General features: G+C 54.5%; 4 protein-coding genes across 27 annotated transcripts; 3 read left to right on the top strand and 1 right to left on the bottom strand.

Annotated features, from left to right (window-relative positions):
• Positions 1-21,861: 21,861 nt before the first annotated feature.
• Positions 21,862-75,146, top strand: SNX8 (sorting nexin 8). Of its 3 annotated transcripts, XM_063667218.1 has the most exons (12): positions 21,943-22,022; positions 24,552-24,706; positions 55,232-55,437; positions 58,307-58,424; positions 61,486-61,607; positions 63,766-63,846; positions 66,689-66,849; positions 67,800-67,932; positions 72,359-72,427; positions 72,649-72,798; positions 73,132-73,281; positions 74,980-75,146. In XM_063667218.1, exons 3-12 carry the CDS (start codon positions 55,297-55,299, stop codon positions 75,091-75,093), a joined length of 1,239 nt encoding a protein of 412 aa, XP_063523288.1. In that variant the 5' UTR covers positions 21,943-22,022; positions 24,552-24,706; positions 55,232-55,296; the 3' UTR covers positions 75,094-75,146. The 3 variants fall into 3 exon arrangements, with proteins under 3 accessions (XP_054350496.1, XP_063523288.1, XP_054350497.1); XM_054494521.2 differs by lacking the exon at positions 24,552-24,706 and having other exon boundaries at positions 21,862-22,022; XM_054494522.2 differs by lacking the exons at positions 21,943-22,022; positions 24,552-24,706 and adding an exon at positions 35,607-35,931.
• A 4,802-nt stretch (positions 75,147-79,948) lies between these two features.
• On the bottom strand, positions 79,949-89,215 carry NUDT1 (nudix hydrolase 1). Of its 5 annotated transcripts, none has more exons than XM_063667217.1 (5): positions 88,267-88,792; positions 87,715-87,844; positions 86,530-86,693; positions 81,091-81,236; positions 79,949-80,265 (listed from the first exon to the last, which is right to left on the bottom strand). In XM_063667217.1, exons 1-5 carry the CDS (start codon positions 88,302-88,304, stop codon positions 80,093-80,095), a joined length of 651 nt encoding a protein of 216 aa, XP_063523287.1. In that variant the 5' UTR covers positions 88,305-88,792; the 3' UTR covers positions 79,949-80,092. The 5 variants fall into 5 exon arrangements, with proteins under 5 accessions (XP_063523287.1, XP_054350504.1, XP_054350502.1 ...); XM_054494529.2 differs by having other exon boundaries at positions 87,715-87,791; positions 88,267-88,784; XM_054494527.2 differs by lacking the exons at positions 87,715-87,844; positions 88,267-88,792 and adding an exon at positions 89,078-89,215.
• On the top strand, positions 89,092-96,733 carry MRM2 (mitochondrial rRNA methyltransferase 2). 4 transcript variants are annotated; one of them, XM_063667215.1, is made up of 3 exons: positions 89,092-89,172; positions 91,175-91,433; positions 95,451-96,733. In XM_063667215.1, the coding sequence occupies exons 1-3, from the start codon at positions 89,107-89,109 to the stop codon at positions 95,891-95,893; spliced, it is 768 nt and encodes a 255-aa protein (XP_063523285.1). In that variant the 5' UTR covers positions 89,092-89,106; the 3' UTR covers positions 95,894-96,733. The 4 variants fall into 4 exon arrangements, with proteins under 4 accessions (XP_063523285.1, XP_063523284.1, XP_054350499.1 ...); XM_063667214.1 differs by having other exon boundaries at positions 89,092-89,192; positions 91,144-91,433; XM_054494524.2 differs by having other exon boundaries at positions 89,098-89,172; positions 91,144-91,433.
• A 1,332-nt stretch (positions 96,734-98,065) lies between these two features.
• MAD1L1 (mitotic arrest deficient 1 like 1) lies at positions 98,066-511,308 on the top strand. Of its 15 annotated transcripts, none has more exons than XM_054494509.2 (19): positions 98,067-98,158; positions 100,298-100,477; positions 100,886-101,045; positions 105,695-105,835; positions 108,410-108,589; positions 111,766-111,890; positions 113,210-113,291; positions 114,963-115,093; positions 115,251-115,365; positions 117,977-118,038; positions 182,050-182,136; positions 261,827-261,971; positions 316,523-316,663; positions 329,034-329,090; positions 349,417-349,505; positions 371,818-371,908; positions 392,325-392,535; positions 427,911-428,101; positions 510,873-511,308. In XM_054494509.2, exons 3-19 carry the CDS (start codon positions 100,896-100,898, stop codon positions 511,029-511,031), a joined length of 2,157 nt encoding a protein of 718 aa, XP_054350484.1. In that variant the 5' UTR covers positions 98,067-98,158; positions 100,298-100,477; positions 100,886-100,895; the 3' UTR covers positions 511,032-511,308. The 15 variants fall into 15 exon arrangements, with proteins under 15 accessions (XP_063523277.1, XP_054350484.1, XP_063523273.1 ...); XM_063667203.1 differs by having other exon boundaries at positions 114,912-115,093; XM_054494510.2 differs by having other exon boundaries at positions 98,084-98,158; positions 100,301-100,477.
• Positions 511,309-528,333: the final 17,025 nt, after the last annotated feature.

The following is a 528,333-nucleotide window of genomic DNA, read 5'->3' as shown; positions in this document are numbered from 1 at the left end:
TTATTATTTTTGAGACAGAGTGTTGTTCTTGTTGCCCAGGCTGGAGTGAAATGGCACCATCTCGGCTCACTGCAACCTCTGCCTCCCAGTTCAAGTGATTCTCCTGCCTCAGCCTCCTGAGTAGCTGGGATTACAGGCCTGCGCCACCACACCCAGTTAATTTTGTATTTTTAGTAGATACGAGGTTTCTCCATGTTGGTCAGGCTGGTCTTGAATTCCCGACCTCAGGTGATCTGCCTGCCTCAGCCTCCCAAAGTGTACCTCTGGCTATTGTAAATGAAGTTGCTGTGTACATACTTGTACAAGTCTTTTTTTTTTTTTTTTTTTTTTCAGAGATGGGCTCTTACTCTGTTGCCTAGACTGGAGTGCAGTGGTGCAATCATAGCTCACTGCAGCCTCAACTTCTGGGCTCAGGTGATCCTCCTGCCTCATCCTCCAAGTAGCTGGGACCACAGACACATGCTACCACACCCAGCTAATTGTTTTTGTTTTTTGAGACCCAGTCTCTCTCTGTCGCCCAGGCTGGAGTGCAGTGGCTTGATCTCAGCTCACTGCAACCTCTCCCTCCTGGGCTCATGTGATCCTCCCACCTCAGCCTCCCGAGTAGCTGAGACTACAGGCTCACACCACCACGCCCAGCTAATTTTTTTTCTGTATTTTTAGCAGAGACAGCATTTCACTGTGTTTGCCAGGCTGGTCTCAAACTCCTGACCTCAAGTGATCTGCCCGCCTCGGCCTCCCAAAGTGTTGGGATTACAGGCATGAGCCACTGTGCCCAGCACTATTTTTTTTTTTGAGATGGAGTCTCGCTCTGTCGCCCTGGCTGGAGTCCAGTGGCGCCATCTCGGCTCACTGCAACCTCTGCCTCCCGGGTTCAAGTGATTCTCCTGCCTCAGCCTGCCAAGTAGCTGGGACTACAGGCGCCCACCACCAAGCCTGGCTAATTTTTTGTATTTTTAGTAGAGACGGGGTTTCACCGTGTTAGCCAGGATGGTCTCGATCTGCTGACCTCATGATCCTCCCGCCTCAGCCTCCCAAAGTGCTGGGATTACAGGTGTGAGCCACCGTGCCTGGCCTGGGCCCAGCCTTTTTAAAAATTATTTGTAGAGACCGAGGCTCCCTATGTTGCCCAAACTGGTCTGAAACTCCTGGGCTCAAGGGATCCTCCCTCCTCGGCCTTCCGAGTAGCTGAGACTACAGGTGTGTGCCCCTCTGCCTGCTAATTTTTAAATTTTTGTAGAGATGAGATCTCCCTATGTTGCCCAGACTGGTCTCATACTCCCAGTCCCAAGTGATCCTCCCACCTTGGCCTCCCAAAGTGCTGGGATTATGGGCGTGAGCCACTGTGCCTGGCAAACTTTTATGTTTAGACCTATGACGTGGGTTAATATTTGTTTATGGTATCCGGGAAGAGTTGAGGTTCATTTTTTCCTTCAAATCGACATTGATTCATTCAATGAGATTAATTGAATTAATCCTTTACACAATTAAATTACCATTAAATCACCTTGGCATGTTTATTGAAAATCAATTAACCATATGTGAGTGAGTTAATTTCTGGGCTTTCTGTTCTGTTCCATTGATCTATTTGTGTCTCCCTATGACAATACCACATTATCTTGATTGCTGCTGCTTTATGTACATATTTATTTAGAGACAGGGTCTCACTCTGCCACTCAGGCTGGAGTGCAGTGGTGCAATCTTGGCTCACCACAGCCTTGAACTGCTGGGCTCAAGCAATCCTCCTGCCTCAGCCTCCCGAGTAGCTGGGACTACAGGCGTGCACCACCATGCCCAGCTAATATTTGTATTTTTACTAGAGATAGGGTTTCACCATGTTGGCCAGGATGTTCTCGATCTCTTGACCTTGTGATCCACCTGCCTCAGCCTCCCACAGTGTTGGGATTATAGGCATGAGCCACCGCGCCCAGCCAAATTTTGTTTTTTGTAAAGATGGGGCCTCAATATGTTGCCCAGGCTGGTCTCAAACTCCTGGGCTTGGCTGGGTATGGTGATTCACACCTGTAATCCCAGCACTTTGGGAGGCTGAGGCAGGAGGATTGCTTGAGTCAGGAGTTCAAGACCAGCCTGGGCAACATAGTGAGACCCCGTCTCTATTTTTTTAAATTTAAAAGAAACAAAAAAGAACTCCTGGGCTCAAGCAATCCTCCCACCTTAGCCTCCCAAAGTGTTGGGACTATAGGTGTAGCCACTGCGCCCAGCCTACTACAGCTTTAGAAGTCTTGGAATCAGATAGTAAGAATTCTCCAAGTTTGTTCTCTCTTTTCTTTCCCTGTTTTATTTCTTTCTCTCTTTCTCTTTCTTTCCTTCCTTCCTTCTTTCTTTCTTTCTCTTTCTTTCTTTCTCTCTCTCTCTCTTTCTTTTTCCCTCCCTCCCTGCCTTCCTTCCTTCCTTTCTTTCTCTTTCTTTCTTTTTTTTCTTCCCTCCCTCCCTCCCTCCCTTCCTTCCTTCCTTCTCTCTCTCTCACTGGAGTACAGTGGTCCCATTACAGCTCACAGTAGCCTTTGATGTCCCGGACTTAAGCAGTCCTCCTGCCTCACCCTCCCAGCTGGGACTACAGGTGTCCACCACCACGCCCAGCTGATTTTTAAATTTTTGGTAGAGATGCGGTCTCAGTATGGTTGTCCAGGCTTGTCTCAAACTCCTGCACTCAAGTGATCCTCCCACTTCGACCTTCCTAGGTGCTGGATCACAGGCGTCAGCCACCGCACCCAGCCTTCTCTAAGATTGTGTTGGTTATGCAAGATGATTTGCTTATCTGTATCAATTTTATGAAATTTACAGCTCATAGATATCTGTGAAAAAAGCATGCTAGGATTAGGACTAGAACTGCACTGAGGATATAGATTCATTTGGGAAGAGCTGACATCCTAATATGTCAATATAAATATCTGTCATCTTTAGTTTCTCTCAGCAATGTTTTGTAATTTTCTTTATTTTATTATATATGTGTATATATATTTTATATATATATATATATATTTTTTTTTTTTTTTTTTTTGAGACAGCATATGGCTCTGTCACCCAGGCTGGAGTGCAGTGGCGCGATCTTGGTTCACTGCAACCTTTGCTTCCTAGGCTCAAGCGATCTTCCCACCTGAGCCTGCCGAGTAGCTGGAACTACAGGTGCAAGCCAACATGCCCATTTAATTTTTGTTTATTTTTTGTAGAGACAGGGTCTTGCTATGTTGCCCACACTGGTCTCGAATTCCTGGCCTCAAGCAATCCTCCTGCCTTGCTTCCCAAAGTGCTGGGATTGCAGGACTGAGCCACCACGCCCGGCCTTGTAATATCTTTTAAAATTTATCCTTAAATATTCCTTTTTTTTTTGAGACAGAATCTTGCTGTGTCACCCAGGCTGGAGTGCAGTGGCGTGATATTGACTCACTTTAACCTCCACCTCCTGGGTTCAAGCAATTCTTGTGCCTCAGCCTCTGGAGTATCTGTATTTCCTGTTTTTTAATGCTATGGTATGTATGTATGTATGTATGTATGTATGTATGTATTTATTTATTTATTTATTTTGAGACGGAGTCTCGCTCTGTCGCCCAGGCTGGAGTGCAGTGGTGCGATCTTGGCTCACTGCAAGCTCTGCCTTCCGGGTTCACACCATTCTCCTGCCTCAGCCTCCTGAGTAGCTGGTATTACAGGCGCCTGCCACCACGCCCGGCTAATTTTTTGTATTTTTAGTGGAGACGGGGTTTTACTGTGTTAGCCAGGATGGTCTTGATCTCCTGACCTCGTGATCTGCCCTCTCGGCCTCCTAAAGTGCTGGGATTACAGGTGTGAGCCTCCGCGCCTGGCCTATTTATTCTTTTTATATTGGTATTTTTTAAAGTTTATTTTCCAATAGTACATCGCTAGTATATAGAAATATAATCGAATTTTATATTTGATGTTGTATCTTATAATATGGCTAAATCAGATTATTAGTCTAGTAGCTTTTCTGGATTTGATGGAATTTTCTATGTATATTATTATATTGATATTGGTTATGAATTAATTTTCTTTTCTTTTCTTTCTTTTTTTTTTTTTTTTGAGACAGAGTCTTGCTCTGTCGTCAGGCTGGAGTGCAGTAGTGCAATCTTCGCTCACTGCAACTTTCGTCTCCCAGGCTCAAGCGGTTCTCCTGCCTCAGCCTCTCAAGTAGCTGTGATTACAGGTGTCCGCCACCATGTCCAGCTAATTTTTTGTATTTTTAGTAGAGACGGGGTTTCACCATGTTGGCCAGGCTGGTCTTAAATTCCTGACCTCAAGTGACCCACCCACCTCGGCCTCCCAAAGTGTTGGGATTACAGGCATGAGCCACTGCGCCCGACCTCTAGGAATTTTCTATCTATATTATATTGGTTATGATTTAATCTTCTTTTCTATCCATATGCATTCTTTTCTTTTTCTTGCTTCACTGTTGTTTTAGGAAAAACCATGTTTTTCCTGCATTCTCACTCCCCCACAGCAGTCAACACAGAGGGAGGCTTCTGTGCCCAAATGTGTGGGGGTTTCCCACACATCAAGCAGCAGGCACAGCTGGGTGTCCTCCACTCAGCTCTGACACTGTCTGCCTGGAGATAGAGTTGGGCACCGCAAGTTGAGGGCTCAGTTCCCAAGACTACCTATCCCCCCAGACCCTGATCGCAAGTCTGGGTCTCTCGAACTTTTGACTGACTGGCTTCATGTTGAGGTTCCCAGGACCCTCTTTTGGGGTTCGATTAATTTGCTGGAGTGGCTCACAGCACTCCAGGAAATCCATACATTTACTGGTTTATTAGAAAGGATATTGCAAAAGGGCTGGGCGCGGTGGCTCACACCTGTAATCCCAGCACTTTGGAGGCCGAGGCCGGCAGATCACTTGAGGCCGGGAGTTCAAGACCAGCCTGGGCAACATGGTGAAACCCTGTCTCTACTAAAAATACAAAAATTAGCTGGACGTGGTGGCGGGTGCCTGTAATCCCAGCTACTTGGAAGGCTGAGGCAGGAGAATCGCTTGAGCCTGGAAAGTGGAGGTTGCGGTGAGCCGAGATGCCGCCACTGCACTCCAGCCTGGGCAAGAGAGTGAGACCCTGTCTCAAAAAAAAAGAGAAAAAAAGAAAAAAGGGCCGGGCGCTGTGGCTCACGCCTGTAATCCCAGCACTTTGGGAGGCCGAGGTTGTCGGATCACTTGAGGTCAGGAGTTCGAGACCAGCCTGGCCAACATGGCGAAATCCCGTCTCTACTGAAAATACAAAAATTAGCCATGGTGGCACGCACCTGTAATCTCAGCTACTTGGGGCGGGGGGCGGGTGGAGTGGCGAATTGCTTGAACCCGGAAGGCGGAAGTTGCAGTGAGCCGAGATCGCACCACTGCACTCCAGCCTGGGGAACAGAGCGAGACTCCGTCTCAAAAAAAAAAAAAAGAAAGGATATTGCAAAAAATATGGATAAAGAGCTGACTAGGGCCAGGTCTGGGGCAGGGGGGGTGGAGCTTCCATACCCCTCCCCGTGCCACTTTCCAGGAACCTTCTGCGTTGTGCATCCAGAAGCTCTACCACCCAGTCCTCTTGGATTTTTATGGAGGCTTCATGACGTCAGCATTCCTTCCCCCAGGGAATAGGGCTGGATGCGGTCTGGGAAGGGTCTTAAGACCCACAGTCTTAAGGTAGGGGAAGGTTAGAGTCCTGCCTTGGGGCAAGCAAAAGGAGACCAGGAGAAGGTCAGAGGCTGCCCGAGGCCTAACACAGACAACACCATCACAAAACACTGTATGTAGCAAGGACCATGGAGTTACGAGCCAGGAGCCCCGCACGAAAAACAACGTATTTCATAACACCACAACTGTGTGCAGACTAGGCCGGCAATAGGGTGCTGACTGTGGGTGATAAGACGCTGTATATCTGGCCTTGTTCCCAAGCATTAAGCATTACCTTCTTTTATTTTATTTTATTTTTATTTATTTATTTATTTATTATTTATTTTTATTTTTATTTATTTATTTTTTTGAGATGGAGTCTTGCTCTGGTCCAGGCTGGAGTGCAGTGGCGCGATCTTGGCTCACTGCAAGCTCTGCCTCCTGGGTTCACATGATTCTCCTACCTCAGCCTCCCAAATAGCTGGGACTACAGTCACCTGCCACTACGCCCGGCTAATTTTTGTTTGTTTGTTTGTTTGTTTTGGGACGGGGTCTCGCTCTGTTGCCCAGGCTGGAGTGCAGTGACATGATCTCAGCTCACTGCCAGCTCTGCCTTCCAGGTTCATGCCATTCTCCTGCCTCAGCCTCCTGAGTAGCGGGGACTACAGGCGCCTGCCAACACGCCCGGCTAACTTTTTTGTATTTTTATTAGAGACGGGATTTCACCATGTTAGCCAGGATGTGGTCTTGATCTCCTGACCTCGTGATCCACCTGCCTCAGCCTCCCAAAGTGCTGGGATTACAGGCGTGAGCCACCACGCCTGGCCATTTTTTGGTATTTTTAGTAGGGACAGGATTTCACCGTGTTAGCCAGGATGGTCTCGATCTCCTGACCTCGTGATCTGCCCACCTCGGCCTCCCAAAGTGCTGGGATTACAGGCGTGAGCCACCGTCCCCGGCATGCAATTTTTTGTATTTTTAATAGAGATGGTATTTCCCCATGTTGGCCACACTGGTCTCAAACCCCTGACCTCAAGTGATTTGCCTGCCTTGGCCTCCTAAAGTGCTGGGATTACAGGCGTGAACCACCGTACCTGGCCACATTCAGTATTTCAATTCAAATATTGAAAGCATTCAATGGTTGGGCGTGGTGGCTCATGCCTGTGATTCCAACACTTTGGGAGGCCAAGGCAGGAGGATCATTTGAGCCCAGGAGTTCAAGACCAGCCTGGGCAATATAGTGAGACCCTGTCTCTACAGAAAATAAAAAAATAGGCCAGGCATGGTGGCTCACACCTGTAATCCCAGCACTTTGAGAGGCCAAGGCAAGCGGATCACTTGAAGTCAGGAGTTTGAGACTAGCCTGCCTGGCCAGTGTGGAGAAACCCCTGTCTCTACTAAAAATAGAAAAATTAGCCGGGCGTGGTGACACGTGCCTGTAGTCCCAGCTACTTGGGAGGCTGAGGCAGGAGAATCACTTGAATCCTTGAAAGGCAGAGGTTGCAGTGAGCTGAGATCATGCCACGACACTCCAGTCTAGGTGACAGAGTGAGTCTCCATCTCAAAATAAACAAATAAACAAATAAACAAACAAATAAATAAATAAATAAAATAAAAATAAAAAAATAGGTTGGGCATGGTGGTGCGCGTCTGTGGTCCCAGCTACATGGGAGGCTGGAACAGGAGGGTCTGTTGAGCCCAGCAGGTCCAGAAAGTTGCAGTGAGCCATGATCGTGCCACTGCACTCCAGCCTGGGTGACAAATGGGGACCTTGTTTTGAAAAAAAAAAAGGAAATAAGAAAAAGAAAATGCCGACCAGGCACGGTGGCTCACGCCTGTATCCCAGCACTTTGGGAGGCTGAGGCGGGCGGATCATGAGGTCAGGAGATCGAGACCATCCTGGCTAACACAGTGAAACCCCGTCTCTACTAAAAATACAAAAAATTAGCCGGGCGTGGTGGCGGGCGCCTGTAGTCCCAGCTACTTGGGAGGCTTAGGCAGGAGAATGGCATGAACCCAGGAGACGGAGCTTGCAGTGAGCCGAGATTGCGCCACAGCACTCCAGCCTTGGCAACAGAGCCAGACTCAGTCTCAAAAAAAAAAAAAAAAGAAAAAGAAAAAGAAAATCCCTTGTGAAGACAGATATACAAGGAGAAGGCAGCTGTGTGATGACGGAGGCAGAGACTGAAGTGATGTGTTCACAAACCAGGAACCCCCTAGGAGACAAACACCAGAAGCTGGAAGAAGCAAGAAGGAATCCTCCCCTACGAGTTTCAGAGGCAGCGTGGCCCTGCCAGCAACTTGATTTCAGACTTCTAGCCTCCAGCACTCTGAGACAATATGTTTCTGTTGTTTCAAGCCACCAAGTTCGTAATATTTTTTAAAAAATAATTTTTATATTATCTTTTGTAGAGGCAGGGTTTTGCCATGTTGCCCAGGCTGGTCTCGAACTTGTGAGCTCAAGTGATCTGCCTGCCTCAGCCTCCCAAAGTGCTGGGATTATAGGTGTGAGCCACTGAGCCCAGACCCTTGCGATACTTTTCTATGGCACCCCAGGGAAACTAATATATATGGTGAATTACCTTGATTTATTTTGAAATATTAAACCAAACTTGCATTTCATTTGGTCACAACATTTTATCCCTTTAATTTAATTTAATTTAATTTAATTAATTAATTAATTTTTTTTTTTTTTTGAGACAGAGTGAGACTCTGTTGCCCAGGCTGGAGTGCAGTGGCATGATCTCAGCTCACTGCAAGCTCCACCTCCCAGGTTCAAGCCATTCTCCTGCCTCAGCCTCCCGAGTAGCTGGGACTACAGGCCCCCGCCACCACGCCCGGCTAATTTTTTTGTATTTTTAGTAGAGACGGGGTTTCACCGTGTTAGCCAGGATGGTCTTGATCCCCTGATCTCGTGATCTGCCCACCTTGGCCTTCCAAAGTGCTGGGATTACAGGCGTGAGCCACTGCACCCGGCCCCTTTTATTTATTAAGAGACAGGGTCTCACTCTCTTGCCCAGGCTGGAGTTTAGTGGCATGATCACAGCTCACTGCAACCTCCACCTCCCTGGTTCAAGCAATCCTCTGGCCTCAGCCTCCTGAGTAACTAGGATCACAGACGTGCCACCATGCCTGGCTAATTTTTGTATTTTTTGTAGAGACAGGGGTCTCACTATTTTGCTCAGGCTGGTTTTGAACTCCTGAATTCCTCCTAGCTTAGCCTCCCACAGTGCTGGGATTATAGGCATGAGCCACCGTGCCTGGCTGATTTCTCTCTTTCCTCTTACATTTACTATAAGCAGCAAGAAGAAACCAAGCCTCACTTTCAATACTTTGCTTGGAAATCGTCTCAGTTAAATATCCAAGTTCATAATTTATAAGTTTGGCTTTGCATATAATTCAAAGACACACTCCCGCTAAGATTTCTGAGACTACATAATAGGGTCCCCCTTTCTCCAGTTTCCAAGAACATATTCCTATTACCTTCTTTTATTTTTTTATTTTTATTAAAAAAAATTTTTTTTGAGACAGAGTCTTGCTCTGTTGCCGAGGCTGGGGTGGAGTGGCACGATCTTGGCTCACTGCAGTCTCCGCCTCCCAAGTTCAAGCAATTCTCATGCCTCAGCTCCTGAGTAGCTGGGATTACAGGCGCTTGCCAACACACCCAGCTAATTTTTTATATATATATTTTGTAGAGACGGACTTTTGCCATGTTGCCCAAGCTGGTCTCAAATTCCTGAGCTCAAGCAATCCGCCCACCTCAGCCTCCCAAAGTGCTGGGATTACAGGCATGAGCCACCCCACCTGGCCTGATATTCCTCATTGCATTCTGAGCCCTCACCAGCAGCACCTTTAACATCTGTATTGTTACCAAGAGTCTGTTTGTGACCATTTAGGCATCCTCCCAGATGATTTAGGTTTTCTATACCACGTTCCTCATTTCCTTCTAAAAGTCCTCATTAGCAGAGTTTTTAACTTCCCTATTTCTAGTAACAACCAATTCCAGGAAACCTAAGCTTTTTCTGTATCCACCTCAAAACTTTTCCACTGCCGCTGGCGTGATGGTGCACGCCTACAGTCCCAGCACTTTGGGAGGCTGGGGCAGGAAGATTGCTTGAGCCCAGGAGATTGAGGCTGCAGTGAGCTCTGATTGCACCACTGTGCCCTAGCCTAGTCAAGAGAGCAAAACTGTCTCTAAAGAAATTTTTTTATAAAAGCAGTGGGCCAGGCATGGTGGCTCATGCCTGTAATCCTGGCACTTTGGGAGGCCAAGCAGGAGGATAGCTTGATACTATCCCTGAGACTGGCCTGGGCAATACAGTGAGACACCATTCTACAAAAAATAAAAAGCCTGTAGCTGGGACTACAGGCGTGTGCCACCATGCCTGGCTACATGGCCGATGCCTGCAGTCCCAGCTACTCGGCAGGCTGAGGAAGGAGGATCTCGTACCCAGGAGACTGAGGCTGTAGTGAGCCATGATCCTACCACTGCACTCCGGCCTGGGTGTCATAGCAAGACCCTGTCTCAAAAAATTAAAAAAAGGAAGAGTATTGAGAAGAAATTGGTAGCTTTATAACACAGGGCAAATGCCCACAGGGGTTGTGAGAATGGTGTCTTGCAGCCTAGGCTAGAATCTCAGCTCTGGGATCTTAGGGTGTTGAACTTTTGTGGTCCTGCAAAGTGCTGATCATACCACTTCCTGAATTTTTTTTTTATTCTTAGTTTATTTTTATTTTTATTTTTTTGAAAAATAGGTCAGGCACAGTGGCTCACTCTTGTAATCCTAGCACTTTAGGAGGCTGAGGTGGGCGGATTGCCTGAGCTCAGGAGTTCTAGACCACCCTGGGCAACATGGTGAAACCCTGTCTCTACTAAAATACAAAAAATTAGCCAGGTGTGGTGGCGCATGCCTGTAATCCCAGCTACTTGGGAGGCTGAGGCAGGAGAATTGTTTGAACCTGGAAGGTGGATGTTGTAGTGAGCCGAGATCACGCCACTGCACTCTAGCCTGGGTGACATAGTGAAACTCTGTCTCAAAAAAAAAAAAAAAAAAAAGAAAGAAAGAATATAGACATGGGGTCTCACTGCGTTGCCCAGGCTGGTTTTGAATTCCTGGGCTCAAGCAACCCTCCTGCCTTGGCCTCTCAAAGTGCTGTGATTACAGACGTGAGCCACTGTGCCTGCCAGGATGAGATAAATTCTTTTTTTTATACATTTTTTTTTTTTGAGATGGTGTCTTGCCCTTCTCACCCCAGGCTGCAGTATAGTGGCGTGATCTTGGCTCACTGCAACCTCTGCCTCCCAGGTTCAAGCGATTATCCTGCCTCAGCCTCCCAAGTAGCTGGGACTAGAAGCGTGCACCACCATGCCCAACTAATTTTTGTATTTTTAGTAGAGACGGGGTTTTACCATGTTGGCTAGGCTGGTCTCAAACTCTTGACCTCAGGTGATCCACCTGCCTCTGCCTCCCAAAGTGCTGGAATTACAGGTGTGAGCCACCGCGCCTGGCCAGGATGAGATAAATTATAAATGGAAGCACCTGGAAGAAGGCTCATTCCCTGCTGGGCATGGTGGCTCACGCTTGTAATCCCAGCACTTTGGGAGGCCAAGGCAGGTAGATCACAAGGTCAGGAGTTTGAGACCAGCCTGGCCAACACAGTGAAACCCCGTCTCTACTAAAAATTCAAAAATTAGCTGGGTGTGGTGGCGGGCGCCTGTAATCCCAGCTACTCGGGAGGCTGAGGCAGGAGAATCGCTTGAACCCGGGAGGCAGAGGTTGCAGTGAGCCAAGATGGTGCCACTGCACTCAAGCCTGGGCAACAGAGAAAGACTCGGTCTCAAAACAAAAAACAAAACCAAGAAGACTCAGTTGCTGGTACGCATTCAATACGTGTTAGCGTGGTCAGTGTTTGGTGCTGTCCTGGCTTCTGGCGTGCCAGGCATGTGGTAGTACTGCACTTCTGGTCTTTCTGAGGTTGAGCGAGACCAAATCACTGGTCCTGGCCAATGCGTTGTGAACAGCAATGAGTCTTACTTCTGGGCCGTATCATTTAGCGGCTCCTGCAGCATCCTCCAGATCCTTTCTCTCTGTCAACATGGCAGAAATGCAGGATGGTGGCCGCTCTGTGATCCTGGGTCTCTGAGTGCCGGTGACAAACATGAACCCCTTTGTGACTTTAAGCCTCTGAGATTTGAGATTGTTACTGCAGTGTGATATAGCCTATCCTAAACAACTCATTAGCCATTATTAGTATTTCTAAGATACGCTCAACAACGCATTACCCATTATTAGGTTTTATTGTTTGTTTGTTTGTTTGTTTTTTTTGAGACAGACTCTCACTCTGTCGCCCTGGCTGGGGTGCAGTGGCACAATCTCAGCTCACTGCAACCTCCACCCCCAAAGTTCAAGTGATTTTCATGCCTCAGCTTCCTGAGCAGATGGGATTACAGGCACCTGCCATCATGCCCAGCTAATTTTTGTATTTTTAGTAGGAATGGGGTTTCACCATAGTGGCCGGGCTGGTCTTGAACTCCTGAACTCAGATGATCCACCGGCCTTGGCCTCCCAAAGTGCTGGGATTACAGGTGTAAGCCACCACGCCTGGCCCACACCATTTATTTATTTATTTATTTATTTATTTTTATTTATTTAGAGACGGAGTCTCGCTCTGTTGCCCAGGCTGGAGTGCAGTGGCAAGATCTCAGCTTACTGCAACCTCTGCCTCCCAGATTCAAGCAATTCTCTTGCTTCAGCCTCCTGAGTAGCTGGGATAACAGGTGCCCACCACCACACCTGGCTAATTTTTTTATTTTTAGTAGAGACAGCGTTTCACCATGTTGGCCAGGCTGGTCTTGAACTCCTGACCACAGGTGATCCACATACCTCAGCCTCCCAAAGTGCTGGGATTACAGGCTTGACCCACCGTGCCTGGCCCACAGCATTTATTTTATTTTATTTTATTTTATTCTATTTTATTTTACTTTTGAGATGGAGTCTCAATCTGTCACCCAGGCTGGAGTGCAGTGGCTTGATTATGGCTCGCTGCAACATCCACCTCCTGGGTTCAAGCGATTCTCCTGCCTCAGCCTCCCGAGTAGCTGGGATTACAGGCATGTGCCACCACACCCAGCTAATTTTGTATTTTTAGTAGAGATGGGGTTTCACCATGTTAGCCAGGCTGATCTCGAACCCCTGACCTCAGGTGATCCACCCGCCTTGGCCTCCCAAAGTGCTGGGATTACAGGTGTGAGCCACGGCGCCCGGCCAGCATTTATTTTTAAGTGATGGGGTCTTTCTCTATGGCCCAGGCTGGAGTAGGGTGGCGCAATCATAGCTCACTGTAGCTTCCAACTCCTGGACTGAAGCACTTCTCCCGCCTTGGCCTCCCAAAGCACTGTGATTATAGGCGTGAGCCACCACACCAACATTTTAGTCACTCTTTTTGAAAGGTCCTTAGCAGGTCCTTTCTGTACGTCCTCCTGTGTAGTTAAATTCTGACTCCTATGCTCTGCATGCTAAGTTCTGTCCATTTGCCCAGCTAGTTCCCATTTTCCTAAATGAAAAGCAATATGTGTGAATCAAAAAAACACATTAACCATCGTGATATAACTGGGTTCTTGCTACTAAGCAAAATGTTTTAGAATTGAGAAATTCGAGGCCGGGCGCAGTGGCTCATGCCTATAATCCCAGCACTTTGGGAGGCTTAGGCGGCAGATCACCTGAAGCCAGGAGTTTGAGATCAGTCTGACCAATATGGTGAAAGCTCGTCTCTACTAAAAATACAAAAATTAGCTGGGCATGGTGGCGGGTGCCTGTAATCCTAGCTACTCAGGAGGCTGAGGCAGCAGAATCACTTGAACCCGGGAGGTGGAGGTTGCAGTGAGCTGAGATCCGAGATCACAACATTGCACTCCAGCCTGGGTGACAAGCGTGAGACTCTGTCTCAAAAAAAAAAAAAAAAAAAAAATGGCCGGATGCGGTGGCTGACGCCTGTAATCCCAGCAACTTTGGGAGGCCGAGGAGGGTGGATCACGAGGTCAGGAGATCGAGACCATGGTGAAACCCCGTCTCTACTAAAAATACAAAAAATTAGCCGGGCGTAGTGGCGGGCGCCTGTAATCCCAGCTACTCGGGAGGCTGAGGCAGGAGAATGGCGTGAACCTGTGAGGCAGAGCTTGCAGTGAGCCGAGATCGTGCCACTGCACTCCAGCCTGGGTGACAGAGTGAGACTCCATCTCAAAAAAAAAAAAAGAGAAATTCCATTTTCATTTTACAGTTCCCTGAATACGCAGGAATAGTATTCTTTGGGGAGGATCTGCTGAAGGCAGACATGTGTCGGTGCACATTCCCAAGGCACTCTCCAAACACTAGAGGATCCGGCAGCAGAGCTGACATTGTATGAGGACTGCCTTCCCTCTCCTGCAGACATTCTGAATTAGAGCCGATTATTCCCCCCGCCGTTTCCTGCCACAGCCCTCACGTTCCCACCTGTAGCCCTGGCTTTATTCTGCGTGTGTGAGAGTTCTGCTGTGTTCTTCTCCACCCACTTCCATCAGGAGGCTTTGCAGGACAGAGACCTTGTCTGGCTGTCCCTGCATTGCCTCCCACCGGCTACACACATTTTGTTTTTGTTTTTATTTTTATTTTACTTATTTATTTATTTTGAGACAGAGTTTTACTGTCACCCAGACTGGAGTGCAGTGGCGCGATCTTGGCTCACTGCAACCTCCACCTCTCGGGTTCAAGCGATTCTCTTGCCTCAGCCTCCCAAGTAGTTGGGATGACAGGCACCCACCACCACGCCCAGCTAATTTTTGTATTTTTAGTAGAGATAGGGTTTCACCATGTTGGCCAGGCTGGTCTCAAACTCCTGGCCTGAAGTGATCTGCCCGCCTTGGCCTCCCAAAATGGTGAGATTACAGGTGTGAGCCACCGCGCCCCGCTTTATTTTTATTTTTGGAGCCAGAGCCTCACTCTGTCATCCAGGCTGGAGTGGAGCAGGGCAATCATGGCTCACTGCAGCCTCGACCTCCCGGGCTCAAGCGATCCTCCTACCTCAGCCTTTCGTGTAGCTGGGACTACCTACAGGCACACACCACCACTGGGCTAATTTTTTTGTTTGTATTTTTTGTAGAGTCAGGGTCTTGCTGTGTTGCCAGGCTCGTGTTGAACTCCTGGGCTCAAGTCATCCTCCTGCCTTGGCCTCCCAAAGTGCTGAGATTGCAGGTGTGAGCTGCCGTGCCCAGCTGCTAGCCACACAAATTTTGATACATAGTAAATAGTCAGGAAATGTTCACAGGAATAAGACAAATTTTTCAACTTAGAGCAGGGGTCTTCCAACTGGGCTGTACATTTGAATAATCTGAGGAACTTTAAAAAAAATCCTCCACCACAACCTCCGCCTCCCAGGTTCAAGCAAATCTCCTGCCTCAGCCTCTAAAGTAGCTGGGATTACAGGCATACGACACCATGCCCGGCTAATTTTGTATTTTTAATAGAGAGGGGGTTTCTTCATGTTGGTCAGGCTGGTCTCAAACTCCCGATCTCAGGTGATCTGCCCGCCTCAGGCTCCCAAAGTGCTGGGATTACAGGTGTGAGCTATGTGCCTGGCCTCATATGTAAAATGTAAAAACACAATAAAAGTATTATTGTACTTTTATGCTTGTATAACAATTTACTTTTTTTTTTTTTGAGATGTAGTCTCCTTCTGTTGCCCAGGCTGGAGTGCAGTGGGATGATCTCGGCTCACTGCAACCTCTGCCTCCTGGGTTCAAGCAATTCTCTTGCCTCAGCCTCTCGAGTAGCTGGGACTACAGGCACCTGTCACCACACCCAGTTAATTTTTTTTTTTTTTTTTTTGAGACGGAGTCTTGCTCTGTCGCCCAGGCTGAAGTGCAGTGGTGCAGTCTCAGCTCACCGCAAGCTCCGCCTCCCAGGTTCACGCCATTCTCCTGCCTTAGCCTCCCGAGTAGCTGGGACTACAGGCGCCTGCCACCACGCCTGGCTAATTTTTGGTATTTTTAGTAGAGACGGGGTTTCACCGTGTTAGCCAGGATGGTCTCTATCTCCTGACCTTGTGATCTGCCCACCTCAGCCTCCCAAAGTGCTGGGATTACAGGCGTGAGCCACCGCGCCTGGCCCACACCTAGCTAATTTTTGTATTTTTAGTAGAGATGGGGTTTTACCACATTGGCCATGGTTGGCCAAGCTTGTCTTGAACTCCTGACCTCAGGTGATCTGCCCACCTCTGCCTCCCAAAGTGCTGGGATTACAGGCGTGAGCCACCATGCCTGGCCACAATTTACAGTTTTTTATTTTATTTTTTTGAGGCAGGGTCTTACTCTGTCACCCAGGCTGGAGTGCAGTGGTGTGATCTCAGCTCACTGCAACCTCTGCCTCCCTGGGTCAAGTGGTTCTCCCATGTCAGCTTCTTCCCTAATAGCTGGGATTACAGGCGTGCGCCACAATGCCCGGCTAATTTTTCTATTTTTATTGGAGACGGGGTTTCCCTGTGTTGACCAGGCTGGTCTTGAACTTCTGAACTCAGGTGATCTGCTGGTTTCTGCCTCCCAAAGTGCTGAGGTTACAGGCGTGAGCCACAGTACCCAGCCAATTTACAGTTTTTTAGTGCAACAATTTTATTTTTATTTCTTATTTTTAGACAAAGAGGCTCGCTCTGTCACCCAGGCTGGAGTGCAGTGATGCGATCACAGCTCACCACAGCCTTGACATCCTGGGCTCAAGCAATCCTCTTGCCTCAGCCTTCAGGGTAGCTGGGACTACAGGTGTGTGCCATTGTGCCTGGCTTTTTTTTTTTAGAGATGGGGTCTCACTATGTTGCCCAGGCTGGTCTAGAATTCCTGGGCTCAAGTGATCCTCCTGCCTTGATCTCCCAAAGTGCTGAAATTATAGGCATGCGCCACTGTGCCCAGCTGAATACAATTAATTTTAAATTTTTTTTTTTTTTTTGAGACAAAGTCTCCCTGTTTTCGCCCAAGCTGGAGTACAATGGCGCAATCTCGGGTCACTGCAACCTCCGCCTCCCAGGTTCAAGCGATCTCCTGCCTCAGCCTCCGGAGTAGCTGGGATTACAGGCGCCTGCCACCACGCCCAGCTAATTTTTTTTTTTTTTTTTTTTGACAGAATCTCGCTCTTTTGCCCAGGCTGGAGTGCAGTGGCATGATCTCGGCTCACTGCAAGCTCTGCCTCCCGGGTTCACACCATTCTCCTGCCTCAGCCTCCTGAGTAGCTGGGACTACAGGAGCCTGCTAGAGACTGTAGTGGTTTCTCCATGTTGGCCGGGCTGGTCTCGAACTCCCGACCTCAGGTGATCCGCCTGCCTCAGCCTCCCAAAGTGCTGGGATTACAGGTGTGAGCCACTGCGCCTGGCTAAAAATTTAATAAGTAAATATTTTATAATCTAATCTGAGATCAAAAATATGTAGCAAACAGCTGGGCATAGTGGCGTGTGCCTTAGTCCCAGCTACTTGGGAGGCTGAGGTGGGAGGACTGATTGAGGCCAGGGGTTTGAGGCCATAGTGAGCTATGATTGGGCTGCTACAGTCCAGCCTGGGCAACACATCAAGACCCTGCCTCTAATAAAAATATGATCAGGAAGTGGGCAGAGTATATATGTGTGCGTGGCACAGGGAAAGTGCTGAGTACATTATTTGGCGGCAACAGCAGCTGGAAGGAAGCGAGGGTGGAGGAAGGAAGCAGCTATCAGATATGGGGGAAGGTCACAGGATCCTGCCGTGTCCCACTGTGCCTTGGGAAAGTTGTTATATGTCCATCGGCAGAAGGACATCTCGATCTCGGCTCACTGCAACCTCGGACTCCCAGGTTACGGTGGAGAGAGCATCACTGGTGTGCCTGCTTGCATGGAGGTCCTGGTGTGCTGGGACCCTATGGCGTCCTAGGTGCAGTCATCTGTTACCGAGGCAGGGTCCAGCAGCTATAGCCAGAGGAAGTAACTACCTTGTGAGAAGGGGACGCTTCCTAGGACCTGACATGGTTCTGGGCTCTTGGTTCTGTAATCAACTCCCTGGACATTGTGTGACATCAGTGTTAGAAGGTCCAGGATGGCTGGGCACGGTGGCTCACACCTGTAATCCCAGCACTTTGGAAGGCCAAGGCGGGTGGATCACTTGAGGTCAGGAGTTCGAGACCAGCCTGGCCAACATGGTGAAACCCCATCTCTACTAAAAATACAAAAATTAGCTGGGCGTGGTGGCACACGCCTGTAATACCAGCTACATGGGAGGCTGAGACAAGAGAATCGCTTGACCTGGGAGGCGGAGGTTGCAGTGAGCCAAGATCATGCCACTGCCCTCCACTCCAGGCAACAGAGTGAGGCTCTGTCTCAAAAAAAAACAAAACAAAACAAAAAAAAAAACAAGGTCCAGGATCCTTCCTTTGGAAACAAGCTCCTTCCTGATGCAGGCCTACCAATCTCCATGCCAAACCCCACACTTTTAGTCTGGAATGACCACAGCATCTGCAGCTGATGTCTTAGAGCCTTTGTGCCCTCCTCCTGCTTAACTCCTTATTCCTCCAGCCCTAACTCTGGTACCACCCATCCAGGGATCCCTTCACCCATGTAGGGAAGGGATTGCCCTTCACCCTTCACCCTCTTCTGCGGTGTGCCCCACAGTCTTGCTCCCGTTTTGGAACAGTCAGCACACTTGCTCCACTCTGGCCATCTGTGCCTCCTCCAGATCGAGGAATGCACAGGAAACATCTTTGTATTCTCAGCACCCAGCACAGGGCTTCCTGACCTCCTGGTGGCAGCCAGCAAACCTGAGTGGGCCAGTGGGTGGGTGGATAAATGCAGGATGCAGTGTGAGTGAGTGAGTGAGTGGGTGGGTGGGTCGGTGGATGAATGTAGGTTGCAGTGAGTGAGTGGGTGGGTGAATGAATGAATGCAGGATGCAGTGAGTGAGTGAGTGGTTGCGTGAATGAATGCAGGATGCAGTGACTGAGTGGGTGAATGAATGAATGCAGGATGCAGTGAGTGAGTGGGTGGGTGAATGAATGAATGCAGGATGCAGTGAGTGGGTGGGTGAATGAATGAATGCAGGATGCAGTAAGTGAGTGAGTGGTTGCGTGAATGAATGCAGGATGCAGTGAGTGGGTGAGTGGGTGAATGAATGAATGCAGGGTGCAGTGAGTGAGTGGGTGGGTGAATGAATGAATGCAGGATGCAGTGAGTGAGTGGGTGAATGAATGCAGGATGCAGTGTGTGAGTGGGTGGGTAGATGAATGAATGCAGGATGCAGTGACTGAGTGGGTGAATGAATGTATGAAGAAGCAGTGAGTGAGTGGATGAATGAATGCAGGATGCAGTGAGTGAGTGCGTGGGTGGATGAATGAATGCAGGATGCAGTTAGTGAGTGAGTGAATGAATGAATACAGGATGCAGTAAGTGAGTGAGTGGGTGAATGAATGAATGCAGGATGCAGTGAGTGAGTGAATGAATGAATGCAGAATGCAGTCAGTGGGTTGGTGAATGAATGAATGCAGGATGCAGTGAGTGAGTGGGTGAATGAATGTACGAAGAAGCAGTGAGTGAGTGAGTGGATGAATGAATGCAGGATGCAGTGCATGAGTGAGTGAGTGGGTGGATGAATGAATGCAGGATGCAGTGAGTGAGTGAGTGAGTGAATGAATGCAGGATGTAGTAAGTGAGTGAGTGGGTGAATGAATGAAGGCAGGATGCAGTGAGTGAGTGCGTGGGTGAATGAATGAAGGCAGGATGCAGAGAGTGAGTGGGTGAGTGGGTGAATGAATGCAGGATGCAGTGAGTGGGTGAGTGGGTGAATGAATGAATGCAGGATGCAGTGCGTGAGTAGGTGAATGAATGAATGCAGGATGCAGTGAATGAGTGAGTGGGTGAATGAATGAATGCAGGATGCAGTGAGTGAGTGGGTGGGTGAATGAATGAATGCAGGATGCAGTGAGTGAGTGAGTGGGTGAATGAATGAATGCAGGATGCAGTGAATGAGTGAGTGGGTGAATGAATGAATGCAGGATGCAGTGAGTGGGTGAGTGGGTGAATGAATGAATGCAGGATGCAGTGCGTGAGTGGGTGAATGAATGAATGCAGGATGCAGTGAGTGAGTGAGTGGGTGAATGAATGCAGGATGCAGTGAGTGAGTGAGTGGGTGAATGAATGAATGCAGGATGCAGTGACTGAGTGGGTGGGTGAATGAATGCAGGATGCAGTGAGTGGGTGAGTGGGTGAATGAATGAATGCAGGATGCAGTGAGTGAGTGGGTGGGTGAATGAATGCAGGATGCAGTGAGTGAGTGAGTGGGTGAATGAATGCAGGATGCAGTGAGTGAGTGAGTGGGTGAATGAATGAATGCAGGATGCAGTGAGTGAGTGGGTGGGTGAATGAATGAATGCAGGGTGCAGTGAGTGAGTGAGTGGGTGAATGAATGAATGCAGGATGCAGAGAGTGAGTGGGTGAATGAATGAATGCAGGATGCAGTGAGTGAGTGGGTGGGTGAATGAATGAATGCAGGGTGCAGTGAGTGAGTGAGTGGGTGAATGAATGCAGGATGCAGTGAGTGAGTGGGTGGGTGAATGAATGCAGGATGCAGTGAGTGAGTGGGTGGGTGAATGAATGAAGGCAGGATGCAGTGAGTGGGTGAGTGGGTGAATGAATGAATGCAGGATGCAGTGAGTGAGTGAGTGGGTGAATGAATGAATGCAGGATGCAGTGAGTGAGTGGGTGGGTGAATGAATGAATGCAGGATGCAGTGAGTGAGTGAGTGGGTGAATGAATGAATGCAGGATGCAGTGAGTGAGTGCGTGGGTGAATGAATGAATGCAGGATGCAGTGAGTGAGTGGGTGAATGAATGAATGCAGGATGCAGTGAGTGAGTGCGTGGGTGAATGAATGAATGCAGGATGCAGAGATTGAGTGGGTGAGTGGGTGAATGAATGCAGGATGCAGTGAGTGGGTGAGTGGGTGAATGAATGAATGCAGGATGCAGTGAGTGAGTGCGTGGGTGAATGAATGAATGCAGGATGCAGTGACTGAGTGGGTGAATGAATGAATGCAGGATGCAGTGAGTGAGTGGGTGGGTGAATGAATGAATGCAGGATGCAGTGAGTGAGTGGGTGAATGAATGAATGCAGGATGCAGTGAGTGAGTGAGTGGGTGAATGAATGAATGCAGGATGCAGTGAGTGAGTGAGTGGGTGAATGAATGAATGCAGGATGCAGTGAGTGAGTGGGTGAATGAATGAATGCAGGATGCAGTGAATGAGTGAGTGGGTGAATGAATGAATGCAGGATGCAGTGAGTGAGTGAGTGGCTGGATGAATGCAGGATGCGGTGAGTGAGTGTGTGAGTAGATGAATGAATGTAGGATGCAGTGAGTGAGTGAGTGGGTGAATGAATGAATGCAGGATGCAGTGAGTGAGTGGGTGAATGAATGAATGCAGGATGCAGTGAGTGAGTGAGTGGGTGAATGAATGAATGCAGGATGCAGTGAGTGAGTGAGTGGGTGAATGAATGAATGCAGGATGCAGTGAGTGAGTGGGTGAATGAATGAATGCAGGATGCAGTGAGTGAGTGAGTGGCTGGATGAATGCAGGATGCGGTGAGTGAGTGAGTGCGTGGGTGAATGAATGAATGCAGGATGCAGTGAATGAGTGAGTGGGTGAATGAATGAATGCAGGATGCAGTGAGTGAGTGAGTGGGTGAATGAATGAATGCAGGATGCAGTGAGTGAGTGGGTGAATGAATGAATGCAGGATGCAGTGAGTGAGTGAGTGGCTGGATGAATGCAGGATGCGGTGAGTGAGTGTGTGAGTAGATGAATGAATGTAGGATGCAGTGAGTGAGTGAGTGAGTGGGTGAATGAATGAATGCAGGATGCAGTGCGTGGGTGAGCGAATGAGTGGGTGAGTGGATGAATGAGGAAGTGCGAGTCAGAAAACCCCAGTGTAACCGGTGAATGAGCGAACTAGGGCGTGACTGGGCGAGGAGAGATGGGGGTGAACGAGGGTGCGGTGGGTGCCGGCTTGCGCCTGAGGCAGTGCACCTGCGAGCCCGGAGGTCCAACCTGAGGCGGAGGTAAAGTGCGCCGCCAGCCGGCTCCGTGTCCACGTGGACGGGGAGGGGAATGTGGGCGTGGCTAGGCGGGTTGTAGGCGTGGCGAGGCCGGGAGAGGAGCGTGGCGGGCCCAGCAAGGGCGGACTGTGGGCGTGGCGCGCCGTGGAGGGGGCGTGACCTGGCGGGGCGCGGGCGCGGCGCCGCGGGAGGAAGTCACGTGGGAGCGCGGGCTCACATGACTGGCCGCGCGATGGACCCGCTGCCGGCGGCTGCAGTCGGGGCGACAGCTGAGGCGGAGGCTGACGAGGAGGCGGATCCCCCGGCGGCAGGTAGGGCGTGGGGCTACGGTAGCCCCCACCTGCCCTGGGCGCGCGGCCCGACCACCCCCGGCGGACGGGGCTCAGCCGCCGCGCTCGGTCCCCGACTCGTTTCCTGCCCCCGCGCCCCGCGTTCGGCCCCACGCCCGAGTCCCTGGGAGGTCCCCCTGCCCTCCCGCGCGCCTGTCCTTTGGGGGTCCCCGTGCTCTCTCGCGCCTCCGTCCCTCGGGGTCCCCTGCCCTCCTGCGTCGGGAGAGCCCTGTCCAGGTTACAGCTGGCCGCGTTCCGAGGCGCTTTCCCGGGGCTGTCAGAGGCGTCCTCAGGGACAGTTTCCTCCTCGCCCCGTTCCTGGTGCCCTGCCCGGTCACGCTGAGCGATGGCCCTGGGGGCCACTTCCCCGGACTTGGGCGCCTTTCCCAGCCACGTCCTCTCTCCCAAGCTCTTGTCAGTTGTGTGGTCTTGGGCCAGTAATTTCACCTCTCAGGACCTCTGTTTTCTCATCTGTGAACCGAATCTATAGATGTGTAGCTGTTATTTCTCTCTCCTTCAAGTGATCCTCCGCCTTAGCCTCCCAAAGTGCTGGGACTACGGGCGCGTGCAGTCACGCCTGGTAATTTTTTAATTTTTGTAGAGATGGGATCTTGCTATGTTGTCCAGGCTGGTCTGGAGCTTCTGGCCTCAAGCGGTCCTCCTGCCTTGGCCTGCCAAAGTGCTGGGAGTACAGGCATGAGCCACTGTGCCTGGCCTGTATTTCTCTCTCTCTCTCTTTTCTTTTTTTTTTGAGACCGATTCTCACTGTCACTCAGGCTGGAGTGCAATGGTGCGATCTCGGCTCATTGCAACCTCCGCCTCCCGGGTTCAAGCGATTCTCCTGCCTCAGCCTCCCGAGTAGCTGGGATTACAGGTACCCACCACGACGCTCGGCTAATTTTTGTATTTTTAGTAGAGACGGGGTTTCACCATGTTGGCCAGGCTGGTCTCGAACTCTTGACCTCAGGTGATCCAACCACCTCGGCTTCCCAGAGTGCTGGGATTACAGGCATGAGCCACCGCGCCCGGCCTCTTGTATTTCTCTTTAAGGGATTTTGGTTAATGAGGCTAAACATGGCCGGGCGCGGTGGCTCACACCTGTAATCCCAGCACTTTGGGAGGCCGAGGCGGGCGGATCACTAGGTCAGGAGATCGAGACCATCCTGGCTAACACGGTGAAATCCTGTCTCTACTAAAAATACAAAAAAAATTAGCCGGGCGCTGTGGCGGGTGCCTGTAGTCCCAGCTACTCGGGAGGCTGAGGCAGGAGAATGGCGTGAACCCGGGAGGTGGAGCTTGCAGTGAGCCAAGATAGTGCCATTGCACTCCAGCCTGGGCGACAGAGGGAGACTCCGCCTCAAAAAAAAAAAAAAAGAGGCTAAACATTAGAAGGAATACAGGAGGGTGCCCCTGATTTCCGGATGTTCCTTCCTGTCATCCTAGCTGCCAGAGAAGAGATGTAGGTGGGTGTTGGTGTGAGTTATGGTTTCTTCTTGGTGGGGAGGGGGGACACAAGGTTGGGGAATCTCCTTGTGGGGAGGTCTGGCAAGGTGTCGCTGAGGAGGTGATGAGTGAAGTGAGCTCTGGAGTGTTGGTAGACAATTTCTTCGTTGGCGAGAAATGGCAGCGGGGAGCAGGGGAGGGATTGTTGCATTTGGTGGGCATCCTCGATGTGAAGACTCTGCCTAGAAACAAGGTCCTTCCAGAATGGGTCTTCAGTTATTTTTTCCTTTCCCTTGTATCAGTGTAAGGGGAGGCACGTGATAGTTCTCGCTGGTTAGAACATTGATTGTTTCCATGAAGTCACATGTTGGAGGCCAGCGTGGGTCCCAGGCGGGACCCTTTCCGAGGGGTCACTTGGGAACAGGTAGGCTGTGATTGGATTGGAATGCTGCTGCTACCTCAGCTTGTAAAGCAATTTGGCGTTGCTGGAGGGTTGGTGGTTCAGGGGTCCTCTGCAGGTGTAGGGGACTGTGTTTCCTTCAGGCCTCACAGAAGTAGACTCCAGAGGCTACCATAATGGTGTGATTTAGAGATAGTCTGAGCTCTGTACGCCTGAGGGAGCTGTGTCTCTGGGATACCGCCCTCCCTTTGATGTGGCTTGGAATTCCTGTAGGTAGTTGGCTTTTTCTGGGGGCAGTGGTGATTTTATCAGGAGTGCTGATGGGATCCACAGGTTGAGGTTGCTGGGACAAGGTAGTGCTTCACAGTGCCCTTTCCCGTAACCAGGCAAGTCTGAAAGTGGGGCTCACAGACTCTTGGGACGTAGCCTGTCCTTCTGTTTGAAACTTGGTCGTCATCCTGGCAGGTGGGTGAAGTGGTATAGCAGGTCTTTTTTTTTTTTTTGAGACGGAGTCTCGCTCTGTCGCCCAGGCTGGAGTGCGGTGGCGCGATCTCCGCTCACTGCAAGCTCTGCCTCCCGGGTTCACGCCATTCTCCTGCCTCAGCCTCCCGAGTAGCTGGGACTACAGGCGCCTGCCACCACGCCCGGCTAATTTTTGGTATTTTTAGTAGAGACGGGGTTTCACCGTGTTAGCCAGGATGGTCTCAATCTCCTGACCTCGTGATCCAGCCGCCTCGGCCTCCCAAAGTGCTGGGATTACAGGCGTGAGCCGCAGCGTCCGGCCTAGCAGGTCTTTTTACATTGAGAAAACTAAAATCCAGAGGTAAGTAATTTGCCCAAAGTGGGCAATGTCAAGGGAATGTGTGTTGGTGGGGACCCTGATTGGGTGGGCTGGAGTCAGAAAACCTCAGCCTTGAGACCAAGCACCGTGGCTCACGTCTGAAATCACAGCACTTGGGGAGGCTGAGGAGGGAGGATTGCCCGAGCCCGGGCGCTAGAGACCAGCCTGGGCAACATAGCGAAATCCCATCTCAAATTTTTGAAAAAAGAAAGCAAAAACAAAAACAGCAAAGAAAAAAGTTAAGTCTTTGAATATTGTCCGGAGACTATGTGTGTGACTTACACGTTCACTAAGTTTGGTTTGAAGGAGTGGTTGTGCCTTATGGGTATACAGTGAATTTCCTCTTCTCTAGAGTTTTGGCCACACAGCCAGAGCCCACTGGTGGTATTCATGTGGGAACTGTGAAATCTCCTGCGTCTTCGGTGTTACCAGAAAAAAATGTGCTTGTTGTACTTTTCCGCATTAAGAATCTCATTCTATTTGAATTCTTTGAAGCTTAAGCTGTGAATGCTCTGTAGGGCAACCCCCTTTATCAAAACTTGATTTTCAGTTATGCCATACATGGACAAATGTATTTTCTTTAAAAAAGAATAGAACATCGTAGATTAAGTGAAAGTCCCACCCTAATTGCCGTCATCTCCTGTCTGTACCTGAGAAGTGACTATTGTTCTCAGTTTGGGATGGACCCTTTTAGTTCTCTTTTCACATTTCATTCATATGTGTACTCAGGAAATATATACTTCCTTATATAAGTGTGCTAATGTTTCCCTAGCGTAGTATATTTTCTAGCTTTCTTTTTTTTTTATTTCTTTTATTTTTATTTATTTATTTTTTGAGACAAAGTTTTGCTCTTTTGCCCAGGCTGGAGTGCAGTGGCATGATCTTGGTTCACTGCAGCCTCTGCCTCCCAGGTTCAAGTGATTCTCTTGCCTCAGCCTCCCAAGTGGCTGGGATTACAGGCATGTGCTATCACATCTGGCAAATTTTTGTATTTTTGGTATTTTTTATATTTGGTAGCTTGTATTTTTGGTAGAGACGTGGTTTCGCCATGTTGGCCAGGCTGGTCTCGACCTCCTGGCCTCAGGTGATCCGCCTACCTTGGCCTCCCAAAGTGCTGGGATTGCAGGTGTGAGCCGCCGTGCCCGGCCTCATCTCCTTCATCTCCTTTTTTTTTTTTTTTTTTGAGACAGGGTCTTGCTCTGTTGCTCAGGCTGGAGTGTCATGGCACTGATCACTGCAACCTCAAACTCTTGGGCTAAAGTGTTCCTTGTGCTTCAGCCTCCTGGGTAGCTGGATCTACAGGCATGCACCATTAAGCCTGGCCAGTTTTTTTTTGTTTTTTTTTTTGAGATGGAATCTCGGTCTGTTGCCCAGGCTGGAGTGCAGTGGTGCGATCTCGGCTCACTGCAAGCTCCACCTCCTGGGTTGACGCCATTCTTCTGCCTCAGCCTCCTGAGTAGCTGGGACTACAGGTGCCCGCCACCACACCCGACTAATTTTTTGTATTTTTAGTAGAGATGGCGTTTCACCGTGTTAGCCAGGTTGGTCTTGATCTCCTGACCTCGTGATCCGCTCGCCTCGGCCTCCCAAAGTGCTGAGATTACAGGTGTGAGCCACCGCGCCCAGCCACGCCTGGCCAATTTTTAAAATTTTTTGTAGGGACAGTCTGGCTGTGTTGCCCAGGCTGGTATGGAACTCCTGGCCTCAAGCAGTCCTCTCACCCGGGCCTCCCAAAGTGCTGGGATTTCAGGCATGAGGCACCGAGCCTGGCTGGATTTTATATTGAAACTATTCCTGTCAAAATATCTGATTGACTGGAACATTCTGTTCTCTGACTATGCAGGATAAGGGCTTTTTCAGGGCCTGTTCTTAGGTCATGAATCTCAATGATTGTGACATCGAGTGGGAACGGCAGTGAGTGTGGTAAGTGTGCTTGGTCGTCCAACCTGATTTCTCGGGATTGATTAATACATGGATAGAAATATGTACAGATGACCACGGCGTATCCTGGCTCTGCCGTATACAGTCCTGTGGCCCTACATTGACTCTTTAGAACGAGGGCGAGTTACGCTTCACTTGCGGCTCATCCCATGGCATTCCATACATTCCATTCGGTTCGGAAGCTCCGCGCTGTTTGTCTGCGTTGATCTGGCGATGACTCCTTGAGTGGCACTGAGGCAGGTCCAGGGCCTTTGCTGACCCTCGGGGCTCCTTCACACTCCTTGAGTGTCAGTGAGGCAGGTCCAGGGCCTTTGCTGACCCTCGGGGCTCCTTCATCCCTGCCCCCAGCCTTCCCTTCTTGCCTGGGCGACTTCCATGCACCCTGGGCTCCCACCAGCCCTTACCTGCAGCTGCTCGCTCATGTCAGGTCTGTTCTCTGTGTGAATACGTTGGTCAAAATTCATTGCGCTGTCACTTAAGGTTTATACTTTTTTTTTTTTGAGACGGAGCCTCGCTCTTGTTGTCCAGGCTGGAGTGCAATGGCGCGATCTTGGCTCACTGCAACCTCCTCCTCCCGGGTTCAACCAATTCTCTTGCCTCAGCCTCCTGAGTAGCTGGGATTACAGGCATGCGCCACCACACCCGGCTAATTTTGCATTTTCAGTAGAGACGAGGTTTCTCCATGTTGGTCAGGCTGGTCTCGAACTCCCAGCCTCAGGTGATCTGCCCGCCTCGGCCTCCCAAAGTGCTGGGATTACAGGCGTGAGCCACCGCGCCTGGCTGGTTCTAGTGATTCTTGTGCCTCAGCTTCCCCAGTAGCTGGGATTACAGGCATGTGCCACCACACCTGGCTAATTTTTGTATTTTTAGTAGAGACAAAGTTTCGCCATGTTGGCCAGGAAGGATGATCTCAAACTCCTGACCTCATGTGATCCACTTGCTTTGGCCTCCCAAAGTGCTGGGATTACAGGCGTGAGCCACCCCACTGGGTCTGTTTATACATTTTGAGCAGGGTGTGGTGGCTCACGCCTGTAATCCTAACACTTTGGGAGGTTAAGGCAGGAGGATCACTTCAGGCCAGGAGTTTGAGGCCAGCCTGGGCAATAGAGTGAGACCCCATCCCTATTTAAAAAAAAATTTGTGTCTGGGCCTGGTGGTTCACGCCTGTAATCCCAGCACTTGGTGAGGCTGAGGTGGGCGGATCACCTGAGGTCAGGAATTCAAGACCAGCCTGGCCAACATGGTGAAACCCCGTCTGTACAAAAATCCAATAATTAGCTGGGCATGATGGCGAGTGCCTGTAATCCCAGCTACTCGGGAGGCTGAGATGGGAGAATTGCGTTAACCTGGGAGGCAGAGGTTGTCGTGAGCCGGGATGGCGCCACTGCAGCCTGGTTGACAGAGCAAGACTCCAGCTCAAAAAAAAAAAAAAAAAAAAGATTTGTTCACTTTATGGTGATTAAATTATGCCTCACAGTATTGTTTGCATTAGGGACAAAACCTTCTGCCCCATTTCGCTCCCTTCCATGACCCATTTTTTTTTTTTTTTTTTTTTTTTTTTTTTGAGACAGAGTCTCACTCTGTTGCCCAGGCTGGAGTGCAGTGGTGCCATCTAGCCTCACTGCAACCTCCATCTCCCGGGTTTAAGTGACTCCTGCCTCAGCCTCCCCCGTAGTTGGGATTACAGGCGTGTGCCACCACGCCCAGCTAATTTTTGTATTTTTAGTAGAGTCGGGGTTTTACCATGTTGACCAGGCTGGTCTCGAACTCCTGACTTCAGGTGATCCGCCCGCTGCAGCCTCCCAAAGTGCTGGGATTAGAGGTGTGAACCACCGTGACTGGCCATGACACACATTTTGGTAGTAAACTCCTGATGAGCAAACTTATTTTTATTTTTTTTACAAGTTTATTTTGTTTATATAGTTTTGTTACTTTTTTCTTTTTTTCATTCTGGCTCTCACCAGAAAACAGAAACCTATTTTTCTTTAACCACAGTATCTAGAATACTATCTGCTATGTAGCAGAGTCTCAAATATTTGAATAGAATTACATTTTTATAAATTTTTATATTATATTTATTATGTGATAAGACTTGACAACACTGCAAATATGTTTTGTTACTGGTCTTTAAACTTGCTCATCCTCTCTCTCTCTCTCTCTCTGTGTCTCTCTCATACACACACACATGCACACATACACAATTTGCAAGGTAAAACGTGTCAATTTGAAGAAAGAGGAACTAAATGAATCACTGTTATGTAGAAAAGATTTTGCCAGAATTTGTGGTTAGCAAGAAAGTGATGTGTTCCGGGTAGGGGAATTCTGTTTTGGTGTTATTTTGTCTTTCCTGAGAAAAGCATCACAAAAAGAGATGTTTGCCCATCCTTTTTGCTGGGGTGGTGGGAAGAGACCGGGGGTGACGGTGGTGCTGGCTGGACATGGGTGGTTTCACAGGACCTGCTGTGTCTGAGAGGAGCCATGCAGTGATTAGAAGCTTGGAGGCTGCAGGTAGGAGGCACGGAGCCCGAGAGTGCATGGAGAGCCTGGCTGTCAGTCTCCAGCATTGTCACTGTCACCTTTTTTTTTTGGAGACCAAGTTTTTGTTCTTGTTGCCCAGGCTGGAGTGCAATGGTGCGATCTCGGCACATTGCACCCTCCGCCTCCTGGGTTCAAGTGAGTCTCCTGCCTCAGCCTCCCGAGTAGCTGGGATTACCCGTGTCCACCATCACACCTGGCTAATTTTTATATTTTTAGTAGAGATGGGGTTTCACCATGTTGGCCAGGCTGGTCTCGAACTTGGAACCTCAGTGATCCCCCCGCCTTGGCTTCCCAAACTGCTGGGATTATAGGCGTCAGCCACTGCACCTGGTCCATTGTCACCCTCTGAGAAACTGGAGCGCCCCCACGCTCTGCATATTTCTACTATAGAATCACCAAAAAAAAAAATCACATAACCGGACTTAAGGGGCAGAAGTGCTTTGTGAGAAGCGTTTTTGGGAAAATATTGGCATTAAAATATCAGGTAGGGTCCCTTTTGGGAGGACTGAGGAGGGGCATGTGTTCAGCTCCGGGAGGATCTGGTCTACCCTTCCTGCTGTTTTCTGTTGACTGGGTCGTAGGAGACACTTTGCTGTTTCTGTTGTGTGTAGCAGGGGTTTAATGGGGGTCTTTTTAGCTCCCTATAAGCATTTTGAAGCTTGTGTGTTATGGAAATGTGAAGTGAAATTACACAAAGTTTGATTAACCCCAGGAAGTACCGTAGGAGCCGGAGAAAGTCAGGTTAGGTAATATCTTTCAAGAAGCCCAGTTACGTTATTTTCCAGGAATCTTCCAAAACCTGATTTGTGCGGGTGTCCACCAGGAGCCTGATGAGTGAGTTGTAATCAGACCCAGTAATATGCTATTGTTGTGTGAATTGGTGCTTTCAGAAAATTTTGTTATACAAGTGATATAACCACAAGTGCAAAAATTTTATAGACAAATCACCTGTAGTTCCACCCCTTTTAACAGCCGGTGCATTTTAATATATTTCCTTTTTTCCTGTGCATTGCTTTGTATGTAGTTATCATCATAGTGAATGTGCGTCTTTTTAGTTAGTTCCTTTCACTTGACATTTTTCTACACTGCTAGTTTTCATAATTTTCTACCTAGTGTCTGTATAATAGTGCATTAAGGAATATAAAATTTGTGCTTCGAAAGTGCTAATATAATAAAATTTCAGTTAAAGATATTCTTGCCACATGTTTTCCAGAAAATGATTCGTTAAATGGAATCCATATTAAAACTTGTCCCGGAGGCTGGGTGCGGTGGCTCACGCCTGTAATCCCAGCATTTTGGGAGGCCGAGGTGTGTGGATTACAGCCTGGCCAACATGGTGAAACCCCGTCTCTACTAAAAAAAATACAAAAATTAGTCAGGCATGGTGGCATGCGCCTGTAATCCCAGCTACTCAGGAGGCTGAGGTAGGAGAATTGCTCGAGGTTGCAGTGAGCTGAGATCGCGCCACTGCACTGCAGCCTGGGCAACAGAACAAGACTGTCTCAAAAACAAAAAACAAACAAAAAAACGACTTGTCCCGGGTTGGGCGCAGTGGCTCATGCCTGTAATCCCAGTGCTTTGGGAGGCCAAGGTGGGAGGATCGCTTGAGGCTAAGGGTTTGAGACCAGCCTGGATGACATAGCAAGACCTTGTCTCTACCAAAATTAAAAAAATTAACTAGGCATGATGGCATGTGCTGGTACTTCCACCTAGTTGGGCACCTCACGTGGGAGGACCACTTGAGCCCAGGAGTTCAAGGCTGCAGTAAGCTATGATTGCACCACTGCACTGCAGCCTGGGTGACAGAATGAGACCCCATGTCAAAAAAAAATTATATTAAAAGAAATTGTCAGGCTGGGCGCGGTGGCTCACGCCTGTAATCCCAGCACTTTAGGTGCTTAAGGCGGGCAGATCACTTGAGCTCAGGAGTTTGAGACCAGCCTAGGCACCATGGTGAAACCCGGCCTCTACCAGGAACTACAAAAATTAGCTGGGTGTGGTGGCAGGTGCCTGTAATCCCAGCTACTCAGAAGGCTGAGGCAGGAGAATCCATTGAACCCAGGAGGCAGAAATTGTAGTGAGCCGAGATTGTGCCCCTGGACTCCAGCCTGGGTGACAGTTTAGGTGAAGCTCAAGAGCATGCAGAAATAGATTCTGTTGTGTAGGGTGCTCACATGGGGGATAAGACTGAATGAAAAGCAAGGAAGATGCCGTACCAATTAGGCTGGTAGTTCCCTCTGGTGGGAGGAAGGCACCCAGATCTGTCAGGGATGCAACAGAAGGAGCGTTTCCGGGGTGTCGTTGTGTTTATTTTTTATTTTTTAGAGACAGGGACTCACTATGTTGCTGAGGCTGGTCTTGAACTCCTGGGCTCCAGCAGTTCTCCTGCCTCGGCCTCCCAAAGTGCTGAGATTACTGGTGTGAGCCACTGCGCCTAGTCTGGCTGTCTTTAATTCTTGGCCTGGATGGTGGTTACACGTGTTTGATAAATAATTGTGTTCAAGTGTTCATAGAAGTTTTATAGTCCTTTCTGTGCATGTGTAAAGTATTTAATCATACAAAATAATACAATACAGGCTGGGCACGGTGGCTCATGCCTGTAATCCCAGCGCTTAGGGAGGCCGAGGCAGGAGGATCACCTGAGGTCAGGAGTTCGAGACCAGCCTGGCCAACATAGCAAAACCCCGTCTCTACTAAAAATACAAAAATTAGCCAGGCGTGGTGGTGGGCGCCTGTAATCTCAGCTACTTGGGAGGCTGAGACAGGAGAATCACTTGAACCAGGGAGGCAGAGGTTGCAGTGAGCCGAGATTGCACCACTGCACTCAAGCCTGGGCAACAGAGCAAGACTTTATCTCAAAAACAAACAAACAAAAATACAAAATGTTGGGGGAAAACCTGAGGTTCCTAAGATAATTTTGTAGAACTATCTGGACTGACTGCCTTGGTATTCATGCCTTGGTATTCATGCCCCAAGTCCCATTGGATTTACCCAGAGGGAGGTGCCTTTAGGGTGAAATCCGTTTTCTTGCCTCAGTGTCCGCTCCTAACAGAGTGCACTGCAGTTGATCAGCAGAAGAGCTCCCCTGCCTCCAGCCGTTTCTGAGGCCTGAGTGCTGCTGGCTCAGCCTGGTGTTCTGTTGAATCCGGCTGTTTCGGTGACCCCCACCCGGCAGCAAAGCAGGAAGGAGCACCCAGACCCTCCGGCGTCTGCAGGAACAGCAAGGCTTGTCTGGGAACCTCACTCTCAGCCAAAAGCCAAAAGCATCTCTCTGGCCAAAGCTATCAAGGAGAGTCAGATGATATTCATGACTGGGCACAGTTCATTATCTTCAGAACCGAAATTTTACCTCCCAGCTCCTGAGAAATTCCAGTCCAGGCTGGGGGTGGACCTGTCTTTCAAGAACTGGCCACTTAGTGCTGGTGTTTTGCACCAAAAGGAGATTTGAAATTGCATTTTCAGCTCTTCAGAGTCTGGGGAGTGTCTCTGTGTGTGCGGTTTCTTATCTCAGGACGGCACGTGCACGGTTAGCCTTCCTTCCTTGGCTAGATAGGAAAGGAGGGACACTCCTGGAAGCTTCTGCGAAGTTTAAAGTGACCCTGTGTTATGTGCAAATGGGCGTGCTTCCCTCCAAGGTGGGCTACTCAGTGAGGGGACTGTATTCCCATCTGCCCCTGTCCTTGGGGAGATGGATTTTTTTTTTTTTTTTTTGAGACGGAGTCTTGCTCTGTCGCCCAGGCTGGAGTACAGCGGTGCAATCTCTGCTCACTGCAAGCTCCACCTCCTGGGTTCACGCCATTCTCCTGCCTCAGCCTCCCGAGTAGCTGGGACTACAGGCGCCCGCCACCAAGTCTGGCTAATTTTTGGTATTTTTAGTAGAGATGGGGTTTCACCGTGTTAGCCAGGATGGTCTCGATCTCCTGACCTCATGATCTGCCTGCCTTGGCCTCCCAAAGTGCTGGGATTCCAGGCGTGAGCCGCTGTGCCTTGCCAGGGAGATGGATTTATATGTAGTCGGTCCTTCTTTGCAGAGCAGGGGTGGGAGAATGAGTCCCACTGATCCCCAACTCTTTCTTTTTTTTTTTCTGAGGCAGAGTCTCGCTCTGTCGCCCAGGCTGGAGTGCAGTGGCACAATCTCAGCTCACTGCAAGCTCTGCCTCCCGGATTCATGCCATTCTCCTGCCTCAGCCTTCTGAGTAGCTGGGACTACAGGCGCCTGCCACCACGCCTGGCTAATTTTTCTGTATTTTTTAAATAGAGATGGGGTTTCACCATGTTAGCCAGGATGGTCTCGATCTCTTGACCTCGTGATCCGCCTGCCTCGGCCTCCCAAAGTGCTGGGATTACAGGTGTGAGCCACCGTGCCTGGCCGATCCCCAACTCTTTGAGAGCCTGGACAATGTGCTCTGCATTCTCCTTGGGGTCTGTATGTGAACTAATAAGCTGAGAAGTAGGTAGTCCTAGCCTCACTTTAGAGATGAGGAAACTGAGGCACACAGAGGTTTGGTAATGAGTTAAGAGACAGAACTCGACACTGGAGGCAGGGCCTGGGTAGCAGTCCAAATTGAGGACTAGCTGAAATAGGTCCAGGGCAGAAGCACCTTCCCATAAGACACGTCCGCCAGTGGGCTATGTCAGTTTATCATCACCATGGCAACACGTGGATGCCCTTATCCATGACAACGACTGGACAACCCGGAATTTACTATTCCCATTCTAGAAATTTCTGCATAAATCACCCCTTAGTTTGCATATAATTAAAAGTAGGTATAAATATGAGTGCAACACTGCCTCTGAGTTGCTGCTCTGGGTGCCCTGGTAAGGAGGTGGTTCTGCTCTGCAAGGGGCAAGACCTCTGTTGCTGCTGTGCGTGCTGCTGCTTCAATAAAAGTTGCCAACACCATCGGCTCAGCCTTGAATTCCTTCCTAGACAAAGCCTAGAAGCCTCTGGGCTAAGCCTGAATTTGGGGGCTGGCCTGCCTTGTATTCATATGCCCATGAGCACAGGGCCAATAGGTGGTGGTGCTGGGATTCACACCAGGTGTGCGGCTGCCGCTGGGACATGGGCAGTGTGGCCTGGCCTGTGAGGTTCTCTGTGGGGTTTGCGTCTGGCCACGTTAAGCAGCCATTCGTAGGCATGGAGCTTTCCCTCTTCAGCTGGTTTTCCTTAGAGGGAGATAGTTGCGCAGACCTTTCTCATAAATAACACCCTACACAATTGTGCTAGGTCCTTTTTATCTTTTCACAACAGGAATGCACTTTAAAGTTAGGAAACAGGACGTAATGAAAGAGCATGTAAATTCAGAATGCCTGTTGTGAGTGCTGAAGTCATTTTGTGGGAGAATGGTTACTTGTCTCGTTCGAGGTTGGATTTAAGCTCCACAACAGGGGCTGGGCACAGTGGCTCACGCCTGTAATCCCAGCACTTTGGGAGGCCAAGATAGACAGATCACTTGAAGTCAGGAGTTCGAGAGCAGCCTGGCCAACATGGTGAAACCCCGTCTCTACTAAAAATACAAAAATTAGCCGGGCGTGGTGGCATGCGCCTATAATCCCAGCTACTTGGGAGGCTGAGGCAGGAGAATCATTTGAACCCAGGAGGTGGAGGTTGCAATGAGCCAAGATTGCACCACTGCACTCCAGCCTGGGTGACAAGAATGAAACTCTGTCTCAATAATTAAAAAAAAAAAAAAAAAAAGACCAGCCTGGGCAACATAGCGAGACCTTTTCTCTACAAAAAATGAAAACATTAGCCAGGCATGGTGGTACGTGTCTGTAGTTCCAGTTACTTGGGAGGCTGAGGCAGGAGGATCGCTTGAGCCCAGGAGACTGAGGCTACAGTGAGCTAAGATCGTGCCACTGCATTCCAGCCTAGGTGACAGCAGAGCAAGACTCTGTCTCCAAAAAAAAAGAGAGAAAGCTTTGCAACGTGTCTACTGAAAATATTTAGTTCATTGTGGACAACTGGGTGTAGACAGTTTGTTTCCAGTTGAGTTGAACATAAAATCTCCTTGGATTGTCAGCTCTGAAAAAACAAATCACTTCTTGAATTTTGTGAGGCACAGGCTGAGTTCCCTTAAACGCATTAAGATAATCTGAGCATCCTGGTTAACCGATCTTGGAGTTTTGGGGTCTGTAAGACACCAGATGAGAGTCCAGCCTTCTGTGCATGGAAAACTAGGTCTTCATGTTCAGTGCAAATTTAGCCGTGGGGGAAAAACTGACTAAATATTTCTCTTCCTGTGACATTTTTCACAGTTCCTAATTTGTTCTTGCTGACTTCTGAGGCGTTACATTTTCTGGTTGATTAATTGCGTTCCTGGTTGTCTACCCTTAAGGCAGCCAGGAGAAGGAAGTGCGCCTTCTTCCTTGCTGTGCTTGCCATAGATCAATCAAGGTTTGCTGAAATGGATTTAATTGTATCTCACTTGGCTCATTATGCCGGCTGACTGCTTGGAATTTTCTTGGAGGGACCTTATTTGGTGACCGATGAAGGTTCTTCTCCATTTGGCCTCTATGAGGATCAAGACAGACTTAGCCCCGTCGGATATTTTGGAATATTTTCACTTTCATGTCAGGAGACCCTAGAAAAAACCGGAGTCACTTTCAGACCAAACCAACCACCAGCCAGGAGGAGGGTTAAAAAAGAAAACGCAAGAAACCAGGCATGGGTGGCATTTAGTTAAACAGAGACGAGGACTCTTTTTGGAACTCCAAACTCCTACTTGGTAAGTTATTCCAAGATTCCCCCAATTTGCTAAAATAGTATTCCTTTTTAACTCCGGAACAAATCGCTGGGCCTCCCCTCGGATAAACATTCCCGAAACACCGAGAGGTGTTTTGAGGAATGAGCTGAAGTCGAATGGGCCCTTTCAGAAGGGAGTTCCGGGGGATTGGTGGGACGGATGGCTCTGATGTCCTTGGCTGGCTCCGCGTGTCCCTTGACTCTGATTTGAGTCAGAGGAAATCATCTGAGCGGTGAGTATTTCCAGCACCACATTTCAGTTTTGTGACGTGGAACCAGTGATTTTTTTTCCCCCTTTGTGGTCTGGTCTCTTGCATCTCCCATGTCCTGCTTGTGTGTGGGTGTGTGTGGGTGTGTGCCTGCATGTGCGTGTGTGTGGGGGGTTCATATGCAGTTCCTTGGGTCTCAGCGATGGATGGCCCGTGGTCTGTTTGTGATTATCCACGGAACCTCAGGCGTGGTCTGGTTCCTGATGAGAACAAGATGCCGTTGTCCTGTCGAGGAACCTAGCTCTCTGGGGAGCCCTGACCCTGGTCAGCAGCTTGCTCCGTCTGTGGTTTGATCTGGGAATTTGGTATCAGGAGTACAGGCCCATTAAAAAAGAAAAGCTCAGACCAGGCATGGTGGGTCACGCATGTAATCCCAGCACTTTAGGAGGCCGAGGTGGGAGGATCACTTGAGGTCAGGAGTTCGAGACCAGCCTGGCCATCATGGTGAAACCCTGTCTCTACCAAAAATCCAAAAAATTAGCCAGGCGTGGTAGCACGCGCCTGTAATCCCAGCTGCTCGGGAGGCTGAGGTACGAGAATCTCTTGAACCTGGGAGGTGGAGGTTGCAGTGAGCTGAGATCGTGCCACTGCCCTCCAGCCTGGGGGACAGAGCAAGACTCCATCTCAAAAAAAAAAAAAACAAAACCCAGGCTGGGTGTGGTGGCTCATGCCTGTAATCCCAGCACTTTGGGAGGCTGAGGCGGGTGGATCACCTGAGGTTAGGAGTTCAAGACCAGCCTGGCCAACATGGTGAAACCCCATCTCTACTAAAAATACAAAAATTATCTGGGCGTGCTGGTGCATGCCTGTAATCGCAGCTACCCGGGAGGCTGAGGCAGGAGAACTGCTGGAACCTGGGAGGCTGCGGTTGTAGAGAGCCAAGATTGCACCACTGCACTCCAGCCTGGGGGACAGAATGAGACTCTGTCTCAAAAAACAAAACAAAACAACCCAAACCAAAAACAAAACAAAAAGAAAAGCTCAGAGCCTGGGCGCCATAGTGAGACTCTGCCTCTACAAAAAAAAAAAAAAAAAAAAAAAAAAAAAAAAAAAAAAAAGCTGCACATGATAGTGCACGCCTATAGCCCCAGCTACTTGGGAGGCTGAGGCAGGAAGATCGCTAGAGCCTGGGAGTTTGAGGTTACAGTGAGCTGTGATCGCACTACTGTACTCCAGCCTGCATGACAGAGCGAGATCCTCTCTAAAAATAAGAATAAAGAAAAGCTTGGGCCCTGGGCACCATGCTAGGTGCTTTAACATTTTTGTTTTTTTTTAGTGTTTCTTTTAAAAAAAATTTTCATTTCAGTAGCTTTAGGGTTGGTTTTTGGTTAGGTAGATGAATTGTTCGTTGGTCAAGGCTGGGTTTTTATTGTACCTGTCACCCAAATAATGTCCATGGTACCCAGTAGGTGATTTTTCATCCTTCACCCGCTCCCGCCGTCTGAGAGTCCAGTGTCCGTTATCCCACTTCTGCCTGCTTTTGTGTACCCGTAGTTCAGCTCTCACTTATAAGTGAGAACATGTGGTATTTGGGTTTCTGATCCTGAGTTACTTCACTTAGGATAATGGCCTCCAGTTCCATCCAAGTTGCTGCAAAAGACATGATTTCATTCTTTTCTATGACTGAGTAGAATTCCATGGTGTATATGGACCACATTTTCTGCATCTACTCATCGGTTGACGGGTACTTAGGTTGATTCCATATCTTTGCAACTGTGAATTGTGCTGCGATAAACGGGCATGTGCAGGTATTTTTTTTTTTTTTTGAGGTGGAGTTTTGCTCTTGTTGCCCAGGCTGCAGTGCAGTGGCACAATCTCGGCTCACTGCAACCTGTGCCTCCTGGTTTCAAGCGATTCTCCTGCCTCAGCCTCCCAAATAGCTGGGATTATAGGCACATGCCACCATGCCTGGCTAATTTTGTATTTTTAGTAGAGATGGGGTTTCACCATGTTGGCCAGGCTGGTCTTGAACTCCTGACCTCAAGTGATCTGCCCGCCTTGGCCTCCCAAAGTGCTGGGATTACAGGTGTGAGCCACCATGCCCGGCCCCTTTTTGATGTAATTATTTCTTTTCTTTTTGGGTATTACCCAGTAGTGGGACTCCTGGATCGAATGGTAGATCTGCCTTTAGTTCTCTGAGAAACCTCCATACTGTTTTCCGCAGAGGTTGTACTAATTTCATTCCCATCGGTAGCGTATAAGCATTCCCTTTGTACAACATCTATGACAACATCTATTGTTCTTTGACTTTTTAATAATAGCCATTCTGGCGGGGTAAGATACTATCTCATTGTGGTTTTAATTTGCATGTCTCTCTGATGGATTAGTGATTTTGAGCATTCTGCATATATTTGTTGGCCATTTGTGTATTTTTTTTTCTTTTTTGAGACGAGTCTCACTCTTGTCACCCGGGCTGGAGTGCAATGGCGTGATCTCGGCTCACTGCAACCGCTGCCTCCCAGGTTCAAGCGATTCTCATGCCTCAGCCTCCTGAGTAGCTGGGATTACAGGTGTCCGCCACCATGCCCGGCTAATTTTTGTATTTTTGTAGAGATGGGGTTTCACCATGTTGGCTAGGCTGATCTCGAACTCCTGACCTCAGGTGATCCACCTGCCTCGGCCTCCCAAAGTGTTGGGATTACAGGCGTGAGCCACCGCGCCTGGCTATTTCAAAATATCTTAATGTTACATCACATTAAATAAGGTATTAAATAGGCCCCATTTATATAGCAATCAGGCAAGAGAAATAAAGTGCATCTGGATTGGAAGAGAGGAAGTCAAAATATCTCTGTTTGCTGATGATATGATATTATACCTAGAACACCCTCAAGACTCCTCTAGAAGACTCCTAGATTTGAGAAAAGAATTCAGTGAAGTTTCAGGTTACAAAATCAATGTACACAAATCAGTAGCACTGCTATCTGCCAGCAGCGACCAAGCTGAGAATCAAATCAAGAATTCATTCCCATTTACAATAGCTGCAATAACAACAACCAAACACCCTAGGAATATAGTTACCCAAGGATGTGAAAGATCTCTACAAGGAGAACAATAAAACACTGATGAAATAAATCATAGATGACACAAACAAATGGAGAAACATCCCGTGCTCAGGGATTGGTAGAATCAATATTGTGAAAATGACCACACTGCCCAAAGCAATCTACAGAGTCAATGCGATTCCTATCAAGATACCAACGTCATTTTTCACAGAATTAGAAAAAAATCCAAAAATTCACATGGAAACAATGAGCCCAAAAAGCCAAAGCAATCCTAAGCAAAAGGAATGAATTTGGAGGGATTGCATTACCTGATTCAAGTTAATCTCTAAGGCTGTAGTAACCAAAATAGCATGATACTACTATAAAAGTGCACACAGACCCATGGAACAGCATAGAGAACCCAGAAATAAAGCTACATTTTTACAAGCGACTGATCTTGGACAAAACATACAAAAACATATCACTGGGGAAAGGACGCCCTGGTTAATAAGTGGTGCTGGGAAAACTGGATAGCCACATGCAAAAGAATGAAACTGGGTCGCTCTCTCTCACCATATGCAAAAATCAACTCAAGATGGATCAAAGACTTAAATCTAAGACCTGAAACTATAACAACTCTAGAAGATAACATTGGGAGATATAGGCCAAGGCAAAGAATTTATGCCCGAGGCCCCAAAAGCAACAGAAACACATTTCCTTTCTTTTCTTTTTTTTTTTTTTGCTGGGATTACAGGCACCTGCCACCACGCCTGGCTAATTTTTGTATTTTTAGTAGAGACAGGGTTTCACCATGTTGGCCAGGCTAGTCTTGCACTCCTGTTCTCAGGTGATCCACCTGCCTTGGCCTCCCAAAGTGCTGAGATTACAGGTGTGCGCCTCCGCGCCTGGCCTCTTTTTTTTTGTTTTGTGATGGAGTATCCCTCTGTTGCCCAGGCTGGGTGCAATGGCACGATCTCGGCTCACTGCAGCCTCTGCCTCCTGGGTTCAAGCAGTTCTCGAGCCTCAGACTCCCGAGTAGCTGGGATTACAGGTGCGTGCCACCACGCTCGGCTAATTTTTGTATTTTTATTAGATATGGTGTTTCACCGTGTTGGCCAGGCTGGTCTCGAATTCCTGACCTCAAGTGATCTGCCCGCCTTGGCCTCCCAAAGTGCTGGGATAATAGGCGTGAGCCACCGCGCCCAGCCTACATTTTCTGTTTTGAATTCTTGGAACCAAACAGTGAGGTGGATGGTCTTGTCCTTTATTATTTTATTTTATTTATTTTTATATTTTAGGAGACAGGGTCTTATTCTGTTACCCAGGCTGGAATGCAGTAGCACAATCATAGCTCACTGTAGCCTTGAACTCCTGGGGCTCAAATGATCCTCCTACCTCAGCTTCCCAAGTAGCTGGGACCACAGGTGTGCACCACTATGCCTGACTATTTTTATTTTTTTGTAGAGATGGCGTATTGCCCTGTTCCCCGGGCTGGTCTCCAACTCCTGGCTCAAGTGATCCTCCCTCTTCGGCCTCCCAAAGTGCTGGGATTACAGGTGTGAGCTGCTGCTGGCCTTGATCTCATTTTAGAGAAGGGACCTCAGAGTGCAGAGGGGTGAACTGCTTGTTGATGGTCACAGACAGACCTGCGGCTCCAGCTCCTGCTCCTGCTTACATGTTTTTGGGTGTTGAATGAGGCCACCAGGGAGGGAGCCCAGGCTCTGGTGTCACTGAGTAGCCTGGTACATGTTCTGTCCCCACAGCCACCTTGCTGGCTCTGTGACCTTGGGCAGGTCATCACCTGCTGGGCCTCCGATTTCTGCATCTGTAAAATGAGATCACAAATGTACCTACTTAGAGTGTTTTTAGGAACAAAGAGATGGTCTATGAAGTGTCTGGTAGACTTCCAGACACCAGCACTGTATGAGGGCTCCAATCTCGAAGTCCTTGCCAGTACTGGTGACTGCCTGTCTTTGTGATTATAGCCATTGTGGTGGGGGTGGTGACATCTTACTGTGGTTGAGCATCTTTTTTTTTTATTTTTTTCTTATTTATTTATTTATTTTGAGACGGAGTCTCGCACTTGTCGCCTGCGCTGGGGTGCAATGGCGTGATCTCGGCTCACTGCAACCTCTGCCTCCCAGGTTCAAATGATTCTCTGGCCTCAGCCTCCCGAGTAGCTGAGATTACGGGTGCCCACCACCATGCCCAGCTAATTTTTTGTATTTCTAGTAGAGACAGGGTTTCACTGTGTTGGCCAGGCTGGTCTTGAACTCCTGACCTCGTGATCCACCCACCTCGGCCTCCCAAAGTGCTGGGATTACAGGCATGAGCCACTGCGCTCGGCCTCTATTTTTTTTTTTTTTTTTGAGACAGAGTTTCACTCTTGTTGCCCAGGCTGGAGTGCACTGGTGTGATCTCGGCTCACCGCAACCTCCGCCTCCCGGGTACCAGTTCAAGCAGTTCTGCCTCAGCCTCCTGAGTAGCTGGGATTACTGGCACGCACCACCACACCCAGCTAATTTTTGTATTTTTAGTAGAGATGGGGTTTCACCATGTTGGCCAGGCAGGTCTCCAACTCCTGACCTCGTGATCCTCCCGCCTCGGCCTCCCAAAGTGCTGGGATTACAGGCGTGAGCCACTGTGCCTGGCCTGGCCTCTTTTTTTAATTTTTGAGATGGAGTCTCACTTTGTCACCCAGGCTGGAGTACAATGGCACTACCTTGGCTCACTGCAACCCTCACCTCCTGGGTTCAAGCAATTCTCCTGCTTCAGCCTCCCGAGTAGCTGGGATTACAGGCATGCACCACCACACCTGGCTAATTTTGTATTTTTAGTAGAGACAGGGTTTCACCATGTTGGTCAGGCTGGTGTTGAACTCCTGACCTCAGGTGATCCATCCACCTCGGCCTCCCAGAGTGCTGGGATTACAGGCATGAGCCAGTGTGCCCACCCGGGCTTCATGCTTTTGAAGGTGGGTATCCAGTTGTCCGTCATTAGACGTCTTCTGGGTGCACCTGTGATATGCTCCTCCCATGATAGGCAGCAGTGGGAAGCCACAGCTCTCTAAGGGAGTGTTTGTTTTAGTTTGGGAGAAGCCCGTGAATGAGACAGGTTGAGGAAGGTTCAAAAAGGAGAGTGAAGCCAGTTGTGGGAGTGTGAAGGAGGGAAGGACTGATAGACCCTTAACTGGGCTGGGAAGTTACTTCATTGTTGAAGTGGGGTTTGAACTGAGCTTGGAGCCTGGAGAGAACTCATTTCAGAAATTCTCAGTAATCAGGACCAGGGGGTTGGGCCTTACGAGACTGGTTTCCTTTTTTTTTTTTTTTTTCTTTTTGAGATGGAGTCTCGCTCTATAACCCAGGCTGGAGTGCAGTGCCATGATCTTGGCTCCCTGCAGCCTCTGCCTCCTGGGTTCAAGTGATTCTTGTGCTTCAGCCTTCCGAGTAGCTGAGATTACAGGCATGTGCCACCACACCCAGCTAATTTTTGTATTTTTAGTAGAGACAGAGTTTCGCCATGTTGGCCATGCTGGTCCCAAACTCCTGAGCTCAAGTGATCCACCCGCCTTGGCCTCCCAAAGTGCTGGGATTACAGGTGTAGGCCACCACATCCGGCCTAGTTTCTTTCTTTTTTTTTAAACAGGGTCTCTTCTGCTCCCCAGGCTGGACTGCAGTAGCATGATCATAGCTTACTGCAGCCTTGAACTTCTGGGCTCAAACAACCCTCCTGCCTCAGCTTTGGAAGCAGCTGGAACTACAGATTCACACCACCACACCTGACTGTTTTTTTTTTTTTTTTTTTTTTTGGTAGAAATAGGGTCTTGCCGTGTTGCCCAGGTTGGTCTCAAACTCCTGGGCTCAAGTGATCCTCTCCATCCTCAGCCTCCCAAAGTTCTGGGATTACAGGCATGAGCCAGTGCCCAGCTACAAGACTGTTTATACTTTGCCTCAAGGTAGAAACACTGAGACCATTGCAGGAAAACAGCAACCTTCTTCTCTGACTGTAGGTTGGTTGTCCGGACGATGCGGCAGTGTTTCCTCACTTGGGTTCCTCCTCATGTTCTCCTTGGGGAAAAGGATGTAGCTGAGAACTGGCAGAGAGGCTGTGTTGGAGGAGGGAAGATTCTCTGCCTCGTGCGGAGGTCACTCTCGGGACTCAGTGTGGCAGGGCCTGTTGACCACGCTCTCTTTGTGTTAGCAGCTTTTGCTTGGTGCTGTGGCTGACTGAGGCGTGGTCCTGATCACCATGAGACCTCACAGGCGCTGGGAGGGCATGCGGCTGTCGCCCTGCGTTGGCCACCCTCCTGGCCCCAAATGAAGTTATATGGCTTTCTTGCTCATGTGAATTAGATTATTTTCATTCATTCAGCAGATGTTTATTTAGCATCTATTATGTGCTGGGCACTGTTATTTTTCTTTTCTTTTTTTAATTTTTTGAGACAGAGTCTCATTCTGTCACTGAGGCTGGAGTGCAGTGGTATGATCTCGGCTCACTGCAGCTTCTACCTCCTGGGTTCAAGAGATTCTCGTGCCTCAGCCTCTGGAGTAGCTGGAATTACAGGCATGCACCACCGTGGCCTGGCTAATTTTATTTGTATTTTTAGTAGAGACTGAGTCTGACTGTGTTGTCCTGGCTGGTCTTGAACTCCTGGCCTCCAGTGATCCGCCCATCTTGGCCTCCAAAAGTGCTGGGATTACAGGTATGAGCCATTGCACTGGCTTTATTTATTTATTTTTTCATTTATTTAGAGGCAGCGTTTTGCTCTTGTTGCCCAGGCTGGAGTGCCGTGGTGCAATCTTGGCTCACTGCAACCTCCACCTCCCGGGTTCAAGCGATTTTCCTTCCTCAGCCTCCCGAGTAGCTGGGATTACAGGTGTGCACCACCATGCCCGGCTAATTTTTGCATTTCTAGTAGAGATGGGGTTTCACCATGTTGGCCAGGCTGGTCCCGAACTCCTGACCTCAGGTGATCCACCCACCTCAGCCTCCCAAAGTGTTGGCATTACAGTTGTGTGCCATCATGCTGGCCTTATTTTTATTTTTTGAAATGGAGTCTTGCTGTGTTGCCCAGGCAGGAGTGTAGTGGCTCGATCATGGCTCACTAGCCTCTGGCTCAGCCTCCCGAATAGCTGGGACTATAGGTGCGTGCCACAGTGCCTGGCCCAAATGGCTTTTTTATACCCAAGTGAACAGTACTACGTTTTACTAACAGAAAAGCATCAAGACTTTTCTTCTGAAATTATGTTCAGAGAGTAACTGCATTACTGCCTTGGCAATCTAGTGAATGTATCCTCACAGCATTAAAAAAAAGAAAAAAACAGAATTTTTGCTTCCTGCCTGAGGATTGGGAATATGGAACGGTGGTTATAACGTAAAGGGAAAAGCATCTAGATGGAACAGTGAATTAATGGATGGCAACTATGTTAAAAGAGGCACAGGCCTCCTGGAATGAGGGAAGACAGACGGAAAATGCTGAATGTTGGCCCGCGTGCGAGGCAGCTGGAGCTCTTGCTGGTGGGAGTGCGAATTGGCTCAGTCACTTTGGAAAACTGAAATATTTACCAAGCTGAACATATGCAGATCCTGTGATCCAGCAATTTCACTTTTAGATATGTTATGGAGCCAACAGAAAGGCGCACATATGTCCACCAAGAGCCACGTGCTGGAATGTTCGTAACAGCACCGTGTGGAACAGGGAGGCGCTGGAACCCTCCCAGATGCCCTGCAGCAGAGGGAGGAGGAGGCGACGAGGACACATAGTCACGCAGCGGCGCCCACCGTAGGGGCAGCCAGCGCCCCACAGCCACGTGCACAACAGGTCTCACAGCCTGATGCTGAGGGAAAGACATCAGGAACAAAGGAACTGACTTTCGACCATGGTTACATAATATAAAAACAGGCAGGCGCAGGGGCTCACACCTGTAATCCCAGCACTTTTGGAGGCTGAGGAAGGAGGACTGCTTGAGATTGGGAGTTGGAGACCAGCCTGAGCAACATGGGGAAACGTCATCTCTACAAAAAATACAAAAATTAGCTGGGTGTGGTGGCATGTGCCTGTGGTCCCAGCTACACTCAAGAGGCTGAGATGAGAGGATTGCTTGAGCCAGGGAGGTCAAGGCTACAGTGAGCTGTGACTGCACCACTGCACTCCAGCCTGGGCGATAGAGTGAGACCCTGTCTCAAAAACAAAAACCCCCAAAACAGGCAAACCTCCCAAAAACTCCTGAGCTTGAGAAGTCAGTGGTTACTCTTGGGGTGGTGACTGACAGGTTCTGAGCAGGCATCGATGCTAATTCTGCTGTTGCTTCTCTGGGTGCGATGGCACTGGGGCACTCATGTAGAAAACTCACTGAGCTGACAGTCGAGAAACACCTGCCTGGAAACGGTACCCATCAGCTCTAGAACAGCACTCACTTTGAGTAGGGAAAGGGAGAGGAGGGGAATGATGTGTGTCTGTAACATGGTGTGTGTGTGTGTGTTTTCACTGTAAACTTAATATATCCATGACAGAAATTTATCTCTGGATGCCATAAAAATATTCACTAAGATTTTCTACAAAGATAGTATTTGAATTTTTCTTTCTTTTTTTTTTTAAGACAGTCTTGCTCTGTCGCCTAGGCTGGAGTGCAGTGGTGCAATCTTGGCTCACAGCAACCTCTACCTCCGTCTCTCAGGTTCAAGTGATTCTCCTTCCTCAGCCTCCCGAGTAGCTGAGATTACGGGCACACATCACCCTGCCTGGCTAATTTTTGTATTATTAGTAGAGATGGGGTTTCACCATGGTGGCCAGGCTGGTCTCGAACTCCTGACCTCAGGTAATCCGCCCACCTCAGCCTCCCACAGTGCTGGGATTACAGGCGTGAGCCACTCTGCCCGGCCAGTACCTGAAAATTGAATTGTAGGCTCCGTGGATGGTCCAGAACACATGACAACACCACCAGTGTGTTCAAAAGCACAGTGAGCCACACAGCCACACTGAAGAGTGTAGCCAAGTTGAAGGGTTTTTCCCAGAACACCATGAAGCATAGTTCTTTCTTTCTTTTTTTTTTTCCTGCTCGCCCAGGCAGGAGTGCAATGGTGCTATCCTGGCTCACTGCAATCCCAAAGTGTTGGGATTACAGGCATGAGCCACTGCGCCCAGCCTCTATATAGAGTTTTTTTGTTGTTGTTGTTTTTTATTTTTTTGGTTTTTTTTGAGACGGAGTCTCACTCTGTTGCCCAGGCTGGAGTGCAGCGGTGTGATCTCAGCTCAGTGCAACCTCCACCTTCTGGGTTCAAGCGATTCTCCTGCCTCAGTCTCCCAAGTAGCTGGGACTACAGGTGCCTGCCAGCATGTGTAGCTAATTTTTGTATTATTATTATTTTTGAGATGGAGTTTTGCTCTTGTTGCCCAGGCTGGAGTGCAATGGCGTGATCTCGGCTCATTGCAACCTCTGCCTCCCAGGTTCAAGTGATTCTCCTGCCTCAGCCTCCCTAGTAGCTGGGATTACAGGCATGCGCCACCACACCCGTCTAATTTTTGTATTTTTAGTAGAGATGGGTTTCTCCATGTTGGCCAGGTTGGTCTCGGACTCCTCACTCAATGGATCCACCTGCTTCAACCTCCGAAAGTACTGGAATTACAGGTGTGAGGCACCCCGCCTGGACAATAATCACTTTTAGTATTTTTTTCATCAATCTTTTTTTTTTTGAAACAGAGTCTTGCTCTGTTGCCCAGGCTGGATTGCTTGAGCCCAGGAGTTTCAGACTAGCCTGGGCAACATGGCGAGACCCTATCTCTATGAAAAATTATTATTATTATTTTTTTTGAGACAGAGTCTCACTCTGTCACCCAGGCTGGAGTACAGTGGCACAATCTCGGCTCACTGCAACCTCTGCCTCCTGAGTTCAAGCAATTCTCTGCCTCAGCCTCCCGAGTAGCTGGGATTACAGGTGCCCACCACCACGCCTGGCTAATTTTTGTATGTTTAGTAGAGATGGAGTTTCACCATGTTGGCCAGGCTGGTCTTGAACTCCTGACCTTGTGATCTGCCCACCTCGGCCTCCCAAAGTGCTGGGATCACAGGCGTGAGCCACCTTGCCTGGCCAAAAAATTAATTTTTTAAAAATATAAAATCTATAAAAAATTTAGGCTGGGTGCAGTGGCTCATGCCTGTAATCCCAGCACTTTGGGAGGCTGAGGGGAGTGGATCACGAGGTCAGGAGATTGAGACCATCCTGGCTAACACAGTGAAACCCCATCTCTACTAAAAATACAAAAAATTAGCTGGGCGTGGTTGCGGGCGCCTGTAGTCCCAGCTACTCAGGAGGCTGAGTCAGGAGAATGGCGTGAACCCGGGAGGTGGAGCTTGCAGTGAGCTGAGATTGTGCCACATCACTCCAGCCTGGGCAAAATAGCAAGACTCCATCTCAAAAAAAAAAAAAAAAATTTAAATAATAAAATAGTCCGTATGGCACATTATAGCTTTATGCACATGGAAAGTAATATGCAAAAATGAATATAGATGTATACAGGTTGTAGGGATGGAGTGACTTTATTTCAAAATATCTTAATGTTACATCACATTAAATAAGGTATTAAAAATAAACCTTAAGGTTAATGAAATTGAGGCTATGAAAAGTTTCTGTTTAAAGTATACGACCTAGGCTGGGTGCGGTGGCTCTCGTCTGTAATCCCAGCACTTTGGGAGGCCGAGGCAGGCGGATCACCTGAGTTCAGGAGTTCAAGACCAGCCTGGCCATCATGGTGAAACCTTGTCTCTACCAAAAATACAAAAATTAGCCAGGCGTGGTGGCGTGTGCCTGTAATCCCAGCTACTCTGGAGGCTGAGACAGGAGAATTGCTCGAACCCGGGACTTGGAGGTTGAAGTGAGCCGAGATAGTGCCACCGCATTCCAGCCTGGGAGACAGAGCAAGACTCCCTCTCAAAAAAGAAAAAAAAAAAAAAAAAAAGGAAAAAGGTACTGTTTAAAGTATACGACCTAGGCTGGGTGCGGTGGCTCTCGCCTGTAATCCCAGCACTTTGGGAGGTTGAAGTGGGAGGATCGCCTGAGTCCAGGAGTTCGAGACCAGCCTGGGCAACATAGTGAGACCCCACCCATATCTACCAAAAATACAAAAATTAGCTGGGCGTGGTGGTACACACTTGTACTATATTTGTAGTTCCAGCTACTTGGGAGGCTGAGGTGGGAGGATTGCTTGAGCCCAGGAGGTCCTGGCAACAGTGAGTTGTGATCATGCCACTGCATTCCAGCCTAGGCAACAGAGAAAGATCCTGTCTCAAATTAAAAAAATAGAAAAAGCAAGTATGAGACCTGTACGGTAGTTAGCACAGTAGTTAGGGGAGCTGTCTTGGGCATGAGAGGATCGTGGGTGAAGTGTGCTGCCTGTGACAGAAGCATCTCTATTTCTCCACGTTCGAGGGGCGTTCCTGCTGTTCCCTGGCCACAGAGCTGCCAAACTCTCCTGTCTAATGCCAGGGCTATAATATGGATGAGGAAACTTCTGCTTCCATTTCCTGAGAACAGTTTGTTAATTTCAGAATAACATAGTAGCTTAGAGAAGGTTTTTTTGTTTTGAGACAAGAGTCTCACTCTGTTGCCCAGGCTGGAATGCAGTGGCGCGATCTTGGCTCACCGCAACCCCTGCCTCCCGGGTTCAAGCAATTCTCTTCCCAAGCCTCCCAAGTAGCTGGGACTACAGGCGCCTGCCACCATGCCTAACTAATTTTTTTTCTTTTTCTTTTTTTTTTTTTTTGAGATGGAGTCTCGCTGTGTTACCCAGACTGGAGTGCCATGGCGCGATCTCGGCTCATTGCAAGCTCTGCCTCCCGGGTTCACGCCATTCTCCTGCCTCAGCCTCCCGAGTAGCTGGAACTACAGGTGCCCGCCACCACGTCCGGCTAATTTTTTGTATTTTTAGTAGAGACGGGGTTTCACCGTGTTAGCCAGGATGGTCTTGATCCCCTGACCTTGTGATCACCTGCCTCAAGCCTCCAAAAGTGCTGGGATTTACAGGCGTGAGGCACCCCGCCCAGCCAAGAAGTTTTAATTAATTTACTTATTTATTTATTAGCCGACTCAGAATGTGTAAGTAGAGAAGGTTTTAATCCAGGGTAGAAAGTGTTTGTGAGTGGAAGAAGGAATATTCACGTTGAAAACTGAGGACATCTGTGGACTGTCTTTCATTTGATTTCAGTGGAAAAGGTGTAGTCTGACTTGTCGTTTTTCATTCTCCCCATCCAGATGAAGAAATAAAAGCAGTGGGCCAGGCACGGTGGCTTACGCCTGTAATCCCAGCAGTTTGGGAGGCTGAGGCGGGCGGATCACGAGGTCAGGAGATCGAGACCAGCCTGGCCAACATGGTGAAACTCTGTCTCTACTAAAAACACAAAAAATTAGCCGGGCGTGGTGGTGCGCACCTGTAATCCCAGCTACTCAGTAGGAGGCTGAGGCAGGAGAATCGCTTAAACCTGGGAGGTGGAGGTTGTAGTGAGCTGAGATTGCACCATTGCACTCCAGTCTGGGCAACAGAGCGAGACTCTGTCTCAAAAAAAAAAAAAAAAAAGAAATAAAAGCAGTGTTCACAAAAACCTGATTTCCATTCTACTTTGGGGGAGGGGTTGGGACAAGTGATCGAGTTCCTTCTCTTTCTGTTGCCCTATGACAAGCGCTTTCAAACTGTGGCCCCTGACCAGCAGCAGCATCTGGGAACTTGTTAGAAATGCAGATTCCAGGCCAGGTGTGGTGGCTCACGCCTGTCATCCCAACACTATGGGAGGCCGAGGTGGGTGAATCATCTGAGGTCAGGAGTTCGAGACCAGCCTGGACAACATGGTGTAACCCCATCTCTACTAAAAATACAAAAATTAGCCGGGCGTGGTGGCAGGTGCCTGTAATCCCAGCAATTTGGGAGGCAGAAGCGGGTAGATCACTTGAGGTCAGGAGTTCAGGACAAGCCTGGTCAACATGATGAAACCCCATCTCTACTAAAAATACAAAATTAGCCAGGTGTGGTGGCACATGCCTGTAATCGCAGCTACTCGGGAGGTTGAGGCATGAGAATCGCTTGAACCCTGGACACTGAGGTTGCAGTGAGCCGAGATTGTGCCACTGCACTCTAGCTTGGGTGACAGAGAAAGACTCCGGCACCCCCTCCAAAAAAAGCAGATTCCCAGGCCCCACGCCAGCCCTCCTGTTGGAGAGACTCTGGGGGTGGGCCCAGTCATCTGTGTTTGAAGGAGCCCACCAGGTGATTCTGATACGCACCCACTTTGGAGAATTTAGCCCTGGGACGCTGTGCCATCGTTGCTGGTCCTGATATCCCGTCCGTTTTAGGGAACTGGCCGCTGGGGACAGCAGCCTTGTGTCGTGGAAGAGCAGGGAACTTGGAGTCCATGGGAATGCGCGCATTCAGGTCCTCCCCGCCACTAAACGGGACGGTAGGAACCACACTCGCGGTCTCCTTGGGAAGGCCCATGCCCTGTCCTGGCTCTGAAAGCACTGGCCCTGAAAGTCTCTCCACCGGCATGGGGAACCCCAGGGAGTGCCTGGGCTGCGCAGGCCTGGAGTTGGGGGTGTCTCCGAGTGCTCAGTGTAGCCCCACCACTGGGTCGGCAGGAAGTAGTGTGCGGGCCAGTCCGGGGCGAGCTTGGCCTCCAGGCAACAGCTGCAGCTGTGCTGCTTGGGAACCTCCAGTGTCTGTCCCGTGCGACCTGTGCCGTGGCTGGCAGGGCCTGTGACTTCTGCCGAGGTCAGCATTTGCAGAAGGTGTGCTCTGATGAAGGGGGAGCGTCTTTGCATGGGGTTTGTCGGCAAATCCTGTTTGTTTGTTTCTTTTTTTTTTTTTTTTTTTTTTGAGACGGAGTCTTGCTCTGTCGCCCAGGCTGGAGTGCAGTGGCACGATCTCTGCTCACTGCAAGCTCCGCCTCCCGGGTTCATGCCATTCTCCTGCCTCAGCCTCCCGAGTAGCTGGGACTACAGGCTTCTGCCACCATGCCTGGCTAATTTTTTGTATTTTTAGTAGAGACAGGGTTTCACCATGTTAGCCAGGATGGTCTCGATCTCCTAACCTCGTGATCCACCCGCCTTGGCCTGCCAAAGTGCTGGGATTACAGGCGTGAGCCACCGCGCCTGGCCATGCCCAGCTAATTTTTGTGTGCTTAGTAGAGATGGAATTTCGCCACGTTGGCCAGGCAGGCCTCAAACTCCTGACCTCAGGTGATCCGCCTGCCTCGGCCTCCCAAAGTGCTGGGAATTCAGGCGTGAGCCACTGCGCCCGGCCAATCCTTTTTGTTTCTAAAGCTGTGGACTCTGGGGTGGGAGGCCCGAGATGTCAGCTGTGAAAAGAATGTGGCGCTCGCCTGCTCTGGGTCTTTACTGTCTGAAGTTCCTAGTGAAAGACACTGGGCGGGAGACGGGTGTGTGTGTTTGAAGTTTCGTTACCTTCTGACTTGTGGATAACTCACTTGGAGATTCACAACCTTGTGAGGCTGAAAGGATCTTGAATGTTGCTTTTGGGTTGTTTCCCCTTTTTTTGTTGCAAAGAGGGGTCACAGTGGGCCAGCGGCTGACTTGGGCCTGACTTTGCCCCTCACCGCCTGCCTGGTTTCTGTGACAGCTGCCCAGCCCCTCTCACAGTTTATCTTTGCAAGTGGAGCATCCAAGTGTGACTCACGCATCGTGTGGAAGGCACCAATTTGTGAGCCAGTCTGGGGAGCTGACCGCCACCGAAAACTTGCTGAGAGGGGAATGCATTCTGAGTTTTAGTGGGTAGATTTGCAGAATCTTTTCGGATTGGAGCGTGGTAAATCTGGAAGGAAGTCAGGGACACTTATTGAATGTTTTCTATTTGCTAGTTATTTTCTGCCTCACTGAATTCTGAGGCCCTCGGCCTGGGATCTGAGGGGCCGCTTCCCTCCCAGGGTCTGACAGATAGTGAGCGGCATTTCAGGGGCAGGACACTTCCAAGTCCAGGTTCCGGGTTGGGTCTGAAGCCCACAGTGAAGCAGTTTGGTGCCAGAAGGGTTGGAGTGGGGAGGGGCTGCCGTTCGAGGGGCCTGCGGGGGGTTGCTGTAGTATCAGGGCATAGATGGCGACGGCCAGGCCCAGGGGTGAGGGCATCCTTACAGCCACCGCACGGATTTGAACGGTAAGCTCAGAGGCGGCTGCGCGCTAGGCCACACGGCCAGGAAATGATGGAGGCTGGGTTTCAGCCAGGAGCTCTCTGAGCCAGATCCCATCCTGCGTCCACAGCCTTTCCAGCCGGGGGCCAAGCTGGCCTCCCTCGTCTCATCTGTTTTCTGTCTGTGGGACTGCATTAGTTTAGGGTGTATCGTCCAGGCGCTGTGTCTTATGGGCTGTGTGCGCTGCTTCAAGGGGTGTCAGTTTGATAGAGTATTGAAGTCCCATTAGTGAGCATAACCTTTATTCCTGCAGAAAGCCGGGCTCCTCCTCCTGGTGTTTCTGCCCGTTCTGCAGTGCGTGGTCCGTCACCTGGCAGTGTACCCCATTTGAAATGATGTTTTTTTTTTTTCCTTTTCGTTTTTAGAGACAGGGTCTTACTCTGTCACCCAGGCTGGAGTGCAGTGGCCCAGTCTTGGCATACCGCAGCCGTGAACTCTTGGGTTCAAGCAATCCTCCTGCCTTAGCCTCCTGAGTAGCTGGGACTACAGGTTGCACCACCATGCCCATAATTTTATTTTTTGTAGAGATGGCATCTCATTATGTTGCCCAGGGTGGTCTTTAACTCTTGGGCTCAGGCGATCCTCTTGCCTCAGCCTCCCAAAGTGCTGGGATTGTAGGCGCTAGCCATTGCACGTGGTCTTTTTCTTTCTTTTTCTTAATTAAAATTTATTTTGAAAATATGGGCATCTGGCCAGGCGCGGTGGCTCATGCCTGTAATCCCAGCACTTTGGGAGGCTGAGGTGGGTGGATCATTTGAGGTCAGGAGTTTGAGACCAGCCTGGCCAACATGGTGAAAGCCTGTTTCTACTAAAAATACAAAAATTAGCTGGGCATATTGGTGCATGCCTGTCATCCCAGCTACTCTGGAGGCTGAGGCAGGAGAATCGCTTGAATCTGGGAGATGGAGGTTGCAGTGAGCCAAGATCGTGCCACAGCACTCCAGCCTGGGCAACGGAGTGAGACTCTGTCTCTCAAAAAAAAAAAAAAAAAAAAGATATGGACATGCTAGTTTAGTAAATTGATATTTGAAAGCATACCTTTCTAATGATTGGAACTTGTACATAGAAGTTATTAAGATGTTTGAGAGCAATCGAGAGTTAAAGAAGTGTCTTTGATTTAAAATGTGTTTTTTGAGCTCTTTCAGATTCTCATGCAATCACAGTTCAAATTCTTCACCAACATATGACCACTTGGTAATCATTACTGAGTTTACATTCTTTCTTGGAAGATTATCTTATTTTAATAATCAGAAAAATCATAAAAATTAATACATGCTTAATAGAGAAAACTTATTTTAAACTTTTTTTTTTTTTGAGACAGAGTCTCTGTCACCCAGGCTGGAGTGTAGTGGCACGATCTGGGCTCACCACAACCTCCGCTTCCTGAGTTTAAGCGATAATTCTCCTGCCTCAACCTCCTGAGTAGCTGGGATTACAGGTGTGCGCCAACATGTAAAAAAAAAAACACTTTTTTTTTCGATTTAGAACTCACTCTGTATTAAAAACCAAACTGACTTTTTAAACATTATTCCTTGTTTTGGTTTTTTCTTTGCAAGCTGGGCGTAGGATCTCTGATTTGCTTTTGCCGCTTCGTGCAGGGTGTACGGTGACTTCTTGTCCGTAAGGCGGCTGGAATTTTCTGGCTTAATTCTTCCGTGCGTATGGTCAGGAGTCCTGGCTATAAGCAGGCCTGGAGTTTTTTCTCTTTCTTCCCTCCCTTCTTCTCTCCCCTCCCTCCTGTCTGTCCAGATGATTTTTTGGCATGTGAAAGTCATGTGTTCACTGTGAACACACTGGGGCATTTAGAAGATCGTATGGCTAGTTTATTTGGTTTGAGCCTGTTCTCTTGGCTCTAGAGAAAAGGAAGATTCTTTGTCACACGAAACTTGTACATATTTCACTTTGTTTTCCTTCCCCACGGTTAAGAGTAGATTTGATGTAGTCACAGAAATGTGGGTGCACTTGCTGATTCGTGAGCAGGTGGAAGCCTCCCAGGGAAGAGATTTTTTTTTTTCTTTTTTCTTTTTTCTTTTTTTTGAGACAGGGTCTCACTCTGTTGTCTAGGCTAGAATGCAGTGGTGCAATCATGACTCACTGCAGCCTCCACCTTCCTGGACTCAGGCGATCCTCTCACCTCCCGAGTAGCTGGGACTGCAAAATTAGCCAGTGAGCCACCATGCCTGGCTAATTTTGTATTTTTTGTAGCGATGGGGTTTTGCCATCTTGCCCAGGGTGGTCTTGAACTCCTGAGCTCAAGCAATCCTCTTGCCTCGGTCTCCCCAAGTCCCAGGATTATAGGCGTGAGCCATGGTGCGTGACCACCATGATTTTTTTGAACAAAAGGACATGCCCGCAGCGTCGACTCCGTAGCATGAGTGAGTGGGTGTGGTGTGAGTGGGTCCGGCGTCGACTCCGTAGTGGAGTGGGTCCGGCGTTGACTCTGTAGCATGAGTGAGTGGGTGTAGTGTGAGTGAGTCCGGCGTCGACTCTGTAGTGTGAGTGAGTCTGGTGTCGACTCCGTAGTGTGAGTGAGTCCGTGTCGACTCCGTAGTGTGAGTGAGTGAGTGTGGCTGGCTGACGATGGGACCTGCTGCATGATGTGGCCAGAGTCCATGTGCTGAGCTAGCACACAGCAGAGGGAGGCTGCACTTTTCAATTTATTTTATTTTTTGTACAGATAGGGTCTCACCATATTACCTAGGCTGGTCCTGAACTCCAGGGCTCAAGTGATCCTCCCTCCTGGGCCTCCCAAAGTGCTGGGATTACAGGGCTGCGCCACCGTGCCCAGCCAAGGCTCCACCTTTTGAGCAGCTACTCTCATTGGTCATTCACTGTCTCCCCTGCAGATCTGCCGACACCCCAGGCCATCGAGCCCCAGGCCATCGTGCAGCAGGCCCCAGCCCCCAGTCGAATGCAGATGCCGCAGGGGAACCCGCTGCTGCTGTCCCACACCTTGCAGGAGCTGCTGGCCAGGGACACCGTGCAGGTGGAGCTCATTCCGGAGAAGAAGGGCCTCTTCCTGAAGCATGTGGAGTATGAGGTTTCCAGCCAGGTAACTGGCAAATTGTGTGTATGTCAGGGCAGGAGGGGGAAGAAAGAGTCACTTCTGAACATCTCAGGGCAGGAGTGGTGTGACAGGAGAAGGTTGAAGGGGGAGTCTGTGCGGCTGGCTTACAGGCAAGATCCAGAACTCGCAGCAGAGTCAGGCTGCGGAGCCGACTTTTCCACACCTCTGCTCCCCGCACCTCGCTCTGGCCCAGCCACGTCCCCACCTGGTCCCCTCTGGTCCAGTTTGTCCTCCCTACCACTGTGCTCTCGAGTCCTGTTTCTTTCTTTTTTTTTTTTTTTCTGAGGTGGAGTCTCGCTCTGTTGCCCAGGCTGGACTGCAGTGGCGCAATCTCGGCTCACTGCAAACTCTGCCTCCCGGGTTCTCTCCATTCTCCTGCCTCAGCCCCCTGAGTAGCTGGAACTACAGGTGCCCGCTACCACACCTGGCTAATTTTTTTGTATTTTTTTTTTAGTAGAAAAGGGGTTTCACTGTGTTAGCCAGGATGGTCTGGATCTCCTGACCTCGTGATCCACCCGCCTCGGCCTCCTGAAGTGGTGGGATTACAGGCGTGAGCCACCGCGCCCGGCCTGGAGGCCTGTTTCTTAGGAATCTCCTGCGGACGGTCCGCAGAGCACAAAGCGGGATCCACGCCAGCCTCGCTTTGTAATAGTGGGAAACCCCCGAGGATTAGAATGTCAGCCCCATCGACTCTGGACCCCAAACAGTGACCGAAATTTGCATGGCAGGATCAATATGTGTCACTCTAATCCCCTTTAATAACACAGCCCTCCTGTTGCCAGGCACCCCGATATTGGGCAGATGAGACGCAGACACTGAGTGCCTGATGCCCGTCTGGAGCAACACCGTGGCTCTCTCTGTCTCTTGCTTCGTTATTCAGTTCTGTTAGGACAGATTCTGAAGGGGGTTTTCGTTGTTCATCCGGGGCATTAAGTAATTGATGAGCTAACACTGTCCTTGGGAGGTATGGAGTCAGCAGGGCTTGTGGGATTCGCACAGACAGAGCAGGGCCCACTCCCGTGTCGGAGAGGGCGGCCCTGGCCCAGACCTGGCCGGACGGCACTGCCAGGGGCTTGTTTGAGAAGTGTCGTGAGCAGATGGTCCTGGGTAAAAGGTGTGTCTTTTTGTTTGCTTGTTTTTAAAGAGACAGGGAGGGTCTTGCTCTGTCACCCAGGCTGGAGTGCAGTGGCATGATCATAGCTCATTACAGCCTCAACCTCCCGGGATCAAGCCATCCTCCCACCTCAGTCTCCTGAGTAGCTGGAACCACAGGTGGATGCCACCACCCAGGCAGTTTCTTAAATTCTTTGTAGAGATGGGATCTCACTATATTGTCTAGGCTGGTCTTGAACTCCTGGGCTCAAGTGGTCCTCCTGCCTTGGCTTCCCAAAGTGCTGGGATTGCAGGCGTGAGCCACCATGCCCAGTCTTTTTTTTTTTTTAAATTACAAATGGAGACTTGCCATGTTGTCTCAGCTGGTCTCAAACTCCTGGGCTCAAGCAGTCCTCTCACTTTGGCCCGCCAAAGTGCTAGACTCACAGGCATGAGCCACTGCACCTGGCCTTAAGGACAAGCGAGCCGGTCTCCCCTCCCTGCCGTCTGCTCTGCTGTGCTTCACTGTGTTCCAGAGCCTGTGGCCACATGGTTTGAATGGTTGTCAGTACTGCTACCAAAGGACGAAGCGGGTCAGAGGGGAGGACTCCCTTCGAGGACCGCGTCAGAGCCGCCTTGCTGTCCGGCTTTGCCGTGGTTCCCGGCCCTCTGGGCCCCAGTCGGGGATGTGGACCAGCTGGTGGGATGCCGCGGGGGAGCAGAGCGAGCCAGTCCTTCCTTCTGGGGCCTGGCAGCCTGGGGGCGAGGCAGCTCTGAGTGTGTGAGACATGCTGTTCCCTGCCAGGGAGCCAGCAGCTGGCCTTTCTTCCAGTCTTACTAAGCTGCCCGTCCCTTAAGTAAATTCATTGCCACGTAGGGAGCATTTGTCAAGGGGGCAGTTGGGTCACCCCGATGTGTGTGTAACGGGCCAGCCACTGACCAGGTGGGAAGCCACTGTGCTTCATACCATTTGTTTAGTTTTTTTTTTTTTTTAAAAATGGAGTCTCGCTCTGCCGCCCAGTCTGGAGTGCAGTGGCACGATCTCAGCTCACTGCAAACTCCGCCTCCTGGATTCACGCCATTCTCCTGCCTCAGCCTCCTGAGTAGCTGGGACTACAGGCGCCCGCCACCACGCCCGGCTGATTTTTTGTATTTTTAGTAGAGATGAGGTTTCACCGTGTTGGCCAGGATGGTCTCGATCTCCTGACCTCATGATCCGCCCGCCTCAGCCTCCCAAAGTGCTGGGATTACAGGCATAAGCCACCGCGCCTGGCCTTTTTAAATTTTTTTGAGACAAGGTCTTGCTTTGTCGCCCAGGCTAGAGTGCAGTGGCGCGATCTTGGATCACTGCAACCTGCGTCTCCAGGGTTCAAGGGATTCTCCTGCCTCAGCCTCCAAAGTAGCTGGGACTACAGCCGCCCAGCACCACGCCCAGCTAATTTTTGTATTTTTAGTAGAGATGGGATTTTGCCATGTTGGCCAGGCTGGTCTCTTTAATTCCTGACCTCAGGTGATCCACTGGCCTCAACCTCCCAGAATGCTGAGATTACAGGCGGGAGCCACCGCACCCGGCCTAAGAGCTATACAAAGTTTAAAAGCTGTATTGCCATACATGAAGGCGTCACAGGGTTTCTCTGTTTAGTAAAGGCCTGGTGAGAGAAGATGCACTTGGTGCTGTTGTGTTCCTGGGCTCTGTTGAGGGGAAGTGACGAGACAGCATAGTTTCCAACGTCGGATCTAAGCACCGACCCTTCTCTTGCAGCGCTTCAAGTCCTCGGTGTACAGACGGTACAACGACTTCGTGGTCTTCCAGGAGATGCTCCTGCACAAGTTCCCCTACCGTATGGTGCCTGCCCTGCCACCCAAGAGAATGCTGGGAGGTAAAGCCGGGTGTGCTGCCCACCGGGGGTGGAGGGAGCGAGCCCATCTCCTGGACCCTGTGGTCCTGGCTCAGGGATGGACCCCACTGTAGACTGGGGCAGGTGCAGGGCTGTGGGGAAACTCCAGCCTTTTGGCATCTGGGGCAGAGCTATGACTTGAGCCCAACCTTGGTGCAGGCAGGGAGACTGGCACCCAGCATCCTTAGCCCACCAGAGCCTTCAGCTGGATGACTGACAGGTGGGGAAGGCCTTGCTGTGCGGGTGTGAAAGAGAACCCCAGTTCTCTCCAGAGTGCAGAGCTCCCGAGAGCTCCCGAGAGGGCTGCCAGGAGCACTGTGTGCTCACCTGGCTGGCATTGCCCTGCCTGCATCTGCAAAGCCATGGGAGCCTGAACCATGGACGCCATGGGAGCGCTCGGTGGCCTCATGGAAGAGAACTGAAGTTGTGCAAGTAGGAAATGTCAGCGGCATCTTGCAGGAGAGAAAAAGCAGCATGCGGCTGCCTCACCTTCACCTCTCTGCCTGAAGATGGCCTCAGGCCAGGTGGGAGATCGCCGACGACCTCGGAGCCGCTCCCCAGGCCTGTGTCCCCCTGAGCTGCAGAGCTCGGGATGGCGGCTGCCAGCTCTCATCTCACTGGTGGTGTCTCCCTCAGCCCGTTCCTCAAATTCTGAATAAAACATGCTGGGGAGATGAGTGCTTAGAGCTGATCATGGCTTTCTGCCGTTCCCAGCCCTTCTAGTCACCGTGTCCTGGACGGGGACGCAGCATGGGAGCCAACACAGTCGCCAGTTCCCCGCATCTAAAATCGTACGATGATGCATAAATTGCTTCTGCCTCTCATGGGTCACTGAGCAAGCAGCCCAGGCTCTGATGATGTGATTTTCTCCCCGCCCCATGTGAACGCCCCAGAGCAGATCATTCAGATCACACTGAAGGGCACACGGGCGCTCAGGGCAGCAGAGAGCAGAGGACGCGACAGGGATGTGTGATGCTGGCTCAGGCCTGGGCATCCGAGTTGATGAGCGCGGGCTGGCGTTCAGCGCCTGGAAACCGCACACACGCTGCGCCGCTTGCGCATTTATGGAAGTGCAGCCTCATCGGAAGAGGCCTGCCAGTCTCGAGCCAGGAGGGAGGCCCCAGCCAACTGTATTATTTGTTTTCTTTCTTTCTTTTTTTTCTTTTTTCTCGGCTTACTGCAAGCTCCGCCTCCGCCTCCCGGATTCACGCCATTCTCCTGCCTCAGCCTCCCGCGTAGCTGGGACTACAGATGCTGGCCAACACGGCCGGCTAATTTTTTGTATTTTTAGTAGAGACGGGGTTTCACCGTGTTAGCCAGGATGGTCTCCATCTCCTGACCTCGTGATCCGCCCGCCTCCGCCTCCCAAAGTGCTAGGATTACAGGCGTGAGCCACTGCGCCTGGCCTCTTTTATGGTGTTTTTTGTTTTTGTTTTTGAGACGGAGTCTCGCTCTGTCACCCAGGCTGGAGTGCAGTGGCGCGGTCTCGGCTCACTGCAAGCTCCGCCTCCCGGGTTCACCCCATTCTCCTGCCTCAGCCTCCCGAGTCGCTGGGACTACAGGCGCCCACCACCACGCCCGGCTAATTTTTTTGTATTTTTAGTGGAGACGGGGTTTCCCCGTGTTAGGATGGTCTCAATCTCCTGACCTCGTGATCCACCTGCCTCGGCCTCCCAAAGTGCTGGGATTACAGGCGTGAGCCACCGTGCCCGGCCTCTTTTATGGTGTTTTTCAGAGACAGGGTTTTGCTATGCTGGCCAGGCTGATGTAGAACTCCTTGGCTTCAAGTGATCTTCCCTCCTCAGCCTCCCAAGATGCTGGGATTACAGGCGTGAGCCACCACTCCTGGCTGTATTTCTTAATACATTAAAAATAGTATTTAAAGGCTGGGCGCTGGTGGCTCACACCTGTAATCCCAGCACTTTGGCAGGCTGAGGGGGGCGGATCACCTGAGGTCAGGAGTTTGAGACCAGCCTGACCAACATGGTGAAACCTCATCTCTAGTAAACGTACAAACAATAGCCAGGCATGGTGGTGGGTGCCTGTAATCCCAGCTACGTGGGAGGCTGAGGCAGGAGAATCACTTGAACCTGGGAGGCAGAGGTTGCAGTGATGACACCACTGCACTCCAGCCTGGGCGACAAGAGTGAAACTCCGTCTCAAAAAAAAAAAAGTATTTAAATACCATTTTTGTTTGTGTTCAGATTGAAATGTCCTGAATGCATCAGTATATACTTTTACTTTTTTTCCCCTTGAAGTGAAAATATTTAACCCGAATGAAAGCAATGAGTAATTGGATCCTTTGCAGAGTAATATAAGCACAGTGAATAGAAAAACTCGGCCGGGCACGGTGGCTCATGCCTGTGATATCAGCACTTTGGGAGGCCGAGGCGGGTGGATCACCTGAGGTCAGGAGTTGGAGACCAGCCTGACCAACATGGTGAAACCCCGTCTCTACTAAAAATACAAAAATTAGCCAGGCATGGTGGCGGGTGCCTGTAATCCCAGCTAATTCCAGAGGCTGAGACAGGAGAATCGCTTGAACCCGGAAGGCAGAGAGGTTGCAGTGAGCCGAGATCATGCCACTGCACTCCAGCCTGGGCAACAGGAGTGAAACTCTGTCTCAAAAAATAGAAGGAAAAGAAAACCTGGGTTGCGTTAGTGTTAGAGCGTAGCAAAACCCATTTGTTCGTGGAGAGAAGTGCCAGGAGGGGATTATGGAAGATGTCTTTAATGGAGGTGATTAAAGTGACCACTCACGTGGTTCCCGGGACTCCTGAAGGAAACAAGCAGATCTGTGGTTTTCCCTGGCAGCTCCTGGACCCAAGTGTGTGTGGCCCAAGGGGGCCTCTGGGGGTGGGGCTCTTGCTCTGGGCGGCCTTTTCAGACCCATTGTCCGAGCAGCACTGGGGGCCCGGCCAGTGCCCTCCGCTAGCCACTGGGCTCTCTGCTGCCTCCAGGGAGAGTTTTGAGAACTCGCCCAGAGCAGAAGATGAGGGCCGGCACCCTGGACTCTGTCCAGTGACCCCGTGTGCTCCTCCAGCCGACAGGGAGTTCATCGAGGCCAGGCGGAGAGCCCTGAAGCGCTTCGTCAACCTGGTGGCGCGGCACCCCCTGTTCTCCGAGGATGTGGTCCTCAAGCTCTTCCTGTCCTTCAGCGGCTCGGTGAGTGTGTCTGCCCTGCCCGTGTCCCGGCCCCGGGGAGTCCCCGAGCCTCGGGACCTGCCCTTTCTTCTCTCAGGTTTGGTTTCCTATCCTCCTGGTCCCTTGTTTGGACGCCCAGCAGGAATGACATGGACAGGACTTCTTTCCTTTCCAGATAACAGTCTGAATGTGATTTTCAGAGGTGTCCCTGGTGTTGACTTTGCAGGATTTTGTAAATCCGTGTGGAGATCATGGGTCTCTGTTCACTTTGAGGATTTAGGCTGGATGGTTTGGAGGGTTTAGGGAGGTGCCAGAGACTCCAGATGGGAAGAAGTGTTTACTTAAAACAAAGCCCTGTCTGACTAAGGACCACTGGAACACAGGCTGAGCCTCCTTGTCAGAGCCACAGCACAGACCTGCATCTGGGAATTAACTTCTTGTACATGCGCTCCGTCAGAGGTCTGAGTGGGGCTTCCTTCCTCCCAGCTGCTGCAGCACAGCCTTAGTGTGTGTGAAGAAGCTACAGCTCGCCGGCACGGTGGCCCATGCCTCTAATCCCAGCTCTTTGAGAGGCCGAGGCCGGATGGTCCCTTAAGCCCAGGCGTTTGAGACCAGCCTGGAGAACATAGCGGGATTCATCTCTACCAAAACAAAACAAAACAAAACTGAGGCCAGGCATGGCGGTGCATACCTGTAATCCCAGTCACTTGGGAGGCTGAGGCATGAGAATCGCTTGAACCCAGGAGGTGGAGCTTGCAGTGAGCTGTGATTGTGCCACTGCACTCCAGCCTGGACGACAGAGCGAGACCCTGTCTCAAAAAAACAAAACAAAACAAAACAAAACAAAAAACAACCCTGCAGCCCAGCTCCTGTTTCCTGGAGGAGGAAGCAGCTGCCAGCCCCTCCAGGGAAGGTGGGTCCTGTGCTTCTCCTCCACCTGTGCCTGCAGGACCCTCTCCCTGTGCGGGGAGGGGCAGGGGCTCCACTGGAATAGAGGTTTCCAGGCTCTCCTCTATTTTAGGGAAACCCCTTCTTGAGTGGGGACCTGAGGGCCTCTGTCCTTGTCCCTGCTGCAGGAAGACACCCCCACTCCCAGGCTGACTTCACACAAGCCTTGGTTCCTTTTGTCTTCATTCCTTTCGGAGGCAGAGGGGCCTTCCCCCTGTGCCTGGGATGTCCCTGGGATGCCCCTGGGGATGTCTGGAGCAGGCAGTGGGATCTTTTGCGTTCTGGGGTTGGAAACCTTCCTTTGGAAGGCGATCTGGATTGTCAGAAGAGGAATGTGGCAGGACCTGGGAGGGGGGCGGTGGGGAGGGGTGCGGTGGGTCACAGGTGGGCGATACCCCTGTTCTGGGGGCAGGACGCTCCCTGTGGCCTTCCCACAGGTATCGTTCTCTGTCACTTCCCGGCCGCAGTTTTCTTGCTTGCTTTCTGTTTTTAGAGATGGGGTCTCACTATGTTACCCAGGCTGGCCCTGAACCCCTGGGCTCAAGCGATCCTCCCGCCTCAGGCTCTGAGTAGCTGGGACTACAGGCACGCACCAAGCTGGGCCTCAGGTCTTTTTTTTTTTTTGTAAAATGAGAGTTGAGTCAGATGATCTTTAAGGCATCTCTGAAACCTGAGAATTCCTGGACACGTAAACAGCTGCATATTAGGGTTTCCCCTTGTAACTCCTCGGTGGCTCCTGATTTTAAGGCATGGCTTTGCCCAGGAGGCCTCATTCAGATGAGGGGGCTCCGGTGCCAGGGGCTGGGCCTGTCCTCCCTCTGCCCAGCAGCTCCCTGGGCTGTGGTGTCCCTGGCGCCACGGATGCATTCCCAGGAAGGCCCCCTGGTCTGTGGATGGAGTGGGTGTTTCTCTGGAGAGCCGCCCCCCGTCTGCGGATGGAGGGGCCGTTTCTCTGCAGAGCCGCCCCCCCATCTGCGGATGGAGTGGCTGTGCCTCTGGAGAGAGGATGCAGGTTTGTGGTGCTCCTGCTGTGAAGCCAGGCCATCCTGTTTGGTGAGAAAAACATCTAAGGGAGAGTCAAGAGATTGCGGAATCCTAATGTCAAAGCCAACATATGGAAATATGTTTCTCCTGAGGAAGGACGACCTCCCGCTCCACAATGACCCATACACCACAGTAGCTTTCTTGCTGCTAGTAGAAGAGGGTGAAGCTGTCTCTTTTCCTTTTGCAGGATGTGCAGAACAAGTTAAAGGAGTCAGCACAGTGCGTCGGGGACGAATTCATGAACTGTAAGCTGGCTACCAGGGCCAAGGTATTTTTCTAACTTTGAAGAGTACTTCCCTTTTTAACCAGAGAAACAACAGTTTTAACCCTTCACAGTGATTTTGCCTCCTCTGCGTGGCAGGGATTATGCTGACATCTGTCACATGGTTTCCTCATTTAACCCTCGTTTCAGCTGCTCCGACACAGGGCTGGGAGGCCTGTTTTACGGATGGAGAAACAGGCTTGGAGAGAAACAGGCTCGGTGAGGCTGTCGTTTGCCAAGGCCCCGAGCCTCTAAGCAGCAGGGCCGGGTTGCAGCTGAGCTCTGACCTCAGGCCCTCCAGGCACCTCGTGCCTTCTGCCCTTTTCTGTGACTCAGACAGACGGACGCTTGTGTCACCACCTTTTCAGCTTTCCGGGGATTCATTGTTGCATTTGTTTATTATTAAATGTTTAAAGTTCTGTCTTTTTCCAAAAAGGACTAAGGTAGCTACTTGGTAGTTTTTTTGTTTTTGGTTTTTTCTTTTTAAACCTCTTCTTCAGGCTGGCGCGGTGGCTCACGCCTGTAATCCCAGCACTTTGGGAGGCCAAGGCTGTCGGATCACTTGAGGTCAGGAGTTTGAGACCAGCCTGGCCAACATAGCAAAACCCCATCTCTAATAAAAATACAAAAAAAAAAAAACAAAAAAACACCAAAACAAACTCCAAAAAACCGGCTGGGCGTGGTGGCTCACGCCTGTAATCCCAGCACTTTGGGAGGCCGAGGCGGGTGGATCATGAGGTCAGGAGTTCAAGACTAGCCTGACTAATATGGTGAAACCCCGTCTCTACTAAAAATACAAAAATTAGCCGGGTGCGGTGGTGTGCACCTGTAATTCCAGCTACTCAGGAGGCTGAGGCAGGAGAATTGCTTGAACCCAGGAGGCAGAGGTTGGAGTGAGCCGAGATCACGCCACTGCACTCCAGCCTGGGCGACAGAGACGCCATCAAAAAAAAGAAAAAAAATGAGCCAGGCATGGTGGCAGGCACCTGTAATCCCAGCTATTTGGGAGGCTGAGGCAGGAGGATTCCTTGAACCCAGGAGGCGGAGGCTGCAGTGAGCCCAGGTCGTGCCACTGCACTCCAGCCTGGGTAACAGAGTGAGACTTTGTGTCAAAGACAACAACAACAAAACAACAACAAAACAGAAAAAAAACCTGCTTCTTCATACAAAAATAAGAAATCTATTTTATTTTATTTTTTGAGACAAGGTCTTGCTCTGCCCCCTAGGCTATGGTGCAGTGGTGCAATCGTAGGTCATTGCAGCCTCGACCTCCTGGGTTCAAGCAATTCTCCCACTTCAGCCTCCCAGAATTGCTGGGACTACAGGCGTGTGCCACAATACTTGGCTGATTTGTTTGTTTGTTTTTGGTATAGATGAAGTCTCACTGTGTTGCCCAGGCTGGTCTTGAACTCTTGGCCTCAAGCAACCCTCCTGGCTTGGCCCCCAGCAATCCTCCTGGCGTGGCCCCCCAAAGTACTGGGATTAAAGGCATGAGCCACCATGCCTGGCCAAATCTTTTACCTTCATTTTACTCTCTGAGCTTTCTGTTTTCTGAACACTGATAGTATCAAATCTTATAAAAAGTCTTTGGGAATAAATGTGGCATAGAAGAGGCCTTCCCCCCATGTGGAGAGTCTTTCAGGAATTTATGTTCATTGTGTTTAACTTGAAGATGGTTTGTTTGTTTTTATTTTTGTTGTTTTCTGGAGACAGGGTCCCCAGGCTGGAGTGCAGTGTTGTGATCACGGCTCCTTGCAGCATGGAACTTCTGGGCTCAAGTGATCCTCCTGCCTCAGCCCTCTGTAAGCGCCTGGGACCACAGGCGCTTCACCATGCTTGGCTAATTTTTTGATTTTTTGGGAGAGATGGGGTCTCACTATGTTGCCTAGGCTGTTCTTAAACTCCCAGGCTCTAGCAATCCTCTTGCCTCAGTCTCCGAGAGTGCTGGGGTACAGGTGTGAGGCACTGTATCCAGCTAAAGATTATTATTATTATTTTTTGAGACAGTCTCGCTCTGTTGCCCAGGCTGGAGTGCAGTGGTGTGATCGCGGCTCACTGCAAGCTCCGCCTCCGGGGTTCACGCCATTCTCCTGCCTCAGCCTCCCAAGTAGCTGGGACTAGGCGCCCGCCACCAGGCCCGGCTAATTTTTTGTATTTTTAGTAGAGACGGGGTTTCACCATGTAAGCCAGGATGGTCTCGATCTCCTGACCTCGTGATTCGCCCACCTCAGCCTCCCAAAGTGCTGGGATTACAGGCGTGAGCCACTGCGCCCAGCAAGATTATTATTTGAGTGTTTTGTTGGTTTGTTTGTTTTGAGACAGAGTCTTGTTCTGTCGTCGCGCGATCTCAGCTCACTGCAACCTCTGCCTCCCGGGTTCAAGCAATTCTCCTGTCTCAGCCTCCGGAGTAGCTGGGATTACAGGTGCACGCCGCCATGCCCGGCTAATTTTTGTATTTTTAGTAGAGATGGGGTTTCACCATATTGGTCAGGCTGGTCTCGAACTCCTGACCTCAGGTGATCCACCTGCCTCAGCCTCCAAAGTGCTGGGATTACAGGTGTGAGTGTGTCTGGATAGGCCTCCAGTGTGATGGATTTCAGTGGCCTCTGTGGTCCTCATCCCATGGGGTCATTTGTCTTGGTGTTTGTGGCATGCAGGTGATGGCGGTCTTCGTTTCTTTTTTGGACACACAGAGTGATCCCTGCAGGCCTGGAGGAATGGGGCTCCCGGGGTGGCTCATGGACCTGCTGGGTCTCCCGTGGTTCAGCTTTTGGGGGACTGGCTGCTGCCGTCTGACAGGTGCTCCCCAGTGACTAACACACTGTCTCTCTCCGCATCATCATGTCAGGACTTCCTCCCAGCTGACATCCAGGCTCAGTTTGCCATCAGCCGGGAGCTGATCCGGAACATCTACAACAGCTTTCACAAGCTTCGCGACAGGGCCGAGCGGATCGCGTCGCGGGCCATCGACAACGCGGCAGATCTTCTCATATTCGGGAAGGAGCTAAGGTAGGTGACCTTTCAGCTTCTGCAGGGGCACGCGCGGTGGGACGGGAATCCTCGCTGGTGAAGGGCTTAGGCAGAAAGTGCATTTACCGTAATAACCAGCATCCTGACCCGTTTCACCCCAGAAGGGGCAGAAAGTGGGTCGGGCACATGGGGGGGTCATATTTAGAAGAAACACAGGAGAATTTTGGCCCTGAAACACGGATTTCTGAGCACGAGTAAATGCTCACCAGTTTCTAGTCTGGTAATTTTTCCACTGTCAGGATGAGACTTTAAAAAAAGATCCCAGGCCAGGCGTGGTGGCTCACACCTGTAATCCCAGTACTTTGGGAGGCTGAGGTGGGTGGATCACGAGGTCAGGAGTTCAAGATCAGCCTGGCCAAGATGGTGAAACCCCGTCTCTACTAAAAATACAAAAAAAAGTTCTCCGGGCATGGTGGCAGGTGCCTGTAATCTCAGCTGCTCGGGAGGCTGAGGCAGAGAATTGCTTGAACCCGGGAGGCGGAGGTTGCAGTGAGCCGAGATCGCGCCACTGAACTCCGGCCTGGGTGACAGAGTGAGACTCTGTGTCAAAAAAAAAAAAAAAAAAAAAAAAAGATCCCTTTGACTTGGGGAAGAACAGACCATGGGCTGGCAACACTTCGTTTGCCTGAGGGGAGGGGAGACCCCACCCGGGACTCTGCTCGCCCCAGCAGTGTCTGTCAACTGTGCATACGTGTCACTTGGGGGCTGGTCGGGAAGAACAGATGCAGCAGGGCCTGGGGTGCAGCCCCAGGACCACCCTTTCTTCCGGGCTCCCAGGGTCCCCACAGGCCACTCTTTGAGCAGCAGGGGCCTAGGACGGGGTCACACAGGTTGCTGTGGAGGACGTCTGTGGTGTGGGATGCCAGACTCGACTGCCAGGTGAGCTCCAGGCCTTGAGTGTCTCCTCTCCTGTGTGCTTGCTCCCTCAGTGCAATAGGGTCTGACACGACCCCGCTGCCCTCCTGGGCCGCTCTGAACAGCAGCACGTGGGGGTCCCTGAAGCAGGCTCTGAAAGGCCTGTCTGTGGAATTCGCGCTGCTCGCCGACAAGGCTGCACAACAGGTGAGTGGATCGGTTCTCCCAGGCGCCTGTTCCAGAGAACACGCTATGCCTTGGCATGGGGAGCACCTCCTGCTTAGATGGGCCTCACACTTCATTTTTGTTTTGTTGTTTTGAGACAGAGTCTTGCTCTGTCGCCAGGCTGGAGCGCAATGGTACGATCTTGGCTCACTGCAACCTCTGCCTCCTGGGTTCAAGTAATTCTCCTGCCTCAGCCTCCCGAGTAGCTGGGATTACAGGCATGCACCACCACGCCTGGCTAGTTTTTTGTATTTTTAGTAGAGATGAGGTTTCACCATGTTCGTCGGGCTGGTCTCGAACTCCTGACCTTAGGTGACCTGCCCGCCTCGGCCTCCCAAAGTGCTGGGATTACAGGCATGAGCCACTGTGACCGGCTGGCTTCCCAGTTCTGAGCCGAGTGAATGACAGCTGTGCCCTGGGTGGGAGCTGCCCGTCCACATCTGTTCCTGGTGGCTCCCTAGGAGCGTTTACGCTTTCGAGAGGGGGTTGCCAGCGACAAAACAGACTGGGCTCTAGTCTTGAGTGTTGATTTTGCTGAGGTTGGAAGATAGACTCTGTCTTTGAAAAGACGATCTTGGGCTTCCAGGCATACTCCTGAGTGGACCAGATAGTTCCCACTTTGCTGTCTGAGTCCACTAGGATTTGGCACTGGAGACTTAACTCATCAGAATAATAACGAAGCCCCAGCACCTGAGCGGCTCCCACCTCCCGCTCCACACTCAACTTCAGGAAGTGCTCCTGCTGCATGGACAGAAGGTGATTTCAGAAATCCGCCAAGATCTTGGAATCATTTGGGATCAGTTTGAAGATATGGTGTTTACTATCACACTGAAAGGCTCATCTGGGTGCTTTTATGTTAAAAAAGTGTTACGTGGCTGGCCATGGCAGCTCACACCTATCATCCCAGCGCTTTGGGAGGCCGAGGCAGGAGGACTGCTTGAGCCCAAGAGTTCGGGACCAACCTGGGCAACAGAGCAAGATCTCATCTCTATAAAAAATAAAAAAAATTAGCCAGGGGTGGTGGTGCGTGTTTGTAGTCCCAGCTACTCAAGAGGCTGAGGTGGGAGGATCACCTGAACCCAAGAGGTAGAGGCTTCAGTGAGCCACGATGGTGCCACTGCACTCCAGCCTGGGTGACAGAGCGAGAACCTGTCTCAAAAACAAAAAAAAGCGGACATAGTTGTGAAGGTGGGAGCTAGCTGCCTAGTTCCTATTTCTTGGGAAAGTGGCCTCCAGGCTGCTCATATTAGTTTGAAGTGAGTGATCAGAGCGTGCCCATGAGGGCTGTGCTTCCCCCTGAGCCCCGGAGCTCCTGAGTGGCTTGGTGAATGGTGAACCCACCTGCTGTGGAGTCGGGGCTTTTCAAGCTGGAAACAGGGCGCTCAGGTGCCCGTGACGTTTTTCGTGCTGAAGAGGAAATTTGATGTCTTTGCTGGTGTGGAAAGTCTTGAGTTTTCTTCCTCTTCCGCCCCCGTGCTTCTGTGTTCCCTTTAGAAACGGAGGGAGGGCACTGTTGGTTTCTATAGGTCGGGGCTGAATCTATTCTGTCTCCAGATCTGTGTACCCACTCCCCCCAGGTGGAGGGGACCGAGAACGTGGGGCTGGGGGCTTGTCAGGATAGAGATAGAGGACCTCAGGGCTGCCTGCCCTATGCATTGTGTGTCTGTGCTGTGACCGTGTTCAAGCTACTTTGGTCTCCAGGTCTCAGTTTCCCCATCAATTAAGTACAAGGGGGTTGGACTAGATTATTAAAAGAGCTATTTCTTTCTTTTTTTTTTTTTTTTTTTTTTTTGAGACAAAGTCTTGCTCTGTCGCCCAGGCTGGAATGCAGTGGTGTGATCTCGGCTCACTGCAACCTCTGCCTCCCGGGTTCAAGCGATTCTCCTGCCTCAGCCTCCTTAGTAGCTGGGATTACAGGTGTGCACCACCATGCCTGGCTAATTTTTGTATTTTTAGTAGAGATGGGGTTTCACCGTGTTGGCCGGGCTGGTCTCAAACTCCTGACCTCAAGTGATCTGCCTGCCTTGGCCTCCCAAAGTGCTGGGATTACAGGCACGAGCCTCTGTGCCCGGCCAAAAGAGCTGTTTCTATAACCTGCTGACCCTTTCCCCCAAGCTCGGTGTGCAAAGCATAAAAGCCGTTCCTGTCACAGGGACCCGGACCCTTGCCACATTCCACTCCCTCTTCAGCAGGTGGCTGCCAGCGGGGTGCCCAGAGTGCCCTGGGGCTCAGCAGAGCTCAGGCTGAGCATCACTCATGAGGTGATTTCCAAGGTTTTTTCTGATTCAGCCCTGGATTCCGCATTTCCACCTTGAAGAGGGAGAGAAGGTTGAGGCTTGTCGTGCAGTAGGAGTTTGTGGCTTGAGGTTCTGCCCAGCTCTGTGACTGTTGGACATCTCATGAGTTGTGTTTTGGGACTGTGATGTCTGGAGAAGTGCTGTTTCCTGAATCTCTCTCACTGTCCTTGGTTGTAGTGAAATTGAGCTTTTACATGAAACAAACCTCGAGGCCTTTCATTTGATGCAGCAGAAGTTCCATCTCACCCTTGCTGTTCAGTCGGAGGCAGCAAGGACCGTTTTTCCTAATTCTGCTTGTACTTACACCAGTTTTACTCTCCCCAGACCTATTAGGAACTGAAGATAGCCATATCCCAGCAAGACACGTGAGACTCGGAGTAGGGTCTGTGTTTTCCATGGTGACGGGACCTTCGCCTTGGTTAAAGGCGCATGCATTGATGGTTTAGGGCACATTTGTCCAACCTGTGGCCCACAGGCTGCATGCTGCCCAGGACGGCTTTGAATGTGGCCTAACACAAATCCATAAACTTGGCTGGGTGCAGTGGCTCACGCCTGTAATCTTAGCACTTTGGGAGGCTGAGATGGGCAGATCACCTGAGGTCAGGAGTTCGAGACCAGCCTGGCCAACATGGTGAAAGCCCATCTCTACTAAAAATACAAAAATTAGCCAGGCGTGGTGGTGGGCACCTGTAATCCCAGCTACTCGGGATACTGAGGCAGGAGAGAATCGCTTGAACCTGGGAGGCGGAGGTTGCAGTGAGCTGAGATCATGCCACTGCACTCCAGCCTGGATAACAGAGCAAGACTGTTTCAAAAAAAAAAAACCCAATCTGTAAACTTTCTGAAAACATTATGAGATTTATACACAGACCTACCTACCATCCTTCCTTCCTCTTTCTTTCTTTCTCTTTCTCTCTCTCTTTTTTTTTTTTTTTTTTTTTTAGCTCATCAGCTATCACAGTGTTAGCGTATTTTATGTGTGGCTCAAGACAATTCTTCTTCCAACGTGGCCCGGGGAAGCCAAAACACTGGACACCCCTGGTTTAGGGCCTTGTGCAGCACCGAACCACAGATGGGACTTGGTGACAAATGACACAAACAGAGGGACCCCTGAGCTCCCCCTCTTCTGCTGGGCCAGGGAATAAGCCTCCATTCTCCTGAGCCCCTGCCTGGTCAGGTGGGAGCTGGGCACCTGCGGTCAGCTGGCGTTTTCCCTCTTGAGTTTTAGAAACTCTTAGCACACCTCTTCTCCTGGCACATTTTACTGGCTGGAATCCCAGCTGCTTTGGGTGTGGGGTTGGTGGCCGGGGAGCCTCCGTGTTCAGTCAGCCTGAGGTTTGGAGGGTAGAAGGGGCATCTTAGGGTCCCCTGGGGTGCAGCAGAGCCTGGGCAGCACCCCCGGTTCCCAGTCCAGGGCTGTGTCCCATAAAACTCCTTCCATTCATTTCTTGTGCCTGCACCGTCTCCTGCTGAGCTTGACGTGCAGTGCGTGGGGTGAGCTTTTTACCCCCTGCCAACAGTGGAGCCCGAGGAATCGTGGAGGGAGCGTGGTCTCCCCGAGGTGCTCATCAAGTAGTCTTGTTCCCATCAAGACTACTGGGCTAGGCCGAGCGCAGTGGCTCACGCCTGTAATCCCAGCACTTTGGGAGGCCGAGGGGGGCGGATCACGAGGTCTGGAGATCAAGACCATCCTGGCTAACACGGTGAAACACCGTCTCTGCTAAAAAAAGAAAATACAAAAAATTAGCCGGGCGTGGTGGCGGGTGTCTGTAGTCCCAGCTACTCAGGAGGCTGAGGCAGGAGAATGGCGTGAACCCGGGAGGCGGACCTTGCAGTGAGCCGAGATTGCGCCACTGCACTCCAGCCTGGGCGACAGAAAGCGGCTCCGACTCCAAAAAAAAAAAAAAGACTGCTGGGCTCGAAGGCGTCTCCGCCTGGTAATGGGTGGGCTGGTGGGGAAGGGGGCCCCCTGCAGACCTGGCTGTGGTCCTGGGGAGCCCCTCTGACTCTGGGAGGAAGGAACCGGCCCAGGCCAGGCTTGGGTCTGAGTTCCCGGACAGGGACCGGGTCCTATGTGCGTCCGCATGGGTGAGCTCCCCCTCGCCTTCCAGGGTAAGCAGGAAGAGAACGACGTGGTGGAGAAGCTGAACCTCTTCTTGGATCTGCTGCAGTCCTATAAGGTGAGTCTTGGCTGCTCCTTGGTTGGGGGCAGAACTTTCAGGAATGATCTTAGGATCCTTCTAGGGTCTAACTCCTGGGGGACGGAAGAGGAGCTGAGAAGCCAGGGCTGCAGGGGAAGACGGGGCCTTCCGTCTCGCGGGGGTGCTTCCCTCGGCCGGCTCCGCAGGGCCCTGGCGCGGGCATCGAGAGCAGCGGGCGAATGCCTCCCCTGGCCCCGCAGGACCTGTGCGAGCGGCATGAGAAGGGCGTGCTGCACAAGCACCAGCGGGCCCTGCACAAGTACAGCCTGATGAAGAGGCAGATGATGAGCGCCACCGCGCAGAACCGCGAGCCGGAGTCCGTGGAGCAGCTGGAGTCCCGCATCGTGGAGGTGGGTGGCGGGGCGGCCGAGCCCCGTGGGAGCCTTTCCCCTCCCGGCCATGGTGGGACCCGGAGCCGTTCTGGTGGGCTCCCCTGAGTTGCCTCCTTGTGTCTGGAACAGAGCTGGGGGTGCAGTGGAGGCAGGGAGCTGGCCCGCGTGCCCAGAGTGATGCGGCTCCCTGCACGGTGTTCCCTCCCCGGCCCTCTCTTACCACCTTCCAAATGCCTGGTGAAGGCTGAAGGAGAAGGGGCCGCCCTGGCTCAGGGAGCACGCTGGTGTTCGGGCCTTGGTGCTCCCGTCGCCGGCTGGGCCGGGTGCGAAAGGCGTCTGTTTGCTCCGCAGCAGGAGAACGCGATTCAGACAATGGAGCTGCGGAACTACTTCTCCCTGTACTGCCTGCACCAGGAGACGCAGCTCATCCACGTGTACCTGCCGCTCACCTCCCACATCCTCCGCGCCTTCGTCAACTCTCAGATCCAAGGGCACAAGGAGGTGAGTCCGCCCTGCCCCGGCCGCCGTCTCGGCCACGGCCTTTCTTTGTCCCGCCGCCCTTCCTTCAAGCCCGGTAGCGCGGTGGCCGGCCGCCCTAGAGAGGTTCTTTAGTGGAGTTGGGGTCCGCATGGGCCTTGGAACACGGTGCTCGCCTGGATCTTCTAGTCTCCTGTGTAGCCAAAATCAGAATCGTGAGGGTGTCCCTGTGATTCCTGGGGGGCGGAGGGAGGAGCAGACAGGGAGAGTTTGCCTCCTGGAGGGATTTGAGAAGTCCAAGGTAAAGCCTGCAGAGCTCCCGCACCCTGAGGCTGAGAGAAGGGTTCTAGCGCTTCGGCGCGCCGCAGGTGGCTGTTCTTCCAAAGAGCCGTGGCCGGCTTCCCCCAGATGGCGGTTCCTTCAGCCTGTGAGAAGAAACGCTCCCAAGGTCCTGGGACAGGCCTCCCCTGATTTCTGGTGGCCAGCTCACTGCAGCACCGCTGGGATGACAGGCGTGAGCCCCGTGCCCGGCTGAAATTAACTTTATTAAGTAGCTGCAAGTAGCTTTGAAGCCGTGGTCTGTGGTGGGTGTGGAATGGCACCGAGTGTCCGGGGTGGTCACGAGATTCCACACTGTCCCCGGGAGGTGCTTGTTGCCGTGGGTGCCGTCCAGCAGTTTGGGAATGGCAGGCCAGAGGCGGCCGTGGTGGGGCTGGAGAGGCGGAGACGGCCGCCGTGTTAGGAGCGTCACTGGGAGATGGCCAGGGTCTTAGGGACCAGGTTGGGCTTGGACATGTGAGTGGCCGGGTGTGTCCTCGGTGAAGGAATGGGACCAACAGGCACCCGGGGCATGATGCCATAACCCCAGTCCTACCAGGTTTTTTACTGTGGTGATGAGGAATTTCCAGTCCTGTGATGCTGAGTGTGCTGTGGTCCAGTGACTCGGCCTCCCCTGCAGGCCCCCAGGGTGCGCCCTGCCCTTCTCTGGCCACCTGAGGCCCTGCACGGCAGGTCTCGGCCTGACCCCTGCCTCACTGCCACGCTCCCCTCCTCACATCCACAGCATCCGTTCCTTGCCCTGGTTCCAAAAGTGCTTGGTGAGTGGGGCCACCGTTTGCATTCTGGTTTGGGTATTATTGATTTGGTGGATGTGGTCTTTGTGTTTTTGGTTTGCTTTTTGGTTTTGAGATGGAGTCTTGCTCTGTCGCCCAAGCCGGAGTGCAGTGGTGCAATCACAGCTCACTGCAGCCCCAACCTCCTGAGTAGCTGGGACCACAGGCAGGCGCCACCACACCCGACTAATATTTCTGATTTTATATGGAGACAGGGTGTCCCTGTGTTGCCCAGGCTGGCCTTGGTGTTTGACCTGCCAAGGCTTCCATGAGGCCAGTGCCCGCACGGCAGCTAGAGCATGTACTGGCAATGACGCGATAGTGACGTTTCTCACGATTCCACGGCAGGCAGATTTGCGGCCCTTTGGTCCTGGGTGCAGGGATCGAAGCGTGGGTGTCTGTGACCACAGGTCACATGTCGCTGGTGCACTCCTATTTTGGGCTTCCTCTGTGCAGGATGGGCAGCACTGGTTCTGCCAGAGGTTTGAGGAGCTGACGCACCCGAGGACCCCTCCCTCCCTGTCATTGGCAGGGGAAGGAATTGGGATCAGAGCGTGAGGAGGACCCCCGGCCCCGCCTGCTGATCTTGTTCTCTTCGGTTCCCTTTCAGATGAGCAAGGTGTGGAATGACCTGAGGCCCAAGCTCAGCTGCCTCTTTGCGGGACCACACAGCGCCCTGACCCCACCGTGTTCCCCGCCGGAGGACGGCCTGTGTCCTCACTAGCGCCTGAGGCTGAGGTGGTGCTCCCTGCTGCCGCACTAAAACCTCTTTCCAAACGGTGTGTCCCGGTGTAATTCCCTTTGGACGGCAGCTACCCTCCCCACCACGCCATGTGCTGCAGCCGGAGCAGAGGAGCTCACGCCTGCGGGTCGGGAGGGACATCCATGGACCACGGGGGCAGCTGGGCCACACTGTCCTTCGCCCTGTGGCCTGCTAGTCTGGTCGAGAGGGGTGGTGGGGTTCTCTGGAATGGTTTCCTCCTGACACCCAGAGCTGTGCGTGGAGGCAGGGATCTCTCATCTCACAGAGATTGTGCCTGGGGGAGCGTGGAGGCAGGGATCTCTCATCTCACAGAGATTGTGCCTGGGGGAGCGTGGAGGCAGGGATCTCTCATCTCACAGAGATTGTGCCTGGGGGAGCGTGGAGGCAGGGATCTCTCATCTCACAGAGATTGTGCCTGGGGGAGCGTGGAGGCAGGGATCTCTCATCTCACAGAGATTGTGCCTGGGGGAGCGTGGAGGCAGGGATCTCTCATCTCACAGAGATTGTGCCTGGGGGAGCGTGGAGGCAGGGATCTCTCATCTCACAGAGATTGTGCCTGGGGGAGCGTGGAGGCAGGGATCTCTCATCTCACAGAGATTGTGCCTGGGGGAGCGTGGAGGCAGGGATCTCTCATCTCACAGAGATTGTGCCTGGGGGAGCGTGGAGGCAGGGATCTCTCATCTCACAGAGATTGTGCCTGGGGGAGCGTGGAGGCAGGGATCTCTCATCTCACAGAGATTGTGCCTGGGGGAGCGTGGAGGCAGGGATCTCTCATCTCACAGAGATTGTGCCTGGGGGAGCGTGGAGGCAGGGATCTCTCATCTCACAGAGATTGTGCCTGGGGGAGCGTGGAGGCAGGGATCTCTCATCTCACAGAGATTGTGCCTGGGGGAGCGTGGAGGCAGGGATCTCTCATCTCACAGAGATTGTGCCTGGGGGAGCGTGGAGGCAGGGATCTCTCATCTCACAGAGATTGTGCCTGGGGGAGCGTGGAGGCAGGGATCTCTCATCTCACAGAGATTGTGCCTGGGGGAGCGTGGAGGCAGGGATCTCTCATCTCACAGAGATTGTGCCTGGGGGAGCGTGGAGGCAGGGCCTCCAGGTGCTGGAACAGTCGGGAGGGCCAGCATCATGGTGCTGGGTCAGCTGAGGAGAGAGGGCAGGGCCGCCCTGCAGCCCAGGCATGGGACTGACCATGGACAGCGAGGGGCCAGCCAGTGGTGCCAAGGCCGGGAGGGAGGGCCGTCGGGCGTGGGGCACGCACGGTGAATTTTCTAGGGACTTGCTGCAGTCAACACCTGGAGCCCTGGTCTGGGAGTGGCCTGTGGGATCCAGTGGCCTCATGCCCTGTGCCCATATGATGACCCCATGTGTGCCCGTGTCCACACCATGACCCTGTGTGTGCCCGCGGTCTCCGGCCTGGAATACAAAGGCGTGACGGAGAGCTGGGGCTCTGAGAGTCGGCGCTACAGCAGCTCTGTTCTCATCCCCTGGACTCCCTTGATTTCTGGTGGCCAGTGTTGGGGTCTGCGCTGTGTGGCACTGAGGCTGGATGGGCTGGCAGAGGACAGGTGGGGGCGTGGGGGGCGTGTTCCATTCCAGCTGGGGCTTTAGAGGAGGGATAGCCCCCTTTTAAGTGGATTTCCTTCTCTGAGGCGCCTAGAGCCCTCCTCCCAGGCTCCCGTCACGCACTTGCCGGCTCAGCCACCTGCTCACAGAGGGAACCAGTGGTCTTCCAGGCCCCTTCCCTTCTCTGGATGAAGAAGGCCATTCTCCTGAGCTCTGTGGGGCTGGAATGTCCGCCTCAGGCCTGGGTCTGCTTCTGCCCCGAACCCCTTTTGTGGAAGGCACACGGGAGCCCAGTGGACCCCTGCACTTCTCCGGAGCCTGACGCCCCTCCCTGGCCGGGGAGAGGTGCTGGAAGAGGCCCGCTGGGCTCCAGGGTTTCCGAGGTCCCTCCATTCCGCAGATGCTCGCTGGCCTCCGGGGCGTTCCTTCCTCTGACAGACAGTGCTTCCCTTCCGCCTGTACCTACGGGCAGCTCATGGCCCTGGGATGGAGAGGGGACTCCTGTGTGTGCCCCGCAGGCAGGTGATCCATCGTCCACTGCGAGTCGGCCAGAGGGAACGGCTGTGCCTTCTGGCTCTGTGGGCTGTGCTGGCTTGGTGGCTGTGGGGCTCGGGCCCAGCCCTGCCCTGCGGGTTCTGCCGGTGCCTTCCTGCTGTGAGGTGGGCTGCTTCCTTCTGGCCAGATGAGCAGAGGGCAGCGTTCCCTTTGGAACCCGACAGGTGGGCTGTCCCGGGAGTCCCTAGTCCACCCGAGTCTTGGGCTGCGCTGCCTTCTGACCCCCCACTGCAGAGACAGGTTCTCAGTTGCCATGAGTGGCACCATGACACCTGAGCCATGAAGCGTGACCCCGTGTGGGCAGAAGCCTGCAAGGCCTCTCCGTCCACCCCGCACCTTCCTGGGGCCTGTCCAGCTGCAGGACCATAGAGGCTGTGGGGAGTCGTGGAGGGTATCAGGCGCTGGGGCCTCTGTGTCTCCAGAGTAGGCAAAGGACGCGCTCCTGACACAGCCCTCCAAGGAGAGAGCAAGACTTGAGAATGAGCTTTTCTGAAGGAGCTTTCCTGGCAGGGACTCCGGGGTCGGTGAGTGTATGAGAGGCCACATGCCTGGCGGCATCTCCCTGTGGTGGAAACTTCAAGAGCAGGGTCTCAGGGTCCTCGTGTCCAGAGGCTGAGGATGGAGGTGGAAGGGAGGAGGGCAGGGGTGAGGAGGGAGCAGGAGGGCAGGGGTGAGGGGGAGCAGAAGAGGGATGAGGGGGAGCAGGAGGGCAGGCGTTGAGGGGACAGGAAGGCAGGGGTGAGAGAGCAAGAGGGCAGGGGTGAGGAGAGTAGGGGTGATGGGGAACAGGGGGGCAGGGGTGAGGAGGGAGCAGAACAGGGGTGCAGGAGGGCAGGGGTGAGGAGGGAGCAGGAGGGCAGGGGTGAGGAGGGAGCAGGAGGGCAGGGGTGAGGAGGGAGCAGGAGGGCAGGGGTGAGGAGGGAGCAGGAGGGCAGGGGTGAGGAGGGAGCAGGAGGGCAGGGGTGAGGAGGGAGCAGGAGGGCAGGGGTGAGGAGGGAGCAGGAGGGCAGGGGTGAGGAGGGAGCAGGAGGGCAGGGGTGAGGAGGGAGCAGGAGGGCAGGGGTGAGGAGGGAGCAGGAGGGCAGGGGTGAGGAGAGCAAGAGGGCAGGGGTGAGGAGAGCAAGAGGGCAGGGGTGAGGACAGTAGGGGTGAGGGGGGGCAGGAGGGCAGGGGTGTGGGGGCAGGAGGGCAGGGTGAAGGGGGGCTGGAGGGCAGGGTGAAGGGGGGGCTGGAGGGCAGCGGTGAGGAGGGCAGCCTGTCTCCCACGTGTGGTGGCCACTTCCTGTGTGCCCTGGCGTTGGCTCCGTGGAGGGGTGGGCACTGGCTTTGGAACACTTCCCTCCCCTCCCTCCTCTGCCACCCAGTGCCTTCTAAAGGGCAGCAGAAAAAGGCCTGCTACGCAGGGGTGGCAGAGGCCACTTTCCTTCTCACAAATACTTCTTGGCCCTGGCCCTGTGCTGCCCGGGCAGGTTCCCAGGCTCAGGCGCTGAGAGGCTGCTTACTGCTGCAGGTGGAGGCCCCGTGCTGGAGGGAGAGCGGGGTTCCCCACATGCCTCTCCAGCCCTCCTGCTGCCCATGGCCCAAGCCCAAGCCTGTGCCGGTCATTGTGGCCTTGCCCAGCTGGCAGGGACAGCTGCATGTGACGCTGGTGGAGATGCCAGATGCCGCCTGCCCTGTGAGGATGGCTGGTGGGGCCGTGGGAGGGGGGCTGCCAATCATGGTGAAAGGGGACATTTTCATTGGGTCCTCGTGGTCCGTGTCCTGTGTACTCGGGGTCACTGTGCAGACAGCTGCCATTTGTCTGCCAGAGACCGTGCAGGCAGGGAGACAGGTTTAGGGCTCTGAAGTGGGGCACGGGGACTCCGAGCCGAGGGATGTCAGGGCGGCTCTGTGCATCTGAGGCCTTTGCCCTTGCTTTGCGTGTCAGTTCAAGTCCAAAGCACTTTAGGAGGCCGCAGGGATCAATACCCAATACACCCAATAAACTGGAATAGTTTACACATGACCTACATTTTGGACGGTTTATCAATAAACACGTGTGAACAACTGTTATTAAACATGTGTATGAAAGTTAGGCAGGGAGGGGACTAGCCTCTGAGGCATTCACCCTGGGTTTTAGCCCAGAGCCCTTGGCCGAGCCTCAGCTTCCCACACTGTGCAGGGGGGTTTTGAGAGGACACATCCCCAGCTTGCGGCACTGAGCACCTGTGCCCCCGCCCTCGGCCAGCTGCCCACCTCAGGGACAGAGTCTCCATCCTCTCTCACCTCTGTGCAGCAGCGTGGGCTGAAGCCCAGCACATCTGGCAGCTTCCTGTGGACGGGACCTGGCAGGCTGTGCTGGTGTCCGGAGAAGGATGTTTGAAAGGTTAGAGACCAGCCGGGCGCGGTGGCTCATGCCTGTAATCCCAGCACTTTGGGAGGCTGAGGCAGGCGGATCACCCCAGGTCAGGAGTTCAAGACCAGCCTGGTCAACATGGTGAAACCCCATCTCCACTAAACAGACAAATATTAGTTGGGTGTGGCAATGTGCGCCTGTAATCCCACCTCTTCGGGAGGCTGAGATGGGAGGATCGCTTGAAACTGGGAGGTGGAGGTTGATGTGAGCCGAGATTGTGCCACTGCACTCCAGCCCGGGCAACAAAGTGAGACTCCATCTCCAAAAAAAAAAAAAAAAAAAAAAAAACAAAAAAGCCACTGCTAGAGACCTTTATTTTCCTTTCCGTCCAGTTAATTCCAGACAAAACCCAGCTCTGCGCCACTCAATGCCCCCAGGTGAAGACGGTTTGCGGCTGTTCGGCAGCCACATCTCCTGCCCAGGGGCTGCCCTGGGCTCCCGCTAGACCGTGTCCACCTCGCGGAGCGTGTAGTCCAGGATGGTGTCCTGACCCTGGAACTTGAAGTAGCCGTGGAATTTCTTCTTCTGAAGCAGGAGTGGAAACCAGTAGCTGTCATCAGGCCACATGTCCTTGAAGGGGATCTGGTCCAGCTGGAACCAGCATGGGTGCATTTCTGTACCGAGGGGGTTAGAGGAAGCACTGAGGTGCAACCCAAACTTCATGTTTAAAAACATGTTTTTTTTTTGGCCGGGCGCGGTGGCTCATGCCTGTAATCCCAGCACTTTGGGAGGCCGAGGCGGGTGGATTACGAGGTCAGGAGATCGAGACCATCCTGGCTAACACGGTGAAACCCCGTCTCTACTAAAAATACAAAAAATTAGCCGGGCGTGGTGGCGGACGCCTGTAGTCCCAGCTACTCGGGAGGCTGAGGCAGGAGAATGGCCTGAACCCAGGAGGCGGAGCTTGCAGTGAGCCGAGATTGTGCCACTGCACTCCAGCCTGGGCGACAGAGCGAGACTCCGTCTCAAAACAAAACAACAACAACAACAAAACCATGTTTTTTTGTAGAGATGGCGTCTCACTATGTTGCCCAGACCGGTCTTGAACTCCTGGGCTCAATGATCCTCCTGCCTCGGCCTCCCACAGTCCACAGTGCTGGGATTACAGGTGTGAGCCACTGCGTCTGGCCAGCCCAAACTTACACTGACTCTCTGAGGAGTTCACTGGGTGATCGTGAGGAACCTGACGATCGTTTATGTTTCATCCTCATGACCACGGTTCTCATTTTAGGGTGGGTGCAGAGCAGGGGCAGGTACACTACTGGAGCCTCAGTGCAGAGACCACGGCTCATGGGCCCCACGCTGGCACTGTGGGGTGGAGGGGGACGCAGGCTGCCCGGTGCCTGGCACTCAGAGATGGTTTAGGCGGATGGCCTTTCTCCCAGCCAGGAGATGGGACCCGCACAGTGGGGAGGGGGAGCAGGCCTGGTGAGACTCACCGTCGCTCTCCACAGGGGTCCCCTGGATGCTGTCTGTGCAGAAGACATGCACGTCCATGAGCTCAGGCTCGCCCACGAACTCAAACACAATCTGGCCCACCTTGTGCAGGGCGTCCACTGTCAGACCGCTCTCCTCCTGCAGCTCCCTGTGGGCAGAGGGGGGCAGGGGAGGGAGGCCGTCAGGGCATGGCACCATGCCCACACGATGGCAGGGAGGAGGAGCTGGGCATCTACACATAGCCCAGGGAGCCACCAGAGTGGATGGGAGACCCAGGAGGATGTCCCCCAGAATGCATTAGCTGGTCCTGACCTGGCTGAGCTTCAGAATCAACTTGAACTTTGAAGACACTGATTTTGGTTGAGAGGCTCTGGGGAGGGGCCTGGAGATGGTGTGGAGCTGCTGGTGGGAGGGACGCAGTTCTAGTCTAGTGCCCTCTGTGTACCAGTGACAGCCCAGGCCCAGTGGAGTCCAGCCACTTGTCCACCATCTCCAGACCCGAACGTGGCAGGGTTGGGACTGACCCCAATTCCTTCATTCCCGGTTACTTGCTTTTCCGTGGCTGAGCATCAGAGCCCACGCAGCGGTAGTTATGACCGCCGGGGCCCTGGGACGCTTGCTCCGGGAACCTGGGCCCTATACTCTGGGCCTGTCTGCCCAAAGAAATGTCTTTCCAGCCTGGTGCCTCTTCTCTGAGAACACAGGATGAAACCACAGGCTTCTATGATCTCTTTCCTGAAGGAGGAGCTCTGGTTTTAACTCTGGTCCCCAGGCTGACCACATGGACACGTGGCCTGGGCCTCTTCCTACGCCTTCTCGGGACATGCTCCCCACAGCTGTGCCTGGAGGAGGTGTAAGGGGCTGACCTCACCACAGGGTGCCCAAGTGCTGCTGCACCTGGGAACAAGCCCTTCCCTGCTTCACGGCACACAGAGCCAGAAGGCTTCCCCGAAGTAGTCTAACGCTGTTGCTAATTTAAACATTACATATTTGTTGTAGACAACCAGGAAACGAAACGCCATGAACTCATCACCCAGGAATGCTACCATTTCAGTGTTTTTCCTTTCCTCTTTCTCCTCTGTACATCCCTTAAGAAATGCAAACATTAACCCTTAATAGCTTAAGTTAAAAAATAAAAATGCAAACAGGTTGGGTGCAGGGTGGCTCACGCCTGTAATGCCAGCATTTTCGGAGGCCAAGATGGGAGGATCGATCGCTTGAGCTCAGGAGTTTGAGACCAGCTTGGGCAACATGGCAAAACCCTGTTTCTACAAAAAGGACAAAATTAGCTGGGCATGGTGGCACTCGCCTGTAGTCCCAGCTACTCAGGAGACTGAGGTGGGAGGAATGCTTGAGCCCAGGAGTTGGAGGCTGCAGTGAGCTGTGATTACTCCACTGCACTCCAGCCTGGGCAACCGAGCTAGACCCTGTCTTAAAAAAAAAAAAAAAAAAAAAGCAAACATTATACACACTTTATACCTTGGGCTTTCCACGCAAGAAAGGAGGAGTGTGTGACATTCCACACCTCAAGGAACCCAGCTGGCTTCTCAACTCCTGTTTGGTATGGAAGAATAAAATGTTCCAACTTCGGGTTATGGTGGAAACCTGTGTTGGGCACAGTGGTGCTGCTGACCTCCTGATCTGAGCGTTTGCTTGCTGTGCTCAGTCGGGTTCTTGCTCAGTCCCTCAGCAGACACTTCCCGAAGACCCACTCCATGCTGGGACCCTGGGGATGCACGGGCCACAGCCGCTGGGCACCTCAGTCTCCTCCTCTTACCATGCCCGGCTAATTTTTCTGTGTGTGTGTGTGTGTGTGTGTGTGTGTGTTTTTCTGTAGAGACAGGGTCTTGCTATGTTGCCCAGGCTGGTCCTGAACTCCTGGGCTCAAGCGATCCTTCTGCTTTGGCCTCCCAAAGTGCTGGGATTTCAGGTGTGAGCCACCGTGCCTGGTCTAAATGGTCTGATTGAAGCGATGCCTCCTCAGCTTAAACTGCAGGGACTGGAGAGGAAACGGACCTGGAATCAGCATTTATTCATACAGATGGCTAATTAAAGTTGGACTTGAGCTAAAAAGTTAACGTGTGCTTCTACTTGGGTACAAATGGCTCCCCAATTAGATGCAACAGAAGTGCTCAGTGGGGCCTCACCCGCCTCTTGGTGGCCGGCTGTTGCTCGTCTTAAAAAGCGTCACCTCCCAATGGAATGTTGTGACTGATTTTAGTTAATCTTCCCTAGCACACGGCAGCGTAGGAAGCATCAAGAATCTGCCGGGAGACAGAGCTGAAGCTCCATTTCCCAGGCTGGGAGCGCCAGGCAGGCGAAGATGACGCTGCTTCAGTTCTGCCCAAGTGTCTGCTCTATCCATGGCACTCAGTTCCCCAGGCAGAACACGAGGAACAGGATGAGAAATACGTGAAACAAAAACAGAGGGTGGTGAGGCCTCCGTGGCGTGGGGAGGTGGGAGTCGGAGGTTCCGGCGCTTCCCATTGCTGCTCCTGTGTCCCTGGCCTCGCTAGTGTTTGGGGATCAGGGATGCTGTCTAGAAAGGTTGGCTCACACTGTGCGCCTGAAGCCCAAATCTGCACACCCCCACAATTCAGTACTCCCCACGTGCCTGTCCCCTGCCCGGCAGAGGAAGGTCTGAGTCCAGCCCTCTGGACTGGGGCTAGGCGCTCAGGCCTGCCCCCTGCAGGCGAGCGGGGAGGGCGCCTAAACTGGCTCTTGGCCTGGGAGTTAGGGCCCATCCTGCGGTCCTCCTGACAGAATAGGACTGGGTATTGCATGGATAAAGCAGGGACCAGCCTCCCCGGAGACCGGGCTGCCGAGGCTCCTCCCTGCCGCCCCCTCCTGAGCAGCAAGGGCCTGGGGTGGCCCCAGGAGCAAATCCATTCAGACTCGCAGGTACTGAAGCCCAGGGCCGTGCTGGTGGCCTGTGGCTGATGGTACGTCATCCCCTGAGGGCGAGGCTGTTTGCTGCAGGGTTCCCGGGGCCCTGGGACCCCATAAGCACCAGCCTGTCTGGCTCCAGTGTCCCCCATTCCTCATGCTTGCAGATGCTCCCCAATGAAGGATTTTTTTTTTTTTCTTTAAGACAGGGTCTCGGCTGGGCACGGTGGCTCACGCCTGTAATCACAGCACTTTGGGAAGCCGAGGCGGGTGGATCCCGTGAGGTCAGGTGTTCAAGACCAGCCTGGCCAACATGGTGAAACCCCCGTCTCCAGGTTACACCCGAGGATGAAAGTCACAGGCTTCCGGCTCTGTGCCTCAGTTCCCCCCCTCAAACCCTGGTCTGACAGCAAGCCACCGCTGTATTCAGCATTGAGGGTCTGGAGTGATGGTCCCTCTGTTTGTGTAATATTTACAGAGGGTAGAAGGAAAATTCCTTCGACCGTGACAAAGTTCAGAAGAAAATAAAGCAGGGCTGCTGAGGGGGCCTGTGCTTTGCTTGTCACCGGCAGGACAAGAAGCGGAAATCCAGCCACCTGGAGCTCCTCCATCCAGCCTCCTCGGCCCCCGCTGCCTGCTCCACTCACACCCCCCACTTCTCTGCACAGCTGGCGCTCCTCCAGCCCTCTGTGCTTCTGCAAATGTCTCCTTCCTCCCTCCTTCCACGCCCTCCCAGCCAACGTCAGGCCCTCAGAGCGTTTTCCTGGTGCCCAGTTATTCTCCCTTCCTTTCTCCTGGAGGCCCCTGGCCACCAGGTGTGGACCAGACTTCCTTCTGCAGGTCTCCTGAACCCGGCAGCCAGACGACACGAGAGCTCCACAGAGGCAGGGAGTGACCTGTTCCTCCTCATGTCCCCAGGCCCCACACAGAGCAGCGCTCCAGAAATCCATGAGCTGATGGGCGGTCTTAGCAGATCAAAGACAAAGGGCTGGGCAGAGAACCCCCGGGGCCACCTTTCCTGTTTCCTGTGCTGTGGTCGCTCTGCACACACTCCTGGCAGGGACACACTGGATGCCCGACTCACACCCAGTGGTCCTCCTCCCCAGCTGCAGCCCCCAGCACAGAGCCTGTCGCACTGGCATCTGCCACAGTGACTGATCAAATGTGTCTGCGTGGCTGTGGCCCGGGGTCCCAAGCCTTGGAGGGGAAGCACACACAGGGCTCTCCAAACTGAGGGTTGGGACCCACGTACCCCGGGAAATCGGCGTAGTGGATTGCAATTGAAAAAAGGGTCAAGCCAGTGGCCCACGCCTGCAATCGCAGCACTCTGGGAGGCCCGGGAGGGAGGATCGCTTGAGCCTGGGAGTTAATGAGACACCATCTCTACAAAGAATTAAAAAACGAACCGAGCGTGGTGGCATGTGCCTGTGGTCTCAGCTGTTCGTGAGGCTGAGGCAGGAGGATCGTTTGAGCCCAAGAGTTTGAGGCTGCAGTGAGCCAAGAGCGTGCCATGGGTGAGATCCCATCTTTGGAGAAAAACAGAGAAATGAATCGGAAAAGTAGAGCCCCCTTTTATGTAATAAGGGCGGCTACTGCAACTTATTTTAGCTGTACCTGCACACCTGAGTGTGTATACTCTATCAGAGTATAAAACATATTTCTTACTGCAGGTTGTGATGAAAAAATTGGAAAGCCACTAGGCTGCAGCGTCCTGGCTTTCCTCCGTGCCAGGGCCCTCTTTACTCTGTAGTTCTCCTCTCCAGGCAAGCTGGCCTACCTTTCTCAGAACAAAAACATAAACGGGGGCTAACATCTGTGCAGCGATGTTTACACAGATGATCTCATTTACCCTGTGAGGGGTGAGGGGCGTCTGGAGGACTGTGTGATCTTGGGTAAATGGCTCAACCTCTCTGGGCTTCAGTTCCTTCCTAGGTGAAGCTGGCTATGTTGAGGATGCAGTGAGACTTTGTGTACAGTGGGTGTGAGATAAAAGCGATCATCAGCTCCACTGAACAAACAGAGGAACCAAGTGACTGACGAGCCCTTCGGTGACAGTGAGGGTGCTGGGAGGGTTCAATTCAAGCTGCTGCACAGAGGCTTCCAGATACGCCCTGCAGCCCCCAGCACCACCGCACCACAACAGCTAACACACACTCAGCACGCACCACACACCACACACCACCACGCCACAACAGCTAACACACACTCAGCACTCACTGCACACCATGCACCACCGCACCACATCAGCTAACACACACAGCACGCACCACACACCACGCACCACCACGCCACAACAGCTAACACACACTCAGCACGCACCACACACCACGCACTATTCTAAGTCCTTCGAGTTCATTTCCTCATTTTATCTTCACAAGAGTCCTAAGGGCTGTGGACTGTTCTTCATTCTGAGATGAAGACACTGAGGCTCACAGCTTAACCCCCTGCTCCAGGTCACTTAGCTCTAAGTGGTGAAACCAAGGGTGTGGCCCTACAGCCCGAGCCCCTGTGCCCTGGGAAAGCCGGTTCCACAGCCAGACCTGCCCCGTCCTTACCTCCTGGCCCCATCCTCGATGGTCTCTCCTTCTTGCACTTTGCCCCCGAAGCCATTCCACCGGCCGGCCCCAAAGCCTCGCTTTTTCATGCCCAGGAGAACTCGCTGAGGCTGCAGGACCAGCACCAGGGTATACAGCCTGGAGGCGCCCATGGTCCCTGGATTCTGAAAGGAAGGTGAGAGGGCAGTCAGCCATGACGTGCTTGGAGGAAGCACGTGCCAGGGGCCAGGAGGAAGGGGACGTGCTCTGGGAGGCAGTGGGGGGCGGGGGGTATGCTGTAATTCCCCAGCCCTGCCACATGTGGCTTCCCTTGTGGCAGGTGGAAACCTGCCATTGAACCAATGATTTTCTAGGGTAGAAACAGAACCCAGTGGTCAGCAGGGCTGATCAAGCAGAACAGAGGCCGGCGCTACCTTCCTTCTCCACAACTCAGTACTCAGGTGCAGAGGACAACATCACCTTTCCAGAGCGCGCTCTTGCTCCTGCGTCTACCCCCAGGAACCCCCTGCGCATAGGCACACAGTGGGGAACAACAGTCCCCGTGCCTGATTGGCACCAAAATAACCACGCAGTTTATCCTGTGGTCCTCAGGTCAGGCTTCAACTCTGGCCTTTGGATTAACAGGAGCTTCTTTCAGTCTAGTGGGACCTGGCCTCTCTGTAGCAGGCTTCCAGATTCCCAGGAAATGTGTGGCTGTAGACACAGGTCCACCCAGCCAGGCCTGGCTAGTCCTCCCTCCTGTGATAGGAGTTTATACCCCACTCACTCTGCTCCTACTGTGGGACCTGGCACCCAGGGGGGCCACTGGAAGTCACAAGAGTCCTTCCTGCTCCCATAGGTGTGCAGGTCCAGGTCCAGAGGACTCTGAGGGCGATGCCTCCGCCAGGTCCCTGCTGAAAAAAGGACCCTGGAGAAATGCTGGAGGGCCAGGACCAACTTCCCTTTACTAATTTTGAGACAAGATCCTGCTCTGTTGCCCAGGCTGGAGGAGAGTGCCGTGATCGCAGTTCACTGTAACCTCGGCCTCCCTGGCCGAAGCCATCCTCCTGCCTCAGCATCCCACATAGCTGGGACCACAGGCATGAGCCACCACACCCAGCTAATTTCTGTATTTTTAGTAGAGATGGGGTTTTGTCATGTTGCCCAGGCTGGTCATGAACTCCTGAGCTCAAGCAATCCACCCACCTCAGCCTCCCAAAGTGCTGAGATTACAGGCGAGAGCCACTGCGCCCAGCCAGGACCAACTTTTCTGGGGTCCACACCTGGACAAGACACAGGGTTCAGGACCAGTGATCCTTCTTGGAAGTTGCGGTGTCTGAGAAAAGGGACCAGATGATAAGGACGGGGGCAGGGAAGCGCTGGGTAGAGGAAGTCTCTGGCTAGGGCTCCACCCCCTGGCCTGTGCCCAGGGACCTAGGTGAGGACAGGCATTTCTGTTTTTTTTGCCCAAATGTTGCATTTCCCAAGCCCGCCACGTCCCTGTCCTGTGCCTATAAAAAACCCCAGATCCTAGTGGGCAGAGACACAAGCCGCTGGACGTCAAGAGGACGTGGAAAGCACACCAACAGGCACCAGCAGGCCATCAACTGGCGGAACCGAGTTTGGCAGGGGCAGTCAGAGGAGAGCCCAGGCTGCTCAGCAGCCCGACTCCAGGGGAAAATCACCTTCCCAGTCCAACTCCCTTCTAGCTCCCCCGTCTGCTGAGGGCAGATTCCACTCATAAAACCTTGCACTCACTGTCCAAGCCGCCGTGTGATCTGATTGCTCCGGTACATCAAGGCAAGAAACCCGGGGATACAGAAAGCCCTCTGTCCTTGCGATAAGGAAGCGAGTCTAATAGCTAACACAAGTCACCTACAAGGCTAAACTGAAAGAGCACCCTCTAACACATGCCTACTGGGGCTTCAGGAGCTGCAAACATTCACCCCTAGACACTGCCGTGGGGTGGGAGCCCCTCAGCCTGCCTGTCTGTATGCTCCCCTAGAGGCTTGCGCAGCGGGGCACTGAAGAAGTGAGCCACATCCCCATCGCACGCCCTTCGAGGAGGACAAGGGAACCTTTCCCATTTCACTGAGACTAGGTCCTGGTGGCGGAGGCAGGTCAGACAGGGTAAGTGGGTTTGTGGCTGAGTTTCACACGAGGCCCGTGTACTTTGTCCCGACACTGATCTGTTCCTGCCAGAAGCCACGGTTTGCAAAGTAAATTTTTGTGATTTACTCCTGGTCTCCCCCCAGCCTCCGCCCCGCTCTCCCGGTCTCCCCGAAGCCCCCGGCCCCGCTCTCCTGGTCTCCCCCAAGCCCCCGGCCCCGCTCTCCTTGTCTCTCTCCCAAACCCCCGGCCCCGCTCTCCTCGTCTCCCTGGAGCCCCCGGCCTTGCTCTTCTGGTCTCCCGCGAGCCCCCAACCCCGCTCTTCTGGTCTCTCTCGAGCTCCCGGCCCCGCTCTCCCCCAAGCCCATGGCTCGGCTCCCCTGTTCTCCTGCCGCCCGCAGGCCCGGCTCCCCTCCCTGGTCACCACGACTCCTGGAATCCCCGCGCGCGCTTTTCGTACCTGCACCGCCACTTCCGGGGGCGGGGCCTATGACCAGAAGTGAGGCCAGGCAGTTCCGGCGGCGCGCTGCAGGCGCGGGGAACACCCATGGCGGGGTGAGCTGGGCTCTACTGCTGTGCGTGCAGACGGCGGGAGTGGTTGAGGGTCCGCCCCGTCGCCTTCCTCGGTCCTGGCCTCGGGGCTGGGTGCCGAGCGCTGGGCACCGTCGCCGCACTCAGCGAGCGCGACAGGGGCGAGGCCAGGATTCCGGGTCGCAGTTCCCCGGGAGGAGGGCGCCCTCAGGTCTCCAGGAGCAGGGCCGACAGGGCCGGCAGGCGCGGCTGGGCCGTGGGGAGGCAGGGGCCGGGGGCGGAGTCCAGGTGCGGGGGGCAGCGCAGGGGCCCAGATCCAAGGCGCCGGGGGCGAGCCCGGGGCGGGATTTCGCTTCGTTGGCCGGGTAGCTCCATTGCCCACGCTTCCTGGGCTGTCGAGTGGGCTCTGGCCCCCGGGACCGGCCTGTGCCATTTTCCCGGGAGACCCCATAAGCGAGGGGAAGACAGCGACTCACGGTCAGCAGTCAGTGCCTCCTGGCTGGTCAGCACGGTTTGGTGTTGCAGAAGCTAGAAGCTTTGGCCTTGGAGCCTTGGGGGTAGTAACTTTTATTTATTTATTTAAATCAGAAAGATGGACATAGAGACCGGGCTTGGTGGCCCACACCTGTCATCCCAGCACTTTGGAAGTCTGAGGCAGCAGGATCGTTTGAGCCTAGGAGTTCGAGACCAGCCTAGGCAATATAGTGAGATGCCATCTCTACAAAAGGTTTTTAAGAATTAAAAAAAAAGAATTAGCCCAGGCATGGTGGTGCACACCTGTAGTCCCAGCTACTCAGGAGGCTGAGGTGGGAGGTTCACTTGAGACCCAGAGGTTATGGCAGCAATCAGCTGTGATTGTGCCACTGCACTCCAGCCTGGATGATAGCAAAACAAAAATGGCCGGGTGAGGTGGTTCACGCCTGTAATCCCAGCACTTTGGGAGGCCAAGGTGGGCTAATCGCCAGAGGTCAGGAGTTTGAGACCAGCTTGGCCAACATGGTGAAATCCCATCTCTACTGAAAATAGAAAAATTAGCTGGAGGTGGTGGCACACACCTGTAGTCCCAGCTACTCAGGAGGCTGAGGTGGGAGGTTCACTTGAGCCCCAGAGGTTGTGGCTGCAGTCAGCTGTGATCGTGCCACTACACTCCAGCCTGGGCTATAGAGCGAGACCCTGTCTCGAAAAAAAGAAAAAAAGAAATGTGACTGGCCAGACCCTCTGTACTAGCTGTCAAAGCCCTGGAACTAGGTCACTAAGGCAAGGATCTGTCCTTATGAGGTTTTCTTGCAGCCTGTCAGAGCCCAATGAACATTTTTGCCAGATGAGAAAAGAATATTACTTTAATTAATTAATTTACGTATTTACTTATTGTTTGAGATGGAGTCTCGCTCTGTCGCCCAGGCTGGAGTGCAGTGGCGCAATCTCGGCTCACTGCAACCTCTGCCTCCCGGGTTCAGGCGATTCTCCTGCCTCAGCCTCCCGAGTAGCTGGGTTTATAGGCACATGCCACCACGCCCGGCTAATTTTTGCATTTTAGTAGAGGCGGGGTTTCACTATGTTGGTGAACTCCTGACCTCAGGGGATCCACCTGTCTTGGCCTCCAAAAGTGCTGGAATTACAGGTGTGAGCCACCATACCCGGCCCCCTAATTTCTTTTTATAAGGACATCAGTCCTATTGGAATAGGGCCTACCCAGATGACCTTGTTTTAACTTGGTCACCTCTTTCGGGCACATGGGTGTATTTGGGCCCTGTCTCCGAATACCCCCATATCCTGAGGTACCAAGGGTTAGGAGATCAACACATGAATTTTGCGAGGACACAGTTTGGTCTGTGATGCCTGCTTTCCGGCTGTGTAGCCTTGTCAGTTCACACCTCCTCCTGGGCCTTGGTGCCCCATCTCTAGAAATGAATGAGTTGATCCGAGGGCCCTCCCAGCTCATGACCTGCCGTTCTGTGTGATGTCAACCTGCCTGCTCCTCTTCTCTCCCACCAGGTACTTGAAGCTGGTGTGTGCTTCCTTTCAGCGTCAAGGGTTCCACACTGTTGGGAGTCACTGTAAGAATCGGACAGGCGCTGAGCACCTGTGGCTGACCCGGCATCTCAGGGACCCATTTGTGAAGGCTGCAAAGGTGGAGAGTTACCGGTGTCGAAGCGCCTTCAAGCTCCTGGAGGTGAACGAGAGGCACCAGATTCTGCGGCCCGGCCTCCGGGTGTTAGACTGTGGGGCAGCTCCTGGGGCCTGGAGTCAGGTGGCGGTGCAGAAGGTCAACGCCGCAGGCACAGGTGGGCCTCTGCACTGCTGTTGGCACCTTCTGGCTACCCTGAGGCTGAGTGGGTGTGGGCAAGCTGCCGCTGCCAGTGGATGTGGGACAGTGGAGCCCTTCTTTGAAGGCGTGCGCTTCCGAGTGGGTGGTTTAGCAATGGTGATGATAAAAATAGGATGCTGCCATTTTTAAAATGAAAGACAAGGTAGAAAGGTGCAGTGAACATGGAAATCACCTCGCATGAGACCACCCGCAGGTACCAGCACCAGCACGGTGGTGTGCATCCTTCCAGGCTTGTGCTTGCATAGATCCCTCACATTTTCAAAAGCGATGTTGTGCCATACTTTTCTTGCTAATTTGCAGCCTTATTGGAGCTATTTTTGCTTAATAATACATACATATATGTATTTTATATATATATAATAATAATAATTATTATTATTTTTGTTCTTTACCCCCTCGCCCAGACGGAGTCTCACTCTTGCCCAGGCTGGAGTGCAATGGTGTGATCTTGGCTCACTGCAACCTCTGCCTCCTGGGTAGCTGGGATTCTCCTGCCTCAGCCTCCCAAGTAGCTGGGATTACAGGCACCCGCCACTGCACCCAGCTAATTTTTTCTTTTTGTTTTTTTAAGTAGAGACAGGGTTTCACTATGTTGACCAGGCTGATCTCGAACTCTTGACCTCAGGTGATCCGCCCACCTCGGCCTCCCAAAGTGCTGGGATTACAGATGTGAGCCATGGCGCCCGGCTACTCTTAATGATGTATTGACATCTCTCCCCAACAGCACAGCTACATTTCCAGGTCCCGTAAGCCCTGGGGCTTCCTGGTGGCCCCACTGGGGCTGCTCCCTCTGGAACCTAGAAGAGGCTTCATGGCCAGGGTTATGGATTCTCCGCTCTGGGTGAAGCTGAGACGCAGTTTTCATCTGTTTTATATCTTAGGGTTTTGAGTAAAATTTTCTATATAAAAAGGTTCCCCTGACTAATGAGATCAGCCAACCGCCCATACAACTGAAGACACTGTTGTCATTGGGAAAGTTTCATCCTATTCCATGTAGTGCTTGCACCGTAGGTTCTTTAACCAGCTCCTTCACTGTGGGCATCAAGGTTGCTTTTGGCTTTTGGCTGGGATGCGTGTGCTGTGGTGAATATCCTTGCCATTTATGTTTCCTGCTGTAAAGCCAGGGTAGCTGCATGCGCTGGCATTTGAACAGGGTGAGACAGTCCACCCAGAGCTCTCCTAAGTCTCTCCCAAATACCTTAGAGTAGGGACACTGGTCCCCATTTATTGGTGAGGAAACTGAGGCTCAGGGTTTCATGACTTGTTGAAAGTGCAGACCTGTAATGCTGGCCCCCTGGATCTGCATATCCGCCTCACTGCTGGTTTGTGGTAGGTTTGCCATGAACTCTTGGTGTCTACCTGCATCCCCTTGGGTGGCCCCTGCCCATACCTAGGCCAGGATATGCCTCTTCGGGCTTTTCAACAGCATTTTAAAAAATTTTTATTTATTTATATATTTTTTGAGATAGAGTCTCATTCTGTTGCTCAGGCTGGAGTGCAATGGTGCCATCTCGGCTCACTGTAATCTTTGCCTCCTGTGTTTAAGTGAATTCCGGCTAATTTTTGGATTTTTAGTAGAGATGAGGTTTTGCCATGTTGGCCAGGCTGGTCTCGAACTCCAGACCTCAAGTGATCTGCCCGCCTTTGCCTCCCAGCATCCCCGAGGTGCTTCCTGGTGCTTCCATCATGGTCGGCCTGAAAGCCTCTTTTTTGTTTTTCAGCTCAACATTTATTGACTAAATAAGTGAATTGGTGTTGGAAATGTCAGTTCCTTTTCTCATTGCTGAGCTTTTCACTGTGGAGTCCTCCTAGTAACTGATTTCAGTGGTTTCTGTTCCCCTAAGTGCTCTTGAGATGAAGCAGGAGAGTGGCCCAGTGTGCCTTGTAGGAGGAAGTGACAGAAGGAGAGAGCGTGAGTGTGATCTGCCTGGGCTTGTCCTCCCGGAAGTCACAAGCATGCAGCCAAAGCTGTTTGCCTTCGGTGGAAATTTCCCAAGGTTGTAACATACTGGATATTATAGGAGCGAAAGCTCAGGAGCATAAAGTGAGGCATGAGGCCGAGCGCAGTGGCTCACACCTCTAATCCCAGCACTTTGGGAGGCCAAGGGGAGGATCACCTGAGGTCAGGAGTTCGAGACCAGCCTGGGCAATATGGTGAAACCCCCGTCTCTACAAAAAATTAGCCAGGCGTGGTGCCATGTGTCTGTGGTCCCAGCTCCTTGGGAAGCTGAGGTGGGAGGGGTCGCTTGAGCCTGGGGGAAGTCGAGGCTGCAGTGAGTTGAGGCCATGCAATGGAGTGAGGCCCTGACACACACACACACACACACACACACACACACACACACACACACACCTTGCTGGTATTTGAGTAACGCCCTGACACACACACACACACACCCTGACACACACCCTGACACACACACACACACACACACACACACACACACACACACACACACACACACACACACACACACACACACACACACACACACACACACACACACACACACACACACACACCCCCTACCTTGCTGGTATTTGAGTAACACCAGTTATAAAACTAAAAAGATGCCTTTGTGTCACCTTACCTAAAACAAGACTTGTTGCCTATAACTGATCTCAGCATCTGCCTCCCCCTCTTCTCACTGTACCTACATTCAAAGCCCCCCCTTCACAAGCCCAATGCCCTCATCTCCCCAACAGTACCCTCCACCGAGGAGGGCCTTGGTTCTGTTGAGAAATTGTCAGAGTTGATAAGCTAAGGGTGTAGTTACAGATTTTCTTGTTCAATCTGCTTAACAGAAAGGCTGTTCCAACGGTAGGGGGAGAGGAAGGGACCGTGTTTCATTCCTAGTTTAAACATTGGAAGTCCAGGTATTTTGAAGATTACCTCATTTTTCAAAGGCAAAACCCCTCAGTCTTCAGCCCAGGAAAATGGGACACCTCACGGCTCATTTTAGCTGGGTCTCCTGAGTAGCTGAGACTACAGCTAATTTTTACATTTTTTTGTAGAGACAGGATCTTGCTATGTTGCCCAGGCTGGACTAGAACTCCTGGCCTCAAGCAATCCTCTTGCTTCAGCCTCCCAAAGTGCTGGGATTTTAGGTGTGAGCCACCGCACCTAGCCGATAACAGTTTTTGTATATTATTTTGTATCTGTTCATTTTCCTCATCTCTTGACTTGTTTCCAGTAGTTTCTACATTGAAAGCAATTGGATTAAGCTGGAGAATGGATTTATTGATTTAATCCAGAGGCACTTTATGTACTAGTATATTATTTTCTTTTTCTTTTTTTTTTGTTTGAGATGGAGTCTCGCTTTGTCGCTGAGGCTGGAGTGCAGTGGTGCGATCTTGGCTCACTGCAACCTCTGCCTTCTGGGTTCAAGCGATTCTCCTGTCTCAGCCTCCCGAGTAGCTGGGATTACAGGCACATGCCACCACGCCTGCCTAATTTTTGTATTTTTAGTAGAGACGGGGTTTCCCCATGTTGGGCAGGCTGGTCTTGAACTCCTGACCTCAGGTGATCCACCCGTGTCAGCCTCCCAAAGTGCTGGGATTATAGGTGTGAGTCACTGGGACTGGCCTATTTTCTATTTTAGTTTATCCAAAAGAGCACTGAGAGATAAGAACCCTTTCACAGAGAGTGAGCCTTGGGTAGTGAAATGATATCAGATTTGGAATCAGAAGTCCTGGTGCCTGGCACAGGTCTGCCCATGGCTGAGGTTGACTCTAGGACGGTCACTTCCTGTCTGGGCCTCAGCTTCTCAGATGTTAAGGCCCGCCACCTCCCCCACCATGTGTCTTTATAGGATGTATAGATAGAGAAGGCCTGTGTTTACCTTTTTGCACATTAGCTCTTTGCCTTGGTCTTGACATTTTATTTTTATTTCATCACTTTGTTGCATGTACTGTATTTTTGTTAAAAGATTCAGGGTGTAAATAAATAACACATTCACCATTTCTTCCATAGATCCCAGCTCTCCTGTTGGCTTCGTGCTTGGGGTAGATCTTCTTCACATATTCCCCCTGGAAGGAGCAACTTTTCTGTGCCCTGCTGATGTGACTGACCCGAGAACCTCACAGAGAATCCTCGAGGTGCTTCCTGGTGGGAGAGCAGATGTGATTCTGAGCGACATGGCGCCCAATGCCACAGGGTTCCGGGACCTCGATCATGACAGGCTCATCAGCCTGTGCCTGACCCTTCTCAGCGTGACCCCAGACATCCTGCAACCTGGGGGGACATTCCTTTGTAAAACCTGGGCTGGAAGTCAAAGCCGTCGGTTACAGAGGAGACTGACAGAGGAATTCCAGAATGTAAGGGCCATCAAACCTGAAGCTAGCAGGAGAGAGTCATCAGAAGTGTACTTCTTGGCCACACAGTACCACGGAAGGAAGGGCGCTGTGAGGCAGTGAGGATTTCTTGTGCCATTTTCATAATGGTCATTAGCTCCTTTTAAGCTAGAAACGTAGCCTGAGCTCCTTCCTGAAGAGTTCCTGGGAGATTTGAGCTGATTTTGGAGATGGAGCAGGACAAGTGGGGAGTCTCTCTCTCTCTTTCTCTCCTCTCTCTTTTTTTAACCAAAAAGAGATGACAAAACTAAGTTCAGGGGCCATGGAAAATGAAAAAGTCCGCTATATTGTGATTTGTGAAGAGAAAGTTATCAAGAGAAAGAGGTGAGGATGGAAGGATGGAGAAAAACAGACTGGGAAGGATCAGAAGGAATCCGCCAAGGCAGGGATGGGTGTGCCCATGTGTGCCTTGACGAGACTTCATCTTACAGACTGTTAAACTGTCACACAGAAACAGGCCTTCCACCCCTGCTCTGAGAGCACCACGCACAGGTTTCCAGTTCTTAGTGTGGCTGTTTAAAGTAGAAAATCTGGGGGCTGGGTGAGGCCACTCATGCCTGTAATCCCAGGGCTTTAGAAGGCTGAGGCTGAGGGATTGCTTGAAGTCAGGAGTTCAAGACCAACCTGGGCAACATAGCAACACCTCCCCCCCATGTCTACAAAAATGAAAAACCAAAAAGCAAACCAAAAGAAAAATCTGAAATTTCCATCTGGGGATTAACTTCTGCCTTTCTGGTGAATAATATAGCAATTCGCGCATTCTTCAAGCAGCAAAAGTTCCCGGAGCAATTAGGGAAGACGTATGGTCTGAATTTATCCATGCAGTGGGTCTGCTTTGTTCTTTGCTGGAAATTTATATCAGTGTCTGGGCTCCCAAGAACATAAAGGTAATTGCCAAAGCAAGCAGTGATGTGGTGTGTTTATTTTCTTTTACTCTTCTAGGAACTTGATGCAGCTTTATATTTAATAAAATAAGAGATTGCATTATTTTAAGGGACTTTCATGCTTTGAAGTTTAGTTTTTTTTTTTTAAACTGGCTTCCTCACAGCCATTTCCTGGAGGTGTACTCATCCCTCAAGAAGAGTTTGTTGACTGTAACTATGATTAAATTCCAAGGACCAGTGGGGGAAGTCTGGAAACCCAGGAATCTCCATCAGGGATCTGGGGCTCTGTCCAGCTCCCCGAAGGAAACTGCAGGTCAGATGCTTTGATTTTTTTTTTCTTTGAAACAGAATCTCACTCTGTCACCCAGGCTGGAGTGCAGTGAAGTGAGCTTGGCTCACTGTAAGCTCTACCTCCTGGGTTCATGCCATTCGGCCTCAGCCTCCCGAGTAGCTGGAACTACAGGCGCCCACCACCACGCCCGGCTAATTTTTTTTTTTTTTTTTGTATTTTTAGTAGAGACGGGGATTCACCGTGTTAGCCAGGATGGTCTCGATCTCCTGACCTCGTGATCCGCCTGCCTCAGCCTCCCAAAGTGCTGGGATTACAGGTGTGAGCCACCGCGCCCGGTCGCCAGATGTTTTGACTTTTTATTTCTGGTTGCAGTCAGGTTGTTAGGTCCAGGGACTCTTGCCCTACTCCACCTCGTTCTCTTCTCATTCCATTTCATTCCCCGGGCACACAACTTGGAAGTCTTTTTCTCTGAAATAAGGAAAATTCATTGCAGACCCTTAGGAACAGCATCTTCTTAGAGGGAAGCCAGGGGCTGGGCAGAGACGGGAGGAGGAGAGGAAGAGAATTTGGAAACGAGTAAAAGGCACGTTCTTCTCAGGAAGACTCTAATTTGAAGGATAGACAAAGGTTACCATAATAATGGTGGGGCCTGACTTCACTCCGTTGGATGCTGTGCCCTGGCTTGCAGATCACTGGGAAGGTAGCCTAGTAGCATAAATTGCATTTCTAGTGGGCCCAGAAAAAAGCAAAATAACGGGTTGATTCAAGCTGATACTGAGTAGCAAAATTTTGGGAGAAGTCAACAGTGCAAGTTTGTCCGAGGAGGCTGCCGTGGGCGCGGCTATTCCATACATTACGGCGCGAGGCGAAAGCCTTAGTGGAAGCGCGTCCTGCGCGGGGCCCGGGGTCCCCGACTGCGCCCTGGCTCAGCCTTCGGTTCCGAGTCCTTTCCGTGAGGAGTCTCCCGGGGGTGGCGGCTCCGGGTGCGGAAGCAGAGTCCCCAGGACCAGCCGGTGCGCAGACTCGGTTCTTTACGGCCCGATTGCCACCCAGGTCTCGCGAGAGCGCAGGGGCAAGTGTCGCGATAAGTGGGCGCGGGCGGAGCGGAGGGAGATCCGAGCGGCGGCGGCAAGCTGGCTGCGGTCGTCTGAGGTGAGCGACTGGGCTCGCGCTGGCGGCTGGGTCCCAGGGTCCCGGGAGTGGCAAGGGCGGGGCCGAGGGCCCGGACCGGGTGTGCTCGCCAGGGTGGGGCACAACGACCCGGACCCCGCGCCTCAGGACCCCGCGCCCGCCCCGTCTCCCATGGGCGCTCTCTCCTCTCTGTGCTCTCCCCTCCTCTCCCCACTCACCTGTCCCCACTCCCCACTTCGGGCTGTGCTGGGGACCGCGGGCCCCTCGCCTGGATCTCCGCAGCCGTCCCTTGTGCCAGGGCGGGCGGCCGAGGGGCGCGTGCTCGTGGCCCCAGCACCGGGGTCCCAGTGCCTGCCGTGGGGGTCCCCGGGCTGGGATGCCGGCGCGCCGAGGAAGGGGCCTGAGCTGGCGCCTGGTGGAGAAGTGGGGGCTGCAGGGACTCTTGGCATCCTGGTGGCTCGCGCGGGTCCGCTCTCAGGAAGGGGGCGTGTGGGCCCGGTTTCCCCTCGGGGATGGCAAGGGCCACCCTGATCTCGTCTGGGCAATGGAGGAATTGGGCTGTGGAGCCTCCTTCCAGGCGGGCCTGCCTCTGCGGGGCTGGCAGCCTGGGGAGCTCAGGCCTCTGCTTGCACCAGGCCAAGGTTCTTGTTAAATGGAAACTCAGAAACTGTGCAGCTGCAGAAGTTCTACCTTTGCTGTTAAACGTGCTTGGCTGTTCCCTAGTTGTGGCTGGTGGGCCGGCCTGCCATGAGCCCATAGTAAGCGCCGGTGTTAGGGGTGCAAAGTTCTTTTCTGCGGCTTGTCTTCAGTCTTCCAAAGCCAGACAGACCCAAGTTCCAATCTCTGTTCTGTAACTTTTTGAAGCTTCAGTTTCATCATCTCTAGAATCTGTGTAAAAAGATCTAATTCATCATCCGGTTAAGACTGAGCTTACAAATATAGTGCTGGTCAACCTGCAGCTGCATTCCCATCATGTAGCAGTGGAAGACTTGAGGGATATTGATCCCGTTCCCCACAACTTTGCAAGTAGATTTCATTGTCATGAGTTTACAGATGAGAAAACTGAAGTTCAAGAAGTCTCGGTGCTCGGAAATGTCAGATACCTTTCTTTCCGGTACCTAGTTGAAAATAGTAGTAGTACTTATTAATGTCACTGGAAATAAACAGTGAAAATTAGCACAGCTGTGATGATCATCATCTTTACTGTCACTATTGCATACCTCGTTTCTGATTCCCAGAGGCCAGATTTTTTTTTTTAATTATTATTTTTTTTGAAACGGAGTCTTGCTCTGTGGCTCAAGCTGGAATGCAGTGGCGCGATCTCAGTTCACTGCAACCTCCGCCTCCTGGGTTCAAGAATTTCTCCTGTCCCAGCCTCCCAGTCTCTACTAAAGCTGGGATTACAGGTGCACGCCACCACATCCAGCTTTAGTAGAGACGGGGTTTCACCATGTTGGCCAGGCTGGTCTCGAACTCCTGACCTCTGGTGATCTGCCCGTCTTGACCTTGCAAAGTGCTGGGATTACAGGCATGAGCCACAGTGCCTGGCCTTAATTTATATTTATTTATTTATTTTGAGGCACAGTCTCACTGTGTTACCCAGGCTGGAGTACAGTGATGCGGTCTCAGCTCACTGCAACCTCTGCCTCTCAGTTTCAAGCGATTCTTGTGCCACAGCCTCCTGAGTAGCTGGGATTACAGGCGCACACCACCACACCCAGCTAGTTTTTGTATTTTATTAGAGATGGGGTTTTGCCACGTTGGCCAATCTGGTCTTGAACTCCGGACCTCAAGTGATCTGCCTGCCTCCGCCTCCCAAAGTGCTGGGATTAGAGGCGTGAACCACCCCGCCTGGGCAAGAGGCCAGACTTTTTTGTGAGTGTTCCTGGTAGGTAGTTTCAGGCATCAACTGACTGGATTCAGGAATTCCTAGAAACCTGGGAAAGCATCATTTTTGTTTTTGGGTGTGCCTGTTGAGGGTGTTTCCAGAGGAGATGAGCTTGGGAATCTGAGTGGACCAGGTGCTGAAGATCCATCCTCAGTGTCGGGGACACCATCCAAGAGCCTGGGGGCCTGGAGAGGACAAAAACACAGAAAAGGCGAATGTGTCCATCTGCCTGCGGGAGCTGGGATACACTCTTCCTCTCCTCTCCTCAACAGCAGCACTCCAAGCTCGCCGGCCTTTCGTCTCTAGGACTTGTCCCAGCAGTCCCTCGAACTGAGAATTACACCATTGGCCCTCCTGGCTCTGAGGCCTTCAGACTTGGACTGTGTCACACTGCCAGGCTTCTAGGGCTCCGGCTTGCAGACGGCCTGTTGTGGGACAGTCTCTCTAATCGCGTGAGTCAGTTTCCCTAATAAAGCCCTTCTCGTGTGTCTGTCTCTGTGTCCGGTTGGCTCTGTCTCTCTGGAGAACCCTCTTACAGTGCAGTGGGGGAACGTGCCACCTGAGTGCTGAGCCCCGCCTCCTGGGCGCCAGCTGTCCATCTGTCCATGTGCAACTGAGACTGAATTGGTGGCTTGCTGGTGGGGATTTGGTGGCATGCTTTCTTGCTTCCATTTTTTGTCTGGTAAATTGGCAGCATGGCTCCCAGTTGCCATTGAAGAATGTGGTTACAGGCATGGGTGTATTATGGGCTCCAGTGAGTGTTAGGGGAGTGGGGCTGTCCAGAGGCTCTGCTGACTGCACAGCTGATGATGGCATGTGGAAAAGCTGGCCCTGACCTGTCCTTTTTCTGTCCCCGGAAGGAAAGCAACCATGGAAGACCTGGGGGAAAACACCACGGTTTTATCCACCCTGAGATCTTTGAACAACTTCATCTCTCAGCGTGTGGAGGGAGGATCTGGACTGGATGTTTCCACCTCGGCCCCAGGTTCTCTGCAGATGCAGTACCAGCAGAGCATGCAGGTGAGTGCCTGGTGGGAGTCTTCTCTGGAGAGACCCTGGGCCCAGGCAGGCCTGTTCAAGTCCCACATAGTTCAGGTGAGCAGCATGTGCTGGGATGGGGGGTCTCTGGGGAGACCCTGGGCCCAGGCAGGCCTGTTCAAGTCCCACATAGTTCAGGTGAGCAGCATGTGCTGGGATGGGGGTCTCTGGGGAGACCCTGGGCCCAGGCAGGCCTGTTCAGGTCCCACATAGTTTAGTTCAGGTGAGCAGCATGTGCTGGGATGGGGGTCTCTGGGGAGACCCTGGGCCCAGGCAGGCCTGTTCAAGTCCCACATAGTTCAGGTGAGCAGCATGTGCTGGGATGGGGGTCTCTGGGGAGACCCTGGGCCCAGGCAGGACCTGTTCAAGTCTTCTGTAGCTGAGGTGGGTCAGTATTAGCGGGGCCTAGGGACAGCTACTCGTCTTCCAGGTCTCACTGTGGGCACTCCTCATTTTGGGGTCGTAGCTGGAGGCTAGTTGGGGCCCTGAGCCATCCTGGCTTAAATGCCTGACTTGTTAGCACCCTGAGTGGGCCTGGTGCTCAGCATTGCATTCACACAAGTGCACCCACAGACCCTGGTGACAGGATCGGAAAGCCAGTTCATTCATCTAATTGAGCACAGTACCCAAACTGCCTGGGGGAGTGAGCACCTGGACTGTCGGGAAGGCTGTGTTGGAAACACAGTGCCCAGAGTGCCCGGGCAGCCCAGAGACAAAGCCACAGCAGTGAACAGAAGGACTGGGTGTTTTGTGGTCTCAGACTGTGGAGGGCCATTTGCAGATTTTGGGGTGATTTTTACAGTTTTCTTCTATAAAATAGTTGTATTTTATTTCATTACAAGTTCTTGGGATTGCTCACTGTAGACAAAACTGAGAGGACTCAGGCCTCCTGAAGGACTTCAGGCTCCAAAGAGTGATGAGCCCAGTCCCAGTTGGGGCTGGGATAATGGGGCTGCCAAGTGGTGGGGAGTGGTGGGGAGTGGAGTGCTGGCGAGTAGTGTCTCCAGCCTTGCCTAGGCCCTGTGGCTGCACAGGCTCCTCTAGGCTCCTCTGCCTGGACCCTCTTTCCCAGTCCCTGCTGCGGTCCCCAGAGCCATTCTGTAGTTCAGTCCCCATTAGAGGAGGCTCTGGCTTCCTGCGCTCTCAGAGCCCAGATGAGACCCTGCTGCATTTGGTGAAACTGTGTGTATATTTGTTTTGTTGCATAATTGAATTAATGTGTGTTAGAATGCTAGCTTGTGGCCGGACATGGTGGCTCACGCCTGTAATCCCAGCACTTTGGGAGGCTGAGGCGGGCGGATCATGAGGTCAGGAGATCAAGACCATCCTGGCTAACACGGTGAAACCCTGTCTCTACTAAAAATACAAAAAATTAGCTGAGCGTGGCACCTGTGGTCCCAGCTACTCGGGAGGCTGAGGCAGGAGAATGGTGTGAACCCGGGAGGCGGAGCTTGCAGTGAGCTGAGATCGTGCCACCGCACTCCAGCCTGGGTAACAGAGTGAGACCCTGTCTCAAAAAAAAAAGAATGCTGGTTGCTAGCTTGCTCACTGCCCTTTCTTGATGAGGACTGTTTTTTATTCTGAGATTAGGTCATGTATATATATATGTGTGTGTGTATATATAATACATATGTAATTGCTCTTTTGTGAAATTACGAAGGTAATAGATAGTAGTTGTTTTTTATCACTGGCAAAATTAGAAGTTGCCAACTCTGAGCTGGTTGCAGTGGCTCACGCCTATAACCCCAGCACTTTGGGAGGCTGAGGTGGGCGGATCACTTGAGGTCAGGAATTTGAGACCAGCCTGACCAACATGGTAAAACCTCATCTCTACTAAAAATACAAAAATTAGGCGGGTGCGGGCACCTGTAATCCCACCTACTCGGGAGGCTGAGGCAGGAGAATCACTTGAACCCGGGAGGCGGAGGTTGCAGTGAGCTCTAGTGCCACTGCACTCCAGCCTGGGTGACAAGAGTTGGCAACTCTGGTCTGAAATGCTGTAATTTCAGTGATGCAAATGTCTGGGACCTCTTGGCCTATCTGTCAAAGCTGTGGGATTCTAGAGTCCGTCTTGGAGCTCAGAGGCCCCCAGTGCTCACTGGTAAAGGCCTCTCGGTGAGGGGATCAGTGATGGAGTGCGGTAGTCAGAGCAAGGTGGTGAGCAGAGTGATGGCAGCAAGCCCAGCCTTGGTCCCTGGCCCCTGTCACATCCCGTTCCTGGACTTCATCGTGGTTCTTTCTGTCCTGCTGAGCCCCCGGCGTGGCAGGGAGGGCCTGGAGAACATGGCAGGCCAGGGGAATGTGTGCTGTCTGGTTTCTCACACATCCGTGTTGATTTAATGTAAGGGCAAGCTTTCAGGGTTCCTTTCTTTCAGTTGTAGTCAGCTCCAGGCAGAGGTGGCACACCAATCAGGTGTGTCTGGGACTTCTGGTCCCTGCCAGTCGTGCCTCCTGCAGGTGGGGTGCCCACTCTTCTCGAGAGGCTCAGGCTTGACTGTAGACACAGAGGTGAGAGGAGGAAGGCTGCTGAGTTTGAAGGGCAGTCTTAGGAACCCCCAAACAGCAGCAGCTGGGAACATAGGAGTAAAGGAAGTGTGGGCTTGGGCCACCAGAAACACAGGTGGGAGGACAGAGAAACTTCCCTCCCCCGTCGTGGGCTTTCCTGGCCTTGGCACGCTTGGCATTTGGGCTGGGTAATTCTTTTTTCTCAGGACTTTCTTGTGCATTGTGGGCTGTTTAACGACTTCCCTGGCCTCTACCCCCTGGATGCCAGCCAGCAGCACACACATGTGGCCACCCCCCTGTGACAATCAGGTATCTCCAGACAGGGCCAGATGTTCCCAGGGGCAAAACCGGACCCCACTGGGAACCACCACTCTACTCTGGTGCTTCTCAAACTTTCATGTGCATGTGAACGCCCTGAGAATGTGTTTAAAAAGAAGTTTCTTTTTTTCTTTTGGAGATAGGGTCTTACTCTGTCACCCAGGCTGGAGTGCAGTGGTACAGTGTTGGCTCACTGCAGCCTCCGTCTCCTGGGTTCAAGCGATTCTCCCTCCTCAGCCTCCCGAGTAGCTGAGATTACAGGTGCGTACCACCACATCCGGCTAATTTTTCTAGTTTTGAGTAGAGACAGGGTTTCACCATCTTGGCCAGGCTGGTCTCAAACCCTGACCCCAAGTTATGTACCCACCTTGGCCCCCCGAACTGCTGGGATTACAGGCGTGAGCCACCACACCCGGCCTAGATTCTTTTGTTGTTTTTGAGACAAATTGTTGCCCTGTCATCCAGGCTGGAGTGCAGTGGTGTGATCTTGGCTCACTGCAACCTCCGCCTCCGGGGTTCAAGCAATTCTCCTGCCTCAGCCTGAGTAGCTGGGATTACAGGTGCGCATCACCACGCCCAGCTAATTTTTGTATTTTTAGTAGAGACGGGGTTTCCCCATGTTGGCCAGGCTGGTCTTGAACTCCTGGCCTCAAGTGATCCACCCGCCTTGGCCTCCCAAAGTCCTGGGATTACGGGCATGAGCCGCCGCACCCAACCTAAAGAGAAGGTTCTGACTGAGTAGGTCTGGGCTGTAGTCTGCGACTCTGCATTCGTTAAGTGCCGGGAGATGCCACACTGCAAGGCTCTGGGCCATGTGAAGAGTCAGTGACTCTGCCTTTTCCTCCAGCTGAGCAGGTTGTACCCAAAGGCCGGCTCTGGAACTATTTGACAAGTCTTCTGGGGCTCTTTGAGGCTCAGCTCACCTGTAATCACTAGCCCTGTGTGTTACGCACACTTCTGAGAGGGCCCCCAGATTCCAGGCTCCTTGTGCACACTCACCTTCCTGCTGCCTCCCAGGTTTTAGTCCATTACTGAGTAGGTATCATTGCTGTGGGATTGCGCAGATGTAATTAAGGTCTAAGATCTGTTGACCTTGAGATAGGGAGATTACCTGGATAGGAATCCTTGATAGGAATCAAGATTCCTTGATAGGAAGTGGCTTGATCCACTTCCTGGGTGGGCTTGATGTACTCACCTGAGCCTTTTAAGTCTGAGTCCAGACGTCCGAGGCAGAGCAGTCAGAGACATGGCAGGAGAGGAATTTGATGAGGGAGATTGGACGTGGTTGACTTTGGAGATGGAGAGGGCCGTGTGGCAAGGGATGTGGGCAGCACCTAGGAGTTGATGGCTGCACTGGGCTGGCAGCTGGTCGGGAAGGAGAGCTCATTCTCCATCTCTGTGAGCTTGTGAGAAGATGCTGAGCTCCACGTGAGAACATGTCCTGGCCGACTGCATTGATTTTTAGTCTGGGAGACCCTGGTCAGAGAATGCAGCCACCTACGTCTGGACTTCTGACCCACAGAGCCATTGGCTGGTAAATAAATGGGTGGCATTCGAGGCCGTTGCGTTCACTAATATGCTTAATGTCATGTCAAAAGACGTCTTCCTCCTCCCAGGCTTTTTCACCTTCCCGTTTCCTGCCCCTCCCCTGTTCCCCAGCCTGGGGCCCAGTGGCTGGGCCACATTGAGACTTAGCACGGGATCTGCGGGAATGGGTGCTCAGGGAGTGTGTCTGCTGCACTGAGTCACTCACCTTGTTTGATGCAGTCACTGAGGATTCTGTTTTTCTTTGGGTACGACCTGCTCAGCTGGAGGAAAGAGCAGAGCAGATCCGTTCGAAGTCCCACCTCATCCAGGTGGAGCGGGAGAAGATGCAGATGGAGCTAAGTCACAAGAGGGCTCGAGTGGAGCTGGAGAGAGCGGCCAGCACCAGTGCCAGGAACTATGAGGTGGGTTCAGGCGGGGCGAACCCAGGAAGCAAGGGGGCTGTGCACGGTACCTGCCAGGTTGTAAGAAATCAGATCCCAGTCCCTGGGAGCAAGAGGGCTGTGCACGGTACCTGCCAGGCCATAGGAAATCAGAACCCAGCTGGCTGGAAGCCTGACATGCCCTGTGTCATGGTTTCCAGGACATTCCTTCTGAGGCCACTCATGCTGTGGGGCAGGTATCAGTTATGCTTGATGTCCTAGAGGAGGGTGGCATGAAATGGGAACACTTGCTGTGTCTGTTCATTGAGGCTGCGGTGCTGGCACAGATTCTTTTGCTGGGTCTCCTGGTTTCCTCTTCCCTCTGGAAGAATTGGAATGCAGGTCTGGCAGAAATGCCAAGTGTGTAGGAGCGACAGGCTTAGGAGGTCACGGGGTGGATCAGGGTCTCGGGTCCATGCTGGGTCTTGGGGTTGGAGGGCCCTAGCAAAGGGTGCTGGCCTCAATGGCGGCTCTGTGTTGCTCCTGGCTCACCCAGGGCAGCAGGGAAAACACCCTGTCCTTGGGGAGGGAATTAGGTTTCCACTGAGTGTGCAGATCCCCTCTGCTCTGATGAACAGCACTTTGCCAGGGTTTCAGTCAGTGCTGATCACTTGTGGAAATGCTGCCAAGGTTCAGGCAGAGTATTAGGCGGAAAGTCTCCCTGGCCTCCATGCCCTCTCTTGGCGGGTGGATGTCCAGCCCCGCCCTGACATCATGCGGTTTATTCACACACTCTCCTGGGCCCTAGAAAAATAGCTCACGTCTTCCGGGGTGTGATGCTGGTTGGATTCCTTGCCCCTGGCCTGCAGATCCTGGCTGCGGTGTGCGCTGTGTGGGCTCAGTGAGCCTGAGGCACCGCTGGGGTGGGGGCCACTGCCTCAGGGTTGGCTCCGTTGCTGCTTTGAGAGCTGTTTTCCCTTCTTCCGTGAGAGGTGGGGCTTTTGCTCATGGCCTTGGTGGGTCCTAGGAGGGACAGTCCTAGAGGAGTTGGTGGGAAGCGGAGGGCAAGGCCACAGGAATCTCCCTAACTATTGAGATTCCCTTGTTAGGGGTGGAGAGGAGGCACCAGGTCATTAGTCTGGAGGCACCGTGCTCATGGCATGGCTGTGGCTGTCAGGCAGGAGGGACAGTGTGCAGCTGTTGGAGTTCCTCTGGGCCGAGAGTCCCTGAGGGCAGGGCCCACCCAACTCTGCCCAGGATCTCCATTGTGTGGCACAGCTTATGGCATTTTATGGGTGCTCACAAATGTTGGATTGAGGGAGTGGTCATTGTAGGGTCTCCGGGAACCCTTTCTTGGGGAAATCCAAGGATGCAGGTGACTGGGCTTACACCTGGGGCTCCCTGCTGAGCTCCAGCCACCTTCTAACAGGCCTGTCCTTCCTTGCCCACAGACACAGCTGCACGGGACCCCAGGAGCAGTCAGAACCAGTAGTTTTCCAATTGTTCCTTGTAGTTCCACCTGGAAATACCTATTGGGGGCGAGACTTAAGTGTCTGAAGTCCAAGGACCTGCTGGCTGCCCTCTCTGCACTGGGACTGGCAGTACCAGGCCTGGTGCCACATCTGGCTGTGGCGGTGCTGAGCGGAGCCCTGTGCCAACCCCATCTCTTGTTCTGCATCACAGAAGGGTCTCTTGGTTGTTGTGAGGCAGCCCTTGCAGCTCACAAGGGCTGGAGTCCCTCCGAGGTGGCGGGTTAGCCTCTCTCAGAAGGCGGCCGCCTCTGTCACAGCTCTCCTGGGTTTTGGGGTGGAGTACCCGGGATGAGGACAGCACAAGCTCATACTCCACCTGGGGCTCCGGGAGTGCTTGGTGCTTCCTGAGGAAGGCAGGGCGAGAGGGTCCCAGACTGCCGGGCTCCACCAGGACTCACCGCCTTCACTTCCTGGGACTCCGGTACCTGGCAGTGAACTCTGGAGGGCCTGCGGGTCATTAGAGTCAGGAGGTCTGAGTGTGGCTCTTGGTTATGTCCCATCCCAACCAGTGAGAGCCACGCAGCCTCCCTAAGGCCAGTCGTGGGGGGTGGCTCTGGAGGTTTTTGTGAGATGGGGTGCATGTGTGGCAGATTTGAGCCCAGTGTAAACTGCTTCTGTCTGCAGCCTCCTGTCCACGCCGCCCGTCTCTGCCCGTGTTGTCTGCTCGCTGGGGGAGTGCCAGCTCATTTCAGTGCTGGCCAGAGCGTAGACAGGATTTGCTGGTGCTATGAAAGCTCAGCTTCTCCCCAAGGTCAATGCTGAATTTTAGATTTCCTGTGCCCCTCTCCCTGCAGAGGCAACTGCTGAGCAGACGGTGTGATAAACGTGTGTGTGATCTGTGCCAAGTGCCCTTCCTGGGAGCCCTGGCCTCGCACAGTGCTTACCGTCGTGGTGCCTCAGCAGGGGCGCCAATGCTGGAGCTGGGTCCCAGGTCCCGTCCTGGTTCTGCCGCTGACTTGGCTGACGGGTCCTGCTTGGCTCTTTTTTGCGCCTCGGCATGTTCTGAGAGAGGTGTGGGGGTGAGGGCTCCTCACTGACCCTCCCGTGGGTGGCATGTGGTATCTGACTCTTGCTCTCTTGACAGCGCGAGGTCGACCGCAACCAGGAGCTACTGACGCGCATCCGGCAGCTTCAGGAGCGGGAGGCCGGGGCGGAGGAGAAGATGCAGGAGCAGCTGGAGCGCAACAGGCAGTGTCAGCAGAACCTGGATGCTGCCAGCAAGAGGCTGCGTGAGAAAGAGGACAGCCTGGCCCAGGCCGGCGAGGTGAGCAGGGCCTCTGCTGCGCAGGGCCCACCCTCCCGGAGCTGTTTTCCCGAGGAGAGGGAGTGCATGCTCTCGTTTGCCACTGCAGCGCCTGCTTGTGTTTTCAATTGTGCTTCCCACACAGGAAGCTGTGTTTTGTGCATAGTTGTCATCAGTAGACGTATTAATTTTCCATTCTGTAGTTTTCAGTTAAAAAGTTGAGACCTTGGGCCGGGCGCAGTGGCTCACGCCTGTAATGCCAGCACTTTGGGAGGCCGAGGTGGCTGGATCATCTGAGTCGGGAGTTGGAGAGCAGCCTGACCAACATGGTGAAACCTCGTCTCTACTAAAAATACAAAAATTAGCCAGGCGTGGTGGTGCATGCCTGTAGTCCCAGCCTGTGGGACTCGGGAGGCTGAGGCAGGAGAATCGCTTGAACCTGGGAGGTGGAGGTTGCAGTGAGCTGAGATCACACCATTGCACTCCAGCCTGGGCAACACGGCGAGACTCTGTCTCAAAAAAAAAAAAAAAAAAAAAGTTAAGCACTTTTTTGCCTTTGTAATTATGAATTTTAATGGCTGATGAATCCGTTTTTTGTTGTTTGTGGACGTTTAGTGTGTTTGCGTTCGCTCGTGTATATATGCAACAGGTAGTCTTCCCTCAGCCCTCGCTTCTGTTGACTTTGGACAGACCCCTAGGACTGGGTTATAAGGTCCCCAGCGATGGTGGTCTCTGCAGCGGTTGTTCTCAGAGCCCTGGCTGGGGGCTCCAATTTCCCCGTAGCCTTCCCTGTCGTGGATGGTGGTCTTTTCTGGAAATAGCTGTTGTTTTGTCAGGAGGCTTAAGTAGGCACATCTGGATTTGCATTTCTTTGACTATCCGCAAGGATTACAGGCATCTGATGGCGTCGGAGAATTGCCTCTGAACTGGAGCCTGTGTGAACCGCCGTCCTGGTGAAGGTTGCTTGCATTTTAGAAGCAGCCCAGACGTGGGCGCTGGTGGAAATTGGAATCTTCTGACCTCTCCTGTCCTTTTTCTGCGGCGATCAAGATCGCTGGTGCCAAGAGGAAACATGAAAATCTGCTGGCCTGGGGGTGGAGGCGTGGTGGGGGTGGGGTGGGCGTGCAGCGGGGGTCCTGGAGGGGTCCAGAAACTGGCCGTGGGTCCTTTCTGTGGCCGTGCTGGGGAAGCGTGTTCAGGTTGTGCCGTGGGTCCTTTCTGTGGCTGTGCTGGGGAAGCGTGTTCAGGTTGTGCCGTGGGTCCTTTCTGTGGCCATGCTGGGGAAGTGTGTTCAGGTTGTTCACCCATCTGCTTCTGGAGGGAACGTTGGCAGGAGAGGAGGTATGATTGGCTCCTGAGAAGCTGCTCTTGCCTTACCCGTGCTCTGGGTTCCAGTTCCCATGTGCTGGGCTGTGCTGGAGGCGGGCCGGGGGCTGTCCCTGCTGCCTGCGGGCGCCTGTGGTTCCATGGGGGAGGGTGAGTTGTGCCCAGCACTTCATGAGGGGCAGAGGAGCAGGAGACTGCAGGAGCCGCAGGGCGGTGCCCAGTGGGGTGGGGCGCGGCGAGGGGAAGATGGTGGTGCTGCAGGTGCTGCTGCTTTGGCCTGTCATGTCTAAGCCGAGGTGGCAGCTCTCAGGGAAGCCCTCCCTGCTCACTAGGCCTTGACTGCCTTCTGTCACAGGGCCCTGATTGTCACGCTCCTTACTCTGGAATTATCTTATGTGCCTCTTCCTTGCCAGCTGTCCGGTGTCCCCTACAACACAGGTGCCCCTGTGGGCAGGTGGGCTCGGCCCTGCATCTGGCCTTGCCCCTGGCACACGGGGTGTATTAATTGAGTTCAGAAGACCTCTGGGAGGATGTGTTTACTGTTAGTATGATTTTAATACCTTTCTTCTTTTTTGACTCCCAGGTTGATGCTTCACTGTTGTGGTGAAGTAAACCGTATATATTGTGGGCGTGTGGGGAGCACACAGCCCCCATGCGGGCCTTCCCAGAGTGGCGTGGGGTGGACAGCGGTGATAGGCTTCAGCAGGCCCTGAGCTGGGCATGGGTTCTCAGGGACAGGGAAATGAGTGCCGAGGCCTCCTTGTTTGCGGAGGGTGCCGCCCAGCCAGGCCCACCCAGGTCTGTGTGAGTTTGCCTTTGTCCTGCCCTGGGTGCATGGTCCCTAGAGCTGACATCACGCCCATGTGTTTCCGTGTGTTAACTTACAGTGATGCTTCTCAGGGTCTGTCTGGCTTTTCACATTGGCTCGACCCACGTGCTCTTTCTTTCTCTGAGGACACCTGGGGTTTTCTGAGCTTTTCCAGAGGATTAGGGTCCTCCGAAGGTTGCCTGGTGGGGGTGGTCAGGATGAAGCGTGAGGTTCTGTCGTGTGCGGGTGCCGTGGTGTCAGGCGGACCTGCTGTCCTGGAGGCTGCCAGAGGGGCAGCTGGCTTTGCTCCGGGGCCGCCTCCCCAGGGGCACTCCTGCCCGTGCCACGCGCTCCCCTTCCAAGCGCACGGCCTCCCCAGCAGGTACCGACCTGCCCCTTGCACAGCCTCTGTCTTTGTCCTGTTGGTTGGCCAGTGCCTTGCTGTTGTTCGAGGGCGATGTCATTAGCAAACAGCCGGCATAGTAGCATTGGGGTGGCTAGGGAGGGATGACAGGAGCCATGGTTGGTGGGAAGACCGATGTGATGGTGTGGTGGGTATGTGGATGTCTGGTGGGACTTTGGGAGCGTGGGGCACTGGCACAGAGACTGCCAGGTGCCAGGCCTGAGAGTCCAGGCCCATCTTGGCTGGTGGGGGCTTTTGCTTCTGAAGCCGCCTCACCGAGCCTCCTTTCCAGGGGCCCTGGCTGAGGCCTGGGTCTCCTCCGTCAGCTCCTGGGTGGCTCGTGGCAGGCTCTGGGCTGTGCTGCTCTGGAGCACCAGGAGGAGGGTGGGCCCTGCGTGTGAGCGTCTGCCTGATCTGCGTCCTCCAGAAGGAGGTGGCTCTGCCCCCTGGCCCTCTGCTCCCCTGCTCCCCTTGCCCCCTTGCCATCTGCCCCCCTACGCCTCTGCCCGATGCCCCTCTGCCCCCTTATTCCTCTGCCTCCTGCCCTGATTATAGCACGTGGGTGGTGTCACCTCTCCGCTCTTCTCATCTCCATGTGCAGGCTCCTTCCACGCGTGGGCTCCACTCGCTGAGCAGCTCTCTGGTCCCCTCTCCTTTTAGACCATCAACGCACTGAAGGGGAGGGTCTCGGAACTGCAGTGGAGCGTGATGGACCAGGAGATGCGGATGAAGCGCCTGCAGTCGGAGAAGCAGGAGCTGCAGGAACAGCTGGACCTGCAACACAAGTGGGCGGGGCCCGGGTGGGGTCGGGGGTCGGGTCATGTGTGGGGGCATGCGTCCCGCCTCTCTCTTGGTGGCTGGGTGGGATGTGGATACACTCCCAGATGCTGTCCTAATTCACAGACAGTCAAGAGGGGCAGACGCTGAGGCCTCTGGAGCCAGGACCATGAGCCCAGAAAGTGTCCTGATGTTCCTGGAGCAGAGTGGGGGCAACAACTTCCTCCCCCTCCTTCTTAGAGAGGGCTCCTGCAGAGCCAGATTTTACTTTATTTTTTGAGACAGGGTCTCACTCTGTCGTCCAGCCTGGAGTGCAATGGTGTAATCATGGTGTAATCATGGCTCACTGCACATGGTGTAATCATGGCTCACTGTAGCCTCAACCTCCTGGGCTCAAGTGATCCTCCTGCCTTAGCCTCCCAAGTAACTGAGTCTGCAAGCATGTGCAGTACACCTGGCTAATTTTTTTTTTTTTTTTTTTGAGATTGAGTCTCGCTCTGTCACCCAGGCTGGAGTGCAGTGGCACCATCTCGGCTCACTGCAGCCTCCGCCTCCTGGGTTCAGTGATTCTCCTGCCTCAGCCTCCTGAGTAACTGGGATTAGTTTTGCACCTGGCTAATTTTAAAAAACGTTTTGTAGAGATGGCAGACTCGCTTTGTCACCCAGGCTGGTCTTGAGCTCCTGGCCTCGAGTGATCCTCCTGCCTCAGCCTCCTAGAGTGCTGGGATCCCAGGCTGAGCCGCCGTACCCTGCTGAGGGCTAGGTTGAAAGGGCAGCATCGTGCCTTGGAGGTGGAGGGGGCGTGGCTGGGAAGGGATGTCCAGGCACAGGGCTGAGGCGAGGCACAGACGTGAGAGCCTTGTCTGGAGGTGCGGTCAGGAGACTGTGGGCGTCTCCTGCAGACTTGGACCCTTCCATCAACAGATGTGGTTTTAGGAGAGTTCTAGTTCTGTAGTAGAGAGGAGAGGTCATTCCTGGGTGGGGCCCTGCCGCAGCTGCACCAGGGCTGGGGGTTGCCGCAGGCACGTGAGAGCTGTGGGTTCCACTGTTGGAGAGGACCTTGCAGGTGGCCTGGGCTCACCGCACACCCTGTCTGGATGAGCAGACTGAGGCCTGAGAGCCAGCCCACAGGGGCTGGGGCCTGGGACCTTGGGGTACCCATGCAGTGGAGTGTGGGTTGTGGGGGGTCTGTGCCGCTGGGGGGTCCTGAACCTTGGGGTGGGAGTGAACGTGCGTGGGTCTGTGCTGGGGTGGGTTTCAGGCTGAAGAGAATTGTTGGCCTTGCCACATGCCTGTTTCTGTGTGTGATGTATTTTTATTTCAATAGAAAATGCCAGGAAGCCAATCAGAAAATCCAGGAACTCCAGGCCAGCCAAGAAGCAAGAGCAGACCACGAGCAGCAGATTAAGGTGAGTCACTCCGTGTCAGTGCCTTGTGGACATCCCTGTGGTGGCGTTGACTCTCCTGCCCCTGTTGGCCTTTCTGCGCTGGTGCCGAGCTCTGTGGTCCTTCTGTGAGGTTAGCTGCTGCCCTGTGTGCTGGGCATTGTGCTGGGCACCAGGGATGCCGTGGTGAATGAGGCAGATGCTTCCGCTCTCGGGAGCGTGTATTCTACAGGAGGGAGACTGACCACAAACACCGAGAGAAAATGTCCGTGTGTGTGATGACGTCAAGTGCTGATGAGTGTGAGAAGATGCTACAGGCATAGGGAAGTTGAGAAAGCTGCCCACAGTTGCACAGCTGGAGCTGGGTCTCAGTCAGGGCATCTGACTCAAGCTCAGGCTGTGCCTTTTCCCTGCGGAGGACATGTCAGGGAGATGTTGACTCCAGATCCCTCTCCTGCCTCCTGTTGCCTGGAGAGCAGCCTCCAGACCCTGTGCTCTGGCCGTGCCCTCTCAGCCCCTATGCACCCTCACCTCCACACTTCACACCAGCTCTTCCTGGCTGCAGAGCTGACCGGCACCCCCAACCTAGCCTCTCCCATGTCCCCTCCTCGTGGTGGTCCCTGGCCCCTCGCAGCCCTCAGCCCACCTCTCAGGATTTTCTGGCTGGCAGGGCGATGGACTCTGTTAGTGTTTGTTGAATGACCGTCTGGTTTGGTCGTGGTTTCATACTCTGCCTGTTCAGTGACTTGGTGCTCACAGATGCCAGCTGTCTGTGTCCCAAGGGGACTGGGTACCGTAGGGAAAAGCCTGTCCTCACTATTGGAAAGACTGAGCTGTCACACTTGGTGCTAGAGTGGCAGAAGTGGGCTTGACACGGGAGGGGGTGGGATGTTTTACCATGGAGTGCCATCCTGGACCAGACTTGAGACAGACTTTTGCTCCTGGAGAGCTCCCCAAGGGCAGGTGGTGAACACAGCAGCCCGGCGGTGTGCAGTGTGAATGCCAGCTCCCAGTACGCGGGGTGCTGGGAGGACGGCGTTGGGAAGAGCTGCCCTGGAGTGGATGCTGAGGCTCAGTATTGGAAGCAGTTTCGAGGGCCCTGGTGCAGCCCAGGAAGGCCTCCCACAGGAGAGTCCTGAGGCATGGAGGCTGCTGAGAACCTGGGGCAGTTTAGCGGAGGAACTTTGTGACCTCAGTGACTTTAATTTTTAATGGATGGTATTTTCTAGAGCAATTTGAGGTTCACAGCAAAATGAGCAGAAGGTAAAGCTCCTGTGTACCCTCTGCCCCCCTCCAACACCGACAGCCTCTCCTGGTGGAGTGGAGCACGTGGGACGGTGATGAACCCGCCTGGACACATCAGTGTCACGCACAGTCCACGGGTCACGCGAGGGTCACTCTTGGAGTGGGACAGTGTATGGTTCGGGCAGATGTAAAATGTTCTATATTTGCCGTTAGAGTGTCGCACAGAAAAGTTTTACTGCCTAAAAATCCTCTCTGCTGCCCCAGTCAATCCCTGCCTCTCTCCTGAGCCCTTGACAACCCCCGCGTTTCCCAGAACGTCCTGTGGTTGGACCCTGCAGTGCATGTAGCCGTTGCAGACCGGCTTCCTTCTCTTAGCCGTGTGCGTGTGATTTTCTCCAGGTCTCTTCGTGGCTCATGTTTCCCCTCTTCTCTGTCCCTGGCCTCCATCAGGATCTGGAGCAGAAGCTGTCCCTGCAAGAGCAGGATGCAGCAATTGTGAAGAACATGAAGTCTGAGCTGGTGCGGCTCCCTAGGCTGGAACGGGAGCTGAAGCAGCTGCGGGAGGAGAGCGCGCGCCTGCGGTGAGGGGTTGTGGGGGATGGGGCAGCCGCCTCGAGTGAGTCTGGGTTTGTGTGCATGGAGCCCACCGTGCAGACCCTGTAGGGGCAGGGCTCCCGGGCTCTTGGCCTTATCCCTAGGGTGTGTGGCTATTTGAGCGACTCTTTGTGGCACTGCCAGGGAGATGAGAGAGACCAACGGGCTGCTCCAGGAAGAGCTGGAAGGGCTGCAGAGGAAGCTGGGGCGCCAGGAGAAGATGCAGGAGACGCTGGTTGGCTTGGAGCTGGAGAACGAGGTGAGGGCCTGTGTGGTGTGCGGTTCCTGTGGGTGTCCTCTGCCCTGCCTGGAGGAGCCTTGGTATTGTGGTCACGCCAACCAGCTGCTCACCTACAAGATGGAGGTTGCTGTGATGGGGTGGGGGGCAGAATCGTGGTCCCCAGAGTGGTCCATGCCTCATCCCCCGAGCCTGTGAACACAGCACCTTCCCTGGCAGGGCGAATGAGGTGACTGGTCAGCTGGCCCACGGCGGGGAGGGGCTCCTGGGCCATCCTGGGGGCTCAGAGTGACGTGAGAGGGACTTGGCAGCTCTTGCTGGATGTGGAGATGGAGGACGGGCCACAAGCCAAGGAATGTGGGTCCTCTGGAAGCTGGAAAGAGCAGGGAAGTGGACTCTCCCCTGGCATCTGCAGAAGGAACACAATCCTGCCAACACCAGGATTCCAGCTCGGGGGGACCCGTTTTGGATTTCTGAACTAAAGTACTATAAAATATTATATTTGTGGGCTTTTTTTTATTTTTTTTTGAGATGGAGTCTCGCTCTGTCCCCAGGCTGGAATGCAATGGTGTGATCCCGGCTTGCTGCAACCTCCGCCTCCCAGGTACAAGCGATTCTCCTGCCTCAGCTTCCTGAGTAGCTGGGACTACAGGCGTGCGCCACCACACCCAGCTAAATTTTGTATTTTTAGTAGAGATGGGGTTTCACCGTGTTGGCCAGGATGGTCTTGATCTCTTGGAACTCGTGATCCACCCGCCTCAGCCTCCCAAAGTGCTGGGATTATAGACGTGAGCCACCGCGCCCGGCCGGGCTTTTTAAATATTAAATTTTTTTTTGTAGAGATGGGATCTCCCTGTGTTGCCCAGGCTGGTCCTGAACTCCTGGGCTCAAGTGATCCTCCCGCCTTTGCCTCCCAAAGTGCTGAGATGACAGGCGTGAGCCTCTGTGCCGCACCAATTTGTGTTGTTTGAAGCCACTTAGTTTGTGGTGATCTTTTTCGGTTGTAGCAGGAAACTGGTACAGAGGGTGAGTCAGAATGCGTGTGGCACTGTGAGGACCAGGGCTGGCAGGGCCCTGTGCTGGGGGTCTTCTGCCTTCACCGCGGCAGTTGGTAGGAAGATGTCAGTGCTGGAAAACATCCTGCAGTCGTGTTGTGGGCAGAGGAGGAAACTGAGGTTCAGAGAAGCTCCCTCTCTTGCCCGGTGCACAGCAAATTTGGACCAGAATTTAGGCCTTCTGGCTCCTGCCTGGGTCCTCTGTCTTTCACGCCACTTCCCTGTGGCCACAACCACTCCCCTCTGTGCCTGGCACACCTGTGCCGCCTTTCTGCAGTGGTTGTGGGGCCTGGCAGGAGAGCAGACTCCATCTGCAGTGCACTGCAGCTGCCCACCTGTCCGGCTGGCCACTTCCAGAGTCCCCCTTGGGTGGCATGGCGTCTCTGTCCTCTTCAGAGCTGTGATACAGCCAAGGTCCTTTTGGGGTGTTGGCCCTGTGACCCACGGTGAGGTGGCTCCCTGCCAGCGGGGGTATCCGGCAGGGACTCTTCTCTCAGGTGCTGGGTTCTGTAGGAGCTTAGCCTGAAAAGACAGCTCCCATGCGACATCTTTTCTCTCTCCCGCGGTGTAATTTATTGTTTGATGGTTGAAGAGTTGGGGCTCTCAAGCCACACTCCGTAGTTGGGTGCTTGCTGCTCCGTGTCCCTGGGCCAGCTCCTTCACCTCTCTGTCCGTCTCCCCGTCTGCACAGGGAGGAGTGGTGCTGGCTGCCTTGTCGGGACTGTGAGGCTCACATGAGTCTAAGCAAAGTGCTCAGAGCAGTGCCTGGCGCGTAGCGAATGTTCTGTAGCGTTGGCTGTTATATAATTACTAGTCAAGTGCGTGCCTGCGCATAGGAGGGGCTCTGAGAATACCTAACTGACTTGCCAAGTGGAGCGTTGATAACAGCATGATGCTTGGCACTGGGTGGAGGTGAAGCGAGGCCAGAACAAAGGCTCAGAGTCCCTGCCCTCAGATTGCTTCCATCCTAGAAGGGCCGTGAGACTCACCTCTTTGGGATGCGGCTCAGTGTGGGACAGGCGTGTGACACAGGGGTGGGCTGGCCTGTAGGCAGTGATGTCACCCTCCCTCATGCTCCAGGGTGGCTGCCCTCCTCTCCTAGGGCCTGCTGGTCCTGGTCTGCTGTGTGATGGCGGGAAGTTTGGCTCCAGGACTGAGTCTGTCTGCTCCAGGGCTTGGCTCCCTGAGGAGCCCCTGGAAGATGGGGGAGGGATGAGTCCTCACGGCTCAAGGACTCGAGGCTGCTCCCTGGGGCACAGTCAACCCCAGGATCCTTTCTGAGGCTGTCTGCCTTCTCCCTCCACAGCCACACGTTGCCTTTAGCTTGCTGGGATTCATACTTGAATTTATGGGGCCAGGAAGGAGTGAGGCAGGAAGCGCCAGTGTGGCTTCTGCAGTTGGGGAATGATAACCCGGCCGCTTCCAAGCTGACTTGGAGCATGTAGCGCCCAGCTCAGAGATGAGGGCAGGCTCTCCTGAGAGGGCAGGGACTTAGCGCCGTGATCATTATTGTCAGTCTTATGTGATAATCCTGTGGCAGGTGATGACGGGGTCTGTTGCTTTTGTTGCCTTTTCAGAGGCTGCTGGCCAAGCTGCAAAGCTGGGAGAGACTGGACCAGACCACGGGCCTGAGCATCAGGTAGGGAGGGGCAGGTGCCTCCAGGGTCCCGCCTTCTTTGAAGGGTCGTGGGGGAAGAGCAGAGCCTGCTTCTGGCTCACCGGCGCTGTCTCCAGCGAGGCATCTCTGTGGCTGGTGGGGGGCATTTGTCCCGGGCTGCTCAGGTTTAATGAGGCCTTTCCCAGCGGGTGGGACAGTGGAACCGAGCGACTCATCCTGCTGAAGCCTTGGTAACATCTTCATTGAGAAGCAGAATATCCACAGCGAACCAGTGGCAGGCGTCTGATTGCCCTGCGTTGCGGGGCTTTGTGAAAGGACTCTTTTTGGTGTATACTGAGGAAGTAATTGCTTTTGGGGGAAATCATTCATTTTAGGGAACTGTAACCAGTGGAGATGAACTGAGTTTTTAGAATTAAGAAAAACCCACTGTATTAGTCTGTTCTTGCATTGCTCTAAAGAAATACCAGAGACTGGGTAATTATGAAGAGAAGAGGTGGAATTGGCTCGGCTTCTGCAGCTGTACAGGAAGCATGGTGCTGGCATCTGCTCGGCTTCTGGTGAAGCCGCAGGGAGCTTTCAGTCATGGCGGAAGGTGAAGGGGGAACAGGCACGCCACATGGCAAAAGCAGGAATGAGAGCGCGAGAGAGTGAGCAAGCATGAGTAGTGTTGGGAGGGAGGTGCCACGCACTTCTAAATGACCAGATCTCATGAGAACTCACTATCATGAAGACAGACCCAAGCTGTGAGGGATCCGCCCCAGGATCCAAACACTTCCCACCGGGCCCCATTTCCAGCACTGGGGATTACAATTCAACATGAGGTACGGGGCAGGGACACAGATCCAAACGGTTCTCACCCACCATAGTGGAAGACGATTGTCTGGTGCTTGTAGCAGCCTCTTCACGCAGTCTGTGCCAAGCTGAGTGCCAGCGCTTGGGTGGAGGGACGTGGGGTGGAGCTGCCGGGGGACCACCCTGGGTGCTGGGGATGGTATTCTTATAGACAGGTAGCTGGACCGTTCCCAGGTCTGGTCCTGTCTGTCCTCCTGTCCCATCCATCCTAGGGCCCTGCGCTCATCTTTCTCCAGCAGCTGCTCAGTTGGCCCCTGCCCTTCAGCCGCTGTGCCCTTGCAGGTGACCTCCTCCTGGCAGCTCTGGTCTGGACCCCTCTTCCTGGTTGCCCTGTGTGCGCCAGGTCTCGAGGAGGTGCAGGAGCGATGCTTTTGAAGGAGTCATCGGAGCCTGGGGCTCAGGGCCTGTGGTGCTGGTGCCGAGGCGGCCTCTTGCTGTGTTTGCTTGTGAGATTTCAAGGCTTCCCGCTTCTTGCCTGTCTTTCCTGCTGTTCTTGGAAACTGGGCTGAGACTGAGACTCTCTGAAAGAGCTGTCCTTTGACCATACTGTCCTACTGCTGGTTCTGGAATCCACTACCTTCTCATCAGCATTACTGGCTTCAGTTCTCTGTCACCTGAAAGTGCCTCTTCATTTTCTTTGAGCTTTGCTAAGTCAGAGCACGGCCTGGGCTGCTGTCTCCTCTTGAGCTCCCCCTGTAGAACACAGACTTCTGTAGGGCCGGCCTCAGTGGAGCCTAAATGCTTTGTGCTTCTGTCTGTTCTCTGAGCTTATTAATTGCTTGGAAGGCGACCCTTCTGCTCCCAGGCATACTCTGGCCAGATGAGAAACCTCTGTGACTTCTTTCCTGTGAAGGGACATCAGAGGCCCCCACGTTCCTGATGGGCCCGGCTCTGCTGGAGGGTCCAGTGTGCGGTTTGCCCTGGAGCACTGGGTGTCAGTCGGGCACCAGACCTAGCACAGCTGGCTGCTGTCTCTGGCTGGTTTCAAAGTACCGTGGCTCCTTTCCGCCCTGTTCCCGCATCTAAGCGCCCTGCCTGGGCATGGCTTGTGTGAGGGCGAGCTGGCCTAGGGTTGCTGCCTGGGCGTGGCCAGCATGAGGGCAAGCTGGCCCGGGGGTTCTGCCTGCCTGTGTGTTCCATGTTCACTCTGCCCTCCCTGGTGGCCAGGCCCTGGATGAGGGAGAGGAGGGGTTGGTCTGCAGGGCTGGTGGAGGTGGGCTGCCTGTGCCCACCACCAGCTTAAAGTGGGTGGGAGGCAAGTGGCACACATGTGTGGCACCCTGCAGCTTTGATGAGGAACATAGATAGTGCTTCGGAGGCTGGATTCAAGGCTCCCCCCGCCCCCCGCCACCAACAGTAAGACCTGTGTCAAGTCACTGTGCTGCTCTGGGCCGCTCGTGGTCCCTATGGGAGGGCTGAGTGCACTTGCTGTTCATGTGTGGAGACATGCGTGCCTCTGTGGGCGAGCTTGGGGATCCCCTCCTCTCAGCCATGGGGACCTGAGGTGACATCAGATGTCCTGGAAGCAGAGGGCTCTGTGGCTGGGAGTGCCCTGGGCCTGTGCCGGGTGGGCTGGCGTCTGCTTGCCTTCGGGCCCAGGCTTTGCTGGGATTTGGGGCTTGCCAAGGCCCCCTGGCCCCGTGGGTGCGGAGGAGCTGCTGCCACTAGGTGGTGCCCCTGCCTTGGTGATCCTTCCCACAGCGGCTTCCCTTGGGTCTCTCTGGCCTGGTGGATCGCTGCTCTCCCACCGTGGGACTTGCTTGCTGACATCGGGGTTTTGGTCGATGGGGATGTGAGGGGCTTGTGGCCACTGTTCCTGACTGCCTTCAGGGGGGCGCTTCTGGCTGTCCCATGCCTGCCTTGTTTCTGACCTGTTCTGTCCTGGGGCCCTCAGGCCTGTGGGCTGTGGGCTGTGAGCTCCTGGCGTTGAGGCCAGACATCCTCTATGTGGGCCCTTCCCTAAGGACAGGGCGCTGACGTCCTGCAGTCCTCAGAGGGCTCTTCGGCCTCGCCCCGGGCTTGGATGAACCCTGGCTGAGCCCCAGGAGAGAGTGGCCTGGTGACCCTCTTCTCCATGTGGGGCTTCTTATGTCTTAGGAGAGGAGACTGGGCAGGTTGGCTGCGGTGAGTCAGGGAAGACCCTGTGGAACGAGGTCCTTATGGGTCACACAGGCCTGGGCACATGTGACGTGTGCGGCGCACGGGGTCATGCAGGCTGGGGGCATGTTAGTTTCTACGACTTTGAAGTCACAGACAGGGAGGGACACGGTGTGTGTGGATGAGCCTGCATGAACACACATGTGGGGAAGGGCAGGATACCAGTGCCGTGAGTGTGGTGTGGACACCCTCATCCTTAGGGTGCTGGAAGTTGGGCTGAGGGAGTTAGCAGCAGTGCGAGGCGTGTGTCTGGAGGCAGCGATGTCATCAGCTTGGTCTCCCAGGAGCGTGGTCTGTCTTGGGGAATGACTTACGGGTGAGGAAAGTGGATGCCAGCACACACCCTTTGAGGTACATGTCATCCTCGGCAAGAACTCAGGGGGACGGGAGGAGGAGGGGGAGTAATAGAGAGAGAGAGGCCAGTGGGAAAGATGGCGTGAGGCTGGAGGCCATCTGGGAATGCAGGGTGCTTGCTTCTCTTTGGAAAATCACCTGTTTCAGTAGAATGAAAGGGGGTGCAGGCCACCTCCGTAGGCGAATAGCACAACCATTTGTAACAATCCAAAACTCGTTTCTGATTGAAAATTCTCAGGAAGCTAGGAAGAGAAGAGAACTTCCTCAACTAGGTAAATGACACCTGCAGAAAACCACAGCTGATATAATACAAGGTGAGACGGATTGCATCCTTGACACGGAGACCAGGCAGGGTGTCTGTTCCCATCACCCCTGGTCGCACTGTACTGGAAATCTTCACCAGTATAATTAGGGAAGCAAAAAGAAAAGATGGACAGACTGGAAAGGAGGAAGTAAAACTGTACCTGGAGACAACATAATTATCTATAGAAATTCCCAGGGAATAAATGACAAGCCAGTAGGTCTAAACCGTGAGGTTTACAGGGTCACGGGATACAAGGACAATGTACCAAAATAGGTTATGTTTCTGTATACTAGCGGTGAGCCACTTGAAATACATACCACGTATGATGGCACCAAAGTCCATGAAATATTAGGAATGCATTTAAGAAAATCTGTGTAAGATTTGTACACTGAGAAGCTTAAGATGCAACTGAGACATTAAAGATCACCTAATGTAGAAAAATGGAGACATTGTAAGAGGAAAAATGAACTCTTTTCCCCTCTGCTCTCACACAGCCTCTGACACCAGATACTGGAAGGTTTCCCCCACACCAAGCAGTTCTCCAGGGGTCACCAGCTGGGTGTCCTGTAGCCTCATCTGCACACTCTCCACCTGGAGTTCCATCAGCTTCCACCGGGTCAGGGCCCAGTCCCACATGTCTGTGCCCCCTTCAGATTCCAGGTGCAAGTTGTTGGCTGGCATCTCTGCTTCATTTTACCGTTTTCTTCTCTTCCTCTTTCACTGACGTCAGCTGTACTTCTGACTGACAGTCTGTTAAACGAGGCTCCTGCTACCCACTCCTTGGGTTTCATTAATTTGCTAGTGTGGTTCACAGAACTCAGGAAGATGCTTTATTATGTTTAGTCATGTGTTATAAAGGATGTTACAAATAATACAGGTGAACAGGTTGGCAGAGTGAGGTATGGGGAGAGGCGCGGAGCTTCCATGCCCTCTCTGGGCACACCACCCTCCAGGAGCCTCCGTGTGTGCAGCTCTGAACCCTGGCCTTATTTATGGGTTTTTCTGGAGGCTTCATCACAGAGGCATGATTGATTACACCACTGGCCGTTGGAAGTCAACTCACCCTTCGGCCCCTCTCCCCTCCTAGGAGATTGAGGGGTGGGACTCAAAGTCCCAACTCTCTAATCCCACATTGGTGTTTCGGATGACCACCCTATCTGAAGCTGCCTGGGGGCCGCCAACCAGCACTCAGCTCATTAGTTCACAAGAGACACTCTTCTCACTCCAGATAAGGAGCTGCATGTATGTCAGGGAACAGAAAGACCAAATATATATTTCAGAGTATCATAAAGGTACTGTGGTCGTGTATTGGAAGATTCATTATTGTTAGGATGGCAGTTTGCTCAAATCGACCCAAATATTTAACATAGTCCCAATCAAAGCCCCAGCAGAAATTGATGAACTGATCTCTAAAATTTCTTTTTTTTTTTTTTTTTTTTGAGACGGAATCTTACTCTGTTGCCCAGGCTGGAGTGCAGTGGTGCGATCTTGGCTTACTGCAACCTCTGCCTCCTGGGTTCAAGCGATTCTCCTGCCTCAGCCTCCCCAGTAGCTGGGACTACAGGCATGGACCACCATGCTTGGCTAATTTTTGTATTTTTAGTAGAGACAGGGTTTCGTCATGTTGGCCAGGCTGGTCTTGAACTCCTGACCTCAAGTGATCCACCCGCCTTGGCCTCCCAAAGTGCTGGGATTACAGGCGTGAGCCACTGCGCCTGGCTGACAATTTCTAAAATTTCTATGGGAATGTAAAGCACTTGTAAATTGTTATAGCCATAACAGTTTTGAAAAAGAACAAGTTATACAGCTTACACTGTCCAATTTCAAGACACATTGTAAATTGCATAAATTGAGACTGTGGTATTAAGTATAGACATATGTAAATCAATAGAACAGAGTAGAACGTTCAGAAATGATTGAAGAATAATACAGTGTTGATTGTTGTCAAAGTGTCCAGGTAATTCAGTGGGAGAAAGAATCTTTTCACCGTGCGTGGTAAACCAGTAGGCTGTTTGTGGTGGGGATGAGCCTTAACACCTGCCTCATGCTGGACACAAGATTTAACTCAAATGATGCATAGACCTGTGTGTAAAAGTCACAAAATCTGGAAGCTAGGGTTTGGCAAAGAGGTCTTACGATACAACGAGCATGAACCGTAAATGAAAAAATTGATAAATTAGACTTCATCAAAATTGAAAACTTCTGCTCTCAAAAGACACAAAGTGAAAAAAAGGCAGACCATAGACTAGGAAAATATTTGCGAGATATTAACGTGTATCTGACCAAAGATGTGCTCCAGGTTAGAGAAGGAACTCTTACAAATTAGTAAGATTACCATAGTTTAAAAAATGGTCAAAAGACTTTTAACAGATACTTTATTATTTATTTATTTTTTTTGGAGATGGAATCTCGCTCTGTCGCCCAGGCTGGAGTATAGTGGCACGATCTTGGCTCACTGCAACCTCCGCCTCCCAGGCTCAAGCAATCCTCCAGCCTCAGCCTCCTGAGTAGCTGGGGTTCCAGGCATGCACCATCACACCTGGCTAATTTTTGTATTTTAATAGAGACAGGTTTCACCATGTTGGCCAGGCTAGTCTCAAACTCCTGACCTCAGGTGATCTGCCTGCCTTGGCCTCCCAAAGCACTGGGATTACAGGTGTGAGCCACTGCACCCGGCCTGCTTTTAACAGATACTTTACAAGAGAAGGTATATAGATGGTAAATAAGGACACGAAAAGATGGTCAACATTGTTAGTTATTAGGGGAATGCAAATTAAGACTGTAATCGCCCGACAGGGTTCTTCTTGCTGCCCAGAAAGCCAACGCACCGAGAACGTCAGGTGTGGCTGCAGAGAGGGAGTTTAATGATTGCAGAGCCAGCCGAGGGAGGTGGACGGGAGATAACTCTCACATCTGTCTCCCTCAGAATTCGGAGGCGAGGGCTTGAGGGTGTTTTGGCGGGCAGTGGCCCAGGAAGTGGTGAATGCTGGTTGGTTGTGTTGGGGATGCAATCATAGGGGTGTCAGGACTGTCTCCGTGCAGCTGAGTCAGTTCCTGGGAGATGGGGTCACAAGTCCAGGTGGCATCTCTTGATCTGCTGAAATGCTAAATCTGAAAAATATCCCAAAGACCAGTTTTTTAGGTTTCACAGCAGTGATGTCTGTAGGAGCCGTTAGGGAAGTTCCGATCTGACATCGTCTGGTTACATGACTCCGGGCAGCAGGTACTGTAGAAGAGCAAACTAAGTAAGCAGTGACAGGTCATGGTTTACCCGTGCCTGTTCTTTAGCAAAGTTCAGGCCCCTGTAGTAATGCCAGTCTTAATCTCCAAACAAGGACAGGTGTCATTTTTCCTTGCCTTGAAGTTCAACTATAAACTACTTTCCTCTGATAGTTATCTTGGCCTCTGTATTAGAATAAGCAAAAAAAAAAAAAAAAAAAAAAAAAAAGATCCAGTGAGGTTAGAAGTAAGATGGAGTCAGTAATGTAGATTTCTCTCGTTGCTTAAAATTCTGTAAAGGCAGTTTCAAGACCACAGTGAAATACTACTAGGCACCCAATAAAATGGCTAAAATTAAGCAGACTGACCATCCTGACTGCTGGCAGAGATGCAGAGCAGCCAGGCCTGTTGCCCCTGGGAGTAGGAAGTGGTATGGCCACTTTGGAAATGGTTTGGTAGCTTTGTACACAGTTACGGTGTGACCCTGTGGTTCCATTCCTCGGTATTTAACCTAAGAGAAACCCAAGAGAAATGTGGCCTCATGAAGACTTGTACAGGAATGTTTGTAGGAGCCTTATTCTAACAGTCTGAGAGCAGGAACAACGCAGGTGCCTGTCAGCAGGTGAACCGTGGCGTCTCCACGCAGTGTAATGCGCAGCAGTGGTGGTGCTTGGAAACATGAACGGGTCTCTCTTGCTGAGTGAAGGAAGCCAGACTTACTGAGTTTATACTTACTATACCATCCCATTGATTTGAACTTTTTAAAAAGGTAAAACTGAGCAACAGTGACAGAAAGCAGGTTAGTGATCCCTGGAGTCTCGTGCTGGGATATGATTGGGGTCTTATGGGGTGCTAGAAATACCCTTTGGCGTAATAGAGGTGATCGCCGCACAGGTGTACATGCAGCAAAGCTCATGACACTGCTCTTGTCACACTGTTCACGTATGCAGATCATACCTCACTCAAGCTGGCCTGTCAACAGCAGACGGTCAGCTCTTCAGATTAGCTGTGAGGGGAAGGAAAATTCCTTAGTGGCGACTTGGACTGAATTGGAGAGTGGCCTGGGGGTGCTGTTTAAACCAGCCTTCATTTGGGGAGGGACCCATCCCCTGAGTTTATGGAAGGCCTACGGCCATGGCTGCCTGCACCTCCTGGGTCTTTGGCACGTCACAGGAGTGCTGTGAGGAGTGGCAGCATGTGGGGTCAGGTGCAGGCTGCAGAGGGTCAAGGAGTTTCACATTTGATGAAAAGCAGAACAAGCTACATAAATGCAAACGAATGGAAGGACAAGTGGAACGTGGTCTTCCTTTCCTGCCCCCCCTGGTGGCCTCACTCAGGGCCGGGTGCCCCGTGTCACAGCTTCCTGGCCATCGTCACCTTGTGTCCTCATATTCCTGGGGGGCTGTTCCAGAATAGAACTGATTGCCCTGGAGGTGGGCAGCAGGGCGTGCTGTGCTTGGCCCCAGTTCGTCTTTCTAGGCAATGCCTGATGAGTTTCCTGTGTGTCGTTCTGGAAATGTGTGTACATAGAAGCTCTTTATGTACTCCCGTCACCTTTTAAAATTGGGGTTCCTTCCACAGTTTTATTCTGCAACTGTTTTCACTCAGTTTTTGACAGTTTTTTGGCCCCAGCACAGGCTGGTCTGCTGAACTGCTTTAAAGAGCTGCGGGGTGTGCTGGAGTGCAGACGGACTCAGACTCCAGCAGCCCCTGTTGATGGATGCTTAGGGTGTTTCCAGCTTCTTTCCCCAATTAGCCATGCTATGCTGGTTAGGTAAATTCTTAAAAGGAGAATTTTTAGTTCAAAAGAGATGTGCGTTTGAGACTCCTAGCTGGTGCCACACGGCCCTCCCAAAAAGCATGAGTGCTGTGCGCTCCCGTCACGGCGTGTGACTGCCGTCACCTAATTGGGGTGGTGTGCTTTCAACGTTGCTAGAGAGATCCAGCTCGAAGTCACAGTACAGTGAGGAGAGCAGGCATCTTCGAAGGCTTGGCTTTTCAGAAATGTCATTTAGCAGCTCCCACTGAGGGGGACCCTATGAAATAGGAAGGGAGTGGGTGTCAAGTCCTGTAGCCGAGCCCCCACTTTAGGGAGGAAATCATTTGCTCGTGGCCAAGATGCCGCTGTTATTTGGCTCCTTGCCTGTCCCATTATGCCTGAATCTGGCTTTGCTTCCCATCCCGCCGGGTGGGCATTGTACCTGTCAGCAGGGGCAGGCCTGAGGGGGTGAGGAGGGGCTGCAGAGGAGGCTGGGCTGGGGAGGTGGGAGGCGGGCATTGCCGGCTCAGAGGCCTGGCAGCTGTGCCCACCTGGAACTGCTGACCCATCCCCTGTAGTCAAAGCTGGGCACCTGTCAGTGCTGACCTGGACATTTTCCCAAAAACATTTGTAGACTGGCAAGATGACAAGTCTCAGGGCCCAGCTTCCCTGATGTGTGAGGCCAATTAGGAGGACAGTGAGGGGATGTGTGACTTTCCTCTAAGGAAGGGTCTAATTGACCAGCCTGGACAGTTTTATCATCCTAGTTACCGTGCGCGTGATTTGTAATTACCCGGCTGTTGAGTTGGTCAATACCAGACGCCCTGGTGGTGCTTGGGAAGGCGGGCGACTGTCAGGTATGTTGGTCCATTTTAATTGGCGCCGGTTTGGTTTTCTTTGGGGCATGGGAGGAGGAGGGGGAGAAGCGTTTGGCCTTCCGGCTACTTGTGTGAGTGCGGCCCTTTCTTCTGGGCCTGCATGTCGGATGCCTCGTGGTCTGGGCCATGTTTCCCCTTTTCGTTTGTTCATTCGTTCACTCATTTGTTCACCATGAGCTGCTCTTGTGGAGCCCGTAATCTGAAGGGAGAAGGATCCCTCAGGCCTGTGCATCTGTGGTGTGCAGGTCCCAGGACCCTGGAGCTGGAGAGTGGTGAGTGTGCTTCCCTCCAGAGGTGCAGGCCAGGGTGGGGCATGAGCCAGGTTCCCAGCTCCGTCCGAGCACGGTGCCTGCCATCTCAACCCCAGCTCCTCCTGTGGCTGAGTCCTGGCCGCTTTCTGCCTTGGGGTTGTGTTGGTTTTCCGTAAACTCATCCTCTCAATCCTGAGCATTGTGAGTTAAGAGCGGGGGTCTCCCTTTAGTGCCTGAGCTGGACGTGCAGTAGGCGTGTGCTGAGCCTTTGAAGAGTGGAGGACCGAGCGAGGGCGTCTCTGTGCCTTGCAGTTGGTGGTGATGTATGGGCGGAGCCTCCGGCGCTCTTGGCTGCTGTGACAGGGCCCCCCTGGGGTCCTGCACTATCCCAGCGAGACCCCCAAAGCAAGGCCAGCAGAGAGCTTCCTGACAGTTGCCTCGCTTTGGCGACGACCCTGGCTGGGGTGCAGCCTGTGCCCCTCTCTGCCCCCTTGTGAAGTTTCAGATGAGTGTTCCCAGCAGCGCTGACAGGCTCATGCTGCCCTTGGGCTTCATTCCAGGTACCGCGGGTCAGGCTGGAGACTGTCAGAGTCTGGGGGCAGTGCTGTGGGTGTCGGAACCCCGTAGGGAGAGGCGAGAGAAGGGCTTCCCACAAGAGACCGTTGGGCTCCACCCCTGCGTGTGCCTGGCTTCACAGACAGCTGAGTGCTCCGCGCCGTGTCGGGGTGGAAATGCTCTGGGTCTCACTTGGTCTCGGAGCACTTTTTGGGGCTTTTCTCCAAGCTTTGTAGATAGGGCTCTTCTACTTGTAGGTCTCTTTTTAAATTGATTTTAAAAAGTCTAAGGCCAGATAGTGACAGGCTTTAGACAAGTCCGGCTGCCGTAGGTTCCAGGATTTATTTTAGAGGAGGCGGTGGCATCCCTGGTGGTATCTGGGCTGGTTTTTACTCATGGGTGCTTACTGGGGTCCTGTTGCGTGCTGTCACCTCCTTGTGGGCTAGGAGCTCCCAGGGTGTCCAGGTCCCTACTTTTACAGGTAGAGTAGGGGGTGCCCTGGCGTGGAATGGAGGAAGGGTCTGGGCAGCTTTGTGACAGGGCTGGTAGGAGGGGGATTTTGACAGGCGGCTTGAAGCCAGCACCAGCCGAGGGCCAGAGGCAGAGAAGCTGAAGGCCTCCCCTGGGCAGCCCGCCACTACCTGCCCTTCTCTCCGAGGACTTCCCAGCAGTGCCGTGGCCTTCGGAGAGCTGGGATCTCAGGCAGGCTACGGGGAGCTCCACAGCTCCCCACCCAACATTCCTCAACGTCAGCTTTGGGGCTGTGAGGTGTGACCTCTACAGGATCACCTGGGGTCACTCCCTGCAGCCAGCTGTAGCTGTCATTTGTGTCAGGAGCTGCTGGTCTTGCCTGCACCACCCACCCTTCCCACCCTCCACCTACACTGCATGGCCCGGGTTCTTGGGAGGAACAGGAGATCCTGAGCTGTTGAATTCCTGGAACCCGTGGTCATTCGGCACCCGTATCCTGCTCCTCCCAGCTCCTGCACGCTTCTCACTGGTGTGGTCGCCTGGAATCAGGTGTCCTGATTCTGCTGGACAGGCGGGAGGGGAGGCTGGGCCGAGAGGTGGACCAGCCTTTGCACGCTCAGTGGCTGCAGGAGGGCCGTGTGCATGAAGCAGGCGGTCCTCGTGGTAGCACCGTTTGTGCAGAGCCACGTTGGGGAGAGCGGGCTTGTGTTAACAGAAGTGCTGTGAGATGATCACTTAATCACAAGCCAGTCAGCACCAGCCTGTGGGGCGGCTGATATGGACTAAGTGATCTGACTTTCTTGGCTTTTGTTTGACGATGTTTCCACTGTTATCCAGGTGCAGAGCTCTGATCTCCCACGGTCAGAGGTACCGTGTGCGTGTCTTACCTGGGTAGAATGCAGAGACCTTCACCGGCAGCTGTGCATGGACCCTGGGGCTCTGTTACACGGGCAGGTGCTGAGGGGCAGGGCTCCAAGCCAGGCCAGCAAACCTTCCTTAGACCCCCTGTGTGCAGGCCTGGTGCCTGGTGTCAGGGACCCAGTGGAGAACAAGATCAGGCTGTTGCTGTCGGACTTTTCATCTGGTGGGGAGTCCTGAGGAGGACGTGGATGAGGTGGGGAAGAGGTTCCAGGTGAACGCAAGTGTCCACCCTGCATTCCAGGGTGGCAGGCGGCCCGGGGCGGGTGTGGGGTGGTTGAGTGGGCACCGCGCGTGCTATGTTAGTGTAGGGTGGTGCACACCTGGCCGGCAGGCCTTGCTCCCGCTCTTCACCCTCCACCTGTCGAGGGTGCACCCGGGGAGGGGATGGAGGATGGAGGGCATGCGTGGGAAGAGCTCTGAGACCCTTGGCCTCATGGAGAGTGTTGGGCAGTTACCCGTCCCCTGCCCTTGGGCCTTTGTGAGTGTGGCTTCCTGGAACTCTGGGGGATTTGTCACCAGTGACTGCAGGGGGCTCTCCTGTCCCTTTCATCTAGGCTTCACTGTCTGCCCTAAGCTGGGGACTGGTCCAGCTGACCTGGATGGTGCGGAGTGTGGGCCCTGCCTGCCAGCGTGGTGTTGGGAAGCACCTAGGTGGGTGGTGGGTTGGGTTGTGGCCTTACCGCGGAGTCTGGGCTGCAGCTGAGAAAGCCGTCTCCTAGGACCAGGACTCTGGGTTTGGGAGGCTGGCGGTCTCGGCCCAGCAGTTCAGTGGCTGCCCGTGTGTCTGCCTGGCCTGGCCCTTGTCTGGTTTCAGTCGTCTGGGAGGCACCCCTGCCCTTGCAAGGCGTGGCACTGCGGGGGGGCGGATGTGGAGTGGAAGACTGCTGATTCAGGAATCGAAACTCCAGGGGCATCCGTGTAGCAGAGTGATTCTAAGATGATTAAGAAAACCATCAACGATTTAAAGTGTTCACTGCCGTCCTTATTGAGCGGTTTGCCGCATGCAGGACATGTGGGGGTGGCGCACCGGGCTGCAGGCGCCCTTCATGACAGCAGGCAGGGGACCTCCTAGGAGTCTTGGCTGTGACACATGAGGTGTGAAGGCTAGAAAGGTGAACGTGTGGAATCTGACCCAGAAGTAACAAACTCCTTTCTTGGAAAGCAGTTAGGTATTCCATTCTTTAGTCCATATGCCGTCATTTAAAAAGGCCAAAACCAGAGGCCTAGAGAATGTACCTGGAAGTTGCAGTGAGACCGTTTTTGATCATTGTGGCCTTTCTGGGGCTCAGTTTCCTTGCTTTGGAAATGCCATTTTGGCAGGGATCCGCTGTGGGGGCATCTCCGTGCAGGTGGAGTTGGAGTTGCGCATCATACAGGCCCCAGTGCACTCTGGCAGGGATGGGCAGCCCCCTCCTGGATAGCCCCGCCCAAGGCTGGGAGGACTGTGAAGGGGGGAACCCGCTGCCTGACCTCAGCCTGTCGAGCCCCACAGCGCATCTCTCTGTGGACTGGTCGCTGGCTTCCTGTGGCCTGTGTGTCCTCCGGGTGGCTGGAGCTTTGGAACCCCATTCTGTAGCTTGGAGCTCGTGAGCCCCAAAGGGCAGGGGCCTGGTTCCTCGCCCATCCTTGCCCAGCCTGATGGCCTGTGCTTGTGGACTGTACATGGTCACCTGCTTTAACACCTGGAGGAGTAGGGGCCACCAAGAGCATGTGGCTCTGGGTCTCCCTGGGTCTCCCTGGGAGAGTCACTCAGCGGCAGGAGAGCTGAGTGGGACACATCAGGGAGTGTCTGTCTCATGGATGCCTGTTGGCCTGCAGCCTGGAGAGGGGGCTTGAAGTGTGTGTTCCGCGCTCTTGACCCCCAGGAAGCACTAATCTCTGTTGAAAGGCTCGTGCCGCAGAGCGCGATTACTCTCCCGGGTGGACGGCCGTCACGGGCTCCTTGCTCCGGTGATGCCAGCGCTCCTGGTGTTGTGTGTGGCCGGCTCCCCCTTGTCTCAGCCCTGGGCTTAGAGCAGGCCAGGTGCTCCAGCAGTGGTTTTGTTGCTTGAAGGGGGGCGTGTACCTGGCTGCAGCCTGTGGAGAGCGTGAATGGCTGGCAGAAGGCAAGGCGGGCTCTTGGGAGATGAGAGCAGGCAGCCGGCCTGGAGACTTCCGTGGGGCTGGTCAGCTCCTGCTGGCTCTTCCTGGCACAAATCCATGCTGGGCTGGGTGCCTTGGCTCACACCTGTAATCCCAGCACTTTGGGAGCCTGAAGTGGGAGGATCGCTTGAGCCTGGGAGTTCAAGACCAGCCTGGGCAACATTGTGAGACCCTATCTCTATTTTGAAAAATAAAAATATAAAGATAACCCTCCCTCCAAAAAAAAAAAAAAACCCCGAACTCATGGTGGACCTTGGGATGGGCGGGGGCGCTTGTGGGGCAGAACTGGGTGTGCTTGCCCCGTACTGGGCCTGTTCCCAGGCCTGCTCCTAGAGGAGGGGCTGATGGGCCCTGTGGGTGCAGGGAGATGGGGTCAGTCACAGTCTGGGGCCTGGGGGCTGGGACCTGGGGGCTGGGACCCGGGGGCTGGGACCAGTTTTATCTCTCAGGCAGGGAGGGGTTGTGAACTCTGTTTTGGGAATGTGTGTTTGAAGTGTGAGTGATGTAGCCAGAAGGAGGTGTCAGACAGCAGCCGATATCAGGCCTGCATGGCTCCTAGAGGAGCCCTAGGGCTGGCCTGCCCAGTGAGGGGCGGGGATGAGCCGGCCTAGGAGAGTGGCAGAGCCAGAGGAGCAGACAGCTGGCCCGAGTCTGGAGGGATTTTGGCGTTTGCAGGTGGCTTTGAGCCTGAGGGCCAGTGCCCCACGGGGTCAGAGAGCTCTGCAGCCGGCTAGTCCTGGTCGTGCCTGTGTCCGAGCTTGGGCCCCCGTGTGCAGGAAGAAGGTGGCCGTGCAGTGCACGTCGTCTGTACCAGGCGTCGGCGGAGTGATGCGTGGGTCGGGGCTGGAGATGAGAGGAGGAGTGAGGAGAGGCTAGAAGCCTCCAGAGCAGTGGGGTTTCTTCCTCTTCTTCACTAGTGAGTGCTTCTTGAGCACATGGTGTGCAGGCCTGGTGCTGGGTGCTGGGGATACAGCTATAAGTCAGGGGCTGTTTTCCAGTCCTCTCAGATCCAGCTGGGCATATGTCTGGTGGGTCAAGCGTGGCTCCTGAAGAGATGACACTTGAGAGGCTGGCAGCATGTTCCAGATAGGGTGGGTGCTGGCAGCACATGGGTTGGCCAGATGCTGCATGTTCGGACAGTGTTGTGTAGCTCCAGCTGGTTCTAACCACAGTTCTCCTGGGATGTGGCAGAAGCTGGACAGGTTGACAGGGATCTGTCCTGAGGGTAGTTTGGACCGCATCCTGCTGGTCACAGGAGCTGCAGAAGGTCTTCATCAGGGAGGAACACATCCGCCCATTGTGAAGGGGCCTCTTTCCTCACTGAATTCACAGGGTGAGGACCTGACGCCTTGGCAGGATCCTGCTGGTGAAAGTCCCTGGGGCTGTCTGACCCGCTACAGGTTTCAGCAGCCCCAGAGTGTGGGGAGGGCAGGCGGTGTTTCCTGTTGTCAGTTGAGAGCCTCGTGCCGTAGGAGCCGTGGATCAGTTGAGAGCCTCGTGCGGTAGGAGCCGTGGATCAGTTGAGAGCCTCGTGCCGTAGGAGCCGTGGATCAGTTGAGAGCCTCGTGCCGTAGGAGCCGTGGATCAGTTGAGAGCCTCGTGCCGTAGGAGCCGTGGATCAGTTGAGAGCCTCGTGCCGTAGGAGCCGTGGATCAGTTGAGAGCCTCGTGCCGTAGGAGCCGTGGAGTCAGTCGCCTTGCAGCGAGAGTTAGAATTGAGCTGCGCTGTTCCCGTGAGTAGGGAGCCCGGCCGGAGGCCTTCTGACTTCTGAAGAGAGTTCGTGTTGAAGGCCAGACTCTTTCCCTGTTTTTCTGTTTCCTCTTCAGGTGAATGCCTGTTCCTTTGTGACCACAGTGTCTGTGGGTAGCACCGTGATTTTGGAGACGCTCGTTTGTTTGTTCATCTGAACATTTATTTGGAGACCTGCCGTTTGCCAGGCTTTGGGCTGGCTCTGGCAATGCCGTGACACGCACAGCACAGTCTGCCCACGTAGTGCACACACAGACAGCTTTAAACAATGAAAACAACAGGGGTGCCTCCTCAGATGTGATCAGTTGGAAGATGCTGCAGGAGCATTTTGCGGGAGTATCTTAGTTGGAGATAGCCTTGTTGGATATGAGTGACGCTGGTGGGAATGAAGGCCAGACGTTTTTCCTGGTTTGGAAACAGGTGGCTTACAAGAGCCTCTAGAGTTTATTTGTTTAAAGACAGACCCTGTTCTCAAGAGGGTCTTCACTTTGCTGGCAGGATGGCAGTGTTGACGGTGGTGGTTGACTCTAGAGAGCTGCTGTGTAGTTGACAAAGCCTGTTGATAATCAGTGTCTCATTCGTTCTTCCTCACAACCCTGTGGACTAAGCTGGGTTCTGGGAGGGGCTGACTGGCCCAAGGGCATCCAGTGAATTTGTGGCCCTGTTGCTGGAATGCTTGGCTGATCCTGGAGCATGGTGGGCTGTGCCCTCAATAACCTCCATCCATCTGGCTGGCCACATGGTGCCGTGCAGCTGGATCCTGCATTTTTGTGAGCTGATCAGCCCGATGCTGGCACTGAAAGGATTCTGTTGGGAGCTGCCATCCATTTAGCCTGAGCAGAACTCAGCACATGTGCGGGCATGAAGCCCATCAGCTGATAGCTTCTCTTTCAGACCTGATGGCTCCCAGCCGAACTTTGGCAAGAAGGACCTACCAGCCTGCCGGAGGGCTGACCTGCCTGCCTTTGCTGGGAGCTAAGCACCTCCTGGCAGTTCTGGGATTTGGTTTTCAGTGGGAGGAGGCTCTCTGCAAGGTAGAGTAAGAGCAATAATTACTTGGGAGAGGAAGCGTTTAGCTTCTGAGGCTGCAACACAGTACTATCTTGTTCGTGGAGGCGGTTGAGTTAGAAGATTAGCAATTAATTTTTTATCAGGTGCAAACTACTCTTCAGTTTCATGGACTCAAACAGTCCTCCCACAGCAAGGGAGGGGCAGGCTTCCACCCCATGTAATTTTTCAGAGCACTGCTGTTTGTCTGCTTTTGAGCTGATAGGAATTATTTACGAGTCTATGTGGAGGACATTTTGACACACAATTCTTGGTATTCCCATTTGCTTTCTAGTTTTTACTTTTTCTGTATTGCTAGCGTTTACTGCAATTAGGTCTCAGGAGTATTTTGCCTTTTATTACGATTGTAATTACAAAATGCAGGTATCAACTAGGTTCCTTTAAATCAAAGCTCACTTTTTATTTACTCGGATGAGAAAAGTAGATATTTTTAGTAGACTGAGTTGAAAAGAGTGTCATTGGTAGCTATTACAAGCATTTCTTTTAGTTTAGGTGTTTTTATTGTTTACTAGAGCTTAGCTGAAGTGTCATAGATAACCCAGTAGGGGTCACTGCTAAGTTATCTGTAAGTTTTCTAAACTTGAGCTTTAGATTCAAATACTTTTTTTTTTTTTTTTTTTTGAGACAGAGTCTTGCTGTGTTGCCCAGGCTGGAGTGCAGTGGCATGATCTCTGCTTGCTGCAACCTTGGCCTCCCAGGTTCAAGTGATTCTCCTGCCTCAGCCTCCCGAGTAGCTGGGACTACAGGTGTGCACCATCACACCTGGCTAATTTTTGTATTATTATATTTTTTTTTAGTAGAGATGGGGTTTTGACATGTTGGCCAGGATGGTCTTGAACTCCTAACTTCAGGTGATCTGCCTTCCTCGGCCTCCCAAAGTGCTGGGATTATCAGCGTGAGCCACTGCGTCCAGCCCAAAGACTTTTAATAATAGAAAATGTATTTTCTCTTGTTTCATCATTTAGTATGCTAGGTTTTCTTTGAGTTTCTGTAACTAAACAGTGGGTACCTATGATAGGTTGGGATGGATTTAGGGCAGAGTCTGGTAAGTTTTTTCTCTAAAGGGCTGGGTATTAATAGTAAATATTTACTTTGTAGCTTTGGGGGCCATAAGGTCTCTGTTACAATTACTTGGCTCTGCCTTTCTAGCCCAGAATAGGGTGATTAGCCCTCACGGTTTGTCTGGGACTGAGGAGTTTTGCTTGGGAGGTGGGACCTTTCATGTTAAAACTGAGATGACCCAGGATGAAACAGGACTGTCGTTGATTTTAGCGCAAAAGCTGCTGTAGACAGTGTGTAAATGAATGGATATGGCTGTGTTCCAGTAAAACTTTATTTTCAAGACAGCTGGGGTGGGAGTAGGTTTGGTCTGAAGGCCATACCTGCTAACTCCTACCTGAGGATACAGGGCTAGCCATTTAATTTTGGTTTAAAAAAATCCATGCAGAGGCTGGGCATAGTGGCTCACGCCTGTAATCCCAGCACTTTGGGAGGCTGAGGTAGGCAGATTGCTTGACCTCAGGAGTTCAGGACCAGCATGGGCAACATAGTGAGACCTCATCTCTACAAAAAAATACAAAAAAAAAAAAATTAGCCAGGCATGGTGGCATGCACCCATGGTCCCAACAACTTGAGAGGCCAAGTCAGGAGGATCACCTGAGCCCAGGAGGCCGAGGCTGCAGTGAGCCGAGATCATGCTATTGCACTCCAGCCTAGGTGATAGAGCAAGAACCTGTCTAAAAAAAAAAAAAAAAAAAAAAATTCCATGCAGAGCCTTGCTGCCTTTTCTCTGCAGCTTTTCTTTTCCATGCAGAGCCTTTTGCTGCCCACACAGCATCGTGGTGGTTTCTTCTTTCCAGATTTGGGACAGCTGGGCGACAGACAGGGTGTGACCTTGCTTGAGGGTGGTTGTAGAAGAGAGCCTAGGATGAGATTGGCGTTTCCTGGATCCCAGCTCAGCACCTGCTCTGGCTGGAATCTTGGCAGTGCACAATGAGGTTTTCTGGAGGAATCTGGAGTTACCCGAGGCTGTGTTACCCCTTGGTGATAATTTTGAAGGGATAAAACCCTTATAAATTTGCTCCCAGGGTTGAGGAGTGCTCATTTCTGTCTCGCCTTTTTTTCTGGTAGCTGAGGGTTCCCAGGAGCACATATTGTGATCATGTCTGTTCCATTCAACAAATATTTGTTGAGAGCTTATGACATTCCATGGCGTATACTAGCTGGGAGATGCAGCAGAGAGCAGGACATATGGTCCCTGTGCTGAAACTGAGCAGAGCAATATGGTGCTGGGTGCGGAGGTGGGGAAGGGCTTTGAGAACCAAGAGTTGGAGGGCCTCGCTGTTCTAGGACAAGGACCGTCCTCTGGGCGGGGACGCTTTCTCTCCAGGACATGGTGGCTGTCGGAGCTGGGTGGCCCTTGTCTCACCCCGGTTCCTTGGGCAAGTGAGTATGCTGGGGCGTGGCTTGGGCCGATGGTGTGTGAGTCTGCACCTGTCAGCCTCAGTTTGGGCTCCCTGTGGGGCGTGTGAGTCCCTGTTCTGACTGAGGGTTGGGTTAGGGTTTCCAGCCTCCCTGCCCCTGGGAAGAGGCTCCACCCTCCTCCACGAGTGCTGAGCTCCGGGTCTGTTTGTACTGTGAGGAGTTGCTTTTGTCTCCATCAAAAACATGAACCACTGTTTGGAGCACTTCCATTTACTGACAACCCTTGCCAAATTAATTTTATTTAATTATCTCCCAGGGCTAAGCTTGAATACATTTTGTGTTAAATTCACAGTTTTTTCCTTTTCTAAACGAAATGGACTTAATATCCTTGTTAAAATCTGATTAAAACTAAAATTGAGTTTTTTGAAGTCTGATTATCCCATGAAATGGAATTTTAAACCTAATTACAGATGGATTTGCATATACTTTTCAGCACCATTGAAAAGAAACTTGGTATAAATTTATTAATGACATCCTTTTCTCTCGTTTCCTTGGGGCATGATGTTAGTTTAGGAGCATGAGGGAGGTGGGGAGAAACACCACCCTTCTCCCCGCCCTTCCTTAGAAGTTTTTAGAACACTTCACCCTGTGGAGAATCAGCTCCCAAGGAGCCTGAGCATAGCCGCATTTTCATTCTTCTCTTCGCTGCTCTACTGGCTTAGGTGGCTGATGGTTTTCCTGAATTGTTTTTCAATACTCAAAGCTCTTGTCTTTCGGAAGATGGAAGAGGGGCATGCACGATCGTAGCTGCTGGTGTGTCTCCCCTGTCAGCTTAAAATGCAGATTTGGCCGGGTGCGGTGGCTCACACCTGTTATCCCAGCACTTTGGGAGGCCAAGGTGGGTGGATCACCTGAGGTCAGGAGTTCGAGACCGGCCTGGCAAACATGGTGAAACCCTTTCTCTACTAAAAATAACAAAAATTAGCTGGGCGTGGTGGTGCATGCCTGTAATCCCAATGACTTGGGAGGCTGAGGCAGGAGAATCGCTTGAACCCAGGAGGTAGAGATTGCAGTGAGCTGAGATCATGCCATTACACTCCAGCCTGGGCAACCAGGGCAAAACTCCATCTCAAAAAAACCAAAAAAACAAAAAAACCCCATGGATTTATATTTAACATGCTACCTCCACCCTGATTTAATTTTAATTTTTCATTTTAAGTTTTATTTTATGTATTTTTTTTTTTTTATCGAGACAGAGGCTCGCTCTGTCACCCAGGCTGGAGTGCAGTGACGCGATCTCAGCTCACTGCAACTTCTGCCACCCGGGTTCAAGCAATTCTTCCGCCTCAGCCTCCCGAGTAGCTGAGATTACAGGTGCCTGCCACTGCGCCCGGCTAGTTTTTGTATTTTTAGTAGAGACGAGGTTTCACCATGTTGGCCAGGCAGATCTCGAACTCCTGACCTCGTGATCCGCCTGTCTCGGTCTCCCTAAGTGCTGGGATTACAGGCGTGAGACACCACGCCCGGCTTAATTTTTTTTTATTTTTTTGAGACAGAGTCTTGCTTTGTGGCCCAGGCTGGAGTGCAGTGGCACAATCATGGCTCACTGCAGTCTCTGCCTCCTGGGCTCAAGCCATTCTCCCACCTGAGCCTCTGGAGCAGGTGGGACTACAGACACTTGCCACCACGCCCAGCTAATTTTTGTATTTTTAGTAGAGATGGGGTTTCACCATGTTGGCCAGACTGGTCTCGAACTCCTGAGCTCAAGTGATCTGCCTGTCTCAGCCTCCCAAAATGCTGGGATTACAGGTGTGAGCCTCCACCCTAGTTTTAGATACATTTGTATTATTAAAAAAGTAAAAACAAACTCTAAATGACCATTATGTGAAATAAACAAGAAATTTCCAAAGGGCCGTGTTCCTGTTCTTTGAGAAATCCCACTGTTCCAGGAGGGCTGTTTGCTATTGTGTCTGGACTCATGCTGCCTGTTGCGACTTCCTAGCGGCAGGTGGAGGTAACAGGCTTCCAGCGAACTTGCCTTCAGTCTGGCTGTCACCGTGGTTTTGTTTCGTCTGTAATTATGTGGGAATGGAATCATACGTCATGTAGTCGTTTGTGTCTGGTGATTTCACTGGCAGAATGTTTTCTGAAAAGCATTCATTCACATTTGTTGCTTGTATCAGTCAGTTGTCCTTGTTATATCGAATGGATATACCATAATTTTTAATCCAGTTTTTGGCTCTTGCAGATAAAGCTTCTGTGAACATTTGTATTCAAGTCTCTGTATGTATGTTTTCCTGTCTCAGGATAATACCTAGGAGTGGGGCCTCTGGGCGATATGGTGAGTATGTTTTAACTTTAGAAAAATCTGATGAGCCAAAGTGGCTGCCTAATTCTGTCCCCTGGCCACCCGTGTGTGAGAATTCTGCCAGCCCCACATCCCGAGCGCGTTCATTGAATTCCGCTGGCCCCGCATCCCGAGAGCGTTCATTGAATTCCGCTGGCCCCGCATCCCGACTGCATTCATTGGCCGCCTTCACTTTAGCCATCCTGGTGGGCGTGTGCGGTATTTCCTTGTGGCCTTCGTTCCTGTTTCCCTGGAGACTAATGATGTTGAACATCTACTCATGTACTTAACTTGACGGCCATATATCTTCTTTTGTGAAGTGTGTTTTCAAAGTCTTCTCCCCATTTTTTAATTGGACCGTCATCTTCTGTGTTGGCAGAGTACTATATATATTCACGACAGAGTCTTTTGTCAGATGTATGGTGAGTATTTTCTCCCAGTATGTGGCTTCCTTTTCATTTTCTTAGTGTCTTTTGAAGGGTAAAATCTGTTAATTTTGCTAAGTCTGATTTATTAATTCATTTTCTTTATGGTTTGTGCTTTTTGTATCTGCCTAACCCAAGCTTTTAGAAACTTTCTAGCTTTAACTTTACTGTTAATTTTGAGTTAATTTTTGTGTGTAGTGTGGTCACAGTTGAGGGTCGCTTTCCTGCCCCACAATACGTATGTCTGTTTCCCCTTTGAATTGCCTTGGCACCTCTGATGAAAGCCTGTCGGCCGTACATTCATGGGCCTTTGCTCGAGGTCTTCTTTCACTGAATCATGTGTCTGTCCTTTCTCCAGTATGGTAAGGTCGTAATTACTGTCACTTCCTAATACTCTTTGAAAGAACATAGTAAGCCCTCCAGCTTTTTCTTTGTAAGAACTGTCTTGGCTATTTTAGTTTTTTTTAATTTTCAGATAAATTTTAGATTTAGCTTTCAGTTTGTTTTCTTCCCCCCCATTTACTTTTTATTTCATTTATTTTTTCTTGCCTTAGTGCACTCACTGAGACCTCCAGTGCAGTTTTACCTGGGCATGGTGAGAATGGCTGTCTTGGCCTTGTCAGCCGTAGAGGGAAAGCGTTTAGATTTTCCTGAAGCATGAGGTTAGTTTTAGGGTCTTGCGAGATACTGTTCATCAGGTTGAGGAGGATGCTTTTGTTTTCCCCGGTTTGTTGTATTGGGTCAAATACATATATAATAAAATTGACTGTTAACTGTTTTTAAGTGTACAGTTCAGTAGCTTTAAGAACATTCATACTGCTGTGCAACCATCACCACCATCCACCTCCAGAACTTTATCTACCCAAACCCAAACTCTGTACCCATTAAACGCTCGCTCCCTGTGCTCCGCCTGTTGGCCCTGGGACCCACCATTCTGCTTCCTGCCTCTGTGATATTTGACTACAGTAGGGACCTCATAGAAGGAGAATCATGAAATATTTGTCCTTATGTGACTGGCTTATTTCACTTAACATAATGTCCTCAGGGATCATCCATGGTGTGGCATGTGCCAAAATGTCCTTTCTTTCTAAGGCTGAGTAATATTCTGTTGTATGGATAGACGATCCGTTCTTCTTATCCAGTCACCTGTTGATGGACACTTAGGTTGCTTCCACATTGTAGCTACTGTGAATAATGCTGCTATGAACATGAGTGTGCAGATATCTCTTAGAGACCCTGCTTTTAACCTGCTGGATCCTATGGTTCAACTTTTAACTATTTTAGGAGCCACTACATTGTTTTCCACAGTGGCTGTACCGTTTTACGTTCTCATCAGCAGTGCACAGGAGTTCCAGTTTCTCCACATCGTCACCATGTGATGTGATTTTCTTTTGGTGGTAGCCATCCTAATGAGTGTGAGGTGGTGTCTTGTTCTGGCTTTGATGTGCATTTCCCTAATGATTAGTGGTGTGGAGCACCGTTCCATGTGTTCATTGGCCAGTTGTGTGTCTTCTTTGGAAAAATGTCTATGCAGGTTCTTCGCCTGTTCTTGAATCGCGTTATTTTCATTGTTGTTTTAGGAGTTCCCTTGTATGTTTTGAATATTTTTCTCTTATAGATAGGTTTCCAAACATTTTCTCCCATTCTATAGGTTGTGTTTTCAGTCTGATAGCGTCCTTTGATACACAAAATTTAAAAATTTACCAAGATTTCATTTGTCTATTTTTTTTGTTGTTATCTGTGCCTTTGATGTCATATCCAAGAAATCTGTGCCAAATCCCATGTCATAAACCTTCTCCCCTGTTTTTTTTCTAAGAGTTTTATAGTTTTAGGTCTTACATTTAGGTCTTTGATTTGTTTTGGGTTAATTTTTTGTGTATGGTGTAAGGGCCCAACTTCATTCTTTTGCATGTGGAGACCAGTTTCCCCGCACCATGTGTTGAAAAGCTTGTCCATTCCTCGTTGAATGGTTTTGGCACCTTTGTCAAAAATCATTTGCGCATACGAAAGGGTTTATTTCTGGAATCTCTACTGTATTTCATGGGTCCATATGCCTGTCATTCTGACAGCACCACACTGTTTTGATTACTGTGGCTTTGTAGTAAGTTTTGACTTAAAGTGTGACTCTTTCAACTTTGTTCTAACTTTTCAAGATTGCTTTGGCGAGGGACCTTGGGGTCCCTTGAGATTCCATATGAATTTTAGGATAGATTTTCCTATGTCTGCAAAATATTTAGTTAGGTCTTGATAGGGATTGCATTTAATGTCTAGATGGCTTTGGGCGGTGTTGACGTCTTAACAGCAAGTCTTCCACACGTAGTGGTTTCTGGAAGGTTAGTTGTGGTATGGAATAATCTTTTCAAATTGTTGTACTAAAATTCATTGGTCTGTCTTGCACTTTGAATGGACCTTTATCCATGCATGGTTATGTAACATCATACATCGCTCATTTGAAAATATGGATGCACTGAATTATGTAGGTCTTTTATTTTACCTTATTAAAGAAATTATGAGCTAATCACCACAAGTTATTGAAAAGTCTTTAAATGTTAGGAATCCATCAAGCTTGTGGTGGCAGATACAAATTTTTAAGAATTTAGATATGTGTTTGGCAGCTTGAGTTTTATTATTGTCAACAAATACTCTTGGTTGTATTCTTTCAAATGATAACGCTTATTTAATTCATTTTTGAGACAATTTCTACCAGATGCTCAAGCCTGAGTAGCTATTGTTGGTCAGTTATTTTTTAAGTAAAATATTTTACATAAAAAGGGCTAGTTCAGTTCACAGCTCAAACATGGGAGACCAACCATCGCACCTTAGTGTGCACCAGAAATGTCTTGCGTGCACTTTGTATTTCTTCACACAGAATGTTGAGATCTTATCGAGGGGTTGAGATTTAACGAAGTGAATATTTTAACTGGGCCCAGTACTCCTGTAGTCCCAGCTGCTTGGAAAGTTGAGGTGGGAGGATGGCTTGGGCCCAGGAGTTTCTGGCTGTCGGGAGCTGTGATTGTGCCTGTCAGTGGCCATTGCAGTCCAGCCTGGGCAGTATAGTGAGACCCCATGTGGTGCCCCTGGTTTGTTTCACTAACATGTTATACCCATCAGTGCTTTTGTATCTTCAGTTCAAATGTCAGCACAGTTAGAAGAAAAAAGGCAAATAATAGCTTATTATTATTATTCCTTTTGTTTTGGAGACAGAGTCTTGCTCTGTCACCCAGGCTTGAGTACACTGGAATGATCTTGGTTCACTGCAACCTCAGCCTTCTGGGTTCAAGTGATTCTCCCATCTCAGCCTCCCCAGTAGCTGGGACCACAGGTAGGCGCCACCATGCCCGGCTAATTTTTGTATTTTTTGGTAGAGACAAGGTTTTGCCATGTTGGCCAGGCTGGTCTCGAACTCCTGACCTCAAGTGATCCACTTAGTATTATTATGAAAATAGTTTTGATGGCCAGGCCCAGTGACTCACGTCTGTAGTCCCAGCACTTTGGGAGGCCAATGTGGGCAGATCACCTGAGGTTGGGAGTTCGAGACCAGCCTGGCCAACATGGTGAAACCTCGTCTCTACTAAAAATACAAAAATTCGCTGGGCGTGGTGGCGCATGCCTGTAATCCCTAGGTACTGGGGAGGCTGAGGCAGGAGAATCACTTGAACCTGGTAGGTGGAGCTTGCAGTGAGCCGAGATTGCGCCACTGCACTCCAGCCTGGGGGACAGAGCCAGAGTCCGTCTCAGAGAAAAAAAAAAAAAAAGAAACAGAAAATAGTTTTGATGTTACAAGACTGCCTAGAAGGGTGTCTGCGGACCACACTTAGTGAACTGTTGTCCTAGCACTTAGTCCCTCAAGGCGAGAAGAGGCTCACAAGTTGGATTCACATGTGATCCTACAGCTCTGTGACATGCTCTTCAAAAATATTGTACAGGTATAATGTAAATCCATGCTCACTACAAAGAAAGCTCAAACAGTACAGAATTAAAGTGAAACTTTCTTGGATTTCTCTGCTTTTTCAAATTCTGCTGTATCCCAAGTTAACATTAGCAGTTTGCTATAAGTCCTTAGATAATTTTTATGAGCATGGACGTCTTACATACGTAACAAATGGCATCATACGGCCTGTATTGTTATATTATCTTCCCTTGGATTGAGTTACTTGAAATGTCTGGTGTTTACTCTTTAGCAGCCATTATTCCATCGTAGAATGCACATATTTTAACTATTTCCTTATTAGCATACACTACAGTTGTTGCCAATTTTTCTTTTTTTCTTTTTGCTATTAACACACACAGATATAGTGAATACCATTTCATTAAACATATTTTTTAAGTGTATCTGATTCTTTTTATTGATGGGAATACTAAGACATAGGGTATGAATATCTAACACTTTAATAATTTTTGCCAAATTACTTTCCAAAATTATACTTCTGTTAACAGTACTTAAGATTGCCCACTTTTCTGATAACATTCATTGATGTTGTCAGTGTTTCCAATTTTTGCCCTTTACTTAAAGTCAGCTGCTGTATTCTTAGCACAGTGCTTTCTGTGACAGATGTTTCAGATGACAGTGCTTCCTGTCCGCAGGCACATCCGGCTGCCCTGGTAGCTCTCGGGCTCTCAGGCACCCCTCCCTAATGGACCGACTGGGGTCAAGGGCTCTGAAAATGCTGCCCACCCTGGCCCAAGGGCCTCCTGGACAGGTAGGCCCGGGGTGGGGGTGAGTCCGGTGGCTTAGATGACAAATGGAGGTAGAGGATGCATTCTCGCCTGTTATTTTGATTTTTTTGTCTCCTCACCCTTACCATTACGTTCTCGCCTTTTCCACCTCAATCCCCAGTCACACTAGCTTCCTAGGATTAAAATGGTCTCTCTCTCACGAAACTTGTTAGAAATAGAAACATTAAAAAAAGAAAAGAAAAAAAAAAAACGAAATCTAGAAGCATGCACGTGGCTTAGAAAATGCCTTTGTGTTGCCAGATGCAGTTCCCTTGCTTTGACAGTGGTATTCAGTGTGTTCTTTTAAAAAAAGAAACTATCTATTCCTTTAACATTTTTTTGAGATAATAATTACATACAGTGAAATGGACAGATCTTACGTATATAATTGAGTGAGTATTGAAAATGTACCACCTGTGTAATCACTGCCTCCCTCAGGCTGCAGAAAGTTTCCATTACCTGTGGAAGTTTCTTCTCGTCCCTTCAATCAATTCCTACCCCTGGGAGACAAGCACTGTTCTGATTTCTATTACCATAAATTAGTTTTGTGTGTTCTTGAATTGTAAATAAATGGAATTGTACTGTGTTTATTCTTAAATTGCTGTCATCTTTTACCCAGGGCTGGGACTAGGGGGAGGCGAGAGATTGTGGGATCTACACTGCACACCCCGACAGTGAGATTCTCAGAGCGATCACCTCCTGAAAGTTTGTACGCCGGCATCTCTCTTGCTTCACCCTTGTCCTGGCCCTGCTTTTGGACAACAGAGTGCTTTTGAGGTTCAGCCCTGTTTTGGAGAGATGAGTGGTACATTATAATTTATTTTTATTATTTATTTATTTTTTGAGATGGAGTTTCACTCTTGTTTCCCAAGCTGGAGTGGCATGGTGTGATCTTGGCTCACTGAAACCTCCGCCTCCTGGGTTCGAGTGATTCTCCTGCCTCAGCCTCCCGACTAGCTGGGATTACAGGCGTGCGCTACCACGCCTGGCTAATTTTTGTATTTTTAGTAGAGATGGGGTTTCACCATGTTGGCCAGGCTGGTCTCGAACTTCTGACTTCAGGTGATCCACCTGCCTCAGCCTCCCAAAGTGCTGGGATTACAGGTGTGAGCCACCGCGCCCGGCCAAGTGGTTCATTTTTAACTTGTATGAATCTGCTTGTTTGTTTCCCTGTTTCCTGTCTGAGGACATTTGGGTTGTTTCCCAGTAGCTGCCTATTGTGAGTATAGCTGTGGTTAATTCACATCCACATCTCATGTGCACCTATGTTTTCATTCTCTCGAGTGAGCACCCAGAAGTCAAACTGCTGGGCCTTTTAATTACGTGTATAACTTCATAAGAAATTGCCAAACTGTCTTCCAAGGTGGTGGTATGATTTTATGCTCCTACCTGGAATGTATGAGATTCCATTTGCATTATATTTTCACCAGTATTTGGTGTGGCTGTTTATTTTTAAAACATCCTTTAATTATTCCAGCAGGTGTGCGGTGTTACTGACTTTTGGCTTTAACTCACGTTCCCTAATGACCAGTTCCCTAGTCAGTGAATATGTTGAGCCCTTTGTTTTTTTTTTATTTTTTAATTTTTATTTGAGACAGAGTCTCGCTCTGTCGCCCAGGCTGGAGTGCAGTGGTGCGATCTCCACTCACTGCAAGCTCCACCTCCCGGGTTCACGCCATTCTCCTGCCTCAGCCTCCCGAGTAGTTGGGACTACAGGCGCCTGCCACCACGCCTGGCTAATTTTTTGTATTTTTTTAGTAGAGACGGGGTTTCACCGTGTTAGCCAGGATGGTCTCGATTTCCTAACCTCGTGATCCACCCGCCTCGGCCTCCCAAAGTGCTGGGATTACAGGCGTGAGCCACCGCGCCCGGCTGAGTTCTTTCTTATGCTTAATAACTTTGTTTTTTTATTTTTATTTTTAATTTTTTTATTATTATTATACTTTAAGTTTTAGGGGACATGTGCACAACCTGCAGGTTTGTTACGTGTGTATACATGTGCCATGTTGGTGTGCTGCACCCATTAACTCGTCATTTAGCATTAGGTATATCTCCTAATGCTATCCCTTCCTGCTCCCCCAACAACAGTCCCCGGTGTGTGATGTTCCCCTTCCTGTGTCCATGTGTTCTCATTGTTCAATTCCCACCTATGAGTGAGAACCTGCGCTGTTTGGTTTTTTGCCCTTGTGATAGTTTGCTGAGAATGATAGTTTCCAGCTTCATCCATGTCCCTACAAAGGACATGAACTCATCATTTTTTATGGCTGCATAGTATTCCATGGTGTATATGTGCCACATTTTCTTAATCCAGTCTATCATTGTTGGAAATTTGGGTTGGTTCCAAGTCTTTGCTATTGTGAATAGTGCCGCAATAAACGTAGCTTTGTATCTGTTCCTTGGGAAGTGTCTGTTCTTAGTCTTTTGGGAAATTGTATTGGTTTGTTTTCTTTCTGTTATTGATTTTTCCAAGTTCTTTATTCTGGATACAAGTTTTTCATCCAGTGTATGTCTTGTCAACATTTTTGCCCTGTCTGTGGCTTGTCATTTTCTTTAGTTTTTAAATTATTAAAATATACATGGCTACTACTGTAAGATTGACTGTTGTTGTTCTTTTTTTTTTTTTTTTTTTTGAGGCAGAGTCTTACTCTGTCACCCAGGCCAGGATGCAGTGGCGCGATCATAGCTCACAGCAGCCTCTAACTCCTGGGCTCAAGTGATCCAGCTTCCTGAGTAGCTGGGAATACAGGTGTGAGCCACCACACCTGGCTAATTTTTTCTTTTTTGTAGAGATAGCATCTTGCTATGTTGTCCAGACTGGACTTGAACTTGTGACCTCAAGCGGTTCTCCCACACTGGCCTCTCAAAGGGCTGGGATTATAAGCGTGAGCCACCATGCCCTGCCGATTGTCTGTTTTAAAGTGTTTAATTTGGTGGTTTTTAGTATATTTATAAGGTTGTACACTCATACCTACTGTCTAATTCCAGAACATTGTCATGGTCCCCAAAGGAAGCCCAGTTGGCTGAAGTTCCCTGTTCTCCTTTCCCCAGCCCCTGGCAGCCACTCCTCTGCTCTTTGTCTCTGGGTTTGCCTGTTCTGGACGTTGTGTATCAGTGGAATTGCACCACAGGTGGCCTCTGTGCTGGCGCCCTCCTCTCAGCACGTTCTCAAGGGGTGTCTACCCTGTGGCACGGATCAGCGCTCCCTTCCACCACATGGTGTGTGATCATACCCCATTGTGTCATCAAAGCTCATTTCAGTGACCCATTCATCAGCTGTAGACATTTGGGTTGTTTCACTTTCTGGCTATTACGAGCATTCAAGTACAGATGTTTGTATGAGACCTTTTTTTTTTCACTTCTCATGAGTGGAAACACAGGGTTACATGGTAGCTCTTTCTTTAACTTTTTTAGGAATTGCCAAACTATTTTCCACAGTAACTACACCATTTTACATTCCCACCAGCAGTATATGAAGATTCCGGTTTCTCTGAATTTTTAACCCTTATTATGATGTCTTTTCTCTTATGGTTATCCTCGTGGGTGTGGAGTGGTATCTTAAAGTGGATTTTTTTTTTTTTTTTAATGACTGCATGATTTTTCATTGGATGGATATACCATAATTTAAACAATGACTTATTGTGGGACAAAAAATTATTTCCGTTACATTTTATAATCTTCATTGTTTATGTCAGTAGGAGTTTATTTTTTTAATGGGATTTTATTTTTTATTTCAATAGTTTTTGGGGAATGTGGTGTTTGATTGCATGGAAAAGCTCTTTAGTTGTGGTTTCTGAGATTTTGGTGCACCTGTCACCTGAGCAGTGTACACTGTCCCCAGAGTCCATTATATCCCTCTTACACTTTTGTGTCCTCATAGCTTAGCCCCCACTTATAAGTGAGGATGTGAGATGTCTGGTTTTTCCATTCCTGAGTTTCTTCAGTTAGAAGAATGGTCTCCAACTCCATCCAGGTTGCTGCAAATGCCATTATTTCATTCCTTTTTATGACTGAGTAGTATTCTATGATATATATATCACATTTTCTTTATCCACTCAGTTGATGGGCATTTAGGATGGTTCCGTATCTTTGCAGTTGCAAATTGTGTTGCTGTGAACATGCGTGTGCACGTGTCTTTTTTGTAGAATGACTTCTTTTCCTCTGTAGGATTGCTGTCTCAAACGGTAGCTCTACTTTCAGTTCTCAAAGGAATCTCTCTACTGTTTTTTGTAGTGATTGTACTAGTTTACATTCCCACGAACAATGTAAAAGTGTTGCCTTTTCCACCACATCCATGCCAACATCTGTTATTTTTTGATTTTTAAATTATGGCCATTCTGGCAGGAGTAAGGTGGTATCTCATTGTGGTTTTGATTTGCATTTCCCTGATAATTAGTGATATTTAGCATTTTTTAAATCTTATGTGCTTTTTAATTTGTATTTCTCGTGACTAACGTGAAACTGAGTGGAAACATCAGTGGCCGCATAGAACAGAGACACAAACATTACAGAATTCGTTCAGAAAAGTCATGAAACAAGTAAAAAACAACTACAGCTGGCAGCACCAGCAGCCAGCCCTGGCAAGGGCAGAGAATCTGATTCCAGAGTTGCCGCAAAAATCAGAAGACATGCAAGAAGCAAGAAAGTATAATTCATACACGGTGGAAAAAGCAATCAGTAGAAGCAGAATATCAATGAAAAGAAACTATAAAGAGAAACCACATAGAAATTCTACAGATGAAAAGTACAGCAACTGAAATGAAAATTTGCTAGATAAGCTCACCAGCATATTTGAGCAGCAGAAGAAAGAATCAGCAAACCTGAAGACAGGTCCGTCAAGATTCTCCGGTAAGGGGAATAAAGCAGAGAGAGAAGAAAAATGAAGACAGGATACGTGCTTTCTCCACTTCTCTTCAGCATTGTGCTGGAGGCTCTACCCAGGACGTTTATGCAAGGAGAGGAAATAGAAGACATCCAGATTGGAAAGGAAGAAGAAAACTGTCTCTATTTGCAGAAGACATGATTTTATACATTAAAAAACCGAAAGAATACACATTTATAAAATTATTAGAGCTAATAAACAAGTTCAACAAAGTTGCAGGATACAAGATCAATATTTAATATTATCTTATATTTAATATAAGATAATGTTTAATATTATACGTTAGCAGTGAACAATCTGACAACAATTATTATCCCGAGAGATATTTTGTCTAATTTTCTCATTGGCATTTTACTTTGTTTCAGATGCTACAGAAACAAGCCCGGTTTCCTTGACAGTTGCACTATTTTTATTATAAAACCTCACTAGACATTTCACATTTGAAGACTCTCAGTCGTAAATTAACCGTGGCCGTCAAGTCTCTGTGATCTGTGGACAGTTTTTTGTTTGCCTCTAATGCTTGTCTGGAAGGTCGGCATGCTTTAGGCTAGATACCCTGTCTTCAGCAAAGGCCAGTCTCAATGAATATTAGCCAGAGATTTCCTGAGATACCTGGAACTGGTGAGTCCTTGATGAGGGGCTCTGGTGCACGCTGGGCCAGGTGGTGGCCACTCTGCCTTTGCCCTCATTTCCTGCTTGCTCAGAGCTTCAAGGTGAGCAGGAGGGAGAACCCAGGGCCTTCACAGGCCTTTCCGAGCCTGTGCGCAACACGCACGGACATGGCCCCTTAGCATCTCAGTCTCCATGGACAGCTCATTTCTTAGCTTTTCTGTGTCAGCGTTTTGGGGAGTCTTTTTTTTTGCCACTGCTGTCACTCAGGCATTTGTGATGTTGAAGTGGTTGACAGACTCATCCCCCGACCAAGTTTTTGCCCTGGGAGAGATTAGGGGAAGTGAAATCAAGACAGGACTTTCTTTCTTTTTTTTTTTTTGAGATGGAGTTTTGCTCTTGTTGCCCAGGCTGGAGTGCAGTGGCACGATCTTGGCTCACTGCGACCTCCACCTCCCAGGTTCAAGCGCTTCTCTTGCCGCAGTCTCCCGAGTAGCTGGGATTACAGGTGCCTGCCACCACGCCCAGCTAATTTTTTGTATTTTTAGTAGGGATGGGGTTTCACCATGTTGGTCAGGCTGGTCTCAAACTCCTGACCTCAGGTGATCCGCCCGCCTTGGCCTCCCAAAGTGCTGGGATTACAGCCATGAGCCACCATGTCCGGCCTAAGACAGGACTTTCAATTGGGATCTTAAGGTAGTAAGTGACCCAGATGGGTCAAGTAATAACTCTTCTTTGGGAATGGTATTTTGAGAGATGCCAGCCCCATTCTGTTCCCTCTGTCCTGGGAATGTAGACTGCGATTTTTCTTTTTTTTTTTTTTGAGACAGAGTCTCGCTGTTGTCGCCCAGGCTGGAGTGCAATGGCGTGATCTTGGCTCACTGCAACCTCTGCCTCCCGTGTTCAAGCGATTCTCCTGCCTCAGCCTCCAGAGTGGCTGGGATTATAGGCATGCGCCACCACGCCTGGCTAATTTTTATATTTTTAGTAGAGACGGGGTTTTACCATGTTGGTCAGGCTGGTGTCAAACTCCTGACCTTGTGGTCCACGTGCCTCGGCCTCCCAAAGTGCTGGGATTATAGGCATGAGCCACCGTGCCCGGTCTGGACTGGGATTTTTCAAGGCCACTATGGAGTTGTGGTGTGGGGGCTGGGACCAGGGTGAGTTAAAATGCCCCAGGCGCACTCTTCTTGAGAGCCACCTGATTTTCTTGACCAAATGTTCCCGGATTGCTGTAAGCCTTTGGTTAGTTTTCAGAGTTCAAAAAGCTGATTCTGACCGTTTTAGTCACTCTTCTGCTGCTTTTATGGTGGAGTGAACTTCCACAGGCTCTTACTCTAACATTTTTACTGAGATCTTAATGGTGTTTTGGATGAGTAAAAATTTTTGATTTGGATGAAATCCAAGTCATCAATTTTTTCTTTTGTGATAGTAGTTTTTCTTTTCTTTTCTTTTTTTTTTTTTTTTTTGAGACTCTCTCTGTGTTGCCTAGGCTGAAGTGCAGTGACGTGATCTCAGCTCACTGTAACCTCTGTCTCCCGGGTTCAAGTGATTCTCTTGCCTCAGCCTCCCAGGTAGCTGGGATTACAGGCGCCCGCCACTACACCCGGCTAATTTTTGTATTTTTAGTAGAGACAGGGTTTCTCCATGTTGGCCAGGCTTGTCTCGAACTTCTGACCTCAGGTGATCCGCCCGCCTTGGACTCCGAGAGTCCTGGGATTACAGGCGTGAGCCGTCGTGCCCAGCCTAATTTCTGTGTTTTAAGAACTGTTCCATTTCATGGTTGCAAATTTATTTTATGTTTTCTTCCTGAAGAAATTAATTTATGTTTTCTACCTGTACATTTGGGTGAATTCCCCTCTTCTTGAGGTCCTCCCGGTATCCTGAGGTTCCTGTCTTTCCAGCAAGTGGTCTTAACCATCTGGATGAGGGGAGAGTTTTGTTGCTGCTGGCTGCATATGCACAGCCATCTTTGACCCTTCAGAGTGGTTTGTCATGCTTTATTGAATGAGCATTGTTCTCAGATGACACGCAGGTAAGGCACTGGTTGTATGGTTTGTCCAATTCTATCACATTAAAAAGGAGGAAAAGTTCTTATTGAACCTATTGCTATGAAAATTAAGGAGACTCAGTAAGAGTTTCTGAATTCTGGGATACCAGTGAAGGTCAGAGATCATTTGAAAATATTTCATTTTTATCAAAACTGAGTTCAACAAATTGTTGTAGGTTAAATAGCTTAAGAAGAAAGCGCAATCACTTCCCCTTGTATCCAGAAAGTAGAACGTAAAACCAACATCCACAAATAACCTCAATAAAACTTCCCTCTTCAGTTCATTTAGTTCTGTGTAATTAATTCTTATCCTGTTATATCTAGGGTTTATAACCTCATGAAACCATTGCTTCTTGCCTGAAGTGAATTTGGAAATGTGGACTCAACCTCCTGGTGTGTTTGAAAGTGGTGTAAGTGTTGCTGTTGCCTCCGGAGCCTGTCCCCACAGGTCTCAGTCGTGGAGATGTCGGCTGCAGTCCTTCTCCAGAGCCACTGAGACCGCCCTTCTTGTTGAAGATGCAGACTCTGGCATATGAGTTTATCCCGAGCTTTCAGGCAGGCATTTTCAGAGTCGAACAGAAACTGTTCACGGATGACAAAGACTTGATGGCAAGGGTTAATTTCTTACTGACAATTTTTAAGTGTGAAATGCCTGATGAGGTTTTATATAATTTTCAAACATGAAATGTCTGATGTGGTTTTAATAATAATGCAACTAATGAGGAAATTGGTTTGTTTCTGTGGCATCCAAAACAAAGATAAAAAGTCAATTAAAAAATTAGACAAAATATTACTAAGGATAATGATTCAGCCTGTTTCAAAGAAGTCAGTGGATGTTAACATCTGATTCATTGAAATGGGTGAACATAATTTTTATGAAGAAAGCAGTCTTGAGATGTATAATGTTGAGACAAAACATTCCTGGAATATATCATAGCATATCAAATGAAGAGATTGGGTAAGTCTGAGATAGAGTGAACCATTTTTAATTTCATAAAACCTCATGAATACGTCTGCTCTACATGAATGCATAGCACTAGGCCACTTGAGAACCAGTGACCTAGAAAGTGCCAGATTCAAATTAAAGAAGTAATGTGGCTAATCATTTTAGGTCTTTGAAATTGTGGCTATAACACTATGTTGTTACTGCCTGATATCAGGGAGAGCACTTGAAGGACTTAGATACAGAAAAACTTGACCAGACTATTTCATAAGCATTTTGGTCTGTGTTTCTTCTGACATTAAAACATATTATGGAATGTGGAGGCATTGACAGATCTCCAGGGATTTCCACTGAAGTGCACCATTTCCGAAATACGTCTTTTAATAACATATTAGCGATTCGCAGTTACCCTGGAGAAGGCTGGGTGTCTCTTCTGATTTCACAACCTTGGCCACACAGCTCACCAAGCAAACAGTTATTACTAGCGTATGTTTTTTAAAGGAGATCTTGCCTATCTTTTGATAAATTTAATCCTAAGAATTTTGTATTATTGATGATAATTTGAGTAGAATTTGGAAGAACGTCACCTTTCCAATATTTGCTGTTATTGTATAGACACAGTATAGTTTAGTATGTTGACAGTGTCCTGTGACTTTGCTGGATTCTAGTGTACAGACACAGTATAGTTTACTATGTTGACAGTGTCCTGTGACTTTGCTGGATTCCAGTGTACAGACACAGTATAGTTTACTATGTTGACAGTGTCCTGTGACTTTGCTGGATTCCAGTGTACAGACACAGTATAGTTTACTATGTTGACAGTGTCCTGTGACTTTGCTGGATTCCAGTGTACAGACACAGTATAGTTTAGTATGTTGACAGTGTCCTGTGACTTTGCTGGATTCTCGTGTATAGAGACAGTATAGTTTTAGTGTTTTGACAGTGTCCTGTGACTTTGCTGAATTCAGTCTTAGTGCCAGTAAGTTTTTTTTTTTTTTTTTTTTTAAGATTCCTTAGGCTTTTTTGTGTAAAAATAGTGCTGTTTGCAAATAAAGACAGTTTTACTTCTTCCTCTTGAGCTTTATACCTTTTATTTCTTTTTTATCGCATGATTACATTGGCCGGGACCTCTGGTACGACGTGAAATAGCAGTGGTGATAGCAGATAGCTTGTTCTTATTTTTGATCTGGGGTAAAATGTTCAATATTTCACTCTTTTATTTATTTATTTTTTCTGCAGGCGGAGTCTCACTCTTCACCCAGTCTGGAGTGCAGTGGTGGAATCTCGGTTCACTGAAACCTCCGCCTCCCAGGTTCCAGTGATTTTCCTGCCTCAGCCTCCCTAGTAGCTGGGATTACAGGCATGTGCCACCACGCCCAGCTAATTTTTGTATTTTCAGTAGTGGCGAGGTTTTGGCATGTTGGCCACGCTGGTCTTGAACTCCCAATCTCAAGTGATCTGCTCACCTTGGCCACCGAAAGTGCTGAGATTACAGCAGATGTGAGCCACTGCACCCAGACTCATCCTTAGACTCGTATTTAATTAAAAAAATGTACAATGCAGACAGGATGGCTGATGATAGTCCTTTTTTCCTGCCTGATTTTGGTTACTTGTGCCTTTTCTCTTCTCTCTTAATATCTTCAGATGTCTACCAACTTTATTAGCCTTTTACAGTAACTGATTTTTGACTTGGTTGATTTCTCACCGTTGTTATTTTTTCCATCTGTTTTTAATCTTTATTTCCTGTCTTTGGGTTTATTTTGCGTGCTTACGAAACTTCCTGGGTGATTGTGTGGGATGGCCTGGACGGAAGGGACCAGGGCTTCAGGAGGAGGATGAGCCCCACCCCTTCTGTGGTGGGAATTCCTGAGCTCTGTTGGGCTGCACGTGGCTCCTACTTTGGCAGTCCTTCGACAAGCCTGAGGAATGTGGCTTACTGGTAAAATAGAAAAGTATGTTGCCAGAGTTTTTCTAGGACCAGTTTGGGGGATGAAGAGGATGGTAGATTGAATACATACACCTACCTTTTTCTTTCTGAAACCTCATACTGCAGTGAAAAGAGTGGTGGTTTTTTTTTTTTTTTTTTTTTTTGGCAAAGGTTCATGTGAATAAGGAGAAAGGAAAGTCATAGCATTCCTATTTCAGAAGCTGGAATGTATATTGGAGAGGTGGTGATGGACTTAGCTTACTTGAGAAAACCAAATGCTAATTTGGGAGTGGGGAAAGCTGAGAGCTAGCTTGATCTGTGCTGCAGAGTTTTGACCACGCTTGGGAGCTGTGACTGCTTACTTCCAGAGTGGCCACACGAGGACATAAGAGTGTGTTATGAGCCGGCTGCTTAGAGGCCCTGGTCCCTGCTCAGCCCAGTGCAGCCGGGGCGGGCATTGGGCGTGCTGAGCAGGCGGTAAAGCCGATGGTCATGCACTTGGAGCTTTTCGGGACGGGGTGCCTTATGGACCACGGTAAGTGACCTCTGTGTGACCGCCAAGATGACCAGCTTTGTCCCCACTCAGCATTGAGTCCGGGCTGGTGGAGCATTGTCCACTAAGCAGGAGTAGAGGGGCCTCCTGTGGGGACTGAGACTATCCAGAAGGAGGACAGAAAGGCACTGAAGTCGCCACCTCACAACTCTCTTGCCGTGAAATTTACAGATGGCCGTCACAGTCGCTCATTCAGAGCCTCCTAGACATCTGAAGGAGTCTCTGATGTAAGAGGTATAGACCAAGCAAACAAAAACAGTGTAGAGGAAATGGAAATTATGCAAGGATAAAACTTCCAGGAAGAAACCTCTCATAAGCATCCTCAGTGAGATAAAAAGTAGTTATTTTAACAAGAGAAGATAATGAAACAAGAAAAATATCCTCTGGAAGAAGAACATTCGGTGAACAAGAAGAGTTCTGGGAAATTAAAACTATGTGAACAGATATGGGGAACAAATCAGTGTAAGTGTTGGAAAAGTTAAGGAAATCCGGAAAGAAAAAAAGATCAAACAGGAGAAACGGAATACACTCTGAGGATCGGGTTCTGTGGACCATATTCAACAAGTACAGCAAAGAAACGGCGGGGAGGACAGCATAATGAAACAATTCAAAAACACTTTCTTAGAGCGTGATCGTCTTCTAGACTGAAGGAGCCACCAAGTACCCAGTCCAGTGGACGAACGTCTGTGATCAAAGACCATTGCCGTGGCATGTTGCTGGACCCCAAATATTAGGGTAAAGACATCATCCTACACACTTTCAGAAGGATGAGAATAGGTTACATACGAAGCGGGAATCAGAATGGCTTTGTGCTTCTAAACAGCAGCATTGGAATTTAGTGCAGAGTGAAGCAATGTGGTCTAGAGTTGCAGGAAAATAATTTTCAGCCTTTGATTCTATACCCAGTGAAACTAACAGTCACATGAGAGAGCAGACTAAAGGCATAATGGAGATTTGCAAAGTCTTTAAAAAAATCAGTCTTCCTGGCCAGGCACAGTGCTTCATACCTGTAATCCCAGCACTTTCAGCGGCTGAGGTGGGAGGATCACTTGAGTGCAGGAGTTGGAGACCATTATGGGTAATGGTATAGGAGAGTGAGACCCCATCTGTCCAACAGCAACAACAACAACAACAGCAGCAGCAGCTGGGTGTGCTGGCCTGCTTGTAGTCCTAGGTACTCAGGGTGCAGAGGGCTGAGGCAGGAGGATCACCTGAGCCCACGAGGATGAGGCCACAGTGAGCTATGACCATACCACCGCATCCCAGCCTGGGTGGCAGAGTGAGACCCTATCTTAAAAACAAGTTATCTCCCTCAAATCTTTTTTCAGAAAGCTACTGGAGGGTGCATTGTACTAAGGAAGAGAGAGAGAGACGGATGACCGAGGAAGGATTGGAACGCAGGGAGCAGGATCTCCATCACTGGGGGAGCAACAGCTGGAGACAATGCCTGTGCCCGGGCAGACGGTGCTCAGTCCTCAGAGCAGGAAGTGGTGCTGAGAAAGTCTCCCCAAAGACGAGACTGCCAGGCAGCCCGATGCCGGGTGCGCCCGGACATCTCCAAAGGAGATTTGAACAGTTTAAAGAGCCAGGGTGGAATGAGCTAAGCCAGTGAAAAACCCCTTCTCCTGTTAGCTTGAGGGGAAACACAAAGTAGGAAGGAGTTGGAAGTCGCCATGCTTTCCTTTGTGGCCTCAGTGTGACTGGTTGAGCACCCAGTTGTGTGCTCAGCTAGACGCGGGGCTCAGCCAGACGCGGGGCAGCTAGAGCTGTGGTGATGGTGGTACGTGCGGGGCGGCAGAGGGGTGGTGGGAGCAAAGAGCCATGGCCTCCTCTTCCGTCCTGAGAAGTCACAGGTAATGCCCCAAACTGAAGAATTAGGAAAGTGGCAATGAAAGCCTATCGTCTAGAGGAAGGGAGGTCCGTTTCAACATGATTGACTCACATAATGTAGAGTGTTTGCTTCTGAGGCTGGGAACTGGTGCAGGAGATGCAGAGTGCAGTTGGGGGGCGCTGCTTGCCATGACAAGCCTTGTAGTTTGACTATGTACACTCTGTTTATGTAACTTCACGAGGAATACGTATACATGGAAGAAAAGGAGATTTGAGTGGGAGTGCCAGGGGCATGCTAGCAGGTGCTGTAATCTCAGCCAGAGGCGTGTTTGCAGGGTGCCTGGCACCGTCTGGGGTCTTCTGTGCACACAGACCGCGGTGTGCACGCTCCCACAAGCCATCTGATGGGGCAGCCTTGAGCACCTCTGACTTCTGATTTCGCCTCACGGGAGCCCATCTGGGGCTCCAGCCTCGACCTGGCAGCCAGCAGGGCTGGGATGGGACTGCGGCCAACCACGTGGGTTATCAGCTGTTTAGGGCCTCGGTCCTCTATCCCTTACCTCTGTCCCACGGAGACCTGTGCAAGGGCCCATCAGGCACTCGAGCTGGCACCACGAGGGCTACTGACGGCTTTGCTGGATGCTGCTGGGAAGTTGAGCCGGCCAAGGAGGCGAGCAGCTGTGCCTGGGCTGCCCCGTCCTGGCGGCAGTGCCCTTTGGTTTTCTGTTCTGGGAAGCACACGGTGCAGGCAGTGTTTGTGCCTTTTCCCAGAGGAGCCCTTTGTCCTGAGGAGGCGTGGATGTTCTCTGGAGACCTGGGGCCTTTCGCGCCGGCACCGTGACTTCCTGCTGCTGGGCCCCTTCCTGCTGCTGGGCCCCGGGCCCTGTGCGGAGTCGAGGTCTGGAGGGGCCAGAGTCAGAAGAGAGTTGGAGTCTGGGGTTCACATGGGATTCTGCAACTTCCCAGCGGTGTGATCTTGGGCCAGACACGTCCCACCCGAGCCTCGTGTGCTTGTCTGTCGAATGGGAACGGTCGTGGTGTCTGGCAAGGTTGTGAAGAATGAAAGCTGTGTGGTGAGGAATAATGGCAGAGAACACTCACCAGGCGCTTTCCAGGTGCTGCTCCAAGCACTTCCTGGGCCTTCACTCCGGCAGTCCTCCCTGCCACCCTTTGAGGTGGGGGCACTGTTGTCATACTCATTTTATGAGTGAGGAAGTACAGGCAGGAGAGGTTAGCAGCCGTCCTGAGGACTCACAGCCGGTGAGCGGCCGGGATCTGAACCCACACAGCAGTGTTGCATTGCTGTGTGCTCTTCCCATCAGACTTAGGCCTCGTGGTGATGAGCTTGTATGTCTATCCCAGGGACCGTCCAAATGTGGCTGATTTCTGGCATCTCTTACGGGTCTGATCTTGGGCTGTGTGGTCTTGTGGCCCCTTTGGCAGCCTGCATGGTGCCCTCTTACTGGGCACGGTGACGCCTCAGGAACGCAGCAGCTCCACCCTCCAACTGCTGGGCTTCTCTGCTGCCCTTTGCATGGCGGAGGTGACCCATATGTGTCCCATCTCCACCCTCCAGCTGCTGGACTTCTCTGCTGTCCTTCTCTGCTCTCCTTTGCACGGCGGAGGTGACCATACGTGTCCCATCTCCACCCTCCAGCTGCTGGGCTTCTCTGCTGTCCTTCTCTGCTGTCCTTTGCTCAGTGGAGGTGACCCATACATGGCACATCTCCACCCTCCAGCTGCTGTGTGTGCACGCTCTGGCTCCAACACCACAGTGTTGACAGTCCTGTGAGCCTACTGGGTAAGAGTCTGGGTTGAGGCCTGCTGCCTCCTTTGGTTGTGTGGCCTCAGGCAGGTTGTGGAACTGCACCCATGTTTTTATCTTTAAATTGGGGAGAATGAGAGTGCCCTTTGCTCTGCTGGCATGATACGCAGGAAACGTTGCTTCTCTTCAGCAGATTATTAGGATTCTCTGAAAGTTCTCCCCAGTTCTCATTTCTACCCCATTCATTAATGGCAGCCACCAGTGGCGTAGCAGCAAGGAAAATTGGGCTCTTTTGAAGCACTATTGAATTCTACCTGTCTTGCTAAATCATCTGTGTTCCAACTGTGCTCTTTGAATTGTTGAGGGCAGGAAGTTGTTTTGCGTTTGATCACCTGTAACTGCCAACTCCCCATGTGTTTCTGCCTGTGTTTCACTGGTCACAGGGAGCTTGGTGCTCCTCCGGTTCCCATCCTTGGGAGAGGCAGGCCCATCCACTCAGCGCCCACGGCAGGCACCTGGTTCTCATCTCTGACGCCCCGTCTTTCCCTTTTCAGCCTGTGTGGCCTTTCCCGTGATTTCTTCTCCTTGGCCTTCCTGGGATCCTGCTAGTTCCAGCCCATCCCCACTGCCGCCACGCCACTTGGAAACCGTTTCTCGTGCAGCGGCCACCTTACGGTCCCTGGCTTCACTTTTGTGTCTTGCAACTATTCTTCACTCCAGCACTTGGAGGGATCTGTCTGAGATGAAGCAATGACCACGAGACCCTGCTCAAAGCTGTTTGTCTGTCCCTGCCGATGTCATGATGAAGTCCTCATGTCTCGATGTGGCTGACCAGAGGCCTCCTGCTATTGCCTGGCTCCCCAGCTTCTCTGTCACCCTCGCCTCAGCCTCTGCACCAGCCACACCGAACATGAGTTCTGTGCTTCCTCCCGCTCCTTCTGCCCTCCCGCTTGTCCTCCCCTTTCCCTGTTATGGCCCACTCCAGCCCCAACACTTAGTGGCTTTGAACAGTGCTTGGTAATTTTTCAGGACTCTGCAGGTTGCCTGGGGCCAATCTGGCGGCAGTTGGGGATGGGACATCTGGGATGGCTTTATGTGCACATGTGCTGCCTTGTCAATGGCCAGAAGGCAGGGCTGCCTTCTTTCCTCAGGGGCTCTCTCTGGCTAGGACGAGCTGCTTCACGTGGCGGCCAAAGCCCATAGGGACAAGCCCTGGCATGCAGGTTCCTTAAGCCTGTTGGTCGTGGTTGCAGTAGCTGTGGCCAGAGCCTGGCCCGGGTGTTTGTGGAAGGGACGACCTGAGGGCATGAGTCCTAGAGGCAGGGCCCTTTCGGGTGCATTCACCATTTAGGGTTTATCTGCATCCTGTCTCCTCTCAGGAAGCCTTCCGCAACCCCTCCACCCAGACTGTGGTCCAGCCCCTGCTCCGAGTGCCCCCAGTGGGCCTTTGTGCTCTCAGTCCTGGCACCTTGACCCGCTGCTTGTTCTGCTCTCCTTTAAACTCCATGCACCTGACCTGTTAATTGCACGCAGCGTGGAGCCTGGCACCTGCAGTGTAGACACGCCGGCCACCGCTCAGTGCAAGAGGGCCCCTTTGCTAATGTGCTCAGCTCTTTAAGCCTTTTTTCCTGTGCCTTATTGGATTGGAGCAAGAGATTTTTTTTTTTTTCCAAGTAAAGAACAATTTATGTTCCTAAATACTTTTTTTTCCTTGACATGACGAAGTTGAGCAAGGTGGCTATAGAACTTTTTTTCTTAATTTTATTGCACAAGTAATGTTCTTTAGAAAGTAGGGAAATGCAGATACATAAAAAGGAGACTGCCAATGCCCCGTAATCCCACCAGTCGCATCCCTACCCGCTCTTGGGAGATTCCTGTTTACCTTTGTAGATTTTCACTGTCGACATACGGACTTTAAAAGGTACAGTCCTGCAGGGGAATGTGTGGCCGCCTGTGTTTGCATCATAGGTCCCGAATGTCCTTTCTGCCATACAGGAGGCCATCCCACGCGTGTCCTGTCACGGATCATTTGCCTCCTGTGAATATTCAGGTTGTTTCTGATTCTTCCTGTTCTGAACAGCGCCAGGACAAGCACTGGTACACATCACATTTTAAAACACATTTAGTAACTCATTCTTCAGCTGGGGAAAAGCCCACATAAGAGCCCATCAGCGAGTCCAAGCACGTGTTCCTCCCGCTTCAGTCGCCATCCCTGGTTCCTTAGCGTGTTCCTCCCGCTTCAGCCGCAATCCCTGGCTCCTTAGCGCACTTGGAATAAAACCTGAGTCCTCCCGGTGGCCTCTGGGCCCCATGCCCTGTGTGTCTGCCCCCTGCTCCGGGCTTGTGTTCTTCCTTCACCTTCCCAGAGCTCCTTGGTGTTCTGGCCTCAGGAACTTGCCCTTGTGGCTTCCTCCACCCGGGAGTCTTGTCCTGTGCCTTCTCGCGGCTGGTTCCTCCACACCAGCTACGTCATCAGAAGGAAGAGATTCTTAGGCGATTTTTGTTTGCTGAAGGAGAATCACAGATCAGGATGAGGCCTCCTGGTCCCTTCCTCCCTTTTAAGGACAGATAACTGAAGTTCAGGAAAGCCCAGGCCACATAGCAGGCCAGGGACCAGCTGGGGCCACAGCCCAGGCCTGCAGGTGCGTGGCTGTTGCCTTTCTAGAGTTCTGAGGCCTTTTCTCTCCCTTTATTGCTCAGCAAGTTCAAAGAACATCTCGCTAATGATGCACCTTTTTCTGAGTTTCTGTTCGTTAAAGTCCTTTGTTCCCACATTGCCTTTGATTGTTTCTCTAGAAGCCAGATTTACTTGATTTTCAATTCACGGGTTTTTTTTTCTTTTTTTAGACAGAGTCTTGCTCTGTCACCCAGGTTGGAGTGCAGTGGCATGATCTCGGCTCACTGCAACCTCTGCCTCCTGGGTTCAAGCGATTCTCCTGCCTCAGCCTCCTGAGTAGCTGAGACTACAGGCACCCACCATGCCCAGCTAATTTTTGTATTTTTAGTAGAGACGGGGTTTCGCCATGTTGGCCAGGCTGTTCTTGAACTCCTGACCTCAAGTGATCCACCCACCTCGGCCTCCCAAAGTGCTGGGATTACAGGCGTGAGCCACCATGCCTGGCCAATTTACTGTTCTTTACTCTGCAATCTGCTGCCTCTTTGCCAAAATAAATCTTTGTAGGTAAGATAGGTGTGGTGGGGAGTGTGAAATTTATTACAGAATGGCTATTTTACTGCTTAAAATTTTTTTGTTTCAAGAGGCAGAGTCTTGCTATGTTGCCCTGGCTGGTCTCAAACTCCTGGGCTTACACGATCCTCCTGCCTTGGCCTCCCAAAGTGCTGGGATTACAGGCATACACCATCATGCCTGGTCTAAAATATTGTTTTTTTTTTTTTTCTTTTTTAATTTTTTTAAGAGATGAGGTTGCCCAGGTTGGAGTGCAGTGATGTGATCATAGCTCACTACTGCCTCAAACTCCTGGGCTCAAGTGATCCTCCTACCTCAGCCTCCTGAGTAGCTGGATTACAGGTGCCCACCACCACCCACGGCTAATTTTAATTATTATTTTTTGAGACGGAGTCTCGCTCTGTTGCCCAGGCTAGAGTGCAGTGGTGTGATCTCGGCTCACTGCAAGCTCTGCCTCCTGGGTTCATGCCATTCTCCTGCCTCAGCCTCCCGAGTAGCTGGGACTACAGGCGCCCACCACCACGTCTGTCTAATTTTTTTGTATTTTTAGTAGAGACGGGGGTTTCACTGTGTTAGCCAGGATGGTCTCTGTCTCCTGAGCTCGTGATCCTCCCTCCTCAGCCTCCCAAAGTGCTGGGATTACAGGCGTGAGCCGCCGCGCCCGGCCTGCTAATCATGACTAAAGGTAGAACAGTCAGGAATGACACTTGTTATCTCTGAAGTCACAGTCCCTTGGCTTTCCCTGACCTGCCTGCTACTGTGCCCACTTGCAGCAGCACATCCGTTGCCCAGTGAAGCACGCTGCCCTGGCCTTACTGTTTTACCGGCACTCTCCCATCCGCGATGCCACTGTCCACAGTGGGGTTGCTTTAGGGTTCCGAGCTCACCTGGGGCCTTCCTGGGTTCTAGCCCCGTGAGCCTTGGGGACTTCTCTGTAAAAGGGGATTCCACCAGTTCAGCAGATTCCAGTTCAGTCTCCAGCAGCCCAGGGCCCTTCCTGGAAGAGTGCTTTGGGAGCGGAGTGCGCCACCCAGGTGTGTAATGGTGCTTCTCAGGCCTGTGGGCTGCCCTTCTCTGGGCCTCTTCTGTTTGAGGCCCTTGTCACTGGGGTCACCTGGCGTGATGATGGAGGCCCTGCAGCTCCCTGCCAGGCATGGTTCTGCCCAGGTCATTCTCCTGGCCCAGCTGCTGTGGACAGTGGACACACGCTGTCACAGACTCAGGCTGGCCGGGCCACACCTCCCGGAAGCAGGCCTGCTTGTGTGTGGTTGCATCCCAAGCTCTCCACTAGCTGCCCCGTTCTGAGCTTCTTGCCGAAGTTGTGTTTGGGGCCATTATCTAGCTTTCTTTTTGAACGTTTAAAGCATTCAAAAGATCAGCTTTTCCAAAGAGTGAGGAAGCAGGGAGAGAAAATTATGGCATTTGTTTGAAAGGTTCGGAGGGCTTTTTTTAGCTTGAACAGTTCAAACAGCGCCTCTTGTTAATCAGGAATATTCTAGCATCCCTGGGGTGGTCACACTGGCTTAATTGGAACCCAGGCTGCTTTGAAGTCCTTTAAATCCTTCCTGAGCTGGGAGAAAGAGTGTGAGGGCAGCAACTGTAAAGCTGAAATTTCTTCATTTTATTTACATGTGTCTGAGGACCCTTGTAACTCATTTCCCTGCAGCAGTTGAGCCAAGTTGCTGACTTGTGGACAGCTCAGAGAGGTGGGGGCCAGTTCCTGGCAGAAGAGCTGTAAAACATGGCCTGGGTCCAGGGCTGCAGCGGGATCCCCTCCTGGGAGGCGAGGTCTGGATGGACCACGTCACAGTCGTGGTGGCGTGGACTTTGCTGCTGGCGGCCTGTTCTTGTGGGAAGTTTGCGCATGGGAGAACGTCTGGTTTTACTGAAGTCACTTAATGAGTGATCCTAATAGCTCTAAGACGTTCATCAATATGGACCCCAGGACTTAATTCCTCTTCCGCAGAGCATGTGGACCCACAGTAACCACACTGGAGTTCCAGGCACAGGTGTACCCTGGGGGCCGGTCATTCTGCGTACACAGCCCCACCTTTGTCAGTGGGGCTGTGGGCAGCATGGGGTGGCCACCCAGCCGTGGCCGTGTTGCTGCGAGCCCCCACCGTGGTCCTCAGGGGCACTCTGTCTCGCCCCGAGCCTCCAGCCACCTTGCTTGTCAGTCTGTCCCTGTACCTCTTGGGGATGGGGAGTCTGCCACCTAGCAAAGCACCCACTTCTCCCACCTCTTCCATTCTGTTGGGCTGAGACGCGTGTTTTGGTCATTTCATGCCGTGGACACTACCTTGGTTTACAGTGAAACATGGCGCAGAGTCCCCTCTCCCCTGGACCACGTTTCCCCATCTCGGCTCCCTGGGCTGCTTCTTCCCGCTCTGCAGAGGGTGGTCCTGGTGGCTGGAGCGAGGCAGGCAGCAGCATCCTCCCGTGGTGGTTCGCATCCCAGGGTGTGACCGTGGGTTCATGCTGATGGCTCAGGCGTCCCCTGAGCCTGGACACTGAAGTGTACAGATTGAGGTGTGTTGTTGGATGAGTTGTGACAAGTGGATCACATGCGCTTGTCCAGATAACACACTTTTATCACTCCAGAGTTCCCTGGGTCCCCCCAGTCCAGCCCTTCATCCCCTGGCAGCTGCAGCTTAGCCTTGTTTGTTGTAGAACTTCCTATAAATTCTTCCCTTTCTATTTTTTTTCTTTTTTTTTGAGGTGGAGTCTCACCTTGTCGCCCAGGCTGGAGTGCAATGGTGCGATCTCGGCTCACTGCAACCTCCACCTCCCGGGTTCAGGCGATTCTCCTGCCTCAACCTCCAGAATAGCTGGGATTACAGGCGTGAGCCACTGCGCCCAGCCGTATTTGTACTGCCCACCTTTTATTTCGTTGATTCTGTGCTCAGGTGTCACCTTTCCCTAGCTAGAGCCCTTTCCTGGCCCTCCCGGGTCAACATGCCCCCTTCCCTCAGCCTCAGGCTTTCCGCTCTCCTCCAGATCTGGCCACTGGATCATGCCACTGTCACCTCCTCTGGGCCTCGGGGATGTCACCTGCCCACTCTTGTCATGGCCGGCCTCCTCAGCGAGCCACTCAGCTCTAGCCGCAAAGGACTCCGTCTGTTTGTCCTTGCAGTGTCCTTGCTGGGCACACAGTAAGCGCTCAGTTAAATTTGTTCACTGGATGCAGATTCTGCAGGCATCTTCACAGGTTCTGCTGATGGATCAGGTGTGCCCTTCCACCATATGTTTCTACAATTGATTTTTTTTGGTGCAACTGTCAAAAAATTAATTTTTCCTCTACCCCACCCCCCCATTTTTCCTGCTTCTCAGTGTGGTTTTAGACTCTGATTCTGTCACTTAACATATCTGCTGTCTCCATTCGATGTGATCTAGAACCTGATAGGCATGCCGTCTGCTCCTGCTGGGCGATGGGTGTGGGCACCAGCAATCGTCACAGGGGTCCAGGGTTTTCCACTGACTGCCGGGTGCCGTCAGTGCAGCGCTCCTGCAGTAGGGTCGAATTGTCTGTTTCATGGACCAGAAAACTGAGGCTCAGCTGGGCCCTTCACCTGGCTGCCTCCAGAGTGCGGGCTTTCTGCTGTGCCAGGCTGTTTTCTTGCCTCTCCCATTCCTTTGCATCAGTTGGCACTCTCTGGAACAGTGCCTGAGGATGTTAGAATCACCTTATGTCTCCTCTGGAAAGAGGCCAGTGGATAGAGAAATATTTGTTTCTAATCATATAGTCTCTGCTTATACAGCGGGTCATTATACAAGTAACCTATTGAGAAGAGGACATAGGTGTTTGCACGCATCCGCTTCTCAGTGAGTCCACGCTGGACTGTAACTGTTCCCATTTTCCTGAGGTGGGGGGTTGAGGTTTGGAGAGGTCAGGGTCACAGATTCGCAATGAGTGGACTTAGAATTGAGTGCTTGACTGACTACAGACACTAAGGTGTTAACTCTGCTGCCTCTTTATGCTTGGGATGGTTTGCAGAACCTGCCTTTTGAAAACAAGACTATTCACATGCACGTTTCTGTTCCCAGTAATTCTTGGCGTGGATGAGGGGGATGCTTTGTGTCAGATTCTCGTGGTGAGGAGGGGGCAACTCTGAGAGGAGCCAGGCCCAGGCTGCCTCTAGGGCGTCCAGTGCTCCCCAGGCTTGTCCAGGAGAGTGCCGATTGCTGCTGCACAGCAACTCTCATGACCAAGTTTAAAATGCATTATACATAGAAAAGTGTGCTTCTGTGGCTCATGTCTGTAATCTCAGCGCTTTGGGAGGCCAAGGTGGGCGGATCACGAGGTCAGGAGTTCGAGACCAGCCTGGCCAACATGGTGAAACCCTGTATCTACTAAAGATACAAAAAATTAGCCAGGCATGGTGGCGCGCGCCTGTAATCCCAGCTACTCGGGAGGCTGAGGCAGAAGAATCGCTTGAACCGGGGTGAGGGGGGCGGAGGTTGCAGTGAGCCGAGATCGCGCCACTGCACTCTAGCCTGGGCAACAGAGTGAGACTCTGTCTCAAAAAACAAAAACAAAACAAAGAATACATACTGTCGTCTGTGTGCCCATTCTCAAGAAAAAGGAAAGTTTCTTTGAAAACGTGTAGACCTTCCCCAGCTTCAGCCCATTACGCCCCCAACCCACACTCCCAGAGCAAGCCCCTGGGCTCTGTGATCACTTCCGGGTTTTGTAAACACTGTGGTGCTCACTCAGTCCTGCTCCCTGGAGGCCTTGGCCACCCATCCTTAATGTGCCGGTTTGTGCCTGTTGCACGTCACTGTAATTACATCATTTAATTAAATATGGAAGCTGATGAAAAATAATTATGTGTAGAGCAATGTTTCTGTGAAGACAAAGCTGGATGCTTTGGAAAGTCCCAAAGGAAAATTGCTAAAAAATTGCTGTTGAATAAAGCAAATAGTGAAAGATGATGAGGAAAAGTTGTAAGGTCTAGGAAGATGACAGGGATCCACTTTAAAGAAACAAAGCCAACAATCATGAGCGGTGTGTCGTGGACATGGTTCATGCAAAAAAGAAAAAAAAAGATGAAACTCCAATTAATGGACTCATGTTCGAAGAAAAAGTTTGCAGCTTGAAAGATAATTGTGTGTTTTTCTGTTTTAAATTGAAATGTTTGAGATACACGCATCATTTGATTCGTCACTTAGCCAACTTCTGGGATCCATTACCGTCTTGATGTTTCTGGGTAGGAAACCTTACATTGATATATTGCTGCCCCATTTATAGTGCCAATTATTTGCATTGTTATGCATAGCTGAGCATCAGTTAGGAATGATAGAATTGTTTTGTTACAAATGTTTATAATTAGATTTTCTCTGCATTAATTTGTTGTGGGAATTATTTTTCTTTTTATAAAATGTTTATGTAGTTCCTGATTCTGCAATATAAGGTCGCAATACTAGGCTTTGAAAATTACTTATTGAACAGCTATTGTATTTTCTTGGTACAAAACATTGAAAACATTCAAAAAGTATCCAGTGGCTAGCCCGGCATGGTAGTGGGTGCCTGTAATCCCAGCTACTCTGGAGGCTGAGGCAGGAGAATTGCTGGAACCCGGGGGGCAGAGATTACAGTGAGCCAAGGTCATGTCACTGCACTCCAGCCTGGGCGACAGAGCGAGCCTCTGTCTCAAAAAAGAAAAAAAAATAGGCCGGGCGCGGTGGCTCACGCCTGTAATCCCAGCACTTTGGGAGGCCGAGGCGGGCAGATCACGAGGTCAGGAGATCGAGACCATCCTGGCTAACACGGTGAAACCCCGTCTCTACTAAAAATACAAAAAATTAGCTGGGTGTGGTGGCAGGCGCCTGTAGTCCCAGCCACTCGGGAGGCTGAGGCAGGAGAATGGTGTGAACCCAGGAGGCAGAGCTTTCAGTGAGCCAAGATTGCGCCACTGCACTCCAGCCTGGGCGACAGAGCAAGACTCTGTCTCAAAAAAAAAAAAAAAAAAAAAAAAAAAAGTATCCAGTGGCAAGCCTCCTGCCATGTTCTTGTTCTCCAGCAGGAGGCCATTGTTATTTTCTTGTTTATCTTTTAGATTTTTTTTTTTTTTTTTTTTTGAGACAGGGTATCATTCTGTCACCCAGGCTGGAGTGCAGTGCACGATCATAGCTCACTGTAGCCTCTGCCTCCCAGGCTCAAGTGATCCTCCCGCCTCAGCATCCTGAGTAGCTGGGACTATAGGCACTCCCCACCAGGCCTGGCTAATTTTTTGTATTTTTTTTGCAGAGATGGGGTTTTACCATGTTGCCCAGGCTGGTCTGAAATTCCTGGGCTCAAGTGATCCACCCACCTCTGCCTCCCAAAATGCTGGGATTACAGGCATGAGCCACTGCGCCCGGCCAGACTTCTTTTGTGCAAAAATGAATCAACACAGCCATGCAGGTTTTGACTTTTCTGCACACGGCAGCATAGCATACTTATAGTCTGCTTCTTGTATCTGTATTTAGCAATGCCTTTTTGGTGATCTTTCATGTTAATATAGGAAAAGACGTGTTTTTTTCCTCTTACACAAGTTCCATTGTATGGATAGACTACGACATTTAACCTGTTATACCGAACTTTTAATCGGTGGTCTGAGTTCAGTAGAATGACTTGCGTAGCATTTAGTTGGATAGTTACTGTTCTGGAATGATATGATTTTTTTTGCTCATTCTCTTAATATTTATTGAAAACGTATTATTGGGCAAGTGGAAAAAACACAACAAAATAAAAAACAGTCCCATGCCTTTCTGGAGCCTGCATTCCAGTGGAGGGGGAAAGACACTAAATAAGCAGGTAGAAAGATGCAGGATCTCAGCTGGTGGTGTTCTGTGAAGGAGGAGAGCACCAGGAGGAGCGGCCAGGATCCAGGGCTCAGGTGACATTCCATTGAAGACCCAAACAAGTGAAGAGGGGGCAGGCCACGTGGGCATCTAGGGGTGCGGTGTTGTGGAAGAGGGCTGTGCAGATGACCTGAGGTGGGAATGTGGCTCCCGTCGTGGGAGGTTTTGAGGCAGTGATGTGGAGAAGCAGACCCCTCCTGCACCCCTGTCCTGCCCAGGCAGTGTGTGGGACCCATGTCCCCGTAGGAAAGTGGTTGCTCCCTGTGGGAGTCACAGCGTGACGAGGGTTTGCTGCTGCGTGGGCCTTTGGGCTTATGGATGGGGCTGGAGAGTAGTGGTGCAGCAGCCAGGCCTGAAACCACACCTTTCCTGGGTCCCTTTCCATGGGGTAAAAGTGACCTTCCCTCTGTCTGCTGGGAAGAGTGTGAGTGGCATCGTCTGCCATGTGGCCAGGGTGTCATGGAGTGGCCCAGGCTCTTGGTGAGAGGGACTGGTGCCCGGTGTGAGTCCCCTGACCTGGGGTTCCTCTGGTCTTGGGACCAGAGAGTCTGAGCTCCAGCTTAGTGGCCTCAGGCTGGGTGCAGCAGGTGCAGCAGGTACAGCCTCAGGCAGGTGGCTCCTGCAGAACCTGACCCAGGGCCGGGTGCCGCACAGCATGGCATTAGTCCCCTGTCTTTAGGAAAACACCAGCTGCTCCTCTAGTGTTCTGGGGACATGCATTTCTCCCAACCTGGCAACCCCACCTTTCCACACAATTGTGTTGCATCAGCCAGAAAAATCCGGCTGACATGACGCCCTATTGCCCTTGTGACTTTACAGTTGTGAATGCCGATTGTCCTTTGGTTTGTAGCACTGAGGTTTTGCTGTCTAATGTATTTTATTCCCATTTCTGCATACTTTTCGCAAAACAAGCCCTGCAGAGAGAGCCTGTGTCGCTTGGGTTGTGTTCCCTGCCTTCCGCAGGGCTCTGGCTGGAGCCCCAGCCTCAGCAGTTTTGGACTGTGGTCCTAGGCCCTGTGGATTTCTATTCTTTGAAAGCTTGAGGTGTCTTGTTTGCTGATTAGTTTGATGGCTGTTGCTGTTTCATTCATTTTCCACCTCGGAGTCGTCTGGGTCTCCAGTTTTTCAGACTTGGTGAAACTGGCACTTTGGGCTTCAACTAGAGCCCCAACATCTGCTATTAGCCCCAAAATAGCTGTGGCTTGGGCTGGAGCTGCTCTCGCCTCGGAAAGAAAGCAGTGGGCTGGACTCCCCACAGCCCTCTGCCGCTCTGCGTGCAGCTGGGCTTGAGTCAAAATTCAGCTGCAGATTGAACAAAAAGACTTTCTTCCCCTTGAAAACCCACCAGTTAGAATTTAAAAGGCTTCGCAGCTGAAGCCCGCGTTTTCAGCAGCAGATGTCACAGCTTGGACTGCAGTTGGAACTGTCACTGCCATGTCATCTCCGAGCTGAGGCTCCTGAGGCCTCTGGATGCCTTCCACTTTGTAGTTGGTGAAGTGCGGGTTTCAGAATGGACTGTCGGGAGTTATTCTTAGGCCGTAATGATACTTGGCACGGCTCCTCCTGGTTACGAGCACTTAGCTAATCCCCAGAGCACCCTTGGTAAACATCTCTGAGTAGCTTTAACCACACACAGGTCAGGAGGCTTCTGGAAAATAAACACTCTTCCTGCCAGTTGGAGGTGTTGGGGCTCTGGTCTTGGATTTGATATGCAGCGAAGGCTGCAATTGTTTAATAACCCTTCATGATTCAACAGCTCTTCAAGAACTTTCCTCTGTTCTTGTGTGGAGCTCATGACAGCCAGTAGTGGTGGAGCTCCAGCCCTCTCTTCCCACAGGCGCAAGCCGGGTGCCTGAGTCCCAGGGCTTCTCGGGAGGAGTCTGCTCTCCTCTTCTAGACATCCTCTGCCCTGTGTCCCAGAGCCCTGGGCCTGTGCTGCGCTGAGCAGAGACGGTAGGGGACCAGCTCTCCCACTCCTTCCAGATGGGCAGCGTCTTCCATGTCGGGAGCATGCTGTGCTGCTTTTCTCTTCTCAGTCTCTTAGTTTTTGTGGGTTCTTATGCATGTGAGGTGTGGACTTGCACGGTGGGGAACTCAAATGATAACATGAAGGGGAGGAGCCCTCTGAGTGCTGGGATTTGTTCCATCGTTACCGCTTCCCGATCACGGTGACCTGCACTCCTGGAGTGGTCAGTGGAGCAGGCCCGCCCACAACAGTGTTCTCATCGCCTTCCTATTATTCATTTCTATTCTTAAAATATTGTATTACTTAGCACTCTTTTGAAGATGTTCCAGTATATATCAAATGATCGAAAGTCCATAACCTTGTCCTACATAGTAGCCAAAGCTGTCATGCAGTTTCAGGTGTTCGAGTTTCCAGAATTCTTGTGATAACATTTGTAGGATTCTTCTTTTAGACTTGGACCAAATTCTGTAACCTAATATTTGTCCTTCAGATTGACAGAGAACTGCAGGCAGTGTTTTCTCTGTCACATGTGTGGTGGGTGGCATCCTGGTGGCATAAAGAATTGCCTTTGGTAACTTGCCCAGAAGGCTGTAGGGTTATTTTCTGCTTAGATTTTCCCCTATTTTCATTTCTTTTCTTTTCCTTTTCTTTCTTTCTTTTTTTTTGTGATGGAGTCTTGCTCTTGTTGTGCAGGCTGGAGGGCAATAGCGTGGTCTCAGCTCACTGCAACCTCCACCTCCCGGGTTCAAGCAATTCTCCTGCCTCAGCCTCCTGAGTAGGAAGGATTACGGGCACCTGCCACTGCACCTGGCTAATTTTTTGTATTTTTAGTAGAGATGGGGTTTCACCATGTTGGCCAGGCTGGTCTTGAACTCCTGACCTCAGGTGATCCGCCCGCCTCGGCCTCCCAAAGTGCTGGCATTATAGGCGTGAGCCACTGCGCGCCCAGCCTCCCCTCTCTATTTATGCAGATGCTCGGTAGTTCCGGAAGTAGTTGTGTGTAAGAATCACCAGGGAATTTGTGTGCGGCCCCTAAGTCCTGCCTTCAGGGGTCTTGATTCAGTGGGGTGGGGTGGGGTAGGCTGGAGTTGCATCTGATGACTCTGGTGCAGGTGGTCCAGGCCATTAGCCCGACTTCATGATGCCACACACTGTGAAACCATGCATCCACTGCCCTCGCTACACGCGCCGTAAAACCATGCTTCCACTCCCCTCACCACGCGCTGTGAAACCAAGCGTCCACTCCCCTCGCCACACGCGCCGTGAAACCATGCGTCCACTCCCCTCACCACACGCGCCGTGAAACCATGCGTCCACTCCCCTCGCCACACGCGCCGTGAAACCATGCGTCCACTCCCCTCACCACATGCCGTGAAACCATGCGTCCACTCCCCTCACCACACGCGCCGTGAAACCATGCGTCCACTCCCCTCGCCACACGCGCCGTGAAACCATGCGTCCACTCCCCTCACCACACGCGCCGTGAAACCATGCGTCCACTCCCCTCGCCACACGCGCCGTGAAACCATGCGTCCACTCCCCTCACCACATGCCGTGAAACCATGCGTCCACTCCCCTCACCACACGCGCCGTGAAACCATGCGTCCACTCCCCTCGCCACACGCGCCGTGAAACCATGCGTCCACTCCCCTCACCACACGCGCCGTGAAACCATGCGTCCACTCCCCTCGCCACACGCGCCGTGAAACCATGCGTCCACTCCCCTCACCACATGCCGTGAAACCATGCGTCCACTCCCCTCACCACATGCGCCGTGAAACCATGCGTCCACTCCCCTCGCCACACGCGCCGTGAAACCATGCGTCCACTCCCCTCACCACATGCCGTGAAACCATGCGTCCACTCCCCTCACCACATGCGCCGTGAAACCATGCGTCCACTCCCCTCACCACATGCCGTGAAACCATGCGTCCACTCCCCTCACCACATGCCGTGAAACCATGCGTCCACTCCCCTCACCACATGCGCCGTGAAACCATGCGTCCACTCCCCTCGCCATGCACAGCGTGAAACCATGCGTCCACTCCCCTCACCATGCACAGCATGAAACCATGCGTCCACTCCCCTCGCCATGCACAGCATGAAACCATGCGTCCACTCCCCTCGCCACGCACAGCATGAAAACATGCGTCCACTCCCCTCGCCACACACGCCGTGAAACCATGCGTCCACTCCCCTCACCACATGTGCCGTGAAACCATGCGTCCACTCCCCTCACCACACGCCGTGAAACCATGCGTCCACTCCCCTCACCACATGCGCTGTGAAACCATGCGTCCACTCCCCTCACCACACGCGCCGTGAAACCGTGCGTCCACTCCCCTCACCACATGCGCCGTGAAACCATGCGTCCACTCCCCTCGCCACGCACAGCATGAAACCATGCGTCCACTCCCCTTGCCACGCACAGCATGAAACCATGCGTCCACTCCCCTCGCCACGCACAGCATGAAACCATGCGTCCACTCCCCTCGCCACGCACAGCATGAAACCATGCGTCCACTCCCCTCGCCACAAGTGCTGTGAAACCATGCGTCCACTCCCCTTGCCACACGCGCCGTGAAACCATGCGTCCACTCCCCTCGCCACATGCGCCGTGAAACCATGCGTCCACTCCCCTCACCACATGCGCCGTGAAACCATGCGTCCACTGCCCTCGCCACGCACAGCATGAAACCATGCGTCCACTCCCCTCGCCACAAGTGCTGTGAAACCATGCGTCCACTCCCCTCGCCACACGCCGTGAAACCATGCGTCCACTCCCCTCGCCACACGCCGTGAAACCATGCGTCCACTCCCCTCGCCACACGCCGTGAAACCATGCGTCCACTCCCCTCGCCACACGCCGTGAAACCATGCGTCCACTCCCCTCGCCACACGCCGTGAAACCATGCGTCCACTCCCCTCGCCACACGGCGTGAAACCATGCGTCCACTCCCCTCGCCACACGCCGTGAAACCATGCGTCCACTCCCCTCGCCATGCACAGCATGAAACCATGCGTCCACTCCCCTCGCCACATGTGCCGTGAAACCATGCGTCCACTCCCCTCGCCACGCGCGCCGTGAAACCGTGCGTCCACTCCCCTCGCCACACGCCGTGAAACCATGCGTCCACTCCCCTCGCCACGCGCGCCGTGAAACCGTGCGTCCACTCCCCTCGCCACACGCCGTGAAACCGTGCGTCCACTCCCCTCACCACACGCTGTGAAACCATGCGTCCACTCCCCTCGCCACATGCGCCGTGAAACCATGCGTCCACTCCCCTCGCCACACGCCGTGAAACCGTGCATCCACTCCCCTCGCCATGCACAGCATGAAACCATGCGTCCACTCCCCTCGCCACATGCGCCGTGAAACCATGCATCCACTCCCCTCGCCACACGCGCCGTGAAACCATGCGTCCACTCCCCTCACCACACGCCGTGAAACCATGCGTCCACTCCCCTCACCACACGCCGTGAAACCATGCGTCCACTCCCCTCGCCACACGCGCCGTGAAACCATGCGTCCACTCCCCTCGCCACACGCGCTGTGAAACCATGCGTCCACTCCCCTCGCCACATGCCATGAAACCATGCGTCCACTCCCCTCGCCATGCACAGCATGAAACCATGCGTCCACTCCCCTCGCCACATGCGCCGTGAAACCATGCGTCCACTCCCCTCGCCACGCACGCCGTGAAACCGTGCGTCCACTCCCCTCGCCACAAGCCGTGAAACCATGCGTCCACTCCCCTCGCCACACGCGCCGTGAAACCATGCGTCCACTCCCCTCACCACACGCGCCGTGAAACCATGCGTCCACTCCCCTCGCCACATGCCATGAAACCATGCGTCCACTCCCCTCGCCATGCACAGCATGAAACCATGCGTCCACTCCTCTCGCCACATGCGCCGTGAAACCATGCGTCCACTCCCCTCGCCACGCGCGCCGTGAAACCGTGCGCCCACTGTCCTGGCTAGAGCCGAACACATCCTCGTGTCTTGCACTTTTTGCAGCAACTGCCTGACTACCTTTTTGCCCAGCATCAGCTTTAATTGGTGTTCAGTGCTCCATGTTATGGCTATGAGGACTTGCTTATTTTTTTTATTGTTGAGCTTTTTTTAATATTAAAAACTATGAGATGGAGAAAGTTAAGTTGATGCAGCCACTGTGGAAAACAGTCTGTGGTGGTTCTCAGAAAAACCGAAAATGGGATGCTCCATCTTTGCCGCTTCTGGGTATCCACCCAAGATCATTAAAAGCAGCGTTTGGAACAGACATTGGCACACCCATGTTCGTAGCAGCATTATTCACAATAGCCAAAAGGTGAAAGCAGCCCAGGTGTCCACCGACGGGTGAATGGATAAACGTTGTGTAGCCACGCAATGGAGTATTACTCAGCCTTCAAAAGGAAGGAGAGTCTGCCACATGCTGTAACATGGATGAGCCTTGAGGACGTGATGCCAAGTAGAGTAAGCCCGTCACAGAGAAATGCTCTCTGGCTCCACTCGTGTGGCTGGAGTGGTCGCATTCTTAGAGACGGAAGGTAGCATGGAGGTGGCCAGGGCTGGGAGCAGAGGGGCTGCAGGAGTTCCTTTTTAATGGGACAGGGTTTAATGGGACAGTTTTGCAAAATTAAGAGTTCTGGGGATGGATGTGGTGCTGGTTGCCCAATAACATGAATATGCTTAACACGACAGAACTGGGGACTTAAAAATGGTTAAGATGGTATATTTTATGTTAAGTGTATTTTACCACAATTAAAAACATCCCAACACGGTGGCAGGATGCCACCTTGGCCAGGTGTGGTGCTTGTCTTGGGTTTCCTCGGGATGTCCTCTTGGAAGAGCGTGGCAGGTCGGGGCTGAGGACCCCCCTTTGCTCGCTCTCTTAGCCTCGTCCTTTTGGAGGGTCCAGTCTTCCTCGGGTAGCAAGGCTTCTTGCCAGGCCACAGAAGCCCCACGCCGGAGGAGCGGCTCTCCGGCTCCCGGACTGCTTCTCTGTGCAAGCCTCTCTGAGAGCTCACAGTCCACCCCTGTGGCCTCCTCCGCGTGCCCAGAGCCTCCTGGGCTCCTCCTCCCCGCCCCGCCTGGTTCAAGGGTATGTCCTTTACTCCAGATGATGGCCTCCGTCCTTCTCCACAGGCTGCTGTTAATTCGAGAAGAGGGCGCCAGAATGCTTCCTATACAGTCCAGGAGGTGACCTCCTGCCCCGTTTGATCGGATTCCACCTTGTTCTTGATGGGACCTCCTTCGTGGCCTCAGAAATGTCCACATGTTGGCAAAACCATTTCGTCTTTTCTTTTTCTCATATGGAGTGCTCTGAAACCATTGCCTTAAACCCATTCTGTTTCCACTAACTAAAGCTCATACACTTCATTCCCAGAGAGCCCATTTTCTTTTATTTATTTACCATTTATTTATTTTTATACATAATATTTTACATATTTATGGGGTACCTATGATATTTTCTTACGTGCAAAGAATGTGGAATGAGCAAGTTTAGGGTATTTGGGGTAACCATCACTTTGAGTATTTATCATTTCCACGTATTGGGAAAAATTCTGGTTCTCTTCTAGCTGCTTTGAATTATACAATACATTGTTAACTCTAGTCACCCTACTCTTCTGCGGAACAATTGAATTGATACCTTTCATCTAACTGTATGTTCGTACCCATTAACTCAACTCTCTTCATCTGCCGTTCCACTCACCCAGCCCTTCTCATCCACTAGTACCTGTCATTCTACTCTTTGCCTTTAGGAGGTGAATTTCCACAGCTGCCATGAGTGAAGACATGCAGTTTCTTTCTGTTCCTGGTGATTTCACCTGACACGGTCACCTCCCATTCCAGCCACGTTGTTACAAATGACAGGCTCTCGTTCTTTCTTTTTTTTTGAGACGGAGTCTTGCTCTGTCGCCAGGCTGGAGTGCAGTGACGTGATCTTGGCTCACTGCAACCTCTGACTCCCTGGTTCAAGTGATTCTCCTGCCTCAGTCTCCTGAGTAGCTGGGATTACAGGCGTGTGCCACCACGCCTGGCTAATTTTTGTATTTTTAGTAGAGATGGAGTTTCACCATGTTGGCCGGGCTGGTCTCGAACTCCTGACGTCGTGATCCACCTGCCTCGGCCTCCCAAAGTGGTGGGATTACAGGCGTGAGCCGCCGCGCTCGGCCCAGCTCTCCTTCTTTCTTACGGCTGGATAGCATTCCACTGTGTGTACATCCCCATTTTCTTTATCCATTCCTCTGTTGATGGACACAGGTTAATTCCGTATCTTTGCCATCTTTGCTGTGATAAACATGGGAATGCAGGTATCTTTTTGATACAGTGATTTCCTTTGAGTAAATACTCAGTGGTGGGATTGCTGGATCATGTGGTGTTGTTCTGTTTTCAGCTTTTTGAGAAATCTCCATACTGGGTTCCATAGCGGTGGTACTAATTTACATTCCTTCCAACAGCAGCTGAGAGTTCCCTTTCCTCTGCATCCTCACTAGCAGCTGTCTGTGTGTTTTTTGGTCTTTTTATTAGCCATTTTAAGCTGAGGTAAGGTGGTATCTCATTGTGGTTTTGATTTGCATTTCCCCAATGATTAGTGATGTTGAGCATTTTTTCATATACCTGTTGGCCATTTGCATGTCATCCTTTGCGAAATGTCTCTTTGTGTCCTTTGCCTACTTTTTCATGGGATTATTTATGTTTTTTAATTGTTGTTATTTGAGTTCCTTTTGAGTTGTATTTTGGATGTTAGTCCCTTATTGGCCGAACAGTTGACAGGTATGTTCCTGCATTCAAGAGGCTGTCTCTTCACTTCTCTTCACTCTGTTGACTGTTTTCTTGGATGGACAGAAGCTTTTTACTTTGATATAGTCCCATTTGTCTATTTTTGTTTTTGTTGCCTTTTGTTTTGTGCTTTTGAGGTTTTAGCTATAAAATCTTTACCTAGACCAATGTCCTGAAGTGTTTTCCTTGTTTTCTTTAGTATTTTTATATTTTTGGGTCTTAGGTTTCAGCCTGTAATCCATCTCCAGTTGATTTTTGTATATGGGGAGCACATTTTCTTTTGATTGACACTGCCGAACAAAGGGTATACAGAATTTCACAACTTTTAACATGTTGGTTGATGATTGTGCTTGAAGCGTATTCTCCTCATGTCCGTGGCGACATCCAGACACCGCCTTCAGGGTGCATGTCCTCTCCCGGCCTCCCAATGCCAGTGTGAAAATGGGCTTGGATTGCACACCCTGAAAACATCCTCCCTGTCCCTTCCACATCCATAAAGTTAATGGCATAGGGATTGTCAGGTAATAGCAGTGCACTATGCCTGTGCCCTGGGGTTTTGGAAGTGAGCCTTAGGAAGCCCAGCCGAGCAGGTAGGGAGTTCAGCCTGGAGGGGTCAGGGCTGGGGCTGAGACCCAGGTTTTCTCCCACGGGTCCATCTCCTTTTCCTTTAAGGATGTCCTGGCCTTCCCTCTGTCTCTGCAAGTAGAGTAGACTGGTCCCGTGGGACATTCTTGAACACTGTCATCGAGCTCACTGTGCTTGTGCTTTTGAGTGGAAGCTGAACCCTGGTCATGAGCAAGAATGTCCAGACAGGGCTCATGAGGCTTGGTTTAGCCAAAGTAGTGACTGTGGGTTTTTCAGCGCAAGAGGCTGTGAAGGGAGGAATTCCTCCTGGTGCCCCTGTGCCCTCCAGCGGCTTCTGCCCGTGGGAGGTGTTGGGCATGGCTGCCCCTGAGGTTGGAGGGCTCTGGAAGAGCAAGCCCTGCAGCTTCAGTCCTCCCTGTGATAGGGGCCTGGTCACATGGGGACTGAGAGCCAGCAGGGATCTGGGGGCCTAGGGATGTGCCTAGCAAGTATCCAGGCTGAGAGCCCATCGCGTGTCAGTGCTCCCGAGGGCTGGGGTCTGTGTGGGACCATCCGCCTCAGGCGCCAGCCTTCTGCCTCAGGGCAAGCCATGCTCTCTCTTCCTGCCTGGGGCAGGACAAGCTCCAGGTCACACCCCCCTCAGGCAAGGAGGAGCGTGCAGGGGAGCCACCCGGAAGCAGCCTCCTGCAGAGTCTGTGCGAATGTGGAGCCAGCCTGCTCCTTGGGTGATTGAGATGGATGCCCCGGGGCTCCAGAGTACTCAGGTTTCTCCTGTGGCCCATCAATGCCAGAATGAGGCGTTGACCCCAATGGCATGAGTCAGAGGCCTTCCTGGGTGACGTAGGAGACTGCCTGGTGCGTGCGCCGTTGACCCCAATGGCATGAGTCAGAGGCCTTCATGGGTGACGTAGGAGACTGCCTGGTGCGTGTGCCGTCTGTGGGCGCCCAGCACTTCAGAAGAGGACTCTGTCACTGTTACTTTTCAGTTTATTTGAACCACTCCCATTTCCCCTCTCATTGCTAAATGGTTGCATTTATCATGGTCTTGGCATCACTGGGAATCGCAGAACGTGGTTAGCAGAGCCTGGCCCTCTGAGATCTTACCCCAGCTCCCAGCTTTGCTGGGTGGGTTCGTACCTTGGGGCAGGAAGCTTGTTTCTAAATCGGTATCAAATGCTCCCGACTCTGCCTCCTGCTCTGCAGGCTGCAAGGAGGCTTCCCCACAGAGGGAGGTGGCAGGCAGTGTGCCCTCTGGTGAGAGAGAGCCATCCCAGCTGGGAGAACCCTGGGGCCTGGTACTGCCTGCCAGATGCCTCTCCACTGGCCTCCTGCTGTTTCAGGTCCGGTGACATGTGGGGGCCCTGAGGGGTGTGAGGCGGGGTGGCCTTGGCTGTGTAGGTGGAGCCTGTAGCCTGCCGCCTGTGACCACCTCACCTGCCGCTGGTTCTGGGCACAGGGGCTGGGAGGCGCCATTGCAGATGTGGACATATGCGATTTTTATTTATTTGTTGTAAATAAATTCTTTGCACTGAGTTAGTGAAAATTTACAAGCCCCTTTGATGAATGCAAAACAACTTAAATATCTCATTCAAATGTTTCAGAAAAAATATCTCTTGGCTTGGAAAGGTTTCCTTACTTTGATACTGATATTTTTAACTCCCCGAGGTTGGGAGCTTTGGGAAACTGGAGAGAATGGTCACGGCGCTCAAGGCCAGCTGCACCTTTCATCTCTCTCCTAGAGTTCCGTTTCTCTTCCAAGACCTTTCGGTCATAAATGCTTTTTCCACGGAGCTGCTTTCTAACCCCGGTTTGCCTGTGTGTGGGAGGACAGATGGGGTCTCCCCGGTGCCAGCTACTCTTTCCGCACCCATCGCTGTCCCCACTAGACGTCCAGCAAGGGGCCTATTCTTTGGGTGGGCAGAGGCCTCTCTGGGGGACCTGGAAGGGAGAAGGCCGTGGCGTGCTCTGTGTGAAGAGGCTGTGGTCAGAGGGAGGGCTTATGACTGGCCCTGGGTGTGTGTGAGGGCTCAGGGCCTGGGCCAGGCCGCAGGACATCTGCTCACAGGCTCTTGGTAGCTTTGTTCCAGTGATGGAAGACGCTCCAGAAACACCAAACTAATGCTGGGCAAGGTGGGCTCCAGCTGTCCTCTGTGCTGTGCAAAACAGGCATGGGATGGCAAGGGGTGTGGGGGTGGCCAGAGGCACTGTAAGGAAGTGGCCCTTCCTCTGTGTTTGGAGGAGGAGCTGGGTGCTGGAAGACCGGGGGAGGGGCTGTGTGAGCACTGGATGAGCTGATGCAGGATTTCGGGGGCCCATAGGCAGGGTGCTGAAGTGACAGGAAAGGTCAGTGGCTGTCTCAGGGCAGAGTCTGGTCGGACCCAGCGCTTGAGGTTTGCAGCGTGCGCGTTTTAGGCAACAGGATGGCTTCTGTTAGGGGTCTATGGTTGCGGTGTGCCTCTATGGGACCATGGCTGACTCGCAGAGAGGAGCTCCCTGGCAGGCGGCTGGGAGGGCGTGCCCGGGATCCACCCGAGGTTGCTCTGGGGGCCTAGCTGACAGAGTGACTAGGACCTCTCCTTCCAGGGTGCAGGTAGCCTCCTTGGCCAATGTCGGGGTCCCCGTTGCTCATTCAGTGGTGCGGTGCGGGCTCCCTGAGTGGGGTTGGGTGGGGCTCTCACAGCATTTCCAGCCCCTGCTTTCTGTGTGGACCTGCGCTTGGTCCATGAGAGGTGAAGAGAAGAACAAGGATGGGTCCTCGGGCCTGAGCTCACATGCCACTTGGTCAGTCTAGCCAGGGAGCCTTGGCTTTGTGCCCCAGGTTGTGAGGCTGGGAACGCTCGCACACCACTGGCATAACTTTGCATGCACGGCTCAGATCCTTGCTGTATCCTCCGGAGTCCCAGCGTTGAGTTAGAAGATGTGGCTCGGGCCGAGCTCAGCTGTTGCTGATCATCAGGGTGCACTTTGAACTTTGAAGCGGCTGTTTCACATTGGAGTCTGAGTTTCCTCATTTAAAAATGGAAACGGTGAACAACAGGGTTGCTGGGGCATTCACTGAGACAATCTGGAATCGTCCTGGAAAGTAGAAAGCGCTACACCTGGAGATCGCTGATTTTACTCTATTGTTATATATGGGTCTTCTGAAGGAGAGGTGAGGAAAGGAACCTAAAACTCGCTGAGCACCTCCCCTGTGCCAGGTGCCTGGTGGGTGCTTTTTAAACATGATTTCATTTCCTCTGAAGAGTGACACTGTCAGGTGGTGTCTCTGTTTCTACAGGTGAAATAAAATCGGGGCTTACTAAGGTCATCTCCCTGGCGTTGCATAGGGGTGGGGGCTGTGGTTGACCCCAGGTTGTAGTGCGTGCATGCTGCCCTGGACCTGGGTCTGCAGAGTTCACACATCCTGGGTCCCAGAGCATCAGCTACAGAGGTTGCTTTTGGCCTTCTGTTTTGTGTGCAGAATCAGGTTTACTTCTGGGGGACAGCTGGAACTGAGTGTGCCTTGTTTATCCTGCAGGACTCCAGAAGACCTTTCCAGATTCGTGGTTGAGCTGCAGCAGAGGGAGCTTGCCTTGAAGGACAAGAACAGCGCTGTCACCAGCAGGTAGACCTGGCCGCCCAGGGCGCTTGTGGGGATGAGTTTGCTTTGGAGAATTAGGGGCGAGTGAGAGTGTGTGCCCCCTGGCTCTTGGGGGATGGCTGTCCTTCATCTTGTGGTTGGCCCTGGTCTGGGATGGGATGGGGGAGCAGGGATTTGAGGGAACGGTTTGCCCCATGTTTCCACCGTGTGCTGTGAGCCTCCGCTGAGGCACCACCGTCCATTGTTCTGACAATGTGCTAAACTGCCATGGGGTCTGGGGGTTGGCCTCCTGTTGTGGGGTCCCTCCTTGGATCAGGAGGGTTCTCGTCTTCCCAGCAGGGTGGGGCCTCATGTGGTCTTGGGAACCAGCCCGTCTGTCACTATTGGGCCCACCCTGAGTCTTCACGTCAGCATGAATGCAGGTATGATTGGAAGGGGCTCACTATGAATACCAAGAGACAGGTCCGTCACTCAGGAAATCCCAAGGGCTTCAGGGAACCTGGGATGACGATCAGATATGTGTTTCTTCTTATCCCACACCCCGGCTCTTCTCTGGTTTCACTCGTGGCTGTGAGGGGCCGTCCACGCTCCGGCATCACACCCAGAGGCGGAAAGGAGAGGCCTCTTTTTTTGATCTTTTCTGTACAAGGAAGCCTTTCCTAGGACCCCCACTGCCAGCAAGGACCCCTTATGCCTCCTTGGCTAAAAAGGGGTCTTATGCCTGCCCCTGACCAGAAGATGGAGCTACCATGAGGGACTGAACCCCGTCCGGTGGAACCTGTGGGGCTGGTGGGCAGTGGGGTGAGCTTGGGGCAGAGGGAAGGGCCGTGCAATGGGGCCCCAGGGGAGCTCTGCGCCCTGCACGGCTGACCAGGCCCTGGGTCTGTGCGGAGGGCCTGAAGCTCACCTGTTTGCCATTGATGATCAAGCTCAGCCTCGTCTTCCTGTGGAGAGAGTGTTTTAATAATTTATTAATAGCCAGAAGGAGGTTTCTTATTTTGGGGGCTGATGTCACTTTGAAAATTGGCTTTTAGAAGCATCTGGTTGTGTTGGACATAATCACATCAATTTACTGAAAAACCTCAAATGATAAAGATTGCCTTTTGCTTTCAAAGCCGCTGTCAGATGAAACAGGCATTAAAAGTGATTTGAAGTTAAAGCATTCACATTTTACCAGGCGATCCTCATCGTTTTACTTTGGAAATGAAACAGAATCAACTATTAAAGGAAAGGAAACTTGCCTGTACTTTTCTCCCACCAAACAGGGAGGTGCTTCCTAAAATTATTTGCCTTGACCAGCAGCAGCAGGCCCATCTCTATGTCCAGGGCCACACGGAAGGGAACATTCGCATCTGCATGCTGCCCGTGTTGCCTTCGCTGTGGTCACAGATGTGGATTGAGCCAATGGGGGGATTGGTTTGGGAATGGGGTCTCTGTCTCAGGGAGCAGCCTCTACAGTGGGCAGGTGGTCCTCACAACCCCAGCTGTGGCTGGCTTCTCAGGACCTGTGGGCTCCCTCTGAGAGCTGGAGCACCTGCCCTGGGGAAGGGTGAGTCTCGGGGCACCCCATGGATGCGCTCGGTGCTCCGTCCTCTTCTGTGAAATGGGGTCTTCGGGGTGAGACGAGGTCCCCAGTACTGCGCTGGTCTGGGAGGCCAAAGAGAGAAGCTGCCCTGAAATCCTGGGTTCTCACAAGCATTTCCAGCTTGCTTTCATGTGTGTGTCTGTGTGCTGGCTTCTGTCCTACGTGTGGCTTATTGCCCTGTGTGGGCTTCTTTAGCCAAGGTGCAGGCTCCAGATGGCGCTGGTCACCCATCACCAGGAGCACTGGAGACGCTTCCCTGAGATGGGGCAGTGGAGAGGCACAGGAGGCCTCTGGGCGTGAGGTTGGAGTTCCCGGTCCCTCTTGCCTGCAGGGACTGGGGGGCGGCTGGTCTTCTCCTTGCTGGTCATGTGACTTGGGCAGGCACCTGGTCCTCTCTTCATCTCTGTGAGCTGAAAGGTACTGGCAGTAACGACTGGGTTGCTGTGAGGTCTGAGCCTCCTGAGCTGCGCCTGGGCACTGAGCCATCCCCGGGTCTCAGTGGTGCTGCTTGCTGGTGGGTGGACACTTCCCGACCAAGGCTTTCTGGGGCCTGGCGACGCTGAGTGCCCGGCCCTTTTGTGCACTTCCAAGGCTCAGGAAGGAGGCAGACCCTAGGACTGGCGGCGCTGGTGGTGGCCACTGAGGTGTGGATGAGTCCCGTCATGGCCTCGGCGCTTGAGTTCTGGCCTCTGGGCTGCTGCTTTCTTTGGTGGCAGGACACCGTGTTCGTCGCGGCCTGCCGTGGCGGGGTCAGGGAGCCTCGCACGGTTGAACAGCTGAGCACGTTTCTACAGGTCTCTTACAGGCAGTCGGACAGAAATTCAGATGAGCGTGAAGGAGGCGGCATGGCAGAAGGTGGGAGGCCACAGTGGCCCAGGTCCCCGAGGGCTTTGCCAGGCGGGCCTCATTTTAAAGTCACTTTTGTTTGTTTCTCATTGAAAGTAGCTTGTAGTCACCGAAGAACAGAGCCCTGGTCCAGCTGAGGTCACGGGTCATGAGGGCAGCTGCCGGGCATTTTCCCTCATCTTTGCGGACCAGCGGGCATGTGCTCGTGGCCATGCGTGTTCTCCTCTGCAGTTTTTACCGAGTATGTTGGCCGTGTCCATCTTTCCCTGGTAGTGAACGCTATTCTCGCCATCTGAGGAGCTTCTCAGGGTGCGGCTCCACTGCCCTGTTCCTCGTAGCCCAGTACCCGGTGCTCCCTCTTCAAGGTGGTGCCCTGTGCCTCGTAGCCCAGTGCCGGGTGCTCCCTCTTTGAGGCGGTGCCCTGTTCCTCATAGCCCAGTGCCCAGTGCTCCCTCTTGGAGGCGGTGCCCTGTTCCTCGTAGCCCAGTGCCCAGTGCTCCCTCTTGGAGGCGGTGCCCTGTTCCTCGTAGCCCAGTGCCCGGTGCTCCCTCATCGAGGCGGTGCCCTTTTTCTTGTAGCCCAGTGCGCAGTGCTCTCTCTTCAAGGCAGTGCTGCTGTGACGGTGCCGCTGGGGTAGCTCGTGTGGCAGCATCTCGGAATGCTGGTGCCTCAGGCTGAGCTTCCGAAGTGATGGCTGGGTCATTCGTGTGCCTGTTTTCAGGAGCTTGGCTTTTAGAAGATGAATGTTGCCTATCAGCCAGCATAGTGTGCCGCTGTGAGCAGCCTACACCACGCAGTCTTGATGCACTTCCTGGGTGTTGTGTAACTTTCCTTCTCTGCTGATCTGATGTGTGGAACAGAGTGCCCTTCCCACAGTCGCTGTCTTGGTGACTTGGTGTTCCTTTCACCAATGTGACACGTGTCCACGTCCGTGAAGCCAGAAGCCAGCAGGTACCTCAGCAGGTCCTGTGGGTCGGGCTCCTCTGCAGAGTTCCTGCTGTTGCTGCCTTTTTAAAGTTTGCGTCAGTTTCTCTCCATAGTTACTGCAGTAGCATTCCAGCCTGTTTCAGGGAGGAGCCTGGAGCTCTCTCACCCAGAGGAGTTCCGAGGCAGGGAAGGCAGCCAAGGGAGGGTCTGATGTGAACTTGCCATGAAACCTGGTGCAGGAAACAGATCATCCCGCAGTGAGCAGATGCCGAGCTGGAAGCCATCGCCTGCCTTGGTTGAGGAAGATAAAATGACACCATATCTTGGAGTTAGCTGCTGGGCCACCAACCAGCCTGGAGCAAGAAGGAATTTTCCTAGCATTGAGCTATGGTTTTGACCCCTTTTACTGGTGAAGCACAGTTCCAAACGCTGCTGTGAGCTGGACTGAAGTTTCTGTCTGAATGTTTCTGCGCTCTTAGGACTGGAGGCTGGAAGCCCCGCGGTGGCACCTGTGCAGCGTTCTGGTCTTGGGGCTGGAGTTTGTAGAGGCAAGAAGCTTCTGGAACTCTCAGTGTAGGACTTACTGCTTTCCAGGGTTGCGAGGAGCCTGCTTGTTGGCTTTATGCGGGTTTGCTCAGGTGCTGCACTGGAATTCCTGTCTTACAACAGAGAGAGTGTCTGTGGGGCTGCTTGAGGATTCAGCGGGATGACGTTGATAACATGCCTGGTGCAGCAGCTCTTGGCAGTCCCCGGGATGTGGTGCTGTGACGAAGGGTCCGGGGCTGGCTGTGGAGCTGGGGGCAGGCAGGGCTCTCAGTGGGCAGTGGGGCAGCCTACAGGGCACTGGCCATAAGGCGCTCTAGGAGGGCGGGGTGCTTGAGTGCATTTCAGCCTGGGGGTTGGGTCAGAACCACCAAACCTTGTGTGTTTCTCCCTTCTTTTAGCCGTGGACAGATGGGGCGTCATTGGTCACTGGTGTGAGCAGAGCCTGTCAGAGATCCTGGGCCTCTTTACTTTGGAGCAGGAGTTTCATGGCAGTGTGGGGGAGCCTGGCCTGGTTTGCGCTCAAGCCTCGGTTTCGGCTCTTTGCATCTGAGAATGGACCTCCTGGTTGTGGGGCTGAGGACAGGGCATGCTGTTCAGAATCAGTGGGTGGATCTGGTGTGCCCTCTGCTCATGCTTCACACAGGGCGCCCGGGGGCTGCCCTGTAGCCTCCCTTCCCTTTCCGGGCCGTCTTAGTCTCCTTGGCCCTTAGGGACCCAAGCACCCCTCTGCCTGGCGTCCCCAGCTCTGCCGTCCCCAGCTCTGCCATGGGTAGAGCCGGAACAGGAGGCTGCAGTCCTTTGTGGCCCAGCCCGTGGCTGTGCTGTCATCTTTCAGATCTGGAGTGGAATAGGCCAGCGTGCTCTGAGGGCTCTTGAAGAACAGGACTGGGAAGCTGGGGCGGGGACGTGTGGGGCCGTGCTCTTGGTGGTTTCTCTGCTGTGCCGGAAATAAGGCCGTGCTTTGGAGAGGGCTGGTGGCGGGAGCAGGGCCTCTCAGGTTCAGGTTTCTCATCAGTAGTCCCGGCGATGAATGATGATGGGGATGATGAGAGCAGTCAGTGTTTATCCCGCATCTGCCCTCACCATGCGCTGCGCCGTGCTTCATGGGCAGCATCTCACTTGAGCCTCACAGACGCTCCCAGCTAGAAGCTCTTAATGATTCCCTCTTTTGCAGGGGAGGAACTTGAGCCCTGGGCTAAACAGCTGGGAGGTGGTGAAAGCAGGACGTGCGTCCAGGCCTGTGGGTCTCCAGAGCTCTGTGGGATGTGTTTGCAGGTGGATCCTGGGTCCCTGCGGGACGCGTTGTGTGGCTGCCGTCTCGGCCTTTGGCCTTGCTTCTCTGCCTCAGCAGAGACCCTGGGTCATGGATCCTGCCTGGTGCTGTTTTGCCTGTTTGAAGCCCCAGGTATCCTCCTCGATGCTGACTTAAGGTAGAGCCATCTGAGAAGTCCACAGAGGGGAGCCCCTGAGGGGCGTGGATGCAGATGGAGCTCTTCATGTTGGGGTCTGCCCTGGCCTCCCCTGCCTCCGCTCTGTGCATCGGCTTTCCCAGACGTGCACTCCAGCCTGGACTCTGATCGCCGCAGTTGGTTTTGAAGATCCCACTTTGCTGCCTCCAGGCAGAAGAGCCCTTGGCCTGAAGCCACCAGGCTGGCATGTCCTGGAGCACCTGGCCGCGTGGTGCTTCCAGGTGCCTGGGCCTGGCCTGTTTCATTTGCTGCTGCCATCAGGGGCCTGGGCAGTGTCAGGAGGAGGCAGGCCCTTGTCAGGCGTAACGGACTCGAGAGTCATTGGGTGTGATGAGTGGATATCACCATGTTTTCTCTCACAGATGGTGCTTTTCTGAGCCTCTTCCTGCCTCAGGTTTCTGTCGCCTCCCAAGAGTGAGCGAAGATCAGTTTACTAGTTATGAGTCTTTCCTGCTGTTGGTCCCAGGTGGTTAGGCCGTCCTCTCAAGGACATAACAAGGCCTTGTCACCTGGCATCTGAATTATGGTGCACTTGAGCCATCCAGAGACCAGCAAGGCATACGAGATCCACGGTGGCTGGGCTGTTCCCACCTTGCACTTGAGGGGCCTCATGCTGGAGAAGCCACCACTGATCCGGGCTCCAGGGGCCTGTGTTTGCATTTGGCTACCAGGAGTGGCTCTCCGAGCGAGTCTTTCTGGTGATGGTGACTCCTGTTGGGGGTTGTGAGGCTGAGTGCAGTCGCCTGTGTGGAGCCTGTGGACGGTGCTGGCTCAGGGTGCAGGTTTTTAGCTAGTCCTTGTCATCACTGGCACCGTGTCCTGCTGTCACTTTTTGAGGTAATGGGAAAGTACAATTTCTGGGAGCCTTCAGGGCATGGCAGGGGTGAGTTTTCCAGGGGGCTCTGTGGGGCAGGATGTCTCCTGTGTGTGGCCAGTGGTGATGGTCAGACGGGTTAGGCGGTGGGGGTATCTGGGAGGTCAAGGTGACGGAATTTGCCGTGGATCAGTGTGGGTCAGAGAGCGCATCGGGATGGCCGGTTCTGGCCTGCCCTTGAACTGACCATGACCTCAGCCATGTGTTCCCAGCAAGTCTCATGCTCAACCTGACCGCCTGCTCTCGGCATAAGGGGGCCTCTGGGGTTTGACACGGGCAGAGGCCTTGTCGCGTCTGTTTGGCTTTGGCGCCACTCGATGTAAATGGGCTTTGGCAGAAGGTGTGGAATCAGCCTGAGTCTAATGGGCTGTCTCCATGTGTTCCACGGTGGCGGCCCGCCATGCCTGTCTGGTCCAGGGCTGTGGCAGGGCATGCGCCAGGAGCTCTGGGTAGCACCGTGCCCTTCACCATGGGCTCCGTGGCAGCTAGGGGCACTCCGTCCGGCAGCAGAGAACCCGCGTGATCTGTCTGTATCCTGCTCCTGTCCCCCTCTGCCCCTTGTGCGTCCCACGTGGGGCTGGTCCCAAGAGTTTCTCCTGCAGCCCCGGACCATGCCTGGGACGCACAGTGCACCTGCGCCATAGAGGCCTCCGCCCCCAACCCAGCCCTGCACCAGGGGACAGCCTTTGAGGCTCCTTGTCTGTCTCTAGAACGGGGCCCTTGATGGCATCTGCTTCCCTGTGGTGGTTTCAGTGCAGATGCTGGCATGTGCCTGCCTTGTTCTTTGGCGAAGGCTGCTCGGGTTAGTTCGGTTAGCGTGGGCCCTTTGGAAAGCCGTCTCTCTCATGAGTCAGTTTTCTGTCTATAGGATAGGCCTATTGAGCGGGTTTTTGGGGAAATGTGAGGGACATCCTTGTGCCTGGGGTCTAGCACCATGCACTTGAACATGGGCCCCTCAGTGAGTCAGGTGCCCCAGAGCGTGCTGCTCAAGGTGACAGGGGAGCAGGCCTATTCTGTGCTCACAGTTGTGCAGTCCACCTGCTGGCCGGTGATGGCTGTCCTGGTGACCCTCTGCCTGTCCTTTTGGTTTTCAGTCCCCCTCTCTTCTCCACTGGGACTTTAGTAGAAAAAGAGGACTTGGCGGCACCTGTCCCGGGAGCCAGGCTGTGTGGAGGGGCTGGGCCTTCCCCAGGCTGTCTGTGCAGCACCTGCCTGCAGTGCCCAGACTTGGACGTGAGATGGTGCCTGTGGCATGTGCAGCTGCCCTCTCCTCTGTGCTCAGCTTAGAACCTCCTCGTGGGGCCTCCTCAGCGGGGGTGGGTGAGTACGAGGCCTGTACATTTTGTGGCCAATTAGAGGGAGAGAGAGAAGGGGGGCATGGCATGGAGATGTCTGGGTGAGCGGGCGTCTGTCTCGGGGCCTCCCTCCCTCACGCAGTGCCTTCTTGTTCCTCCAGTCCTTTCCTGATCAGGGCTAGTGAAGTCCCGGGTTGGGGGACATAGACCCGGTGCCCATCCTGCCAATGCTGGGTTCTCTGTGGCCCTCCAGTGTGGTCTGGGGGCCTGTCTGAGGCACCATCATGTTTCAGGCTGCAGCTGGCTGCTGGGCCTGAGATCAAGCCCCATCTCTCCTGAGAGGGGGTCCAGCCCATCCTGGCTCCAGGGGAAAGCCTGGGTCATCAGCAGGCATGGTCGGGTGTCATGGCTGTGCCCCGCAGCACGCGGTGGCTGCCTGGCTTGGAGGGGCCTCCGTGGTGGGTGGCCCTGGGTGGCCCTGTAGGATGCAGGCAGGCTTTGGCAAGGCTGGCGCTGCTCTAGGTGGGTGTCTGAACCTGTTCCCTCCCCAGGCAGAGCCCTCAAGGCGAGCACACGCTCCTTCATGACTGGGCCGGGTCCAGCGTCCGCTGCCGCTGGGCTCTGGGGTCTGTCTAGGGTGCCTCCGCCTGCTGCTTCAGCCAGCTTGTGTTGCTTCTTTCAGCAAGATGAGCTGCCGTTAATATTTCACACCCAGACTGTTTCCCTGAATGTTTTGCATTTCCATATTTAAAATGGCATTTACATATTCATGGCTTTTTAAATAAGTTTTTATTGTTAAGGGATGTGGAAGTGGATGAAATGTGAAACTCCCCCTTTTATTCAAGCGCTAGAAAAAAATTTCATCCCAAATGCAATCACTTTCTGAGTGCTTAGTTATGTGGCAGTTGCCATAGGAGATTGTTCCAGAAGCCAGTGGGTCCCAGGGCCATGGAGCCGCCCTTTCTGGCATGCAGGGACTGGGGGATGGCAACTGCCATCAGCATTGCTTTCCAGCCAAGGTTGGGCATGGAGGCCTGGTCATTCCTTGGGGTTTCTCCTGGTGGGGGCCTGGCCTCGTGCTGGGATGCAGGGCTGGCTCCACCCACACCCTTGGCTCTTCTTTTGGAGGAAATGTCTAAGGCAGACGAGGCTTTTCATCTTGGAAGTGGCTAAGCCAGGAATGCCTGGCTCCTTTGCTCCCTTCTCCCTGGTCACTCGGCGTCCCTGCCCTGGTTGGCCTCTTGCTCCTGGCTCTGCGGCTGCAGCTAGGGCCTCGGAGGGCCAGTCAGCCCTGGTGCACTATCCGATTCCGAGGGGTGGAGGGTGGCACCGGCGCCCTTCACCCTTCAGGGTCCTTTGAGGGTCCTACCTAAGAACGTGTGCGGGGCGGACGGGGGCTGCCAGAGGGGTGCTGGAGTCACTGTTTTATGTTTGGGCACTGATGAATGTGGCTGAGCCTTTGGCTCTGGGACACTGGCCTGCGGAAGGCCCAGAGGAAGCCACCAAGGATTGACAAGAGTAGGAGGCCCTGGGAGAGGCGTCTGCAGGGGCCCTCTGGGCTTGGAGGCTGTGTGGGTGATCTTGAGCCAAGCACAGGCCACAGAAGGATGCACGTCCTGCAGGGAAGTAGTTGAGGGCTTTGGAAGTCTGGCCACCTGGCCCGTGGCGTGCTGTGCTGCAGTGGAGCAGGGCAGGGACTGGGGGGTCCAGATAATAGACCATAAAAACAGGGAAACTGAGACCCGCGGGGGGAAAGAGACTCTACTCTGATGGAGTGAAGCCTAGAGCATGGATTTTTCTGATCTGTATTGTTACTTACTTTTTAATATTTTTAGGCATAAAATTGTTTTTTATCATCTCAGGCCTAAATCGCCCACAAAACCTTAGCCTTGAGGGTCGGGGGAAGTGTGGTCCGAGCTGCAACTGGCCTCTCCACGCAGAGCCCCTCACACTGGCCCCTGCTGGAGCCATCTGGACGGGGGTCTGCCGAAACCTGGCTTCCTCCCCCAACAGCCTTGAAGGAGAGCGGCGTGTGTCCTCTGTGGCTGTGGAGTTCTCAGCAGTCTGCCTTTGGCCCCAGCCCCTGGCAGCTTCTCCCAGCATGAGTGTTGTATTTTCCGTACTCTCAGCATGCTGGGTCATTGGTAGTGTCTGGTTCCTCCTGAGACCAGAGGCAGGACACAGAGCTCAGGGCTATGGCCCTGGGGGCATGGCTGGGGGAGTCACCTTCACTGCTGAGGGTGGGGGGCATCTCAGTGTGCGGCCTGGAGCTGGCAGCTCTCCCACCCTGGCAAGCCCTGGATTGCAGCCTGTGAGCTCAGAGGGAGGGTGGTCCCATGAGCTAGGGTGGGGTGGGGGTGTGGGGAGGGTGGTCCCATGGGTTGGCTGTGAGTACACTGCTGGCTCAGGGGGTTGGGCCGTGTGCTCCCCGTGGCAGCCAGGGCTCAGGCTGTGGCCATGGTATGGGGTGCTTCCTGGGGGTTGGGCCCTCCTCACAGTCCTTGCCCTGTCTGGGTGGGCTGGCCACACAGGAGGGTGAGGCTGAGGCAGCCTTGCCTGCTCTTGCTCCTTGCCTCTGGCCTCGGTGCCGGGGCGTCTGCTGAGGAGGAAGACTGCCTGTCCTGCTGGGACCTTGGGCCTCTCCGATGCATGTTGACTCCAGCTGAGAGGTGTTCTCCTTGCCTCTCCTGCTTTTCATCTGGAAAATCAGGTCCAGGACTCTTGCTTTGCAAGAGGAGTGGAGAAATGAAGATTTCAGAAGTTCCCGACATCAAGCAGGTGCTCAGGGAATGGCAGTGTTGTTTGCAGGAGTGGGGTCTGTGGTCTCTGTCACTGGGTCCTGCTCACTTGAGCCCCGAGCCTTTCTTTCCTCATTTGTATTAGGGTCAGTTCCACCCTCAATGGGTTTCTTTGAAGGGTATGTGCAGCCCGCCTGGGGGAAGGCAGAGGAGTGCTGGCCTTCCTCTTAGTGCTTGCTCGGCCCCTGGGCATGGGGTTCTCAGAGTGAGGTGCTGCAGGCGACGGCTTGAGAGCGGGGGAGGCCCCATCTGCTGCCTCCCCTCCGGCTGACTTCTCCTAACAAGCCGGAAGTGTGTGTCTGGCATTCATGTCCCCAATCCCCACTTCTTGATGTGTTTCCTTCCGTTTTGTCAATAGGATCTGTTTTCAACCTCTCCATGCTGAAGTGCTTATCTCCCCAGGCCACTTGGTCTGGCACCCGCTTCGCCGTGGTTCTCAGGACGCCTCATTTCATTAGGCTGAGTGGCTCTGGACTAAGTGCACCTGCAGAGCTGACCGCCCCACCGCCAGCCTGCTGAGTGCTGCCGCAGCCAGGACGGTGGCCAGGGAGCACATCCCTTGGGGCAGCAGATGCATCCCCTTCCTTTCTCCTTCCCTTTGGACCCTGTACGCACCCCTGCATTCTCTCATCCTCTTTAGAAAGTTAAAAAAAAGCTGGCATCTCCTCCCATCCCCATGAAATCCTTTGTAACAGCAGTCTCAGCCCGCAGTGTCAGGGGCTTCCCAGTGGTGGTGAGAGCGCAGCATGGGTGCAGCCCTGGTGAAGGGCCTGGGACTCACGGCTCTGTGCTCTGATCGTGGGCTGGCCTGTGCTGTCGGTACAGAAATGCTCTGTGAACGGCAGCTGCCATCATGGCCTGTGTTGTGTGGCCGGTGTCGTGTGGCCCTCGCATAGTTATCCCACACGGTGCCGTCGGCACAGAAACGCTCTGTGAGCAGCAGCTGCCATCATGGCCGGTGTCGTGTCCTTGTGTAGTTGCCCCATACGTCCACCTCCTGCTTGGCTTCCCCTCTTTGGAGCCTCCAGGGCCAGAGGAGCACAGTTCAGAAACTGCTGGTCAGGAGACCTTTCCTGGAGAAGTTCCTGTTCTGGTTGTGGATCTGGCCTATGTGGGAGCCTGAGGTGGCATCTTTGAGGTGACCCGGGACCACCGGGAAAGCGCTCTGTTTCCTGGCTGAGGTTTTCAGGCAGTGCCATGGCACAAGCCTGTCTGCACCTGGGGCTAGAGGTGGCACGTGCAAGTCACAGAAGGGAAGGAGGAGACAGCCTGCGCCCCTCACTCACCTGGGCCAGAGGTGGCGTGTGCAAGCTGCAGAAGGGAAGGAGTAGGCAGCGTGGGCCCCTCACTCGCATGGGCCAAGCAGACCGGTAACATGTCTGCCGCTCTGTGACGTTTCTGTTAGAGAGCGGAAGGTGCCTGACCTCAGCTCCCCAAATCAGAAAACGGCATCTGGAGTGCCATATACGTTTGAGAAGAGGGTGCCTGGGTCAGTTCTGTCCTTTGAAAGCAAACATCTTTCTTGGCCCCCAAAAGGTGGTAGTAGAATCTAGATTTCCTCAAACATTTGGAGAAAACACAGAAATGAATACTGCTTGAATGTTGTTCATTGTTGCTTCAGGAAGAGAATAGGGAGATGGGAGAAGGGCCCTTGCTGGGGTTGGTCCCTAAGTCTTTTGGTGCCCTGAACTTCTGTTTCCTTGCTTATTTTGAAGGGGTTTGCATGAGCCTAGTCCCAGGAGAGCAGCCCACACCCCACAGCGGAGCCTAGAGCAGGGCCGGGGCTGCCAGGAGCTGCTATCTGGGGAGACTGAGGTGGGGTCCTCGAGGCCTCCTCTCTCATGCCCGGCACTGCCAAGCCCAGGGCATCATCAGTGGACTTGGGAGCATCCTCTTATGAACGCTTTTCTTGAGTTTCCCTGTAACTTGTTGTGAACTTTGTAAGCTCTGAGCCAAGAGCTTCCTTCTTAGCCTTGAAGCTGGCCGCTGCCGGCTCCTTTTCATGCCCGAGCCGGGATTCTCGGTGTGCAGGTGTGGAGAGCAGCCCCAATGCCATCAGGCGATTGGAGTACGCTTTCCTTCCTTGTTTGGCAGAGCATAAAATCAGTCTCGGGCCTTCCCACCGTGGCCTCCACTGCTGAGCCCCGAGGAGATGCCGGGAGATGGGAAGTACCCCCACTGAGGAATGCAGCTGGCTCAGAGTCTGCCTGTGGAGAACAGGAGCCCCTGGAAGGGTCAGGCTTTGGGCAGGTGAGTGCACTTGGTCTGAGGGAGGGTAGTTGGTGTTGCCAGCATCCTGAGCTCGAGTTGGTGCCATGGACCTGGGAGGGTCTCTCGATCCTGTTAGGAAACTTGGGTAAGAGAGTCGGAACAAAGAAACATCCACTGCTAGGCACCTGTGGGTACCAGGCACTCCACACATGTCCCCCTGCCCTGGCACTGACCCTGCCTGCTGGCGGGGGGCCTTTCGCTTTGCCCCCGTTTCCCTGAGGTTGTGGAGCCACTCAGCCTGGAGTCTGCTTGTGAGCTCAGGGCTGGCTGTCTCCTAAGCCTGTGCCCTCTCACCACGTTGCCTCTCATCAGGGCGATGCTTTTTTAAGCTCAGATATCACAGGTTGCTTCCTCAGGGCATGAAGCCTCTTATGCCGACCCTTTTTAAATACTGTGGCAGAGAAACACAGTTGCGCAGAGTCTGCAGGAGGAACAGCATGGACATGGCTGTGACAGGCATTGTTGGTCAGCGTGGCGCAAGTACAGCTTCCTGTTTCTGTCTCATTGAGCTTGGAGTGGACATAGGGGCTCTAGGAGAAGGAAGGCTGTGACCCCTGCCCGGAGGGAGCTTTCCCCCTGCCTGGGAAGAGAAACCAGCAGTGAATCCCTTAGGGGACTGGAGAGCGTTGGGCCGCGTGGTCCTCATCATGGCCACGCTTCCCAAATGCCTGGCTGCTTGTGAGTTATATGGCGAAAAGAGCCTGAAAATGGAGATCCTTGGACTCACCTCCAAAGGCTCAGATTCAGGGCTCTTTGCTGAGGCCATGTTCCCTTCATGAGTGTACTTTCTCTTGGGCCTGGGACATGTGCACACACGTCACCATGAGAGGTGGCAGGCAAGACTCCCACATGTGGCCTTGAGAGGTGGCGAGAGCTGGTGGGCAGTTGTTCCGAGCGTCGCTGTGAGAGCTGGGGGGCAAGAGGCTGGGACATTGCCCACTGCCTGAGCCTTCCTCTGCACCAGCATTGCCCTCACTTGTCGGTCCAGACCCCTTTAATGATAAACAATTACTGAAAACAAAGAGTTTTTATTTGTGGGGAATCATATCTATCAGTATTTACCATCTTTGGAAATTAAAATTAAAATTAAATCATTATTTACAATTTATAATCTCATTAAAAACAATTCATTATCACTTAACAAAATATATTTATGAAAAATGCATTTTCTAACACAAAATGAGACTTAGTGAGAGGAATGGCATTGTTTTTTACTTTCTACACATCACTTCAGTGTCTGGTGAAATAGAAGACGGGAGCATCTCGTGACTGCGTCCATCTGCCATGGTCTCTTCTTTTGGAGTCTGTGGAATAAGTCTGGCCCCGCACAGGTGTGCAGTTGGAAGAAGGAGGGCCTAGTGGCCTGAGGGCCCCACACACAGGCTCTGCTCAGCCTTGCCTGCTGGGTGGGTGAGGGCCGAAGGCAGGAGCGCTCACGGTTCCTTCACACCTTTCGTGGCTAGTCTTACCTTTCTGGGTAGTGTTTGCTCAAAATTCTGATTAGAGTGTAGGGGGTGTTTTGCGTGTGTTGAACATGAACATCATTAATGAACATCAGTCATTGAATGTCTGGGAAGGTCTCCTCAGTTCTGGTTTTTCTGGAAATGGTGACTCGTATCCTAGAAAAGGCCCACTTTACAGCATTCCGGGCAGTTGAAGGAAGACGGCTCAACCCATAAGCAGCAGAGCTGACTTCTTTCAGGTGTTCTTGCCCTAGATGAGCAGCAGGGGTGGCCCTGGGGCCTGGAGATCATGCCCACCTGATTTCTGATGGAGCCAAGAACTTGGGCAGCCACAAGTTGCTCTCTGAGAACCCCACAAATCCAAGACTAGTCCTTAAGAGAGGGTGGCCTCTCCAGAGACGTGTGCAGCTGCTGGACACACGTGGGCTCTGGTGACTGGTCCTGTTTAAATGGGCAGATTTTTCTTTTTGTTGTCATAGAGAAGCTAATTTCTTATTACTTGTCAACTATTTCCATCTTAAAACCAAGTAAGAAACTAGAAGCTTTCTCGCTAAGATCAGGCACGAGGCAAGGAGTCCCACTCACCACTCCTATTCACTGTCATACTGGAAGTACTACCTATAGTGCAGTAAGACAAGAAGAGGGAATAAAGGAAGGAAGAAATAAAACTGTCTTTGTTTGCGGATGACATGATCGTCTGTGTAGAAAATTCTGAGAACTAACAAAAGAACTTGTAGAATAATAAGTGGTGAGAGAGCAGGGTATGGGCCATACACGCTGTCAGCTGCTTTCCTGTGTACCAGCAACAAGCAGAGGGAATTTGAAATCAACACCCGGTACTATTTACATTAGCACCAAAAAACAGACCTGTACAGGTTATGTGTGAGGAAATCACCAGACCTGATGAAAGAAATCAAAGCTGTAAATCAATGCAGCGGCATTCTGTGTTCATGGGTAGGAGGACTCAATATATTATCAATTCTCTCCAGAGCGTCTGTGCAGTCCCAGTCAGAATCCCAGCAAGTTATATTTGTGGATATCAACAGATTCTAAAGTTTATATGGGAAGGCAAAAGATGGCAATGGCCAGCACAACACCGGTGAACAACACCGGAAAACTGACACTCGCCGACCTCAAGACTTAGCGTAAAACCGCAGTGATCAAGGTGGCATGATGTTGATGGAAGAATGGACAAACAGGTCTGTGGAACAGGTCGGAGAGCCACGAAATAGACCCACACAGATATACTCGGCTGATCGTGGACAGCAGAGCAAAGGCAGCTCAGAGGAAAATGGTCTTCTCAGCAAATGGTGCTGGAACAGCGGAACAGCCACAGGGGAAAAATCTAGACACAGACCTTACACCCTCCTCAAAAATCAACTCAGAATGGATCACATACCTGAGTGTAAAGCACAAAACTTTAAAACTCCTAGAAGATAGCAGCGGAAATATCCAGCTGACCTTCAGTTCGCCAGTGACTTTTAACGTCCAAAACCAAAGGCACAGTCTGAAAGAATTGATGAGATGGACCTCGTTAAAGTTAGAAATGGCTGCTCTGCGAAGGAAACTGCTGAGAATAAAAAGAGAAGCCACAAATGGAGAAAATATTTTTCATTGTCATGCAAAAGGCATATCTGATAAGGGCTGTTATCCAAATTATACAAAGAACTCTTCAAACTCAGTGGTAAGGAAACAGACCACCCAATTAAAATATGGGTGAGCTCTGAACAGGCGCCTCACCAAAGCATAGACACAGGTGACAGAGAAGCACGTGAGGAGACGCTCAGCACTGAAAATGGGTGAGCTCTGAACAGGCGCCTCACCAAAGCATAGACACAGGTGACAGGTGACGGAGAAGCACATGAGGAGATGCTCAGCATTGAAAATGTGTGAGCTCTGAACAAGCGCCTCACCAAAGCAGACGCGGGTGACGGAGAAGCATGTGAGGAGATGCTCAGCATTGAAAATGGGTGAGCTCTGAACAGGCGCCTCACCAAAGCATAGACGCAGGTGACGGAGAAGCACGTGAGGAGATGCTCAGCATTGAAAATGGGTGAGCTCTGAACAGGCGCCTCACCAAAGCATAGACGCAGGTGACGGAGAAGCATGTGAGGAGTTGCTCAGCATTGCATGTCATTACGGAGAGACACGTGAAAGCACCCAGACCTCACTGCACGTGCTTAGAACATCGACAGCACCGAACGTTGGCGAGGACGTGGAGCAACAGGAACTCTCACCATTGCTGGGGGGACGCAAAACAGTGCTGCAGCCACTTGGAAGGCAGTTTGGCAGCTGCTTAGAAAAGTAAACGCTCTGTACAGTCCAGCTCTGCCCCTTGGAAGTTGTCCAAATGAGTTGAAAACTTACATTCACGCAGAAACCTGCATACAAGTGTTTATAGTAGGTTTATTCAGAATCACCAAAACGTGGAAGTGACCAACATGTCTGTCTCAGTCAGTTTTTGTGTTGTTATAAAGGAATATGTGAGGCTGGGTAATTTATAGATAAGAGGCTTGTCTGGCTCACGGTCCTGCAGGAAGCATGGCGCTGGCACCTGGCTTCTGGTGAGGGCCCCAGGCTGCTTCCATTCATGGTGGGAGCTGAGGTGGCCAGCACCACGTGCTGAGGAAGGGGGAGAGCAGGGAGACACCAGGCTCCCTGTAACAGTCATCTCTCCTGGTAACTGATGAAGTGAGGACTGCTCTTTAGCAGGAGCCATCATGAGGGACCCACCCCCATGGCCCAAACCCCTCCTCTCAGGCCCTGCTTCCAATCCTGGGGATCAGATGTCAACCTGAGATTTGGAGGGGTCAGGAACCATACAGTAACAGTGTCCTTCCATAGGTGAATGGATAAATGATGACATGTCCATTCACTCAAATACTATTCTGAGCTAAAAAGAAATGAGCTACCAAGCTGTGAAGACACGGAAGAATCTTAAATGTATATTGCAGAGTGAAAGAGGACAATCAGCAAAGGTGGTATACTGTGGGATTTCTTCTCCACGATATTCTGGAAAAGGCAGAACTGTGGACACAGAAAAGATCAGTGGTTGCCAGGGATGGACATGAGGGATGCACAGGCGGACCCAGAGGGTTTTTGGGCAATGAACCTACTCTTCACGTGGCTGTGATGGTGGACACCCAGTCACACGCAGGAGACTCTGCTCTGCACACGGCCTTGATGGTGGACACGCAGTCGCACGCAGCAGTGGACTGACTCTGCACGCGGCCGTGATGGTGGACATGCGGTCACACAGGGACTGCAGACATGTGTTCCTCTAGGCTCGAGAACGTAAGACACGACAAGTGAGCCTGCGTGTCCACTGTGGACTTGGGTTCATCGGTTGTAATGAATGGACTGCAGTCGTGCACAGTGCAGGGGAATCTGCCTGGGGGCTGAAGGGTAGATGAGAACCCTCATTTCTCCTCAGTTTTCCTGTAAACCTAAAATTGCTCGAAAAAAAATGTCTGTAAATTTAAAACAAAAATTAGCAAGTAAGATGAGGCTAGAGAGAGCTGTCCCAGGGGTCAGATTGAGACAAAATGCAGTTGGGGCCGGCTTCCTCCTGAGTCAGCCTCACTGGCTGCTTGGAGAAGAGAGAGACCACGCTGAGCGTCAGGAGGCAGCGCTGCAGCGGGTCCATGAGGCACCTCCTTCATCAGCCTTTCCATTAGAGACACCTGAGCAGCCCCCGGCAGCATTTCACGTGTGCATGTTCAGGCCGTCGTGGGGGGCTCACAGGACTTGTGTGACTGCCAGTTGCCGAAAGAAGGAAGCAGGTCCCATGTCATGACCAGAGAGACCCCAGGTGTGATGGCTGTCACATCCTGCTGACCTTCCCAGCCAGAGCCAGCTCGGGCCAGGGTGGGGACAAGGGCTGATGGGGGCTGAAGGGCACAGGGCACCCCTGGGGAGGTGCGTGGGCCTGGGGGACACACCTGAGCTGTCCCTGTTGCTGCTCTCTGGATTAGTACCTGGGGGCCCAGCTGGTGCAAGCACGAATGTTCCAGCACGTTTGTGAGGATGAGCTGGGAGGCCTTGAGCAAGGACGCCATCAGTGCCTGCGCAGAGGTCCCCTGGGACTGACAAGCTCGTCGGGGAAGCAGAAGCAGCACTTTGAATTTTAAATTGGTTAAATTCCTTTTCCTCTCACAGTCTCAGCTGCTCCCTGTTTCCCTTAGAGAGCCAGGGAGTTTAGTGTCCTCTCATCTCCATGCTCTGCCAATTTTACTGCCTTTCCGTATTTCCTCACCATAAATAGAACTGATTTTATGATGCTTAAGCCATTTTTAACGTAGCCGCTCATCACAAGGTGGAGAAGTGAGGGGGATTGTGCCTCTCCAGACCATAGTACATGTGTCCCTTCTGTTTTTAAGCATTTGGGCCAAGATTGCCTTTGCGGATTCCTGAGGTGCCTGGGATGAGCGTGTATCGTGTGCAGGGTCCGCTCTGGGGCCCGAAGAAGACTGACACGCTGCTCATCCATCTCTTGAAGGAGCTCATAGTGCAGTATGTCAACCCAAAATACTCCAAAGAGTCCGAATCTAGTTTAAAGAGAGCTTATTCAAGTGCAAGGTTCTTTCAGGACGGCCACCAGGGAAGCACAGATTCCAAAGAATGGAAGTCAGTGTTCCGAAGCATGGAAGTTCCGGATCATTTATATAGACAAGTTTAGGGAAGCTTAGCAGATCTCAGCATCCTTCTGCGAGAGGCTTAATGCATCGTTAGAAAGATCAGATTCGATGCAGTGGCCTTTATCTTTCCGGGAAGGTTGATTTGGCATTCACACTGAAGACGTAGCAGGCATCTTGTGCCATCTGGTCTGTAGGTGCAGGACAGTGAAAGAGGCAGTGAATCCATCACAAAGATCGGTGACTGGAAGTGGGAGAGGTGTGGTGTATGGTCTCTCCTAGTTATTTACGGAACAAGAGCTAAGAGGAAGAGAGAGTCGCGGACACGCTCCCAGCTTCGGCCTCCGGGGCTTAACTTTTTCCCCCTGGCATAATAAACTGAGAGGGTCCTGACATTTTATTTTCTTTTACAAGCAGGAGTGATAGGACACACCTTTGGAATTGAGTTTATGTTTGGAATCACTGGGGTCCCAGAGAGAGAGAGAGAGGCCCAAGACTATGTGGGAAGCTGGCCTCCTTTCCCAGACCTGCCGCAGACGACAGAGAGAGTTAAGCTCTGGCCTCTCAATTGCTTCCTTATTCCAAATTCCTCGGTCTGTTCATCTGGTGTGCCCCTGGGGAACTCCTGGGGGTTGGGGGCTGTAATGGCGTGGAGAGAGCTCTGGGCTTAGGGACTTGGCCTCGAGGTGCTGTGTGTCCAGGCTAGCTTTTGTCTAGCCCCAGGACGTGGCGACTGAAATATTTCAGCAGGGAGGCACCTGAATGCTGCTGGCACAGCTCCTGGACCTCTCAGGTGAGCTCCATGGCTGCGCCCAGCCAGGCACCTGCTGAGGGCCGAGGGCAGGGCAGGGAAATCCAAGAGGAGGGTGTTTGCCTCCCGACATGTGGAGATGCTTTTGATGCAGTGAGGCGCATCAAGGCAGCCAGGTGGCATTTCCTGCACCCACTTGGTGCTGGAGTCTGTCTGCCTGCCCTGGTGCTTTTAACCCCATCCCTGCCCCTCTGTTGGGTAGTGTTTTCTTCACCCTTCTGCTGGGCCCCAGAAGGACAGCTTTTTGGACTGGTTGGGAGCGTCCTGGCAGGGGGGCCCATGGGAACCATGAGTCCCTCTGCGCCTGCTGACCTAGCTGCCTGCCTGTGTGCCCCTCCGATGGTGGTAGCTGTGTTGTGCACCTTCCTTGTGTGCAGACAGGATCCTGGGGGAGGTCGTTGGCTCGAGCCTGGGGTGCAGAGAGCACTCCTTGGACTGCCTCTGACATGTATGTAAAAATAACTGCATTTGTTTTTCTGATCTCTGGGCAGAAGCTCGAGCCTGCGCGTCCAGCTGTGTCTGTCTTGCCACCTTGCTCTCGTCAGGGAGACCATCTTTGTTAGACAGGCAGCTTCCAGAGGGATGGGATCGTGTGCCTGCTCTCCCGACGGGAGGCACCTGGGGTTCCTGTCCTGCTGCTTTGTGTGTGACTGGACTCTGAGAAGCGCGTGTTCCTCGCATCCTCATTGCTGGCAGGTGACGGATTCAGACCCACGGCAGGAGGGGCGCTGCCTAGCAGGAGCCGTGTGGACAGGAGCCGCAGTGAGCCTGCTGGATGGCTTGGCCTGCTCGTGCCTGTCCACATTCACAGTCCCGCGGAGACAGACCTTTTACTCTTCTGTACTTGCCACAGCACATTCACATGTCCACAGGCAGAAACCTGGGCTTTCTCTCTTCCAGGCCTCTTGTTCTTTCACTCCCTCCCTGCCCCCTGGCCTGCCTGGTGTCAGCCTGCTGCACATGTGAGCTGCCTGGCGGTGGGTTAGCCCTGGTGGCCCCAGCTCCCCTGGGATCCTGCAGGCCCCTCATGGAATGCGCCTGCCCGGTCCCTGCCCCTTCCAGCTGCCTCTGGGACTGGAAGGAAGATCAGAGAGCTGCTTGCCCACAAACCCAGTTTTGTCCTCGTGGTGGGGTCGTGCACCACCTCCACTCTGCCCAGTTGGTCAGTGCCGGCAGCACTCCTCGTCTCCTCAAGGTCCAGATGCCCTGAAGCCTCGGGAAGGCCTGTGTCCCCCTCTGGCTTTTCTCCTGCTCCCTGTGGTCCGTGTGCCTGCCTGCCGCGTGGGAAGCCTGAAGGTGTGGGAGCAGAGAGACTGCAGCGTGAGCTGAAGATGGGGCCTTGTGCTCCTGGGGAGGCGCGGTGTGGCCTGACGGGCTTGAGGGTGGCCGAATAAACCTTCTGAGGGCAGGTCCCAGCAGCCACGTGTCCTGTCCCCAGAGTGAGAAGGGCAGAGGGAGCCGGTTTCAACCCTGCTCAGTGTCCCCGCCAGGATCCCTGCAATGGCCAAGGCCCCAGCTGAACCTTCAGCCCTCTTGCAGACACATCGTGTTTTCTGCTTTTCCGCTCATCCCTCCATGTTACACAGCCTCTGGTGGCATGCCTGTGCCCTTGGTGAGGCCTCTGGGTGCAGGGACTCCCATCAGGGCCTTCCCTCAGGCAGGGCAGGTCAGGTCACCTGGCCTCTCCTGAACGGCCATCTTCCAGAAACAGCCTTCCTGTTCGTGTTCTGTGCTTTTTGTGACTCCCGTGCTGATGAGCGAGTGTTTCATGAGCTCTGAACTGCCTAGGTCTTTCACAGTGGTCTGGCCTCCTCCGCCCTCTCTCTCCGGCACCAGGGCTGCGTTTCAGGGACTCTAGGCGTGGATGGCCCTGCCAGGTTTCAGTAGTGCTGTTTGGGAGATGAGAGGTGGCTGAGCTGCTGATGACAAATGCGATTCAGTGACAGAAAATGCAGAATAATTAGTCTGGGACCAGAGAACTCTAAAGAATATATGCAAACCAGGACAATTGTCCAGCTTCATGAGAACCACGTTAATTTAGAAATAATCTGGGAGAGCGTCAGCAGCTCCTCAACAGGGGATTAGGCCGGACCAGAGCCCGAGTTGATGAGTTGTAACTGACGACTGTGATTTAAAAAGCGTTTTATTTATTGAATGTCTCTCAGTGTCAGGGCCTTTCATCCATCTGTTCTCGTCATGAAGTTCTGAGAGGTCGACACTATCTTAATCTCTCAGGTGTAAGCAGAAGTCTCTTGCTTGAGGTCACAGCCGCTGGTCGGAGCCAGTTCAGACCGGCTCTGGGGCCATTGCCAGCTGTGTGTCTGCGTGGGTAGTGGGGTTCTGAGGCCCCAGCACCTCCACCCTAGGCTTTCTCATTCCTAGCAGGCATCTGCTCTCCTGACGCCCACAGTGCTGGCTGCTCTTGCGCGTTTCCCCGAGTGCAGGGGTCTTTGGTGGGCGTGAGATTGTAATCGCAGGTGGGTTCCTGCGGGTTCCTCCTCTCTGCATGTGGGTTCCTGTGGGTCTGCTCCTCTCCGCAGGTGGGTTCCTGTGGGTCTCCTCCTCTCCTGCCTTTTTTCCCCACCCTAGACCCCGGGTCGTTTCTGCTCCCTCATCGCCCACCTATGCCAGGTTCCTGACGTCTGGACCTTGGTCTTTCCTGCTGGTCTGTGTGGTCTGGGGCCCCCTGTGCAGCTGCTCCTCCATGGCACAGCATGAAGCAGCTTTCTGAGAGGCTGTGTGTCCATCGCCCTTAGGAGAATCCCCTCCGGGGCAAGTGTGCCGGGCTGTCCCTGCCGCCCTCTCCCCTGCCCCTTGGGTGCTCCATCGGGGGCCCCACTCTACAGCCTCCTGTGTCTTGCTGGGGCTGGGTGAGTTGCCGCTCCTTTGTGCCCCTGTGATCACTTCAGATTTGCGTCCGTCTCCCTCTTGTCATAAGTAGGGGAGGGCGGGGACGTCTTCTCCGTGGCACTCCCATGACTAGCAAAGGCCTGCGGGCTCCTGCCAGCCCTGAGCACCTCTCTCCTGGAACAAGCAGGTCAGGCCAGCACTGTGCAAGACTGTCCCCAAAGTGGGGTCACTGAGAGGCCCCCTCCAGGAGAGCGTTCATATGTCTTCATCCCACCCACGTCTGCTCTGTTCTTCCCTAGGAACGAGGCCTCGGATGTGCTTTGTGACTGAACTCACACCTGACTTGGCCCGCTGGCTTTATCCCAGGTTCTCAGTTGTAATCTGCCATTGTTTGAAATGCCCTGCTGGATACATAGAAGCATCGCTGATCAGCTGATTTGCCTGGCAGTGTGAGGGGGGGTTATTTATTCTGAGGTCTGTGGTTTCTAATGAAGCCAGACCCATGGGGACAGTGTCGGTGAGCACCTGCCTGGCGGAGGCTCGTGGCTCACTGCGGGGCTGATGACAGGTGTAAAGCTGCCCAGCGATCACTCTGTTTCCTTGCAGAAGGAACCTACTAAGCTGCGTGTTTAAAAACTCTGAGTGACAGAAGAGGCCGGTCCCCAGAGATGCTCCTGGGCCTCCTCACACTGCCTTTCAGAGCTGGGCTGGGCCTGGGTTGTGCTTGGTCCCCAGGAAGGCCGGCGGCATCGGCCTTTGTCGATTCTTAGTGTCCATATGGTGCACACTCATTGTGTCTGGCCTGGGCTGTCAGGTCAGGTGTCCCTGCTGCCCCCCAGGCCTGAGAGGGGAGATAGCTCCTCAGCTGTGCACAGGACCTCCAGGCTCCCGGGGTGCAGGCTGGGGGCCTCCAGTGGTCTGGTCCACATCTACTGCCCTGGGGTTCTGCCCTTTGTGTGCATGCCCGAGTGCCTGTGTGTTCATTGAAAATGGAATTTGAAGATGCCCTTGTTACCATCCTCTTCTAGGTGGAGTCTTCAACCTGGGGCCCTCCGAGGGTTGTACTCTGTGGGCATCCCCGGTCCATGGGCCGCGCACTGAGCCTTGCCTGTGTCTGCTCTCGGCTCCCGAGACACTCTCCTTCATCCTGCCCGGTCTTTGCAGAAACCTAGGCCATACGGTAGAGGTGCCATCTCTCGCTTCATAGGAGGGCCGCCCGGCAGGAAGTGGCAGTGAGGACCGAAGCCTGGGTCTGTCCCCGAGTCCACTGCTCCAGTGCCCCGGGCTGTAGCCCCGCCTGTGGAAAGCAGCCCATGGAAGATGACCCCTTGCCAGGAGGCCGCCTGGCCGCACTCGGTTTCTCACCTGTGGCGCTGTAAACGTGAGGAGGCCCAGGGGCCAATTGGCTGCTTCCTCAGATGCCGGTGCCGGCTCAGCGCTTAAACAGACGCGTAAGCTGACTTTCAGGTAGTCCGTTCTCCTGATTTTAAAGCGGGACAGGTGTCAGGAGTCTTTCTTGATATTGTCTCCTCAGTTTATTTTTCAGAGCTGTGGTAAATGATCCCAGGAAGCCCTTAGCTAGAGATGGGAGCTCAGTTTGAGCCGCAGTTTCTGGAGCACTCACGCTGCTTGGCATCTGGGCACCTGCCTCTGGGTGAGAGGGCCAGTGGCTCACTGCCCTGTTTGGAGTCATCAGAAACCTCGAGCCAGCCTCCTGCCGGTGAGATGCTGCCTCACCTGGTGGGGGTTGTAGCTAGAATTGGGTTTGCCACAGCAGGCTCTCGCTCACCTGGGCAGATGAGAACTCGTAAATATTCAAAGGATGTCTCAGATGCCCTGTTATGGTCTCATCCTGAGTGTACGGTGGAGCTCGCTCACCAGGCTGCGGAGGCATCACTGCCTATTGTTTTGAGCTGTCACCTGGGGGACACATGGGGCCAGTATGAGGAGGAAGGATGCGTGGGTGGCTCGGCTCAGGGCTGCTGTTTGTGTCCTCTTTGTCCCCACCTGGGCATCTGTCCAGTCATCAGGGTCATCTGAAGGGGCACCACCCCCACCCACCGTGTCAGCACCTGCCTCATGGTGCCACCCCCACCCTCGGGTCCAGGACCTGCTGGAGTGCACCTGGCAACTGTGGCGGTGACTTGCCCTGCTGCTGCTGTGCCACCATGGGCTGCATGACCAGGGGTCTGACACAACCTTTCTGTGGCAGGTCCCGCATCTGTAAAGTGCAGCCCTGGGAGCAGGGACTTCCTGGGGTCGCTGTGAGGACCGGATCCTTAGTGTGGGCTGGGAGCCCAGCAGGGAAGGGGCCCGGGATGCACAGCAGGAACCACCTGCATCCCCGTGCCCTCAGCCATGCTCATGTGTGTCCTCCGTGCTCACCGGTGTCTCCTGCCCTGGGGCTGGAAGGCCACCTGCAGCTCCTGCACCCTCCTCAAGCTCCAGGGAGGCCCGCTGGCATCACTAGCTGAGCCCCTGCATCCTCCCTCACCCGGAGGTGCCTCTGTTATATGTGGTGTCACTGTGCTTGGCACTGAGCAAGGCTCCTGAATTCAGAGTTTCTCCCACAAGCGCCGGGCACCCAGGTGGAATGGCTGTCTCCTGAGCCAGAGGAGGGTGGGGAAGGGTGGGGTAGGGTGGGTCTGGCCCTCCCAGGGTGTGTGAGAACGCAGCAGGTCTGCCCTTGGGGAGGCGTGGAGCCCCATACACTCCTTGCCGAGCTCAGAGCGAGGGCTTCGTGACCTCCTCTCTGCCAGAGTCCTCCTAGCCATCCTGCCCCCACTGCGCCCCTGGGCAGTCTGCCTCTGTTGGCTGGGGTGGGCCACATGCAGGTCGGCTGTCCCCTCAGGCTGTGGGTGCAGCTGTTTCCTCACTAGCCCTGGTGGCAGGCAGGTCTTCTTACTCTCTGTCCTGGGGGAGCCTGCTCTTCCTTTTTGGCATGTTGGTTGCTTCCCAAATCAGTTCCACGCCCCCTGGTAGTTCCACAACCCCGTGTTTGGGCATTTTGCTCCTGGGCGAGGGTCTTTGGAGCCCTCGTGCCCCTGGAGTCTTGGAAGAGGCCTGTCTGGGTGGACCTGCCTCCTCTCCACGTCTCGACCCTTGTGGGTCCTGCACGGCTGCCCGATGGCCTGCCCCTCCTGCCTTGCTGCTCTGCAGGGTGAGCAGGGGCATGGCATGGCCTCTGACCTGTGGAGAGCTGAGGGCTCCCAGCTGCATCTGTACTGGGGGTACTGGGAGTCTTCGCCTTGCTCCTGGAGGTGTTTGCCCAGCTTCCCCGTCTAGAGGAGGAGCCTGACCTGGCTGCAGGGGGCTTCCCAGGAAGCAGAGTTCTTGCCCCGGGGCCTGAGCCCCCGCCCCTCGCTGCCTGGGCTGCCTTTGCTTGTGTGCAGCCTTGCGGGGCTCTGGTGTATTTGGAGAAGCTAAAAAGCCCTTGCCAGAGTGAAAAAGGGCGCTGACTAATTGGCAGCTTTATTTATTTATTTCTGGCTTGAGTGGTAAACAGCGCTGATTCTTTGCACAGCAGGAACAGATTGGGAGGCATTTACCTGATTGATTCCTCACCTGCGGCACCACGCCGCCGGAGGATCTATCGATTCAGCGCCGCCTGCCAAGCCCACTCTGAAACAGGCTTAATTGCCTCGGACTTGCTTCCTGGTATCGCATGTCCCCGTGCGTCCTCGCTTGAGGGCTACTGCCCTCCAGGGGATTGACGCCTCCCACGCGTGTGCTTGGCGGGGCTGGCTCCTCCTGGGTGCTCCCTGGGTGGACTGGGGTGCTCTCCTGCTTCACAGGGAAGGAAACCCTACTGTCACCAGCAAAAGCACAAACAGAGCCCACCGGGTGTCAGCCGCGCTCACACACAGGACCAGGGCCTCACCAGCGCCCTCTCTCCATCTTGCACCCCAGCCCAGTTTCGCTTGCTGGGAGCCCTCCCGCAACGTCTCCAAGCTGTAGCGTGCAGTTTCATCTCAGTCCCTGAGCTGGCTGAGCTCCCCTGCTGCTCTTTTTTTTTTTTTTTATTTTGAGATGGAGTCTCGCTCTATCATCCAGGCTGGAGTGCAGTGGCGCGATCTCGGCTCACTGCAAGCTCCGCTTTCCGGGTTCACGCCATTCTCCTGCCTCAGCCTCCCGAGTAGCTGAGACTACAGGCGCCCACCACCACGCCTGGCTGATTTTTTGTATTTTTAGTAGAGACGGGGTTTCACCGCATTAGCCAGGATGGTCTCAATCTCTTGACATCATGATCCGCCTGCCTTGGCCTCCCAAAGTGCTGGGATTACAGGCGTGAGCCACTGCGCCCGGCTCCCCTGCTGCTCTTTAAGCCAGACTCAGCAGAAGGGAGGCAGGTGAGGTACCGGTCACCTTGATAATACGCTTCTCTACCAGGGCAGGATGGGCAGATGATGATGGGGAAGCTCACCTGGGAGGGGCGCTGGGTGGACGGCGGCCGTCACCACCCACACCGATGCCGTGGCCGACACATGTGCAGCTCTGGACAGATCCTGCGCCTTGACTTCCCAGCTGCGCCTGGGGGTGAGCTTTAGCAACCCATCGCCTGTGCACCTGCACAGGTGGCAGTCGTGGCTCTGGCACTGGGGCTGACTTGCTGTCTGCTTGGACCAAGGCTGCATCCTTCCTGCCTGGGTCTCACCTGCCTAGAGCAGGCCAGCGTCAGCCCCCTGGTTTGTGATTCTGGGACCTGGTGATTGGCTGTTTTTGTTTTTTTTTTGTTGTTTTTTTTTTTGAAACAGAGTCTCGTTCTGTCGCCCAGGCTGGAGTGAAGTGGCGTGATCTCAGCTCACCACAACCTCTGCCTCCCGGGTTCAAGTGATTCCCCTGCCTCAGCCTCCCGAGTAGCTGGGATTACAGGCATATGCCACCGTGCCCGGCTAATTTTGTATTTTTAGTGGTAATGGGGTTTGTCCATGTTAGGCTGGTCTCTAACTCCCAGCCTCAGGTGATCTGCCTGCCTCGGCCTGCTAAACTTTTAGGATTACAAGCGTGAACCACCGCACACCGCCGGTGATTGGCTGTTGTAAGTAACAGTTATCAAGGTGCTAGATAATATTTTAAGACACTTTGAGGTATGAGATGAGGCAAGGCACACAAGGTGGACGGGTCTGATGCGGGCAGTCTGAGCATTTCCCCAGCCCCCGCGGGTTTCCTCTGTCCCAGCCCTCTGGCCACATGTGGGGTGGCCACTGCTCCGACCTGTCATGGTGATGGCTTTTCTGTGGATGACATGAGACAGTGGCAGTTCTGCTTGTCCCTCCAGACAAGCCAGGAAGACACTTCTAAAACTCGAGGCCTTTTCCCAAGAGTTCCTCTGTCCCTCCAGTCTCCCCCTCCCCTCTCCACCCCAGAAGCTACTTTTAACACCTAGGGTCTTTTCCCCAGTGTCTTGGTGCGTCTTGGCTCCCTAGCCCTTCTGTACACCCTTGCCGGTCCCTCAGGTGTCCACGTGTCCCCACATCTGGCTGCTGCACGGGTCTGCGTTCCTGCTGTGCCAGCCCCCGCCCGGTGCTGGAGCGGGTGGAGAGCGAGGCAGACAGACCTCACCGTCCGGAGCACACAGGTCTGCGAGGGAGGTGGGACATCATCAGGCTCATAGAAAGGTGTGACCTTTCCCTCCCCACCCAACCCTCGAGGACTCCTGGCCCCCAGGCTCTAGTGCTGGAGGCTGAGTTTGGCCAGCTTGGCCCTGGGCCCGAGCGGCCTCCTGCTGGCAACAGTTCCAGGATGCCGTGATCTGCAGCATAGTCCTGCCCCACTCTCTCCCAGTAGCCCAGAGGCCTGTTATTCTGAGGTCTGTGGTTTCTAATGAAGCCCAACCCATGGGGACAGTGTCAGTGAGCACCGGCCTGGCGGTACACCTCTGGCCACCGGGAATCTGTTAACAAGCCTCCCGTGGGGGCTGTGAGGTCGTGCCTGCCACTGCCTGGGAGGCTTCAGCCGGACCGAGTGTGTGTGGTGTATCTGCAGCCTCCCTCATCCCTGCCTGTCCCCGCAGTGCCTGGCAGGTGCTGGGAGCCTGGGTGCGGAGCCTCGCTCTGACGCTGAGCAGAGGTTGGGAGAGGTGGAGGAGCCGCATCTGGGCTTGTCGTCTTGGCAGCACCCAGCGCCTACACCTCACATGGAAATGGGGCTAACCAGTGAGTGGAGACTCAGATCATGAGGCTTCAGGCGGGAAAGGCCCCAGAGCCAGGGTCCAGCTGGTCCTGGTGAATGCTGTGGTGCGGCGCCTGCCCTGGGAGCCTGCGCCGGGAGTGTCCTTGTGGCTGGGGCTGGTGTGCCTCTGCAGGAGCCCTGCCGTCACCCTGCGACTCCACTTGGGCCCAGCTCCCTCGAGTCCATCTGTGCTGTGATGGCAGCCGCCTGTCTTCCTTGCTGGGCCTCCCCACGTCGGGTCTGCACCTGCCCTAGAGGAGGTGTAGGGGTGAAGACCTTCCTCGCCCCGCCCTGGAGGCCACATCAGCCTGTTGGGATCCTTTTCTGATCCCTGCCTGCAGCCTTGGAAACAGAGGCAGCTCCTGAGGCCCTGCCGTCCCCCGAGTTCCTCCCATGGGGGCTCGCAGGCTGCCTCCCGCCTCCTGTCCCGCACCCCCTGCCTTTCTTGGCATATACTCTTGTTTACAAGTCTCTCTCGAAGTGATACTCTCAGATAATTATTATGTTTCTGAAAAGCCTTGGTTTTGTATTGTTGGGGAAACAAAGCAACAGAAGACACAGTTCCTGGCTCTGAGGAAGCCTCTGGGTGGGGTGGGCAAGAGTCAGACCCGTGGGGGCGCGGGGAGTCTGGCAGAAGGCAGCGCCCTGGGCATGGGGCTTCTGCTTGGTTCCTGCACTGCGAGTGCCTCCTCCCTGTGCCAGGCTCTGGAAGCCGTGCAGATTGCAGGGTGGTGACCCCACGGCTGCACCTGCAGGCTCTCCAGGGTGTGGCAATCAGTCCTAGGCCTTCTCAGAGGATGGTGCTGCTGTGGAGGCAGAGGCTGGGAGGAAGCGATGGTGGGTGTTGAGCTGGGTCAGACTTTAGGAGGTGCCATTTGCTGTAACACACAGGAGGGGCTGTTGGGGTGAGCACACGCTGCAGCCAGTCTGTAAGGAATGGTCCTGAAGGACAGGCAACTGGGGAAGGGAGACTGTGTTGGGCAAAGCCAGCAGGTGGAGAGGGCCAAGAGAAGGGGAGGTGGCCTTACCATAGACCCAGCGTGGGGCGCGGGACTCCGAGAGGCTCCACTTCATTTGGAGGAGTGAAAAGGCAGGCGCCACCTGGTCCCCAGGGAGAGCCGGAGGGCCTGATCTGAGGATGGAGAGCATAAGCTGGGGCTCCTTCACCCGGGGTATTGCTAGGGATGCCTTGGGCGTGTCCTGGGAAGAGGTGGAGTGAGGAGAGGATGCTGAGGGCAGCTTTCAGGGAATAAGGAGCTCCTGGTTGGATGCTGGGAAGGAGGGGAGATCCCAGATCAGAGTCCTGGACCCCAGCGAGGAGCCAGCCGGAAAGAGCCTAGGGGTCTGGAACAGTTGTTGTGGGACGTATGTGGCTGCCATCTGTGTGAGCTGTATGGGTGCAGCCAGGACTGTGCTGAGGGGTCCCCTGCTGGACTGGCAGGCTCTCCCTCCTCAGGAGCACTCTGGGTTTCGGGGTGCATTGTCACTCAGCACAGGTTACCCTCCAGAGCTCCAGCCCTCTGTCCTGCAGCTGTAGCCCACCTGCCACTAAGTCAAGGGCTTGGAGGCCTCTGATGTCTGCATGTGGGTCAGAGCTCGGGCACGTGCTGTCCCCACAGTCGGGACCTGAGAGCTGCCTGGGGCCAACTTGCACAGGGCCAGGAGGATGTAAAGAGCTGCTCTTGTGGCGTAGTCCAGCTTTGACCAGCTTCAGAGAGTGTGTGCCCCACGACAGCTCCTGCTCAGCGCATCTGGGTGGGAGATGGCGGGCTCTCACCCCGTCCTAAACCATGTGGGCCACTGTCAGAAAGGGTGTGTGATGGAGATGCGATAGGGAAGGTGCTGCGGAGTGCCACAGCCTGGGAGTTTCTCATGTCTGTGAACCAGGGGCGGGGCACTCCTTTGGTCACTTGTTTTGGGGGCAGAATGGAGAGGGAGAGGAGGGCACTGGGATAGGAGAAATGTCACAGTAGATGAAACACAGCAGAAGGAGTCCGGGCTGCCTGGCCTGAACCTTCTTGCTTTGTGGAAACATCGCTTCCCCAAGAGCACCGGGCAGCAGTCACCCTGCAGCCCTGGAGCTTGAGCCCAGCTGCTCCTGCTTGTCAGCGCAGGGGTCTGGAAGGCAGACCATCACATGGGGCTGGAGGCTGGGGCAAGCCCGGGCAGCTGGGCGTGTGGAGCTTGTGGCCTTGATGGAGGACATCTCAGCTCCAGGTCTGCACTGCAGGTCCAGGAGAGACACAGGAGGCACAATCACAGGGCACCTTCTCCTCTGAGAGCAGGCTGTGACCCAGACGGCTGTGGAATGCTAGGGACGTGTCTGCACGTGCCTCACGTCACCTGTGAAATGCCTGCGAGATAAGACGTGGCTTTTGGAGGGACGTGCTCAGCTGGTGGTAGCCCCTCATCCGGAAGGAAGACTGTGAGCCGAGCCTGCCCCGAGGCGGCATGAACCTGCCCCGAGGTGGCATGAACCTGCTGTGGAGGCGGTGTGTGGGCAGGGGCTGGGAGGGACGGCCCTGTTCCTTCACTTCTGCCACCTGCCCCAGGAAACTTGGACATCGAGGGCCTGTCACCAACAACAGCCTTGATAGTGCTTGCTGGGGAGAAAATGCTGGCCCAGTGTGTTGAGTGGTGTGTATCTTGCCGCGTTCATGCCACGCACTGCGGATGCTGGGCAGACCCCTGTGTGCTCACCGTGCCCACACGGCCAAGCTCTCCGTGGCTCTCACACATCACTCAGGGCTGACCTCCTGCTTCTGGGAGCCTGATGGCAGCACAGGGGGAGGTCCTGCTGGTCAGGAGGGAGGGTTCACCTGCACAGTGTGCCGTGTGGATCTGTGACCGCCAACCATGTCCTACGTGTGTCAGGCGCAGGCCCCGTTCTGCAGAGGAGCCCCCAGAGCAGGGCTGGCACTGTGCCCTGGATGCTGCCCTGTCCACTCCAGTGGAGGGTCTGACAGGCTGCGGCTGAGTGGCACCCCCGGCAGCACAGCGTCCGGCATTGTGGTCAGGAGTGGCCGGCTGGTGGCTTGGGGTGAGTGTCGGGTGCACAGGATGGAGGGGGGGTAAGGGGCACTGAGCTGACCTGATGGGCTGGAGGCTCCTAGGGCAGTTGGGTGGCCTGATCCTCTCCTGTCCTGCCCCCTGCTGAGGGACACTAGGGAACATTTGGGGGTATACTTGAGGGGCCATTGCTATGCAAGGGACTGGGGCCAGGGATGCCGAGTGTCTGGCAGTTGTTGGGATGTTTGTGGATACAAGTGAGTTGTTTTGCCCCAAAGGCCAGTGGGGCCCTGTGGATACACACACTTCATGGTTGGGTGCTTCGTGCTGCTGTCCTCTCCCTGGTAGGGCTTCTCTCTTCTCTCACCCCTGTGTCAGTTCACTCTCACGCTGCTAGTGAAGACATACCCGAGACTCGGTGATTTATAAAGGAAAAAGGTTTAATTAACTCACAGTTTCTCATGGCTGGGGAGGCCTCAGGAAAATGACAATCATAGTGGAAGGGGAAGCAAACACGTCCTTCTTCACGTGGTGGCAGGAAGGAGACGTGCCGAGCAAAAGGGGGAAAAGTCCCTTATAAAACTGTCACCTCTCTGGAGAGCTCACTCACTATCACGAGAGCGGCGGTGTGGGGGGAACTGCCCCTGTGATTCACTCATCTCCCACCAAGTCCCTCCCATGACACGTGGGCATTATGGAAACTAGAATTTCAGATGAGATTTGGGTGGGGACACAGTCAGACCATATCATTCCACCCCTCCTCCTTGTGAATGGGCAGCTGCCTGTCTGTAGAGACCACGACCATGTGGGTGGCCTCTGTTTGTGGGTTTCTCCCAGCCTCTGTGCCGCCCGCACCAGCAGTGCTTGTGGAGCTGGACTGCCTGTTAGTTTGCACAGGGGTTGACTTGGCTTGGGAAGGTGCCCTTGGGAATGGGGTGCAGCTTCCCCTTGCTCCTCCTTGGCAGTGGCCCCTAGGGCCTGCCAGACTGTTCAGGAAGGAGGGGCCTGGGGAACGTGGATATTGCAGGAGACTCTTAGCTGCTTCTGGTCTTTCCTGCCCGCCTTGGCTGCCTGCCTGGCTGCCTCTGCCAGGCCTGTCCTCTAGAAAAGGCTGTGTTCCCAGCGTTAGAGCCTGGATCCCTCTCCTGCTGCACTGGGAGCTCCCCAAGGTCGGGTTTCCTTGTCTTCGGGTGGCGCCCAGTGCTGTGCCATGCTGGGTGTTTGCTGTGGGCCTTCACTTGTTCATTGCAAATACTTCTTTGTCTCCACCGTCCTCTTTACCAAAGGCACACTTCAGGATCTCCTGGGACTTTGTGCAGCACCGCCCAGGCCTGCAGAGGCAGGGTGCAGACCACCTCGTACTTGGTGATGTGCCTGCCTCCTCGGCTAAGGCCCTCTCACCAGCTCTGGGACATCCAGACGCCTTCCTCCTGTTGGGTGTGGTGGCCTGTCCTGCTTCTTCCTCAGGCCTCTTCTCTGGTTTTTCTGCTCCAGTCCGATGGACCTGAGCCCCCTGCACCAGTATGACACATGGGCTGTTACTGCTTTTCCACTGACCGCCACCTCCCGCAGCCCTGTGTACACACAGGAGCCCCCCCCAACCCTCTGGCTTGCCACACGTGGGTACCTGCCTTATCCAGGCCCTGCCCACCTGGGGTCTTGCTGGGGACACCTCGATTTCCCTGCCCTGGCATTCGTCGTCTGCGCTGGCTGTCTGGGGGCTCCGCAGTCCTCCCTGGCGAGGCTCTCGTCTCTTAGAGGACAGACGCTCCTTGTCGCTCCCGTTCAGGTAGCGTTTGTTCAACACCTGGTGTGTGCAGCCCACTTTAGGTGCTTCAGGAATGAGATGAGTCAGGCCTGAGTCTTGTTCGTCCTCCGGCACTTGGCACACACACAGCCGCTTGCCCTCCAGCTGCACCCACACACTCCGCTTCCCGGGCCTGGCTCTCGCTCCCTTCTGTGCTGGGAAGGGGCACAAGAGGAGCCTGGAGCTGGGGCCACCAGGAGCAGCAGCCGACACGTCAGTGTGGACAGTGAGGTCCTGCTCATGCCCTTCAGCTTTTTCTGTGGTCGCCTTGGCCCTTATTTAGTGTTGAGGAAACAGAGGGATATTCGGGTTAGGGAGTGTGGTTAAGTGGTGGGCAGTGGGGCTGGGCCCCATTCCCAATGAGCCTTATCCCCCCACCACTGTCTCCGGCAGCGCAGCCCCATTCTGTGTTTAGGTGGTGGGCCTGGGGCAGGAGGAAGGGGAAGTGGGACAGCTCATCTTGCTCTGAGAACTTCTTTCCGCAGGGCCCGCCACCGTCCCCCTCCTGATGGCAGCGCCTCGGCTGTGCCTCAGTGCGTTCCCTCTGCTGCGAGCGCTCCATGCAGGTCACGCGTGGCAGGTCCTTCTGGTTGGCCAGGAATAGTCCTGACCTTGGGGGCAGGGCCGTGGCTTCCCTGGATGTGGCCATGCGGGAGCCACACAGACTGAGTGTCCACAGGCCCGGCGTTGACACATGTGGAGCCTCCATCCAGCCTCCTCTGACTCGGGAACACGTGGGGACCCTGTCTAGCACCTCCTCTGACCCCGGAACATGCGAGAACTGCTGGGAAGGGTCCTGAGCCAGCGCCCCGTGGTGTGAACGCGGCCTCGCGTCCTCCTGCGGGGGTGCTTCCGTGGTGTGCCAGTGGTGGGCCCCAGGTTCTGGGGGAGCCCTGGGTTGCGGGGCGGGGATACAGACTGAGTTGGCGCCTCCAGCTGTTCGGGCTCTGATGCAGGTCTCCCAGGCGCTTTGCTCTTTTCTGCTGCACTGGCCCCTGTCACCGTTTCTACCCTGAGAACAGATTCTTCCGGAAGGCTCCCTGCTGGTGCGGCAGTGCTCACCGGAAGGCGGGGCTTTGAGGCCCTTGTGTTTGCAAAGCAGATTGTTACCGAGAGCCCAGAACTACCTGTGGGCCTCAAAAGATGGGTGTGACAGGTGTCTTGTGTGAAGGGCCAGAAGGGACTCTTCGGGGTTTGCCGGGCAGGCGGTCTCTGTCGAAGATGCTGAACTCTGCCATTGTGCTGTGAGAGCAGCAGTGGCGATTCGTATTTGATTCTGGGTGGCTGTGCTCCAACAAAACTTTGATAAAAAAAAAAAAGTTGTTTACAAAAACAGGCTGTGGGTGGGATTTGGCCACAGGCTGTAGTTGTTGGACCCTGTTAAGAAACCACCGTTCAAGTCGTAGCCATGCTCATCTTCATGAAGATCCTTCCGTCACGTGACGTCGATTTGGGCCTTGCTGCAGGGAGGCGACCCGCAAGATTGATCCCGGCAGCCAAGCTTTCAGTTCTCCCAATTGTCTCTTTCAGGAAGGATGCCCTAGGACCATACACTTTGTGGCCTTAAGGAGGATGGCGTCCTCTGGTGTTAGCCCCGGCCGGGCGGTGCTGCAGGGTGGGAGCTGTGCTCTGTGTGGGGAAGGACCCCAGGTTCCCTGCTCAGACTGTGGGCTGGCTCAGGGCCCTCCCTCCCGAGGTGTGTTGAGATGGCGTTTGGGATGAGTCATTACCATCCGGCCATTTCCCCTTTTGTCTTTCTCATGTGTCTGGCATGTTCTTCTGGGAACTTTTTATTTTGACATAATGTTACACTGACAGAAAAGTTGCAGAAGTCGTGGAGAATGTTTCTATGCACCCTCCGCCAGCTTTCCCGAGGGTAACGTCTTGTGAGCCCGTGTACAGTTATCAGAAGCTGATAGGTTATCAGAAGGCCTGTACAGTTATCAGAAGGCCTGGGTGCAGCAGGTGCGGGTCCTGACTGCGTTCAGATCTTGCCGGCTCTCCCACTGAGCTCCTTTTCCTGTGCCAGGATCTGGCCTGGGATCCCCCTGGTGTTTGGCGGCCCCGTCCCGCCCTGCACTCTGGGACAGGAAAGACTCTGCTCCTCGGTCTCTCCTGTCGTCGTGACCCCGCCTCTTCGAGAGCACAGGCTGGTGTTTTGTGGATGTTCCTCAGTTGGAGCGAGTCTGATGTTATACATGGTTAGGTTGAAGCTACGCATTTTTGGACAGAAAATCGTAAGAGGGATGTCATGTCCCTCTGGGTGTGTGATGTCGGGGTGTGCGATGTCACCATGTTCTGTTGTGGGTGTGGTCACCCTGGTCACCTGGCAAAGGCCTCCCTAAATGCATGGCTGCAAGTTTTGTTCTGATAATTAATAAGTATCTTGGGGAAGATGCTTTGAGACTATGCAAATATCCTATTTCTTTTTTTTTTTTTTTTGAGATAGAGTCTCGCTCTGTTGCCCAGGCTGGAGTGCAGTGGTGTAATCTCGGCTCACTGCAACCTCTGCTTCCTGAGTTCAAGCAATTCTTCTGCCTTGGCCTCCCAAGTAGCTGGGACCACAGGTGCCCGCCACCACGCCTGGCTAATTTTTGTATTTTTAGTAGAGAGGGGGTTTCACCATGTTAGTTGGGCTGGTCTTGAACTCCTGACCTCAGGTGATCCACCCACCTCGGCCTCCCAAAGCACTGGGATTACAGCTGTGAGCCACTGCGCCTGGCCCCTATTTCTTACAAAAACTTCTCCTAGTTCAAGCATCCATGGTGCATCTCAGCTGCGGGGCTCGTCACCATGGCCACAGGGCGGTTTTCTGTCCGCCCGTCTCTTCCGTGTTTCCTAAGTGGGACTCTTTGCTGAGGGAAGCTCTGCCCCTGGTCCCTGTTTCCTGAGTGGGACGCTTTGCTGAGGGAGGCTCTGCCCCTCGTTGAGTAGGTTATTTGTGTCAGTTACTTCCTTCTCTGTTTTACTTCATGGACGTGACCCAGTGCTCTGCTGATTTGGTTCATTCACGTTATTTCAGCCTTGGCCACTGGGAACTCTCACAGTTGGGCTCTCGTGCCCTGTGATTTGCCCTCATCTTTTTTTAAAGCCTTTTTTTTTTTTTTTTTTTTTTTTCAAACTATCTGGCACTGCAGGATGCTCTAAACTTAGATTTTTCCTGCCGTTTTCCCGCAGTCCGCCACTTTCCCAGTGAGCCCTGTTTCCTCTTGTTGCCGAGTGCTGCTTAGAGATGAGATGTGGATGTGAGGTGCTGCCTGCTCTGGGTGCATCAGGGCCCCAGGGCCCCTCGGTGGGGACCCTGACACTGGCTCCATCCAGCACCCGTGGGCTGTCCTCGCCTCCTGTGCTGTCTCCTTGGTCTTGAGAAGCCCAGCTGTCAGCACACACCATGTTTTACTTACCCATCCAATCCTCACGTGCGCATAAAATCTTTCTGGAGTTGCTAATCCACAGCTCTGTGAGGAGAGGTTGACTCGCAAGGGTGCAGTGTTTGTGGACAGGCCTTTCTGTCCTTGGCCTAGTGTTCCCAGTGGAAGTGGCGTTTTCTCAGCACCGTGGGTGCCGTCGTGTTTCCCACTGCCTGGCATTGTGTTCTTTGTTTGTGGTTCCTTTAGGTTTACCGCGTAGAGCTGGTGTTTCATTTTGAGTCTTTTTCATTCTGGTTGATTAAAAAAACTGTAGATACAGCCTCATTTGCCCTTCTGCTGTGCATCTGTGCATTTTCACATGCCTGGGGCTGACTTGCAGCCCCACCACCCCAGACTCCCCTCCCTGGCCACCCCAGCATGCCTTCTGTCTGGTGATTTTGCCTTTTCCAGAACATCATACAAATGTGGCATCTTTGGCTCATGGAGGTGCATTTGGGACCCACTGCATGGCTGTGTGAATCGCGGCGCTGCTTTTCGTTGCTGAGTGATGCTCCAGGCACGGCTGCTCCGGGTCTTGTTTATTCACTCACTGGTTGAAGGACATCTGTGTTGTTTCTGGGTTTGGTGAAATGGAGTAAAGCTGCTGGAAACGTTGGCTTTGTATGATCTAAACTCTTACTTTTCCTTGAGCACATACTTAGGAGTGGAACTGCTGGATCCTGGCATCCTTTTAACTTCAGAAGACATTGCCACGTGGGTCTCCACAGCGGGAACCATCCGGTGTGTGCGTTCGTGGTGTGTGCACATCCAGTCCGCACAGGCCTGCTCATGCTGGGCCACGCCAGGGTTTTGGGCTTAGCTGTCCCCACAGGGCTGCGTGGGCTGTGTGTTGGGTTTTCCAGCGTGTGGCTACCTGCCCCAACCTGGCGTCAGACAGTTGCTGTGGTGCTTTCTGCAGCCTCCAGCCGTCTTGGCTTGCACAGCCCTCTGGACTTCTGGTCATCACGGAGTTGTAGCCCCTTTTCCCCACCTGATTTCCCACGTATCGGGATCAAATCTAAGCTGGTTTCGTTTTGCTTCCTCTCAAGTCTTTTGTCTTTCCTCCCTTCCTCCTTTTTCACTGATCTCTGTTCTCCGGTGACTTTAGGGAAAGACTGTACCTCATTCATTCCGAGGCACGCTCTTTGACTAGAGCAGAGAGCAAGGGCTGAGGAGCCACAGTCTCGAAAGCTCCTTGCCGCCTGGGAGGCTTCCACGCCTGGGACCGGGGGCTGGGCAGCCAGCGTGCAGAGGTGGAGGAGCGCATGGAGGCGCCTGCGGGCTCTGAGGCCCGGCTTCCCGAGCCCCTCTAGTCTTCATCTGTGGGATGATCACACAGACCGCACGGTGTGAGGGGAGCGAGGGGTGGGCACAGTGGATGCTCAGTGTGTGTGCTCCTCTTCTCTCCCTGTTTCTTCTTTGTTCCTCTTGTTTTTAATTTACTTTTCCTCGGAGGACTTGGCCGCAGCATGCCCTGTGGACTTGAGACCGAAGCTCTCTTCCGCTCTTTGTACCCTGCTGCTTCCTGATCCATTCTTTCTCCCTTCACTTGTGTACAGGACTCGAGGGAGGGATGGGGTGAGAGCAGAGCAAGCCAGGGACGTAGTGAGCTTTGTTTGGACAGGAAGGGTTTGCCCGCACCGTCGTCTCCTCGGCTCTGCTGGGAAACTGTGTTTGAGGGAGATGGTGGGGTCTGAGCGCAGACGACTGTTGTCCTGTGAGATGCAGAAAGCGCTTCTTATGGGCGTGCACCACGGAATGCCCTGCTCGGGCCGCACTGGGGGCAGGCGGTGAGTCTCGGTATAGAAGTAGCTTTTATTGATTGGTGAAGCCCGTCACAGTTCCGAAAGCATCTCAATAGTCTGAAATGATGGCTCTTCAGCAAGAAAAATTTGATTTGGGACAAAAGGGAGACACTTGAGACCCAAAACTACTTGCCTGTCTTGAGGATGGGAAGGAGGCCTTCATCTGCCGCATGTCTGAGTCACTCCAGAGTTTTCTCCACTGCCAGTATGAGTCAGAGCGAATCATTGTTGGGTTATGACTTCAGAAGAAGTGAACTCTGTCTCAGGCTGTATTAATAGAAGTAGATGCTTCACAGGAAAGGAGGTGGCTGTGCGAGTCACAGCCCTGCGGGGTCTGATTTCTGCTTTGGGCGTGGCTTCTGAGCCGGGACCTCGAGGCACCGAGGGAACAGGAGCAGCCAGGCAGCTGCCCGCTCAGTTGTGCCTGCTGTGTACCGAGGCGTGGGGCACGGTGGCACGGCTGTGAGCGCACAGTCCAGCCACAGAGGGAGGCTTCAAGAGGCTTCGAGGTGCTGCCATCTGGACATCTGTGTCATTTTGATAACGTGTGAGATCAGTGGAGGGGAGCCTTAGGAGAATCGGCTGTGGTTTAATAAACAGAACTTCCTGCTGCTTTGAGCCAGAGCCTCCTGGACTGGAAAGGCGTGGGCCCCATGGCCACCTCCGGCCTGCACAGCTGGGTCTGTGCTCTCACGACTGTGCTGAGCCCACGCTTGTGCCCTTATTAGTGGCCTGACCTCTGCGCCGTGGAGAAGAGGGGTGGATGTTGTCGCCAACTCTCAGACTTCTTGTGTGTGTTCAGAAAGTACCCAAACGGATTCAAAGGAATAATTAGCGTATCCTGTAAGATATGAATCTTAATTCCTAAATTACATATTTAGCAGATTGTCCAAAATAGCACTTGTAATGGCAACATTCAATTAGTTTAAAAAATGTATATTATTGCAACACTCGCCATGAGTTTTATTTAGAGGTTTCTAAATATAATGCTATAAAAACACAGAAGTGTTTAAAACTATTTAGACCCACACAGCCGCAGTGAGCTCTTGCTAAACTTCCTATGTTAACCAGCTCTTGACAATCTTTGATTGTGGGGAAGTCTTCTGATGTAGTCCCTAAAGCTGACGCCAGAGCATCTCGAGGCTGTTGGGGGCTGTTGCTGGGATCCTGAGGCCACACACCTCCCTGCTGTGAGTTCTGATGTTTACAAACATAGGAAGTGAGTTGAAATGACACAGTCCTTGGGGCCCCACTCCTGAGTGTCCTCCTGGGGTTGGCGGGCGTGGGGCTCCCGCTGTGCCGAGTTCGGCTCCCGTGTTGCCGTGTTCCCGTGTTCCCTGCTGCTGCTGCAGCCGCTTCTCCTCACCTGATTCTGTGTGCGTCTCCAGTGCCCTCACGGGCTGCTTAAGGCAGGGACTGTCCATGTGGCCTGAAGCAGCAGCTGAGGCCGGGGAAGTTGCATAGTTGCATGTAATTGACACCAGAGGGCTGGCCTCATTTCAGGAGGAGCAGAGCTCGGGTTTTCGGTCTAGATGGGAGATAGGATGGTATGGGCCCACAGGCAGGGCCTGTCCTCTGATGGGAATCCGAAGTGAGTGCGGAGGACCCAGAGCTGAGGGTAAGCAGCTCTGAGCTGCAGAGTGGGTGCAGGGAGGCTGTGTGGGCAGCACAGGGATGCGTCTGGAATGGCTGGGTTGGGGTCTGGAACCCACACTTGGTGGCGCCTGTTTGGTCTGTCCTGTGCTCTTCCTGCAAGCCCTCGCCGGGGGCCCTGCGCTTCCCCAGGAGCTGCTGGCTCAGAGATGCGCCAGTGAAGAAGGGATGGAACTGATCGTGGATCGGGCTGGCTCCTGGAGGCCACCCGGGCCCACTTCTGACAGCCGCTCCTGCCGTGTCCCCACCTCAGAAGGAGCTCGAGGCTGAGCCATTCCCCCAGGGCTGCTGCCTTTGTTTCTCCCATTCTGGAAGGAGATGAAAGTTTCTACCGACCTTAGAGAGAAAGCCAGAGTGAAACCCCCTCTGCCAACCCCTGGCTCCCTGTGAAAAGCCTTCCTGGTAATCAAGTGTTTACAGAGGAAGGCTTTGTTCAGACCCTTTCTGGGGCTCTGTATGTTTAAACAAAGAGCTTTTTAGACCTAAACACAGATGTTCATTTGAAAATGAAAAATCAAATTAAGCAGAACCAGCCTTTGAAAGTTAATGCCCTACAGCAAGTAAAACAAAGGGAGAAAAACACTGTGTTGTAAATTTCACTTAAATAACTTTTTATTTTAAATAAAGTTTTAAACTAAAAAAGTATAATTTGAAAGCCACTCATCTTCCTCTCTGTCCTCCAGTAGAACATCTGTGCTGATTCTGACGCGGATGAATGACATGAATTAAACCAAAACCGTCGGAGCGCTCTTTTTACCATAATTACACCTTGTTCATTTGTGAGACACAATGTGGGGATGAAATGCCAATTAAGCCTGCTATGGTAATGAGGTGGGGCCTGAATAGTGATCAGCGGACATGAATCCCACCGGAATTCATTTGCTACAGCCCCCAAGTTTGTTCTGTTCTGATAGGAATGTTATCGTACATAATGAAAATCTTTAGTGCTCCTTGTATTTAAAAATGATCCATTTTGGGGTTTTTGGTCAGCAAGTTTTAAAACAGGTGTTTTCCGAGCACCTGGATGGGTTCTATGTCCCCGCTGAGCATCCTGTTGAGGGGGGGTGGGGGGCGCCGGTGTCTCCTGCCCCCTGCCTGGACTCTTCTGTGGAGAGCTACGGTGTCACAGCCTGGGACACAGTCCAGCGACATGTGCCAGGCACCATCCCCATGGGTGCCCTTGCAGGTCTGGGTGGCAACTGAGAAACCATTTTCACCCATCACTGTGTCCATGCATTTACCATCTTCGACCCTCAAATACCTTCTAATGTTTTGAAACATAGGAAGTGCGTTGAAATTATCGAAAGCACTGTGAAGGAAACGCTTTGGGTGTTGTGGAATGACAGGGTGGGAAGGACGTCACTGGAGGCCAGGCAGGGCATCTCCAGGAGGCAGCATCTGAGCAGAGGCCTGAGGGCAGCCGGGGGCTGGGCAGGGGTAACCAAGTGGGACAGGTGAGCCGCTGGGACACCAGCAGGGCTGGCACCATGTGGGGATCACAGCATGATTGCAGCAGGCAGCTGTTGAAGACTGGAAGCGCGGCAGTGGCATGGTTCCCTCACACAGTCCAGGCGAGCCGCCAGGACGCCGGCAGGGCTGGCACAGCACGGGGATCGCAGCGTGATTGCAGCGGGCAGCTGTTGAAGACTGGAAGCGCGGCAGTGGCATGGTTCCCTCACACAGTAGGAAGAGCGACCTGGAGAAAGAGGCCTTTGGGACAGGGAGCAGGAAGTGTGTCGGTGCGTGAGGATGCAGGGGTCCAGCGAGGAGGCTGCGGGTAGTTCAGGGGGAGGTGGTGGGGTGGCAAAGACCACCCTGCAGTGACCACATAATCCTCGAGGGCCAGCCCCCTCTGCCCCAGGGCTGCTGTGGCTCGGGCTGCAGCCTCTGGACTGGGCTTCCTGCCACCAGATGCTCCAGCAGCGAGACCTCACCAACTCTGACTGTCCCGCCCCACACACTCCTGGCTCACCACCTGCAGGGAAGGTGCTTGTGACTCCTCTGTGTTGCCAGGGATGTGGGCCCGGCCTCCTTCCACGCCTCGTGGTGCCCTGCCATCCTCAGGCCTTCCGGCTGTCCCAGGCAGCCAGGTGCTGAGTGATGCTGTATGTGGGTGCCCTTCCTGTCCTTGGGACCCAGGCTGTGGGGCCGGGCCCTGTGAGAATGCACGGCGTCAGGAGCCTCCTGGCTCTCTCACACTAGACTACGCTCCTCTAGGGGACTGGGCCAGCTGCGTCCTAGACCCCTGTGCCCCTGCCCAGGTCTGCACTCAGCTGTCTCTCAGCCAGGGCCAGGAGGGTCTCCATCACGAGTCTTCCTGGGGGCTGAAGGGTGACTGGCTCCCAGCTGAGAGAGCCGGCCGCAGCATGGACTCATGACAGCTGGGGAGGGGCAGCCCTGCAGAAGGGACTGAATGGTGATTTTCCTCTCTCAGGTTTCGTGGAGGCCCTACAGCCCATGCGGGACAACACGTTCCAGTGCAGCTGCAGGCGTCTTTTGTGGGACGGGCCGAGAGTGTGATGGGCTATTCTAGCCTGGGTCTGGTGGGCTGGAGAGGAGGGAGGCAGTCTCCTCGGAAGGATTTGTGCCCCTGGCCTGCCTTCTTCCCCTGCCCCTAGGAGAGTGGAGCTCACGTGTCCTCCTTGGTGTTAGGCGGGGTTGGAGAGGGAGCCTCGGAGAGCCTGCTGGCTTGGCACAGGTTTCCAGGAGCACATGTGGGAAGCGTAGGGTGGGGCCGGGCCTGGGAAGGGGGGAGAGTGTGAGTGACCATGGCCGTCTCCAGGGATGGACATGTAGATCCGATAGAGAAGCGGCCTGCCGTGCTGGCGCCTTTCATGCAAGGCACTGACGCAGTGGAGGGGCGCGCTGCCGATGTGCCAGCACTAAGGGCCCAATTCCTAGCCTAGGCCTAGTGGGGCAAGGGCCCAATTCCTAGCCTAGGCCTAGTGGGGCAAGGGCCCTGTGCTGGGGGTGGGAGGTGGGACTGTGTGCTGGGCAGGGTGGAGGGGCGGGGCCATGTGCTGGGGCAGGGCTGTGTGATGGCTGGCGCTGTGTGTGATAGGTGGGTCTGGGGGGTGGGGCTTCGTGCTGGGCAGAGTGGAGGGGCGGGGCCATGTGTGGGGCAGGGGCAGGGGCAGGGCTGAGGTGTTGGTGCCCTTTGGTTGTGGGGCCGCAGCTAGATAGGGCTCTGGGACTGTGCTCCAGAAGGTGTTGCTAGGTGATATCTGTGACGATGGGGGCCTTTCCTGCTGCCCTACCCTGGAGCTGGGGAGCGGGGTGGGTGAGCAGCGTTGAGGAGGAGAGAGCTAGAGCTGGTGGGACTGGGGTCTTGGCTGAGCGTCTCACATGCCTGGACTTTCTGGTCTCATCTGGAAGGTGGTCTCTTACTGGACCGTGCGGGAGTGAGGAGACAGGCCGAGGCCACCAGGTAAAGCAGGGCTGTGGTGAGAGAGGCCCCATGTTCCCTCAGAACCCTCACAGTGCGTGGCTGGCCTTGGCAAGGCTGCATGGCTGGTCCCAGGGCTTCCTGGCCTCGTTACTTCCTGGCGTCAGGGCACTGTAGGAGCAGCCACAAAGCAGACATTCGGGTTGTCCTTTATCAGTGCCTTGGGTGACGATCCATGCTCCCTGCCTTGCCCCAGCACAGGCTGTGCCTGCCCACCCTGCCGTGGAGCCCGCACTTTGCTCTGCTGCTGCCAGGCCAGCCAAGACCGCCCCGTAGGGCACTGCCATTTCTTCGGCATGTTCTGCCCTGCGAGTCCTTCCTCCCCCTGCTCTTAGCTGGGCCCCCTCACTCCACCTCGCTGCCGGCTTTGTTGTCTTTCAGGCTGTGACCACCTGAAGCCAGCTCGTGTGTTACTGCCCTTTGTTAGTAACCAACCCCTTGCTGGCAGAGACCTTCCCTTTCTGCTCACTGGAATATCCCCAAGCAGGATGGTGCGGTGTTTGTGGCCTCAGAGAGTGAGGCTCTCCCGGGCTGCAGAGGCACAGCCAGTTTCTTCCCAGCAGATCTCTTTTCAGAACAGCCCCTCACTGCGGCATCTGGCCCCTGGGGAAGCCCGGCTCTGACTGGGTGGGTCAGCCCCCGGGCTGTGCCAGGGATCCCATCTCCAGGCGGACTGTGCGTAGTTCCCTTCGTGTTTTAACATTTAGGAAGTGCGCGGTTTCCTTCCCTGAGCTCCGGGAAGAGTCCCCAGGGCTTGCGGGGGGACCTACCCTGCATTGCACATTGGAAGGAGAGGCAGCTGCAGGCTGAGCCCACATGGCTGTGCACGGCCTGGCGTGGGAGCTGCAGCGATTTATGTGACCTGTGCTCAGATAATATAAGTGGGATTTGGCAGTGAGGTCTTTCACGGCAAAGGCGTTAGGGATGTCAGAATGAGGCATGTAAGTATAAAACAGTTATGTTTTCAGGTTAAGAATTTAACAAGGAGTAAATTCATTTAAACCGAAGAGCTGGCTTAAGGGGAGCTTTCGTGGAAGATCTGTAGTTGCTGGCATTTCATTCCTTCTCATTAGAGCCCAGCCTGTCTCTGGTGGCAGAGCGCGTGTTCCGAGTGTCCAGGTGCCGCAGCCGCCCCCTGTAGGCACCAGCGTGCTTGACATGCGGGTCGGGGATCTGAGGCAACAGGCCGCCTCCGCATGCCAGACTGCGTCCCCCTTGGCCTGCTATCAAGCCGCCGTGACGGCTCTCCTTCGCGGAGGGGCGGGGCTGTAGGGGCTGTCTTCCTGTGTTTCCTCTCCAGGGTCTCATCTGCCTTCAGGAGCCTGTGCAGTGCCACTCGGGCTGAGCAGCCTCCGCCAGTGCACGGGGGACTCCGGGCTTGCCTCTGGGGGGGAGTTTGCCGCTCTCTGCTCTGCCTTTGTCCTGGTTCCGCAAATGGAGGCCCAGCCTGCCCTGGTTCCAATCCAGGTTTCTGGTCATCAAAGCAGCATGCCTTTAATAACAGATATTGCCTGTTGTGCAGCTGGCCCGGAGAGCTCTGATCATTAGTTATCTGCCACGAGATGCTTTTGCTCAAGGCAGGCTGCTGAAGAGCACACTCCTTACCTTCATTGAATGATTTCCAGACACCGGCTGCATATTTAATTCTCTGCCGTGTGCCTGGGGGCCTCTTTCTCCCACGCCCAGCGGGGTGGAGTGTTGTATGGCGTGAGATCAGAACTGGTGGTCTCCCCGCATTCCTTGCCTTTTCCCACCCCATCTCCAGAGTCCGGACACCACCTGTGAGACTGTCCCTCTGCCTGGGGATGCGGAGGGACTCCGTGCACAGTGGTTCAGGGGGTCTGCTTATGCCACACTGCCGGGATCTGGGCAGGGAGGAGGCCAGCACCTGCCCTCTGAGTAGCTGCCTCCCTGGCTCCTCCTCGTGGCCGCTGCCTCCTTCTCCCCTGTGGGATCGGGTCTCAGTGTTCTGGCTGTGCTGCCCGGCTCCTGAGAGGCCTTCGCAGGGGCTCCCAGGGCTGCCTGGTGGTGGGCTTTGCCCCAGTGCTGGCACATCTGCGGTTGCCCCGCCCAACCAAGAGCACGGTTGTCGAGAGCCCCGCCGCTGTGCAGTGGCCTCGGGGGCGGGTGAGATCTGCTGCACGGCTGTATCGCCTCACCCTCTGTCCTCTCAGGTGCTCACCCACTTCTTCCAAACAGAAACGTCATCAGTAGGCATGGCGATGTCCCATGTGCTGTCTACTGAGCAGCAGGGCAGGCAGGCCCAGGCCCTCACCGAGTGCAGGAGCACAGGTATGGCTGTGTGTGCGGGGCCCATCTGGGGCAGCCATGGCATGAGCTGCGACCTAGCACTCAGTGTGGCCGGATGGATGGCCTCCCCCTGGACACACCACGTGGGCTGAGAGCTGAAGCGTGGTCGGAGCTGCCCCTTTGTGGGGTGCAGGGGCAGGGGAGAGAGCCTGTTCCAGGCAGAGGCAGCAGCAAGCACAGGGGCCCCGAGGTGGGAGAGGACGCGCGTCTCCAGCAGGCAGGCAGCGTGGCCAGGCCTGACCCAGCGCCGACCCAGGTGTTGGCAGCATCACGGAGGCTGCCTCCTCTGAGTTGTGGAGCTGATGTCCTGAGAGGGGACAGTGCCACCTCTGCCGAGCCTGTTTTCTCCGTGTGCCTTATACACCTGAGGAGAGGCCCGGCTTAGGAGTGGGTAGGAGAAGACGCCGTCTCTGGGCGTTGTCTCTGGAGTGACAAGGATGTGTCGCATGCTGAGGATGGTGTGGAGAGTGGTCCTGAGAGTGCTGGTGACGGTGGAGATGGTGACGGTGGCCATGATGGTACAAGGGTGGCGGCGACCGTGGTGTCACCGATGGTGACAGTGGTGATGGTGGGGACGTGGTGAGAGTGCTGGTGACGGTGGTGATGGTGTGGAGAGTGGTCCTGAGAGTGCTGGTGATGGTGGAGATGGTGACAGTGGCGATGATGGTGCGAGGATGGTGGTGACCGTGGTGTCACCGATGGTGACAGTGGTGATGGTGGGGACGTGGTGAGAGTGATGGTGACAGTTGTGACGGTGATGATGGTGGTTGTGACAGTGGCGGTGGTGGTGATGGTGACGTGAGAATGGTGGTGATGGTGGTTACTGGTGACAGTGGTGAGTGATGATGACAAGTAGCCGTGGTGGTGAGGGTGACAGTGGTGATGGTGACATGGTGAGAGTGCTAGTGATGGTGGCAGTGGTGATGGTGACGGTGGTGGTTATGGTGACAGCGGCAGTGTTGGTGATGATGGTGGGTGCAGTGGCAGGACTTGGCATCTGTTGAGAGTCTGCCCTGTGACTGGTGCCAGGACCTATCCTGCGTTTTCACCTTATCCTGTGCTCTCAGCCTCTTCTGCTGGGGAGACTCAGTCCTGAGTCAGACAGGAGGGTCCAAGGTCAGCAAGGCTGTGTGATCTGCCCACTCCCACCCCTGGCAGATTCCGGCCTCCAGTCAGGGTCTTCCCAGCTGCAGAGCCCCGCCGTGTGTACTGGACCACACCCCTCCTTCTCCTGCCTGGTATGTGTTTATCCAGCATATGTCAGGCGTGGGCCAGCTCGGGCTGTGATGGTGACTGAGACAGCTGTGGCCCTGTGTGCACGGAGCCAACAGCCTAGTGGGTGAGCAGCATAGAAGCTGTTCACTTTGGTGAGCATGGAGCCGGTAGTCTGGTGGGTGGCAGCATAGAGGCTGCTCACTTTGGTAAGTTGAGGGAAGAAGCGTCTTTGTTCCTTACTGGCTCTCAGGGTCCAGGTGCACAGCCTCCTGGATGGAGGCCCTATAGGAATGGAGCCCCAGTCTCGTGCCACCCACCTGGATGGAGACCTGTTAGGAATGGAGCCCCAGTCTCGTGCCAGGCACCTGGATGGAGACCCTTTAGGAGTGGAGCCCCAGTCTCGTGCCACCCACCCGGATGGAGACCCTTTAGGAATGGAGCCCTAGTCTCGTGCCACCCACCTGGATGGAGGCCCTATAGGAATGGAGCCCCAGTCTCGTGCCACTCACCTGGATGGAGACCCTTTAGGAATGGAGCCCCAGTCTTGTGTCACCCACCTGGATGGAGACCCTTTAGGAATGGAGCCCCAGCCTCGTACCAGGCACAGTGGCTGTGGCCCTTCCCAGACTCCATAGCACAAAAGCCCGCATCCTCTTTGGTGTATGAATGTTCCCAAAGCGGAAACTAGGATTTTTCTAGTCCCTTGTGACAAAGGATTATAAATTTTTTCCCATTAAAGGGGAGCAAGTTTCTGAGGGTAGGAAGAAAGCCGTTGAAAACAAATTGGCAGCACTCCCCCCATCCTCTTGCTGATGGGGAAAGTGGTTAATTAGGTGATTTTTCTCTTCCCCTGACACGTGCAAATGAGGATTCGTTAATAACTGCACTGTTACATAAATGATACGACTTTTAACACCAACGTCAAGTTGTCAGGCGTGTCTGCAGAGTGGAGGTGGGGGGCACTGAAGGCCCCTGCGCCCCTCCCGACAGAAGTCGTGCTGGAGCCGCCCCTCCAGTCGCTGGGGCTTGGCCGTGGGCAGCGAGCTGTTCCCCTCCCACCCTCCAATCCCCTTCAGGGCCAGCTTAATTATTTAAAACTGATGATAAAGACAGAATGAGCTGCCAAGATGAAGTGATGATTTGCGGCCGGGACCTGGGGCTCGGGTGGACGCGGCTCCCGCTCTCCCTGCTTGCTTTGTGCTGGCCCAGTGCGGCTGTTTCCAAGGACGCCTTCCGGTTTGCAGCCAGGGCCCAGGACACGGACAGCATCTCTGCTGTCAGGCGTCAGGCAGCCTGCAGGTGGTGCAGGGCCCGCTCAGGGCTTGTCCTGCCAGGACGAGGCAGACACGCCGGGTGGGCAGGTGGGTAGGGTAAAGCAGAAGCAAAGCGGCAGTACCACAGAGCAGGGCGTCAGCATTGTAGTGTCTGGAGTGTGGCATCCCCTCCAGGAAACAGGTGCTTCATGCTCAGAAGCGCCTGGCTGTGGCATGCTTCTTACTATCTGTCAAAAGGCCCAAGGTCCAAAGGCCGTGCTTTCTCTCATAGAGTTTCAAGAGTAAAGGAGAACGCGGAGATCTAGTCAGCTGGGATTTCTAGCTCTGCTCAGAAACAAGCTGGGCTTTGAGACCTTTTCCTCCTCATTTTCCCTGCTGGTCCGGAACAGAAAGTACTTGCAGCTGTCTGCACTGGCCGTCGTAAAGCAGGGTGCACCTGTCTCTCAAACCTCAGTGGTTGCCTGGGATTTGCTTCTCTCCTGTGTCCTCATCCATCAACAGGTAGTTATTAAATGCCCATGTCCCTGAGACGGTTTTGGGCTTTGTGTGGCTGGGGGCGAAGTGTAAGGAATGACCTCTACCTGTAAGGAGCTCACAGCCAGCCCCTTGGCTTGAGCTGTGAGAAGTTTGAAAATCCATGTGCTAGGTTAGCCCAGGTGACGCCAAGAGCATTGGTGCTGGTTCTTCTGAGCTGTGCCTGGGGCATCGAGAGCTGGGCTGCTGGGAGGTGACTCCTCACAGTCGGCAGCCAGTCCCACTGGGGATAGTTTCATGGCCAGGATAGCCTGCCAGGGGCTCCTCCCTGCAGGGTTGAGAGCTCACGCCTGAGGACTGTTCACAGGAAGCCACGGCCCGGGTGCTTCCTGGGTCTCGGGTAGGAGTACCTCTTCTGAACCACGTCTAATGGGTTTTTTGAAGAGAAGAGAAATGAATCTCCCAGTGCCGACTTCTGAGATTCGGCTGTCTCCCAGCCCGATGCGCTCACTTCCGTCCACGCTCCCGCCTGGCCTCTGGGTGGCGGGTTGTTAGTGCAGTAAAGATTGCTAGCTGTCTCTTTTGCAAATCTAAAATGAGATTTCATTTTTTTAAATAAAAAGAAAAAAGTGCTTGAACATTTGCAGCTGGGAGATAGCACAGATTAGAAACATTACTTATCTCTGCTGCACAAAAGAAGGCAGAGAGAGAGGAATAAATTGCTGTTGAATGCTAACGAAGCCAAGGCGGCAGGGGCTGTGGGAGATGACTCCTGTTGAGGAGCAGAGCGAGCCCCTGACCTGCACCCTCTGCAGTGGGCCGGGCGCCAGAGTGCACAGGGCAGGCAGAGCTGTGGGTCCAGGTGAGACAGGTGGTGGCTGCTGCACGTTGACCTGGCGGTCGGGGTGGAGTCTGGTCACCAGTGTTAGCGGTGCCTTGGGGGATGCTCCTTCCTGGCCCATGGGAGGCTGTGCTACCGCTGCGCTTAGGAGCACGAGGTCTCCTGTGAGCCTCAGTGAAACTCACCCTCTTCAGCCTCGTGCACTGGGGTCACTTGTGTTTCTGTCACCCTTGCCACCCATCGTGTCAGGAGGCCTCCGTGTCCATGCCAGGGTGCCCTCCATCCTCAGACATTCCAGAACCTTCCTGTTGTTTCCTCTTCAAGAATGCCCACGCCTGCCCTCTTGGCTTAGCAAATTCCAGCTCAGCCTTTGAGGTCCAGTTCGAGTAGCGTCTTTTCTAACCCCTTTATTTGGCCCTCCGGGGGCTTTCCTTCTGTTCCTCCATTTCCCCTTGGGCCCACCTCTGGGGACACCGGGCCTTGGTGTGTGATGCCTGGCGTGTGGTGTGAGCCCTGTGGCGTGTAGATCTTCATTGCCTCTGGCTCATGCCAGGCAGCTATGGGATGTTGTAGTGCGCTCCCGTGGGCCTCCTAGAGCAGTGGCAGCAAGCGGCTCTTGTGCGTCCCGTGTCCTCCGTGACCAGGGCTGTGCTCGATGGACATGTCTGCAGTGCTGTGCTCCCTGCCCGTTTGTTTGAGGGGGCTGTCCTTACCGTAGCCTTCCTGACTTGTTAACCAGGCAAGACCATACACACGATGGCTTGGGTGACTGCTGCCGCGTACGGCATGGTTGGTGGGACCCCAGGCAGCAGGGCAGAGGGACCCTGGCTGTTTGGATCTCTGCGGCGAGTGGGAGGGACTCTTGCCTACTTTGTGTCTGGTTGTCACAGGTTTGGGGCCCGAGGTCTCTTGTTCCTGTCTGGACTAAGCATGGGCCCCCGTGGCCATGTGCTGTGCAGGCCTCATCTTTGGACGGAGGATGTTTGCCGTGCGCCTTCTGCGTGGAGGCCTGGTGCGTGACTGGAGCCCTGGCGCCGCAGGGCTTTGGCAGAGGTCGGCGCTGTGCAGTCAGCCCCAGTCCTGGGGCCTCAAAGACTCAAGGTCATTTTGAGTCCTCCAAAGCAAGGTGATTCCGTGTGTGTCTTCAGAGTCTGAAGTCGTGGGCAGTCCTCACTGATCTGTCCTCTGTGCCCCGAGAAGACAGAGCTGTGTGGCATGGGGCCACCGCATGAGTGATTCCGCTGCCTTCCTCCCGTTGGAGGTGAAGCTTCCTCTCAGTTCCGTCTTACTTTGATCCAGTGTGACACCGCGCTGCTGAGCGTGCCCTCCCTGTTGGTCTGGGAGGTCTGAGCGCAGAAGCCTACGGCAGGGGCACCCCTCCTGCTTCCCGGCCCTCGTCCCTTGCTGAGGGACACTGCCCAGGCATGAGCCTCAGAATGGACTGAGTCTCGATGCAGGCGCTGCTCCCAGGGGTCCCAGATGCCTCTGCAGCCTCAGGGCCTCACTGTCTCCCTTCCCCACTCGGCGCCGCTCCCTGCTAGTCTGGGCAGCCCCTGCCACTGCTATGTGTCTCTTGCCTCGTCCCCTGTGCCAGGGGCGTGCCCTTCTGCATCTCCAGAGGCCTGGTGCCCGTGGACGGCCGGCTGTGGCTGTGGGTGTCCGCGCCCCCTGCTGCCTGGGTTCTCACCCTCATAGCTTCTCTAGGTGTGAGAAGCACTTTCTCATTCACTGCCTGGCTCCCAGCTTGGGTTCCTCGGCATTCTCGGACCCATTGTTCCTCAGCCCCATTGCTTTCTCAGTGGTGTGGACTGAGATGAATTGGAGCAGTCGCCTGTGTGAGGCCTGAGCGGAGTGAGACCCCCTCCCCAGGTGTCCCGGCTCTGGCCCCCACATCCTCGCCCCCTGCATTGTGCTGCTTTGGACTTTGGGGTGGTTTTGAGTCTCGTCCACTTGGTCGTGGCTGAGGAGGCCTTAGCGGTCATCTCCTCTTGTGTGTCCCGGAAGCAAGGAAGTTGAGGCCCGAGTGGGGTGAGTGCGTGCTTGGGTGCTGTGGGGTGCGGCGTGGCAGAGCCGAGTGGGGTGAGCGTGTGCCTGGGTGCCATGGGATGGGGTGTGGTGGAGCCAGGAGCCTGGAGGCTGCCCCCTTCCCCTTTCACATCTCCCACCTTGCAGCTGGTGTGGTGGACACCCATGGTGTGTTTATCATAACCATGTCAACTATGGTCCATTGCTTGCTTTCCGTACCCGGCAGGGTCCTCGGGTGTGCTGTCATTCCCGGCAGTCCTAGAGGGCGCCCACCTGTGGATGGCAGCCTGGAGGTGCAGCGGCAGAGCTGCTGGCCAGGGGTCACCGGCTGTGAGGGTGGGGCCCACGCCTGGGCCAGCATCCTCTGCTGTTGGGCTGTGCCGTGGGTCTGTGCCCCCAGCCTCTGCTGGGCGGGGTGGTGGTGGGGGGGCAGCTGCAGCCTGCCCACCCTCTTGTGTCTGTGGCTGGGCCTCGGGGAGGGGCCTGAGTTGACGAGTTTGCCTGAGATACACGCAGGAAGGTTCCCTGAGGCTGAGTCTGGCCTCGGTTCTCCTGTCCTCTGCCGAGGAGCTGCAGGGTCTTGCTGTAGTGGGGGAAGCTGTCCTCGAAGTCTTCAATTCAGATGCCCCTTGGAGAGCTGTTTCAGTGCCCACCCCGCCCTGCCCACTGCACACACAGAATAAAATAGAAGGGTCCCCTGGTCCCATGGAGGCAGCTAACGAATGCAAAGCTCTGTGGAAAAGCAGCGTAGGAAGAGACCCAGCTTTTGAGAGTGAAAGCCGAGTCCGCGTTGAGGTTCGGCCAGGCTCGTGTGTGCCCAGAGCTGGATTGTAGGCATGAGCCCCGCCGCCCCCAGATGTGTGCAGGCGCAGAGGGTCAGCACCGCAGCTCTTTGCGCCGGAGGACTGGGTCTTTGTGTGACTTCTCCCTGGGAGCACAGGGCCCTTTCCTCCTGGGAGCCCTTGTGTCCGACGAGGACGACCTTGTGGCTGGCAAGTGTCCTGGAGGCTGGTCCCTCAGGACCCTCCCTGTCCTCATGTGGAATTCACCTTTCTTCTGAGCACAGCCTGTGTGGCGTGTGCTCTGATGGCCTTACCCACAGGCCACCTTGGCTGCTGGCCCTTGCTTTCTCCTGTTTGTGGGCTGCAAGCTGTCGTTACATGATTGAGTCCTGATCAGGCTTGAGGGAGCCAGATTCTGACGACCCTGAGGCCCTCACGAGGGACCCCATCTCTCCTGCTGTGTCTCCCCACGGACCCGCTCTCTCCTTCCTTCCACAGAAGCAAAGCTCCCTTGAGGGAGACACCTCGCCTCTCTCCTTCAGGCACCTCCACCCACCCTAGGGCTGCCGGCAAGTGTGCGTGGATGCGCTCTGCCCTTCCCCTTAGAGACGGCTGGGGTGTCCGGCCTGCACCCACAGCTGTCCCTATTGTCCTTGCCCTCCTCTCCTCACGGCTTCCCTGCCCTGGCCCTGCCGGCTGAGCCTTGTGCGCTCGTGTGTCCCTGTGCTCCTCTCGCAGCAGGCAGGTGATGACAGTGGCTCAGGGAGGAAGTGCTGCCTCGCCCCACCCTGCCCAGCATTGCTGCTGCCCACCTCGCCTCCTTGCGTTTTCTGTTTAGCAACAGCCACAGCACTCACTCATATCTCTGCTCTGGTTACGCTGCCCTTCTCTTTAACAGCGACCGCGGCTTCGGCACTGCCCATCTCCGTTTGCAGCCTGGGAGCCGCGCTAACCCACTCAGGCTGCTTTGCATCTCTTCTGCTATTTGAAGTTAAGGGTGTGTGGATAAAGGGATGTGTGCTTGGCTTTTTCTTTTTTTTTTTTTAAATCTTTCTAAAAACATTTTATTTTAAAATATTTTTTGCAGGCCGGGCGCCATGGCTCATGCCTGTAATCCCAGCACTTTGGGAGGCCAAGGCGGGTGGATCACAAGGTCAAGAGATCGAGACCATCCCGGCTAACACGGTGAAACCCCGTCTCTACTAAAAATACAAAAAAATGTAGCCGGGCGTGGTGGCGGGCGCCTGTAATCCCAGCTACTTCGGAGGCTGAGGCAGGAGAATGGTGTGAACCTGGGAGGCGGAGCTTGCAGTGAGCCGAGATGGAGCCACTGCACTCCAGCCTGGGCGACAGAGTGAGACTCCGCCTCAAAAAAAAATATGGGGAGATATATATATATTTACTACTTAATGATTGTTCAGTTTGAAAAACTTCATTTTCCTCACGTTTCACTGTAGTGTATGTAGTGTATATAGAGACTTGCACAAATTATCCATGAACACACCATCACCATCACCAGGTCAGGAAATGGCGTGATCAGCCCAGAGTCCCTCCTGCTCCTCCCCTTCCTGTTCCTGGAACTCCCACCCAGTTCCCATCACCCTGGGTCACTTTTGCCGTGTTTGGTCTCTATGTAGATGGGTCATGTGGTTTCGTTGGTTGGAGTCCTTGCCCCTTGCTGCTTTGCACCTGCGAGCTGTGCTCCTGCCCCCGGGGCCTTTGCACCTGCCATCCCTGCTCCTGTCCCGGGCCTTCTCATCTGCCAGCTCCACTCCTGCCCCAGAGCCTTCTCACCTGCCAGCCCCACTCCTGTCCCGGGGCCTTCTCACCTGGCAGCACCACTCCTGCCCTGGGGCCTTCTCACCTGCCAGCCCTGCCTCTGCCCCGGGTCCTTCTCACCTGCCAGCCCCACTCCTGTCCCGGGGCCTTCTCACCTGGCAGCACCACTCCTGCCCTGGGGCCTTCTCACCTGCCAGCCCTGCTTCTGCCCCGGGTCCTTCTCACCTGCCAGCCCCACTCCTGTCTGGGGCCTTCTCACCTGGCAGCACCACTCCTGTCCCGGGGCCTTCTCACCTGGCAGCACCACTCCTGCCCTGGGGCCTTCTCACCTGCCAGCCCTGCCTCTGCCCCGGGTCCTTCTCACCTGCCAGCCCCACTCCTGTCCCGGGGCCTTCTCACCTGGCAGCACCACTCCTGCCCTGGGGCCTTCTCACCTGCCAGCCCTGCTTCTGCCCCAAAGCCTTCTCACCTGCCAGCCCCACTCCTGCCCTGGGGCCTTCTCACCTGGCAGCACCGCTCCTGCCCCGGGGCCTTCTCACCTGCCAGCCCCGCTCCTGCCCCAGGACCTTTGCACTGGCTGGTCCTCTTTCTGGAGCACCCTGTCTGGATAGCAGCAGCCTTCCTAACTTTCCTTCCTGTCTTTCACAACTGTTACCTCCTCGTGGGCCTTCCCTGCCCACCTGTGAAACACCATGACTGTCTGTTCCCTGTCTCGCTGTCACTTTTCCCCGTCAAGCACATTATAGACTTTGGTTTTGTGTCTTATTTCTCATCCCTCTTGTCACTTGAAGGGCAGTGCCTCCTCAGCAGTGTTGTGAACAGGTTCCAACACACAGGGGTGCTCGGGCATCCTCTGTCGAGAGTGTGGGTGAGTGCGTGTCCTGTTCCCGATGTGAGAGCTGTGGATTCTGCATCCAGAGGGAGTGCTGGCCGCTGGGAGCCCTTTAGGGACACACTCCTCCACACTGACCGTGGGTGGGTCCCTGCTCAGCCTCCTGGGAGGGCTGCCCCTTGTGGCTGGCGTTGAGGCCACCTGTCCCCAGCGGCTCAGCAAGGGCTGTGAATTTGCTCATGGCTGGGCGCGTGCTCCCAGCGGGCTCCCCGCTCCCCAGTGCTGTCCTCCCTGGCCTTCGCTTTCCTTGGCCCTGCAAGCTGCACAGACGACCGTCTGTGCCCGCGTGGCCTGAGAGCTCTGTGTGGACACTGTGGCTGTGGGGGTCCTGTCCTCTCCCTGCCTTGCTGTCATGGGTTCGGGAGCAGCTTCTGGGGGTTCCGACTGCCGACCTGACATCGTCACCTGAGGCTTTTCAGCTGACGGAGCCTCTCCTTGGCTGTTGCCCCGTGCTCCACAGTGGCTTTGTCTGTGTTCCTGGGTTCCGCGTTCTGTGCTCCTCTGGCTGATGGAGCACAGCTGTGGACTCTCCCGTCCGTTGCCCAGCCAGTGCCACTGCGTCTCATAGGGGTGGACGAGATGGAGCTGTCTTGGGGGCCACTTCCTCTTCCAGGTTCGCCGGATCTGCTTTCCCCACGTTCTGTGAGCTGTGTTCCCACACCTGGAAGGAAGGAGGAGGAGAGCGAAGGGGATGTCAGCATTTTATTTGAATTCCTTTCTGAGTCTGATTACAAAAGCAACACACTTTGATTCAGAACACTCGACAATGTGGAGGAGACAGCAAAGCTGAGAAGAAAGGTCTCCCGTCATCCCTTTTCCCAGGGAAAGCTGCTGTGACTGTGTTGGTCAAGATCCTTCCTGGCATTTTTATATACATGGAATGTGTTTTTCTAATGGGGTTTTAGGAGAAAATACTGTATGCACTATTTGCTGAGTCATCTTGTTTTCTTTAATCTTTTGTGAACATTTTCCATGTTAAATATTCCTTTAAAACATAACTTTTTGGCTATGTACTGTCCTCCCTCTGAATTTTTTTTTTTTTTTTTTTGACACGGAGTCTTGCTGTGTCCCCTAGGCTGGAGTGCAGTGGTGCTATCTGGGCTCACTGCAACTTCTGCCTCCTGGGTTCAAGCGATTCTCCTGCCTCAGTCTCCTGAGTAGCTGGGATTACAGGTGTGCGCCACCATACCCAGCTAATTTTTGTATTTTTTTTTTTTTTTTTTTTTTTAGTAGAGACGGGGTTTCACCATATTGGCCAGGCTGGTCTCGAACTCCTGACCTCGTGATCCACCCGCCTCGGCCTCCCAAAGTACTGGGATTACAGGTGTGAGCCACTGCACTCGGCCCAAATGCTTTTGTATGCATTACCTTGTTACCCATGAAGAAGGCCCGCTGATCTGCTAGAGGAAGATAGAGGAGCAAATCTGTGTGCCCTGGGGTTGGACGATGAGTTTTTAGGTATAACACTGAAAGGAAATCCATAAGAGAAAAAATTTGATAAACTTGCCTTGTTAAAGACTTTTGCTGTGTGAAAGATACTGTTAAGAGGACGAAAAGACAAACCACGGAATGGGAGAAAATATTTACAAGTCAGATATTTGACAAATAATTGGAATCCAGAATATATAAGGCCTTCTTAAAACTCAGTAATAAGAAAACAGACGACCTAATTGAAAGATGGGCAAAATGTCTGAAAAGACAGTCACCGATATCCAGAGGGCAGGTGTGTGAGGGAGGATGCTCAGGCGGGGCATGGTTGAAAAGACAGTCACCGATATCCAGAGGGCAGGTGCATTAGGGAGGATGCTTGGGTGGGGCGTGGTCATGCACACCTGTGATCCTAGCATTCTAGGAGGCTGAGGTAGGAGGATTGCTTGAACCCGGGAATTTGATGCTGCAGTGAGCTGTGATCACACCACTGCACTCCAGCCTGGGAGACAGAGTAAGACCCTGTCTCAGAAATTAAAAAAAAAAAAAAAAAGGATGCTCAGGAGTATTTGTCTTTGGGGAATTGCAAATTAGAACAGCCATGAGACATGGCCACACACTGTGAGAATGGCTAAAAACTGTAAGATCACTGACAGCACTAAATGCTGGTGAAGACGTGAAGCTACAGGAACTCTCACTCACTGCTGGGAGGATTGCAACATGGTGCCGCCACTTTGAGGCAGCGTGGCAGCTTTTTACAAAGCCGAACACCGTCTTATCGTGTGACCTGATGTCCCTGTCTGTGGGCTTTTACCCACGGGAATTGAAAGTTGTATCCACACAGAGACCTGAATGTGCGTGTTTATAGCAGGTTTATTCATAGTTACTAAAAACCAGAAGCACCACAACGCCCTGTAACAGATAAACAAATTAGTACATTTGTGCAATGGAATCCTATTCAGTGAGAGAATGGGACAAGGTATTGATCATATAACAACATAGATGAATCTTTTTTTTTTTTTTTTTTGAGATGGAGTCTCGCACTGTCGCCCAGGCTGGAGTGCAGGGGCGCGATCTCTGCTCACTGCAAGCTCCGCCTCCTGGGTTCACGCCATTCTTCTGCCTCAGCCTCCCGAGTAGCTGGGACTACAGGTGCCCACCACTAAGCCCGGCTAATTTTTTGTATTTTTTAGTAGAGACGGGGTTTCACCCTGTTAGCCAGTATGGTCTCGCTCTCCTGACCTTGTGATCCGCCCGCCTCGGCCTCCCAAAGTGCTGGGATTACAGGCGTGAGCCGCCGCGCCCGGCCAGATGAATCTTGAATGTATTTTTCTAAGTGAGAAAAGCCAGACCCCAGCCAGACATCAGCATGAACTCCTGACTGGCTCAACACAAGTAGACAGATTCAGAAGGAACTGCAGGCAGGTGCATCTGTGTATGCAGGGCTGGCACACACCTGTACTGCTGCAGGGCCCGGAGGCAGGCACACCCAGCAACAGGGAGCTGACCGGGGCCCAGAGCAGGGCTTCCAAGCACCGTTCTCGGTAAGAGGACCTGGGCGTCCTTGGAAAGATACCTGGTTTTAGGACTGGGGTAGGAAATAAACAGGAGGAGCCTGGAGTGTGTTCTAGTTCCAGAAAGTAAGGAAATGCAGAAAACCCAAAAGGATGGGGCGTGTGCATGGGACACAGGAGCCAGAGGAAAGCACTCCTGTGGCTGAAGGCGAAACACTTGCTGTGGGAAAATGAAGTGGCAGTGACTTATAACCCGACACGTCAAATAAACGCGGGTGAATCAGGCTGACCGAAATAAATGATGGCGTGACTCAATGGGGCAGACGAAGCTTCTCCCTCCGGAAGGATTGCAGATAAAATGGATGTAGTTCTCTGCCCTCAAGAGATGGAACTTAATCCCCCTAGGATAGGCCAGGCTCCGTGACCTCCTTCCAAAGAGTGGAGTACCGAAAAGGTAACGTTGCCTGCCTGGAGGGGCCTGGTGGGCAGCACCTTCCCGGAGTGATGAGGGCCCCGCCCAGGCTCCAAGGGATGATGGAGACGCTGCGTCTTTGGTTCTTTCCAGACCTGTACTCCAGTCCAGACACAACACACACCTGACCCTGCTGGGGGCCTGCCTGGGCCAGTCCTGCTCAGAACTGTCAAGTCCATGAGAAACAAGGAAAGGCTGACAAATGAGAGGAGACTCAGGAGGTGTGGCAACTAATGGTACCCTGATCCAACCCTGGAAAGGAACAAGGATGCTGAAGGACAGACACACTGGTGCTGTCCAGGCAGAGTCCCAGGTCCATTCGTGACACCGTTCCAGTGCTTGCACTGGGAGGCTGGGTTGCATGTCTTGACAACTTTTCTGTACACCTAGTCATTCCAAAATCAAAATCAAAGTTTACTTTAAAAATCCTTGAGGTAAGGATCACTGGGAGGTTTTGAAGTGTTCAGGACGCTTGCCTGAGTTCCCCAAAGAAAGTGACCGCAGAACCAGATTCAACTGGCGGTAGACCCGGCCCCTCCCCGAGCGCCGGTGACTCAGTGGACCTGCTTTGTCTTCTCCTGGCCTGCCCTTCCCTCACCTCCACCTTAGAACCCCAGGGGTGGTGCCTGCTCGGCACCAGCCTTTGAGGCCCCTGACCGACCATTTGGATGTTTTTGGAGAGGAGTCCCTGGCGGTGAATGACTTCTTCCTATTGAAGTTAAACATGACCATGCCATTCCTGACAAGGGAACCTGCCATTTCCTGTCACTCTTCCTTGTCCGCCTGCCCCCAAAGCTTTCATTGCACAGCTGGTAGCAAACCAACATCACTAGGGTTGGTGTTCCCTGTCCCTTGGGAGTGGCCGTTGGGCTTGGCCGGAGCTCCTTCTGCAGCTTAAAATGTCCAGGGAAAGCAGCCCTTCAGCCCACTCTGATCTCATGGCAGGTATGTGTTAGCCTGGCCTTCAGCCTGGCCTTCGAGATGGATGTCAGAACAGCATGATTATCGGACACCTTGTTTCGGAAGCCCGTTCCTTTAGAAGGTGTGCACTTGGAAGTGTGATTAAACGTGATGCACATGATGGGGTGGACGTGTGGGGTGGGCCCCGGGGACAGGTGTTGGGGCTCGGTTGCTTTCCCTGTTTATTAGTCTGTTTTCATGCTGCGGATACATACCTGAAACTGGGAATACAAAAAGGTTTAATTGGACTTACGGTTCCACATGGCTGTGGAGGGCTCCGAATCATGGTGGGAGGGAAAAGGCTCTTCTTACGTGGTGGTAGCAAGAGAACATGAGGAAGAAGCAAAAGTGGAAAGCCTGGATAAACCCACCCGATCTCGTGAGACTTATTCACTATCACGAGAATAGCATGGGAAAGATGGGTCCCCGTGATTCAGTTCCCTCCCCCTGGGTCCCTCCCACAACCTGTGGGAATTCTGGGAGATGCAATTCCAGTTAAGATTTCCACGGGGACGCAGCCAAACCATATCCCCTTGGCTGTGGCCTCCACTGTGCCTGGGACTGGCCACAGAGAGCTGTGTCTCCGTGGCCGCCTTCTCCTTGTCCGTTTGCGTGGTCTCGAGGAAGCTGCACAGCAGGGCCTGAGTCAGCCGTGTGAGCTGCTCTCCCTGTCGAAGCGCACCCATCCCTGCCTGCTTTGACCCGAACTTGGTGACCTTCAGGCCGTCAGTGGAGTGGGGCAGAATGAATAGCCTGTCCTGGCTCTTGTTGGCCTGCCTGGCACATGGCAGCCACCGGGTGAGGTGCCTGCATGCGTGGCTCGGAGGCCTTCTGCAGGCACAGCCCCCACTGTGGGCCTGGCAGCTCGTGTGGGAGGCGTGCGGGTCGGTGGCAGAGGGTGACCACCAGCCCTGTGTGAACCTTCACAACTCCTCTGTGGACCCTGGACTTGGCTTCACTGCTGGTGAGAATCTGGTGTGTGCTTTGGGGCACCCAGGGAGTGGAGTTGAGGGCATCTAGGTTGTACTTGAGAGATGGCCCCGGCTCTGTCAGTGTCCTTTCTTCAGGCCGAAGGGCTGCGTGGAGTGTGACAGACGGAACTCCACCCATCCCCTTGCTGCCTCTCGCTCATGGCCACTGCCGAGTGCTGGGAGTGCCCCAGGCTGTGCCACACCGTCCTCTTCTCCCCGGCCTCCCAGGGAGATGGATGTGCATGTGCAGCGGCAGCTCCAGAGCTGTCGTGGTGGCACTCGAGGCTGGGGCAGTGTTCCCTGGAGGCAAGGGGGAAACCTCTCTGGGGTTCAGTGGGGCTCAGACTGCCATGGCAGGACGGGGCGGGGTGGGGGCTGTGGTGGGAATAGGTGGCTCAGTGTGGGGCAGAAGGTTGGAGGGCTGGCGCCGACACAGGGGACCAGGGTAGCAGGAGACCGCCGTGCTGGTAACCAGATGGCGCGGCCTGTGATGGGGGCCTGGATTGTGTTCCAGCGGCAACAGACCCGTCGGCATGTTTCAGGCAGGGGTGTGGGGAGGTGTGAAGAGGCGCGATGTGTGATCCGAGATCGCTTTGCTGCACGGCCTCGTCCACTGTTCCGTGGCCGTGCACGCGGGCCCCCATATTTCCACTCAGCCTGTGCGGGTGCTTTGTGTGTGGACTTTTAAAGGGGAGAAGTCAGTGTGGTCCGAGTCCCAGTCTTCTTCTTCTTTAACTCTTCCTAGAGCCTCAAGCCTCGATCTGCTGGGAAACGGGTCCAGTTAGCTGTGAAAGGGGAAGCGGCAGCTTTGCTGGGTTTCAGTCGATCTTCTCACAGGCACCGGATGTTGAATTCTCTTTCCTCTCCCCACACACTGTTGTGGTTTTCCCTTTAGCTGCTAGCACCGTGCTGTCTCGGATGCTAAGGGGCTCCTACAGTGTTCCGTGAAGCTGTTCTCTGTGGACAGGCAGGATCTCTCTAAACGTACAGTTGGCGCCAACTTCCTTTCAGCTCCCCACTCCCTGCTCCTGGCCATGGGATGTCATTCCTTTTACAACAAAGAGGATCCTGTGTCTTCCCAAGTACCACTGTTCCTTTGCAATCAGCACAGGCAGGAGAGGTCAGCCCCGCCAGGCCTGGGTCAGTTGAGCTGTGCAGACTGTGGTGTAGAAGCTGCCTTCAACAGTTGTATTCTGTTTGGGCTTCTCAATTTCTTGATTAGTATTATTATTAATATTATTATTTTCGAGACGGAGTCTCACATTGTGGCCCAGGCTGGAGTGCAGTGGTGTGATCTCGGCTCACTGCAACCTCCGTTTCCTGGGTTCAAGTGATTCCTGTGCCTCAGCTTCATGAGTAGCTGAGATTACAGGCGCGCGCCACCAGGTCTGGCTAATTTTTGTATTTTTAGTAGAGACGGGGTTTCCCCATGTTGGTCAGGCTGGTCTTGAACTCCTGACCTCAGGTGATCTGCCCGCCTCACCCTCCCGAAGTGCTGGAGTTACAGGCATGAGCCACCATGCCTGGTCCATTTCCTGATTATTTATTGGTAGTAAAATTCACTTTGAGGTGTATGGCTCTGTGGATCTTGACAGTTGCACTGAGCATCCCCCACCACAGCCATGATTCAGTTCCATCACCCTAAGAGTTTCTCGTGCCTCCCTTTGGTCACAGTGCTCTTCCCCTGCCGCCAGCAGCCATGTGGGTACGTTTTTAAAGAGAAGAGCTTCCATGAGGTTTGAAGCCCAGTTTCTCCATGCATGACCACCACCTCCTCCCTGCTCTTCTCAAAGTGATGTTGCTTTTTCTTGTTTTAAAACTTTTTCCTGAACTCAGCTTGTAACTCTTAGGATTCCTGGCCACATCTCCCCTGTCTTCTGGCACATGATTTCTCTGCCACCCTTGCTTTTAGTCGCAGAAGATAACAGCAATTGTGCTGGGTGCAGTGGCTCACGCCTGTAATCCCAGCACTTTGGGAGGCGGAGGCAGGTGGATCACCTGAGGTCAGGAGTTCGAGACCAGCCTGGCCAACATGGTGAAACCCTGTCTCTACTGAAAATACAAAAAAAATTAGCCGGGTGTGGTGGCGGGCAATTGTAATCCCAGCTAGTCTGGAGGCTGAGGCAGGAGAATTGCTTGAACCTGGGAGGTGGAGGTTGCAGTGAGCCGAGAGCATGCCGTTGCACTCCAGCTCTGGGGGACAAGAGCGAGACTTTGTCTCCAAAAAGAAAAAAAAAGAAAAAGAGCAATTGTGGCCGGTCTGTCTTGTCTCCCTGCCTGCAGCGTTTACGGCTCTCCCACCGGCAGAGGCCGTGTGTGGCTCCGTCCCCAGCCGGCTGTGCTGTCTCTGTCGTGCTCCTTGGCACTGACTGACTGACCTGTCTGGAGCCTCCAGTTAAAGGTCACTGGCAGCACTTCCCCTAATTACCATGCCATAAGGACTTGGCAGGTTTTGTGGCTGTGGTGTGAGCGAGGGCGTGCTGGTGCTTTAGTGATGCTTTACTCAGTGCTGAGTTGCTGAGCTGCACTTTCCTTTGGATGGGATGCATTTTGGGGAGGAGGATGGAGAATCTGAGCTTCTTCCCTACCGGGCATCTTGTCCTCACTGGGCCTGTGGGGAGGGAGGGGCTCATCCTTAGGAGCTCCTTGGGGCTGCTGGCCAGGAGGGAGGGAGGTGACGGGTCTTGCTGTCCTCCCCCACAGTGTGGAGTCCTCCCGGGCAGGGTGGGATTCCTGGGGGGAGGTGGAGTTGCACATGGAGGTGATGGGTCTCACCATCCTCCAGGCCTTCATACATGCCTGGTGGGCCTGTGAAGTTGGTGAGGGTGGGCAGTCGGCGCCCTCGTACGCACCCGGTGGCCCTGTGAAGCTGGATCTGCCTTGAGCCCCCAGTGGGTCTTCAGAGGTTAGGTGGTCACTGGATGACTCAGCAACTTCCCTTCTAAGTGTGCACCCAAGAGAATTGATAACGTGTTTACACGAACACTAATGTGTCATTGTTCATAGCAGCATTGCTCATAGTAGTCAAGAGATGGGGCCAACCCAAATGCCCCTCAGCTGTGACTAAAAACAACATGGCTGTCCACCCAGCGAGGAGTTATTGAGCCGTAAGAGATGGAGCGCTGCCGTATGCTGCAGCACGGACTGGCCTTGAAGACACGATGCCAAGTAAATTCAACAGTATGAAAGGCCACTACCTGTATGATGACGTTAATATGAGTGCCCAGAATAGGCAAAGTCCCAAACTCAAAGCAGGGCATTCCTGAAACACCGCCATGGCCTCATGTTCTCACTGTGGGCAGAAATATCAGAGTGGCTACTGCCCTGGGAGAACCAGGTGGCCGAGAGGCAGTGGTGGCTGCAGGCAGGGACAGCTGCATGCGCTGCTCTCCTGGGGTGAGTTCTGCATGGCTGTGCGGCAGGGAGACAGACCACACGGTGGGGTGGGAGGGTGGAGCTTGTTAGCAGGCACCGTTACTTGCTCTGTTACACTTGTCTTTTGTTAACCTTTTATGCCTTTGAGCTTCTTTGAGGACGGTCACCATTGTGTCTGCTTTGCCTGGAATGGTGGCTGATACACAGTGGGTGCTTGAGGTGAGCGTGGAGTTACGGTTCTGTGAGACCCGTGGCTAGCATGCGAGCTGCAGTAATGAACAGTGTAGTCACTGTCAGGACTGAGCGAGACCGGTGTTGAATTCTTGCTCATCACTGACTGCTGGCCCTTCAGCAGGGTCTCTGATGTCTTCTCAGCCGGGCCATCTTATCCGTAAAGGACATGATAATAGTCCTTAGCTTGGGGTGGTGGGAAACATATAAACGTGACGACATATGTTCAGGAAACGATGACGGCAATGATAAGGTCTCTTTTGCCCGCATGTGGCGAGTTTCTTACTCTACAAGGCTACAGAGTCGCAGGCCCTTCACCTGGAGGGTTGGGAGCACCCTCCTGCCCCCGTGCTTGGCCCTGTATTTGTCACGGCTCCTTCCTTTTTCTCCTCCCTGCCCCAAGCTGGCTCCGGTGGCTCCCAGGGTTTTCTGGGGCCGGACATCAGGACGTTCCAGGAGATGTTCAGAGGTGCGAGGCAAGTTCCGAGGGACGTTCTCCAATGCAGGGATCAAGCTGGTGGTAGGCGACACATCGAGTGGTGTGCTGGCAGCTGCAGCGGCCACCATGGTGGCTCAGGAAGTAGGTTTTCTGGGCTAGGACTCCGCACCGAGCTGGGTTTCCTGCCTCTAATCTGCTCTCCAGCAGTCAGGCCTGCCAGAGCCTGGGGACCTCCGTGAGCACAGGTACCTGCTCCCTCGTCCCCGGCACGTCTGCGTGGGCGCAGGGCCTTCTCTGGCATCACCCTGCCCGGGCAGCGCCACTCGCAGGCTCCGCTCCCTTGCAGTGCTCTGCTCCCAGTAAGTGAAGGTCGTGGCCCTTGGCCTTCCTGGCCTCGCGCTGCCTGTGGCTGTCTCTGTGGCGGGTCCGGCCACACCTGTGGACAGGCCCCTTCTGTCCCCCTGGACTTTGAGGAAATGAAGTCGGTATTCACCAGTACAGCAGAGCTTTATTTTTCTACACATACGCAGAAACTTCCACTGTGTTTCCTGAATTATTCTGACCCAAGTCTTCCAGATCCTGCGGAGTGTCCACCGCACACCCCGCCGGCAATGCTGCCTCGGAATGCCTTTCGGGTGTCCAGAGGAAGCTGCTGGTTAACTGATAGCGAGAAAGGGAATGGCGGCCCGGATGTGAGCGTTCTTCTCCGAGTTGGGTGCATGTGGGAAACCAGGCCTTCACTGGGTGGGGGTCCACGCCCAGTCTCCGCCCCCGCTTCCCCAGTGCCTTCTTGCCCAAGCTCCTCCCCACCCCAGGGTGTGACCATGCTGGAATCACTGGGAGCATCCTGCAGCCGGCCCACAGGATGGGCCCAGCAGACACTCACAGTGACCAACCAGGAGGTCCTGGAGATGGGAACGGGCGCTCCTGCAGTGTCAGGAACAGATCTGTTTCTTCCCACGTGCTTTTCCCTGAAGAACTGGGAGGAGGAAATGTTGGTCTTCTTGGTGCACAGCCTGCTGCAGGTCAGTGGCGGAGGCCGGGTTTGAACCCAGGTCTCCCAGGTCTTGCTGGCGTCCGATGCTGTTGCCTCTTCCTTCTTGACCACAGGGGACATCTTGCAGTCTGTTACGTCTGGAGTCTCCTGACAGCCTGCCCTGCGCTGGCCTCCACCCATTGACCCACCTGGGAGACCTCTCCGCTGATTTACCTGCCCGAGTGCTGAGAGCCGTGCCCCGAGACTGGGGGCACTCACCCCGCACCTCCTCTCTGTTGTGTAAGCCGGGAAGTGCTCAGCGATTCCAACAAGTACTAACCCTGCCTTTTAAAGGTCATTCCTGTCTTTGTCAGTTCTTAAAGTTCAAGAGGAAATAAACTGCTTAGAGCTGGCATTTCTCAAGTCAAGTGTCAGCCCTCCAAGCCCCCCGCCCGGCACGGAGGAAGTGAGGTTCATAAATGAGCTGCCGGGTGACTCAGTGATGGGCGAGTGGGTGCCTCCCTCTCTCCAGCTCCTGCTAGAAAGGAATGAAAGGGAAACTAATAATTCTGAAAATCCCATTTTCTCCTTAAAGTTTTGTTATTCAGCATGGGGAATGCTTTGGAGATGTTTCTTTATTGGTTGAGTGACAGCGTTTAGAGGCTGTCAGCCCTGGTTACCCAGGACGTCACGCACAGGGAGGGACGGCTCTTCCCCTGGGGGCCTGTGCCACCCGTTCCTGATGAATGGGCAGGGGAGCTCTCCCTGCAGCGGGAGAGACAGCAGAGGCCCCATGAAGGTGCCACACCCAACGGGGTATTGACTTCCTGTGCTTTGGGTGGAGGATGGCAAAATCAATGGGAAAATAAACAGGCCCAATGTGCTTCATTACCCAGGTAGCGCTGAAGCAGCTGGAGTGGTCCTGCGGCGCACAGGCGTGGGCGGAGGCTGGGCCGAGTGCAGGCGCCGGGCTCTATTGATTGTCACGGGCACTAGAGCCTCAGCTTCAGAGCTGCTAATTGGGCTATCGGGTGATTCCAAAGAGAGACGCCACAGAGATCACTTTGTCTCTTCTCTTAACTATTTGTCCAGTTTGATGCAAGCCTCAGTTAAACGGGCTATGTGAACCCCTTGATCCTCAAAGCTCCGTCTCCTCGGCCTGGTCCTTCCACTTGGCCTGCTGCTTCTCTTTAGAATGCTGCACTCCCACGCCAGACCCGGAGACGCCGGCCAGAGCCCAGCTCCATGCCTCACGGCTCCGATTCACAGGCCATGTGGTGCTGAAGTCACGGCTCCGACAGCAGCTCCGCTGAGCTCCCAGGCCCGGCTCCTTCCCTCTGGTCTCTCCCTCTGTCTCTCCCATCTCCCTCGCTGAGCTCCCAGGCCTGGCTCCTTCCCTGCTGTCTCCCCCGCTGTCTCCCTTCTCCCTCCTGCACTCATCTCACACACGGCCCCATGGTCCCCGCTCTCCTTCCCTTCCCTCCCTCCTTCCCTGGATTTCCTGGTTTCCCGTGCAGCTGTTGCGGGATGTGCACAGCCCCCCTCACACTCACACATGGCCTCCTGGTCCCCGTCCCTTCCCTCTCCTGCCTCCCTTCGCTTTCTCTTGCGTCTCCTGCGCAGGTGTTCCCGGGAGCTTGTTCTCCGTTCTTTATTCCTCGGTTTCTGCTTTTCCTTCTTACATAAGTTCTTGTGCTTTGACATCTCTTCTTGTCACTTCAGTGTGGCCAGACTTCAGAGTCTCTGTCTTTGGCTCCAATCTCTCTCCTAATCTCCGTGATCAGATTTTCCTCTGCCCCTGGAAGCTGCCACCTTGCTGTTATTGCTCCTGACCTTGGGGCCATGTCAGGCGTGCTGTGCTGTCTCCCCAGGGGTCCCGTGATCTCTGTTGGTCAATCGCATGAAGGCCCAGCCTCCCCACCCTGACAGCAGGTGTGTCTCCCACTTTCCCACCAGCTAGGCCAGGCGGCCTTCCTCTCTCTAACCTGTGCTCTGGCTTTTCTCCCTCACACTTAGCTCCTGCGCGCCCCCCGGGCCTGGGCCGTTGTGCTCTGCTGACCACGGGGGCTGGAACAGTGACGGCGGACCCCTGTGCGGAGGACAGAGCCCGGAAGAGACAAGTCCTGGGGCCTCCTGGCTGGGCGAGGGAGTGAAGGGGTGCATGATGGTGCCCTGGGCCGCGGTGGCACGGGGAGCGCCCCCCGCCTCCTGTGTGGGGTGGGTTCCGGCCCGATGCGGGGATTTTTGGCAGCCCCTGAGACCCACAGTCCCTCCACAGGTTGGTGTCCACCTGAGATTTGTCCTGAGGTTTCCTGGGTCGCACAATGGCGTTCTGGAAATTGGAGAAGTGTTGGTGGAGCGGGACTGATACGTGGATGCTGTGATTTTTGTTCCTTTACGCGTCTGTCTGAGGGAACTCGATGGACTTTTGCTAGAACCTATGATCCAGATGAGGAAGGGTTAAGGAGCCCAGTGTGGCAACCCTGCTCCCAAGCTGCTCCTCTGCCCACAGGCCCCTTTCCAGCGCCAGCCCAGAGCCTCCCCACCCCGCCCTGCCGCCGCCCAGCTTATCTGTCCATATCCTCTTTCCAAACACCCTTCCCGCTGGCTCTGCCATTCCCACCCTGCGTCATCCCCAGTCCTGTCCTTGGTTCCTGGCCTGGCTCCTGGACCATCACAGCAGCTCTCTCCTCTCTCTTCCTGGGCTCAGGCATCTTCTCACCCTCCAGGAACGGGGAGCCGGGGAGAGAGGGCATGGAGTCTGGACCTTGGGCAGGCCGAGAGGCAGTGTCACAAAGTGCAGGCCATGTCCCGGCGGTACAGCCTGTGAGCCAGGTCCCCTGGAATGCCACTCTCCCCCAGCATCTGTGTCCCTAACCGAGAAATGAGGCGAAAATGTCTCCCTCCCTGGCAGGGATGTTCAGGGTGTGTTGGAAGAGATGGCAGTTCCCTTTGCCCAGCCGCACACACCTTCACTGGGAGAATCAGGCTCCGCACCTCCTCTGAACGCAGGGCTCTGTGCAGCGACAGCAGGGCTGCTGTGCGACCCGGGAGTTTCCAGCCGCCCAGGGATGGACTTGGCGTCAGAGCCCAGCGCTGTTCTTTGAGTCCTGCTCCCATTTGAAAATGAGGGGCCCCGGAATCCTGGGCTTCCTACCAGAGGCCTGTGATCGTGGGGGAGGCGCTCTGCACGTGAGGGTGGGTGGGTGGGTTTAGTTGGAGGGTTGTTGTTACTGTTTTTGCCATGGAATTTGTGCATCCGCAGTGGCCGAGGCTGGGGGCCGGCAGGAGCTTGCTCTCTTGTTGGGCGGGACATGCAGTCGCCTGGCCTCAGGTGGGTGGGAACTCGTGTCTTTAGTTACCCATGCCAGCATTTCTAAACCTCATATCTGTGGTATAGGGTAGTGGTATAGAGTATTGGTTGGTAACCTTTCTCTGTAAAGAGCCATATAGTAAATACTTTTGGCTTTTTGAGCCACGGGCTGTCACAGGAAAGCAGCTGTAAGCCATATGTCAATGAATGGGTGTGGCTTTGTTCCAGGAAAACTTTCCTTACAAATATAGGTGGTGGGATGTTTGCTGAGCAGCAGTGCAGAGAAAGCGCCCAGCCTCAAGGCTGGCTCACCTGCCTGCTGCCTGCCTGTTTGCCATGTGGCCCCTTGGGGCTTCTGTCCTGTGCATTAGGAGGGCAGGGAGCCAGCGCTGACGGGGTTGACGGATGCACGGATGGTCTTCTCTCTGACCTCGGGAGACGGTAGATGTCGCCAGGACACCTGCTGTGCCTCTCTGCATCACTCCAGGCACCAGATTATCTTCTGTGTCTTCTCTTTTTTCTGAAAGTCGGAGCGGGAGGGCATGGAGCAGTTGTTTAGTAGAGCCTGGAGAGGTGACTTGCCCCCTTGTCTCTGCAGTTCTCATTTCCTAACCTCCAGCAGCCTGGGGTGGAGGTGAATTTACGGTCTCCCTGCGGCCACCCTTGCCGGGGCTTCCCACCCAGCCCTACCCAGGCGATTACAGGTTGGTAGCTGATCAGCTAAACTGGATTTTTCATCACGGTTGGGAGTGAATTGAAATTGCAAAGGGCAATTTTCCTTCTCACATTTCAAGGTCAGATGAGAGTATTTGCAGTGTGGCCTCTGTTTATCTGGGAATGCAAATTGAATTTGGTGATTCCAATTGATGAGATGTTGGGAACAGAGCGCTCATCAGAGGCAGAGTCGGGGAGAAGCGACCGGGAGGCCATGCTGCAGCTTCAGGCCTGCTCCCCTGGCCATTCCTTTGATTGGTAATTATTTCAGCCTTTGCTTTTCTCATTCTCTGGTTTTGTTTCCGCTGCTTGGATTTTTATTTTTTTCAGAAAAATGTGTATTGACACTTGGAGGCATTTAAGATTGGAATTAGATGGCGTAAATAACAACAGCTGCGTGCCACGCTGAGCCTGACGTCCTGGGGCGCCAGGGAGGGGGGTGCCGCGCCCTCTTGGAGTCCCAGCCCCTTCCGAGTCTGAACCTGCCCCCCAGGGAGGAGGGCCTGTCCCTCTCACCTGCAAGTGCCCACCTGTGCCACCGAGTGTGGCTGCCCAGCCCCCACCTTATCACGGTGTGGGGGCTGAGCTGGCCGTGTGGACTTGAACCCGAGTCCTCAGCGAGGCATGCCACCTCTGAGCCCCTTCCTCCTCGAGGATGTGGGGACTGGGGGCGGCACTGCTGCTCTCCTCCCAGATTCTGGTGCAGACTAAACAAGGTCATGTACCCAGGAGCACCCCCTGCAGCCGAAAGCTGCTCGGGCGAGAGCGGGAAACTGCTCAGGAGGCTCGCCTCCGAGTTCAGACATGGAGGGGCCCTGGCCGCCAGCCTCCTCTGCTTTCTTCTTCAGTCCTGGGTAGATGAGAAGCATAAACTCTGATCTGAATCTCCAGCAGCTTCTGATCAGGGAGCCTCTCCTGGCTCAGCCACGGAGGCCCCGTGAGTGCTGGGCAGGGGAGGAACTGGGACCTCTTGATGCTCTTGTGCTTCACGATGGACGCATGCGTCTGATCAAATCCTCCGCTGCCCATTAGCAGCGAGGGGCTCAGTGGCCTCAGTTCCATCCAAGAGGAAGGAGAAGGCCAGAGGTGGATGGAGCGCTCAGAGCCTCCGGATAGTGGGGTGACGTGGGGGATCCTGCGGGTAGGTGGGACCCTCTCAACCCTGTGGGTCCCGGGGAAGTTGTTTCCCTGCCTCTCTGCAGAGGCAGCTATTGATTCCCATTCTCAGGAGGTTCCTCAGATACACGGGGAGCCTGCATCTCCTCTGCCGGCCTCCAGGCCGGAGCTGGGGGCTTTGATGGCAGAGACGGCCCCTCACTGTGGTGAGTGGGGCCCTTCCCTGGTGTTCCCTCTTGGCAAGGAGCGAATGTAGATGCCTGAACACACGCAGTGTTGCTTCTGCCCTGTCTGGGAACCCTGGCCTTCCAGGAGAGTATTTCTGAAACCAGTTTGTGCTCCATTTAAAATTTTGCCTCTGGATCCGGGCTGCTGCGAGGCTCCCTCACGGGCGCCTGTGAACACAGCTCTGTGTACAGTTCTTATGACCGGAGGACGAGCACATGTGGTTTGGGAGGTTGTCCTGTCCAGCGATATCCTCCTTCAGAACCCGTGGATGCTTCTGGAGCAGAGCAGGGCAGGCTGTCCGCTGGGGCTGGAGCCCGTCCTCTGCTCCCTGCCAGCCTCCTGGATCCCCGTCTCCTGCTCCCAAGTGCCTCCTGCAGAACGGCACTGCTTTTTCCCTCATGTACCTGCTCCAGGCCACCAGTTAGAGTTCGCTGCTCCCCGCTGGGTCGCAGCCCTCCCAACCGCAGGCTCGGCCAAGCCCCTGCACTTGCTCTTCCTGAGAGACACATGGAACGTGTCACCTGCGTGGCAGTGCAGTTGCTTGGCCCGACTGGGGCACTTCCCCCCAGCCCTATGGGGGTGCTCAAGGCACAGCCCTGGAGACCCTGGAGGTCAATACAGTGGTGTCCTGGGGGACACGGTGGCTTCATGCTCATGACTCAGTCGCTCGAGGCTTGAATTTACTCGTCTGTAAAATCGAGATGATTAAAAATCTTACTTGTGGGTGGGTCTTGATCTATGTTCCTCAGATATCTAAGAATAAAGGTGCTTCTAGAGATTTCGCCAATTCGAATACAATTTTATTAATATTTTCCTAGTTTCATGCCACATGTCATCAGTGAAGATCACCGTGCATGCAGCTGTGTTTACATCTTAACCCTTGAGGCCACTGGCAGGCTCACTGTGCTGCGAGCTCACCATGTTGTAACCGTCTCGGGCTCACCATGCCGTGGGCTCACCGAGTCGTAACTCTGTCTCGGGCTCACTGTGTCGTGAGCTCACCGTGTCGTAACCGTCTCAGGCTCACCATGCTGCGGGCTCACCGAGTCGTAACCCTGTCTTGGGCTCACCGTGCCACGGGCTCACCGTCTCGGGCTGACCGTGCCGCGGGCTCATCGTGTCGTAACCGTCTCGGGCTGACCGTGCTGTGGGCTCACCATGTCGTAACCCTGTCGGGCTCACCGTGCCACGGGCTCACCGTGTCATAACTGTCTCAGGCTGACCGTGCTGCGGGCTCATCGTGTCGTAACCATCTCAGGCTCACTGTGCCGTGAGCTCACCATGTCGTAACCGTCTCGAGCTCACCATGTTGCGGGCTCACCGAGTCATAACCCTGTCTCAGGGTCACCGTGGCATGGGCTCGCTGTGTCATACCTGTGTCTCGGGCTCACCGTGCTGCAGGCTAACTGTGCTGTGGGCTCACTGTGTCATAACCGTGTCGGGGCAGTCATCAGCACGGAAGCCTCAGTGTGACCCCATGCCCATGTGTGAACAGTGTGTCTGGGCGTTGTGGGTTAGGAGGCCATCTCTGTTCGGGCTCACATAACAAAGTACCATAATCGGGGATCTGAACAGATGTCCGTTTCTCACGGCTGTGGAGCTGAGGAGTGCAGGATGGCAGTGCCGGGTCTGAGGAGGGCTCTCTTCCTGGTTTGCAGATGACCCAGCCCCTGTCCTCACAGGGCAGAGGGAGAGGACTCGAGCTTTGTGCTGCTTGCAAGATGTGCATCCCATTGGGAGCCCTCCGCCCTCAGGACCGAATCCCCTTTCAGGGGCCCCCCTTTGGTCACCATCACATTGGGGATCTGGGTTTTCCCAGGTGAACTTGGGACGACACAGGCATTCTGTGCACTGCCCAAAATATGCTGGTTTTGCCCTGGGCCCGGGCGTGCTGTGGAGGTGTCTTCATGCCCTGTGGATCCACACGCCAGGCACCACTCAGCCTTGTGACTGGGGCGGGAACGGCTGCCTCATACCATCCCAAGGGTTGGGTCAGGTTCCCGGAGCGCACGACTGCTTCGCCTTGGACCGCAGCACCACCTGTCCTGGCCTCTCTCAGAGCCTGTCTCCCGCAGGGGCCACGCCGTGGGCTCCTGTGCTCCAGGGCCCCATGATTTCTGGGGAGAGTCCAGAGATGCCTGCCCTTGCCTTGGCGGGTGCTCAGAGTGGGCTGGGACTTGGGAGAAGGTAGACAAAGAGCATGTGGGAGGAATGGGTCATGCGCGGAAGAGCCGGCTCAGCAGTGTCTTGAGGAAGGTCGTTAAAATGTCTTCTGCCGCTTTGGGATGCGTTGTGTCCTTTTGTTGTTCCTTGAAAGTCGGTATTCTTAGGCCGGGAGTTTCTGATGAACATCACATGAAAGTGGCCGGCAGTGGCTGGTCACAGCGCAGATGGATGCTCAAAAGCTCAGAGCTTGTTCTTTGAGTAGAGGCTGGCTCAGAGAGGCGTTGATTGATAAACATGCTCGGCTTCTCCTTGAGGAACTAAGAACTTCGTTCTGAACTCCCAGAGGCTCACGGAAATGCCAGTGACCTCAGAGTTCAGCCCAAGCATGGAACTAGAGGCTTAATTTTTTATGAGTTTTCTCTTCTGTACCTCAGAAGAAAGGCCGGGATTGAACAGAGAGAACATCCCCAACAGGGGAGAGCCCGCCGTCGCTGGTGCCGCTGTGGCTCGGCGCGCTGGGGTCCCGGTGCCCTGCAGGGCCTGAGGGGTGGGAGGCAGAGGCCATCTTGCCGGAGAGCCTCTACCTGCACGCCAGGGTGGGCAGCACCACTTGTTGGCGGTGTCTGAGACGCTAGATGGGGGGCGTTTAGGCTGCACTCTGGGGCCATCCACTTTGTGCCTGCCCTGCCTGCACCTCCAGGGCTTGGCTCCTAATTGCCACTTCCTTGGGTCCTCAGGACAGAGCTGCCTCTGCTGGACCTTCCCCTCCCCTCGAGATGCCAGCACCTCATGGACACAGGCCAGCCCGCTCCTTGCCCTCCTGCCCCTCTGGCTCAGCCCGCTCTCCACGCCCCGTGCAGAGGCCCTTCCTGGTTTGCTCGTCCTCTTCTGACCTCGCCCATTGCCCCCGGTTGGCCCAACCTCAGGCCACTGGGCTGACTACGAAAGAGCACACCAGCTGCCGGTCGGAAGTGTCCCCAGCTCTGACACTGCAGGCTGTCCCGCCACCCCTCCCCGAGGGCCCCCCCAGCCTCCTGTTTGCCCTCCAGTATCAGGAGGCACCTGCTTACTGGTTTGCTGATAGCCTGTCTTCTGCCCGCCATGGTTACTGAGTTGTTGCCCCGCAGCTCCACACTCCCTTCTCTGAGCCCTACTTTGCGGTGCCAGGGCTGCAGCCCACACCTGCGCTTCGCCAGGGAGCGACTGCCCTGGGGGCGCTGGAGAGGGCCCGGGGCCAGCCTGCTGGCAAGTGGGGTGGCTCTTCAGCCTCTGGCCTTGCCCCCTCCCAGCAGTCTGCCAGCCTGCAGATTCTGTAGCACCTAGAGGTGCCAGCTCCATGGGCTGCTGCCCTGTTCTCAGAGGCCTGGGTCCAGGCCCTCCAGGGTCCCCATGCAGACACCAGCATGGCCTCCCTCAGCAGCCTCAGTTTCTGTTCCATGGGGCCCATCTCTGAGTGTCTACATTTTAATGATGTCAGCCTCTGCCCCGTGTTCCCACAGCCCAAGGGATGGGAGCTGCTTCCTGAAGTCACTGCGTCTTTGGCGCCTGAGGGTCTTCCTCCTGTTCTCAGTGACCTCGGTACCTGCACCCACCGTGAGAGTCTCTGCTCATGCCACACGCGTGGCTTCTTTGCCTGAGATTCCCACCCCAGTAGAGTGGAGGCCCAGTGAGCCCAGGCTGGCTGCGGTGTTCCATGCTGCCGTCTCTGCTGGCTGGAACGGCAGGTGGCCGCCCTCACCCACATCCCGTGTGCTGGACAGACTGGGTAGACTCGCCTGCCGGTCAGGTGTGAGTGGCGAACGTACCTGACACGGCTCTTGGCGAGTATTCCACAGTGTCGTCTCCTTGTCACATCTTGGTGTTGGATTTTTACGGTCTAGTTCTGTTGTTCAGAAGACTTCAGTGTCAGCCATCAGGCCTTGGGGATGTGGCCCCGATGACGCAGGCCCGAGTGCCTGCACCTGGATGGTCCTGGAGTGGGTGTGTCTCTGCCGCCCATGCGGTCCCTCAGCTGGGAACATGTGTTGCTGTGGTTCACTTCTGCCGTCTCCATTCATGATGTGGATTTCACTGCCAGGAAGGAGAGGTTTGCGTCACAACCTGGCGGATGAGCTTTTCCAGCCTGGGCTTAGCCCCATGCCCCTGTGGCTGTGTCTGCCCTCTGGGGTGCTGTGGAGCACACGCTTCACGCTACATCCTGCAGCCGCTGCATTTCCTCCGACCGGGTCTGTAAGGAAGCCCAGGTTCAGCTGCTCGATGCTTGACAGCCAGACATGAGGCGAGAGTGGCGGAGGAAGAGCAGGCGTATTCGGAGAGCCAGCGGGTGGGGGAGATGGTGACCTACAGTCGCAAAGACCATCTGAAGTCAGTACAGATCCCAGGCTCTTCTTATGCTAAGGGTAGGGGCAGGAGGAGGGGGTTGGGACCGAGAGGTGACTGATGACCGTAGAGATCTGGGTGCCAGCAAGGGTCCAAGGGGTCGGGAACTTCTCTGTCCTTGGCCAGGCCACAGCGCCCCTGCAGATCTTTAACAAAGCCTAGTTAGCTGTTTCCACACTTCCCCTTTGATCCCAGAGTGAGTTTTTGCATTATTACTCTTTGCTGTTTTTGCATTATTACCTCAGTGCTCTGAAAGCTAGGAGTAGGTAAAGACCCCTTAAGCAGTGGCGGAGGGATGTGCTAGTTCTGCTGAGCCACTGTTACAGGCCGAGGGCCAGGCTTGGGGCGCCTCAGTGCCTGCCGTCCTGCCTCACAGAGGCGGCATAGGCTGCAGAGAGTGGGATGTGGGCCTGAGGGAAGCCGCTCAGGCCACATCCGGTTCCTGGGACCCAGTCTTGGCCCCTGGCCCTGTTGCACTGAGCCCTGGTCCTCAAGTGCCGGGAGCCTGGGCTCTGAAGCAAGACAGCCACTGTCCTGTGGGTGTGCGTTACTTACATCTGCTCTCCATGGTGGGGGGACTCCAGCCCCACATGTGCCCCCACACAGATGTGAGCACACCCTCACTCAGGATGCAGAGTGTGGGTTTGCTGGGCCCCCTTCAAGGCTGCCTAGCCATCCTGTGCTGAGCTGAGGGTGCTTCCCAGCACAGCCCCTCACCCTTCTCTCTGGCTAGATGCCTGTGCTGTGCCTGTCACCTGAAAGACAGCACCTGTCACATTCTTTCTTTTGCACACTCTGGCTTTGAAGCAGAGTACGGGGAATGGTGGCGTTCTTCTAGTTAAATGACCACACGGAGCCATGGTTTAAAGCACTTGTGAACTTTTCCACCTGAATTCAGTGATTCAAAAGTAGATTTTACAGCCTTTGACTATTAAATTGGCACATGAATAGTTTAAAATTGAACTGGAGCCCAAAGTAGCCTTATAATATGTGTTTCCCATGAGCTTTGTGCCTGCTTTTTATTTTATCTTGCGTTTTTGGTTATGGAGCGCCTGGAGAGGGCACGGGGGTTGCTGGCCAGTGCTGCATCTCGGGCCAGTGTCAGCATAGGGCTTTCCGAGGCGGCTGATGGGATAGGGAAGACTGAGAACGGTTTCCTCTGCTCTCGCGTCACAGCAGTCAACACAGAAGACTCTGACCAGATGTAGGGTGTTTCCCCACCCACCAAGCAAGCAGTTGGTTCTGCCTGGGACATCAGCCGTTCACTTCAGTCTCACTTAGTTCTGTTCTGACACTGTCTACCTGGAGGTGCTGTCAGACCCTGGGGTGAGGGCCCAGTCCCCACCTTCTGGTGCTGGTCGCGAGCCGCAGGTGTGCTTCTGACCAGCCAGCTGTAAATTGGGGTTCCTACCACCCAGTTGGGATTCCCCGTGGGTTTGATTAATTTGCTGGAGTGTCTCGCAGAACTCAAGGAAACGTATGTTTACCAGTTTATCATAAAGGTTACTGCAAAGGACGCAGATGAATGGATGCGCAGGGCGAGATGTGCGGGAAGGGTGCAGAGCTTCCATGCCCTCCCCACCCTCCGGGAAGAGTGGAAGCTCTCCCAGTTCCGGTGAGAAGCCTTTGGGTTTTGATGGAGGCCGCCACCCTCCGGGAAGAGTGGAAGCTCTCCCAGTTCCGGTGAGAAGCCTTTGGGTTTTGATGGAGGCCGCCACCCTCCGGGAAGAGTGGAAGCTCTCCCAGTTCCGGTGAGAAGCCTTTGGGTTTTGATGGAGGCCGCCACCCTCCGGGAAGAGTGGAAGCTCTCCCAGTTCCGGTGAGAAGCCTTTGGGTTTTGATGGAGGCCTCCACCCTCCGGGAAGAGTGGAAGCTCTCCTAGCTCTGGCAGGAAACCTTTGGGTTTTGATGGAGGCCTTGTCAGGTGGACATCATTGACTCTGCCCCTGCTCATTGGTGAATGACTCAGCCTTCAGCCCGTCTCCTTCCCCAGCTTAGGGGTGGGGCTGAAGTCCTGAGCCTCTAGTCCGGCCTCGATCTTCCTGGTGTCCCACCCCGTCCTGCAGCTGCCCAGGGGCTGCAGCCACCGTCAGTCATTGGCACATGGAAGGCCTCAGTCGGGAGAGCCCGAGGGTTTTGGGAGCTGTGTTCTGGGAGATGGGTTGACGATCAGACACATATTTCACAAGATCACACGAGGCCGAAATGAGGTGCCCGCGTCCTGGACGCCAGTGCATTGGCCCCAGTCTGTGGGCTTGTGCGGCTTCTGCTGGGGCCGGCTGAGGGTGGCCAGGTTAGGGTTCCCGCCATGCTTGGCTGGGTCAGTACCGCCACCAAGTCCCTTCTGACGTTCTGTGATTGTTGGATTCACCTTCACTTTCAACTTATCCTTTATTTCAAGACTTCTACCAAGTTACAGTTAAAAACCCCATATTCACTTCACTCAAACATAAGTCCAGTGGAGACCACCGCCCAAGAAAGCGCCATCCCCCCAGCCCCGGGATGAAGCTTTCCCTTCCCCAAACCACCGCCCAAGAAAGCGCCATCCTCCCAGCCCCGGGATGAAGCTTTCCCTTCCCCAAACCACCGCCCAAGAAAGCGCCATCTGCCGGTCTGGGGATGAAGGTTTTCCTCAAGTCATGCAACTAAGGCCAAGCAGAAGCAATCAGTGGCTGGGAAGGTGTGAAAGTGAGGGTGGTGGTCATGTCCCCATCCCACATTCCTGTTTCCAAACAGCCTCCTGGCTCTCCCTGATGGTCACCTCACAGGACTGTGGTCCCTGTTACCTTTTCTCTATCCCAGTGCTGTGTTTTATTTCCTTGAGATTTAGTTAAGATTTCCTTTGGAAAGAAGTTTGTGGTACTCAATACAGTCATGTGCAGCTCCTGTGTTCCAGCGCTATTCCACTCTGCGCCTGCCCTGGGCTGTCTGAGTGGGGATGGGCCCTCCCTCTGCTGACTCGCACCCTCCCCGGGGTGGCCTCTCTCCTTTCCTGGCTGTTCCCCTTCCTGGGAGTGCCCTCGTCCCTCGCTGCGCAGTCCTGACTCTCCTCCTCTCGGGCGGCCTCTTGTCTCTCCTGGCTGTGTCCCTTCCTGGGAGCACCTGTGTGCCCAGCTGTCCCATGTGGGAGGTGGAGTCCTGACTCACCCTCTCTCTGGGACAGCCTCTCCTCTCTGTGCCTTGCTGTGCCCTTCCTGGGAGCCCCTCCCGTGAGGAGGTGGAGTCCTGGGGCTCCCGGAATCACAGAAAGCCGTTGCATCATGGGGTAGGTTCTTGCAGTCAGGGTCAGTGGACGCTGTCATTTGTCCGGCTCCCAAGTCAGCTCCTGAAGGACAGAGAGAGAGGGGCAAGATCCAAACCCCTGAGGCCCGTTACTGCCAGGCCACGAACTCGGAGGCTCACCAAGAGTGGTTGGGAGCCACCAAAGGCTTAAAAATCGCATGACCCAGCCCCTCTCTGCTGTCTGAGGAGACAGCTTGGTGCCCAGTGGCAGAGGGGCCTAGTGAGAGCTGTTGTGAGGCTATTTTGGTAACGTAGGTGACAGGCAACGAGCACAGGGACTGAGGCAGTGGCTGTGGGGACCGTGCAGGGGAAAGGGAGGTTTCAAAAGCAGAATTGAAAGGAACCATCAGCCACCTGAAGGGGCGGGCGGGGAGAGGCCTCTTGGGCAGCCTGGAGTTGGCCCTGCCCGTGGCGTCAGCCCGCAGGAGGCCTCTCGGGTTCCCAGTGCTTAGCGCCAGGCTGGGCTTTCAACCTTGCAGAATGTTTTTAGAACAGGCCCCCCCACCAGGCGCCCGGCGCTTGCTTCCCCGCACCACACTGCACATCTGCGCTGATTCAGAGGGGAAGCGCTGGCTCTGCAATCTTGCTCATTCAGAAGTCCCGTCTCCTGAAGGGCTGCGTCGCCGACAATTTTTCCCATTGTGTATGGAGTTGAGCTCCCTTCCCCCTCCCTGCCGTGTTCTGGGATCACCCTGGGAGTCTATTTGAAATCCAGAAACTCCTGAAAGGCCTTAAGTAGCTATTCAGCAGTGCGGAAATGGCAGTGAGGGGATTGCACGTGCAGCTCTATTTTAGGATGTCCTGGTGGGCTCGTTCCTGGGGTGGGGCGGGGCGTGGTGGGGTGGTCACCCCAGGCTTCATTGCTTTGCCCCTTGTCTCTCCCGTGCAGTGCCCGGGGGCTGGAGAAGGCCAGGCAGCAGCTGCAGGAGGAGCTCCGGCAGGTCAGTGGCCAGCTGTTGGAGGAGAGGAAGAAGCGCGAGACCCACGAGGCGCTGGCCCGGAGGCTCCAGAAACGGGTCCTGCTGCTCACCAAGGTGATGTATGCCCTCACATTTTGATCAGAGTCGCAGGGAGCTGCGGGTCAGTGCACACCTGGTCAGCCGGATCTCACCGCGGAGGCAGGAGTGCTGCAGCTGGGTCAGGGTTGGCACTTTGGCCCTGGGTTGCCAGGAGGGTTCTGGGAATGCCAGAGAGTGCTCAGCCCCGGTGCTCCCCGTGGGACTCTCTGGGCCTGCTGCGCGTCCCACCCTTTTCGGTTCCCCCAGCATCTCATTGTCCACTGCTGGCCTGGTGCTGCGCTCTGGAGAGGGTTCCCTGTCACTGCGGACCCTCTGCAGGCTCCCGTGTCCCTTGCAGTCGGCACCCTCATGCTTTGCCATCCAGTGATGCCATTTTCACTGTGTGGGTCTTGGCCTGGGCTTGGGATGAAGGCTGTCACCTGCTTCCAGGTGTGCCCCAGCCCCACCTGTGGGCGGCTCCATGGCCCGACTCTAAGCCTCAGTGCCTGCGGGGGTTCTGATGTCTGGCACCGTGAGCAGAGGTCGCTGGAGTGTGAAAGACGGTTTTTGTGAGTGCTGTTTAAAATGTTCCTTGGGCACTGAAATTTCAGAAGACAAGGCAGGAAAGAAGTCAACCTGTCCCCAGATGCTCTCTGGGCCAGGGCGGGTGTCCAGCTTGCTGGGCGGAGACTCCCCCTGCCTGCCTCCAGCTAGTGCTGAGTGGGCGGAGGGCTGTGCCACCCTGGCCTGGGATGCATGCTGCACCTGTCAAGTACTGGGAGTTGTGCCTCATGGATGTTTACCTGTTTTCGATCATTTGTGATGAAAACCAAGGCTCTTTGCTGCTGGGACCTCTTGGTTGTGGAGCTTTTAGAAAATGAGTAACATTTCCGCTCCAAAGATGCTGTTTTACGGCTTCTCCAGCTCGCTCCTGGGCGGCTCCATGCTGTCTCCTAAAAGAAAAGTTCACGTGGGCCTAGGTCCCTCGGGCACTGTGTGGGCTCCCGGAACACAGGCTGAGCTGGCCCCTGTGCACAGCTCAGATGCTGACCCCAAAGCCCTGGCTTTGCAGGTGCACCCCAGACAGGGGACACTCCAAAATGTTCTCACATGGCTTTGCAGCCGGAGCTGTCTGCTGCCTCTGGCAGAGGGGACACCCAGCCCTGCCGCATGGTCAGGCACGGTGCGTTTCTGTGGAGCAAGCTCTAGGACCTTCCTCCACGTTCCCTTCTCTTCCAACACTGCGTCTGCTAGTGTGTGAGCTTCTAAGCAAGATGCGTGAGGTGCACGTGGCGCGGACGTGTGGGCACAGCCCTTGGAGGATTCACTCTCTAGTGGGGCCAGGCAGCGGCACCAGACCAGCACCTGCCAGCCACCTCAATGGAGGTGGACGCCGTGGTGATGCTGCAGAAGGGCCTTTCTCAGGAGGTGGCATTCGTGTGGGGACCCAAGGATTTCCCCTTTGTGAAAGCATGTGTGGAGAACCATGGCGGAGGGAGAGAAGGCAGCTCGTCACGAAGCGCTGCTGCAGTCACCCTCGACGCCTGGAGCAGGAGGAGACAGCGGCTTGGGCCCACAGGCCACAGCACGCGGGCTGACCACTGTGGGGGTTCAGGCAAGTGCAGCCCGACCCTGCCGCTGAGGAGAGGCCCTGGGAAGCAGAGGGGGCGAGGCTGTGTTCTTTCAGGGTGGTGGGACACCTTGGCTCGGTGATCTTTGGGTGCGCGATGACGTGCTGTGGTCCGGTGATGCTAGAAGCTCAGAGCTTCCTGGGGGAGGAAGAGTGGGAGGGCTGGGCTGGGAGCTGGGCCTTTCTGTGGGATCTCAGATGTCCCTCATTCTCTCTGGGTCTCAGTTCTCCTTTCTGCTAAACTTTGGGCTCAGGCCTGATGACCCCGGGTGCCTGCGAACGTGCTGTGTTCGGGTGGCGCCCCCTTCAGGCCTGATGACCCCAGGTGCCTGTGAACGTGCTGTGTTCGGGTGGCGCCCCCTTGAGTGCACCTTGTTTGTTGGGCCCACTCCCCAATTCAGGGTCGGGGCTGGGGAGTGACATCGGCCCACACCGGCCAGGCAGGCAGCACTTTGGGTTAGTCCTGCGTGCGTGGCCTGGGTGAGTTACAAGTGTGGCCCCCACAGGAGGGCAGCCCCGCCCGGCCTCGGCTGAGGGTCATCCCGTGGGAACCTCCTGGTTCCTTAAGTGAAGCCAGCAGTTGGAAGCTGATGGGAAGAGTTCCCTTTACAGGTTACGTGTGGGCCTGAGTGGTGTTGTGTGCTGGGTCTGGCCTGAGGCCTGACGTTCTGTGACCCACGCGACACTGGTGCTGCTGCCCACATCCCCTCTTAGTGCCAGGGCTCCCGGCCGTGATGAGGAGTTACATGCAGTCACTGGATGTCTGGTGTGATTTTCGTCCCTGTGGGGCTCCCTCATGGTCTAGTGGAGCCCCACAGCCTCCTGGGAAGTCTGTGCCCGGCTTCCTTATTGCCGTTGCTCTTTGATGGCCCCCCCGTCCTGCTCAGGGCAGGAAGTTTCTGTTCTTCTCTGCTCTGCTTTGCAGGTGGAGAGCCTCTGGCACTTTCTGGCCCGCGCCAGCCTCACCCCGACCCTGCTGTGCTCGCGGGCCTGCTCTGTGTTAGCAAGAAGGTGGGTATTGATCGCCGGGCACGGACTGGTTGTTTATCCTGACGAAGGATCGATCCCAGTCGCCCGTGTAGCCCCAGGCCAGGGATGCAGGATCCGTCCAGCCAGCCGTAATGAAGCTGTTCACTCAGCCATCTGGAGGGAGCGGCGTGCCTGCTGCTCTGGGTCTGTGCGCCTTGGCGTCGGCCAATGCCCACCTCAGCTCTGCACGGCAGCCCACCCAGCTGGGGTGGTGGAGGAGCGCCTTCTCTCAAGGTGCACCTGGGGGGCTGCGAGCCTCCGGCTGGTGGGGGCTCTGGGCCTCTGCGTCCCGTTGGAGGCTCTCCTTGTGTGCTTGACATTTTAGTACACAGTGCTTGGAGTGTGCGGTTTTATTTCGAGACCTTTATTAAGCGGCTCTAGTCTAAGGATTTAATTGTTACTGATAGCTAAGAATATAATTACCTTGGTAAAATATCATGACTATTTTAAGCAGTTGAAAATTGGCTTCTGGAACTGGGTGAACACAAACCATTTTCCTGTTTGAAATGAGCTGTTTCTCCAGTGCCCCAAGCTCCCACAGTATGGCTGCAGAGTCTTGTTTATGGAATATCAGTGATACAAGCTAACTTTTAGCAAGAAACTTTTAAAATGACAGAAAAGCTTCGCCTTCCCACCTCCCGTTTTCTACACTCCACCCTCCCTCCCTGTTTCAGAGCAGATCATTTACTGGAGGCCACAGGCTGTGGGTGAGCAGTTGACACTGGGTGTCCGGTGGCGTCTGACTCACGTCGTGGCTGCAGAGCACACACTGTGGTTGTCACGGTGACATCCTGCCCTGGAAACCCACATATTGGGAAAAACAGATTTGTGTCTTCCGGAGTTGTTGAGGGTCTGAGTTTTGAGCTCTGGGCTGGGGTCTTGGGTCTGGGCTGGCGGAATGAGCACGTTCCTCGTCCACCTCCTCCGAAGCTGGGATTGGTGACGACAGACATTCCCCTCTCCCACGGCCTTCTCGCTGCCTGGAGCATCAGATCTGCCCACTCCCATAAAGTTCCTTTTGTCAATCAAAAAACCCTCCACAAACATTCCTGATGATCCGCGGTCTCAAAACCAATGTGGCTGGGCCTGCTGTGGGATTGGGAGCAGATGAGCTTTAACAAGAGGGCTGGGACCCTGGACACGGCTGCCACCCTCAGCGATGGGAGAGTGTGGAGAGCTGGTGTCTGTATTTGCTGGGTGTAGTTTAGGCCAGATCCATCCAGGAGACAGCTGAGGGCAGATGGAGACTGTGCCCAGGAGGGTGGGGGCTGCTGCTGTTTAAGAAACAGTCAAATAGGGGGCAGAAGGCAGGAAGTACAAGGGGGACCCCTCAGAAGAGTTCCATGTTCTTCCTGCCTCACATCCAGAAGAGAGTCCTGGAAGAAGCCTCTGTCCTCCCTTGAGAACCTGCTGTCCTCCTGTAAGAAGCCTCTGCCCTCCCATGAGCAGCCACTGTCCTCCTATGAGCAGCCACCGTCCTCCTGGAAGAAGCCACCATCCTCCCGGGAGAAGCCTCTGTCCTCCCTTGACAACCTGCTATCCTCCTGGAAGAAGCCTCTGTCCTCCCATGAGCAGCCACCGTCCTCCTTGGAGAAGCTGCCGTCCTTTGGGAGAAGCCGCTGTCCTCCTGGGAGAAGCTGCTGTCCTCCTGGGAGAAGCCTCCATCCTGGGAGAAGCCGCCATATTCCTAGGAGAAGCTGCCGTCCTCCCGGGAGAATCTGGCATCCTCTGGGAGAAGCCGCTGGCCTCCTGGGAGAAGCCACTGTCCTCCCGGGAGAAGCCTCTGTCCTCCCGGGAGAAGCCTCTGTCCTCCTGGGAGAAGCTGCTCTCTTCCTGCCATGTTCCTGGCCCAGAGGCAGCTCTTGTGGGCCTGAGCCATCTCAGCCTCTTACAGGGGCCAGAGCTGCTTCCTGAGGCCCCGTCTCCATGCTATGGTGCCTTCCCGAGGGAATCTGGGGTGGGGGAGGCAGGCTTAGCTCAGGGACCCCTGCGCGTTCTCAGTTGACACTGCCAGGGCCTCCTCTCTTTTTGGGGGTCGTTGCTGTGCCCAGGATGCTGTGCTGGAGTCTCCCATGCCCTTTCTGGTGGAGGGCCCACCTGGATCTTGGTGTTGATATTGTTTTGAAGACATGTTGCTCTTCGTGTCCTGTGTATTCACTCGGCTGCCTGAGGCTGGGCTCCTGTGCACTCCCTCGCCAGGGGTTTGCTGGGCTGCATCCCCATCCTCCTTGGATTCAGCGTCTTGGCAAGGCCAGCCGCGAGGCCAGGCTCCCAGGCCCAGAACAGGACATGCGTGTTCCTTGCTGAAGCTCAGTGTCATCCACGGAGCCGGCCTGCTACAGGAGAGGCTCCAGGCCCCCTTTGGTCCATCCTAGGAAGGCAGTGCAGTCCTCGCTAGGACTCTCCCAGGCCTGGGGTTTGAGGAGGCCCCTCCATTTCCTCCTGACTGTGTCCCTTCTCCTCTGCAGGATTGTGTGTGCTGAGGGCAGAGTGAGGGAGGCTGGCTGCCCGGAGGGAGCTGAGGCCATAGGTGCTCAGGGTCAGAGTGGCCCCTGGGTCTTGAAGGAGTGTGTTCTGGTGGCTGTGCCCTGGCCACGGCAAAGGCAGGTGTGGTGCCCATGGGAAGAGGGCAGGGCCTCGCTGGCACTGTGCTCAGGCTGCGCAGTGATTTAGAAATGGGCCCACGTTGCTGGAGTGTTTTTATTTTTGAACAGGTTATTTTCATCTGTCCTAGAATAGCACAGTGGAGACACACCTGATGCATGTTTTTGCTCCCGCAGGACGTGTGGGTGGAAGGGACATGGAGCAGAGGCGAGCGCTGTTGTTGATTTTGTGTTTATACAGCTTGGGCAGCTTCCACTTTGGAGACCATCCCAACAAGGTTAACGTAGCTCATGCCTGTCCCAGCCACAGACAAGGCCGCTGTTCCTCCAGCTGAGCGCCACGTCAAGTCACTGGCTTGCTTTTATTTCAAAGCCCTGATCTCCCCTGATGGTGTCTGTTTAAGTCCTGGGATCCGGCACAGCCTGGAGCGACGACACGGAGCCAGGGACTCCCAGGGCCCCAGGACTCTGCTCACTCTCGGTTCAGAGAGCAAGATTTTGGCACAGCGAGGTACCACCCACCCCATGTCCAGTCTTTCTTTTCACTGTTCTGGTGAAACACATTGCGTGTGCAAAGATAATGTAGAACATATACATACAGCTCGAAGAATACAGCAAGTTCCCGTGTCTCAGTCCTGGCGTAAGAAACAGAACAGCCTCGGCTGTCAGACGGAGCTGCGCTCTAAACGTAGAGCAGTCCTTCCCTCATTTTTCTTTCTAATTTAATTGTGTGTATATCTTTAAACATTGCTCCGCTTTTCCCATTTTTATGTTTTCTATACATAGACCCATGCTTCTGTGGCTTCTCTTTGTTTTTATCTTAGCATCATCCTTTTGACCTTCGTCCCTGGGAATGCAGCGTGTTCCTTTTCGCTGCTGTTGTGATGCCGTGCACAGGCAGTGGGTCACGGTTTAGTGACCTGACGTGTGAGGTGTGTTCCAGTTTTGCCCTCATGCGGTGGGTGCTGCAGAGTGGGTGTGGCTCAGCCCCACCTCAGGAGGCTTGTTCTCAGTAGTCTCCGTGTTGAAGTTCAGTGTGCACAAATTACAGACCCAGGACAGACGGAAGAGCAGGTAGTTAGCAACCCCAGCAAGACCCTCGTGCCTGGTTCCAGCCGCTCCCTCAGCTCCAGGGCAAGCGCCTCCTGACTTCACTTCCCTGTTTTTTTGTTTGTTTGTTTGTTTTTTTTGTTTGTTTTTTTTTTTGAGACAGAGTCTCTCTTTGTTGCCCAGGCTGGAGTGCAGTGGCGTGATCTCGGCTCACTGCAGCCTCCGCCTCCCGGGTTCAAGCAGTTCTCTTGCCTCAGCCTCTCGAGTAGCTGGGATTATAGGTGTGTGCCACCACACCCAGCTAATTTTTGTATTTTTAGTAAAGACAGGGTTTCACCATGTTGGCCAGGTTGGTCTCGAACTCCTGACCTCGTGATCCCCCTGCCTTGGCCTCCCAATCCCAAAGTGCTGGGATTACAGGTGTGAGCCACTGTGTCCGGCCTTCAATTCCTTGTGTTTTTTGTTTTGTTTTGTTTTTTGAAATGGAGTCTTGCTCTGTCACCCAGGCTGGAGTGCAGTGGCGCGATCTCAGCCCACTGCAACGTCCATCTCCTGGGTTCAAGCCATTCTCTCGTCTCAGCCTCCCGAGTAGCTGGGATTACAGGTGCCTGCCACTATGCCCAGCTAATTTTTTTGTATTTTTGTAGAGATGGGGTTTCACTATGTTGGCCAGGCTGGTCCTGAACTCCTGACCTCAGGTGATCGGCCTGCCTCGGCCTCCCAGAGTGCTGGGATTACAGGCGTGAGCCCTTGCACCTGGCCCACTTCCCTGTTTTTAAGCGTCACATAATGGAATTACATACCTGTACTCTTTAGTCCCTGGCTTCCATTACACGTTATCTTTGTGAGAGTCATGTGTGTTGTGTATAGCTGAGATTTGTTGATTTTTCTGAATACTCTGCTAAGTTTTCCATTGTATAAAAATACCACTTTTTAAAATACTCTTGGCTGTACCTGACATCAGATGGTTTCCAGCACGGGAGTGTTGACTCTTGCTGACGTGGACGTTTTTACACGTGCGTAACGTTTGGTGATCCCCTGGGTGCCCTTGCGCTGGGCATGCCCAGGTGTGGCATAGGGTCAGTTCCCGGGGCTGCCACCCCCGCCAGAGTTACTGTGCCAGGTGGCACTCCTGCTGGGGTGTGGACGGTGCTGGTCCCTCTGGGTCCTCACCTCCGGCCTTTGGTTTTCTCCCTGGTGGGGGCCTGTACTCCAAAGCTGTTGTTCTGACTTCTCTGAGGCTTGGTGAAGCTGAGCTGCTTTTTACATGCTCGCTGGCCAGTTAGACACCGACTCCTGGGGGCACCTGGACAGGCTTTCTGTTCCTACCCCTTTGAGCTTTTATTTTTATTTCATTTTATTTTATTATGATTTTTTGAGACGGAGTCTCGCTCCGTTGCCCAGGCTGGAGTGCAATGGCTCAATCTTGGCTCACTACCACCTTTGCCTCCCGGGTTCAAGCAATTCTCCTGCCTCAGCCTCATGAGTAGCTGGGACTACAGGCACGCGCCAGCACATCCAGCTAAGTTTTGTATTTTTAGTAGAGACAGGGTCTCACCATGTTGGTTAGGCTGGTCTCGAACTCCTGACCTCGTGATCTGCCTGCCTCAGCCTCCCAAAGTGTTGAGATTACAGGCGTGAGCCACTGCATCTGTCCTGGGCCTTTAAATGATTGTTTGCCTTTTTCTTACTGGGTTGTAGTTCTTTACTCTGGATATGAAAGTCTTGTTGAAACGTATTTAGTTATCTTCTCGTAGTCTGTGGTCTGCTTTTTCACTCTCGGAATTTCTCTATTGATGATGTTCATGCAGCCAGCTCACCGACGTTTGCTGATGCTGGTGCTTTTGAGCCATGATTAACAATCTTTGCCTCCCAAAGTTGTGAAGATATTCAGTGGTTTTCTTCTAAACACTTTATTGTTTACCTTTTATATTTTGCAGCTTTTGTTCTGTGAAACATGCTGTTGATCTGGCAGCCTCTATTGCAAGGCCGCCTTCTCCCCACGCGTGGCGCTGCCATGACCGTGGCCCGGGGACCGATTGTGGCCGTCCACTTCGGGGCTTTCTGGTGTGTTCCATGGGCTCTTTTTTTGTTTACGATTCCATGCTGTCGTCCTTGCCTCCTCCTTCCAGTGTTTCCCTGTGTCCAGGTGAAGCGCAGCATTAGCTTATCTTGGCATTAGCGTATCTCGGCATCGGCGTATCATGGCATCGGCGTATCTTGGCATCGGCGTATCTCGGCATCGGCGTATCTCGGCATCGGCGTATCTTGTGAACCATGCACGCCACGTGTTCCACCATTTACCTCGATGGCCTTTAATTTCTCTCAGCAAGTTTGATGGATTTTAGGGTAGATTCTTACATGTCAGACTTTCTGCCCTGCGTATTTGAACGTTCGACGCAGTTTTCATGTTGTCTTCTTGGACTTTCATCTTCTGTGTATGTGTTCCTGGCCTGTGGATGTACCATTGGGTCCTGCACATTGACCCTGCACATGACAACCTCGCTCTGATGCTGGTGTTTGACATGCACACTCATACTCTCTGAGAGATGCTGGCCACGCTTCCCCGCCAGCCCCACGCCTCTCTTCTCCCCTGGCCATGCTTCCCTGCCAGCCCCGCTTCTCTCCTCTCCTCTGGCCACGCTCCCTCTCCAGCCCCGTGCCTCTCCTCTCCTCTGGCCACACTCCCTCTCCAGCCCTGCTTCTCTCCTCTCCTCTGGCCACACTCCCTCTCCAGCCCCGCGCCTCTCCTCTCCTCTGGCCACACTCCCTCTCCAGCCCCGCGCCTCTCCTCTCCTCTGGCCACACTCTCTCTCCAGCCCTGCTTCTCTCCTCTGGCCACACTCCCTCTCCAGCCCCGCGCCTCTCCTCTCCTCTGGCCATACTCCCTCTCCAGCCCTGCTTCTCTCCTCTGGCCACACTCTCTCTCCAGCCCTGCTTCTCTCCTCTGGCCACACTCCCTCTCCAGCCCCGCGCCTCTCCTCTCCTCTGGCCACACTCCCTCTCCAGCCCTGCTTCTCTCCTCTCCTCTGGCCACACTCCCTCTCCAGCCCCGCGCCTCTCCTCTCCTCTGGCCACACTCCCTCTCCAGCCCCGCGCCTCTCCTCTCCTCTGGCCACGCTCCCTCTCCAGCCCTGCTTCTCTCCTCTCCTCTGGCCACACTCCCTCTCCCGCCCCGCGCCTCTCCTCTGGCCACGCTCCCTCTCCAGCCCCGCGCCTCTCCTCTCCTCTGGCCACGCTCCCTCTCCAGCCCCGTGCCTCTCCTCTCCTCTGGCCACGCTCCCTCTCCAGCCCTGCTTCTCTTCTCTCCTCTGGCCACGCTCTCTCTCCAGCCCTGCTTCTCTCCTCTCCTCTGGCCACGCTCTCTCTCCAGCCCTGCTTCTCTCCTCTCCTCTGGCCACGCTCTCTCTCCAGCCCTGCTTCTCTCCTCTCCTCTGGCCACGCTCTCTCTCCAGCCCTGCTTCTCTCCTCTCCTCTGGCCACGCTCCCTCTCCAGCCCTGCTTCTCTCCTCTCCTCTGGCCACGCTCCCTCTCCAGCCCTGCTTCTCTCCTCTCCTCTGGCCACGCTCCCTCTCCAGCCCTGCTTCTCTCCTCTCCTCTGGCCACGCTCCCTCTCCAGCCCTGCTTCTCTCCTCTCCTCTGGCCACGCTCCCTCTCCAGCCCTGCTTCTCTCCTCTCCTCTGGCCACGCTCCCTCTCCAGCCCCGCGCCTCTCCTCTGGCCACGCTCCCTCTCCAGCCCCGTGCCTCTCCTCTCCTCTGGCCACACTCCCTCTCCAGCCCCACTTCTCTCCGTGCCCCTTTCCTCCAGGTGCAGTGTCATGGAGGAGTGATGACAGTAGGCACCTTGTCTCCTTCAGGCTGTGGCGACTGCTCCAGTAATCTATCGGTAAGCGTGGTGTGTGCTAGATGTTCTGTGTGATACTCTTTACTGAATTAATGAAATCCTCTCCAACTTGTGCTTTTCCAAGAGTCTGTGTCACGAAGGCCTACCCCATAAATTTTGATGTGGGTTGTTTTTGTTACTGTTCAGTTCAAAATATTTTCTGATATTCTCTCTGGATTTAGAAAGTCTGGCCTTCCAGCAGGATTTAACGCGTTCAAAGCATATAATACAGGTGGATTGGCAAGCTGAAAAGGGATTGAAAAGGAGAAACCCAGACTCAGTTCACTCACTTGATCATTAATTTTTCATTCCCCAACTTCTTCTTGTTTTGGAGGGGGTGGGGGAATGGAGTCTTGCTCTGTTGTCCAGGCTGGAGTGCAGTGGTGCAATCTTGGCTCACTGCAACCTCTGCCTCCCGGGTTCAAGCAGTTCTCCCCTCAGCCTCTGAGTAGCTGGGACTATAGGTGCGCACCACCATGCCTGGTTAATTCTTTGTATTTTTAGTAGGGATGGGTTTTGCCATGTTGGCCAGGAACATCTCACGTCAAGTGATCTGCCCACCTTGGCTTCCCAACGTGCTGGGATTACAGGCATGAGGCACCGCGCCCGGTCATTCCCCAGATTCTTACTGTGCATCTCCTGTGAGCCTGGCACATTTAGGTGCTGTGGAAAACAGCAGGGAGCTGCACAGCAGACTCGGAGCTCAAGGGCCTCTCTCTAGGTGGGGCAGGTGGCAGTCGCGTTGAGGCCGTGATCGCTGCTGTGAAGACAGTGAGGTGCTTCAGGGGTCCTGTGTCAGGGCGGGTGTGGGAAGCCTTTGAACAGGTGCCCCTGCTGAGCCCAGAAAGTCACTGCGGGGAGAGCCGTGTCCATCTGTCGTGCTAGACCGTGGTGGGGTTTGGTTTGTTGTAATGATAAGCCCAGAAAGTCACAACGGTCCCCCTGGGCTGCCCCTTAGAGCCACACCAACTCCTTGTCCTGGTTCTAGTGTTGAGTAGGACTTGTCCTTCACCCCTCCGTGATAATGGGCGCTGGGTGGAAGCCCGTGGGAGCTCCATGGTGGGCCTTGGTTCGAGGTGAGCACCGCCCTCGCTCACATGGGTGTCTCCTGGGTCGCTTTGCAGATGGGTTGTGGAGCCAGCCTTGTACTTCCTTCCGCGTCTTTCCTGGATAGCCATTCTGTGTTTTCTTCCTCTGCCCCAGTGGGAGCCTAAATCTGGCTGTGTGCTCCTCCCCCCCTTAGGGTGTGAGATCTAGCCCTCTTCCCCTAGAGCAGAGCAGAGCAGAGGGCCTCCACCCCTCCCGCAGAAGAGCCTGCGCGAGCCCCATGCTGCCTCTGATCGCCATCTCCTCCACTCCACACCCCTCTTTAGGTCTGAGGCTTCGTGATCAGCACGATTTCTCTTGCTCTTTCTTTTTTAATACTGAAAATTTTTGGTCTTAGGTAGCACTGAAGGGAGTATTTATAACACCCAATACCTGCTGTGTCATCTGGAAGGCATCATCCTCTGTGACCCTCCAGGGTTTTGTCTCAGACAGTCATGTTCCCTGTGGCGCCCGCCGAGGCGTCGGGGGGGTCAGCTCTGTGGCCCCGTGTTAGCCCAGTAAGTCGAGGCTTAAGAGTGGCATAGAGACTGCCCAGGCCATGCGGCCAGCCTTGATGCTAGATTTGTGGGTTTTTTTTTTTTTTGAGATGGAGTCTTGCCCTGTCACTCAGGCTGGAGTGCAGTGGCACGATCTTGGCTCACTGCAACCTCTGCCTCCTGGGTTCAAGCGATTCTCCTGCCTCAGCCTCCTGAGTAGCTGGGATTACAGGTGCCTGCCACCACGTCCGGCTAACTTTTGTATTTTTAGTAGAGACAGGGTTTTGCCATATTGGCCAGGCTGGTCTCGAACTCCTGACCTCAAGTAATCCACCCACCTCAGCCTTCCAAAGTGCTGGGATTACAGCTGTGAGCCACTGTGCCTGGTCCTAGGTTTTTTTTTTTTTTTTAAGACAGGGTCTCTCCGTGTCACCCAGGCTGGAGTGCAGTAGTGTGGTCTCGGCTCACTGCAGCCTTGACATCGTAGGCTCCGGTGATTCTCCTGCCTCAGCCTCCCAAGTAGCTGGGACTTCAGGTGCCACCAGCATGCCCATCTAATTCTTTTGTGTTTTTGTAGAGACCGTGGAGATCTGAGTGTGACTTGGTAGCTCTGGGGTGTAGCCCGTGGTCCCCATGTCTCACCAGCTCCCTGGTGGTGCTCCTGTGCTGCTCTGGGCCAATTCTGTCAGGGGTGGCAGAGGCCTGGACCATGCCCTACGATGTGGGCCACAGGGGCCGGGTCACACAGCTGATGTGGATGCTGCTGACTGGCCCTAGGCCTGGCTCACCCCCACCTCCCTCTGAAGACCACTGCCCACCTGCTGTCGTCGCTGTCTGCCCCCAGAGGACACACATCCTGGTGTGTGCTCATTCACTTCCTGCTTTCTGTAAGGGTTTGTGGCGTGCCTCTGCCTGGCGCTGTTGCGGCACGCGCCACCTTGCTGTGCTGCCTGCCTAGTGCCTGGAGGGAGGCTTGGCCCCGCTTCCTGTCTCTGCTGCCCCCGCGCTTTGTGACAAGCTTCGCACTATGTACCTAAACACAGGACAGATGGAGTTTGGGCCCTGCCGTCGTCCCTGGGTCCCGGCCCCACTGCTCGGCTCCTCCTGCTGTTGTGACCCATGCAGCCCGTCTTCTCTCCTGGGCTTTATTCTCTGGGGATGTCCAAGGAGCAGCCCTGAGTACCGCATGTGCTCCCCGCTCTCCCATCACTGCGAGGGCACGGCCCAGCCGAGCGCAGCTCAAGTTCAGCTTCAGACCCTGCTTTGTTCTTACTTAAAGCACATCCCTCCACATACACCTGGATTGGTGGGAAGCCTGCAGGAGGGGCCCTGAGATGCTGGCCAGCCCGGCTTCCAGGGTAGTGTTTGCTCTGCTCAGTGAGATGGCCTCTTCCCTCCACAGATAAGCAGGGTTCTCTCGGCTTTGGAATTTAACTTCCAGGTGTTAATATATCGCCCTTTCACATTACCTTTCTAGACTGACATTTCTATTATATCCACTTAGGAAAGAACGTCTGCTTTGTTATGGGACAATGCCATTTGCACAGTTATTAGAAAGCCAACCTTGTCACAGACACTGCTGCATTCTCCCTCCGAGAGGGAGCTGGACCTGGCTGTGGCAGAAAAAAATCCCAGGGAGAAACGCAATTTTAGGAAATACAGTGAAATCAAAACAAAATGCCTTTTATCTGTCTCCAATGTGAAGATGATGATTAAGATTGGGTTGTGGGAACGTGGACCGCCTCCACCAGCCCGAGCCCTCCACGTGCGCCCGACCACCCTCTCTGCCTCAGGTGCACGGAGTTTGGAGGCTGTGTTCCACTGGATTCAGGTCACCCCATCTTTTCTCTTGGCTCTTTGAAAACACCACAGTCCTGCCCCCACCCGCCCATGGGTGGGACTTTCTGGACAGTTCCAGGTGAGGCTATGGAACTCCTGGCCCTTTCAGGGAGATTTGAGGCGATGGCCACACCACTGCGTTGGGGGAGGTGGGCTGGGAGCAGCAGCGCTCATGGGCTCTGGCCCTGGTGGGTGTGCCCGTCTGCGGGCACCCAGGTGCAGCCCTGACCCCTCCCGCCCTGCCTCCCCATGCAGAAGGGTGCTGGTGGCAGGTGCGTCATCAGAAACCCCGATGAGGACATTTCTGGATGGTGCTCCCGAGACAAGGCTGTCTCCTCGGGTCTCCATGTTGCGGGTGGCTAGAATAGGGTGCCCCTGGAGCACTGTGGAAGCCAGGTCTGCTTTCTTTTTTGAGGAGTCATGGCCCGCATCCACTTAATGGTGGTAAATCACACTTGGAGAGCTTGCTCACAGGAGCCTACTGAAACCTGCAGCCCAGAATGCAGGGCCTGGGTTACAGGCTCCCTGGCTTCACCCAGGGGCTGTCCCCGGCCCCACACCCTGTTGGCCTGGGCACCCCTATAACCCATGTCCCCAGGCCCTGGCTGGAACGTGCTGTGCAGGGAAGATGGGCCCCACCTCTGCAGCCTCCTCTGCTTCCCCGTTGCTTTCCTGCCGCCCGCCAGGGCTTTGGGGCCTTCACACAGCTTCTCTCCTTCCCGGAACCCGGATCATCCCTGGCGTCCAGCTCATAGCATCGAGGCAGGCCCTTTTCTCACTTGTTCACCAGCAGCTGGCAGAGTTCCTTGCATAGCAGGTACTCAGTAAATGCCTGGTGAATATTGGACTCCTTCACCTACAGGAGGTGCTGAGGCCTTTGGAGTGGCCAGGGAGCAGCTCTCCTGCCTCTGCCTCACCTGCCCTGTTCTCTGCCCCTGCCCGGAGGACTCTTGGTCCCAGCCTCACCCTCCGCATGGGCCTCCTCAGCGCCACCTGCACGGGGCCTGCGACGCTGTCCCCAGCTGCCTCCAAACTCACCGGCTTTCAGGAAGGGCGTGCTGCCAGGTAGCAGATACCGAGGCTTCTGCTTCTGATGCCTGAGCTAATGTCAGCAATGTGGAAAAGGGTGTTACTTGCTTTTAACTTTCCCAACAGTCAAAGTCGCAAGAAATGTAGCTGTCAGTGGCAGAGCAGGAAGGAGGGCAGTGGCTGTGAGCAGGTGCCAGGGCAGGGATGGCTCGGCCTTCAGACGCAGGCACTGGAGGCGGCACCCACCCCTTTCCTCCTCCCACATGTCCTGCTGGGGACATGTGGCTTCCTATCTCCCCACGGTCCCGGAGGTCCAGTGCCTCCCTCCCCCATGCTCCAGGCTGGGGCCCCAGCTCCCTCCCGGTTCCTCCGTCTGTTCCGGGCAGCAGTCTGTGGCGCCAGGGCCATGCCCATGCCAGCTGCCGTAGCTGCGTTCCAGCTGTTTGCTCCAGGTTTGTTTTGATGGTGTACCCCTTTATAAAAACTGTGGAATTTGCACACTGATATGTGCGTATTTGTTTAAAAAGGATATGTATGACCTGTGGCCAATAATGAATACGCCCGTTTATTTGTAAGATTAAGGACTTATAAACGTAAGTAGGGTTTCCACTGTATCCCTAGGCCCCAGGGAACTTTCAGGTGCCCCCCTCTGGGCACCGTGCCTGGGCCCCAGTGAGTGTCCAGCCCCCTTCCTGCCTGCTGTGCCTGGGCCCCAGTGAGCTGTCCGGTGCCCTCCTGGGCGCTGTTGCTTGCTGTCTGTTGGGCGTTGTGTCTGTGTGGTCTTCCTGAGGCTGTTACCAGCTGTGGTGGTGGCAGGCCTGGGGCTCCCACCATGCCGCTGCCTGTGCTCTGTTGCTCACGTGAAGGGGCCAGAGAAGCCTGTTGGCATATGGAGTCATGCCATGGCCGGCTGTGGTGGGGCTGTGGCTGTGCACGTGGCGAGGACGATAGGGTTCTGCCCTTGTCCGTGGTCACCCTGCTCCTGCTCTCACTTCTCTGAGGCCAGCCCCTCCTCTCTGATGTGTGTGGATCGTGGATCTCGGCCTGCCGGGGCTTCCTTTGTGGCGTGCAGGAGGTGCACAGGTGTTGACTCTGCATGAATGGTTGTCTTTCCGCCTGGCTGTTTCCCTGCCTGACACCCCTGTAAACATCCATTCCCAACACACTTCCCAGAGGATGCTTGCCCTTGGAGTACTCCTAACAAAAGGCTTCCCAGTGAAATCAGTTTGTGACATCCCATGTGGTATAGCCTGACACGGCACCTGCTGCTCAGCTTGTCCATGGCTCTGAGAAGCCCTACAGGGGCCCCAGGCAGCTGGTGGGGGATGGGGTTGGGGGGTGGACAGCAAGGTGACCCGGTGGGCGCAGGGCAGCTGCTGGGAGTGGGGAGTGGACAGCAAGGTGACCCAGCAGACACAGGGCAGCTGGTGGGGGTTGAGGGAGGTGGGGGACGGCAAGGTGACCTGGCGAGCACAGGGCAGCTGGTGGGGGGGGTAGGGGGTGGGCAGCAAGGTGACACGGCAGGGGCAGGGCAGCTGGTTGGGGGGGTGGGGGAGGTGGGAGACAGCGAGGTGACCCGGCAGGCACAGGGCAGCGGGTGGGGGAGGTGGGGGACAGCGAGGTGACCTGGCGGGCACAGGGCAGCTGGTGGGGGGGATGGGGAGGTGGGAGACAGCGAGGTGACCCGGTGGGCACAGGGCAGCTGGTTGGGGAGGTGGGGGACAGCGAGGTGACCCGGCGGGCACAGGGCAGCTGGTTGGGGGGGTGGGGGGTGGCAGGCGCAGGGCAGCTGGTGGGGGGTGGGGTGGGGAGGTGGGAGACAGCGAGGTGACCCGGTGGGCACAGGGCAGCTGGTGGGAGAGGTGGGGGAGGTGGGGAGGTGGGGGACAGCGAGGTGACCCGGCGGGCGCAGGGAAGGCCCAGTCTTCATGTGCGGTTTCAATGTCTCATTCCTGGGCTTTTCTGCATGAAGTGTGAGTTTTTAACATGCCACGTTGAAGCGTCTCGGATCTTGCCTGCTGAGCCACATGGCTCTTTCTGAAGGCCAAGGTCAGCACCCGCCTCGCCACCACTCCATCCAGACCCTAGGAGCCCCTTCTGTCCTGTAGGCACCATGTGGGTTATGGATGAGAAACCCAGAGTGTCCTGCTAGGAGAGAGGCTGGGGAATTCCCAGTCGCCTTCGGCTTTGGAAGTTTATAACAGACAGACCGAGGCTTAGAGAGGAGCCCAGGGAGGCTCCTCCAGTGCCCAGGCCAGGCCTCATCCAGCCGGCACAGGAGGCTTCGGCCCAGCCTCGGGGGACACAGGCAGGGCCTGCAGGGTGTCTGGGAAGGGCTAGAGGGACCAGGTCCGGAACCTTCTCCTGCCTACCCAGGCTCGCTTTGGCCTGACATTGTCCTTGTTTGTGCTTTAAAATCCCCTCTCCTGTTTGGTAGAGAAACATTCTCTCTTTAAATTCAATTTCGAAGAAATCCAAATCTTTGAATAACCTTGATCTTGAAAGGAAGTTAGCTGCCGGTGAAAATTGATGGTCATGCTTAAAGGCATGGTTTCCTGCCAAGGAAGCCTCTTGAGTCTTTCCACTAAAAATAGCCGCAGCGTACTGGTGGTGGTGTCTGAACTGTCTCCAGGCCCCTCCTGGAGACATTCAGAGATGTTAAAGGTGACAGCCAGCGTCACCTGGCCATTCCGCACAGGTGTGTCTGCTCCTGGCCTGTGAGGCACAGGCGGGTGGGCCTGCTGACGGCCGAGCAGCCCTTGTGGGTACTAGGCTGCTCGCTCAGCGGCCTCTGCTGCTTCAGTTGTCCTTGGTGTCACGGCACGCCCAAGCCTTGGAAGTTCCTGCACCACAGTCTGGGCGGGTGTCTGGGTCCCTGCGTCCATGGTCCTGGGACAGGTCCCTGACCTCAGTGAGAAGGTGTGAAGTCTCTGGACTTTCTCCAGGTCAGTGATAGGCCACCGTTGGCTCGTGGTCTCCATGGTTCTGTGGGTGCTTCAAGGGAACTGCCAGAAAGGTCAAGCCGCAGCCTGACACCAGCCAGAGTGGAGGCAGCCCAGGGACCCCCTGGCTCACCACCCTCAGCCTGGTGCTTCCTTCTGCCCGTGTGGGTGTGGACATGGGTCTGAGGCGCTGGCCGGGGGATTCCCTGCTTCCAGCAGGTGCGTGAGGTTCCCTCCTGGTCTCTGGTTTCTGGTCTGGCCTCATACCTGGCTTAGCTCTCGTAGGAGTGCAACAGGTGGAAGGGGCGGTGGTGTCTGCAGACGTTGGGTGAGGTGCCCTGTGAACCTGTGGTCTGGTGCCTGCAGACATTGGGTGAGGTTCCCTATGAACGTGTGGTCTGCTGCCCGCAGACGTTGGGTGAGGTTCTCTATGAACGTGTGGTCTGCTGCCCGCAGACGTTGGGTGAGGTGCCCCGTGAACGTGTGGTCTGGTGCCCGCAGACGTTGGGTGAGGTGCCCTGTGAACGTGTGGTCTGGTGCCCGCAGACGTTGGGTGAGGTGCCCGGTGAACGTGTGGTCTGGTGCCCGCAGACGTTGGGTGAGGTGCCCGGTGAACGTGTGGTCTGGTGCCCGCAGACGTTGGGTGAGGTGCCCGGTGAACGTGTGGTCTGGTGCCCTCAGACGTTGGGTGAGGTTCCCGGTGAACGTGTGGTCTGGTGCCCGCAGACGTTGGGTGAGGTTCCCGGTGAACGTGTGGTCTGGTGCCCGCAGACGTTGGGTGAGGTGCCCTGTGAACGTGTGGTCTGGTGCCCGCAGACGTTGGGTGAGGTACCCGGTGAACGTGTGGTCTGGTGCCCGCAGACGTTGGGTGAGGTGCCCTGTGAACGTGTGGTCTGGTGCCCGCAGACATTGGGTGCGGTGCCCTGGGAATTGCAGTGCTCGATGGTCCTCCTGGACACTGGTGCTGATGAAGCGAGTCTGGCCACCCACGCTAGGCAGTGCCCAGTGCCCCTTGGGTGGCTGCTGCCCTCCAGCAAGACATGGGGATGCTGCTGGACCCAGGTGTCTGTGAGGTCCAGGCACAGACCTTGCTTCTGCAGGAGGCCCCTGGGAGGACCATGTGAGTCCTTCCTCCTACCGCCTCTTTGAAATTCTGTGTGTTTTTAAACTAAACTTGAGTGCCATCAGAAGGCCCGTGAGCTGGTGAGCTGCCCCGAGCTTTTTGCCACCCCTGGTGGGCATGAGCCACCTACTGAGTCGGCTTGGAGTCAGCAGAGGCGATGGAGTGGAGGCCCCCACTGTGCAGGGAGAGGGTCTGACCCTGAGCAGGGCACTGGGAAGGGAGGTGATGGCCTGGGGCCAGCCCTGCTGGAATTCCTCTCTTCTAGGGAGAGGAAGCCTGGGAGCTGGAATCAGAAAACCCCAGTTAGAACCTGAACTCTGTCACTCTCTCACTTGTGCCTGGCGCCAGCTCCCTTTACCTCTCTTCGCCTTTGCTTCCTCTCTGGAAGAATGAAGCACGCACGCCTCACCCCATCTGCACGCGGAGCCGATTCACAGATTACATGAGGGAATGCTTTGAAAATATTTTTAAATTGTAATGTTCAAATAGATGTATGAGGTAGTTCATCATCAACTCACTCAACAAACATATGGTTAGTTCTATTCTAAGGTGATGTGTGTTCCTAAAAGTCACCCTGCTATGCAAAATCGCGTTGAAAACAAGATGGGACCCTGATAAAAATGGCAGCGTGGTTGACACGGTCAGTGTCTGGACACAGGCAAGTGTGACAATCGGCACAGCTCTTTGCCTCGAGAAGGCCTGGCGCTGGTCTGGGGAAGTGGGAGTGGCGGCTTGCGAGTCACTGTGGAGTGGGGAGAGCACCCGAAGCTGGAGGGGTGTGGCACGGGGGCTCAGCCAGGCTCGGGAGGCTCCCAGCACAGCTCTGTTCAGCTGAGTGCAGTTTTCTGTGTCCATCTTGGAGGAGGTTCTTCACAGAGGGGCGGAGGGGGACTTTTTGGCCATCACTCAACATCCTATGGGACAGCCCCTGCCTGGCTGACCCACCTGCCTGCCCTGTGCCAGGCCTTATGCAGTGTGGTTGATACTTATTACCTAACAAATCCTATGTTAAATACCTGGCACGGGACCTGGAGTGAGTGGGCATTCGATGTATAGCGGTCACTGCTGGCATTCATCAGAGTAACTTCTCATTTCATTAACATCCCTCTAATAATCTCACTTAAAAATCACTTGGAGTACTCTGAGCTCGGATTTGGAAATCCCATGTTTGTGCGACAGGAATTTGTCGTTGGATGAGATGAAGGAACTTGCCCGGCTGAACAGGTAGGATTCCCAGCCCGGGTAGCTGCTCATTCTCCTCGAGTCCCTCTACACCCACCCCGCACCCCGACTGGGGTGCTGGAGCATGGTGTCTGAGAGCACGCGTGTGCATCAGTGTGCACATGTGTGCACGTGGGTGTTCATGAACACACCTGTGTCAGTGCTCAGTGTGCATGCGTGCACACATGAGCATTACCGTGTGCGTGTCTGTGCTGCATGAGCTCTGTGTAGGAGCTGTGTGCGCATATCTGTGTTGAGTGCTGTGTATGTGTATGTCCATACGTGTGTACTTGTGTGCACATGTATGTTGTGCTGTGTGAGTTGTGTGTGCACATGTGATCATGTGCGTGTGCACATGTGTTTTGTGAACTGTGCATGTGAGCATGAGTGTGCATGTATCTGTACTGGTGAGCTGTGCACACGTGAGTGCACGTGTGAGAGTGCATGTGTCTGCGGAGTCAGCTCTCTGTGCGCACGTGAGTGTGCCTGTGCTGTGTGAGCTCTGTGTGTGCATGTGTCTGAGCATGCACATATGTGGTGTGAGTGCTGTGTGTGCACATGTGTGTGCATCTGTGCCTGCCATTCTGGAACACCGGTTCTTTTATGCATTTTGGCTTCTTTTCCCACGAGACCCTCATGGAACATTAAGCCCAGCAGACAAGGCCAGCCCCAACCACTGTGATAGTTATTAAACAGCAATAAAGCAGGATCTGTATTTACAGACCCAGAGTGTGCTCAGACTGGGAGGTATTAAACATCATCCATCATCAAATGGAAAACAGTCAGATGCAGGGAGTGGAGAATGGAGTTAATATTCTTTTGGTTAACTTCACCCATAAAGAGCTAAACTGCCCCCAGTAAAACACCAAGGGGAGGAGGGGAGGTTCTTCCAGACGGAAGCAATCATCAGCAAGGTCTGCAGACAGGCCCCCAGGGTTTCCTCATGCTGGTGGGTTTTCTGCAGCTGCGGCTCAGAGCAAGCGGCGTCTCAGGATCCCTTTCCACAGTTCTCGTTGCCTGCTTTGCCTTAGGTCAGCTCATCGGCAGCCCTGGGGAGCTGGGGTGAACGGAGGAGAAACATTGACTTGTAGAACCTGAGAATCTGGGAAGGGAGGGCCTTAGCCAAAGACTGCCCAGGAGGGTGGCACGCAGTAAACAGTTCAACCCGGGAGTTCAACCTGGGAGCTGGCATTGGGGCACGGATGTGTACGCTGGTGGCCATTCATTACTGATCCTCCAGTTTCCTCTTTGTCGTCTGTGAGTGGGTGCGCTCAACCCAGGGGGTATTGTGTGCGCAGCGTGTGGTGCAGAGGTAGCACCTGGGACAGGGGTCCGGGCACTGTGCGTGTGGGCACGGGGAGCGCTGCTCCTCCTCCTCCTCGGAGCCGAGGCTCCTGTCTGAGCAAGGTCTAGCCCTCCACCTAGGAGCTTACAGAATCTTCAGTGGGGGGAGAGGGTCTGGAAAGGACCCGCCTCTTTTCCCACCCTTGGTTGAATGTGGCCCCTTGAGCACAGGCCGGCAGCGCTCACCCCTTTCCTACACTAAGACGTCATCACGGCTTAGTGTAGGGCAGGCAGGTGAGGCGGGGTTTGTGTCGCTTCTGATCTGGAAGGGGTTTAGCAGCTGAGGAGATGATCACCATGCACAGAGTTCAGTCTCCAGAAAAATAAGAGAATTTGCACAGTTCTTGAACTTCACCCTTCCAAAGTTTTCAACTTTTTTAGACTAGAAATTTTAAGTGAGCTTCTGTGTGTCTAAATCATTTCATGGGCAGTGCCCCAGCCAGAGCCTGTCTGGAGGGGAGGGTTGGGTGGGCATGGGCTCCGGGCCTGGGAGGAGGAGGACAACATGGGTTTCCTAGCTCGCTGGCCGGCCCTGAGGTTGTGGGGGCCTTTGGTGGCTGAAAGGGGTCTTGTATTTCTGTGCACATTGAAAGGCGATCTTACCGGCCTGCGCTGCCTTCCAGCTGAGGACAAGGACATAGGGTGCCTATGAGTGCAGGCCTGGAAAGGGAGGGGCCTCTCCACTGCAGGGAGGGCGGGGCTTCAGCCCACCCTGGGCGCGGGGCCTCCACTCTACAGGGAGGGCGGGACTTCAGCCCACCTGGGGCGCGGGGCCAGCGCCGCCACCCGCATCCCAGGAGAGGCACTGATTGCAGGGCTCGGCCTGGGGCTTACATGGGACCCTCCTTGACTCCCTAGAGGCAGCCGAGGTGGCCACTGCAGCACTCAGCTGGCCTTCCTCAGGAAGTTCTTCCCTTACGGGGCCTCCACTACTGCCTATGTCATGGGCAGGCCCTCAGGGAGCAGGGCTGTGGCGGCCTGTGGTGCAGGGGACGTGTGCCATGTGTCCTAGGGATGATGGCTCAGCTCCATGAGGGGCCCTCGGCAGAGCGTTTGGATTTAAGGACTACTTGGGGCTCACCATGTGCTTCGAGGCTTAGGGAAGGCCTGGGACAGGCCCTGAAGTGCTGTCTGGCTGAGGCTGGGCTCCTCAGGTGAGAAATTGGCTCCCATCTCCTGCTCCCCTCCCCTTCCTTCAAGGAATCCCATTAGACTTTTCACTTTGCTCCACGGCCTCCAAATCCCACTAAGCGACTGTTGCTTTTCCAGGGCATCCTCAGGTGCTATACTAAGCTTTAATAAAGGGCTTTATCCACAGCTTCAGGAAAGTCTCTAAATAAATTAGATCCACTGGTTAGCCTCCAACGGTGATTTTTATTAACCTCTGGTTAAAGAAATATTGCTGGTTACAGAAGCACAATTTATTTCTGTGTAAGCCAGGCTGGTGTGACCCTGCGGGCTCCTGAGAGAGATGGCGCTATGTACACGCAGAGTGCTGGGCTGGCCATGAGAGGCACCCGGCGGCCTGAGGGCTGGGAGTCACTCTCACAGGGACACAGGGACTCTCACGGGGACATGGACTCACAGGGACACGGGGGACTCTCATAGGGACATGGGGTACTCACAGGGGCACGGACTCTCATAGGGACATGGGGACTCTCACGGGGACACGGACATGGGGACTCTCACAGGGATATGGGGGCTCCCACAGGGACACGGGGGCTCTCACAGGGACATGGGGAACTCACAGGGACACGGGGGACTCAGGGACACAGGGGACTCTCATGGGATGTGGGGGCTCTCACGGGGATGTGGGGAATCTCACGGGGACACAGGGACATGGGGGCTCTCACAGGGACATGGGACTCAGGGACACAGGGGACTCTGACGGGGATACGGGGACTCACGGGGACGCGGGGGCTCTCACAGGGACGTGGGGGACTCATGGGGACATGGGGTACTCGGGGACACACGGGCTCTCATGGGGGACACGGGACTCACAGGGACGAGGGGGACTCTCACGGGGACGCGGGAGCTTTCGGGGACGCAGGGACTCTCATGGGGACCCTCATGGGGACACGGGGACGCTCACAGGGATTCACAGCCACCGAGACACGGGCTGGGGCAGAGAGGGGAGTGGAGGCCGGGTGGGAGGCTGGAGCCTTTCATGTCCTTTCTGGCCCCCGGTGGCAGCAGCTCCCTTGCTGAATGGCTTCACCCTGGGAGGTGATCAGAGGCTGGGGCTTGCCATCAGGGCGTCCTGGCTCAGATCGTGCCTCTGCAGCTGTGTGGCTTGGGCGTGTGGCTCCCTTCAGAGCCTCTGCTTCCTCTGTGAAGTGCAGCGAATGGTTGCTGCTGCTCATCAGAGTGGGGAGGTGACAGGCCTGGCCCGGGGCTCCCCTGTCTACACTACTGGCAGCTCCTGAGAGGATGTCCACGCCCTGGGGGACTACGCCACACTGATGGCCTACATTTCTTGGGGTCTGTCTCACTGATCTGGGACCCCAGTTCCAGTTCTTTTCATCTTCACTGAATCCCACAAAGCTGAGCGGGAAACACGTGGGCTGTGCTGAGTCGCCCTTGCTGTACAGGAAGAGAAACCGAGGCTGGAGCAGCGGAGAGGCTTGTGTGGTCGATCGCCTGGGGACTTCATGTGTACTCAGGACCCAGACCTCCCGGCCGCACCCCCGTGCTGCTTCTGTGGGAAATTGTGTTATCATCTCATACATGCTGCGGGCTCCTCTGGGATTCACTGCTGCCGTTTCTAAAGCACTGTTCCCAGTGTGTTCACAGCATCCCCACCTTCTTCCACGTGCGCCAGGCAGCTTCTCTTTGGCCTCTCACACCTGAGATGCTTTGTGGCAGGAGCATCCTCTCAGGAGCCTGGGTGCATGAGTTCAAATCCTGGTCCCAGGTGCTGGCTGTGTGGAACCCAGCCGAGGTCATTCATCTGTGTCAGTTTCGTTGCTGGAGAGAGCAGAGATTGTCCCAGCGCGTCCTCACAGTGTTGTTGGCGGACTGAACAAGTTGGGAGGAATGAGCAAGAGTGACCGTTGGACCAGGGCCTGTAGTAGCCGCCTCTGTCCTGTGAGCATTCGCTACGATTTTTATTCCAGACCGTTGGCTGCTCCCCTTCCTGCGGCGCATGGTGGCCGCCAGCTCTGGGCGGCTCGTCCTCCCGTGCTGCTGTCTCCCCTCCCCTCTCCATCAGGCCTTTGCTGTGGTTGCTGGACCATTGCCGTGCCGCCGTCCACTGCGTGTGCTCCCTTGACGGGATGGGCACCCAGCTGTGCTCGCATCGTGTCCGAGCCCGCGGCCGCCACCCACACCCTGTTCCTGCACGGTGAGGTCTGCCATGTTCCAGGGGCAGGCTTTGCCCGGTCCTCCCTGGCCCTGTTCAGTAGCTCTGGGCCCAGCTTATGTCTATGTTGGGCAGTGCAGGGTGTTGGGAGGAGAGAACAGGCAGAGGCCCCTGCCTCAGGGCTCCGTGGGGCCTGGCAAGAGGCCTGGGGTGGTGCTGCTCCCACCCTGGAGAAAAAGGCTGGCACTCCGCAGGGCTGTTTGTGGTGGGAAACAGGTGCTCAGCCAGTCTGGACCCCCAGCGCCCCCAGGCCCTCCCCATGCCTCCACTCTGCAGGGCACCCATAGCCTCCAGAGAACAGTCATGACCCAGAGTCCTTGTAGGCACGGTATCCGGGCATCACGTTCCCAAGCCCACCCATTCCGGCCACCTCCATCCCGCAGGACGTGCCAGGTCATGCCGAGGTCCTCCTGAGGAGTGCAGGACTGTCAGAACAGATTGCAGCATGGATTTTCGGAGGATTAAAGTTAATTAAAGGGCTCTTCCTTGCTTTCATGTCCTTGTGTCTGCCAGCTATTTACATGCTAATGCTGCCCTGCCACCGAGGATGAGGGGTGTCTGCTGCACCGCACTGTCAGGAGGGAACTACCGGAGAAGGAGGGGAGCGCGGTGTTATGTATTACCCTGTGCCCCTCCGATGGGACAGGGGCGTGGATGCAGACACGTTAGAAACTCAGCGGCAGGGTCGTTTTCTTGTGTTTCCTGAAGTGTCTATGTGGCTGTCTTGGATGTTCTCCATTCAGGCCCCACCTTACACTGCATAATTGAATGCATTATGCATGGAAATATCTTCGCATAAGCAATTTTATAAATAGATTGTGGAGAGTAGGGTCTGAAGTTTCTAAGTGCAGGGCTGTGTTTTCCGGAAGCCCATCCTTCTTGGCGAAGGTGACTTTCAGCTTCGCGGGGTCGACCTGTGGCAGCGTCCTCTGGCCCTCAGCAGCACTGTCTTGATGTGGACGTGGATGTGTGTGTGTGTAAAGGCTCCTCAGGTGTGTTAGTCCGTTCTTGTGTCTCTATAAAGGAATCCCTGAGGCTGGGTCATTCTGCAGACTGTACAGGAAGCACAGCGCCGGCATCTGCTTCTGCTGAGGCCCCAGGAAGCTTCTGATCATGGCAGAAGGCGAAGGAGGAGCAGGCGCGTCACATGGCAAGAGCAGGAGCAAGAGAGACACTCGAGGTTCCAGACTCTTTTCAACAACACTCCTCACCCAGGGGATGGCTCTGGGCCATTCGTGAGGGATCTGCCCTCATAATCCAACACCTCCCACCAGGCCCCACCTCCACCTTTGGGAAACATTTTTCAACCCGAGATTTGGAGGGAGCAGACATCCAAACCATATCACCAAGTATTTGTTGAATGAATAAATGAACGTTGATACCATAATTGGATGTATTTTAGCTGCAGAGTCTAAACGCCAGGGTTCTGGGGTGGCTGGAGTGTGAAAAGGTAGGTGGTGGCAGTTAGGAATGCCGTGTGCGTGCCCTGTGCCTGTGTGTGCCCATGTGTGTGTCTATGCGTGTGTCCGTGTGCCTGTGTGTCTGCGCGTGTGTCCGTGTGCCTGTGTGTCTGCGCGTGTGCCTGTGTGTCTGCGTGTGCGTGTGTCTGTGTACGTGTGTACGTGCACCTGTGTGTGCGTCTGTGTCCATGTGCGTGTGCATGTGTATGTATGTCTGTACGTGTGTGCGCGTCTGTGTGCATGTGTGTGAACATGTGCATGTGTGGATGTGCGTGTGTATGTGTGTACGTATGTGTGTGCATGCGTCTGTGTGCCTGTGTGGCTGTGTGCATGTCTGTGTGCATGTGTGTGTCTGTATATATGTGTCTGTCTGAGTCTTTCTTGGATGGTCCCTTGTTGCTTTCCCAGGGAGCTAGTTCTCTCTGGCCTTGACTGGGTAGGATGCAGGGTCTGCTCGCCTCTCTGGAACAGAGCAGGAGTTGCTGCGGGGAGCTGGGTGCAGCGTGGCCAGGCCAAAGCAGGCACCTGAGTGAGTTTTGCGTTCAGTATCCCTCTGCCACTGTGGGCCGCCATGGCGAGAGTTGACATTTTTGCAGCGTAGAAGTGAGGCCGTCTTGTGGAGTTTCCCACTCTCCTCGAGCAAAGAGAGGGTTCGTGACCTGTCACTTGATGGTATGCCTTCAAAGCTCTTCCTCATCTGGTTTAATTCAACTCATGTTGAGTGTCACTTGTGACCCATGTCAAAGGTATACGCAGCTGGATGTAAGTTAAAGTGGAGAAAACAGATTTTATTCAGTTGCTGCTGACAGCGGGGGACAGAGCTGAGCTCCTTTCAGGTTTGTGTAGATGTGACCGGGCATTTTAAAGGGAGTGTGGGGAGCAGGTGCCCAAATGGAGTCAGGGAAGTGAAAAATTACAGAAAGCAGCAAGAGGGTTGGGTAGCATAAATGTGATGAGCTGACTCTGCTACAAGCTGGCAGGTTGGGGCTGGCAGGGATGGGCTCCTGCTCCCCTTCCCCAGCCCCAGACTGGGAGACAGGCCTGTTTTCCTGATGATTACGTTCCAAAGGGTTGGCTCTCGGTCCTTGAGAAGGACATCCCAGAGCTGTAGGAGGTGCGGGCATGTGTGTCTCCAAGGGACTGAGGAAGGATTCACAGTTGTCAGCTCGGATTTTCCGAAGTAACTGTGCTAGGAAGGGGAGGCAGGGCAGGGGCCTGTTGTCAGGTATGGTAGAACCAAGGGCAAATCCTCCTGACAGCCCTGAGCTTTTTCCGACAGGAACTCTGGGGGTGCTGTAGCTCAGGCTTCGGGAAGTCCTGCTGTGGCGGGCGGTGTCTCAGTGCAGGGAGCCCTGGTGTGCTGAGAGCTCTTCTGCGGTTCTCAGCAGCCAACGGTGAGAGAGACACGTGATTGTGAAGCCAGGCTTGTCAGGGCAGCCCCTATGACAGCACACATCACATAGAAGGTTCTAAATCAGCATTGGCTGAATGAGCGATTCTAAAGAGCAGCCAACACCTCTGTTTGCAGGAAGATGGAGTTGACACATTTTCTTTGATCCTTGTGTTAAGTATAACGAAGAGCCCTGGACGTTATCTATGGAATGAGCATAGTGAGCCTCTGCAGGATGGAGGCCAGGGGCCTTGGGCCTCGGAACAACCCGGCGGGGAGCTGCCCAGGTTTCCTCGTCTGCCTCTTCCGTCCCAGACTTGGAGCTAAGGAAGCACATCCCCAAAATGCCGACGCTCCCCAGCAAAGGACTAGGGAAACAGCAGCTGGGAAGACAGAAAATGTAGTTAATGCCTAGCAATAATGGAAAGAAAAACTTAATGGATATAAGGTCAGCAGCAGAATGGAGGCGACAGGAGCGCGTTTGTGAACTCAGAGATGGACCAATAGGAACTGCCCATCTGCCCATTCTGAACAGCAGAGAGAATACAATGGAATAAAATGAGCAAAATTCCTGGCACCGATGGGACCTGGGAATACGATGGAATACAAGGAACAAAGTCCCCGGTGCCGGTGGGGCCACAACACAAGATGCCCAGCAATGCAGTCGTGGGGATCTGGGAGGGTCTGGAGGAGCTGGGACGGAGCCACAGAGGCAAGGCAGCGTCTTTGAGACTCATCCAGCCTCTTCGCTGTTCTGTGGGTCTACTCAGGTTGTCTGTGTTTTTCTTGAGTCAGTTTTGGTAGCTTTTGTCTTTTTAGGAGTTTGTTCATTTCTCCTCCGTTATTAATTTTTGGCATGCAGCTGTTCGTAGTATTCCTTTACAGTCTTTATCTCTGGAAGGTCAGCTGTGGTGTGTCTTTCACTCCCAACTGCAGTGATCTGCACCCTCTTTCTTGTTTCCTTGGTTGGCCCAGCTAAAAGTTTCTGTCAATTCTGTTGCTCTTCTCACAGAACCAACTTTAGGCTTGACCGATTTCTTTTATTGTTTTTGTGTTCTTTATTTCACTTATTTTTGCTCTAATCTTTATTATTTCATTCCTTCTGCTTGGGTCAACTGAAGTCGGACTCTATCAAAATTAAAATTTTTGCCCTGTGAAAGATCCTGTGAAGAGATGAAAAGACAAGGTAGAGATAGAGAGGAAATATTTGCAAGCTTCATATCTGACAAAGACGATTTGTTATTTGTAGTAGATGAGCAAACTCTCAAAACTCAGTAATAGAAAAACAAAACAGACACACCTAATTAGCAAATGAGCAAAAGATGTAGACAGACATTTTTTACCAAAGAACATATACAGACGACAGTTAAGCCCGTGAAAAGATGTTCAACATCATTAGTCATGAGGCAAATGCAAGTGAAAACCACAGTGAGGTGTCACTGCACACCTGTCAAAGTTTAGAAACGGACACCATCAAATGCCAGTCAGCGTGTAGAGAAACTCCATCTCTGGTGCCTTGCTGATGGGAGAGTGACAGGGTGCAGCCACTCTGGAACCAGCTCGAGGGTTTCTTAAAAACTGCACTGCAGCTCCCATATGACCAGCAGTCGCATTCCTGGGTGTCGATTCCAGTGAAATAAAACTGAGGTTCGGACAAAAACCGACAGAGGACTCTTCCTAGCAGCTTTTGCATAATGGCCAAAAACTGGAAAGAATTCTGATGTCCTTTGGTGGTGATGGTTAAACAATGGTAGTGCCTCCATCACACAGAGTGTTACTCAGGACTAAGAAGGAATTAACTGTGGATGAACATACTTGAATAGATCTCCAGGGAGTTTAGCAGAGCGAAGAGCCCAGTCCCTGAAGGTTATGTGCTGCATGATCCCATTTGTATGACGTTATTAAAAGGCTGAAGTGATAGACAGCCCGTGGATGGCCACTGTGAGTTACGGAGACGCACAGGCGGAATCGTGGCTGTGAAGGGACAACCCGAGGGGTTTTTGTGGTGATAAAATGTTCTGTATCTTGACTATATCATTGTCAGCATACGGGTTGTGATACTGTGCCGTAGGTTTGCAAGATGTTGCTATTGGGAGGAACTGGATAAATGCTACTTGTGATCTCTGTATTATTTTTATAGCTCCAAGTGAAGCTGTAATTGGATCAAAATAAAAAGCTTAGATCAGGTGCAGTAGCTGATGCCTGGAATCCCAGCACTTTGAGAGGTCGAGGCGGGCGGATCACTTGAGGTCAGGAGTTCGAGACCATCCTGGCCAGCATGGTGAAACCCTGTCTCTACTAAAAATACAAAAAATTAGTGAGGCGTGGTGGCACACGCTTGTAATCCCGGCTACTTGGGAGGCTGAGGCGGGAGAATTGCTTGAACCCAGAAGGTGGAGGTTGCAGTGAGCCAAGAACCTGCCACTGTGTTCCTTCCTGGGTGACAGAATGAGTGAGACTGTGTCTCAAAAAAAAAAAAAAAAAAAAAAAAAAAAAGTCATCAGCTTCATTATCTCCTAACAAGAGCATCAGCTTGTCTTCTGAAACTTTGAAGGCAGGGGTCGACTTCTCCTCTGTAACTGTAAAAGCCCTAGACGGCGTCTTCCAGCAGAAGGCTGTTTTATGCGCACTGCAAATCTGGTGTTTAGTGTGGCCACCTTCACTGGTGCTCTTAGCTGGATCTTCTGGAGAACTTGCTGCAGCTTCTCCGTCAGCACTTGCGGCTTCACCTTGCACTTTTATGTGATGGGGACTGCCTCTTAACGTAAACCTCACGAACCCACCTCTGCTAGCTTCAGGCTTGAATTCTGCAGCTTCCCCACCTCTCTCAGCCTCGTAGAACTTGCTCTGACTTAAGGGAATGTTGGGGCTGGTTTGATCTATCCAGACCACTCAGACTTCTCCGTATCAGCAATAAGACAGTTTCACTTTCTTATTGTTGGTGTGTTCAGTGGAGCAGCACTTTTAATTTCCTCCAAGAACTTTCCCTTTGCATTCGCAACTTGGCAAGCTGTTTGGCACAAGCTGGCTTTCGGCTTATCTTTGCTTTTGGCACGCCTTCCTCACTAAGCTTAATCCTTTCTAGCTTTTGGTTTAAAGGAGAGACATGCGACTCTTCCTTTCTCTTGAATGCTTAGAGGCTGTTGTAGGGTTATTAATTGGCCTGATTTTAATACTGTTGTGTCGCCCAGGGAATAGAGAGGCCCAAGGAGAGGGAGGGAGGGAGATGGCTTGTCAGTGAAGCAGCCAGACACACGCAGCGTTGGTCGGTGAAGCTTTTGCCGTCTGAGGAGCATAGTGTGTGGCGCCCCAGAATCAATGACAACAGTAAGATCGGAGACCACCGATCACAGACCACAACAGATATAACAGTGATACGATGTTGGAAATACTATGAGGACATGGCGCCCCGGAATCAATGACAACAGTAAGATCGGAGACCACCGATCACAGACCACAACAGATATAACAGTGATACGATGTTGGAAATACTGTGAGGACATGGCGCCCCGGAATCAATGACAACAGTAAGATCGGAGACCACCCATTACAGACCACAACAGATATAATAGTGATAAAATGTCTGAAACACCGTAAGGATTACCAGATGTGACAGAGCCGTGTAGGGAGCACATGCTGTTGGGAACATGGTCCCAACAGCCTCGCCGAAGGCAGGACGGCCACAAACCTTCCATTTGTAAGAAGCACAGTATCTGTGTAGTCTGGGAGAGCAAGGCGTGCCTGGGTCCGTGCTGGCTCCTTATTGTGGCCAGCACACTGTACTCATGTAAGATGTTAACAGTGGGGCACCTGGGTGTGGAATATGTGAAAAGTCTCTACCATCTTCTCCATTCTTCTAAATCTAAACCTGTTCTAAAAAAAAAAAAAAAAAAGAGAGTCTATTAAGAAGACAAAGAAGGAGCCGCAATTTCCACCTGGCAGAAGGCATTGGAGCCGGTGAGATGTGATGTGTACCCGGGCCTGATCCACGTTTGCTGCATGGCTGGACACCTTGTTGGTTGCGGGGAAGCTCGTGCTGTGGGAGGAGCTGTGGGAAGAGCGTGTGGCAGGTGGAGCACGACTCCTACGCGTGGGTGGGCGCGCGGAAGCTCGTGCTGTGGGAGGAGCTGTGGGAAGAGCGTGCGGCAGGTGGAGCACGACTCCTACGCGTGGGTGGGCGCGCGGAAGCTCGTGCTGTGGGGGGAGCTGTGGGAGGAGCGTGCGGCAGGTGGAGCACGACTCCCACGCGTGGGTGGGTGTGCGGAAGCTCGTGCTGTGGGGGGAGCTGTGGGAGGAGGGTGCGGCAGGTGGAGCACGACTCCCACGCGTGGGTGGGTGTGCGGAAGCTCGTGCTGTGGGGGGAGCTGTGGGAGGAGGGTGCGGCAGGTGGAGCACGACTCCCACGCGTGGGTGGGTGTGCGGAAGCTCGTGCTGTGGGGGGAGCTGTGGGAGGAGGGTGCGGCAGGTGGAGCACGACTCCCACGCGTGGGTGGGTGTGCGGAAGCTCGTGCTGTGGGGGGAGCTGTGGGAGGAGCGTGCGGCAGGTGGAGCACGACTCCCACGCGTCGGTGGGTGTGCGGAAGCTCGTGCTGTGGGGGGAGCTGTGGGAGGAGCGTGCGGCAGGTGGAGCACGACTCCCACGCGTCGGTGGGTGTGCGGAAGCTCGTGCTGTGGGGGGACCTGTGGGAGGAGCGTGCGGCAGGTGGAGCACGACTCCCACGCGTCGGTGGGTGTGCGGAAGCTCGTGCTGTGGGGGACCTGTGGGAGGAGCGTGCGGCAGGTGGAGCACGACTCCCACGTGTGGGTGGGTGTGCGGAAGCTCGTGCTGTGGGGGACCTGTGGGAGGAGGGTGCGGCAGGTGGAGCACGACTCCCACGCGTGGGTGGGTGTGCGGAAGCTCGTGCTGTGGGGGGAGCTGTGGGAGGAGGGTGCGGCAGGTGGAGCACGACTCCTACGCGTGGGTGGGTGTGCGGAAGCTCGTGCTGTGGGGGAGCTGTGGGAGGAGGGTGCGGCAGGTGGAGCACGACTCCTACGCGTGGGTGGGTGTGCGGAAGCTCGTGCTGTGGGGGGAGCTGTGGGAGGAGCGTGCGGCAGGTGGAGCACGACTCCTACGCGTGGGTGGGTGTGCGGAAGCTCGTGCTGTGGGGGGAGCTGTGGGAGGAGGGTGCGGCAGGTGGAGCACGACTCCTACGCGTGGGTGGGTGTGCGGAAGCTCGTGCTTTGGGGGGAGCTGTGGGAGGAGGGTGCGGCAGGTGGAGCACGACTCCTACGCGTGGGTGGGTGTGCGGAAGCTCGTGCTGTGGGGGAGCTGTGGGAGGAGCGTGCGGCAGGTGGAGCACGACTCCTATGCGTGGGTGGGTGTGCGGAAGCTCGTGCTGTGGGGTAGCTGTGGGAGGAGTGTTCAGGAGGCGGCGCGTGGGTCGTGCGCATTGGTGGGTGTGAGTGGCGTTGGTGGGATCTAGCTGACCACCTCCCACCTGGTTGGTCTCCATCTGTAAACAGCCTAGTTCTTAGGGTTCTAGGTACCCAGTGTCATTTCCGACACCTGCTTGGGCTCCCTGTACTGCCAGGGCTGTTGAGTCCTTACAGCACCTCCGATCAGGAGCCCTGGCCTTGGGGAGGTGAGACGGGCACATGTCTGGGTTGCTGGGTTGCTTTTAGGGGTAAGCTCTTCCTTCTGTCTTCTGTTTAAAAGAGGGCCCACAGTGGATTCAGGCCTTTGATTTACCAATGCCTGGAGCTGTGGGGAGTGCTCTCCAGTGACAGCCTGGGCTTCCGTGGGATTTAATTTTGATATATTGGCCTTTGTGTGTAGGAAGAGCCCAAACTCACAACTGGATGGATTGTCCTTCTCAGACTAGACACTTCATCCAGAGAGGACTCTGAGCCAACCCTAAGGGATTCGGGCTGGAGCTCCAGTTCCCTGCAGGGAGGTGGCGCAGGAACGCATCGTCCTCCCCTGTCCCGACTTGTCATCGCTCCTGCGCTGGTGCCTGGGAGCCTGGATCCTGGCTCTGTCCCGACTTGTCAGCGCTTCCGTGCTCATGCCTGGGAGCCTGGACCCCGGCTCTGTCCCGACTTGTCAGCGCTCCCGTGCTCATGCCTGGGAGCCTGGACCTTGGCTCTGTTGCAACTTGTCAGCGCTCCTGCGCTGGTGCCTGGGAGCCTGGACCCCGGCTCTGTCCCGACTTGTCAGCGCTCCCGCGCTAATGCCTGGGAGCCTGGACCCCGGCTCTGTCCCGACTTGTCAGCGCTTCCGTGCTCATGCCTGGGAGCCTGGACCCTGGCTCTGTCCCGACTTGTCAGCGCTCCTGCGCTCATGCCTGGGAGCCTGGACTCAGGCTCACATTTCTCAGCATGTCCTTGGTCTGTGTGTGGTCTGCGTGTCCCTGGGGTTGTTTGTGGGGTCATGTGGCCCCTCTGGGCTGCCTGGTTTCCTGTTTTCTCCCACATCGTGTCTGGCGTTTCTTCACTCAGAAATGAGGCATCTGTTGTTGGCTTCCCTGTGGAGTTTGTGTCCCTCCCTGAGCTCCCGGCTCTGTGGGGCCAGCCCCAGTGTGGACTTGGGGCCCCCTGTGCTGCTGGGCCTCAGGTTTGGGTCTGCGGAGTAGATGGGTGTGAGTTCTGTTACCACTGGACTCTTGAAACATGCAGCCCTCTTTGACTATAACACTGGACATGTGCAAACTTGGGGACTGATCAAAAAGTATGAAGAGGCCATTGAAAAAGACCTTGACTCCTGCACCCAGAGGTAGCACCAAGAACATGGCGTGCATTTCATCTCCACGTCTCCCTTCTCCTCCCGTTTCCTCCCCTGTTCATTCATTCAGCCAATCTATCAGCCAACCAGTAAGCACTCACGGACACCCACATGTGCAGGTGCCACGGGGGCAGCCGAGTGTGGGGACTGCTGTGGCAGAGCTGGCAGCCTTGTGTGCTTCCTGCACTTGTCACATTTTATTGCAGCCAGTGCCTGTGCCATTAAACATTCCTTGAAAATAAAATCTTTTTTGGCTGTACGATGTTTCTTTGTATAGACATACCAAAAGTAAACTCTTGGCCGGGCGTAGTGGCTCACGCCTGTAATCCTAGCACTTTGGGAGGCTGAGGCAGGTGGATTGCCTGAGCTCAGGAGTTCCGACCAGCCTAGGCAACACGGTGAAACCCCGTCTCTACTGAAATACAAAAAATTAGCTGGGTGTGGTGGCATGTGCCTGTAGTCCCACCTACTCAGGAGGCTGAGGCAGGAGAAGCGCTTGAACCCAGGAGGCAGAGGTTGCTGTGAGCCAAGATCACACCATTGCACTCTAGCCTGGGCGACAGCAAGACTCCGTCTCCAAAAAAAAAAAAAAAAAAGGAAACTCTTTATTGGAAATGTAGCTTTGTTTTTAATTTTTTCATTATTATTTCTAATGTGTGCAACATCCTTGGACTCAGCTCTTTCCCATATCTGATTCATTTGTTATTTATTTATTTGTTTAGACACAGGGTCTTGCTCTGTCGCCCAGGCTGGAATGTGGTGGCACCGTCTTGACTCACTGCAGTCTTGAACTCCAGGGCTCAATGTATCCTCCTGCGTGAGCCTCCCCAGTAGCTGGGACTATAGGTGCATGCCGCCACACTTGGCTAATTTAAACAACATTTTTTTTTAGAGATGGGGTCTCACTATGTTGCCCAGGCTGGTCTCAGGTGATTCTCCCGCCTCGGCCTCCCACAGTGCTGGGATTGCAGGTGTGAGCTACCACAGTCTGATTACTTTTTAGGCAAGTGTTACTTAGTGGAAGGGTGTGAACACCTTCGTGACCCTTGGCCAGTGTTGCTGACTCATTTTCCAGAAGCGCCCGTGGCCGCTGTCCCAGCAGACGTGGTGTGCAGCCCTCACGGCCTCACTTGTGCTGGGTGTTAGCATTTTACTTCTTGTCACTCCAGGTGAGGAACAGGTCTTAATGAATTTTGTGTTTGTCAATTACGTTTCTTCTGTTGATTGTCTGTTGATTTTTCCCAGTTTTCTATTACCATGTTAGTGATTTTCCTATTGATTTGTAAAAGGTTTTCATGTATTTGTGGCATGTTTTCCCCAGTTTATCTTTTACCTTTTGTGTTTTTAAGTGGCGTTTTGGGACCCGCGGAGATGTTGGTGTGGCGAAGCGTGCTGGTCTTTCTCTGTCATTCCTTCCACTGCTTGGGTGCCCACAGCCTTTCAGGGCCTTGCTCCATGGAATATTCATCTGGTTTCCTTTAGTTCTAGTGCAGTGAAGCAGGTGAGGGCAGGGGTGACCGGGTCATCTGGGCTCATTCAAACTGGGGCTCCGCACCCATGAGTTCTGTGCCCCCGGGGTACGTTACTCACATCTGCAGCACCCGGGCTGTCTCTGTGAGAATGGGATGATTGAAGGGCCCACCTCCTGGCCAGCACAGGGCCTGGCACATGGTGCCTGGCTGGCGAGTGTATGAGTGGGGTGCTGAGCTGGGAGCGTGAACTCTCGGAGTTCTGTGTCTGTTTCTTGTGGCCAGTCAGTGGCAGCGTCAGCTGGGTGTCCTCAGCCCGCGCTGCTGTACCCCAAGAAGGCGGTAGACGCGTGATAACAGTGGGCTGGGGGCGTCTTCTCAGCTGGTGCCTGCTCTGCATCCTTCTGCAGGGGCGCCTTGCCCTCCTGCCCCGTGCACACTCTCCCTGTGTGCGGAGTGGGTCTTCCTTCCTGGTGTGGGGCTCCCTGAGTGCCCTGCCTGGCCTTGCCTGTTCTTACAATGCTCACGTCTGCCTCCCTCTCCAGGCTGAGTTCTGGGAGAGCAGGGCGGCGCCACCCACCTCACCACTTGCTAGGAGCTGGCCTGACCCTGGTGGGAGCCCACAGCCCTGAGCACGAACTCAAAATGCCAGAAGCAGCACAGGGTCCCTCGAGCCTGGTGGGAGGTACTTCCTGTTGTTGAATCCTCTTCATGCTGATTTCTGGCCCCACTCAGCCCAGCACAGCTCTGAAGGAGACAAAGGCAAGGCCAGCTCTCCCCAGCTGAGATGAGCTTTATTTGAGGAAGGACCCTGACGTCAGAGCTGTTTGGATAATGGCCTGCCCCTGACCATGGATGTGCCCTGAATCTTTTCAGGACTGGTGGGATCACTGCTGCCTGGGGTCTTTAGGTAGCTATTAGAGCCCAGGGCTGGGTAAGCGCTTTACCACCTGCCCGTTAGCATGATGGCCAAGAGCCCGGGCTCGGCTTCACGGAGGCTGGAGACCTGGGGCGTGTGCCTTCACCTGGAGCCTCGTCCTCATCTGAAAGGGAGGGAGGACTCCAGCCTGCCTCAGGAGGTGATTCCGAGGACAGGCGTGGGGTACGCGCCTTCACCTGGAGCCTCGTCCTCATCTGAAAGGGAGGGAGGACTCCAGCCTGCCTCAGAGGTGGTTCCGAGGACTGATCGGCTGATAGTTTCACTCATTCATTTTCTAATTGAACACACAGTTCCTGAGCACATGTTCTGTTCCAGGCATTGGGCAGGGACTGGGGCTGGGCGTCCTGCATGAATGAGGCATCAGGGAGCTGATGTGTGGAAACTCCTTGGCACAAGGCCCAGAGTGTGCCCGACACCCTGGGCACTGGCTGCCTGCCTGTTACCCGTCGGTGGAGAAAGCCACCTAGACTTTGCAGCATTGTAAGGTTTTTGAACTGTAGAAGACCAAGTCCATCTAATTCCCTGTTTTGCTGATAGGAACGCTGGAGGCCTAGAAAGGTAAGGGAACCTGTCTGACTGCTCAGTCTGGGTGGTGGCCCCAGGGCTGTGACTCCACTGTGCTGTCTATTTCCCTCGTTGCCCTGCTCTCCTTTCTCCCTGTGTCCTGTCAAATAAACTGCACTGAAAATAGAGCCATGCGGCACAGGGCCCGTCTCAGGCCCATGGCCCCATGTCCGCGTAGGTCAGGCATGCTGGCTGGACCTCGCGAGGGTCACGTCCTCCTCCCTGCTGAGAGGCCATCTGCAGCCACTGTGGCTTGGGTATGGCTTCCTGTCAGGATGGCCCCAGTGCCCTCCCAGCTGTGTGCGGCACCCACGTCGTCAGAGCGCAGGTATGAGGAGCTGCTGTAACGAGGCTGGTGCTGGTTCAGGTGGATGCTGGGGAATGCATTTATACAACGAACACAAATGAAGTGGAATTTGTCATAGAGCAGTGTGAAATGTAAGTAAAATTGCCTCGGGAAATCGTAATTGATTCCACTCCTTCCTACGATAGGTGTTGTAGAGCTTTTTATCAGAGGTTGAAATTGTAAGAGCCAGGCTTGCTGGTGGGGAGCCCAGAGCAGCCCCTTTTCCCCCTCCCCCGCAGCTACACGTGGGTGGTGGAGGCCAGTGGGGAGGGTGTGACAGCGGGAAGCCAGAGGAGAAGCCAGAGGAGAAGCCGGCTGAGGGTAACCCCAAGACAGCTGTGGGGCAGGGAAGGCAGCGTGCTCTGTGCGCCTGGTGCAGCTGCAGGCAGAGGGGTGAGCAGTGGGAGAGGACCCCGTGCCTCCTCTCTGAGTGGCCTGGTGTTCAGCTTCCTGCTGCCTTCAGGAGAGCTCGTGTAGGTGCAGTTAATGGAGAATGCACAGCTGGCTGCTGGAGGGAGGATGCTGCTGAAGGCTGGGGACCGTTTTTTCTCCTGGGGGCTCCTCCGAATCCAGTCGCCCAGTAGAAATAGAGCTTTGTCAACAGTAAACCAGGTTTATTGGTCAGATAAGATAACCTTGTAATGAGGCTTGTGGAACTTGAGGCAAAAATGAGGAAGAACAGAGAGGACGGAATGGGAACGAGGGAGAGACGTGGTATCATCAAGCGCTGACCAAGTTGGCCGAGAGCACCAGGCGCAGGTTGGGGGCTGAGGAGGACAGAAACGCGTCTGACAGCAGGGCGCCTCCCACGGGGCCCCGGAAACCCTCGCTGACCCACAGTATTGCCCTTCAGAACCTGGTCATTGGTGCCCATTACAGAGAACCCTTTCATCGAGAAGGGAGACCGTTTCTCCTCATTCTCAGTTTCCTCTGCCGGGGCGGCGTCTGGTTTGTTTTGGAGGCATTTTCATCAAGCGCAGATGGGCAGGTTCCACTCCTGCGGGGTCCGGCCACCTGTCACTGGCGCCCTGGCTTACCCAGGGGCCTCTGCACATCAAGGCTGTTCAGGGGCCCGCGTGTAACAGGCTCTAATTAGCATAAGCAAGTGAATTAGCCTTATCTGTTCATGAAAGAAGTGAGGCAAGAAATGCATTTGGTGACACTTTGTCAGTGCTTTGTTCGAGTTGCTATACGGAAATTATTAATAGTAGAATTGCATTCTGTTACAATCGCCCTCTAATTCAGTCACCATCCATTGAACTGGACTTTTTACCCAGTTAGCAAGGTAATGAGTTTGGATGACTCTGAAAACTTTGTGATCTCCACCCCGGGCTTCACTACGACCTGGGGGAACCTCCTCAGGCTGTGTGTGGACCTTCCGTGGAGCGCGGGGCGGGGCGTAGCGGACGCGCACCTGTACACAGCGCTGGGTTCCGTGGGGCGGGGCGTAGCGGACGCGCACCGGTGCACAGCGCTGGGTTCCGCGTTTCTGGGGCCCTCCCTGCCAGCCAGGGGTGTCTTGCAGAAATGAGGCTGGGATTACACGGGGAGCAGCTTGGGCCAAAGACTGGATTTCCATCTGCTCCCCGAATGTGGTGAGCCCGGTGTCCACAGGACTGTGTAGGAGGGGACAGCCAGCATCTGCCCTTTCCAGAGACCTTTCTCCCGGCACTCGTGTCTGGGCGCTAGGGATGATCTTGTTTCTATTCCATGGATTTTTACATCTCTTTGGCTCCATCTTTCCTTTTCCCCTCTCTTATTTCATTGTAATCATAACTCGCACATTAACCTCAAATTACCCTCTATCAATCACACTCTTGCCTAGGAACTTCCTGGGCTCCTCCTCTTCTGCTGCCCTGGGTGTGTCATGCAGAGTGCCCTGCGCCTGACACCAGCTCCCACCGCCCTTGCTCTCCCACTGCCGGAAAGTTGGGCCTCCAGGCCTCTGGAGTCCGAGCTGGGCTCAGGGTTCCATCTGAGTGTGTTTGCCCTGAGCTGTTTGTAAATGGGACTTACAACCAAAGCCAAGCTCTTCAAATTACGGAGTTTCGTTTAAAAAAAAAATACTGCTTTTTAATCTTTTTATTAGAGCATAACAAACATACAGAAAGTGCTCTGTCCTGAGAGTACAACTTAGGGGGCTGTGATGAAATCAGTCCATCCATGTCTCAGCTCCACGGTCGGGAACACGGTGTCACCAGGGCCCCCAAGTTCACCTGCCGGCTCCTCCACCTCCCCCAAAGCCCTGCCTTCCCGATTCCCACACGCCAGTTAGTTTTGCCCATTTTAAAATGTTGTGAAATGGAGCCATGCAGCATGTAATCTTTTGTATTTGGTTTCTGTTGCTGTGTTATTTCATTTCTATCTTATGAGTATATCATATCATAATTTTTTAAATTTTCTGTGAATGGGCGTTTGAATTTCTTTATTTCTTGGCTACTGTGACTAACACTACAGAATGGGAGATTATATCATCTTTTGTTAGATATTTGTATTGCAAATGTCTCCTCTCATTCTATAGCAGCTTTTCACACTCTCAACAGAAATTCTTAATTTTAATGAGATCTAATTTATCAATCTTTACCTCCCTTTGCGGTTGTGATTAGTGTGTGTCCTGTTTAAGAAAGCTTCGCCACCCTCCAGACTGTTCCAGGGTTTCACTCCTGTCTTCTTGGTGGCTTTGCTTCTTCACACTGACCGTGGCACCGCGCAGCCTTGTTGCCCTGCGCAGCCTTGTTGCCCTGCGCAGCCTTGTTGCCCTGCGCAGCCTTGTTGCACTGTGTGAAGCCTTATTATTATTTTTTTTTTCATTTTTCTTGCCAACGTGGGTATCCAGTGGACTCAGCACCACTTACTGCAAAGCTGCTCCTTCCCCCTGTGCCACAGTGCTGGTTACACCTTCACGTGAGCTGGCTCTGTCTGTATTGGCTGTTTCTGGAATCTGTATTGTTTCGTTGGTGTGTTCATCTCTTTTTGGCGAAACCACAAGTTTCAATTCCTGAGACTGTTAGAGTCTCATTACCTGATAGGGTGGCCCTCTCTGCTTGTCTGCATCAGGGCTGCCCTGGCTCTGCCTGGCCATCCGCCTCTTTGCGTAGATTTTACAGCTCAACCTGTCAGTCTCACCAGTGGACTTGCTAGAGTTTTTATTGAGAATGCATTGATTTAATGACATCTGCACAATATTGAATCTTCTAATCCATGGACGTACTATATGCTAACATGTGTTTAGGTCATACTTTTTTTTTTTTTTGAGATGGAGTCTTGCTCTGTCGCCCAGGCTGGAGTGCACTGGTGTGATCTCGGCTCACTGCAGGCTCCGCCTCCCGGGTTCACGCCATTCTCCTGCCTCAGCCTCCTGAGTAGCTGGGACTACAGGCGCCCGCCACCATGCCCAGCTCATTTTTTGTATTTTTAGTGGAGACGGAGTTTCGGCGTGTTAGCCAGGATGGTCTCGATCTCCTGACCTCATAATCCGCCTGCCTCGGCCTCCCAAAGTGCAGGGATTACAGGCGTGAGTCACTGCGCCCGGCCTTAGGTCATACTTATTTTCTCTCAAAATTGTTTCATAATGTTTTCTGGGTGGACATATCATGGGTTTTGTTGTTTTGAATAATAATGTTTGTGCTTATATGTAGAAATCTAATTGGAGTTTGATTATTGACTTTGGTCTCGCAACATTGCTAAATCTACTTATTTTAATAATTTATTTGTAGATTATATTGACTTTTCTATGTTCATAATTGAGTGATTTAATAATAGCTTTCATTGTCTTCTTGATCTTGTACCTTTCATGCCTCTTCTTATCTGTGGCTTAGCATCGCCAATGCTGCTTTGAACAGACGTGCTGATAGCTGGTGTTTGTTTTGCATCCTCAGAAGAAAAGCTTTCAACATTTCACTGTTAAAGATTGTGCTGACGACTTTAGTAAGGAAATCCTTTTCAGATTAAAGTTCTCCCTGTTCCTCATTTGCCAAGAGGGTTTTGCTTTTGTTTTGTTTCATAGTTTTCATCGTGAATAGATGTTGAATTTTAATCAAATGACTTTTCCACAAATATTGAGATGATCATTTGATTTTCTTCTATATTTTGTTAATGCGCATTAAATTAATTGATTTTCAAATGTTAAACCAAGCTTACATTCCAGGAATAAATGAGCATGGCCTATGGGTTATGCTCTGTGTGTAATGCTTTATTTGGTTTGCCAGGACGTTAATTAGGGATTTTGCATCTGCAATTATTGGGGAGAAAGGTCATTAATTTTCATTTCTCAGAATGTTGTTTTCAGGTTTTGATGTTATGGCTTTTCTGGCCTTAGAAACTATTAGCAAGTTCTCTTCTGTTGTTTTCTGTAATCGTTTTATAAGGTTGGTGATATTTCTTCTTTAACCGCTTGGTGGAGTGTACCAATGAAAGCATCTGGGCCTAGGGGTTTCTTGTTTAGAAGATTTTAAATTTGGGCTTGATTTATTTTAATAGCTTTGAAACATCAGATTTTCTTTTTTTCTTTATTCAGTTGTGGTAAAAGTTAGTTTTTAACTTTTAAAACTTCATTTTATCAAAACTTTAAAATTCATTTGTGTAAAGTTGTTTATTGTCATGTTTTTAATATTTTTGTGATCTCTAGTTATGTCTTTTTCAATATGGTTATTTGCTTTTTCTTTGTAATCTGTCTCATCAAGAGTTTATCAATTTTATTAGTCATTTGGAGGAACCATCTTTTGGCTTTATTGATTTTTTCCCATATGTATTTTATATCATTAATTTGTTACTTTCTTTGAGTCTAATTTGATGTTATTCTAACTTTTGAGTTATATATGTAGATAATTGATATTTATCCTTTCTTGTCTTATAGTATATGCATTTAAGGTTGTCAATTTAGTTACATACCGTATGTTTTGATGCGTTGTATTTTCCTTATCATTGGGCTCAAACCATTTATCAATTTCCATTGTGATTTTTATTTTGACCAATAGGCTATTCAGAAACAAATTTCTCAAATTCCCAACATTTGGTGATTTTCAGGTATCTTCTTATTGATTTCTAGCCTTATCTCCCTGTGCTCAGAGACTATCCTCTGAATGACCCCAGTCCCATAAAACTTACCAAGAAATGCTCTATGGACCCATCGGAAGTCAGTTTTGTAAATGGCCCATACACACTTGAAAATAGTATGTATTCTGCAATTGTTGAGTGCAGTGTTTTGTAAATAGCTACATATCATTTGTTAATCTTATTCTTCACATTTCTTTAATGATATTTTTTCTCAGCTCCTGCAAGAGTTGTATTGAAATTTCCCATTATGATTGTGAGTTTTGTCTATTTCTTCTTTTAATTTTGTCAATTATTGCAGTATGTCTTTGGATGCTGTTTTATTAGGCACATATAAATTGTGAATTATCTTCCTGGTGAATTTTGCCTTTTGTTATTATGAGACATTCTTTATCTCTGTGGATTGTTTTGATTTTTAAATCTCCTTTGTGGGATATTAATACGGGTGTGTCAGCTTCCAGTGTTTGATAGCATCGGCACCTTTTGCTTCTTCACTTTTCATTTTGAGCATTTTTAAATTGTTTCATTATAAATGTATACTATAAATATATAAGTATTTATATTCAGCATAAAAATCATTTCTTAGTCAAAATATTTAATCTAGTTGTAACTGATATAATTAATGATACATTTGCATTGAAATTAACCATCTTAATAGTTGCCTTTAGTTTTTATTTGTTTTTTATAAAAACATCTTAATCGTAGAATAAATATTTTCTTTATTATCGTTATCTTGTTATGTGTGCTTTTATGTAATTTTAGTGGCTATGTTGGTAATTGTAAGATAGATTATTATTATATACTTAACAAAGTCTAATAAAATTAATACTTCTTTTCCTTCTAGACAATCCAAGGGTCTTAAAATCCTTTCTTGTTTACATTTTGCTCCATTCATAGACTACTGCTATAAAGTACTTTATTCATACACTTACGTGTTTGAAAAGATACTGTTTTTGTATATTCATTTATATGTACACATTTCTAACTTTTTATTCCTGTGTTGCAACCTGTATCTCTAAGCATGCATCTGCGATCATTTTTCTTCTGTCTGCAAAATACCCCTTGTTTCCTTTGATACAGATTTCATGCTGGGGAATTATCTGATTTTTTTGGGGTCCAGAACATATTTAATTCACTTTTGTTTTTGAAGAACAGTTTTGCTGGGTATAAAATCATAGGTTATCAATGCCTTTCCTATCCGCCAGCCAACAACCCTTTGAACCTATCATTCCACTGTCTTTTGACTCCCTTTGGTTCTGCTCAGAAACAAGCTGTCAGTCTCACTGTTGCTTCTAAGTTAATCTGTCTTCCTCTCCTCTCCTCTCCTCTTCCCTAGCTCTTTTGATTGTTGTCTTTTTGGTGGAAGAAGTGTTGTTGAAATGTTCCTCTAGATCTATAATTTTTTAATTAATAAAGTTTGTTTTCGGGAGAGTTTAAGGTTTACAGAAAAACTAAGAAGACAGCATAGAGCTCTCATATGATTCCTTCCATAGCACAGTTTTGTCTGTTACTAAAGTCTTACATTACTGTGGTATATTTGTTACAGTTCATGAACCAATGCTGACACATTATTTTTAACCAAAGCCCATAGTTTACATTAAAGTTTACTCTTTTTATGGTATCTATCTTTCTATGGATTTTGATAAGTTGATAATGTCATGTTTCCCTCATTACCGTATCATACAGAATAGTTTGCTTCTATTCTCTGGAAGAGATTTTGGACAATTGGTATCATTTCTCACTGAAGTATTTGGTAGAATTCATCAGTGAAACCATCTAGGTCTGGTGCTTTCCTTTTTGGGAGGTTATTAATGATCAATTTAATTTCTTTCATAGATACAGCCTTTTTTTTTCCTGGCTGAACCCAGGGCTGGGGTCATCCCCAAAGTGACCATAGGAAGTTCCCACAAGGGATAGCCGCAAACCCGCCTGAGATGGGGCTGGCTGGGTTTCCAAAGAGAGAAGCACTAAACACTGAGTGATCATTTGAAGCGTTTATTAGGGGAACTTGCCTACAGAGGGGGCAGCAGCTTCCTTGTGACCACAGTGAGACCTGAGTATGTCTACAGGGAGGGGTCTCATTGTGGAGTTTCTATGGGAGTTGAAGGAAATTGGCTCAGAGCCAATTTCTGTGTGACAGCAACATGCTGATCTTTCTGTTTCAGGCAATAATGGAATGCTCAAGCCCACAGGGGAAGTACGCAGCTGCCTGGCTCACATGGTGGTGAAGGCCCTCTGTATGTCTCAGTCAGGAAAGAGAAAAGGAGCTGGGGGTGGGCGGGCCCCTAGAAAGACCGATTCAGGTGATCTCTTCCTCCTCATGTGAGTTTTGGTGGTTTGTGTCTTTCAAGGAATTGGTCCATTTCATCTAAGTTATCAAATTTCTGGGCATAGAGTTGTTCATAATGTTTCTTTATTACCCTTTAGATGTCTATAGGATTAGTAGTGATGGCTCCTCTTTCACTTCTGATGTTAGTAACTTGTGTCTTCCTTTTTTTATTTTTTTTTAATGTTGGTTAACCTGGCTACTGATTTATCAATTTTAAAGAACCAGCTTTTGGTTTTGTTGGTTTTTCTCTATGGAGTTCCTGTTTTCAGCTTCACTGTTTTTTGTTGTAATTTTTATTATTTATTTTGTTTTATTTTATTTTTATTTATTTATTTTTTTGAGATGGAGTCTTGCTCTGTCGCCCAGGCTGAAGTGCAGTGGTGTGATCTCGGCTCACTGCAACTTCCGCCTCCCAGGTTCAAGCGATTCTCCTGCCTCAGTCTTCCGAGTAGTTGGGATTACAGGTACCCGCCACCATGCCTGGCTAATTTTTGTATTTTTAGTAGAGACGGGGTTTCACCATGTTGGCCAGGCTGGTCTCGATCTCCTGACCTCAGGTGATCCACCCACCTCGGCCTCCCAAAGTGCTGGGATAACAGGCGTGAGCCACTGCGCCTGGCTGATTTATATTATTTCTTCTTGCTTTAGGCTTACGTTGTTCTTCTTTTTTTAGTTTCCTAATGGAAAGCTTAGATGATTGATTTTAGATCCTTTTTTTCTAACATTTACATTCAATGCTATAAATTTTCCTCCAAGCATGGCTTTTGTTTCATCCTACAATTTTGATAGGTTGTATTTTCATTTTCTTGTTCAAACTATTCTTAAACTTCTCTTGTGACTTCTTTGACCCATGCATTATTTAAAAGTGGATTGTTTAGTCTCCAAATATTTTGGGATTTTTCAGTTATCTTTCTGTTACTGATTTCCAGTTTAATTTTAGTGTGGTCTGAGAGCTTACTTTATATACTTCTTTTTAATTTCTTTAGGTGTGTTTTATGGCCCAAATGTGGTCTGTCTAGGTAAATTTTCCATATGAGTTTGAGAGGAATCTATATTCTGCTGTTGATGAAGTGTTCTGTCATTGTCATTTAGACCCAGTTGATTGATGGGGCTATTGAGTTCTGCTGTGTCCTTACTGATTTTCTGCCTGCAGGATCTGTCCGTTTCTGATAAGAGGGTGTTGAAGCCTCCAACTCTAACAGTGAATTGGGCCATTTCTCCTTGTAGTTCTTTCAGGTTTTCCTTGCATATTTTGAGACACTGTTGTTAAGTAGATGCATGTTAAGGGTGGTCATGTCTTCTTGGAGAAACGATCTTTTTATCGGTATGGAGTGCCATTTTTCATTCCTGATAGTTTCCTTGTTCTGCCTGAGATTGATCAAGCTGCTCCACCGTTCTTTTGTTTGGGCTTAGCGTGGTGTAGCTTTCTTCCTTTCCTTTCAAAGTGTGTTTATATTTTAAGTGGGTTCCTTATAGACAGTATATAATTGGGTCTTGTTTTTTTAATCCGTCCTGACCATCTTTTAATTGGTGTGTTTAGATCATTCACATTTGAAATGATCATTGATACAGTTTATTTAATACCTGCCATGTTTGTTACTCTTTTCTATTGGGGCACTTGTTCTTTGTTTTTTAAAATCTCCTTTTCTTTATCTGCTTTGTTTGGTTTTAACTGAGTATGTTATATGATTTAATTTTTTAATTCTGTTAGCACAGAATTTTTTTTTTTTTTTTTTTGAGACAGAGTTTTGCTCTTGTCGCCCAGGCTGGAGTACAGTGGTGTGATCTTGCCACCACGCCCGGCTAATTTTTGTATTTTTAGTAGAGACAGGGTCTCGCCATGTTGGCCAGGCTGGTCTTGAACTCCTAACCTCGGGTGATCCACCTGCCTCAGCCTCCCAAAGTGCTGGGATTACAGGCATGAGCCAAGCACAGAATTGCAGCATACATTTAGCACGAATCTAAGCCCATGGTCAGATGGCCTTTGACCAGGTCACAGGCAGGGCGGGCGCCTCCTGCAGAGCATGCCCGTTCCCCATTCCTCCCATGCCACCTGCTGCCTCATTTCACCCATCCCTGCGCCATCTTCACCCCACACATTGCTGCTCCCATACTTCAAACAATTGTCCATTAGATGAACAAGACTAAGGAAAGTAAGCTAGGCTCAGCGGCTCACAGCTGCAGTCCCAGTGACATGGGAGGCCGAGGTGGGAGGATCACTTGAGCCCAAGAGGCAGAGGTTGCAGTGAGCTGTGATCACACCACTGCACTCCAGCCTGGGCAATAGAGTGAGACTCTGTCCTGAAAAAAAGAGATAAATAAAGTAGATTTTATTTTTCCTTTATTTGTTATTTCTCTGCTCTGTCTTTCCACATGGATCTGAGTTTCTGACCTCTCATTGGGTTCTCTGGAGAATCCACCTCACACTGCTTACAGGGGCCAGGGCTGCCAATGACCAATCTCCCCCAGTTTTTGTTTGTCTAAGAGAGTGTTTCTTGTTTGTTTGTTTGAGACAGAGTCTGGCTCTGTTGCCCAGACTGGAGTGCAGTGGTGCGATCTTGGCTCACTGCAGCCTCCACTTCCTGGGTTCAAGCGATTCTCCTGCCTCAGCCTCCCGAGTAGCTGGGATTACAGGCGCCTATTACCACACCCAGCTAATTTTTGTACTTTCAATAGAGACGAGGTTTCGCCACATTGTCCAGGATGTTCTCAAACTCCTCTGACACCGGACCATCTGCCTGCCTTGGCTCCCTAAAGTGCTGAGATTACAAGTGTGAGCCACTGTGCCCAGCTGAGAGTTTTTCCTTCTCCTTTTCTTACAGAAGATCATCTTGCTGGATGCAGAATTCCAGGCTGGTGCTGTTTTGTTTCAGCACTTGGATACCTCCTTCCCCTCTCTGCTGCCTGAGTGGCTTCGGTCAGGAGGTCTGATCCATTTCTCACTCTCTTGGTTGATAACGTAGGGCTCTCCCCGCTCAGGCTGTCTTATTTTCCGCAGTTGAATATGATATGGCTAAGTGTGGAGTTTTTGGTATTTATTCTGCTTGATGTTCTCTGAGCTTCCTGGATCTGGGATTTAATTTTGACAAATCTCGGCCATTATCACGGCAGATACTTCCTGTGTTCTCTCCTCGCCTCCTTCTCCTTCTGGTTTTCCTGTTGTGAGTAGGTTCCACCTTCACGGTCATCCCACTGTACTTAGGTCACCTCTTCTTTTGTTTTCATTGCTTTTTCTCAGTGCATTTTAGTATGGGAAGTTTCTGTGGACCTGTTTTTACATTTGCTCATTTGTGCTCTTATCTTTATTTTTATTCCTATACTTTCTGCATATGTTGTTTTATTTTTTTCATTTTTTGTGTTGGTTAGTTAGCTTGCTACTTTCAGTTTTAGCCTTTCTACTCTAAGCATTAAATTAATACATTTTCTTCTAAGTTATTCATTCTTGAGATTGTGCCACTGCACTGTAGCCTAGACGACAGAGCAAGACCTTGTCTTAAAAAAAAAAAGTATTCTTTTTACTTAGGCCACTGTCGTCTCAGATGAGTTTCTTGTGTGTGTTTTTAACTAGAGCCTGAAGTCCGTCCGATGTTTTCCTTCCTTTGTCTCTGCCCACAGCCACCGGGTCAGCCTCCCTCCCAGGAGGCCCCTAGACTCTGGGTACCGGGGCAGCCAGGGCAGGTGAGAGAGGACCCGGGGAGCTGGCTTTGCTCTCACAGAGGCGGGGTCCTCATGGTGTTCTGCTCTAGCTTGTTCCCATGATGTCAGGGCCGGGCGTCCCCCTGCGGCTCGGTCTCACAGCTGCCGTGTGCCCATGGCGTTCCGTCCTCTGAAGGCTGCTGGGAACTGCAGGGTCAGAGCTGCAGGAAGGCGAGGGTGGGGGCTGCACGGTGCTGGGGCCGGGTCCGGGTGCCCGCCTTGATGGCAGTGCCGGGGTCACGCTGGGGCTGTGGATAGCGATCTCGGGCCTCATGAGTTCCTCCTTCTGGCAGCCCAGAGCGGGGATTAGTGCCCCCCGATCATGGAGAGCCACTTCCAGTGGTCTCACCAGTGAGGCTGTCCATGGCACTGCCTCCCCGGGCTGGGCGTTGACCCCGTGACTGTAGGGCTGCAGCCTGGGCGGCTCCTCTGTTTGTAGCACCAGCCGGGGCTCTGCCCCTCCGTGGTCTGAGTGGCAGGGCAGACACAACAGCTCGCAGCTGCTGAGTCCTCTTCCCTCAGCCCTGTGCCTGCCTGGCAGTTTTGAAGATCAAATGAGGTAAAGTGTGCTTAAGTCGTATGTAGCATTAGCATGCTGTGCTGATGTCACCAATTAAAATCTGCCTGAGTGAATCATACTTGAAAACAGTCAGTTGTCAAAAAAAACCTCGTTTAGGGGCAGCAGGCCCAGGAAAGAGAAGCGAGGGACAGGCAGGAGGCGAAGCGTTCTGTAGTTGGTTGGGGGGGCCAGGGCATCCGGCCCGGGAGCAGGCGTGCCAAGCACAGGGACGCTGTCTCATGTGCACTCAGCACTGTGGCGTGGCGAGGCGTGGCCTTGCGTGGGGCGTGGCGAGGCGTGGCCTTGCGTGGGGCGTGGCGAGGCGTGGCCTTGCGTGGGGCGTGGCGAGGCGTGGCCTTGCGTGGGGCGTGGCGAGGCGTGGCCTTGCGTGGGGCGTGGCGAGGTGGGTCGGGCAGCTCGACCCCCACCCCCAACCCCTGTGGCCATAAGTGGCCCTCCTTGCTGCCCTTTCCGTTGACGGGTGCTGTCTCCATGTACTTATTAATCCTGGTGCACCTTTTAAGCACCCTTTGGGGCAGTCATGCCCCCATTTTGCACAAGGAGGGTGGGTTCAGAGAGGTTAGGTCCCTTGCCCAAGGGTGCACAGCTGGTCTGTGTCAGATTGGAGCTTAGGACTGTCTGACCCACGTGGGTCCTCCGAGGCGTTTATTACTGCCGCTTTCGCCTGTCATCATGTTCTTGATGGGCACCACGGACACCGGAGTCCTGCTCATTTGGGAAACGACCAGCCGGGATGAGAGGTCCAGAGAGAGGCCTCCTGCCTCTCCCAGCCTCTGTTCCAGCAGGGCCTTCTCCTGGTCTGGGGCGATCTTGCTGCTGGGGTCACAGCAGACCTGTTCAGGCTGGTGACTGGGGGTCTAGGGAAAGAGTGGGGAGGCCGGTGGCAGTGCGAGATGGTGCCGGTGTCGGTGGGCAGAGCCGCGTCTGCAGCCCCGCGTTCCCGCCTGAATCTATTCAGTTTCTCGTGGTGACTCCATGCGTCGGGAGAGGTAATTAGAACAGGGCTTTTCAGCTATTTATGATTATACATTTCCTTTCTAAAAAAAGGAGGAGTTGTGGAGTGATTCAGAGTTGGGTGGAGGTGGCTGAGCTGAGGTGGGATGGGCTTGGGAAGAGGCCCTGCAGAGAATGTCGCATGTGCAGAGCAGCCTTGGAGCCCTGGCAGAATGGGCCTCGGCCTTGGGCTGGAGGGGGCGGAGGGAGGGAGGCTCCACAGCACTGGTGGCAGAGGCCGGGCGGGAGTGGGGGGAGGAAGATGGGTGAGTGGCTGCTGCTTCATTGGAGGGGCCACGCGGTACTCAGCTTACTTCTGGGCTTCTCTGGAAAGTGGGGGTTGGTGCTGGGGCTCTAAGGAGGGGCCTCTGCATGTGGAGCTGCCTGCCTGCCTCACACAGCCCCTTCAGACTGCCACTGACTCTCGGGAGGGAAGCCCTCTGTGTCCATGGTGTGGACTTCGGGAGTGCTGGGCGCCTGCCTCACCAGGCATGGCCATGGCCAGAGGCTGTCCCCATTGTGCAGGACATGCCTGCCCCACCTGCCCGCTCTCCTGGCCATCTTTCACGAGCAGGTGCAGTCATAGTGGAAGAGCTAGGCAGACAGCAGTGAGGACAGAAGTGACGACCGTGGCTGCCGTGCATTCATCACCTGTGTATGCAGGTTCCGTGTGCCTGGTTTTCTGTGCCATGCTGCATTTGAACTTCGCAGTGAGCCTGAGGCGTTCTCTGCCCTCTCCTGTGTGGTTGAGTGTTCTGACACTCAGAGAGACTCATTGTTTTTCGCAAGGTCACACATCTAGTTAGGGTCCGGGCAGGATGTGGGCTTTGTTGGGTATGTGTGTTGGGTCTGACTTGGGGGCTGGCCCGGGCATGCCCACCTCAAGTGACTGCTGCTTGGGGGCCACGGGGCTGGTCTCTGCCCCCTGTGGTGCCTCCGTCCATATCTCCCCTGCCCGTAGCACCTCCGACAGGGCCGGCCTCCTGCAGTCTCCCGCTCCTGCGGGTGCTGTCGCCACGGGTAGCCCTGGTCTCTGTCTCGGCTTCCTGGCCTCGCTGCTCTGATCTCCCCTGCCCTTCCCGAGCCCAGGCCCAAGGGCTGTGCCCTGGGTTTCTTCCTCCAAGGGCACTGGGCCCTGTTCTGCCTGCTGTCTCAGACCCTGCTGCCCAGGTGTCCTGCCCCCTGCTGTGGCATTCTCAGCCTCCGTGGGAATCTGTCATCGCGTGGGAATCATCGGCATGCTTGGGGCTTATACTCAAAAGCTCCGTGGTAATTAGCGTGCTGGAGCACCTGCTGATGAGGGGATGAGCGTCATTATCTCTATTGCTCTTTCGTAAGGGTCCTCTGGGCGCCTACTCACACTGTTCCCTCTGATTGGAGTGCCCTTCCCCACCGCTGCCTCCCAGGGTGGCCAGATCCTTCCTGCAGCCTCCCCGGGTGAGCAGCCCCTCTGCCCGACTATCGCAGGCCAGGGCAGAGCCGCCCTTTACTGCTGCCCCTGGCCCCCATCGGCCAGTGTATCCAGGACACCGAGGCCCCATCCTCAGCTGACTTCTTCTGGGTGATGCCGACTGCTCACCTTCTCTTCATGTGGCCATTCGTTGCATGATGAGCACACTCTATTCCTTAGAACCGGGACATTTCTGTACCTAAGGAGGAGCAGCCAGTGGACAATGTAACTCTGCTGGGTGCTTCTTAAGCGAGTCTGGGACGCCCCGTCAGCACCGCCAGCCGCCTGTTTGTTCAGCAGTTAATCACTGCATTTGTTGAGGTGGAAATGAAGTGGACTTGCCCGCAAGTGGAGTCAGCTGTTAAAAAGTCATAGCAAGTCACAGCCACACCGTGCCTGCTCTTTCACTATTGGTGACAAAACAGTTTCTTGAAAGGGTACAAACAAACTTTCTAATGCTTTTCTTCTGTGCCAGCCAGTGCTAGCCTGGAGTTATGCTGGAGAGAGCCGTCACGAAGGGAAGCTCTCAGAGATTTACTGATCAATAAAAGAGACAATTACAGCTTGTTTACCAAGGGAAGTCCCCCGCCCCGGCCTTGTGTGGCGTCCGCGTGTTGGTACTGACAACTCCAGTAACTGGCTTGAAACGATAAAAGTCAATGGGAAGATATAGGATTTCAATAAGATTATGACACACGATAAACCTTCCTGTGCAAACAAATTTTCCACAGATACTTGACCCGTTCCAGTTGGATTTGTAACTTTAATTTCTCACTTATTGAATTTTGAATTTTTTGTCATCAACTAATTATGAAGTCCACACCAGGGTGGCACCTGTGTCCCTGGCTCAGGAGACGGCAGGAGAGCCCCAGACGTGGCAGCCTGAGCTCCAGGGTCTTCTGAGAGAGCAGGCCAGGGTTTCCTCAGCCCCCGCAGCCTCGCCCTCCTCGCCTGTGAGGGACAGACGGAGGGCCTGGCACGGGCCAGGCGTCATCAGTGCTGGGGAGCACTGGGTCGGTCTCTCCTAGGAGCAAGGCGGGGCCTGGGCGGGGGCTCAGCTTGTGTATGTGCAGACTCAGGTGGCCGCACGGAAGGGACCCTGGCAGTTTTGTGGACTCTGCTTCTGAGTGGGGGTCTTGCTCCCCAGGCTGCCTGAGTGAGCCGGTCTCTATCAGGGCCATGAATTTGCCCTTTCAGCCCGTACTGGTGGGGGCAGTCCCCATAGCTCTCCTGCCCTCACCTGGTAGGGAGCACGCTGGCCGTGACACAGTGAGGTGGTGCAGGGCTGGGCCAGAGCGTTGGCCCCTTGCCCAGCATGTGTGTTGGGAAGGGGCGTGGGTCAGTGGAGACCATTTCCTGGGTTTGTGAGGTCCTGACTCTCGCTTCTTGAGCACCTGTTGTTTCCAGGGCAGCTGGCTGAACAGTTAATTCCTGATAGCATCAGTCTTCATGGCCGCCCCATTTCCCATCTTATCAACAAAGGAACTGAGACTTGGGGAGGGAGGTTGAATAGCTGGCCTCAGGACAGAGCTGGGGCTTGAACCTGCATCTTATAGATACCTATCCGCTTCTTCCTGGGCTCTGCTACCCCAGCATCCTCATCCCCCATCTCTCAAGAATGGGGCAGAGCCCCCCAGCAGAGGCTGCTGAGAGCATCAGTTAGATGTCCCTGGGGTGCATGTTAGAAGGGCAGATTCCCAGGCCCACCCTGAATCTACGTCCAGGGCATCCAGATGCCCGTGAAGATCTGGAAGCTGCCCTCCCGCACACCTGGGTGTCTGAAGGACTGGCTCCCTGATCATGTGGTTCCTGTGGGCTCCCACAGGGTGGGCAGGCAGGAGAAGGTCCCCAGCCTGTACCTGGAATCTGTTCCATCCAGACTCAGCGTCTGAGACCAGAAGGGTCCGGGGGCCGTAGTTCAGGCCCACACCTAGGGCAGGGAGTGCAGGCAACGGGAGGCCAGAGGGAAGACCACGCTTCCCCACAGCGGTATGTCCTTTGTAGGGGCCATCCTAGCAGCTCAGTTCCTGACCCATGGGCACCCGCGGGGTCCGGAGGCAGCACGTGGCTCCCGGGGCCCCTGACTGGCTGGCTGTCACTGTCAGCATGTCAGGCAGGACACAACTGAGCAGGGGTTTCTGCTCGGCTCTAGGAATCAGCCCTGACACTGTGATCAGTGTCATCCCAGGAAGCTGAGCCCTTCTGGGCCTGGCTGCTGTGTAGGGGCCTGCGTGTGGCCTCAGACATCCTGGGAGCTCTGTGGGAAGACAAGGAGCTCCCCAGCCCAGAGCTGAGAAGTGGGGACTCAGCCTTCCCGAGAGCCCTGGGCGGTTGGACGAGCGATGGGTTTCCTGTCCCATTGGAACGCGGCAGCTTCCTGGTGCACGCTGTGTCTCCTCCCTTGGCAGGTCTGGGCAGAGGTCCCAGGAAGAGGGGGACTCACCCAGCTCCGGGCCTGCCCACTGTCGTTTCCCGGAGCCCAGTGTGACTGGGACTCACAGGAGTCACGCAGACCCAGTAGAATAGGCTGGGGTGGGGAACCTGGGCTTCTGCCCACTGTGCGCCCTTGCCCTGCATGTGCTGTGTCCACGGGGGCGGAGGTGTCTGCTCCTAGCCCACCCCGTAGCCATACTGCCAGTACGAGGTGGAGCCCATGCCTGCCGCAGCAAAGGCCTGACATGGTCAGAGCGGGTACCAAGGCGAAGCCGGGGCTGCTGGCATTTACTGGGTCTGGGGGCACCGAGCTCCGGGGCCCTCTTCACTTTGGCGGGCCCTCAGGGGTGGGCTGTGAGTGCTGGCCTGGGTCCTCACGAGGGAGCCCCCCGCGTGACCCAGCTCTCGTGGGGCCTTCCCTGAGCCGTCTCCATCATTACCTCATCCCCCATCCCAGGTCCTGATCAGCTGCCCTCTGTGTCCACAGGAGCGAGACGGTATGCGGGCCATCCTGGGGTCCTACGACAGCGAGCTGACCCCAGCTGAGTACTCGCCCCAGCTGACGCGGCGCATGCGGGAGGCCGAGGATATGGTGCAGAAGGTGCACAGCCACAGCGCCGAGATGGAGGTGAGGGGCCACGGGTGTGGGGTACACGTCGCCACGTGGGGCTTCTTCCCGGTGGGCCTTGGCAGAGCCTGGGGTGGGGAGGTGGAGGTCTGGACCCCGCCTCCCCAGTTCCCAGCTGGCAGGCGTCCGTCAGGGAGGGTGTCCACGGGCTGCTTCCTCTGCATGTGGATCCACGTTAATTCTCACGATGGCACCTGTAGTATCCTCAGCTGTCAGGGTGTCTCAGGTGGTCCCAGCCTGCAAGTGGATGACAGAGGGACAGTGCCCCTTTGACGGATTAGGACCCCCTCATGATGCCCGCCAAAGGGGCACTCAAGGTCCTGCCCCTGTGAGGGGTGTCTGCCAAGGAGACCTGGTCTCCGGGTGTTTAGAGTTGTTGCCAGGGCTCTGGTCCCCGCTGCTGGGGAGGCTCTGCTGGGGCCTGACGGGCAGGGTGTGAGGCCCAGGGCTGCCCAGCTCACTGTGGAACTGGGAGAGGTGTTCCTCCTTCCTGCAGCCTCCAGCCTGCATCCCTCTCCTGGCTCCAGGGTTCTCCCAGGAGAGGTGGCCTCAGCCTTGGCTTCTGCCTTTTCCCTGCCCCATGGGCCACCGTAACGCTCCGTGCCCTTGTCTAGCTCTGAGCAGCTCTCACCTGTGCAGTGGGAAGAAGGAGCTGGGTGTCGCAGGGCCTGGGCAGAGGCCACGTCCACACTCCCTGTCCAGACTTCTCATCCACACTGGGGCCAGGGGCTCCCAGCACACCATTCCCAGCCTAGAGCTTGAAGGGCCCGTGTTCTCCTCTCAGGATTTGCACCACTTCTCTGTGGGCACAGCGCAGCCCCGCCTGGGCATGGTGGGATATGTGCCAGGGTCTGCTGGGCTCATTGGCGCACACCACTGCCGGGTGCCTTGCCTTTCTGCTCTGCCTGGCCCTTTACCTGACTACTCAGTCTCATTGTCACCGTATCCTACGGAGTGGGTGCTGTTGTGACCTGAATTTCGCTCACGAGGAAACTCAGGCCTGGGGGTGTCAAGGGACATGCCCAGGTCACCGAGCTGGTGTGTGACACCGCCAGGCCACATCTTGGAGGGTCTGGGCCTGTGGTGTCTGCGGGCACAGCTGAACAGCCGAGCTCTGTGAGCTCTTTGGTCTCAAGGGTCACTGTGTCTGGGCTGGGCCTTGATGGTGGAGTCTGCGGTGAAATGGAGATGCAGATGAGGGCATCGGTGTGGCCTGTTACCCTGTTTTAGGCTGCTGTGTCCATTCCTCATTCAGCCAGTGACCAGCTGTAAGATGACCTGGGTCCACCGATGGAGAGCCAGGCTCACAGGCGTGATCACAGCCACCTTCCAGCCAGGCTGCTGAGCACACACAGCAGGCCGGGCCGTGTGCCAGGGAATGTCTGAAAGAGCCTCTGGCCCCTGGAGCTGAGCTGATCTGCTGGGTAGGAGAGACATTTAATGAACAAACGTAATTCATGTGGGATGTTAGGAGGAGCTGAATTTCTGGAGAAAGGATTGTAATGGAGGGTCTCAGGGAGCTGCGCTGCATGGCCGTCCCAGCTGCTGTTCAGGGAAGATGGGAGAAGGAGGTCGCCAAACTGCATCTAGAAAGTTGCTTGGCAGATGGTTCAGTGGTTTAGAGGGGGCGCAGGCACAGAGGCTCAGGCACTGGGGATGGCACGTGGTGAGAATGACAGGTCCCAGCCCAGGAGGCCCCAGGCCCAGGGCCCACATGTACTCGCTACCCCTTGCTCACGTGGAGGCCACGCCGAAGGGCCCTGGGACTATGCCGTGTCCCCATCTATGGGTAAGTGCTCCCCACCACACTTGGCAAGAGTGAACCCTAGGCGTGAGACCACCCTCAGGCACCGGTACTGCCCCCTGGTGTGTTCTTCTGATGCCCTGCCCCCTCTGTCCATCCTCCTTCCTCCCACTCCCGGCTTTCCTTTCTGTGTCTAGCCGCCCCGTGCGTGCAGGGCCTGCTGCTGAGGGCTGCACACTGACCTTCAGTCCTCACAGGAAAGGCTAGCTCCGGCTGTACTTGGGAGCTGTCGTAAACCTAAGTGCGTTAACAGCCATCTCATTCCAACACCCTTGGCTCCCTGTGAAGCATTAATGAAGAGAGATTTGCGGGGAGGGTCTCTGACCCCTTCTGCCGTCCCCGGCGTTTTCCACGTTGAGCGATTTCTCCAGTCTGTGCTTGCCCCTGCGCTGTGATCGGCTGGTCACGGGCCTGGCCGTGGGCACATCCAGTGTCCTGGGTTCTGGTGTTTTGTGTGTTAAGGAGATAGGGCTGTCAGGGACCTCAGGACTCATTGACCAGATGCTGGCACTGTTTGGGCACCGTCCTTGCCCCCTTGCCGGGCAGCTTGGAGCCTCGGCCCTCACCCTGCTAGTGGGATGTACTTTGGGGACCCTGCCCCTCCCTTCCCATGGTGGGGTGTGAGGGCAGGTTACTCCCCTTCCTGTCTGTCTCCTGGGGTTTCTGGAGAATTAGGCACATGGAAGAGTTGGGTCCAGCAGGGCCGGAGCAGGGTCAGACTCCACCAGCACTGACTGGTCCTCACTGTGGGAGTTCACACGACTGGTCCTCCCTGAGCCCTCACAGCCTCCTCTGCCCATCCCCCTGGGTGCCCTCCAGAAGCAGGCCAGCACCCGTAGGCTCCCCCCAGGACCCCATCGCAGTGGCCCGTGTCTGTGTTGATGGAGACAGCCACGGTATCGGCTGCTGGCACAGATTCCAGAGAGGTCTTCCAGGCCCCTGGCTGTTCCCTGAGCCTGTGCAGGTGCCACTACCCTCTGGGGTCTGTGGAGCAGCCACCACCACGTCCTGCATGACATCGTGACCTGATGCCTCATCAGAGGGGGTACCTCCGCATCAGCCCTCTCCTCCCAGGAGCCTGGGAGAGGCATCCTTGCCTTTCTGCCTCAGCGGGACCAGGTCACCTGCGGAGCCTCTGCCCTGCCTTTTCCTGAAGCAACAGTCGGGCAGGAGGCTGGGGGTGCCGGCAGCTCCTGGGCTGGATTCCTGCCTCGGGGGCGCATCTGCTGGGGGCTCCCGACCTCTCCATGGATGTGGCTCAAGTTCGGGAGAACATGGCCCCAACTCTGGGAACTAAGCATGTTTGCAAGGTGAAGGCGGGGGCCCAGCAGGAGCGCCGTGCTCCAGGGAAGGTTGGGGCGCGGCTGCACATGAAGTGTGGCAAGGGTGGCTGCACCCTCTGTGCACAGGGAGCCCCTGGGGCAGGGACGCCAGCCCAAGCCAGGGATGCCCCCGTGGAGGGCCAAGGGGCTGCTCTGGAGAACCTGCACATGGCGCGTGTCTCTGGCTGTTGGTTTCTGTGAAGGGCCCGTCTCCTCTTCTCCCCATGGTCGGGGGGTGGGGGGCTGCAATCCCCCCAGCCGGGGAGGGCTCCTGACCCCACATGGCCCAGGTGCTCCCCCCCGAACCCCCTGCCTCCCTCTCTCCCTGCTACCTCCACCCGGTTTTTCTTTTCTTTCTGTTTCCTGTCTCCTTTTCCCTTCTTGATTTTCTTTCTGTCCTCTGCACGCCTGTCTGATAGTTCCTGTCTCCATCTTTCCCTCTCCTTTGGCCTCTGTTCATCCCTCTGTCCCCCCCATGTCCTCTGTCCCCCCACGTGCTCCTATGTCCTCTGTCCCCCCACACGCCCCTATGTCCTCTGTCCCCCCACACGCCCCTATGTCCTCTGTCCCCCCACACGCCCCTATGTCCTCTGTCCCCCCACACGCCCCTATGTCCTCTGTCCCCCCACACGCCCCTATGTCCTCTGTCCCCCCACACGCCCCTATGTCCTCTGTCCCCCCACACGCCCCATGTCCTCTGTCCCCCCACACGCCCCTATGTCCTCTGTCCCCCCACACGCCCCTATGTCCTCTGTCCCCCCACACGCCCCTATGTCCTCTGTCCCCCCACACGCCCCATGTCCTCTGTCCCCCCACACGCCCCTATGTCCTCTGTCCCCCCACACGCCCCTATGTCCTCTGTCCCCCCACACGCCCCTATGTCCTCTGTCCCCCCACACGCCCCTATGTCCTCTGTCCCCCCACACGCCCCTATGTCCTCTGACCTCGGGCCTCGCAAGCCTTCCCTGGAAGCTTGCCCGGCACTGCGCATGCCCCTGGGGAAGGCGCCTCTCGGGGCAGGTGAGGATCTGCTACCTGACGGCCAGGTGGGCTTGGGGTAGTCGCCGGCAGGAGGACGCAATATCGCTCTGAGAGTGGTTCCCTTCCACCCACCTGTTAGCTACACCGGACACCAGTCTGTTCTCATCTGGACCATGTTTTCATTCCAGCAGAGACCTTGCAGGAAAACAGTGTCGAGTTGGGAGAACCCCAGACCCGTCTGGTGAAGTTTTGCCGTCTTGCACGGTGTTATTTATTCCACTTAATAAAGCGGCTGCGGGAGCCGGTACCGTGTGTCAGGAGTCCTCTGTGGATGGAGCTATAAATACGCAGTGCACGCCACCTTGATTCAACACATCGGCCTGATTTGTGTTTCCGATTTATTTAATTAAAAGCGATTACTGCGCTGCTGGCCGTGTGGAGGTGTGTGGAGAATCCCCGTTTCAGGTTGCAGTGACTCTGAAATAGTTCCTAACGATTTAGGCAGAAGTGGCCGTCATGGTGTTTCCATCTTCCCTTCCTCCCCGTGACCTCCCAGAGGCTCGGGCAGCTCCACGGGTGCTGTCACTTGGCTGCCGTGGGTGGTTTGGCTCCAGGAGGGCCGGGGAGAGCCTGGTCTTCAGGGCCTCGGGTTGTTCACCAGGCCCAATACTTGTGAGTGTGTTGATGATGTTTCCCTCATTGAAAGAACTTGAGATGACTGTACTGTACAAAGCGGAGATAAAGCCAAAAAAAAAAAAAAACAAAAAAACTTGAAACAGTTAAAAATCATGCAGTGAAGAAAAGTGGGCCAAGGGATTTATGGAAATCACCCTGGAGTCTGGGCTGTGGGAGCCTCTGCTGTGTGGCCGCAGGTCCTCAGTGGGAATTGAGAGGTGCTGGCTCCATTCCCAGAACGGAGCGTCTGTGCAGTACAGAGCTGGGCTGAGCTGGGCTCCCTGTGACATGCCGGTGCCACCCCAGGCCGTACACACTTAGAGCACCGCTGCCCAGCGCAGGAGCCGACGTTGCTGTGTGTGAGGAATAAGCCCAGGGCAGGCTCTGTCCTCTCCACCATGAGGATCTGCTGCCACCCTCAGAGCATCCCCCAGGGCCTGGGCGTCCACCCCATAGCCTTCCTTGCATCAGGGGCTGCAGTAGAGCCCTTGACCGTGTGCTGCCTGCCTGTTGTGTGCTCTGTGGCCAGAGCTGGGCTCACAGTCATCCTCACACCTCCACACACAGGGAGAGCTTCAGTGTACAGCCTCACCCGGGGGCAGGTGCTGGGGCTGTGGCCCGGGAAGCCCTGTGGGGACCCTGTGGTGTGTCGCCTCCTGCTTCTTCACATTGTGTCACAAGCCACTGGGAGACCTGGCCAGGAAGGTGGAGGCCTGAGCTTCCGTCCCATCCTTTTCCACATGACTGTGACCACCGGTGGGGCTGCCTTCCCCTAGCTCCAGCCTTTGTACCGTGTGCGGGATCTGTGCCTGGTGCCCTCCGGTCCTCCCCGGCCTGGCTGTCCTGTGGCTGCCGGGGTCTATGGCTGCCTGTCCTAGCCATTTTCTGCCATGTCCTGGCTGGCAGGAGTGTTGGATCACAGGCAGCAACTTCTCACCTCAGGATAAAAATAGCCCGGCTGAGGCCTCTGTGCAGCACCTCGGTGGTGCCTAGGGCGCCAGGGCCTGGGGCTCGTGTCTCAGCACACGTAGCCACCCGGGACACGTGGTCCCACCCAGGAAGAGCTGTGCGTGACCCTTCAGCTGCTCGGGTGGAGGCAGCTCTGTGTTCACTTGGTGCCAGGGGTGTGGGGCCAGGGCGTGGCTGCGCTGGGGGCCTGCTCGTACTGGTTTTCCCGCCGTGTGATGAAACCCTCTCCCCACAGCCTCTGCACCTCTCAGTGCTCCCTGGTGTGTGCCCGTGAAGCCTGGCTCCGAGTGGGCTTGGCCTCTCCTGGGGAACCCGAGCACCGCGTCTGAGGCTGTTTGGGATGGAGCCGTGTTCCTTCCCACCTGAGCTTCCTGCGTGTCTGCACCCAGCCCGGGGTGGGCTATGGAGGAGGGGCTGAGGCTGGGGAAGCGCCTGGCCTGCCTGCCAGCAGCCTTGGCGTCTGGTCTTCCCAGCCGTCATCCCAGCCCCCACCCCAGGCCTTGGGAAGCTCTCTCTCCATCCCACCATCTCCACATCAGCGCAGGCTGCACCCCACACTGCCTTGCAGAGCCAGCCTGAGCTTGGGGAGCTCTTGTCTCAGAGGTGAGGACGCTGTGGCCAGGGCCTGGGGGCTCCACCCAGTCACCCAGGGAGTGAGAGGTGTCTGTGTCCCCCGAAGGTGGCTGGCCAGTCCCACAGTCAGTGCCAAAGTGCACGGCCCAGGGTGTTTCCACAGGGGACGCTCTGCCACCCACCCACTGCCTCCATCACAGACGGGGTTTCCTGGAGGAACCCTCCCGAGACCAGCCTGGAGTTGTGCTGTCTGAGGCCCTGCGGGAGCTGCTCTCCAACGCACACTCGGGCCGTGCCACCTCCTCGCCCTTGTGAGTGTGGTTCTTCCCGAGCTCTGGGGATTCCATGTTTTAAAGGCAGCTTTATTGAAATATGATTTATACTCAGTAAAATCCCCCAGCGTTATCTGTATGATTTGATCCATGTTGACTGTCAGTTTCCTGCCACCCCCGGCTCTTGGAGACACCGGTCTGGGGCCTGTGACTGTTGTTTTGGGCTTTCTTGGAACGTCACGTAAACGGAGACCTGCAGTTGCTGCGTCTGTCATCTCTGACTGAGCACAGAGCTTTTGAGACCCATCAACGTTGTATCAGCAGTTCATTTGCTTTTATTACAAAATAATTCTCTATCCTGAGACTCTACCAAAATGGTCTTGTCTGTTCACCCGCTGACCGATACCAGGGTGGTTTCCTGTTCTTGCCAGTTGGGACAGAGCTGCTGTGAATATCTGCGTGCCGGACTTCCTATGAATGTAGGTTTTCATTCCTTTGGGCTCTACATCCAGGAGTAGGATTGTGGGTTTTAACTTTTTTTGGGGAGGACAGTGTGGGGACAGAGTCTCGCTCTGTCACCCGGGCTGGAATGTAGTGGTGCAATCTCGGCTCACTGCAGCCTCCGCTTCCCGGTTCAAGTGATTCTCCTACCTCAGCATTCTGAGTAGCTGGGACTACAGGTGCACACCACCACACCCAGCTAATTTTTATATTTTTAGTAGAGACGGGGTTTCACCATGTTGGCCAGGCTGGTCTCAAACTCCTGACTTTAGGTGATCTACCCGCCTCGGCCTCCCAAACTGCTGGGATTCCAGGCGTGAGCCACCAGGCCGGGCCCTAACTTCTTAAGACATTGCCAGACTCTTCCCAGTGGCTGTACCGTGGCAACATGCGGGGTCCAGTGACACATTCTTGCCCAGGCCGCCGGCACCAGAGCTGGGAGAACGCTCTGCTGTGGCACTGTCGGCTTTGGTGTCTGGATCCAGCCGGGCAGCAGCACATTTAGCCCTGGCTTAAATCTGTGTGTCTCCAGTGACTGACATGCCCAGCGTTTCCCGTGCTTCTCCACCTCGGCGCCTCTTCTCTGGTGGCCTCTGTTCAAGTTCCTTCCCTCTGTCTGGTGCTGGCCTGCCAGGCCCAGCTGCCCATCTGTGCCCCCTGGAGTTCCCGTTCCCGTTCCTCTCTCCTCACCCAGCGGGCCTGCTGGGCTCTGTCTGCGGCGCTGCCCCAGCCTGGCTCCTGGGGGACTCACCCCATCCCTTCCCGCGGCTCTGAGCTCTGAGCTGTCTGCCCTCCCTCGCCGGAATCCCACGGTTCCTTGTGTTGTATCTGGTGTCTAGGGACTGAGGTGGGAGAGTATGTCTGTGCTGATTCCTCCAGCTTGTCCAGAACGAGAAGTTCTAGCGCATTTTGGGGCCTATGACAGCCTGTCCCCCGAAGCTTCCTGGTGCTCCATCTGGGGGCCTCCTCTGCGCACACAGCGTCATCTTGGGTCTCCCGGGACCCTAATGTCCTGCCTCACCTCTCCTGTACTGGGCCGTGTGTGTTTAGTGATGTCCCGTGTCTCCTGTGGCTGAGGTGTCCTGTACCCACAAACCTTGTGCTGTGGAATGTCTATAAGCCAGACCTGAGCTCCCTCCTGCCTCGCTGCCGCTCCCCCATCTCCATGCCCGTGGAGCGTGCTCTCCATTTCACACTCTCGGAATTCCGGCCCCTCTGCCTGCTGAGCTTCTGCCTGGTGGCTGCTCTGCTGAGAACCCTCTGCCTGGAGTCACCTCTGACTCAGGGTTGTGCAGTGTCCCATTTGGCTGTCCATTTGGGAAGATGCAGCCGGTTACAAACAAGCTTTTTTTGTTTGGGTTTACATCTTTGTTTTTGTTTTTTTGACACAGGGTCTCACTCTGTTGCCCAGGCTAAAGTGCAGTGGCATAATCACGGCTCACTGAAGCCTCAACCTCTTGGTCTCAAGAGATCCTCCTGCCTCAGCTCCCTGATTAGCTGGGACCACAGTTGTGTGCTACCATGCCCAGCTGATTTTTAAATTTTTTGTAGAAACAGGATTTCTGTATGTTGTCCAGGCTGGTCTCGAACTTCTAATCTCAAGCAGTTGTCCTGCCTTGGCCTCCCTAAGTGCTGGTCTCACAGGCATGAGCACCGTGCCTGGTTGAAACCATTTCTCTTTATGGTAACAGAAATGTCCTTCTTTGCCTCCCTAATTTGTCCCCCAGGGTGCTAGAGTATATGTTTTAATGGAAATATAACACAATACACCAAAATGCACAGATTGTAAGTTTTCAGCCTGTCGGACGACAGAGTGAGTGTGTGTGTAACCCCCCTAATGCAGGTGAAGACACAGAACCTCCTGGGTCACACAGGACCCTGTGGACGTCTCATTGCAGCCTGAGTGACACCTGTGTGTTCAGTCTTTGGTGAAAGGCGGCTCTCACTGTCTGTAAGCCGTCTGTCTTCATGGCTGGATGGCTCCTTTGATGCCCTTTGCTGTCCTGGTCGCCTCCTGGGGAGCACTCAGCTTGTCGACGTCTGCCTTCCTAAACCCAGGGCCCTGCGTGTGAGCCGAGCCATAGCTGCTCCTGCTGACGTGCGGTCGTCCTCCTGGCCCCATCCCAGGGCTGCGCTCTCACGGGAGCTGCTCCAAGCAGGCCTTGTCCAGGTACCTGAGACCAGTGCGTGAGTCTGAGTGCAGGGCTCCACGGCTCAGTCACCTTTCGCCAGCGACTCTGGCTTTGAGGATGTATCAAAAATCTCACTGGTCTCTGTGTTTCCAGGCCCTGGGTCATGTGAAGATTTCAGATGCATGCGTTCTGTTTTTTCCAGCCACTGATGGAAGTGCTAGGCTGAATGGGGCTGGTACGGAGGTGGACGCCTTGGCCTCAGGCTGATGAGCCGCTTGTGAATGAACTTGTCTTCAGGCACACATTGCTCAGTGCTGTCCTCACAGAAACCTGATGAAGCCTTCTGAAAATGCCTGTAGCCTGCCTGCCTGGCGCCGGAGACTGTGAAGGCTGAGGTTGCTGTGGCCTGCCTGGCCTTGGCAGGACCCTGGGCTGGCCACCGTGGTCACGGCTCCACCCTGCAGTGATTCTGTGTTGGGAAGCACAGGAGAGCGGGGTTGGCCCAGGCCTTGCGCACAGCTCCCAGCCCTGCTGCTTCCGGACGGCCCCAACTCCTGTAAGCTGCTCCTGTAAAGTGCCTTTGACCTTGCGAGGTTGCCATGTGAACTGATGTAAATGGGGATGACGATGTGCCTCACCTGTAGCTGTCACCTGAGGCCGGTGTCCACGGTGCCAGCCACCTGTGTGCCCAGGACAGTGTGCCAGGTGTGGCGGACGTGGCCGGGCTTCTAGGGGTGTGGGTGGCTCTAATGGGTGCATCTCGCTGCCCAGGCTAGCTCAGAGCCTTGCCAGGGGTGCAGGCGGCTCTCATGGGCGCATCTCGCTGCCCAGGCCACCTCAGAGCCTTGTTGTTGTCCCCCATGTTTGGGGTGGTCTCTGGCCTGGTGGCCTGTGGGTGCGGGTAGACCTGGGTGCGGGTAGACCTGGGCGCGGTGTAGGGCTGCGTGAGGAGAGCATGAGTGTGGACTGCAGCTGCCTCCCACATGCTGAGGCTCTGCCCAGGGGCATGGGGTGCCCCGGATGCCCCGACCCAGCTCCCTGTGCCCCCGGGAGTGCCCAGGGCTGCAGCTCGGTGAAGTGCGTTGTGTCTAGGCCCAGATTGGGGGATGTCCCTCTTCCATCTGCCATTCCCAGTCCCAGCGGCTGGTGACCCCAGCAGTGGCCAGATTATCCAGGGTTCAGCTGGCTGTGAGGAGGGCAGTGTGCTGCTCCTAGGCCCCGAGGCACCAAGCTTTCCAGTGTGGGGTCCACACAGCCCAGCGTGGCCACGGCCACCTGCCTCCTGAAGACAGCGGCTAGGCGGGCTCCAGGGCCTCCCCCCGGGCAGTGTGAGGGCACCAGGCGGGGCTGGTGGTGGGCAGAGCTCAAGGCCTTCCCCTCACCCACAGGCGTTGCACAGGGGCGTTGGGCAATGGGGTCGCTCGGGTGGCCCCACTAAGTGAGGCCCCACACCAGAGGCTTGGGGGGCTCAGGTGCTTACACCTGCAGCCTCCACGGGGGCACCTGGAGCCTGGGTTTGACTCTGCTGTGGCGTCCAGAACCAGCAGGCACCAGGATGGCCCATGGGAAGTCCAGAGCCTGGCTCTGGCTGGGCCTGTCGGGGAGCTTGGGGGCCCATGGTCTGCAGAGTAGACAGGCTTGAGGACTGTGGCCTGTTGCCTCAGCCACTTTCCCCAGGCTGCGTCCCCAGGAGCTGTAGTGCCTCGTTTTCTGTCTCCAAACATACTTCCCCCATCCCCACCACATGTGCACATGCCACACACAGGTGTGCGTATACATACCCACACTTGTGTACGTGCACGTACACACACCTCCCCGCCTTGGTCTCTCCCGTTTCTCCTAGGGACTTGCCCGGTGGTTTCCAGTTGCCGCTGGGCCAGGCCTCTGCCTGCCTCTCGATTCCTCCCTCGCCCTCAGGCCTGCTGGGCCTCCACCCCGCAGATCCCACACCCTGCCACAGCCACCTGCCTCATTCCTGGGCTGGCCCTCCATCTCCTTCCCGGCCTTTCCTGTGTGCTGTGGCCTGGGGGGTCTCACAAGGCCCCCTGCCTGGCCCTTCCTCCCGGGTTCCTCTGTGCTGTGGCCTGGGGGGTCTCACAAGGCCCCCTGCCTGGCCCTTCCTCCCGGGTTCCTCTGTGCTGTGGCCTGGGGGGTCTCACAAGGCCCCCTGCCTGGCCCTTCCTCCCGGGTTCCAGGACAGAGCCACAGTGTCCTTAAGTGGTGCGGGCAGTGGAGAGCCAAGCGGGGTTGTGGGAAGGAGTAAGGAAGGGGCAGAGGCAGAGGATGTGGGGGAAGGCAGGAACTGCAGGGGCAGAGGCCCAGGGCTGGGGTCTCCAAGGTCCTGAGCCCCGTGCACCGTGCAAGTCACGGGTGCAGGGTCACTGTCCCCTGCAGGGAGCTGGACTGCTGATGTCCTGGCCCCACAACCAGGCCCAGCCTTGCTGCTCCATGAGGCCTGTTAGAAGGAGGCAGCTGGCTTTTCATTGCTGGCTTTTCTACCCTTAGTGTGGGGTCAAGCCTGGTGCCCTTTGGGGAGTGTGTCGGGGCAGGAGACCCTTCCTGCCTGGGTTGGGGTCCTGCTTGGTGGTGGCCATGGTGGAGGAGATGCTGTAAGGTGGGGCCTCTGCCAGGAAGGTCACCTGATTCTGTTCTTTAAGCACGAGCCTGCCAGGGAGAGTGAATTGATTTCCTCTGACCGAAAGTCCCATGCTGAACCTTTCCCTCTGTCTCTCCCCAATTCCACAGTCCCTCTTGGGCCCACCCCTGTTCACCCCATTCACAATCAGTTTCCTGAGGCAGGTTTTTGGAATGGACCTTGGTTCTGTCAAGCCTCCCGCAGCCCACTCGGTCTCCATCTCCATCAGTGGGCTCTGGGCCTCGCGGGGTGACCACACTGGCCCCTGCCAACGCTCTGGCCGCCCTCTGCACGCTCAGTCTCCGTCTCCATCAGTGGGCTCTGGGCCTCATGGAGTGGCTGTGCTGACCCCTGCCCACCCTCTGGGTGCCCACTGCCCAGCTCCTGGGTCCTGTTGCTCCACAGGGAGTGGAGGCTGCGGGGTGGCGGGGGTTGTGTTCCCTGCAGTCCTAGAAATGGGGCCTGGCCCACCCCAGTCTCAGACCGAATCCTGTCTTGTGTTGCAGGCTCAGCTGTCACAGGCCCTGGAGGAGCTGGGAGGCCAGAAACAAAGAGCAGACATGGTGAGTCAGACGTGGGAGTGGCTGGGATTCAGGGCAGCTGGACCCTGGGTCCGGGCAGGGACACCTGTCCCCATAAGCCTTCAGGCTGCAGGTGCCAGTGCATGGCTGCCTCCTCTGTCGTCGGAAGCTGTGTTGAGCGGGGAAAGGTGTGTGAGGAGCCTGAGTCCCATCTCTACCAGTGACAGGTGGCATGCACCGCGGGAGAGCACAGCCCCTTGGGCCCCACCGCCATGTTTGTGGCAAGGGGGCAGTGACGTGTTTGCCGCACGAGGCCACGGTGTCAGGGGCAAAGCAGGTGTGAGAGCCCACGAGGGGTCTGTCCAGCAGCGAACCGGGCATCGTTGCTGTGGCTTCATGGACCCCTGTCCTGACCACACAGGACCCGAGTCCCTAGTGGGACAGTGCCTCAGCTGGGGCTCCGGCATCACTCAGCATGGGTCCTGACCAGGAGAGGGACGTCTCTAGCGAGTGCTTATCTGCCCTCTGTGAATGCGGCAGGTGTGCTTTTAAGCTGTTTTCTCCTCAGCCCACATCGGCTCCACTCTCCTGGTTTGGCTGCCTCCGAGCCTGGGTGGGGGACTCGCAGTGTGGGCCCGTGGGGGACCAGGCAGGCTCTCCTGGTTTCTGGACCTCCAGTGTCAAAAGCTTCCCACTGTTTTAGGGAACAAATGGGCTTTGCTTTTGAAGCATTTTGGCCTAAATGCAGTGTAGGTTCCCTCCATGCTGCCCTGGCCTTGGCCATGTCTGTGAAGGACAAGGACGGCCCTGGGGCATGCGTGCATGCACGTGGCTGCATATTCTGCCCCGGGCCATGCGTCAGGCTGGCCTGGGTCACAGGCAGAATGGCTGTCAGCGTTGTACGGACCCCAGGACCTGCAGCCCAGGTTGAGGCTCCCGTCTGGGCGTCCTTGCTTGCCAGCTCGTGACTGTGAGCCGGTGTCCTGGCTCTCAGGGCCTCAGGGCTTTCCTCTCCACCTGGCAGGGGTGTGCCGAGGGTTCATCGCTTGACAGACTCTGGGGCCAGCTGCACAGCCTGTGGTGGTTGTGGCTGCGGCCGTGGTTACAGGCCCTTCTCATGGGACAGGGTTGGATGGGGTTGGAAATCACCCTCTTGAGAGGTACGGGCACCAGGGCCTAGGCTGGGAATGGGTGAGGGTTGTCTGCTGAGACCCTGGAAGAAGCTGCCTAGCGGCGCAGAGAGGCAGCAGCAGGGCACTGCGCGGGTCTGGGCAGAGCTGGCGTCTGCAGGACCAAGGCCAGGTGGGCTGGCAACAGCTGTCCTGAGTCTCTGGAACGGTCGCTGTTCACTCAGCAGCCACTTAAGGACATTCCTCTTGGTGCTGGGGACGCGGCAGCCAGCAACACAGGCTCCTGCCCTCCTGGAGGCACACTGTTGCCAAGTGAGTAGTCAGTGGCCCATAGGAGAGTGAAGGACAGAACTTCCGGTGGTGGCAAATGCAGGAGCCACAGTCTCCCGGGGCCACTCTGCAGAGCATCCTGAGCCAAGCCTGGGGGACCCAACTGTTGGTGGTGGAAATGGTGGGGGCAGGCAGGTCCCCGGACCCAACAGCGAGGTTAGGGGTGACAGAAGCGGGGCCCGCGGTGGTTGGTAGTCCAACCTTGTGGGCCCTGTGTGGTCACGGCAGGGCTGTGGTTTCATGGGTGGAGGAGGTGGTGATACAACCTGGTGTCCATTCGTAAAGGATGCCTGGCTGCTCTGTGCAGGGCCGCAGTGGGTGGGAACTGGCAGGCCGGGGCGGGAGACGCAGGTGCCCTGGGCTAGGACCGCAGTGGCGTGCGGAGGCGTGGTCCGAGTCGGCTGCGTTGAAGGGAGTTGCAGGTGAGGTAGAGAGCCTGGGGGCTGGGAATCAAGGACGGCTTCGGCATTCCGCCCTGGGTGGGCTCATGGTATGGGGTGGGGAGATTGAGGGTGAAGTGTGGGAGTCTCATGCCTGCCACACGTTGGATGCACAGGGCTGGAGGCTTTGAGTCAGTGCCCTGGGGTCAGAGGTGCCCATCTGCTCTGCATGGTATTTCTGTTGTTGGGAATGAGTAGGTAGCAGAGAAGTCAGAACCGGAGGCTCAAGCCTCTTCGGGGCATTCCAGCATCCTGGCATCTAGTCTTGGGGAGCAGCCATGAGTTGGGGGACTCTCTGGAGGGCAGGTCCATTCACAGAGCCCTGGAGAAGGAAGTGTTTTCAGGGGCCAGTCAGACTGCAGAGAGGACCCGGAAGGGGAGCAGAGGATTGCCCTGGGCCCTGCGGCTGGCGTTTCGTTAATGAGAGGGGGAGGCACAGAAGGGCCTGGTCAGGGTCAGGGCCTGGGCCTGGAGCCGGGAGGGAAGATTGGCTCTACCGATGGGCAGTGGGAGAGCGGTTTATGCTGATGGGAGCCTCACTGTAGTGACGGGCATGATGTAGGGCTGCGGCAGTTGAGGGGCATTGAAAGGGGCCAGGGCCAGCAGGTTGCTGGAGCTTCCTGTCTCTTCCTGAAGGGGGTATGAGGTGGACTGGCCTGTGAGGGTCCCGGCAGTCCCGCTGAGGTTTGTGGTGTGAAGTTGGAGCCAGGTTGGGCGGCAGGCTTCGGTCTGCCATGCTCAGGTGCTTCCCGGCAGACACAGTCACGGGGAATGGGGGTTCATCAGGGCGGGTTTGCCAGGGGGGTACAGTGGAGGGAGGGAGGCAGGGATGTGACACTTTGCTCAGCGGAGGGAAAATCAGGCTGTTGGGGGCTCCAGGACAGGCCTTTCTTAGGTCTGGGTTTTAAAATTGGAGAAATTGGAGTATGAACCACGTTTCTCTTTAGGCTGTAGAAATACTGGGGGTATTGTTGTTTTGTTTATTTTCCTCCCTGTGTTCTGCTGTGAGCTTTCATTGCTGATGTAATTTGCAGGGGAACCCATCGTAAGTGTATTGTTTAATGGCAGGTCTGAGACTCGGTTTCCATTCCTCTGCCCTCATCTGGGATGGCTCGGGGCAGGGCAGGCCTGAAAGATGCTCCTGCTTCAGTGAGCGGGTTAGGGGGCTCTGGACTGTGGGGTCTGGTGTCCAGCAGTGAGTGGGGTTAGGGGGGCTCTGTGGACTGTGGGGTCTGGTGTCTAGCAGTGAGTGGAGTTAGGGGGGCTCTGTGGACTGTGGGGTCTGGTGTCCAGCAGTGAGTGGGGTTGGGGGGCTCTGGACTGTGGGGTCTGGTGTCCAGCAGTGAGCGGGTTAGGGGGGCTCTGTGGACTGTGGGGTCTGGTTCCCCTGAGTGCAGGTGTTCAGGAAGGATGCCAGGGCCCTCTTCCGCCTGTGTGGGAGGTTGGCGGGGGGTTGGCAGGGGGTTGGTGGGGGGCACGCCCAGGGCCTTCCTTGTTCCCAGCCCCTAGGGCTGTCGGTGCTTCCTTCTCAGTGACTGAGCTTTCTGGACACTTCAGTGAGGCCCCTTTTCCTGTTGCCTCTGCAACAGCCTGGGGTGGGTGGAGGGATGCTCCCATCTGAAGATGCCCTGTGGAGACCCTGGTGTTCTGTGTGTCAACACGCCGGCTGCCTCACTGTTGGCCTGAATTGAAACGTGCCCGGGGGCCACGCTTCTGCGTGTGCAGGAGGCCAGGAGGGTTAGAAACGGAGTTGTCTGAGCACAGGCCAAGCCCTCGGCATTATGGCTGAGCCACCTGTCCAGCGCCTGCAGCTGCCCTGGAGCGTGGACTCCCCATGTCCCACAGTGACACGGATGCCTCAGAGCTGGCATCTTGACCCGGGCATCGGCCCTTCTCTGGCTACAGTTTTGGAGGAACTGCTCACTCCAGGCCTCTTTTGTGGGGAGGGAGATGGAAACTGGTCTTGGGCCCTCAGGTGGGGTGGGTGTGGCCCCCCGGAGTGCTGGCTTCTCCGGATCTCTGGGTCTGGTCAGGGGGCTGTGAGGTGCGCTTGGTACAGCGCTGGGCTGGAGGTTTGGCTGCTTTTCAACCTGCGTTTTTTCTTTTTTAGCCCATATAATTTCTGTTCCTTATTCGTCGTACCCCGCACCGTTTAAGCGCTAATGCCTGGGCCCCAAGCTGCAGCGTTTGACTTCGAATTTGGTGGTGGGAGGATTGCCCCCAAGCAGGACCGTGATTTTACCCCTCCCCGGGTTGAGCTCCTGTTCCTGGCCCCGTCTTTTGTTTGGAGCCATAGGCCCGCCAGATGGGCTCCCGAGGGACGAGAGGAGGGGTCTCACTGGCTCTGTGCCCCTCTTGCCATGCAGAGCCCTTCAGAGGAGGTCCTGGGGACAGCAGTGCCAGGCAAGGGGGCTACAGGCACCATGGATGGGGCTGGCCCCTGCCAGGCATTCCTGAAGGCCAGTGGCCTCCCTCCCCTGCCCCCGCCACCGCACTGGGCTCTGCAGCCCTGGGCTCCAGGTCGCCTCTTCTCTGTGTGACCCAGAGCCCTCAGTGTCATGGCTTCTTCCCGGGGATTATAGGTGCAGGCGCATGGTCCTGTCTGAAGGGGGTCTCTGGGCTGCGGGACAGCCTGACTCCCTTTTCATTTTATGGTGGAGGAACCAGAGCGGGAGCTCGCCCTGAGCTGGGATGGCTGGAGTCACCCGGGTCTGGCTCTGAGGCCCCTCCCACCCAGTTCCCTGTGACTGGCTCGGCAGTAGGTGCTGTCTGGGGAAGGGGCTCTCTTGTCCTTGGAAAGGCTGGGGCCTAGGTGGTCTGCACCCTCAGGGCTTGTGTGGAGAAGCCACGTTCCTGGCAGGGCGGACTGCATCGCTCACGCCTTCTGTCCACAGTGGTCTGGGATATGGCCCTGGTGCCCGTCCCGTCTCCTAGCCTGCAGCTCCTTTACCTGCTATTTTCCAACCCAAAGTCATTTTGTTATTTAGGAAAGGAGAAAAGAGAGAAAAAAGAAAAACTTAAATCTTTAGTTAATTGCCAGTGACAAGACAAAGGCACTCTGACTTTCTTATTATTAATTAGCAAACCCGTACTAATTAGTAAGCATAAGTACAATTCATGTTTTTTTCTTTAAATGCAATTAATATCGCAAGGAGAGATTTCCTGGGCCATCGTCGTATCATTAGTGAACCCCCCTAATTAGCTAGGCCCGCAGTGGCTGGAGTTAGGAGTCTTTTGATTACAGCTATAAAAAATCCTCTAATATTTTATATACTTTGGGGAGTGAGGAGTGAAGATTTAATTTCCGATTTAGAGGGAATTATGCTGCTCTAAGCTCTGATTAAGCAGCATCCTCCTTGATTCCTGATTTCCCTTTGTGGCCCCTCTGCGCCTGCTCCTTGCTCCCAGGAGCACCCTGTGCCAAGTCTGCCCCACCAAGGGCCGTGGCTGCAGCAGCACTGAGGCCCGGACAGGCCACTTCCCGTCCCCCACCCTTCTTTGTCCATCTCTGAAATGGGCAGGGTGTCGAAGCCTACTCTGAGTTGGGCCTAGCGGCAGGTGCTTTACAAACAGATTCTGAAATCTGGTGACCATGAGCAGGGCAGGTCCCGTGGGCCCATGGAGAAGCCCTAGGCTCTCTGGGGTCTCCCGTGCAGGAGCTTGTGGTCCGTGTGGCTCTCAGAGCCTCTGGCTTCTCATGGGAAGGTGAGGGCACCGGTAGAGCTTGTCCTGAAGAGACTCCCAGTGAGGCCTGTGTGTAGACCTGTAGGGTCGTGCACACCTAAGGGCTGTGTGTAGACCTGTAGGGCCGTGCACACCTAAGGGCTGTGTGTAGACCCGGGAGACCTTGCCCGCCCAGGAGCTGTGTGTAGACCCGGCGGACCCTGCCTGCCCAGGAGCTGTGTGTAGACCCATAGGGCCCAGCACTCACGGGCGGTGTGGCTGGTGCCTCTGTCCTCACTGGTGCTGATACTGAGGATGGACCAGGCAGCTGTGAGCCCCTCCTCAGTGCCGGTCCTCATGGCTGTGCCCGGCCCGAAATCTGTCTGGTCACATCCACCAGCATGGCCAGTGCCTCCAGATGAATGATCATGAGAGCCTCCTGGTGTGGTAACTGACAGTACCTCATTTCACCTTCTGGACCCATCCTGCTACGCGATGAAGCACTACTTCTGACCGGAGTGCTTCGTGCTCGGGGGCATGCTGGAGGGGCTCGCTGCTGGCACCGGGGCTCACTGCTGGCACCGGGGTTCTGTATGGCTGGTGGCAGCCTCCTGATTCCTGGCAACCTGTTCAGTTCATGCTGCACCAGCATGTATGTCCCTGCGTGCCCTGGTGTGCAGGTGTCCTGAGCTTGGAGAGGCTCTTTGGGGCCAGGGATGTGTCCAGGGCAGGTCTGGGGAATGGCTCAAAGTCTGAGACTGTGTCCTCAGCTCATTCTCCTCCTCTCCAGCCCTGGAGGCGGCCTCTCCTGGGCCCCCGCCTGGGGCTCCTGCGTCCGTCCTTCCATCCCACACAACTAGTCCCTTCCCTCAGCCATACCTGTCACCTCTCTTGCTGTGTGGCCACAGGCAGGTGCTTCACTGCCTGGTCCTCAGGGTGGAGACAGGAAGGGGGAGCCTCCCTGGAGTCTCACAAAGCTAAGTGAGTTGGTGTGCTGGGAAGATCCAAGTTGTTCTGGGAAGCGATTCTGGGTGAGAACATGGGCCTGATCCTCCTCAGCAGCCCCGGAGCTGGTTCCAGGCTCGCTGCCCGTTCACCAGCTCAGGTTTCCCTGCGTCCAGCCTCATCCTCAGTGCGTGCCCCGAGGCTCCTCCACAGAGCGGAAGGAATCGTGCTGGCCACAGCAAGTGTCTCATGGAGCAATCTTTGCTTTAAATGCCTCTTGCATTGGAGGGAAGTTGTCTAATTCAGCAAGCATTTGCTGACCGCCTCTTCTAGGCGGTTGTCTGAGGGAACAGAGACCCTGTGGCTGCGCGTCTGTCTATTCAGCTGCCCCAACAGGAACGCCACAGACTAGGCTGCTTAAAGTAGCAGATGTTGGCTGGACGCGGTGGCTCACGCCTGTAATCCCAGCACTTTGGGAGGCTGGGGCGGGTTGAAATCTTGAGCCCAGGAGTTTGAGACTGGCCTGGGCAACAGAGTGAGACCTTGTCTCTATTTAAAAAATAAAATAAAATAAAACCCCAGCAGACATTTGTTGCTCACAGTTCTGGAGGCTGGAAGTCCGGGATCAGGAACTGGCCGGTCTGGTGTCTGCAGAGGCTGCCTGGTTCCAGATGGCACCCTCTCACCGTATCCTCACATGGTGAGACGGGCGAGGGAGCTCTGGGGTCCCTTTTATGAGGGTCCTAATCCCCTCCCTGAGGGTCCGCCTGACGGCCTCCTCGCCTCCGCAGGCTGCCTCCTAGGAGTTCAGCATGGGAGCGGGAGCGCACGGTGCATGGCATGGGCCCACCTCCTTCCTGCCGTGTGAGAGCCGGTGGGCGCTCACTGCCCTGCCCCGTCCTCCTACTGGGGGGTCTCTACCTGGTCCCTCAGCGCCTGATAGGCCTGCCCTGCCCACGGTGATGTCCCCGCCCTCTGAGCGCATCTTCTCACGCCCTTCCAAGCAATCCCTGTGCTGCTCCCCCTCCGAGGACGTCTTTTTAGTCCAGCGGAGTCTCAGCCTCCCTGGGAATCGAGCTGGACCCCTGCTGCTGCCCCTGCATCGCAGATATGCTCTTCCCTCCCTGCCCTCACGGGGCCTGCACCTTCACCATCACCACCACCATCGTCACTGTGCTGCCCTGGGTGTGGCGGTAGTACGTGCAAAGCCAGTGTGTGCTGTTGCTCACCACGTCATGAGTACACGCTTGTTGTTTACACACATCATCCCACTGTGATCCTGACAGCAAACCCACAAGCTGATTATGGCCCCAGATACTCAGACGAGGAACAGGTGCAGCCAGGATTAGTGACCTGCCCGTGTTGGCACAGGCAGTGGCAGAGAGTGCTCCAGCGTTCACACCCAGGCAGGCTGACCCCAGACCCTGTGGCCAGGGCGGTTGCAGGGGGCTTCCTCGTATCAGGCCCTCTGTGAAATCACCAGGACGGGACCCCAGGGCCAGGCATTCAGCTGGGGATTTTAAAGCATCTGCCGAGTGCTGAGTGGGGACAGGTGGAAGGAGGATGCTTCCTCTTCCCTCTGTCCCCTTTCCCAGTGTGAGCACCCAGCCTTTTCAGTTTTTCCCAGTTTCCAAAGATCTTATGAGAAGATGCTGGTGATTTAATGTTGTTACCTTGCAAGGATCATCTGCATTTTGGAAACAGTAGCCTGAGAAGATGGTTTCTTAGCCCAGAAAATAGATTTCTCAGGCATAATGTCTGGACCTTGGTTGTAGAGGATTTGGATCCCTGCTTCTCCTCCAAAAACCAGAAGAAAATCTCAGTGCAGAGGGAACGCATAAGCTTGTTTTCTATCTGGGCCAGTGCCACAGTGTGTGAGCTAGCAGAGCCTCAGAGTGTGTCTGACACGTCGTGACCTTTGTGTTATTTTCTCTTTCAGAATTGTCTTAGATATTCTCCAGTGTTTTTTCCAGTAAACTTTAGAGGGAGCTTGCCAAGGTTCCTGCCAGTCCTCTTGGATTGCCTTGGTCTGTGGACTGACATGGGAAGGCAAGCTCGTCGCAGTGCGGCTCCCTTGCCATATGACCCATGGGGGCCTCTTTTGGGCGTTGGGGGCGGGGATGAGGAGAAGGTGGGCACTTCAGACTCAGAGCAGTGAAGTCCCCCGTGCATTCCACTCCACGAAACTTAGCTTGAGTCTATAATAACCACAAGAAAGGAAATCAGTACATTTATCTTGAAAAATTATGGTAGTAATTCCATATAGGGGAAACATCGTACCCTCATCCTAAGTACGAAGCATTTTCCTGTGATTTAAACTTGTCGTGTCTCTGCAGTGGCCCTTTCTGGCTTAAGCTTTTTCTCAGGTACGAGTATCTTCCATAAGCTGATCCCATTCTGGCCCCAGGCCCACAATGGTGGCACCTGCCCCTGCCCCTGCCGCCTGCCTCCCTGACGTAGAGCCCATGCCATCCTTGCATCCGCCTGTTCTGGAGACACTGGGACTTTCTCTTGAACTGGGCCGCCTGGGGGCTTGTTTTTGCCTGTGATTCAGCCAGCAGCCCTGGCAGACAGCCTTCCCCAAGCTCCCCCAGCAGAGTTAACTTCCACAGTGAGAGGCTTCACAGGGACAGGAGGTGGCCTCAGATGTCCTAAAAAGGCAGATGTAGGATTGGAGCTGATAGGAGGGAGGGAGGCCCTTTCTGTGGGGAGAGCTTTCAAATTCAGGCTTGTTTCTAAGCAGGGGCTCTTTATCCAGCATCCCAGGGCAGGTGCTCAGCTCTCCACAAAGCCCTTGAGGCTGCATACACATTTCCGTTACGTGCACACGTTTTTCTCCAGAGAGCAGTTGCCATCTTCAAAAGGTTTCTGACACCTGTGCCCCCTCCCCAGTGTTAACAACTGCTCCTGTTGAGGAGGCAGCCTCATTGATCCCAGTGAAGGTTCTGGAGCCCTTGGAAGCCACATACAGAGACACCACCCATCTGGCTTCCCAACGCTCCTCCATGAGTGTAAATGGGGCTGGGTATCCAGCTTGGAAGTCAGAGCAGTGGCGCTCTGCTTGACAGGTGCTCAGGTACCCAGCAGTGCTTGTGAGGCCAGCAGTGGCACTCTGGTGGGCAGGTGCTCAGGCACCCAGCGGTGCTCGTGAGGCCAGCAGCGGTGCTCTGGTGGGACAAGTGCTCAGGCACCCAGCGGTGCTTGTGAGGCCAGCAGCGGTGCTCTGGTGGACAGGTGCTCAGGCACCCAGTGGTGCTCGTGAGGCCAGCAGCGGTGCTCTGGTGGGGCAGGTGCTCAGGCACTCAGCGATGCTCCTGAGGCCAGCAGCGGCGCTGTGGTGGGACAGGTGCTCAGGCACCCAGCGGTGTTCACGAGGCCAGCAGTGGCAGCCCAGGGCACGCTGCAGCCCTGGTGGTGAGGCCCCGGTTCCTCCGAGCACAGCTGCTCTGGTTCTGCAGCGGCCTCGTCCCAGGGGCAGTGCCTGAGGAGTCATACTGAGAAATGAAGGTGGCCTCAGGCGAACATTCGGCCGGGACATGCCCTCCGGCTGGGCTGCTTTTTTCTGAGGAGAAAGCATTTCCCAGCTCAGGCGCACATCTGTGCTCACGAGGAAATGGCTGGGTGAGCCAAGAGGGCTGTCCATGGCCCATAGGTCCATAGCGCCTGTGTCTCCTCCAGGCTGGAAAGGAAACTGGAGAGTGGACTCCACTTAAGATCCCCCCCCCAGGCCTCCTCAGGAAGCCATAGCCACTCCAGAAGCCTTCCTGGTGCCAGAGGGTGCAGAGTTGAGCAGAAAGGTGGTCTCTGGCCAGGATGCCCAGCTCTGACCTCAGCACCCTCTCATCTCTTGGAGACCTGGAGCCTCTGCCCCAATCAGCCCCGGGGAGCCCTGGGATCAGGCCCTCACATTGCAGCCAGAGCTCTGTGAGGCTCTGGGCCTCAGCCTCACCACCTCACGGGGTACAGGGTGCAGCTGAGACTCAGGGATGCCACGTGAATTGGTGATGAGGTGGCGGGTGGACGTGCATGTGGGCGCCCTCACTCTGGCACTCAGCAGCAGCCTCGTTAATTAGAATTGCAGTGGGGGGAGTTACCCAGCTCCTCCTCTTGTTATTAGTTTGTGGCATTAGGGAAGGCCCCTGGGAGCACACCCTGCATCTTCCCAAATTAAACCGAATGCAAGGTCTCTATTTAAAGGTTATACTGCACAGTGAGTTTGCTACAAGGACCATTAGCATTAATGTTTCATGAAGATTGGGGCTATGAGTGGATCTGGTAGGCCAGGCCTGCACTCCAGGAGGGAGGGACCTTGTAGGCAGAGGGACATGGGACTAGCCGTTCTACACTGAGGCTGGTCCATGCCGAAGCCGGGCCACGCTGAGGCTGGTCCATGCTGAAGCTAACCTGCGCTGAGGCTGGTCCACGCTGAGGCTGGAGCTGCTGCCGGGACGTCTGTGCTTACGCTCAGGCTGCTCTCCCAGGGTCCCCACGCCTGTTCCAATTTGGGTCTGGGCAGCACACATGCTGCTGTGCGAGCTCCGTCTTCCAGGGTGAGGTGGCTCCTGTCCCGAGGGCTCCCACCCCGTGCCCGGCTTTCTGCTCCCCTCTCCCTGTCGGCCCCACCTGAAATCAATAGGTTGCTTCATCTCAGTCAAACATACAGTTGAGTTCCGTAAATGAGACCAAAATCTGTTTCTGCGAAATAAAATTGATAAACCTCTAGCCAGACTAATCGTAACTAAGAGGACACAAATGAACGCTCTTGGGCAAGAGAAGTGACAGTGGTGCCGCCATTTTCCATGTTTCGTTAGAGCCGTCCTGGTGGGTGTGAAGTGGCTCCCGTGGCTTTTGTTTGCGTTCCCCTGAGGCCAGTGATCCTGAACTGCTCACCCTGTGCTTATCGGCCACACATCTATCTTCTCTGGAGAAGTGTGTGCCCCATCCATTCCCCGCTTTGTAAATGGGTTGTTTTGTTGGTTAGTGGTAAGAGTCTGCATGTGTTCTAGACACTAGACCCTTCTCAGGTATATGATATGAGAGGCCCCTGTGAGGCAGCCCAGGAAGGGCTCTCAGTCTTGCTGGGCGTCGGGGCCTTGTCAGGGAGGAGATCACCATCTGTGGGCCTTGGGAAGGGGTGTGGAGGGGCCAGGCACACATGGCCCTGCCTCCTGCAGCCTGGTGCGGGCACAGGGTTTGGCCAGAGAGAATGATTTCCACAGACAGGCTCAGTGCTAGGACTGCCCGGAGCACATGCAGGGCCCCTGGAAGGCAGCCCTGGCTGCCGGGAATCCTGTCCTCCAGGCTCTTGCCGTGGGATCGTGGCCCTTCCCAAGAAGTCTGCCTGCGGCACTGCCCTCCTCAGCCACGCTGTGTGCTTGGGCCACCCTGGAGCGCAGCCGGGTTCTCCAGAGAGTCCATCAGGGACTAGCCCGCAGCGCTGCCCTCCTCAGCCACGCTGTGCGTCTGGGCCACCCTGGAGCGTGGTTGGGTCCTCCAGAGAGTCTGTCAGGGACTGGCCCGTGGCGCTGCCCTCCCCAGCCATGCTGTGCGCCTGGGCCACCCTGGAGTGTGGCCGGGTCCTCCAGAGAGTCTGCCAGGGACTGGCCCGTGGCGCTGCCCTCCCCAGCCATGCTGTGCGCCTGGGCCACCCTGGAGTGTGGCCGGGTCCTCCAGAGAGTCCGTCAGGGACTGTGCCGCTGCTTCACAGCTACCGTGATACAGGCATGAGGAAGTAAACGCAGAAAACGAGGTTTTAGGTACTGAGTGCTCTGTGCCTGGGCCAGGCCCAGAGCAGTGTCCTGTCCCCAGGCCTGGCTGTGGAGGGCTTCCCTGCCCTGTCACTGCCCTGGTGGGGCCCTGATCTGTCTGCACTGAAGTCTTGTAGGCTGGGCGCTCCACAAAGTGCCTGGGCCTCAGATCCCTGTGGTGGGGATGGCTGGGCTGCTGTGCGCTGCCTGAACAGGGGATGGCCAGGCTGCTGTGTGCGCCGCCTGATGCAGGGGCAGAGTTGCCCCTGGGAGGTGTGGGAGGTGAGTCTTGCTCTGTGACCGTTGGATGAATGAAGAATGGGCTCTCCCCCATGTCGGGAAGCGTTCAGCAGGGCCCTCTCCTTGTCCCCAGTGCCCTCTTCCTGGACCCCACCTTCCCACCTGCGCTTCCGCACGCTGCTCCGTCTGCCTGCTACTCCTTTCCTTCTGGGTCTCCTGCTGCTTCTCGCCTCTCATGGGCCTGCCCCGGGTGTGAGTACGCGTTCTACGGGTCCTCGGTGAGGATGCCTCCTAGGGGCCTGCCTGACTTCCTGCCAGCTCAGCCTCCTCCCCAGGCTGTAGGCTGCCCCAGAGATCGGAGCTTCAGACATGGTCCCGTGCCTGGGAGCCCGGGTTTCCCACCCAGGGACAGGTGGTGGTATCCCCGTCATCACGGCGAGGGCTGGAGGCACAGGTGCCTGTGAGTGACCTCTGAGAACGCTGCTGCCCCGGGCCTGTGCCCTGCCAGCGAGTCCCACAGGTCATCACAAGGAGCCCTCTGCACCCTCCACTCTCGGCTGCTGAGTCCCCAGGAGAAAAGACGTGGAGCTGGGGCTGCTGGGCGGCCGTGCCCCTGCCGTGCGGGCCTGGTGGCTGGGCGAGGGCGCTGCAGTTGGTGCCGAGAGCACCCCGGGACCATCCTCGCGTTTGCTCTTCCCCTACCTGCCTCTTTCCCCGCCTCCCCAATGGCTTTCCTTCTTTTAAATACTGGTGTGTCTACGTGGCTTCTCAAATTGGTGGACAGCAGAGCAGACTCCAGGTCTTGTCTGCTCAGCGTGGGCAGCTCCCTTTGCTTCATCCTGGATGCTTTGACCCACCCCAGTACCTCCCCGTTCTGAGCTCGGCCGCACACACACTGGACATGCCTGGGAAGTGGCCATTGCCACATCTGTGCCCACTGTCTGCCCACCCGTGTGCCTGTCCAAGCACTGAGTGTGTGCCAGGTTCTGTGTGCTGGCAACGGGGCCTACATGGTTGCCACGTCTCCTCCAGGGAATGCCCCACCCCGTGGGGAGGAGAGTCACGTGCCCAGTCACCATGTGGTGTGGTGGAGTAGAGGGTGCGGTCACAGAGGAGTGGGGATGGGTACTTCCAGCTGGCAGGGGAGGGGTAAAGGAGCTGCCAGGACAGATTGTGGGGAAGGCGGCGTTTTCATTGGATCTAAATGGCGGATGGGAGCGGGGGTGTAGGCGGAAGGTGGCCCATGGACATGGATCGTGGGTCTGCCCCTCTGTGGCTACTGTCCTGGGCCGTGGGCCTGGAGGGGGATGTAGGGGTGAGAGCTGGCCTGGCAGGGAGGTGCAGGGCGGGTGGAGGACCTGCAGCATGGCTGGATGGCACACGCTCGAGGGGGCAGGCATAGGCTACTGTGAGAATACAGTTGGGAGCTTAGTTATGAGTCTAAGGTTACACATTAAAATAAAAGGGCTTGATTTTTTGCTCTAAACATTGTGGCATACGTCAGCATTTCCCCCTTGTTTCCTGGAAATCATCCACAAATAACAAGAAGCGTGAAAACCAAAATGGCACTTAAATTTTGACAAAACAGAAATGCAGCTGCAAACCAAGCCCCAGGCAGAGGCAGGCAGCCCATGGTGCAGGAGAGTGCAGTGAGCAGACACATCCTCAGGGAAGTCTGGAGCAGTGCTGGTGGAGACAGCTCCGCGAGGGAGCTGCTGAGTAGAACACCCTTGTTGGCAGGAGCCCTTGCGAGAGGCAGCGCCTGACCCTGGCTCCGCGGTGCGGGGGCCGGCGGCAGCTGGAACAGGGGTCCCTGGACTGGCGTGTGGTTCCAAGCTGGACGGGCGTGTGGTTCCGAGCTGGACGGATGTGTGGTTCCGAGCTGGACGGGCATGTGGTTCCGAGCTGGACGGGCGTGTGGTTCTGAGCTGGATGGGCATGTGGTTCCAGCTTGATGGGCGTGTGGTTCCGAGCTGGATGGGCGTTGTGGTTCCGAGCTGGACGGGCGTGTGGTTCCAGCTGGACGGGCGTGTGGTTCCAGCTGCAGCAGAGGTTGGTGCTGAGCTGAGGGGTCACACAGGTGCATCACATGTGCTTGAAGCCACATCTGTGGCAGAGAGAACATTTGCTCTTAGGAAAACTCACAGCGTCGTTTCTCTCCTGCCGGAGGGGAGCTACTGGGGGCTGATTGGACTCGCAGCAAAACTGTCACTGGATTTCAGATAAAAGGAAGCAGGCCTGTCCTTCCCCACTGTGAACCTGTGCACAGAGCCGGATTCAATAAAACTCATCTTCAGCAGTGAGCAGTAAAGGTCACTCCATGCATTTCTGTAAGAGCAAAGGAGAAAAAGAAGGAAAACAAGTGGCAGAAATAGTTTCACAGAAAAACAGTGGACATTGAGCAGGTGAAAATTCTATCCAGACATTTTGCCAAGAAATAAAAGTTAACGAGGCAGTAGAGTCTGTGAGGCTTGGGTGGAACGCACATGCTCCAAGAAGAGACGGTGAGGCCGGGGGGTGCGTGAGACAGGACCCGGAGGGTCTCAGGGCAGGGGAGGGGGCAGCACAGGAAGGAAGGTGACCGGATGCACAGGGAGACGAATCACGGGAAAAACTACCTGAAGAACCCGCAGCAAGAGTTCCATCTCCTGAACTGGAAGATGAAGTGAATGTGGAAGCTGGGAAATGTAAGTGCTACGTGTCATATATTCAAAAAGAAGTGTCAGGATGGCAGAGGGAGGAGAGAACATGAGGATGGCGTCCTCGCCGTTGAGAGCTGAAGACGCAAACACACCATCTGAAGGTAGTATCAGGTGGCGAGAGTAGATCAAGCTGCATGTTAGGCTCTCTAGAGTACCAGGTGCAGTAGACTGGTCTATCCCGAGAGAGTGACTGTGAGGGCCTGTCTCCTGGCCATGGAGCCGGGATCCCGTGGTCTGCATCTGCGCACAGCAGACCTGGAAGAGCCCGTGCTGTGCCCAGTCCAGCTCTGCAGGCCTGAGAACCAGCAGAGCCTGTGGTGAGAGCCCCAGTCCTGGGCGGAGAACAAGAGCTGCCCCGCTCAGGCTGCCAGGCAGGCAAGGGAGGAACGGTCGCTTCCTCCAGTTTTCATTCCATTCGGGCCTCAAGGGGTTGGAGGAGGCCTGCCCATGCTGCCCAGGGCAGTCTGCTGAGTCCCTGATTCAAATGCTGATCTCATCCACAAACCCTCCCAGACACATCCAGAAAGTGTTTTGATCTGAGTACCCCAGGTCCTGTCCAGTGGACACGTGGAATGAACCGTCACAGACTGTAAAGTTAAACAGTGAGGGTGATATATCTGACTAGGTAGGTACTCAACATAGGAGATGCAGTAGGTACTGTCTAGTAGGAAAGTATAGGTATGAAACAAAGCTGAGTTATAAAAGCAACCAGGGTAAAACATGCACACTTTTCTAAGCCTCGAGAGAATTACATGCAAAAAAGTAAACTAGGTTAAAAAGGCTACAGAATGACATAGATGTAAAAGCTACAAAATCGAAAGCATAACAACATAATACAACAGAAATAGACACAAATCCAGTTATAGATGGACTAAACTCTCCTATTAAAAGGAAAGGACTTCCTGATTGGATTGCAAAGCAAAACCAAACATGTTGGAAAATACGGGAAGCAAAGGCATCCTGGTGAAGCGAACCTGGAAAGCAGGAGCTATGATCTCCATGCAGTGTGAGTTCAAGCCAGAAGCCGCTCAGAAACAAAGGTGGGCGCTTTTCACAGCGAGGTGCGGATGGGTTAGCCAAATAACACGTCACCGCTGTCGGGAAAAGCAGAAATGAGGAGAGATTCAAGGGGGAAATTGTCAAAGACGCCAGTAGCAGAATTTATGTCCTAATCTGCGATATATGAAGTGGGCAAAGAATAATGGAAAAACAGAAAAATATATATGTGCGTAAAACCCATATCCCCCAAATTAGAGAATATACTCATGTTAAAGGAAGCGCATAGAAAACATTCACAAAGATTAATTGTGTATTCGGTAATAGAGAAAGCCTTTATAAATTAAAATAAGTAGAACTAATACAACTTCCTGTGATTGCGGTGTGATGTGAAATCAAGAACAAAATCAGGGAAAAAAAGCTCCTAACACTTGGAAATTAAAAAACAAAACCCAAACAGAACAAAACACTGTGTCTTAAACAATTCTTGGTTCAAAGAAGTACGATCAAAAGCGCATAAGATGTAGAAAATAATTGTCATGAAAACACTTCTCATCAGAGCCTGTGGGAACCATCTAAATTCACAAGTTTAAATATTTATATCATTGAACAAGAAAGCATGTAAATATATGGATTAGACCTTCAACCCAAGAAGTCAGAGAACAAAAGGAAAATAAACCTGAGTGAACCAAAAAGGTAGGAATTTGTAAAGATCAAAGCAGAAGTTAATAGGAAAGTGAAAAATGGTAGAAATAATAAATAAGTCCAAATACCTGTTATTTGAAATAAAACCAATAAAATATATGAATTATTCACAGTTCTAATAAAAAATTGACAAAGTATCACCATCCAAAATAAGAAACAAGACTAATTACCTGGAGGTATTGACTGAGCAGGAGCATGCGAGAGCTTTCAGGCGTGCTGAGAATTCTGTGTCCTGATCTGGACAGTGGATACGTAGGTGTAGACATGTAAAAAAAGCCATCAAGCTGTGCACAGAAGATTGAGCAGTTTACTGCGTGTAAATTATGTATACCTCGATGGGAAAGAAAAGCAAAAATTAAAAAATTGAAAAGAATTACAAGTTTTCTCTGAATTCTATAAAAAGAATTATGAATTATATCTCAATTCCATTTTAATAAATTTTAAAAATTTTTAAAAAATTTTAAAAATGAACTTAAAATTTATTTTTAAAATTTAATAAAATTTTTAAAAAATTTAAAATTTTAATAAATTTAAAAATTTAAAAAGGAAATGAATGACATTTTAGGGAAACGTTACCTATCAATCCCAACTCCAGAAGAGAGAGAAATTTTAAACAGACCAATTATTGTAGAAAAACGTTGTCCCAAAATTGCCATGGCTGCTCTCCCCCACCACAAAAGGAAAGAAACAGAAAATGCATCAGGCCAAGCCAGTTTCATGGGAAAATTCTACCAGATCTTCAAAGTGCAGATACTTTGAACACTGTGTAAACCAGTTCAGACTGTGGGAAAAGGAGGGGAAGGCATTCTGGAAGTGTACTGACACCAACAACTGCAAAGGCCTTACAAGCCTTTGTGTGTGTGTGTGCGCGTGTGTGCACGTCTGTGTGCATGTGCGTGTGTGCATCTGTGTGTGGGTGTGCATGCGCGCGCATACATGTATCAGTGTCAGTGTTAACATGTCACGAGTGAAATTCAGCAGCAGGTTGAAATACATCATATGCAGTAGGGTTTATTCCAGGACCAGCCTGTCAGCTTGATTTTAGGATATCAATTTATAGAATACCCTCTTCATATTTGCTGAAAAGGCGTTTGACAAAATCCAACATTCAGCCTTGATTAAAAACTCTTGATAAAATAGGAATATATGGGTAATTTCTCACTGCGATAGGAAATAACTATTTGAAGCCAAAGGTGACGTGCTGTAAATAAGAAAGTATTGGCTTCAGCTCCAGTGAAGCCACAGGCCACCTAAGGATGTCCAGTATCACAACTTGATTTTGTATTATACTGGAGATGCTAGTCATCCAAAGTAGACAAGGGAAAGAAGCCCAAGGTATCAATATTGAGAAGGAGGAGGAAAATTGGAAAATTATCCCTCTTTGCTGTTGATAAGATTGTGTGCCCAGAGAATCAACTGAGAACTGCTGCTGTAGATTGGAATTTAGTGAAGGGGGCGGGAAACAAAAATTTAAAACCACGTCTACAAAGATAAATTAGAAAGAAGAAAAGGCCAGGTGTGGTGGCTCACGCCTATAATCCCAGCACTCTGGGAGGCCGAGGCAGGTGGATCACTTGAGGTCAGGAGTTTGAGACCAGCCTGGCCAACCATGGTGAAACCTCGTCTCTACTAAAAATACAAAAATTAGCTCGGCTTGGTGGTGTGCACCTGTAATCCCAGCAATTTGGGAGGCTGAGGCAGGAGAATTGCTTGAACCCGGGAGCTGCAGTGAGCCGAGATGACACCACTCTACTCAAGCCTGGGTGACACAGCGAGACTCTGTCTCAGAATACATATATATTTAGGTATATATTTTTATGTGTATATATATAGTGAAAAAAAAGCAAGGTACCAAATGATGTGTAGGACATCTTACCATTTTTGTTAAAAAAAATAAAGTGTGGTGGGAGGAAGAACATAGACATGTTGCTGGCATACGCACCAGCAGCCTCCGGAAGGAAGATACGCTCAAACCTCTCAACGTTGGTTGGCTGAGAGTCGGGGGCCTGTGGTGCTGGGCTTGGAAGTTGGGGAGAGGTTGCTCAGGGCATGGACTTCCGTGTTTGTTGTCTGAACTGTGGATCTTTCTTGTTAATGGACACACATAATAATTGTACATATTTATGGGATACATAGTGATGTTTCAGTACATGTAACGTATGGTGATTAGATCAGGGTAATTAGCATATCCCACCCCCTTGCACGCTGTGCACCCCCTGCCCCAGTACCCTTTTTCCAGGCTCCTGCTGGCCCCCAGCCCAGGGGGTGTTGTCCCCCCTCAAGTCATCCCACCCTGGGTGTCTGGCAGGCTTTGCAGCTTCACTGCTGGGGGCCTCCGGCTGCCCTGGTACGTGCTGGCGCACCTATCCTTCCCTCCCTGAGGCCACGCTGCCCTTCCTTTTCCCTTCGTGATGGGGTGAGCTGGGCTTTGGAGTGGGTCAGGACTGGCAGGAACAAGGTTCTGACTTGGGCCAGGGGCAGGATTTACCTCCCTGAGCCCATCGGATCCTGTCCGTGAGACAACCCAGGAGTGGTGGAGGGGCGTCTCTGGGTTGGCCTCCCTTAACATCCCCAGAGCCTGGAGCTGGTGCCTACGTAGCCCCTCAGCCTGCGCCAGCCTGCCTGACCAGGCCCCCATCTGCGCCCTGCTCTTCCTTGAGCCTTCAGTCCGTTCTGGCTCCTGGCCTCCCCACCATCTGCTGTCCCTGACGCCTCCTACCCCAGGTGTGTAAAGGCGAGTTAGAATCCACACTCCTGGCCAGGAGCAGCGGCTCATGCCTGTAATCCCAGCACTTTCGGAGGCCGAGGTGGGTGAATCACCTGAGGTCAGGAGTTCGAGAGCAGCCTGGGGAACACGGTGAAACCCCATCTCTACTAAAATACAAAAAATGAACCAGGCGTGGCAGCACGCGCCTGTAGTCCCAGCTACTCAGGAGGCTGAGGCAGGAGAATCGCTTGAACCTTCAAGGTGGAGCTTGCAGTGAGCCGAGATTGTGCCACTGCACTCCAGCCTGGGCGACAGAGTGAGACTCCATCTCAAAAAAGAAAAAGAGAATCCAGGCTCCCTCCCGGGCGGTGCAGCATCTCACGCTGTTCTGTAGAGGAATTGGAAGTAGCAGAGTAAACGACGGCTTGTGGCTGTTAAACCAAACCAACAGCAGCGTTGGAGCGTGCTCTCTCCCCAGCTGTGTGTCCGCTCCCCAGAGACTCTCACATCTGCCCTACACACCTCACTGTGAGCCTGTGCATCTGTTGCTATTCAGGAGACGGAAGTGACAAAAAAGTGAGAGAACTTGAGTTTGCAAAGTTAGAGTGCTGTCTGGCCTGGCAGCTTCAGGCTTCCGGGAAAGAGGTCTTTCCCGGGCAGGGCGGGGGTGCTGCCAGGGGTGGTCTCAAGGCCTGGGTGGCGGTTCCCCACACACCTGGGTGTGTTCGTGTCTGCTGACCCTCTGTCCTTTGCTTTCTCCTAGCTGGAGATGGAGCTGAAGATGCTAAAGTCTCAGTCCAGCTCTGCCGAACAGAGTTTCCTGTTCTCCAGGGAGGAGGTGGACACGCTCAGGTATGTCCCCCAGAGAGAAGGTGGACACGCCCAGGTGTGTCCTGCGGGGGAGAAGGTGGACACGCCCAGGTGTGTCCCACGGAGGGAGAAGGTGGACACGCCCAGGTGTGTCCCACGGAGGAAGAGGTGGACACGCTCAGGTGTGTCCCACGGAGGAAGAGGTGGACGTGCTCAGGTGTGTCCTGCGGGGTGGGGGGGAGGTGGACATGCTCAGGCGTGTCCCCCAGGAAGGAAGTGGACATGCTCAGGCGTGTCCCCCAGGAAGGAAGTGGGCATGCTCAGGCGTGTCCCCCAGGAAGGAGGTGGGCATGCTCAGGCGTGTCCCCCAGGAAGGAGGTGGGCATGCTCAGGCGTGTCCCCCAGGAAGGAGGTGGGCATGCTCAGGCGTGTCCCCCAGGAAGGAGGTGGGCATGCTCAGGCGTGTCCCCCAGGAAGGAGGTGGGCATGCTCAGGCGTGTCCCCCAGGAAGGAAGTGCGCATGCTCAGGTGTCCCCAATCCAGAGGAGGGGAGTGCGGGAGACACGTACGCCGGCAGCCTCCTGTCCCTCTCTCCAGCCCGTGCCCTTCTCTGTGTGCTCCCCAGTAGGTGGCTGGAGTGAACTCTTGCTCCTCTGCTGCCTTCCTGGAAGGGCTTTTCTTTGTAAGTTACATCCCATCCACGTAGGTTCCTCTCTGCAGGGGACACTCGTCTCTGCTGGTGTGGGCCTTTCTTTAGCAGCACTTCTCCAGCCAGCGCCGACAGCAGGGGACTCTCAGTGTCCCCGACGCTCAGAAGGGAGCAGGTCCTCCGTCACAGGGTGGCACTGGATCCGGGTCTGCAGCTGCAGGGGCTGCATGGCAGTGCTGTGCCAAGACGGCTGCACCGGAGTGTGGCTCAGAGTACAGCCTGGGCAGTGCGGCAGCCAGGCGTGGCCAGCAGCCCTCGGGCTGCACTTCAGACATGCTGCCAGCTCTCTGCCACTGCACTGTCCTAGGGCACCCTCACCCCAGCTCCTGCTTGCACACGGCGCCCCTAGAGCAGGGTCTGCAGGCTGGGCTGCTTTTCTAGAGCTCTCTTCCTCTGCCCCGCCTTGTGGACCCATCAGGGTCCTTAGGCAAGAGGTTTCCAGGGAGACGCAGGTGGAGCTCCAGGCCCTGCGTCGGTGCCTGTGTTGGCACTGCCCACTGTGGGTTGAAAGTGGACGTGGGGCAACCCGAGTGTCCTGCCAGAATCCACTGTGGGTGGCGGTGGCTGTGGGCCCAGGGTGGGGTGGCAGGAGGCCCATGGCTTTCCTGCATTGGCCACTCCTCTGCTCTGAGTGTCTGCAGCAGGCCAGGCCCTGGGCATTCAGGGTTTCTCCTGGTCGTCAGAGGAACTGAGAACAGGGGACCGAGACAGCTCCAGGGGACATCAAATGGCCCTGCAGTGAGATGGGGGTGGCAGTGGGGAGAGAGCACCCTTCCTTGGCCACACAGGTTTGGTGTGTGGGCCCCTGGACCCCCCACGGAAGCAGTCTCTGCTTCGTCACACCCACTCCCTGGGGTTCCGGTTTTCACCCGTGGATGGCCCCTCTTTCTCAGGGTTGCCGAGAGTAAAGCAGGAAAAGGGCTGCCTTTAGTCTGGCCCCGGCCCAGGAAGTGCTCTGCACGGGGCAGCTGTGATGCCTTCTAGTTTCGAGGTTCCTCCAGCGTCTCTGAAGCATTGCTCATGCATGGGCTGTGCCTTACACATCACCCTCTCTGGGACCCGCCGGAGTCTGAGCGGTTTGATTTACATCTGCTCAGCCATTCAAGTGTTCAGATACTGAGTGTGTGCCGTGGCGTCCTTAGGGCCGAGCATGGAGGCTGATGGAGTGGTGAGTGGGCCCTGACGCGCTCTCGGTCTTCATCCGCGTCTCCGTGTCTCAGGGACCTGGGGGCCATTCTTCACCTAGAGGCTCTGTCGTTACAGCTGTGAGGTGCACGTGGTCCTTTGACAGTGGGTGTCACCCCCCGGAAGTGCTTCTGCATGCGGTCTTTGGGTTGATGGGGGTCGGGGGCTGTGTGTGAGCGTGGGTGTGGGGTGGGGAAAGCTGGAGACCGGGCGGGTGCCATGGTGAGCATGCAGTCTCTTTCCTAGCAGCGATGGGAGGCACTAGAGGCTTTAAAGTGGAAGCATGTGGCTGGAGAAAGCACTTGCTGCTGGGCCTGGGGCAGGGGGAGGAGAGTGGCAGAGGGGCCGTCCCCACCACCTGCTCGCCAAGCATCGGTGCTGGGAGCCCCTCCGAAGCTGGAGTTGGCTTTTCCTTTGCAGAGATGAACAAAACATGCCTCCCACACACACCCTGACTTGCAGGAGCAGCCCCGCCTGGGGAGAAAGACCCTTGCCACACAGAGCAGCGGGCCTGGGGGCCTCAGAGAGGGGGTAGTGTGTAGCAAGACAGAAGGAATGGCCCAGAAAGGCAGCCTAGGCAGGTCAGGAGCTCGCTAAGGCCAAGGCTGGATGACGTGCCAGACAGGCTTCGATGTGTGTCTGCTGTGAGAGGGGGAGCTGGGACCAGCAGCAGAGGCCACGCCTTGTCATCATGGAGAAGGGCCTTTGGAGGCACGCGGGCACAGGGGGAGAGGCTGTGCATAGCAGCGCGTCGGGAAGGGCTGGGCTGGTGTGGCTGGTGCCTGACCCTGCAAGGTCCCGAATGCCACGCGAGGCAGGGTGGTCTCCACGTTGTCCTCTAGTCCCCAGGAGCCACGTGGGAGGTGGGGGGGTAGGTGCTTAAATCTGGGGAGTTGCGGCTGTGGCTTCCAGCATCCGTGGAGGTTTCAGGAAGGTCAGCGTGTCCCGGCCTGTGGCTGCCCACGCAGGAGCCCACATCATGCTGCACAGCTCCCCGCTCTCTGAGACGGCGCTCTGCTTTCTGCTGGGCCTTTTGGCACCTAGAACCTCTCGTTCTGCAGTTGATGGGAGCATGGCCAGGCGTGTGTCAGATTTGTGTGGGCTGGCATGCTTGGGGTTTATTCATTTTTACAATTTAAGAAAAGGCCTTTATCATTGACATCTTTTACATCAAGGTCAAAGCGTCTCGTCCCCACCATTTTGTTTGGAGCCCTTCAGCCTGCCGCTGCACTGTGGGAGCCCCTCTCTGGGCTGGCCGAGGCCGGAGCCGGCTCCCTCTGCTTGCGGGGAGGTGTGGAGGGAGAGGCGTGGGCAGGAAATGGGGCTGCGCATGGCGCTCACAGGCCAGCGCGAGTTCTGGCTGGGCATGGGCTTGGCGGGCCCCACACTCCGAGCAGCCGGCCGGCCTTGCTGGCCCCGGGCAGTGAGGGGCTTAGCACCTGGGCCAGCAGCTGCAGAGGGTGCACTGGGTCCCCTAGCACTGCTGGCCCGTCTGTGCTGCACTCAAATTCTCACTGGGCCTCAGCCGCCTCCCCACAGGGCAGGGCTTGGGACCTGCATCCCGCCATGCCTGAGCCCACACCCGCCCCCTGCCATGGGCTCCCACGCGGCCCAGCCTCCCCGACGGGTGCGGCCCCCTGCTCCACGGCACCTGGTCCCATTGCCTACCCAATGGCTGAGGAGTGCAGGCACGTGGCGCGGGACTGGCAGGCAGCTCTGCCGCAGCCCGTTGTGGGATCCACTAGTGGAAGCCAGCTGGGCTCCTGAGTCGGGTGGGGACTTGGAGAAATTTTATGTCTATATAGAGGATTGTAAATGCACCAATCAGCAATCTGCGTCTAGCTAAAGGTTTGTAAACGCACCAATCAGTGCTCTGTGTCTAGGTAACCTGGTGGGGACTTGGAGAACTTTTATGTCTATCTAGCTAAAGGATTGTAAATACACCAGTCAGCACCCTGTGTCTAGCTCAAGGTTTGTAAACGCACCAGTCAGTACTCTGTGTCTACCTCAAGGTTTGTAAATGCACCAATCAGCACTCTGTGTCTAGCTAAAGGTTTATAAACGCACCAGTCAGCACCCTGTCAAAACAGACCAATCAGCTGTCTGTAAAATGGGCCAATCAGCAGGAGTGGGTGGAGCCAGATAAGGGAATAAAAGCAGGCTGCCCGAGCTAGCAGTGGCAACCCGCTGGGGTCCCATTCCACAGTGTGGAAGCTTTGTTCTTTCACTCTTCACAATAAATCTTGCTAAATCTTGCTGCTGCTCACTCTTTGGGTGCGCACTGCTTTTATGAGATGTAACACTCATCACGAAGGTCTGCAGCTTCACTCCTGAGGCCGGCGAGACCACGAACCCACCGGGAGGAATGAACAACTCCGGACGTGCCGCCTTAAGAGCTGTAACACTCACCATGAAGGTCTGCAGCTTCACTCCTGAAGCCAGCAAGACCAGGAACCCACCAGAAGGAATAAACTCTGAACATGTCCAAACATTGGAAGGAACAAACTCCAGACACACCATCTTTAAGAACTGTAACATTCACCGTGAGGGTCCACGGCTTCATTCTTGAAGTCAGTGAGACCAAGAACCCACCAATCTCGGACACAGGAGGACCAGGGATGGTCCTCACACACACATGCACAGCCAGACATATGTGTGCCTGCTCTTGCCCAGATGCACACTCACATTTTCACATCCATCTATTTGTTGTATGTGAATGACATGTATCACATAGCATCGTTTTTCAACACTGAAGCTAGAGAGAGCGTCGGTGGGGATTTTTAAGAGGCAGCAGCTGAGGAGCCCTTTCACCCGGAACAAATCTGAGCTCTTCCTCCCTGCTGTCAAATAGCAGCTCTAGCAAATTCTAAATGTTGCCTGTGGATTTAGCAACTGGTTAGACGCTCGCTAATTCCAGAGGCTCGCCTATCTGTGCCAGCGCCTGCTAGTCACACTCGGACCCTCGCTTCCGGGCCGTGGGATGCCTTCTGGGTCCTGGGAGGTGCTGGGGGCCCTGGAGACGCCGGCCTGCCTCAGGGGACGAGAGGTGACCCGTGACCCCACTCACCCGAGGCCCCCACTCCTCAGGACACTCTGATCTCCACTCACACCCCGGGGAGCTAGCGCCCAGGCCATGTCCTTTCCAGAGGGTTCTTTTGTAGAAATGATCATCTTTCATCCAACAAATCTACATTAAACACAGCTGCTCTAAGTCCCCTCATGAAACCACATAGAGGTAACTGGAAAGACAGTCCCTGCCTGCCAAGCTTCCAGGGCAGTGGGTTGATCTTTGAGCTCACCATGCCCAGGCCGCAGGGAGCGTTCAGCCTGGGAAAGTGGAACTGGTTTTCCCTGGTTCTGTCCTGTTCTGCAGCCGCTCCTGCCGCCCACCGTGGAGAACCTGCTGGCTGGGCCGGGTCTGGAATACAAGTGATTGGTCCCATTGGAAGGACAGCTTCGGCCGGAAAGAGGTCACCCTCAGATGCTATGGTCCCAGGTGGGAGGGCGTGGCCCCAAGGGGGCCCGGTGATGGATTGCCCAGCCCATCTGGGGATCAGGAGCCCAGGGCAGGACTTGGGGAGCCTTTGTGGCCTCATTCTCCCTGAGCAGCTTCAGGAGCAGGCTGAGGCAGCCAGGTCAACAGGGTGAAGGCTGGTGAGCTGCCTCCACCTGGCTGGGCAGCACTGTCAGCAGGCCCGTGACCACCAGAGCTGCCCCCAGCCCACTGCCTGGCTGCCGGTAGTGATAGCAGCCCCTGCACCTGGGCTCTGCAGGTGGGGCCGGTGACCACAGCCAGTGAAGGCAGGTGCGCTCCCCAGGTCCGGCCTGCAGCTTGGGTCCTCAGGGCCCTGCCTGCCTGGGTCCCATGCCCCAGACCTGCTTCTTCCTCTCCGAAAGCCTGCCTGCCTCCCCTGGTCCCCAGCATCCTCAGGTTACCCACACACTCTGGCCGGGGCCTGCTCTGTGCACTGCGCAGGGCACTACGGGCCTTTCCTTCTGGCGTTTCACGCCCTTCCACTCTCGAGAGCTTTCTTGGCTCTGTTCACTGATCATTTCCTCTCCTCTGTTTTCTGTGTCTTCTTTCTGAAACTGTTACTTGGATGTTGGATTTTCGAATAGTTTTCTCTCTTTTAAATCTTTTTGATCCTACTTTCCTTATTTTTGTCCTACCTTCTGTATTTTCTCAGCTTTGTTAACCTGTTCTTATTTTATTTGTTGCCATACTCTTCGTTTCCTGAGAGTCTGCTTCTGTTCTCTGAGGATTCTTTTATGTATAAAACATCCTGTCAGTGTTCATGAGTGCAGTGGGGTCACTGTGTCTTTGATGTTAATAATAGTGCTTTTTGGAGTTTTCTTCTCCTAGTGAACCCTGTTCTCTGTTGCTCTAAGTTGCTGTTTTTCTGCCAGTGTTGGACCTTACTCTTTTCTTTCTGGATGATTTCCTTAAGCGTTTGATGGTCCCAGCTGCCCGTGCCAGGGTGGGTTTGCCCTGTGCTTCTCTGCGGAATCCGGCTGGGTCTTCCACTGGGGAGCCCTTGGGAAGGGCCTCTGATCTTTCCTCTCAGCCTGGGTGACTCTGGCGGGGGGGGGCCTGTGCTGCCAGCTCCTTGGGGCTGAGCAGGGAAGCGTGTCGCCAATGCAGGACTCCTCTTGCGGTGGGGCACCCTGTCTGTGCCTTACCTAAGGGCCTGTCTCAGCCTGGAGATCTTACGCAGGATGTGCAGAGTGACATGCAGGCTCCTGCCCTTCACTCCCAGAAGCAGAAGGCAGCAGAGTGCCCTGTCCCCGCCCAGCAGCATCAGCGTGGCCCCTCGGGGAGCATGTCTCCTGCCCCAGCCTTCAGCAGCTGGCACTGCTCCTGTGTCTGTGCTGGGCAGGGTCAGCAGGGCTGATGGCAGGGACCCTGGTGCCATTCGGCAGAGGCAGGCCCAGCTCTGGCTCTCTGGTCCAATAGTGTCGCCGTGCCCAGCAGGGATCGGATTCTCCACCTCACCCAACACCGAGGCAGAGCAGGATGCGGAGGGGGGTCTACCACCCCCAGGACCCCATGTCAGAGGCTCAGCAGGGCCTTCCCCACACCCTGCAGGAGGGAGGCTGCCGCTGCCCTTCATGCCTCCTGTCCGTGGTGTTGGCAAGACAGGCAGGGGCCCAGCTCGCACCCCCCTGTCCGTGGTCCTCGTGCGCGGGGTACACATTCCCGCTCTAGGGGCTGAGCTCGTACCCACCTGTCTGCGGCCCTCGTGAGCAGGTACGCATCCCCACTAGGGGCTGAGCTCGCACTGACCCGTCCATGGCCCTCATGAGTGGGGTACGCATCCCCATTCTAGGGGCCCAGTTCACACCTGCCTGTCCGCCGCCCTTGTGAGCAGGTGCACGTCTGCACTCCGCGTGTGCCAGGATGGTGTCCACCAGGTCTGTGCGGTGGCAGAACTCCCACTCTGCCCCCAGCTCTGGCACTCCTAGATATACACAAGCCAAATAACAGTTACAAAACCCAGGACTCAGAAGTGTCTGGGATGAACAGAGAATCGGGCAGATCTACATTTACAGTTGAGAACTCACACCTCACCCTCCACGACTGATGGAACTGAGTGTCGCCATCAACCTGCAGGACCTAATCAGTGTCTGTGGAATGCCCTGTCCGAGAGCAGAGGACTCTTGCCTCTGCATTCACCTGGGACAGTCACAACAGATCACATCACGGGTCATCAAAGAGACCCCAGTAAATTCGAAAGAATCGAATTCACTCAGACTGTGTGCTCTGAGTGTAATGAACCCAAAGTAGATGTCAGTAACAGGAGAACAACAGGAAAGTCTCTAAGCATTAGGAAATTAGCAACACATGTCTGCATTGCCCGTGTCGGGGAGGAGGTCTCCCGGTACAAATAAGTACACTGGGCAATAATGGAAATATACACATCTAAGTAAGTGGGGTCCAGCTAGACCGGTGCTGAGAAGGAAGTACGTCATGCTCAGTGTTCATGTTGGGAAAGAGGAATGGTCTCTAATTTATGTTGCTATCTCAATAACCTGGAGAAAGGAGAGTGGAATAGCCCAGAACAAGCATGGATGAAGGAAATAACAATGAGCAAAAAGCAATGAAATTGAAAAAAAAATAGAGAAAATTATTAAAACAATAAGCTGGGGCTTTTTTGGAAAAAAAATTCAATAAAATTGACAAATCTCTAGCAAATTTGACAAAAATAAAAAGACACCACCAAAATCATCAATATCGGCAGTGAAATAGGGGCCATCACTACGGGCCCTGTAGCCATTAAGCAGAGGGTGTTACCCAACAAACAACTTGAAGCAGCGGACTCACTCCTCAGAACCCACAAGCCACCAGATTCGACCAAGATGAAATAGGTTATCCGAATAGTCTTGTAAACTATTAAAAAAAAATTGAAGTCTTAAAGATGTGAAGGGTATCCCTAGGCCCAAATGGTTTCCCTAGAGAAATCTACCAAACAGTTAATAATTAAGATCGATTTGACACAGAAAATTGAAGAGATTGCCAGGGTTTAGGTGCGGGGGTGCATGTGTGTACAAAAGGACAGCGGGGCGAGCCTTCCGGTGTCGGGACAGGACTGTGTCTAGATGGCGGTTGTGGGCGCACACATCCACACGTATGACAGATCACATGGGAGCAGACGTGGAGGGAAGTGCCTGTGAGCAGGCGGCAGGTGAGCAGTCTCTAGATTGTACCCATGTTAGTTTCCCCGTTTTTGATATTGCTGTTTAAGTTGTTACCATTGAGGGAGATTGGGTAAAGAGGACATGGACCTCCTTGTACGTTTCCCACAAATTGCTGTGAATCTGTGATGAGGTCTTCATTCTGTTTTAAAGGTCTCCAGCAGGCCCTGCAGTTCCAGCGCTCCCTCCTCCCTGCTTCCGGAAGTCGTTGCTGGGGTGGGCATCCCTGAACCTGGGGAGCTTGTGGTGTCAAAGCTTCTTGGCTGTTCCATTGCTGGCGCAGGGTTCAGCTTTTCTGGGGTCGTTTGCCACTCATCTGTCTGGAAGCTGTCCAGCTTCCATTGTAAAGGCTATTTGATGCTGTGCCTTCTTTTATTTTCTTTATCTTCAGGTAAATGCCTCAAAAAAAGTAAGCAAAACCTTTACCCTTGTTTTACCGGGATTTTGAGAGAGATTACACTTAAATGCATGGGTTCAAGCCACCATCTTTAACTGAAGTCTTTGATGATTTTTCTATTTATATATATATATATACACATATACATATATATGCATATACATATACATATATGCATATACATATACATATATACATATACATATATACATATACATATATACACATATACATATATATACATATATATATATATTTAAGTGGAACACACATCATTTGCATCCTGTTTCTCCACTATATTTTATAACATAAACACTTCCCCATGTTTTTATAAGTCTTAACGTATAGTTGATTAGCCCCTTTTGGAGCTTGAGTGGTTTCACGTTTTCACCTAGTAAGAACGAAGGTGAACTGTTGGCCATGTTTTGACTTCTGTGGGAGAGAATTCTGTGTGTCTGAAAAGACCAACTGTAGCCTGTAGGAGCCTGGCTGCACTGAGAAATCCCATCCCTTGTGTTTCTTAGTGGTGACGGCAACAGCCCCCAGCAGCAGTGGTGGCCATGATTGCAGCGAGAGGCAGCTGACGTTTGTGCGGGGCTCGCTGTGGGCCCTGCATGGCACTGCATGCATCTCCACGCGATCGAGTTCTAACTGCGGGCCTGAGACGGGGTTTAAGGATATTCACTGTATTGAGGTGGAACTCGCACACTGAAGGGTTGGCTGTGGGCCCCGCTCGGCACTTAATGCATCTCCACACTACTGAATTCTAACTGCGGGCCTGAGAAGGAGTTTAAGGATATCTACTGTATTGAGGCGCAACTTGCACACAATGGAAGGGATTCATTTAAACCTGAGTTCATGGTCGGTGAGTACCAAGGGCGGGCAGTGGTACCCTTATCCAGGGAGCAGGTCATAGAGGCTGCGTTATCTTCAGAGTTTTAAAACAATAATTAAAGTAAATAAAAGTGGATGCACTTCTTATCACCACATGCCTACAGTTCTAAAGAATGCCAGCAATAATCTACAACTGTACCACCATTCCCCCACCAGATGCCACCGTCACGTTTCAACAGATGTATGCACAAGCGTGCAACCACCACGGTAAGATATAGGACATAGCCCAGCAGGTTTTTAAATTTTTTACTTTTAAAATTGTATAGTAGGCTGGGCATGGTGGCTCATGCCTGTTCTCTCAGCACTTTGAGAGGCCAAGGCAGGCGGATCACTTGAGGTTAGAGTTGGAGACCAGCCTGGCCAACATGGCGAAACCTCGTCTCTACTAAAAATGGAAAACTTAGCTAGGTGTGGTGGCGCGTGCCTGTAATCCCAGCTACTGGGGAGGCTGAGACATGAGGATCACTTGAACCCGGGAGGTGGAGGTTGCAGTGAGCTGAGATTGCGCCACTGCACTCCAGCCTGGGTAACAGAGTGAGACTGTCTCAAAAAAAAAAAAGTAAAATTGTATAGTAAAATTAACTTTTTTCTTACAGGATACAGCTCTATGAACTCTAATCACCCTGTAATCAGAGTGCAAAATAACGTCACCCCTTCAGGAATCCTCCAGGTCCCCCTTTCCGTTCACCCGGCCACACAGGGACCTCCCGGCAGCTGCACATCTCCGCTCTACCCTGCGGCTCGGCTTTTTCCAGCTGAGTCCTACAACATGCAGTCTTTGGAGACTGGCTCCTTTCACTCAGCACAACCCCCTTGAGATCCATCCAGGTTGTTTGTGTATAAAAGTCAGTTCCTTTTTCACTTATGGAGCTTTCTCATAAATTTCGAGGTCAGGAGCTATGAGTCTCCCTTGTGGTGGTTCTTTTGACTCCACTGATGGGTAAACAGCGTGCAGTCGTCTTCTCCCTGACACAGGTGGCTTTACATTTATTTAGGTTTTCTTCCATTTCTTTTAGCAATGTTTGGCAGTTTTTAGGGTACAAATCTTATGCCTCCTTGGGTGAATGTATTGCAGAGTGATTTGTTCTTTTTGATGCTGTTACGAATGGAATGGTTTTCTTGATTTCCTTGTCAGATTGCTCGTTGCTAATACAGGGAAATACAACTGATGTTTTATGTGTTGACTTTGTATCCTGCAACTTTGCTGATTTTGTTTATTGACTAGAACAGGTTATTTGCAGCTTCTTTAGGGTTTTCTGTAGCCTGGCATCTGCAAAGAGAGAGAAGTAGTTTTACTTCTTCTTTTCCAATTTGGATACAATTTATTTCTTTTTCTTGCCTAATTGCTCTGGCTATGTTGAATAGAAGCAGCAAAAGCAGACATTCTTGTCTTGTTCCTGATTTAGGGGAAAAGCTTTTAGCCTTTCACCATTGAGATTGACATAAGCTATGGGTTTTTTGTGTTATTTATTTATTTATTTTTTATTTTTGTTTTTTATTTTTGAGATGGAGTTTCGCTCTGTCACCCAGGCTGGAGTGCAGTGGCACCATCTTGGCTCACTGCAGCCTCTGCCTCCCGGGTTCAAGTGAATCCTGCCTCGGCCTCCCGAGTAGCTGGGATTACAATCATGTGCCACCATGCCTGGCTAATTTTTGTGTTTTTAATACAGATGGGGTTTCATCACGTTGGCCAGGCTGTTCTTAAACTCCCGACCTCAGGTGATCCACTTGCCTCGGCCTCCCAAAGTGCTGGGATTACAGGCGGGAGCCACCACACCCGGCCAACAGTTGATTTTTTGAAAAGATGGAATTGCCACACCGTTTACCAGATTCAGTAGGCAGGTTGTGGAAATTGGACGGAGAGTTCTCATACCTTCTCACCCAGTTTCTCTCGCTGTTGACATCTCACACTGCCATGGTGCTCGTCACCGGTGTGTGACTCTGGGCCTGTCTCCAGCCCTTGTTTGGATCCACCAGGCTTTCCTGCGTGTTGCAGCCAGGGCACCGCATTGATTTTAGTCGTCACACCTCTCCTGCCGCTGGTCGGTGACAGTTTGTCTTTCCTCGTTTCTCCTGACCTCAGTATGTTTAGGTGTCCCTAGAGCGCCCCCGAAGCGAGCTTGTGTGATGTGTTTCATTGTTAACCTGAAATGGTGGCTTTTGGAAGGAAGATCACAGACGGCAAGTCCTTTCTCACCACGTCCCATCAGGGAGCCCCTGACATCCACGCAACAGCAGTGTGGACCTGACCGCCGGACTGAGGCGTGGACGGTGGACCTGACTGCTGGACTGAGGCGTGGACGGTGGACCTGACTGCTGGACTGAGGCGTGCTCTGCCGGGTGCCTCGTCCGCGAAGCTGTTTGCACTTTCTCCAGTCCCTTACTTGGAAGCGAATCCCTCAGGGCGCAGGCGACGCTCCCCCTCTGGAGGGATGAGTTCTACATGTATGATGTGGAGTTCTGTGAGGGAGGTGTCTCCTCTTCCCCGTTTATTCACTTCTTCATTTATTGCCAGCAGTGTGGACTAAGGATGTTTGCCGCGTGCTCTGTGTTCTGATCCGGTGCATGCACCGGGACTTGTTTTGCTGCGTGATCTCCCCGCGGCCGGCCGCGCCCCACTGTGCCCAGTCATTGGGTTTCCTGAGCCCTTCCTCACTCTCCGGCACCACAGGGTGCTCCAGACTCACCTCGTGTCCTCTGCCCCAGCTTTCCAATCAGCCGTTCCTCCAGGGAGTCCCGAGCCTTCTCTTGGCAGCGCAGTCCCGAGCAACCCAGGTCAGGGTCTGGGTGTGCCTGTGGCTCCCGGGACGGCGCTGCTTCTACACCCTCCCGCCAGCTGCCTTTGCCATAGTGTTTGCCTGCTGTAAATATTTCTGTCCTTTTACTTGTAGCCTACCTGTACCCGTTCTTTGAGTTTCTGTACACGTGATGTCATCGGGTCAGTTTCTAAACCATCGTGGCAATCTCTGTCTTTTCATTGCTACCATTTTATTATTTGTTTGTGTGTCTCTTCCATTTTTGTTTTTCCTTTTCATGCTTCCTGCTTTCTGGTGAGTTACCTGAATGGTTTTTAGTTTTTCCTTTTCATGCTTCCTGCTTTCTGGTGAGTTACTTGAATGGTTTTTGGTATTTCATTTTAATTTAGCAGGTGGGCATCTGACTATTTCTCAGTCTGATGTTTTGAGTGTTTGCTCTGGGAATTAGAGTACTTATCACTACCTACTTAGAATCAGCCTCATCCCACTTGAAGTCACACCCGGAAGCCCCTCCCAGCAGGTCTCTTGCCCTCTCCCTTTCTGCCGTCCCTCCACCTACATGGAAATGCCACAGGTTTTGTTTTCAGTCATACAGTGTTTTGAAGAGGGCAGTAGGAGAACCGGGTATTATCTGTAAGCCCAGATATCTGCCGTCTGTTCCTCCTCCATTGTCGACGCTCCAGGTATCCTTCATGTCCTCTTTCCTTCTGAAGGATTTCCGGCAGCCGGTCCTGGAGAGCAGGTGGCTACGATTCCTCACGGTTTCCCTCGGGTGGGTCCATCTTTATTCCCCTCGTGTTCCTGAAGGAGCTCTGCCCTGCGCATGCAGCGCAGCCCACGGCCCTCGCCTCCCAGCACGCCACGAGTGCGGCGTTCCTCCTCCTCACCGCGGTTCCTGCCTGGGGAGCGATTTTCAGACGCTTGAATCACTGTTCCCTTTGAGGTCACACAGATTTTTTCCGTTTTCACTATTTTTTTGCCTTCAGTTTTCAGCAGTTTCATTTGGATGTGTCTGGGTGTGGATTTCTTTGGGTTTATTCTGTTTGGAGTTTGCTCAGCTTCTTGAATCTCTAGGGAATTTTTTTTTTTTTTTTGCCAAATTTGGGATTTTTCAGCCATTTATTTCCTTAAATACTTTTTCAGCAGTCCACTTTTCTGTGAATTTGCTGAGACCTTTGGGTTTCCATGTGCTGTGCGGGCGTGCACACTTGTCTGTGTGGGCCGTCTGTGGCCTCTGTCTGCTGCACTTCTCAGATAACCCAGCCCCATCTCCTCGGCCCTGGCAGCTGGAACTGCCTCTCCAGGCTGACTTGAAATCTCTGTGGTTCTTCATGTGCCCAGTAATTTAGGGTTATGTCCTGAACATTGTGAGAGAGGTTGTGTGTTTAAGTCCTGTCAGGAATGTGAGTGTTTCAGTTTAGCAGTGAGCCTACCTGGGTGGATTCTAGCCCAGGTCTCAGCGACCTTCTGTGGGGCGTGGTTCCCATCCCAATTCAGGTTCTGAAGCCTTGGCAGTGCCCCGGCCTTGGCCTGGGACATTGGCAGTGCCTGTCAGCTTAGCTATCGTCAGCTTAGCTATCGTCAGCTTCAGAGGCCAGTGTGGATGGGACCCAGGCATGGGCCGACCCAGGGATGCCCTCAGCTCTCGCCAGCTTCAGATGCCAGTGTGGATGGGACCCAGGCATGGGCCGACCCAGGGATGCCCCCCAACTCCCCAGGACCACCCTTTTCAGTCCCTCCATTCCGTGATCTTCGGGTCCTTTCACATTTCTGGGTCTCCCCTTTGTGGTCCTCCAGGGACGTGGGGCTCTCTTCGCACCGTCTATTGCACTCTGCTGGTGTCATGGAGGTTGAGCCCACGCCTGGCCCTGCAGGAGGGAGGACAGGGAGGAAAACGCAGCTAGAGTTTGTCCTGCCCATCTGGAACGACAGCAGCTTCAGACAGAGAGCACGGCTCCTGCTTCAGGCTCCCTGCCGCCACTGCAGCCCTGTGGGCTGAGCCCGTGGTAGTGTGCAAAGAGCAGAGGCAGGGGCCACGGGGGCCGGGGAGTCCATACTCCGAGCAGGGAGGGTCCCACGCTCCTGAAGCTCAGTGGCTTTCTTTCCCAGCCCTCAGGTGAGTGCTGGAGGACTTCGCCTTGAGCTCCTGGTACAGCAGCCTCACCACCGCCTGGGTGGTGGCACGAGGTTGAGGTCGGGGATGCGAGAGAAGAGCCACGGTGTCCCCTGCCCGCCAGTGCAGTGGGCCTTCCAGAGCCAGGCGCGTGTCCAGGCTTTGTAGCCGTGTCTGTGGGAGAGGAAGGGCAGGCATGGGCACCCTGTCACACTGCCATGTCTGCGGGGCTTTGTCACGTGCTCTCTTTATGACAAACAAGCCTGGAGGGGTGAGGTGCTCCGTGTCAGGACACACAGCGAGTGTTGGGTTAAGCTGGGCCCCACCCACCCTTGTGTGACCATCTCCAGGGCTGGGGGTCCTACGTACCCCACTTGCCAGCCTCTCTGGTGGGGTTCCCACACCCATTGTTCAAGGGAAATGGTCATCAGTGCCTGCTGTGAGCCAGACACCATGATCAGGGCTGGAAATATGGAGCCAGCCATTTGATGAAGGGGACAGAGAAGTAAAACATGAAGTGTGGTGGTCAAGGCCCACTGGGGAGGGGCTGGCGGGCAGTGCAGGGGTCTGGGACCCGTGGGAGGCTGGCCTGGGTGAGAGGCTTCCTGGACTGGATGCTCTCTGCCTGATGGGCCTCGGATCTCCCTACTGTCCCCTCTCCAGGCCCCAGGAGCCTCACCTGCGGCACCCAGGCCCCCCCACCCCATTATGCATCTTTTAGTTCAGCAAAAACAACTAATCATTTTTCTTGCAAAAGTTTCCCCCGTGTGTGATGGGTTTGTTATAAGCAAGATCCCGGCTACCCTCCAGCTGCTTTCCACGCACACGCTCGGAGACAGGCACCTGCTTTGATTGGCGTCATCTTGAGGAAAGATCTAGGCTGGCAGCTAATTTATGTAGTGCTCCTCGTGTTTAAAAAAGTTGCAGTAAGTCAATTTCAAGAAGCTTATGCCAGAACTGATTGCTTTGAACCATTTGAAGGCAAACCAGAATTCTGAGCTTTTGAGCACCATCCCCCGCAACTTGTTTATTCATTTGTTCTCTTTCTTGCTCTCTGTGCGGTAGCAGTTTGTCTGAAAGGAGGACAGCAGAAGAAAGCGCACCCCTTCAGCGCACAAACGAGCACGCATGTGGGCTTGCTGCCTGGCGGCGAGGGTGGGTCACGCAGGTCACTCTGTTAACATGGCTGCGGCTACACGCGTGCGCTCGTTCAAATTCAGCCCTTGAAAACATTTTGCTCCCAAGCCTTCAGAATCCATAATATCATTTTAAAAGGGGCCTTTTCATCCAGCATCTCCCTAAGTCGGGAAGTCCCTGCAGAAGGCAGCTTCTCGGAGATGGCCTTGGAGGTCCCCGCCATGTCGTCACTCATCACCTTGGGCAGGTTCACTCCCCTAAGAAGCCCTGGGAGGTGAGGGTCAGGAACACCCACCCTGGGCCCTCGGCCAGGCCCCTTACCGGCTCTGTGATCAGGGGCCTCTCAGACGGCTTTCTGAGCCTCAGTCTCCCCTTTACTCAGGCACCAGGACTTCCCTGCTAGATTGATGTGAAGACTGAGGGCGTTGTTTGTAAAGCCACAGCACTTGCAGGGCTCCCAGAACCTCTCCAGGAGGCATCAGCTGGTGCCGGAGGTGTGTGCTAGGTCTCACACTGCACGGCCACCCTGCCGAGAGACGGTAACACTGGGCTGTGCTCAGATGTCTCCCCTGCCGGCGCTCCCTGCCTCAAGAGGAGCGAGGCGTTGTTGCTGCAGAAATATCTTCTAGGCCCATGCTCAGGATGTTGGTGTGAGTGGGAGTGCCCCAGACACCCAGGGAGGGCAGCGCATGGTGTCTGCTGGGATGACAGAGACGCTTGCCCCCGGCCAGCAGCCCCGCCTCTGGAAGCATGTCCTGCAGGTGTGCCGTACAAGCAGGAAGCAGATATCAGAGGTCATTCACTACAGTATGGTTTTTACAGCTTTCCTGAGGTATAACTGGTGTGTGCAGTAAGCTGCGTGATGTCAAGTGCAGTGTGATGAATTTGCATGTACACACACATACACCCATGGAGCCGTTACCACACTCACATTCAAGACCCCCAGACATGTGCTCTTGTTTGACAGGAATCCCTCCTCCCTGCCTCCTCTCCCCACCCCAAACCCGCCGATGTGCTTTCCGTCACTGTAGATTGGTGGGCGGCTGTCCAGTCTTCTGGGCGTGGCGTTGGTCCTGGAGCATGTGGTCTCCTTTTTGCCTCTTCCACGCAGCATGGCTGGTTTGGGGAGAAATCACTGTGCACACAGCTGCGTCGTCTTCACTGCTGAGTCGTGTTCTGTCGTATGGAGACACCACAGTTTATACGTTCCCTTGCGATGGACATTTGGAGTTTTTCTGGTTTTTGGCTATTCTGAAACTGCTGTATATTATAAATAAAGTCCCATGTAGAAATCGACTTCGTTTTCTTTCAGGTAAACGCCTAGTGTGGAGTGGCTGGCGGTCACGTGTGTAACGTGTTCCGAGGTTGCCCGTCTTCCAGAGTGGTTGAGGTGCAGCTTCTCCTCACCAGCATGCAGCACAGTCTTTTTCCTTAGTCCCTCTTTTATTTTTTTAAATGTTTCTTTTAGAGACAGGGTCTTGCTCTGTTGCCCAGGCTGGAGTGCAGTGGTGGGATCATAGTTGCCTGCAGCCTCTGACTCCTGGGCTCAAGTGATCCTCCTACCCCAGCCTTCTGAGTAGCTGGGACTACAGGTGTGCACCACCACACCAGGCTAGTTTTTAAAAAGTTTTCATTTAGGCCTTCTAATAGGTTGACAGTCGTGTCTCACTGTGGCCTTTTATTTTTTATTTCACAAATGACTAATGACGTTGAGCATCTTTTCATTCAGCTCACTTGTCATCTGTAGATCTTCTTTGGTAAAGCACTTGTTTTTTTGTCCATTTTAAAATTTGATAATTTTTCTTATTGTTGAGTTTGGGAGAGCTCTTTATATGTTCTGGATACAAGGCCTTTATCAGATTATTTGCTTTCCAAATATTTTCTCCCAGTCTGTGTCTTGTCTTTTCATTCTTTCATCAGGTATTTTGAAGAGAAGTTTTTTGATGATGAAGTCCAATTTTTCAATGTTTTCTGTTATATATGATCCTTTGGATATTAGTCCATTTTCATGCTGCTGATAAAGACATACCCGGACGGGGTAATTTATAAAGAAAAAGAGGTTGAATGGACTCACAGTTCCACGTGGCTGGGGAGGCCTCACAATCATGGCGCCAGGCAAAAGGCCCATGGCGGCAGACAAGAGAGAATGAGAGCAAAGCCAAAGGGGAAACCACTCATAAAATCAGATCTTGTGAGACTTATTCACTACCACGAGAATGGTATGGGGGAACCGCCCTGTGATTCATTGTCTCCCACCACGTCCCTCCCACAACACGCGAGAATGGTATGGGGGAAACTGTGATTCATTATCTCCCACCGTGTCCCTCCCACAACACACGAGAACGGTATGGGGGAAACCGCCCTGTGATTCATTGTCTCCCACCGCGTCCCTCCCACAACAGACGAGAAGAGTATGGGGGAAACCGCCCTGTGATTCAGTTATCTCCCTCCTGAAACACGTGGGGATTATGGGAGCTACAATTCAAGATGAGATTTGGGTGGGGACACAGCCAAACCCTATCAGGTATCATAGCTAAGAAATCTTTGGCTGTCCCAAATTCATAAGATTTTCTCCTGTATTTTCTTTTAGTAACTTTATAACTTTTGGTTCAGGATTGAGCAGGATTTTCATTTATTGCACAAGATTTTAATTCTTTATTTCCCCCAAGAACACCCAGTTGTTCCAGAACCATTTGTTGAAGAGTTTGTCCTTTCTACACTGAAGTGCCTTCGTATATTTTTCAAAAATTGGTTGTGTTTGTGCTCCTATTTCTGGACTGTGTTCTGTTTCATCGGTCTGTCTGTCTTGCAGACCAGTACTGCACTGTTGTGATTACTACGGCTTTAATGTAGTTGGTGAAATTGTGTAGCCCCTCCTTTTTCATTGTCAATGTTTTTTTCTCTATTCTAGGTCCATTACATCTCCATATGAATTTTAGAATCAGCTTGCCAATTTGTACAAAGAAACCTGTGGGATTTTGACTGAGGTTGCTCTGATTCTGTGGATTAATTTGGGGGAGAAGTGCGTTCCCAACACCCAGAGTCTCCCAGCCTGTGGACAAGGCCTGTCTATCTCCCTGTGTGGAGGTTGCCCTGGAGCTCTCTCCACAGTGCTCCGAGCTTGTCACGTGCAGGTTTTTCTTGGCCTGTTCCGTTCCATCTCTGTGTATTTCATGGTGTTGGATGCTTTTGTAAGTGATATTTTCCAGATGACTTTCTGGTGCTGATTTCTAGTTTAATTCCATGATGGTCCTATAGAATTATGAAATTCCTAAATAGACTGAGCCTTCTTTTATGGTTTAGCGTGAGGTCATCTTGGTACATAGTTCAGGTGCTCCTGAAAAGACTGGGTTTTCTGCTCTTAAGAGTCGAAGCATTTATCCAGGTGAAATAGGTCAAGTTGGCTGATCATGTGGTCCTTGTCCTTCTGATTTTTTGCCTGTTGTTCTATCAGCTATTGAGAGAGAGATATTGAAGTCTCCGATTGTCATTGTGGACCCATCTGTTTCTCCCTGCATTTCTGGCTGGTTTTGCTTCATTTGTTTTGCAGCTCTTTTATTAGTACACACATGTTTAGGATTATTATTTTCCTTTGATTAATGGATCTCTTTATTATTCTAAGTTACCTTCTTGGTAACAGTATGTGCTCTGAAATTTACTATTTCCGGTATTAGTAGCATCTCTGGCTTTCTCTTGCTGGTTTTCTTAGTGATGGCATGTTATGTCTTTTTGCATCTTCGTATTTAAAGTGCATTATTGTCGGCGGTGTCTAATTGGGTGTTGCTTTTTAATCCAGTTTGAGTGTCTGCCTTTTAATTGTGGTGGTTAGGCTACTTACATCTAATTTGATTATGATATGATTAGTTTTGATCTTGTCATTTTACTGTTTTCTACTTGTCTGTCTCTTCTTCATTCCTGTTTTCCTGTTTTTTTTTCTTTTTACCTTTTTTTCAATCCACTTTGGTATTTTTCTGATTTTGTTTTATTTCCTTTTTTGGCATCTTAGCTATAAGTCTTTGTTATTTTAGGGCTTGCTGTAGGGTGTATAGTATACGTCTTTAACTTATCGCAGCTTCAAGTGATGTTACGTCTTCTCACATACATTACAGTATAATCACCTTACAGCCACGGTGTTTGTTTTTCTCCTCCAGACTTTATACTGTTGTCATACATTTTATTTATTCTATATATTAAATCCCCAGTATATTTTCATTAGTTTTGTTTAATCCATTAATCACTTTAAAAAGTTAATAATTTAAATTTTTTAAAAAGACATGAATATAAGAAAGATCTCCCTAAATGCAGCTGCTATTCCAGCCCTCCTGGTTCTCTGTACAGATCCGGGTTTATTTGCCCCGCCCGCCCTCGTCCTCCTTCACCGGCAGGCCTTACCTGACATTTCTGTAGAGCAGGTCAGCTGATAATGAATTCTTTCAGCTTTCGTGTCTGATCTGAAGGCATCTTTATTTGCTTTTGTTTTTGGAGATGGTTTCACCGTTCTTAAGGTGGTGGTTTCTATTTATTTCGTTATTTCAGAAATTTCTCCTTCCTCTTTTCTCCGTTGCGCTGTTTCTCATGAGAACCCCGCCTTGTGCCTCCGTAGGTACCACCTCTGCCTTTAAGGTGGTTTTCCGTGCCGTGGTCCTGAGCAGGCTCGTCCTGATGTGCTCTGGGGCTGCCAGCGTCTTGTTTCCTGGGCCTGTGTTCCTTGCACTGCCTTGTGTCTGTTGAACTTCCTACATCTGTGGCTTTATCCTTTCCATTGAATGTGGAACTTTCTTACAGTATTTGTCCCGTTGCTTCCTCTGCCTTCTTTCCTTTGAGGATTCTCTTTCATGTATTTTAGGCCTCATGAAGCTGTCCCACAGCTCAGTGATTCTCTTTTCATTTTTCAGGAATCTTTTCCTCTCTGTGTTTGTTTGCTTATTTATTTATTTTTGAGACTGGGCCTTGCTCTGTCAGCCAGGCTGGAGTGCACTGGGGTGATCTTGGCTCACTGCAGCCTCCACCCCCCGGGTTCAAGCGATTCTTATGCCTCAGCCTCCTGAGGAGCTGGGACTACAGGGGTGTACCACCACACCCGGCTAATTTTTTTATTTTTAATAGAGAAGGGGTTGCCCCATGTTGGCCAGGCTGGTTTTGAACTCCTGGCCTCAAGCGATCCAGCTGCCTTGGCCTCCCAAAGTACTGGGATTACAGGCGTGAGCCACCGTGCCCGGCCTCTGTGTTTTGTTTTTGAAAGTTTCTATTGCTGTGCCCTCGAGGACATTAAACTTTTCTCTTATGGATTCTAATCTGTCATTAATCCCATCCAGCATGTTTATCTGAGATGTAGTTTCCACTTCTATGCGTGTCTCTTCCAAGTCTGAACTGTTGCATTTTTCCAATAGTTTTAACAACTGTCTAAATGTCCCTGTTTGCCAGTGTTGCTGTCTGTGCAACACTGTGTCTTGGTAGGTATTCGTTGATTGGTTAATCTCTTCATTATAGGCCATGTCTTCTTGCTGCTTTAAATGTCTGGTAATCTTTGACTGGATGGCAGTTGTGAATTTTAGCTTGTTGTGTTCTAGACATTTTTGCATTCGTATCAATCTTCTTGATCTTTTTTCAGAGATGCAGTTAGGTTTCTTGGCAAGAGTTGGGTTTCCTTGGGTCTTGCTTTTGTGGTGTGTGCTGGGACGCCCTGGAGCAGTTCTCAAGCTGGAATAGCTGTCCCCACTCCTGTCCCTGTGTGGTGTCAAGTAATATTTCCATCACTACGGGCCTTGACAGACTTTTTTGATTTTTAAACCACATGAATATGTTTTCCATTCAGAATATTAGATCTAGAAATGAAGACAAAACTAGACAGCTTCTTACAGTGAACTAAAACTGGCCCCATTTCGGTTGCGGCCATGGAGGTTTGTTTTGCATTCTATTCCCACTGTGGAGAAGGGAACCCACCGTGGGTCGCCCCAAAGCGTGCTTTTGTTTCTCATCTGAATTGTGCCTCTGTGGTCCCCTGTCATCAGCTCCTTCCACACCCCGCAGTAGAAGTGCTTTCTTGTCTTTTCCTCATTTCTGAAGATGTCCTGAGGTCGCTTTCCTGTCCCTCAGTGTCCCCTGCACTCCGCCGTCACATCACCCTCTGGGAGTGGCTGACGGACACGGACACACTGACTCCCAGGCGTCCTGCCTTGGGCTGGTTCCCTCTGTGCTTCCAGCCAAGGTGTGGTCGACAGAGACTTTCTCCGCACAGGCTCCTCCAGCTGAGCAGGGGCTGCCACGGACTCCCCCATCCTGTACTTGTGTCATTTTCCAATTTTCTCTTGATGTTATTGCTGGACTCTGAGAGCTTCACAGACATGTATTTAGAAATAAAGCTGTATAGCTGGATCTCCTAACCTTTCACCTCCTTATCACCCAGAGGGTGGGACTTCCCCAGCATGGTTGGCCATGGACACGTGGTCACCGTCTTGCTCTCCTTGCAGGTTGAAGGTCGAGGAGCTGGAGGGCGAGCGGAGTCGGCTGGAGGAGGAAAAGAGGATGCTGGAGGCGCAGCTGGAGCGGCGCACGCTGCAGGTGAGGGCGGGGCAGTCTCTGGGTGAGGCACCGTCTGGGGCCTCTCATTTCTCTGGGCATCGTGAACGACCGTGGTTCCTGCTGCCACAGAACACCTGTTTTCTGGCTCGTCTGTCTGAACTCTCTGGGCTCTCCTCCCTCCCACGTGCACCCCCTTGCCTGGCGTGGAGGCCGTGCCACTGACAGGCCTGTACTGGCTGCCTCTGGGGTCCTCTGCGCCCTGTGCCACCCACACGCCTGGTGTCGGTGGAGTGGGCTCTGGGCAGGTTTGCCCTATGCCCACCCGGGATCTGCCGTGGCGGGGCTGCACTGCTGTTTGTGTTCTTTTACTTGTACTTTCTCTTTGGTTTCCATCCTCCTGTCTGAGTTGCTGCACAGCAGGAAGCCCTCAGGTTCCAGGTTACCGGGTTTTTGGACAGGCCGTTGATTTTATCTTGGCACCTATTAGAGGCAGATCAAATCTATTTTTTATGACCAGTTCCTGGCGATGGGAGGAGTGACATCTGTGGTGACGGGCGGCTCCGAGCCGCGCTGGCCTGTCCTCAGCCTAGGACGTGTCATCTTGTTTTAATTGGGCCGTGGCGTACAGGGAGCGGTCACAGGGCTGCTGCCCGCCCACCAGAGGCTCCATGTCAGAGCTGCTGAACGTCTTTCTGGGTGTTGGGCTGAGCAGAGCCTGAACCCTGCTCCTTGGGACCCATGTTGCTTGTTGACTGGGGGCCAGGCATCCCCGCAGGCGCCACTTACAGCTTCCCTGCTCTGGCTTCCAGCCCTTTCCCCAAGGCATCCTCAGTGGCCGGCCCTTGGAGCTTGTTGAGGCGTGAATGAGATGAAAGGTGTGGGTGAGTGCCGTGCCAGCACCTGGTGAACACCTGATGGGGCCTGGCCACCATCCCCGTCCTGTGCAGACGGCGTGTGCTCAGGAGCTCACTAGTGGAGCACTCCTCTGTGGGAGATGCCAAGGGCTGTCACGTACCACGGGGTTGGCATGAGGAGTGGGGCTGGCAGTGTCACCTGTGACCCTCCCCTGAGCTCTGCCAGGGCCTTGGAGGGGTGGGGGCTCTGCCCCTAGGCATGCCCTGAAGCTGCTCAGAGCTGAGGCGTGGTGCTGCAGTGTGGCCAGTGTGGCCATTTGGGGAGAGGACAGGGCTGGGCCTGGAGGTCCTGGGGAAGCAGATGTTTATGCCGTGATTGGTGACCTCAAGCCTAGCCCAGGATTCAGGAGCTGTTCCTCCCTGGGTCAGGGCCACAGGGACGACTGCCCGGATAGCGTGGGAGAAGCAAGTGCAGAGCAGTGAGGCGGGGAGGCCACTGGGGTTCGGCCTGTGGAGTGTTGGAAACCCAGACAGCCCTCCAGCTGCCGCTACCTCTGACACCCCCTGCGATTTCACCCTTAGCGGGGGGATGTCCAGGGTGGCCCTGGGGAAGGTGAGGCCTCACAGGCCCTGTGGTGGCTTAGGCTGCCTCTGGCTCTGGATGCCCAGGGCTGTGCGATTGAAGGAAATAATGTAAATAGGGGTCCATTTCCAAGATAAAGTGCCTTGAACCGGCTTAGGTCAGCAAACTACAGAAGAAACAGGATGTACTAGGCTCCTGCTTGGATCACCCATGCCTGCTTGTCGGCCTCCCCCTCCCCGCCGCCCCCCACCCACCTTACTTGCCCTCATCCAAACCAAAGAAGTTTAGTCTAAGATGAAAGTTTTACTAGTCGGCAAAATAGTTCCTTTTGTCTGTTCTTATCAGCCTGCTCAGCTACTTAGATCATAAGTCAAATACCTGAAGAGCCCCTGAGCTGACTAGGATTGCAATGCATTGTGGGCTGCAATAAAATGCAATAAGACAACCCTAAAAAAACACCTATAGCCCCTGCCCAACAACCAATAGGCGATGTCCAGGAAGACTGTGACCCCAGAGTACTCAGCCTGTGAGGAACCGGGGGAGGGGCCTGCGCACTAGGGGATAAATGGCTTGTTGTGACTATGCTGGGTGTGCCTGCCCACCAGACACCTGATCTTGCAAGACCATTGAAGATCTCTCTTTTGGCCGGGCATGGTGGCTCACGCCTATAATCCCACTACTTTGGGAGGCTGAGGCGGGTGGATCGCCTGAGGTCAGGAGTTCAAGGCCAGCTTGGCCAACATGGTGAAACCCTGCCTCTACTAAAAATAAAAAAATTAGCTGGGCATGGTGGTGGGCACCTGTAGTCCCAGCTACTCAGGAGGCTGAGGCAGGAGAATCGCTTGAACCCAGGAGGCAGAGATTGCAGTAAGCCGAGATTGCGCCACTGCACTCCAGCCTGGGTGACAGAGCAAGGCCCCAGGAGCCGGCTACTGCCCCTGCACCCACTGTGCTGTGCCTTCTCCTCTCCCTGCTCCCACTCTCTCTGGAGAAGCCTTCAAGTTGGGCCGCTTCAAGGAAGATTGATTAAAATCAGCTGCAGTCTGACTTAATTGGGAACATATGCTTGGAGAGGGGCTTGACTAGTTAGAACTTTTTGTAATTAGTTCACAGCTGGTTGGCGAGGAAAGAGAATTCCAGTTACCCCTTAGAGCTGGGCACGAGTGCCGCTGCCCTCCCGCGGTGCTGAGGCCAGGAGACGAGGCCTGGGAGGTCTTCGTGCTGCCTTCCTGGGAGGGCAGTCGTTGGGCCCTGCTGTGGCACTGGCCTTTCTGGGTCTCCCTAAGAGCCCAGAGCTGTCCACACACTCATTAGGGCCGACTGGGTGCGCCCTTGTGTTGCTGAAGGGGCTGGAAGTGGGTGGGCGGGGCCTCCTGGACTGCAAGCCCTCCCATCCAGTGGTGGGGGTGGGAGAGCTTGGGGCGCCCATGGACGGTGGCTGGCTGGGCTGCTGGCGCCCCTCTAGAGATGGGGAAAGTGAGGCCCACAGGGAGCCTGCGTGTGAAGGAGGAAGGAGCTCAGACGCTCCATGTTGGGAGGCAGAATGAGGCTTGAACGTGGTGCAGTGTTCTCAAGTGAAGACAGAAATCGGGCGGACCCCACGGAACTCCAGATCTGGCAGCAGAGGGACCCCCGTGGCTATTGGTGCAGCCGCAGGAGTCAGGTCAGGTGGGCGGCACAGTCCCTGACCCCACCTGCAGCCACGGCTTTCTGCCCCACCCCTGTCCCTACCTCCTGAGTGTGCCCTGTGCTGTTCCAGAGGCCTAAAACCGAGGAGCTGGGGCCCCAGCGCTTTGTTCTCTTCTGGCTCCCAGCTGCCCTCTGATGCCCCACCTCATGGCTGGGACGCTGGGCCTTGTCGGTTTGGACCCCACAGCCTGGGGTGGGCCACAGCTCTGTCTCCCACCAGCTGGGGCCTGGCCTTAGCGTGTTCCCCAGGATGTGGAGGGCACGGGCCTTTCCCACAGGCTGTCTTTGGAGATCTCAGGTGATGGTTCTTGGAGGGCCCTGCACATACCTGGTGAACCAGGCCTGCATGGCGGCCATTCCTGTTATCTGTCATAATACCGTCGTCCTCACCTCCGAGACACGTGCACGTTTTCCACGTCTGTGGTTCTGATGGGCCACATGCGGGGATGGAGGGCACCGAGCTGGGGCAGGACGCACCATGAGGCTGGTCGGGGCTCACAGGCCGCCCTGGGTAGAGAGGGGCACGTCCAGTGGAGGCCGCACTGGGCAGGACACTGACCTTCTGGCTGGGCGGGTGCATCTCCACCTGACAGTCCCACCCGGGAGCCTCCAACTTCTGTGTGTGAAGTGTGCAGCCTGGGCCAGCACCCATGCCCCGTGGGGCCCCGTGTCACCCAGCAGTGATGGGAGCAGCATTCAGACTCAGCCCTGTTGTGTTTTTCAGCATTTGATTATGAACATTTAAAGATACATTGTGAAGCTGAGGGAAGTTTGCAGTGAGCGCTTGTTCACCCACCAGCAATGCTCCACCATGGATGCTCCGCCGCAGGGCTTCCTGACATCTCTTTATCCCTCGCCCAGCCGCCGCGCCACTTTATTCTTCTGATGCGCTTTAAGTAAATTGCAAACATCTGCACACTTCCTCTAAATGCCTCAGTGTGCATGTAATTAAGTAGAATTCATCTTTGGGTTCTGAAGCCCGTGCTCCAGCCATTCCTCGATGTGGCCTCATCACGGTGCTTGTTTGGGCAGGTTGGTGGTCAGGGCTGGTGAAGCCCCCCAGTGCGGCTCCCTCCCTGCCCCACCTGACTGCTCCTCCCTGGTGGGGGCCTGGGTGGGGTTTGTGGCTGAGGTCAACCTCAGTGTCCCAAGTGCTGCTCAGGAAAGAGACCAGACAAGAGCCCCGTGACGTTTAAAATAAGTGCATCTGTTTTGGGAAGGAGTGGGTAGAAGATTGCCGGGTTCCCTGTGAGCGGAAGCTGGAAGCACACGGAGACCGTTCTGCTCCCCTCTGCACCAGCGGGCAGGCGGTGCGGTACCTCACATCCCTGGTCGGTGTCCCTGGGAACAGGGCGGCATGGGCCCATCACCTCTCCTCAGACCTCCTCACCCCCTCCCTGAGATGCCATCCTTGTGGCCCCCAGACCCCTGGAATTCTGAAGCCACCAACCCTGCAGCTGCCCCGGGAGAGGGCTGCATCCCCTCCTGGAGCCACAGCTGCCCCCTTTGTGCCAGCGTCCGTGCCCAGGTGTGATGGGCTGGGGTGGCGTCCCTGTCCCTGTCCCGGGGCCTCCCTGCGGGTGCTCTGAGCCAGGCTCCTCAGGTCTGGCCTCTCCCGCTCGCTGGACTCCTCCTAGTAATGCATGTGTCTCATCAATGGGACCTTCATTCTGTGTTCGGCTCTTTCTCCTGAACCTTCTACCATGTTGGACAGAGTGTGGCCTCTGGACCAGGATGATGGGCCTGGTGTTACCTGGTGGCCTCGGGAAGTGCGCCTCTCTGTGCCCTGAGGGTCTCCTTTGTGAGGCAAGGGGGTTGGACTTTTCCTGGGAGGCAGGACCACGGGAGGGCAGCTCTGCAGGGCCCATGGAACTCCATGCTCACCAGCCCAGCCCTCCCCTCCCGTGCCTGAGCCACTTTCACGCACCTCCTCTGTGCTAGGCGCTGCTCTAAGCCAGGGCACAGCGGGGGCCAAGCAGCCACAGCCCGGATGTTCCTGGGCCCCCTGTTCTGCGGGAGTCATACAGTGAGCTGATGGTTCAGACGGATGAGGTGCTTCCCGTCCGTGAAAGGAAGCAGGTCATTGGCACGGGGCCCCAGGGACCCATGTTAGGTCCTGGCGGGACCAAGGGCTCCTGGTTTCCTCCCGTGGCTTGTGGAAGGACAGGAGAAGCACCCACTCCGGACCGGGTCGCCGGCGAGGCTGAGTCGGCCGCAGTCCTCGGAGCAGCATCGAGTGTTTTCTGTGATCGTGCTCGTTTCCTTTCCTTGAGATCTCACTGCTCCACAGATTCCCGGCAGCCGATGCCGTGTGTGGGAAACCAGGAATGTTCTGCCCACGAGGGCTGAAGGTGCCGGTGAAGTTGGGCTTCTGTTTTAATCGGAGCTTCCTGGCAGCCTAAGGAGAAAGGAAAGTGTGATCACTTACGTAATTCTTGCCATGGGAGTTTGCAGACTAAGCCTGAGATTCTAGAAGAAATGTCACCGATGGGGGCTTGGCCATGGTGCTGTCACTGATGGAAAAGTGGCTTTGTTTCACCACACTGACCAGCAAGTCCACCGCTGTGTACATGCCCAGAAGAACCAAAAGCAGGGACTCATGGATACAGGCACACACGTTCACAGCAGCCTCGCTCACGGTAGCCCAGAGGTGAGCGCACCCCAGCGGCTGTGGACAGATGCGTGGATGGACACAGTGTGGTCCTTCCGTACAGCGGAGCACGATAGATACAGCCTCGAGGAGGAGGCGCGTCCCGATACCTGCCGCAGCATGGATGGACCTGAGGACGCTGGGCTGGGTGAAACCGGCCAGTCCGAGAAGGACACAGGCTATGTGATTCCACCTACACGAGGCCCCTAGAGTCATCAGATCCATAGACAGGAGGTGGAGAGGCCGATGCCAGGGGCTGGGGCTGGGGCAGGGGAATGGAGAGTGAGTGTTGATGGATGTGGGCTTTAGCCTGGAGAGATGAGGAAGCTCTGGGGATGGGCAGTGGTGGTGGCCACACAGCATGGAGAGTGTGCTGAATGCCAGGGAGCTGTGCACTTAGAATGGTTATGGTGGTCAGCTTCCTGTCACGTGCATTTCACCACAGTGAGACCCAACAGGCAGCTTGTTAGGAGTGAGCCACACCCCAGACGGGAGGGGCAGGGCACTCGGGGTGACTACTCCAACCCTGCCCTCACACGGCCTATGTCCTTCGGTCACTCCTGCCTTCCTCAGGCCCTTCATCCACCAGCTGGTCCTGCACCTGCTGCCTGAGCCCCTGAGGCCTCCTGCCAGCTCTGGCCGAGCCTCAGGCAGGATGGTTTAGGCGCCGGCTGTTGTTTGTGCCCTGTAGTGGGGAGATTGGGATAGCAGAGGCTGCCCAGGGCTCCTGCTGATCTGCCAGTCCGGCAGGGACCCAGTTCACTTCCTTGGCAGGCCAGGGGAGCAGCCTCCCGGGTGAAGCCCACGTGTCTGGGAAGGAGGAGGAGGACCTGTGGTTGCAGCGGGACCAGGACAGTGCCGGTTCCCCCTCCTCCTCCTCCTCCTCCTCCTCCTCCTCCCAGGAAGCATGGGCTTCGTGCCCAGGGTGGGTGGCCAGCGGGTGCCCTGTGCACTGACCACACTGCCGTAGAGGGAGCTCAGGGAGATGCCTGGTCTGCAGATGGGGCAGGCGATGGGCTGTGAGCTGAACGAGGAGCACGTGTGGCAGAGCCAGGACCCACTGCGGTGCTCACTGGGCTCTGCCCGCTCATCCCCGCCTTGCCCACGTGTGCTGCTCCCCCCATGCTGAGCTTTGCCAAAGGCCCCACTAGAGCACCCTCCCCCTGTGGGCCTGCAGCTGCTCACAGAGGCAGCAGAGGGTGGTGAAGGGCCTGGGTGCAGGGGAGGAGGTGAGAGCTGCAGCTGGGGGCAGACATTGAGGGGCTCCCGTACGGGGTCGGGTCTGGGGCTCAGAGCCAGGCCTCAGCCTAAATCACTATTGTCCAACCCTTCTGACAATTAGGGTTTTTATCTTTTCCCTCCAAATTGTTTACAAGCCACTCTCCGCAGATCACCTTCTGAAGGACTCGGGTGGAAGTCAGCGGGTGATTACCAGCACTGGGTAATTGGCTGTGCTGAGAGTCTTTCATCTGCTGATGAGGCCCGAGGTCAGGGGAGCTTTAATGAGGGCATGCGGGCCTCGAGGTGGCGCGGGACGTGCAGGAAGGTGGCAGAGCCGCCGGACAGACGGACAGGCAGATGGTGTGAGTGTGCCCGAGCTCTCGCTTCCCTATCACATAGTGACCATCCTTGCCTCTGGATGACATGAGACTGAGCTCAGGGTTCTGGGGACTGGCCCAGAGGCACACAGTTGTGGCTGGTGGAACTGGGACCCAACTTGGGCTCTGCCAGACCCCTGCGTCTGCTGCCTGGGCATGCACACCCGGCCACGAGCCCTTGTCCTTTGTCTAGAGATCGTCCAGTGGTCTCTGCTGTCCCCCCAAGTAGAGATGTGCCCAGGGACCCACTGCTGAGCACCTTGATCTCCCCCAGCCTGTCCCTGCTGCAGCCACTTGGACGGAAGCCATGTCTTGCACTTGGGGTAGAAAACCAAACTCAAAGGCAGGACCTGGGGGGTCTGGGCTCCCCAAAGCTGATATCCCTGAGCATGTCTGCAGCCTCTCGGAGGCCCGGGGCCTCCTCTGGGAAGCAAGGGCCGTGGCCCTGTGTGCAAGTGCCCCGCACGGGGTGCCAGTCCCCGCGGCTCTTGGACATGGCACAATGGAGGTGTCCCCAGGCAACCGCTGCTGCAGGCACTGCATCCAAGGGACCGACGTCCTTTTGGTTCCCGGGCGTATCTGCAGGGAAACGGATGAGAGCAGCTTTTTAGAGGAGAAGGGAAGCACGGGGCCCTGCCGGTGCCTGTGGGGTTTGAGGGGAGGCGAAAAGTGGCTGCGGTTCTCCTGGGGGCCAGGAAGAGGCCCCTCCCCGCCGCCCCCACTCAGCAGGACTCTGGGGAAGGGGAAGCACTTTGCTTCTCTCACGAGGAACTGGGTTTGCACCTGGAGCCTGCCCATGGCCTGGTTTGCCGGATGCCCCTCGGTTCTCAAGGACGTCTTGGGTCTTCAGACAGGGTTGGAGTTGAAGAGGGACTCAGAGCCGGGCACATGTGGCAGAGGGAGGAGATACACGTCTTTGGTTTCACTGCGTGGGTCCCCCCGGGTGATGCTTGCGTGCCCGGCAGAGCTCCTTACAGCCTGAGACCATGTGCACGTCCGTTAACCTGCCCGACTTTTCCACGGACTTGGTAGGTCACTGTAGCCACCACTCTACAGACAGCAGATTGAGGCTGAGAGAGCAAGCTAGTGCGTGTGCACACACTCTGGACCCCAGAGTGCCAGCTCCGGGGGCCGTGCCCCGGGCCCCTCCTAGGAGAGCCACCCTGGAGCCTCAAGGAGCAGGGCCCGGGCAGTGTTGCCCCAGCTGGGCTGGTCCTTTGCTGGCAGGTCCAGGGAAGCCCCGCATGGCGTCCTGGGGCAGCAGCTGTCTGTCCTTCTTCCTGGATCCGGTGTGTGTCGGGCCCAGCCCCTCCCGTGTTGTACAAGTGTCTGGCCTGGGTCTCCCTCCAGAGCTATGCATCTCGTCTCTGTTCAGGGATTGCTCCAGGCAGGTGGAGCAGATGTCAGCCTTGCTGGGTGCCCATCAGGACCATCTCCTCCTCACCACAGGCACAGCCCCTGGAGCCCAGGAGTTTAGCCCAGGGTGATCCAGTCTCAGCCTTGGCCAGATTAGGAAGGGGATGCTGTCCCCGCCCCGCTGACCAGTGGAGACTCTCACATGCCGTCCTCCCTGGCCACTGCAGGCCACCTGCCCTTTCTCTGCTATGGAACCACAGAGGCTGTTATCAGGGGTGTCATGGGAGGAGCCCCTGACCCTTGCTGGAACCAGGATAGGCATGACCCCTCCCAGCTCCCTCCTCCCCTGGCCTTTCACGTGGAGTTGCCCAGCAGGGTCTCAGGCCAGGAAGGCCAGCCCTGGAGCTGTGCGGTGGCCTCAGCGCCGTCTCCTGGGTGCCAGTGTCCCGGCTCCACTGGTTTGGCAGACGTGCCGGCTCACAGGGCGTGTCCCGCTGGGGAAAGTTGTGGCCCTTCCCTCAGGCCCTGGTCAACCCTCGCTTACCCTCTGGGCAGGGCCCTGAGCGGAGGCTGTGCAGCACACAGCCACTGGGGGGTGGAGGAGGGTTGTGGGGGGCGTTCGCTGGGGTCCATGGAGCAGGTGGCATGGGCTCACTCGCAGGCTGGCTTTGCTGTGGACACCTTGGCTGTGGGGAGTTTCCACTTCTGGTGGAGCCTGGCCGTGGGGCATGTGCTGGAGGGGCCTCTAGGGGCTCCGCCCTGTGACCCTGGGCCACTCCATCTCCCCCTGCAGCTGCCGCAGACGAGGCCCGGGACACTCACTCCCCATGGTGGAGCACTCGGCTCTGCAGAAAGGGGGCTCCCGGGGTCCTGTCCTACCCCCATCCAGTTGTCATCCTCCCACTGCTCCCAGGCACTGGTCACGGACAGCAGCGTGGCCTCTGTCCTCCTTGGGCCTCAGTTTCTCCATCTGCTCCAGGCTGCCCTCTCCTATCCACGTGCCTCTGCCTGCTTGGGAGCTGCTTTCCCGGAAGAGGTGGGACACGGCCCCGCAGGCCCCTCAGCGACAGGCGCATCCAGCCCTTCAGCCCTCCTGCTGGCCCTGAGCAAGTTGCCCAAGGTCAGGCTGCTGCTGAGGGCAGGACTGGGAGGTGTGACCCTTGCCTGGGCTTGTTACAGAGGCAGGTCCCACAACCCAGCCGTGGGCGGCGGGCAAGGCCACGGGCAGGAGATGGGAAGGCCGGGCCTCTGCCTCTGCCTCTGCCTCTTGGTGGGCCTGGCTCTGCCCTGCCCCGGCCCAACAGGCACAGCCCGAGCTGCCTTGCTCTCCTCCCCGAGCCATTTCCTTCAGCCGGGAGAGGTATTGATTGAATTTTGAGGCCGGACGATCTATAAATATGCATGAGGAATGGCGGTTGTTTAACTGTGTTTTCCATTCCCCTCTTGTCGCTGCTTTCTTCCAGCGTTTTCTCTGCTCTCGTCATGCGCGTCAGGCACAGGGGGACAGGCGCCTCCCTCCCCGAGTGTTGCCTGGGCCTTGCTGGAGGCAGCCTCCTCCCTGGCAGGGACCTTGAGGGTAGGGCCCCTCGGAAGCCACTTCCTTTGCCCGGGGCAGCCAAGAGCCCATGGCACCCAGCCCCTGCACGCACCAGGGTGTGGGCTCATGGCTTTCCTGCCGTCTGCTCTGGGTCTTATGAGCATTTTGGCCGGAAGGAAATTCCTTAAGGTGAAACTCACCACACTCACCGTCACAGATGGGAAACCGAGGCCCAGAGAGGACGGAGACCTGCCGGCGAGTTAGGGGCAGAACTCACAGTGGGAACAGAGGTGGAGCCAACGCCAGCCACCACCCAGCCTCTTCCTCCAGGACTTGGGCTGCAGACAGTCCCCTGAACACAGAGGGAAACGGGCAGTCGAGGCCGAGGCCTCCTGGGGGCACAGGTGTGGGCTTACAAGGCAGCCCGGGAGCACCCGCACCCTCTCTGGGACTTGTCTCTCCCTGTGCAGACCCCTCCAAGACTGCTCTGTCTGAAGGTGGGGCCCTGTCATCTCCAGAACCCTAGGCCCAGCCTGGAGGGGAGCTTGGACAGACAGTAGGCCTGCAAGTGGCCAGGGATCTGCCCTGCCTGTCCCAGCATTCTCCGGCCGCACCCGCCAGCCGGCTCTTCCGTTTAACCGCGCTGGTTAACAGCGCCAGAGCGCCTGCTCGCTCTGCAATTGAAAGATTTTTGTTGACTCAATGATTGCACCGTCGCATCAAAGGAAGGCTCCAAACTTTTCCTTTTGAGATTCTCGTCAGTGTCTCAACAGTTTTCTCAGCTGTGAATCAAACAAGGCAACAAATTTTAGCAGAAGATTATAGCCATTTTTCCCCTTTCTTCCTGGAAGCTGTCATCTAACAGCCGATTCCAGCAAGGTTGCTCGATCTCCCATCTGCTTGAGTTGAGTGGTGCCAGCCCCCAACGGTACTCCTGCTTGCTGGCACACACAGTGCTCAGCGCCCTAGGTGGGTGGGGTGCACGGGGCCAGGGGCAGCACTGGAGGGGCTTCTCCCCATGCCTGGAGCCTCACACTGACCTCCTGGGCCTGCAGTTACAGGTGGGTTCTGTGAGCGGGAGGTGTCCTGCCAGAACGCACAGAGGGCGGGGGTGGCCCTGAGCAGATGGGCAGATGGGGCCTGGGAGGAAGTGATCTTGCCTCCTGGGCTGCAGAGCCCACCCCACATCCGCTGCCTCCTGGCCCCAGTGCAGAACCCGCTGGCCCTTCCTCTGGGCTGGAGGCTTGGTATGTCCATGGTGGGAAGTGCTTGAGTCTTTGCGTAGGAGGATCTTGAGACTGCACCGGCCTGTGCCTCATCTGGGATGCCCCCGGACCACCTCCTGCCCTGCTAGTCCCTCCCCCGCTGCCTCCAGACTTCTCAGGCCACACTCTGAGCCCCTTGGTGCCCCCAGTCACAGCCACGCCATGCAGAGCCCTAACCCCGGTCTGCGGCCCAGCGCCACCATCTTCCCCTCACCTCCGAGGGGTCGCTTGAGTGCTGCGTGACTGTGTTCTCCTCCAGAAAGCAGCAGAATACATGAAAGAGGGCTCACAGAGCACCGGCCAGGCCTGGCACCCCATGGTGTCTGCAGATAGCCGCTGCCCTCACCCTCCTTCCCTTCATCTCCAGGGTGGGCCCAGCAGCAGCAGCACCTCTCCCACACCCTCCGCTGTTCCCCGGATGCAGCTGCGATCCAGTAAGTGAGAGGGCCATCTCCACGACTTGGAGAAGGGTTCCAAGCCCTTTCCCGGGACCTCCTGGCTCTTACTTCATGCGTTACTTTAACCACTCTAGCGGCCTGGTTTTAAGCCCATAGGAGCACATCCTAGTTTAGTAAGTGTTAATAATCATCATCCATTCATTCAACAAACACATCTTCCATATGGAGCCTGTGCCGGAACAGTCCTCAGTACTGGTGCTGCGGTGGTGGACAGCAGTCCCTGTCACTGTGGAGCTGGACTTCTGGCGGGGAGGACGGTCTACTGAGATGAGTGTTTAGGCTGATGGGGGTGTCCCGCCGGCAACAGCAGTCACCCTTGGCAGCCGGCCTCTGTTGGGCCCCTGCTGAGCTGGCGCTGAGGCACCGTGCTGCTTCCTTGCTCTGCAAGGAGAGGCGGAGGCCTGGCCCCTCGCAGCCCCCATCCAGTGGGAGGGTCTCGGTGTCCACTGTCTCTCCCAGTGGCTGACGGCCCAGGCGAGGGGCTGCCTGTGCCCGTCTCCCTCTGCTCCCGGATCCCTTGGTGGCCACTGCACTGTGCACTTGCAGGGGGTGCCAAGCCACGGAAGCCAGGCCAGCCGGTCCCCTGCCTGTCAGCTGCCTGACTCACGGGGATTTTGTCCCCATCAGCTGCGGAGGTGGCCTGCAGGCTCCAAGAAGCCACCAAGGCAGGGCCCTGTGGGCACACCCTGACGTCACCTGGTCCTGCAGACTGTGGTCACTGCACTTGCTGTCTGGGCCCAGCCAGCAGGAGTGGGACAGGGCCGACGGGGGGCGGGGGAGCGGGTGATGGTCAGTCCACTGTGCCCTAGAGGCTCTTCTGGCTGTGGAGGAGGAGGGTCTTGGGGGCAGGGAGCCCCTTCAGCCTCACATTCCCCAGCCCAAGCAGGATACAAGTAAGGACATTTCCTTACAGAGCCCCAGAGTTTCTCCTTCCTTCACCCGGGAGTCCTCCAGGCAGCCCCTCTAAGCCCTTGTCCTCCCCCTGGAGAGCTGCTCTTGAAGTTGAAATCGTGGCACATGCAAAGGAAGCGGCTGGTTTCAGCCCCGCAGGCTCTGGCGGCTGCGTCCACACTTCCTGCTGTTTCTCACTTCCCACCCGGCCCGCCATTTCTAACAGCTCTATTGAAATGCGGCGCACATTCCATGTAACTCGTCCCTTTGAAGGGGGCAGTTCAGCGGCTTTTATGTCCACGGCTAGTTCAACTACTGTCACCCTTCGCAGAACGTTTTGATCACCTCTGAAGGAAGCCTGTCTAATTATCCATCACCCTGCTGTCTCCTGTGCCCCCAAACCCTCAGCCACCATTCAGCTACTGCCTGCCTCTGTGGGTCTGTCTGTTCCAAGCATTTCTTGGAAAGGGAGTCCTGTGGCCTGTTCCAAGCATTTCCTGGGAGGGGAGTCCCGTGGCCCGTTCCGAGGATTTCCTGGGAAGGGAGTCCCGTGGGCCGTTCCGAGGATTTCCTGGGAAGGGAGTCCCGTGGCCCGTTCCGAGGATTTCCTGGGAAGGGAGTCCCATGGCCTTTGTGATTGGCTTTTCTCACTTCCCGTGTTCAAGGTTCACCCATGTGGTCGCAGGTGTCGGTGGTGTATTCCTTCTCGGGGCTGAAACACCCCACTGTGCACAGCCGCATCTTACATATCCAGTCATCGGCTGGTGGACCTTGTGTTCCTTCTTGTGGCTGAAACACCCCACTGTCTGCACGGCCGCATCTTACGTATCCAGTCATCAGCTGGTGGACATTTGGGTGGTTTCCGCTTTGGGGCTGTTATGAACACAGCTGCCCTGAACATTCACAGATGAGTCTGGGTGGATGTGTGTGTGGTTCTCTTGGGGGTCTGCTGGGTCACATGTTAACTGTTCCACTATTGCAGGAACCTGCCAGACTGTTCTCCAGGGCTGCCGCACACTAGGATTCCAGTTTCTCCCCATCCTCGTCATCGTGTTGTTGCGTGACTTCCTAGCCGTCCTGGGGGTGCAAAGTGATACCTCACTGTGATTTCAGTTTCTGTCTCTGGATGCCAGACGATGCAAAGCAGCTTTTCCTGTGTTTATTGACCTCATAGAAGTCTCTCTTCAGATGCCTTCCCCATTGTAACACCTGGGTCCTCATAGGAGTCTGTCTTCAGACGCCTTGCCCATTGTGACACTGGGTCCTCATAGGTGTCTCTGCAGACGCCTTGCCCATTGTGATACTGGGTCCTCATAGGACTCTGTCTTTAGGCACCTTGCCCATTGTGACACTGGGTCCTCATAGGAGTCTTTGCAGACGCCTTGCCTGTTGTAACACTGGGTTGTTTCAGCTGTGAGAGTGCTTTATGTGTTCAGATGTAAGTTCTTGCCCATTGTGACATTGGATCGTTTGGTGACAGTGCCTTATGTGTTGAGGTGTAAGTTCTTCAGATATAGATTTGCAGACATTTTCTCCTGTTCTATGGCTTGTTTTTGCATCTGATTGGTGTCCTTTGAAGCACAAGAGTTCTTAGTTTGGATAAAGTCTGATTACCTGTTTTTTTCTTTTGTTCTTTGTGCTTTGGGCTAAGAATTCTTTGTTAAATCCAAGGTTATGAGGGTTTCCTCCTCTGTTTTCTTCTACAGGTTTTACGGTTGGGCTTTGTGTGGGTCTTGGATCCATTGTTACTTAGTTTTCGTTTATGGTGGGAGGCGGGGCCCAGCTTCATTCTTTGGCATGCGACAGCACATTGTCCCAGCAGCGTTTGTTGAAAAGACTATTCTTCCCTATCGAACGGTCTTTTTTTTTTTTTTTTTTTTAATACTTTAAGTTTTAGGGTACATGTGCACAATGTGCAGGTTAGTTACATGTGTATACGTATGCCATGCTGGTGTGCTGCACCCATTAACTCGTCATTTAGCATTAGGTATATCTCCTAATGCTTTCCCTCCCCCTCCCCTCACCCCACAACAGTCCCCGGAGTGTGATGTTCCCCTTCCTGTGTCCATGTGTTCTCATTGTTCACTTCCCATCTATGAGTGAGAACATGCGGTGTTTGGTTTTTTGTCCTTGCGATAGTTTACTGAGAATGATGATTTCCAGTTTCATCCATGTCCCTACAAAGGACATGAACTCATCATTTTTTATGGCTGCATAGTATTCCATGGTGTATTTGTGCCACATTTTCTTAATCCAGTCTATCATTGTTGGACATTTGGGTTGGTTCCAAGTCTTTGCTATTGTGAATAGTGCCGCAATAAACATACGTGTGCATGTGTCTTTATAGCAGCATAGTTTATAGTCCTTTGGGTATATACCCAGTAATGGGATGGCTGGATCAAATGGTATTTCTAGTTCTATATCCCTAAGGAATCACCACACTGACTTCCACAATGGTTGAACACCTTTCTCAGAATCACTTAACATGGACGTGTGGTTGGTTCCTGGACTCTCCACTGTGTTGTTGGTCTGTACGTCGGTCCTCATGCCCGCGCCACACTGTCCTGATTGCCATGGCTTTGTAGTAAGTTTTGAAATCAGGAGACTGAGTCTTCCTCCCGTGTTTCCCCTTTGCAAGCCTGTGGTAGCTCTTCTGAGCCCCTGCAGTTCCATGTGAGTTTCAGAATCAGTTTATCAGTTCTTCAGGGAGGCCGGCTGAGTCCTGGGATTGTACGGAATGTGCAGATCAGCCCTGGGAGTCTCTGGTCCTGACAGCGCCGGGTCTCCTGATCCGAGACATGGGATGTTTCCTGATCACCTAGATCCCGCCTAGTTTCCAGCCATGCTGTTTTGGTGCCTGTGTGTTTGAAATGGCTCCTCTTGGTGGGGCGGGCGCAGGAGTGGTGCAGTTTGTATAGGACACAGGGCTGTCCTCCCATCCCGACACTCGGCTGCCCTGGAGACGGGCCTCAGCACAGGGCTCCCATTACCCCTCCACTTCCAGCACCTGCTGAAATGTGTGGCACGCGGGCTCCGAGGCATGGAATGGTGTGCCTGACTCTGCACCGCCCAGGCTGTGGTCATAGCAGCAGCCTGGAAGTTTGGCTGTTGCCCCCAGCCACCTTGTGGCACGGTCCTGTCTCACCTGGAGCAGAGGTCCTGGGCCCCCAGGGGCTCAGGCGTGGCCTCCTCCTGGAGGGGCCGGGAATGTCCCCTCCACGTGCTGAGTGTGGCCCAGGGAGGCCCCTCTGTGGGATGCCAGCTGCTCCCACCATGAGTGGCAGCTCCACTACTGTATTCACAGCTGTGCTGAGGGCATCCAGGGCCTGGAAATCATGTCAGATGGACAGACAGGTGTGCAGGTGGATGAACTGAGGGAAGAAAGGAAGGATGGTGGGAACGAACCTGTGGAGGTCAAGAGCCTGGCCCAGAATCACGGTGGGGACGTGAGTGGGTGGGTGGTGCCCAGTCTGCCCCTCCCGTGCTGCCTCTAGGGGCTCTGCCTTCTCCAGGCATTAGGCAGGGAAAGTCCCCTGAACTTACAGAAAGGCGAGTAGCTGCCCGGAGTGCTGCCATTTGCACAGAGCTCTAGTGCCCGTCCTCCCCCTTTGCTGGCCCTCCTGGGAGGTGGGTTGTTCACACCACCAGTTATGGAGCCCAGGCTTGTTCACAGCCCTGGTCAGCGGTGCCATTGGCAGGTCGCTCCAGCCCCAGCCGCAGGTGCCCAGTGGATGCTCTCCGTGACCCAGGGCCTCCTGCTGCAGGTGGAAGCCGGGCCACGGGAACCTGCGCCGACCTTGGCCTCACACTGTGGCTCCAGGAGAGCAGGACCTGGTGGTGCATGCGTAGTGGCTGAGGAGGACAAGCCTGGGGGTTGGTCCCAGCCTAGACACGGTGGCTTTGCACACACCAAGCCTTCGCCCCCAGCGGGGCCAGCAGTGCAGTGCGCTGCACTACTGGGGGCCAGAGGGTGACAGGATTGGCGTTTAAGAAGAACTGCTCAGTTTTATCTTCTCTCTGTTTTGATTTGGTTTCCTTCATCTCTACTGGCTCCTGCTTTTGGTCCTTAAATCCTCTGATATACAGAATTGTTTCCTGGACCTCAAGCTCCCCATCAGGGGGGAAACCTCACCCCAGGATGATGGGCCGGTCGCGGGGCACTCTGGCTGGGGGCTGGGGCTGTGCCTCTGGCTCTTGTTCCTGCCCGTGGAACGTTGCACGTTGCCAGGACATCCACCCCGGGGAACTTCACGTGCTCAGGCACTGCTGCGTCCAATGCCAGCACTGGGTGCACCACCGCTGATCCCCCTCCCCTCCTGCAAGTCCACCTGTCTGCTAAGTGGGAGGACGCTGGGGCCAGGCAAGGCCTCGCTGGGCAGCCTCCAGGACAGTGACTATCTCCTCCCACCTGGAGGTCCCTTCAGGAGGTCAGCGGTGTTGAAGCCTGGGGAGGAAGAGGAGGGTGAGGCCTGGGGGAGGAGGGTCTCACTGCTCTGGGTCAGAGGAGGGCTAAGTACACGCCGTGCGGCCTCGTCCTTGCCGGGGGTCAGCTGACTACAGCCCCGCCTGCTGTGCAGCCCCTAAACTAAGAACCATTGTACATTTTTAAAGGGTTGAAGAAAATCAAAAGAAGAATATTTTGGGACACACGCGAGTTATCTGAAATTCAGGTTCGTGTTTCCGTGCCCGCAGCTCCGTCAGCGGGGCCCATGCTGGCCTTGCATGCCCCGTGGCTTTCTAGGTGCAATTGCAGCGCTGCGTGGTTAGGATGGGGACAGGGTGACTGCACAGCCCGGTGACTGGCTGGTCTCCGCAGGAGGCAGCCCCACCCTCTGGCCGCATCCTCCCTGGCTCCTCGAGGCTCCGTAGGATGGTGAAGAGGTTGAGATGCCGTCCAGCCCACAGAGGCCCCGGAAAGCCAGTGCCGCCCATCAGAGGGGCCTCCTGAGTGCCTGTGGGTAGCTGGATTCTGCACACTGGGTTATCTTACCGCGGCTATGAAAACTGGATGAAGCAGCAATCCTTTCAACCCCAAGAGTCTGTGATTCAGCCAGAGTTACAAGATGTCTCTTCATCCTCTGAGGTTTACAGGGTTCTCAGAAAACCTGTGAAGAGCTGCGTGGATCCTCTCCCGCCCTGGCTGCCGCCTCCCTCTCCCCTGGGCCTGAGTGGGTGGATTTCCCCTCCCCTCCTCCTTCCCAGGAGAAGCACAGAGGGAGCGGCCAAGCGAGCCATGTCTGCAAACCCGGCTTCCCTCTGCAGCGGCCTCTGCCATCGTGCCATGGGGCCGGAGGTCCCTGGTCCAGGTCAGCATGTCCATCTCCACTGGCCTCTTCCATGAGGGGTGGCAGGGCCAGCAGTTAGCTTGTGTGACGTGATGTCAGGGGGATGTCTTAGAGTCCAGGGTGGCACCAGGAGGGGTGAGATCTCTTCCCTTCTTCCCCATCCCCTCCTGTCTCCCTGTTGGAGGCACATTCTGGGCTCTGGGACCACGATTGCCCATGGCCGACGGGCTCCAGCCCCAGGGAGGCCCCCAGGGCACAGCCCAGGCCAGGCCTCGGGGACTTGGAGAATAGTGGCCCACAGCAGCCTGAGCTCCTGGGAGGCTGGAGGCTTACTGCGCCCGGTCTCTTCACCTTGTGGGGTGTGTCCACACTGGCCTCTCCTGAGAGCATGGGGTGTCCTGAACACAGTATGTGTTTCCCTGTTCCCCTTTGGGAGATAGGACAGTGCGTGGGCAGAAGCCCCAAGGGTGGCGGGAACTCATTGCCAAAGGGGAGCAGACCATTACTATGCGTGGGGCTGGCCTGGCTTGCTGGCCGGCACCGCTCACTCACGGGGGCTGGTTGTGTCTGTGCCTGAGGGAGCAGGTGCCCATCCAGTCTCACTGCCCCACAGCTCACAGCCACAAGCTGCAGAATCTCAGCGCTTGGCGGGAGCCCTGGCCCGTGTGTGTGTGTGTGTGTGTGCGGCTGGCCCCAGCCCTGGCCCGTGTGTGTGTGTGTGTGTGTGTGTGTGCATGCGCCACTGGCTCTGGCCCTGGCCCGTGTGTGTGCATGTGCCGCTGGCCCCGGCCCTGGCCTGTGTGTGTGTCTGTGTGTGTCTGTGTGTGTGCCGCTGGCTCCGGCCCTGGCCCGTGTGTGTGCATGGGCCGTTGGCCCTGGCCCTGGCCCGTGTGTGTATGCGTGTGCCGCTGGCCCCGGCCCTGGCCTCTGTGTGTGTATGTGTGTGTGTGTGTGTGTGTGTGTGTGTGTGTGTGTGTGTGTGCGCGCGCGCGCGCGCACGCCACTGGCTCCGGCCCTGGCCCGTGTGTGCATGCGTGTGCTGTTGGCTCTGACCCTGGCTCGTGTGTGTCGGTGTGCCACTGTTCCTGGCCGTGGCCCATGTGTGAGGGCGCCGCTGGCCCCGGCCCTGGCGTGTGTGTGTGTGTGTGTGTGTGTGTGTGTGTGTTCGCGCACGTGTGCACCTCTGGTCCCGGCCCTGGCCCATGTGTGTGCGCCTTTTCATGTGTTTATCAGCTTTTTGGGCGTCTTTCTTTGGGAAGTGTCTGCTCACATGTTTTGCTTATTTTTAGAGTGGGTTGTCTGATATGCCCTTGGTTATTTCTGAGTTCTTCGTATGTTCTGGATCTGAACCCTTTCTCAGAAATGTGATTTTCAAACAGCACCTCCTGCTCTGTGGGTGCCTTTCCACTGTTTTGGTGGATGAAGTTCTTAATTTATATAAGGTCAGTTGTACTCTTTTTTTTTTTTTCTTTACAGCCAGCACTTCCTGAACCCTGTTTGAGGAACCTGTGTCTACTCCCAGGAGACAGAATGTGGTGGAACTGATGTTTGTGTGTGGTGTGAGGGCGAGGTCTCAGGGGTGTGCAGTGACCCTGCACCTCCCTGTTGTGGGCGGCTGTCCCCTGCTGTGAGCCGCTGTCCCCTGCTGTGGGCCGCTGTCCCCTGCTGTGAGTGGCCGTCCCTGCTGCAGGGCTGTGTGGTGCTCATTGCTGGGGGTCGGTCACCCACCACAGGTCAGCAGGCTGGGCCTCCAGGCGCCCTCCTCCCTCAAGGATGCCACGCACATCCCGGCCCTGGGTTTCGTGGGAACGTCAGGTCACGAGGCGCATTCCTGAGCCACCCACGCCGGTGCCAGGCTCCTTCGCCTTCCATCTCTGTGTGGTTGACCTTGTTTCTCTTGTGGCATGGAGCACCTTCCAGGCTGGTAGGGAAGAGATGGGAACATGGCCACACGGGCTCCCAGTCTCATCCCAGCCAGGAACCTCAGAGGAGAGGAAGTCTCCCTCCCGGGCACTGAGTGTGGAATTCCGGGAAGCACCGCACATGGCTGAGCAAGGGCCGCATGTCCCCTCTCACCCTGTTCTTGTGGTTAGGCAGAAGGGACCCAGCAGGTGGCCAGGCCTTGGTTCTGCACTTGTCCACAGAGCACAGGGAAGGAGCCACTCCTTCAAGGAGAGATGGCTGCCAGGCAGGCTCAAGAAGGCAAAAGAACTGAGCACTGTGCTGCATGTGACCCGTGCTGTGTGTCTTCCTGGACCATGGTGACCTGTGCTGTGTGTGTTCCTGCAGGGTGACTATGACCAGAGCAGGACCAAAGTGCTGCACATGAGCCTGAACCCCACCAGTGTGGCCAGGCAGCGCCTGCGCGAGGACCACAGCCAGCTGCAGGCGGAGTGCGAGCGACTGCGCGGGCTCCTGCGCGCCATGGAGAGAGGAGGCACCGTCCCAGCCGACTTTGAGGCTGCCGCCGCGAGTCTGCCATCGTCCAAGGAGGTGGCAGGTAGGCACCCCCTACCCCCGGCCCCTGCCGTCCTCGACCTTCCGTAGGTAGGTCCATCCGCTCGCCTTTGGAGCAGCCTCAGGCTGTCACCTGCCTTTCATCCCCAGAGGGTTTGTCCTCCCTTGTGGGCAGCCAGGCCTCATGGTTGCTGGGGCAGAGCACCCTGGCCCCGTGTCCCCATGGCCCCATGGGGTTATGCAAACAGATGGAGCCATCCAAGTCTACAGGCAGCTGTGGAGAAGCAAGGGGCTGAAATTTCAGGCCCTTAAACAAATTCATATCACTTGTCAGTTTATATGTCCCCCATTAATCACAAGTAAATCCAATCCTCCACGAAAACAAGTCCATCTCTCACCAGCTGAAGTGTGCTTCATGGCGTCCAGAGAGCCCTTTGTGGCCAAGGCCTGTGGCGCCCCAGGGAAGAATGAGGCCTCCACGTGGGCCAGCGGGGCCTGCCCGCACCCTCCAGGTCTACGTGAGGCCCACAGCCTTTGGAACGCCAGCCTATCCCCTGATGTGGTGAGGTGGTGCTGGGGTCTGCCCACACCAAGCCTCGGAGGGTGCTGCCGGGGCTGTGCCCACTCTGCGGAGTGCCCCTGAAGGAGCAGGGCTGGGAGCCCAGAGTCACCATGCAGTCTGCACCCCCAGGGAGGCTGTGGGGCTCAGGAGACCCCTGCCCCCTGTGTTGCTCTCTGCTGTTGGAGGGAGCTGGGCACTGCCCCATGATCCTGGTTCTGCGGGGACCTGGGGGAGGGTTCCCTGTCCAGCCCTTAGCAGCAGCCTGGAGCGTGACCTGGCGTCCTCTTGCTCCCGTGTCTGAGCCACCCAGCCGCCAGCCCCCTCCCTTGGGGGTTATCTGCAGCATCACCGGAGTCTGAGCCACCCGCCCATCAGCCCCTCCCTTGTGGGTGTCTGCAAGGTCATCTGTGGTGGGGCCTGGAGGCTGCTGCTTTCTGGCCTTTGGCATCTCCAGTTGATTTCAGACTCGCTTTTCATCCGATGACACCGTCTTCTGTTTCTTCCCACCCACTTGCCATCGCGCCCTGTACTGTGGGAAAGCATTCCCCGTGAGCGTGCAGGTGCAGAGGTTGTGTGGCAGTCACTTGTCCCCTGCCTGCAGCCCAGCACCCAGGCTGATGTATCAGGAGTGATTGTCCTCTGCCCCGCTCCTTTGTGGGGAGGGTCTTAGGTGGGGTCTTCCCTCCCTCTTGTGCCCCACCCCCATAAGCCAAGACTGCCCTGAGTCTGGGCGCGCCCCGCCGGCAGGTAGGGGCTTGGTGGCTGGCTAGTGGGTGGTCTGCCCTCCTGGAGTAGCACGGTGGGGTTGGAGGACAAGAGCCAGAAGGGGGGGCCTGTGTTGCCAGATCGAGGGGTGAGCCGATGGCAGTCGGGGGCTCCTTTCCAGGTCCCCACCCGCACAAAGGCTGCTCCCGGTCTCCACTGTGGCTGTGAGGGCCTGAGCCCCCATGTCCCCAGCCCCGCTTCTGGTCCAGCCGTGGCTGCCTCTCCGCCCTGCATTCTGCAGGTGTTATTGGCAAGTTTCAGAGCTGAGCATGCAGACTCGGAGCCATATTTTTAGGTGGCTCTGTACCCTGGGAGAGGATTTGGGAAGGGGCCTTCCGTCCCTGCTGTCACGGGCCTGTGCCTTGGCTGTGCACCCATTCGCTTGTCTGTTTGTTTCCCTGTTGTCTGTATCTCTGCCCATCTCGGGTTTGCCCGTCTGTTCCTTCCCCTGTTGTCTGGGTCTCTGCCCATCTCGGGTTCGCCCGTCTGTTCGTCCACCTCTTGTCTGGGTCTCTGCCCGTCTCGAGTTCGCCCGTCTGTTCGTCCACCTCTTGTCTGGGTCTCTGCCTGTCTCGGGTTCGCCCGTCTCAGGTTCGCCCGTCTGTTCGTCTACCTCTTCTCTGGGTCTCTGCCCGTCTCAGGTTCGCCCGTCTGTTCGTCCACCTCTTGTCTGGGTCTCTGCCCATCTCGGGTTCGCCTGTCTGTTCGTCTACCTCTTCTCTGGGTCTCTGCCCGTCTCGGGTTCGCCCGTCTGTTTGTCCCCCTGTTGTCTGGGTCTCTGCCCGTCTCGGGTTCGCCCGTCTGTTCGTTCCCCTGTTGTCTGGGCCTCTGCCCGTCTTGGGTTCGCCTGTCTGTTCGTTCCCCTGTTGTCTGAGCCTCTGCGCGTCTCAGGTTCACCCATCTGTTCGTTCACCTGTTGTCTGGGTCTCTGCACATCTCGGGATCACTCATCTGTTCGTTTACCTCTTGTCTGGGTCTCTGTGCGTCTCAGGCACGCAGGTGGTCGGCATCTGGCTGTGACAGGTGTCCCGGGCCTCGGCTGATTGGGAGCAGGGGGTCTGGAGAGGTGTGTCCGAGCTGACCATGGAGAAGTCAGGGCCAGCGTGGCCTAGAAGCAGGAAGGGGAGGATGAGCAGAGGCCTGGGATAGGTGGGGCTGCGCCCCATGGCGCCGCCACGAGGTGAGGGTGGGTCAGGCGTCCGGGCCCCAGTGGCTGATGCAGCTCGTGTCTATGCCCCTGAAAATCACAGTGGTGGTGGCCTCTGTTTTATGTAAGGCCTAACCCCACAGAGGGAGAGGATACAGAGGCAGACTTTTGGAATCTGGAACAGGCGGGCGAGCAGTGAAAGGACTGAGTAGACTCAGGAAACCGGAATCTAAGCCGGCGGCGGGTGGAGCTGAGAACCCACCTGAGTTATACCTCAAAACTCCAACGCGGCCCAGGAACTGGCTGCAAGTGGTGTTAGGGGAGGCATGCCACTGACTGAAGCACAGTGGATCTGGAGGCTTGAATGCTGAATTAAGAGACAGGTCCCCGGGACCATCTGTCCATCTGTGTGCCCTGGGCAGTTGCCGCTCCCCGGGAAAGATGAAAACTCCAAAACAAGCCAGCAGTTTATTCTTGGAGCAGTGATCCTTAAAGTGCAGTCCCCAGGCCGGCTGCTGCCTCCCTGGGAGCCTCTTAGAAATGTGGATTCTCGGGTCTCATCTTAGACTTGCTCAGCCAGAGGCCTGGGGGCGGCCAGCAGTCTGTGCTAGGCAGCCCTACAGACCACGCAGATGCTCAGTGAGTTTGTGGACTGCTGCTCTGAAGAGGGCTGGTAAGGTCCCTGGACAGGCCCAAGTCAGGACAACAGGCTTGAACTGAGCCCGGATTGATAGATGCAGGTGTGAGCCTGGATCGCACACCCCCGCCATGTGCCCTGCAGAACACGGGCAGCAGGTGTGACCCTGTAGGCCACAGTGGAAAGACCTCCCTGTGGATCTCAGCAGCCCAGAAGGACCTGGAGTTGACAGTTCCCCAGCTCAACAGCTCCCATGGATCGCTCCCTGGGGAAAGCCGTGGCAGGCGGCTCCACGCTCCTACCCGGAGTACCCCTGGGGCCCTAGTGCCCTCCCCTAGTGAGGAGCTGATAGCCAGGGATTGTCAGACGGCTCAAGGGAAAGGACAGGAAACGAGCAGGGAAAACAGCACAGCGAACCGCAGAGAGACACAGCGTCAGCGGGGAGGGAACCCACTGTCCCAGCGAAGAAAACCTCTAAAAACTGTCTCCTGGATCGCCTCAGAGAGAAGACGGGGCTTCAGCAACCAAACAACAGGGCAGCTTAACACACGCCAAGAGAAAGCAGTGAGCAGCGGGAAGGCAAAAGTAGGGAACAGTGAATGGAAATCTAAGAAGATTTGTAAGATAACGTTGAGAAAGTCTGAAAGTAAAGACAACGAGATGGAAAACGGGAGAAGAGAGGTAAGAACATTAGAGGCATGGCCCACCGTCTGAACGACAGGAACACGGAAGGAGGGAACAGGGAAAACAGCAGATGATACAGAAGTGCCTCAAGGACGTCTCCCTGAAGGGAGGAGGCAGCTCCCTGCCTCCCAGGAGAGGCTCAGACTGGGCTGTCTGTGGATGGGGATAGACCCACATAGTGCACAGCAGCGTGAAGACCCAGGACGCAGGACGAAAGGAAGACCCTGAGAACTTCAGAGAAGAAACACAGTGGTCACTTGTCAAAGGATCCGGGATCAGTCATCTAGCGTTTCCTAGCAGCAGCAACTCCGAGTTTCTAGCAGAGTGACCTGCATCTCGGGATCTCGTAGCCCCCCAGCCCCACATCAGGTCTGAAGGAAGAAGTATGGGCATCTGCAGGGTTCAAGGCCTTAAAAACTTGACTGCCCCGCACCATCTCTCAGGAAGCTGGCAGAGGATGCGCTCCCGAAGGATGAGGGAGTAAACCAGGAAAGAGCGTGGCTGTGGCACGCGGAGCAGACCACAGGGGCTTCCGCTGCGGGAGCAGAGAAGGAGGCCTCAGGCCTGGGGAGCAGCCAGCAGGGGCCAGAACAGGCCAGAGGTTCTGGGATATAGAGCAGAGAAGTAAGCCCCTGGCCTGGGCAGCCTCTAGCGGGGACTGGCACTCACCAGAGGTTCTAGGACAGAAACTGGTGCATTGGGTGTCATGATGCGGACCGGAGCTTTCCACATGTGTGTGCCAGGCTTGGGCTGCCATGGACGTTGGTCCCCGGGTCCCTGGGTTGCTCTTTGGCAGCCTCCTCCTTCCCTGCGTGCCACACACATTTCTCAGGTTTTAGGTTTGCCGCCCCGCACAAAAAGACTGGGAAGCACCTGCGTAGACAGCTGGCAAAGAGGGACGGCTGACAGGAGCCACGAGCACCTAAAAAGTTGAGTGCGTGGGAAGCAGGACGATCATTGGCTCTGGGGACAGCAGAGCTGCATGAGAAGCAGCAGTGTCCGTGCATTCTGAGCTGGCCCTGAGCATCTTCACACAGTTGTAAGGGAGCTGAGGCCTGATCTGAACACAGCCCTGAGCCTCATATTAAGACGGGGGACCGGGAGGGAGGGAGAGCTGAAGCCTCGCTGTCTCTTGGGAAGTCAGCAGGATGTCCGAGCTCTCAAGTCTAGAAGGAGCCACAGAACGTGTATTCCAGAGAAATGCAGTTAATACCGACATGATCGGCTGAGAGGTGAACATGGTGGACTCTGGAGAGAAAGGAAGGAAACGAGAAGTATGGAGACCGCTGTTCCCTGACACACCTCACAGAATTCCTGGGCTCTTAACTCATGTGCGTGTAAATCTAAAGTTAGAAAAGTCCAGGTCACACTGCTCGCTGCCAGAGAGGGCTGTCCACTCCCCGTTCTCCAGATGAGGAGCAGGGGTGTGCCCGCAGTGTCAGCAGACCCTTGACATGGACCCCACGACGCGCCCTCGCTCCTGTGACCGTGGGTGGGGTGAGGAGTTGGGGGTGTTCCCGTGGTGTCGGCAGACCCTTGACATGGACCCCACGACGCGCCCTCGCTCCTGTGACCGTGGGTGGGGTGAGGAGTTGGGGGTGTTCCCGTGGTGTCGGCAGACCCTTGACATGGACCCCACGACGCGCCCTCGCTCCTGTGACCGTGGGTGGGCTGCCTGCACAGTCCCTGCAAAGGGTGGGATGGCAGGTGTGAGCCCGAGACAGAGACGGATGTTCCTCCCCGGCCTGGCTGGCCCTGAGCGTGGGTTGGGGGCGGGTCTCCTGGGTCAGCAGAGAGACCAGGGTAAGTGGTGAGGGCTTCAGGCCAGCAGGTCTGCAGATGACAGGCCTGTCACTGGCTAAGGGTGAGCCAGGTGTCCTGAGACAGCACCCAGTGTTCCACCAGGGAGCCAGTCCCAGGGGAGTCCCCTCACACCCTGGTCACCTGGCATCTCGGCAGTCAGCAGATGTCTCTTCCTGCTCTGGGGAATCAGGGCCCCCAAGGAAGAAGGTGAGGGGATGTGACAGTGGGACGAGGCAAGGGGACACGTGGCAGTGGGGTGGGCGAGGGGACACGGTGGTGGGATGGGGTGAGGGGACGTGGCGGTGGGGATGGGGCGGGCGGACGTGGCAGGGGGATGGGGCGAAGGGACATAGCAGTGGGGACGGGGCGAGGGGATGTGGCAGTGGGGGACGGGGCGAGGGGACGTGGCAGTGGAGACGTGTTGAGGGGACGTGGCAGTGGGGACGTGGCAGTGGAGACATGGTGAGGGGACGTGGCAGTGGGGGATGGGGCGAGGGGACGTGGCAGTGGGGGATGGGGCGAGGGGACGTGAGTGGGGACGGGGCGAGGGGACGTGAGTGGGGACGGGGCGAGGGGACGTGGCAGTGGGAACAGGGCGAGGGGACGTGGCAGTGGGGGACGGGGCGAGGGGACGTGGCAGTGGGGACGGGGCGAGGGGACGTGGCAGTGGGGACGGGGTGAGGGGACGTGGCAGTGGGGCTGCCGGGTCAAGAGCTCCCTTTCGTGTTTGCCACGGCTTCCCCAAGAGCTGTCTCTGGTGTGGGCCCCAGACCTCCGGCCAGAGAGGACACAGAAACACGTAAAGAGGCCCCTGCTCTCGGGGATCTGAGTCCCTGCTCAGAAGGTCAGGCAGGAACACCCTTGTGATTTTCCTGGTTTCTTTGACAAGGCAGTCACTAAACAACCCCTGCCATCGGCATGGGCCCTTGGCTGATAGGAGCCCCAAAGCCCAGCCTCCCATGCTGGCTCTGGCTCCTCACTCAGCCCCCTTGCCACGTCCAGGCTGGGCCAGGGAGATTGTTGATTGCAGCTTAATTAGGGAATGCATTAATATTAAAATAATCTTATCAGAGCAGCACATTGAAGGTGATCAAATTTGTCACTGCCTGTGTGGGCACAGCTGATCCTAGAGGTGTCTCTGGGGAGGAAGGAGGCAGGGGGAGGATGAAGGAGTGAGGAAGAGGGAGAAGAGATACCAGGGAGGAGAAGGGAGGAGGTGGAAGAAAAGAGGGGAGGAGGGAGGGGAAGATGGTTGGCCACAGAGTTGCTCTGCCTGGAGCCCACCTGCTCGGCCCCAGGGAGGAGGGTGCCCTCGAGGGGAGGCCTGGTTTGGTGTCCCGGCCTGGGCTGAGGACGGGAGCAGTGACTGCCTTTCTGTTTCGTCCTGTGCACAGCTTCTCTCTGTATCGGCGCATGTCCGCTGCAGTCTCAGGACTCACACTCTTCCTGCTTGGCTGGCGCTGGCCCCAGAGGTGGCCTCAGTGAGGTGTCCTAATGGCCGCTCTGTGGACCACCAGGACAAGCACATGGAGAGCTGCCCATTGGCCTGGCAGTGCCAAGCCAGCTGTGCCCTCCCCCGGCCAGAAATCAGTGCCCAGCTCTCACATGGCACAGGCCTGTGTTTACGTCATGCCCCCACCCCATGCCACCTGGGCAGGGCCGCCACCTGCCCACGCCTCTGTTTGCTCAGTACAAACACTGTGCGATGCCGACAACTGAGCGGTTCAAATGGGATGGGGGTGCAGGGGCTTCAGCCCTGTTCAGCAGTTAGTGGGAGTTGGAGAAGAAGGGCTGGTGTCTGAAGTGCAGGACCATGCCTGTTTGGCATCCCATGTGTGGCCCAGTCCTGTGCCAAGCCGAGATCCTCTGCCTGGGTCCTGCCATCTAGGGACCTGCAGCTCATGGGGAACAGTCTCAGGCGTGGCAGGAGTTCCGTCGTGGGCTCCTCTAGGGACCAGCGGGTGGTGGGGAACAGTCTCAGGCATGGCAAGAGTTCCATCGTGGGCTCCTCTAGGGACCGGCGGGTGGTGGGGAGCAGTGTCTGGCGTGGCAGGAGTTCCGTCGTGGGCTTCTCTAGGGACCGGCGGGTGGGCAGGTCATGGGGAGCAGTGTCTGGCGTGGCAGGAGTTCCGTCATGGGCTCCTCTAGGGACTGGCGGGTGGTAGGGAGCAGTGTCCAGCATGGCAGGTGTTCCATCTTGGGCTCCTGTAGGGACCGGCAGGTTGTGGGGAGCAGCAGCAGGTGTGGCAGGTGTTCTGTCATGGGCTCCGCCTGTAGTGCTGGAGACAGAAGTGATGTGACGTTTGCCAAGGCCTCGGGCACGAGCTGGTGGCTCTCCACTGCCTGGAGAAGTAGCTGTCCCCCACGTGCTGCTTGGTGCTGCCTATTTTTTAATTGAATTGTTAGTATTGAGTTTGGGGTGAATCCAAGTTGAATATATAACTCATAAATATCTTCTCCCAGCCTGTGACGAGCCTCTTCATTTTCTGACCGTGTGTTTCTGAGACCAAATGCTTTTAATTTGGGTGCATGCTAATGATCAATTTTTCTTTTATAGGGGTCAGATCCAGAAACTCTCTGCATAACTCGAGGCCAAAAATATTTTTTTCTTGTTTTCTGCTAAAAGGTTTTAAGTTCACATTTAAATCTGTGACCCATTTGGAGTTAGTTTTTGCCCATGGTGTGAGCTTGAGTTCAAGCTACTTTTCTTTTTTGTTTTTATATGGATGTCCAATTGTGCCATTATTATTGAACTGACTGTCCTGCCACCTTTGAATTATGTTTGCACCTTTGTCCAAAACCAGTTGGCCATGCGTTATGGGGGTCTCTTTCTACACCTTCTCTTCTGTTCCCTTGATCTAAGCGTCTGTCCCTTTGCTGTTAATAACACCCCACTGTATTGATTACTGTAGCTTCATAGTAAGTCTTGAAATCAGCAGCCCTATCCCCCACTTTATGCACGAGATTTAGATTCAGCTTGTCTTTACCTGCAAAACGCCTGCTCAGATTTTAATAGGAATTACTGAATCTGTCGATCAGTCTGGGGAGCATCTACATCTTGGTTGCAGTGAGTCTTCCGATACATGAACACGGTATGTCTCTCCATTTATTTACGTTCTTCTTATTTTCTTTCATCCACGTTTTGTGATTTTCACTGCACCCACCCACCCCTTTTTTGTTAGAAATACACATGGTTTTGTTGGTTTTATTGTTAGTGTTGGAGCTATGTAATTGTTTGTAGGCTTGTTTTTGTGGGTCCCAGGTGTTCAGTGCATGTGTGTAGAAGTATGACGGATGTTTGTGCTGGCTTTGTAACCCATGACCTTGCTGAACTCACTTCTTAGATCTGGGTTGGTTGCTGTTTTGATTTTGTTTTCTAATCCTTTGCAGTCATAGCATCTGTGAATAGGGACAGTTTTGCTTATTTTGTTAAGATCTATATGTCTTCTATTTCGTTTTCTTGCTGTATTGCCCCGTCTAGGACCTTAGTACAGTGCTGAGTGGGAGATGGGGGAACGGAGATCCTGGCCTTTCTCCTCACCTCGGGGGGAGAGCAGTCCATCCTCCTCTATGAGGCGTGCTGCTAGCTGCAGTTTATTTGTGGTTTTTCCTTATCAAGCTGAAAACGCTCTTTCTATTCTTAGTTTGCTGAGAGTGTTTATCATGTAGGATGTTGGCGTCTGTCAGATGCTTTTCCTGCATCAATTGATGGGATCATATGTTTTTTCTCCCTTATACCGTTAGTGTGGTTGACAGTGTGCCATTGTGGTTTTTTTGGGAAGTTTCCAACGTTGAACCAACTCTGCATTCCTGGAATAAACCCCCCTTGGTTATGGCATAGTATTTTTACATGTTGCTGAGTTCATCTTGCTGACATCATTAGTAATCTTCGCGTCTGTGTTCATATTGGTCTGTAGCTTTCTTGTACTGCCCTTGTCTGGTTGTGGTATAGACGTAATGAATGAAGTGAATTGGAAAGTGTTCTCCCTTTTATGTCCTAGAGGAGATTATGTAGAATTGGTGTTACTTCTTTAAATGTTCTGTAGAATTTGCTGGTGAAACCATCTGGGCCTAGGGATTGTGGTTGTGGCAGGTTCTAATCGTTACAGGAAGAGTGAGTTCTTTCATCTCAGCTGAATGTTGGTAGAGTGTAGGTTTTGGGGTTTTTTTATTGTGAGGAACTGGTTCATTATATCTAAGTGGTCAAATGTATGAGCAGTGAATTGTCTGTGCTCTTGCCTCGCTGATTTTCTCATGCCCGCTGGGTTCGTAGCAGTACTCCCTCCTTCCTTCCTGATACTGGTAGTTTATGTCTTTTTTTTCTTTTTTCTTTTTTTGTCTGTTAGCCTTTCTGGAGATGTATAAATTTCACTGATCTTCTTAGAGACCTAGCTTTTGGTTTCATTGATATTTTTGCTGTTGTAGTTCTGTGTTTCCTTCCTTCTGCCTGCTTTAGTTTTAGTTTGCTCTCTTTTTTTTCTGGCCTCTTCAGATGGAAGATTAGATTGCATATTTGAGATCTTTTCTGTTTTCCAGCATGAGCGTTCCGTGTTAGAAATTTGCATCTGAGTGCTGCATTAGCTGCATTTCACACATTTTGATATGTTGTATTTTTATGTATGTTCAGTTCAAAACATTTTTAAATTTCCATTAAGATGTACCATAGTTTGAACGTGGCCTCCAAAGTCCACGTGTTGGCAGCTTCGTCCCAGCGTGATGGTGTTGGGAGGTGGGGCCTCCTGGGGGGTGTTGAGGTCACGTGGGCTCCACCTTGGTGAATGGATTCGTGCTGTTATGAAAGGGGCTTCCGTTAGTTGGCTCTCTGTATCTCCCTCCTGCGTTCCACCATGTGATGGCGCCTCAGGAAAGCCCTTGCCAGAAGCTGGTGCCTTGATCTCGGGCTTGCCAGCCTCGAGAACTGTGAGCCTATAAACTTCGGGTCGTTATAAATTAGTCTCAGGTATTCTGTGATAGCACCGCAGATAGACTGAGATGCCTGCTGTGATCCATACAGATTTAAAAGGATGCTTTTTAATTTCAAAGTGTCTTTCCCTGATTTTCTGGGTAATTTCTGTTCCTGGTTTGTTTGATTTCATCATGTTGAGGGAACATACTTTCTACGATTCACTTTCTTTCCAATTTAAAGTTTATTTGGTAGCTGATAATTTGATAGCAACCTCAAAATGTGCCATGTGCACCTGATAGGTATGTGTGTTCTGCCGATTAATAGATGTGTTTTGGCCATTTATAGTTAGTGTAATTTTTTATGCATTTGGATTTAGGTCCATTTTATGATTAGTTTTCTGTTTGTCCTCCATTTTTTATTCCCGTTGTTTCTTTCCTATTTCAGGTTATTTGGCCTTTTTTAGTACTCCATTTTGATGTATCTATGTCTTTATTATATCTATTTGTATACTTTTAAAGTGATTTTTCTGTGGATTACAATGTGCAAGCTTAACATTTCACAGTGTACTTATAATTAATATTTTATCACTTCAGGTGGAAACATCAGGATCTCACCACGACATAGGTGGGCTTCTCCCTGCCTCCCTTTATGTTGTAGTAGTCATACGTACTTACTCTCTATATGTTGAAAACCCCACCAAGAAATATTACAATTCTTGCTCTTAACTGTCATGCGTATTTTAAAAAACATAAGGGGCAAAAAGTAGTTTGTGGTTTTGCTTGGATTAAAAAAATGCTCTTCCTTCTTTCCTGACGTTCCCGGGTTCCCCTGGGATCATTTCTGGTTTGGCAGGACTGACTTCGGGATTTCTTTACAGTAGGTTCTCTCAGCGTTTGCTCGCCCAGCAGTGTCCTCACCCCACCTCGTTACTGAAGGATACCATTGCTGGATACGGGGTTCTGGGAGAATGGTTCTTGTCTCCTAGCACTTTAAAAATCAACGCTGTTTCCCCATCTTCTGGCTTCTGTGGTTTCTGATGAGCAACCTGCAGTCACTCAGAGAATCTCCCCTTTCCCCTCCGTGTAGACGAGAGAGGCTTTCAGATGCTCCAAGTGTGATGGTGTTTTAAGTTAAAGGATGGGAAGGAATTCATGTGCCCGCATTGTCTGCTGGGTTCCAGCGTGTGTGGGTGTAATGCCTGCCACCGTGCCGCGAGAGGGACTCCTGCGGTGATGTGCTTTCTGCACCGAGCTTAGTGGCACGGCATCATCTCTAAGATACTGTGAAAAGTTAAGTCTATGTTTTCCAATCACTTGCTTCTTGGAGTGTCTTTAAAGTCTCACTCGATAATTCCAGCATCTCCGTCATCTTGGGCTTGGCGCCTGTTGGTCGTGTTTTTCCTGGCAGCTTTCTGTTTTCCCAGTTCTTTTCATGCTGCTTAATTTTAGATTGCATTCTGTATGCTTTGAATATCCTGAGATTCTAGGTCTTTCTTAAGTTCTGTGGAGAATGTAAATTTCTGTTGGTTTCAGCATTTCCTGATGGCAGATCCATTTCAGGGTCTTTGCCGAGTTTCCCAGGCCATTGAACCTTGTGTCCTCCACAGTCCTGGCTGGGTCCTGGTGTGGTCTAGCCCAGAGTCCAACTATTACACCTGTGGGGTGCTGATTAGGGTCAGAACCCCATGCCCAGCTTAGAGAGCACCTTCCAGAGCCACTCTGAGCACCCAGCACTTCCCAGGTGACCCAGAGCTCCCTTCACTGCCCTCTGGCCACAGAGCCAGGCAAGGCTTGCCCACTGTGCTGTGCAGTCAGTCCCATGGCCACAGCCGGCTTCACGGCCAACGCCAGCCATAGCATTGGAACAGGGCAGGACATGCCCCACGCACCCTGTCCAGATGGAGGGGCCCACTCTAGGGCTCTAGGCGTCTATCCAGCTGTGGCTGTACCTCTGCAGGATTGCCCGGGTGCAGGGTGGAAGAGCGCAGGATTGTTCAGGTGCCAGGGTGGAAGAGCGTGGGGTTGCCCGGGTGCCAGGGCGGAAGAACGTGGGATTGCCCGGGTGCAGGGCGGAAGAGCGAGGGGACTGCCCGGGTGCCAGGGCAGAAGAACACGGGATTGCCCGGGCGCAGGGTGCAAGAATGCGGGATTGCCCGGGTGCAGGGTGGAAGAGCGCGGGTTGCCCGGGTGCCAGGGCGGAAGAGCGCGGGATTTCCTGGGTGCCAGGGCGGAAGAGCGCGGGATTGCCCGGGTGCAGGGCTGAAGAGTGCGGGATTGCCCGGGTGCAGGGCCGAAGAGTGCAGGATTGCCCGGGTGCCAGGGTAGAAGAGGATGGAGACAGACAGAATTTCCCCCACTGCCTCTCAGGCTTCTCTTGACAAACTGTGTGCGTCTCCTGCTCACTCCCAGGTTTTAGGGGTCCCCAAGTCCAGACTGGGTAGCACCAGGGCAAACACCCAACCAGTGACAGAAAACTCCAGCAAGCTTCACCCACAGACTGCAGAACTCACACAGTATGAAATAGATCGTCTCATTATCCTAGAACCATTAAATAACTGAATCCACAATCAAAAAGCTTCCAAAAAAGGATATCTCCAGGCCCAGATGGTTTTCTGGTGAATTCTACCAAACACTTAAAGAAAACTTGACACCAATTCGCCAAAACTCTCCAAGAAAACAGAAGAGGGAGCACTTCCCGACTCACTCCGTGAAGCAAGCATTTACCCCAACTTCAAAACCAGTGGCAAAACTGAAGAACACTGAGGGGCTATTTTCTGTTTTCTGAGAGCGCAAGGCTGGGTTGGTGTTGAGCATCAGCTGGTGCAATCCATCACGTCAGCGTGCCAAAAGGAAAAATTACATGGCCAAACCAACGGATGCACAAATGCATTCAGTGAGGCCCAACACACGTTCATGGGGAAACTCGGCAAACCAGGAGAAGCCGAGAACCCCCAAGCTTGCCAAAGAGCATCTGCAGAAACCGTGCAGCTCACCGCAGACCTGGCTGGTGAGGGACTGGGAAACACCGAGTCAGGCAGAGGCCTTCCCTCTCACTGCCTTGGTCCATGTCCCAGAGCCCCAGATGGGCAGCAGGGTGAGGAGGTCAAAGGCACGCGGACTGGAAAGGCAGGACCGACCCTGTTCCTCTTCACAGGTGGTGTGATTATGTTGAAAATCACAAGATAAAAACGAGTCGAGTGAGTTCACCAGAGATTTCTGTGTGTGGCTCTTGTATCCCGCAACCTTGCTGAGCTCACTTTATGAGAAATATGTCCGTGTGTCTGTGTAGTTCTGTAAATATTACACAATAGCAGCTCACATGTGGAAACCGAAATTAAAAACATGCCATTTCTTTTCACCCTTCTGAAGATGAAATCTGCAGGCATCACTAACACCACAGCATGCCGACAATGGCAAGCTGCTGAGGCGAGGCGTGGGAGGTCTGCGTGAATGCAGACTCTGCTCATGGGATGCAGCGCAGTAAAGACACAGCGCGGCCAGGTCCAGCTGCACGTCTCTCGCAGCTGGAAGCAGGGCGCTTGCCACTGGGCTGGTGACGCTAGCGGTTCTGGGTTCCGACCTCAGCCCGCCTGCAGCCTGTGGCTCTCTGGGTCTGTAGTCGGCTGCTGGCTGCACTCCCTCCATGGTGAGAGCTGCCTCAGGGAGAGACAGGGCTGATTGGTTTCTTCATCTTTCCCAGAACCTGAACCCCTTGTCTGCTCTCATCTGTTAATTCCGTTGCTTTTAAGCTTAGTAAGTACTTTAGTGATTTGATAAATAATTCTATTTTTTTCTGGGCTCTTTGAGCTTATTTTTATATTTAAAGATTTAATCTACTTGACACTTATTTTGGTGTATGGTATGAGGTCGGGATCTAAATTGATTTTTTTTCCAGATCACTAAACAATTGCCCTAAGGCCATTTATCACAGAACCCTTCCTTCCCCGTAGATTTATACCTTCATCTTTATTAAAACTTATGCAAAATTGGGTCTGTGTTCAGATCTTTTTTTTTTTTTAATTTCGTTTATCTTTTATTTTTTGACTTAAAGGTTTTCTTACCTGTTTATTATTCTAAGTTAATTTTAGAATTACTTTGTCACGGCCGGGCGCAGTGGCTCATGCCTGTAATCCCAGCACTGAGGCTGAGGCGGGTGGATCACCTGAGGCCAGGAGTTCTAGACCAGCCTGGCCAACATGATGAAACCCTGTCTCTACTAAAAACACAAAACGCCGGGCGTGGCGGGAGGGTGTCTGTAGTCCCAGCTACAGGTACTATAGATGCTGAGGTGGGAGAATCGCTTGAACCTGGGGGATGGAGGTTGCAGTAAGCCAAAATCACACCATTGCACTCCAGCCTGGGCAACAGAGCAAGACCCTGTCTCCAAAAAGAAAAAAAAAAAAAAGAATTAGTCAAGTTCAAAAAAAAGGCATCAAGGTTTTATTTTTTACTGAAATTACAGTGAAGTTACAGGTTAATCTAGTAGAAGAATCTTCAGCTTTCCAGCATCTGTGTCTGAGCAGGGAAGGGCACCTCAGGGCCACCTCCCTCACCGAGACCACGTCTCAGACACGCAGCGTGCCAGGGTTCCCTTTGCAGGCTCTGGTCCAGGCGGGAGTGTGCCATCTGGGCTGCCATCTGCTGGGCGGGGGTCCTGAGTCCCCGCTGCTGGCTCCAGGCCACCTCTCCGCCCTCTCCCCACATCCCCACCCTCTCCCCACGTCCCCACCCTCTCTTTGGGTTGCCTGTCGCGTCGTCTCCAGGGCTCAGAGCCGAGCTTCGCAGGAGGAGCAGGGAACGTGAGTCTGCACCGTTTTCTGTCTGGACCGGATGTCCCGTGAATCTTTTATTCAGTCAATGAAGATTTTTTTTGAAATTCAGTCAATGAAGGGTTTTTTGCTGTCAGTTTTTAATGGATACACAGTGTTCGTGCATTGTTACGGGGTGTGGGTGATGCTGTCTTACATGCCCAGGATGGGCAGTGGCCACACAGGGGTATTTGGGGTATCTGTCACCTCGTGGACTGGTCATTTCTAAGTGTTGGGAAGACCTCCTGTCCTCTCTTCTCACTGTTTTGAAGTAGACAGCACACATGGCTGACTGTAGTCCGCCCCCACTCGGCTGTGAAACGTGAGGTCTTACTCCTTCCGTCTGGCTGTGTGTCTGTACCCACTGACCCACCTCCCTTCATCCCCGCCCACCCCACACCTGCACCCTCCTTCTCCCCCCATTCCATGCGATGGGTTCCCCCCGCTCCCATGGGTGAGAACGTGCAGCGGGTCTTCCTGTTTTAACCACTTCCTTTGGTGCCTCTGAGGAATCCCTGGGTCCACAACCCAGTGTGAGGCTGCCGCGGCGGCCCAGTGTCCCTGACTTTCTCTGCCCCTGCTCCTCCCACACATTGTCACTGCTCCATCTGCAGACAACACAGCCCCGGTCGAGCTTACTGGGCAGGGTTCTCCCGAAACACAGAACTTGTAGAATGTGTGTACACACACACATGCACACGCACGCACGCACGCACACGGAGATGCTTGTTACAGGGAGTTGGCTCACGCAATGACAGGCAAGTCCCAAGAGCTGCAGGGTTGGGGGCAAGCCGGGGATCCAGGAGCGCTCATGTCCTGGGGAAGGACAGGGAGGCTGGGCCCACACACCCCCCTGCTTCTGACTCTGGGGGCTGCTGTCTCCTAACGCTGCTGCAGCCCTGCTGTGCGCCCTCCTGGAGACCTCCATGTCACTGGAGCTGTTGGCACTGGCCCTCTATCAGCGTTGGGTGGACTGGAGGAGGGGTGTGAGTATGGCTGACTCCACCCTCCCACCCCCGGGCACTTTGCAACTTCAGCTCCCTCCCCAGAGTCATCTGCGGTTTCTTTTTGTTGATCAAAGTTAAATTTCAGTTCCAAAGCAAAGTTGCTCCTGAGCTGGTGGAGGAGGGGCTGCCACACACTGTCAGCTGTTCTGGACTTGGGCCGTGGTCCCAGCTCTGCACCAGCAGCCGTGTGACCTTGGGTTCAGCTGTCTCAGCTCTGATATGTGGCTCCCTCCAGTCTCGGTCATTGTGGAGGGTGTGTTTATAGCATAGGAGCCGCTGGCCCATGATGTGTGCTCAGCATGATGGTGATGGCGACGATGACGGCTGTGGCCTGAGCCCATTGGCCTCTGGGCCTGTGCGGGAGCCCATTTGGTAGAAGCTGAGCCAGGCTCGTGGGCAGAGAAACAAAAGTGGCTCCCAATGAGCCCATTCCCCAGTGCGGTCCTCCCTTTGTGTGGTAGGTCCCCAGCGAGGACGGCAGGCTTGGCTTCACACTTCTGCCTTCAATGCCAGGCACCTGGACCTCCTGCACCAGGTCAGGGAGAGAAGGCAGAGGAGAACTTGCAGGCCGCGGGTGTTCCTGGCTCCAACACACCGTGTGGGCATCTGAGGCCGGGGCAGCCGTGTTGGACGGCCTGGGAACCTGAAGTCAGAAGGCTTGGATGGAAGTCCTGCTCCACGCCATAACAGTTGGGGATCTGGGTGGACCCTTTTCTCTCTGCATCTTAGCTTCCCCATCTGAGAAACAGGACCACCGGCCCACGTCCTGGGGCAGTTGTGAGCGTCTGTCCCCGCACCGAGGGTGAGCATGACAGGCGGATGATCTCTGCAGACTCCTGGGACTGAACGATAGGAGGAGGTCCCTGTCCTTGCTGGGGAGGGGCTGGATCACGGCAGCCTGGGCCTGAGGGAACTGCCCTGCTGGCAAGAGCCGCCAGAGCCTCGGGTGACCCAGAGACAGGACGGGTGTTGGAAGGATCAGTGCCCCTGCCCTGCCACGTGCTCTCACCCTGTGCGCTCAGAGGCGCCCTGTAGAGAGGGGAGGGGAGGGGAGCTGGAGCCAGGAGTAGCCACAGCACCAGTCACCCTGGGGCCGGGAGCTGTGATCTCCTCAGGTGGGTGCAAGTGCAGTCCAGGTGGGGCAGTGGCCTCAGAGCACAGTGGCTTTGCTGAACGCTGGCTGGCGCTCCAGTTACCACGCCCTAGGTCCTTCTCTCCACGCTGTTTTTTGGTCTTGGTGTCGGGTAATAAAGGCCAGCACCATTAATTAGGTGTGTAATTAGAGTTGTAAAGGAATCATGGGATTTAATCACAGGGTTTGCAGGTGAGCGGGGCAGAGGAAGGGTACCACCCGCTGTGCCGGGCACACCCGCCTGGCTGCCTGCAAACAGATTCTCCCTGGACTGGGCGCCCCCCATGCCCTGGGCCCGGCCTGGGCCTCGGAGCTCCCGGGCAGTGCGAAGGGCTGAAGCACCATCCCCAGTGGCGTGACTGTGGTTGTGTGTTGGAAACATGCTCGGGGGCCCCAAGACGGAGCCGAGGGAGGATTCAGACAGACGCTCCCAGAACTAGGTTCTGCAGCACCAGTAAGAAGTCAGCAGAGGTGTGGGGAGGGGACTGCGCTGGGGCTGGGGTCCCAGGGCCAGGACACAGGTGGGCCTCACTGCAGCGGGGACAGAGACCAGACTGGGGCGGTCCCCACTGGGCCACCATGGGGCTTCTGGGCTCCATCCTGAGGGTCATACAGAGCCGCAGAGGCATTCTCTCAATTTGGAAGGTGGCCTGGCTGCAGAGTGGAGCATGGTCCGGGGCAGGCTGAGCCGGGCGCTGGCTGTGGACTGGGCAGAGGTGCTGGTCTGCGAGGTGGGGTGTGATATGTGGGCCCACAATTCAGGTTGTAGGGATACAGCGCTTCTTGGGCCCCTCCCCAGCCCCACATCTAGTCTGCTGGGCTCTGGGCTGAAAGCTGAACCACAGGGTGGGGCCTGATACAACAGAGTCAGGGCCACCCTCCGTCCCCGTCAGCCCTTCTCTCCGCTGCTCTGGGGGCTTTGTCTTCCTGGGGAACCGGAGATGGGTAAGAGTGTTCCTGGCACAGCCAGGTGGCCCCACCCTTCCTGCTGTGTCTGGCAGAAGTGCCCAGGATGCCTTCCGTGTCCTGGCTGTGCACGGCCACACGCCCGGGCAGCATGTGCCGGCCACAAGGACTGCTGAGGAGCCCTCTTGCTCTTGCTATGGTCCCCAGCCGTAGCAAGCAGCTCCGTCGCCGCGACACCCTTCTTCTCTCCTCTTTCTTTCTGGCATGTCTCTAAACTTTGCTGGTAACTCAAGCCAAGTACCCAATTAGGGATTTCTTCACAGTTGCATTTAAACCTGATTGAAGTGGGAGCTCTTCAGTGCCCAACAGGCGCTTCCCCTGAGCCCCGGCCAGGCGGTGCTGAGGGCGGAGAGGGGCGGTGCCGCTGGGAGCTCTGGCTGTCTGGAGGGGAGGTGCGCCCTTCACCCGGGGTGGGCACCCAGCCCTGTCTCAGCCCCTATGTCCTTATCTCTGGTTGGGGGTGTGGCCCCTCCTGTCCCAGGCTGTCATGAGGCTCCTGTGAGCACAGCCCATGTGGGCAGGGGTGGGTGGTCTGCATGCTAGCTGGGCAGCCGAGCGGGAGGCCCATGTGCTGGTGGTGCAGGACGGGTGGCTCCATGCCGCGGCTCCCTCGCTGAACCCCAGCGCCAAGCCCATGCTGTTCTGTCTGCGTGTGTTCTGAGCATTCCCTGGACGCCTGGCCCTGGGGCACATGGATGGAGGGAACTGGGTGCCTGGTCCAGGGAGGGGAACCAACCTCGAGCTGTGGGCATCCTTGTCCTGGAAAAGCAGGAGGAAAACTGCAGTGGGGAGTGGAGGACATTCCTGTCACAAGATGCTGTGATGACTGTAGGACACCGGAGAAGCCGTGTCCTCCACCAGCCCCAGCCTCGGTTCTCGCTGGCTCAGGAGATGCGCCAGGGTCGTGCCTGGTAGGCAAATGGGGGTGCCCGGGCTGTTCATGCAGTGGAGTTCCTGGGAGCCCAGCCTGGCCCCCACCGTGGGATCGGGACTACTGTCCTTTCTACGCGTGAGGGAGGGGAGCTGCAGGGAGGCAACAAGACACCCACAGCGCAGGGCGTGGACGCGAATTCATCTCCCCGCCAGTGACCATCCCCCGGGCCTGGCCTGGGCGGCTGCTGACTCCCCCACAGGGCCTGGATGGTATGCGTGGTCCGAGGGGCTGTCTAAGTCGAGTCCCTTCCTTGAGGGCTCACTCTCTGCCGGGTGTGTCTCCTGGCCTCCCCCGCCATGCCTTGTGCCGTGGCGCGTGTCTTGCTCCTCGCTCTCTACCGGCCAACGTGCTGTCCCTGCCTCATGCCATGACGTGTGTCTTGCTCCTCTCTCTCTACCGCCCAGCGTGCTGTCCCCGCCTCGTGTCATGACGTGTGTCTTGCTCCTCTCTCTCTACCGCCCAGCGTGCTGTCCCCGTCTCGTGCCATGACGTGTGTCTTGCTCCTCTCTCTGTACTGCCCAGCATGCTGCCTAGCACAGACGGACCACATTTCCCTCATCCATTCCTCAGCTGAGGGACGTCTGGGTGGTTCCACTTTTTGGCTGTCGTGAATCATGCTGTGGACGTTGTGGACGTTTGGGTACAGGTCTTTGTGTGGATACGGTTTTCATTTCTCTGGGCGGGAGGGGAATTTCCAGGTTCTAGGGAGGAGAGGAGCTGCCAGGTTCTGAGAGGAGCTGCCTTACGGTTTCCGAGGCGGCCTCACCCGTCGGCATGTCCCACGTGAGGCTCCTGGGGCCCCACACCCTCCCAGCATTGGCGGCGTCTTGTTTTTCTGGCCATGGCCCGCTGGTGGGTGCGGAGTGTGTGGGGATGCCTGCACTTCCTCACAGGTGAGGATGGTGGGCACCGACTTGGCTTGTTAGCCCCTCCTAGGTCATCTTCTGCAAAATACCTGCTTAAATCCCTGACATTTTCGACTGGATTGTCTTCTCATCATTTTCTCAATGCTTTCTTTTGATAAGCACTTTTAAATCTTGATGAAGTGTAATGAATCACTTTTTCCTGTGGTAGTGATGGTGGTAGTGCTTTGTCCCGAGAATTCCCTGCTGACCCCAGTGTTGCAGTCGCCCTTAGACTAAGCCCCTTATCCTGCTGGTTCTGTGCGTGGCGTGAGGAGAGGTCCACATCTCACTGTCTCCGTGTGAACGTTGGGTCGTTCTGGCCCCGCTAGCTGAAAAGACTTTTCTTTCCCTGTGGAGTTGCTTTTACTTGTTTTTTGAAAAGCACTCAACGCTGAACATTTCGTCCTGGCTGTCTTCTGTGCCGGTGACACATTTGCTTGTCCCCGCAGCAGTCCCACGCAGCCGACCATCGGTCCTTCCTTGACTGTGAGACTTGGAGGCAGGCAGCGTGCGTCCTCCAGCCCGCCGTGGAAGACCACTCCACGTACGCCCCGCGTTGGCCTGCTGTGGCGTTCCTCGCTGCCCCTGACCGTCCTCAGCACCTCTGCCTGCGCCGTCCCCTGGCCCTGCAGCTTTCTGTCCCGGGAAGCGCGTGGCTTTTCTCCTAAGTCTGCCCCAGGTCTCCTTCCCAGCGAGGTGCTGCCAGGATGCCTTTTCAGACCGCAGCCCTCCCCCTCCCAGCTCCCCGTCCCTCCCTGCTGCGGTTCTCTGTAGCACTTCTGCCCTGAGGTGCTACTGTTGCACTTAGTTTACTTTTTATCTGTCTCCCTAGTTGAAAAGCAACATCCGTTAGGGCAGGGGGTTAGTCTCTCCATACATACTGTGTCCTCAGGGCCTGGGGTGATGCCAGGCACCCGGCACCTCTCCACACGTACCTGCTGAGTGAATGAATAGCTGAGCAGTGTTTCTGAGGACCCTGGCACCAGGGTTGCTCCCAGTGAGACCCCAGTTCCTGCTGCTCTGTGGCCCAGCAGGGAGGGCTCATCTCTGGAAAACCGGAGGCCCACACTATCCTTAGATGCTGCCGCATGAGGCTCCTGTTGCTGCAATGGCAAACCAGCACTGACTGAGTTACTCAACACAGCAGGGCTGGTGTGGCACTCACGCCTGTCATCCCAACGCTTTGGGAGGCCCAGGTGCAGGGGATTGCCCGAGGCTCAGTTTGAGACCAGCCTGGGCAGCATAGCAAGACCCTATTTCTAAAAAAAAAAAAAAAAAAAAAAAATTAGCCTGGTGTGGTAGCACCTGCCTGTAATCCCAGCTACTCTGGAGGCTGAGGCAGGACAATGGCTTGGGCCTGGGAGGTCAAGGCTACAGTGAGCTGTGATCACACCACTGTTCTCTACCCTGGGCAACATAGTGAGACCTTGTCTCAAACAAACCAAAAACTCAACATGATGTGATCTCAGGTTCTGGAAGTCACACGTTTCCCTGGGCTAAAGGCCAGGGGCCATCAGGGCCGGTTCGTTTCGGAGGCTCTGGGAAGAATCCACATCCGGCCTTTTCTGGCTCCCAGAGGCACCCACGTGCCTTGGCACACGGCCTTTCCTCCACCCTCAGAGCCGGAGCGCACATCTTCGGATCTCTAGCCAACGTTCCTGCCTCCCTTTCCGACGTGTGAAGACCCGCGTGATTGTAGCGGGCCACCAGGATAATGCAGGAACGTCCACCGTCTCACCATCCCTGCCCTGGACACATCTGTAGGGTCCCTTTCCATGTGCGGTCCTGGGCCCAGGCATAGCCACCGCTTCCTGATGCCTGTCTCGTCTCCTGCCACCCATCACAGCGCCAACTCCTCCTTCCGACTCCCAGGTCCTGAGGCCTCCAGGCCAGCACTGGCCAGGCGCAGGCTGGGAAGAGCCAGTGAGGCCGTGTGGCAGAGTGGAGAGTATGTCCCCCATTGTGGGGTCGGGCCTGGGCCCTGGATGCGGTACCTGGGCTTGCGGGAGAGGTGCACAGGCGTGCTGTGGGGGAGACCTGCCCACGCCGCCCTGGGAGCACGTCTACCCTCTCCTCCCGCCGTGTGGTGTCCAGTAGGACATGGCGCGTTCCCCCTCCAGCGTGGCCACCTAGAGCTCCAAGCAGGGCCCAGGAGGAACTGTGAGGGTGCGTGACTGAGTCTGTGGCGTTTCCTGCAGAATTCTTCCCATAGGGGTGAAGTCTGTATGGTGGAGGCAGCCAGGGAGCCTCCCCGCCACTCCCCACGGAATGTGGACGGCCTGCATTGCAGCCCCAGCGGCTCCGCTGTGTCCTTGACCAGCTGCTTCCCTCTCAGCTTCAGCTTTGTCCTGGGGGAGAGGCCACTGGGGGCTCTTCTCCCTCCCCCCATAACAGCTGTAAATCATCAAACCCTCATGGTGTCAGCCGTGGGCTCCCCCTCCCCGTCACCCCTAGAGCCAGAGCGCCCTGCAAGATCCCAGGTTGCTGACCCCACGCCAACCCCCAGGACGCTAGGGCCGTCTCCAGGACCTGGGGGAGCAAGGGGCCTGGCTGCCGCTACAGCTCCTAGAAGGTAAAGCCTTTGGCCTCAGAGAGCCTCCCCCAACGGTTCCCACTCCCTTCACTCCCTTCTCCAGGCCGGGTGTGCACCTGCGGATTCCTCCTCACGCAGAGCCCGTCTGCCCTGATGGGTCCCCCACCCCACACCACCCCAGGCCCCTCCTCCAGGTGGAGTGCTCCTCAGCACTCAGGGGTCCTCCCTGCACCCACCCCACCCGGAACCCTGCTCCTTGCCCCTCTCCTTCCAGAGCCCTCTCTCTGGCTGCTCCAATTACTGGAGCAGCTCCGTGTCGTCTTCCCGAGTCTCCTGCTATCTGAAGAGTTCATTACATCTGGAATCCGAGGCCTCGATGCCTACATTAGCAGGTTTTCATAGACTGCCACATCTCCAAAAGGGGAAAAGAGACAGGAGATTTAAAACTCTCGTCTTGCCAGAAGCAGACAGATTGACTCGAAAATGACCCAGTCAATAAAAGATGAGCTCTGGAAAGGTTTCCCTCTTCTCAGAGGGGGCTCACCTGCCGGGGAGCTGAGGTTCTGCAAGCCTCGGTGGGAAATTAATCATGCACGCGGCATGCAAAGCGGCCGGAGCCCGCGCAGCCCCGCCCCCACGTCTCCCAGGACCTCGCCGCCGCCACCCCAGGCCTCTCTCCACGGACCAGCTGCTGGGCATGTTCCTGGAAGGAAGCTTCCGGAAACAGATGAGGTGGCCGTGTTCTGTGGTCACATCTTGGCTCAGCTGTGATATCGCTGTGGGGCACTGCTCCCTCTGGAGTGTTTCTGGCTCTGGGAGGTGCGTGCGCAATGGGCTTCCTGCCTGCACAGGAGCTCTTGCTGTGAGCCTGTGAGGCTGGGTCTGCCTGGAGCCAGTGGGATGAGAGGGAAGTGCTCTGAGGACCGTTCCCCCACTGGTGCAGGGGCAGGGAGCACAGGGTCCCGGTGGCTCTGATGCATCAGCTGCAGGGACCACAGCCCTGCCTGTGCCAGGAGGAGCCGTGAGAGGATGGGCGCCCCTTGCCCTCCGTGGGCTGGCATCTCCACGCAGAGCCTGTGGCCTCTGCAGTGGCCACCCATTCTCATCTCTCATCTCTCCTGGTGCCTGCACCTGCCGCCTGCCTCACCTCACCCAAACAGGAGGAGTCACCTCTGACCCCAACCGCCTCCTTTTACCAGAGTTTCTCAGCTCATGTTCCCCAAAAGGATAGGTTAAGTTTTCCTTTTGAGCCAGACATTCCGCCATTTGCTGTCCATCTCTCAGACGGCCATCCTTCATTCAGTCGACAGGGCTGGCCGTGCGGTTTCCACTGCTAACACATGCGAAGCTGGCTGGTTCTGGGGTCTGTACCCGCACTCAGGGCCCCTGCCGCCATCTGGACCCCTGCCACCCCAGTTTCCCCCACTTTAGGATTTTGGGTCAGAAGGAAACTATCCCGACAGCTGTCTGTGCTCCTGCAGACTTCCGGGTTTGGCCATGGCTCCTGTCAGCCCCCAGACCCCCGACAAGTGTCTAAGGGGATGTGGAACCCAGCCGCTCCCACCACTTCTGCCCTGCAGCTGCATGGAGGGCTGGATTGGACAGCCAAGGCCCAGCCCCTGCCTTCAGGCAGCTCACACAGTGAGGGAGGCGGCCCTGCTCAGGTGGCTGCAGCTGGAAAGGCGTGTGTGTGCACCAGAGGTGCAGACCCAGTCCAGGGGAGAGGGACAGGATGCCCAAGAGGGGCCTCATCTGGTGGTGATGCCAGATTGGAGAGGGTCGGGATGCCCAAGAGGGGTCTCATCTGGAGGTGACGCCGGACTGGAGAGGGACAGGATGCCCAAGAGGGCCTCATCTGGAGGTGACGCCGGACTGGAGACGGTTGGGATGCCCGAGAGGGGCCTCGTCTGGAGGTGACGCCGGACTGGAGGGGGACGGGATGCCCAAGAGGGGCCTCTTCTGGAGGTGACACCAGACTGGAGAGGGTTGGGATGCCCAAGAGGGGCCTCGTCTGGAGGTGACGCCGGACTGGAGGGGGACGGGATGCCCAAGAGGGGCCTCGTCTGGAGGTGACACCGGACTGGAGAGGGTTGGGATGCCCAAGAGGGGCCTCGTCTGGAGGTGACGCCGGACTGGAGAGGGTTGGGATGCCCAAGAGGGGGCCTCGTCTGGAGGTGACGCCGGACTGGAGACGGTTGGGATGCCCAAGAGGGGCCTCATCTGGAGGTGACGCCGGAGCCTGGCCTTGCAGAAGTTCACTGGTGAACATCGTCCTCTGGCAGAAGGCAAACGTGCCCGCCACGTTGTGGCAACAGAAATGAGCACCACGCGTTCTGAGTGTGCCTGAGGTGTCTGGGAGGACCGTGGACTTGTAGCGGCAGAGGGCAGAACACCTGGGGTGCACACGAGTGACTGCCGGGCAATGGTACTTCCCTTCCGAAGCTGGGCTCTGACTCCGCAAGTGACTGCGCTGGGTGGCAGTGCTCCCCTTCCGAAGCTGGGCTCTGCGTCAAAAGAAAGACCCCTGGGGCCTGAGGAGGAGGGAGAGGAGGGTGACAGGAAGTAGAATTTGGATTCTAGTAAAGAAAGACCCCGAGCAGAGGTGGTGCCAGGGAGGGTTGGTGAGGACAGAGCGTTGAAGCCTGGTGGCCAGTGGGTGTTGAGCGCTGAGTCCAGGAAGGCCGAAGGCGACCCAAGTTGTCTGGCTCAAGGGGTGCAGGGGATGGATGGAGAGGTGGCCGCGCAGGAGCGGGAACTGTGGGAGTGGCACTTAGGACATGAGGCACGCCTGCAGTTATGAGACCTCACGGCTCATCAGGGCTGTGGGCACAGGCAGCTGAGGCCACTTGTAAGGACTGATGTGCCCAGAGCAGGCCCCGCCAGGGCCTACGGTCAGGGGATGGGTGTCAGGAAGGAGAGAGACACTGTGGCCCCACATCCCCATGCTGGAGCCCACGTCCTGCCTGACTGGCGTCACAGGGAGCCCTCTCCCTGCTTTCTCATCGTCGGTTTCCCCAGCCAGAAGGTGGGGACAGACGTAGCCATGCTCCCAGGGCGGGGCCTGGCTGGGGTGGGTGCACGGAGGCTGTGTGTTCCTGCCCTGGATGGGCACCTACTCAAAGCCCGAGCAGGCTGTCACCCGAGGAACGTGTTCAAGGTGGAAGAGAGGCCAGGACACAGGCAAACACGCGAACTCAGATGCTCGTGAGCTCTAGGGAGAAAGCAAATGTGGGATGCCCAGAAGACCACTGGTGGGGGTGGCCCTGGGAGGCGTTTCTGAACTGAAGCCTGAATGACCAATGGAAACAGCTGCTCAGCCCCCAGGGCAGTGCCCAGCGTAGGCTCCAGCTTTGGCTCCGCAGCCTGGTGCCTGGCGGGTGTTCGAGGGGTCCCCTCAACAGTAATGGCATCGCAGAGGTGGCTCTGTGCTGACGCGTCGGACGGCTGCTGTGACCAGTCCTCCCTGTAGTGTGTTGCTGGCCGGAGACCGTGGAGCTGGATCCTGGCCTCCTGCGGGCATCTCTATGTTCATCCAGCAGGTGCCACGTCCCTCCACATATGCAGGGTGTCCGGAGGATCACTGACACGGGGGCCAATGTCCCTCCTTCCGCCAAGGTTCCGCTGGGCCTCTGCTGCCGAAGGACCCCATGGGAGCTGTGGATCCTGGTGCCGGAGGGGCTGTCCCTTGGGGTTCAGCTGCTCTGTTCTCGGTGCTAGGGGAGGAGTCTTCTCCAAATATGATATCCACGCCCACCTGTTACCCCAGGACTCTCCCACCCCGTAATCTGGTGGCTGTAATTGCTGGTGTCTTTTCACATCAGTTTTGTGCAAGGTGACAAGCTGCTTGCTGGAGTGAGTCGTTAATCACACAGAGGTGCCCTGTTTGAAAGCTGCAGAGAGCTCACCCAGGCAGCGCCTGCCAGGCGGTGGGCCCGGGAGCGGCTCCTCCGTGTGTAATTCCAGGGCAAGTGTCTTCTCGCTGGTGCAGAGTGTGCAGTTTCTGCCCAGCACAGGAACTCGTGGCTCATGATGGAGGCCGCGTCTCAAGGGCCCTCTGGCACCAGCAGAGTTGAAGCGACCATCTTCTTGGGGCAGCAGCAGGCCCTGGCTGGCAGGTGGTGGCGTCCCATCCTCCTGTTGCCAAAGCCAGTTCCTGGGGACCGTGATGCCTGCCAGCCCCTCAGGCTGGTCTCCGGGAATTTGGATTTGGGGCCGGCAGCCCCTGAGATGAGCCAGGTGGGGTGCTGTGGGCCATGCTGCGGTACGGTTCTCATGTTGTGACATCCTGGGGGGCTCCGGCCAGCCTATAGGTGCGTCCCCACCTCCTACAGTCTCTTGCAGAGCCAGCCAGGACCCGGATACAAATCGCACAGCCATAACCACTGCAGTGCCCCCATGCTCGTGGCTGCTAATAAAATTGCATCAATATTTGATGCGTAATTATTAAATATTTAAAAATATAAAACTGAAATAGTTTAGAAGTTTGCAAAACATGAATAATTCAGTCTCAGGAAGCGTGGGACCGGGGCTGCTAGTGCCTGCCAGGGCCCAGAGTGCTCTCTGCAGGGACACTCGGGAGACTTGCCCAGCCCTGGGCCTCAACTGGCTTCCTGTGTCCACAGCGTGCAGGGGATCCTTGGTCGTCTCTCATCGAGGTCAGGCCTCAGCCTGATGTGGAGGCCTCTGCGTCACCTACTAGTAAAACACCCCGGTGTCAGGCTCCTTCAGAGGCTGGTCCCGCTGCTCCGAGTCTGGGCACGTTCTCTCCTGCCCTGTGTTCCCACTGGCACTGAGCATCTGAGAGTCATCTCTGACCCGTCAGACCCGTCCCAGAGGGAAGATCTGGAGATGCTGATGCTGGCAGCCTCCCAGAAACAGTCCAGCGGGACCCCCTGGGGCTGCTGCTCATGCCAAGCGCCCAGCCGCCGCCAGGGAGACATCTAATGAAAGATGGGAAATAGACACTTGGGGGAGCCAGGCCGTGTGGGGGGGTCGTGAGAGAAATGCATGCTGGGGGAGTTTCATAATGAGAACAGAGACACGGCTCTGCCACTTCCAGGGAGTGAGAACCAGTCGCTTGTAGAAGACCAGAAGTCAGAACGGATTCAGGCTTCTCCACAGCAGCACTGAGCACTTGAGACCGGAGGAGATGCCTTCCGCACTGAAGGAGAGGCCGGGTGTGGGGCTCACACCTGTCATCCCAACACTGTGGGAGGCCAAGGCGGGAGGAACACATGAGGCCTGCAGGTCAACAACAGCTTGGGCAACATAGAAAGACCCTAAAAATATATATATTAGCTCAGTGTGATGGTGTGCTCCCTGTGGTCCCAGCTACTTGGGAAGCTGAGGTGGGAGGATTGCTTGAGCCCAGGAGTTCGAGGCTACGGTGAGTTACGATTGCGCCACTGCACTCCAGCCTGGGTGACAGAGTGAGACCTTGTCTCAAAAAACAAAAAAACCACAACTGAAGGCGGAGTGTATACAGCCTGGAGTTCTGCATCTGGCCAAATTACCCATCAGCCCTGAAGGTGAGGTAGAGATGTCTTCAGCCATGGAGGGTTCCAGACGATGTTCCCTGTCTCACGTCATCAGGGACTGGCTGAAGGGTATGATCGTGAGAGTTGCGGGGCAGCTGCAGCCCTGAGCCAGGTGGTCCCCAGTTCCGGCTGCAGCAGCCTGGACAGACTTGCTGGGTCTGTCATGCTGGAATCCCAACCTTTGAGCTGGGAAAGGTGTTGTGCCCAGGCTGTGCTACATCGTTGGGACCGTGTGTGGGCAAACGTACTGTCTGGCCACCCACGTCCACTGAGAGCCTTCATCTCACCCTTGCAGGGTGGGCCTGGCCGGACTCATTCCTGAGCTCTGGGGCCACAGGCTGCCGCCTCCTGAGGGGGCCACACTCTGCGGGGGGCCGGGGTGGTCGCCCTGTCTCTCCCGAGTCAGTCCAGACCACGCTCAGGTGATCTTCTGGGTGTCCTTGCTGCCCAGACCACGCTGCCCCCTCACTCCACACCTGGACTGAGGCCCGCCGCTCAGATCCCGCGCCAAGCACCTGTGACGTCCGTAGACAGCCAAGTGGTTGTTGATGACACAGGGATGTGTTTTATTAAGAGGAACATGTTATTGCTGAGAGGGTTTTCGCCTCCACTGTCTTACTGACCCGGGGGCAGGTGATGTTACCCCGGCTCCCGCTACACCCAGGGAGGAAAGGGGGCTTAGAGAGGTGAGGTGACTTGTCCATGAACGCACAGGCAGTGTGTGGAGCCCGGAATCACTCCCTTCTTCCTGGCCCCGTGGCGGCGGCATCAGTGGGGCCGGGCCTACGCTGAGTAGAATTATCCTCCTGGCTTGGCCTGGGCCTCAGGGGCTGCCTTGTTTAATGGTGAAATATTAGTCCCTTTTTGTGGGTTTTTTAAAGCCTGAAAATCCCAACATTGGTTAACTGTATTTTATTCATTGTTTAGAAAGAAAAATGGCTCTGCCGTGAGTCCCTGAAGGAAAATTTCTGAAGCTGCCTCCAGTCCCTAAACCGAGAGTTGCTGCGGAGTCTGGGGCTTGGGGTCCTTGGTGGCAGCTGTGCAGGGCCCAGACCCAGGCCAGCTCCTCACTGGGGCAGCGGTCCAGGTCAGGGGCAGGAGCTGGGGGACCGTGGGACAGGGGCAAGGTGGCGGCAGTGGGGAGATAGTGGGGATGGGAGCGTGGCAAGGGCTGAGCAGCTGGGAGCTGCTCTGAGGCCACGGGTGCCCTCACCGTCCCCTCGCAGGCTGAAGCCCCTGGAGGCCCCCAGCTCTCACAGTGACCCTGTTAGCCACAGCAGGGATGATGGGAGTGGGGGCTTGGGGGCGGGGCAGTGGCACAGCGTCTCTTCGGCCTGCCCTGATCTTAAGGGCGTTTCCTCTGAGGCCATGGGAAGGCTGTATGTTCAGGGATGAACACGGGTGTTCGGGGACAGATGCGACGCACACGTGTTCAAGGATAAACGGACGTTCAGCAGTAGGTGCGTGTGTCCCGTCCGTTGTGCATGTGCTTGCTTGTGGTTAAGCTGGCTGTGTAGCTTGCGCAGGGGCAGGAGCTCAGGGCTGTAGGGGATGGTGGCTTCGCTCACCTGCGTGTTCAGCACGCGCCCGTCGCGCACTTCCATGTTCCGGGTTCTCAGGTGCAGGGCAGGTGTGACAGTGACACACAGGCCTGGCCCAGCCCACCTGAGCTCAGAGTGTGCCGCAGGGAAACAGCATGAGGCCCACTTGCACCGCAGGGAAAGAGCGTGAGGCCCAGGCATCTGAAACAGCTCTGTGGGCGCCACAATCCATGCCCTGCAGGAAAAGAGCGTGCGGAGAATAGGAGCCAGAGGCTGGAGCGATGGAGAAGCAGGGTGCAGGAGAGGCAGCTGGAAAGGGAGGGCGGCTTAGGGCCCTGGGGCGGGGCTGGGACCAGGTCAGGCCAGGGCCAGATGCAGCTGCGGTGACAGCCAGGCCAGGGCACCCAGCAGGGCATGAATATCCCAGGAGAGAGCCCTGCCTCAGTCCAAGTCTTGCTGTGGGAGCATGGAGATCTGTCTGCATGGCCGGGGTTATCCTGGATGGGGTAGCAGGAGCGGTGCTGGCGCAGACAACCAAGGCCAGCCTGGGAAGAGGCTAGGCTGCTTGGGGTTCGGGGACCCTATGGAAGCACCAGGGCTGGCGTCTCTTCCTCCTGTGGGGTCTTCCCACGTGGGCCAGCTGCCTCAGCTGTGCAGGGGCTGGTCTCCTCAGGGCAGAGCTGCCTAGTGCCTGTGGGTGCCTGCAGGTGCTTGGTAAACAGCTAGGCCCAGGCTCTTTTTTTTTTTTTTTTTTGAGTTGGAGTCTTGCTGTGTCGCCCAGCCTGGAGTGCAGTGGCGCAATCTCAGCTCACTGCAGCCTCCCCTACTGGGCTCAAGCGATTCTTCTGCCTCAGCCTCCCGAGTAGCTGGGATTACAGGTGTGTGCCACCATGCCCGGCTAATTTTTGTATTTTCAGTAGAGACAGGGTTTCACTATGTTGGCCAGGATGGTCTCGAACTCCTGACCTCAGATAATCCGCCTCCTTTGGCCTCCCAAAGTGCTGGGATTACAGGTGTGAGCCACTGTGCCCAGCCCCAGGCTCCTCCTAAAATTATCCCAGGACACAGATGGGGGTCAGGGCAGCCTCACTCACGGGAGAGGTCCCAGAGGGAGGTCACAGAGCCCAGGCCCACAGAGCTGTTCGAAGCACCTGAAACAGTGCTTCATCAATCATGAATTCTACGAGAGCATCTTCTCTAGGCCACTGCGTCCTCGCTGCCTGGAACAGTGAGGGTGGTGCTGGGTCCTCTTGCCACTGCAGGACACACAGTAAGGCTGGAGCCTGAGACAGGGTTCCCCACACCCTGAGGCTCATGTAGCCTGCCTGGCCTGGTTCCACATGGGTATAGCTCAGGCCCCGGGGAAGGGCAGAAGTGCACAGGCAGTGCCCTGCGGCTGCACTCCTAAAATCTGTTGGTACCTTTAAAAGGTTCTCTGCTTGCTCTCATCTGTATGTGCCCCGTAACACTTGAAGGAGTAAAGAGGATGTAGAGAAAAGTACCGCGTTTTCCTTTTCCTTCCTGAAAGGCCTGGGCCCCGGCGTCTCTGTCCCCGTCCCCGTGGGTCACAGCTGTGTGCTGGCTCTCCCTGCCCTACCAAGGTAGAAGCATTCTCTGCGTTTCAGGCTGTGAACTGGGCCTCTTGAGATAAGTGCTGCAAATGCTCCTTTATCCTGACATCCCGGCCCTCAGTGCTGTAAAGCCTCTCTTTCCCGCTAGCTAGCCTTTACGTAATGGAGCACAATTTATTTTTATTCTGTCCTCTTCACAGCTGCTTCCTGTGATTCCAGGAGGAGGCAGGTGTGGGGCTAAGGTGGTGAGGGGGTGGCTGTTCAGGCACCAGTGTCGTGGATGCCTTCAGGCCCCTGGGACACCCCAGTGGGCCGGGCCCTGGGCAGCTGCCGCTGCATCCTCTCTGACTCCCACTTGATCACCTGCTGTTCTCCTTCCTCTCTTGCCCCTCACCGAGGCCTTGAGAGCCCCTCAGCACCAGGCCTGTGCCCCTGTGTTCCTGCAAGGTGGTAGCAGGTACCTCCGAGAGAGCCGGTTCTGCTCGGAGCAGGGGTCCCAGGGGTGTGGAGGAGGGGCCCGAGGAGGTCCGGCATCTAGGCAGAGGGGAGTTGCTGCTTCCTAGGCAGGTGCTCCTGGTCAGTGTGGCCAGACTTCAACATCCCCGGGCAGGGAAGGCAGGAGCCAGGGCTGTGGGTGGGCTGGGCTCAAGGCCTCCTTACGGTTTGGCTTTAAGCCTGGGGTAGCCCTGGAGGCCAGCGGGGAGGGCCTAAAAGCCTTGGTGGGGCCACCCCAGAGAGCAGGGCTGCAGAGCTGGGCTCCATCCCTGAGCACCCCTGGCACAGCAGGCCTTGAGCACACAGCAGGCCAGGCTGGGCAGAGGACGGGAGCGCTGAAGGCCTCACCACTGCCCCGCCTCAGCCCATGCACTGCTGTTGCAGGTCGGGCCTGAGAACAGCCTGGGCAGTGCCTGTGTGGTCCTAGGGCCAGGGTCGGGCACAGGGCTATCGCCTCTCACCCTGGGGGTCTCTGCCACTGGCTTCTGGGGTCTCTGAGAGGAGCCTGCCCAGGATCCAGGCCCACAGAACCCAGTCCAGAGGAACCCCAGGCTCCTGGCTCACTTGGGAGGAGACCACGTGAGAGCAACTGACAAGAAAGCGATGACATCTCCAAGGCGGAAAACCCATCTTTTATTTATTTAATCCAAACCATCGTGTGAATTATTCATTCACGTTGATGTAAGCCACTGAACTACAGGGATAAAGGGGGGTCAGAACGCTGGCTTGATCTGCCCCAAGCTGAACCGACTCCATCGAGGCAGCCTTGTCTGGAGGATGGACCCTTTCCTACCTGGACAGGAGACCAGGGTCAGGGCCCCCTCGCTTCCGAGGGTCTGTGTGGCATGGAGGACGGACCCTTCCCCTCCAGGGCCCTGGGTTTGGCTGTCAGAGGGTGAGAGAGTGACCCCAGGAGTGAGTGCAGCGGCCCCCGCTGCTCCCAGCTGCATGGATGGTGGTCTCGCCTCTGAGAGGGGGCCCCACACACTGCCTTCCTCGCCCTGGGACCTCATGCCAACCTGCCATGGGTGGGCAATGCAGCCCGGAGCCCCAGAACTTCCAGAGGTCTGTGAGAGGCACAGGTGGCTTTGAAGTCTATCGGAAAACAGGGCTGTTTCCTCCTCCAAGGTCAGGCTGCATTTATTACCAAAATCTAATTCTTCCCCTTTGGACGCCTGAGATCTATCAAAGGCAGCACAGGCCACGTTAGGGTGAAATGTGGTCTCTGCGTTCTTCCTTCCACACGTGGCAATTCCTGCTACCGACAGCCCCGTCTTCGGGAGGATCAGCCAAGGGACGCAGGGAAGAGTATCGGGGTCAGAGCTGCCAATTAGCCTTCAGATTTCACAGCCTGATTGCTCGATTCATCAAGGGCCCCAGGCCTCGTCCTGCTGGAGGGGCTGGGCTGTGGAATAACAGTGTCCCCCAGGGCCGTCTTTGCTAGCGAGGGAGGGAGGAGGCCAGGTCGGGGCGAGGGCCGAATCAGTGCCAATGCTGCCATCCCACAGGTGGACGGGCGCCAGGGCCCCTCTGCTGACAGGCCTGCGGTGGTACAGGCCCCATCTCCTCCCAGCTCCTGACATCCGGATGCCGCTAACATGGGCCCTGCACCGCTGCTCCTTCCAGAACCCGTGGCAGGCAGCACCCTTGCTCTTGTAGCCAAGCAGTGAATCTCCATGAGCCTCTGGGTGTCCTTGTGTGTGGATTGGGGATCGGATTGTGTTCGTAGCTGTCATAGCCAGGCGGTGAGTGAGCTTGCACTTGGAACGTGCTGCCTGACTGAGCTCACGCCATCGGGGGTGCCCAGCGGCCCTGCGCTCTCAGCAGTGTCCTCCGGCGCGTGATCTGGCCTAACGCCTCTGAAGACAGCTGCCTGCCTGTGTCCGTGTTGCAGGCAGAAGTCCTGGGAGATGGGGTAAAGGGGTAGGTTCGGGGCCACAGGTCGGGGAGGCAGAGCCGAGCTGGAACCGCGGCCCATCCCACATTCTCTGTCTTCCTCTGCAGACTTAAGGGCTTCTCATTTGCACCTAGCTCCCCTGTCCCTTCTCACCTCCAGGAAGCAACCCGGACTGCGTCATCCACCTTAAACTGGCCCATCAGAGCCTCTTCGGGCTGCTGTGCACAAACTCCCGGGCAGCCCCTCTCTCACTCGCTGGGACCTGGCCAGCAGGCACTCACACTGCACCTTTCCTCACACTCCCCCAGAGTGGACTGTGGGGGACCCCACACCCTTCCTGGGGCCTTCAGACTCATCTCTAACTCAGGACCAGCCTCCCTCTGGGCGCTGCCTGGAGTTGGAACCCTTGTTCTCTCCAACCATGTGGCCGTGGTTGACTTTAACGTCCTCTTTCTCAGCCTAGCCAGGGAGCTGACCATCCCGTGCCTGGTTGTGGGTGCCTACACCAGTCCTGTGATTCAGTCCCTCGTCATAGTGGAGGGAGGTTGGCAGCTGGACCAGCTCCCGTGGCCTGCAGGATAGGGTCCAGCGGGCTCCCGTCCCCGCCTGGAGCGGTCCCAGGCCCCTGGAGGGCTCCCCATCGCCAGCTCCAGACAGCACTGCTGGGAAGCACCCGGCCTAGGGGACAGCTCTGTGTGCGTCTAAGTGGAGCCAGTCCTGATAATTAACGGGGGGATAAATCGAGGTTTAATTATTTGGAAGGCCTCTCGGGTGAGAGATTCATGATAATCGCTGTTATCCTCCTGATAGCTCTGCTCAGCAGTTCCTCCCCAAGCAGCCGTAAACCCTGGTGGGCGGGGCGCGGGGCTGTACCCTGAATGGTCACTTAGAGCCATGTCGGGGGCAGTGGGACTGGGGGTGCCGGCTGTCATCTCACGATGGCCTGACCTCAGAGGTGGCTGGCAGGTAAAGCCCCAGGGCAGTAGGATCCGGAATGTCCCGGTGGTCTCCTGCCTGCCTCCCTGTTTCTCGGTGCTGGTTCCTGTGGGGCAGGCGTCCAGCCTGAGAAAGGACCCAGGCAGCAACCTGGGAACGGATGGTCAGGATCACTGGGGGGCGTGGCGGCCCAGGCCTTCGCTTTGGGACCCACATCCTCAGCACCAGCTCCTCACACAGTTCTCGCCTAAATCCCCGGAGTGTTGGGGCAGGAGAACCCCAAGTCATGCCTGACCCTGTGGCTTCCTGGCAGTGACTGGGCTGGCTCCAGGGGTTGTCATTCTGCCGGCCGAGGGCTGGTCCCTGTGGAGGGGCCCGGGCTGCTCGTAGTCTGGCTCTCAGAGTTACCGTTCTTAATGCAGTAACTTTATTATCGCCACCACCAGAGGGTCAGCCTTTATCAGCTCACCCCTCACTCCCGTTCCCTCACGCGTGCCGATGGAGGCTGGCTGGTGTGACACGGGGGCCTGCTGTGTCCCTGGGCAGCAGCCGCTCCTGCCTGTACTCGGCCTCCTCCCTGCCCTGGCCGCTCCCAGGTCCCCACCCCTCCGGCCTGGTGCTGAACTCACTGTCTCCTTCCGTCCCTCCCGCAGAGCTGAAGAAGCAGGTGGAGAGCGCCGAGCTGAAGAATCAGCGGCTCAAGGAGGTTTTCCAGACCAAGATCCAGGAGTTCCGCAAGGCCTGCTACACGCTCACCGGCTACCAGATTGACATCACCACGGAGAACCAGTACCGGCTGACCTCGCTGTACGCCGAGCACCCGGGTGACTGCCTCATCTTCAAGGTGGGTCCTGCGTGCGACGGCTCTCCGGCTGTCTCGCTCTCTGTCTCCTCCCACGAGGAGATCCGACCGTAGCCCTCGGCAAAGGAGCAGCCTCGCGTCCGAAGGGGATGGTGTGGAGGGCTGGGCGGGAAGGAGGTGCACTGGCCCATCCTCGTCACCCCCTGAGGCTTCTCAGCCTTGGGCCAACCCTATGTGGCTTTGCAGCCCTAGACCCCCTGGGTGCGGAAGGCCCTGGGCCGCCCCCCTGACTTTCTCAGCCTCTGTCTGTCGCGACTTGGGCTTCGTTTCATGAGGGCTGCAGCCGCAGGCATGTGTGTCAGTGTGTCCAGAGGCAGCAGTGCCTGGGGAGGACTGAAGTCCATGTGGGGCCGGGGCAGGGGCCGCCTTCCAAGCTGCCAGGCTGCGCAGTGGGACAGTGGCCAGAGGCCAGCACAGGGCAAGGTAGACAGACTAGAAGAGGAAAGGAGAGCCAGCCGCATCTCTACACTCGCGTCCTGCGAGCCAGCAGGTGCTCTTCTGGTTTGCTGGTGAAGCCGGACTGGGTCCACCGTTGTGGACATGAAGAGTCCTCAGGCGAGCAGGGTCCGATAGCAGAAATTGGGGTGTTACGTGTTGACCCTCAGGGTGGAGGTGGCCCCACGTGGACCTCCAGCAGCTGGAAACCCAGGGTGACAAGGGCTTGTTCATCACTGCCCCAGTGAGCTAACCTCCCGTTTGTGAAGATGGTGCCGTCGGCCTGGTGTGGCACTGTGGCCCCGGCATGACCTCGTGGCCCCGTCTTGGCATGTGGCTGCTTCAGGAAGGGTGGAGGGGGCGGTGGCTGTGGGAGATCAGGACAGGCAGAGACGGGCCCCACCTGGGACTGCTGTGCTCTGGAACGGGCGTCTAAACCGCCTGCAGTCTGCAGCCTCTGCGCGTCTGTATAGAACCGAGAACCAACTTTGATTTGTATAAAAGCTGTACCCAGTGCGGCCTACGCATGTCCGTCAGCGTCTCACAGCAGTGAGCTGCTGCCTGTCTGATTCAGCCTCAGCCCGGCTCTTCGTCCTCCTTCTGCACAACCCGCCCGTCTTCACAGCCTGCGCGGCACGGCGGCACCGTGCCGGGCTTGCTCTGCATTCCTTCTGGATTTCCTGCTTCTCAAATCACATTCATCCATTTCTACACTCTTGAAACTCTCAAACCTTTGAATAATAAAAACATACCAAGTCTTTAAATAAGCTATCAGAAATGTACTTCTTCGCTTTTGTATAATTCTGTATACTTTGAATAATTCACAGAGGTGTTTAATGCATTATATGAATTTCATAGGTTTCTAAAATGATTAGGTATTAATAAAGGTGTACCACGAACAGTTATCACTTAACATATCACTCGTTACATCAACATTTACAAATTAAGAGGCAGTGTTTTCCCCGGATCCCTGCGTGTGCTATAGTTGAAGCGATGATCTTAGAAAGACTAACTCCAGCGGAACCTTGGGGCACCCTCCACAGTGTTTTCTGTTTAGAGTGTCGAAAATCCAAAAGAGGGAAGCAAGCCACTCATCATCCTCCCGCGAAAGGCAGCCGCTGTCCTGCTCTGCCGTGTTTCCTTTTGGTGTTTCATACGTAGGCACGTGCATAGGCATGTTCATTTACACCTGGGAACTCGGGATCCTGGGGTTCCATTGTGTGTGCTCCTGTGTCACTTTTAAAAAACACCGTCAGCAAATAGCTTCTTGACCGCTGTAAGCCCCGCGTGGGCTTCTGACGCGCAGCCCTGCCCAGTGTCCTCAGGTTTGCTGGACACCAGGTCCATCCCCGTCATACCCTCGAGCATGGGCCCTGCCGCTCTCCCTGCTCGAGCCAGCATCTCAGCTCCCCCGGCCCTCATCCCCCTGCCCAGGATCCCAGCCATGGCAGGATGTTGAGACCAGAAGGCTTGGGCCGGCCTCAGCTTGCCAGTGGCCGGACCTTCAGTCCCCATGGCCTGGGCAGGAACCCCTGCTCTCCTCTCCGCCTTGGAGCCCTCTCAGCCCCCAGGCTCCTGAGGTCAGGCAGAGGCAGGAGGGGGGCCCCAGGAGGAGGAGGCAGGTGGACAGAGAGCCCAGGAGCTGGCCAGCTCCCCAGCCCTGCTCGCCCCAGGCCTAAAGGGCACACAGTGTACGGGAGGCCGGGCTTGCCCCAAGGAGCCGCGGTTCCTGCAGGGATCTGGCCTGGGCCCCGCAGCTCTTGCCAGGCATCCCGCCCGCCTTCCTAGACCCTTGTGATCTGGAGCCTTGGTGCCTCCCCAGGCTGCCCCCTCACTGTCCATCCTCCAGCCCTTGCTGTCCCTTCTTTCCAGTGGCAGGCCTGGCCTGACCTGACCTTCTGGACCACCGCCTGTCCTGGCCCAAGGCCTGCGTGAATGTGACTTAGCGGCCCTGAGGGCTGGGTGTGCTGGGTCAGAAGCCATGGAGCTGAGGCAGTGGCCTCCGGAAGGACAGACGGTCCACTGGCCCAGTGCTCCACCAGCAAGGCCTGGTGCCTGCAGAGGCCCCGCTCCCCACCCTTCTGGCCACCCACCATGCCTGCTCTGGGCCGTGTCCCGGGGGCTGGCTCAGGTGGACAGTGTCAGGGAACGAGGTTGCTTTTAGCTTACCCACTTTCCCCATGTGTGACATGCACTGTGTTTTCCTGCTTGAAGCTCACAGGATCAGGGAGATTAAGTAAAGTATGGAAGGGCTTTACAAGTTGGTGTTTGCAGGAAGGGCTGAGAGCTGCGGGGTGGGCCTGGCACGGGGAGCTCTGGGCAACCCAGGCAGGGGGCTGACTCAAGGTGAGCGTGTGGGCTGGTGCCCAAGTGCAGCTGTTGCCAGGGGGTGCCGGCTGGGCCTCTGCCTCGTCTGTAAAGCAGGTACAGTTACGTCTGACCCACAGGAGTAAGTGGGGCCATGTTCCTGGCACACCCATCATGGTTGCCGAGACCCCACCTTGGTCCATCGGTTTCATTTCTGAGCAGTGAAGTCCCCGCAGGAAGAAGCTGCCAACTTGTGTCTGCGTTTGTCCCTGGAACCCCAGCATCAAGGCCCACCTGCTCCATCCTCTTCACCTGGGCCTAGCTCGCTTGTAGACACCTTCTCCAGGAAGCCCTCCTGGGTTCCCCAGACATGGGACCCTTCTTCCGCTGGCTTCCCTCCTAGGACACGTGCCACTTTTTGTTTTTCCTGACAGGCGACTCTGCCGGAGGTTTTATTCCGTTGGGTTAGTTGTCCCTTGAGGGTCCCCAGGGGGCCTAAGCGTACCCCTCCACCATGCCCCTCCTGTGTTTCTCCCCCACTGCTGGGTGCCTGGTTCTTAAAGATGCTTCTTACTCCATTTCTCTCCTAGGCTTCCTTTCACAGCCTCTTTTCCCCAGCCTCACCCAACCCCCACCCTCTCCTCCTGCTCTCCCTCCTCCCTCTCCCACTCCTCCTCCAGACTCTGTCCTGCCCAGGCGACGTGCCCTGCTAGCAGCTGTGCCTAGCACCCCGCTCGCCCCCTCCCCTCTTTGGAGGGCCGGGGCCTCCCAGACCTTCCTGCACCCCATCTGGTTGACGTGGAGGGATCTCCTGCTGGAAGGATATGGGCCTTTAGGGCATGTTCATGAGGGCTGACACTGGGCATGCAGCCTCACCTCCCCAAGTTTCAGTCTCCTCACCTGTTGAGTAGAAGTAACTGTGGCTCACTTTGGAGGCTGCAAGAGGCAAGTCTCATAAGTGCCGCCTGTGGAGCTGGAGAGGGGTCGTGTTGCACCGGGATCCCTGTTGGCTGGTTCAGCTCCAGCCCACGGTGCACCCGTGCTTCTCCCAGAGCTGTGACTAGCTCTGCCAGTCCTGTGTGTTCTGGTCCCTGCAGACCTTCTGGACGGCCTGCAACACTCAGGAGGCTTTCAAAAGCTCCCTGTAAGCCAACTCTTCCCAAGTCCTCCTCTGAGCTGCCCTTCACTGGGTGAGGCCGTTGGCCTCCTGAGAAATCCTCCCCCTTGGGTTCCAAGAGGACAGCGCTAGAGCTACTGAGTCTTCTGGCAGGAGCTCTGATTAGGAGATCAGCGTCAGTCCTGCCCCATCCACCTGTCATTCCTGCCTCCTTTGTACCCAGGACACCAAGCTTGGTGACAGGAGAGCTCGCACTTGTACCGTTCGCAGCAGTGCCACGCCCCCAGCTCAGGGCCTGGCTTATGGAGAGGGCACTCTAGGATTCTGCCAGACAGACAGAAAAACAAGTTTCAGTGGAGCAAAAGGGAAGAGATAAACAGTGAACAGACAGCAGCCAACCTGTAGGGCCAGGGCTCATGTTGGCACCTCTGCCTGCAGATGGTCACTGGCTCCTTGGGGCCATGCAGCTGTGGCCACGGTCTCCACTGTCCAGAGGAGAGATAAGAGACACTCTGGAGTCACCTTGTCCCGGGCAGCTGCTGACCCTGGTGTGTAGCCTTGGCCAGGCCACTGCGCTTCTGTGAGACTCAGTTTCCCCACCTGTCATGAGGAATGTGGTCTGGGTGCTCCCTGGGGGCCCTGACCCTGGCCTCCTGGGTTCAGAAAGGCATCCCCAGGGCGCTGAGCATCACTAGGTGTGCCCAGGAGGGTCTTCACTGAGCTGCCCTCCTGAGATAGGGCCACGGAGGGCAGAGGCCAGTGTGGGAGGGCAGGGAGAGCAGGGAGACAGGCCCCCTGCCCCACCCACTCCACCTGGGGGCTGGCATACGTGGCTCCTGTGCTCCTGAAAGATCTCGCCAAACCCCAGCCTCCTGGCCACGTCATTCATTTTATCTGATTTTCCCCCAAATGATTCTTCAGGCAGAAAGGGGGCTACAGACAGAGTTAGAAATAGCCAAGCCCGTTTCCAGTCGAGCGGGTTCCACAGATGTGTGCTGGGATAATTGAGGGTTTGCTGCACAGTCCCCTGCCACTCTCCTTCCCATCCCAGCCGGGACTTCCCATCCCAGCCGGGACCAAGCCTCTTGTTGCCGCGTGGGTGGAGGGAGCTGGCTGCCTGGGCTGCCTTTAGGGGAAAGGCAGGCGAATCTCAGCTCCAGCTCTTCCCAGCGGGAACCTGCTGCCTCTGCTCCTCTCTCTCCCAAGAGGAGATAGAGATTCCAGAGTCCCTAGAGCTTCCTGGGAGGGCCATACTCTGCCTGGGCCTGGAGCGGGGAGGCTCAGCTCCTGGTCTCTCCATCCTGGCCACACTCCTCCCAGTGGTTCTCACGGAATTGTCCCCACCTCCCTTTTCCCCTTTTCTCAAGACCCAGGGAAGGAAGCCTCCTGTTACGAGAGGGAGAAAATCAATGGTAAGAAGAAGTGGAGTGACCAGGCTGGGGGCACAGAGCAAATGCAGTTTGGGGCAAAACCGTGAACTTCTGGGGTCTGGGAGACACACTGGTTCCGGCAGGCTCCTCATTCCTCGATGTCCAGGGCCTTCCCCGGCTCAGAGGCCTGCAGGGTGGGCGTCAGGGCCAGAGGCGTGGACGGCACAGATTCCGGAACTGCACAAACCTGGCATCACCACCATGTGTGACTTCACCGTTGAGCACAGCAGGCCTGTGGTGATGTCGACCTACCGGGTTTGTCGTATGGATGAGGGGGAAAGGTACACACAGGTCCAGCCTCCCCGATTTGAAAACCTGAAATCGGAAATGTTCCAAAATCCACAGCTTTTTTATTGTGGATCTGTCACTCAAAGGAAATGCTTAATGGAGCGTTTCTGATACCAGATTTTCAGATTAGGGATGAATATTTGCATGACATGCTTACTCAACCAGGAGGCACGTAATACAGATATTCTAAAAACCAGAAAAACCGGAAATCCCAGATACTTGGTCCCAAGCGTTTCCAATGAGGGATACTCAGCACTCACCTGTGTGTATACATGTAAGTCTAGTACGGTCTCGCTTCGCCGGACGACAGGGATGCATGCTGAGGAATGTGCTGTTGGGCAGTGTTGTCTTTGCGGGAACTTCCTAGAGTGACTTACACAAGCCTGGGCCGTGCAGCCTCCTGCACCCGTGGGCCGCATGGTTTAGCCGGCTGCTGCCAAGCTGCAAAAGTGTGCAGTGCGTGACTGTGCTGAATGCAGTAGACCACCATGGCACAGTGCTAAGCATCTGCATGTCTGTGCGTGTTTAAATATGGAAAAGGTGCCATAAACATGATGTATGAAGGGTGGAAGATGGTGCACCTGCATAGGGTGCTTACCGTGAACAGAGCTCTCAGGGCTGGCGCGTGCTCTGGGCGAGCTGGTGAATGAGGGTGAGTGAGTATGAAGGCCTAGAAAATTACTGTGCACAACTGGAGACTATAAATGCTGTACCGCTTAGACTACACTCAATTATTAAAAATATTTTTCTTTTCTTCAATAATAAATGAATGGCTGGGCACAGTGGCCCATGCCTATAATCCTAGCATTTGGGGAGGCTGAAGTGGGGGGATCACTTGAGCCCAGGAGTTCAAGACCAGCCTTGGCAACATAGCAAGACCCTGTGTCTACAAAATATTTAAAACTTAGCCAGGCGTGGTGGCGCCTGCTTATAGTCCCAGCTACTCCAGAGGCTGAGGCAGGAGAATTGCTTGAGCCCCAGGAGTTAGAAGCTGCGGTGAACTATGATCATGCCACCGCACTCTAGCCTGGGTGACAGAGTGAGATCCCGTCTCTAATAACAATAAAGTTTGCTGTAACTTTTTGAGTTTATTAATGTTTTAATTTTATTTATTTATTTATTTATTTGAGACAGAGTCTTGCTCTGTCACCAGGCTGGAGTGCAGTGGCGCGATTTCGGCTCACTGCAACCTCTGCCTCCCGGGTTCAAGCGATTCTCCTGCCTCGGCCTCCTGAGTACCTGGCATTACAGGTGTGTGCCACCACACCCAGCTAATTTTTTTGTACTTTTAGTAGAGACGGGATTTCACCATGTTGGCCAGGATGGTTTCAATCTCCTGACCTGGTGATCCTCCCACCTCTGCCTCCCAAAGTGCTGGGATTACAGGCGTGAGCCACCGTGCCCAGCCTATTAAAATTTATTTTGTATAACACTTAGCTTAAAGCACAAGCACATCGTATAGCTATAGAAAAATGTTTTTGTGCAGCAGCCTTCCTGGGAAGCAGAAATAGCCCCATGCCCCTCGTCCTTGTGCCGGCCTGGGGTGTCGCTTCTGTGCACCCTTTTTTCCCTCTGCTCATCCTTGCTGTGCCTGCCGGACCTCAGCTGGGGGAGGTTAGGAGGCTGGGTGGGCAGGGAGGTGGCGCAGAGCCCGCTGCTGGCATCTTTCTGATCCCCCCAGGGTCCCACATTCTCACTGTTGCATGGACCGCGGAACTCCCAGACAGGAAGGCTGTGCACGTCCCCAGGAAAAATTAGAACGTGGGCGTCAGGCAGGGTCCAGACTCCTCTACGGCAGCAGGTTGGCCCTGGGAAATGACTTCTGGCCTCAGCTCCCCAAGTACAAAGTGGGGCCCGTGAGCACCGCTTCTCAGGTGCTGAGCAATAGCGAGCTGATAAAACAGTACAGGCGGCCTCGGTTTCAGGGCTCCCTCTTTGCTCATGTCTCCCCAACCTCCCTGCGACGCACCTGTAGTGGCTGGCACAGCGCTGGGCCTCCATGGAAACTGGCAGGATGGGCTTGCCTGGTGTCTTTGCCTATTATGTTGCTATAAAGGAATATCTGAGGCTGGGTGGTTTCTAGAGAAAAAGGAGTGTATTTGGCTCACAATTCTGGTGGCTGCTAAGTTCAAAAGTGGGTACGTGTGCACCTGGTTAGGGTCTCAGGCTGCGTCCACTCATGGCGGGAGACGAAGAGGAACTGCCCACGTGGGCAGAGATCACATGACAGGAGGCCAAGGGGGTGGGGTGCCAGGCTCCTTCTAACAACCAGCTCTCATGGGAACAAAGAGAGAGACCTCACTAGTTCCCTCAAAGGCTGTACCAGGCTGTGGGTGAGGCCTGTGACCCCATGACCCAGACACCTCCTCCCCGTAAGCCACAACTCCAACACTGGGGATCCCATTTCAATATGAGACTTGTCAGGGACAAACCAGCAGTACCCACACCACAGCGCGTGGTCCTGGGGTGAGACCCTCCCGGGGATCTGAGCCCACCATACCCACACCAGACAGAGCGCGTGGTCCAGGAGTGGGACCCTCCCGGGGATACGTGCCCCTCCCAGGAGACGATTCCCCATTCCTGCCATAGAGAGGGGCCAGGAAGGCCCAGGTCCTGTGTGTCTTGAGAGTGGAGGCAGCTCCACCTCCCAGCTGCCTTCGCAGCCCTGTGGGTGGGCAGCCTTCAGGGCACCGCCAGCCTGGGACTCAGAGCCCAGCTGTTGCTGTGGCCCCTGACGAGCTGTGGCAGCAGGCCCCCCAGCTCTGAGCTTTGGAGTCTCATGGGTGGCTGGGCCTCTGCCTGGGTGGGGTGAAGGGAAGGAATTAGCTGGACCTGGAGCCACCATGCTGGCTCGGAAGGTGGGGAAGGGCCGAGCCACAAATGTGGCAGGCTCAGCTGACAGCAGCAAGTGTCCTGCCAGCACCCAGAGCCTGCCGAGGGCACGCGGCCCAGGCCCTGCATGAGTCAGCCCAGGGGGAAGATGCATGTAGCTCCAAGGGCCTGGCTGGGTGAGCCTGCGGAGGCCGCATGGCTGAGCCTATTACCTCCGTGAAGCATCTCTCTGCGTTGCAGGGAATGTAGGAGATGGTGCAGGGGCGGCTCCACTTGGGGAGAGCATTTTCGGAACCACCCGTCCAGGCCTGGCCCCGACAAGGCTCGGGATGTGCGGCTAGGCTGCTGTGGAGCCCCTGGCTGGGCCTGGCCTGGGGTCCAGAGCTGGCGGGGTCCTCCTGAGGGACCCTAGCAGTACAGAGGCCGGGAAAATGGCAACAGTGGCCCTGAGGGTGCCGCCCTTTCTGGGCACACCAGCCACACCATCCCCCAGCCTCCCTAGCATCTGCGGCCTTGTCCAAGTGTTTGCTGAATGGAGGTGGTCTTTGGTGGTGTCACTGCTGGTCAGCCCCCGTCGGGTGGTGGGAGGGGCCGGACCCGGGCCAGAGTTGCCTTGGTGTGGATGTCACCTGCCTCTGCCAGCCGCGGGACCTGGACACGTGGCTTCACCTCCTCAAGCCTTGTCTTCCTTTATGTGGGTCTGGATCATTGCATCTGCCCGAGGGTCGTGGTGACAGTGCCTTTGGTATGTATGCAAGTGCCAGGCACGTTGGGGACCCCGTATGCGTGCCACATGGCCCTGAGTGGATCCCAGCCACTGTCTGCTGACTTCAGGCCACCAGGAGCTGCCGGTCAGCAAGTGAATCATGGAAGCTTTTGTGGCTCATCACTGAGAACTGCAGGGCGGTTGCGGGAGGAGCAGGTCGACCTCTGCTGTCCTAGGCCCCACCCTCGCACTGGCCTCATGCACGCTGCCACTGACACGTGGACACAAATACATGCCCACGCATGCACAACTACCCACACACACGCATGCCCACATGCACATGCACAGACACACACACGCACACATGCTCACACACATATGCACAGCCACACGCACGCATGCTCTCACACACACGTGCACAGACACGCACGCATGCTCACATGCACACATGCACGCATGCTCACACACATGCACAGCCACACACACGCACGCATGCTCACACATGCACAGCCACACGCACATGCACAGCCACACGCACGCATGCCCACACACGCACGCATGCCCACACACACGCACAGCCACACACACGCGTGCATGCCCACACACACGCACAGCCATCCACACGCACACATGCTCACACATGCACAGCCACACACACGCACGCATGCACACACATGCCTACACATGCACAGCCATCCACACGCACGCATGCTCACACACACATGCACAGCCACACACACGCATGCATGCTCACACACGCACAGGCACACACACGCATGCATGCTCACACGCACAGGCACACACACGCATGCTCACACGCACAGGCACACACACGCATGCTCACACACATGCACAGCCATCCATACGCACGCATGCTCACACACACGTACAGCCACACACATGCATGCATGCTCACACATGCACAGGCACACACACGCATGCATGCACACACACACACAGCCACACACACACATGCATGCACACACATGCCCACACATGCACAGCCATCCACACACACGCATGCTCACACATGCACAGGCAGTCACCCACACGCATGCACACATGCACAGGCAGCCACGTACACACATGAATGCACACACACAGGCAGCTACACACACGCATGCATGCTCACACATACAGCCACATGCATGCATGCTCACACATGTTCACGTATGCACAGCCACCCACACACATGCATGCTCACACACATGCATGCTCACACACGCAAGGCAGCCACACAGTGCACACACACACATGCTCACGGTTGGCCTCTGTCTCTCCCAGGCATCCCATGTGGCACCTGCTTCCGTGATCTGGATCCAGGGGCAGGGAGGGAGAGTGAGTCAGGCAGCATGGGCCCAGCCGGAGTCCCCCTAGCCTGAGCGAGTTTTCAAGGGCTGTGAAGGCCCACGGTATGCAAACCGCCATGTTAGAAAAAGAGATGTGGAGTCTTCTTCCTGTCCTCCCCGCCACTGCCATGTGGTCACTGACAGCCCTGAAGCCTTCTCACCAGGAACCTGTGGGACAGGTCTGTGTGAGAGAAACAGCTCCCGGCACCACCTTCTGGAGTCCGGCTGCACACCCCAACTGGCCCCAGGGAGCTGCCGGCCTGGGCCAGGAAGGGTGCAGGGCCAGGGCCACAGATCTGTGTGCACTCCTCAGCTGCTGCCCCAGCCCTGCAGCAGGTCTCTGCCTGTCTGCACACAGTGCCATGTGCCTGGCCACGGCTGGCACCAGCAGAGCAGGGCCTGCCCAGGGTCACCCAGGTCACAGGCCCAGGCTCAGGCCCTCCTTCCTGCCAGGCTGGCCCAGGGTCCTGCTGATCCCTGCTGCCCTGGAAGTGTTGAGAGCAGAGAACCTGTACATGCCCACACGCCTGTTTGCAGACACAGTGTGGTGTGCGAGCCCCAGGCGGGCCCTCTCCCACCTGTGCCACCGTGCTCTCCCACTCAGCCGCCCATTCTTATCACCGAGCCCATGCAGAGGTGTCGACTCGTGAATTGAGGACCTGCTGTCCAGCTGGGGCGTGTTGACACAGGCTGAGATTTGCACAGGATTTATCACTCTCAGATGAAGCATCCGCTTTGCTGCCAACGGGTGTAGACATGACCTTGGTAGCTGCCCTGTTCTTTCTTTCTGAAGTAGGCTTGTGAATAAGTGGGCATATCTGCCAGCCCACCATCTCCCGTGCACTGATCTTGCACAGATCAGGACTCAGGACTCCAGGCTCCGGGAGGGGCACTTACCCCCAGAGGACAAGCCCTTTAGACAGTGACTAGCCCTGTGCCATTCCAGGCCCAGAGCTTGCCGCCAGGTGCCCAGAAGTGAACCTGGCCCTCACAGCGCTCCTGGGCTGACGAGAAGGTAAACATGCCCACAGGTCTCTGCAGGTCGCTGGGATGAGGCTGCCCTGATCTGCGGACGAGGGCTGGTGAGGGCCCAGGTGGGGCAGTCGTGGGGTGGAGGCAGTAGGACCTCGTGGAGGAGAGGAGGCAGAGCTGCTGCTGGGGGCATAGAATGGGAAGCCAGGCATGTGGCCCCCAGGGCTGGGGCCAGAGATGCCGGGCAGGGGTCCCTGCTGGGGTGTCTGCGTGCCCTGCTCCATTTTCCTCATTCCTTTCCTGAGGAGTGGGCCACCCGGCCCAAGGGCCTGGCTGGAGGGAGAGAGACAGGACTGGAAGGGCCGAGACAGGGAGAGGCTCCGGGCGAGACAGGGAGAGGCTCCGGGCGCTGGGCTGCCGAGCCCTCGGGGATCTGCCTCTGCTGCACAGAGCAGCAGCCAGAGCCGCGGGGCCAGGTGAGTGGGCACCTTGGGGTTGTCATGGCAACAGCTCTAAGCCAGAGGTGGATAGAACTGGGGTGTTGAAGGTCGGGCATTCGGGAGCCCGTACCCTGCAGGGCCGCTCGGGAAGCAGGAGCTGCAGTGGCCCACCGTGGGACAGCTCCACGTGTCACACATTCACCTGGAATCTGCCCGTCCGACCGCACCCCTGTGGTCCCCACACACCCGCAGCCCAGCCCCCTGGACTTCTTTCCTGTCTGAGAGCACCGGCCTCCGCCTGGTGCTCACTGCTGTGAGTTTGAGCTTCAAAGCCCTGGTTAAGCCCTCTCCATCTTTCTCCAGGCAGAGCTGGGACACAGGCTTTTTGGGGACAGACCGAGAACAAAGGACCCGAGAGAGGGTTGCTGTGGTGTGGGCAGAGGGCACGTGAGAGGCAGCCCTTCGTGGAGCTCTGGGCAGGGAGTGGTTCCTGAGACCGGTTCCTTGAAAGTAGTGTCCGTGTGTGGGGGCGCCCGTGCAGGGGCCCAGAGCCATCTCTAAGGCTGGAGCAGCGAGGTCCTTTCTCTTCCCCGGTCCTGCTATGACTCTGCCACGTGGTCTCTGCTCCTGGGCCCTCGCCTTGGGTCCAGTGGTGACTACTAAGTACTTAGGTTGTTGGAGAAGTGTGTTCACCATTCACATGTATGGGTTTTGACCAACACAGGTAATTTCGTGCACAGTGATCACCGATTCTAAAGCTGAGATGACCTTTGCGTGTTCCCGGAGGGCGACGTGAGGGGTGCGCTCCACCACACTGTGTCCCCAGAGCAGCTGCCCCACGCTGCAGAATGCCCTCTGCCCCCTTGCCCCACAGCCTGCCCCGCCTGCGTCTGAGGGCGCTGTCCCCTCCCTGCTGTGGCTCAGGCTGCCCCCAGGTCTCTGACCTGTGGGACAGCAGACAGGAGGCCTGGGCTGGGGGCCCCAGGGCACAGGTGTGATCCGCTCCACACAGTCCTCCCACGTGAGACCAGGGGTCCTCCTCCACCCACTCAGACAACTTCCCTGTTGCCCAGCCCCTCTCGGGCTGTCTCATCAGGCCACTCTCGGTTGTCTCTTAGACCTGGTGACATTTTGGAATGGAAACGAAGTTCGGTAGTGATTGGGCTGAGAGGCAGGAAGATGCAATCGAAGTTTGGGCTGTCAGCAGGACGGCCTCAGGGCCTCCACGCAGTGGGGAATCCCGGCTAGGCCCCTGACCCGACATTGCTCCTCCAGAGCATTGAGGCCTGGAACTCAGCTGGAGGCGCCGAGGCTGCAGGAGTCCAGGGCTCACCTCAGGCTTCCCAAGCCAGAGGCAGGGGAGCTGGTGGCTGCCCGGACATGTGGGTCGGTGGCTAGGGGTGCACTGGTGGACGGCCAGGGATCCATGGGTGGGTGGCCAGGGACGTGCTCTTGGGCACCCAGGTGTGAGGGTGGGTGGCCACGTCTCTTCAGCCAGGGCAGCTGCGAGCAGGGCTGTGCCACCAAATACCGTGCGTGCCTCGGCTGCGTCCCTCCTGGCCACCGGCCCTGCCCCAAGTGGAGACTGGCCCAGCCGCCAACCCTGGCTTTCAGTTCCAGTGCTGCCTCCTGTTGGCCACGTGCTCTCGAGTGAGCTGCTCGCCCTGGAGTGGTTGTAAGGATCGAGCAGTCAGATGCAGGGGAGTCCCCAGATGGCTCTGCACTGTGCAGCGCGGGGCCTGCGGTTCCTCCTCCAGGCTTCCTTCTGCTGCACGCGGTTCTCCTAGCCCGGGTATCCAGGAGGCTCCCTGGCCTGACCGTGTGTCAGGGCCTGCAGGTCAGATTCAGCTTCACTCGAGGCTCCCGCTCCGGTTGCGTCCTGGAACTCGGAGCTGGGAGTTGGTATCTGGTTTGAAGCTGTCTGAGTAATAGAGACTCATGTTGGCTTCCTTTTAATACAGCCTGGGGCACGCAGACTGCCCTCTGAGCCTGGACCTGTACCCTTTGCCTTGGCCTCCATGAAATCAGGCCTTGGACCCTGTGACCCCAGCCACCGCACCCTCTTTGCCGCCCTGGACAGGGTGGAAGTGTTTTGTGTGGATTGTGCCTGAGGAGGTTGGAGACATCAGAGGTCAGGGAGCTGTCCGTCCCCTGGTGCTGAAGCTGAAGTCAGAGCGAGGGTCTCCAGGACACTGGAGTTTGGCCTTCAGGCAGCAGCCAGTGGGGAGCTGGGCTGATTCCCATGGAAGTGGGCATCCTGCTGGCGTGGGCAGCCCTCCCCATGACTCATGGCCTCAGGCATTCAGAAGAGACTGCTGCCTCTGGAAAGGAAGCTCGTCCCCGGGGCCGTTTGTGAGTCATGGTTTGGTGTTAAGGAGCTTCTACATACCAGGGGTCATTTGTGAGTCAGGATTCGGGTGTTAAGGAGCTCATAGTGGGGGGTGGACATTTGTGATTCACAGTTTGGTGGTTTGGGTTCCTGGGGCCATTTGTGATACAAGGTTTGGTTTAAGGAGCTGGTTCCTGGGGCTGTTTGTGGCACGAGGTTTGGTGATGAGCTGGTTCCTGGGGCTGTTTGTGGTGCAGGGTTTGGTGTTAAGGAGCTGGTTCCTGGGGCTGTTTGTGGCATGAGGTTTGGTGTTAAGGAGCTGGTTCCTGGGGCTGTTTGTGGCACGAGGTTTGGTGATAAGGAGCTGGTTCCTGGGGCCGTTTGTGGTGCAGGGTTTGGTGATAAGGAGCTGGTTCCTGGGGCCGTTTGTGTTGCAGGGTTTGGTGATAAGGAGCTGGTTCCTGGAACCGTTTGTGTTGCAGGGTTTGGTGTTAAGGAGCTGATTCCTGGGGCCGTTAGTGTTGCAGGGTTTGGTGTTAAGGAGCTGGTTCCTGGGGCCGTTTGTGGTGCAGCGTTTGGTGTTAAGGAGCTGGTTCCTGGGGCTGTTTGTGGCACGAGGTTTGGTGATAAGGAGCTGATTCCTGGGGCTGTTTGTGGCACGAGGTTTGATGATAAGGAGCTGATTCCTGGGGCCGTTTGTGGTGCAGGTTTGGTGATAAGGAGCTGGTTCCTGGGGCCATTTGTGGTGCAGGGTTTGGTGTTAAGGAGCTGATTCCTGGGGCTGCTTGTGGCACAAGGTTTGGTGATAAGGAGCTGATTCCTGGGGCCATTTGTGGCAGGAGGTTTGGTGATAAGGAGCTGATTCCTGGGGCCGTTTGTGGTGCAGGGTTTGGTGATAAGGAGCTGATTCCTGGGGCCGTTTGTGGTGCAGGGTTTGGTGATAAGGAGCTGATTCCTGGGGCCGTTTGTGGTGCAGGGTTTGGTGATAAGGAGCTGGTTCCTGGGGCTGTTTGTGATACGAGGTTTGGTGTTAAGGAGCTGATTCCTGGGGCCATTTGTGGTGCAGGGTTTGGTGATAAGGAGCTGGTTCCTGGGGCCGTTTGTGGTGCAGGGTTTGGTGTTAAGGAGCTGGTTCCTGGGGCTGTTTGTGGCGCAAGGTTTGGTGTTAAGGAGCTGGTTCCTGGGGCCGTTCGTGACACGAGGTTTGGTGATAAGGAGCTGGTTCCTGGGGCCATTTGTGGCAGGAGATTTGGTGATAAGGAGCTGGTTCCTGGGGCCGTTTGTGATACGAGGTTTGGTGTTAAGGAGCTGATTCCTGGGGCTGTTTGTGGTGCAGGGTTTGGTGATAAGGAGCTGGTTCCTGGGGCCGTTTGTGGTGCAGGGTTTGGTGATAAGGAGCTGGTTCCTGGGGCTGTTTGTGGTGCGGGGTTTGGTGTTAAGGAGCTGGTTCCTGGGGCCATTTGTGGTGTGGGGTTTGGTGATAAGGAGCTGATTCCTGGGGCCGTTTGTGGCACGAGGTTTAGTGATAAGGAGCTGGTTCCTGGGGCCGTTTGTGGTGCAGGGTTTGATGTTAAGGAGCTGGTTTCTGGGGCTGTTTGTGGCACAAGGTTTGGTGATAAGGAGCTGGTTCCTGGGGCCGTTTATGGTGCAGTGTTTGGTGTTAAGGAGCTGATTCCTGGGGCTGTTTGTGGTGCAGGATTTGGTGTTTCTCAAGACTTCAGTTCTCTACATTTCTAAAGGAGCAAAACTGCTAGTGGCTTCTTACCTCAGCACCGACCCAGAATCAGAGTCACGGCTGCCCTGGTGATGGAGAGCAGGCCTGGGTGTGGGCCCCAGCAGTGGGAAGGGGTGCCAGGGGCCATGCAACGGGCCCATGGCTGGAGCCCATGTCATGCCCACCCAGCAGCCTTCTTGCTCCCTGTGCAGGTGTGTGGCATCCTCAGAGGTGCTCATGCCTCAGGCCTGGCTGAGGAAGGGCGGTGAGCAGGACCCTGTGGCCACGGGTGGCGCTGTCAGGAAGTGGTTAACTGACAAGTCCACCCCAGCAGTCCTTGGGAGGCTCCAGCCAGAGCAACATCAAAAACATGGCCAGCGCGCCCCTCACCCCTTCCCTGCCTTCCTGACAGGCAGGCAAGGCCATTCACAGTCTATTCTGGAGCCTTCCCATCTCCCGCTGGAGTATTCAGGTCTACACAGACAGTTTAATTTGAATTTGCCTCTCTGAGTCTCCTCAATTGAGAGTGGAGTTGCTTTCAACGCACGCTGACTTCACGTCCCATCTTGTTGCCTCAGGATGTCCAAGCAGCTGTGTTCGCGTGTGCTGACATCTCCCAGGTGCCCTCTGCCTGGCACAGTTGCCTCCCGAGGCACCCCGGAGCGTGGGTGTCCAGCTCAGGGTGGGGTACTTGCAGTAAGGTGAGCTCTGCCCTCCCAAGGCTGCCCCTCTTCATCTCGTGCCCTGGCCCCAGCCACAGACCTTCCTGGTGGATGTGCATGGTGAACGGTGTCTGCCCACCGCCAGGTTCAAGCAGGCAGAGGCTCAGCGTGATTCTCGGTCCCTTAGAGAGGGCGCGGTGGAGGTCGCCAGCTGTGGGGCCCAGGACACGGGCAAGCCTGTGGCTCAGATCACTTCTCCCCTGGCACCGGCCACACAGGACTGCTGACCAAAATCACAGCGTTCCTCATATCTGCAGAGAAAATTCCTCATGGCTTAATGAAGTATGTAGGAGAAGACGCCAGTGGCTTATCGCCCGTCACCTGGAGTGAGGGGGCACCATGGGCCTCGGGCCATGTCTGCTGCCTTCCCGCCACCTCTGCGTCCCCACATCTCCATGTCTGTTTCCTGGTGAAATCGGGGCTGTGACAGATCGTTTTGTTTCCTGCTCTGTCCCTTTGACACTATATCATGAGCATTTTTTGCTCAATTAAATATTTCCTCGATGATGGTGTTTAATGGTTGCATAATGTGCTATTTCGTGGTTGTGCCATAATTTACTTAAAATATTTCCTTGTTGTAGGACGTTTAGCCAGCTCCTCTTTTTATTTACTCACCTGTTGATTTGTCTTTCGCTGTGTAACAAAGCATCTCAGCAATCATCTGTCGACACAGATCTTTCTCTGGCTACTTCTTTAGACTAGGTTCATCGTAGATTGATTATTAGTTTGGATAAAATTAATTAATTGGATAAATTATTAACCCATTTATGCTGGAAGTTGCAAATTTTTTTGTGAAAAATCAGACCTTGGCGATGACCTTGAACACCAGGATATAAATAATTCCCACAAGCTTAGCGTTCCAATAATGGAACACTAGGCATAAATGAGTTAATTCAAATGCGTGACCATTTAAACCCATATTTGAGTTGTTTTGCATCTATTTCAGCCTTATAAGACTTCAGGGAATGAGACTTGGCTCATCTTGTGTAATTCTGAGACCACAGAGCTGGGAGGACTTTGTCATGGCTCATAATCTTAATGAAACCCCATGTATGTGATGGAGCAGTTCCTGTCTCCATCTTATGAAGATCAGCACACCGGGGCCCTGGTTCGCCTAAGGTTCTGCAGTTGGACAGGGTCTGAGCAAAGAGCCAGGCATCCTGCCTAGAGAGCACTCTGTCAGCTCAGCTCTGCAGCCCAGACTTCCCCTCCAGGCTCCAGGCTCCAGGCTCCACTCCTAAGCTGAACCATGGGGCTGCAGTGGCCTGGGCAGGGAGCAGGGGGGAAGATGGTACTGCTCCCAGCTCACCGTCTCTCAGTTCCATCTATTCTCTGGATCCCAGGCTCCCCATCAGCAGTGAGATCCCTGCCTCCACAGGGTCCCATGAGTGACTGGAATGCCCTGCAGCTTGCCTGCCCTCAGGGGCCAGGTGCTTTCTGCTGACCACACCGTACTTCCTCTTGCTTTGGAAATGACAGTGAAGATTGTATGTGAGCATCCTTCTGGGGTTTGGTGTGGGGCCCCTGAGATGGGACGCACGCAGGTTCAAGAACTACACTGTTTGCCAAATTGAGGGCCCACTGTGACTACAGGAAGTCAGTTTGTAGTGAACGGGGAAAGGCCAGGAGGCTCAAGGAGGGGAGGACTTTGGGGCAGCCTGGCCATGGTCCTTTGTCATCACTGTGTTGAGTGGCCTCCCTTCCTCCTGAGGCTCCAGCTTTCCTCAAGTTTGGGCTCTGCAGGGAGGTCCCAGCAGCTCCCCAGTTCCCCTAAGCAGGACAGCCTCAGCTTCTGGGGGCCCTGCAGAGACGTCATGACCTGGTGCAGGGCTTCCCAAAGCTGCCTGTGGCCCCGTCTGTCCAGCCTGGGTCACCGCAGGTAGGATCCAGGAACCTGGGTGTTAGCAGGCTCCCAGGAAACATGGATGTCATCAGCCCAGGTTTGAGGGCTGCTGATTAGGAACACTGTGGGGATACGGAAGGTGTGTCCGGCTCTCACCTATCACTCCTGTAGGAGTTGTGGCGAGTCCTAGTTGGCCTATTCCAGCAACTCTTGTTTAAAGGAATATCCTTTCCTGATTGAATTACCTTGGTACTTTTGTTGAAAATCAGTTTGCCGGCCAGGCGCAGTGGCTCACACCTATAATCCCAGCACTTTGGGAGGTCACGGTGGGTGGATCACGAGGTCAGGGGATCGAGACCATCCTGGCTAACACGGTGAAATCCCATCTCTACTAAAAATACAAAAAATTAGCCAGGGGTGGTGGCAGGTGCCTGTAGTCCCAGCTACTGGGGAGGCTGAGGCAGGAGAATGGCGTGAACCCGGGAGGAGGAGCTTGCAGTGAGCCGAGATCGCGCCACTGCACTCCAGCTTGGGCAACAGAGCGAGACTCCGTCTCAAAAAAAGAAAATCAGTTTGCCGTATGTGTGGTTCTGTTTCTGAACTCTGTGTTCCATTCAGGTGACCTTGTGCTGCTATCCTTGAATACTGCAGCTTTATAAAGTAAGCCTCAAAGTCAAGTAACGTAAGTCCTCCAATTTTGTTCTTTTTCAAAATTATGGCTATTCTAGATCCACATAAATTTTGGAATCCGCCTGTCAATTTGTACAAAAAAGCCTGCTGGGACTTTGATTTGGATTACATTCAATCTGTAGATCAATTTGGGAAGAATTGACCTTCTTTTTTTTTTTTTTTTTTTTTTGGAGATGAATTCTCACTCTTGTCACTCAGGCTGGAGTGCCGTGGAGTGATCTCGGCTCACTGCAACCTCTGCCTCCCAGGTTCAAGCGATTCTCCTGCCTCAGCCTCCTGAGTAGCTAGGATTACAGGCACCTGCCACCACACCCAGCTAATTTTTATATTTTTAGTAGAGACGGGGTTTCACCATGTTGGCCAGGCCGGTCTCGAACTCCTGACTTCAGGCAATCCGCCTGCCTATAATATAGGCATGAGCCACTGCACCCGGCTGGGAAGAATTGACATTCTAACAATATTGTGTTCCAATCCATGAAAATGGTATATTTCTCTATTTATATAGGTCTTTACCTTCTCTCAGCAATGTTTTTTATTTTCCAATATGCAGGTTATGTGTATTTTTAAAATACTTAGCTTTAGTTCATGTTTTCATGCTTTTGTAAATGTGCTTTAAAATTTTTATTTTCCAGTGTTTCATTCCTAATGTATAGAAATAATTGACTTTTATATATTGATCTCATATTCTGTAACCTTGCTGAATTTACTTATTGGTTCTAGAAATTTTTTGTAGTTTCTTCAGGATTTTCAACATAGACGATTGTATCGTGTGCATAAAGTTAGAGTTTTATGTCTTCCTTTTCAACTTTTATGCCTTATATTTCCTTATCTTGCCCTTCAGTACTGGCTAGGAATTTCAGTACAATGCTGAATAAGAATAGTGAGGGGACATTTTCACCTTGTTTCTAATGCTAGTGAGAAAGCATTCAGTATTTTGACATTAGTATGCTGTTAAATATGGGTTTTTCATAGATACCATTTATCAGGTTGAGAAAGTTCCCTTCTGTTCTAGTTGCTAAGAGTCGAATTTTGTCAGTTTTTTTATATCTATTGAGATGATCATATGAACTTTCTTATTCTGTTGATATTGTAAGTAATACTGGTTGATGTTTTTAAATGTTAAACCAACCTTGCATTCCTAGGATAAACTCCACTGGGTCCTTTTTTATACAATTGCTAGATTCAATTTCCTAATTTTTAGTGAGAATTTTTGCATCTATGATCATGCGCAATATTTGTCTGTGGTTTAGTTTTTCTTGTAATGTGTTTGTTTGCCTTGGTATCAGAATGATGCTAGCCTCAAAAATAAATTGGGAAGGGTTCCCTCCTCCTCTTTTTTCTGGAAGAATTTGTGTGAGATATTTCTTCCCTAAATATCTGATAGCATTCACCAGTGAGGTCATCTGGGCTTGGCATTTTATTTGTGGGAAGCTTTTTAAATTATGAATTTAATTTAATAGATACAGGACTACTCAGATGTTTTTTGAGTCAGTTTTGGTCATTTGTATCTTCTTGAGTTTTTGCTCATTTTGTGTATACTGTCAAATTTATTGGCATAAAATCATTCATAATAATTCATTATTATCCTTATATTACCCGTAGTGTCTGTAGTGCCATCCCTTCTTCCATTTCTGATTTTGGCAATACGTATCATCTCTTTTTTCTTCATCACTCTAAGTTTTATCAATTTTTTTTATCTTTCTCCTTTCAGATCTATCAATCAGGTTTTGCTTCCTATATTTTTAATCCCTATTTTAGGGTACATTTAAGATTGTTATATCTTCTTGATCACTTGCAATTGTAATTATAATTATGCAGTGTCTGTCTTCGTCTCTTAAATATTCTTGTTCTGAAGTCTGACTTGAGTAATATTAATATAGTCACTCCTGCTTTCTTACAATTTTAATATTTATATATGCCTATCTATATTTCTAATCTTTTAATCTACCTGTGTCTCTATATTTTAAATGGATTTTTTTGAGGATAACATATAATTGAGTCTTGCTTTTTTTTATCCAGACTGATAATCTATGTCATTTATATTTAATATAATTTTTATGACATTGAGTTTAAATCTGCCATCTTGTCATTTGTTTTCTTTTTGTCTCGTATATTCTTTTCATTTTTCTTGCCACCTTTTGGGCTGTTTTTTGGTATTCCATGTTTTCTCCAACATTGGCTTATTAATTTTACCTCTTTGGTTTTCTTCTGTTTTGGTTTAGTTATTGCTCTAGGGCAAGGGTCAGTAAACCTTTCCTGTAAAGAAACAGGTATCAAATATTTTAGGCTTTGGGAGCCATACTGTCTGTGTCACACCTCTGCTGTTGTAGCACAGAAGCAACTGTACATGTTACGTAATGAGCTCAGATGTGTGCCAGTAAAACTTTATTACAAAAGCAGGCAGTGGGCCAGAATTGGCCCATGGGTTGGAGTTTGATGACCCCAGCTCTATGTCACAGTCTATTTTCAAATAATCTTACACTAGTCAACATATAGCATTTTAAAAGTATTTTTCCATTTTTTCTTTTTGTGTAATTTTTGCACAAAATTTTTTGTGAAATTATTTTTTCACTTTAGAGAGTACATTATCTTCTAAATTAAAATGATTCAAAAATGCTTGTTGAAGTGTATTCATGTATTTAAATACGTGAACTGTATTCACGTATTTACTGCTTCTGGCACTCTTCCTTCCTTTGTGTCAATCCAGATTTCCATCTGGCTTTTTTCTTTCTTTTGCAGGAAGCACTTCCTTAACATTTCTTATATTGTAGTCCTGCCACTAACAAATTTTCTCGGCTTTTCTTTGTCCCAAAATGTCTTTATTTCATCTTCATCTTTAAATGATATTTTCACTGGATATAGAATTCTGTGTTGACGTCATTTTTTTAAGCATCTTAAGAATGTATGTTTTGTTGTTTTCTGGCTTGCATGGGTTCTGACAAGAAGTCTGCTAGTAGTCTTATCTTTGTACTTTGTATATAATATACACCCCACCCCCAGCTGATTTTCTTTGTATTTATCCTGCTTATGGTTCATTGAGCTCCTTGGATTTGTGGATTTATAGTTAGTCAGATTTGGGAAATTTTGGCCATTGTTTCTTTAAGTATTTTTTCTGTTCCCCTCCACTTTTTCCAGTACTCCAGTTTTACATATTTTAAGTCACTAATATTATCATAATTACTGAAGCTTTGTACTTTTTGTTTTTTGGTTCTCAATCGTTTTTCTGTGCTTTAATTTGGATAGTTTCTGTTCTTGTCTTTAAGTTCACTGACCTTTTATCCTGGAGTGTCTAACCTGCCGTTGATTTCATGCAGTGGAGTTTTAAAATTTCATTTGTTTTTCATGTCTAAAAGGTCCATTTGGTTATTTTTTTCGTATCTTTGGTTTCTCCTTCATTTTAGTAGTCTGTTGCTATATAACAACTTTCTCCAGAAGTTAGCACCTAAAACAGCAGGCATTTGTTGTCTCGTGAAGTTTTTGAAATTCAGGAACCCAGAGCGGTTTAGCTGGATGGTTTTGGCCTAGATTCTCGTCAGAGGGTGCAGTTAGGGGCTTTTGTCCTGGCTTGCAAAGCTGAAGGCTTGACAGGGGCCAGATGATCTGCCCAAATTCATTTAGGTGGCCCTTGGCAGGAGACTTCACTTCCTTTCCATATGGACCTCTCCATAGGTCTGCTTGAGTGTCCTCACAACATGGCAGCATTCAACCCAGAGTAAGTGTTGAATGAGTTAGAGACAGACAGAGCCAGCCCAAGATGGAAGCTACAGTGTCTTTTATAACGTAATCTTCGAGTTGATATACTATCACATCTGCCTTTTTTTTTTTTTTTTTTTTTTGAGACAGAGTCTTGCTCTTCACCCAGGCTGGAGTGCAGCAGCACTGTTATAGCTCACTGCAGCCTTGAACTCCTGGGCTCAAGTGATCCTCCCGTCTCAGCCTCCTGAGTAGCTGGGACTACAGGTGCACACCACCATGCCTGGCTCTGCCGTTTTCTATTGATCATTAGGCCAACCTTGGTATGATGTGGAAGGAGGCAGCACCAGCGTGTGACTGCCAGGAAGCAGGGTCGCTCAGGGCCATCCTGGGGGCTAGCAGCCATCCCCTTCATTGTGTTCATGTTTTCCTGTAAATTCTGCAGCATATTTATAATTGCTGTTTTAAAGTCCTTGTCTGCTGATTTCATCATTTCTGGACTTATTTCTATTGGCTGAGTTTTCTCCTAGCTAGAGACCACATTTTCCTTTTTTTGCATGCTTAGTAATTTTTTATTGTATGATGGGCATTGTTAATTTTATGTTAAGTGTATGAAAGGGTGCAAATTTCCTTGTTTTTTCTTTGAAGAGTATTGGGCTTTTTCTGACAAGCAGTTATTTTGGGGTCAGCTTGATCCTTTCAAGAACTGTTTTCACACTCTCTTGGGGCTTGTATGGATTTGCTTTTATTCCAGGGCTAGTTTAACTCTGCTACTAAGACATGACCCTTCTGAGGTTCCTAGCAGATGCCCTGGGCGCTCAGCAAGAACACCTGCTCTGGCTGGTCGGCACGTGCCTGTCCCCGGTCCTGTGTGACCTTTGGAGTTGTTCCCTGGCAGCTCCCCGATGTGCATGGCTCAGCCTTGTGGAGTTGCATGCTGTGTGCGTAGAGTGTATTACTCAGCAGCTCAGCCAGACCTTTCTCCAGGTTGCCAGAAGCCTTCTGTGCACAGCTCCGCCCTCCACAGATCCTCCCTTCCTCCCAGCAGGACCATCATGCTGAGCTTGAGCTGCACCCCGCAGTGCCAAGCCTGGAAGAGACCACTGGGCAGAGCAAGGGGTGTTCAGAGGTTCACCTCATTTGTTTCTCTGTCCTCAGAGATCACGGTCCAGTGTCTGTGAACAGTTACTGTGTGTATTTTGTTCATTTTTCTAGTTGTTTACAACATGAAGGCAGACCTGGTCTCAGTTGCCCAGCATGACGTCCCAGATCCACATGTAAGGAGGAGCAGCAGCATGCGGGTTCCACTGCGAGCTCAGGGGAGGGGTCCGTATGCCAGGAACTTGGGGGGGCTTCATAGACCCCTGTCATTCCCAGAATTATACAGGCAGCACTGTGTGTGCTTGTGCACACTTTCCTGGGTGGAGAGGCGCACGGCCCCCTCACGCGTTGAAGCGTTGTGGCCCCTTGGGAAGTTAAGACCCAGTGGGAGGAGGACCAGGGTGGGGGGCCTGGAGAAGGAACTGCACCTTCACATGCTGCCTCGCTAATTCTACAAATACTGTTGACATCCTGTGCGTGTGGCCTTGGGCAGAGGGGTAAAGACCGGGCAGCCCCGGCAGGGGCTCTGGGGCCAAGGACATCACCTTCTGGGTAGGAGCGAGACGTCCTTCCAGAGCCTGGGTTTTGAGAGGAGGTCGCCCTGGCCTGGTTAGGATGAGTTGTCATCTTTTAGTTTTTTGGTTTGGTTTCTATTTGTGTTTATTTTCACTTTTTGCCATGGAAAGTTTTAAGCATATATATAAAAATATGGAAAACAGCATGGAGAAGTCCCTGGGATCCCGTCCCACCCTCTTCCGCCTTCCTGGCTTATTTTGAAGCAAATCCAAGGCGTCGTAATCAATTTAGCTGCAATCATTCAAATATTTTAGCATGTGTCTCTGAAAGGCTGGTGACTCCATAAAGCCCTAACCTGAGTCCTTTTATTGTGGTAGGGCCTGGTCTCGGTGGGTGAGGACAGTGGGGAAAAGGGCAGCGTCAGGCAGGGTGACCACCTGCGCAAAGAGAGACAAAGCACCTGGTGTTGGACCAGACATGGGGCTCAGGACCTTGGGCTGCAATTGACCACGTGAGGCCCTTGGTCTCCAGAGAAGGAGCTGGTTTAACATGACCCATGGTTGTGGAGACCTTGCTTCCTAAGTGGGGCTGCCGTGCCGCTACTGTCCTCCTGCATAAGCACGTTGCAGAGATCTGTGGAGCCAAGGGGCTAGTTCACCAAAATAAGACCTGGCCGTGTCCACCTCTCTGCTGGTCTGGCTGGGGCTGCCGCCACAGAGCCCTACAGTGGGAGGCTGAGACCGCAGACGTGTGTCTCACACAGTTCTGGAGGCTGAAATCTGAGATCAAGGGGCACTGGAGTTGGCTCCTGGGGAGGACTCTCCTCCCGGCTTGTGGACAGCCGCCCCTTGTATTCCTGTGTGGCCTTTCTCCTGTGCATTTGGAGAGCTCTGGTGCCCAGTTGGATCAGGACCCACCCTTACGACCTTCATCAGACTTGACTTCCCTCCTTCCTATTTCCAAATACAGTCACATGGAGATTAGGTTAGTATCTAAATTTGGGGGACACAGTTCAGCCTGTAACAGTTGCTCTGCACAGCCCCATTCGGTTACATCATAGATGTTTGCACGTGTCTGTGCATGTGAACTATGTGTTGTATGTTGCACATGCAGTGTTACTAAACAGGGTTCCCTTATACCTCCCGGGGTTCCTGGAGTAGCATCTTCTCTTTTGCTGGGAACCTTGCTGCCTTTCCTCTCCCCGCCCCTCCCAGTCCGTGTGGGCCACCTGCTCTGTTCCACGCCTTCCTTTCTCCTCTGCTTGTGCAATGGAAGGTTCTGCCAGCAGGGGAGTTAGTGAGCAGCCAGTGGAGGGTGTGTCCAGCCTTCCTGCTGCAGACCTGCCCCCAAGGCAACATGGACTTCCCTCCCTGCGCGCCAGAACTTTGAGTTGTTCTTAGTGGCATCTGGGGTCGAGGAGAGGAGGGCAACTGTCAGCCAGTTGGGGGATGTTTTCTTCTTGGTCCCTCAGCTTCTGCTTCCCTGTGTGCTGGGCAGCCTCAGCCCAGGTCCTATCCGGTACTCAGCTGGCCTCGGTGTGCACAGCGCAGGCTTAAGTGCAGCCGTGGGGGCGGGCAGGGCCCCTTGGAACAGCTGAGTCTGAAGGGTCAGAAGCCACGGCCCCTGTGGGCGACTCTGGGGCAGCCAGGGGAGCTGCTCGTTAGTCGTCTCTGGGGCAGAAGGAAGGGACCTTCACCTGGGCTGGGACTGGGCCTGGGTCCCCAGTCTCATGGGGAGCTTGTCCTGATTGCACCTGCCCAGCCTGCCCTGCAGAGGGGAAGGAGGCCCTTGGCTCGGAGTATGCCTGCCCCGGAGCTCCCAGGCCCAGCCTGGGGGTGGTGGGTGGGCACTCACTGGGCACAGGTGCAGGGTGCCTATGGCCAGGCCTGGGGTGTGGTCGATCTCCATGCTGCAGAGCCGGAGGCCTCTGTGCTCTCTCCCTGCCCTCCCCCTCCTCCCTATACCTGCCCCTCCTCTCTGCCTTCCTACCCAACCTCTCTCTCCTGGAGCCCTCCAGCCCCACCCCTCTCCGTGTACACTAAGTGCCCAGGCGGGAGGGCCTGTGGGTCCCGCTGAGCCACACAAGGCCCCAATCGAGCAGGTAGCAGGTGGTGTGCTGCGAGCTGCTTTTCCCTCCCGGGTCAATTCCTAAGCCCACCAGGCGATCGATGAAGAGCCACCTGCCTCTGGGTAAGGCTGATAGGAGAGAGCCACTCAACAGCGCTTTTATTTTTTTTTTTTAAGGAAGCCGCACTCAGCCACAAGCTGTGCGGAAAGCTATAGGATTATCAAGATCAAAAGGTCAGCCCTCTGCCTCCTCTCCTCCACCAAAGCCTCACCCTGGCCATGATGGGTGCTCCCCCCGGTGTCACGGCCTGGCCAGCATCTTCCCCCCTCCCGGTGCTGCTGCAACGTCTCCTCCTGAGACGCCTCCCTGACCATCCCAAGCCACGGTCACCCCCTCTGTCCTCTGCACAGTGGCCTAGCCTGGCCGTGCGATGACACAGTTGTCTGCCGGTGTGTGTCACCTCCCCAAAGCTGATGCGCTGGTGGGGGACCCCGGGTCTCACCAGCCGTGCACCAAGACAGCCTCGCTGCACTGACCTCTGGCGCCAGCCACTGTCTGCTGGGCAGCCTGGTCTTTGTTTTCCATCCCCACTCCAGTGCAGATGGAGAGCCTGGAACACCGTCCCGGGATCCCCGGTGGCCAGGCAGAAGCCCTAGCATGGGGTGCTCAGAGAGGCCGGCCTGGCCGCAGCCTGGGCCTGTGTGTGTTCCACGCCTCCCCACCAGAACTGACCCTAGCGTGGGGTGCTCCAAGAGGCCCTCTGGCCTCAGCCTGGGCCTGTGTGCTCCACGCTTCCTCCCTGGTGCCAACTTGATGGGCTCAGCGTCAATTCTCACTCAGCCACGGGGAGCAGTTTCGGGGCCAGGAGTCCCTGAGCATCTGGAGGCAGGATAAGCCTTGCCTGTTCCCCAAACACGTCTCCCCACTGGGCTTCAGGGCCAGCTTGGGCTTCGGTGGAGGTGTCCGTCAGGGGTGAGCTGCGGCCCTTGTCAGGGGCATGTCCTACACCCGGGGTGCCCACTCCTGCATGGTGGTCAGGGGGTACAGTGAGGGAGGCAGCAGCGGGCAGCTGGTGTGTTCCTGCCGGGATCTCCCACTACCCCTCCGTCCACCGCAGAGCCCCCTGCCCAGCCCCAGAAGAGCCCCTTGGCCCCCATCCCTAGAGAGCCCAGGTGCTTTGCCTGCACCCTCAGCACTGTCCAGCCCCGGCCGTGCCGTGCTCCTACTCACTCTCCACCAGGGCTCCCCACCTGCCCCTCCCCCCCACCCCTCGCATCCTCCAGGACTCAGCCCAAATGCCACCTTCCTTGAGGCCCCCCCAACCTCCTCCTCCCAGAGCCCTGCCCCTGCTCCCACCCTCTCGCTGTAATTACAACCCCATTTAGGGCTGGCGCTCTCTAGCCCATTGAGGCCCCAGGACAGGACCCAGACTCGCGTCCCAGCCCGTGAGGTCCAGAGGGGGCTCCCCAGCCGGGGATGGGGCCTGTGAGCCAGGCTCCCTGCACACATTTACGGTGGGGGTCAAGGCCCCCTCTTACGAAAAGGGACACTGAGGCAGGGGAGGCTGCACCAGAGTTGGAACCGGGCCCACCAGCCCCACAGGAGGTGCCACTCCTCCACGGCTCGGCATCCAGCCCTTCCCTTTGGGACTCATTGCATCATTGCTGGGCTGGGCCCTTTCTTCTCTCTGTTTCTCACCTGGGGATAAAGTGCCCAAAGTGGGATTTCTGGATTAAAGATCACGGCCATCTCTCTCTCCGTGAGAGTTTCCGGCTTTCTCTCCGTCTGACGCACCCCCCACCCTGGGTGTTTGAATTGACTGGAAGCGTTGACATTTTATTGACATCCAACGCAGTGTCCTCTCCAAACAGAACGATCCTCACCGTGGAGCCAGATCTCAGCACAAAGAAGGCTTGGAGCTGGCTTTTCATTCCTGTGATAATTCGTTCAGGAAGCATTTCTCCACATCACCCGTGTCTGGCCCTGTGCTGGGGGCAGGTGAGAGAGGTAGAGTCCGGTGTCCAGGAGTCTGCAGCCGGGAGGACAGCCCTGGAGACCTGCCGGTGTGAGTGTGAGCTGGAGGGAGCAGAGTGGCCTCTGCCCTGGGCTGCGTCCTGGAGGCGATTTTCAGCCTGGATCCTGTTCTGGAAAGAAAGGCCTCTCATTCAGCTGAGCCCAGTTCCATGTCGCAGGCGACTGTGGGATGCCACACATGGGCTGGACATGAGCAGAGGAAGCCGCATGCCCTGAGGCTCGGGGTCTGGGAGCAGAGACAGACGGGGAAGCCACAGCGCAGAGGGTGAGGCCTCACCCAGGAGCAGGTGCTGTGGGGAGGCCTGGTGCACCTGGACCAGGGTCCTCAGTTCCTGGGGCTCAGGGCCATCAGCCAGGCCGCTGGGCATGGCCTGTCATCTGGGAAATGGTGCGGCAGCCCCGGTGTGGCTGCTGATCCTCTCTAGAGTGTTCGACTCCCAGGCCTGCAGCGCCTCGTGGGGCTCACAGTGTGCATGTCTGACCCTGCAGGCATCCCTGCGGGGTAGGTGTCAGCCTCCCTGTCGAGGGACAGGGGACAGAGAGAGCGCAGATGGCCTGCAGGGTGTGGAGGAGGCTCCCCAAGGCCTGGGGCCTGGACTGCGTTGTTTGGGCCTGGATCTGTCAGCAGGAGCTGCTGCCTGGGAGTCATGCTGGAACACGGCAGAGCCTGGAGGTGAGAGGTCTTCATCCTGTCTGTCCCTCCCTCTGCTTTCTCCATCCTGTGGGCTCTGAGCCACTGTGGTTCTGCCCTCTCTCTTCTCATCTCCTCCACCCCCAAGTGTGGGGACCCTAGACCCTGTCGCCTCCATGTTCCCTCCACATCTCCTCTGGGGCTCCGAGCTGCTGGCCCTCCGGGGAAGCCTGCGCCGCCATCACAGGTGCAGGAGTTCAGTGTGGCTGGCGTATGTTGGGTTCAGCCTGGCAGGCGTATGTTGGGTTCAGCGTGGCAGGCGTTATGTTGGGTTCAGCGTGGCAGGCGTTATGTTGGGTTCAGTGTGGCAGGTGTATGGTGGGTTCAGCGTGGCAGGCGTATGTTGGGTTCAGCGTGGCAGGTGTTATGGTCGGTTCAGCGTGGCAGGCATATGTTGGGTTCAGCGTGGCAGGTGGCAGGTGTATGGTGGGTTCAGCGTGGCAGGCATATGTTGGGTTCAGCGTGGCAGGTGTATGGTGGGTTCAGCGTGGCAGGCATATGTTGGGTTCAGCGTGGCAGGTGTTATGGTCAGTTCAGCATGGCAGGCGTATGTTGGGTTCGGTGTGGCAGGTGTTACGATGGGTTCAGCGTGGCAGGCGTATGTTGGGTTCAGCGTGGCAGGCGTATGTTGGGTTCAGCGTGGCAGGCGTATGTTGGTTTCAGCATGGCAGGCATATGTTGGGCACCACCTGGGCCGGGTGTGACACATCGTGAGCTGCCGCCTGCACAGCCTTCCTGCCGACAGTTCTGGGCAGTGGCTCGCATCTGGGGTCGGTCACTCTCCCTGTCTCGGTTCAAGGTCAGGCTTGTTCCGCCGTGTCTGGGCCTCCCACACCTCACCTACCAATGTGGACTCCGGGTTGGCACGGCAGGGGCAGGGGAGGCACGGGCGAGGCACCCCTTGGCTTATGAAGCGCTCTAGCCAGCCACCTGTTGGACCCCGCTGCTTCCTGGGCTCACAGCCTGCCTTGTGGGACGAGCCTGGGTCCTCTGTCAGCAGCTGGACCTGAACCTGCCTGCCCCACGGAGGCACTTGCAGGAGCCCAGTCCAGGTGTGGTGTGGCATCACCTCCTGTAGGGACAGCCGTGATGTGGTCCATGGAGCCCACACACATGATCTCCACGAGGCTGTGGTCCTCGGCCCCCTCAGCCCGTGCTAGTGCGATGGTGCTGATTGATGATCGTAGCTCATTACCAACGCGTGCTAATTAAATTACCCTTGGGCAGCTGGAGATGGATGGCACAGCCAGGCTGGAACACGGTTGTGTTCCGTCTTGCCATGTTTTTCGGTGTTTTTTCCCAGGTCTCTGTGATACTGAGGTTGGAGAGAAGGGGAGGCAGCAAAGGCACCGGAAAGAGGGGCCTGGGGAGTTCACCTGCTCCCAGCCGCATGCGGGCTGAGCTCTTTCAGGCCATCCCTGTGCCCAGCCGTGGGTTGGGGATTTAAGGAAACCTGGGGAGTTTAGGAACCTGGACTTGGTTCTTGCCCTTGAGAGCCTACGAGGTGGATTTTAGGAAGAGCTAAGAGCCTGTGCCGAGGTGGATGCTGGGAACTCAGAGAGGCCTCTGGGAGAGGGTGTGGGAGGGGGTCCCAGGCAAGTGCTCTCCACGTGGGCTGACTGCTCCTTCCCTGGCGTTCCCCCGGGCCTCTGTGGCCCCACAGCAGCGTGTGTGCCTTCTCCTTGAGACCCAACCCCGCCCCACGCCGGCAGCCATGGGGGCGGGCGATGGTGCCTGGGCATGGATCGTTGCTCGGATGTTCCCGTCCCGGGCCTCACCGCGCACATGTGGCCTGGACCAGTTGCGTCGGTGCCATTCGGGCCCCGCCCCGGCCTGCCGAGCCAGACCTGCCTTTCACAGAGCCTCGGGGGAGTCCTGCACACGCGAGGGTTTGGCCTTTCTGCCTGGCGCGGTGAGGCGGCGCTTCCGTGCTCAGCTTCGTCTGTGTGGGGAAGAGGCCGGGTTCTCCGTGCAGAGGGTTGGTGTGCCAGGTCTTGCACCGCTGTGCCCCTGTGCTGGGGGTCACACCTCCAGCTCCTTAGCTGACATGCTGGTCTTGTGGGCGTTCCCCTGGTGGTCGTCACTGCGTCCTGTTAGCCCCTTGGTGCTGAGCCGCATCCCCAACTGTGAGAACTCTCGTCTCTGGTTAAGGCTGTGAACACGCAGTGTCACTCCTACCCGGCATGGGCTGTGCTGACGTCCAGGCAGGCCGCAAGTGTATCGCGTGACGCGGTGGAGAAATCCAAGCCTAATCCCAGGACCCCAGGATAATGCTCCATCCCTGGAGGGACCTCCAGGAGCTCCCCTCCCCACCCCCTGCTGAGCCTGTACTTTCTCTGTGTAAATTATCCACGGGGTAGGGTGGGTGGGAGGCCTCGCTGGGGAGGACAGACATGGAGGGTCCCACTCCAGCAGCATGCAGCCCGGGAGGCGCGGCCTGTGTGGGAGCGCTCCGGGAGGCGCGGCCTGTGTGGGAGCGGTCCGGGAGGCGTGGCCTGCATGGGAGCGGTCCGGGAAGCGTGGTGTGTGCTGGGCGGCAGAGGCCATGGAAGTCCACGCTGCCTCCACAGTACTCAGGAGCTGGGGAGGCAGTGACTTGAAATCTCAGAGCCGATTCCTAACAAATCCAGAAAGTTCTAACTGATTTCGGTTATCAGCAGGTGGGGCTTGGCTCCCTGTTCTGCCTCGAGGTTATCTTGGCCAAATTGTCCACCCCAGGGGCCACTGTGGGGTCAGGAGTGCTGGTGTCTAGGGGGCCACAGTGCACCTCTCTGGGCTGAATGGCAGGGTGCAGGAGGGCCCACTCTGAGCGGGCACGGCAGGGACGGTGCTTACAGAGGTCAGTAGGGGAATTACTGCTGGCGTCTGCTCAGCGCTGTGTGGGGCAGGGCAGGGCACTGGCCACACAGGACGGATGCGGAGGGCCCCTCAGAGGCGGTTGTCGCCCCGTATTAGGGGAGACGGGAGAAGCGAGCACAGACACCGCTCTAATTATGTGGCTCTTATCTGGGCAGGGACTGTCTCCAGTGCATCGCCATCTATTTTTAATAAGTCATTGGAACAACTTCAGCTCCAATTATTGTCCAGAGCTGATGGCAGGGGCCAGTGCTCAGCCCGTGCAGTCCCTCCAATGAGGGACTGTGTCACCTCCCTGTGCCACCCCTCCCATCCCCTACAGCCACCCTGCAGGAGCTCTGCCCCGGAGGCCAGGAAGCGTGGCCCTTCTCCCTCCCTGCAGGAGGCCTCAGGCCCAGGTTCCTGGAATGGAAATTGGGCCCGAGCCACCGGTAGAATCAGGCAGAGTGCCGCTGAGATGTGCAGAGGGCTCCGTGTGCCATGGCCCACCTCGCTCCTACTCGCTGCACACCTGTAGTGGGATGTGTGTCCCGCTTTGCACTCTGCAGAAGATTGGGTGGGCAGAAGGGCCACATCTGTCCCAATTCCTGCAGCCCCCAGAGGAAGCTGCCGCCACTGCTCCGTCCAGACCTAGAGCTCAGGCTGCAGTGCGGCCTTCCATGCTGGACCTGCTTCTCTCTCTACAACTTCCGGGGGGGTTCCTGCGGAGGCAGCCAGCACCTCATCCTTGTCCCACACATCCTTGTTTCCCGCGTTCCCCTCCTCCATTAGCCCCGAAGGTCTCTGGAGCTTGGGCTGGGCGTGAGCTTCATGTGTGTCCCTGGCATGTGGCCAGTGATGCCAGGGGAGGCCTACGGTGCCCGTGTCTGTGGCACTGACCGTGCCATCCATCTCACCAGCTTCTGCCTGCCTCTGTCTCCCACTTTGCCCCAGCTTGGCCCTAGAGCTCCAACTACTGCAGCCGACCTCAGCCCCTCACCCAGCAGGCCAGCAGGTGCTGCTGCGGTGACCCACTCTGTGGTCAGGAGCCCAGCGGGCCCTGTAGTGAGTGCTGCCCACTACCTCCCCTACCTCCGAGCTGCACCTCCCCATCCCTACTGCAGGAGGACCGCTGTGGGCGTGGACAGTGGGCCAGCACAGTGAGACGCCTGCAGAAGCCTGGCCCAGCCAGTGCTGGCAGCTGAGCTGGCCATCTCTCCTTGGCCCTCACCGGGACCCATGTCGCTGCCTCCCCCTGCTTCCTGTCATGGTGCACCCTCACTGAAGGCCCTTGGGGCTCCTGTCAGCCTGTGGATCAGATCTAGTTGGTTTTCACGACGTTCCCTGCCCTTCACCCCTGGCTGCCCCCAACACTCCCGCCGAGCTGGACTGCTCTGGGGCTGGCCGGCAAGAGGTGCCGTGGCCTCTACGTTGCCTGCCTGTCTGCAGCCTCCTGTGGTGTCTCACACCAGCAGCTTCTCTGCAGCACTCCCTGAGCCTTGTCTTCCCCACTTAAGACCTCTCCTCAGCACAGTGTACCCTCGTGTCTCTGCCCCAGAGACTGGAAGCGTCTGGAGGGTGGAGCTTGCTCTCATCTGCACTTCAGCCCTTTGTTCCTGGGAGCATGTTACGGCCTCAGCCTGCAGTGGGGGCACAGGGAGCTTTACAGAACCAGTTAGCCTTCCAGGAGTAGGCTCTGCAATGGTCCACCCTTGTCTTGGAGGGCAGAGGCTGTCGGGACTCACAGCACGAGGGCCTAGGCATCTCTCTGCTCCCACCTGGGCACCTGGCTCCCAGAGCGCCCCCGGGCTCTGCACCACCAATCTGGGCACCTGGCTTCCAGCATGTACTGAGGCCCTGTACTCCCAACCCGGGTACCTGGCTTCCAGTGTGCACCCGGGCGTTCTGGCCCCCCTCCCCTTGACCAGCCCTGCTGAGCATCTGTGCTCGCACCCACGGTCTGTCAGGGGACACTCATGGTCTCTGACATGGACATCCCTGGCTCTCCCAAGAGTTTTGCTTCAAAACCAGTGTGGTTCTCCAGACCCAGGACTGCCCCACCCTCCCCTGGGGCGCGTCATGGCTGTCTGCCTGGCCCAGTGCAGGCCAGTGGTGCCTGTCACACTGGCAGGCTTGTCCAGGGCTTCCCTGAGGGCTCAGTGGGTCACTAGAGGCTGTCATCTGGCTCATGGAGCCCCGAAGCCCCCAGGCGGTGCACAGGGTCTGCAGGCAGGAGGGGCTGCCGTGCGAGAAAGAGAGCAGTCGCTGTAGATCCCATAGCAGCCGCTCTCTGGGTCTGTGCCTTTGCGTCTCCAAGGCAGCCAGTCCTGATTAACTGTGCAAACTTAATTAGTTCACATCAAAGTTTGTGGAAGGCATTCCTCAAGGGAGCTTGTGTGAACAGCCTCTGGTTACCAAGAGGCCTCAATTCCACACTGAGGTGATGGTATTAATATTGAGTATCCCTTCTCAGGTCTCCAGTCCTCCCTGCATTGTAAAAAGACTCATCTTCCCATCTGGCTGCTCCGTCGCCCTGCACTTATAAATAATATTAAAGCAATTTCTTCCGAGGAGACTGAAGGGAAGCTTGCAGGGCATGGTGTCCTGAGATCCCTGGAAGCTCTGCTTTGGGCACTCAGGGCTACAGCCGGGCAGCAGCAGGGCTGGGATGCTCCGGGGCCGGCACCAGGCCTGGGGGCCCCAGCTGTGCCCGGCAAGGTCAGCTTTGACTCACGGGACAGGCAGACTGGCCTTGCAGACCCCCAAGAGCTTCTCTCTGGCCCCTCTTTCCCCAAGGAGGAGCCACCATGGAGAGCTGGGGTCTTGGTGGGAACCCTTGGGCCCCTGACTGTCTGGGCCAGGTCCCATAGGGTGGGTGCTTGTGCACGCCTCACGCATGTGCCCCCTTCCGGGAGTCCCGGACAGGATGGGCCTGGTCGCCTGCTCTGGACAGGGCAGACTGGGGACAAGGATGCTCCCGGAAGGGTGTCACTGGACAGGTGAGAGCGTGGTCAGTGGGCGTGAGGTGGGGACTTGAGCTGCGGGCGTGGTAGGTGTCTCAGTGCTTCAGTGTGGCTATACCAGAGCTCCTGAGGCTGCGTGGTTTATGAGGAGGCTTATTCGACACAGGATTCTGCTGGCTGCAGAGTTCAAAATTGGGCATTTGCATCTGGCAAGGTCCTCAGGCCGCATCCACTCCTGGCAGAAGGCGAGGGGAGCTGTTGTGTGCAGAGAGTAGGTGGCGAGAGAGGAGGTGGGGTGGGGGCGGGAGGGCACCAGGCTCTCCCAACAGTGGGAACCCACTCACCCCAGGGAGGGGGCCAGTCTGTTCACGAGGGCCCACCCTCGTGGCAAACACCTCCAGTTAGGCCCCACTCCAGTATCGAGGGTCAGGGGTCCACGTGAGGTCGGGAGACGGACGTCCAGGCCACAGCCCCGCGTGGGTGAAGGGCACAGCTGCAGCAGTTCTGTGCATCAGCTCGTGTGGATGTCTAAGGAATATTTCCTCATCCTGACAAATTGCCCAGCAACTGTGTCATGGGGACTTTGCAAATCCATCCTTTAAAGACTCCCGGCAGGGGGGTGTTCAGAAGCCAGAAGCAATTTGGATAATGACCCATCCAGCCCTGAGCCCCAGTCAAAAGGAAGGGCTGGGCCTTTGATCTGCAGGTTCCCTGAAGCTCTGGCCAAAGGCAAGTTCCCCTGAGTCTCGTCCAGGAAAGGGGCCCCAGGTCTGCCCGGCAGGGAGCCAGTGCTGAGCCGGGACAGGCTAAGACCCCTGCAGCCGCCTCCCCTCCTCCTTCAGGTGTTCAGGTGTCTCTGCTCGTAACACAAGTGGCCAGGAAAGCGGCTCCCCCACTGTCTGACCCTCCCAAAGACCCTGGCCCCAGGGTCTTTGTTCCTCTGCAAGCTCCACCAGGCTGCGGGAATTCCTCCGCAGGGCGGCCCTGTGCCCATCCTGGCCAGTTTCTCCGTCGGCTTTCCTCAGGGCTCAGGCTGGAGTGCAGTGGCGCAATCTCGGCTAACTGCAACCTCTGCCCCTCCAGGTTTTAAGCAATTCTCTGCCTCAGCCTCTGGAGTAGCTGGGATTACAGGTGCGTGCTACCACGCCTGGCTAATTTTTTGTATTTTTAGTAGAAACAGGGTTTCACCATCTTGGCCAGGCTGGTCTTGAACTCCTGACCTTGTGATCCACCCGGCTCGGACTGCCAAAGTGCTGGGATTACAGGCGTGAGCCACTGCACCTGGCCTTCCTCGGGGCTTTCTATCCTTGGGCCCCCGGGTGCCTGACGGGGCTGGAGGAGCATGGGAGCCCACGGTGTTCCAACACTGCAAGCCAGCCACCCTCCACTTAGGAGCTCCAGGGAGCGGCGGGGTGAGGTGGGACAGGGCAGGACAGCTGAGAACACAGGCTGAACCCAGGGTGTGGGGTGTGGGCCTGGGCAGGTGACAGTCTCTGCAAGCCCAAGTCTCCTCCTGGGTCTGGGGGTGAGATGCGGCTGGAGTGCTACTCAGGGGTCAGCCTCAGTACTGGCTCCTGGGCCTTCAGCCAGGCCGTGCTGTGCGGGGGCTTGTTACAGACCCTCCCCAGGACTGAAGTGCTGTCTCATCTTTCTCCTCACAGAGGCCCTCAGTGGACCACGAGGTCTCCCTGCCCAAGCCTGGTGATGGCCGTGCCGCTGGCCCCGGGCCTGCCAGTAGCTGCCTTTCTGCAGCCAGACTGTAACAGGCTCTCTGCGGACCCTTGCTAGTGCCTAACTAGATCCCAGCCCCAGGCCTCCCTCCCTGCCTTCTCGGGCCTGATGAGCCGCGCCCGGCATTCACCCGGCCCTGGGCTCTGCTAACCCTGTATTCGGAGGCCGAAGGAGTGAGGTCTTCAGCCCGTGCTGAGGCGGCCTCCTCGTGCGCTCAGATCTGGACGCCGCCTGGCTTGCGGGGCTTGGGGCTTCCTCCTCTGGTGTTGGGGGGTTGGATGGAGGGTGCGGAGTGCGGCGTCCCCTCCCAGCCTCCAGGCCTGTGCAGGACGGCCCCACAGTCAGCGACCAGGCGGTGAGGAGGAGGCTTTGGGTCCCCCCAACACATGTGGGACTTGTCTGATCCCCTGAAGACACGGACTCAGTCTAGTGCCCTGCTGGCCCCTTTCTATGGCCAGCAAGTAGCTGTGGGCCCAGAGCCCACCTCAGACCAGTAGGTGAGGGTTTCGGTGAATTGTTTTGTCTCTTTTGAGTTTGTTTTCATCCTCACTCTATAGCAAGCATTGTTTGTTTTCATTTTACAGCAGTGATGTAAAGCTTCGTTTTACACTGGGCCTATTGAAGCTAATAAGGAAAGTTGGTTTAAAGAAACTACTAAGTAAATAACAGGCCTGTAGGCAGACTGTTACCCAGATGGCAGCCACTTGCTGGACCAGCCCAGGCCGGCGCCCTCAGCCCCCAGCAATGCCCCCTGAGTGGATCTGATGAACTTTATTGTACAGAGGATTCTGACACTGAAAGGTTGAGAGACTCACACAGCCGGGGAGGGGCAAGGCAGGGAGGGATCCAGGTCAGCCCTGCTGCAGTCTCGGGACTCTCCGGCACACATCCTCAAGCCCCTGCCTCTGGGGTCCCTACCACACTTCATGCATAGGACAGGGACATGAGGAGGGAAGGCCTCTCTGGAGTTTTGCCGTCTTCTAGGGCACAGTTCAAACTGTGGCTGCTTCTGCCTCCCAGGGGACCCGTGGCAACATCTGGAGACATTTCAGTCCTCACAGCTGGGGCCAGGCTGTTGGCCTCTGGTGGGCAGAGGCCCGGGGTGCTGCTTGGTGTGCTAAGGAGACCAACCCGGAGTAACCTGGCTCCTGAAGTCCAGAGCACCGAGGCTGCGGGGTGCCGCTCTTGGGGATGCCCCCAGACACCCCTGAGCAGCTCCCTGAGTTTCTCTGTGGAGGAAATGGGTGGGGGGTGTCTAGCCACGGCTGATGCCAGAGGCTCTGCAGGTCTAGGAGGCCTTCAAGAGACTCACTTCTCCAGTCACTCTGCGTCCCCTGCATGGCGGTGGGGCTCTGAGGCTGAGGGCACACTCCAGCCGTCTATGTTCCCGGCAGCTCCTGGGCTGGGGGGCCAAGAGTCCATCCAACCAGGGGGCAGGCAGAGCAGCAACACTTCTGTTTAGAGGCGTGTCCTGGCCTGTGTGTCCAGCTGACCAGGAGTCCATCCGACCAGGGGCAGGCAGAGCAGTGACGTTTCTGTTTAGAGGCGTGTCCTTGCCCTTGTGGCCTTTAGTCCCCATCTCAGCCCCGTTTTCACTGGGAAAGTAAAGCTTCAGCGAGGTGGAGCCGCGTGCCCAGGGCCCTTGGCTAGAGGGGGCCCAACCCCCACCCGACCCAGCACCTGCCCTGCTCCCCAAAGCCTGGCCGTGGCCGACGCCAGCCTCAGCCCCGGGGGGTCACCAGCCTCCTGCCCGTCTTTGGTGGTTGTGATTTGAATATGGAGGCAGTTGTCCAAGCAGGGGCAGGGTGAGCGGCTGCCTCTGGGCTTGTGTGCTGGGACTTGTGCGGTACAGACTCGGTGTCGCAGTGACGGCTTCTGAGGGGAGGGGTGGGCCAGGACAGAGGTGGACTCCATCGGGGCAGCTGCTGGTGCAACCACCTGTAGGCTAGCCCCTCCAGGCAGGACCCAGAACTGGGTGGGAGATTCAACGGCCGGCCTGTCTGCCATGAGCTGGAGCTGCCGGAGAGCCCAGAAGGCACAGGGGTGACCCAGGGCAGCCTCGAGCTGTCCTCAGTGCAGTGCCCTTGTGCTCGAGATGCTCATGGCATCCCTTCCTGTGGCCGAGAGAGAGCACTTCGGAGAATCCTGAGATGTGAGCGGAGGTCAGGCCCCAGGGTGATGCCCAGGATGATGCCCAGGCTGGCACCCAGGGGATCCGCATTCCCTGAGGCCGGCAGCCATGTGGGTGCAGTTGCCAGTAGCCCCTGCCCTCAGTTAGGCACCCGAGGGAGCCCCCAGGCAGAGCTGGGCAGCTTCATTTTCCAGACCTTCACTGGGGAAGAACAAAACGTTTTGTGAGGGACGAGGGACAGGAAACAGAGGCCACCCTGCAGGTTGTCACATTTAGGGAAACAGAGGCTGCCCTGCAGGATGTCACCCCTAGGGAGACAGAGGCTGCCCTGCAGGATGTCACCTCTAGGGAGACGGAGGCCGCCCCGCCAGATGTCACGTCTAGGGAGACAGAGGCCGCCCCGCCGGATGTCAGGTCTAGGGAGACAGAGGCCGCCCTGTAGGATGTCAGGTCTAGGGAGACAGAGGCCGCCCTGCAGGATGTCAGGTCTAGGGAGACAGAGGCCGCCCTGCAGGATGTCAGGTCTAGGGAGACAGAGGCCGCCCTGCAGGATGTCAGGTCTAGGGAGACAGAGGCCGCCCTGCAGGATGTCAGGTCTAGGGAGACAGAGGCTGCCCTGCAGGATGTCAGGTCTAGGGAGAGCACCAGCTGAGGGGCTGAGGCTGTGCCTGGGGCCTGTCTCCTCCCTTCTCTGCAGGGCTGCCACTGGCGTCCACTCCTCCTTGCTGGCAAGGTCCCCATCATGGGTGCCATAAGGTCGCCAGAGAAAAACATAAAGTCCTGGCACCTGGGGCCGCTCAGACCCCATCTGTGGGGCTTCCAGGTGGGATGCGCTCCGCCTTGCAGCCACCTGCCCCACCTGTGGGCAGCACTGACTTTTCAAAGCCCTTTGCATGGTAGCCGAAACACATATCCCTGCGGCTCTGCCCTGATCCTTCCCTGTGCAGAATGAGCTGGAATCAATGGGGAGGTGTAAGCTGGAGGGGCTGGTATGGAGACGCCTGGTGAACCTGCAGTCCCAGGAGGCTGTCGTTGCCACTGTGGCCTGGTCAGGGTCCTGATCATCACAGCTGCCGCGCACCCAGCCGTCCGCCTGAGCGTTGTGGGAAGTGGCTCTTCCTTCACACCAGGGGGAGGCAGGCTGGGGAAGCCCGGCGCCGTCTCCCACTGCCTCTCTCAGGCGTCTGGCCCTCCTGTGTGTGGGGTTCTGTGTGGAGGTCTGCTCCGTCTCTGCAGGCCTCTCTCAGGTGCCCGGCCCTCCTGCGTGTAGGGTTTGGTGTGGAGGCCTGCTCCGTCCCTCCAGCTCTCCCATGCAGGCCGAGTCGGGAGGTGCCCCCCAGATCTGAGCTGTGTCTGGGTGGCCTTTCAGAGCCTTAGTGGAAAGGCATGGTGGTCCGGGTGGGTTGCAGGTCATGACCTGGGCCCCTGGCCCTGACCTGGGAGCTCCCAGAGGTGGTCAGGCCCTGTCCCCGAAGCCAGGAGGGGCAGAGGCTCTGACTGCACGTGCTCGTGAAGCGTTCCCACTGGGCCTACTTTCCAGCCGGGGGCCCCTTGCCCTGGGACCCCGTGGTGGCCTAGTCTGTGGCCTCCGTGACTTTCCTGTGGGTCTCGTGTCTGTGTGGCCCACGTGTCCTCGCCACCATGTGCCCTGCGCATGTTCTCACTATCCCAGTCTGCCCTGCACCCTGGCATGGGTCTGACCCTCGCGGCCCCACCAGGTAGGAGGCGGCACTGCGGGCATCCTGGTGCCGGGACAGGGTCAGCAAGACCTGAATGAGTTTCAGGGCTGACCCCAGGACTCCCGTCCGGCAGGTGTGCAGAGGTGGGGGCACCACATGGGAGCCGTAGACGCCGTGGACGCCACCCTCTCACATGCGGAGTCCCTGGGTGGGAGGGAGGCCTCAGAAACCAAGGATTTCAGAGATCTCCAAGCCAGTTGGAGGCTGAGCCAAGGCAAAAACAAAAGCCATTCGTCCCCTGTCATGCCCAGAGTGGGCCAGGAACGGAGTTGGGGTCCAGCCTTGGGGTGCAACTGGCCAGCCCATGTCCCCACACAGATCCCAGCACCACTATTTCCTGGTTGTGGCGAGCAGGAGACCCTGCCTGTGCTCCAAGACTCCCAACACTGCCACCGACGGGCACGCCAGTGATGAGTTCCCCGCTCTCAGCCTGAGCCCGTGCCGAGGAAGAGCAAGCCGAAATTAAAGCAGCTTTCAAATGTTAGACCTACCAATTAAAAAAAGCAATCACACGGAAACGTGCATTTTTCAGCACTCTGTTGTTTACTCCGTCATAATACAGGCAGGGAGGAAAGTTTGGGCTCTGTGGGCAGCGGTTGCCAGCGTGGGCCACAGCCAGGAGACTCGGCCCTGGGGACAGGAGGAGGGGCTGCCTCTGCAGGTTCTGCAGGGCTGGGGTGGACAAGAGCCTCCCTGGGCCCCCAGCCTGGAGGTCCCCAGGCACCACCTGCGTTCCTGGACTGAGTGGATGAGAAAGACAAGGACTGGCTGGGACATCAGAGCCTCAGAGGGGGCATCGTGCTGGCCCAGCCGGCCAGGCCTCAGATGTAGCAGGACCAGGACGTCCCCCGGCCCCTGGTGAGCCCTGGCCTTGCCCACATTCCTGTGTCCTCTTTTTTGCTCCAAGGACCCTCTTCCTCCTGTCCGGCTGGCCCAGCCCTTCCTTGTCCTTTCCCAGGCAGCCCTGGTCCAGGGGCTCATCCTCGGGCACAGCCCCCTCACCTGAGCCTCATTCATCCCAGCCGCAGCAGGGCAGAAACTCAAAAGATGGCAGCGAGGGGACCGTCCTGTTCCTCTGTCTGAAGACTCAGCTGCACAAGCGGGGTGGGGGACTGTGAGGAGTGCCTATGTGACAGCAGAGGCCTGACTGTGGGTCATGGGGCCAGCAAGGGACCAGGCTGTGGCCAGCTGCCTCCCGGGGCATGACCAGGACACTGGCAGGCGGCCCTACCCTGTGCCACCCCCAGAGAACAGCAAAGGTGGGCTTCAGGGGCCCTGAGCACTGAGTCAGAGGTTGTGGAAAGTCATCGCACCCACCCTCGCCCGAGACGTGGGACAGCCGTGCCTCTCCTGGTGGGGCTGCTGATGAAATTCTCGGGAAGGTGCCAGTACGGTCCGCGCTCATGGCTGTTGCCTAAGAAACCATGGCTCTGGCTGCTGTTGGTGAGGAGTCCTGGAGGTTCCCAGAGCCTCGGGCACCGAGGGGGAGACCCTGACACTGTCCCTCCTGCCCCACCAGTCTGCCCCCCACAGCTCCTCTTCCTCACCCGAGTGCTGCTGGGGGGTTGGCAGGAAGCGTGACCAGCAGGGTCCAGCACAGTCAGGGTTTCCTGGGGGGTCCAGGAAACAGGATGAGCTGTTGTGTGGCCACTCATGGTCAGCTTGGTCTGAAGGCCTCCCTGGGGACACACAGGCAGCGAGGTCCAGGCTCCCTTTCTCTCCCCCAGGGTGACAGAGCCTGGGAGAGGCCCGCGGGAGTCCCTCCAGCCGTTGTGGTCCGAGACCACATTCCAGGGTTGGGTTACGCGTGGAACCTGGAGGCAAGCGGGGTGTGCGTGGGCCCTGCCGCTGGCAGGAAGCAGGGACTTGTCTGGAGCGTGGCGGGGCTGTGCCATCTTCCCTTCTGTGTTTGTGGAAGAGCCACCGAGCAGCTCCTCCTGAACTTTTCTTTATTAATGAATCTTATCTCTGCTCACACAGCACTCAGCGGATACAGGCCGCGGGTGATAAACAGGGAGCGAGCAGGCCCCAATGAGAAATTACCTGCTCGTAGCCAGCAGATTAGCCAACAGCTGGCCCGCGGGGGCTGTGGGGGTGGGTAGTGCTACGTGCACTGGTTCCCCCTTCCCATCCCCCAACCCCAGCAGGGGCCGCTGGAGGCAGGGTGCCCCCGCAGAGGCTGGCCTGTGGGGACTGGCGGGTTCTTCCCCGAGCACCTGGGACAGGCTGAGCCCAGAGCCTGGCCCCATGCCTTCAGTCAGAATGGAAGCGAGATGTTCCTTCTCTTCATTTCTCCCTGCGCCCAACCTGACCTGCTGGCCCCATAACCCCTGGCCTGCCGGCTCCACAGGCACACACCTCCCTGGTCCAGCCGTGTCCATGTTCAGAGGCACCTGTGGAGTGGTGTCAGAAGCGGGAGGCTGCGGGGCCCTGCCACAGGCTGAAGGTCTGTTTCCCTCCAAAATTCATATGGTGAAATTCTAATCCCCAAGATGAGGGATTAGGAAGTGCAGCCCTTGGACTGGGATTAGCACTTTATAAAGAATCCGAGAGCTCCCTCACCGCACCCCACGTAGGCGCACAGCGAGGAAGTGCCTGCTGTACACCCGAAGCCTTCACCAGACACCACGTCTGCCGGTGCCTTGAGCTCCGACTTCCACTCCAGAACCCTGAGCAGCCAATGTCTGCTGTTCATAAGTCACCCTGTCTGTGGGGTTCCAGCAGCTGGACGCAAAGAGACAGAGCATTGGTACCAAGAGTGGGGTGCAGCTGTAACAGACCCCTAAACCCTCTCTGGAGCTGGGGAGTGGGAGAGGCTGGAAGGGTTGGGGTGGAGCCTGTGAACAGGCCATGAAAGGTGATGCTGGTGAGGGCTCAGGAGGAAGGGAGGAGCACTGTGGAGGGAGCCCCCATGTTCCTGCACAAGGAATGCTCCCAGAATCTTAGGAGGGAACACGGGCAAGGCCGCTCTGAGGAGGCCGTGGGTGTGTGTGGCGGTGAGGGAAGACTCGCCTCGGGTGGAGCTGGGCTGGGCTGGGCTCGGGCCATGTTTTCTGGAAAGTGAGCGTGTGAGGGATGAGACTGGAGATTTGGCTGCAGCTCTTTCCAGGCCAGCTGCAGCTCTTTCCTTCCGCTGTTATAGTCAGATGCGGGCACAGAGGGGCGGCCTAGGATGGCATCAAGCAGAAGGAAGCGGAACTTAAGCACCTGGGGAGTGCTCAGCCTGTCGCTGTCATCGCTGCTGGAGAAAACGAGAGCGTGTCTGGGAGAGAACCCTAGGGTGTGGCCCGCAACCGTTTGATAGGGAGGCTCGTGTGGGTGTGACCTCGGGTCCCGTCTGCCACCGTGGCAGAGAGACCGCCAGCTGGAACCAAAGAGGAGGGAGATGGGAAGGATGAGGGAGGCTGTCGACTTGGACTTGACATGACAGGACCACAGAGCTGTCGGCCGGCAAACACGCGCAGCTCTTCACCGCAGAGGAAGGGTGACCCTGAAGCTGGCTCAGAAAACTCCCAGCCAACGCCTTCTTCAGAGGGGACCGCGGCCCACGTGCCTCCCACAGGCCAGGAGCTCTGCCAGGCGGTGGGCGCCAGGCCTCCCCAGTGGGCCCGGGAGGCAGAACATGGAGCCACAGCAGCAGCTCTCAGGCCTCTGGGCCTCACGGGACTCGCCCTTCGGGGTTTGGCCTGCCCGGGGCCTGGCACCCTCCCTCTTGCCTTTCCCCCTTTTGAAATGGGAGCGTCCGTCCCCTCCTGTCCTGCATTTGTCTCCCCCGTATGTGACGCCGGTGAGGTTGAGAGGAGACTTCGGAGTTGAGGGTTGGTGAGACTGTTGGGGCTGCTGGGGTGGAGAAGGATGTGGATTCTGTGGGACCAGGGGCAGGATGCTGGGGACCGAGGTTTGTGTCCCGCAGTTCGCACGTGGAAACCGAATCCCCGCTGTGAGGGGCATGAGGAGGCGGGGTCTTCAGGAGGTGCTGAGGTGGTAGGGTGGGGCCCTCGTGCAGGGGATTAACATCCTTATAGAGGGGACCCCAGAGTCCCCCCACCCCTTCCGCTGTGTGACGGACGGTGAGAAAGCTCCATCACCAAACACCAAGTCTGCCTGTGCCTTACCCTGCCCTTGTGGCCTCCAGGCCTGTGAGAAGTGAACTCTGCTTACGAGCCACCCAGTCTGCAGCGGCCGAGTGAACCAAGACAGGCCTCCACAGGGCAGGTTCCCCAACAGCAGGGTCGGGGACGAGCTGCCCGGGGCCCAGGATGTCCACTCGCTGCTGGGGCCGAGGCAGTCTCAGCCACTCCCAGCCCCAGCGGGCTCGGTACCCAACACCGAGGCACCAGGGCCATGGTGGGTGCGGCCTGTCCTGGGCGCTCAGTGTTGGGGCTCAGAGAATGTGAAGAGCCCGGGGCGGGGGTGGAGGTGCCCCAGGGGCAGAGGCTGGGCAGCCCCGTGAGTGATGTGGCCTCTGCCACGCCTGGATGGGGTGGATAAATGTACCCACCGCCCATGATCGAGCTGGTAATTACCCTTCACAATGAGTGATATTAATCGTGAAGCACCCAGTGCGCGGCATGAGAATGGCACCAGGAGCCGGCGGCGGCAGGAGAAGCCATTTATTAGCCTGATAAATGACCAAAAGATGGCCTTTCTGACCAGCTCCTGACAGGGCTTTCTGATAGCAGGGCCGAGGCGAGTCCACCTGTCAGGCGGCCAGGTGGAGCCTGCCTGGTCCTCCCATGCTCGGCCATCCAGGCCGCTGGGAGTGAAATCGCAGGTTGGGAGGGGGTGCAGAGGCAGCGCCCCTTGCAGGCGAGTCCCAGCTGCCTCCTGTCGTTGGGCGGGGATGGAAGGGTGGGACAGGAAGGAGGCAGCGTCCTTCTGAGCTCAGCCTGGGAGAAGCAGGGGGCCCCCATGCAGAGGGACGCGTGTGGGTGTGCCGGGCCGCAGGGACACAGTGTTTCTGAGCTGGTGATCATTCTGCTGTGGGAAGGCAGCCAGGGTGGGAGCTGGAGCGGGGTCAGGCATGGCAGTGTCAAGGAAGCGTGGCATAAGGTCCTGTGTGCCCGGGAGGACACTGGTGCTAAGCGTCTGCTGTCACCTGCTTCTGTCTGTCACTGTCATCTGATGTCTGACTGGGCTGAGCGTGTGTTTGTTGAATGAAGGCAGGGGTGCCGTGTGTGTCCTCCCTGCCAGGCCCCTCCACCTCCACTCTTTCCAGAGGGACCAGGCTACCTGCTAGTGCTGTGCCACCCGCAGGGGAGGCAGGTGTCAGCTCCACACACGTGGGGCCTTCTCGCCAGGCCCATCCCGACACAGGGCAGTCCCGTGAGGTGGCAAGTTCCCACAGTCAGCAGTGCCGCTGCTGTTAGAAGGTGGTGGACTGAGATGACATCTGCGGTCCCTTCCGCATCAGGGCCCCCACCCGCCCGCCCCCAGCTCCTGTACATCCTTGGGGTCTCAGCCCACATGCACTTCCTCGGGGCTCTCCCTGGCCCTCCCGGGCTCCAGTCTCCTGGTGCGTGTCGTCGTCGGCTCCCACTCCACACTGGGACAGGACCCTGAGCCTTGAGTCCTGTGGGTGCCTCGGCCGCCCTGTGCTGGGAGTTGGCCCGTGCTTAGTGCTTGGTGTGTGCTGGAGGAGCACGTGAAGGCCTGGATGAATGAGGCAAACATGGGCTTCAGGGCTTCAGGGACAGCAGCCCGTCCTCAGAGGTGCCCCTTCCAGGCTCAGCACGTGCGGCTCTCAGAGCCTCATTTGTTGGCTCTCCTGGCCTTAGAGGGCAGCCCGAGGGTCCCAGCAGGGCGTCTTGGCTGGGTGGGCTCAGGAGCCGGGGGAACAGCAAGTCCCGAGTCATTACAAGGCCTGTGCCGACACCGGGTGATTTAGTGGTGTGATTACTTCCTAATGCAGTATCTCGCAAAGCTTTTTATTAGATTTCTCCTCTTTTCCTTCCAAAGCCTCTTTGGAAATAAACACCTGGGGCTGTTATACTTCATACCACTCAGTTTAATTAACTTTTAAATCACATAACGTCACCCGGACCTCTCAGATGGTGGCGGTCGGGCCGGGGTGGAAGCCTGGCTGCTCCAGCCTCTCCACCCAGGGAGCACGGCATTGCCCGATCTCAGCCTCGGGAATCCTGAGCCTGGACTCCCCCCAGTGCAAGGTCCAATGAGGGGGACCCTTGGAGGGGCACTGGTAGCTCCTGGGACTCTGAGTCTAAGGGTGGCAGAGACACCAGCCCCAAGCCAGGTCCTCCCAGTCTGGGGAACCCATTGAGCTCCACAGCCTAGTGCTATGCTGCAGGTGTGGGGCCTGAACCCAGCTGCCATCATCCCTGAGAAACTGCCCAAACGGTGCCTCTCGCCAGGTCAGCAGGATCCTCGCCCAGTGCTGGGTCACGTCCATCCCAACCTGTGTCCCCACAGGAAGCACTTTCTTCTCTGGGGCTTCTCCCCGACCCGCTCTGCCCCAAGTCTGGGTCCTGCCCTGGGCCTCAGGCCTCAGGAGGGCCCCTCCCCAGGCCAGCAGATTCCTTGGAACAAATCTTGTGACATCCGCCCCCAACGTGGGCACCAGTGAAGGTTCCCAGCCCCTCTGGTTGCCGCTGACACTGTCCACCCACCCGTGCCGGGCCCTGCCTCCCCGGGCTCTTCCCACCATTGGTCCCAGCCCATTGTTTCTGCCACTCCAGGTCCCGGGCAGCAGCCAGGTGAACCAGCTGTTGGCAGGCAGGCGACTCTAGCTCCCCGGGCAGCAGCTAGGAGGCCTGGCCTTTGGCAGGCAGGGATCACAGATCAGTTAGGCCCTTCTGCGCCTGCCTGGGATGCAGAACAGGTTTCACAACGCTGTAAGTGCCTGTTCCTGAGAAAACAGAGGTCGCTGGCACTGAAGGCTGTGTCCCCAGCACCTTCCCCTTTGTGGACCTCCCGCCGTCTTCCTTGCCATGCCTTCACTAACTGTTCCATTCTAGTTTTCTTCTTCTTGGGACCATTTTGGTTGGTGATTGGTGACTTTCCAGGAATCGTGCATTTCCTCGAGTTTTCAGACTAGCCATGCTGTCCCGGGGCCCCGAGCAGATTCCTCTGGCACTGGTCACTAGGGTGACGCACAGTTCATCAGGGGCTTCCTGGGCACTGCTGGGGATGCCTGTCATCCATGAGGGCAGCACGTTCGAGGTCTGAGCTGTCCCAGCACGGCCACCCTGTCGGGATTTCCCATGATCTCGGGTCTCATCTCCAGGACAAACGTGCAGACGGCCCTCCCCCACCTTCTTCATGGGCTCAGCCGTCAGCCCCCCACCCTGTACCGGCCGAGGCTGGGCTCCTGCTGCCCGCTCTGGTCTGGGCATGGGTCACCCCACAGGGTTGCCGCCATCAGTCAGCAGTGGGGCTGGGAGGGCCACATGAGTATCTGTAGATTCGGGCACAGGCGCTTGTGGCCTGTGGGCTCACTTCCTGCCTCCCTGCCACCTCGTTGGCTCCAGCCAGGCTGCCACGGTGGACACAGGGTCACAGAAGCTCAGGGCAACACGTTTGTGGTCCTCGACCCACGGATGCGACGCCAGGCCCTTCTCGCGTCTCTTCCTGCTCTCTGACGCCTGGAAGCTGCTTCCTGTGGGGGTCCCACGCGGGGTCAGGCAGGTTTTGGTGTGCCCTCCCCGCTCCCCATCCCAGGAGGGGAGGAGCTCCTAGTTCTGAGGCTGCTCTGTGCAGGGTCTGGCCTGCAGTGAACACGTGTTTGCTGCTGTCGCAATCACTGCCGTCACCAGCGGCTGGACAGGGCCAGTGTGCAGGTGTGGACAGTGCGGTGACTGATCGCGGGGCTAGTCCTGTGCCCTGGGGTGCCTGTTCCCCTCTGTGAACTTGGGCAACCATGGCTTTGGGGGTCCCGGGACCTGGGCCCAGCCCCATGCCTTCTCCAGCCCAGGCCGGCTCTGCCCAGTCACCTGTGCACCTCCCCGGAGTCTTGAGCACAGGCCTGGAGCAGTGAGATCATCTGCCCAGGCCCTGACCCGCCATCTGGAGCCCTGCAGGAACTTGGGGTACCCCCACCTGGACCCACTAGAGGAAGCCTGGGCCCCACAGCCAGTGTAAAGCAGCAGCTTCTGTTCATGGTACCAGGGGGCTGAGCCGGGCCCGGGCAGCTGGGTGGCTCCAGAGGTGGTGGGGGGTGAGTTCCTGGGAGGCAGGGTGGGCGCCTCCTAAGATAGAACTCTCTGTGGGAAAGGATGTCTGGCGGTGGGAGCTGCCTGGAGGAATGGGTCCAGAGGGGCCCTCGGGACCTGACTGGGTGCCTGTCGGTTCTGTCCTGTTCCCCCAGAAGGGGAGACCTGCCCAGGGATTTATGACCGAACACCAGGCCCAGGGGAAGCCGCTGCCCCGGCCGCCACTCATCCACAACCACTCAGATTAAGGCGAACGAGAGTGGCGAGAACAAACGCCTCGCAGAGCTGTTCCGGAAATTAGATTTTTCCCCTTAAGGTCACTCACTCCACTGGAAAATTAACCAATATTTTCCTAATCAAAGCGGGGCTGTTTCTTCCTCGGAGGAAGGTGGCCGCCCTTCCGGCGCTTGTCATTCATCTCGGAGGCAGCTGCTGCCGCGTGGGCTCTTGTTTTATTAAATAAACTCCGGTTTTTATGGCCGCCTCTCAGTGCCGCCTGCCCCCCGTCCAGGGAGAGTGGCCTCAGGTGTTGGGCACTGCGCCGTCCTGCTGCCGCTGCCACTGCGGGGTCACCTTCCCTCCACAGCCCCTCAGGGCCCTCCCAGAGCCGGTGTCTGCTGATCCAGCCTCCCCTGTACCCCTGGGGGCTCTGTACACCTGGGGTTCCACCTTTAACCCAGGTGGGAGTAGGGAGCCTTCTTGAAGTCTCACCTAGGATGCCAGGACGCTGCCGCTTCCCGTTCTTGGGCCATGCCGAGCACGACTTGTTGGGGCCTGTCCAGCAGTGAAGGCTGAGGAGGGCATGGACCCAGTTGTCCACCTCAGTGAGGTCCTGGCTGCCCCCCGCAGACAGCCCTGAGCGCCCCCGCCTGCCTGCCACTGTGTCCACGGGAGGGCCGACCATCAGGGGTCCAGGCAGCACTTCATAAAGCAAAGCTTCACCCAGATAAGACGTGTGGGCTGCTTGGGGTCTCTGCATCTGCAAAACAGTATCTGTGAAAATAAGGAACCGTAGGAGATGTGGGCTGGAAGGACGGCTAGTAAACATGGCCCCTCCTCACTTGGAGACTTGTGTTGCTAATAACGAGGACATGGATGAGGGGCCTCCCACAGAGCAGTGCTTCCCAAGTGCCGCTGAGTGAAGAAGCCCTCGACAGCCTAGCACAGCATCGGCTCCCTGACCCCGCGTGTGCGTGCGCGCGTGTGTGTGTGCATGTGTGTACGTGCATGTGTGCATGTGTGTGCATGTCTGTATGTGCATGTGTATGTGTGTGTGCATGTGTCCATGCATGTGCATTTGTGTGTGTGTGTACATGTACACCCATGCTCACAAACAGGCTGGAGAACTACATGCCGTCACTTCTGTGCGCCTGCTGGTGTGATTCTGAGTGACTGGGTGATGGGTAATGAGTATTATTTTTATATTTCAAAATAGTGTGAGAAGGAGGCTATCCTACTGAGGCACAGACCAGTGGGCAAGGACCTTGGTGGTGGGGGACACGCAGTCCTGTGGGGGACCCGGGCTTCTCCTGTGGGGATGTGGCATCCCCTGGGATGCTATGGGCAGCAGAGTCACCTCCAGGGCCCCTGGCTTCTCCTCAGCAACTCAGAATTAAGTGACATCTTCCTCCTTCTCTGGACCAGCTGTTATCCAGAGCAGGTCAGACAGAGCTCAGCTTCCCCATCTGCCAGGATTCGGCCCTGGGCTGTCGGAACCAGGAGCGCAAATCCCTGGTGCGCAGGGCCAGTGGTGCCCCTTGAGGGCTCACACAGCCTTCCCATGACCCTTGTCTTGTACTCCTGGTAGGGCCTTGAATCCCAGGAGATCTTGCTCTCCCATAAGAAAAGCAGCTGTGAAAGCACAGCCGGGCCTGGTGACTGGCCCCAGCCACCGAGGAGGCGGCAGGGAGTGCCGCGGACTGTGGCAAGCTTGGATGGAGCATCCTATTCAGCGCGAGGGCCCGGCATTTCCACTGGTATTCAAATGGAGCTGGAAACTTCCTGTTTCCATTGGCCTGAGACCCTGGGCTGTCCGTCTGCCCTGGCATACACACAGCCCACCCACACCTCTGTCTACCCGAGTGGCCGATGGTCAGCCACACACACCAGGAAGCCTTTGCCGGGGCCACTGGTGGTGATGCGTCCGTCATGGGCTGCTTTTGCTCGTTGGCATCTGTGAGTCCTGACCCCTCCTGGGGCTGCAGCAGGCATTAGTGTTGTTGAGGGAGGGAGAGTGGCCTGCGGACCCAGCCCTGAGAGCGACACTAGGTCTGTGTGCCCCCAGGAGCTCCTCCATCATCGTCTCTGCACAGACCCCAGCCCCGTCCCACCACATCCCACACTGGGACTCCCAGCCACTTCTCCGTCATGAGAGCCCACAGTTCATTTGAAAACCAGTGTGGTCAGGGGCCGAGACTGGCTTGCATCTGGGTAGCCTGTTAGCCCTGGAGAAGCCGGCTGTGTAGCTGAGCAGCTGCGTGGGTGAGAGTGGGAGCATCACAGGTCACAGGGGCCCTCTGTCCCCTCAGCACGTGGGAGCCTCACTTGACACAGCAAGTGGAGGCCTGGAGCCGGCCAAGGGGTGCTAGGCAGGCTGATTCGTTCATTCTTGTACACAGCATGTAGCAAGTGCGTTCCGTGTCCTGGGCCCAGGGACGCCGAAGCGATGGGGACCAAGTCCTGCCCAGGGCTGAGGTCTCCCCACTGTGTGCGTCCAGGCTTTGGGAGACGGGCTGAGAGCAGCTGCTGGAGGGGGTGAGGGCTGCCCAGGGCCCAGGGCTGAGGTCTCCATGCTGTATGCATCCCGGTTTCAGAACGTGGGCCGACGGCAGCTGCTGGACAATGCCAGAACTGGTCTGGTCTCTCCCAGGAACCTTCCAGCTGAGCTTCCCCTGCAGTGGCCACCCAGTAGGGGCTGGGTTGTGTGGGACCAGAGGACAGCTAGAGGGTAGAGGTCTCCACTGTCTCCTGGTAGATACGTCGGGCCCCCCCATCTTCCCAAGTCACGTAACGTTGCACACCCTGGTCTGCCCCGTGGTACCTCCGCGAGCACCGCCTGCCATGCCTGGTTTGCTGCTCCATAATCCAGCGGTTCCTGCAGTCCTGGCACGTTCGGATGTGTCCGGAAAGAAAACCAGTGCTTCCTAAACGGAAAAGGACAAACGTCAGTTGGAAAAGATGCGTGGCCTTCAAACAAACACCCTGGATCAGGGAAGAACTCCCTGTTCCCAGGACAGACGGGAAAGTCAGAGGCCTTTAAAACATCATTTCCAAAATTAAATCACAGAAAGATACCTGCTGGATGTGAGGAGATTATCTGTATTCCATTCTTGGGGCCAAGGAGCAAATCAGCTGCAGAACATGTTTTGAAATGTCTCTTTGTAATGAATGTGGTCAATGAAAACGCGGAGCCATCAGCAGGACGCGACCCTCCCACCGCAGGATGAAGAACCTCCCGTGATACCATTCAAGCCCCACGAGCTGAGCTGGCAGAGAGCAAACAGCAGCTTCATGCAGGCTGCGGGTGCTGATGAAATGGAAAAGGCACTTCACACATCTTGCACACGCAAATTGCATCAGGTGGAGTATTCTTTGCAAAGAATGAAGCACTTCCTCCTCCTCGGCTCCTGGGCAGGGGAGGGGGCGGCGGTGGGGGATCTGCAGCAGGGACGGCCGGCCTCAGGCTCCTCATCCCCTTGCTCTGGGAACAACACAAATGCAAACACAGCATGTCTTCCTGAGCCACGGGCGCGGGGCCGGGCGCTCGGTCATCCTTTCCTTCTGCCCATTCCTTGTGGGGGCAGCTCCTGGTCCCAGTGACCTCCCAGGGCTGGGCAGTAACCTCCCAGGGCTGGGCAGTAACCTTTGTGGCTGGACACACTCGGCCCAAGCCTCCCGTGGTATCTGTAGTCTCCAGTTCTGGAGGGCACCTCGGGCACGAGTGACCCATGGCATCTCACCGGGTCTCTTGGGTGCTGGCTCCTGTGGTGGCTGTGGTGTCATCCATCCTGCTGGTGTTTGTAAACCTTCTGAACCCTCTATGGAAACGCTGTCCGTGAGGGCTGACCCCCTTTATGTCCCCTGTCCTGGCTGGAACCTCGAGTGTCTTTGTAGAGCTGGAGGAAAGGGCAGTGTTCCAGGCCCAGGAACTGTCAGCCGTGGACGTCCAGGGCTGCAGTGCTGGGGGCGGCCTGTGCTGCCGACCAGCCCCTGGCCCTGCGGGAAGGGCAGCAGGGAGAGACTGGCCCTGGAAGGTTCCCCACTGTGGTCTGGGGCAGGGTGGGGCTGGCCCCTTCTGCAGTTCTGGACGCTGGTGCTTTAGGGAAACGCCTTGGGTTTCAGCTACAGTCTGAAACTGCCTGTGTGGCTGCCCCCTCCCCAGTGACGCTGAACGCATGTGCACATCTCCCTGGTCACGGGCACCTTCCTGGCACCAACTGAGTCTCCTGGTCTGTTCCTGGGCACCTCCCCTCCCTTGGGGAGCGTGGAGAGAAGAGCCTGGCACAGCTTTGCCCCCAAGGCAACAGGAGGCCTTTCCTAGGGCCTGGAGGGATCTCTGCCTCCCCAGAAGCAGCTCCTGGCTCTGAATGCCCAAGAGCCTGAGGGCAGAGAGGACGCCAGAGGTGGTGTGGAGCGTGTCTATCTCCTAAACAGCGCGCTCCTTCCCACGAGCTGGAGCCCGATGCGTGTCTGCGTGGAGCACGTCCATCTCCTAAACAGCACTCTTCCCCGTGAACCAGAGCCTGACGCGTGTCTGCTTGTTTCCGAGCTGCTGTTTGTGGTTTGAGTCCCCATGCAGGGCAGCGGAGGGAGGTGGCGAGGGCTGTAACACACCAAGGTCAGAGCCGCCGGCCTCCCACATTGACATTCTGTGCACTGCCTGTGTGTGATCAAGTCTCCCTCCAGAGCGCTGGGCCCTGCGTCAGCGTCAGGAAAGCTACAGACAAGATGGGAATCATGCGTCTCCCGACCCTGAGCCCAGCAGGCTCTGCCAGCTGTTAAGTAGCTGGTCAGCATATCAGGCACACAGCATCGCTGGGAGGGAAGAGGACACCCCTTCACTCCGCTCTTCCCGCTGCAGTCAGGGCCTGCCTCCCGCGCCCGTCAGGTGGGGCCTTTGCTGCACAGACCCTGTGCCCGTGTGAGTCCAGGAGGCTCGGGCTCAGGCCCCTCCTCCCCGCACCCCTGTCCTGCTTCTGATGGCGGGACAGTGACCCCGGCTGTGCCCGCTCACTGACTAGTGGCACATTGTCTCCGTCCTGGCAGCAGCTGTGTGAGGCAGGCTTTCCTGTCCCATTCGCAGAGGAGGACACAACGCTCAGGTGCTGGAGTGGCTTGCACAGTGTGGCCACAGCCCTGCTGACTGCACCCACGCGCCCCTCCACCACCTGCAGGAGCATCGAAGGATCGGATGCAACCAGACGGGGCCCTTCTGTCAGTGCCCGGCCTGTGCCAAGCCACAGCAGGATGTCCTGGGGGCAGCCTGGAGAAAGGAGGGCTGGGCCCTGGACTCCCCCCGACTTTGGGGGGATGGTCACCAAGGGGAGGTGCTGGGCACGTGGCAGCCTCGGGGAGCACCTTCCTGGGCCAGCTGTAGGCCCGTCCCAAGCTGCGTCCCCTGCCTGCCCCTGCCCCTGCCCCCTGCCCCTCCCCTTGGGCCACCCCTGCCCCCTGCAGGGCTCCGTGTCAAGCTTCTTCAGCAGGGTGGGACCTCGAATGCTGTCCATGTCCCACACCTCGCGTCTCAGGGTCTGTGGTAAGGCACCCAACCAGGGTCTCTCCCCAGGTCTCTCCCCAGGTCTCCCCCCAGGTCTCCCCCCAGCCTCAAGGTGGCCCCTCGTGCCCCTGGGCCCCTACCTGTCCAGCAGCGGCAGCTGGGGCTCCCTGTCCACTGGGAGCGCTTCCTCAAGCATGAGATTTTGGCACGGAGGCCTGTGGGACCACCACACTTCTCCCCAAAGGCACACCGGGGATGGCAGAGGGTCGTGGGAAAGTGTTGACACTCGTTGGGTCCCCGGGGAGCCCCTGGCAGGCCGCTGTGTGGCTGGATGTGAGTTAAGCAATTCAGCCGTGTGAGGCTCCGTGACACCAGCCAGGACACACCTGGAGTTGGGATTTTTAGTTGCCTTCTAGTGGTAGTGAAACCACGCTGACTTGCACAAGTGTTCCCGCATAGGCTCCACTAGCCGCCCTTCCCGGCCCCACTCACATCCTGAGTGTGTGCTCAGGCCCCTCAGAGGAAACCAAACTTCTGAGTGTCCCCTCCCCGCCCCTAGCCATGGAGTGGCCGTGGCTGAAGTGGAAGAGATTCAGAGGCTGACAGCCGAGGGGAGGTTTGAACCTCACTAAAATCAGTCGGAGCTGACGTTCATTTCAGCATCGCCCACGCTGTCTGGGTAGGAGGTGACTTTGCCTCCACGTGGCCTGCCGTGGGGCTTCTTCCTGCAGCGGGATCTCCTGGGTGCTCCAGGAAGACGGAGCTGGGACAAAGTGTGCCACTCCAGAAGTGAGTCTTAAGCTCAGGTCTCCTCCCGGCCTTGGTTTCTGACTCCTTCGTATTAGGAAGGAGGCCCCCAGGAGGAAGCATGCACTTTGGCAATGAGACGTTTTAATTGCATCTTAAAATAGCATTGCAGTAAAGAACACTAAACCGTGACTAACCAATTGCACTTCAGGAAGCCCTCAGCACAGTCAGACATGGGGAAGCGCGGAAAAGCTGCCCACTCGCGGACGCCCATCAAGCCCCCTCAGGAGGGGCTGGGTGACAGAGGAGGTCTACACCCCACCTGGGCCCCTTTCCCAGGTTCAGCCTTCATTGCGGCCTCCCTGGCCATGAGGGACGTCTCCGCAGGAGCTCCCCGGGGCCGGCTTTGCCTGAATGTGGAAGACGGAGGGAAGAGTGTTGCTGTTTAGTTGATTTACTGCTGAAGAACCTGTAAGGCCCAGGAAGACAGAGAAGGACGCCAGAAAGAGCATCATTCTGCAGGGTTCAAGGTGAAGCTGGCTCGCTTTCAGAGGAGTAGGGCAACGAGGGCACCCAGACTGTAATTACACAGGATCCTGGAACTGTGCCATCGGGGCCTCGTGTGGTCTTGGTGGAGAATGACCAGGGCTGTTCTCCAGCCCCCATCCTCCAGATGGTCCCCAGAGGGACTGACACACTCAAGGAACGTGCTACTGGGAAGCCAGGATGCCATTTCAGTACCAGCTGCCCCACTGTGGGCTTCACTCGAAGGCTGTGCTGGAGCCTGGCCTCGGACTCACCCTAGCCAGCCCCTGAGCTCCAGGCAGTACACCCTCCCCATCTGGGAGCCAGCCCCAAGGCAGCCCATGTGCTGAGTCACGGGGAGGGCCAGCTGGGCGAGGGGCTGACATGTGGGGACGCAGCTGTGCAGCACTCAGAGGCCCTGCCCACCCTCCCCTCCAGGACACAGCCTGACCGTGCCCTGGGCCTCGGCTGCCTTGCAGGGGCCCAGGTGAGGAGTGGGAGGTGGCGGCCTCTGCAGCTGCAGGCAGTAGCTACTCAGTAAACGATGGGCAGCCCATCGGTGGACGAAGGACGAAGGCCTCCTTCGGGGACCTGAAGAAGCGCAGCTGTCTGTCCCTCGCTGGGGCTTGGGTGGCTGCAGTTACTCAGCTCGCCTGGGACGGGCCTGGGGGGCTAGTGAGCACGCGGCATTGTGGCAGCTCAGGCAGGCATGCGCCGGAAGGGATTCTGGCGGCCTGTGGACTGGGAGAACCCTTTCCAGCTGCCGAGAGTTGTCCTCTGGATCCTGAGTGCAGGGCCAAGCCTGGCTGTGACGGCGGAGGCCAGGCTCCTGGAGGCAAGGCCACCTCAGGCCTCTAGGGCTGGAGCCACGGGGAGCTGCTGGGTTTCCACAGGGCCACGGGGGCTGCGGCCAAACGGAGCGGGAGCACAGGTGGGAAGGGTGTCTGTGAAAAGTGAAATCTGTTGCCGCTTAGTCTAGCTTAATTACCGGCATGGCAGTTGCGGAGTTGAAATGCAGCTTTAAAAGCCTTTGTGAGTAATTAGTGTCAAACATACAAGATCTACAAAGCCATAAACTCACAGCTTGGTGATATTACTAAGTACTAATTAAGAAAGAAAAAAGAAAATTCCCTTTCATGATCAAATTTTCAGCCCTGCCAAAGATGAAAAACAAGGCAATTTGCAGCCGATGGCGACGCCAGAGGGTAAGTGGCATCCACAGGAAGATGGCGGCCGAGCGCGGCAAGCAGGCAGGGCCTGGTTGAGGGCTGGGGTGGTGACAGCGTGATTGTGCCTGGCTACCGGGTTCTCGGCCAGGGAGCACCTGATTCCCAGCAGAGATGGAATCCCAGCTCAGGAAGGGGAGACTTCTGCTAGGGCAGAGGCGAGGCACCCGCCCAGAAGGATTGGGGATCTCCCCGTTTCACAGGTGGGGACACTGAGGCTGAGCTCACAGCCAGGATGGGGACAGCAGAGTGACGGCCGAGACCATCTGCCCCACGAGGGAAGCAGCACCCACCTTCCTTGGTGGTCGGGGAAGGCCGGACCGGCTCCTTGGGTCCCCACTGGCCTCAGCCACTGTGGGCTTGTCCAGCTTCAGGCAGGCACCCGGCCACTCACCTGTGAGGCTCGGAGAACAACTTCTGTCTTGTGAGTGACGTGCCCGCTTTCATCCTGGTTCCCACAGCTGCCAAGAGAGGTCGGGCCGAGGCCAGGAGGCTCAGCAGCTGGTTCTGTGACTTCCTCTTTGCTGAGGAGGTCAGGACAGAAGCTTCTAGATGACAGGCCGCTCAACTTGGTATAAAACAGCAAATTTCTGTGCCTGTGCTGTCGGGCTGTGAATGACTTCTCGTCTGTTTCATGAGATGCAGCTTCAGCCCAGGCAGGCATCAGACGCAGCCAGGTGAGACACGGAGCCAAGAGCTGTCCTCGCCCCCCATGTGAGTGACTGGAGAGACAAAATTCTCAAAGTCTTGTCACTTATAGGGATATTTTTAACCCAGGACCAGGGAAGCACAATTCTCATTGGTGGCCGTGTGCTCTGGCACTTGGGCAGTGGGCAGCAGCCAGGTTATCGGGATGTGCTCAGGCCCAAAAGGACCCCCAGAGCCACACCTGCCCCCCACAGAGTAGAGCCGGCCCGGGAGCGGCCTTGGCCACATCTAATCCCACCAGCCGCTGGCAGTGGAGAGCTGTGCCTGGCCCAGAGATGTGGGCATAACATCCAGGCTGCAAACGCACAGGGACCACCTGGCCCCACCAGGGTTCGCTCTGTCCTGGCTTGGCCTGCATGGCCTCTCACTGTCTGCACGGTCCACTCACCCAGGTCAGGGCTGGGGAATGCAGGGAGTGACATTGGGCAGAGGGAGGCTGCTCAGGTCCAAGTAGGCAGATAAACCACATGCCCAGGCCGCTAAGACCTTGAACTGCAGGAGCCCTGAGCTGCTGTTGCTGTTTTGTTGTTTTGTTTTGTTTTGTTGTCAGATGGAGTCTCATTCTGTTGCCCAGGCTGGAGTGCAGTGGTGTGATCTTGGCTCACTGCAACCTCTGCCTCCCGGGCTCAAGTGATTCTCCTGCCTCAGCCTCCCCAGTAGCTGGGATTACAGGCGCCCACCCCCATGCCCGGCTTTTTTTGTATTTTTAGTAGAGACGGGGTTTTGCCATGTTGGCCAGAATGGTCTCGAACTCCTGAGCTCAGGTGATCCATCTGCCTTGGCCTCCCAAAGTGCTGGGACTACAGGTGTGAGCCACCGCGCCCAGCTTGTTTTACTGTTTATGACGCGGCTCTGCTGCCGCTAGGACAGATACTTGTACAGCCGATTCAAAGACTGTGCAGAGGCGTCTCCCAGATACCCCGGGGCGCACTGCAGTCAAGGAAGGCTGTGTGGAGGAGGTGGCCTGGAGCTGGGGCTCACGGGTGAATTAGAGTTTGTCTGGCTGGGTCGGGGAGATGTTTCTGGCCTCAGGACCTCACGTGCTCATGCTCACCGGCTCCAGGGTACCCAGTGTGCAGGGAGAGCAGAGGGGTAGGCCTCGGGCTCCAGGCCAAAGTTGGGGAAAGAGTGTCAGACCTGAGCTTGTGGGACGACTCTGATGTCGTCATCATGGAGGATGGTTGAGGAAAGGGTGGGGTGTGGCTCACTCGTCTGGCCCTCGCCCATGTGGAATGCCCGCTATGCTGAGCCCCGCTGCAGGTGCTGGACGCGCAGCAGTAATGCGGGGATCCTGCTCCGCCTGGGCACGTCTTCCAGCAGGGATTGGAGGGCCGATGGCCAGGCAGGGTCTGTGCTCCGTGCCCGGGTGGTTATGGGGGAGGGAGGGAGCCTGGGCCCTGGCCGTGGGTGGAACTGTGGCTTGCTGACCTGGTGCCCAGGTGTCCCACCTCCCAAGCTGTGAGAAGCCAGGACCAGCCCCATCCTCCATCCAGATGGTCTCTGACGTTGCCCTGGGAGCCGGGGAGGGGTGGGGGATGTTCTAACTGAAGGGCCTGGGCGGCCTGGAACCCTTCTGTATCTTCTGGTCATGGTTTTATCTGGTCCACTGCCTCCCAAGCCTGCACATCCCATCGCGCGCGTTTAAACTGTTAGAAAGTTACTCCTTTGACTAAGCCGGAAATGCTGTCTATGGCCCTGTGGATCTGCGTCCAGTTCCCCATGACATTCCGTTTTTGGAGCCTTTGTGAAGAGGCTGGGGGTTTGTCAGCCCCACTCGGAAGCAAACAGGCTGGTTCCCCACCCCAGTCCCAGCTTCTCCTGTGGGCAGCTGGCCTGAGAGCCAAGCACTCCCCAGGCCATGACACCGGGTGGGCAGGACACTTTCCTGCTAGGCAGGAGGCAGAGCCTTCCCTAGGACTCCGAGTGTCTGTCCTGGGCAGGGACTAGACGGTGACCACCACCTCGACCCCGGGAAAGCCCACCTAGCCCCGCCCCCCACCAAGCCCCGCCCCCCCCACCAAGCCCTGCTCCACCTACACCAAGCTGCGGCCAGCCCCTTTTGCCCCCAACCTAAATGACTGAGGAGTCTGTTAGGGAGGGCCTGCCTCCCTGTCGCTCTAAAGAGCAGGAACAGGACATCTCGGCCCCAGGGCACGGAGGTGGCTGGCCATCTGCGAGTGGGACCCGCCGCGGTTGGCCAAGCTCAGGCCATATGAGCTGGGACTGGCAGGCAGTTCCTGGCTGCCTGAAATCTGGGGTCCAGACTCTCTGCTGACCTCCCAGAGCCCGGCGTGTCTTTGCACACTCTGTCCTTGTCCCTAGCCTCCTCCCCGCCCCAGGGTGTGCCTGGGACCTTAGGTAGTCTTACCTGTCAGTCATACCTTCTTCTCGGCCAGGGACTGTGCACGGCAGGACGTTCACCCTGTGGTCAGTGGCTGGGCCTTTCTCATGAAGCAGCTTGACTGAGATGTCATCTACAGAGTGTGCAGCTGTCACCACAGTCTATCTTAGAACGAATGCCTTTATCACCCTGGAAGGAAACGTGCCCCATAGCCATCCCCTCCCAGTCCCAGCCGTCGGCAGCCGCTGTCTGTATTCTGTCTCTAGACTCCCCTATCTGCAGTGTTGCAGGGAAATGGACTCAGCGGCGAGTGGTCTCTGGCGTCTGGTGTCTTCGCTGAGCGTAAGGTTTTCATGGTTCGCTCACATTGGACCATGTGCTGATGCTCCATTTGTTACTGATGAATCATACGGTGTAGTGTGTGGATAGACCGCGTTGTTTATCTTTTCATCCGTTGATAGAACATTTGAGTTGCTTCCGTTTGGGGCTATTACACACAGTGCCGCTGTGAACATTCGTGTACAAGCTTGTGTGTGGAAATGCATTTTCGTTTCTCTCGGGTGTACACCCATAAGAGGAAGTGCTGGGTCACATGGTAATTTAACGTTGAGCTTTGTGAGGAGCTGCCTGTTCTCCCAGCTTCTCCCTGTCCTCCCCAACACGTGCCACTGTCTGCTTTTATGATGCTTTTCCATCCCAGGGGCTGTGGGTGCCGCTGGGTTAGAGGGTCTGTGAACCTCCTGAGATTCAAATGCAAAATGTGAAGTGGGTGTTGGCGTGGGTTTCGGGTAGAGGGACTGCAGCCCCTGCATGGGGTTAGGAACGTGTTTCCCAGTCCAGGCAGAGCTACGCGGGAATCGCCTCTAGACGCCCAAGAGGGAGCAGTTGTGTCTGGAGGAGCAGCACGCTGCCGTGTTTCACCAGGCTGGCCTGTGACAGTGGAGCTGCCCCCGATGCCACCACCTCCTCCTGCCAGGGCTTCCCTGTTTGCTGAGTCTGCATTATTGATGAGCCATCGTCTATATACACGCACCCGTGAGGCCATCAAGGCAGTGAACAGACCCTTCACCCCCAGATCCCAGGACCCTGTGCAGCCCGCCTTGCCCCTCCCACTGCATCCCGACCCCAGGCAGCCGCTGCTCCTTCTGTGTTTCCTGTCACCACGGGTTCATCCACATTTTCTAGAGTTTCTGTAAGTGGAATCACGCAGTATCTAGCCTTTCTCGTCTGGCTTCTTCCACTAAGCGTAGTTAGTTTGAGATTTATCCATGTTGCTATGGTATCAACAGTTTATCCCTTTACAATCACATGGATAGACCACAATGTCTTCATCCATCCAGATGTTGACGGGCATTCCGGTGGCTTCCAGCTTGGGGCTGTTGCAAATAAAGTGTACAGTGAACGTTCACATGCAAGCTTTGCACAGACATTTATTTCCTTTTCTCTTGGCTAAATCGGAGTGGAACTGCTTGATTGTGTGGTCGGTGTATGCTTAACTTTACAAGAAGTTGCCAAGCCGTTTTCCAAAGTGCCTGCACCGTTTCCCATTCCTATCAGCAGTATAGGAGACTTGTAGTTTCTCCACACGGTCACCAGTACTTGACATGGTCAGTCTTTTTAATTTCAGTCCTTCTAAGAGGTGACTGATGGCGTCTCATTGCGGTTTTAATTTGCATTTTCCTCATGACGAATGACACTGAGCATCTGTTCCTGTGCCAACTTGCTGGTCTTCGCTGAAGTGCCTGTTCACATCTTTTGCTAATTATTTATGGAGTTCTATGTTTCCTTAATGAGTTTTGAGAGTTCTTTCTATACTCCAGATGCAAATCCTTCATCAAATATGTACATTGCTGGTGTTCTCTCCTCATATATGACATGTCTTTTCATTCTCTTAACAATGTCTTTTGAAGAGCAGACATTTTTAACCTTGATTAAGTCTAACTTACCAGTCTTTTATTTTATTGAGTGTGCTTTTGCTGTCATATCTAAGAAATCTTTACCTAACCCAAGGTCACAAAGACTGCCTCCATTTTTTTTTTTCTTCTAGAAGTTTTATAGTTTTAAATTTTACATTTGTGTTCGTGATCCATTTTGAGGTTTTTTTTTTATATGGTGCAAAGTCTGGATTGACTCTTTTTCATTTTTTATTGCATGTGAACGTCCAGTTACTCCAGCATCAAGATCATTCTTTTTTACTGAATAGCCTTTTGCATCTTTGTCAGCCTGCTAGGATTTTAATTGGAATTACGCTGACTCTATAGATCATTTTGGGGATAATTGACATCTTAACAATATGGAAACTTCTAATCTATGAACAGTTTCTCTCAGCAATGTGTTCTCATTTTCAGTGTGCGGGTATCAGAGGCATTTGAACCAGAGTGACTCCATTTTGAATAAGGACTGGGTGAAATAAGACTGAGACCTACAGGGCTGCTTTCTCAGAAGGTTAGGCATTCGTAGTCACAAGATGAGATAGGAGGTCCGCACAAGATGCAATTCACAAAGACTTGGCTGATAAAACAGGTTGCAGTAAAGAAGCTGGCCCCAAACCCACCAAAACCAAGACAGCCATGAAAATGACCTCTGGTCAGCCAGGCACGGTGGCTCACGCCTGTAATCCCAGCACTTTGGGAGGCTGAGGCAGGCAGATCACTAGATCAGGAGTTCGAGAACAGCCTGACCAACATGGTGAAACCCCATCTCTACTAAAAATACAAAAATTAGCCGGGCATGGTGCTGCATGCCTGTAATCCCACCTACTCAGGAGGTTGAGGCAGGAGAATTGCTTAAACCTAGGAGCAAGAGGTTGCAGTGAGCTGAGATTGTGCCACTGCACTCCAGCCTGGGCAGCAGAGCTTAAAAAAAGAAAAAAGAAAGAGACCTCTGGTCATCCTCACTGCTCATTATACTGTAATTATAATGCATTAGCATATGACACAACACTCCCATCAGTGCCATGACAGCTTACAAATGCCATGGCAATGTCAGGAAGTTACCCTATATGGTCTAAAAGGGGGAAGAACCCTCAGTTCTGGGAATTGCCTACCCCTTTCCTGGAAAACTCATGAATAATCCACCCCTTGATTAGCATATAATCAAGAAATACAGTATAAGTGTTAGTCGAGCAGCCCACGTCACTGCTCTGCCTATGGAGTAGCCATTCTTGTTTCTTTACTTTCCTAATAAACTTGCTTTCACTTCACTCTATGGACTCACCTCAAATTCTTGTGTGAGATCCAAGAACCCTCTCTTGGGGTCTAGATTGAGACCCCTTCCTGATAACATAGGTATTTCACATCTTTTTCAGATTTATCCCAAGTATTTTAGATTTTGATATTATTATAAAAGGGTTTTGTTTTTACATTTAATTTCTGTTGCTACTATATAAAAACAATTCATTTGTATATTGATCTTTTTATTTTGCAACTTCTCTAAACTCATGTGTTAGTTCCAGTAGCTTCTTAGTATATCTGATGGGATTTTCTCCTTCGACAATGATATTATCTGTAAGTACACTTGCACTTCCACTTACCCACACTGGGTGCTTGTGAAGTTCCTTGTTCTTGTGTTATTTCACTAGCTAGAACCTTCAGGATGATGCTGAATACAAGCAGTGAGAGTGAACATCCTTGTCCTGTTTCAGATCTGAGGGAGAAGCATCCAATCTTTAGCCATTAAGTGTGATATTCTCTGTACGTCGTTCATAGATACCATTTCTCAGGGTGAGGAAATTCTCTTCTAATCCTAGTTTGCTGAGAATTTTTTTTTTTTTTTTTGAAGAATGCCTGTTGGGTTTGATCAGATGCTTTTTCCACATTTATTGAGTTGATCATATGGCTTTCCTTTTGTACTTTGTTAATATGTGGAATTACTTTGATTTTCTAGGGTTAAACCAACCTTGTATTCTTAGGATAAACCCCACTTAGTCATACTACATTATCCTTTTTATATGTTATTGGATGTGAATTGCTAACCATTTTGTTTTGAATTTTTGCATTAATATTCCTTAGGGTTGTTCCATAGTTTTGGGGGGGCGGGGCACAGCTTGTAATGTCTTCTGATTTGTATATCATAGTACTGTTGGTCTCACAGAGTGAGTTGGAAAGCATTCCTCCTCTTCAGTTTTCTTAAAGAGTTCATGTAGAATTCTTGATTAAAACAAACTGGAAGAAAAGAGTTAATGTAGAATTGGTATTATTTCTTTTTTAAATAGTTGATCCAATTCATCAGTAAACCTATTGAACCTTGAAGTTTTCTTTGTGAGGTTTTAACTAAACATCAGTGTCTTGATAGACATAGAGTTATTCACATTATCTTTTTATTTTGTGGTGAGCTTTAGTAGTTTGTATCTTCAGAAGTTTGTCCATTTTATCTGTTTTCAAAGGTATTGGCATAAAGTTGTTCATAATTTCTCTTACTATCCTTTTAACATCTGTAGGATCTGTAGTGCTATTACCCCTCTTGTTCCTGATGTTAGTAATTTGTCTCCTCTTTTATTCCAGGACAGTCTGGCTAGAAACAGCTTTTGGTTTTATTATTTCTACTGCTTTTTTGTTTTCTTTCACCATTGTTGCTTTGATCTTTTTCTTTCTTCTGCTTACTTTGTCTAATTTGCCCTTCTTTAGTTCCTTAAGGTCGAAGCGGAAGTCTCTGATTTGAGACCTTTCTTCTTTTTTTAATCTGGGCATTCAGTGATATAAGTTTCCCCCTAGTTTCTGCTCTAGTGGCATCCCACAAATTCTGGTATTTTGTTTTTATCTTCATTCAGTTCAAATCACTTACTAATCTCCCTTTTGATTTCTTCTTTGACATATGGGTTATTTAGAAGTGTGTTAGTTTCCACATTTTTTGAAAATCTCCAGGTGCCGTTCTGTTACTAATTTCTCATTTAATTTCATTATTGTCAGAGAACATCCTCGGAACGGTCTGAATCCTTTTACTTTTTTTGGAGACGGAGTCTCGTTCTGTCACCCAGGCTGGAGTGCGGTGGCACGATCTCAGCTCACTGCAACCTCTGCCTTCCAGGTTCAAGTGATTCTCCTGCCTCCTACCTCAGCCTCCCGAGTAACTGGGATTACAGGCACGTGCCACCACACCCAGCTAATTTTTGTATTTTTAGTAGAGATGGGGTTTCACCAGGCCAGGCTGGTCTCGAACTCCTGACCTCAGGTGATCCACCTGCCTCAGCCTCCCAAAGTGCTGGGATTACAGGCATGAGCCACTGCATCTGGCCACATTTCTTGAAATTTGTTTTAAGGTCCATCCAGAATGTTACTGCCTTGGTAAATGTTGTATGTGTACTTGAAATCTGTGTGTATCCTGTATCTCGCTGGAATGTGCTATATTGATGTCAAGTAGCTGACATTTTTAATAATGTTTGCAAAGCTTCTATATCCTTGCCAATTTTCTGTGGTCCTGTTCTATCAGTTATTGATAGATGAATATTGACATCTCTGACTATAATTACAGATTTCTCTATTCCTTCTTGCATTCCAGTTTTTGTTTCATATATAAATGGACCCTTTTATCATTATGAAATGACCTTTATTGCTAGTAATATTCTTTGCTCTGCAATCTACTTTGTCTGATACAGAGTTGCACTGTCAATAAGCAACCTTGGGTATATTGCAGATTTGGTTCCAGACCACTGTGATTAAGCCAATATCACAATAAAGTGAGTCCCATGAATTTTGTTTCCCAGTGCGTGTAAAAGTTATGTTTATCCTATACTGTAGTCTATCAAGTGTACAACAGCATCGTCTTTAAAAAACAATGGGCCGGGCATGGTGGCTCACTCCTGTAATCCCAGCACTTTGGGAGGCCGAGGTGGGCAGATCACGAGGTCAGGAGATTGAGATCATCCTAGCTAACACGGTGAAATCCTGTCTCTACTAAAAAATACAAAAAAATTAGCCGGGCGAGGTGGCGGGTGCCTGTAGTCCCAGCTACTCGGGAGGCTGAGACAGGAGAATGGCATGAACCCCGGGGGGCGGAGCCTGCAGTGAGCCGAGATCGTGCCACTGCACTCCAGCCTGGGTGACAGCGAGACTCTGTCTCAAAAAAAAAAAAAAAAAAAAAAAAAGTACATGTCCTGATTTTAAAAATACTTTATTGCTTAAAAATGCTAATGATCACCCGAACCTTTAGCCAGTTGTAATCTCTTTGCTGGTGTAGGTTCTTGCTTTGACGGTGATGGCTGCTGACGGATCAGGGTGGTGGTTGCTGAAGGTTGGGGTGGCTGTGACAGTTTCTTAAGAACACCAACGGGCTGGGTGCGGTGGCTCACACCTGTAATCCCAGCACTTTTGGGAGGCCGAGGCAAGTGGATCACTTGAGGCCAGTAGTTCGAGACCAGCCTGGCCAACATGGTGAAACCCTGTCTCTACTACAGATACAAAAATTAGCCGGGCATGGTGGCATGTACGTGTAATCCCAGCTACTTGGGAGGTTGAGGCACGAGAATCACTTGAACCTGGGAGGTGGAGGTTGCAGTGAGCTGAGATCGCGCCACTGCACTCCAGCCTGGGCAACAGAGCATGACTCCATCCCAAAAAAAAAAAAAAAACCCAAACCAGCAATGAAGCTGGCCACATTGATTGACTCTTCCTTTCATGAAAGATTTCTCTGTAGCATGCAATGCTAATACCATTTTACCTACAGTAGAACTTCCATCTTGGAGCCAATCCTCTCAACCCCTCAAACTGCTTTATCAACTAAGTTTATGTACTTTGCTGTCATTTTTCAACAATGTTCACAGCATTTTCACCAGGAGCAGATTCCGTCTCAAGAAACCACTTTCTTTATTCATTCATAAGAAGCAGCTCCTCATCCATTCAAGCTTGATCATGAGATTGCAGCAATTTAGTCACATCTTCAGGCTCTGCTTCTAATTCTAGTTCTCTTGCTATTTTCACCACATCTGTCCATCGTCCTCCACTGACATCTTCTTGAACCAAGTCATCCATGAGGGTTGGAACCAACCTCTGCAAACTCCTGTTAATGGTGATACTTTGACCTCCTCTCATAAATCACTAATTTTCTTAATGGCATCTAGAATGACAGCTCCTTTCCGGAAGGTTTTCAGTTGACTTTGCCCAGATTCATTAGAGGAAGCACTCTGTGACAACTGTAGCCTTACAAAATGTATTTCTTAAATAATAACACTTGAAAGTCAATTGTCCCTTGATCTAGGCGCCACAGGATGGATGCTGTGTTAGCAGTTATAGAAACAACATTCATCTCCATCAGAGCCCAGTAACTAGTTGCATTGTCAGTGAGCAATAATATTTTGAAAGGAATTTTGTTTTCTGAGCAGGAGGTCTCAACAGTGGGCTTAAAATATTCAGTGCACTGTGCTACGTTTGAACAGACGTGCTGTCATCCAGGCTTCGTTGTTCCACTGATAGAGCACAGAGAGAGAAGACTTAGCATCATTCTTAAGGGCCCCAAGAGTTCATTTACCATCCTGAAAATCTCCATATTAGCAGTAAGGCTGTTCTGCTTTCTTATCATTCATGTGTTCGTTGGAATAGCCCTTGTGATTTCCTTTATGAACTTCTCCTTTGCAGGCTAGCTGTGTGGTGCAAGAGACCTAGCTTTTGGCCTCAGTTTTCAACATGCCTTCCTCACTAAACTTAATTATCTCTAGCTTTTGATTTAAAGTGAGAGACACGTGAGTCTTCTTTCACTTGAACACCTAGAGGCCATTCTAGGGTTATTAATGGGCCTGGTTTCAATATTGTTGTGATGGTTGTGTCTCAGGGAATGGGGATGCCCAAGGAGAAGGAGAGAGATGGGGGATGGCTGGTTAGCGGAGCAGTCAGAACACACACACATTTATCAGTTAAATTGCTATCTTATGGGCACTGTTTGTGGAGCTCCGAAACAATTACAATGGTGACATCAAAGATCACAGATGACAGACTACCATAAAAGATATATTAATAATGAAAAAGTTGGACATATATATGACACAGACATGAAGTGAATCCACGCTTTTGGAAAAATAGTGCCGATAGACTTGCAAGACACAGACCTTAAACTTGTAAAAAATGCAGTGTCTGTGAAGCACAGTCAGGCAACGTGGGGTGAAGTGAGGTGTGCTCATGTGAACACAGGGTGAATTGGCTTCTGTGAGTGTGCTGTATCTGCTTCACGTTACTTTTAATCTACTGTGTCTTCATAGTTAAAATGTGCTTCTTAAAAGCGGGATATAGCTGAGTCTTAAATATGCATAAAATCTGACAATCTCTGCCTTTTCACTGGGGCGTTTAGGCCATTTACATTTAAATTGATTACTACTTTGATTAGATAAGTCTATCATCTTGTTACTTGTTTTCTGTTTGTCCTGTCTGTCCTTTGTTCTTTTTTCTTCCCTCTTTTTCTGCCTTTCTTGGACTGAATTTTTTACAAGTTCATGTATCTCCTTTTTTGATTGGCTAACTGTATTTTTTACAGGTTGTGTTAGGATTTAGGGTATGTAGATTTTTAACTTAACACAGTCATCCTTGAATGATACCACACCGCCTTATGTGTAGTGTGAGAACCTGACAATCACATATTTCCAGTCTTCTCCTTCTTGCCTTAGTCCTCTGCTTATATTTTATTTATGCACATGATAAACCCCACAATACTTTGTTTTTATTTCTGTTTAGTCAGTTATCTTTGAAAGAGATGTAAATAATAATGGTAAATGTTGTATATATCTGCACATGCAGCTCCCACCCCTCATTCACGGAAGGAGTAGGGCTGTTCTTCCTTCTTGTTATGTAGGCCCATGTTTGTTTTTATTTTTATTTTTTTTTTTTGAGACAGAGTCTCACTCCGTCACCCAGGCTGGAGTGCAATGGCGCGATCTTGGCTCACTGCAACCTCCACTTACCAGGTTAAAGCAATTCTCCTGCCTCAGCCTCCCGAGTAGCTGGGATTACAGGGATGCGCCACCACATGTGGCCAATTTTTGTATTTTTAGTAGAAACAGGGTTTCACCATGTTGGCCAGGCTGGTCTTGAACTCCTGACCTCAGGTGATCCTCCCACCTCGGCCTCCCACAGTGCTGGGATTACAGGCGTGAGCCACCGCACCTGGCCTGTTGTGTAAGCCCCTGTTTGCATCCTCATTTTCCTTCTGTCTGAAGGGTTTCCTTTAATATTCTTGCAGTGTGAATCAGCTGCTTTGGGATATTTTAAGCTTTTGCACACCTGAAGAAGTCTTTATTTGGGGGCAGATATTTCCACTGGGTGGAGAATTCTGGGCTTTTTTTGTCTTTCTGTACATTACAGAGGTGATCTCACTGTCTTCTTAATGCCAGTATTTCCTCTGAGAAGTCTGCTGTCATCCTCATCTTTGTTCCTCTGTCGGTCAATTGTCTTTTCTTCCTCTGACTGCTTTTAAGATTTCATCTGTACTACTGGTTTTGAGCAGTTTGATTATGATGTACTTTGTGTATTTTCATGTCGTTTCCCCCCTCCCCCTTTTTTTTTTTTTTTTTTTTTGGTGGTTGGGGTTCTTTGAACTCAGATCTCTCTGTTTACACTTTTCCACACATTTCAGAAAATTGGGGCTATTACTTTTTCAAGACTGTTTCCTGTCCCCACCATTGGCGACCAGTCCTTGAATAACATTGCTGCAGAACTCAGTGGCTCATGGCTTCTGAGGTCAGGAGTCCAAGTGTGGCTGAGCTGGCTCTCTGCTCAGAGATCTCACCAGCCATGGTCCTCTTGGCTCTGCTGGGGAGGGTCCCATGTCCAGGTACACCCACGTGGCCGTCAGAAGGATTCTGTTCCTCATCCGTGGTTGGGCTGCCGCGCTTGGTGCCTACGGCAGCTCCTCGCCATGTAGGCAGCTCATGCGCGGCAGCTGGCGTGTCAGAGCGCTGAGAACCAGGGTGAGAGCCGCGGAAGTCACGGCTGCTGTGACACGACCGCAGAGGGGAAGCCAGCACTTGCGCCGCACTTTCCATCAGCTGTAAGTCACGCCGAAGGGCTGGCACTGATGCGGGTGATGCCTCGAGGTGGGGACCATCGGGGGCCATTTCAGAAGTGCCACCAGCCTGCCTCCGGGACTCCCGCCCCACGTGTCAGGCCACGTGACATCACCCCACAGCCCACGCCCAATGTGCTGCCTCCTTTATATTTATCTTTCTGTTTTTTCCTTTTTGTTTGTATGCGCTTTTCTTTCTTTTTCTCATCTGTTTCATGTTGGATGGTTTCCGTGATTGTATCTGCAGCTTCACCGATCCTGTTTCCACAATGTCTGATCTGGCATGGATCCGTCCCCTGCACTTGTTGTCTTCATCCTTAGAAAGTCAATTTGTCTCTTTTTTTGTCCCTTTTATGTCTGTCCTCAACTTTTTGGGCATATGGAGCAAAGTTACAGTGACTTAATGTGATCTGCCGCTTCTGACGTCAGGTCAGCCCTAGGTTTGTTTCACTCAGCTGATTTTCTCTTTGTTGAGTGCTGCGAGGCTGCGTGTGCATGTGTGCGTGTGCCTGTGCGTGCACGTGCATGTGTGTGTTCCTATAAATATTCGTGAGCTCTGTTCGGAGACACAGTTCAGGTACTTGGAAACAGCCTGGTTCTCTGGGTCTCGGTTTAGGAAGTGTGAGGTGGGAGCAGGGCAGCGTCTGTCTGGGGCCACACCGCCCCTTGGTGAGGGGTGTCCATCTCAGTGCTGTGCCCTGGAGCCGCCTAGTTTGCAGGCTTTCCCACGAGGCTGCCAGAGACAGGCACTGCTCCAGCCCAGTGTGAGCTTCAGGCGCCGTTTTCTGGGTTTTTCTCTCTAATGCTCCAGGTTTTCTCAGCCTCTCACGGATCACTCCAGGGAACTCAGCCCTCCTCTCCGGCACTCTGTCCTGCGCCCCGGCTCCGGCTCCAGCCCTGTCCGTCAACTCGGGTCCCCCAAGGCCCTGCCTGGGCCGTGACCGTCTCCCTGGGCTCGCCCCGTCTCTCAGGGCCCGCCACCCTTCCTGACTGAAAACTGTTGTTTCACATTTGATGCCTCATATTCTGGCTGTTTCAGATGGCAGGTGCATCTGTCCTTGTGGCTCTGTCTCGGTCGGAAGCTGCTGGCCACCCTCTGAGGTGGGAAAATAGGCATTTTGTCTCCATTTTACATTCAGGAAACTTCAGCTCAGAGAGACAAACTGATGGGCCCCGGGGCCCACAGCAGATAAGAGGGGCAGCCTCACTGGAAGGCGGGCCTGCATCTCCGGCCCTCCTCACCCTGCATCCCCAGCATCACATTGCCCTAAGCGTGGCACTCCACAAAATGTCACCCCCAGCAACATGGGCCTCACCTGGGTGGGAGGTGAGAAGGTGCAGAGGCCACTGACGTCCTCTCCTGTTCTCATTCGGCTACATCTGGAAAGAGTGGTGCTGTCTAGGCAGGGCCCAGGAGGGGAGGACCCCACAGCCAGGCGGGGCCCAGGAGGGGAGGCCCCCACAGCCAGGTGGGGCCCAGGAGGGGAGGCCCCCACACCCGGGACGGGCTCAGGAGGGGAGGACCCCACAGCCAGGCAGGGCTCAGGAGGGGACGACCCCACAGCCAGGCGGGGCTCAGGAGGGGAGGCCCCCATACCCGGGACGGGCTCAGGAGGGGAGGACCCCACACCCGGGACGGGCTCAGGAGGGGAGGCCCCCACACCCGGGACGGGCTCAGGAGGGGAGGACCCCACACCCGGGACGGGCACAGGAGGGGAGGCCCCCACACCTGGGTGGGGCTCAGGGAGCCACTGGGCGACGGCTGTGCTGCAGCTCCTCCCTTCTCACCCGCATGCCTGAGCTGAGCACCCGTCCCGCCTGCCCGCCGCGTCCCCTTTCTTCCCTTAACCTTCATTGTGCTCTGCCCTCCTGCTGCCCTCGGGGCCAGTCCCTTTTAACCCACACTCAGCACCTTCTCCCTCCTTCTCCACCCCCGCCACCTCCTCTAACTCGTCCCTGTGGCCTCCATGCCCTTCCACGGCCCTTGGAGCCACCCGTGGCGGATGCCACTCACAGGGGCTGCGCAGGCCGCCCCACCCCGAGCCGGCGCCCCCACTCCCTCCGCTCCCCTCTGGCTGCGGCTGCAGGAGCAGCTGCGTGTGGCTGGAAAGCAGAACGCCCGTGTGCGAGGGGGAGCTGTATAAATAGAATAATAATAATAATAATTGTTGGTTTGGGATTTTTCTGCGACTGCTGGGGTGCCTGGCCTTGCCCGCCCCGCTAGTCACTCTTGAAGGAAAGGTCACCCTCGCCGGGAAGATAAACCCCAATAACGCTGGTATAATTAGCACAGGCAGTATTTAGATGCTTTCCTCGGTACAATTAGGCAGGAATAATTGGCTGAGCTATTTTCCCCGTGCCGGACACGTTTTTTGCCAGCTTCCGTTCTTTGGAACTTCATGCCGGGACATTTGTTCTCGGCGTTCTGTCCAAGCTGTCCTGACCCAGTTGCCGCCAGGCCCTCGGTGTGGTGCTCACGTGGCAGCATCTGCGAGGCCTCCTTTGGGCCCGGCTGCTTCGCCTCCCCCGAGGGACACCGGAGGGACAGTGGGGCAGAGAGGGGTGGGAGCTGAGGGCCGTGCACACAGCAGGGTGTCCTGGGGTCAAACCTGGACCTCTGGACCGGGAGCTCCGAGGAGCTGAGCTGGGCTGGGCCTGGAGCTGGGGGGCCTGTGCAGGGTGGGGCTGGGCCGGCCGTGGGCATCCATGAGGGAGTGAGGCCATGAGCGGGGGAGTCAGGCATAGGCTGGAACAAGTCCTGTGGCCAGCCTGGAGGAGGAGTTCCTCAGCCGAGGTAACACACCAGAGGCGGGAAGCTTGCTCTCTCCCTCTTCAGAACGCGGACAGGCCAGGCAGTGACTATCAGGGCTCGGCGGTGGCTGCTGCTCCTGGGTCACCCTCGGGGCGTGGATGTGCAGCAGGCACGCTGGCCCCACAGCACCTGAGACCCCTGTGCAGAGCCCAGCTGTGAGGTGTGAGGCTGCCAGGAGTCCTCGGTATCCTGGTCTAACAGGTTGTGTAGACCACGGTAGCACCAGCCATTTTCACGCTGTACCCGGCAGGCTCAGCACGGTCTTGACGTTATCACGCCCGATTTTGGGATACAGATCACTGCTGCCGAGGTCACGAAGCCAAGCTGGGACTGTGCTGGCCTCCAACCCCGGGGCTGGGACTGTGCTGACCTCCAACCCCCAGCAGCACCTGCTGGGATGAGGGCACACATTACCCAGGTTAATTACCTCTGGACCCTGATGCCATGGTCCAAGGCGTTTAGCCCCTGAGACTTTTTAGGGAAGGGAGGGCGGCCCTGGCCGTGGAGGCTCGTGCAGAGCTGTGTGCATGGTGAGATTGCCCAGCACTGTTCACAGGCGCTCAGATGGGCACCGCAAAGACCCGTGGACAGACAGAGCTGTGCCCCACCTGGGATTTGCACAAGCCCAACCTGGGTGCCCTGGGCGCTGGGTGCCGAGGGGCGTGGGCCCGTGTCTCTCAGACCTCAGCAGCAGCCCTATGACAGGTGGCCTCAGAGGACTCTGCTGTGGCCACCTGACCAGCGCCAGCCACCCCCACCAGCTGGCTGGGCTCACACTGTGACCCACACCTGGCGTCTGTGGTGCCACCAGCCAAGATGCCAAGCCATGACACCAGGATAGCACCCCAGGCCCAGGACATCTGGGGCAGGTGGGTGGGCAGCACCGGCCTCAGCAGCCCACAGAGGGGCCTCCCACAGAGTGTCCAGAGCCGCTCCAGGCAGACGGGCAGATGAGCAAGACGCCCGAGGGTTGCAGGCCAGGGAATAAGGATTGGGGCTTGCGTGTGTCCGCAGTGGGCAACCCGTGTGCTCATCGGCCTGTCTTGAAGCTGTTCCGCTCTTGCAGATATAATTTAGATATACTTTTTTCCTAATTACAAATATGCAGCATATACAAAAATCTGGAAAATGCAGAGAACCATGAGTCACCTTCCATCCCAACACTCCGAGTTAACCGCCGTTAACATTTTGATGATTTTCTAAGGGTCCTTTTGCACTCTGTGAGTGTGGGTGAGAGTGTGTGTTGTGCCAGTGTGAACTTGAAGGGTTTTCTCACCCCTGAAGTTCAAGGCTAGCTCTTGGCGGACGCAGCTGAGTCTTCTCCCCGGCTCGCCCCATGTGTGCATGAAAGTGCCTGGGATGCGTCAGATTCTCAACTAGAGAAGCCCGGAGAGTCTTTTGAAGTTGAAAACACTTTGATTTCCTTACAGCCTCAAGACAAAAAAAAAAATCTCCCCTTCGCTGGCTTTGAGAGCAGGTGTCTTCTACAAGCGAGGTTCACAGGGACCTGTGGCTGCCCCGGCAGATGCCAGCAAGGCACGCCCATCTCCTCTCCCGTGGGTCCTGGTGGGGGAGCCTCCGTGGGAAGCCTCGGGGCTCTGGGGCCTGGCAGACAACCAGTCGTGCTGCAGTGGGGTGGGGACAAGGCCGGGAGCACCTCGCTTCTCAGTAGAGGCCATCCGATGGCGCCAGGGCACGGGGCAGCCGCCGTCCTCGTGGCCCGGGGTAAGGTGGGCACAGGGTTTCGTCACCCCACTGTGCTCGGTGTCTCCCCTGAGCCCAGTGATTTTACGCACCTTACTTCATTAGCCTTCTCGGCAATGCCCAGCACGCAGACCGGGCTCAGAGAGGTGTGTCGGTGTGCCCAGGGTCACGCAGCTTCCTGGTGGCCAAGCCAAGGTCAGAAGCTAGTTTTGGTGGGTGTGAAAGCCCCCGACACCGGCAGCTCTGCCACCAGGCCCGCACAAGCAGGTGGTGTAAGAGGGGAGGCGTTGGGGCCGGCAGTGCTCAAGTCAGGATCGAGCCGTCTATCTGGAAGGTCTGTCGAGGGCGTGTGGTGGCGGCCGGGAGGTGGTGGCAGGCTGACTGTCCGCCGTTTTCCTGCAGTGCCCAGGCCCAGGAGAGGGAGCAGACTCTGGTCAGGACCCAGCTGCAGGACACCCCATCCTCATGGGCCTTGCTTCCCGCTCTCCCTCCCCCAACAAATGGGCCCCCAGCATAACTTCCCCCGAGGGCTCCTTTCCTCTCCCCACACAGCCCTGCTCGGGAGCGGCGCTTGCAGCACACCAAGGACAGAGGATCGGGCTTCAGGGAAGCAGGCGCCTGGAGCTGTGTTCAGTGAGGTGCGTGGTGCTTGCGGATCCGAGCATGGACTATTCATGCCTCCCCCAGCCCAGCAGCTGCGGCTTCTCCTCTGGAACGAGGCGGGGCTTCTCCCAGGAAGGCCAGTGGGAGCAGGGGTGTGTCTGAGAACACCTGGGCGCTCTGCTGTCATGGTGGCCCCTGATGCCACAGCCCCGGCCTTTGTGCCCAGGCCACTCTCCAGCCTGGTGAGGTCTGTCCTGGGAAAAGAGAGAAGCAAGACAGATGCGGGCCTTGCCCTGTAGGGCCAGGGCACAGGCAGGAATCCCACTTGGGGTTAAGACGCTGCAGTCACCCCTCCGGGTTCTGTGCACTGGCCCCTCCAGGTGCCGGGGTCCCCAGTGGCCGTGGCGTTCTAGGAGAGATGGGTAGGGAGACACTGGCGCCCTGTCGTGTAGCTTGTCCTTGTATCTGCTTCACAGGCTCTCCCACTGTACAGTTTCCTAAAATTTTGGCGAGGTCCATTTATCCATTTTAATTTTATTCTATGGATTGTGCTTTGGTGTTGAGTGTCAGAGCTCTGCCTCATCCAGATCCTAAAGATTTCTTTTTTAAAATAATGCTGTGTTTTACATGTAAGTTCATGATACAGTTTGAGTTAAATTTTATATGAGATGTGAGGTTTTGGTCAAAAAAAATTTTTTTTAACTAAGTATGTCCAGCTGCTCCGGCACCAGCTGTAGCAAAGACAAGACTGCCCTTCCTCCACTGAAGCGCCTTTGTGACTTTTTTGTGACTTTTCTATATCAATTAATAGGATCATATGTTGTTTATTCTTTAGCCTGTGATATAGCAGATTACATTGATTGATTTTCAAATACCAAGCTAGCCTCATACACCTAAACTAAGTCCCACTTGGTTATGGCATAATATTCTCTGTTAGAAAGTGGCCTGGAAGTGTCTGTGGGTCTCTTTCGAGTTCCTCTGTTCTGTTCCGCTGGTCTCCACATCTCCCCTCCAGCGCTGCCCCAGCCATGTCTGTCTGACGTAGGAGCCGTATGACGCTGTGCTGTAGCTGTACAGTTCTCAACATCAGGAAGGGCAATTCCTCCACTCTTCTTTTTTGGAATTGCTTTCCATATACATTTTAGAATAATCTTGTGTCTCTCTACAAAAAAAAAAAAAGATGCTGGCCAGGCATGGTGGCTCACGTCTGTAATCCCAACACTTGGGGAAGCCAAGGCAAAAGGATCGCTTGAGCCCAGGAGTTGGAGACCAGCCTGAGCAACACAGGGAGACCCCATCTCTATGAAAAAAATACAGCCATGAGTGGTGGTGCGCACCTGTAGTTACAGCTACTTGGCACGTTGAAGCAGGAAGATTGCTTGAGGCTGCAGTGAGCCAAGACCGCACCACTGGACTCCAGCCTGGGTGACAGAATAAGACCCTCTTTCAAAAAAAAAAAAAATATATATATATATATATATATGCTGAGGTTTAGACAGCAGTTACACTAAAACCAAAGATCAATTTTGGAAAAATTGATTTACTGTAAGTCTTCCAGTTCATAAACATTGCATCTATTTATACAAACATTCTTTTGATTCCTTTCATCAGTATTTCCTAACTTTCTGCAAACAGACACTATACAAGTTTTTGTTAGATTTATATCCAAGTATTTAAGATGTTCTGTAAATTATATTGCCTTTTAATTTTGTTTTTCACTTGTTTGCAATTGCTTTATAGAAATGTGGTTAATTTTTGTATGTTCATCTTATTTCCTGCAACCTTCGTGAACTCACTTAGTGTTCGAGGAGTTTTCTGCAGATTGCTCAGGATTTTCCACGTGGGCTGTCACGTCATTCTAGGAGTTTTCTGCAGATTGCTCAGGATTTTCCACGTGGGCTGTCACGTCGTTTGCGAGCAGGGACAGTTCTGTTCTTTTCCAGTCCCTGTGCTGCTGCTTTCCTTTTCTTACCTGTATGCCCTGCCGTGAGGAGCTCCCGTGCCGGGTTGAGGATGAGTGGGGAAAGCCAGCTCCCCGCTGACCGAATGAGGGAAGGCGGCCAGACTTTTCAATGAAGCAGCATGAGCTGAGGGTTCTTTGTGGTGCTTTTTAGCAAGTCGGAGGACTTTCCCTTGATTCCTGCTTTGCGGGAGTTCTTGTCAGGAATGGAGATTAAATTTTGTCAAATGCTTTGCCTGTGTTAATAGGATCATATCATTGTTTTCCTTTAGCCTGTTGATAGGGTGAATAACATTGATTGATTTTCACATTTGAACTAGCCTTTGTTGTACACCTAAACTGAATCCCACTTGGTCAGGGTGTGATACTCTTTTCGTATATTGCTGGATTCCATTTGTTAGTATTTGTTGAGTATTTTTGCATCTAGGTTCATGAGAGACCGATACTTATTTTTCTGTGTGTGCGCACCATCCTTGTTGGTTGGTTTCAGTACAAGGTTAATAGTGAGTGGAAAGGTGTTTCCCTGTCTTTTCTTAACTGAAAGGGGATTGTGTAAAATTGGTATTAATTCATATTTAATGTTCCGTAAAACTTTCTAGTGAAACCATCTGGGACTGGAGATTTTGAGTAGCATTTTAATTAGGACAAACTCGATTTATTTAATGGTTATAGGACTACCGAGGCTGTCTATTTTATCTTGGCACATTTTGGTAGTATGTGGTTTTCGAGGAATCCATCCAGTTCATTATGAGCATCAAGTTTTGTTGTAGTATTTTTTATTATTTTAATTGCTTCTGGATCTATTATAATATTTCCATTTCATTTCTGATATTGGTCATTTCACTCTCCCCCTTCCCTTTTTTTTTTTTTTTTTTTGAGACGGAGTCTCGCTCTGTTGCTCAGGCTGGAGTGCAGTGGCACGATCTCGGCTCACTGCAAGCTCCGCCTCCTGGGTTCACGCCATTCTCCTGCCTCAGCCTCCCGAGGAGCTGGGACTACAGGTGCCCGCCACCACACCCGGCTAATTTTTTGTATTTTTAGTAGAGATGGGGTTTCACTGTGTTAGCCAGGATGGTCTCCATCTCCTGACCTCGTGATCCGCCTGCCTCAGCCTCCCAAAGTGCTGGGATTACAGGCGTTCCCCCTTTTTAATCTTTGTCAGTTTTGTGAGGGGTTTATCAGTTTATTGTTGCTGGTCTTTTTAACAAATTTTTGAGACGGTTTCACTCTGTTGCCCAGGCTGGAGTGCAGTGGTGTGATCATAGCTCACTACAGCCTCAAACTCCAGGGCTCAAGCGATCCTCTCACCTTGGCCTCCCAAAGTGCAAAGATAACGGGCATGAGCCCCTGCTCCTGGCCAGCCTTATTGCTATTTTTTAAAGAACCAGTTTTTGGTTTTAGGAACTGTCTTGTTTTCCTGTTCATTCCTACTTTTATTATTTCCTCCTCCTGCTTCGGGCTTGTTTTTCCCTTCGTTTCTTGAAGTAGGAATTTAGAGAAGAGATTTGAGATCTTTCTCCTTTCCTGATACAGGCATTGAGTGCTGTCCGTTTCCCTCTAAGCACTGCCTTGGGTGCGTCTGGCAAATTTCATTATGCTGTATTCTTGTTTCCATTCTGTTCTCTTATTTCCTTCGAGGCATCCCATTTGACTCGTGGATTACTTAGAAGTGTGCTGTTTAATTTCCAGGCACTTAGAGTTTTCCTGTTGTCTTTCTCTGACTGGTTTCTGGTTTTGATGTCCACTGGTGTGGCCTCCACCTCTTCACGCCACCCCACAGATGAACAGGATTCACATAACTTCCCAGTATCTCGAAGTAGCATCGTTTCCATTTCCTGCGTGCCTTCTCATTTTACTGCATTATTTCAGCTTTGCTTGTTTGAGCCAGGATTCAGGGCTTCCTTCATTCCGTCTCTAGCTTTCTCCCCTCGAGTTTCCCCGTTCATGGAGTTTCTCTTGGACCCTCAGCAGCAGGAGGTCTTGCTCTTGACAGGAATCCCTCACACTTCCCCCTCTGCCTCCGAGCCCCACCACATCCTGCGGTTGGTGGTGTGTGGAGAGAGGCACTGTCTCTGCTCTCCAAGCGCCTTGTTAGCCCCCACCCCTCCCTCACTCCGTGCCTCTTGTCCGTGCCCGCTGGGACACCACAGGGCTCGGCTCAGGGGATGGTGGGACCAGCACTTAGTAGGGCCCCTCAGCCCCAGGCACCGTATGAGCACTGCTCATGTGGCAGAGCTGGAATGGGGGCCGGGCACACACTCCCTGGCCCACGTGTTCCACAGACGTGCTGCAGAGGCCCCCGGCCCTCCAGGGCAGGCTCTCTCTGCTTCCAGAGGGGCAGGTGAGCCCCAGGCCAGGCCAGCCAGGGTCTGGACTAGAGTGCAGTGGCCACAATGGATGCCGCGAGTGTCTTCATTAAGAGTGAGTGTCTCAGTCTCCCCCGGAGCACCCGCCAGCCACACGGCCGCTATGTGTGCGGACTAGACAGGTGGTAGCTCGGGCCGGCCAGACAGAAGGGAGAGAAAGCCAGAGCCGGCACGCAGGCAGCCCCATAAATATTTCCAGCCACAGCCAACGTGTCTTACTGGCAATTTGCTTTTTAAAAAATTGCGCTCTAATTTTAAGTGAGCAGCCCCTAATTACAGTGATTTACGAGGTACCTGGGGACTGTGTGATATTTGAACATGGCAGAGGGCTGAGCAGAGATGGCAGAGATGGATGGGCCCAGCGCCACTCATTCAGCAGGTCCTGCTAATGCCGGAGTGCTGCCGGAGTGTTGGACCGAGGTGGAGCCTCCCAATGCGGCCGGGTACGCTGGGGGCAAGAGAGTCAGAGGTGGGCTGCACGGCAGGTCGACTTGTTCAGAGGGGGCTGGTGTTTTGCAAACACTGGGTCTGCCTTCGTGTGGGGTTTGAGCTGGGAGAGTAGCACTGGTCACTCCTGCCTGTCCCCATCCACCCTTGCCCCCACCTGGAGGGCAGTGCGGTATCTTAGGGCGTCATTCTTCCAGAGCCGCCTGAGGCCAGCAGAGAGGAGGTGCTGTAGGAGCTGTGAGTGGGTGGCCCGGCCTACCATTGGGAGCAGCTGTGTTGCTGATGCTGGTGGGGTGCACCTGTTTCAAATAAAGAATGATCAGAGCTCACGCCTGTAATCCTCACCTTGTGGGAAGCTGAGGCAGGAGGATCACATCAGGCCAGGAGTTTGAGGCCAGCCTGGGCAACACAGCTAAAGTCTCTCTCTAAAAAAAATTTAAAAATTAGCCAGATGTGGTGGCACATGCCTGTCATTCCAACTGCTCAGGAGGCTGAGGTGGATCACTTGAGCCCAGGAGTTCGAGGCTGAGTGACCCATGATCATGCCACTATACTCCAGCCTGGGTGACAGAGTGAGACTTGACTTGTCTCTTAAAAAAAAAATGATTTTAGAAATGAGCGGCCAGGCTCCCAAAGCCTACCAGCCTCTGAGGGCCGGGGAAGGCGGATGCCTGGAGAAGAGCTGTTCTTCAGTCCAGCCTGGCCAGAGTCTGCACCACAGTGCCACAGGCCCAGCCAGGTTGCCAGCCCTGGGTTGGGAGGAGGGCGAAGGGCCGGCTAAGGAGACTTCTTCCCACACTGCCTCCCACCCCTGCCCGGTAGCTGCAGGAGAATCAGCCCCTCTGACATTTAGGGGGAGAAATTCAGAATCAAGAACAGAAGGCAGAAATGAAAGGATTTTCTCAGTAAAAGGTCAGAGTGGTTTCTCTTGTTTTTGTTTAAAAATGGTTTGTGTTGAACTATGACAAGGCCAAATGTACTAAGGCAGCAGGAACAGGGGGAGGGCAGGGGGACGGCTCCTGAGAAACAGGAGGTGCAGGAACAGGTCAGGCCGCAGGGCCTCGGGGGCAGCACGTGCTGCAAAGGTGGTGAGGGGAGGGGCGCCAACAGCAGATGGGGGGGCACCATCAGGGCGGGGCCCAGCTCAGGCATGCTCCGGTGGACAGGGGAGCTGCCAGGACCAAGCTGGGTGCAGCCGGGCTGCCCCGTGGCTCCTGGGGAGGGTTCCCAGAGGGCTGCCGGGCGGAGGGAGTGCTTTACGAAACAGTTTCCTAACCTCTGCTGCACACACACGCGGCTCACCCTCAAGTCTACCGTCCCATTAGTCTATCAAGTCTACCGTTCCGTTCCTCCCGGCACATTCAGTGCGCAGCCGCGGCCAGTCTAACCGTGGCGCCTTTCCACCGGCCCTGAGCCCTCACGTGCCCCTCCAGGACATCCCCTGGGCATGGAGTTGTGCCGACAGGTCTTTGTGGCTGGCTGGGCATGTTTTCGGGGTTTGCCCGCGTGGCAGCGTGTCTCAGAGTTCGGCTGTAGGAAGCGGTGTTGACGGGTAAACCCGGTTTTTTCTCTCCCTCCGGCGGTTGAGGGCTGGTTCCGCGTTCCATCTGTTCGTGATGGGATCGTGTTGCCGTGGACGTCCGTGCCCAGGTCTGTGTGTGGAAGCACTCAGACCCCCTGGCTGTGCACCCGGGCGTGTGCTGGGCCCATGGACTCTGCGTTCAGCTCTTTGAGGAGCCGCCAGCTGTTTGCAGTGGCCGCACCACACACGCTCCCACCAGCGACGCGGAGGGTCTGACTCCCCTCGACCCAGCAGCTCATGTGTTTGCTCTCAGTGGCCGTCGGCGCGAGGCGGGTCCGCATCTCGCTCAGTTGCGGTTCACGTTTCCCCGGTGCCCTGGCATGAGCTCATTGGCTGTGTGTGGCTCTCCTCTGGAGAAATGTTCAAGGGCCCCTTTGTTTAATTGGCCCTTTCCTCTTCACGGTGGAGTTGTGGGAGTTCTGGGCATATTCTGGGCACAGGACTTTTCAGGGACGTGGTTTGAGAGGGAGCTTTGTGGTGGGCTGGGTTTGTGTCCTGCCTGACCTGGGGCTGTGTGGGACATCTGTGTGGGTGCTGACCAGGGTGGGGCTGGCTCTCTGGGGCAGCTCAGAAGGGCCTCTGTCCACTCCCCACAGCCCAGGACCATGGCACAGCAGCTCGCTCAGACCCGCGGTGTCACCTGAACCCTGTGGCTCCTGCCCTGTGTCCCCTGGTGCCTGCAGCACTGTCTGGAAGCTCCTGGTCACTGGGCCGTCTCCTCCTTGCCCATTCTCCAGTTACAGGAGGCCGCCCTCTGGGCTGCAGAATCCACAGAGCCAGACTCCCCCTGGGCCCCCCTGCACAAGTGGGGAAACTAGGTCATGGGGCCCAGGCAGTCTGGAAGGTGTTGCAGGACTTGCCCAGGGCGTGGGGTCCTCCAGCCTCAGTGGAGAGTAGCACTGGGGCCTGTCACAGGTGGGGGCACAGGTGCTGGAGCCCCCCCAGGTGGAGGAGGAATGAGCAAGGTGGCAGCCCCTCAGGTGGGGCTGGGAGCCCCAGCTGCCTGTGTAGATGGCAGAGACCTTGCCCTGGGTTAATTCAGTCCCTTTAGGTGACCTGCAATAAGGCCTGGCAGGGTTGAGGACGCATCTACCCCTGTCCAGGTCCTCAGACCGAGGGAAGCCCCCATGGCGGGAGAGAGGGAGAGGCCTGTCGGGCTGACCACTGTCTTGTCTCTTGCCCGCCCCACAGGCCACCAGCCCCTCGGGCTCCAAGATGCAGCTACTGGAGACGGAGTTCTCGCACACTGTGGGCGAGCTCATCGAGGTGCACCTGCGGCGCCAGGACAGCATCCCCGCCTTCCTCAGCTCGCTCACCCTCGAGCTCTTCAGCCGCCAGACCGTGGCCTAGCCTGCAGACTCAGGGGCATAGCTGGAGCCACTCTGCTTGGCCTGACCTGCAGGTCCCCTGCCCCGCCAGCCACAGGCTGGGTGCACGTCCTATCTCTCCATCCCTACAGGGCAGCGGGATGACTGACAGACACGCTGGGACCTACGTCGGGCTTCCTGCTGGGGCGGCCAGCACCCTCCCCACGTGCAGACCCCATGCGTCCCGGAGCCTGGTGTGTGGGTGTCGGCCACCAGTCCGGGTTCCTCACCTTGTGAAATAAAGTCTTCTCCCCTAGACACTCCCACTCTCCCTGTGTATCTGTGGCCCAGCCCTAGCAGGGTGGGAGGGAGGAGGGGAAGGAGCTCCCTCAGCAGCCACCGCCATCTGCAGCCCGGACAATGTTAGGTGGCAACGTTATGGGCTGAGGCCCCTCCGCGTAGCAGCTTCCAGCTCTGCCTCGAGGCCAGGCCCCAGCTCCGGGGCTTCCCTTTGCTGATGGAACCCAGAGAACCCGGATGAAGGCACAGGGGCTGGGGGGACTGTCCTCACAGATAAGGGTGCATCGAGGGGAGACTGCCCTCTGTGCCCATCTCTCCAGGGCCAAGAGAGGGCCTGGACCCGGCTGGCAGCACCAAACCCAGGGGTGTGGGGTGGCTCCACCCCATGGGGCAGATGGAGCGCCTGGCCCTCGAGGCTGGAGAGCGAGTCCCCTCCTCCCGACTCGGCGGCCCCGGCCTTCTCCAGCCATGGGGAAAATGAGCCGATGATTCAGAGGTGCAGGTGCCGCTATCTGAGCCCAGCAGAGGGGAGCTGGTGCAGCCAGGGGAACGGCCTCGCTCCAGAGCTACCGCTGCTGAGACGGAGGGAGACCCGTGGCAGGGGCAGGGGGAGGAAGGAGCAGGGAGGCGTGGACCCTGCCTCCTGCCTGCGAACTGTGGGCCTGGGCCAGGGCCACGCCCGGGACTGCCGCCTCCACCCAGACTCCTCAAGGGTGGGGCAGCTCCGGCTCTGCCACCCCCGCCTCACTGCACCCCCCGCCCCGCCCACCATTAGAACACTACCAGGTTCCACAAACCCTTCATGAAAGCCCTTTTCCTCCAGGTCTTAGGGGAAAGTTGAGGGGCCGTCCTCTAAGTGGCCCACTGGGAGAGACGGATGTATCCCCCAGCCTTGAGACAGGAAGCCCCCGATTCCTCCTGCGTGTCCTCTCCCTACCCCCCAACGTCACCTCTCGGCGTTGGCTTCGGTTCCTGGGCGCAAGGGGTTTGACGGAGGGGTCCTCGGAGGCCCGTGGGGTTCAGCTTCACGAGGCTTTGTGTGGGATGCAGGCTGTGCAGACAAGAGAAGTGAGACGTCCCCATGTCAGGCGAAGGTGGTTCTGCCCTGGCTCGGCCCCTGGACACACATGTGCCTCAGACAGACACACAGCCCCACCAGAGCTGGGCAGCCACTGGCTCTCACACTGAAACCCAGAGTCCCAGACTGTTCGGCCCCATCGCAGCCCTGGGGCTGCCACCGCCCCACATCTCAGCTGAGCACACCGGGGCCCACACAGGATGCTGCTCCCACAGCCACAGATAATCGGAACGGGGCCCTGGTCTAGCCTTTGGGCTGTCCTCTGCCAATACCCCCCCAGGCCAATCCCAGGGTCCTGGCACCCCAGCCCCCACCACCCTGCTTTCCCCATCACCATTCCTGCCATGCCACAGCCTGAGAGCCAAGGTGCCTGCTCCCACCCACCCTTTCACCTCCAGCAGCCCCGGTGACGGCCCACACACACATACTCATGGAGCTGGGGCTTCCGGGACCGAGCCCCACTCAGCTGGCCCTTCAGGACTAGGGAGCCAGCGCCACCCTGGCTGTGAACACAGAGGCAGGGGCTGGTTCTTGTCAAGGCAATTTAGGAGACGGGGTCCGACTGGGCCCTGAAGGCGGATGGGACCCCAACAGGTGGGAAGCGGGGATAGGGTGGGCCCAGAGGCTGGAGGTCAGGGGCCGTCCTGGGGGAGGACAGAGGGCTGGGCCCTCAGGCAGAACAGAAGCCCGCAGCCTCTGCCCCAGGGGCAGCAGGGGGAGTGGTCCCTGGTGGGCGACAGCCGGGTCCAGGTCCAGGCAGGAGCCCCCCCAAAGGTGGTGGTCTTGATTGCAAGGCCAGAGCTAAACTCCAGCCAGCCCAGGTGGGAATGGAACTTACCGGGAGGATTTGGGGCAGAGGCTGAGAAAATGGAGAGTGGGGAGGTGGGCTCAGCCTCAGGAGGCACTGGCACGGCTCCCCCCGGTGGACACACACCCCACTGACTCCCCCGGTGGACACACACCCTACGGCTCCCCCCGGTGGACACACACCCCACTGACTCCCCCGGTGGACACACACCCCACTGACTCCCCCGGTGGACACACACCCCACTGACTCCCCCGGTGGACACACACCCCACTGACTCCCCCAGTGGACACACACCCTACGGCTCCCCCGGTGGGGATACACCCCACGGCTCCCCCGGTGGACACACACCCCTCAGCTCCGGGACCCAGGGACCACTGGCTCTGCCATCACCGATGCGTCACCTGGTGGCTGAAGAGCAATGGTCATGGCCTCCACCCACACCAGAAAAACTGCAGCAGGGGTTCCCACAGCCACAGACCCTCGTGGCCACAGGACTCCACCCACTGTCCCCACGCCCTTGTGTCACCTTCCCAAGATCTGAGGCTGCTGAACCTTCTGGTTGCTGCAGCCTGGGCCACCGCCCACACCTGCCTTCCACCCGGCTTCTGTGGCATCGAGACGGGCTTGGCAGCTAAAGGGCCACAAACAAGCCCCCCATCCCCAGGTGCAACCTCACGTCTGCATCCGGACCCGGGGCGCCTTCCTGCCTTGGTCTCCCCTTCCCGCTCCACAGCCAGGGATCTCCAAAGCACCTTCCTTTCGGGAAGCCCAAGGCCAGCCCTCCCCTGCTGTCTCCCCGGGAGGGTCTACAAGAGGCTGGGCCCCCCAGCCAGCGCTGAGATGCACGAGCTCTGACCGGCGGGCGGCTCTGCTCTGATGATGGGATTTTCCTTTCCCGGGAAGAGGCCGAGGCGGGGCTGGAGCAGCCCTCACACCCCCGAGGGACGTGTCTGGGTGGGCTGGAGAGAGGAGAGGTCTCTGATAACATGTCTCCCTTGTGGACTGATTTAATAAACCTTCCCCACGAGTTTGTCAAATCCTCTTCACGCTTCTGCCAGGTGGAATGGGAAAGAAACAGCGTGTGAGGACCCCGGGAGGCGCCGCCGGGCCCCTGTCCCCGCCCAGCCCTGGCCGCCGGGCCAGAGAAAGTTCTGGTTCTGGCAGATTCCCCGCTTCCCCCAGCTCCTTAGTGGGCACCCAACGCTAAATGGTTCTTAAGCCGCTAATGACTAATTTTAAGGGATTAGTGCCGCAGCAATAAACTGTAATTGCCAGGATGTAACAGGATTTGGGGGGCCCCAGGGCTCCTTCCAGCCTCCCGGCAGGCCGGAGAGGACAGTGCCACCTGCCGGGGCCTCTGAGGGATCAACCTCCCTCCCTCCCTCCCTCCCACTGCGCCTGGCACTGGGCAGCCAGCACAAGACCCTTGCAGGGTTAGTCTGTCTCTTTCCTTCCCGCAGATACCTCGTGCAAGTTTTGCAGAAATCCCTAGGTTTTCTGCAGCCCCTCATTCCTCAGAGTGGGATCCCTGGAAGCACCTGAGAAAGGCAGGTCCTCAGGTCCTGCCTGGAGCAACTGTGAGAATCTACCTTTAACAAGTTTCTCGGGCAGCTCGTACACACAGAGGCTCTCGTCAGCTTGGTACTTGCCAATTGACAATGCTCATCCTCATCCCATAATGATCCCGCAAGTCTGGTCTTGTCAGGAGAGGAGACCTCAGCACAGAAAGATGGGGACTGGCCCACCAACGCCTCCTGCAAGTCTGTGTTGGGCATGGACTCAAACCCTGCTCTCTTGACTGCAAATTCAGCTGCCCCTCTAGGCCCCAGCGTCTGAGTTAAACTTGGCCCATTGCCCTCCTGTTAAAATATCACCAGGATACCATGGGCAGGCAAGGGCCGGGACCTTCATCCAGAGACAGCATTGGAAGGAGACTTAGAGGTCCAGGGGCTCAGAACCTTGGGCCATACATACAGGAGTGTGTTTACAGGCGTGTACATGCAGAGGTGTGGGCATGCACCACTGCCACGCCTGGACACACGACCCATGTACACGTGTACATACAGGCATGTGCAGTGCATGTACCCAGGCTTGGTTTGTATGTGCACATGAGCATGTGTGTACATGTGCCGTGTGTGTGCATAACTGCATGTGTGTATTGGTGTGTGGCCCTGTGTGCATGTGTACATACAGACGTGTACATGCATGTATCCCTGTATGGTTTGTGTACATGTGTACATGTGTACATGTGATGTGTGCATGTGACTGCACGTGTATTGGTGCATGACATGTGTGCACATAGGTGCATATGTGCTGTGTGCAAGCATGACTTCACATGTGCATACTGCATGTGTGTTGTTGCATAGCTACATGTGCACATGGTTGCATGTGTGTGCACCTGTGTGCGTGCATGCTCACACCCTGAGGACAGGCGGCTTCACCAGAATGCTTGAATCCCTGCTTGCGGCCCAGAGAGGAGGAGTTCCCTGTCCGAAGTTGCACAGTGAGACAGGGCCGGCAAGGAGGCGCCAGGAGCCCGGTCCAGACATCAGCTGGCCCAGCCTGGCAGTCTCGTTTTGTTTTACGTTTTCTTTAACTGCACAATTCAAATGCATTTTTAACACTAAAACAAAACAAAGTTCCCTCCAACAATATAAGAGGAACGTAGAGTGAAAAGGAGAAGTCCCTTCTGGCCCCCATCCCAGACTGTCCCGCCTGTGGGTGGATGTGCACACCTACCATATGGCCACACGAAAACACACGGTTCTGCCTCCCTGGGTGGTCTGTGTGGTTTTAAAATCCCTACGTATTGTTCCGCAGCTTGGTTTTTCTCACTTGACAATATGTCTTGGAAATTTTCCATAGACGCGTGTACTGATCTATTTCACTGGATTTGGCTGTTGTTGCCAACACTCTCAAGTTTTATTGAAAACGGTGACACACAGAAACACCAGATTCTCATTTTAAAGTAAAATTGACAGCATTTTTCAGAACTTCTGTAGTTCTGAACCATTTGTGTCACTATCTTTCAAAGCAAAACAAAACACTGAGTCCCAGATCCCAATGAGCAGAGGTGGCCCTCTGAGAGCCACGGGGAGAGGCTCCGGGGAAACAGGCCCTGCCGACTGATGTCCTGATCTTGGACCTGGGCCCCCAGGACCTTGAGAAAGATCTGCTGTGGCGGCGGCCGCCCCGGCAGGTCGTACTCTGGGGTTTGTTTACAGCGGCCGGAGCTGCCCAATTCATCCTCACCCATGAGTAAGCCCTCCCTTCCCCTCATCTCCTGAGCCAGCTCTATCCTTTCTTCCGGCATTCCTCACTACCTGGAGTTTTGTTCAACGCAGTTTATTTATGATAGACATGTACCGCACATCTGTTCCAAGAGATACAGTCACGTTTTAGACAGTTTAGTGTCCTCACCCACAGAATAGCGCTAATAGAGACGCCATGCGAACCGCATACGTAACTTGACGTTTTTTAGTAGCCGCATTAAATAGTAAGCAGAATCCAGTGAAATTAATGTTAATAAATACACCTTTAACCCAATATATCCAAAATGGCATCGTTTCGACGTGTAACCCACGTGAATGGCGAATGGGACCTTCCACAGTCGGCTTTGGTCTCGGGGATCCCGCTGGATTTTCCACTTGTCCCTCTCGGTTGGGCCCAGCCACCCCGGGCACCCCTGGCTCTAGCGTGTCACCCCCGTGGGGAAGGAGGGGCCTTGTCACGTTCATCGAGGGAGCTGGCGCCTGACAGTCCTGGCTCCCACTGGTACACGGGTGTGTGCGGGTGAATCCATGCTGCATGGTGACAGGTGATGGTGTGCTGTGTCCCTACTCGACTAATGAGAAAACTGGAACCAGAGAACAGGGGAAGCGGCTGTCCCAGCTCTGGTGTCCCTGGGCATGGGTGGAGGCGGTGGCAGAGCCAGGCCTGGCTCCCTCCTGGGCAGAGGGACAGAGGTAAACAATGAGGGCTGCCCACCAAGGACAGGGGACCTGGAGCTGATGGCCCTCGGCTTCCTCCAAGCACCCCCTCCTCCCAGATGGAGCTGGGGGCTGGGCAGCCGGGCGCACCCCAGCCGGGACATCAGGAGGCCTCAGTTCAATGCTGGCTCAGCCCAGCCTGCGGAACGGTCGTGGGCAAGCGTCCTCCCCTCCCTGGGCCTCAGTTTTCGCATCTGGAAAACGGACGGACCATAGGACCTGCAGGGGGTGTCCACCTACCTGGCCCAGCACTCAGCCCAGGTAGGGGACACCCCAGGGCGCAGTATGTGGCCTCTTCAGCATAACACTATAATTAGCCCAATTACCCACCGCCTTCATGCTTTTTTTTAATTTAAAATGGAAATTAAATTTTGCAGCAGGTTTACAGGCTGTTAACGGAATTCACTAATCAAACCCAACACCAAGTCCTCGAAAATGAGAATTCAAAAAGGTCTATATTTGCATATTCATGTTTTTAATAGGGTTCAGAAGGTATATTTGCAGCTGATGAAAGGATTAATTAAATCTATTCGCACTGGTGAAGCATTTTAACCCCTTCGGAGCTGGCCGGAGGGGAGAAGGCCCTGAGGCCCAGTGGCAAACGAAGCCTCGGGCAGACGGCTAGAGGTGCTGCTCCTGCCGCCCCTTCCTGGGGCCGCCCATCCGGCAGGGAGCCTCCCCCTAGCCTAGTATGGCAGGGCTGAGTGGGCCCCAGACCTGGAGCCTTCACAGCTGCCCCACAGCAGCCCTGTGACAGGAGGTGGCTTCAGGAGTTTTTACTTTAAAAACAAACATACACTAGAATTTTGGTTTTTTATAACATTCATATTCAGTCACTGTAACATATTTAGAAAATGTAGGAACGTCTCAAGAAAAAAAGAAAGTCACTTAAATCCGGCTGTGGTGGCTCATGCCTGTAATCCCAGCACTTTGGGAGGCTGAGGCCGGCGGATCACCTGAGGTTGGGAGTTTAAGACCAGCCTGACCAACATGGAGAAATCCCATCTCTACTAAAAATACAAAATTAGGCAGTCGTGGTGGCGCATGCCTGTAATCTCAGCTACTCGGGAGCCTGAGGCAGGAGAATCGCTTGAACCCAGGAGGCAGAGGTTGCAGTGAGCCGAGATGGTGCCATTGCACTCCAGCCTGGGCGACAGAGCGAGACTCCATCTCAAACAAAAAAAAAGTCACTTAAACACTCCCAATCAGCAATGCCCCTGGAGGCTCTTGTCCTCCCACCCCTCCTCCGTGTACATGTGTTGTGTGAGTGCTCATGTGTACATGTGTGTGCACACACGTGTGTTGTGTGCGTGTGCGTGCACGTGTGTGTTGAGTGTGCACACATACCTGTGTGTTCTCTGCATGCACACGCACACACATGCAGAATCACCCCCTGGGACCTGCAGCTGTCACATGTATGTCCTCATCAGGGTCTCACAGACCAGGTGGACTCTGCAGGTGGGACCACCTTCCTCCGACGCAGCCCTGCATGACCCCATGAGGCCACCCCACAGCTGCTCAGAGCCCTGGCGCAGTCGGGGGCCCTAGTCACCTTTTTCATGGACGTGTGGTGTGAGGACGGGGGCGGTGCCCTCCCCCAACACCCCAGAATCTCCAGGAAGGGGGTGTCTTGGCAGCTTTCATGGCTCGCATCCAAGTGGGCTCTAGGTACAGACACTGGAGTTCTACATGCAACACACGCCTGAAGACACAGGACAGAAATGCCCAGAACTCTGCATGCAACATGTGGACACGGGCAGCTACAGACATCACATGTGCGCCGTGTCATACAGTTACAGACATCACGTGTGCACCGTGTCACAGACAAGCGGCTACAGACATCACGTGTGCGCCATGTCACAGACAAGCGGCTACAGACATCACGTGTGCGCCATGTCACAGACAAGCGGCTACAGACATCACGTGTGCGCCATGTCACATAGACAAGCGGCTACAGACATCACGTGTGCGCCGTGTCATAGATAAGCGGCTACAGACATCACGTGTGCGCCGTGTTGCATAGACAAGCGGCTACAGACCTCACGTGTGCACCATGTCACATAGACAAGCGGCTACAGACATCACGTGTGCGCCATGTCACAGACAAGCGGCTACAGACATCACGTGTGCGCCATGTCACAGATAAGTGGCTACAGACATCACGTGTGCGCCATGTCACATAGACAAGCGGCTACAGACATCACATGTGCGCCGATGCGCCGTGTCGTACAGTTACAGACATCACGTGTGCGCCGTGTCACATAGACAAGCAGCTACAGACATCACGTGTGCGCCGTGTCATACAGACAAGCAGTTACATCACGTGTGTGCCGTGTCATATACAGTTACAGACATCACATGTGCACCATGTCATACAGACAAGCAGTTACATCACGTGTGCGCAGTGTCATATAGACAAGCAGCTACACAGATGGAGCTGCCGAGTTCGGGAATGGCTAACAGGAGCCACTCCCATCATTAAACCCAAGTTGTTTAAATACTGTTTTTTGACAATACACATAGAAATATATATATATATATATATATACACACACTCATGTTTATATGTCTATGGAGAAATATGTACTATATATTTAAATATATACACACAGAAATGTATACATATATACACATTTTTTTTTTTGAGACAGAGTCTCACTCTGTCACCCAGGCTCAAGTGGCGTGGCGAGATCTCGACTCACTGCAACCTCCGCCTCCCGGGTTCAAGTGATTCTCCTGCCTCAGCCTCCTGAGTAGCTGGGATTACAGGCGCCCGCCACTATGCCCAGCTAATTTTTTTGTTTTTAGTAGAGACGGGGTTTCACCAAGTTGGTCAGGCTAGTCTCAAACTCCAGACCTCATGATCCATCCGCCTCAGCCTCCCAAAGTGCTGGGATTACAGGCGTGAACTACCGCACCTGGCCCACACATTTTTTTCCTTTTGAGACAGGGTCTCACTATTGCCCAGGCTGGAGGGCAGTGGCATGATCATAGCTCACTGAAACCTCTACCTCCCAGGCTCAAGCAATCCTCACACCTCAGCCTCCTGAGTAGCTGGGAACGCAGGCACCCACCACCACGTCTGGCTAATTTTTTGTATTTTTGGTAGAGACGGGGTTTTACCATGTTGCCCAGGCTGGTCTCGAACTCCTGACCTCAGGTGATCCTCCAGTCTCAGCCTCCAAAGTGCTGAAATTACAGGAGTGAGCCAGCACAGCTGGCCAATGCACACATATTTATACATATATTTATATCTACACAGATAAATATCTCAATATGTACACATTTCTACAGACAATATATACCATGTTTATGAAGACACAAATAATTTTTTCAGGGAATTTGGACCATACTGCATATGCTGTTTTGTGTTATTTCTGTTTTCACTGAAAATTAGAATATGAGGCTCTTTCCACGCCATTATGGTCCTCCAGAAGTGTGGTTTCCACGGCTGCTGAGAGCCCCACTGAGTGCCTTAAATATCTGATTCCCCCTTTTTGTCAGGAAATTCAGTTTTTCCCTTTCGTTATTATTTCTCAGCAGTCACCTCTAAGCCACGAGCCCCCCGACCTCCAGCCCATGCCCTACAGGAGCCTCCTGGGAGATCGCCGGGGAGTGGGAAGAGGCTTGGAGGCTTCAGCTGAGTTGCTTTTTCCCAATTCACTCCCAGAGTGGGCCCCCAGGTTGCAGAAGAGAAACTGAGGCTCAGGGAGACCAGCAACACAGCCATACAGCAGAGGTCGCTGAGAGCAGGAGAAATGCACATGGGAAGCAGACAGAGTTTATAGTTTAAAGAAAAAGCATTGGCTGAGCACGTTGGCTCACGCCTGTCATCCCAGCACTTCAGGAGGCCGAGGCGGGTGGATCACCTGAGGTCAGGAGTTCGAGACCAGCCTGGTCAACATGGTAAAACCCTGTCTCTACTAAAAATACAAAACTTAGTGAGGTGTGGTAGCACACGTCTGTAATTCCAGCTGCTTGGGAGGCTGAGGCATGAGAATTGCTTGAACCTGGGAGGCAAAATTTTCAGTGAGCTGAGATCGCACCACTGCACTCCAGTCTGGTTGATGGGATGAGACTCTGTTTCAAAAAAAATAACAATTAAAAATAAAAATAAATTAATTAACTGGGTGAGGTGGCACATGCCTGCTATCCCAGCTACTTGGGAGGCTGAGGCAGGAGAATTGCTTGAACCCAGAAGATGGAGGTTGCAGTGAGCCAAGATTGCACCACTGCACTCCAGCCTGGGCAACGGAGCGAGACTTTGTCTCAAGAAAAGAAACATGCAGTCATGAACTTACCACTCCATCATCCCCCGAAACCCTCCCACCTTCTGACACTGGGCTATTTTTTTTTTTTTTCTGAGATGGCATCTTGCTCTGTCACCCAGTCCGGAGTGCAGTGGTGCAATCTTGGCTCACTGCAACCTCTGCCTCCCAGGTTCAAGCAATTCTCCTGCCTCAGCCTCCTGTGTAGCTGGGATTACAGGTGCCTGCCACCACACCCAGCTAATTTTTGTATTTTTACTAGAGACGGTTTTACCATATTGGCCAGGCTGGTCTTGAACTCCTGACTTTTTGATCCGCCCGCCACGGCCTCCCAAAGTGCTGGGATTACAGGTGTGAGCCACCGCGCCCGGCCGACACTATGCTTTTAAGTCCTGGGAATAACTTGTGATGTGCGCGTCCACCCAGGCTGCCACAACAACATGTCATAGACCAGGCTGCTTATAAACAACAGAAATCCATTTCCCTCTGTCCTGGAGGCTGGAAGGCACAGATCAAGGTGCAGGCTAGTTCAGTTCCTGGGGAGGCCTCTTTCTGGCTTGTGAGTGGTGTCTTTTCCCATGGCTGGGAGGGAAGGAAGAGGGAGAGGGAAAGAGGAGGAGAGAGGAAAGAGCTCTTTTCTTATAAGGCCACAGTCCTATCAGATCAGGGCCCCTCGCTTAGGACTTCATTCAACCTTAATCACCTCCTTAAGGCCTTATCTCCAAGCACGGTCACACATGGGCTGGGGCTGCAACAAGTGGATTTGGAGAGCGCGCAATTTGGTCCATGGCACGTGGGTTTGACCTAATGGTCAGTAACTGAAGTAATTTAAACAAAAGTGATAAATTTAGCTTGTGATTTTATTATTTAGAAGTATTTGATTAAAGTCTGTAATCAATACCTAAATACCTGGGAAACGTTATTGGTTAATTTTTTTAATTGGGATTCATTAATTGTGCAATTGTGTTTAAATATTTAGGGACATAGACTTAGGAGGTTTGTAAGGCGAGTGAACTGATCAGGAGACAAACAGAGACAGGTGGGAGGAAGTTTCCGCATACGCAGGAGCCCCTTGGAGATGAAAGATCCAGGAACAGAGATGCGAGGAGGCGCTTTTGTCAGATGCCTTCCAGCCAGAGCAACTCCATCTTGAACAGGGGCTGGGAAAAATGGGGCTGAGACCTGCGTGGCTGCAGCCCAGGAGTCTGGGTGTTCCTAGTCACAGAATGACACAGGAGGTCCCAAGACACAGGACACAGAGACCCTGCTGATAAAACAGGACGTGGCAAAGAAGGGGGCCAAAGTCCACCAAAACCAAGATGGAGACGGACGTGACCTCCGGTCATCCTCAACAAGATGGCGATGGACGTGACCTCTGGTCACCCCTGACAAGATGGTGACAGATGTGACCTCTGGTCATCCTCGATGCTCATTATATGCTAATTATAATACAGTGGCATGCTAAGAGACACTCCCACCAGCACCACGACAGTTTACAGATGCCATGCGGACGCCTGGAAGTTCCCCTCTATGGTCTAAAAAGGAGAGGAACCCTCAGTTCCGAGAACTCTCCGCCCCCTTTCCTAGAAAGCTCATGAATAATCCACCCCTTGTTTTGCATATATATGTTCAATAAATTACCATAAAAATAGCCAGCCGGCGGCCCCGGCAGCTCTGCCTATGGAGTGGTTATCCTTTTGTTTCTTGACTTCACTAATAAACTTGCTTTCTTGTTACACTATGGACTCGCCCTGAATTCTTGTGTGAGGTCCAAGAACCCCCTCTTGGGGTCTGGATCGGAACCCCTCTCTGGTAACAGTTTGTGACAGAGCAGGAGCTCTGCCATCTTGGACAAATACCACCATTCTAAAGTTCACTTTGATCAAAAGCCACCTACATCCAAAGGGCATCAGCCTAATGGCTACGGTCAGCATGACCATAAACCACAAATAACATCTCCGTCCAGAAACATTCCAAACCCCTCCCCAACGAGAGATACGCCAGCCCTGAGATAACGCCCCTCCAGCCGGAAAGAAGTCAGCCCCCAGACAACCTGCCCTCCTCCCAGAGACATTCCAACCCCACCATAAAACTTCTCCCCCACACAGAAACATTCCAAACTTATGATAAGCCCCCTCACCCTAAAACCACTGTATACTCTTAGTCTGTAAGAGAGAATGCTCCTGACTGGGCGCGGTGGCTCACACCTATAATCCCAGGACTTTGGAAGGCCAAGGCAGATGGATCATGAGGTCAGGAGTTTGAGACCAGCCTGGCCAACATGGTGAAACCCCATCTCTACTAATAATAAAAAAAATTAGCCAGGTGTGGTGGCAGGTGCCTGTAGTCCCCGCTACTCAGGAGAATTGCTTGAACCCGGGAGGCAGAGGTTGCAGTGAGCTGAGATTGTACCACTGCACTCCAGCTTGGTCGACAGAGCAAGACTCCATCTTAAAAAAAAAAAAAAAAAAAAAGAGAGCACTCCTGACCAAAAATTGGCCAGAAGCCCCTCTCTGGTTTATTCCTCCAAAATAAACCTGTCTCTGACTGCTGAGTTGCTTTTCGTGTTTCTTTCCTCTTTCTTTAACTCTTAGAGTTTGTCCCATGTCGAGGGCGTGAAGCCGGGTCTCTCTTGCAGGCTGCTGGCCCAGTGTGACCTGGAGTCAGGCAGAAGCTGAATTTCTCTGCTAGTGTGAGCACCATCTCCACCCCCAGCCAGGGACTCTGGAGGCCTCGGATGTCACAAAACAAGTCATTCTCCTGGGCTGTGCCCCCACCAGCCACTGGCCATCTCCTCTTTGTTCAAGCCACCAAGGGGCTTCTGAAGCCCCATTTCTAGTTTAGGGATGAGTGATCAGAAAAACTCTGAGTGACCAAGAAAACTGCCGCTGAAAGATGCTGTCTGTGCAAGGAAAACATGGTGAGGTGAGAGTGGGGGACGAGGCAGGGATTTGAGGAAACCGAAAGGCGTGGGCAGGACAGATATGCCTATTGGAGGCAGGAAAAGGACACAGAAGCTTAAACAGTTTACACAGAACCAAGCCGAAATTATTTTGTGAGCCTGTTTATGAAGCTGAATAAAACATGAATAATTTTTTTTTTTTAGACAGAGTCTCACTCTGTTGCCCAGGCTGCAGTGCAATGGCATGATCTCAGCTCACTGCAACATCTGCCTCCCAGGTTCAAGCGATTCTCCTGCCTCAGCCTCCTGAGTAGCTGGGATTACAGGCGCCCACCATCATGCCTAGCTAATTTTTGTATTTTTAGTAGAGATGGGGTTTTATCATGTTGGCTAGGCTGGTCTTGAACTCCTGACCTCAGGTGATCCACCAACCTCAGCCTCCCAAAGTGCTGGGATTACAGGTGTGAGCCACCATGACTGGCCTGCAACTGAACTTTTTCTCACTCAATGTTCTGTTTCTAAGATTTATCCATATTATTCTTGGATTGTTGTTGATTCATTTCACCACAGTATAAAATTCCATAGTATGAATATACCAAAGATGTATTTATCCATCAAATGGACATTTGGTCTGTTTCCAGTTTTTTGCTACTAGAAACAGTGTGGTGTGAACATCCCACGACCTCTCTCCTTGGGCTCATGTAGAAAAGTTTATTTAGGATTTAACTCGGAGTAGAACTTCCGGGGCATTGCACCTGTAAATGTTCAGCTTTACAAGCTAAAGCCAAATTACTTTCCAAAGTGCTGAGACAAATTTACCTTTCCACCAACAAGATGCAACATCTTTTTCTTTTTTAAATTTTAGAGACAGGGTCTTGCTCTGTTGCCCAGGCTGGAGTGCAGTGGCACCATCATAGTTCACTGCAGCCTTGAACTCCTGGGCTCAAACAATTCTCCTGCCTCAGCCTCCCAAGTAGCTGGGATGACAGGAACACACCACCACATCTGGCTAATGTTTTTATTAAGAGATGGGGTCTCACTGTGTTGCCCAGACTGGTCTCAAACTCCTGGCCTCAAGCAATTCTCTACCTTTGGCCTCCCAAACTGCTGGGATTACAGGTGTGAGCCACTGCACCCAGCCATGGTGCAAGAACTTGCCACATCTTGTCACCAACACTTTGTACTACCAGACTTTCCAAGTTTTTCCAGTCTACTGGGTACAAAATGGCAACTTGAACATGCTTGTTCTTGAATACCAAAGAAGCTAGATATCTTCTCATAGGAGTATTTGCCATTCACGTTCCTTCTGTTGTGAAATGTTTGTTCCTGTCTGTTACTCATTTTTCTGTGGGCTTGGGTCTCTTTCTTACTGATCTTGTGGAATTCTTTTTATACTTGGATACCCATCCTTTGCTGCTGTATGCGTGGAAGAGATCTCCTTGCACCCCGTGACTTGTTTTTATCCTCTTTATGTCATTTATTGATAAACAAAGTTCTCGATGTTCACGTAGTTGAATTTATCAATCTTTTGTTATGGTTGGCGCTCTTGCGTCTTAAGAAACCCCAACACAGTGAGGACATAAACATAATCTCCCACACTGTCTTCTGCAAGTGACTTTTATTTATGACATGAGACACAAACTCAATTTCATTTTTTCCACATGAATAACGAATTGTCTCAGCAGCATTTATTAAACAGTCTACTGTTTCCCAGGCTGGCTCCACCGCCCGTGCTGTCATAAATCAGGCCTCCACACACGCGTGGATCAGCGTCTGCACCTTTGTTCTTCTTCCTCAGTCACGAAGTCTATCCCAGCCTTCCTGCCAAACTCTCTTAATTACTGAGCTCCACACACAGGGGATCGGGGTCACTCCTGCGTGGTGGGCAATGACTTGGAGGGGCCGCGAGGAGGCTGCTAACTTCTTGCAATGTTTTTGTTGTTTTTTAAAGAGAATATATCAAGTGTCTATTATAAATTATAGTTGGATCCCTTCTTCCAGATAAGAAATGTGGAATAAATCCAATCTATTCCTCTTTTCCTAAGAGTGTTTTTTTGTTTTGTTTTGTTTTGAGACAGAGTTTCGCTCTTGTTGCCCAGGCTGGAGTGCAATGGCACAATCTTGGCTCACTGCAACCTCTGCCTCCGGGGTTTCAAATGATTCTCCTGCCTCAGCCTCCCAAGTAGCTGGGGTTACAGGCGCCCACCACCACGCCTGATTAATTTTTTGTATTTTTAGTAGAAATGGGGTTTCACCATGTTAGCCAGGCTGTTCTCAAACTCCTGACCTCAAGTGATCTGCCCACCTCAGCTTCCCAAAGTGCTGGGATTACAGGCATGAGACACCACACCAGGCCTCAAGTTTTTAACATGTAAATTTTTATTGGAGTTAACAAATAAGAATAAAGATACACAAATATGAGGGTGCAGCTCAGTGAATCTTCGTTTTTCAGCTCCCAACAGGAAACTTTATCAGACACCCCCACAGAACCACCTGTGCCCACGAGGGCAACCCCTCCCACCGGGGAGACGTTTTGCCTGCTGTGAACATCATGGAAAGGAAACTGCGCACAGTGTGTCTTCACTTGTGTCTGGCTTCTGCCCAGATGCTGTATGCATTACATTCAGCTGGTATTGCTGTGGGTGGTCAGTTTTCTTTCTTTTTTTGAGACAGAGTCTCGCTCTGTCACCCAGGCTGGAGTGCTGTGGTGCGATCTCAGCTCACTGCAAGCTCCACCTCCCGGGTTCACACCACTCTCCTGCCTCAGCCTCCCAAGTAGCTGAGACTGGCGCCCACCACCACACCGAGCTAATTTTTTTGTATTTTTTTGTAGAGACAGGGTTTCACCATGTTAGCCGGGATGGCCTCGATCTGCCCGCCTCGGCCTCCCAAAGTGCTGGGATTCCAGGCGTGAGCCACTGCGCCCGGCCTGGGTGGTTATTTTCACTCATCGTCATTACTGCATATGATTCCACTGCATGACGATTTCATAGTTTATCCATTCTGCTGCTGATGGGTAGATTTCCAGTTTGGGCGTCAAGAATGGGTCACTATGAGCATTCTCGTTCACGTCTTCTGGGGAACACAGGTGTGCACTTCTGTGGGATACAGACCCAGGAATGGAACCACTGAGTCAAAGGACATCCACTTCAGCTTTATTTTTTTGAGACGGAATCTTGCTCTGTCACCCAGGCTGGAGTGCAGTGGCATGATCCCACCCCACTACAACCTCTGCCTCCCGGTTCAAGTGATTCTCCTGCCTCAGCCTCCCGAGTAGCTGGGATTACAGGCACCCACCACCATGCCCGGCTAATTTTTGTGTTTTTAGTGGAGATGGGGGTTTCACCATGTTGGCCAGGCTGATCTCGAACTCCTGACCTCAGGTGATCCACCTACCTCGGCCTCCCAAAGTGCTGGGATTATAGGCGTGAGCCACCACACCCAGACATCACATCGGCTTTAGCAGACACTGCCAAACAGATTTCTAGTGACTGGCGTCACTCTCATAAGCAGTGTTTGGGAATGCCGGTCCTCCACGTCCTCACAGCCCTTGGTATGTTTCACCCTTTTGATTTTAGCCATTCTGATGGGTGTGCGGTGGTATCTTATCATGGGTTTATTTTTGAGATAGGGTCTCACTGTCACCCAGGCTGATGTACAGTGGCACAGTCATAGCTCACTGCAGCCTTGAATTCCTGGGCTCAAGCAATCCTCCCACCTCAGCCTCCCAACCAGCTGAAACGACAGGTATGTACCACCACCGTGCCCAGCTGATTTCTGTATTTTTAGTAGAGAGAGGCTCTCACTATGCTGCCCAGGCTGGTCTCAAATTCCTGGACTCAAGTGATCCGCCCACCTTGGCTTCCCAAAGTGCTGGGATGACAGGGGTGAGCCACCAGGCCCAGCCTGTCCTTTTTTTTTTTTTTGAGATGGAGTCTTGCTTTGTTGCCCAGGCTGGAGTGTGCAGTGGCATGATCTTGACTTACTGCAGCCTCTGCCT

The sequence above is a fragment of the Pongo pygmaeus genome, chromosome 6 (assembly GCF_028885625.2).
Source record: "Pongo pygmaeus isolate AG05252 chromosome 6, NHGRI_mPonPyg2-v2.0_pri, whole genome shotgun sequence".
Lineage (NCBI taxonomy): Eukaryota > Metazoa > Chordata > Mammalia > Primates > Hominidae > Pongo > Pongo pygmaeus.
Note: the sequence above shows the minus strand (reverse complement) of the source record. Positions and strands in the feature narration are given on the sequence as shown.

Bases quoted from the DNA above. Each gene is read 5' to 3' on its own strand.
- SNX8 (XM_054494521.2), top strand. From the start codon at position 21,929: ATGACTGGCCGCGCGATGGACCCGCTGCCGGCGGCTGCAGTCGGGGCG. The intron at 58,425-61,485 runs GTAAAGCCGGGT...GTGCTCCTCCAG, and splicing joins ACCCAAGAGAATGCTGGGAG to CCGACAGGGAGTTCATCGAG. The intron at 61,608-63,765 runs GTGAGTGTGTCT...TTCCTTTTGCAG, and splicing joins TCCTGTCCTTCAGCGGCTCG to GATGTGCAGAACAAGTTAAA.
- MAD1L1 (XM_063667203.1), top strand. From the start codon at position 100,896: ATGGAAGACCTGGGGGAAAACACCACGGTTTTATCCACCCTGAGATCT. The intron at 105,836-108,409 runs GTGGGTTCAGGC...CTCTCTTGACAG, and splicing joins CCAGTGCCAGGAACTATGAG to CGCGAGGTCGACCGCAACCA. The intron at 392,536-427,910 runs GTAGGCACCCCC...TCCCTCCCGCAG, and splicing joins ATCGTCCAAGGAGGTGGCAG to AGCTGAAGAAGCAGGTGGAG.
- NUDT1 (XM_063667217.1), bottom strand. From the start codon at position 88,304: ATGTACCGGAGCAATCAGATCACACGGCGGCTTGGACA. The intron at 86,694-87,714 runs GTGGGTGGATTG...CCTTCCTTTCAG, and splicing joins CAGCACTTTGGGAGGCTGAG to AATCCAGGGACCATGGGCGC. The intron at 81,237-86,529 runs GTAAGGACGGGG...CTCTGCCCACAG, and splicing joins ATCGAGGATGGGGCCAGGAG to GGAGCTGCAGGAGGAGAGCG.
- MRM2 (XM_063667213.1), top strand. From the start codon at position 89,741: ATGGACATAGAGACCGGGCTTGGTGGCCCACACCTGTCATCCCAGCAC. The intron at 89,876-91,174 runs GTTTTTAAGAAT...GCTTCCTTTCAG, and splicing joins AGATGCCATCTCTACAAAAG to CGTCAAGGGTTCCACACTGT. The intron at 91,434-95,450 runs GTGGGCCTCTGC...TTTCTTCCATAG, and splicing joins GGTCAACGCCGCAGGCACAG to ATCCCAGCTCTCCTGTTGGC.